Source organism: Muntiacus reevesi, chromosome 7, assembly GCF_963930625.1.
Source record: "Muntiacus reevesi chromosome 7, mMunRee1.1, whole genome shotgun sequence".
Lineage (NCBI taxonomy): Eukaryota > Metazoa > Chordata > Mammalia > Artiodactyla > Cervidae > Muntiacus > Muntiacus reevesi.
In genome coordinates this window covers 84,964,401-85,517,539 of record NC_089255.1, presented here as the reverse complement: position 1 = coordinate 85,517,539, position 553,139 = coordinate 84,964,401, and the positions used below count along the sequence as shown (strand labels likewise).

The 553,139-nt window shown below is 46.0% G+C and overlaps 15 protein-coding genes, 1 non-coding gene and 3 pseudogenes across 22 annotated transcripts; 11 read left to right on the top strand and 8 right to left on the bottom strand.

Moving 5' to 3' along the window:
- Window positions 1-26,058: 26,058 nt before the first annotated feature.
- SNW1 (SNW domain containing 1) lies at window positions 26,059-56,347 on the top strand. Its single transcript, XM_065940702.1, has 14 exons — window positions 26,059-26,123; window positions 30,149-30,302; window positions 33,763-33,924; window positions 40,891-40,986; window positions 41,079-41,185; window positions 42,104-42,208; window positions 44,148-44,217; window positions 44,876-44,941; window positions 46,549-46,665; window positions 47,575-47,716; window positions 50,482-50,578; window positions 53,747-53,864; window positions 55,418-55,581; window positions 55,662-56,347. The coding sequence occupies exons 1-14, from the start codon at window positions 26,110-26,112 to the stop codon at window positions 55,858-55,860; spliced, it is 1,611 nt and encodes a 536-aa protein (XP_065796774.1). The 5' UTR covers window positions 26,059-26,109; the 3' UTR covers window positions 55,861-56,347.
- LOC136172733 (U6 spliceosomal RNA) lies at window positions 29,649-29,769 on the top strand (annotated as a pseudogene).
- Window position 56,348: 1 nt separating the features above from the next.
- On the bottom strand, window positions 56,349-62,858 carry SLIRP (SRA stem-loop interacting RNA binding protein). Its single transcript, XM_065940704.1, has 4 exons — window positions 62,730-62,858; window positions 60,168-60,226; window positions 57,261-57,368; window positions 56,349-56,460 (listed from the first exon to the last, which is right to left on the bottom strand). Exons 1-4 carry the CDS (start codon window positions 62,824-62,826, stop codon window positions 56,389-56,391), a joined length of 336 nt encoding a protein of 111 aa, XP_065796776.1. The 5' UTR covers window positions 62,827-62,858; the 3' UTR covers window positions 56,349-56,388.
- Window positions 62,859-62,929: 71 nt separating this feature from the next.
- ALKBH1 (alkB homolog 1, histone H2A dioxygenase) lies at window positions 62,930-86,992 on the top strand. Of its 2 annotated transcripts, none has more exons than XM_065940999.1 (6): window positions 62,930-63,116; window positions 64,159-64,267; window positions 67,834-67,963; window positions 79,256-79,346; window positions 82,337-82,530; window positions 83,421-86,992. In XM_065940999.1, exons 1-6 carry the CDS (start codon window positions 62,934-62,936, stop codon window positions 83,848-83,850), a joined length of 1,137 nt encoding a protein of 378 aa, XP_065797071.1. In that variant the 5' UTR covers window positions 62,930-62,933; the 3' UTR covers window positions 83,851-86,992. The 2 variants fall into 2 exon arrangements, with proteins under 2 accessions (XP_065797071.1, XP_065797070.1); XM_065940998.1 differs by having other exon boundaries at window positions 67,801-67,963.
- A 31,327-nt stretch (window positions 86,993-118,319) lies between these two features.
- Window positions 118,320-216,780, top strand: SPTLC2 (serine palmitoyltransferase long chain base subunit 2). Its single transcript, XM_065940717.1, has 12 exons — window positions 118,320-118,568; window positions 141,924-142,118; window positions 154,473-154,627; window positions 156,385-156,533; window positions 158,233-158,357; window positions 159,389-159,482; window positions 162,645-162,750; window positions 163,456-163,675; window positions 167,308-167,434; window positions 201,830-201,965; window positions 203,945-204,074; window positions 211,678-216,780. Exons 1-12 carry the CDS (start codon window positions 118,437-118,439, stop codon window positions 211,795-211,797), a joined length of 1,689 nt encoding a protein of 562 aa, XP_065796789.1. The 5' UTR covers window positions 118,320-118,436; the 3' UTR covers window positions 211,798-216,780.
- On the bottom strand, window positions 131,504-134,869 carry LOC136172083 (protein transport protein Sec24C pseudogene; annotated as a pseudogene).
- On the bottom strand, window positions 184,911-187,196 carry LOC136172082 (small ubiquitin-related modifier 1-like; annotated as a pseudogene).
- A 13,643-nt stretch (window positions 216,781-230,423) lies between the features above and the next one.
- Window positions 230,424-236,094, top strand: ISM2 (isthmin 2). The gene is given in 10 exon segments (XM_065942050.1): window positions 230,424-230,434; window positions 230,558-230,921; window positions 232,242-232,425; window positions 232,428-232,616; window positions 233,955-234,048; window positions 234,290-234,396; window positions 235,591-235,649; window positions 235,651-235,768; window positions 235,771-235,828; window positions 235,830-236,094. Coding segments are annotated over 10 exon segments (1,449 nt in total).
- A 7,485-nt stretch (window positions 236,095-243,579) lies between these two features.
- Window positions 243,580-251,043, bottom strand: AHSA1 (activator of HSP90 ATPase activity 1). The gene is made up of 9 exons (XM_065941148.1): window positions 250,819-251,043; window positions 249,285-249,475; window positions 247,596-247,678; window positions 247,064-247,181; window positions 245,955-246,043; window positions 244,969-245,097; window positions 244,414-244,515; window positions 244,091-244,142; window positions 243,580-243,973 (listed from the first exon to the last, which is right to left on the bottom strand). The coding sequence occupies exons 1-9, from the start codon at window positions 250,896-250,898 to the stop codon at window positions 243,801-243,803; spliced, it is 1,017 nt and encodes a 338-aa protein (XP_065797220.1). The 5' UTR covers window positions 250,899-251,043; the 3' UTR covers window positions 243,580-243,800.
- Window positions 251,044-251,516: 473 nt separating this feature from the next.
- VIPAS39 (VPS33B interacting protein, apical-basolateral polarity regulator, spe-39 homolog) lies at window positions 251,517-276,110 on the top strand. Of its 2 annotated transcripts, XM_065940930.1 has the most exons (20): window positions 251,517-251,629; window positions 254,615-254,707; window positions 256,149-256,251; window positions 258,067-258,210; window positions 259,316-259,354; window positions 259,709-259,773; window positions 260,502-260,558; window positions 263,565-263,657; window positions 264,335-264,368; window positions 264,882-264,984; window positions 266,987-267,014; window positions 268,347-268,420; window positions 270,002-270,077; window positions 270,517-270,651; window positions 271,256-271,297; window positions 271,616-271,705; window positions 272,923-273,009; window positions 273,590-273,679; window positions 274,094-274,198; window positions 275,071-276,110. In XM_065940930.1, exons 2-20 carry the CDS (start codon window positions 254,615-254,617, stop codon window positions 275,089-275,091), a joined length of 1,479 nt encoding a protein of 492 aa, XP_065797002.1. In that variant the 5' UTR covers window positions 251,517-251,629; the 3' UTR covers window positions 275,092-276,110. The 2 variants fall into 2 exon arrangements, with proteins under 2 accessions (XP_065797002.1, XP_065797001.1); XM_065940929.1 differs by lacking the exons at window positions 274,094-274,198; window positions 275,071-276,110 and adding an exon at window positions 273,930-274,073.
- Window positions 276,111-280,723: 4,613 nt separating this feature from the next.
- NOXRED1 (NADP dependent oxidoreductase domain containing 1) lies at window positions 280,724-299,005 on the top strand. The gene is made up of 6 exons (XM_065940066.1): window positions 280,724-280,878; window positions 284,009-284,205; window positions 287,429-287,609; window positions 288,376-288,527; window positions 289,869-290,091; window positions 298,828-299,005. The coding sequence occupies exons 1-6, from the start codon at window positions 280,724-280,726 to the stop codon at window positions 299,003-299,005; spliced, it is 1,086 nt and encodes a 361-aa protein (XP_065796138.1).
- On the bottom strand, window positions 283,823-283,948 carry LOC136172800 (U6atac minor spliceosomal RNA). Its single transcript, XR_010664134.1, has one exon. It is a non-coding gene; the product is annotated as a U6atac minor spliceosomal RNA (small nuclear RNA).
- A 670-nt stretch (window positions 299,006-299,675) lies between the features above and the next one.
- Window positions 299,676-310,200, bottom strand: SAMD15 (sterile alpha motif domain containing 15). Of its 2 annotated transcripts, XM_065940328.1 has the most exons (3): window positions 308,441-310,200; window positions 307,278-307,376; window positions 299,676-301,395 (listed from the first exon to the last, which is right to left on the bottom strand). In XM_065940328.1, the coding sequence occupies exons 1-3, from the start codon at window positions 310,079-310,081 to the stop codon at window positions 301,159-301,161; spliced, it is 1,977 nt and encodes a 658-aa protein (XP_065796400.1). In that variant the 5' UTR covers window positions 310,082-310,200; the 3' UTR covers window positions 299,676-301,158. The 2 variants fall into 2 exon arrangements, with proteins under 2 accessions (XP_065796400.1, XP_065796401.1); XM_065940329.1 differs by lacking the exon at window positions 307,278-307,376.
- A 79-nt stretch (window positions 310,201-310,279) lies between these two features.
- Window positions 310,280-342,175, top strand: TMED8 (transmembrane p24 trafficking protein family member 8). Its single transcript, XM_065940330.1, has 6 exons — window positions 310,280-310,564; window positions 325,188-325,269; window positions 331,350-331,479; window positions 333,273-333,399; window positions 333,906-334,211; window positions 335,422-342,175. The coding sequence occupies exons 1-6, from the start codon at window positions 310,447-310,449 to the stop codon at window positions 335,637-335,639; spliced, it is 981 nt and encodes a 326-aa protein (XP_065796402.1). The 5' UTR covers window positions 310,280-310,446; the 3' UTR covers window positions 335,640-342,175.
- Window positions 342,176-348,493: 6,318 nt separating this feature from the next.
- On the bottom strand, window positions 348,494-358,992 carry GSTZ1 (glutathione S-transferase zeta 1). 3 transcript variants are annotated; one of them, XM_065940196.1, is made up of 9 exons: window positions 358,737-358,874; window positions 356,601-356,652; window positions 354,751-354,818; window positions 354,128-354,208; window positions 353,430-353,555; window positions 352,144-352,222; window positions 351,552-351,604; window positions 350,753-350,802; window positions 348,494-349,492 (listed from the first exon to the last, which is right to left on the bottom strand). In XM_065940196.1, exons 4-9 carry the CDS (start codon window positions 354,176-354,178, stop codon window positions 349,366-349,368), a joined length of 486 nt encoding a protein of 161 aa, XP_065796268.1. In that variant the 5' UTR covers window positions 354,179-354,208; window positions 354,751-354,818; window positions 356,601-356,652; window positions 358,737-358,874; the 3' UTR covers window positions 348,494-349,365. The 3 variants fall into 3 exon arrangements, with proteins under 3 accessions (XP_065796268.1, XP_065796266.1, XP_065796267.1); XM_065940194.1 differs by having other exon boundaries at window positions 348,495-349,492; window positions 358,678-358,992; XM_065940195.1 differs by lacking the exon at window positions 358,737-358,874 and adding an exon at window positions 356,925-357,022 and having other exon boundaries at window positions 348,495-349,492.
- Window positions 358,939-405,446, top strand: POMT2 (protein O-mannosyltransferase 2). 2 transcript variants are annotated; one of them, XM_065940193.1, is made up of 21 exons: window positions 358,939-359,575; window positions 367,454-367,538; window positions 372,845-372,949; window positions 375,238-375,346; window positions 377,147-377,255; window positions 379,077-379,236; window positions 383,041-383,147; window positions 384,012-384,094; window positions 386,120-386,229; window positions 390,172-390,238; window positions 392,463-392,532; window positions 394,227-394,305; window positions 395,473-395,624; window positions 396,060-396,151; window positions 397,190-397,266; window positions 400,271-400,342; window positions 400,633-400,692; window positions 400,784-400,889; window positions 401,692-401,832; window positions 401,972-402,086; window positions 402,915-405,446. In XM_065940193.1, exons 1-21 carry the CDS (start codon window positions 359,112-359,114, stop codon window positions 403,018-403,020), a joined length of 2,469 nt encoding a protein of 822 aa, XP_065796265.1. In that variant the 5' UTR covers window positions 358,939-359,111; the 3' UTR covers window positions 403,021-405,446. The 2 variants fall into 2 exon arrangements, with proteins under 2 accessions (XP_065796265.1, XP_065796264.1); XM_065940192.1 differs by having other exon boundaries at window positions 392,460-392,532.
- A 4,030-nt stretch (window positions 405,447-409,476) lies between these two features.
- On the top strand, window positions 409,477-413,303 carry NGB (neuroglobin). The gene is made up of 4 exons (XM_065941387.1): window positions 409,477-409,565; window positions 410,975-411,086; window positions 411,670-411,789; window positions 413,169-413,303. The coding sequence occupies exons 1-4, from the start codon at window positions 409,477-409,479 to the stop codon at window positions 413,301-413,303; spliced, it is 456 nt and encodes a 151-aa protein (XP_065797459.1).
- Window positions 413,304-423,008: 9,705 nt separating this feature from the next.
- On the bottom strand, window positions 423,009-456,419 carry TMEM63C (transmembrane protein 63C). The gene is made up of 23 exons (XM_065941723.1): window positions 456,412-456,419; window positions 455,820-455,982; window positions 455,344-455,423; window positions 454,897-454,978; window positions 450,465-450,502; window positions 445,333-445,475; window positions 444,197-444,245; window positions 442,309-442,417; window positions 440,836-440,909; window positions 440,366-440,446; window positions 440,129-440,252; window positions 439,242-439,375; window positions 437,797-437,919; window positions 437,200-437,353; window positions 435,471-435,577; window positions 434,413-434,499; window positions 433,793-433,858; window positions 431,123-431,285; window positions 430,792-430,897; window positions 430,231-430,398; window positions 427,754-427,863; window positions 426,125-426,190; window positions 423,009-423,209 (listed from the first exon to the last, which is right to left on the bottom strand). The coding sequence occupies exons 2-23, from the start codon at window positions 455,967-455,969 to the stop codon at window positions 423,009-423,011; spliced, it is 2,415 nt and encodes an 804-aa protein (XP_065797795.1). The 5' UTR covers window positions 455,970-455,982; window positions 456,412-456,419.
- Window positions 456,420-534,401: 77,982 nt separating this feature from the next.
- On the top strand, window positions 534,402-540,150 carry ZDHHC22 (zinc finger DHHC-type palmitoyltransferase 22). Its single transcript, XM_065940322.1, has 2 exons — window positions 534,402-534,927; window positions 539,885-540,150. The coding sequence occupies exons 1-2, from the start codon at window positions 534,402-534,404 to the stop codon at window positions 540,148-540,150; spliced, it is 792 nt and encodes a 263-aa protein (XP_065796394.1).
- Window positions 540,151-553,139: the final 12,989 nt, after the last annotated feature.

Below are 553,139 nucleotides of genomic sequence, written 5' to 3'. Positions count from 1 at the left end.
TGAGAATTCTGATGTAAATAAAATGATGCCTCTGTACTGCTGAGAAATCCATAGTTTGGTAGTAGACAGAGTTTTTTTTTTTTAATTTTACAATCAGTTTTCCAGTGGTCAAAACTTTGCCTGCCAGTGCAGAGGTTATGGATTCTATCCCTGGTCGGGAAGCCAAGATCTCACATGCCTCGTGGCCAAAAATTCAAAACATAAAGCAGAAACAATATTGTAACAAATTCAATAAAGGGTTTTTTAATAGTGCCTTATAGACAAATATGTAAAGTAATACTGGGGAAGGGGAGAGCCCCTTTGTTCCTTCTGCCCGTGGAGCACAGTGAAGTTCAGGATTCAGCAGCTGACTTCCAGAGTAGATTCTCTCACTTCGTTGCTGAGAGACCCCAGACAAGTCCCTGGTGGTGTCTACTGGCTCAAAAGAGCAATTGAAATGCCCCTTAGAAGACTGGAAGGAAATACACCAACTTCATGGAAATTGTCTCTGGATTATAGAATTGCGGGTGGGTTTTATTTTCTTCTGTTCGCTTTTCTATTTTTAAAATTTACATAGAGAATAAAATCCTTTTGAAATCAGCAAAAGAAACACTAACTTTTTAAAATGTGGTTTAATTCTCAGAAGTAAGCTCCACCATGCAATCTTTTGAGTATATACCCTCCTCCTCACACTTTCTCTATTTGCTTGTCTGTTTAGCGGTATTCCACAAAGGGTAGTTTCTGTGTCTCATTTCAGATCTGGGGATGGGAATATAGAAGATGATCCCAGAATATCTCATCGTTCCAGAAAGCCTGGATGTTATTGAAAACTATGGGTGTTGGGTCAAAAGTATTCAGAAGTCAACATTAAGAGTCTCCCATTTGCTAAAAGTGGGGCAAGTTAATCATCAATCTGCTAAAATGATTAATGGATCGACACACATCAAATATGTTTAACTCCATAAAGTTTACAATAATACTCAAAAAATAAGTCACATGTAAAGAATAGTAGGAAACCACCTAATTATTATAAATTAGATGGCCATTAAAGGAAAGAATTGAGCATTCAGTCTCTCTTTCCTTTGTGATTTGTTCCAAAGTGTAGTCAAATAACTGATGAAGGGAAGATTCTCTTACAGAAGTATTCCAGCTAATAAATGGAAAAGGAGTGATAGAACATGACTAATTCACAATAACTAATGATTTATGGGTGTAGCAATGATCATAAATGGCAGCTAACATCACAAGAAAGACCACCAGACTTTGGATCTACCTAATAGAAGTAAACACTACCAACTGTGAAATTGCTCTATTCCCTCCCCTGACCCCACCACAAAATGAAGCCAAAAAAAAAACCTCTGAATCTAATCAGTCCTTTAGACCTAATGAAGAACTTATAGGAAACAGAGGAGGAACATTACAAAGATACAAAATAGACGTTATGGGAACTTCTACAAAGCAAACAAAATATTGCATGAAAAAAATAATAATAAACGAGATGGAAGGGGAACCTACAAGTAAAAGAGATATGATGTTACTGAACTCAAGTCCAACTGCCCACCACTAGAAAATCAATATTCAAGAGGTGAGTGTTGGCCAAAATGGCAAATGTTACTTTTAATTAAAAAGCCAACATTCTGGGGAGAAGACAGGCTTGTGTCCTAAAACCAACTCTGAAGATTCTGCTTGGCCATGGAAGTTTTCAAAGGGAAGATGAGGAAGTGATTTCAGTTAATCATTAAGACAGGGAATCGGACTCATCGTTACCTCCCACTGTGTGCAGACTCGTGTGCAGGCTTGTCAGCTCCTCCTAATTTACATGCTGTCTCATTCACACAGTTTATTCATGAGAAGGGGAAGCTGGGGAAGAGATCTGTTCATCTGTTAATTACTTCTACTTCTGTTAATAATATCTGTTAATAATTTCACTCTGATGAATGGAAAGAACTAACAGTTTAGGCAAAGTAGTTTGTGATCAAAAGATCTGAATAGCAGCTTGGACTGGAGATGCCTGGTTTAAGGTTAGTTACAGTAGCTTTGCTAAAGTGACAAGACAAAAGGGGCCTCCTGCAGAGAACTCTTCTCTGCAAAAAGCTGCTTATAAAGCCCCACTTGTCAGAACATCGTTCCATCTCTATGGAATTATGGATGAAGGGGCCTTCCCAGGTGGTGCCAATGGTAAGGAATCTGCCTGCCAGGCCTTCCCTGGAGGCTTAGTGAAGCGAAATCGCTCAGTGTGTTCCACTCTTTGCAACCCCATGGACTATCGCCTACCAGTCTCCTCTGTCCATGGGATTTTCTAGGAAAGAGTACTGGAATGGGTTGCCATTTCCTTCTCTAGGGGATCTTCCTGACCCAGGGATCGAACACAGGTCTCCCACGTTGCAGGCAGATGCTTTACTGTCTGAGCCACCAGGGTGGCTTAATGGTGGTAAAGAATTCACCTGCCAGCACAGGAGACATGGGTTCGATCCCTGATGCAGGAAGATCCCACATGCCGCAGAACAGCTAAGCCCACTTGCCACAGCTATTGAACCTGTGCTCTGGAGCCCCAGAGCCACAACTACTGAGCCCATGTGCACCAACCACTGAAGCCCTTGTGCCCTAGAGACCATGCTCTGCAACAAGAGAAGCCACTACAATAAGAAGCCCCCAAGCACAGCAACTAGACAGTAGCCCCCGCTGTCTGCAACTAGAGAAAAATCCGCGAAGCCACAAAGACCCAGCACAGCCACAAAAAAAAAAAAAAAAAAAAGAATCCTCCTGCAATGCAGGAGACACAGAGACTCAAGTTCAATCCCTAGGTCAGAAAGATAACTTGGAGGAAGCAATGGCACCCCACTCCAGTTTTCTTGCCTGGAAAATTCCACGGGCAGAGGAGTCAGGTGGGGTACAGTCCATGGAGCCACAAAGGATCAGACATGATTTAGTGACTGAACGACAACTTCATGCTAGCATGCGTGCTTGCTAAATTGCTTCAGTCATGTTTGACTCTTTGCAATCCTATGGCCATATCCCGCCAGGCTCCTCTATCCATGGAATTCTCCAGGCAAGGATACTGGAGTGGGTAAGATCGGGCACCATATTCTCAGCGTGCAAGGTGTTGACATGGGTCTGTAAGCCTCTCTGTGCTGACACTTTCAGCTGCCTGCTTACATATATGGGTTGAGCAAGTTATAATTATTTTGATGTCCAAAAAGATATAGATAATTATGAGCAGTAGTGTTAATCCTGTTCTCTTAAGGTCAGTTCTTGGGATTGTGCTAGCCAGAGATTCAGTACTGCTCAAGATGGAGCAGCTTATGTCATGGCTGCTGTCTGGTCATCCTGCAGTTAACTTTTTCCCTTTGATGACAGTTACAGAATCTGTACAAACAACTCACGCTGAAGGATTCTGTGACTCTATTGTCCTAATCATTAGTTGCTTGATACTGAGCACTTTTGTGACACCGGGAAGCTGGGAGACCAGCTTTTCCACAGACAAGAGACAGGAGACATGGAGGGGCCTTTGTGCTTGGAGGGGCTCTGCAGAATTCTGCTCTGTTCCATGAGATATCTCAACCTAACACAGTGGATCTTAACTTTCAGATAAACAAATTGCATGTGAGTATGCACATGCATATAAAGTAAAACCCAAGAACATGTTTGTTTTTTTTTTAATGTGAAACATAATTTTAACAAAATCAAGGAAATTCAAGCACTGGATATTTGATGATATCAAGGATTTTTTTTTTTAATTTAGGCATGACAATGATACTGTGGTTGTGGCTTTTAAATAGGAGTCTGTGTTTTAAAGAAACATAATAAAATTTTACAAATAAAATATGATGCTTGAGATTTGCGACAAAATAATCCAAGAGAGGAAGTGGGAAAGAGGATCATAGACAAGACTGGCCTGTATTGAAAATTGTTAAAGTCACTGGTGAGTTCATCAGGTTCATTTCCCTGTTCTATTTTTTAAGACCTTTGAAAATTTCATTGATAAAATACTCTGGAAGTTCATGGCTGAAACATGAAAATTTCAGAAAAGTAAAAGAAGAAAAATTATCCATAATCCCACCCTGCAGAGATAATCACTACTATCATTTTACAGTATATCCTTCTTGACTTTTAAATAATACATGTAAAAGAAACCCTGCTGTGAATATCATTTTTGTACTGCTTCTTTCACTTAAGATAGTATATTTTTTCTTGTCCTTAAAAACTCTAAAGCATTGTTCTTAATAGCTATAATAGTGTTTTAGTTTCTAACATTTACTTAATCAAAACTCCGTTTTTACTGCTAAAAATTTTGCTGCTATGAACATCCTTGTAAATCTTTATTTGAGAGTACCACTCATTTTTAAAAAGTAGAATTAGTGTTTAAAAGACTAAACATTTTCAGGTATTTAGTACAACTACCAAATCATTCTTTAGAAAGGTCATTCACTTATGTTTCTACCTACAGTGAAGTAGAATTCCCCTTTTCCTGAAAACTTACTTTTCTGGAAGCATTTAATATTCCCTACTTAATAAAAAATTCTAAGTCAAAAGAGCAGTTGATAAGTGTGTTGGAGCCAGACAAGCCTACCTTTGAAACCTATTAGCTGTGTAACGTTGGGAGAGTTAGTTAACATCTCTGTCCTGGGAACAGACTAGCACTGGGAGGTCATAACCATTGAATAAGGTCATAAATGTAATGATATATTATCTGTCAATTTCCTAACACCGTTCTTGGCTTAGCAGATGTTAGCTATAACTATCACCATTATCATTATTATTATTTTCTATTATATATTACCTTTCTATGGAGTAAAATTCATATTTTTGTAACAGTTGTTTTTCTTTTCATGAAGAGGCCTCTTCACTCGTTCCTGCATTCAAGTCTGTATTTAAGAAGTGCTGTTGTTAGTCCCTCAGTGCTGTCCATCTCTTTTGTGACCCCATGGAACTGTAGCTCGCTAGATTCCTTTGTCCACAGAATTGCCTAGGCAAGAATACTGGTGTGGGTTGCCATTTCCTTCTCTAGGGGAACTTCCCAACCCAAGCATCGAACTTGCGTATCCTGCATTGCGGGCAAATTTTTTTACCACTGAGCCACCTGGGAAACCTCGAATTTAAGACAGCTTATGGATAAGTTAGGGTGCTTTTGGTTGCCTCCAAAAAAAAGCCCAAGTTGGACTGAGGGAGCGGTAGCATCCAGAAGGACAAAGGATTCAGGAGATGTGCTCTGACTGTCCTCAATGATTCTGTCCTCAACAGTTTGCCTATCTCTGACTGTTGCTTTCAGCCCCATAGTGATGTTCCTAGAATAAGACAGCTTGTCAAATAAAAAAGACACAACTAAATCTACAGGCTTCTTTGTTCCCCTCCATCTGGAAAAAGAAAAAGCCCCTGCCCCCTACCCTCCAGTTAGATCTTTTTTTTTTTTTTTTACTTTTTATTTTGTATTGGGGTATAGTCAATTAACAAGGTTATGATAGTTTCAGGTGAAAAAGAAAGGGGCTCAACCATACATATACATGTATCCATTCTCCCCCAAACTCTCCTCCCATCCAGGCTGCCGCATTGAACAGAGTTCCCTGTGCTATACAGTAGGTCCTTGTTGGTCATCCCTTTTAAATAGAGCAGTGCACACACGTCCATCCCAAACTCCCTTACCATCGCTTCCCCCTGGCAACCCTAAGTTTGTTTTCTAAGTCTGTGAGTCTCTTTCTGTTTGGTAATTCCTTTGTAATCATTTCTTTTTAGATTCCATACATGAGGGATGTCAGATGATATTTCTCCTTCTCTGTCTCACTCACTTCACTCAGTTTGAAACTCTCTAGGTCCATCCGTGTTGCTGCAAATGGCATTATTTCATTCTTTTTAACCCCAGTTAGATCTTGAGATGTATACTGATTAAGAAAACTGTTTTTTGTTTTACTTAGTTTTTAGCTTGTGTGTGTGTGTGACTTGATAAGCACATTCTCAACGTAAAGGGCCAAGTTGTAACACACTACTGAATCAGGAGAATAAAGTGAGAGGGCTTGCTGTAACAGGAACAGAATAAAGAGCCCCCAAGCAGACCTGCACATGAGGATACTTGCTACATGACAGAGGTGGCCTGCAGAGCAGTGAGGAAAGAACATATTTGCTAATAAATGATGCTAATAAAATTGAGTATCTGTGTAGGGAAAAAAACAACTGAAATTGCACTCATATCTCAGCTCATACACAATAGTCAATTCCAGGTGGAATTGACCTAAGTATAAAAAGGAAAACTAGAAAACTTTTACAAGATAATACAGGAAAGCACATTCAAGACCTTGAGACAGGGCAGCATTTCTTAAACAAGACATGAAAAGCACTACCATTACAGAAAAGATTCATACATTTGCTTACTTAAGAGTAAGAATTTTCTATTCATCCAAAGATACCATAGTTAGAGCCAAAGAAAAAGTAGACCAATAGAAAATACTTGCAATACTACAAAACAGAAACAGACTCACAGACATAGAGAAAAGTCTTATGGTTGCTAAGGGGACAGGAGCAGGGGGTGGGCTGGGAGTGTGGGATTAGCAGATGCAAACTATTATATATAGAATGGATAAACAACAAGGTCCGGCTGCATAGCACAGGGTACTATACTCAATATCCTGTGATAAACCATAATGGAAAAGAATATAAAAAGAATGCATGGATGTATAACTGAATCACTTTGCTGTAGAGCAGAAATAAACACGACATTGTAAATCAATTAGATTTCAATAAAATAAATTTTTTAAAAAGAACTTGCAACAGACAAGGCACTGGTTTCCAAACAGCATGACAATTTCTCACAAATCAAGAAAAAGACTTATCAACCCATAAGAAAATGGACAAGAGACTTAAACAGGATCTTAACAAAAGAGGAAATCAAAAATGCTCCCCTCATCAGTAATCATGGAAATGCAAATTAAAATCAATGCTGTCATTGCATACCAGATGTAAAATTTTACATGAGTGTATCAAGTGTTGGAGGTGGGACTATAAACTGAATCACTCGCTTTGAAAAATGGTTTGGTATTATCTGGAAATAGGAAGATCCGCATATCCTATGACTCAGTCATCTACTCCTAAATGTGTACCCTAGAGCAACTGCTGTGCAATATTCAAAGCTGCACTATTCATTAATAACACCAAATTGGAGACAGCTCAAATGTTTATCAACAGGAGAACAAAGTCTTAGACAAGTTTGCCATTGTGTGTGCTAAGTCACTTCAGTCATGTCCAACTCTTTGCCACCCTATGGGCCATAGCCCGCCAGGCTCCTCTGTCCATGGGATTCTCCAAGCAAGAATACTGGAGTGGATTGCCATTTCCTCCTTCAGGGTATCTTCCTGACCTAGGGATTGACCTGCCTCTCATGTCTCATGCGTTGTCAGGCAGGTTCTTTACCACTAGCGCCCTCTGGGAAGCTCTAAATTTGCCATTACCCTCTCTAATAAAATTTAAGTAATTAATTAACAATAGCTAATCTTTTTTTAATAGGCTTCCCTGGTGGCTCAGTGGTAAAGAATCCACCTGCCAATGTAGAAGACATGGTTTCCATCCCTGGGTCGGGAAAATCTTCTGGAGGAGGAAATGGCAACCTACTCCAGAATTCTTGCCTTGGGAAATCCCATGGACAGAGGAGCCTGGTGGGCTACAGTCCATGGTTTCCCAAAAGAGTCAGACGCAACTTAGCAACTAAACAAAAACAATAATCTTTTTTTTTTAATGAGGTATGGTTAAATTATGACTAATCTTATTGGGCACTCACCATGTGCTAAATACTGTTCTAATGTTTTAATACGGGCCTCCCTGGTGGCTTAGAAGATAAAGAATCTGCCTGCCGTGAGGGAGACCTGGGTTCGATCACTGGGTTGGGAAGATCCCCTGTAGAAGGAAATGACAACTTACTCCAGTATTCTTGCCTGGAGAATCCCATGGACCAAGGAGCCTGGTAGGTTATAGTCCACGGGGTCACAAAGAGTCGGACATGACTGACTAACACACTTTCAATCATTAGAAATACTAATGCAGAATTTACAATGTGCCAGGTACTGTTCTAAATAGGCTTCATATATTTAGTCGTTTTATCTCCATATTTAACCTATGAAGGAGACCCTGTAAGCAGCTTTTGGCAGGGAAAAGCTCTTTGCAGGAAAGAGCTCTCTGCTGGAGGCACCCTACTTGTCTTGTCACTAACCTTAAACCAGGCACCCCCATGCTCTACTCCTCTCCGGTCCTTGCATATCTTTCAAATCTTTTAACCACCCACTATCTTGTTGGTTCTTTCCATAAATAAAGGAAGTCGAAATGAAGAATAAGTTATTAACAGATGATGAGATCTCTCCCCTAGCTAACCCTTCCATAATCTCAAGAACAAACTGCGTGAACAAGATAACTTTTAGAGGAAGATCACAAGAAGTCCATTAATCTATGTGCAGGTCAGGGCGGGGGATGACAACAGCTCTGAGCCCCCATCTCAATGGTTCACTGAGATTACGTCCCTGAGCAGAATTTTCAGAGGTGGTTTGGGGGGACACTGAGTCCACCATCTCCCCAGATTGCCAGCATTCTGAGTAAAAACACCTTTCCTTTCTATCAAGATCGGCTTCTCTCTCTCTCTCTCTCTCTCTCTCTCTCTCAAGTATTGATCTTTCCAGTGGAGAGCAGCCAGACCTGATTCAATAACAGTGCAATCATTATCTTCACTTTTCAAATGAGGAACTTGAGGTCAAGAAGTTAACTAACTTGCTCACGATCACACAGCTAGTTAGTGGAAAAGTTGGGAGTCAGCCTTCAAGGAGGCTAAACTAGAAAAGGGTCTAAGGCAGAACCTAAAGAAAGACCATCAGATAAGGAGTTAATACATAAAGAGAGGCTCAGGAATCGTTTATAAAATAAAGGGAAAGAGGCAAAAGTCCCTTGTGGCTTCCATTTATGTCAGAGGGAGTCTGAGGAAAGTTGGAGCAGAGACTTTTTTTTTTTTTAGTATCAGATTTATTGAGATATAATTCCACATACCATAAAGTTCACCCTCTCAGAGTGTACAATTCAGTGATTTTTATTATATTCACAGAGTTATATAACTTTCACCCTATCTAATTTTAGGACTTTTTCTAAGACTCCAAAAAGATATGCGTACTCAGGAGCAGTCACTTCTTGGTTCCTGTCTCCCCTATTTTTGTCTTTCCCACCCTGTGCTAGCCCCCAGGCAACCGCTAATCTACATTCTGTACAGACAGGCCTATCCTAGACATCTCACATACATGGAATCACACAGTATCTAGTCTTTTGTGACTGGCTTCTTTCACTTAGCATAATGTTTTCAAGGTTCATATAAGTCATATCACGTAGGGGTACTTCATTCCTTCTTATTGCCGAAGAATATTCTATGGTATGAAGATACATACCACATTTTGTTTACTCTTTCATCAGTTGATGGACATTTAGTTTCCACATTTTGGCTATTATGAATAATGCTGCTAGGAATGTTGTGTACAGGTTTCGATATAAACATATGTTTTCATTTCTCTTAGGTCTATAGCTAGAAATGAAATTTCTGTGTCATATGGTAACTCTGTGTTTAGCATTTTGAGGAACTGCCAGACTGTATTCCAAAGCAACCATATCATTTTATTCCCATCAACAATATATCGGAGTTTCAATTTCTCTACTTCCTAATACTTCTTGTTGTCTGCCTTTTTGATTATAGTCATCCTAGTGGGTATGGAGTGGTATCTTATTGTGATCTGGAGCAAATCTCTTTTATATATATATTTGTTTTTTGGCCATGCTGCATTGCTTGCAGGATTTCAGTTCTCTGACCAGACATTGACCCACATGAAGGCCCAGAATCCTAACCATTCGGCAACCAGGGAACTCTCTGGAGCAAATTTCTTGTCTGTAGGTTGAACCTGACCTTAAAGAATCTCTTCCATCCTCAGCGTTCACTCAGCCTTAGCCAAGTCTCCCAGACCTCTGGTAAGAACGGGCTCTTGATACCCTTAAAAAGTTCTCAGAGTTCACCCACTTTGAAGAATGTTCCTTTTCCTATGTGCTGAGACTGATCCTGACCATTCAGGCAGGCTTCCATTCTCATGTTGCAAGGAGCTAGAGTCTAGCAAGGAGCTAGAATTATCTCCTAGAGTAGAGAATCTCTCTCTATTTTTCTGGATTCTTCCAGAAATACTCTCTCCTCACCTCTGGGGGTTTTTCTTTATTGCCTCTGGAGGAATTTAATTTGCTTTTGTCAGGAACAGGCATTTATGGGTGGTTATTTCGTAGGACATAAATTCTACCTCCCACACAAACTCTTATATCTATTATTTAAATACTAAAATATTCTCAGCCTCTCATCCGAAACAACAGTCCTATGTTATTGTTGGTGTACAGTTGAGTGATGGGTGTAAAGACTCCTTCTGTTAGAAGCCTGTTGATGGGATTCTGACAGGTGGTCCCCAAGGGGACATGTGTGTCTGGTTAGTCAAGGAGAATGTTGGCACTTGAATGGAGTTAGTATATGGAGCCAGGAAGTCTCAGCCATCAGCTGTGTTTAGTCATCTTTTCTCTGCCAGCGATGACAGAGCCAGAGAATCCACTTGCACCTGGGCGGGGTCTGGATGGAGCAGTTAAAGACAGGTAAATAGATCAAAGAAGAGACCGAGGCTGTTGCTGCTACCTCTTAGCCCTTTCCCAAGCTGTTCTGTCTGCTTAAACAGCTCATCCACTCCACCCAACCCCCAAACCTCTGACATTGTTCTTCAGGGTCTCACCTATTAATGCCATATATATTTTGGTCAGGTGACATTATAGGAAATTCAGTTCAGTTCAGTCGCTCAGTCGTGTCCAACTCTTTGTGACCCCATGGACAGCAGCATGCCAGGCCTCCCTGTCCATCACAAACTCCTAGAGTTTGCTCAAACTCATGTCCATCGAGTCAGTGATGCCATCCAACCATCTCATCCTCTGTCGTCCCCTTCTCCTCCTTCACTCAATCTTTCCCAGCAACAGGGTTTTTTCCAGTGAGTCACTTCTTCACATCAGATGGCCATGAGTTTCAGCTTCAGCATCAGTCCTTCCAATGAATATTCAGGGCTGATTTACTTTAGGAAGGACTGATTTGATCTCCTTGCAGTCCAAGGGACTCTCAAGAGTCTTCTCCAACACCACAGCTCAAAAGCACCAATTATTTGGTGCTCAGCTTTCTTTATGGTCCAACTCTCACACCCATACATGACTACTGGAAAAACCATAGCTTTGACTAGATGAACCTTTGTCAGCAAAGTCAAGTCTCTGCTTTTTAATATGCTTGTCTATGTTGGTCATAGCTTTTCTTCCAAGGAGCAAGATTAAAATTCTTTTAATTTCATGGCTACAGTCACCATCTGCAGTGATTTTGGAGCCCAAGAAACTAAAGTCTGTCACTGTTTCCACTGTTTCCCCATCTATTTGCAATGAAGTGATGGGACCAGATGCCATGATCTTAGTTCTCTGCATGTTGAGTTTTAAGCCAACTTTTTCATTCTCCTCTTTCACTTTCATCAAGAGGCTCTTTAGTTCTTTTTTGCTTTCTGTCATTAAGTGTGGTGACATCTGCATATCTGAAGTTATTGATATTTCTCCTGGCAATCTTGATTCCAGGATTCCAGCCTTGATTCCAATCTTGTGCTTCATCCAGTCCAGCATTTAGCATGATGTTCTCTGCATGTAAGGTAAATAAGCAGGGTGACAATATACAGCCTGACATACTCCTTTCCTGATTTGGAACCAATCTGTTTTTCCATGTCCAGTTCTAACTGTTGCTTCTTGACCTGCATACAGATTTCTTAGGAGGCAGGTCAGGTGGTCTGGTATTCCCATCTCTTTCAGAATTTTCCACAGTTTGTTATGATCCACACAGTCAAAGACTTTGGCATAGTCAATGAAGCAGATGTAGATGTTTTTCTGGAACTCTTTTGCTTTTTTGATGATCCAACGGATGTTGACAATTTGATCTCTGGTTCCTCTGCCTTTCCTAAATCCAGCTAGAAGATCTGGAAGTTCTTGGTTTACATATTGTTGAAGCTTGGCTTGGAGAATTTTGAGCATTACTTTGCCAGTATGCAAGATGAGTGCAGTTGTGTAGTAGTTTGAACATTCTTTGGCATTGCCTTTCTTTGGGATTAGAATGAAAACTGACCTTTTCCAATCCTGTGGCAACTGCTGAGTTTTCCAAATTTGCTGGCATATTGAGTGCAGCACTTTCACAGCCTCATCTTCTAGGATTTGAAATAGCTCAACTGGACATTATAGGAAGCATCTTCTGAATTCCCAGGCTTGGTTAAGTACTTGGTACTTTCAAAGCTTCTTGGGCTCACCTCCAGCACTTGGGCTTACTTTATACTGTGATAAGATTACCTCTTTACACCAGGGGCTGCAAAATTAACTGCTTACAGAGGCCAGAGAGATAACAAAAATAAGCATTCCCTGGAGGTCCAGTGGCTAGGGCTCTGCATTCCCCTTGGTTAGGGAACTAAATCCCACATGCCACAACTAAGAGCCAGTGCAGCCAAATAAATAAATAAAAGGTAACAAAAGTAAGTGGAGCAGGTCAGACATGTTAATAGTCCTGGCATTTAAAGGAAAACAAAAAATTCATCCATTTTAAATCACAGTTTCCTTCATCTACCTTTTGTTGTCTTTCAAGAGCATCATAAATACAGGAAGCATGTCACTTCCCTTATTAAGGAAAACGGTGCAGGAATGTTCCTGGCAGTCCAGTGGTTAAGGCTCTGCACTCCCACTACAGGGGCAAAGGTTTGATCCCTGGTAGGGGAACTAAGATTCTATATGCTGCATGAAAGAAGTGAAAGTCAAAGTTAGTTGCTCAGTTATGTCCAACTCTTTGCGATCCCATGAACTGTAGCCTGCCAGGCTTCTCTGTCCATGGAATTCTCCAGCCAAGAATACTGGAGTGGGTTGCCAGTTCCTTCTCCAGGGGATCTTCCAAACCCTGGGACTGAACCCGGGTATCTGCATTGCAGGTAGATTCTTTCCTGTTTGAGCCACCAGGGAAGCATATGCTGCCTGGTATGGCCAAAAAAAAGAAAGAAAAGGGTGCACAGCTGCAGCAGCGAATGGCCACTGACCCCCTCGATATAATAGGGAGTGGAGGTGACTGTGGCCCATACTGGCACACTCCCTTCTAGATGCTGCTGCTACGTGAGAATGTAGGCCCAGGATTGCCAGCTCGACGAGCTTTCAAGAGCTGGAAATCAAATTTTTATTAAAGTCTCCCAATTTTTAAATGTCTGCCACGAATTCAAAAGTGCTAAAGCATGTGTGGACAAACAGAACACTTCTGAAGGCCAGATTCAGCCCATCAGCCCCAGGTCTACCATCCCTCTGGCCTTTAGGATTTAGGCTGTATAGCATTTAACCCTTAAGTCCCTCCAGATTAGCATAGGGTCTCATACAGAGAAAGTACACGATACATTTTTGAAGAAAAACCCCTGATATTCATTTAGTATTCATCAGACCAAGCACTTACAGATTGCATTTATATTATAGAATCGTCAAAGCTTTATGAGATAGGTAGGCTTGCTAAGGGCTTCCCAGGTGGCTCAATGGTAAAAAAAAATCTGCCTGCAATGCAGGAGGCATATGTTCAGTCCCTGAGTCAGGAAGATCCCCTGGAGAAGGAAATGGCAATCCACTCCAGTAGTCTTGCCTAGGAAATTCCAAGGACAGAGGAACCTGGAAAGCTGCAGTCCATGGGGTGGCAAAAGAGTCGGACATGACTTAGTGACTAAACAACAAAGGCTTGCTAAACGTTATAGAACTAGGAAGTAAGGGAGGCAGGACTCAAACTCAGGTCGGTCTGACTCCAGATTTTTTAGAAAGGTATTCTTCCATTTGGGAGCCAGTAAGGAAGAGTGGGTAAAACCATATTTGGCAGTTTAAGTCACTTTCCAGATTTGTCACTTTCCATTTGTCATCTTGGGCAACTTGTATGACATCTCTAAGCCTTCATTTTCCAATCTGTGAAATGGGGATAATAAGTGTTAGCTACTCATAGGGTTGTTGCAAGAATTAAATGAAATAAACAGACGCGGAAGAGCTCGTCAGCACACAAGAACTATTCTTTTCTTGACTGCACTGGACTTTTGTTGCTGAACACAGGTTCTCTCTAGCTGCTGCAAGTGGGGGCTCCTTTCATTGTGGTTCAGTCTTCTCATTGCAGTGGCTCCTCTTGTTGCAGAGGGCATGTGGGCTTAGTAGCTGTGCTGCACGGGCTTCATTGCTCCTTGGCATGTGGTATTTTCCTGGACCAGGGATCGAACACATGTCCCCTGTATTGGCAGACAGATTCTTAACCACTGAACCACCAGAGAAGTCCCACAATAACTATTCTTTTGCTCCTGTATTTTCCCCTTTAGGATTACTAAATCATAGCCATCCACACCCACATCAGCTTCTTAGCACACAAACAGGCATATTTTAGTGGGATGTCTTGTGACAAGACAAGAGAAAAGACAGGAAGTAACGCAAGCAGTCACTTCAGGTATCAGATGGCTGCCTTCTGAGCTGCCCGCACACTTGATAGGAATGAAAACCATCAAAATAAATGACAGTGCTCAGGGCAAGGGGCAAACTGTTCCCCTGCCAGGCTGTTCAATAAAAAAAGGAATAGTTATCTGGGGTCTAAAGCTTCATCCCCACTGGAGCCTTGTGTTTCAAATCCCCTTAAGGTTAGAACCAACTTTCAAAAAGAATAATTAAATCTGGAAAGCAATGGGGTCAGCAGGTCTCACAGCGCTTTCAAACAGGAAGTCTCAGAGCTGGAGGGAATGGCTGGCAGCAAAGCTGCTTTCCTGCATATCCAGGAAAACTCAATACAAAAACCCAAAGAACCGCTCGGTCCTAGGAAGAAGATATAGAAGCCTATCTAATCATAAACAAGTTGACTTTAGCTTTAAGTCATCCACTATCAAAAGATTGATTCTATTCATAAACTGAGGCATTTCGGAACACTTCTGATTTCCTTAACAACAACAAAAAAATTATATTTAGTAATCACATAAACACAGGGACTGTATTCATGCTAACAAAGAAATGAAATACCTAAGAATCAATATGCTCAGAGATGTGTACAATCTACATAAAGAAAACTTCAAAATGTTATTGAAGAGATGAAAGATGATTTTAACACATCAAAACAGTGTTCCTGAGACATGAAATTGTAAAGATATCAGCTCTCAAAGTTAATCTATGGTCAACTCAATGACAATCAATATTCCTATAGACTTTTTTAAAAGAATGCAACAAAATAATTCTAAATTTCATTTGGAAAAAAATGAATGGTGGGATATCATACTTTTATTTACTTTTTTATACATTTTATTAATTGTGCATCTTGACTTTGATTTTACAAATTTATTGAGATATATTTCATATTTCATTAAATTTACCTTTTCAAAGTGTACAGATCAGTGGTTTTGAGTATATTCATAGAGTTGTGTCAACACCAGCACTCTGTAATTTTTCTTTCTTCTTTTTTTGGTCTGGTTCCTTAGCAGTGAAAACATGAAATCTTAACCATTGGACCACCAGGGAATTCTCTATAATTTTCAATACTAAAAAAAACCTGTACCCATTAGCTCTCACTCATCTTTCCTATTCCCCATTTCCACACAAGTTAGTCCCAAGTAACTATTAATCTACCTTTTGTCTGCATGCATTTGTCTGTTCTGGAAATTTTATATAAATAGAATTATACAGTATCTGGCCTTTAGTGATTGGTTTCACTTAGCATATTGTTTTCAAGGTTTCTGTAGTTAAGGATTTAACCTTGCCCAGATAGAAATCTGGCCTTTGTCCTTGGCTTTGGAGAAGCAATCTCTAAGCTCTTGAAAGGTCATGCCTAATAGGAGTGTCTCTGTTTTCCTAGTAGCTTTGAGTCGCCAGATCAATTCAGTTGGGTTCAGTCGCTCAGCCGTGTCCGACTCTTTTCGATCCCATGGACTGCAGCACGCAGGGCTTCCCTGCCTTCAGTGTCACATCTTTTTGCCTTTTCATACTGTTCAAGGGGTTCTCAAGGAAAGAATACTGAAGAGGTTTGCCATTCCCTTCTCCAGGGGACCATGTTTTGTCAGAACTCTCCACCAAGACCCATCCATCATGGGTGACCCTACATGGCATGACTCATAATTTCATTGAGTTAGACAAGGCTGTGATCCATGTGATCAGCTTTTGAGTCACCAGATGGTCTAACAATATGAGTTAGGTGGAAGTTAACCACATCAAATAGTCTTACAGTGGGGGCTGGCCAGAAAGACTAACAATGTGACTTAGAATGGGGGCTTTAGGTCACAGTATCAGTAAACATCTTAGGGGCTGGAGATTGAGATCCACCACACAAGCAGTCGCTCATGCCTATGTGATGGAGGCTCAGTAAAAACTCTGGACACCAAGGCTTGGGTGAGCTTCCCAGCCTATGGTCACAAAGTGATACCAGGAGAGAAATGCTCTTGGGCTACACATGAAGGAGACAACTGGATTCCCCATGCTTGGAATCTTCCTGAACTCTGCCCTATTCACCTTTCCTTGGCAAGTTTTTTTAAATTAATTTATTTATTTTAATTGGAGGCTGATTACTTTACAATATTGTAGTGATTTTTGCCATACATTGGCATGAATCAGCCATGGGTGTACATGTGTCCCCCCTCCCTCCCCATCCCATCCCTCAGGGTCATGCCAGTGCACTGACCCTGAGTGCCCTGTCTCATGCGTCAAACCTGGACTGGCGATCTGTTTCACATACGATAATATACGTGTTTCAGTGCTGTTCTGTCAAATCATCCCACCCTCGTCTTCTCCCACAGAGTCTAAAAGTCTGTTCTTTACATCTGTGTCTCTTTTGCTGTCTTGCGTATAGGGTCATCGTTACCATCTTTCTAAATTCCATATATCTGCATTAATATACTGTATTGGTGTTTTTCTTTCTGACTTACTTCACTCTGTATAATAGGTTCCAGTTTCATCCACCTCATTAGAACTGATTCAAATGCATCCTTTTTAATAGCTGAGTAATATTCCATTGTGTGTGTGTGTGTGTGTGTGTGTGTGTGTGTGTGTGTATGTACCACAGCTTTCTTATCCACTCATCTGCCGAGGGACATCTAGGTTGCTTCCATATCCTAGCTATTGTAAACAGTGCTCCTTGGAAAATTTTTTAAAAATTTATTTATTTTTGGCTGCACTGTGTCTTCATTGCTGCAACTAGGCCTTTGTCTAGTTGCAACAACCAGGGGCTACTCTCCAGTTGCGGCACACAGTCTTCTCATTGCAGCGTCTTCTCTTGTTGCAGAGCACAGGTCTAGAGTGCGCAGACTTCAGGAGTTGTTGCTCATGGGCCCTAGAGCTCGGGTTCCGTAGCTGTGGTGCATGGGCATGGTTGCAGAACAGCACTTGGAAGCCTCCTGGACCAGGGATAGATTGACCAGTGTCCCCTGCATTGGCAGGCAGATTCCCCACCACTAGACCACCAGGGAAGTCCCCTGTGGGTAATTTACATCTAGATCCTCTTACTATAATAAACCAGAAAGTGAGCATAACACCTCTCAGTAAGTTCTATGTTTCCTTCTAATGAAATGTCATCAGGACTTCTCTGGGTACTCAGATGGTAAAAAATCTGCCCTCAATGCAGGAGACCTGGGTTCAGTCTCTGGGAAGTCCCTTCTCCTGGGAAGATCCTCTGGAGAAGGGAATGGCACCTCACTCCAGTGTTCTTACCTAGGGGATTCCATGGACAGACCATGGGGTCACGAACAGAAGGACCCAGCTGAGTGACTAACACACACACAATGAGTTGTCAAAACTGAATGTGGCTTTGGGAACTCCCAAATTTGCTGTTGGTGTTAAGAAGTGAAGGTAACCTCTTACAAACTGCTCCTTCTAACTTTGGAAGTTGGCTAAACTCACTCAAGGTTTGTTCATATTTTAGCATATATCAATACTACAGTCCTTTTTTTTTTTGCCAAATAATATTCTATTCTATGGATATATCACATTTTGTTTATCCTTTCATCAACTGATGGACATTTGGGTTGTTTCTACTTTTTAGTTGTTATGAATAATGCTGCTATGAACACTTGTGCACAAGTTTTTATATGGACATGTGTTTTCAGTTCTTAGTTATAAACCTAGGAGTAGAATTGCTAGGTCACATGGTAACTTCAATGTTCAATATTTGAGGGACTGCCAAACTGTTTTCCAAGGTACCAACACTATTTTCTAATACTACCAGCCATGTATGAGGGTTCAAATTTCTCTATATCCTCATCAATACCTGTTACTGTCTTTCTTTTTCATTTTACTCATTCTAATGAGAATGAGTTGGTATCATTGTAGTTTTTTTTTTTTTCCTGACTTTATTATTTTTTTTTTTTTAATATTATTTTATTAGTTGGAGGCCAATCACTTCACAACATTTCAGTGGGTTTTGTCATACATTGACATGAATCAGCCATATAGTTACACGTATATCATTGTAGTTTTGATTGGCATTTCCCTGATTCCTAATGATGTTGAACAAATTTGCATGTGATTATTGGTTATTCACATATTTTCTTTGAAGAAATATCTACTCAAATGCTTTGCTCATTCTTTTAAATGGATTATGTCTTTTTGTTGTTAACTTGTAAGAGTTCTTCTGACTACAAGTTCCTTATCAGCTATATGATTTGCAAATATTTTCTCTCATTCTGTAGGTTGTTTTTCACTTTCCTGATGGTGCCCTTTGAAGCACAAAAGTTTTTAATTTTCATGAAACCCCGTTTATCTATATTTTCTCTTGTTGTTCATATCTATGGGCTGACAGCAGACTATAGTGTAAAACTTGTGCTAATTTTCTTAGAAGTATTAATGACAATGTGGTTACAAAGAAAACTCCTTATTCTTGGTTGATGCATGCTGAAGAGTTTGGAAGGAAATGTGTGCAACTTTGACACTGACGTTTTGGAGATTGTAGGTCAACTGTCCTATAAAATGTCTCCACATTCCGGATTTTTCTGCTTTCTTCCTCATGCTGTTTAACTAGTGCCTCTAGAGCCTGAATTTCTTGTGAACCGGAAGTTAGGTCTGGCTTGATCAGGTAATTTGAGAACATCCTGTCAGAAAAAAATAACATCAGATTGTCCCTCCATCCAGATTTCTAGAAAGGTACAATTTTTCTTTTGCAGTTACTAAGTAATATGTGAATCTAGTCTTTTAAACTATGAAGTGAAGTGAAGTGAAGTCGCTTAGTCGTGTTCGACTCTTTGCGACCCCGTGGACTGTAGCCCACCAGGTTCCTTCGTTCATGGGATTCTCAAGGAAAGAATACTGGAGTGGATTGCCATTTCCCTCTCCAGGGGATTTTCCCGAGCCAGGAATCGAACCCCGGTCTCCTGCATTTCAGGCAGACACTTTAACCTCTGAGCCACCAGGGAAGCCCATAGTTCAGTACAAATCAAAACTTTGATTTTAAAAACTGTTTTAAAGATTGTGAAGGCATATGAAAGGATTTTAATAAGGAAGAACAGTGAAGTAGGACACTGCTACTTTCCACCAGGAAATGAATATCAGTAAATAAAGCAGCAACATCTAACGCACAATGGCATCAGAGCATAAAATAATGGTACTGCAAAAAATAAAAACATTCATCATATAGAACAGTAGACTGTTAGTTGGATGGTACCCTAGAAATAAAATTGAGTTTAATTGCCTCACTTAACAAATGCAAAGCCTGAAGCTCAAGAAGCTTAATAAATGCTATTAAGGCCAATTAAATTAAGTCCAGAAAATAATAATTGTTTTTTGAGTGCTTACTTTATCCTGGACATTGTTCTAAGCACTTTACATGATTAAATTAACTGATGAGTTTATTTAATTATCCCAAAAGCTTTATGAAAATAGGTTTTACTTAACTTTCCTTTTTTTTTTTTTTTTCCCAGCAAGAAAATTAGAACGTAAATAAGCTGCCCTAATTTACAGGTGGTAAATTAGGATGCTAGGATGGGAACCCAGGAAAGCTGACTCAAGAATCTGTGTGTTTAGCAGCTCCATCCTACTACCTCCCAAGTTGTCACTTGTGGCTACAGGGCCACAGCTGGTTAGAAATCAAATTAGGCCCAAGGTTCTCTGAGGATGAATTCCTCCCTCCATCTGGAATACCAAGAGTGGGCTGAATTGATTGTTTCTTGTAATCTGGAGCATCACCAATTCTAGCTTGCGCTGGGCAGCCTCTTATAAGCAGCTGCTAATTACCTGTGAAAAGGAAGGAAGGATGCTACCAGGAAGATCCAGCAGAGCTGAACACAAGCCCCTACTTGGCTTTAGGATGTGTGCTTAGTTGCTCAGTAATGCCCAACTTTTTGTGACCCCATGGACTGTAGCCCACCAGGCTCCTCTGTCCATGGGATTTTGCAGGCAAGTATACTGGGGTGGGTTGTCATTTCCTTTTCCAGGGGATCGTCCTGTGGGTTGTCATTTCCTTCTCCAGGGGATCTTCCTCGCCCAGGGATCTAACCCAAGTCTCCTGCGTTGCAGGCAAATTCTTTACCGCTGAGCCACCAGGGAAGCCTGTGAAAAAAATGAGATAATTGTAAAAGGTCTTCTCCATCCTTTCCTTTCAATCCTACATCCCAGATCTTGGTCTATATCTTACTGATTTCCCATGTTAATTATTTGAACCTTTTCCTCAGGGGCCTCCTTTGTGTTTCATCGCCATAGAAACCCATTCTGCCTTAAGAATCATCTTTAGTGACAGTTTCTAAAGTCTTCCTTCTGCTCAAATTATCTACTGAGTTAAATCTAAGGTTCTTGGTCTTGTCTTCAGGACTTTGTCTAATTTGCTCCTCTTTTCTCCTCTTTTTAGAAATTCTACATTCCTGGAGCAGAGGTTAAAGCAGATCACTGTCAGTGATAATATTAACTGAAATAACTAATATATTTACATAGTACTTTAGATTTGAGTAAAATATATTCACCTACATTACCTCAATTACTCTATGATATATACATAGAGCAGGTAACATGATCAGCATTTTAAATTTGATAAAACTGGGGGCCAAAGAATTTAAGTATCTTGACCATGATAACACAGCTTACTGGTGAAGCTATAGCTTGAATTTATATTTTCAGACTCCAGGTCATGCTTGGTACATTATACAGTATGATCAAAGATCCAGCATTTACCAAAACATTTTTTTTTTTTCTTTTGGCTTTTATCCTCAGACAGAATTCTAAGATCTCTCCCATGATCCTCTCCCCAGCCCTGCTCCTTGTACACACCCTGCAATAACCCTGGAGCTGTGAATACATGAGACATCAGCCCTGTGATTGTGCTATGTAACAAGTTGATTTTAAAATAAGAAGATTATCTGGGTGGGCCTGAACTAATCTATGAGCCCTATAAAAACAGAAGAGTTGTCTCTGGCCAACAGCAGAAGAGAAAGTCAGAGAGATGTGCTGTATCTGGCCTGGAAGAAAGCAAACAGTGCTCCTGTGAACTGAGCAAGGGGTCACGTGGGAAGGCCATGAGGGTGGCATGTAGGAAGTGAGGGTGGTCCTCCTCAATGGCACACAATGAGACAGGGACCTTGGTCCGGCAACTGCAACAACTACAATGAGCTTGGAAATGGATTTTTCTTCAGAGCCTCAGCCTGATGAGTATCCAGCCCAACACTGTGATTTCAGCTTTATGATACCCTGAGCAGAGAACCCATGCGTGCTCTGCCAGCCTTCTGACCTAAGAGATGTGAGCTCAGAGTGCTGTTTCAACCTTAGTGCTGTTTCAAGCCACCAAGTCTGTGACAATGTGTTATACGGCAATAGCAAACAAATGCATCTAATATTCCCCTTGTTGTTTAGCTGCTAACTTGTGTCTGACCTTTTTGTGACCCCCATAGGCTGTAGCCTGCCAGGTTCCTCTGTCCATAGGATTTCCTAGGCAAGAATACTGGAGTAGGTTATCGTTTCCCCCCCGCCACCCCACTCAGGGGAATCTTCCCAACCCAGGGATCAAACCCTAATCTCCTGCATTGGCAGGCGGGTTCTTTACCATGGAGCCCTTACTCTTCTTAAAAAATACACATTTTATGAAACCACTTTTATGGCACCAGGAACCCAAGAGGTGCTCTGAATCTCAACAAGTATAAAGTAAATGTTGCTGATGCTGAATGAGGCTAATGAGGCCCTTCTCACAGTTCAGTGGTAAGAACTAGACCAGGCTTTTTTTTTTTTTTTAATTTTATGTTTTTAGTTGTCCTACAGTAAAACTTATTTTTTTGGGGTGGGTACAGTTCTATGAATTTTAGCACATGCATAGTTGTGTATAATCACCATCACAGTGAGGATATGGAACAATTCCATCACCCCCAATGTTGCTCTGCATTGGTCACGTGTTTCCCCTACCCCTCATCCCTGGCAACCATTGATCTGTACTCTGTCACTATTATTTTCTCTTTTCAAGAATGTCATAAATAGGGACTTCCCTGGTGGTCCACTAGTTGAGAGTCCACCTGCCAATCAAGGGACATGGGTTAGATCCCTGGACTGAAAAGATCCCACATGCAGTGGGGCAACTAAACCCAAGCGCCACAACTACTGAAGCCTGAGCACCCAGAGCCCGCACTCCGCAGCAAGGGAAGCCACCACAGTGAGCAGCCCGCACACAGCAACGGAGAGTAGGTCCTGCTTGCCTCAGCTAGAGGAAGCCTGCGTGCAGCAACAAAGACCCAGGGCAGCTAAAACTAATAAATAAATTTTTTAAAGGTTTTTTTTTTTAAAGAATGTCATAAATAAAATCACATAATAATCTTTTGAGACTGGCTTCTTTCACTCATTATGATGCTTCTGAGATTCATCTAAATTATTGTATGTACCACTAGGTCTCTGAAATGACATATTTTTAAATCTCTCTATCTAGAAGTTTAAAACCTAGAGAAAAGTACCTAGAATCAACAGATGTCAACACTAGAAGGGATATTTGATGTTACCTAGCCCTATGCTGTCCTTTTACAGGTAAATCTGAAATCCAGTGAGGGTTGAGGACTTGCCCAAAATTATTTGGACACAAGTGAATGGTGAGAGAGATTCAATCTCCCTAGAAGTCATATAACCCATTGAAATTTATGAAATGTGGTAAATGTTAAGACTAGGGGAAGAACAAGAATTATGGGAGCACAGAAAATAACCATTGCATAAATTCCTTTTTGTTGCAAATGATCATAAACTTAAACTAGTTGAAAGCAACAAAATAATTTATGGGCTCACTTGGTTAAAAAAATTTCAAGGCGGTGTGGTCTTCATGCACTGCTGTATCCAAGAACTCCCATGATGTTGTCAGAGGTCTCAACTTCATCAACCTCTCACTCTCCCTCTCTTTATCCTCTGTTCTCTTCATCTTGCATGGTGCCTTCATTCTTCCCTGCCATAGGCTCTCTCCTTATGCCAGGAAAATGCTGTGCGTGCATGCATGCTTAGTCATGTTCGACTCTTTACGACCCCATGGGCTACAGCCCTCCAGGCTCCTCTGTCCATGGGGTTTCCTAGGCAAGAATATTGGAGTGGATTGCCAGTTCCTTCTCCAGGGGATTTTCCAGACCCAGGGATGGAACCTGCATCTCCTGCATTGGCAGGTGGATTCTTTACCACTGAGCTACCTGGGAAGCCCCAAGGAAAGATAGATACTGGTAACTCAGGCCTACACCTGTATAGCATCTGATCCAAATGAAAGACAAAAGCTTTCTCTTCTAACTCCATTGATCAAACCTCTTCATCAATTCTGTTGATTGATGAAGCAATTCTGTTTCCTTTACTGATTCCTCTCATATCCCCAACTTCTAAACTCCAGACGTCTGTTCTTGGACCACTTCTCTTCTGCACCTACACTCACTCCATTAGTAGTCTCATCTGGTATCATGAATGTAAATACTATCTGTCTTCAAAGGTCTCCAGCCTTGATCACTACCCCCACACTAAAAACTTGTATATCAATTTGCTTATTTCATACTTTTACTTGGATATCTAACAAGGCATTTCAAATGTAACACATTCAAAGCCCAATTCTGATCTTCCCCCACAAACATGGCCCTCTCTCAGTTTTCCCATCTCAGTAAATGGCAACTCTGTCCTAGTTGGAGTCACCCCTGATTACTCTCTTTCATACCTCTCATCGATTCCATCATCAAAATTTGTTGTTTATACCTTCGAAATAGGTCCAGATTCCAACTTCGCCTTATCATACCCACTACTAACTCCCTGCCTAAGCCATCAGCATCTCTCCCCAAATTATCTTAAAAGTTACCCACTGGTCTCCCCATTTCCTTCCTTGCTTCTTAGAATCCATTTATAATATAGTAGCCATAATGATCTTCTTAAAACATAAGTCAGACCAAGTTTATTCTCTGCTCGGAACCTCCAATGTAATCTCTATATGCTACAAAGGAATGATTTCCTAGATATATTAACAAGTGGAAAAAGCAAAGTGAAGAAACATGTCTATGTGTTCTGATCGCTCAGTTGTGTTTGACTCTTTGCAACGCCATGGACAATAGTCCATGGAATTATCTGGACTGTATTTATCTATAAACTGTATAGACCCCATGGACTATACAGTCCATGGAATTCTCCAGGCCAGAATACTGCAGTGGGTAGCCTTTCCCTTTTCCAGGGCATCTTCCCAACTCAGGGATTGAACCTAGATCTCCTCCAGGTCTCCCTTTTATTTAACTCATCAACTCCTTTATTTAACCTGTCAATCCTTTCATTTAACGTTGTCGCCCCCTTTGGGAATGTCGCCCCCATTTTGGAATGCAAATGTCTTCTACATTTGGGACCACAACAAAGGAAATTAGATTAAATGGGGAGTAAAATAAAGTGCACAATTTAATACTATTAATATTTTTATTGCAAATAATACTGCACGATTTCACTCATTTAACTTATATGCAGAGTACATCATGCAAAATGCCGTGCTAGATGAAGCAGAAGCTGGAATCAAGATTGTTGGGAAAAATATCAACAACCTCAGATATGCAGATGACACCACCCTTAGTGCAGAAAGCGAAGAGAAACTAAAGAGCCTTTTGATGAAAGTGAAAGAGGAGAGTGAAAATGTTGGCTTAAAACTCAACATTCAGAAAACTAAGATCATGGAATCCAGTCCCATCACTTCACGGCAAATAGATAAGGAAACAATGGAAACAGTGACAGACTTTATTTTCTTGGGCTCCAAAATCACTGCAGATGGTGACTGCAGCCATGAAATTAAAAGACGCTTGCTCCTTGGAAGAAAAGCTATGACCAACCTAGACAAGCATATTAAAAAGCAGACAGACAAAAATAAAAATAAAAAATAAAAAGCAGACATTACTTTGCCGACAAACGTTCCTCTAGTCAAAGCTGTGGTTTTTCAAGTAGTCATGTATGGATGTGAGAGTTGGACTATAAAGAAAGCAGAGCGCGAAAGAATTGGTGCTTTTGAACTGTGGTGTTGAAGAAGACTCTTGAGAGTCCCTTGGACTGTAAGTAGATCCAACCAGTCCATCCTAAAGGAAATCAGTCCTGAACATTCTTTGGAAGGACTGATGCTGAAGCTGAAATACTTTGGCCACCTGATGTGAAGAACTGACTCACTGGAAAAGACCCTGATGCTGGGAAAGATTAAAGTTGGGAGGAGAAAGGGATAGGCAATGAGACGGTTGGATGGCATCACCGACTCAACGGACGTGTTTGAGTAAGCTCTGGGAGTTGGTGATGGACAGGGAAGCTTGGTGTGCTGCAGTCCATGGGGTCGCAGTCGGACACGACTAAGCAACTGAACTGAACTGAAAATAAAGCGACTTAAAAGTCATCTCAACTTCGTTAGTATCTTGCTTAGGGAATGCTCTATCATGCAAGAACGACGCATTTTGCTTTTCCTTCACTGAAGCGTGTATCCCAGAACTCTGGTTGAGAATGGAACCGAATTGTAGTCTTGTTCAAAGAACTACAAGTCCCAGAAGGCCGTTCGGCTACGGCGCCTGCGCACTGCGCGCTCCTTCCTTTCCACAGCGCTCCGCCCGGGAAAGGCCCGCCCCGTGGTGCTGTCGCTCGCGCTGGAAGAAGCGGAAGAAGATGGCGCTCACCAGGTGGGTTTGTTGATTTCGGTCCTCGATACGGAACGGTCTGGGAGTACCCACCTTTTTCATTTCTCTGCCCACACTCTCCGGGCGGTCACCCGGCCCGGGCCACAGGGTAACTGTAGGCTGAGGCCACGGCTGGGCCCTCCTGCCGGCCGCCGGGACGGCTAGGCCTCGCCGAAGCTGGGGTCTTTCCTCAGCGGCTTCCCGGGTTGACTTCGCCCCCTCACTAGGGCCGAAAGCCGCGGCGTGGCCAATAGGTCTCTGGCTTGGGAGACCGGGGAGTCGCGCGTGTTTTTCGTTTGAGCGTCTTGGGGATTGGAGGGCTCCGCCTTTGGTCCGCGGCTCGGGTGGGCGCGATGGGGGTGTGTGGAGGGCAGGGGTTTATTTGGGCGGAGTGGAGCAGGCGACTGCCTGGCTATTCGCCGAAGTCTTTTCTTCTGTTTCTGTCCGAAACCAGGACTCCTGGAAAAAAAGGGCGGGGCGGGGGGGAGCGGTACTGAAGGAGATTTAAAATCAAAAGCCACAGTAGTGGCCGCTGTCTGCTAGTTCACGCCGCTGCCCCGCACTTTTAACTTTGGGTCTTTTTAGAATTTCTTCCCGTAGTTAGAACCGCGTACGGTTCCCGGTTGCCTTGGCAACTGCATGTGATTAAAGTGGCCCCCGCCTTTAAGGATGCTTAAGGAAGAGATTCCAAGGAGTTACGTAACTCCGACCTTGCTGCCCCATCTTAGTAGAAAACTTTCCACGCAAACGAACTGCAACGGGAAAAGTTGAGTGCCCAAGAGGATAAAGAAAGGAATCGCGTTAGGACATCTGCCTCAGCTCCTCTGACACTCTTCATTCTCCTCGTTCGCGTTTGTCTTGGCTGGTGACCGTTATGAACCCTAAAGATACTTGGATGAGAGATTGCTTTTGGGTGCCTTGCTCTGTCCTAGGGTTTGTGTGTATACAGAAGGAAATCTGACAGTCTTCGGCAGCAGGGAAGATTGGGGTACAAGGCCTACAGATATGAAACAAAGAATAATACAGAATGCTTATTGTGTAGTACTAGCCTGAAGTACAAAAAGAATTAGATGGAACGGGCTGAATGAACTGGAGCGTTTTCTTTAGGAAGTGTTGCAGGCAGCAAACATTCCAATGAGTGCCCTCCAGGTGGGAGGCAGTATGACAGAGACTAGTAGTGTTATGAGGAAAGGCTTTGTGGAAAAGATGCAATTGAAAAGGACACAGAGGAAAAATGCCAGAGATCTTGTGGGTATTGGGTGCTTATTGCAGTAACAGAGTGCAGCCATTAACTAGCTTGTCTTGGGGACTTACATAGCTTTCTGATTTTGCTGAGTTTTAGCTGATTTGGTTTCTATAGAGAGTCTCAAGTTTCCAGATGAAGTGTTGTTATCTCTTAAGTTCTCCCAGAGATTCTTAACAGCAGAGATGAGTAAAAAGGAAAGGATAGACTAAGATGTCTCCACAGTGGCTCTATTGACATTTTGGGCTGGATAATTCATTCTTGTATGGGGCTGTTCTGCCCATATTAAGATGTTCATGAGTATCTTAGCTTGTACCCAGTAGCTGCCAGTGGAATCCCCACCCCTTCTCCCTCTACCTCACAAGTCATAACAAAATGTCTCCAGATGTTGTCAGATACCTGCGTTGTAGTTTTTTTGCCCCCAGTTGAGAAATACTGAGGTAGACTTAAGCAGCCCACCCCTATCTTAGGAAAGTACCTCCTGGGAATGTCATCCTTTACAGGGAACAACAATATTAAGACCCTCTGGAAGGCTAAGATGTGTTCTCATTATAATTCAGACCAGATTACTTGTTTACTAGATTGTCCAAACTCTGCCTTGGCAAGCTGCCTGCCTTTTGATCATTTTAGTGACTAGTTCTTCCAACAGAAGGTAAAAGAGAAATAAAACCTAAGTAAATATTTTGGCTTCTTTGTTTCTGACATTGTTTCTGACTTTGACACAAAGTGTATACTTATGTGTTAGTATACATGGTTTACTGAAAACAGCTATAGTATAAGCCCAGAATGTTTTGACTCCTTTCATCCATTCATTTGCTCAGTAAATTGCATGTGTTGGATCCCATGGGTTGAAAGTCTACTGTGTGTCAGCTAGTGTTGCTATTGAGTCAGTCAGGGAATCTTCTTACCCTCAGAGTTTACATTCTAGGGAAGACAGACTGTAGGAGTAAATAAATCAATAACACAATTTCAGGTAGTAAGTACTAGGAGTGAAATAAAGGTATAGAGAGTGACGCAAAGAGCAGGGTGGACTGTTTTGGTTGGGTAACAGCTGTAGGGACAGGAATACTAAGAAGTAAACACTAAAGAAATCTGATGAAGAGTTTTCTTAATAAGTAAATAGAATACCTATGGCAGTGGGAAAGCAAATGTAAAGATACAGAGATGACTTGTTTAAAGAAAGGCAGTAAGTTAGTCGTGACCGAAAAATAATGAGTGCAAAGGGTAGAGTGAATTTATTTCTCTAGTCAACATTTAAGTAGGCCCTATTGTGAGCTAGTTAGGCAATGCCTTAAGAGTTAAGGATTAAAGAAACAGAAAGTGTGATTCCTGCCCTCAAGTTGCCCATAGTCTAATGAGAGAAAGAAAGATAAATCGATAGTGATTACAGCACAGTAAGACAGATGTTGTAGTAGTGGTGCGCAGAGGGTCTTGTGAGAGCATAGGTGAAGGGCAGCTAACTTACACTGGGGGAATTGTGGCATAGCTCCAATCAAATATTTACGGAACACATACTGAATGGTAGTCAGACTCTGTGCCACGTTGTTCATGGGTAATTTCATTTAATACTTAGAACAGCTCTGAGAGGTAGATAATCATTTGGTCCATCATTACAAATGAGAAAACTGAAGTTCAGAGAGGTAAGCAGCTAATCCAAGTTGGTGTGTGGCATAGATAGCTTCTGAACTCAGAGTTCTTACCATCACATTACCTGACCCACCAGACTGGATTAGATTCTTCTGACATATGCTGTCTAAACACTCTGTACTTTTTCTGATCAGTCAGTACAATTGGTAATTACGGATTTGTGTGATTTTGATCTCTCTCTACAGCATGCATGTATCTTTCTCAGTTCATCTCCTTTCCTACCTAGCACAGTGCCAGCACCCCAGCAACCAATAAATATTTTTTTTAATAAATAAGCTCTGCTGCTTATTCAAATATTGTTACTAGCCAAGAATCACAAAGGAACCCTAACTTTTCCATCGGGTATATTATTTACATACTGGAATCCTTTTGTGGTACTTTGGTATCTCTCTGATAACTTTTATCATAGTTAAAAGTTAAGAATGGTTAAAACCTCTTAAGTTTTTAAATTACATTCAAAACTAGATACCCTTGGGAAATTGCACTTAAATATGCGTCTTGTGTTTTCTTTCTTTTTTTATCCACCTCTTTATTACTTTCAGTGCTAATACTTATTTTTTTGTATTGGTGCTAAAATAGTTGAACGTAGGAAGCATAAGGGTAAAATAGTTAAAAATAAGGAGTATAAGAATAGTAAAGTACTTGGTTCAGCAGCACATGTACTAAAATTGGAACAATACAGAGAAGATTAGCATGGCCCCTGCACAAGGATGACACGCATGAAGCGAATATGAAATTCGTGAGGCGTTCCTTTTTTTTTTTAAGAGGGGTATTAAAGACACTAAGAAAATCATATTGTAGAGAGTTGACCCCTCAGTAATTGAGAAAATTTACTTTTTACAAGAAAAGAAATGTGGAGGCATAAAAACTAGTGGTTTATTATGTGAAATATCTGTTAATTCTGGGCACTAGTTGCCCGCATCCTGGTCAGATATTTTTACTGTATGTCTCTGAGTACTTATTTCTTTTCCAGGCATAATAAAGCAACAAATATTTAACCCTGCCATAAATCATAGGATAGTTTGCTTTTTTGCTCAAAGGAAGAAATATTATAGGAAAATAGTGTTTGGTGGCCAAATTGCAATGATAAAATGTTAAGAGTTTTTAAAATTCTTACTTTTTTTGTCTTTATTTCTAGCTTTTTACCTGCACCTACTCAGCTGTCTCAGGACCAGCTTGAGGCTGAAGAAAAGGCACGATCCCAGAGATCACGACAGACCTCACTGGTCTCCTCCCGAAGAGAGCCTCCCCCGTACGGTTACCGGAAAGGCTGGATACCTCGATTATTAGAGGTAAACTGTTTTGCTGAAATTTATTATAGCACCTTTGTAAAGTAAATGTAAACCCTAGAACTGTTGCATATGAGTTCCAGTGTGATAAAGATTCCGGTTGTGAGCTCTCAAGACATGTACTTCCCTCAGAAGATTGAGCTTTTTGTTCTTGCTTATTCTCACTGCTTTGATCACTGGAGAAGTATACCAATGTATGTCTCTTATGTCTAACTGTTACTCATGTACAGAAGCAGTTTACATACCCTTTTTAAATTGGGGCTTATAGTGTATGGAAAATAATGGGGAAGTAAGAGAGAAAAATTAAAGAATGGTTTCATGTTCAGATACTTTCCCTCCCACTTCCCTATGTGCACAGTGCCACATCACCCTGAAGAAACAGCTCTTGTCCAGGGAAAACTCTGGCAGCATTTGTTTTTCTGATTTTTTTCCTGTTACGTGTAGTGGATAGAACATTGACAAGAAGATTTTTTTAATTAATTTTTTTTCCCTTATAGCTGTGTTCCTTACTATTTGTGTGACCCTGGACAGATCCTAAGCTCTCTTCCTGTTTTCTTGTCTTCATTAGGAGAATGTACAGCGTAGATCAATTTGGGGGAAGGTATAAGAGACAGAATTTGATGATTAATTCAGAGGCAGTGAGGGAGAGGGAGGAAACTGAAATGATATTTTTATGTCTCTAGCTTGATCGCAAAGAACAAACTTTGTTAGCAGCACTTATTCTCGTCATTACTCGGGATCTTGTACATCAGTTCAATGCATATTCCCTTCCCTAATTCCAGGGGCAGAATGCCCATGCTTGATCACATTTTTTACCTAGGAAGAAATGCAGAGACTTGAGGCTTGCTTCCCCAAGGCCTCTTCCTGTTTCTTCTCCATCTTCCTATTTTCATTCTGACTCCTGCAAATTTTCCTCCTCCACTTCCCAAGGGATATTCTTGTCCTGTTAAAAATCTCTGTGCCTATTTGTTTGTACTCAGTTATTATAATTTTATCACTTGGTTTTGTTCTGTCTTTACATGGTTATAATTTTGCTTCACAAGTAGGAAGGGTCAAGTCCTAAACTTTTTTTCACATGCCTCCAAGTGATGATCATGGAACTAATTATTCATTGGATTGAAATATGCTGCTCAGCACCTATAAAAAATCAACTGTATTCTCAGCCTCTCTCCTTTGTCATTATCCCTGCCTGCCATGTTCTTTGTACAGCCTAGAAGAGGAACACCCAGCTAAATCATGTCTTCTCCTAACATATTCCCTGGTGGGTTTTTTTGTTTGGTTGGTTTTTGCTCAACTATACTCTGATCTTTATTAATTCTAGTGTGTGAAGGCCAGCCTTCTGACACCTCTGAAGGTATTTTTGTTGTTGTTGCTTTTATTTTCACTGATCATGTAATTTGTGAGAAGCAGAGCAAAATAAATGATTATCAAGGAGGCTGTAATGCTATCATATCTGGAGCAAAAAGGTAGTACTTGCCATTATCTAACAGAAGACTTGAGTGTCTCTTTTAAGGGATTATAGATATTCTGCATTTGGCCTCTCAGTAGATTAGAGTGAGGATGGCAGGCATCATTTACATACAGCAGAAATCACATCTTTACTTGCATTTCAACATCAGGACATTTAGTACTATTAGTTTTTTAAAAGCTTACATGACTATCATAAGATATTGTAGGATTCCTATATCCTGGTGGAGCCAGCCAGTTTATTTGAAAATCAAACCAAAATGGCCAGCTAATGGAAATACTGTGAATGCTTCTTGAGGAGAGTGAATATTCTGTGGAAGAAAGCATTTTGTTCTAGTTTTTAAAGTAAAAGCTATGATTTTCTGGCAAGCTTAATGACCGCATAATGCCACATCTACGTCCTGAAGTGCTTGTTATAGTTGAAGAACTCTAGCAAATCTGTGCATATATCAGATTGATGGCCTGGGTAGGACCTTTCAGGGGAATGTTTTAACTGTTTTCTGCCTAATTTACAAGAAAACATCTTCAGCTCTATTATTTGTTTTAAAAGATGTCAAACCTTTCTTTAGCAAGTAAGTATGTTGTACCTAGAAAATCATATATCTAGGATCTAATGGAATATTTCTTGAAGGAGGAGGACATATAAAAGTGGCTGTTTTCATAAATTTTTTTCATCAGATCCCCTCTAAATGATTAATATTAATATATTTTTCCTCTGATTTCTTGCCCTTTCGTGAGCTAAGATACTTCAGTTTAGTAGGAAATGAAAAGACTTTTGGAGTCAAAAGATGTGGGTTCCAGTCCTCATAGCTATCCATGAGACATTGAAAAAATCACTTTTAACTTTTCTAAACTTATTTTTTCCATATGAAAAATGAGGTGTTGAAGAACTGCAAGAATATAATGAGAATATATGTGTGAATTATATTTTCTAAGTTTCAGTAAGGTACTAAGCAAATATTAATTTAATAAAACTTTAAATTTAATATTTACATGTTAACTTGAATGATAGACCTTTTTTTGTAATTTTAAACTTCATTGACAGACTTAGCTTGTTTCCTTTAGAAGTCTTAATTCTGTCTTCTAAATAATTATATATAATCATCATTAGAAATGTGGTAAGCTCATTTCTGGATGCTTCCTATTTGCTTCTCATGGAGCACTGAATAAATAGTATCATGTTCCTAAAATCTGAAGAAGAATATAGTTCTCTACTTTTTCTTTTTTTTGGCTGTGCTGTACAACTTGCAGGATCTTAGTTCCCTGACCAGGGGTTGAACCCAGGCCATGGTGGTGAAAGCCTGGAATCCTAACCACTAAGCCACCAGGGAACTCCCCAATTCTTTATATTTCTGCTCTAACTATAGCGTGACCTGTCTTTCACTAAGCAAATTATGTATGCTAAAATGAAAAATCTTTTCCTTATACTAAACATTTTGCTTAATTTCTTCCTGCCATGTACTTAAAATCCAGATCCTTGCTATGATCTAGAAGCTATTTCATGATCTGATGTTTGTTGTCTACCCATACAGACTTAATCGCTTATGTGTCTGCACCTCTGCTCTCAATAAGCTACAGCCCTACTGGACCTCTTTTCCTAGAACATGCTGAGCTCAGGGCCTTCACACTTGCTGTTTAATCTGCCTGGAAAATGCTTCCCTCAGATCTTCCCATGACTGATTTCTCATCATTCAGGCTTTACCTCATACTACCTCTTCACAAAGGTTATCCCAACCCCAATATCAAAAACAGCCTGTCTTCCCAGCCCCTTTATTGCTTTCAAGGCATTTATCACAAGCCAAAAATTAGGCCTTTTATATCTTTGCACACTGAAATGCACACTCCACAAGGTCAGAGACCCCTGCTTCGTTTACTGCCATTTCTCTAGCATCTAGCATGATAAGGGCTCTGTGTTAACTTGCCGAAAGAGTGACTGTGTCTTAAATCTCAAATTACTATTATTGAACATTCTTTTTATTTCTCTTTATTTATATAGGATTTTGGAGATGGAGGGGCTTTTCCAGAGATCCACGTGGCCCAGTATCCCCTGGATATGGGACGAAAGAAAAAAATGTCAAATGCATTGGCCATTCAGGTGGATGCTGAAGGAAAAATTAAGTATGATGCAATTGCTCGACAAGGACAGTCAAAAGACAAGGTAACCCTCTCATTGATTTTTTTCCCCCATTGATAAATATTTTGTGAGAAGTTTTTTTTTTTTTTTTTAATTGGGTGAAAATGATAAATCTTTGGCCATTTAATTTCTGTTAAAAGTAACAATAAAGTATACTTAGGCTAACTGAAGATGACTTCATAACAGTATGAACAATATAATATGGCTTCATAACAGCAATGACTTTTTCCTTAGAAATTCCTCAAATTGATGATAAGTTTATATAAATACTTAGGGATTCCATGTATTTGTTTCACATTTTAAAAACAATTCTTGCTTCCCTTCCAGTTTTACTGAGATATAATTGACATATAGCATCATATATAAAAAACAATGCATTTATAGTACTAGCTTTTTTAAGTGCTAGTAAATTTTTAAAAATCTACAATTCTGGCATCCTAAAAAAGTCAAAATTTAGTTTTGTCTATAGTATTTTCTATTTCTCTTCCAAAATACATACATACTTAATTATTTTAATGGTTCGTTTGAATAGAATAAATCACATAAACTTCTTTCTTCCTTGATTAAGTACAAAACTGGCACTTGCTAGTTTTAGGATGGCCCTGCTTACAAAGTAATCCAAAGACCAAAAATAAAATTTATTTAAAATATCTCATCGTAGAGCAGCCACACCCAGAGCCAAGGAACTGTTTTTTAAGACCTAGTTTTTTTCTTATAAATAAATACTCCAAATAGAGATAAAAGATCTCTTTAGAATTGAATGTATTGGGGACAGTACCTGAGAACCTTCAGTACCTATCCTTTGCTTCTTCTCTTTCTCCCAGACATTCTCATTTTACTAAGACAGCACTAATGATATATCATTGTTTGCTCCTCTATCATGGCTGCTAGTTTAGGGGGAGAACAATTATGCAGTCATGCAAATTTTTATCTCAGATTTCAACTGGGCTCCCTTGATGTTCCTCCAAGCTTTACTCCTACTCTTCTCCATCCTCTCTCAGTTTAACAGGTGACTCTCCATCTATTTGCAGATAAGACTGTTGGAAGAAAATTGTTGGCTTTCTTTATCTTGCACTTGCCTTTTTGTCTTGACTGTTCCTTTTGTCTCTATAACAAATCTCCTCCTATCTAAACCTAATCTTGCCAAGTGTATTCTAGTGTATCCTAGATCTCATCTCTTCCCCTTTCCTTTGTAACTTCACCTTTACATGTATTCCCACTTTATATATATATACACATACACACAAACATAACGTATCTTTTTTTTAAATAGATTTTAATTCTTATAACTCCCATAGACTTGATTTTTTTTTTTACTTTTATTTTAAAGATTTTTATTAGTACATAGAAGTCTACTTCATTAAGAAAAATCTACATAGATTTTCATGGTGGCCTTGTGCCCTAATTGTTTTTAAACATTGAAAATTTCCAGTTTTTTACTTTTGCAAGCAGTGCTTTAGTCAGGATCCATATATAACCATCTTTTTGCACATCAGTGTTTTGCATAACGGCTTCCCTGATGGCTCAGGGGTATAGAATCCACCTGTCAGTGCAGGAGATTCGGGTTCCATCTCTGTGTTGGGAAGAGCCCCTAAAGAAGGAAATGCCAACCCACTCCAGTATTCTTGCCTGGACAGAGGATCCTGTGGGCTACAACCCACAGGGTCACAAGAGAGTCAGATATGACTAAACAACAGCAAAGGATTTGTATAAAATGAATTCTTAGTAGTATATGTATTGGGTCAGAGGATATTCACATTTCACATGTGACATATAGTGCCAGTATGTTTTCTAAAAAGCCTTTGCCTAACATTCATTTTATTTTATTTTCCTCAGACTCTGAACCTGTTAGTTACCATGATTTATCTTATTTCTTTAACATTTCTCAGGTATGGTTCCTTCTCTGCTACTTAGTTCGGACCCTTTTCTTTTCTTTCTTAATTTACTGCAGCAAAATCTGAACCCCCTCTCCTTGGCATTTGTCTTACCTGCATGAAAAAACAGTAGTTCCTGTTTTTCTGTCTCTCTCTCCCCACCACAAACGCAGCATAAGCGCACACACTTAAAATCTTTCCATAATCTTTAGGATGAGAACCAGCCAAGCACCTAAGCACACCTTTGACCTCTTGCTTACCTTTCTAGCCTAGCATCAATTTTCATGACCAGGATATTGAAATCCAGAAATTAAAGGTCCAGTTTTAGCCATTCTATTTTCAGTACAAAATTATCAACATTACAGGTTGTTGTTACTGAAGAAGAAACTTTCAGGCATTTGTCGTAATATGCCTGCTATAAGGAACTTCCTGCAGTTCGCCTGTTATGACACATTTTTACCTTGGGAACTTCCCTGTGTGCCCTCTCATGCTAGGGAAAGTCCTCTCCCTGTTCTTTTTTATGACTAAATTCTCTTGCTTTCAACTCACCCTTTTCTATTCCAGCGTAATCTTTCTGATCCTCCCTGGCTGGATTGGGTGTCCTTTCTCTGTGTTTGCTATGTTTAGTAGCAGTCACCTTGTTGTAATTATCCATTCACTAATAGTGGTCTATGACATTTAATTATAAGTTCCTTGGAGTACAGAGATTATGTCTTTATTTTCCTCTTTGATGCCTAACTTAGTGCCTGACATCTTGACACACAGGCATTCCAAAGTGTTTGTTGGAAGAATTATAGCCGTATCTGTTGAAAACGGAAAACCACTTTTGCCTGGTGGCTGAGATGGTAAAGAATCTGCCTGCAATGTGGGAGACCCAGATTCAACTCCTGGGTCGGGAAGATCCCCTGAAAAAGGAAATGGCAACCCACTCTAGTATTCTTGCCTGGAGAATTCCATGGACAGAGAAGCGTGGCAGGCTACAGCCCATGGGGTCGCAAAGAGTCAGACACAACTGAGTGAAGCCACTAAGGAAGCACAGTCCATTCCTACCTACAAAAGGAAAAATAGGTCTCTATATATGCAGAGCACATCCTGGAAATTTATCCTGTGCCAAAAGGTCTTTATTGGCCTTTGTTTTGATGCATTGCTCTTTCTTTGGAATGGTGACAATTCTTGACTGATATGTGCTACCTTTCCTCTTATTTATTAGGAAAAAGCAACATTTTAGTACAATAATTTGGCATTGACAGGTTGTGTAATTTTGAATGAAATGTACTTTTAGCCCATTTAAAATGTATATTACTGATTCTTTTGTATTGAAAGGAGAGTAGAAATGTTAAAACTGAACTGTTTATTTTTAGGTTTCAGTATTCTGGCCAAATATGGTCTCCAAAGTATTTTTCCTTATACAGTTAAAGCCTTGACATGTCTGTCTATAGTGCACCCACTGGAAATGAACCCTAGACTAGTAGTTTATAGGGGTACCACTCTCAGGTTCATACTAACCCTAACTCGAATGTGTAGGAGCAGGTGGTATGTAGGAAATCTCTTTATATCCTCTTAATGTTGCTATGAACCTAAAACTGCTCTGAAAACTGCTTTTAAATAATAACAATAAATAACCACAATGAAGATTAAAAAAAAGAAGACTGGGTCACTCACTGAATTGAATAGAAAGATACTGAATGGAGTGACTACTTGGATGGGGGCTGTATGATGGATTTTTTGAGTAGATGGATTAATGTATAAAGTTTTTGAATGGATTTAATAATTCAGCATTAACTGTGCACTGGAGGGGGACACTTCTTGACTGTTGGGGTCTGTCTTGCGTGTTGAATTATGTTTAACATCACTGGCACTATCTATTAAATGGCAGTAGTGCCTCACCTGCATCCCTGCCATTTTAACCAGGAACACCTGACATGTTTTCAAAGACCCTGGGACGGGAGTTGGAGCTGTTTGCATTGCCCTGTGTGAAAACCACTGATTTTCCTGTGGTAGTAGGAGCTGGCTACTAAATGTACAAGATAAGATTTTTTAAAAATTCATTATTCAGGATGCTGGTATGCAGGGTCCTTGACCTAGGATGAAAAGGCTTACTGGATTATTGAATTTGTACTGTATTGTAGTGATTTCTGATTTGTATCAGAGGAATCTGGTATTCTTCAGAAACCAGGGACTTTTCACTGAATATTAATAGTGAAAGAGCAAGAATGGAAAATGCTTGGGACTTCCCTGGCGGTTCAGTGTTTTAAGACTCTGAAGTTCCACTGTAGGGAGTGAGGTTCCATCCCTGTTCAGGGAACTAAGATCCCATGTGCCATGTGGTGTGACCAGAAAAAAAGAATGGAAAATGCTAGCTCTAGGTATAAGAGGTGAACAAGGCAAGATTCCAAGGGATCATATTCAAGGGCAAGTCTAAGGTCATTGATCTCTCTAAATGTAAGTACTGTGTATAAGACTTAATGGTAATACAAAATTGGGTAAGAGAAAAAAATATAATGTCAATAGAACTAAATCCTTTTTTTGTCCAATGGTGACTTCAGTAGCAAATCTTTAAAAGTGTTTACATTTTTCCTTCTGAAATAGTTACATAGGAAATGTTAGATATATGATATTACCTAGAAGATTGCCTTCAACCCTCCCCACCTGAAAAAAAACCTCCAGACTTGAACCCTAAGATAAATTTTATGGTGTTACCTTGTTCATGATATATCACAAACTATAGTGTTTTGATATAACCAAAAGATAGTGTTTTCTTTCTACCTCTGAAATGGTAGATATGTTGACAGGCTTATCCTTTTAGTCAATCCAGTCCTTTGCCAGTTTTCAGTCATAAAAAAATTCTGTTTCACAGATGAGTTACTACTTTATCTTGTTCACAGAGCTCATTTGTGCTCCTGATACCTTCGAAAATATATTGTATTTTTCAGATAATCCACTCCAGTTCCTTAGTTTCTTCAGCACATTTGGTTCTCAAGCAATAAAAATTTGGGGTTTTATAGTTAATTACCTTGGAGGAATCTCACTCTTCAAATGTCCTTCACTCAGCTTTGTGAGATGCTAGAATCTTATTGATGCTCATTTAAAGGGTTATTAACTTTGGAATATCCAAATAAGAAGCAGTAAATGACTCTTGTATGCTAAATTAGTATTGAGACTTTATGTTGAGCATGTATGACTATGCGGGAGCCATTTACTTCAAATCCTTTTCTGTAATGATTGCTGTATAAAAGTAGTTAACTCTTCATAGTTTTGGTAGTATTTTCCAGAGATTATTATATAACTTTTAATTCTTAAGATACAGATTTTTTCCATCCTGAAAAGGTGTTAGATTTTGAGGTCAGTTACTTACTGTGTGATCTTAACACACTGAGCCTTGCTTTTCTCACTAGAGTGAGCTTCAGAGCACCTTCCAAAATGAACACTCTGAGAGGATGGTGACACTGCTGCTGCTAAGTTGCTTCAGCTGTGTCTGACTTTGCAACCCCGTAGACGGTAGCCCACCAGGCTCCTCTGTCCACAGGATTCTCTAGGCAAGAACACTGGAGTGGATTGCCGTTTCCTTCTCCAATGGTGACACTAGTAGCTCCCATATCAGTAAACATGTTTTGTGGTAAAGTATCTGTACTTCTTACCTGCTCCCTTTTCTCACTCCCAAGAAAAACAAGCTAGAGATTTTGGCCTATATCCATCATGCAGTTTTTCCAGGAAATCAAGCTTATATAAAACATTCTGCAATCCCAATGTGTATACATACACCTTTAACATAGAGTATCTGTAAAAGTCATAACATAGAATAGAGTATCTGTGAAAGTCATTTTTACAAAAACTATTGACTGAAAGCCTCCTGTGGCCCAGGCATTGTTATAAGCACTGGAGATACTTTAATGAATAAGAGATTCCTCATCAGTGATATAGGTATAATCATTGTGCACACCTCATAGGGTTGATACAAAAAGTTAAATTTGTTTATATATATATACACATATATATACATATTCGTTTATATATACATATAAAACAAAAGAACAGTGGCACAAAATATGTGCTTAGTAAATGTTAGCTGTTTTGTTATTACTTTAATGGTGAAGACAAGGATTTTAAATAGATGATTTCATCCTGTGAGCAGTGCTTTGAAGAGAGCAAACAGAGTTGTGACAGCAAATGATTGGATTGGGAGGAATTGCTCCTGTGGCAAGGGTAGTCGTAGGAGGCCTCACCCTTGCATGTGTGACCTTTGAATAAAGACTCAGGTTGAGAATCCAGTTGAAGAACCAGAAGCAGTATTCTATAAAGGCCCAGAATTGGGGGAAAGCAAGTTGTTAAGTTGTCCTTTGTATGTATGTTAAAGAATGCTTAACTCAAGCATCAAAATCTAGAATGCAGTTTATTTGTTAAATTTCCAGTAACTCTATTTTCTATAAAATCTGCCATGTAGGTTATTATGGAAGTATTCAAGAAGTATACATGAGCATGAAAGTCGGTAATATTCTATTTGGCAGAGTCCTACCGATCAGAAAATAGTCCTAAATAAGTGTGAAATAAGGTGCGTGTATAGATTTTTTTTTTCATGGAAGAATATGTTCTGGGTTTTTTGACCATGGCATATTTTCATTTTCTTATCTATGAATATAGATGATGCGATAAAAGACAAACATTATAAGTAGGGCCAGGTCAATGAAATTTTTTAGGCCCACTGAATTTGGAAATTATTCACTAACCTGACTTAAATTCCAATGAGCTTGTAATCCAAGATAATAGTGCTTTAGGCAATTTATATCATCATTAATTTCAAGTCCTAGCGAGCCTCAAAAATAGGGATCACTGATGCGTAAGATTTTGTTGGCACAATTTATTTGGATACTGACTTGATTAGAAGATCTCAAATAATTTAAATGCATGAGGTCAGAGGAAAATTATTAGCTTTTATAGCCAGGGCAGCAATTTGTGTATATATTTTAAGCTTCCTTGGTTTTAAAATCTAAAAGACAAAATCTGTGTCCTAAATTTATAAGTGTGCTGAGAGGACATTTTGACTTCTGAAATGACTTAATGAGGTTGCTTCTCTTCATTCTTTGCTTTTCTTAAGCCTGCTTGTGTTTGAACATTCTAGGTCATTTATAGCAAGTACACTGACCTGGTTCCCAAGGAAGTCATGAATGCAGATGACCCAGACCTGCAAAGACCTGATGAAGAAGCCATTAAAGAGGTAACTGGGAATTGATATATGTAATTATTTTAGATGAGTTTTTACATCTTCATTAGCTTTCAGAGCACTCATTGTGGCGTTTCTTATTTCAGATAACAGAAAAGACAAGGGTAGCCTTGGAAAAATCCGTATCGCAGAAGGTCGCTGCAGCCATGCCGGTCCGAGCCGCTGATAAGCTGGCCCCTGCTCAGTACATCCGGTATGACATCACGCCTGGAGGCTTTAGCTTCCTGTCGGAAGTGATTGGAGTGGGGGTCCTAGTGTTCTGTCACTATCCTTAGTCACAATGGTAAATGGAGGTTTTTGAGTAATTACTTGAAGTCTGTTGATTCTTAGTGCAAATGGTAAGCAGAGGTTTTTAAGATATTAGCTGTTATGCTATTTTAAAACATTTTTTTTTACTTATAGAAATTAACATTTACACAGAGTATATGATGTAAACCAGTGATTATAGTTTTCCATTTTAAAATTATATGTGTATAATATCTATATAATACCATTAATATATTGGAAATATTGTATAATACAACACTACTATAATTATTTGATATATGCTATAAATATTAATAATATATTAATATCATTTATATAATAATAGCCATCCTTATAATACTTCTAAATTTTCAGGAGTTTCACTCAACTAAATCTTTATGTGGAAAGATAATTCACATATAGATACTACAAAAAAATTCAGAGCTGGTAGGGCTGCTGCCATTATTCTTTCTGTTTTATAGCCTATGATTATTCAGAAGCTACTAATTTTAAGTTGCTTACTGAGGATATTATTTTTTCCTCAAATGCAGACTTACAAAAGTGCTGTTTTCTAGACCTCTTACTTAATGAAATTGAACACTGTGCTTAGCATGGTTCAAAATGGACTGTGATGGATAATTTGCAAACTAATACAACTCTAGTTTACATTCTGCTTATAATTCTGAGTTGCTGTTAGTTCTCTTACCTCTGTTACTATCTGCTCTGCCTAAATATTATTGCAGTTTTCTATTACTGCTTTGTGAGAGAAACTTATAATGTAGTCCAGCTTAGGATTGTAATAGAAATAAAATACCTGTTGAAAATTTCAGTTAGTTATACATTTAGTTTCATCTACATTCCTTAGATACACACCGTCTCAACAAGGAGTGGCTTTCAACTCTGGCGCTAAACAGAGAGTTATTCGGATGGTGGAAATGCAGAAAGATCCAATGGAGCCTCCAAGGTTCAAGTAAGTAGGTGGTTTCATGAGAAGGCACCACTGTTCCTTAAAAAGGAAAAAAAAAAAAGATATCAAAGGAGGGAAATGTCCATCAGCATATAAATGAATAAACAAAATGTGGGGCATCTATACATGGAGTGCTTCGCTGGTGGCTCAGCTGGTAAAGAATCCACCTGCAAGGCTGGAGACCTGGGTGTAATCCCTGGGTTGGGAAGATCCCCTGGAGAAGGGAAAAGTGACCCATTCCAGTGTTCTGGCCTGGAGAAGTCTGTGGACTGTATAGTCCACGGGGTCACAGAGAGTTGGACATGACTGAGCGACTTTCACTTTCACACATGGAATACTGTTGAGCCATAAAAATAACAAACTTTAATATGTACAGTGACATGGGTGGATCTCAAAATAATTATGGTGAGAAGCTAGACAAAAGCAAGTACATACTGTATGATTCCTTTTATATAAAACTAGAAAATACAGACTATCTATAATGACAGGAAGTAGATCAGTGGTTGCCTATGAGGAGGGAGGGAGTATGGATAGGAGACGAGAGGAAAAAGAGACATAGGCAAAGGGGCGTGAACTGTGATGATGATCTCACACAAGTAAATTGTGTTTACTTGTGTCAAAAGTTAATCAGATTGTACATTTTATGTATAGTTGTACATGAGTTGTGCCTCAATAAAGCTGTTTTTTTAAGAAGGGAAAATATTATTATTTGATGAAATGATGATAATACGGTGGAGGTGAAGTGGGTAGTGATGGTGATGACAGAGTTGGCTGTGTTTTAATAATTGTTGAAACTGAGTGGTTGTGATAAGAAAAACAACTTTTGAGGAAAACAGCTTTTTTCCCCCCAAGTTGCTGCCTAGGCATGTTGCAGTATGATGACACTACTCCCATAGAAAATGGACATTTAAATTAGGACTTGGATTTAGGATGCCAGTCATAAGTTCCCACCTTGCCTTTCCCAGGGAACATTTTAAAATATAGTTGGCTCTTCATGTCCACAGGTTTTGCATCTGCAGATTAAACCAACTGCACATTGAAAATAGTCAGGAGAGTTTTCCCTGGGAGTCCAGTGGTTAGAACTCTGTGCTTCTATTGCAGGGGACAAGAGTTCGATCCCTGGTTGGGAAACTAAGATCCTACATGCCACGTGGCATAGCAAAAAGGAAAAATTCCACAAAGTTCTCATAAACAAAACTTAAATGTCATGCCCACCACAACTATTTATATAACATTTACATTGTATTAGATATAATATAGAAATGATTTAAAGTGTAAGGAAGAATGTGTGTAGTTTATATGGAGATCCTACTCCATTTTGTTTAGGGGAGTTAAGCATTCATGGGTTTTGGTATCCTTGACATCCAGGAACCAATCCTTGGATATCAGGGGACGACTAGAACCACTTAGAGTTAAGTCCCAGGAAAAGTTAGACTCCTCTGTCCCAGCCACCTAGGTATTACTACCTGCTCTCTGTCTGCTGCTCACTTGTGGCCTAGGACAGAGGATTGTTCTTCCTCTAGTTCTTTGCTATCTCCTCACTCCTCACTTCTGGGGTCTTTAAGTAATAATAAATCTTGTGACTGTGCTTCATCGTGTGGATGTATTAAAAAATAAAATTGCACCTCAAATCGAAATGACCCAGCTGGGTTTCACTTCTCGAGGGTGGGAGCTCAGATGCTGAGAGGGCTATCTGAGGACCCTGTGTGGGTGGCTTGTGCCCCTTTTTCAGCAGGTCTTAGTCTGCACATTCTTGATTGAATACACCTGCTTTAGCTTCTCAACACATTACTGTATAATAGATGGACACTCATTATATACTCTTGTTTTTGTGTCTGTTTGAAGCTTTACGTAATAAAAAATGAGGCAGGAAGACCTCACTTACTGACTAAAAAGGAAATATGTATATCGTTCTGTGATTGTGCTTTGGTTTATCCTTCAGGATTAATAAGAAAATTCCTCGGGGACCACCTTCTCCTCCTGCACCTGTCATGCATTCTCCTAGCCGAAAGGTAATCTTTGCTCTAACTTAAAAATCTCTTTTTGTACTCATGATTACTAATTTATAAATAACCCCCTATAGAATAAATTCTAGATGCCTATATTATTTTCACCAAACATATTGTTTCTTTAACTTGTTTTTCAAGATCACAGATAGGGACCCACTCAAGACTGTAACATGTGGTTCCATAGTATGAGAATGTATGTAAAATGTTAGCTGTTAGCTGTTAGCTTTATGATTAATAACCTAACCCCTGCTTTTAATGAAATGAAAAAGGTCTGCTGTTTGAAAAGATGTTATCATGGTTGTAGGAAGTAGTTTCCTAGGATCATCAGGTCTGTAATTGATAGTTTAAGTGACTTTTTTTAAGGTATATTTTATTACCTCACTAAAAGAAAAAGTTTTCATCTGGAAGTATTCACATCAGTTTAAGTATGTAAAAATACTAACCAGCATTTGTAAGTGTCAAAAATAGATTATATTCCATGTTTATATTAAACTTATTACTAGAAACCATGATGTGGGAACATAGTATAAATAAATGGAATTAGAACCTTTGATTAAATCAGTGTATATTGAACCATCTTTGAAGAAAAAGGTTGCACTTAGTTTTTTGCTAGACTATAAATCTTAAAAATGTCTCTTCTCCCTCTCTTTTCTCAACACAGATGACTGTGAAGGAGCAGCAAGAGTGGAAGATTCCTCCCTGTATTTCAAACTGGAAAAATGCAAAGGTAATTAACTTGTCGTAAATTCAGTATCTTAGTGTTAGAACCTCCTGAAAAACACCCAGGAAGGACCTTCAGCCTGGGTTACTTTAAATGAAACCTCAGCATCTCATTTAGCTGAAGGTTTTCCAGAAGGAACACTCAACTTATATGACTTTTTTCTTTTTATGTTAATGTATTAGAAATGTTAGTGTTCCAGGCACATGAGTTCCATGTAGATTCTCCTGGTAAAATATAGTTATTGGAAACACATAGAGAAGGAATGAGTAGAATGAAATAACATTTCAGTGAATAACATCTTTTCTATTTTTTAGAAAACTTAAATTTGTATCTGAAATTCTTCCTGAAAGGATTTAGGTCAATTTAAATAATCATATGACAAAACAAAATAAATGTTTGGATATATTCAGTGCTTTCATTTTTTAATTATTTATTTCTGTTTATAACCATGCATAAATTATTTAAACCCTGTGCATATCTACTAATCACCAAAGGAGTCATGAATAATCTGTAAAATACTGTGAAATAAGTTTCATAACCACTGTTTCCTTTTCCTCCCAAATATTTCATGATTCTTTTTTTAATGGGTGAAAAAGACCACATCAATCCTTGATTTAAATACAAATTATTCCTTAAAGGAATTTAGAGAATTCCCTGGTAGTCTAGTGGTTAAGACTCGGTGCTTTCACTGCCAAGGAACCAGTTTGATCCCTGCTTGGGTAACTAAGATCCACCCCACAAGCCTTGCAGCACAGCCAAAAATAAGTTAGACACTCATCCTGAAACAAGAGGATTGTTGAGTAGTCTGGTTTGGTATACCATACATATATATAGACATGTATAACTGTGAGGTATCTTGAGCTGTCTGTAACACTCCTTGAATTAGGACTAAAGACCATGGGCAGGAGGTCATTATTTAGCAGTCTCATCAAAAGTCTGAAAGAAGAAAGCCAAGCATGGAAGTTACATAAACGTTCAGGCATATTCCTTGAGTTGTTGAAATAGGATGCAGAATTTCAAAACACGAATCTTAGTTGTCTAGCAGACTTTTATTTTTTTTCTGTTTACTAAAATGTGTAGAGTTCCAAGAATCTGATAAGTCGTGAAATCAGTGCAGCAGATTAAGCTACCTGTAGACATTATGATTTTAGTGCTTGCTTCTACCTTTGTATAACTGTTGTATTTATTTGTTGAGCAACTATTTAGCTATTTGGTAGTGACTTCCTTTTATTATAACCCAAAATTTAACATGAGAATCTGTTTTCCCAGAGCTTGCACTCTGAAATGCTAGTTCTTCTGCTTATTAACTGTATGACCTTGGGGACATTACCTAGGCTTTCTACCTGACTGTCTTCATCTGTGAAATGGAAATAATAATGTTACCAGCCTTATAGAATTGCTGTGAAGGACAAATGAGGACATAAATATTAAATGCTTAAACAGTCCTCCACACCAAGCCCTCAGTAGCTGCTACTACTGTGGCTTAATTATGAAAAGAGATGTAAGGAGAAAGAACTTAAAATGATTATCAAAATGGACATATATAAATCCAGTTTTAAAGACTCTGTTGTTGTTCTTTGGTGACCAGTGTTTTCTACCTGCCTTCGTGCTAGGGTTATACAATTCCATTAGATAAACGTCTGGCTGCCGATGGAAGAGGGCTGCAAACAGTTCACATCAATGAAAATTTTGCAAAACTGGCCGAAGCCCTCTACATTGCTGATCGAAAGGTTGGTCTGTTGTAATTAAGTTGTTTAATGCTCTTGATAATTCGTAAATCTGTTCAAAATTATCTGATACTGTTATTTGGGCTACATTGCTGAGTACCCAGAGAGGCTTTCGCCTGTGGTATGTGTTCCAGAGATGACATGTGCTGGTGGCAGTTCTGACCCTGTCTTGGCCTTTGTAGACTCATATACATACCCCACCAGTGGTGATTCATCTTCCCCACAACATTCTAGAATAATGGTGCTGCACTAGACTGATTCCATTTTGAGAAGGTTGGCACCTACTCTTCCTGGGTTTCATAATTTTTCCCTATTTCTCTTTGTCTTCCAAAAGATCAGTGGCATGGAATGGAAAATAAGCATACTGATGTATTGAATGCTACAGAAAATGGTGTGCATAGTATTGGCTGTCTGTTAATTTTATGGTATTAATATGTGTCTTTTAAGTTTACATGCATCAGGGTGTGGGCGTAGAATATACAAGAGTATATCTTCTGTGTCACAGTGAGCGCCCTTATGTAAATTATTTCTTGCTCATCTATACTAAGGCTATATCTTGAGTTAATCTGACTGATTTTGAAAACAGTACCAGTTCCTGTTATTGATATTGAAAATTGCTTTATTGCTTGTTTAATTTTATTTTTAAATTGTTTCTAAAATGAAACAGTGAAAAAGCATTAATGAAACACTGACTTAAAAGATTGATTGGAGTCAGAGTGAAAAAGCTGTTTGCAGTGTCACCTAGGCGAGTTATCTTTTGTAGACAAGAATCTTTGTTTTAATTAGCAGTAATTCACAAATGTGAATTCTTCTAACTATTCTTTCAAGCCAGAGTTTAGTCAGGAAATTAAATGACAGCTGTAATTCTTTATCCCTGATAGTATCTTATTTAACATCTAACTTCACTTACAGGCTCGTGAAGCGGTGGAAATGCGTGCTCAAGTAGAGAGAAAGATGGCTCAAAAAGAAAAGGAAAAACATGAAGAGAAACTTAGAGAAATGGCCCAGAAAGCCAGAGAGAGAAGAGCTGGGATCAAAACCCATGTGGAAAAAGGTATAACATACTCATTGTTGTTTAATTGCTAAGTCATGTCCATCTCTTTGTAATCCCATGTACAGTAAGTAGCCCACTGGGCTCCTCTGTCCATGATATTTCCCAGGCAAGAAAAACTGGAGTGGGTTGCTATTTCCTTCTGCAGGGGATCTTCCCACCCCAGGGATCAAACCTGAGTCTCTTGCATTCAGGCAATTCTTTACCACCTGGGAAATCCCCAGGGAAGCCCTGACATACTCGTTACTAAATTGAATTTACTTTATGAATAATATTTATCTCAATTTAGAAAATCTCAGCTGTTTTTTTAACTGCATGCAGAAGTAGTACATACATGTAAAGAAAATGTAGATACTTCAGAAATAATGTAGAAATGAAACAGTAATTTCTGCCTCATTAAGTGGAAGTAATAGAAAATAAAGAATGTGTATTTAAATGTGGGCCTTTAATATGTGAGTACACCAGAAATTTTTAAAGTTCTGAGCAGAATACTTTTAAAAATCACATATTATTCAAATGATAGGCTTAATTTTCTCTTTTCTGGAAACTTAGAGAAAAGAGATCTCAAACTGAACAATTCAGCTCACCCAATGGTAAACTTAATCCATAGTTTTTCTTTTAGGCCTTTAATCATTTTCTCTCTCACTCTGTTTAGTGATCTGCATAAATATTGTGGTATATGTGCTATATTTATTAGAGTGAGAAGACTAATTTTAATTCAAGAAAATTATGAGGGTAGTTTTCCTTTCAGTAATAATTCCTCATCTAGTATACTTACTCATTCAGTTCATGTTGAGCACCTACTAGGTGCAAGGATTTCATCTAAACACAAGAGTTTTCTGCTAGTCAGGTAGGGGATATAGCAGTGAACATTTTAGGGAATGTAGACAGACCAAAAAAATGTTAATCATATAGTGTATTAGAAGATAATAGTCACTATGAGGGAAAAAAAGAGGAGGAGTATGTAAAAGTGCCAGAAGGAGGGAGTGGTCAGAATAGACCTCACTTCCGAGATGGTAACTTTAACAAAAATCACTTGAAGAAAGGAGGAAGTGAGCCATGTGGATACCTAAGGGAAGAGCATCCCAGATAGAAGGAACAGCCAGTGCAGAGGCCCTGAGTTGGGAGTGTATCTGGTGTGTTCAAGGAAAAGCAGGAGGCCAGGATGGCTGGATTAGACCTAGAAAGCTAAGTAGAGGAGATGAGGTGTCAGAGTAGTTAGGGCAAAGTGGCCAGATCTTGTGTGCCTTTTATAGATTTTACTTCAAGTAACAAGGGAAGCAATTTGAAGAGTCTAGAGCAGGATGACATGATCTTGCATATGTTAGAAGGCAATGGAATGGTTATTTGGAGGAGCAGGAACACTGTTGGAAAGCTATTGCAATAATCCAGATAAGAGATAATAGCAGGAGGTAGGTAGTGAAACTATGTCAGGTACCAGGTGTGATTTGAAAGTAGAGCTGACAGAATTTGCTTATGGATTCGGCAGAAGAAGGAGAGAAAAGGAGTCAAAGATGACTCCAGAACTTTTGACCTAAACAATTGAGAAGGATTGAATTGCTATCTACTAATATTGGTAAGACTACACTGTGGAGAGATTTGGGAGGGAAAGATTAGGAATTTAGTTGTGGACATGTTAAGTTTAAAATGGAGGTGTCACAGATGTACAGAACAGACTCTTGGACTCTGTGGGAGAAGGCGAGGGTGGGATGTTCTGAGAGAACAGCATCGAAACATGTATATTATCAAGGGTGAAACAGATCACCAGCCCAGGTTGGATGCATGAGACAAGTGCTCAGGGCTGGTGCACTGGGAAGACCCAGAGGGATGGGGTGGGGAGGGAGGCAGGAGGGGGGATCGGGATGGGGAATACATGTAAATCCATGGCTGATTCATGTCAATGTATGGCAAAAACCACTACAATATTGTAAAGTAATTAGCCTCCAACTAATAAAAATAAATGAAAAAATAAAATAAAATGGAGGTGTCAAGCAGGCAATTGGTTATAGGAGTCTAGAGTTGAAGGGAAGTAATGAAGGTTATGGCTAGTAACCCACTTCCTTGCATATGTATATATAAATGTCTTAATGGGGCATGATATAAAAAAAACCTACCTGTTGTAACCTAGCCACTGAAGATAACTCAGAGTAAAACCTCTCTGTATCTAAGTTCTCTAAACTGATTTTTTAAAAAAGATGATTCTTGAGAAGTTAGTTAAAATTTTTAAAAATCCTCTTGCCAAATATTAATAAGAACTTACTATTAAGTGCTTATTATGGCAGGTACCTCTCTGAGTACCATATTACTTTATATAATCCCTACAGCAGCCCTATGCAGTGGTTCTGTTATTGTGACTATTTTACAGAGGAGGTGACAAAGGCTGACAGGGGTCAAGTAATGGATATAATTTCACATTGTTGATCTGTCATAGAAACAGGATTTGAACCCAGACAGTCTGACTCCAAAGCTCAAGGTCTATACTATATTCCTTCTGTATCTGCAATATATCCCTTCAGCCTGGAGACGGTAGAGAAAATGAAGATAGATATAGACACAGTAGATGAGATTAGGTGCAACAAGCCCCAATGTATCATGAGTAAAAGGTTCTTTATTTGAAGTAAGACTTTGAAAATATAAGGATGAACTTTGCAAATTCTTTTTTCTGGCATTTTATTATGAAAATTTTAAAACACATAGAAATATTCTCTTGTTCAGAATATTAATAGTGATAAATACAGTGATAAAGTCATTTTCACCTGTGTCCACAGAGGACGGGGAGGCACGTGAGAGGGATGAAATCCGGCATGACCGGAGAAAGGAGAGACAGCATGACCGGAACCTCTCCAGGGCAGCTCCAGACAAGAGGTAGGTGCTCTCTGAGGTCAGTGTGAATTGGGAAGAGTGGCCTTTGTGAGCCTTCTAGAGAGGAGTGTTAGTCCACTGAAACTAGTTTTGCTTCTCTCCTTCCTCTTCAGGTTGATAGCTTCATAAACTAGCACCTATTTTCTTGCCCTAAACTGCTTAGTCTGCTTTAGCAGAAGGACTGACTGTGCCTGAAAGCTTTTCTTCCATTACCTTGTATTGTCAGCTAGGGTTGAGACGGATGGGGATACACAAAAAGGGAATTCAGATCTTATTTATGAAGAAGAAAGTAGTGGATATGCCTGTTCTGGTCTGTTCTTTCCCTGCTTCAAACGGTGAGACAGGTTGATTTATCCTGTGTCTGCTCCTCTAGACAGGAAATAAGCTGCTGGACCTTTATTGAGGTCCTTTCACATGCAGAATACTGTACTGAGTGAGTACAGTGGGGGAGAAGAGCAGCTTTTGTAAGAAGTTAAAGTCAACCTCTTTCCATGAGCTGCTTCTGCTAAGTTGCTTCATTCGTGTCCGACTCTGTGCGACCCCATAGACGGCAGCCCAGCAGGCTCCGCTGCCTCTGGGATTCTCCAGGCAAGAACACTGGAGTGGGTGGCCATTTCCTTCTCCAATGCATGAAAGTGAAAAGTGAAAGTGAAGTCACTCAGTCGTGTCCGACTCTTCACGACCCCATGTACTGCAGCCTACCAGGCTCCTCCACTCTTGCTTTTCCAGGCAAGAGTACTGGAGTGGGTGCCATTGCCTTCTCCGCTTTCCATGAGCAGTTTCACTTAAAATTCAGAAAGATAGAGTTATCATATGAAATTACTTGGGAAAACTGACAGAACGCTCTTAATAAGTACAGACTTAACAAAGGAAATACATGTATGAACACTTGGAATAAAGTAAAGATGGATTCGTGAAGTTTGTGGTTCGCCAAAGGCCGAGAACTGAAATTGATGAGAAGTTGAAGAACTGCTGTAATACAGGAGGTGGAATTCTGAGTGAGGGTTAAATGCAAATGTAAAACATTTTCTTTCCAAATGAGCAGTTTTGCATGTTCTCATCCTCCTGTGAGCTGATACAATCTGTTTTTTTAGGTCATATCTTAAACAGATTCCTGCTGGTGGTATTCTTTGTTGTTTAATGGCATATTTCATCTCCTTGAATAAGTGAAGTCTTGGAAAAGCAGAAAATCTGAATTTAGAGTTTAAATGTACAGTACAGAACAGAAAGGAATGAAATGTGAACGTACACAGTTAATGATACACTCTCAGTGTGAAATCCCTAAGCTGTAGATATCAAAATGGCTCTGTAGATGAATAGAGCCCTTAAAACCAGTAAAGTGACTGAGAATTGATAAAATAGAAAAGCTTTAAACTTGTGCTTGGATGAAAATTAGATCGTCTATAGAAATCATTTTAAGACCTGAACCTCTAGTAAAGTAAATGATGACAGTTATCATGGTATCATTGTGATGCAGATTACATACATACCAAAACAGCAGAAGAATTAAGTTCATCTGAATGTCAAACATCATACTGAGTAATCCAGTCATTAGACATATTTGTCTCAAAATTATAATAGGGATAAAATTACTAAATGTTGTTAGGTAAAAATTGAAAGTGATTCATGTGATATACCTAATTTGCATCCAGTCCCCCTAACCCTTTATTATAATAGCAGATACAGACCATTTAGCAGTTTCATATCTCAACATGTGTTACAAGAAGATTGCTTGTATTAAGAATGATTCTTTTGAGAAAGGACATCCTCTTCTGTAGGTGGTGTTGGAAAAACTGGACAGCTACATGCAAAAGAAGGAAAACCTTATACCATGCACAAAAACTAACTCAAAATCAATTAAAGGTTTGAATGTAAGACCTTAAACCACAAAATTCCTAGAACACATAGGTAGTAAAACCCTTTGACACTGGTCTTAGCAGTGATTTTGTGACTCTGACTCCAAAGGCAAAGGAAACAAAGAAATAAACAAATGGGACTGTATCAGACTAAAGACTTCCACATGATGAAGGAAGCCATCATCAGAAAAAACAGGTAGCCTACTGAGGGGGAGAAGATACTTGCAAATCATATATTCGACAGGAGGTTAATATCCAAGCTATAGAAAGAACTCCTACAGCTCAACTAAAAACAACCCAGTTAAATGGGCAGAGGATCTGAATAGACATTTTTCCAAAGAAGACATGCAAGTGGTCAATAGGCACATGAAAAAATAATCAACATCACTATGAGGAAATGCAAATCAAAATCACACACCTGTTAGAATGCCTGTTATCAGAAAGACAAGAAATAGCAAGCATTGGAGAGGATGTAGAGAAAAGGGAACCCTCATGCACTGTTGGTGGGAGTATAAATTGGTGCAGTCAATATGGAGAACACTATGGAGATTTCTCAGTAGATTAATAAAACTGCCATATGATCCAGCTTTTCCACTTCTGGGTATTTATCCAAAGAATACGAAACACTAATTCAAAAGGTATATGCATCCCTATGATCACTGCAGCATTATTTATAGTACTCAAGATGTGGAAGGGGTGTGTGTGTGTGTGTATATGTGTGTACACACTAGAATAGAACTCAGCCATAAAAGCGAAATCTTGCTGTCTGTGATAACCTGGGTGAACCTTGAGGGTATCATGCTAAGTGAAATGAGTCAGAGAAAGAGAAACAGGGTGTGATTTCACTTATGTGAAATCTACAAAAAACAAAACAAACAAAAATTCATAGAGAGAGAGAACAGATTGGTGGTTACCAGAGAAGGGGGTTGAGGAATTTGTGAAATGGGTGAAGGAGGTCACTTATATGGTGATTGACAGTAACTAGACTTTGGTGGTAATCACTGTGTAGTGTTTACAGATGTCAAATTATAATGTTGTAGTCCTAAATTTTTCCTCAAGGGAAAAAAAAGCCCCTGAGCAGTTCTTTTCTGTATCAGGAATGCCTAATTATAAAACCCTATCTCTTCCAATAATCATGTATCTGAAATACTGTAAGAAATGCCATCCTAATTATGCCTTATCAAGGAATATATATGTTCATAAGATGTGAACTGGACATATTTGTTTCCTCTGCTTCTGATAATGGTTGTACTGAAGTTGAAATTCAGCTTGTCTGTGAAGAAGTTTCAATTTGCAGCATGGTATTTCAAAACAGGTCGAAACTGCAGAGAAATGAAAATCGAGACATCAGTGAAGTCATTGCTCTTGGTGTGCCCAACCCTCGGACTTCCAATGAAGTTCAGTATGACCAAAGGCTCTTCAACCAATCCAAGGTACACAGAGTCTAGAAATAGCATCTCTTAAGTGTTGATATAAATACAGTCTTAAGGGAAAAGAAAATTAGCTTATGAGACATTTGTATCAGCCTAAGGTATGCTGGTGTGATGGGGAAAAAAAAATTAGAAGTTGCATATTGTAACTTAAGAAACAAGTTAGAATAGCTCTTCAAGTTGGCTAGGATTTGAGACACTGTTAGAAAATGAAAGAAATTAGGTGGTAAAACTTGGTTCTGGTATGTGAGTCTTTCATTTCTAGGATAGAGCCAGTGTCCTATAAAAGTGTCTCTTGGGTTATTTTTTGTGGATATTTGCAAAAATAATTTTTTTAATGCTATAAAAACACAAATTTGGGATGTTTGAAAAATGAAGCTATAAAACCAAAGTACTCATCAGAAAGTCTGATTTCTAGTATCAGTTGTCATTAATTAGCTAGAACACCTTAGGCCTGAGGAAGTGCCTTTATGTTTTAATTCACCCAGCATTGATTATTTACAGTGCGATCAAAGGTAGACGTGTCTTAACACTCAAGGAACCTGCAAGTCTACTGGAAAAGACAGATACGTGTATATAAATAAAGACAAGGCGGACTGTGCTAAGAATACAGAAGTATAAATGTCTACTGGGACATAGAGGGGTCCCACCACCCCCTGCAAGGCTGGGAGTCACCCTGCGGATTGTTCCAGCAAACATGCTGAGAGCATGGTATCCGAGTCACAGCAGGACAGACTCACAGACCCACCAGGGGGGTGACAGGGTACACACACCCCCCAGCACGACTATAACCACATCAGGAGAACCCAGGTCCCAGCCCTGACGCTGCACCAGCTGAGGCAGGGCCTGGCTTCCTGTTTCTAGGCCATAACCATGGTCCAACAGAGACCGTGACCCCTCACACCCCAGGAGACTGTTTCGTGAATAACAAAGTCTACCTTTGAAACCAAAAAAAAAAATAAAAGTTGTGATGAAAAGTTTTATCAAAAGGCACATTCTTACATTAATGAACCATCACAAAACAAGTTTGTTGACTTGAGATTTTCATTGAGAATATTAATTGTATTATGCTTCAACAGTGTTCTCACACAGTTAAGGGGTTTAACATTATTACTGTAAATGGCGTCAGATAAAATGCTTTGCAGTTCTTTGATCTTGCCACTGTGTCTGCACAAATGGATTGTCGAGTGCCTGCTTATACTAGTATCCTCCAATTTTAAAGACCACTTTGCGAAAACAGTTGTTAATGAGTACCATATTTCATGTAAGGACCCAAAGGTGATATGAAGAAAAAAGAATGACTGTGACCGTTTTTGTTTTTTAATTGAAGGATAATTGCTTTACAGACTTTTGTTTTCTGTCAGACCTCAACATGAATCAGCCATAGGTATACATATACCCCTCCTGTGACCATTTTTTAATAACCTTTTAAATTTGTAGTTCAGATTGTTGAACATATAAGCGGTAAATGAGCAAGGGTTTACTCTTCCTAAGAATGTAATCCGATTCAACTTTTAATAAAAACATGTACACTTTTAATGTCTATTTTTCCACAGGGTATGGACAGTGGTTTTGCAGATGGAGAAGATGAAATTTACAATGTTTATGACCAAGCCTGGAGAGGTGGAAAAGATATGGTCCAGAATATTTACAGGCCCAGTAAAAATCTGGACAAGGACATGTATGGAGATGACCTAGAAGCCAGAATAAAGACTAACAGGTACCAGGGCTGACCGCTCAGTTTTAACATCTACGGCAGTGAAAATAAAGGGGTTCACAGTCATTTCTCTTTTTCCCTAGGTTTGTTCCCGATAAGGAGTTTTCAGGTTCAGACCGTAGACAAAGAGGCCGAGAAGGACCAGTTCAGTTTGAGGAGGATCCTTTCGGTTTGGACAAATTTTTGGAAGAAGCCAAGCAACACGGTGGCTCTAAAAGACCCTCAGATAGCAGCCGTCCCAAGGAACATGAGCATGAAGGCAAGAAGAGGAGGAAGGAGTAGATAATTCATTCAGAGTGAACGAACTGTTATTGATAACCCTAATGATGCAAGTCATATGGGGAACACTTTGTACATGGCCAGGATAAAAACCAAATCTGGGTGTCAGAGCCCAGCACTACTTTTTATTACAGGAGAGGGAGGGGGGTATGGAAAAGTTCTACTTTGAATTATTTAGTTTTTTTAAAAATGGGTTGTGTTTGTGCTTCTCCCACCTTTTGGCATTTATAGAAAATACTGCCCCACACATGAAATTAAGGCCACTTCCTTTCAAGTGACATTAGTACTCTGGGGTTAATATTTTGTCTAAAAATGACTGCTTATGAATAAAGTGACCCCAGTCATAGCAAGTAGAAAGAAGGATGTTCACATATTGGAACTGTCCTGCCAAATGATGTTTGCCCCTGTTGTGCTCTGTTAATTTGGAGTGGGGAAAGGAAGCTCTTGCTTGGTGCAACTATTTGTTTCAAATAAAAACATTTAGACAAAACTTCCTCTTTTATTTACTTTATTCAGTAGGCAGTGAGGGTCTCAAAAATCTTTCTCTTCATCAGATGTTTGGTCTCCTTGTAAAGCTTTGGGTTTTTGAGGTTGAACATGGAGCTGGGGGAAAACAAAAAATTTCAGCACTATAAGGAAAGTCAATGTCTGCAAAAACATTAAAACTGAAAACTGCTGTTCTGTGAGGGATCAGCACCAGTGAGCCAAAGGATGTTATTTGTTCCTTGTACTTAAGGCTCCCTGAACTCCCATTAAAAATTGTAAATCAGTCTGGCCCAAGGACACATCAGTTCAGTTCAGTTAAGCTCATTCGTGTCCGACTCTGCGACCCCATGAACTGCAGCACGCCAGGGTTCCCTGTCCATCACCAACCCCCAGAGCTTGCTCAAACTCATGTCCATCCAGTCGGTGATGCCATCCAACCGTCTCATCCTCTGTTGTCCCCTTCTCCTCCTGCCTTCAATCTTTCCCAGCATCAGGGTCTTTTCTAATGAGTCAGTTCTTCACATCAGGTGGCCAAAGTATTAGAGCTTCAGCATCAATCCTTCCAATGAATATTCAGGACTGATTTCCTTTAGGATGGACTGGTTGGATCTCCTTGCAGTCCAAGGGACTCTCAAAAGAGTCTTCTCAAGGTCACATAGTAAGTGGGAAAGTCAGTATTTCAACCAAGGTCTCCCTGCTGTTTCCACTGTTCCCTGTCCCATGTATCTTGCTAACTATTAAAGTGTCTTCTTGTATTTAAGTTTCCAGACCTTTTAGAACTGGGAACTCTCCCACCTTCGCCATTCTTTAACAAACATTAAGTTACAAATTGTCCAAAATCCCTGTCATTTCACACTTCTGACCTATTTAACTGGTACAAAGAAAACTCACATGATATGATACAGAAACATATTTACCTTTACTCCATCAATAACATGATTTTCCTGTTGTAGTGCATTGTGAAGTTCTTCTTCTGAAGAAAAGTGAATCCAACCCATACCTTTGTGAAAGCCAGTCTCTTTGTCCTTAAAAATTCAAAATTTAGGAAGAAATTAATAATCATGCATGAACTTGAGAAAGTTTCCAGGTGTTCCAAATCAAACCACCAACTTTTTCACCTGCCAAAATGGAATACAAGACATATTAATTAAAAAGTATCAAAAACCCTGCTTTAATACAAATACTCTCTTATTTGCCCAAAGCTTAATCTCTCTTAATCTTAACATATTCTCTAAAACATGAGTAAAGTGCTTTCTGTGTTGTTCGAAATAAAAACCACACTAGCGGCAATAGTCAAGGGAAATTTTGATAAAGAAGTACTCTTCCTATTTCTAACTTACTCCTAGAAACTAGGAAATTAAGCCTTCAAACCTAAGTGCATTTATGGTAATTTCTGAAACTAATCACCCTCATCATGACTATCACCATTATCACTTGCTCCTGAGGAAAAAGGAACAGTTACCTTTACTTACCTAGTTTAGACTTCTGGGTTAATTTAAGCAATCCTACTACTTACTTTTGTGCAAAAGACAGGAGTGCTTATCATCCAACCTGTACATCAGATTCTGGCTTCCCTATATTTTTACTGTAATGTACACATTAATTTTCCTACGAATCAAAGACTTCTCTTGTTTAAAATCTGTTAACTCCAGGTCCTAAGTTATTATTCTTGATACTTTTAAGAGGTAAATGGCAACCAAGAGAAATGTTACTTTTTGGAGAAACTTTTTTTAATATTCCTCAAAAAACTCAACTTCATACACTTTGTAAAACTATTTTTTCAAGCTTACCGATTTTCATGTCTGTAATACACATGCCTCATTATTTTAATCAGCTATAAAAATGCCATTGTATCAGTGAATTAATATCTATTCAACCAACCCCACTGATGAACACTTACCTTCTTTCCAATTATATTACTAAACAATGCTGTTCTGAACATCCCTCACCTCGCATTTCTGTAAAATCTATCTCTAGAAATGGAACCTCTAGATCAAAGCAAATTCTCCTCTTTTCTTTTTGCTACTTACTTTTTATTTTGGCTGCACTGGGTCTTTGTGGCAGCACACAGGCTTTCTCTAGAGTCAAAGGCAAATCTTAAAATGTTGACAGATTTTGCCAAATTACCCTTCAGAGACAGTATCAGTTACACTCAACAATTTCTGTACCAGTTTCCCTATTCCTTCACTAGGGCTGGATATGCATAACCTGTTAGATCTTTGTAAGGCAAGTAACGTTAAGCCAATAGTTACGAATTTAAGTTACTTAAAGTTGATATTTTACCACAGCCTTTTCATTGCCATGAGGAAAAAAGCAATTTTAGTGAAGCATGTGTAAACTGTAAGTCTGCTCATGTCACACACCCCAAAACACAATAATTTATGAAAGTCCACAGAAAAATACAGCTTAGGATAAAGAACAAATTTATACAGTGATTTTTTTAAGACTTTTTTCTTTTAAGTAAAGAACTCTTATTACTTTATTTACTTAATTATTTTTGCAGGATGTTAGTTCTCCAACCAGAGATTGAACCCACACCCTTGGCAGTTGAGAGAACAGAGTTCTAACCACTGGACCGCCAGGGAATTACCATAGATTGATTTTTAAACCCTCAGGAGGAAGCAAAGAAAATGTAACAAACAAACAGTAAAAGCACTCAACCTGGGCTTCCCTAGTGGCTCAATGAAGACTCCACCTGCCAATGTTGGCAGGAGACGCTGGTTTGATCCTTTGGGAAGATCCCACGTGCCCTGGGGCAACTGAGCCTGTCCACAAACACTGAGCCTGCGCTCTAGAGCCCAGGAGCCGCAACTGAGCCCATCTGCCACAACTCCTGAAGCCCGCATGCTGTGGAATGTGCTCCGAAATGAGAAGCCACTGCAATGAGAAGAGAAGCCCGTGCAGCAGCCAAAACCTAGCACATCCAAAACACTCAACTCAGTGAGGATAAAGATTAAAATTTTCTCCACCAGTTAAGTTTTATGATAAATGATCCTCTACTCTCTCAAAGTCCTTAATACTATAATAGACAAAATTCCAAAATGGCCCCAAGACCTCCATGTGTTCCACCATGTTACCCCCTGTATAATTCCCTCCCCCTGCATGTGGGCAGGACCTATGACATGCTTCTAACCAAAAGAATACAGCAAAAGTGACAGGATGTTGCTCCCTTGAACACAAAGATGGGGTGTCCCTCTGAAGACTAAATTCTAAAACTGTCTCAGCAGACTAGAGAAACGCAGTGCTGACTCTCAAGCAAGCTGCCATGTTGGGAGAGGGCCTACACGAGAGGGATCTAGCAAGGTGGCAAGCTGGGTGACAAGCAACTGCAGGTAGTTTCAAGGACCTGAGACCAGCCTCCAGCTGAAAGCCAGCAAGAATGCAGATACCCCAGCCCTACAGTCGAAAGACGAATTCTACCAAAACCTGAGGGAGCTGGGAAATCAATCTTTCCCGGCGGAGCCTCTCCAGCAGACAGACACCTGGATTGCCTCTTGTGTGAATCCCTGAACAGAGGACCTAGCAAAGCTATGCCTGGACTCCTGATCTCTATAATCTGTGAAATAATGTGCATGTGTTGTTTTGGGCCATTACGTTTGTGATAATTTTATGCAACAATAAAAAGAGCTAACACAAATGCCTCGAATACCTAGGATAAGCCTTTTTGTTTTGTTTTTTTAAATCAGTACCACCCATAATTTAATCAACAAAGACTGAACAGCTTCACTCCATTACCATTTCATGTAAACTGATATGCTTTGACAAAGAATAATCAAAAATTAGAGGAAAACATTATTGCTTTTTTTAAAAAAGGTAATACTCACAAAAGGAACAGTGCACTTTCTTACATGGCCAAATTGTGCAAAGTGTTCTCTCAGCTCACCTGTATAAGAAAAGAAAACATATTTTTTAAGTTGTTATTGTTTTATCCTCCATCCTAGATTGAGATAGAAACCAAGAGGGGTCCTAGAGCCCCCAAACTCCTTGTGAACAAGTGCTAGTTTGTATTTCCTTGCAGCTTTAAGATCCAGGAAACTATTATGGTATTGATTATAAAGCTGTAATGTACCAGATTTGGGGAGGTATTGGGGTGGGGTGACATGGACAGATAAACTGCTGAGTTGACTTAGTCTTCATCTCCAGCAAGTGCTGAGTCTTCACCATACCAGGTACTAGCTAAATGCATGGATTAAAATCCTCGTGAGATGATCACACAAGAAACAGTTAAACAATCACAATACTGTGTGTTGTTAGCTATATTAGAGACTTCCAAATAAAATCTCAATCTCAAGAATATCTGCAAAAGTGACCATGGATTTTACATTTTGGTGAGCAAATGTAAAAACCTTAACTCAAAACTACAGTTGACAAAAAGCAGTGTTGGTAACAGAAGTCAGTACTGATCACTCCCCAACTCTCTATGTCCAGCCTAAGCCTCTCTCTTGAGCTTAATTTTTGTAATCATGAAAACAATTACCATTTATTGAGTACTTATCCTGTATTGAGTACAAGTCTAAGCACTTGTGTTTACATATAAATTCATTTAATACAATCAACACCCCTAGGGAGAAACGTATTATTGACTCCATTTTATGGGTGATGAAACTGAGACACAGTGGTGAGCCCTTTTCCCCCAATTACGTTCCCTTAGGTACACACTTTAGGTTTTGAACTGTAGTGTTGGATAAGACTCTTGAGAGTGCCTTGGACTGCAAGGAGGCCCAACCAGTCCATCCTAAAGGAAATTAGTCCTGAATATTCATTGGAAGGACTGATGCTGAAGCTGTAACTTCAATACTTTGGCCACCTGATGAGAAGAACTGACTCATTAGAAAAGACCCTGATGCTAGGAAAGATTGAAGGCGGGAGGAAAAGGGAACGACAAAGGATGAAGTGGTTGGATGGCATCATTGACTCAATGGACATGAGTTTGGGTAGACTCAGTAAATGGTGATGGACAGGGAGGCCTGGCGTGCTGCAGTCCATGGGGTCACAAAGAGTCGGACACAACTGAGCGACTAAACTGAATTGAACTAGGTTACACAACTACCTAAAGACCAAGTTGGAATTCTAACCCAAGGGGAACCACTTCGGAGTGCATTTCTCAATCTATACACAACGTCCCCTGTCCAGCTAACAGAGAACTCATAGGTTTCTGAAACTAAACGCATTTAAACTTTACTCATCTTCTTTCGATCTGCTTCTCCTACATTCTAATCACCAAATTCACCAACATTAAAAACCTGAAGGTCATTCCTCCCTTTCCCCCATTCTGTACTCTTCCCCATTTAAACCGTCACAAAATCTATCGATTATTCTTTGGTTAACGTAAGTGGACCTGACCCCCTCCTTCTATAACTACCCTGAAGTCTTCACTTTTGAACTAAACTACTGAAACTACCTCTTGTCACGCTGAATCCGTCCCCACGCTGCAATCAAAACAACCGATTCTAAATCATAAACCTTAACAGTTTTGAAGTTCAGTTCAGTTTAGTCACTCAGTCATGTCCGACTCTTTGCGACCCCATGGACTGCAGCACACCAGGCCTCCCTGTCCATCACCAACTGCCAGAGTCCACCCAAACCCATGTCCATCGAGTCGATGATACCATCCAACCATCTCCTCCTCTGTCGTCCCCTTCTCCTCCTGCCCTCAATCTTTCCCAACATCAGAGTCTTTTCAAATGAGTCAGCTCTTCGCAACAGGTGGCCACAGTACTGGAGTTTCAGCTTCAACATCAGTCCTTCCAATGAACAGCCAGTACTGATTTCCCTTAGGATGGCCTGGTTGGATCTCCTTGCAGTCCAAGGGACTCTCAAGAGTCTTCTCCAACACCACAGTCCAAAAGCATCAATTCTTCGGTGCTCAGCTTTCCTCACAGTCCAACTCTCACATCCATACATGACCACTGGAAAAACCATAGCCTTGACTAGACGGACCTTTGTTGGCAAAGTAATGTCTCTGCTTTTCAATATGCTGTCTAGTTTGGTCATAACTTTTCTTCCAAGGAGCAAGCGTCTTTTAATTTCATTGCTGCAATCACCATCTGCAGTGATTCTGGAGCCCAGAGAAATAAAGTCAGCCACAGTTTCCACTGTTTGCCCATCTATCTGCCATTAAGTGAGGGAACCAGATGCCATGATCTTAATTTTCTGAAAGCTTTAAACTCCGAAAGGCTGGAGACGGTGAATGGGTGCCCCAAAAAGCATCCCTTAAACGGCTAATTGCAGACAAAATTTCTTTCTACTCACTGGCTTGCTCAGGAGCACACTCAGCCTCCTTAATCCAGCCACCACGCGGATTTAAGAGCTTCGCAGCAAGCAAGGTTTTTCAGGATTGCTCGGACCTAAAAATTCCGCCCGCCTCTACTACATTTCCAACTCACTTGAGGCCGCCGTCCAGGGAATTTTTCTGACAAACGCAACCGGCCGGCCGATATTCGTTCGCAGCGCCATAGCGCCCCTCGCTGCAGAAGCCGCCATCTTTAGGCTGAGGAGCTTCTAGTGATCTGAGGTCACGACCCCGGAAGAGCCTGCCTAATCCGGAGCACGGAAATTAACTTCCGGGTCAGGGGAGGCTGGGCAACGAGATGGGGAAGATGGCGGCGGCAGTGGGCTCCGTCGCGACGCTGGCAGCGGAGCCTGGTGAGGACGCGTTTAGGAAGCTTTTCCGCTTTTACCGGCAGAGCCGCCCCGGAACCGCAGACCTGGGAGGGGTCATCGACTTCTCGGTGTCCCACGCAGCCCGCGGCACGGGACCTGGTGCCACCAAGGTACGGAGAGAGGAGCGGAGCGCTCGGAAGCGATGGGCTGAGCAGTTGTGGCTCAGGGACTTGGTTACCTCGTGACATGTGGAATCTTTCCGGACCAGCAATTGAACCTGTGTCGTCTGCGTTGGCAGGCGGACTCTTTAACAACTGAACCACGAGGGAAGTCTCTTAAGATACTCTTAAATGCCAGGAAGCCTCCATAGGTCCCTTAAAAGTTTAATTTATAAGTAATTCACAAAGATAAAAAGTTAGGAGTTTCGGTTAGAAGTTTCATCTAAAAGAGAGCAACTATGGTGCTTTTAGTAAACAAAATTCCTAGTGTTTTATTGAAAGATTTTTTTCTGACTAGAGCACTCCAGCCTGGTGTTCCTCAAAGCCCTGTTTAAACACCGTGGTTCAATTTCCTCAGAAGCATTATTGTTAGTCCTAACCAAAGGTAGTCCATATACCAAACACCTTTGATAATTCAGAATCTTATAAAAAAAAAAATCACAAAGGTATGGTATCATAGGAGAAGATAGTGTTAAAGGCCAGAGTAAGTCAGCTCCTCATAACGACTTCAATTTTATATAGCTGTGTTGTGTTTATTAGTACATAGATGAGGAAACTGAGGATCTGAGATTTAAGGGGCTCATCTAAGTCTTACATCAAGTAAATGGTAGAACTAAGTTTGTTGTTGTTGTTGTTGTTCTGTCGCTAAGTTGTGTCCCACTTTTTGCAGCCCCATGGACAGCAGCATGCTAGGCTCCTCTGTCTTCCACCACCTCCTGGAGTTTGCTCAAATTATTATGCATTGAGTCAGTGATGCTACTAACCGTCTCATCCTCTGCTGCCCCCTTGAGTCGGCTCTTGGCATCCGGCAGCCAAAGTATTGGAGCTTCAGCTTTAGCATCATTCCTTCCAGTAAATATTCAGGGTTGATTTAGGACCCCAAACTTAAGGCTCCTAACTGCTGCACATCAGAAATGCATTTAGAGGTTTGAGATTCTCAGAATTAACCTGTGAAATAGCTTTAGCCTGCTGACTTCTGTTTCCTTCCTGTCAGGTGGTCAAATCTCAGCTAAATTTGTCCTCAGTCAGTGACCATGATGCACTCAGAGCAGGACTTCAGCCGGTCAGCAAGTGGCAAGCCTACGGACTCCAAGGCTATCCTGGTGAGTTCAGTTGAGCTTAGAAGGCAAAAATTACTCAATCATTTGTCTAATTTTGGAGAAGGAGTAAATAGACAAAGAAGAAAACTAAATGTACAAATGTTTCGCTCCCAAACCCCTCGTCTGAATTCTTCCTTGTCTAAGATGTCCATTTATTTGGCATTTTCATAGGATAGAACAGGAGTCAGTAATGCGTGCCTTATAGTGCAGGAAGTGACAAACCAAGTGCAAATCAAAGATTAGAACCCTGACTCTGGGCTCCCTGCCACAGGTCTGAACTGAAGAAGCACTTCAAATTGACAGAGTAACTCATCACATTCACTCCAGTCACAAAATCCCTACATTCACAAATGATGTAACAACTTAAAAGCTGTTGCTGTTATCAAGACTGAATTTTTGAATAGAGAACTACAGTTAATGAAATCAAAAGTCCTATAAGGTGAAATAATCTAGATTTTTGAATTTCAGTGATGTCAGATAGTTCACTTTACAGATAGAGAAATTAAGATAATAATGAAAAGTGGGTAATGTTATTAACCTTTTTTCTAGGCTCATGGGGCCATTGTCAATTAATTAATTATCATGAACCATTTAGAAAATATATAATGCCTTATTTGGCCAGACGATCTTATATCTTCCTTCTGTTCCTCAAAGACATAAAGTTAACATTTCACTTGTGATTTCAAATGGAGGTCAAAAGCAAGAGAAATTCCTTTAAAAATTTAGTTTTTTTGTTGTTCCAAGAGCCAGGTCTGTATTACAGCTATTAGTACATTATGACAACTGAAGTGTATATGTTGCTATCATGGAAAGAGGTAACAACTTTCATGCTTCTATAAAAGACCACATGCACTTTTGTGTCTGAAGTCACCAAGGAAGGGGTTGAGTGGTGGCTTTTATACATGAAAGCTCTGCTCTTCGTGCGTTTGGATAGATGAGCGTTTGTCATCCGTAGTGTTTTGTGCCCCTTTTATTCCTGAAGGCGACCCTTTACCTTTCAGGCCTTGATCCTGCCTTCATGACCTTGTTTACCAGATTGTTCAGGCTACAAAGTTTGGTTTTCTGTTGTCCGTGTTGGAATATAGGCATACCTCATTTTATTTTGCTTCACAGATAGTTTTATCTTTACAAACTGAAGTTTTGTGGCAACCCTGGATTAAGCAAGTCTTTTTTTTTTCCAACAGCATTAGCTCACTTTGTGTTTCTGTCACATTTTGGTGATTCTCATGATATTTCAACCCCTCCACCAGCAAAAAGGTTACAGCTCACTAAAGGCTCAGATGATGGTTAGCGTTTTTCAGCATTGTTTTATATAATCCAAATAAATAAAATTTTTAATTAAAGTGTGTTCATCGTTTTTTAGACACAATGTTATTGCATAAATAGAATACAGTATAGTATAAATTTTATTGCACTGGAAAACAAAAAATCTTGTGACTTGCAATACTTGCTTTATTGCAGTGGTCTAAAAGTCAAAGTATCTGTGAGGTATGCCTCTGCTTGGTATTTGAAATTTTCTGGGATTTCACACTTAAGCTACATCATTTGAGTTGGTACTTCATTATGTCCTTAAAGACTTTATTCTGTCTTTCCTACCATTATATAAGCTGTATTTGATAGAAGTACAATGTCCATAACATGGGAAATGAGTCTCACCTTACTCTGACTTGATCAGAAGGATTATGTTTACTTCAGGATCCTGCGTATTCTAAAGGGACCTGAGTAAACCACAAGCTGTCCTTACAAGAGTGAGCAGGAGGGTGATGGGTCTGAAGACCAGAGACTGAGTCTTGGGTAGGGTAGACCTGAGGGGGACCATGATAACATCAAACATTATCCTACACAGAAACAGGTGGAAAATAGTGCATACTGGTGATTAAGGTCTGACACCAGACTCTGTGGGTTCATGTCCTGGCTCTATCACTTCGTACTGTGTGATCTTGAGCAAGTTTCTTAATCTCTTGGCCTCAGTTTCTTTATATGTAAAATGTGTCGAAAGATAGTACCCACTTTATAAGGATAGGATTCAGTGTGAGTGTACATGTAAAGTACTTAGGTCAGTTTCTGGCACATAGTAAATGCTCAGTAAATGTTAGCTACATAGTTAGAGGCATTTATCAAGAAGAGTTGAAAACTGATTTGGGGTTGCTGTATGTGTCAGGACCTAAGACCAATGCATGAAAAATTAAAATTAGGCAAATTTTTACTCCACAAAAGGAAGACAGCAGTTGTCTGGAACCAACTGCCTATAAAAGTGTTCAATTTCCTGTCACTGCTCAAACCTGAATTAGATCGGAAGTATTCTTTGTTTAATGTGATATCTTTGGGAGTATTATAATATTCTTATTTTGTAAAGTAGTGGTGATAACAGTCATTTATTGGAAATTTTTCTCCTATCTTTTTTTTTCTCCAAAATATCAACAGTTCTATCATTCTTAAATTATTTGGAGAATTTGACTTATGCATGAAATACAAAAATGGCCTCCACACTTCTAAGTGAGTGTTCATTCCTGTCCTGAATTTTAGAAGAAGAGGGATCCCTTCTGTTCAGAACCAGTCTCTTCACCTTTTGATCCTGCCTTCTACCCCTTCCAGTTTTCAAGACCTCCCTGTGTTCCTTTTCCCTCTCCTATATTCAGCCAGTTCCTTTCTGCTGGCTCTTTGCTCATCATCTATAAGGATGCTTAGGTCTTTCCAAACTCTCCCCTTATTCTTCTATGGCTCCTTCTCAGCCTTTGTTTCCCTTCATAGCCAGACTTCTAAAAGGCATTATCTGTGTAACTATCTCTACTGCTCTGTCTCCAGGTGCTTCTTGGGACAGAGTTTTTCATCTGTCTTTAATTCTTAAGAAAGTCCATACAGTGTATGTTGGTTGAACATTGATGAGTGAATCGTTAACTATGCATATGATTCCAGTTAGCATTGTTAACTCCTCTTTTACAGAGGAGAGATGGCTAGGTGTTTGCATACTGGACAGATGTCCATACTGTTTTTCTTCCCTGTTACAGTAGTCAAAGTTCAAAAGAGGCAGAAATCACAATTGTTCTGAGATAATATTAAAAAAATAATAATTAGCCAGATATTAGAAAACAGAAAAGGCAAAAAGGCAACACTGAGATATCAGAGAAATAGTAACTACAGGAAGCAGCTTCCACCTCTGTAAATGATACTTGGTGAAATTTGAAGGGTGACTTGGCAGTTTTAGTTCTGAAGTTTGCTTCGGGGTAACACAATTAATAATTATAATTGCAATACTTGTTTCTCTTGAGAATAACTCAGAAAGCCAGAGATAATTACATAGTGATAGATGTCTGGTGACCATCATCAAAACAGCTTTTTATTAACTTGAAGAAACGCCTCCTCTAAAACTGGAGTGTAGGAATGAAAACTTATGTTTATGTGTGGAAGCATTAGCAAAAGGAGGTGTGGAATAAATAATAAAGTAGGGGGTGTAAAGGTGTCAACAAAAATAAATGATCTGATTAACTGATGGAGAATTTCCTCCTCTCCTTTTTCTCTTGTCCATCTCCGTATAGGATTTATTTTTATCTCAAACCCCTTCCTCCCAGGCTACCAGTGGCATTGGGTAAAGCAGTGCCTTAAGTTATATTCCCGGAAACCTAATGTATGTAACCTGGATAAGCATATGACTAAAGAAGAGACCCAGGATTTGTGGGAACAGAGCAAGGAGTTTCTAAGGTAAGTCATCCCAGTCACAATAAACCATCAGTATTCAGCTCAGTTCATCACAGGTCTTTAAAGGGACTACTCTATAATAGTTCAGTGAAAGTAACTGACCTGCTTTTTTTTCTCTGATGTCCACTCAAATACAGCACAGTTATATTCTTTCCCCCAGGAACATTTGGACAGACGCTTTGACAGTTATAGTAAATTGAGATCCATTTTTAAAGTTTAGCTTATCATAGCTTAGATAATGAGTTCATCCTCATTAATCATTAGATAATCCATTTTTATTCAGCTTCACCCTTTTTTCTGTGTGAAGAGAGTTCCTTTGAAGCTTTATAGTATCCTGAAGAGAGTAACACTAAAAGGTCTTCTGCTCTCCTAGATGAAGTCAGTATTACTATCTGTTTCATGGTGGTCAGCTGTTTCTTCATGAAAACTAGTCTTTGTACCTTAATGTTGTTTCAGCATTTCATTTATTCTACAGATATTTTTTGAGGGTCAGTTGTGTGCCAGACATGATGCTAAGCATTGGAGATACACAGTACAAAGATAAACAAGACACTGTCTCTGCACTCAGGAGTGCATAGTCTATGGCAGGAACTCAGTATCAACAGGAATAAGATAACAGAGCTCAGAAAGTGTTAGAATAGGTGTTTATGAAAATGCTATGGGGAATCAGAGGAAGTAGTAATTCTTATACGCAGGAAAGAGGTGTCAAAGAAGGAAAAATGATTTTTTAATTGGGCCCATTATCCTCTTTTTTTCCTCTATCCGTTTGAAATGAATCTTCAAAAACAATTAGGTGTTTACCCGTCAGAATAGCAAAAAGGCTGTTTGGGATAGAGAAAGCAGCCTTAGCAAAGACAGAGTAACTTGTTCTCTGATACAGGAGCACAGAAGGTATACATTCATGTGTTCATTCAGCAAATGTCTGTTGAGTTTCTGCTGTGTCAGATTCTGTGCTTAAGTGTTAGAGATTCAAGACAGAAAAGACACAGTTCCTGCCTTCAAGGAGTTGTAGGTTAGTCAAGGACAGAGACATGTGCACATAGAATTAAATACAATTTGGAAAGTACAGGGATAGAGTTTGTAAGATAATGAGTATGGTCAAGGAAGTGGCTAGACTGAAGGTGGATGATGGCGGATGCTTCCCGAAAGTCCTGAATAGGATTGACAAGAGGTGACACCAGAAAGGTTGGTCAGGGCCAGACTGTAAAGAGGGTAGTGATGTGAAGCACTGGTTCCAGAGTCCAGTTGCCTGGGTTCAAATCCTGGCTCTGCCAGTCAAGCAGAGCTTTACCGGCTTTGTTGACTTTTAGCAGTTTAACCTTTCTGTGCCTCATAGCAGTCTTTTCCTCCTGTAATAGTGTTAGGATTAAACAAGATGATACGTGAGAATTCCTTAGAACAGCCTGTTAAAATCTTTGTAACAGTTTTGTGTGTAGTGTTTGGACTTAATTTTCAGAAACTATGTCATATTGTTTAATGAAGTTTTCAGAAACTATGTTATATTAGTTCTAACAGGGAAATAGATGATTTTCTTAAGCTGAAAGGAAAATAACAGTAAAATGCATTGGTTTTCCTTTAAAAATCCTCTTGGTCTGTAGGTTACATTATAAGCGAAAGCAGTGAGAAAAATCCTGTTATTAAATATGTCTTCTGTAGAATTGAGAGCAAGTAAAGGAAGGTCCTGGCTGAGTGAAATTAGAGAGCTTAGAGTTTGTTACCTAAACCAGCCTCTGTTTTCAAAAAATTGATTTTTTTTTTTGTTTCTAACAAATGATTCTCTTGAAATGCCAGTTTTCATCTTCTAAGATAGCTCAAATGAATCTCTGTAATAAATCATCCTGTAAACAATGGTGAGATACCTTTTTTTTTGGTCTAATAAATTAGAAAAAATACAAAATGTGATGGTTATACCTTCTGTTGTCAAGGGTTGGAAGAAATTGATATACTCAGACATTGCTGCCAGCCCTGAAAATCAATTAGGGCCTACTTTTCCTTCTGCCACTATAGGATAGATGTTTCAGTTTCCTCACCTGGGATACAGGGATTGGACTGGATAGCCATTCAGCGTGGCTGAGTCATGGTCAGAGTCACCTAGACAGTACTTGCCAGGTCCCCGACTTTCCCAGGGTGTATCCGAAAGGGAAAGGGTCTGTGGTTCAAAAAGGTTTCCCTAGAGGTTTTGGTTGTCGACTGTTACATTCACAGTGAGAACCTCTGAATTACAGGACCTCTAAGAATCCTTTCAGTTTTAACTTTCTAGGTTTCTGTGGTTGGGGCAGAAGAAACTTTTAAGTAGAAAATGAAATATTTGGGACATATAAGCAAAAATAGATCTGTTCACAAAATTAGGGCACCCCAATTTTATGTTTTGTTCAGAGTTTGTCGTCAGTGAATGATGTAGCTAGAGATCCTCACACAAAGAGTACAAGAGTTGGGCGTAAGCATCTTTATTGCAGCATTGCTTGTGATGGGGGGGAGTGAGAAACAGCCTAAGTGTCTGTCAGCAGGATTTTACATCACCTAAGTGTCTCTCTGTAAGCAGCTTTATTATCGCATGGTTTATAATGGAGGGGAGAGGATGAGATACAACCTGAGTGTCAACAGGAGATCAAACGTGACAGACCCAGTAGTAGAATCAGGCACTAAACAGCCATTGAGAAATCCCACCTCCAGCCCTCCAACAAATACAGTAGCATCTACAGCCATAATGAATAAAATCATGCCTTGGTATCTCCATCACATCCACCCTAGTCTAAAGCCACCATCACTTAACTGCAGTGGCCTCCTAACCCGTCTGCTCTTGTGTCTGCTCTTGTCTCTCTCTACATAGAGTCTGTTTTCTACATAGAGTATCAAAATCATGTCACATCTTGTATAGTTCTTATCTGCAGTATCAGTATCAGTTCAGTCTCTCAGTTGTGTCCCAACTCTTTGCAACCCCATGAACTGCAGCACGCCAGGCCTCCCTGTCCATCACCAACTCCTAGAGTTTACCCAGACCCATGTCTATTCAGTCGATGATGCCGTCCAACCATCTCATCCTCTGTCGTCCCCTTCTGCCCTCAGTCTTTCCCAGCATCAGGGTCTTTTCAAATGAGTCAGCTCTTCACATCAGGTGACCAAAGGATTGGAGTTTCAGCTTCAACATCAGTCCTACCAGTGAACACCCAGGACTGATCTCCTTTAAGATGGACCGGTTGGACCTCCCTGCAGTCCAAGGGACTCTCAAAGAGCCTTCTCCAACAGTTCAAAACATTCAATTTTGATGCACACCATCCAGAGTCAACACAGACACCGCCTCCGAGTTTGGGAGACCCCCAGTCTGTGCATACTTCTGACCAGCTGGGTACAAATTCAGGGGAATTCCCATGATGTCTTAGAACCCGTGATCTCCCTTCACTCAATGGAACAATTCACAAAACTCAAGAAAGCATTATACTTATGATTAAAATTTTATTATAAAAAGTACAGATCAGGGCCATCCAGTGAAGAGGTACAGAGTGATGTCTGGAAGGATCCTGAACGTAGAGTTTCCGTGTCCTCTTCCTAGGGAATCAGGACATGTGGCTCTCACAGGAAGCTCCCCCGAGGCCTAGTGTTCGCAGTTTTAATTGGAGTTTCACCACTTGAGCATGATTGATTGAGTCATGGTTGAACTCAGTCTACCTGCCTAATACCACTCTCTAGCTTGACAGATCCACATCCTGAGTCATCTCTAAGCATAAACTCAGGCGTGGTCTTAGGGTCCAGAGTAAATAAAATAACAGATACTCCTATCCCTTCCAGAAATTCCAAGGGTTTAAAAGCTTGCTTTAAAGAACCAGGGACAAAGACCAGTCAAATTCTTTGTGTACAGTCCCATCACACTTGGAACAAAATCAAATGTCTTTATCAAGGCTGTAAGGCCTACATAATCTGACTGTCCCCCCTCAGCTCCTGTTCTTTTCATTTATTCTCCAGCAGTCCTGGCCTTCATTCTGTTCCTTATACACTTCAGACGTGCCCAGATTCTTTGTACAAGCCGTTCCTTTTACCTAGAAAGCTCTTTGCTTAGATGACCAATCAGTGGGTTGTTTCCTGTTGGTCACTGTTCTCGTATCATCTTGTGAGATGATTCCCTTATCTGGTTAAAGATAGCACACCACCCCCCACCCCCATTTCCCTTCTTCTTTATCCCTTTGCCAGTGTTTTTATTCTTGAGTGCATGGTAGTTACTAAATAAATATTTGTAGAATTCATTGGTTAATGGATACTTTTTTATACCCCTTGAATTTTTTGAGTATATTATCTATTCAAAAATAACTTCAAACAATAAGGCAAGGAAAAATGTACATTTAAATAAGAGAACTTTGCTTTATTTATTTCATAAGTTAGCTTATGCAATGCTTTGTATCCATTTTTGTATTCAATGTATGTGAAGGCTTTTTTTCATTAATATTTTCTGTATGGAAGCAGAATTAACCCCTTGCCCTTTCTTCTTCTTAAGACTGTTTATGATGCTGTCATAGCATGGATCATAGCGAATCCCGGCATCTGCCCCTTCTCCTCCCACTGTCTGCCCTGCCCCCTCCCCCAGACCTTGAAAATTTTGTAGCCTTGGTGCCAACCAGAGTTCTTTGTATGTATTGGAAGGTGCTGAGTAAATATTAATTTTAAGTAAATTGTTAACTTCTCTGCTAGCCCAGTAAAAGTATAATGCTAAACTTGAAAATGATTGATTAAAGACTGTATATAGTATCTTTATATTTTATTTTCATTCATTTATTGAATAATGTATATTTATGCTTTAGGAAATACTTGGTGCTAGCATAGATATGAAGATTAAAACTCAGCCCCTGCCTTTGAGGAAGAGACTATTTAAGGAGGAATTCAGGTACTTTGATAACATATTTACAGCACTAAAACTGTACGCTTTAATAGAGGAAGTGGCAGAGTTCTGTGTGAGCACTGTAGAGGAGTGAGAGGCTGAGTCCACTTCCTGAAGAAGTGTTTCAACTGTGTGTGAAGAAGCAAATTAGAAACATCGAGAGTCGAGTAGGAGAGGAAAGAGCATCGCAGAAAATTGCGTGGTCAGGGACGTAGCCATGAAAGATGGAAGGCAGGATACCTTGTAGGAAATGCTTGGAGACAAAACTCGAAAGGTTAGGGCCAGATTATAAGGGGTTTCCATGCCGAATAGTGATGATGAAGAATTAGCTGATCTAAGAAAGAAATGGCAATATTGTATTTGAACCAAGCTGAGGATTATTACCTGGCAATAGCATGTGAGAAAGCTCCAAGAACTTGTCAGAAGCTGTTAGAAGTCAAGGCACAGTTGCATAAGTTTTCTGAGAGAGAGCTGGGTATGAAATGATGGATTATTGACAGTTTACAGAGTCTGTTTCTAAGCATCCCCTTACAAGATCAAAAAGGAATGTTATCTTTTAAGGAATTATCTTATTGAATCTGAATATGTTACTGTTTATATGAGCAGGTATTTCTGCCAATGGGGAAGGTTTGATCAATGCATAATACAGATACACAATGCATAGTAAAGGGGAGAGAGGGAGCCTAAAGGCAGAGAATTTTTTTTTTATGTTTAAATTTTTCTTGTCTTGCCATAAAATGTGAATTTTTTTCACAATAAGAAAATGTGGACTTTGTCCTTGTGAATGGGGAATTCAAGATTAGTAATAGATTTTTCACTTTAGAGAATTTTTGTGGCAGTGCAGGAAATGGACTGCAAATTTAATCATTGCAGAAAGCACAGTTAAGAATTTAGCTTACTAACGCATGCAAAAGATAATGCGGGTCTGGTAGAGACATTTTCTATAAGACTTGGTAAGCAGAAGACTATGAAAAGTGACAAAAGTAGTTAAGGGTTAAACACAGATTTCTAAGTGGCGGGTAGATTAAGTTTGGGCAAAGTGGGGGGTGTTCCAGATTTATTGAGATATAATTGACATATAACATTGTGTTATCCAAGGTGTACAACATAATGATCTAATACATACATAATTTCAAATGATTATCACAATAAATTTCTTTAACATCAGTTACCTCACATCATTACAATTTCTTTTTCTTGTTTTAAGAACATTTCCATTCTCAACTACTTTCAAATATACAATACAATATTAACTATAGTCACTGTGCTGTCCATTGGGCTTCCCAGGTGGTGCTAATGCTAATCCTTGCCTGCCAGTGCAGGAGACATAAGAGACGTGGGTTTGATCCCTGGGTCAGGAAAATCTCCTGGAGAAAAGAATGGCTACCCACTCCAGTATTCTTGCCTGAAAAATTCCATGGGGTGGGCTGCAGTCCATGGGACCACAAAGAGTCGATAGTGACTCAGCACACATGTGGTACTTTACACCTCCAGAACCTCTCTTCCTATGACAGGTTTTTATCTTTTGACTGTCTTTACCCGTGTCATACACGCGCGCACACACACACACCCCGCCACTTCTGGCAACCACCAATCTGTTCTGTATCAGATTTTTTAGATTCCACATAGAACTGTGATCATACAGTATTTGTCTTTCCCTGATTTATTCCACTTAGCATAATGCCGTCCAGTTTTTTCCATGTTATCACAAATGACAAGATTTCCCTTTTTAGTGACTGAATATAGAACTACTGTATGATCCAACAGTTCACCTCCTAAGTTTATATCCAAAGGAAACAAAATCACTATCCCAGGAATATATCTGCACCTCCATGTTCATTGGAACATTATATACTGAGATTTTTAATGGAAAAAAGATTGGAGGAAGAGGAGAGTGAGCAAAGATAATCCTTAGTGTAGTTGGGGCTTATTTGCCTGTGGAGTATCCACATGGAGATGTCTTTGCCTTTGGAAATAGAGAGCTGAGCAAGGTTTAGGAATCAAGTGAGAGACAGAGGGATATGGGAGTTGGACGGGAAGACCGTCATCATAAAGCAGCAGTGGGAGAGATGTGGCGTTTTGTTTGTTTATGAAAAACATACAGAGAGGCAACAGCCTAGGGAAGCATCAGGTCTGGGTGAAAAAAATTACTATTGGAAGCCAAGGTAGCAAAGTGTTTCCAAAACAAGACAAGGACCAGGACTTAGGATCTGATGATTAAATGGCATCATTGAAACTAAACTAGTTTTTGTAGAGTGTAAGCAAAAGTGAGATCTCAATGAGAAGAGAGTGGGGGCAGCTGATATTGAGTCCTTTGGGATGGTTTAATCATGGAGAGGAGAGCTATGGAGCAGACAGAGGCGGGACTTAGGGTGCCTGACTAAGAGGTCAGGTGTGAAAAGTGTTTTTTGTTGTTTTTTTTCTTAAGCTTGTGAAAATGTTGAACATTTTTTACAGGATCAAGAGGAAGAAACAAATAAAAAGGAAGGTTGGAAATACGAGAAGATGATAATGGAGAAAGGCCTCAGCAGCTACATCAGGGAAATGGGAGACAGTGTAGGTGGAGAATGGGCCTTAATGGAAAGCAATAAGACCGCTGCTGAAACCAGGAAGGAAGGACAGAGCAAGGATTTCAAACAGCATGGAGGTGTAGGAGAGGGAAGTTGAAATCATTCACTGGATCTTTTGAGTGGGCCTCTGTATTCTCTTTGTCCTGGAAGGGAATAGGGGCAGGACTGAGGGCTTGAGGTAAATGGTGAAGGTTTAGAACAGAAAGTGGAAGATGAGATAAAACTAACATTTGCAAGATAGCAGAAGGGTGTTACAGTAGAATTGGATGTCCATTCGCACTGGTTACTGAGAGATTCAGGTTAAGAAGAGAAACAAAACTGGAAGCACTCAAATGCTGAAAAACTGGAGTGCTAGGGACCTGAGATGCAACGTCAGGTTTAATGAAAGTGAGAGACGAGGAAAGGAAGAAGGACCGAAGCTGTGGTTGTGGAGGGAAATACTCAGAGCAGTGAAAGACACAGTCCCTAAATCTTTTAAAATGCTTGAAGACGCAACACCTGTAATAGGATGTTGAAGGCTTTCTATCATAAAACAACTTCCAGGCTTCTGTCCTAAGTTAGAACTTGGTTCACTGGTGTCCCTGGAGGCAGGAAAGAAGAGACACCGGTGCTTACCCCTGCGTGGAGAGTGGGCAAGCAGGGCGGGGGTTCATTTCCACACAGCCTGGGTTCAGTTGGAAGCGGTGCCGTAGAACGAGACTGCTGAGAGAAGTGCTAGCACTTCGTAAAGGCTTTCCCCTGACAGAAACAGCAGAGTGCTGAGTGGGCGTTCAGCGGGGGAGAAGGCGCAGCTCTGCCCACCCGTCACCTGCTGGCTGCGCCTGGAGGGGCAGCACGTTTCTGTTTGCAGTGAGCACCAATAATTAGGGTCACACCTGGCTGAAAACCTTCTTCTGGATAATCAGTGAAGATTTAAAGTTAGGTTAGATGGCAACATTACCTGCATTCCTTCGGCCGGATAAGCAGCTCCATTACTACTAAGCCTTCTTGGCTTCTTCCTTTTGGACAAGTCAGGCTTAAAAAAAGAACAGCCCACCCTTCCCTTCATTAACCCCTTAGTATTTTCTGCCTGAAAAAGATCAAGGAGCATGTGAAACCTGGTTAGAGCCTTATGCTACTCACATTGTTCAAATGAATTTTTTGGAATCTTTATTACCCAGGAGGCCCATGGGGACCAGAAGAGTCCCTAGGTGCTACTAAAAAAAGAAATGTCTAGCACAGGCCAGTCCTGCTCTCACATCTTAAAGGCAGTTGTTACAGCAATTGTTGCTACTTTCCTTCCAGAAATCCTATACAAAAGCAAGAATAGAAGTCAGGTTTTCAAAAGAGGATATGAAATAAGGGGTAGAATTTCATACCTACATTATGTAAGCACATACACATTTTCTCCTCAAAATGGCACACTCAGAATTAATCTTTTACTAAGCAGATTTTAAGCTTTTTTTTCCCTTCTGTTATGAAAACTGGAGTTAATGCCTGTGAAAGTATGGCTGTTCTCTGGCTGCTTTTGCATCCTGGACCGGTGCCCCTCTATAATATTCATATAGGACAAAACCCAAAGCCTTTTGTATAGTGATACAGTTAAGGTAGAAAGAGATGTTCTTTTTGGTTTCCTAGAAAAACAAAAATTTTAAAGGTTCATGTTACAAGCTATATCTTCATGCTTGGTTGTTACTAGAATTTTGATTATTAAGATCATAAACTGTATGTGTTGGTTATAGTAACGTATACCCTGTTCTTGAAGAAGATTAGACCCAATCTTTTGATGAAAAGCAGTTTTTTGGTGTCACCTCAAATGTCTAAAACACCATCAGATTTTCAGAGCTGCCTTGTTACCTTTATTTGTACAGATCAGTCTGGTTTTGGGTTCTTTGTCAAGAATAAAATGATCTCTTACTGAGAGAAATAAAAGGTTGTGTGTGTGTGTGACTAGAATAGTGTTTTCTCAAAATATGGTCCCTGGATCAGCAGCATCAGCATGGCTTGAGAAGCCCATTGCCCAGATTTTTGCTGAAGGATGATACATAGGCAATCTCTGCCTGACAGGTACCAAAATTCAGACTCCCAGAAGGAAGGCACGTGTTCAGCATAAACAATATTGTTTATAGGGACACCATGGGAACCATGAGCTTGGGCCAAGGGCCAACCTGATATAGTCCTTTCAAAGGATAGGAGTGGGACCTGCTGGGCCTCTTTTTTTCACAGTTGTGCTAAATAAGTTAGTATTTGATCCATTTCTTTTATTTAGTTACTGGTCTTGGTGTTGGGGCTTCCCTGGTGGCTCAGCTGGTAAAGAATATGCCTGCAGTGCTGGAGACCTGGGTTTGATCCCTGGGAAGCTCCCCTGGAGGAGGAAATGGCAACCCACTCCAGTGTTCTTGCCTGGAGAATCCCCATGGACAGAGGAACCTGGCGGGCTGCAGTCCATGGGGTTGCAAAGAGTCAGACACGACTGAGCGACCAAGCACGCACTGCTCTTGGTGTATGTCTGTGTTGCAGTGTCCTTAGAATATAAACTCTGAGGACAGACAGCATCTACCCTGTAAGCTATCAGACATCAAGATGAGTGCCACTTAAACTGTGAGCCTGCAGCAAATCCTTCGCTTCTACTCATGCTCTCCCTACTTTGCCTACTGCATCACTTCTTGGTTAAATGCCAGCCGTTCTTCAATGCCATACTCAACCTCCCAACTTTACCATGAAGGCTTAACTGATTAGACTGTTGACTTTGAACTTGCCTTCTCCTGATTCTGATTTGTGCTATCCATTTTAGTGCTAGATTTTCTACATCCTTAAATTTTCCCCTCATTTCTTATACTTATCTGTCATCTCCTGTCAAAATATAAACTCCTTAAAGCAGTCCAATCTCTTCTGCTTTAAAGAGTAGTGGTTCTTAGATTAAAAAAAGAAGATTGATTAATGATATAAATTACATAGAAAAACTAAAATGATTAGGCCTAGCATTCTTGTATTTTTAGATATTTAGAGGTAAATCAAGCAAGCAGACTTCTTTAGAAAAAGAGTAGTTAAGAAATTCCCTGATGGTCCAGTGGTTAGGACTCCATACTCCCCCTGCTGAGGGCCCAGGTTCTGTCCCTGGTCAGGGAACTAACATGCTGCAAGCGATGCTGTGTGACTTTAAAAAAAAAAAGAGTAGTTAACCCCATAGATTTGATTAGACTAGATTATAATTACAGAAAGGACACCTCCATTTTATAGAAACCTCCTGTGGTTTAAATAAGGTAATGTTAGAAACCAGACGAATTAAAGTGGCCATTAATTGTTAGCTAAGCCTCAGGTATTTAAGTTGTTATGTGAGGTTAAAGAAGGTATGTTAAAACAGTAATTTAAAAAAAAACAACACAGTAATTTTTGATTGTATACTATATTTTGCCAAAATTTTTTCCACCCAAACTGCAATGCTAGGAAGCCACCATCATTCTAGACATAATGATAGCTGTAATTAATCATGTCCTGCTTTCAGCAAACAAAATTGTAAATGTTCTGTTAGCCAAATTTTCAGTTATCCATGGGACTCTTTGTCCCATTTTCCATGGACAGGTAAAGACATTTCTGTTGTCATTTTATCATTATTGATATTCTGGAGACTCATCCTTTAAGCTTGATCCCATTCAGCAGAGGATTTAGAGCCAAGGATTAGAAATTAGCATATTTTGTGGGCCCAAAATAGCTAGCATATTTTTGGTAGTATTACATTCTTGGTCAGCTCATTTATCTGTTTTCATTTCCCCTGAGATCTTGGCTAACTGCTTATATAGATACAAATTTAGACTCCGGGATCCATGCAACATGCTTTTGCTGCCATTTGCAATGAATAAATCGTCTCCAATTTTGCAGGTGTAAAGAAGTGAATAAACGGAGACCCCGAAGTTTGCTAGAGAAACTGCGCTGGGTGACCCTTGGCTACCATTATAACTGGGACAGTAAGGTATTCAGATTTTCTTGCTAATTTCATTGATTTTCATTTTTATGCTTCTTGGGCCCACATAGTTTGACTTCTTTCTGGCCAAGGTTAAAGTATCAGATTATTTATTTGTGGGAGGGTTTCTTTAATATATTCCCTTCTTTAAAATCCTTTTAATACAGACTCTGAAGAGGAATGAATAATTTATCAAGAGAAAAATACTTTTTCATGTGCTCTCAGATTATATTATTTCATCAGAAGTCATTGATGCTTTCTCTGGGGAGGTTTCAGGGATACAGATTTTTCTTTCCTGTATTCATGAGGAGTTGTCAATTATAATCTTTAGTTCCATTGTTATTTAGTGTTTGTTGATTGATTATTTTCTACATAATGTGTGCCTGGAGTGAAAGAAGCTCCATGTACTTACAGTGTTCTCTTCTATTAACTCACAAAAGAACTTTCAAGATCTAGATTCCTTTGACTGCTATATAAGGTCTGTGCAGGGGAGAGATGGGAAAAATGTCTACAGTTAAAGTTCCGTGTTTTCTTGAGGTACAGTTTCTTCTTTCTTGACCCTTGGGCTTCAGAAAATGCCTCCTTTAACGCTGACATCTTAATGCCACTTTTCTCAGTGAGGTGTTTGCCACCAAAAGGACTTAATTCTGAGGATAAACTGAATCAAATTGGCATGAACCATCTTCCTACTAACCAGTTACTTTTTAAAAGCTCTATAGTTTCAGTCAATCCAGCTTATTAATAAATGTATTAACTACTCAGAATAGTAATAAATGTTGCTCAGAACTATTCATGATATAAGTCTTATTTTCAGTGATACAGCTTTAATGGAAAACCAGACATCTGTATTTGGGGAAATGGCCATGTGCTTTTCTTCTGGTTAGCCAGCCTGGATTTGAATCCTGCCTTCAATATGAATAGTGTCTAACCTCACCTGATGATTGTGAGGATTAAATGATTCATGCCTTTACAGTGATTACAGTAGGGCCTGACTGTGACGAGCAGTTAATGCAATAACACGGTAAATGTGAGCTCATTGGTTTTTAAGGCACTAGTTTTATTGTAGACACTGTTCTCTTCCAAGGACCTCAAAGTTAGCCTCACTTACTAAGAAAAGCTTGGTGTGAAATTAGTCAAAAAACACTGACTGGTTAATCAGAGAAAAGTAAGAGAGAATCAAGAACAAGTGTAGTGCATAGGGAATTTGGATAGGGATAAAAGCCCGAAAAGGTAATTGTTTTGTTATAGCAGAGACAATCGAGTGCTGTAAGTCGTTGGTCTTTTAAAGGACTAAAACAAAATGGTAGAGAAAACCTTCTCTAACTACACTCATAATTTTGAGAAATTAAATAGGAGCTCTTATTTGTAGTACAGGAAGAAAGAGAATAAAAAATTAAAAGAGATTCCAACTGAAGAGGCTTGGCCATCCATCAGAGACTTTTCAGAAAACTCTGATTTTTCTAATCAGATCTGAGGTTGGTTGAATAGCAGGAGGACTGAGAGAGGAGCATCAGACCAAGGAAGGGTGTCAGATGTGGCTGGCTTACACGGCCCTCAGACCTGTCTTCTGCCTAGTTCTCAGATTGTGCGTGTTTTGTATAGAGAGTGTTCTGGCCTTAAAGAATTGTGACCCTTAGATACAGAAAATAGAGGCAGTTCAGGAAGGTAAGTGGTGAAAATTACTTGCATTTTAAGGTCCTGACTTGACCACAGCGTAAGTCAGTTTAAATGTTTTGAGCATGTCAGCCCATCAGATTGACCAATGTAATCACATGAAGCTACGTTGCAGACTAGTTTTTAATTGATAAACTTTCTGCCTTCTGTCCCAGGATCCCATCCAGGATACATTACATTTAGTTGGCATGTTTCCATAGGCACCTCTTGGCAGTGACAGAGTTCTGACTTGCCTTTTTACCCTAAGAAAACTCTCATGTTTGGAGTTAAAGTGGGCTTCCCTGGTAGCTCAGCTAATAAGGAATCCACCTGCAATGCAGGAGACTCCAGTTCGATTCCTGGGTCCGGAACATCTGCAAGAGAAGGGATAGGCTCCCCACTCCAGTGTTCTTGGGCTACCCTTGTGGCTCAGCTGGTAAAGAATCCACCTGCAATGCAGGAGACCTGGGTTTGATCCCTGGATTGGGAAGACCCCCTGGAGAAGGGAAAGGCTACGCACTCCAGTATTGTGTCCTGGAGAAGTCCATGGACTGTATAATCTATGGGGTCGCAGAGTCAGACACGACTGAGTGACTTTGAGAGAGAGGTGTGACTGCTTTGTATGTTGACTCCGTGCAGGGTGAATTTGTCGCATTTATCACCGCTTAGCACGGTGCCACCATATCATAGTGCTCAGTGTTTTGAATTGGCTCAATATTAGGTTACTGGACCCCTCAAAAATGTGTGGCTATTAAGAAGACAAACTTTTATTTTTGTATATAAAAAGCTTTATGTATAAAAGAAATAGGCTACAAGGATATATTATACAACACAGGGAATATAGCCAATACTTTATAATAACTATGAATGGAGTATAATCTGCAAAAGTTTTGAATCACTGTATTGTATATCTGAAACTAATACAAAGTTGTAAATCAGCTATACTCCAATAAAAAAATTTTTAAGGGCTGTATTAATATCGCCTGTGGTAGAGCACAGACTTGTGGTTGCCTCGAGGTGGGGTGGGCAGGAGGGGTTGGGAGCTTGGGGTTAGCGGGTGCACGCTGTTGAAACAGAACGGATGAACCAGCAGCAGGTCCTGACAGCACAGGGCACTGTACTCGGTGTCTGGCGATAAACCGTACGGAGAAGAATGTGAGAAAGAAGCATGCACGGGGTGTCTGAGTCTCTGCTCTACTGCAGAGGCTGGCAGAACGTTGTCAGTCGGTCGGTCAGCACGCTGCCTGTAAATTAGATGGTTTTAAAGTGGTGGTTACTCTTATGCCAGTCTCCTCTTTTCCTGAGATCATTGTTTATTTTTCTTATTTTCCCTGCTTTTATCAAAGAGATACTCAGCAGATCATTATACACCTTTCCCTTCTGACCTGGCTTTCCTCTCAGAGCAAGTAGCTGCTGCCTGTGGATTTCAGGGTTTCCGAGCTGAAGCAGGTATCCTGAATTACTACCGACTAGACTCCACACTGGGGATCCACGTAGACAGATCTGAACTCGATCACTCCAGACCCCTGCTGTCATTCAGGTGAGTTGGGTCTAGGGATTTTGAATTACTTTTTATCATTTCATTCCTTTTTATAAAGCATTTTTAAGCTTAAATAAATAAAAACATTAAATTTTTTAAATGGGTGAACTCAATAATCTTTCACTTCTGGGCATCTTCGCAGTGTAGTGTAAGTAAAATTAACATCACCCTTTTGGGTAATGACCAAGTTACGATTAATATTTCTGTTTAAGATGCATGGATTCTGTCTTTCATAATTAGAGGTATTGTCAGTGTCTGTGGAATAGATGAGTGGTAAAGGACATAAGACAAGGGAGTGATCTTTTTGAAATAGAGAGGAGGAAAGCACAGAAGTCCAAGTAGTTTACTCTCTTTGAATGTAAGTTTATATTTTTCCAGAGTGCTGCACCTGTATCTCCACAGGAAAGTGCCTGAACAGAATCTTATTAACTGCCCTATCTTTAAAGTGAACAGAAGTGATAAATATCTAGTAAAAAAAAAAAAAACAACAAATAAATTTTTATTTGCTTATTTAATTGCTTCAAATCTATTTTGCAGCAGTTCTGTGGGCTCTAATAAGTTTAAGTAGCAGACCATGGACTAGTCACTCACAGACACAAACCAGAAAAGGAGGATCTTAGCACAGTTTAAAAAGGAGGATTGGGACTTCCCTGGCAGTCCACTGGTTAGGGCTTGGTGCTTTCATTGCCATGGGCCTAATCTCCTTCCCTGATTGGGGAATTAAGACCCCATGAGCCACACAGCACACACACACCCCCATCCCAAAAGGAGTATTTGGAAGCAATAAGTATCAAGCCGAAATTAGAAAACTAGTGCAGTTGGCAGTTAACTATCCCAACCGTGGCTAATAACAGAAACTTACTATTGTGTGGTGTTTTTCTTTCTCGTAGCTTCGGACAGTCGGCCATCTTTCTCCTGGGTGGCCTCAAAAGAGACGAAGCCCCCACCCCCATGTTTATGCACAGTGGTGACATCATGGTGATGTCAGGTTTCAGCCGCCTGCTGAACCATGCCGTCCCGAAGGTCCTTCCCAGTGCAGAAGGGGACAGCCTGCCTGGCTGCCTCGGGACGCCTCTCCCAGCTGACCTCCCCAGAGACTCGGTGGTGGAGCCCTGTTCTCTGGAGGACTGGCAGGTGTGCGCCAGCTACCTGAAAACTGCTCGCGTTAACATGACTGTCCGGCAGGTGCTGGCCGTGGGTCAGGACTTCCCTTTGGATCCCACGGAGGAGAATAAAAGAGACATCACCGCGGAAGGTTCCTGCCATCTGGATGATGACAACAGCCAAGTCAAACGAGCGAGGTTAAGCCCTGACTGCTGAGACTGGAGAGCCCATTCTTGTACTCTGGCAGGTTCTACAGGAAATGGCTGTGCTGTTTTATATTGCCATCGACTTTAGCACCAAGACAAGCCAAAAAACAGAGACAGGGAAAAACTCATCACTGATCACACTGTTGCCTTAGAACTCATCCTGGAGACGAAACTGATTAACCACTTTGTTCAGAGAAGTGTTTGACATTGTCCAGTCCTGGTTAGGTTTTGGCGCTAAAGTACAGAGAAGTCCAAGAGGGTATGACCTTCCACAAGAGCCTTCTCAGCCTCGCCATCACCTTTGAGCGAGGTAGAAGTGAGTTTCCATGTCTCTGGCATCTTTAAATACCTCAAGTTTTGTTGATAGGAAACATTATTCTCCTTCCACCACCCTATCTAGGGATTTGTAGTAAAATGTGGTTCTGTGAACCAACCATTAGTCTTACCTTAATTGTTCCAATCGACATTGAATTCTTTGGACTTCTCTGGTCTTCACAGAAGAATCCTATACACATAACTGGAAATCACATCTCCTAGAAAAGAAATTAATCCCAGCTATCTCTCTTGCCTGAAAGGTAAACACGTATAAACCCAAGGAAAGAGGAACAGTAGTTTCTCCAGATGTCTTTTGGGTCTGTAAACAGTTCCGTTGGCTTCTAAATTCAATTTTAATTGTTGGACTAAAAAAATCCTAGGGGTATTCTGTAACTATTTTCTCCATGAATAAACTTACTCAATTTTAAATTAAAGATCTGTATCTGTGTTTGAGAGTGAATGTATCTGGGATTAGTTTTTTTCCTATTTTCACTTGCTGTATTGTTCATGCTATTGAAGCCCTCTATCTGTTTCTGCCCTAAGTATTCTTTGTAGCTGTCTCACAGGAGAGAATATTCCTTGACATTCTAGTCACTCTTTTTTTTTGGATTATAGACAGCATGGAAAATGCATGAAGCACTGAGTTTTAATCTCTGTGCCCCCACTACTCAACTCAGCATATCCCGAGCCTTTAAGTTATCTTATGTTTCTCTGGACCTCAGTTTCCTCATTCATAAAATGAAGATAATGTTTACTGCCATCTTCCTAGATGGATGTTGCTATGTCAAACAGTAATGGAAATTTAGTGCCCCTTTCTAGGAACATAATGTTGCCAATATTTTATTACTGTGTAGACTCTTAGCAACACCCCAGCTTATCTGTGTGGATGCCTGACCAGAAGCTGCTTTGTTACCTGCTGCTTGCAACATGATTTGCCAAACTTTGGTTTCTTCTCTGTCCTGCCCTTTTTTTTCCTTGAGTGTTGAATAATTGAGTTTATGTTGTAATCTTTGGTGAGTTTTTTCAGAGGAATAAAAATTAACAGATTCATCCTTTATGTGTAGCTGGGTTCTAAAATTAGTTCATAATAGGATAATTTTATATAATTAAAATTACCACTGAGGAAAAAATCCCTTAAATTTTCCATAATATACATTATAAGAACACTGTGTGCATTATATTTGACTCGTGGTTTTCAGTGCTGAAAACCAACATATCATTCAGTAAATCCAGCAGTCAACTTACCCTTCAGCATTTGAATAGATTGTTCTTTAGTTAGTTGATTGTCAGATGAAGGTGTTGGCTCGTGGCCAGGGACAGTATTTTACAAAAAATGCATGTTCAAACTGAATATGGAATGAGATACGTATGCTGTGAGGAACTGAGGCCAGCCAAGAAGACAGCAGATTCGCCTCACCCAACTAGGCTTCCTCTAAGGCTGTGCCCATGAACTCATTTGGGAGGTGGAGGGGGCTGAGCAGAACTGTTGCACAATTCAGTTCTCATTTTTGTGTATATTTCTGTGAGGCACATGTAGTTGAAGATGTATGTAATGCAACTCCACTTTGACGCAGGAAATGACACAACTCAAGAAAAAGGGAATAAACTGGTGATGACTCTCACCCAATTTTTAGTTGTCTACCAAAATTTTCTAAGTCAAGGGTCAACAAACTATAACTCACCTCCTGCTTTTTTACGACTATGAATAGTGTTTACATTTTTAAATGAGAGGGGGTGGATTAGAAGAATAATAGTAGTGATACATGAAAACTATATGAAATTCTTGTCCATAAATAAAGTTTTATTGAAACACAGCCACACTTAACTCATTTACAGGTTATCTGTGGTTGCTTTCATGCTAAAATGACAGAGTTGAATAATTGTAACACAGACCACGTAGCCTACAAAATCTAAAAGATATGATCCAGCCTCTATGGTAAAGTTTGCCAACAGCTGGAAAGGAAACCAGACCCGTCAAGACAGACCTGAAACCACGAGAAAAGACCAAGCGGAGGACTTTTCCTTTCTTTATTATTTTATATCAAAAATGTCAGGATAGATCTTCAGTGTGATCTGGGATATCTGTATCAAGAGTCATGAATGTTAGGTCTGGGGAAATTGGCGTGCCATACTCTGCAAGTGGGAATGTAACTTGCTATAACCTCTAAGGCTCACTCTGGCATCATGTAACCTGTAATGACTTCCACATCCCAGTTTGGTCAGGGCAGTCCTCAGTGATGTTTCCTTTTCCTCTCAGAAGGGTTCTGGTTTGATGATAAATTATATGGTCATCTTAATTATGTTTTAAAATCCGTACCACCTGACCCAGTGAATTTCACTTCTAGTTGAGTCTAAGGAGGTAATTAGAGCTGTCTGCAAGATTTTTGTGTAAAAACATAATGGTGAAAGTTGGAAATAAACTCCAGAGACAGGAGTTGGTTGATGAAATTCATGTATGTATTCAGTTAATGGTTTTTGTGCACTATTCTTTCCCCAAAGCACTTGGCTTTGTGAAAATGACATAACCATACAGTGGAGAACTAAAGCCGTTAAAATTCATGTCTTGGAAGAACAAGTAGAGATATGAGGAAATACTTGTATTTAATGAGAAAATTCAGTTATGAAACCATGCATAGTAATCTAATTCTGTACAAATTGTTTACATATTTTTAAAAAGTGGAAGGCTTTGTATACCAAAGTGTGGATGATGGTGGGAATATAATTGATGTTTCTTTTATTTGTGTTTTTCTGTATTTCTAATTTTTTGATTGAAAATCTTTTAAAATCATTTTTAAAATACAGCATGCTTGAATTTCTTTTAAAAAAAAAATACTGTCTTACCTAGTAGTTCTGCCTCTGCTTGAAATATATTAGAATATAAATCTTGGGACACCAACACTGTCTAACAAGAGGAGCTTGCTTGATGAAGCTGTTTTATGTAATAAGATACTATATAAATGCTGTTACGTTTTAGAGATCTATTCAGTGATCAAAAGAAATGCTTAAAATGTTAACTGAAAAACAGTATATACAAGCATTTTACCAGTGTGTTTTGTATGTGCACAAAAAAAACTAGAGGGCTATAATACATCTTAGAAATTTTCTACAGCCAGCCTAAATCGCTCTTTTGAGGGAGGCTTTGTGATGCTTTTTGCAAAGGGGCCGGTAAGGCTCACAGTGCGCCCAGCAGCAGCCGCTTTGCAGTGTCTGCTTGCTAACTGCCCCCATCAGCTCCATTCCAGTCAGGCTCAGATGGACCCATCAGGCTCAGCGGGATCTTCTCACTACTCTTGGCTTATTATTTCAGGAGAGACTCTTTGTTTCCAGCACCCTTCATCAGGTCTTTCCTGAAGGAGCTCAGGCCCACAGTGAGGCAGAGATAAGTTCAACAGACAGACTCAGCAAGACTTGGCTTGCCATGTCCTGATTTTCCCAATTTTTCACTAAAGTGAAAGTGAAAGAGTGAAAGTCGCTCAGTCATGTCCGACCTTTGTGACCCCACGAACTATACAGTCCATAGAATTCTCCAGGCCAGAATACTGGAGTGGGTAGCCTTTCTCTTCTCCAGCGGATCTTCCTGACCCAAGAATTGAACCAGCATCTACTGCATTGCAGGCGGATTCTTTACCAACTGAGTTTTCAGGGAAGCCCATTTTTCACTAAGGCAGACAGTAAAGAATCTGCCTGCAATGCAGGAGGCCTGGGTTCGCTCCCTAGGTCAGGAAGATCCCCTGGAGAAGGGAATGGTTGCCCACTCCAGTATTGCCTGGAGAATTTCATGGCCAGAGAAACCTGGCAGGCTACAGTCCCTGGGGTCGTGAAGAGCTGGACACAACTGAGCAACTAACACTTTGCTTTCAAGCTGGTCTTAAGCCCTTTTCTGTTTTCACTTAATCTAAAAGGTTGGTTTATTAGAGCAGAGGAAATAAAGAAAAACCCTAATACCCTAGGTATATTCTACTAAGGCAAATTAGACTGGTAATGAGGTGGAAAGGAGTCCGAGGAATGGTTATTGATCTCAGTGTGAGTGAAGGGTTGGCAGACATCAGTAGGAAAGACACCTCACCTGTTTCCCCTGCTTCAAAGATTACAGTGGAAAAAGCAATGCAAATCTAGTTTCTTAGCCTGGGTAGTAAATGTTTATTGACATTGCTTTTGATTAACTCTCCTATCCAAACTTGAGCCCTTGTGAAGATGAATTTGTTGGCTGTCAGTTTTATTGGTAAAACAAGTTTCTGATTCTATCAGTCAATCCTAAGGGAAATCAGTCCTGAATATTCATTGGAAGGACTGATGCTGAAGCTGAAGCTCCAATACTTTGGCCACCTGACAAGAACTGACTCATTGGAAAAGACACTGATGCTGGGAAAGATTGAGGGCAGGAGAAGGAGACGATAGAGGATGAGATGGTTAGATGGCATCACCGGCTCAATGGACATGAGTTTGAGCAATCTCCGGGAGATGGTGAAGGACAGAGGAACCTGATGTACTGCCTTCCATGAGGTCGCAAAGAGTTGGACATGACTGAGCAACTGAACAATAACAATGAAACCACCTGGGTGAGGCCTACCTTCACTACCCTATTCAAAGTCTCAGCCCCACTGGTGTTCCTCATTTTCTTTACAACACTCGATAGCATTTATGACATACAACTGTGTTATAAGAAATGAGGAAATGATAATATTGCTCCCCCCAGACTAGATTCTGAGCGCCCTGAGCAGACACGCCCTAGTTCTCTAGAAGAGTGGCTGGCACATAATAGTTTCTCACTGTGCATCAGTATCTGTTGACTGAATGGATGCCCAGTGTTGACGGGGTGTGTGAGAATGAGCTTGCATACACTGCTGTAATATAAATTGATAAACCATTATATCATCAGTGTTTCACTCAATTTTGACCCAGCCCTTCTAGGTATCTTCCCTAGAGAAATGCCAGTCCAGAACACAACATGATACATGTAAAAAGATGTTCATTCCAGTGTTCATAATAGTGGAAAACTGGAAACAACCCAAATGTTAATCAGTAGGGAAAGGGTTGTTTGGATTATGGTTCATACACACTATGGAATATTAATACTATGGAGCCTTTGCAAGAATATACTGACATGAAAGGGCTCTAAGATACATTGGATATCTTGGTTATTGCAACTTTCAATAACTTTCAATTGGTTATTGAAAAGCATGAAATGGTAGAATTCTATGTACAGTGCATGAACTAATATGTAAAAACTAAACAAGACTATTATCTGTAGATACATGTACCTGTGTGTAAAGTTGGGAAAAAAAGATACATCAAAATGTAATGGAAGGAGGAGGATGGGAAGGGACTTTTTACTCTCTAGGTTTTGTGTGTAGTCTGATTTTTTTTATATAAAAACATATTTATGCACGACTCATATAATTTTTTAAATTATATAGCATACCCTGTAAAGAATGGTATGCAGTAATTATATGAAAAATGGAGGAAATTCATCTTTTTTCCCCCAGACTCTCTGTAAGTTTCCTCTTATAAATAAGAACAGGTACTCTGTTAAGTGGGCTTCCCAGGTGGTTCTGGTGGTAAAGAACCTGCCTGCCAATGCAGAGACCCGGGTTCAATCCCTGGGTCAGGAAGATAGATCCCCTGGAGGAGGGCATAACAACTCACTCCAGTATTCTTGCCTGGATAATCTCATGAAACAAGGAGCCTTGCGGGCTACAGTCCACAGGGTTGCAAAGAGTCAGACACAAGTGAATCGACTTAGCATGCACACACTCTGTGAAGTGATGCAGAAAGCACAGAGTTTCAGCTACTCCCACAAAGGTTTCTGGGTTGGGTTCTCCAGGGGCTGACTAGGGAATGTATGATCCTATCCATACAGGCAAGAGAACCAGCCTCCACCATGTTTGGGTCTGTCCTGAGCTCGGGTGGCTCACCGCAGCTGGAGACCTTGTTCTCCATCCACCGTGGAAACACCAACGGGGACTTCGGTTGCTAGGGCGGTAAATAGTCAGCCTTAAGGTTGAACCAACTGGTGAGGGCCACAGTCATCCTCTGAAAAGGATTAATATATTCTAGGGATGTTACTGGACAGACAAAATTGAAGTCTACAGAGCCCTAAATTTATTATCTGTTAGCTGTGTGGTGAGGGAAAGCAGGAGGAGAGACAAAACCTGCTGTTTGGGGCACACTGGTGCGTCTTCATGCACGTCTACTTTTCCCGGGCATAGCACGTGTTCCCTTTTGTTAGGTGTTAACTGTCCTATCCCCAAAGTGACATCAGGCCTGAACATGTGCCCAGCCACTGCCAGGCTACTCCCACTGCTCCCATCAAAAGGAATGGGAGGCCCTACACACTTTGCTTCTTCATTTTTCAGAGGTGCTCAACACAAAGGCTCTGGTCTCAACAGCTGGAAAACAGTCAGCTAACCACCTTGCCTGGGTTCTGGCCATGGACAATTCTTCTCTTATCTCTGGAGACAACCATGCCATGTCTGTGTCGTTATTCAACTAGTCCTGCCTTTGGAGGCATCACGTGCTGGCAGAACTGCCTACAGGAGTTGAAGAAGCATCAGCGTTGCTGCTGTCAGGCAGGCAGCGGCAGCCCTTGTTATTTATTAACCTGGCATCTCTGCAGCGTGAGTCACTGTGTTTTGTGAATGTGATGGGCACTGTTTCTGCCCTCGGGTCTACAGTGAGTGGGAAAAACACCTCCATGAACAGGTAATAAAATATGCTGTGATGAGCCAAGAAAAATGTGCAGCCGGAGGGGCATCTAACAGAGAGCTAGGAGGAAAAGGCTTCCTACAGAAAGGGACATAATAGCTGGCAAAGAATGAGCTGGCCACAGCTTCACTACCCTCCCGTGTGGCTAAAGACCTTTTATTATCTCTACTGTTTCTTTGGTCTTATGGGAATAAAAGCATCTGGAAACTTTTGAGGACCTTTTCAAATCTTGATAGTTTATGATTCAGTACAATTCATTCATTCTATTCACAGCCCTTAGCAATGTCTGCTGTCATACCTTTTGTTCTATTATGTGGGTCCTCCAAAGAAAAATCTAAGAGCAGGCTTTCCTATGTGTTGTTCACTGATAATTCCCTGACATCTAGAATATTGCTTGTATGTGCATATGTGCTAAGTCACTTCAACGGTGTCTGATTCTTTGCGACCCTATGGACTGTAGCTTGCTAGGCTCCTTTGTCCATGGGATTCTCCAGGTAAGAATACTGGAGTGGGTTGCCATGCCCTCCTCCAGGGGATCTTCCCCACATAGGGATCGAACCCAAGTCTCTAAAGAGAGTCCCTTGGACTGTGAGGAGATCCAACCTGTCCATCCTAAAGGAAATCAGTCCTGAATATTCATTGGAAGGACTGATGCTGAAGCTGAAACTACAATACTTTGGCCACCTGATGTGAAGAACTGACTCATTGGAAAAGACCCTGATGCTGGGAAAGATTGAAGGCAAGAGGAGAAGGGATGACAGAGGATGAGATGGTTGGCTGGCATCACCGACTCAATGGACATGAGTTTGAGTAAACTCCAGGAGTTGGTGATGGACAGGGAGGCCCAGTGTGCTGCAGTCTATGGGGTCAAAAGAGTCGGACATTACTGAGCTACTGAACTGAACTGAACTGAACTGAACTGAACTGAACACCACCTGGGAAGCCCATTGCTTGTACATAGCTGCTCAATAAAATACTGTTGAATGATGGAAGAAAATTTTCCCAGGCAGCCTTTTGTGAGGGATTTACTGCTTATCCTGAGCAGGAATGTGGCTAGCAAAGGCACTTCCAGTGGCATCAGCCTAACCCTGTCCAAGTGCTCCTCATGCCTTAATGAGGAACCCTTCCCCTGTAAGACAGAAGCCTATAAAATTACAAAAATTACCCCCGGGCAGGAAATGCAGAGCCTCCCTGAGAACTAGAGGCCGAAATTCCCCTGGACCTCAGCAGCTCCCATACTTCCACCCTCCCCCACCCTCCCTAGTCTATGCCTCCCTGTGTCTGCTTCTGGGACTGCAGACCCTTTTCTGATTTTCCTTACACAAAGCTGCTCCTGAAGTTGCCCCTTCAGCCTTCCAGGTTGGGTGCAAATAGGTAATTAACCGAGATCCAAACCACTGGAAGAAAATCTGCTTGGTATTCTTCTGGTCCCTCATGTTCCCTGGTCTGGTCAGCAGTGGCCAGAGATACAGGGACACTTTCCTCATCAAAATCAAAGGAAGGATACAGGACTGCCCTGGTGGCCCAGTGGTTAAAGAACCTGCCTTGTAATGCAGGGGACATGGGTTTGATCCCTGGTCGGGAACTAGGATCCTGCATGCTGAGGAGCAACCAAGCCCATAGGCCACAACTACTAAGCCCGGGCGTCCTAGAGCCCTTGCTCTGCAACGAGAGAAACCGCTGCCATGGGAAGCCCGAACACTGCAACTAGAGAAAGCTTGTGCACTCCAAAGAAAAGCCAGCACGTCAGAGATTAATTAATTAATTCAATACATATATATTATATATATATATATATATATATATATTTTTTTTTTTAAGAAATCAAAGGAAGGCTAATGGGTGGAAGGAAAGGAAATGATTAGTGGAAGAAATGATTGGCATCTCTACTGACATGCATCGTATAAATTTCCTTCTAGAATGAAGTGCTGGAGAAGGTTAACCCCAGATCACTGGACCGGGAGATAATAGAAGGGGGAACCTATCCATGGCTTTGCCCAAGCCCCTTCGCCAGAGGGTATACTCCCAGGGCTCCCCCAGACAGCATTCATCAGTTGCCCCTGTGACATCCCCCAGGCTTGTCGCCTCTTGGGCTTTGTTGAAAGGTTGGAGATGGGGGTGAGTCATCTGCGTCCCCCGCAGCCCCATTGCTTGGGAGACCAGAGGCGACTGAGACTTTCAGCCAGAAAAATATAATTTAAGGGCTTGGCATCTGGCTGGGAGCAGAGAGCTGTGTTGCCATGGCAATGCCTCGCTTCATTTAACAGCAGCATATCCCTGAGTTTGGTCACATCCACACTCAGGCACATACAGCTCCCTGTCAGCGGCCCCCGCGATGCGCACACACATACCTCTGGCAGAAATCCCTCTGCAGAAGCGAAACCCATTCCGGAGCCTGCCTCCCCGTCATAGACACCCACGCCCACACCCTTTCCTGCAACACCTCGGCCAATTGCGTGGGCTGCAAAAGCACCCCCAGACAGCACGGAGCCCCCCAGGGAATTTAGATGAGTGCAGAGCCCCTGTGACAGGTCCACGCGGAAGCCTGCCGGGGTCCATATGCTTTCTGGCCTTCCTAACATACATCCGTCTTCCGTTATAAATCTCCTTTATGCATCTACAACACTTTGTAAATCTCTAACCCTTTAATGACGCCCAAGAGCACAGGAAAGAGAGGAATAGTGGCGTCTGGTGCACAAATGCTTCTTTATTTTCTAAAGAGGAAAGGGGTTAAGCCAAAACCCTGCAGGTACTTATCCAGAGACCCCTAAGCGCCTGCTAAGCTTCTGTTTCTGCCCCTCCCTTAACTCAGGCAGCAGTGGACAGGATGGATCAGGGCAGGGAGACCTGGAAGCACGAGGATGTTCATAGCAATGCTATTTGTGGCAGTGAACAACCAGAAACAGACTAAACGTCCTTTCACAAGGAATAGGTAAATAAATTTAGAGAAAGAGCAAAGAAAGAAACTATAGATATTTCACCAGATTCCCAATGATAAGAAATAAAATGCCATCAGACTTGTAAATAGCTGCAAATGTGAAATAGATGTGCATATTATTACTGAGCTATCAAAATGGATGACAGAGATTATCTGTTCTCTTCTGGATCTCTGCCATTGCTTGCTGATCATTAAGTAATTTTCAGAACCACATTTCCACCCATAAAATGTAATGATTCTCCTTGATGAGGTCTTTGTGAAAAAAAAAAAAAGTGATGATTTCACACTTACACAATATTCCTGCAAAGACGGTATGGTCCAAAGGCATTGATGATTTAATAAAACAGTGCCCACAAAGGCAAAGAAAAAAAAGGTGAACTAAAGAGAAAACAGAACACCTCCATTTTCACATGGCAAGTTTGAAGCATCACGATTCCCAACGTGTCTTGTTATGTGCAGGGCATGGTGCAAAGCGTCAAGTTCCCGGGACACAACAGGGAGAAGCAGAAAAAGAACTAAGACTGTTAGAAAGATGCCAGTGATGAGATGTCACCTGAGATACCAAACCCCCAGGGAAGAAAGGGACCCCAGGTCACATGCCTGGGACAGGACCACAGGGTGGAAGGGAAGGCTATGGGGAAAGGGCCTTCTTCCTCACTCCTGACATTTCCTTCCAGAGAAGGAAGCTTAACTAGCGGAGCTTCTGGAACTCTCTCTGCCCCACTGCTCCAGTGACTTGCTGTTAACTTTGGAAAGAGTACCTGGGCACCCTTGACTCAGCCCACATCTTGTTTCTCTTGGGTAACTGTTCTCCCCACCTTCTTGCTTTTACTCTTTTTTTTTTCTTCAAGGAGTAGGCATTTTATTTCTTTATTTCAGAACAATAAAGACCTTTATTACATGAACTGTGATAGGAGGAAAGAGGGTTTATTTTTGTGTATTTATTTATTCTGTTTTTTGGCCCCGCCGTGAGACTTGCAGGATCTCAGTTCCCCAACCAGGGATTGAACCTGTGTCCCCTGCATTGGGAGTGCTGAGTCTTAACCACTGGACCACCAGGGGAGTCCTTGCTTTTACCCTTAAAGGGCAGGGGGTCTGTCTCCAGTCAGTGTTGGGACCCAGTGGGTAGGTCTGCTTAAATTCTGGGGCTCGGCATTAGCAAACTCCATTGGCTAAAGAATGGTCTCTGACCACCAATAGGGGTACTATTTCACCTTCCGTACTTACTTTTGTTTTATTCCTTGACTTATGCAAAACTCAGGTGGAAATAAGAATGCTAACATGTGAGAGTCACTTGAAGCCTGTCGCGGTTATCCGTTGCAGCATAACTCCCCGCAGACTTTGTAACTTAAAATGACAAGTGTGTTTTATCTCACACTGTTTCCCAGGGGCGGCTTAGCGGAATGGTCACGAGGCTGCAGGTCAGGCTGCCGTGGTCTGAAGCTTGTTCAGAGCCAGAGCATCGGCTTCCAGCGTGGCTGTTGGCCGGAGGCCTCAGCTCCTCCCTCTGCGGCCTCTCCACAGGGCTCCCTGCAGGGCCCCTGACACGGGGAGGGTCCTCCAGGGCAGTGATCTAACTGACAAAGGGGCAGACGGCACCCTGCCATTATAACCTAGCTTCCAAAGTCAAACACCGTCACTTTTCTCCGTATTCTTTAGAAGGGAGTGCAGCCCAGAAGGGGAGTTCAGCTCCATCTCTCCAGAAGAGGGTCAAAGAACTCAGGGATCCTTCCTAACACCACAGAGTCCTGGACAGAGGAAAAGCGACTCTGCTCTCTAACGTAAGCCAGGCAAGAGCTGGAGGAGACACCATACATTCAAGCACCTTTTTTTTTTTTTTTTGGCTGAGCCTGCCTGGTGGCACATGGGATCGTTGTTCCCTGACCAGGGATCAAACCTGTGCCCCTGGCACTGGAAGTGCAGAGTCTTCACCACTGGACTGCCAGGGAATTCCCCATTCAAACAGCTTTTATTGCCCATTAGCTTGTGGGCTTCAAGCTGGATATCATGAGGAAAGACCCTTCGCTGAGTGTCTGGGTGAAACCGGACACTTCTTTGACTCCCTTCTTTGACCACGTCCCTCCCCGCAAGGCGACTCATTCACAGGCCCTGCGGAGGGGCCTAGCCAGAGCACTAGACCCTTTTCTAGACGGTGCTCTGAGCACCCAAGACCCCCAAATGCTCTTCCCAAATGGCCCAAGCCTCCTCCCTGCACCTTGCAGCCCTCATCCTCAGGGTCATTTTCCCATGTATGCATCCCCAGCCCACAGACTACTTGCTGGGGTGTGGATGAAGCTTGGTCCTGCAGACTGGGCTGTCCTTTACGCATGGTCTGGAGGTGAGGAAGGGACAAGAAGAGAAGGAGGATGGGCCGGAGGGTGAGGAGCGGTGGCCAGACGAGAGGTCAGTTGTTAGATGCATGCAGGTCAACGTGCCCACAGCACACCAGAGCCGTTTCTTTTCTTCCTAGTTTGCCGGTGTCCTTGTCTATCATCTAGCAAGCTTGTCTCGGCCGAGGGCCGATGTGGGTTGGAGCTTTGCTCCCTCGGAGGCACCCCTTTGAGGCCAGGGACCAGCAGAGCATCAACAGCAGCAGCGAGGTGGCACTTCTGAGCCCAGGTCTCCCTCTAGTGACCAGTCTGGGGACAACAGCGAGAGGCTCCTGCTCACTCTTCTGAGTGGATGCCCCTTCCAGAACCTGCTTTCCGAAAATGCTATCTGATCCTGTGGTGCTTGGCTTAGAAACCTCAAAAACGAAGCAGCATTTCTCAAGCTCCACGGCCCCCGCGTTGGTCTTCGAGGGAAAAGCAAAGCCCACGCCTCTGTCGGGCGGACGAGGTCCTTCCCAACAGTAAGCCGGCCTGCCTTCCCAGGGCCAGCCGCCCCCCGCCGCTGCCCCCCTTCCACGCCACCACCTCCCCAACCCCTGCGTCCCGCACGGCAGGCACTCTGCGCAGGGCAGCCCGGGGCTCGCTTCCCCCACGCACGTGCGCTTTCCAGCCTCTCTTCCTTTACTGGCAGTAAACGGCCCACCTCTGCTCGTCAAACAGACTCTTACTCCCCCCAGAAGACCCACTTTGCTTCTCTGCAGCTCCTGGGGGAGGATTCTCAACCCCTCAGAGGGTCTGTTTGAGCACTTTTCTACGGAACGACAGCTAACGCGGACTGAGCAGTGATGCCAGTCCCGCACTGGGGCCTCGAGTGACATTGTGTCACTGGATCCTCACCAGAGCCCCAAAGCCAGGAGCTGCAAGCACCCCCATTTCACAGACCAGGAAACTGACGGTAGCGGCGTTAATCAGACGCCCACAGACACACGAAGAGCACGTGAGGGTCATGTTCCCGTGGCCACACCAACAGCCACAGTGCTCTCTTGAGCTCCAAGCCGCCTCCTCTGACCGTGGCCTGTGCATGGGAGGTGAGGGCCCCTGTGACTCATGCCTGGAAAGGCCTCAACCTAGTTTCTGAACCAGTGGCAGACAGGAATGGTTGGCTTTGCCTCCCATGCTTTTTCTCAGGTCCTCTGGCTCTCTGAACCTTGATTCTGAATCTCCCATCTTGTTCCGGACTCAGAGCCCGTCACACATTGTTAATAAGGAAGGGCAGAGCCATGGGCATAGTTTGCAGTCTAAAGATTAACTAAGAATGAGAAACAGGGTGTAACTTTGAGCTGGCTGCCAGAACAACTGAGTCTTAATTCCCATCTCTAAATGAATAAACCCAGCCAGGACCGGCAGGATTTGTGCAGCCAGCTGCTCCCACGGGAGGGCTGTCCACGGTCCCCACTGTCCCCCCTCCCCTGGCAGGACCAGCCTGTGTCCTGCCCCCCCTCCTGCCCCTTCTTCCTCCCACAGCCTTCTCTGCTCTCTGTCCTCTAATTTAGGCAAAAAGCATTAAAGAAACATTTTTTTGTCCACCCGAACTACTCAAGTTACTAGGTTGTTACTATGTCTTCCTTTTGTTTCTTCAAAATGAAAACACAGGATGTTGTTTAAAAATTCTTCCTGATATGAAAGTAATACAGTCTGGTGAAATATACAAGCACACACATGTTTACAGTAGAAAGTGAAAGTTGTCAGCCATTCCACCAGAACAAGATAATCACTGTTTTCAGTTTAGTTCCTAGCATTCCAGACGTGTGTGTGTGTGATTCCGTATTAATCTGAGTTGTAGATGAAGACTTTTCTCATGGCAATTTCATTCCAGCAGTCCTGGGTTAAAGTGATGCTGCTGCTATAAGATCCAGGTCAAGAACCATCCAGATTCGCCCAAACAGAATTCTCCAGCTTCCGTCAGGGAGGGTTAAGAAGAGGGAAACTTTGGTTCCAGAAGATTCCTGAGGTCCTTATACCAACTGGTCATAAAAGGTCTGTATATAAAGTGACCTTTACTAAAGCCGTAGATAGGAAGGCTGAAGCCATAGATAGAAAGGCTTTCTTATACGATTTCCTCAGAGCCAAGCTCCTACTTACTCATACCACCAAAACTAAGGGAGCCCACTAATGCGATATTTCCCTTCACAGTAGTGAAACTCTGCTCTCCACGGTAATTTGCTCTCTTTTCTTTAGAATTCAGCCTAGGATGGCGCAGCTTTCATACATGGTTCCTGCCCAGAGGAGCTCACAGGCTGTGGGAATGGTCCTCCCCTCACCAGGGCAGGAGGCAAATTTCTCCGCAAACAGAAAAATGCCAGACTGTGTAAAGCAGGACTCATGCTCCAATGGCTGATTCACGTCACCAAACCCCAAGAGACCTAAGCCTAAAGCCAGAAAAGCAGTTTAATTATTTTCTAATAAGAAGTAGTCCCTGTAAACGGATTGATAGGCTACTTGTGTTTGCTGACCAGCAGTTTCTCTCCCTGTGAGCTTATGATTGCAAATGAAAATAAAAATAGAAAAATGGTCACGATAACAGTTCCATTTACTCTGTTGAGTGCCTACTGCATGCTAGGTACTGCGCTAAGCATTTTATCTTCATCTTCTTAAATTAGTCTCTCTACAACACTATACAGCATCACCGACTCGATGGACATGAGTTTGAGTAAGTTCTGGGAGTTGGTGATGGACAGGGAGGCCTGGCGTGCTGCAGTCCATGGGGTCACAAGAGTCGCACACGACTGGGCGACTGAACTGAACTGAACAACACTGTACAGTGGGTACTATTTTTATCCCCACTTTGCAACGGAGTTCATAAATGTTTACAGCAAATAAGTAGTGGACCCACGATTCAAACCCAGTTCTTCGTGTTCCTGAGGCCCAAGCTCTGAATTTCCCACCCACCTGGCCTCTCCTCCCCTTCTGGGAAACTGGATTGCAATCTGAACTCAGAACAGGAGGGCGTTGTGCAGAGACTAGATCACAACTTAAATGTAACGGGCCTCTTCAGAGCCGTCTCAACCCAGTGGTGTACAGGGTCTGCATCCCACATACAGAGCGTCCACTGCAGTAGCCATCGTCCATGGAGGACTTGAGCATCGTCGGACTTAGGAACCCACAGGGGTCCTGGAACCAAGGAACCACTGCACAAAGAAAGCACAGATCTGACTCCAAAATCGCCAACGCAGAAGGTCCATTTTCCTGAAAAGAAAAGAAAGTGAAGTCGCTCAGTTGTGTCCGACTCTTTGTGGCCCCATGGACTGTAGCCTACCAGGTTCCTTTGTCCATGGGATTTTCCAGGCAAGAGTACTGGAGTGGGTTGCTATGTCCTTCTCCAGGAGACCCAGGGATCGAACCAGGGTCTCCTGCATTGTAGGCAGACACTTTACCGTCTGAGCCACCAGAGGTTTTATGAAAAGAAGAGCGAAGAGTTTACATACCATGAAACTTTCTAAATATTCCATCTCAATATCTCTGTCTTTTTTCCATGTGCCTCTCCCTCTATGGCTTCCCAGGTGGCTCAGTGGTGAAGAAACTGCCTGCCAAAGCAGGAGAGGCGGGTTTGAACTCTGGGTTGGGAAGATCCCCTGGAGGAAGGCATGGCAACCCACTCCAGTATTCTTGCCTGGAGGAGCCCGTGGACAGAGGAACCTGGAGGGCTACAGCCCTCAGGGTTGCAATGAGTCGGACACAACTGAGCAACTGAGCAGGCTATCCCTCCAGGAGCGGTCCACATCCCTTCCCTCCTCCTGCTCTGCTCCATTCCTCATTCCGTCTCCTGGGACTCCTCCTTGACTTCCCTCCAGATTTCTCCTTCCTCCTCCAAATCTCTATCCTGGTTTCCTACCTCAGAGATGACAGATTGAGAGCTCCAAGCAGAGCCTCCAAAAGTGTTTCGATTGACTCACACAGTTGTTCAAAAGTTTGAATTAGTGAGAAGATTTAAAATTAGCAGGTTTCACACTTAAATTTAATTTGCAACTTTAAAAGAAAAGGTTTGCTCTTTTCTTCCCTATGGAGAAACCACTGGTTGGAGCTGAGCAGCACCTGTTTTTTCTAGAAGCTCAGATTCTTCCCTTTATCAGTCTCCTTCCTTCCCCCCAACCTGCTGACAATAAGTTTGAAGGTCAAGTGCTCTTTGTCATCATTTCCATCAACTAAGTTATTGCCTGACCTTTTCGGGTATTCGATTTTCAAATCCCATCTATTTCTTTATTTGGATACCACAGCCTGGTAACTAGCACAGCTAGACTTCACAGCAGTCCTTGGGAGGGGTTTTCCTGGCATGTCTATGAATACGCTTGAACACCTTGTAAATGGGGCACTGACTGAAGTTCTCTGTGTGTGTGTGTGTGTGTGTGTGTGTGTGTGTGTGTGCACGTGTGTGCTCAGTCGCTCAGTTGTGTCCAACTCATTGCGACCCCAGGGACTGTAGCCCACCAGGTTCCTCTGTCCATGGCATTTTCCAGGCAAGAATACTGGAGCGAATTGCCGTTTCCTACTTCTGGGGATCTTCCCAACCCAGGGATCGAACCCACGTCTCTTGTGCCTCCTGTATTGGCAGGTGGATTCTTTACCACTGGGAAGCCCCTCCAAAGACACTCTCCACAGATGAAAAGGCAACCCATAGAACGGGAGAAAGCATTTGCAAATTCCTGATAAGGGATTAACACTCAATATCCAGAGAGCTCCTGCATATTCAACAACAGTGTTCAACAACGAAGAGGCAACTAACCTGATGATAAATGGCCATGGTTGCTCATGGGAAATCATCCAGTGTGTACACCCAAGGAGAACATGCCCTCTGCACTCAATTGAATGCAGAGCAAAGGTCAGGCGTATCTCCTAGATACTTGCTCTTATCACAGGGTAAAAGTCAGTTGGGCAATAAAAACTGAATGCGTAAGGTACCAGATGGTGATAACATAATATAAGAGTTTAATATTTGTTCTAAGATGGGTGCTTCTAGTCTGACTTTTATACTGATGATAAGAATAAGCTTAGTGCCTAGTGATTCATCTTTGAAATAAACTTTCTCATTTTTACCTCAAGCTTGGGGATTCATTTAATGATAATCCTTGAAGTTGTCAGTTGAACTTTTATTGTTTCTAATGAATCCAGCTTCTATAGTGTCTTCAGGTGGTAGATTGTATTGTTGTTTCAGAGTACTCACTGTTTCTCTCTTGGATAAGATTGTATTTCCTCGCCTTGTTGACATCAGGCTTGCCCTTGTGATTTGTTTGGGGCAATAAAATGTGAGGGGAAGTGATCTGGGTCACCTCTATAGCTAGCAGTTGCTTATCATTGTTCTTTCTTCTCTGGACCACAGTGAGGAGAGCCAGGTTCTGGGGTGAAGGCAACATGGAACAGAGCCTACTCCCTGCTGGATAAAGAGCCTGCATGAGAAATAAACCTCTGTCACATGCTACTGAGATGTCAGGACTGCTTGTTACAGCAGCATAATCCAACCTATCCTGACCAAAACATGGGCAAACAAAGCAAAAATACTAACTCTGATAACACAACAGATTGCAAAGTTGTCCATTTTTCTCCTATGTATCAAAATGATTTATATTTTCTCATTCATTGAGAAGTAAATACCATAAGTTTAAACTCATAAAGTAATTACATACTCATAAAATGCTCTATATAATGATAAATAAAATTACAGCTATATATATCAGATACACACAAATCACCCTCCCAGGACAAAGCTTAGACAGGAAACTGTCAGCATTTGATTTTCTGCAATTCCCCTTTTAAGCACCCAGTGCTGAATATACCCCTTTCCAACAGACATATTCTTTCTTGAAAGAGACCAATGGCTTTAATCAGGCTATTGAGTCAGGTTCTGCTAACTTAGAAGGCATTCTGCCTCTTGAGGTGGCTGTGTATGTCTCAAGTCAAATCCGTTATGATTGAAATATTTTCAAAGTGTTGTCATAATACAGGTACCTGGAAAAAAAAATGCTAGAGTAGCAAATGATAAGTAAATTCTCCCCCGCTGCCCCAATCCCCAGTACCACTCTTCAGAAGTAATCCTATTAGGAGTGTCTTATCAGGGCCAGCTTCCAGGGTATAGTATCCCCGTAGTCACCCAGATCTCTATGCTTAGTATTCTGAACTTGGTTTAATGCTCTGCCATTACCATCCGAAATTCCTAATCAGTTTTGAGCAAGGGCCTACCATTTTCATTTTGCACTGGGCCTCCAAATTATATTGCTGGTCCTGCTTATGTATATCCTTCAGAAACATTTCCATGAAAAAAAAAAAAAAAACAGAAACATTTCCATGCAAGTACAAGCATATGTTTGCATTTTTTTTTTTTAAACCCAGTAGTTCATCAAGTCCTTTTCTTCTTCCTGGGCCTGCAGAAAGACCTCATTTCTCAGCCTCACTTGCAGTTAAGTTGGAACTCTGTCTCAGCCTCACTTGCAGTTAAGTTGGAACTCTGTGACTGAGCTCTGGCCAGTGGAAGGTAGGCAGAAGTGAGGAACACTACCTCCAGAAGGATCCCCTAAAGGGACGTACCCACTCTTCTGCACAGTCCTTCTCTCATGAGGATGGCTTTCTATGTTTGCATGGGAATGAAGGACTCTAAAAGCGTACCGTCATATGAGAGGAGGATCCCGTCATGAGTCATCCCTGAAGGGCGAGCCACTTGGAAAAACCTCTAACCCACATGAGACTGCTATTCTGTCAGGCTGTGGCCTCTTTGGGGTGGTTTATTACAGCAGTTGTAGTGGTAATTACTGTAAGACATACACAAATAACATCATACTCTCTGTGTGTATACATATTATGTGTGCACGCATGCTGAGTCACTTCAGTTGTGTGACCCTATGGACTCTTTGAGACCCTATGGACTGTAGCCCACCAGACTCACCTATCCATAGGATTCTCCAAGCAAGAACACTGGAATGGTTTCATATGCCCTCCTTCAGGAAATCTTCCTGACCCAGAAATCCACGCTGTGTCTCTTATGTCTTCTGCATTGGCAGGCGGGTTCTCTACCATTAGTGGCACCTGGAAAGCCCATATATTACACACACACACACACACACATATATATATATATATAAGATATATATATAAATGTCTTTATATATATAACTATCATATATGTGTCTTTAATATATATTTTGATATATAATTTTAATTTATAATTTAAAAATAATTTATATATATATACATATATATATATGTAAATGTCTTTGGCACCTTTGGCTTCCCTGGTAGCTCAGCTGGTAAAGAATCCACTTGCAGTGAAGGAGACCCTGGTTCAATTCCTGGGTCAGGAAGATTCCCCTGGAGAAAGGATAGGCTACCTACTCCAATATTCTTGGGCTTCCCTAGTGACTTAGATGATAAAGAATCTGTGTGAAATGCGGGAGACCTGGGTTTGATCCCTGGGTTGGGAAGACCCCTGCAGGAGGGCATGGCAACCCACTCCAGTGTTCTGGCCTGGAGAATTCCACGGACAGAGGAGCCTGGTGGGCTACAGTCCATGGGATCGCAAAGAGCTGGACATGACTGAGTGAAGTGCTTTTGTCATATTTATGTAGAATTTATACTAATTCATTGTGAGTTCTTGGTAGGCAATTCACCACAGCTCTGAGTAATGACAACCTAAGCGATGTGTGTCAAGCGCAGAGCAGGAGAATTTCCATGAAACCCTTTGGTCCAGATCTATTTACCTTTTCTCCTTGCTCTGTGTCAGAGCAGAACTGATGCCTGTAGACTGCACTTCTTGAGCCAGCTGGCTTCCTGCTGGGCCTGGCCAATGGACGACAAGAAATTAGGAGGTGGGAGAAAGGGAAAGGCCAGAGTATTTTCTACTTTTCTCATTGCCTCGATGCATCTTTAGCAGCTGCTGCATGTTTTTGGTACCTCTAGCTCTTACTGGACAGGTCCTCCAGAGTTCTGCCTAAAACTAATTGATCCTGGCCCTGGGCTCCATAACACCGTCTCCCTTCTTCTTTATCGACTGAATGGCTGTGTCCCCACACACCCACCCAAATCCATATGTTGAAGCCCTAAACCTCACTGTAGCTGTACTTGGAGATACATCCTTTATGGAGGTGATTACGGTTAAATATGGCCATCAGGGTCCTGGGCCTTATAAGGAAACACACCAGAGAGCTCTCTCTCTCCTTCCCTTCCCCCTTTCTCTGCCCCCTCACGCACAGCACAGTGAGATGGTAGCTGCCTAGAGAAGCGACCTCAGAATGAACCCTAGCTTGCTGGCACCTTGATCCTGGACTTCCGAGCCTCTCGAACTCTGAGAAATAAAGTTCTGTTGTGTGAACCACCCAGTCCACGGTATTTTCTTAAAGTGTCTCGAACAGATGAAGACACCCTTCCAGCGGAGGAGCACTGGTAGCTGCCTGGCATTGCTCATTTCTGAGCTGTCTTACTGTTCTCGTTCAGGCTTCTCAGCTTTTCTATCACTAGTTGTCTGAATTGAACTCCCTTTGTCTCAAGGACTCTCTGTGGTTTCCTTTCTCCGGGCCAGACCCTGAATGACTCACTCCCATCCTGCTCAAAGACGTTGATGGACTCAGACATATCCAACTCCCTTCATTGACAACACAGTATGCTGCTTAAGAAAGATCTTAGCGGGGCTTCCCTGGTGGCTCAGTGGTAAAGAATCTGCCTGCCAATGCAGGAGATGCGTCTGGGTGGGGAAGACCCCACTTGGCACAGAGCACCTGGCGTTGTGGCCCACAACTCTTAAACACGTGCCCTAGAGCCCAGGAGCCACAGCTACGAGGCCCACGTGCCTCGTAAAATCCTAGAAATCCTTGTGCCCTGGAGCCCGTGCTCCACAACGAGAGAGGCCCCCACAATGAGGAGCCACACACCCCAATAGAGAGTACCCCCCTGCTCACCACAGCTAGGGAAAAGCCCGCCCAAAGCAACGAAGACCCGGGACAGCCGAAAAGGAATTAAAAAAAAATTTTTTTAAAGCCAGTATCAAATCGGACTGGCCTGAGTTTGAATCCTGACCCCACCCACTTCCTGGTTTAGTCACCAGAGGGTCACCTTAGTCTCACTAAGGTTCGGTTTCCTCATCTGCAAAATGGTGATAAAAATACATAGCTAAAGTCTAGCTCATGGAGGATATAATGCTTGAAAGGGGCCCGACCAAAGTCGCTGACAAGCAGGACGTGTTCAGTAAGTGTTAGCTAATACAGCCGGAGGAGGGACAGGGCTTGGTGAGAAGCTGGCATCGCCGGGCATAATTGCCAGAATCTTCTTGTAATTTGCGATGTGTAGTCAGTCTCCTCATAGCATGGGGAGCCTCTTGTGCAGCAACCTAGGAACTTGTTTATAATCCCTTATTTATAATCAGGGTCCAGAACACATTATGGGAGAGTCTCAGAAAGTCTGGTTGGTCCTGATTTCCTAATTACCACAAAGCACCTTACATTGGTCCTGTCTTTTTTCTTGTCCTGCCTACAGCTGGCCCTGAACTTGCCCTAAGTTTCTGGGCCTTTAACCAAAGAACCCCAACATCTGCAGTCCTCTTTCCCTTCACGTCTCACTCCTTCACATACCCCAGTCAAGCCCCAGAATCTGAGGCTTCCGAAGTCATCAAAAAACTAAGGCACTGCTGAGAATTCCCAACCTGGAGACAGCAAGTTTTTTCTGTAAAGAGACAGATAGTAAATATTCCAGGGTTTGTTTGCAGACCACTTACAGTTTACGTGCTAACTACTCAGTTCCACCTTTTTAGTGTGAATGCAGCTGTAAGTGAATGGGCATGACTGTGTACCCACCAAACTATTGTTTATAGACACTGACAGTTGGATTTCATATAATTTTTATCTGTCAAAAAATATGATTTTTCTTTTGATAATTATTAAAGAAGTTATCTTTTTTTTAACTACCTAAGGTATAAAAAATATTCTCAGCTCTCAAGCTGTACAAAAAACAGAGAGCAGGCAGAATTTGGCCTGCAGACCAGAGCTTTCTGATGGCGTCTACTGAAACTCCTGTGCCTTTTTAGTCGTGGCCCTCCTTCTTTCCTTCTTTGCTGTGTGACACTGGGTAAGTCACTTAGCCTCTCTGAACCTCAGCGGTTGGTTTTTTTGCACTAAATTTATTTTTCAGTTTTATGAGATATAACTGGCCTTCAATACTGTATATGTCTAAGGTGGACAGCAGAATGATTTGACTTACATTTATCTTGAAAGGATTACCACAATAATTTTATTTCACATCCATCTGGGCTTCAGTTCTTTATTAGTAACCAGAGTAGCAGTAGATGAATGTTTATTAAAACCAGTTCCTCACTGAGGATGGGGCAGGAGAGCGGTTGTTGGCTTTGCTGTTAGTGTTTTCAACCTTTTTGTTTGTTTAGGCTTCCAGGTAAAAAATCTCATTTCAACAGAAAGTTCCCCTGGAATTAATCTGGGAAATTACTAAATGATCCAGTGGTTCCAAATCTTTTTCCTACCTCCTCATTCTTTACCCGCACAAAACAAATCCAGATTTCAAAGAGTAAAGTGGATTTGGCATAAAAGTTTACTTTCCTCCCTTGAGTACTCCCTTATTAGAGGATCGGTATGTTTGTTCATGATGGATGGAGGAGCCTGGCGGGCTGCAGACCATAGCGTTGCACAGTTGGACACGACCGAAGCGACTTAGCACGCACGCATGTTTGTTTATGACCTGTTTATATATTTGTTCTAGGCACAGAGTTCCATACACTCATTTGAAAAATACGCGTGGATCTCCCCCTATGTGCAGAGCACACACTGGATGTTCTGACTTCTCAGGGAGGAGCCCAGTGAGGAAATAGGGGTGGGGGAGCGGGGGAGCGGGGCTGAGAGCGGGGCGGAGGGACCACGCAGGAATGCGGAGGAACAGGGAGGGGCGGTTACTCACCCTGGCTTCTGGGTTTCCAGAACCGTCCCCACTCTCACTCCAAACCCCCTGCTATCTTGCCTTCCCGATTTCCTTCCGGTGCCTTTGCCAAACACAGGCTTCAGTCTCCCCGGCCAGCGCATCCCTTCCGCCGCTGGTCCTCTCCCAGAGCGCAGGGGGAGAGGGCAAAGAGCTCGGGCATCACACCCTTCTCCCCCGCGCGCCCCCTCCCTCGCCCGCCTTCTCGGAAATGCCCCCCGCCCCACTCGCAGCCGCAGCCCCCACCGCTGCCTTTATCAGTTCAGGACGCGTGGGAGCCCGGCGACCCTCGGACCTCCCCGCAGTGTTCCGATCTCCGTAGGGAAACCGAATCAAGGCAGACCCCAATCTGTTTCTGTGACCTTTTCTGCAGAGAAACGCGGCGGCCTGCGGTTGCTAGGGAACGCAGGCAAACACACGTTCCCTGTGGGCTTTCAGCCTAGAAAAACCTCCAGTCCGGGCTTTCACTTTTGTGGGGTAGGTGGGGCTGGGGGGGTTAGAACAGACGTCTAACCCCACCCTCTTAGTTTTGTCAGGGACAGCTCTGGTTTTCTCCAGGGCCAGTCCTTTCTGCCCTTCTCATTTCTTTACTCGCCTCTCTTCCCCACTCCTGACTGAAGAAAAGTCCTTACAAGATCGAATTCTGATCCTCTTCTGAGGAATTTTCAGCAACCCCCGGCGGATAGCTGTTACCTGTCTCAGCTTTTCACCTGCTCTTGGAATCTGTTCATTTCTCTCTGGCTGACTGGCCCCTTCTCACACACTCCTTGACAGACTTAGCCTGATTTTTAATCTCCCTTCTTCTCTTCCTGACCCAGTAGGGTAGACTACTTTGGGGTGGCTTTTAGCCCATGCCTGTCCCTTCTCTGAGGATTTCACACACAGAGAGAATTAGATTTCTGGGTGCACCCTCCACAGCCATGTTTGAGTTGAAGCACTTAAACGGGATCTTTACCTCCATGGTGTTAACTGGACCAGAAAGTACGGGACTAACAACTGGGCCAAGCCTGTTCTTTCGTCCAGACTTTGGAATTGAGCTGAAGATGCTAGCTGCAACCTGAGCTGATTGATCTCTTAGGTGCAGGAGATGCAGGCAGGGAGGGCTTTGCCACGTGAATGTTCAATCAGTGAAAACTGGTCTGTAAAGAAGAAAGGACACAGATTCTCAGAGAGAAGGAGAGATGAAGCTGGAAGAGTAACTCCCTAGGGATGTGACAGCTTTCTTCTTCCTGCTTCCTGACTTTGGAGAGCAGCTGCCTTTGGCTTCCTTGAGACCCACAATAAATGTGGTATGTAAGTCTGCATGAGATAGGATGTGTTGACTGCAAATGGCTTCGATGGTGAAGAATCTGCCAGTGTCTACGGTGAAGATAAGGGTGTTATTTAGTTGTGGTGCAAGGAAGCCCCCCCCAAAGTCATTTTAAAGGAAGTTATTTTGTATAAGAATATGTAGCATTGTCAAGTGTGCATAAAGAGAGTGATGGGGAAGACAGCAAAATCTTTGAAGAGTTCTATATACAAATGGAAAAGAAATGGCTGCCTCACCAAAACAAATTCTGTTTAAATATGTAAACATCATTGCCCAATAGAATAGACATGCCACATTGTCTATGGATGAATGACTCTTTTAATTTGTATCATTTTTCTTTTAGCTATTTTTTAAATTGAGGTATGATTTACATAGAGTACAATTCAATTTATGTCATTTAAAATCAACAATACGTAGCATTCAGAGCTGGTATGGTCTTCTATGAGTCCTTTGTCACAATTAATGCCCTCTTAAAGAGTAAATTCTATCTGTAGAGATGGTATTTCTATTTTTACTATACGCCTCAAACATTTATTAATTGCTTTGAGATGACAATTTGACAAATATGATATTCATTTTAATCAAACATAAATTTGGGGTAAATTTTGGAGGTTAGATTTGATGAAGAGAGAGCCTCTAGAACCCGTGTGTCTTATAACATTGTCTAAAAGTGTTGAGGGTCTCCTAAGCGTTCCTACCTTTCGCTTCTTGTCATTATATTTAACATGAGCAGTATAAGGGACATCTGTCACTTATGCAAGCCCAACACCCCTTTTTCTGCTAAGAGCACCCATCTCTTCCATTTGGAAAAGTATTGGTCTCTCATTCTTAGATTCTGTGGCTCAGAATTGGAGGAGTGGGTGGGCGCAAGATTCATGCCTGCCCAACCAACTCACCATTCACCTGAGACATGTGACCTGAGCTGGGGCAGTCGGAGCTTCGCCAGGAATCTCACTGAGACCCCGGAAAAGAGGCATTCTCTCTCAGTTGAGATTTTAAAGCTGGTGGAAGGCAAGCTTGCCAGCCAGCCATGCACCATCTTTATATCACATAGTGGCCCGCTATCCAGGAATGAAGCCAGCTCAGAGGGACACTAAACCAGAGGTGGAGACAGATTCTTGATCACAGCAGATCCAGTCGGATCTACTCTTCCTCTTGTCTTTTTGGTTATGTGAGCCAAACCTCCTCTATGCTTAATCAAACTTGAACTCAGTTTCAAAACTCGCAATGCAGAGTCTTGAGTAATACCACCAGCATCATCATCATTGCTTATATGCAGCACCACCCCTCCTTCCTGGAGCTTCTGACTCCAGGTCCTGAAGCAGAGCCTCAGATGATCATTATCATCAGCGGACCGAGTGCCCTTGGGAAGTGCGGGGGGGCAGTGCAGGTATTGTGGTTGAGAAGGACAGAGGAGATACCAGGCAGAGAATTGCTTCTAGGGCAGAGGAAACACAAGGCAGAGTTCTGCCACGGAGACAGGCTCCAGCTGCCTGCTCCCTGAAATCTCATGTCTCATTTCCGAGTGCTGACTGCAAATGCCTTGTAGCGTGGGTGTTCAGTCAGTCAGCTGTTTGACTCTTAGTGACCCCACATACGTTTTTTGGTTGGTTGTTTGCCACCACCCCCATGGACCAATGTGACCCAAACTCAGCCAGTCAAATACTCTCTCCCATGACTGACTCAGGGAAGTGACTCAAGGATGAAGAGCTCATTAGAGCTCATTTATTTCAGTGGTGGTGCGCTCACCAGCTTCTGTCACAAACCCTTGCTAAGGCCCTTGCTGCCTAGCCCTCTGGCTCTCCTCTGGCTCCTGAGTTTTTCCAAGCCTGGCCCCCCAGTCTTCAGCCAGTTCTCTAAGCTGCAGATAACCTTCCAATGAATTTTCACCTGTGCAAGTCAGTTCAGTTCCGTTCAGTTCAGTCTCTCAGTCATGTCCAACTCTTTTTGACCTCATGAACTGCAGCACGCCAGGCCTCCCTGTCCATCACCAACTCCTGGAGCTTACTCAAACTCATATCCATTGAGTCAGTGATGCCATCCAACCATCTCATTGTCTGTTGTCCCCTTCTCCTCCTGCCTTCAATCTTTCCCAGCATCAGGGTCTTTTCCAATGAGTCAGCTCTTCTCATCAGGTGGCCAAAGTATTGGAGTTTCATCTTTAGCATCAGTCCTTCCAATGAACACCCAGGACTGATCTCCTTTAGGATGGACTGGTTGGATCTCCTTGCAGTTCAAGGGACTCTCAAGAGTCTTCTCCAACCCCACAGTTCAAAAGCATCAATTCTTCTGTGCTCAGCTTTCTTTATAGTCCAACTCTCACATCCATCCATGACTACTGGAAAAATCATAGCTTTGACAAGACGGACCTTTGTTGGCAAAGTAATGTCTCTGCTTTTTAATATGCTGTCTAGGTTGGTCATAACTTTTCTTCCAAGGGGCAAGCTTCTTTTAATTGCATGGCTGCAGTCAGCATCTGCAGTGATTTTGGAGCCCAGATAAATAAAGTCAGCCACTGTTTCCACAGTGCAAGTCAGGCAGCATTAACCTGTGTTGCGTGCAAATGAGACACCTCTTTGACAGTGCAGGCCAGCTGCTCCTCCAATGATATAGCCTAGTTTCTCTGACTTTATTTCTCTTCCTAGGCTGCAGTCCTGCATGGCCCTTTTTAATGTGCTTTACTGGAAGCCTCCTCCAAACAATTATTTGTCCTTTTCATTCTTTTTCCTTGTAGTGGATAATGATAAGGTTATTCTTTCTCTGCAGTGAATCCTCCTTCTCTGTAACTGATTCCTCACCTCCAACAGCTTGAACTTGGTCTTTGGCCATCATTGATTGCTCAAGCATTAGATATCTTATGCTGGGCCAATCAGGGTTCTGTCTTCTAGGAGTTATAAACATGACCTAGGGAATGCGAAAGTTGTAGGTGACTACAGTTAAGCCTCAGAAGTGAGGTTCTAGGGGAAAGGTCTAGCTTTCTGCTGCTGAGGTTTGGGATTTTTTTCTGGGTCCCAACATTTACTATCCTGAGGAGAGATCTAATAAATATGCACTTCTTGATTTTTGTTGTTCAGTCGCTCAGTGGTGTTCGACTATTTATGATCCCATGGACTGCAGCACGCCAGGCCTCCCTGTCGTTAACCATTTCCCAGAGCTTGCTTAAACTCATGTCCATTGAGTCGGTGATGCCGTCCAACCATCTCGTCCTCTGGTGTCCCCTTATCCTCCTGCTTTCAATCTTTCCCAGCATCAGAGTCTTTTCCAATGAGTCTGCTCTTCACATCAGGTGGCCAAAGTATTGGAACTCAGCTTCAGCATCAGCTGAATTCTAATATTCTAATAAATATTCAGGATTGATTTCCTTTAGGATTGACTGGTTTGATGTCCTTGCAGTCCAGGGGACTCTCAAGAACCTTCTCCAACACCACAGTTCAAAAGCATCTGTTCTTTGGCCTTCTTTATGGTCCAACTCTCACATCCATACATGACTACTGGAAAAAACGATGCCTTTGACTATACGGCCCTTGTTGGTAATGTCTCTGCTTTTTAATATGCTGTCAATGTTTGTTATAGCGTTTTCTTCCAAGGAGTAAGTGTGTTTTAATTTCATGGCTTCAGTCACCATCTGCAGTGATTTTTAATAAACTCAGCCACTGTTTCCTTTGTTTCCCCATCTATTTGCCATGAAGTGATGGGACCAGATGCCATGATCTTAATTTTCTGAATGTTGAGTTTTGAGCCAAGTTTTTCACTCTCCTCTTTCACCTTCATTAAGAGGCTCTTTAGTTCCTCTTTGCTTTCTTCCATAAGGGTGGTGCCATCTGCATATCTGAGGTTATTGATATTTCTCCTGGCAATCTTGATTCCAGCTTGTCCTTCATCCAGCCCAGCATTTCGCATGACATACTCTGCATATAAGTTAAGTAAGCAGGATGATAATATACAGCCTTGACATACTCCTTTCCCAACTTGGAACCAGTCCATTGTTCCATGTCTGGTTCTAACTATTGCTTCTTGACCTGCATACAGATTTCTCAGGAGGCAGGTAAGGTGGTCTGGTATTCCCGTCTCTTTAAGAATTTTCCACAGTTTGTTGTGATCCACACAGTCAAAGACTTTAGTGTGGTCGATGAAGCACAAGTAGATGTTTTACTGGAATTCTCTTGCTTTTTATATGATCCAATGGATGTTGGCAATTTGGTCTCTGGTTCCTCTGCCTTTCCTAAATCCACCTTGAACATCTTGATGTTCTCAGTTCACATACTGTTGAAGTCTCGCTTGAAGAATTTTGAGCATTACTTTGCTAGTGTGTGAAATGAGTGCAATTAAGCGATAGTTTGAATATTCTTTAACATTGCCTTTCTTTGGGATTGGAATGAAAACTGACCTTTTCCAGTCCTGTGGCCACTGCTGAGTTTTCCATATTTGCTGACATATTGAGTGCAGCACTTTCACAGCATCATCTTTTAGGATTTGAAATAGCTTAGCTGGAATTCCATCACCTCCACTAGCTTTGTTTGTAGTGATGCTTCCTAAGGCCCATTTGACTTCACATTCCAGAATGTCTGACTCTAGGTGAGTGATCACACCATCGTGGTTATCTGAGTTATTAAGATCTCTTTTGTATAGTTCTTCTGTGTATTCTTAGCCACCTCTTCTTAATATCTTTTGCTTCTGTTAGGCCCGTACTTTCCTGATTAAGTTTTCTAATATTGGCTTTGTTGTTGTTGTTTAGTTGCCCAGTTGTGTCAATTCTTTTACCACCCCATGGACTGTAGCCCCACAAGGGTCCTCTGTCCCTGAGATTTCCTAGCCAAAATACTTGAGTGAGTTGCCATGTTCTCCAGGGAATCTTCCCGACTGAGATATTGGACCCAGGGATCAAACCCACATCCTGCCCATGTCTTCTGCATGGCAGGTAAATTCTTTACTGCAGAACCACTGTGGAGGGCCTCTTATCTGCAGTCAAAACAACCTTAATTCATAGTCTCCACGTGATATAAGGCTCCTTGGAGGTAGGACCAGGTTTTCATTCATTCATCCATTTATTCATTGATAAAACATTTATTGGACACTTACTGTGTTTCAGGCACTGTGGTAGGTGCTTAGCACACAAAGATAAATTAGACAAATACCTGAATTCAAGGAGCCTGCTTTCTGTCCAGTTTGGGTGTAAATGTCTTCAGTCAATCATTCATTCACTTAACAAATAGTTCATTTATTCTAATGAACTAATTGTCACCAGCACTTATTTACATGACAGGCCTGAGTAATAAATGCTTTTCTTTTTTTTCCTTTATATTATACTCCAAAATATGTTGCCAAAATCAAAATTTATAAAATATCTAAGAAATTTTGGAAGACAATTTTAATGGAAATGTATTTAAATTTTTTGAAAAATATCCTATGACCTTGAACATTCATCTACAGGGAAATGTTTTCCTAGGCTCTGGCTACATGACCACTGGTGAACTGGGTCCAAGGTGAAAAACTAATTGAACAATTCAGCCAGTCTGTTTTGCTGGGGCAGTTTAATACATCACAGTGTCAGGACTAGTACTTCTAGTTCCCCACTGCTGCATACAAGCATATAGATGAGTCATGATGCGTTGTACCAAGGCAGTTTTCAGATTTTTTTGATTCTCAGAAATATAGGCAAATACAGATTGAAAGCAAACACAGTAGCTTCAGAGTCAATGGAAGTTGATTTCCTGTTGTATTTTTCCTGTTGTATTCCTGTTAGATTTAGTAATATTTATATTCAGTAGTTTTGGGTGATCATCTTGACACCTTTAAACAAATTTATTTTTTTCTAGATAAAAAAAAAATGAAAACAAAGTCTAATGTAATGGGTTTTAGTTGAACCATAAAGCAAGAACATTGCAAAGAAGATTTAATCATCATATCCTAGTATAATATACATAAACCTTGACTGGTATGCTCATGCCTGGCAGTCAGCCTCAGGATAGTATCTTAAGACAAGGACTAAGAGTCCAATAGCAACAGATTAAGTTCAAATAAATTGCCTAGTAGTGCTAGAAACTAATAAAACTCGAACTAAATGCTGTCTTATTTAATTTTCATAACAACTCTATGAGATATGTCCCAATTTGCAGATGAAGGAACTGAGTCACAGAGAGGTTGTGCAGCTTTGCCAAAGTCACATAACTTCTAGGTGCTGGAGATGGGTCTCCAATCCTGTCTGACTACAGGGTTCTTGCTTCTAATCATTGTGTAACCTCCCTGTCAAAGAATCCCAAAGCAATGTATCATATATTTACAGAGGTGTGTATAAAGTTCACAGGGAGGAAAGTGACTAATTTTGCTAGGAGATTGGAGTTCAAGAAAGGTTTCACAGCCAAAGAGATCTGAGCAGTCTTGGAGGATAAAAGAGTTGTAAGCCTGGCTGGTAGCTTGCACAGAACTTTGCATATGAACTCAATAAAGTGATGATAAGGCAGCTTAAGCCTCTGGAAGGGGTGGTTTTGCTGTTTGCATAGAGCCTGGGGGTGTTTCCTACTACCTTCTGAGGCATGCTTTTTGTGATTTAGCAATGGTGGGCATGATCATTAGATCATTTGTCTATTATTTCATGCTTCCCTGGTGGCTCAGTGGTGAAGAAGAGGCCTGCCAATACAGGAGACTCAAGAGATACGGGGTTTGATCCCTGGGTGGGGAAGATCCCCTGGAGAAAGAAATGGCAATACATTCCAGTATTCTTGCCTGGGCGAGCCTACAGACAGAGAGGCCTGGTGGGCTCTAGTCCATGGGGTTGCAGAGTGAGACACGACTTAGTGACTAAACAACACCAATAATGACAAAACCATTTATGCTCACAAAAACTTTGTGAAGTAAGTAGTGTGGGTATTAGCTTTGGGAGATGGATGAGGAAACAAAGGCTGCTGTTGCATGTTGCGTGACTCGGTAATGATGTGGCATACACGGTAAGTAAGTGGCAGAACAAGACAAGGACCTGGTGTCTGACCCTCTGGAGGGTGGGACTGACTAGCAGGATTCCTTTATCTAGCCAGCTTCCTTAACCCTTACTCTCCTGTTCAAGGCTTTGCTGTTTCCAACCTCTATACCTGAGCTTCTGAAGGGTCCCTCTTCTAGGAACACCTGCTCCTTCCTCCTCACTTGCAGCTCTCCAAATTCTACTCATCTTTCAAGATCAAGCTCCCTTGACTTCTCTGGTGGCCCAGTGGTTAGGAGTTCACCTGCCAATGTGGGGGACAGAGCTTTGATCCCTGGTCTGGGAAGAAACTCCCATACTCTAGCCACCTGATGCAAAGAGCCCAGGCACTGGGAAAGACCCTTATTCTGGGAAAGATTGAGGGCAGGAGGAGAAGGGGGTGACAGAGGGTGAGATGGTTGGATGGCATCACCGATTCAATGGACATGAACCTGAGAAAACTTCAGGAGAGAGTGAAGGACAGGCAAGCCTATCACGCTGTAATCCCTGGAGTTGCAAAGAGCCACTGAACAAACGACAACTGGGAGGATTCCACATGCCTTGGGGCAATTGACCTCAGAGGCTACAACTAATGAGCCTGCATGCCCTAGAGCCTGTGCTCTGCAACAAGAGAAGTGCGGTGAAGTGAAGGTCGCTCTGTCGTGTCCAACTCTTTGGGACCCCATGGACTGTACAGTCCATGGAATTTTCCAGGCCAGAATACAGGAGTGGGTAGCCTTTCCCTTCTCCAGGGGATCTTCCGAACCCAGGGATCGAACCCAGGTCTCCTACATTGCAGGCGGATTCTTTACCAGTTGAGCCAAAACGGAAGCCCAAGAATACTGGAGTGGGTAGTCTATCCCTTCTCCCGCAGATATACCCAGCCCAGGAATTGAACTGGGGTCTCCTGCATTGCAGGTGGATTCTTTATCAACTGAGCTATCAGGGAAGCCAGAAGCCCAGGCATTGTAACTAGAGAGTAGCCCCCGTTCACTACAACTAGAAAAAGCCCAATGAGGTAATGATGACCCAGCACAACCAAAAATAAAAAGTAAAAATTAAAAAATAGAACTACCATGTTTTTCAGTTGCTAAGTCACATCTGCCTGCAATCCGATGGACTGTAGCACGACAGGCTTCCCTGTCCTTCGCTGTCTCCTGGAATTTGTTCAAACTCACGTCCATTGAGTTGGTGATGCCATCCAATAATCTTCTCTGTCGCCCTTTCTCTTCCTGCCCTCAATCTTTCCCAGCATCAGGGTCTTTTCCAGTGAGTCAGCTCGTTGCATCAGGAGGCCAGAGTGTTGGAGCTTTAGCTTCAGCATCAATCCTTCCAATGACTCTTCAGGGTTGATTTGCTTCAGGATTGACTGGTTTGATCTTCTTGCTGTCCAAGGGACTCTCAAGAGTCTTTCCCAGCACTACAATTTTAAAGTATCAATTCTTTGGCGCTCAGTTGTCTTTATGGTTCAACTTTGCTCACAAAAGTCTGTATAGTCAAAGGTATGGTTTTTCCAGTAGTCATGTACGGATGTGAGAGTTGGACCATAAAGAAGAACCACCATATGACCCAGCAACTCCACTCATGGTTATACATCTAAACAGACAAAGAAAAGATATATGCACCCCAATGTTCATTAAAAAAGAAGAAAAGATCAAGCTCACTCCACATCTTCCTCCCAAGCCTTCTCCAAGTTTATTCAGCCCACTGTCTAAGCCCCAATTAAATCCCTTACCCCTGCTTCCAATCAGATTCCTGCCCTGAAAACTTCCTATATAGAAAGTCCAGACTTGTCACAGCCAACCAGCCTTCCTCATCAGAACTCCTGTTACCTAATCACTCCAGCCTTTGGTCAGCCTTTCGTTTTTGTTTACTTCATGTATGTACATCTTTTCTCTTGTGGAATGTGAGAGGAAAACCATAAACTTTCTTAGCATCATACATGTATTGACCTCTCTGGTAGCTCAGTTGGTAAAGAACCTCCCTGCAGTGCAGGAGACCTGGGTTTGATCCCCAGGTCAAGAAGATCCCCTGGAGAAGGAAATGGCAAGCCACTCCAATATGCTTGCCTGGAAAATCCCATGGACAGAGGGGTCCGGTAGGCTGCAATCCATCGGGTTGCAAGAGCCCAACACAATTTAGTGACTAAACCACCATTTCCTCTCTAATAACTATGGGGATATAGATGAAAATAGGTGAAAAATAATGTATATAAATATATATAAAGTGCTTCTAGTATGAGCCGGGTATTGTGATAGGTGCAAAATGGCTCATTAATAGAATTCTTGCAATGAGTATTAAGCAGGACGTATTCACTCCATTTTAAAGAATTTGGTTCCCAAAGTGGTTAAATACTCAAGGTTTAGCTTTTGGTTACTGGCAGACCTGGAACAAGACCAAGTTTCTTGACTCTCTGTACAAAAGAAATTGTACAGAAAACCCTGAAACTGAACAGATGTGAAGGGCAAAGAGACATGTGAATTATTACTTTAAATGTGTTAATGTACGATGAGCACTGAAGAATGGTGAGGGAATGTTTAAAAAAAAGAAAGGTATCGTGTAAAAAAAGAAATAGATAATTAAATAGAAGGCTGGGGACTCAAACCGACCACTTCCCCGGAGGCAAAGGCAGAGAGGGCGCCACCGGTCCAAGAGAACTGGGAACCTGCTCTAGAGACTTGGGCTCAGTCTAGTTCCCAGGTCCAAGCTGTCCGCCTCCAGCAAACCCTCCTGACATACCCGCGGGGGTCGCGCCGTTCTAGCCCGTGATTGGCCAGGCGGAGGGAGAGTACGCCTCCTCCCCCGCTCCTGATTGGCCAGCGGCCCCCTCAGGAGCACGCCACTCCGTGCGCTCCGCTCCCCCGGCCGGGTCTCGGGCTCCCGGGGGCCCCGCCTTGGGCGCGCCGCAGGCTTCGGCGGGAGCGGGCCCCGCCCCCGAGTGACGGCCCCGCAGGGAAGCGGCGGCGGCGTGCAGCCATTTCCGGTTTCGGGGAGGCGGGAGGGGCGCGGAGCGGGACTTTGGGGCAGCCGCTTCCTCGGCCGCCGCCTACAGAGAGCGTCTGCCTGTGGCCGCCTGGGTGCCGCCGGGACGATGCGGCCGGATCCCGGAGGCTGCTTCTGCTGCCGTCGCCCGGTGCGGGCGAACAGCTGCGTGGCGAATGGGGAGGTGCGGAACGGGTACGTGAGGAGCAGCGCCGCGGTCGCCGCAGCCTCTGCCGGCCAGGTACGGAGGGACCGGGCGGCCGGGGACCTGGGGGCCCGGTGCCCGCGAGCCGGCGCCCGTCAGAAGAGGCGGCGGGGAGGTCGCGGTGACCGTCCGCGGGGCTCAGGAGTCCCGGCGGCCGCGTCCTGGCGCTGACCCGGCCTTCCCGCGGCCGGGAAGCTCAAGGGCGGCCGCTGGGGCTCCCCTATCTCTCTGCGCCTGAGGTTCCCCCCCCCCCACCTCACCTCACCACACCCCGGAGGTCTGGCTCTGCTTCTGCTACCCGATCCCGCCAGAAGTGGGTGCTGCCGCTCGGGGGTGGGGGGGGGGGGGGGGCGGGCAAGGCGTGCCCCCCCGCCCCTCGAAGCCCGGGAGGGGCCACTCGTGGGCTCTTGGTTTTTTGGTTGTTTTTTTTCCTCCCTCCTCTAGCCCCTTCAGGGGGTTTTGCTTCCTCCTAGAAGCTCTGAAACCCTCTAGGGAAAACCACACTTAGAATCCCCAGGAGGTAAAGAAAAGTTAGGAGGTGGTACCAGTTGGAAACGCACCCAGTCTCTTCCTTACCCCTTTCTGCAGAGCAAGACTTTGGGCCACAAACCTGGCAGTGAACCCAGTCCAGAGGCTTAATATTAAGCTCTATGGTCTTGGTCCTAAAAGCACGATGGTCTTGGTCCTAGGTGGGAATCCTACCCGCTCCCTCCCCCGCCCCCTACCATCCCGGGCTCCAGGTTGAGTTAGGTGGTCGTTTTGACCTCGTGCAGGAGTGCTATCACGCAAGGGAATTTTTTAGCCTGGTGATGACTTGTGATGAGGGGAGTCCAGGTGGGTCAGCAGTCGAGTATCCGCTTGCCAATGCAGGAGACACAAGAGACTCGGGCTCCATCCCTGGTTTGGGAAGATCCCCCTGGAGAAGGAAATGGCAACCAAAACCAGTATTCTTGCCAAGATAATTTCTTGGACAGAGGAGCCCAGAGGGCTTACAGTCCATGGGGTTGCAAAGAGTCAGACGACATTGAGCTCGAGCGCGCAACTTGCCATGAGTCTTGTCTAATTCACCAAGGCTGAGTCACCACCCAAGCCCTGGCAGTTCTGAAATATTTTGAAAAGTTCTGAATTCAAAGCAGTAATGACTGTCAACTTTCTAGTTCTGTGGACTGACAGGTATTCTGAAGTGTGTTTTTAAAGAGGAGCTGGTTAAAAAGATGAAAGGTCAGTGTTGGGAGAAGTGTTGTGATATTTGCGGTTGACTTTAATACTGAAAAATCTCATTAAGAAATTAAGGAAATCATTTTTTCCCCCAGAAGTAGTCTGTTCCCCTTAGCAGGAAATGTGACTGTTGTAATGTAATTTGGTTTTACCATAAATATGTGCCAGCCTTCTCCCCCATTGCTACTATCTGGCGTGAAACAAAATAGGTGTTTCTCCAGGTCTTGTTGAGATATTAAGTCTGTAAGCGTTAGAGGGAAAGTACATAAAAGAGACTTGACCTCCCCTTATGTCTTTTAAGGCATAAGACAACATGATACACAGACTCAAAAATTCTGTTTCCATTTTTGAAGAAATAATTGTGTGGGACAGGAAGTGATAAGAATCAGCTCATTATAAGCCCATTGAAAAGGTTGTTTTCCTAGCAATGGCTAGTAAGATAAAATTGTTGTGGTAGAGACTGTAACAGGGAAACCTAATGGTGGAAATCGGAAAATACATTGCAGGCCAACAAGTGCATGATGATTTTTAAGAGCGAAGGGGAAACCGAGAGAAAAGTGTTCACATGTTAGAGGTGCTTTGGTCTAAGTGATCTTTTCACTTAACACACTTGTGGTTGGAGTTACTGTTCGTAGTAAATAAGATCTCTCCCTCCCATAATCCTGAATTGTTTAGCACTAGTGGGCATGACATTTCTTCAGAGTTTACTGACTGATACACTGAAAAAATATTAAGCTGCTGAAATGAAATTTAAAAATCTGTATACCTGGAAACCTTGACTTTTTCTAATATATCTTAGTGAAAAATTTCACTCAAGACACACTGGTGGCATTTGGGAGAATGGTTTGGTGGAGTGCGCCCAAAGAATATTTAGGGCTGCACTGTCCCTTTTAGAAAACAATTTCTCATGAGTCTTTTGTTTGTTTTTTTTAAGACAAAGACTTCAGGTATTAACTTTTATACTAATAGGAGGACTTGGCTGTGGAGTGTTGTCTTTCCCCCTTTTTTCTTAAGCAAAAGAAATTTCATGAGAGCGAGAATATTTATTTATTTATTTTTTTTGGAGAATATCTTTAAAATATTTTTAAAGTTGTGTTTAACTAAAGGGATGTGCTATGCTACTCCAGAGCACTCTAGTGCTCTGTGTATTTTCCCCCAGTTTCTAGCGAAATATGGCAAATTATGCCATAAAAATACACCTAAGATGTTAAGTGCACAGGCTTGTGTCTTGCTTTTACTGAAAAGAGAATGTAATGTGGTTTTTAAATCTGAGATATAAGTTCATTTCCTCACATACTCCACTCTTGTTTTTTGGCCGTGCCCTGAGTCATGTGGAATCTTAGTTCCCTGACCAGGAATCGACCTGAGCCCCCTGCATTGGAAGCATGGAATCTTAACCACTGGGCTGTCAGGGACGTCCCCCATTTGTCTTTTAAAGAACAGAAGAGAAGTTAGAAACTTCTAAGATCCCTCTGCGCTCTCAGGAGTCTACGTTTCTGTGTTTGAAGGGATGAATGTATATGCTGGCCTCTTTGTTGGATTTGGGTTTAGCGTTTGAGTAAATATCAGTAGATGCCATGGTAGAAAGGGCATTATGAAACAATCAGATATTATTGTTTGGTTTTGTGTTCTGTTTTCCAATGTTTTTTTTTTTAACTGTGGTAAAATACACGTAACATAAAATTTACCATCTTAACCATTTATAAGTGTCTCATTCAATGGACTTAAATACATTCACAGTGTTGTGCAACCATCCACACCATCTATCTCCATAACTCTTCTCATCATGTAAATCTGAAACTCTGTACCCATTAAACAGTATCTCCACATTCTCTCCTCCTTCTAGTCCCTGGTCACCACCATTCCACGTTCCACTTTTTTGTCTTTTGGTGACTGACTTCTTTTTTTAGCATAGCATCCTCATGATTCATGTTTGTTGTAGCATGTATCAGAATTTCCTTTATTTTTAAAGGCCAAATAGTATTCCGCTGTGTGTATATACACCACATTTTGCGTAGCCATTCATCTGTCAGTGTACATTGCAGTTGCTTCCATGTTGCAGTTGTGAATAACGCCATTGTCAGCAAGTAACTCTTAAACCGTGCTTTCAGTTCTTTCAGGTGTAGACGTGAAATTGTTGGATGATATGGTGTGTTTAATTTTTTTGAGGAAACATGCTACTGTTTGACGCTGTGTCTGTACCACTTTTCCTTTCCATCAGCAGTGTGCAAGGGTTCCAGTTTGTCCACATGCTCACCAACACTTGTTATTTTTTTTTTTTAAGCATTAGCTGTGAGATTTATAGGAGAAAAATACGTATATATCTACCCCCACTCCTGTGTAATTTCCTACATGATAAAAGTCCTGGGAGCATCTTTTGTTCTAATATTTGGTCTTTGACCTCCAGTTTCTGACTCAGTTTCACATTTCCTGGATACTAGAAATATCTTTTGTTCTAATGAGCTGACTCTCATTAGGCTCCTAAGTGGGAGCCCCGGTCACCAAAAAGACCAAGTCATGATTAGAAGCTTGGGATTTGGGACTTCCCTGGTGGTCCAGTGGTTAACGTCTGCCTTGTAATGCATAGGACACGGGTTCAGTCCCTGGTCGGGGAACTAAGATGCTATATGCAACGGAGCAACTGAGTCCCAGCGCTGTGACTGGGTCCGAAGGCCCCTGCCACGACTGAGACCTGATGCAGCCAAAAATAAATAAATAAAACAAAACAAGAAGCTTGGAATGCTCAGCCCCACCCCCAGCTCTCCAGATAGGGGAGAGAGGCTGGAAATGGAGTTAATGATCAATCATGCCTGCGTGATGACCAGAGAGGACTGGGTTGCTGACCATGTGGAGGGGCTGGGACAGCGGCGCACCTGGAAGCCTTGTACCCCTCCCCACATTCCTTGCCTGCATCTCTCTTCCATCTGTATCCTTTGTTATCATCTCCTTTTATAACACACTGGTAAACAGTAAGGAACCAGTATTCCTGGGATCTGTGAGCTGCTCTGGTAAATTAACCAAGTGCAAGGAAGGGGTCCCCAGAACCTCTGATTGGTCAGAAGCACAGGTTCTTGATACTGGCATGTGAAGTTGGGGGTGGAGCAGGGCAGGCTTGTGGGACTGAACCCTTACCTGTGGGATCTGATGCTATCTCCTGGTAGTGTAGAGGTGAGTTAAATTGTGGGACCCCTACACTTGAAACTAACAACATTGTAAATTAGCTATATTCTTCGGGTTTTTTTTTTTAAAGGAAAGAAATTGCAGGACACCCAGCTGGGTCACAGTATTGCTTGGTGGTATGTAGCAGCCCCCCTCCCCACCGGTCCCCCCACCCCCGCACATACATGTGATCAGAAGTGTTAGTGGTATGGCAGTGTGAGAATTAAGGAGAGAGATCACAGAAAAGTTAGGTTTTTTCCTGTAGCCATCCTTAAAAGGTGTAGACATTACTGTTTTTTAATATCAACGATAGAGTTTTCACAAGGAAGAGAAGAGGTAATTTTTCCTCTCTGCTGTTCGGAGGGAGTGAGAGAAGTGAGTCAGGATTTTTTGAGGTAAAGGGTGGCAGTTAGTGTTAGGGAAGCTTTGAAAGAGTTAGAATTGGAAGTTTTGGCAGAATTAAGAGCTGGAAGGAACCTTAGGGGTTTATGTAATTCAGTTCCTTTATCTATTTGTAGGACTTTATGAAAACTATATCATTGAAACTAATCTTGATAGATGATTCTATCCTATTTTTAAAGACCTCTAGAGGTTTTGCAGGAAATTTTCTCAGCAGCAATTTGGAGTATTCAGTGATCTTAATTACCAAGAGTTTATTACTGTGGATTTAACATTTGGTTAAATAAATGCCATATTTTAGTTGCACCTGAAATATAGTACTGTTGGTTTCTACTTTTAAAGCCCCTTGTTAACATTACATTTTTTCTGTCTTCCACTTCTTTGAAGAACTTTTGAGATTTGTTTAAACATTTAACTTTCCTAAATTAGTTAACAATATAGAAGAAAAAAATGATCTGCCTTTGAGAGAGTTGAACCTAAGTTTTTTCCCATCCAGTATCAGTTCAGTCACTCAGTCGTGCCTGACTTTTTGCGACCCCATGAACCGCAGCACGCCAGGCCTACCTGTCCATCACCAGCCCATTAGGAGTAGTTTTATGAGATATTAGAAGAATGACAGCCTTCTAGCTGCCCCAGTAAATAAGATTTTATCTGAAGGAATTGGAGCACAAGTTATGTTCTTATTTAAGTAATAAATAAAGTAGAAAGAACGAAGTACTGGTTTTGCTACTTAGAAGAAGGCAAATGAATAACTAATGAAAGGTGGTTTACCAAGTAGCTACTAGCTTTTGTTTCCACTGAGAGGAAACAGTACCTTCTAAAAGAAGCTGGTTCTGACACAGGAACTGGAGGAGTAGCTAGAAGGTGAATATACCTGTTCAGGTTTCACAGGGCCTGGTGAGACATCAGAAGACCTCAGAGCTTTGCAGAAATAATGTTGTAACTGTTTACAACTCATGGGATTAGATGTTTGTTTCAAGTGCTTTTTGTTCCAAGCAGAAGAACATTTCAAGTCTTACTAGTTGGATCTAAAAGATTCCAGAGTCATTTGAGGAACTCAGAAATTCTCGTTAATAAAAATTCTTGGGACATGAGACCAGTATTTAACATATAAATCACTGATTCTTCTCCACCACCCTCCCCCCCACTGTATTCTTAATATAGTATCTTAGAACTTGGATATTCAGGGCAGACAGGCTTGCCCATTTTTTAAGGTTGGCCTAGGTGGCCTAGAAACTTCATAGTGTTCTGAGCAAGTAGTTAATTGGTTGAGATTCAATTAGATTCCATTTTTGAAAGAAAGAAGCAGTGTTTATTGGCAGAATAGGCAATTGAGAGGGGGATGGGTAGAGGCTGTGTTTGCATTCTGAGTGGGTGTGCCTTACTTGATTAAATACATGGTCTGTGGCCTCAAAAGCCAGTTGCCTTCTGAATAGCTTCTAAGAAGACTTCTATAATATAATTTGTAACTTGTGACTTAATGTGGATTAAGCAAATAAACCCTTTGCTCTTGCCTGATTCAAGCTCAGAAAATGTATCATAACATTTGTTGTCTTTAAGACTACCTTCAAGACCCATTATGAAGGTTAAGGTGGTGATTTTTCCTTTTGTTTTAAAATGGTTTTTCCTTCTGACTGTAGAAATAACTCCTGTGTACTGTAAGACCCTAAAGGGCAGGGATAACCCCTGTGTTGGGGGCTCATTTTTGAATGTGATCTGTTGTAAATCAGTCTGCTGTTTTCTGATATTTCTTAAGTAGAGTAAAAAATATGCAGTGTTACTGAGACTATGCATGTGATCCAGTGTTACTCTACATGTTGAGGTTGGGGAAAATATTCAATAATTTTTATGATTTGGAAAGCTTTAGAAACTGCAGATAAAGTACTGACCTGTCCAGTGTGGTGGTTTTGAATTATTCTAAATAATAAGCCTCTTTCTGCTTAATAAGTAAGCCCCTTCAGCAAACAGCTGAGCTTTTACTATTTGAATTGTGCCTGGTTTGTGATAGGAACTAAGGAGATCTTAGATGAAGGAATGAAGGGGTGGTGGTTGAGCCATGGAAGTTGGTAAAGTCGATAGAAAAGGGCATTAAGCAAGCAGAGGACACACCATGGATGTAATTTTGGGGAATCCTGGTGTTCTTGGGAGAAGATACACACACACCATTGTTGAAGAAGGTTGATTGGGAAAGAAGAGAAGTGTTGGGAAGTGGTGTGAGAAAGCCCAAGGAAATGGAGGGTGTTTCAGTAAGGAGGGGTAAGCAACAATCTTGGTGGTGAGAAGCTAAGGATAATAATAGCCATGAGGGGCTTCCCTGGTGGCTCAGCGTTGCGGAGTCCTCTGCCGATGCCGGGGCTCAGGTTTGATCCCTGGTCCAGGAAGCACATGCCGAGAAGCAACTAAGCTTCCGTGCGCCACAGCTGCTACTGAGCCTGTGCTTTAGAGGCCGGGAGCCACAGCTGCTGAAGCCTGCGGGCCCTGGAGCCTGTGCTGCGCAGTAAGAGAAGCCCACAGAGAGAAGTCCTCGCGCCACAGTGATGAGCAGCCCTGCTCGCCACACCTGGAGAAGAGCCATACAGCGGCAAAGATCCAGCACAGCCAAGAAGAAATTTTAGAAACTTTTATTCAAGTGATAGAAATAGGTACCATTTACTGTGGTCAGAACCTCTCCCCAGCTTTTCTACCTATCTAATCTTCACGAGAGCTTGGGTAGGTGAATATTACCTCCATTTTACAAGTCAGGCTGAATTCCAGACCATTTAAATATCTGGCCCAGGTAGTAAGTTAACAGAACCAGGTTGTATTCAGGTTTGTCTTAATCTGTCATGTCACTGGATTTAACAGTTCAGAAGTTACTCAAAAAAATTAATTTTTGAGGAGTTTAGGTATTAGGAATGACAATAGATTTCATCTCTTGAGAGTTGGTTATAGAGGCTGATCTTCCCTTGGATTTTTCCTGAAGTGAGCTAGCCTCTCACTACTGCCTACCACACTTAACTAGAAAAAATAGTTTGGAGCTTTACTCCCATCACACAAGCAATGCCACATTCTGAACATATATTACCAGAAGTGTCCTCTTTATTTTGTCAGGCACCTTTAGAAAAGAAGGGAATCCACATGTTTTCCTTGCCATCAGGATAAGTTCCTGATTTTTTTGTGAAGTTACCTCATATGGAATGGGCTAAGAAGTGCTTCCAAAGCCAGCCGTAAAACAGATCTGCATTTCGATGTTCCCATATTCCTACTGATAATTCAGAAGTGCGGGCTCCGAGTGTGCGCGCACCGCTTGGTTCCCTGTGCGCTCTGGGCGGTGGTGCTCTGCACGGGAGGTGTTACTGTCCCTCACCACCCACATCTCTGCAGCACTTTCCTGTCTCTTAGATAAGCCCCACGGTACGACAGACGGATGTTGCCGGAAGCCTGTGTGCCCGCGCAGGTCTGCCACAAAGTCTGCATTTTCTGATGAGCTCTCTTCCACCGCTAACGCGTTCTGGGCCTGTACCCTCCCCCCTGCCTTTGTAGTGGGCACCAACTGGAAGGGCAGCCAGGTCCGCATCAGTCTCCATAAAGCCGCTAAAGCACAGCTTTTGCACACATAGCATCAAACGGAATTAAATGTTTAGGAAAAATGCAACAGAAAAACTGCAGGACTTGGATACTGAAAACTACAAAAACATTTTGAAAGAAATTAAAGATCTAAATAAGTGCAAAGACATCCAAATGTTCAGGGATTGAAAGACTTAAGATTGGTCTACAAATTCAGTGCAACTCCTGTCAAAGTATCAGCTGGATTTTTTGGTAGTACTTAAATCTGGTCCTAAAATTCAAATGAAAACATAAAGGACCCAGAATATACAAAGCCCTGAAAAAGAAGAACAAAGTTGGAGGACTCACCCTTTCCAATTTAAAAACTAACTGTAGGGACTTTCCTGATATTCCAGTGGCTAAGACTGCACTGCAAATGCAGGGATCCCAGGTTGGGGCAGAACTAAAATGCTTACATTTGTGGTCAACTGATTTTTCTACAAGAGTAGATAATTCAAGGGGAGAGAGAATGACCTTTTTAAAAAGTGGTGTGGGGCAGCTGGCACATGGGTAAGATCAAAGATCTAAATGTAAGAGTTACAACTACAAAATTCTTAGGAAAAAACATAGGGATAAACCTTTGCAGACTTTGATCAGGCCACGGTTTTTTTTGTTCCATGACTCCAAAAGTATCAGCAACCAAAGGAAAAAAAGATAAATTGTCCTGAGTCAACATTAAGAACTGTATCTCAAAGGAGGCCATGAGGAAAGTGAAATGAGCATCCATAAAATGGGAGAAAGTATTTGAAAATCAAATCATATAGCCTGATATAGATAAGAGGCCTGCTATCTAGGATGTATAAAGCACTCTTCTAACTCAGTAATGAAAAGACAACCCAAGGAAGTTCCCTCGCGGTCCAGTGCTTAGGATTTGGTATCTTCACTGTCATGGCCTGAGTTCAATCCCACCACGCAGCAAGGCCAGAAAAAAAAGACAAATCAGTGTTAAAATGGACACATGATTGTGATAGAAGTGCCCGTTAGAGACCTCTGCTGTACGTAGTAAAGGCTGGTATCTTTATCGCCTCCTGTACAGGCGTGGTTTGTATGTAGGAAAAGGAAGCAGGGTTTTTTCAGGATAGCTAAGTTAATTAGTGTTGGTTCCGGTTTCCTAGAAACAGACATTTTCTTAGTAGGGGAAGTGAAACTCAGATAACCTCTGTCTCAATTGATGTATAGCTGATAATATGAATAGCAAAAATAGCTAATTATATGAATAGCAAAAAGTGAGCACAAAGATTGAGTTTAAAGTGAAAGTCTCATTTTAAGCCACTGATAATTTCTAATCAGATTAAGCTATATTATCTCTGAAATAATTAAAAGTAAATTTGATTCATAGAATATCTCAGGCATATAACTGAAAGTGAAAGAAGGTGTTAGTCGCTCAGTTGTGGCCAACTCTTTGGGATCCCATGAACTTTTGCTCACCAGGCTCCTCTGCCCGTGGAATTCTCCAGGCAAGAATACTGGAGTGAGTGGGTAGCCATTTCCTTCTCAAGGGATATCTTCCCAACCCAGGGTTTGAACCTGGGTCTCCTGCATTGCAGGCAGGTTCTTTACAGTCTGAACCAGGGAATAAGACTAAATGGCAGTAAGGGGAAAATGTAGAAACTTGCATTCTCATCTTGACTTTCAATCCAGCTTTCTTGTAACTGGACAGATTGCTTGAATTTTCCTTGGTTTTGTTGTTAGTCATGTGAAGAGGAAAAGTGAGACAACTTGAGAAATACTTGTGCTCAAAATGCTTCTCATTTTGTGTGCAGTTCTCATTCTGTGTATTTATAGGTAACCCCCTTTAGATAGTATCCTTTAAAAAGTCTCCCTATTCTCTTTTATCTCAAAAAAAAAAAAATTTGCAGAATTCTTGAGGACTTGAAAAAGGACTACCTTTTATTTGTATTGTCAAATACATATGAATAGGAATGAAATACTTGCTGAATGAGTGAAAAGAATGAGATAATCATGATGATTTTGAGCTCGTTGGTAGAAAGGGGGCTCTGGGTTCCTAGGAGAGTCTGATGTCCAGAAATTATTTTTTCAATTTTAGAAATGTTAAAAAAAATTAAACAGGAGGATTCTGTACTTCTGGGGACGTGAAGTTAAAGGGAGAGGTGAAGGTGTGAGAGACACCCCAAGACTTTGTTGTTGTTTAGTCCCTAAGTTGTGTCCTGCCCTTTTGCAAGCCCGTGGACTCTAGCCCTCCAGACACTTCTGTCCATGGGATTTCCCAGGCAAGAATCCTGGAGTGGGTTGCCACTTCCTTTTTCAGGAGACCTTCCCAACCCACGTCTCGCACACTAACAGGCAGAATCTTTACCAGTGGGCCACCAGGGAAACACGTAGCCCGAGACCAGCAATGCTGAAATATAAGGCTACTGTATACTGTGCCTTCTCTCTTCTAGTCATGCTCCTGTTCTCTCCCAGCCTCCTGGGAAAGCAGGGGTTTTTGATTGGTTGCTGGATGTTATGAATAAAAGACTGGCAGAGACTAAAGTCAGTTTTTTTTGGCCTTTTGCCATTTGCTCTCTCAGAGATATGGGAAGGGCCTGAGCACCTCCGTCTAACCAGGTCTTGAGTTTGGTGGGCTGGGCAGAGTTTTTAGGTAGATTCAGTTCACTCTAGTGAGTACGGTGTCTCAAGGATGGGATTTGTTGTGTGTTTGTTGCAGGTTCCTCACTCTAGTATGAACTTAACTCCTAAGCTTGGTAAGATTGTGGTTGACTTCACATCACCTTTCTAGTCTATCTCCCTAGCTTCTCCAGCACTTGATAATGTCTTATGCAGAAAACTGGTCACATATCCAGGACTCTTCACACCAACCTATATAGCTCTTATAAACTCTGTTGGTTTTTCTGTTCCTTGGTAGAGCTCTTCTGCCCATGGCAAGTCTAGTTATGATCTGTTCATGATCAGATTCTATGAATACCGTGAGGAGAGAAAATGACCAGCGATTTTAGCTCACTAAAGAATGGCTGTTCCCTCTCTGGAATCTTAATTCACCTTGTCCTCTTTGCATGGAAAACAGTTTATCATTGTCTTTAAAACTACTTCTTGTTTTGAGTAACCTATATAGTTTTATCTAGGTTTTCTGTGAAAGTGATGGCTTGGCTCTACCTATTAACTCCGACTTGGAAGCAAAAGTCTCAGTGTTGTTTTTGGTTGTTTTGTTTTTGTTGCTATAAAAGTGACATTTAAATAAATAAGGTAGAGACGATCTCTTTGTAAAATCGGGAGATAGGTGGTCCTGAGTAGGTAGGATGTGAGATCTCATCTTCTTTGTTGTCTTGCAGCCTTTGAGGATGCTGTCTTCAGTTAACATCTTCAACCACATCCACGTGCTAGGCCATAGGCAGAGAGGCGGGAAAATGGGGGAGAGCAGCACTTGCTGTTTTAAAGGATGTACTCCAGCCCTGGTACACCCGTCATTTCTGTTCACTTCCTGTTGGCCCAAATTCCTCACATGGCTGTCTTTTGCTGCAAGAGAGATTGGGGAGTGTCGTATGTAGCTGGGTAGCCTTGTACCCAGAGAAAACTGAAGAGTGTCTGTCGCTAAAGGGAATTTAAAGAGAATGTATACAGGGGGCCACTTAGCTGTTTCTTCCACAGTATGGTAGGAGGAAAAGCTCTAACTGGAGTGTCTTTTTTTTTTTGCCTCTAAACAATGTTTTCTTAAAATCTTTTTTCTTTTTTTTTTTATTTTATTTTTTTAGCTTCTCTGCAGCCCCTGAACCACCAGGGAATTCCCTACATTGTAATTTTACTTCTTTACAAATTGAGGATGCATTGAAAAATAAACTAATGAAGAGAAATGGGAGGTCCAGAGCAGGAGTATCCTAGGCTGGGAGAAGGCAAACCTGGTCACTGTCAAGCCCAGCCCTTGTCCTGCCCCAGCCAGGTCAGGTTGGAAGATAACCATCAGGCACTCTGTCAGTACCAAAGCCTGTGGAGAGACTGTGTCCTGGCAGGAAGGACTAGCCGCCTCTGCTTTTCTCCCCGTCAGCCTCCAGCTTGGAGAGCCAGGTTTCCAGCGGGAGCTCAGAGTGAGGCTCCGTGAGGTGTTGCAAGCTGATGACCAGGTTCCCTGCAGAAGCGTCCAGTGTTAGGGCCTCTGCAGCTGGAAAGGAGGCTGATACCTCCCCCAGGTCTCAATACACTTTGCAGCTCTGTTCCCAGGCCCATTCGTCTCTGATAATGTGCCTCTATCCACCAAGGGATCACCAGTCCCTGCAGGAGAGAGAACGAGCTGTGGAAGCAGAGCGAGAAAGTTAATCAACCCCTCTCAGTGACTGAGTTGGCTGTTGACTTCTAGACCCTAGAAGACTGACCACTTTTCTCTCCACTGTCTGTGGTTTATACCCTACTCTTGTGCATCTGTATGTGTTTATCTCAAGCATAGTAAGTTGTTGATGAAACACAGCTGAATTAGCAGCCCTTTTCCCTGGGATCCCCACTTCTCCTTGCCTGCTTTTCTCTTCTTGGAGGCTGGTCCAAAGGGACATGTAATGTTGCAAGGGTCTGGGTGGCTGCAAATCCCCCAACACCAAATCACATACAGTGAGCTGAGAAACTGCATTGCTCACAACAGGATTAGCAGGAAAAGGAGGGTAATGTCAGGGGATTAAGGGCCCCTTCCAACAGCAGGGCATGACAGAGTGGTTGGGTACTTGAGCCCGGAAAGTTGTCCCTTACGCTTCATTTAAGGTCAGCTTATCTGACTTGCCAGCTGTGGAGCTGTTCCAGTTTCTCTGCTGTCCTGGGGTACTTTCTGGAGGCTGGCCTGGACCCTGTGCTGTATACCCACGTGCTCTAGCCTAGTCGCTGTCTGAACCTCCTTGTGCCTGTGACAGAGAAGGTCCCCATGGGATCCTCCCCCGCTTAGGCTCGTGTCTTTCACCAGGAGGTGTTTGCACTGCATCTCCAGTTTGTCTTCTTCCTTCACCACGATAAGCTTCACGTACTGTCATCTCTGTGCCCTCGGACCATCAGTGAGGCCTCGCACCTTCTTGGACGGTAGATTATCCGAAACTGGCAGAACACCCGACCACTGGCAGTCTGACTGAAGGAGGTGATGCCGAAGAAGCTCTGGACAACACCCTGCTGGACAGTCACCCCCACCAGGGAAGAAGTTGAGCTCATTCTCCAGCAAATACATACTGCCATTGCTTAGACACTCTTTAGATGCTCCAGCTGCTGGTGGTTCAGTGGCATTCTCAACGGGAGACTTTGTCAACAGTAGGAGCTGAGGATAGGAGACGACATTGGTCTCAGCCACGTCCTTGGAGGTAACCCACTGTCGGACTTAGGCGTGGTCAGCAGTAGGACAGCTGACCTCAGCTCCAGGATATCACTCTTCAGCAGAGTTCAGCTGGGAGTAGCTTCCTGCCCTCAGGAAGGATCAGCTGTCGTACAGAGGAGGAGCTCGCACCGTTCTTTCTGTAACAGGCCAACATCTGGGCACACCGAGTGATGAGAGCGTCTCGAATAATCTTCACGGGGCTGTTCAGAATCCCCCCCCACCGCACCCCAGGCTGTGGATGCAGAGCCGTTGCTGCCCTGCACAGCCGGGGTAGAGCAGAGCACCCTGCAGGGCCCCACTCTCCTCGTGGAGCCAGACGTTCTGCTTAAACTCCCCAGTCACCGTCTTCGTCCCCATCCAGCCCCACATCTGTTGTGTCACTCATGTGAAAAGCCACAAAGAAATCTGCAGCGCGGACATGAGTGCTTGTCTGGACCCGCAGCACAGCAGCAAAGCCAATGACCTTCCGTAGATCCTGGCTGTGGTCACTAAGGAACCGTTGCTGGTCATGCTCCCCCTGAAAGCCCGCGTGTTTACAGAGAGCCACCAGTGAGCTGGGTACTGCAGAGAGCATCGCCATAGCCACACACAGGCTCCAGAAGAGGCCGCGGTCTGCACAGTAGCCGTGGGCCACACATTCTTTGGCCAGGACCTGATAGACACCTGCCTGAGGTTGAGACAGAGTCGTCTTATCTATGCTGATCAGCTTCCTGTTGCCTCTGTTCTTCAGTCTTCCTGGAGCCTCTGCAGCGGGCAGGGAGGAGTGGAACAGAAACAGCTTCCTTGGACACTCAGCAGCCTTCAGAGCCTCCATCCTGGCCTGGATAATTGGAGCAAATACTGTCTCTGTCTCCCTCATGTCTGCAGATTTTTCTGGAATCTGATCCAATAAGCTGGTGATAACTGCCCGAGACTCACTGACATTGACCAGGAAGCCATCCAGCATGTTGCCCACATCAGGTCCAACCATCACCTGTGGCTGGGCCAGTGAGCTCTCCGCATGGTACAGGTGGACCTTAGTACAGGTGACAAAGCCAGCGGGGATTGCTGACTCTTCTGCCCCACCCTCCCGAGGCAGAAAGTCTAACAGTACCTTGAGCTGCTCACACAGGAGCCTAACAAGACCACTCCCTATGCCATTATAGGAGACGTCAGTCATGAAGATGAAGGCAAGAGTCCCCGGGGAACTTGCTGCTCTTGCAGTCATCTACAGCGGCCAAGAATTCGTAAGAGCCCGGGGAGAGCTCTGGACCATCGTAAGCATCCATATAAGCCGGATGTTGAAAAAAAAAAAAAGCCGGATGTTGAAAACACTGGGGGTGGGGTGGGGAACATCATTGATAACAGCTGCAAAAGCAGCACTGGAAGCTTTTCCCTCCCTGAGGAACCGCATGAAGGCACGAACATGGTTTGCAGTGATTGCAGCGCAAAGGGCAGGTTGCCCGTGGCCAGTGATACACAGTGAAGCCTCCTCTGGGGGCAGCCTTGCCAGCAGCCTGATAACAGCTGCCGGGGCACCTGAGCCTTCCCCACATCAGATGGACTTGGGGTAGTATAGGCTGTGCATCGGATGTATCGGGGGCTTGTGTTCCCTTGGTCATTCACCAGGAGGTTGGTGGTGACCAGGGGTGGCACCTGGCCCCATGCTCCAGTAACAGATGGCTCTGAACCCCAGTTGTTCCTGTTATCCTCAGTAACCTTGGTAGGGCTTGGGATGGCATCAGGGTCCAGACACTTAGGAGATAGTGGCTAGGAAGCCCTGGCTGACTGATGCAAGTGGCTGCTCCTAGGTAGGGACTTCCATAGTTGGTCCGAGGCCCCTGGCTGGTCCACAGGGACTGTTTTGTTGCAGCTGGTAGCCTAGCTTCTGGGAGGAGTGCATGGGTGGTTGTGGTCCTGGGGGCCAGTCGTTTGGATGCTAGGGGGCAGCGCTTGAAGGGGGAGAGGACACATGACTGGGCTGGCTGTGACTCCCTGGCACCTCCCCCCAAACTCTGTCCAGCTTGGAGCGTGAAGCTGGAGGCCCTGCTGTCCCACGTGGTGGGACAGATCACTGGGAAGGCTGGGCCCCAGGGTGGCCCTGGGTCTGGCCAAGGGGAGGAGGCTAGCCCTGAGGATAGGAGCCATACAGACAAGGGTTAGGGAACCATGACCTGTTCGGGGGCCATAGCCTAGCCTCACAGTGGGAGGCACTGGAGCCACAGCCCTGCCGACCTGCATTCTAGCCAGGTGAGCAGTCACCTGTGCCTTTGTCGGGGGGGGGGGGGGGGGCAGAGGGCAGAAGCGAGGTGGCTGGCTGACCACCAGTGTCCATGGGGCTGACCTGGATGACTGAGACCCAGGGCGCCTGTGCATCTGGACAGTGGAGCTTGGCCCATTCTGTGCATCTTCTTGGCCAAACTGGCCGTAGGCTGTCTGTCCTCAAGGGCTCTGTGCTGTTGAGGCTGGAGGTGCTCCTGGGGGAGGTGGGGGGAGGAGTTGGCAGGAAGACTGGTACTGAGCCATTGTTGGCTCCATGGGGCGTAGGGGCGGCTGTGGGTCCTGGTTGCCCACCATAGCTGGGTGGTAACCCTGAGTAGTTGGGCTGCGGCTACCCAAATGACGGCCCCGGTAGAGCTGACTGGTTAACCAGTGAGCCCGACTTGAGCTCACCCAGCTCCAGATCCAGGCTTGACTTCATTGCTAACGTCAAGGCTCCCAGGCTCCACTTCCAGTTTCCTTAAAATCTTGTATTAAATAACCTATTACTTGCCCTTTGTTTTGTGATTTTTCTGCTTTGAAAAATTAGTCTTATTTAATGGTGATGAGCATGTTCTCTATAGTTAGACAAACTTCAGTTCAGTTCAGTCACTCAGTCGTGTCTGACTCTTTGTGACCCCATGGACTGCAGCATTCCAGGCCTCCCTATCCATCACCAACTCCTGGAGTATACCCAAACTCATGTCCATTGAGTCGGTGATGCCATCCAACCATCTCATCCTCTGTCATCCCCTTCTTCTCCCGACTTCAATCTTTCCCAGCATCAGGGTCTTCTCAAGTGAGTCAGCTCTTTGCATCAGATGACCAAAGTATTGGAGTTTGAGCTTCAGCATCAGTCCTTCCAATGAATACCTAGGACTGATTTTCCTTAGGATGGACTGGTTGGATCTCCTTGCAGTCCAAGGGACTCTCAAGAATCTTCTCCAACACCACAGTTCAAAAGCATCAATTCTTCAGCACTCAGCCCTCTTTCTAGCCCAACTCTCACATCCATACATGACTATTGGAAAAACCATAGCCTTGACTAGACAGACCTTTGTTGGCAAAGTAATGTCTCTGTTTTTTAATATGCTATCTAGGTCGGTCATAGCTTTTCTTCCAAGGAGCAAGCGTCTTTTAATTTCATGGCTGCAATCGCCATCTGCAGTGATTTTGGAGCCCCCAAAATAAAGTCAGCCACTGTTTTCACTGTTTCCCCATCTATTTGTCATGAAGTGATGGGACCAGATGCCATGATCTTAGTTTTCTGAATGTTGAGCTTTAAGCTAACTTTTTCACTCTCTTCTTTCATTTTCATCAAGAGGCTCTTTAGTTCTCACTTTCTGCCATAAGGGTGTGTCATCTGCATATCTGAGGTTATTGATATGTCTCCTGGCAATATTGATTCCAGCTTGTGCTTCATCCAGCCCAGCGTTTCTCATGATGTACTCTGCATAGAAGTTAAATAAACAGAGTGACAGTTACAGCCTTGATGTACTCCTTTTCCTATTTGGAACCAGTCTGTTGTTCCATGTCTAGTTCTAACTGTTGCTCCCTGACCTGTATACAGACTTCTCAAGATGCAGGTCAGGTAGTCTGGTATTCCCATCTCTTTCAGAAACTTGGCAATAAATATTACCTGAATTTTGATTTATGATCTCTTTGATTTGTTGCCCTTTAAAAAAATGCTGGTTCTGGCTTTTCCCCTTTTTTGGGGGTCTGTTGTCATGTGTATTAATGAGAATGTGGGAAGAGGTTGCTTATAGCAGGCAGTTAGAATCTATGTCCCTTAATATAGAGAAGTAAGTACTTATAATGTTGAGCAGGTATCCCTTGTCCTAGATAAGATCATAAACAATATTCCAAATGCACAAAATTGATAAAGTGGGGAGTCAGTTTTTAAAATTTACTAAAGCCCTAAAAGTTTTCAGGCTGTGCCAACATATAAAAAACTATTTTAGTAAGTGCAGAAAAATAGTTCTAAAATATTTTTAACACAGAGTCTGTGTCTGTTAAATTTCTTTCAGTTGATATCAGCTGACTCTCACTGAACAGCAAGGCGATTTATTGTAAGGATGATGGGTATACAAGCAAAAGGAGAGAGTGGGGAGGTATTGATGAACCACTCAGAAAAGGTAAAATGACAGGAAATAACAGTGCTTGGGACTTCCTGCAGCAGGTTGTGGACCTTTCCCCCAGGACATTGGTGGTCCAGTGCCCTTCAGACTCCTTCCCCACTGAAATTTTAAATCCCTGCGCGCGAGAGTTAACTGGGTTCATTTTGGCAGAGGTGCCTACCCCTGTGCCAGCCAGTTACGAGCCAGGAAACCGGGTCCTACTGCACAGGTGTGACCACCAGGCGCCCACCCCTGGTGCGGGGAATATTCCCAGAAGAGGGAGACCAACGTGAATCCGGGGGCCTTTGCAGTTTGCGCCCACTATACCACAGTGGCGAGCTCTGTGTTACAGGCCCAGAACACGTTGAGGCAGAAGAGACCTCAGAGGAAGATGTGGAATTTGTGCAGACCCGCCCTGGCACACGACCTCCTGTTACATTCATCTGTCATACCTTGATGCTTATCTGGAGACAGAGGAGTGCTACAGAGATGTGGGTGGTGGGAGACGATAGTGGCCCCCGTGGAGGGCGCCACTGCCCAGAGCGCATAGGGAGCCGCAGACTGAAATCATGCGGAGCTTACATGGAGTTCGCAAGAGGAATATGGTCATGTGAAAATACAGCTGGCTATGGAAGCATTTCTTAGTCCATTCCATCTGAGATACTAACCAACAAGAAATCAGGAATTTATCCTGATTGCAAAGGAAAAAAAAATGTGGACCCCCTGCTTTTCAAAATCAGGACACTTCTGGAAATAACACATTCAGAGTGTGGCGTAGCTTGTGTGATGGGCGTAAAGCTCCAAACTATTTTCTCTAGTATGTGTGGTAGGCAGTAGAGAGAGGCTAGTACATTGCAGGAAAATTCCAAGAAAAGACCATTTCAGCAGAACTGATTTTTAAGGAACAGCACAGCATATCGCTGGAAATGAATAGGGTTCATTTAAAAGAAAAGACATAACAGCCCTTTGATTGCTGAGGCATAATGGGTGGTTCATATTGAGCTTTAGTTTTAAAATACTCTCTGCCCTGAGCTCTCCGCCAGGTGAGCACGTTCTGTGGTGATAGGTCCTGTCATCCTGCTGTCACATTTGCTTTAAAAGAAATCGTGCCCCTGTGATTTCGTGTTTATATCAGAAATGTAAGGTTCCATTTTCCAATAATTACTTCCTCATTATTGCTTCATTGCGTAGTTACTTTGTTTCCTTTCACGGGATTCTTGAAACCTCTGCTCAGGATTATTCCTTCTATTTATTTTACTATAAAACCTTCCCCCTCGCCCTTTTTTTTTTTCCTATTCTAAAAGGAAAGAGAGAATGCAATACATTATCCAGATCTTTCTTTTGCTACAAAAGACACTTTTAGGACAATTAGCAAAATCTAATAAAGTCCATATTAGTATTCTAGCAATTTCCTGATTTTGATAATTGTCCTGTAGTTAGGTAAGATGTCTTTGTTTTTAGAAATATGCACTGAAGTACTAAAAAATAAAGGTACATTATAACTGCTGCTGACTCACAAATGGTTCATGAAGAAAATTCTCCATTATTCTCTCTCTCCACACACACACACACCCACTTCTTTTTCCCTGTACCAGTTGAGAGTAGGCTATATGCATTATGTCCCTTCACCTCTCCCTTAGCTCAAGCTTCTCTAACAAAATACCATAGATGGGGTGGCTGAAACAACAGATGTTTGTTTCTCACTCTTCTGGAGACTGGGAAGTCCAAGATCAAGGTGCTGGCAGGTTCAGTTCTTGGGGAGGACCCTCTTCCCGAGGACCCTCTCTTCCTGGCTTGTAGACAGGCACTTTCTCATAGTATGCTCACATGACCTTTCCTCAGTGGAGATCTCTGCCTGCCCTTCTTCTGAGATCAGATGGGCTTCCCTGGTGGTAAAGAATCCACCTGCCAGTGCAGGAGACACAGGAGTCTTGGGTTCGATCCCTGGTCTGGGAAGATACCCTGGAGGAGGAAATGGCAACCGGCTCCAGTACTCTTGGCTGGAAAACCCCATGGACAGAGGAGCCTGGTGGGCTACAGTCCATGGGGTCTCAAAGAGTTGGAAACAACACAGTCACATCAAGAGGGCCCCACCCTTGGGACCTAGACAGAATTAACCCCCAAAGGCCCAGCCTTCAGATACCTTCATACAGAAAGGCTTACTTAGGGCTTTAACATCTGAATGGGGGCAGAGGCACAAATGCTCAGCCCCTAACATTCTGCCCAAGGCCCTCCTGTGGTTGCTCAGTCTGTAAGTCACATCCAACTCTTTGCAATCCCACAGACTGTAGCCCACCAGGCACCTCTGTTCTAAAAGTCATGTTTTTTCAGTTCAGTAGCTCAGTCATGTCTGACTGCGACCCCATGGACACCAGGCCTCCCTGTCCATCGCCAACTCCCAGAGTTTACTCAAACTCAAGTCCATTGAGTCAGTGACGCCATCCAACCATCTCATCCTCTGTCGTCCCCTTCTCCTCCCACCTTCAGTCTTTCCAGGCATCAGGGTCTTTTCAAATGAGGCGATTCTTCACATCAGGTGGCCAAATTACTGGAGTTTCAGCTTCAGCATCAGTCTTTCCAATGAGTATTCAGGACTGATTTCCTTTAGGATGGACAAGGAACTCTCAAGAGTCTTCTCTGACACCACAGTTCAAAAACATCAATGCTTCGGCGCTCAGCTTTCTTTATAGTCCAACTCTCACATCCATACATGACTACTGGGAAAGCTTTAGCTTTGACTAGATGAACCTTTGTTGTCAAAGTAATGTTTCTGCTTTTTAGTATGCTGTCTAGATTGGTCATAACTTTTCTTCCAAGGAGCAAGTGTCTTAATTTCATGGCTGTCGTCACCATCTGCAGTGATTTTGGAGCCCCAAAAAATAAGGCCTGTCACTGTTTTCATTGTTTCCCCATCTATTTGCCATGAAGTGATGGAACCAGATGCCATGATCTTAGTTTTCTCAATGTTGTTAGCACTTAATAAATCCTATCCTGAGTGCTAGTTGTACAGTGAACAGAAATCAACCTGGTACTTTCCCTTGTGGAATATTATACACATATAGGGTGATAGCACCATTATTTTTATTTGAATCACGTCAAAGTTCAGATTTAGCATTTAGATGGTAAAGAATCTGCCTGCAGTGTGGGAGACCTGGGTTGGGAAGATCCCCTGGACAAGGAACTGGTGACCTTCTCCAGTATTCTTGCCTTAATAATCTTGCCTGAAGAATCCCATGGACAGAGGCGCCTGGCAGACTACAGTCCACGAGGTCACAGAGAGTTGGGCACATCTGAGCAACTCACACACACAGGCTTTGACTGAGGCCATGTTATAGAAGTTGCTGCACAGTTGAATCTCAGTTCATTAAAATGCATTTAATTTTATTAAATGAAGCTATGAGAGAATCACACAATATTTCAAAGCAAACTAAGGATTAAACTTCCTGCTTCCTGGTGAGTCCAGCCAACTGTGTAAATTTACATGGTCTTGCTGGTTTGGGTGTGTCTGAAAATAAAGGCAAATATCTTTTTAAAAGAGATCCACCCACAGTGTTCCCGGCATATGTATCTCTACACATTTGTTAGAGGCGTAGGAGCTCTGAAAATTGCCTTACTTTTTATTCGTATGTTCTATTGAGAAAAAACAGTTCAAACAATTTCAGAGTTAAAAGGTGAGTTAGGTACTGGTGTTCAAACACAGTGTTCTTATGGCAAAATATTTTTATAGTTCTTTTTTTTAAAGATTAGGATGTTATTTTTCTTGTATTTTAAGTGCTCTTGATTGTGCTTTGTCCAGCTTAATAGCTTGCTTACATGTTACTACTTTTAAACAATTTTTTTATCTTCAGATATTGACTTATTTTTAACTATTCTGTTCTAAACACATTACAGCTTTGCTCCTGCGTAAAAATTTACTATGCAATAAATGTTAACACAGACTTCCACTTCTGGGGAAGAGATTGATAAAGACTTAAGTTAGTTTTAGGAATAGTTTTCAGAAGTTCTTTAGGCACCAAATTGAATTAGTACCAACAGATTCCATGTATCATGCCTATGCAAATGTCTTTCCTCCATCACATACAGTAATTTCTTCCCAAACTGTTCTGACTTGTAGCATTCTAGTAGCTTTCTCAACCTAACATTCCCAGGATACAGTAATCTAAAATTTATTTAGTCCTTGGATCAGGTTGCCTGAGAGGCCAAGAAAGAGTCTTCTATTCCTTTGAAATTCTTAACTTTTGTATGGTGCTCAATTGAAAATATATGTTGCTAGTAAATTGTGATTATAAGTTGTGATGGACAGGGAAGCCTGGTGTGCTGCAGTCCATGGGGTTCCAAAGAGTCGGACACGACTGAGTGACTGAACTGAACTGAAATTGTAATTGACTATCCTCACAGTAGTTGGTTGTTTCAGAGTTAAGATTAAAAGTACGTACAAAAAAAATAAAAAATAAAAAAAAAAAAGAAAAGTACGTACAAACTACTTCAGTGGAATTTTACTCTAAAGTAACATTTCCATTAAAATTGAACAAAGAGTAAAAAGTTTTCACCTATGTGATCAAAAGTATAGTACCTTGGTGTTGATGTGTTAAAATTTGGATATCCCTTAAAAAGGAAACTAGGCATAATCTTAAAGTGTTTGGAAAGAGTCACTAGGTCAGGACGAAGGAGAGCAGAATGATTTCAGGACTGTTACTGAACACTCTTAACAGTTTTTCCCCTTGTGTGAGATTTCACTTTGTTTTTGCTTTATGCAGTGCTGGGTCACTCTTATGTAAGCTTTTTACTCCTGCACATAATTTATTTGTGTTAGCACTAACAACAAAGGCCAGTATAGACTGTGTTCTCGTAGGGCCTCATGATGATAATTATTTGAACTGCTATGTCTTGATGACTTTAAGAATATACGCTAGTAAAATATTTATGAATTGTTTATTTTATTCTAAATTTTATTCTAAAACTAAATGTACTTTTGATTGTTTGTAAGCTAGTATGCTATTTTCAGAACAAGCTTTCTCTTTGTCCATTTCTGCTTTCTTCATTAGAACAAAGAAAATTACGCATTCTCCAGCTATACCGTTTTAGGATCTCTTTCATAAAATCAAGCGATAGAAATCAGTGTTAAGCATTTTTCTTAGACAGTCCTTCTTCCCTTGTTTCTCTCTGTTCCATCTGAAGTATCTATGAGTTAAAACTTATTTCCATTGAAAAAAATTATGCCCTGCCTAGAGCTTAGTGGGTGTTTGGGTTTTGGTTTTTTTCCTTTTTTGACAATTACTTAGAGAATTCTGAAGGTTGCGCATCTATAGGCACTCAGATTTTAAGTAGTAATCTTTTTCTTCCCATGACTGAAATAAACATTGTGAACTTCCCTTTTAGATACATCATGTTACACAGAACGGAGGACTGTATAAAAGGCCCTTTAACGAAGGTTTTGAAGAAACACCAATGCTGGTTGCTGTGCTTACTTATGTGGGGTATGGTGTCCTCACTCTCTTTGGATATCTTCGAGATTTCCTGAGGCATTGGAGAATCGAAAAGTGTCACCATGCCACCGAAAGAGAGGAACAAAAGGTAATGGTCAGTCTTCGGTTCTTGCCGTTCTCACTCGTTTTTTTTCTTTAGGCATTTGGATATACTTTACGATAAAAAAGGTAATAATAATCTGGATGCAGTTAAATGAAAACACTCCACAGGGAAAGTGAGGACACAGGTAAAGTCTCAGAGAAATCAAAGCGTTCAACATGATTTCATCATCACAAGAATCTATACCTACTTAGTGGATAAGAAAGCTGCAGTTCACTGGTTAAGTGATGTTTCCCAAGATGTGTGATGTTAGAACTGGTTTGTGGAGACAGGCCTGTGAAGAGCCAGAATCCATGACCTTTCTGTTCACGATACCATATGGTGTCCCAAGTTGTGTCTGCAGTCTTCAGGAAAGATCGTGTTCTTCAGAACGCATGTTGTGTTTTGTCACAGACGTGTTGTACACGCGTGTCTTGTTCACAGATTGCCTCTACTCCCCAAAAACGCAAACCCTGAAGCAGAATGTGACTGAGCTACTCTGTTTCCGTGGAAAGCAATCTTGTTTTAGTCTTGGTAAACAGAGATGTAATGATTGTCTCTGGGGGGGAGACCCTCTTTCCCCTCACTTCACTCTTCTCTGCATACTCCTTTGTGCCTCTGTAGTTAAGTATAATATACATGTATTATCTACTCTTTAAAAAATTGTTGTAAATCAACTATACTCCCATAAAATACAAACAAAGAAGCAAAGCCTAAGTTGTCTTGTACTAAGGAACAATACCGTGTTCTTTTCCAAACCAAAATTTTTGTTATGGGCATTTTTAAAGTTTTTCAATTTTATTAGTTAAAATAATATAAGATTTTCTTTTTCCCTATAATAAAGGATTTTTCCCCCTTTTTCTATTGAAAAAATAAATAGAGTGAAATAATGCCTGATCTTGCAGAAAGCAAACTTGAGTGTTCTCGCACGTGGACTATGGAGGGGGTGGCCTGCCAGGCCAGGGCGTGTACTTATCAGAGAAGGGATTCGGAAGTTGGGCGCTTGTGGCCCAGCAAACCTCTCACTTTGATGGGGTGTAAGAGGAGAGCGGCAGACGTGGCGGCGGTGAGACCAGCACTGAGAGGGTCAGTGATGCTGGGAGTGGGTGGCGAGGCGCGGAAGGGGAATAAAGCGCCAGGAAACACGGGGAGGGAAGGGGCGTCCTCGGCTCCTAGGAGGCGGAAACCAGTCAGCATGGGGACTGAGGATCCTGAAACGGGAGAGCTGAGGAGCCAGGCCCTCTTCTCTCAGCTCAACCGTGCTGTCCCCTCCCCAGCCCCAGAGCCACAAGCGGCCCTTCCTCGTTGCCCTATCTAACGCAAGCAAAACCCTGCCTTCTGAACTCTAGAACTCATTCTGAACGCCAGACTAATTTTCATCATTAAAGCTAGAACAAATTAAATTTCTTTTATTCACTTTTTTCCTTTTTCCCTCTGTCTCTGTATATCCCTGTAAATAGGCTATCTGGCAGGATGCATCCACACGACTGATTTTTCATGCCCCCCCCCAGGTTTGGTTTACCCACTATAGGTTATTAGCTTACTATCTACTTCCTGTGTTGTTACAGTACCACTATGACTAATGTACAAACCAGTATCATCCTTATTAGACTGAGTCGGTGGTGCTGGTGGTGACTGATGGGAACTAAAGTTTTATTCACATATTCAGACTAGAAAATCTTTATCTACAAGGACCTCTCATAGTGTCTGCACACCATGGTAACCTAATGATTAACATATACAGGTCGGGGTGGGGGGAGCGCCGATTGTGGTGTAGAGAGCTTTGCTGCTGAGGGGGTAGAAGTGTAGGCAGGGGCACGGGGAATGTTTGGGAGAGCCTAGAGAGTGAGCGTGTGAGAAGTTGTGTTTGGTAGGCGGTGGGAGGCCCTAGGCAGTTCTGAGCAGGGGAGTGACGGGAGAGTGTGCACAGCTGCCGCTCTCTCTCCCAGTGTGATGGATGCACGAATGAGCCCGTGGGGGTGCGTCTGAGCTCCTCTGTGAAGGAGGACACTGTCTTCGGAACTTGTTTCTCATCTCCAGAGGCGTCTTCGAAGCGTTGGGACTGCCTGTGTGTACTTCACTTTGTGTAGAAGGGTTGGAACACGTAGATTCTCCTCTTAAATCTGATTTTGTTGAGGAAACATGAACACTTCAAAATCGTGGGCCTTTGCAAAGCACCATAGAGATAAATAGTACTTGGACTGTATGCAGATGTAGAACAAAAAAGTAACCTGAGTAGCACAGAGTGAATCAGGAAATAATTTCTTGAAGGAAGTAACAGGAGGAAGTATGTAGAACAGGGGGGACATTTACCTATAGAGTTTGTTCATGGGAGGACCTTACTCAGTCATTCAAATCCATTTCAGTAGGATTTTCATAGTAGATGGCATTAGCAGCTAACACCTGAAATCTGCCATTTTCTCGTAACAGTTCAGCTTTTAGAAGAGAAGGAAGGCTTCTTCGGCTTTATGTCAGATCGTGTGTGTTTTCTGATGCTAGATTAGATATAGTGAGAGGGATAGGCCATTTTTAAAGTGTTGCACCGGAAAGGGGGGGGAAGGTGCTTGCTTAGGATTGTAAAATGTTGTTATTTTCTCATTTCCCTGAGTGAGTGGTGCTTGTAACCACATCCTTATTTTTACCCTCATTCCGTTACAAAAGAGAGCCTGCTTAAACTATTTATGTTAGTTCTTCTTTCTGTGTTGCTTTGGGTAGAAATGAACCACACAGTCATGCTAGTAAAGGTGAGTTTTGTGTAAGTGTGTTCTGTTTTACATAACTGGCATAAAATTGTTGGAATTCTTTACTGTTTGATTCTGTTATTGGTGGTATTTTGGATGAAAATATTTTTTCCTGTGTGGTTTCTTTATTATGTGAGGTGAAGCTAGTAGTTCAGAAACATGTATGTGATAGATACAGTAAAAGCTTGAATTAATAAAAATGTTCCAACATCTAAATAGAAAATACCTAGAAGTCATGAGCAAATTATGGTGGGTAGTTACCGCACGGGCTTCCCTGGTGACTCAGCAGTAAGGAATCTTCCTGCAATGCTGGAGACACAGGTTCAGTCCCTGCATCAGGAAGATTACCTGGAGAAAGCAGTGGCAACCACTCCAGTATTGTCTGGAGAATCCCCATGGACAGAGGAGCCTGGCGGGCTGCGATCCGTGGGGTCGCAAAGAATCAGCCACAGCTGAGCGACCAAGCACAGCGCATCACCAGTTAACAGCGTCGTGAGAGTCGGAAGTGAACAGCGAAGGGACTCAGCCATACGTATCCTTTCTCCCCAAACTCCCCTCCCGTCCAGGCTGCCACATAACGCTGGGCCAGAGTTCTGTGTGCTCCGCAGTAGGTCCTTGTTGGTTAGCCAGCACTTTTTTTTTTTAATGGTTATTAATTCATCTAATTTTGTCTGTGCTGGGTCTTCGTTACCGCAGGACTGCTCTCTAGCCGCAGTGCGCGAGCCTCTCACCGCGTGGCTTTTCCTGTTGGGGAGCCCAGGCTCCAGGGCCTTAGGGCGCAGTAGCCGTGGCGCGTGGCCTCAGAGCTGCAGCTCGCGCTCCAGAGCGTGTGGGGCTCGGTTGCCCCGCAGCGTGTGGGATCTTCTCGCCTCGGGGTGGAACCTGTGTCCTGCGTTGGCAGGCGGATACTTCACCACTGACCCACCAGGCAAGTCCCCTGCCTGTGTTTTGTTTTTTTTTTTTAAGCAGCTTTATTGAGATATAATTTATATACCATGAAGGGCACCTGTTTGAAATGTACAGTTGAATGATTTTTGTTACTAGTTACAGAAAATGTACAGTCAGCACCATAAGCTAATCTTAGAGTGTTTTCTTTGTCTGAAAAAGGAACCCATATTCAGTAACAATCTCCCTTCCTCCCTCACCCCATGCTCAGTAGCCACTAATCTACTTTCCGTCTCTAGACATTTTATATAAATGGGATCATACAATGTATGATTTTTTGTGTCTGGCTTCTGTCGCTTGGAAAGTTTTTGAAATCCATCCATGTATAAAAAGTGAAAAAAAGTGAAAGTGTTAGTCGCTCCAATTGTGTCTGACTCTTTGTGACCCCATGGACTGTGCCCATCAGGCTCCTCTGTCCTTGGGGTTCTCCAGCCAAGAGTACCGGAGTGGGGTGTCATTCTCTTCTCTAGGGGATCTTCCCGACCCAGAGATCAAACCCGGGTCTCCTGCATCTCAGGTAGATTCTTTACTGTCTGAGCCACCAGGGAAGCCCTATGGTGTAGTATTTCAATTATTCATCCTTTTTATTACTAAATCATATTTCATTGTATAGAGTAGTAGTCTGTTTTCCTATTTTCTAGGAATTTCTCACTGGGAATCTAAATCCAAAATAAACCTTTTTAAAGACTTTTATTAAATGTTACCACTTTCCCCTTTTGCACTAGTGATGTTGCTTGGTTTACAAGAGTTTCCCTGTCACCTGTTAGGCTTTTTTGTTTATAGCAACAATGTAACTTTTTAAGGAAGTTTTTTTGACTTTAGGATCTTGAGGTCTCTGTTTCTTTATTTAGCTGTTCTGTGCATTCAGCAGTTTGGAACTGTTTCTTACTATTAACTCAGAATGTGGAAGTTTAAGAAACAGGTCTCCTATCCCCTATCCTAGGTCATTCCAAGTTTAAATTGAGTACTGTTGCAGTGTCAAACTGGCAAACCGATTTCAAAATGCTTATTAAGATAAAGTTTTAAAACAGTAATTCATAGGTCCCAGAGACTACCAGCAAGCGCCTCAGCAGCTCTTAGATCCCAGTTTAAGACACCGTGCTGAGGTTTCCTTAGGTTTCAAGCTGCATTTTGGTTTTGTTGCTTCTCACTAAAGCATTTGGAAAATGCCATGACATCTTTGGTAACAGCTGACTGAAAATGTAAAAAAGCGATCTTCGCTACCTGAGTGTGGCTGTCCAGTAGAGCTTGTCACGGCTAACACAGGCCGGTTCCTTGCTCCCGTTCACTACAGTTAGTGCTGGCCTCTGGGCTCCGGTGAGTCAGCTTTGCCTCAGTTTGTCCTGTATCACGTCATTGCAGGTAGTGTAGATGGTTATTCTCCCATCTCAGAAAAACCTTCCCTCCAGCCTTTCTCCTCATTTACGGCTCCTTTCTTCTTTCAAAGCAGAGTTCTTCGATGTAGCAAAGTCTTGCTTTCCACTCTCCACTGAACCCACTCCAGTCCAAATTTTGCCCCCACCACTTTCTTTTCTTTTTTTTTTTGCCCCCACCACTTCCAACTAAAACAATTTCTGTATTGCAGAATCTGATCGTCCTTTCTCAGTCTTCGTCTTGTTTGGCCTCTCAGCAGCGTTTGACCCAGTTGATCACCCCCTCCTTCTAGAAGCATTTTGCTCACTTGGTTTCCAGGACCTGATTGCCTGTTTTTTCCTCCTGTCTTTCTGGCTGTTTTTCCTCATCCTCTCCTGCTGCATCCTTGTCATTTGCCCAACTTCTCCATGTGGATGTAGGTTGTGGTGCAGGCTTCATGCTTAGTCCTCTTCTCATCTGTACTCACACCCTTGGTGATTTCATCCACTGTTCTGGTTTTCAGTGCCCCTCTGCATTGTGATAATGTCTAAGTACATGTCTCTAGCACTCTCTTCCTCACTGCGCTCTACACTGTGTAGGTAGCTGCGCACTTGGCATCTCCACATATGCCCCTCAAACTCTGCATGTCAAAACGAAGCTGACCTCCCCTTCTCCTGTCAACTAGCTGTCTTCCCCATCTCCGTGAATAACAGTTCTCTTCTTCCAGTTGCTTAGGCATAAAACTTTGGAGTTATCCTTGGTTCTTCTTTTGGGCAAATGCCATATGTGGTCCATTAGGAAATTCAGACTTCACCCCTTTTTATCAATCTTAATGATCACCTAGGCATAATGTATTGTACTTGGCCTCTCACTCCTCTGCTCCAGGCACACTGGCCTCTCTCCATTTCCTTCTTGGCTCTCAGTAAGTACAGTCTTGCCTGGATGCTGGTGCGCTTGCTCTTCACCTGCCAGGAAAGCTCTGCCCAGGCAGTCTTGTGAATGGTTCCCTTGCTTTCTCTTCCTCATTGTACCCTGGCCACCTTAGCTAAGTTTCAGCATGACACAGCATTTTACATCCTGCTTCTCTGTTTGATTTTTGTTTTCATTAGCACTTTTCATTACTGACATACTTTATATTTTATGCATGTGTCTTGTTTCGTATCTGTTTCTTCCACCAAAATATAAATTCCACAAGGGCAGAAGAGTGTCATTTTCTTTTTGATCACTGTATAATCGGTGCCTGAAAGACTGCCTGGCACATGTTAATGTATCATACTACACATTCATTTAAGTGTTTAAGATGTGAGTGGTGGTAATAATTACAGTGAAAAGTTTTGGGCTTTGAATTGATGTATTCACAGTCCTGTGTGTGTGTTTGTGTGTGAGTACATATTCAGATGCAAACACACAGATGACCCACTTTTAGATTTAGAGAAAACAAATGTCTGTATTCTTGAAATCTCATTTTATGCTTTCACTGATGTTACAGAAACAGCAAGTAAGAGACCTCCTATAACATTAAAAACATGAAAGAACACACAGCAAGTAATATGACTTACATGAATAGTCGGAAAAGCTCTTGACCACAGTTCAAAGATTTTAAAAGTCACCAGCTTAATAACTTCTCAGGTTATTTCACCTTTGATTGTCTTAACATTAAGTAGAGCTAGAGATGACATTGTTATTCTGTAATACCCCTAACCACGTAATGCTTTTTTAAATTAATTTTTATTGGGGTTTAGCTCTTTTACAATATTATGTTAGTTTCTGCTGTACAGCAAAGTGAGCCAGCTATACATGTACAATTATGCCCTCTTTTTTGGATTGCTTTTCACTTTCATTGCTTCTTCAGGTGGGAATTATAGGATTTTCAAATTCTCTTAAGTATTGAAACAATTTTGTCATGTTTCAGCTATATCTGGACATACCTTACGAGGTTATTTCCTTCTCTAAAAAAGGTATTGCCAAAATAAAAATTTAGACCATTAAAGACTTTTTTCATTAGCCTTTCTTTGATATGCAGTATCCTCTTTATCCAGGCTTCCTAGGTGTCTCAGTGGTAAAGAACCCACTTGCTAATGCAGGACCTGCAGGGATTCGATCCCTGGGCTGGTAAGGTCCCCTGGAGGAGGAAATAGCAAACTCACTCCAGTGTTCTTGTCTGGATAAATTCCGTGGACAGAGGGGCCTAGCGGGGTAGTCCATGGGGTCTCAAAGAGTCAGACACAACTGAGCACACACGCGGTCAGTCAATCAGTCATCCTGTTTATCACCATGAAATGTCTCAACAGTACCATAGTAACCTGTAAACAACGTTAGAGCGTTTGTAAAGAAAAAGTTTCAGGTGTGGAGCCTTCCGTTTCAGTGGCCGAAGGTTCGGAAGCACCCTGATGCTTCCTGAATAGATATGTGCCTTAGTGCCAGCAGACACAGTGGGTTTTCTTGTGGTCAGATGTTAAAGCAAATTGGGTAACATACTGTTGAGCCAGGCAGTTCAACAGACTGTCACGTAAAACTTTTGTTTGAGATTTATTGGAAAATGCTCTTTCCTTTACTTTTTAACCTCTTCATTGGTTATATAGCCAATATATACATATGTACAACACACATCTTGGAAGGTTAATAAAAAAAATGGATGTGGATGTAGTGAGCGCTTATATAAGTGAGCAGTGATGAAACTACCACCTTAGAGGTAGCACATTGCTGTCACCTCAGAAACCGCACCCCGACAAGTCCCGTCTCAGTCCTGCCTTTTCCCTCTCCCCCAGGCCAACACTTGTCCTGACTTTTCTTTATGGTTTTATCACCTGCACGTATGTCTGTAAGCAGCAACATTGAGTTAAGCCCAGTTTTGAGCATTGTATAAATGGATTTGCTTGTATATGTTTTTGTGCCTTAGTCTGTGTATTCAGCGTAGGAGTCAGCTTTTTATGGTGCACTTCCACCTCCTTTGTTTTCATTGCTCTGTAGAATCCCAGTGTAGGAGTGTACTACTAAAATGTATCTACTCTAGTATTAGTGGACATGGAGGCTTTTTTTTTTTTCTTCAGTTTTTGTCAGTGACTAATAAAACTGCTATAAACTTTCTGATATATGTTTCCTGAACATGTATCTATGAATTTCTCAAGTCTTGGAATACGCAAGTCTTCAACTTTACTAGATAATGACAAACTGTTTTTCAAAGTGATTGTACTATTTTTTGCACCTAACAGCTATGTTTGAGAGTTCTCATTGTTCCACATCCTAACCAACAATTACTATTGTCAGAGTTAAATTTTTTTTTGCCAGTCCTGGTGTATTTATGTCTAGTATCTCATTGTAGTTTTAATTTGCATTTCTCAGTTGCCCAATTAAGTTAAACACCTTTGCATTATGATCATTTGATGTTTCTATTTCATGAAGTGCCAATTAAACTCTTTGGCCGCTTTATCTGTTGGGTTTCTGTTCTGTTTTGTTTTTTCCTAGCAGTTTATAGGAAATTTTTATGTCTTCTAGAAGACATTTTACAACTGTCTAAGCCCATTTTGTGACTTGCCTTGCCACTCTGTGTGTATCTTTTTTAAAAATTTATTTTTGATTGAAGAATAGTATTGTGTGTGCTTCTACCAAACGTCAGCGTGAATCAGCCGTGGGCTTCCTGTGTGTGTCTAAAGGGAGCGAATTTATCAGTCTCCCTTTATAAAGAGCAGTGCCTTTGTACTTAATACATTGTGTCCTAAGTTTGGGAATTTTCCTGTTTTCATTGCATTTTAAATAATAAATAAGATAAAGAAGGAAAGACATATATCTGGACATAGTATAGTTGTATAAAGGTATATAATATGGCTGTATATAATATGGTTGGTAAGTTCAACTTAGGTTGTGATAGAAATTATTAAATCTTCTGAAAAAATTGCTTCCCTGCACTATAATTAGTACCTATTTTTACATGAGAGAAATAGATGTCAGAAAGTGGGCCCCTGGCTTTCAATCTCTGCAGTTCAAGTAAAACATTCCCTCAGGGATTCTTGTCTGTGTCACTTACCTCCTGAGGCTGAAAGACTGGTCTGAATGCAGAATAAGCACAGGCTTGTTCAGCCGTTTTTCTGTATGGATGTATGTACCCACACATGGCCCCATTATTCGGCTTTTCAGAGAAAGCTTGTTTGTCATAGGGGCCAAAATCCTTTTATACAGTAGTTGATAGAGTTTTATCTTATTTATTTATTTTTTAGCCGCATTGTGCAGCTTATGGGTCTTAGTTCCCCAACCAAGGACTGAACCCAGGCCCAACAGCAGTGAAACTCCATGTCTTAACCCCTGGACCACCAAGGAATTCCCTGGAGTTTTGTCTTTAGGCATTTGAGAAATGCTAGCTTTGCAGCCATCGCTTATTATAGCCTGTCTCTCACACTGCCGATGAACTACAAAGCTCAGCTTTTATTCCTCTGCCCCAATGCGACTCTTATTTACTGGGTTGGAGAAGATGTTTGTTTGGTTTTTCCTGGCTCTAGTGGCACTTAGTTGTCTTTAACTTCATTAAAAAATTTTGTTAGATTGTATTGTAACAGGTGTCATATCAGTGTCTATTTAAAAAAAATTATCAAAATTGTTGAATTTTTGTGTAGCTATTTAAATATTGAAAATGGAAGAGAAAAAAAAATTTTTTTTCTCCATATTGAAAAAAGAAAGTGGCAGTGTTAGTTGTTTAGTTGTGTCCAACTCTGCAACCCTTGATCTGTAGCCCACGAGGCTCCTCTGTCCATGGAATTTTCCAGGCAAGAATAGTGGAGTGGGTAGTCATTCCCTTCTTCAAGAGATCTTCCCAACCCAGGGATCAAACCTGGGTCTCTCGCATTTCGGGCAGATTCTATCCTTTATTGTTTCAAGAAATGTAAAAATGGAGCTGAACACACAAAAGAAGATTTGTATGGTGTATGGAGAAGGTACCATGACTTATCTATCAGAAGTAGTTTGTGAAGTTTCATGCTGGAGATTTTTCGCCGGATGATGCTTCACCATCAGGGAGACCAGTTGAAGTTGATGAACTAATGTGTCAAATCGAGACATTAATTGAGAATGATCAGCATTATATCACACAGGAGATAGTTAACATATTCAAAATATCCAGATAAAGTGTAGAAAATAATTTACACCTGCTTGGTTATGTTAATCACGTTGGTGTTTGGGTTCCACATAAGTGAATAAAAACCTTCTTGACCGTATTTCCACATGTGATTCTCTACTGAAATATAATGGAAAAGTTCTATTTTTAAAGCAAGCTGTGATGGGCAATGAAAAGTGGATACTGTACAATAATTTTGGAACAGAAGAGATCATGGGGCAAGCGAAATGAACCACCACCAACTGAACCAAAGGCTTCGTTGGTCTTCATCCAACGAAGGGGATGTTGTGTATGTGGTGGGATTAGAAGGGAGTCCTCTATTATGAGCTCCTTCCGGAAAACCAATTAATTCCAACAAGTACTGCTTCCGCTTAGAGCAACTGAAAGCACTTGACAAAAAGCATCTGGAATTAGTCAACAGAAAATGCATGATCTTCCATCAGGATGCTGCAAAACTGCATATTTCTTTAATGACCAGGCAAAAACTGTTACAACTTGGCTGGGAAGTTTTGACTCATCTACCGTATTCACCAGATATCGTGACTTTGGATTTCCACTTATTTTGAACTTTACAAAATTCTCTTAATGGGAAAAATTTTAATTTCCTGGAAGATTGTAAAAGGCACCTGGAACAGTTCTTTGCTCAAAAAGATATAAAGTTTAGGGAAGGTGGAATTATGAAGCTGCCTGTAAAATAGCAGAAAGTAGTGGAACAAAATGGTGAATACATTGTTCAGTAAAGTTCTTGGTGAAAATGAAAAATGCTTTTTATTTTTAAGAATCTGCCTGCAATGCAGGAGACCCCAGTTTGATTCCTGGGTCAGGAAGTTTGGTGTCTCAGATGGTAAAGAATCCGCCTGCAATGCAAGAGACCTGGGTTCGATCCCTGGGTTGGGAAGAGCCCCTGGAGAAGGGCCTGGCAACCCACTCCAGTATTCTTGCCTGGAGAATCCCCAAGGACAGAGGAGCCTGACGGGATACAGTCCGTGGGGTCGCAGAGAGTCGGACACGATTGACCAACTAAGCACACACAAAACTGAAGAAACTTTCTGGTCGACCGAATGTTTGAGGAGTAAATTTCCAGTTGTGACAGAGTATCTGTGGATATTTTCTCTTAAGGAAATGTAAATGTTAGAACCAATTGCAAGAGAGATGGTATCAGGTACCACAAATTCCTGAGAACTTTGTGACTCTGCTTTAGCTTTATTTAACAAGATTTTTATCTACTGTGAGGCTTATTTAGTAGGCACTTTAGAGTCCAGTGTCCTAGAAGGTTGTTAATTTTAAAGTTTTATGTAGAGCCTTCTTTAGCAGTGAAAATCTTTTACAGAATAAGACTTAAACTTTTAATATTTTTGGTTAGCTTATTTAAAAGGTTAACTTGGGTTGGCGCCAAGCCCAGATCTGAGGGCTGGAAGCCCAGTAGTTTACTGACTATTGTAAAACTCTGGTGCAGTTTTCTTCTGTTCTGTTTACCTTTGGGTAGACCTCGTGTGGTCTGGTCACCTGTTCTGAGCGAACATTATGCCTTAATCAAAGCTCCACTGTGACTGTATTTTTTACAGACTTAGATTTTAGCATAACTTAAAATGGAGATCTTTAAAATCTAAAGTCTTGATCATGGAAATTCATTTTGAGATTTTTTTAAAAAACTCCCATCCAAAGAAAGAAACCTAAGATAGGTGTCTTTCTATTACCTACCTTTTAGTTTTTCTTATTTATAATTCTTTGGATTAATTTCCTTTTGATCCTTGAAAATATGCAGAGAATGGAATCTTAATTTTGGAATTATTTTTCTTGGTTGAAACTGGAATTACAGGGTTTTATGGCATTTCCCCTAATACATAATGGGGGCAGAGATGGAGCAGAGAGCAGTGTTCTAAGGTGATTAGGAAGGAAAACCATTTATTGACAGAACTGTACAGCTAAGTTTTATTTTTATGAGGCCTGCTTTACGGAGTTAAATTCTTTGACCCTACTTTTGTGCAGTCAGGTAGTTACCTGCAACCGTTTTCTTAGAGCTCGCTGGTCAAAGCTAAGTGACTTTTGTCTGGTTGAGTTGTTTCAAAACAACAGAAAGAATGGATGCCTTCCCAAATGTTTTCCACATCAGTTAATTCTGAATAACTGACCTCTCCTTCTAAAGTGCTCTTGTAATATGAAAAGAGAAATTGTGCAGAGAAACTGTTAAACATATAGCATCTCACCATTCGTTGGCAGGATTTCGTGTCATTGTACCAGGATTTCGAGAACTTCTACACGAGGAATCTGTACATGAGAATCAGAGACAACTGGAACCGGCCCATCTGCAGTGTGCCTGGAGCCAGGGTGGACATTATGGAGAGACAGTCTCATGACTACAACTGGTCCTTCAAGTGAGTCTTGATTGGGAAGTTATTTCAGAGGATTTCTTCACATCAGAAGATTTTCTATTGCAGTTAGAATATTCTGTCAAAGCAGGAGTAGAAGTATTGAGAGTACAATATAACGTGATTAACTTTCTTGCATGTTGTTCATTGTTTTGGAGATTTTTTAAAATGCATCTCTCTATTACATCTCCCACTGTTGGATTATAGCTGAAAAAAAATTTTACTTCCTTAAAAAACACACACAAAGAAAAATCATCCTTTTTGTTAGGCCATTTACTAGAATCAAGTGTCTGAATTTATTTATGAATATTTTTATTTCTCAGATGATTCAAGAAGTGTTTTTACTTAAATGTTTTGAACTGTTTAGAAGACTAATTTTTTTAATTGGAGGATAATTAGTTTCTGCCACACATCAACATGAATCAGCCATAGGTATACGTATGTCCGCTCCCTCTTGAACCTCCCTCCATCTCGCACCCATGCCAGCCCTCTAGGTTGTCACAGAACACAGATTAGAAAATGTTATTTATTCATAAAATTTTGTTTGTGTTGTACAAGCACTATGTGGTTGTATGGTCATTATTATTATTTTTTTTTAAATAATACAAATAAAGTGAAGGTCCCCTATGAGAACTAACCACTGTCCTTTTGCAAATCCACTTCCCCACAAATGCTCTCTTCCTAGAGGTGACCATTATACCAGTTGATTGTATATTATTCCTCCAGATATTTTCTGTGGCGTATGTATGTAGTGTATTACTGGGGTTGCACGTAGTGTTTTGATTTACACAAATGGGATCTTACTATAGAAATTATTTTACACCTTGGTTTTTTGCTTGCTAAAATATCAATAACATCTTTCTTGTGCCTATTCACAGCAAACTCATTATTTGTAGTGGTTACTTATATTCTGCAGTATAGATACATGTAATGTAGAACACACTGGGCTGCCTCATCCTATCTTAAAAACCCCAGTCTCTGAGTTAAGACAGCAGCAGTTTATTCTTTGTCTATACTTCATGACCGTCTTAGACCAGTAAAGCCTTTGAACTGTGATATCTTTATTCTGGGGTCCAGCGCTGACTGCGCTTCCACCATGTGAAATGTCACTGGTCCACGTGCCCGAGAAAGGGACATGGTAGATGAATTGTGTAGTGACTTGAAGGATCCTTATGCATATATCCTTTTATATGTGTGTAGGAATTGCTCAGTCAAAAACATGTATTGAGTTGGCCAAAAAGCTCATTCAAAAACGAACTTTTTGGCCAACCCAATGTATCTTTTGATAGGTAAGTACTGCCAAACTGCCCTCCAAAAGGAAAAGATATTCTTATCTAGAGCTGACGAAAGTGTCCTGGCCAACACTGAATATGGTTAGTTTTTTCTTTTTTTTTTTTTTAATTAAAAATTTGGGGGGGTGGGGGTCATGCTGCGTGGCTTGTGGGATCCTTAGAGTTCCCTGGCCAGGAATTGAACCCACGCTACAACAGTGAACACGTCAAGTCCTAATCACTGGACCACCAGGGAATTCCCATGATATAGTTAGTTTTTAAACATCCCTATTGATAAGTGAAAATTGGTATTTTGTTTTAATGTCCACCTTCCTAATTGGTAGTGAGTCTGAGCTGCTTTTCATGGAGACCATATTCTCTCTTAATTCCTACAGATGGTGCTTCCTTTTGTATTATCAATAAGTTTATTATCACATGTAAGTATTTGACTTGTTACTGAGTTTCATGAACTTTTATGCTGTTGAAATACAGGTACACAGGGAATGTAATTAAAGATGTTATAAACATGGGTTCCTACAACTATCTCGGATTTGCGAGGAACACTGGACCATGTCAGGAGGCAGCTGCCAAAGTCCTAGAGGAGTATGGAGTTGGAGTGTGCAGCACTCGGCAGGAAATTGGTAAGCGTAGACTATTAGTTTGGTCAGCTAGTGTTCTTAACTTTTTGTCTCAGGAGGGGCTAATACTGATACAGAGCTAGAATGTGAATGTCCAAATACATACTTTGCAATGGAGTTTAGATCAAGTAAAGAATGCTTTATTTTTCTGAAGTGATGGATGATTTTAATGCTTCAGTGTGTTTTGAGATATTTTTATCTTTTCCATTATGTTTTACATACAGACTATCTCTAGAAAAGTTCCATTAGGTATTTGTTTCATTTATAGCTTCAATGTTGACTGTATTGCTTAAATGATAGTGGTTGAGAAACTTTTTACTGGTATACTGAGCCCATGGGCAGATGAGGGTTAATCTGCTTCCATACTGGTAAATTGAAGCTAATAATTCCTACCTTATAGGGCTGTTTCAAGAATTAAATAGGCTAATTCATGTAAAGTGCTTATACTGTGGTAAACCCATCAATAATAAATGTTAACTCTTTTATTATTATTACAAGTCTGTAAAACATAAAAGCAAACAGGTGTCTACAAAGAGATTCCGTTTATTTAAGCTCAAAGGAAGAGTCTTAATTTTTCCATCTTGTTCAAGAGAACTGATAACCAGGAAAGTTAACCCTTTCTGGATATTTATTCCTGTGAATCACCCCAAGACTTGGTAGGTTAAAGCAGTCGTTCATTATGGTTTCTCGTGGGTCTAGAGAATGGCAAGTGCCGCTGGGTCGTTCTTCCCTGGGGTCCCCAGTGATACGCTTAAAGGAGCCTTATGCGGTGATGGCACAGAGTAACCACACCTTGTGTCTTTATGGTCCTGTATAGATTGCTCGAACATCTTATCTCTTTTGATCTTTATAACAATGTCATGAGGTAGATAGAGCAGATATTATTGGTATTAAACAGATAAGAAACAGAGGCCCAGAGAGGATAAATCACTTGCTTGAGCTTTAAAGAACACACAGCATCCTAACTGAGCGTTCTTCTTTCTCAGCATCTTTTCTCTTCTGCATGTAGCCAGTATCATTGATGAACGTTGTTCAGTCCTTATGGATTTGAGCACTGATTTAAAATCATAATACAAAGTTAGGGAAGGTGTTTTTTAACTCACCTTTTGCTACATAACAAACCATTCCAAAACTTAGTGGCTCAAAACGGAAACGTGTATTTATTTGCTTGTGACTCTGTCGTTTGGAAAGGACTTGACGTTTATTGCAGCTCCATGTGGGGTCAGGTGGGGTGCTATGACGGAGGATAGCATACCCGTGACAGCGTCCCTTGCGTGCCTGGCCCCTCAGCTGACGGTGAGCCCTGCGCCTTCCTTCGTTAGCCTCTGAGAGCCCCCTCGCTGTCCACATGATCTCTCTCTACAAAGGCTTTCTAGACTGTTTCACGTGGCAGCTGACTTCAGATGTGTAAAAGCAGGTGCCGCCAGTGCTCCTAAGGCACAGACTTGGAAACAGCATGCGTGAACAGGAGTGGGAGGCATTGTTGGCAACCCTCCTTACAGGAATGCCACCACAGGTGCTGCATCCGATTTTATCCAGCTGTTGTATCTTTATGAGCCTTGACTCTTCATGACACTGACTCCTTCATTAGACTTTAGTCTGAAAAGGTTATAACATAGGCTGTGGTTTCTTTTTCTAAAGTAATGAGTAACTCTTAAATTTGAACTTTGGTGACATTGACTTCATTAACTTCTTCACACAGGAAACCTGGACAAGCATGAAGAACTGGAGAAGCTTGTGGCAAGTTTCTTGGGAGTAGAAGCTGCTATGGCATATGGCATGGGATTTGCAACAAATTCAATGAACATTCCTGCTCTTGTTAGCAAAGTAAGATTTAGTCTGTCACGTATGAAAGCTCCCTCATGTATATCTTCTTTTGTTTTGTAAAACATTGAGACAAGCCCGAAAAATTTTGTATAAGTGTATCCCGTGGAAACTTACATCAGTTGAAGCTTTTTTACTGGAACCCATGATCTTTTCTCTATTGCCTTTAGATGACTCTTTCTTTCTTCATTTCATTTTAAAGGAATTCTTGTAAATAAAATCTTATAAAAGACTAAAATTACGGAAGAAAGGATGTTTAGTTTGGAAATTATTAATCAGGTTATTTCTTCTAGTAGAAAAATATGAAAATATATAGGTCCCTAATACTTGTTACTGTAATGCACATTGTTCAGAGATACATGGGCAAGGGGTGTATGTGTGTGAATAGAGCTTCCCAGGTGCCACTAGTGGTAAAGAACCTGCCTGCCAATGCAGGATACATAAGAGACTCAGGTTTGATCCCTGGGTCAGGAAGATTCCCTGTTGGAGGGCATGGCAGCCCACTCCTGTATTCTTGCCTGGGGAATCTCCGTGGACAGAGGAGCCTGGCAGGCTATGGTCTATAGGGTCACAAAGAGTCAGACACGACTGAAGCAACTTGGCACTCACATATACTTATGTGTGTGTGTGTGTGTGTGTGTGTGTGTGTATTTGCAAGAGAGGAGTTTTAAACACAACTATATTGATATCACATTAAACATAAATGGTTTGTATTTCTAATTAGAAGACAGATTGTTAGGTTAGATTAAAAAATTTTTTAAAAATTATAGACACAGGCTAAAAGTAAAAGGATGGAAAAAGTTATAGCATATAAACAATAATATGATTTATATAATATTATAGTATATAATAAACTAATAAATATTTTATAATACCAGTATTATAAACAAAGACTTCAGAGCAAACTGATACCTTTGCCATTGTAGATGCTTTCCTTAATGAGATATAATTATTAATGGTTTTGGCGTTTTGTAGTTCATCTAACTAAACCTTTCCCCTCAGATTCTTATCTTCTTCTCCTGGTGGTTTTGCAGGGTTGCCTGATTCTGAGTGATGAACTGAACCATGCTTCACTGGTTCTGGGAGCCAGACTCTCAGGAGCAACCATTCGAGTCTTCAAACACAACAGTGAGTTTGTTGTGAAATCTACTCTGGCTTTAGGGTTTAGGATTCTTTGGATTAGTGGCAGTGGTAACAGTTAGTTACATTAACAGTAGAAACTGTAAATGAAACTGAAGTACCAATATCTAAACTGTAAGTTCTGGTCCTGTGTTTTAAAAGTTACTGTCTTTCTCATTGGAATAAAAATAAAGGCTGAAGGAAGCCTTTCGGTACAAAGTAAAACATTGTTCTTTTTCTGACTTTGAACTTTTTCATCTTCCTTGCACTTGATCAGTATGCATTTATACTAGATGCCTGTCTTGCCATAACATTGTGGGTACTGAAGCAAATAAAGCAGGCTTCCTGATCTCAAGGATCTCTGACTGGTTGCTAAAGAAACTGTAGACAAACCAGTAGTTAGAATACAACAGAGGAATACTGAAATGCAGATATGAACAAGTGCCATAAAAGCAGAGAAAAGTGACACTAAGCCAAGACTTTCTCCCTAAATGGAAATATCTTAGTGCATTATTAAAATAATTGTAATAAAAATACATAACTTTCCAGTTTAAAATGCTCTCGTGTAGCAGAGATATGACCAAACTGTTTAATATCATCTTTTACCAAAATGTGTACACAAAGATCTAAAAGACAGAAGTCTTTTACACAAACATCAGACAAAAGTCTGAAAGAAGGTACACTCAAATATTAGATGTGTGCCTCTGGATGGAAGGTTTATGGATGGTAATAACCTTCCTTTCATTTTTGTTTTGTCTGAAATGCTTTACAATGAGAATGATGTATGCAGTATTTTGTTTTATGTAAATGGGATTTATGAAGCACTGTTGTATGACTTGTTGTTTTCTTAAAACACATTGGGAACTATGGCAGTGCATGTGCCTGCCCTCCTTCTGTAAGAGCAAGGTGGCAGGCAGTGCTCCGGTTCAGTCCCGCGTTCCGTTTGAACATCCAGGTTGTTTCTGAGTTTTTCTGCTAGAAGAGGTACCACCTACATTCATATTTTCCTCACTAGGCTGATTAGTAGGAGAGGGCAATGGCACCCCACTCTTCACCTGGAAAATCCCATGGACGGAGGAGCCTGGTGGGCTGCAGTCCATGGGGTTGCAAAGAGTCGGACACAACTGAGCGACTTCACTTTCAGTTTTCACTTTCATGCATTGGAGAAGGAAATGGCAACCCACTCCATTGTTCTCTCCTAGAGAATCCCGTGAACGGGGGAGCCTGGTGGGCCGCCGTCTATGGGGTCGCACAGAGTCAGACACGACTGAAGTGACTTAGCAGCAGCAGCAGCAGTCTGATTAGTGCCTTAGGGTAAATTCCCAGCAGTCTTAGATTTGCTGTACTTTTCCAGATGCCTCCAAGCACTGTACAGATTTTTCCTCAGCAACACCTGAAATCAAAAGCAGTGACTGTTTCTGCTCACAGGCCTACATGCATCATTTGAAATCTTTCCTAATCTAATAAATCCAGCAACATTAATTTTTATTTGATTATTAGGTGCTGAGCAACTCTATACAGTTACTGTCTTTGTGTTTCTTTGTAAATTGGTGATTTTCAAACTGTTCTTCTTTTTACTGGTTATAAGAGCCCTTTGAGTTGCAGTATTTTTATTTTTTATTTATTTTATTTTATTTATTTATTTTTTAGTTGCAGTATTTTTATTTTTAAATGCTGATGTTGTCACACTCACGGTCTTACGACTTTCGTTTGGATTCTGTGTCATGGCCTTTCTCTTTCTCAGATTATTCTCTTCTGGTCATTTTGTGGTATATTTTTTGTCTAAATCTCTCATTTACATGAGATTTGGAGAGTATACCATGAGAGAAGTATTGAATTTTGTTTCCCAAATAGATAATATGGTCAAGAATTCCGTAGATATTTTCTTTCATGTAAAATTTTGAATCAGCGTTTTATTTTTCTCTTCCTTTCTCTGTATAAACAGAGGAAGCTGAAACAATGAGTCCATTTTTACTTGTCTTCTGCTAATTACCACACATTGCCCTCTGTAGCAAGACTCGCAGCTTCAGATCAGATTTTTTACTTTGTGGGAGGATCTCCTTTTTCTGGGTTAGATAGCAGATAAGATTGCTTTGTTATGAATAACTGAAGGTGTAAATAGTCAACTTTTGGCCATTTTATTTGTGTTTATTGTGTGTGTTTTTATTACCTTGCCTCTCTTTTCTACTGGTTATTTTGTAAAAAGAGCAAATTTGTGTAACTTTGTAACCGCTTCCTTCAGTGGTGAACAGTAAAGAATCAGATTTATGTTGGGGGTGTCTCCCACCCCTGATAAGTATACCCTAAACTTGATGTTGCGTACATTTTTGGGTGGAGGACTCTTAAGGGCCTATATGCTCTTTCAGGGCATATATTTTAAGTGTGAAGTCTGTAGTGGTAGTAACAGTGGTCTTCCAAGCGTTTATCTTTAACAGGAAAGTTATGCCTCTCCTTAATGGCAGTACGCCCCAAGTGTTTCCTAGGCCTGTTAATTGCCGTAACAGCAGAGCCCCAAGAACTTGGTTGTAGACAGACAGCTGGTCAAATCAAACATGGAACAGTCTCTACTGATTGCCAGGCTTGTTTAACATATAGATTCAGGCCTGTCCAGACTGGTGTTATTTTTAACCACCACCAAGATAAAACTATTTAACAAGCTTCTATTGAATATATCCTAGGTGAAAGGAAGTGGGGTATGCACTTTGAAGTTTTTCTCCCATATTTCCTATTTAGAAGGTGTATGTGTTTATAGTAGTTTATTCTCATTTTCTTACTCAGCTTTCTTTATGCATTTACTTCTGAATGGCTCACTGGGATTAAAGATACATTTGATTGTTTATATACAAAAAAAGCTAACTGAATGGCAAGTTATTTCATGAAAAAAATTGGTCATTTCATAAGCATGCTAACCAACTGAGTCAACTTTACCACACTTATAATTGAGTTTCTGGTGGTTTTGAACACTTGTTACATTTTAAATGAGATTTTAATTCAAGCTATCAGTAGCCTGCCCATTTTGCCCTGTTTTTGTTCTGTCGGATTGTAATTATGTTAATGTCCTTTGCTATCTGAGACATGCTTCCTGAGTAAGAAATATATATTTGCATTTTAGGAATAAAGTTAGACAAGAGGAAGATACTGTGTGCTGAAATTCTTTTTTGTGTGCTACAGATATGCAAAGCCTAGAGAAGCTGTTGAAAGATGCCATTGTTTATGGTCAGCCTCGGACACGAAGGCCCTGGAAGAAAATTCTAATCCTTGTGGAGGGAATATATAGGTAATCCTGCTATATTTATTCTGATGTCTGATTTGCCGCATTAAGTCATAGAAGTTTTAAGTTGAAGGGGACACTAATCTAGACCCCTCTGAAAACTAAGGAGACAGAGTTTCTGACTTGTTAAAATACCTGGGTCTTCTTTACTCTTTTCATCATGCTATATATATATCATCTCCCAAGTTTCCTTTCTATTTGGGTCCATTATTTTTCCACCGTTTGTATAGGGAGTTTACACATAAGGAAAAGAATTAGAATATGTTTTCTAATGTGTCAGAACAAATTACATGCTGTTTAATTTTAAGAAATATTTTATATTGTTTACCTATTTGCAGCCCTTGCATTTATTCTCCCACCTCCTAATGTTTTTTATTCTTTCATGTAACTTTAATTACACATGCAATATATACAAAGTCAAATGTTGCCTGTAATTGCAAACTTTAGAAGAATCTACTGTGACCTCTGTCCCTCCGTGGTGAACTAAGGTCACTTGTATTCTGGTGTTTGTTTTAAAAGATCCAATCTCCTTTCCTCTGGATATCTGCCTAGCCATGGCATTGTCTGTCATTGCCAGTTTAAAACCACAAGCAGCATTGTCAGATCATTTAAAAAAGCAGTGAACTTAAAATAATAATAATGAAGTGGCCACCTCCTGGTTTTGAGAGTTGAAAAGTCCCAGTGTGTGTGTATTTTGCCCTATTTTGCTAGCATGGAGGGGTCTATTGTTCGCCTTCCTGAAGTGATTGCCCTGAAGAAGAAATACAAGGCATACTTGTATCTAGATGAAGCTCACAGCATCGGGGCTCTGGGCCCTACAGGACGAGGTGTGGTGGACTACTTTGGCCTGGATCCTGAGGATGTGGACATCATGATGGGAACATTCACAAAAAGCTTTGGTGCTTCTGGAGGATACATCGGAGGCAAGAAGGTAAACGGGCCCTGACAGTCGAGCAGTTAAGGTGCACTAAGGCACTGGCTACTAGATTTCAGTTTTGAGGAGATAGAGTCCTGAACTTGGATGTGGAGATCCTAAATTTGTGTGCGGATCAAGCACCAGGTGCCAGCATTCTTCACACTTCAACTCCCCTCTGAGCGCCTCTGATAAACCAAAGGCGGGTTCTGTTCATTGTTTGTTGTTTTCCTATTGGAGCTTCGTTCTAAACTACATCCTGGTCTGAGGATAGAATACCCTCTTATATGAAAGAAGACAGTGGTGCTGCCCGTTCGCACAGTCTTCTGTTGGGTCTGAGTTGTGCTCACTATTTCAGACATAGCAGGGATGTCATGGGAGCCAGTGGGGACAGAAGACCAGCTTCTTCCCCTACCCTTGGTCTCAAATGCGTCTTGGGTGAGCATCGAGACAGGAGGGAAAGAATTACTTTGCTGGCTCTGGTGTACTGCAAGGCATTGTCTTTGCCAATCCAAAAACTGCATGATGAACTCTGGGGTATTTGAAAATCAGTGTAGCATGGTGGAAATGGTTGAGCCATGGAGACAGAACCCTAGGTTCGGGTTTGAGTATTTTCCTAACTTTGTGAGACCTTGGGCAAGGTACTTAATGTTTAAGTTTCCTTATCAGTAAAACAGAGATAAGTGTGCCTGGCTGGCATTTGTAGCAAGGGCTTAACAAATAATATATGTCCGTGCTATAACATGGAAATAACCTTGAAAGCGTTATGTTAAAGAAGTCAGTCAAAAAGGCTCACCAGTTACAGTATTTCTTTTAGATGATATATCCAGAATAGGCAAATCATAGAGGCAGAAATAGGTTAGTGGTTGCTGGGGCAGAGAAGATAGGGGAAGTGTAAAGTGACTACTAACGGATATGAGGTTTCTTTTTGAGGTAATGAAGATGTTCTAAAATTAGATAGTGATGAAAGTTGGAAAGCTCTGTGAATATACCGAAAGCCACTATATTATACACTGTGAAAAAGGGAGTACTATAGTATGTGAATTGTATATCAGTAAAACAGTTATTTTAAAAATCTATACACACACACACACACACACAAAGAAACTAGAAGTCCATCTGAGAGAGCTGTTAAAAATAAAGGTGATGCCTCTACTGGGTGAGAGATTTGACTAGATCGCTATAGCCATTGTAACTAGATTTAGTCAGAAAATAAAATACTTTTCTTTTTGCAAAAAAAAAAAAAAATCTATACACAATGTTAGGAAAAAAGCGATGTTTATCAAGTATTTGTACATGGTACTCGAAATGTACTTTAATTCCTCTTTAAAATTTGACCCTGAGAATCTTAAAGTAGGGACTTTCTCTTCATCATTGATTCCTTTTAGAGAAACGCCATTTTCAGTGGTTTTGGTCAGGTTCAATAGATTTTTGCCCTAAATTTTTGTTAGTAGGAAAAGGCTATCTCCAGGCTTACTTTGGAGAATTGATTGCTTTTTGGTAAGATTTGTTGCTAAACCAAAAGATAGAAAAATAATACTCTGGGAGATTATCAAGATACAATATATTTACCTTTTTATATTGGGTTTTATACAATATTTCATATTTTTGAAGTAACACACTGCACTGTTTCCTGGTTGCATCTTGTGTTTCCTGGTTCGGTTCTGAAACATAGGCTTCTTTGTGTGCACATTTTATTTAAAGACTTAGTGAAGTTAAAAGGCATCAGAGAATAGGGATATGTAATTGATTGATTGGAAATTTTTCTTACTGGCAGACAAGGTTTTTTTTTTTTTCATTCAGTGAGATAGCTTTAATGTTCTTATGAAAAACCCAGTAAATTTCTGTTTAATTTCTGCCACATTTATATCATTTTATAAATCTCTGTGTATCGGGAGGATGTTTAATGTCTTTAAAGTTGATATTAGAGAACTGTCTTTCTCTTACTCAGGAATGTAAGGATGGGCTTTGCAGGCATGGGGTAAGATGCAGATGATATTTTCTGTAATACTTAAAAGTAAGTCGTATCTAAAAGCAATCCAAACAGTTTCTTGTTTAATTTGGCATTGTAGGTCTATTTATAACATTAAATGATATGTTTTCTAAATTTGAGGTCTTTTTTTAAACTAGTTTTTCATCCTTCCATGTTGTGGCATGTTTAAAAAACAAAACAGGAAATTCCCTAGTGGTTCAGTGGTTAGGACTCCACGCTTTCACTGCTGAGGGTGTGGGTTCAGTCCCTGGTTGGGGAACTGAGGTCCTACAAGCTGTGCAGCATGGCCAAAATAACAAACCAAACAAAGCCTAAGGACGTGGCCACTTGTCGTTCAGTCGCTCGGTCATGTTCAGCTCTGCACCCCATGGTCTGCAGCACGCCAGGCTTCCCTGTCCTTCACTGTCTTCCCGAATTTATCCTCAGGCTCATGTTCATTGCGTCAGTGATGCCGTCCAACCATCTCATCCTGTGTTGCCCCCTTCTACTCCTGCCCTCAGTCTTCCCCAGCATCAGGGTCTCTTCCAGTGAGTTGGCTCTGCACATCAGGCGGCCAAAATATTGAAGCTTCAACTTCAGCATCAGTCCTTCCAATGAATATTCAGGACTTTAGGATTGACTCGTTTGATCTCCTCGGTATCCAAGGGACTCTCAAGAGTCTCCTCCAAAAAAAAAAAAAAAAAAAAAGAGTCTCCTCCAGCACTACAGTCTGAAAGCATCAATTCTTTGGCAGTCAGCCTTCTTTGTGATATAACTCTCACATCCATACATGACTATTGGAAAAACCATAGCTTTGACTATACTGACCTTTGTTGGCAAAGTGATGTCTCTGCTCTTTTATACACTATGTTTGTCATAGCTTTTCTTCCAAGGAGCAAGCAGCTGTTAATTTCATGGCTGCGGTCACTGACCACAGTGATTTTGGAGCCCAGGAAAATAAAATCTGCCACTGTTTCCATTTTTTCCCCATCTATTTGCCATTAAATGATGGGACTGGATGCCATCACCTTAATGTTTTGATGGTGAATTTTAAGCCAGCTTTTTCACTCTACTCTTCCACTTTTCATCAAGAGGCTCTTTAGTTCCTCTTTGCTTCCTGCCGTTAGGGTGGTATCATCTCCATATCTGAGTTTGTTAATATTTCTCCCAGGAATCTTGATTCCAGCTTGTGCTTCATCCAGCCCAGCGTTTCTCATGATGGACTCTGCATATAAGTTAAATAAGCAGGGTGACAACATACAGCGTACTCCTTTCCCAATTTAGAACCAGTCCATTGTTCCATGTCCAGTTCTCGCTGTGACTTCCTGACCTGCACACAGGTTTCTCAGGAGGCAGGTCAGGTGGTAGTCCCACCTCTTTAAGAATTTTCCAGATTCCAACAAATGTGGATCCTTTTGTTGTGGTCCACACAGTCAGACGCTTTCGTGCAGTCAGTGAAGCAGGCGTAGGTGTTCTCCTGGAGCGCTCTGCTTTTTCTCCTAACCCAGCTGTTGCTGACAGCGCGCTCTGCCCGTGTTGGTGGGCCTGGTGTCTCAGACCGACGTCCCCAGTCAGCGCTGTGGAAGGGAGGAGGCGTCTCTCACCCAGGCGGAAGGCAGAGAGGTTGCCAGTGCACCCACCAGCGGCCTCTAATGACTTGCCTCTGTGCCCTCCCCAGGCGCTGATCGACTACCTGCGGACGCATTCCCACAGCGCGGTGTACGCCACGTCGCTGTCCCCGCCTGTGGTGGAGCAGATCGTCACTTCTATGAAGTGCATCATGGGGCAGGATGGCACCACCCTCGGTAAGGCCTCCTTTTCCTGGAAAGCTTCCTGGACCCAGTCAGTACTCGGCGGCCAGACGTGCTCTTTTCTCTTGAGTTTTTTCCTAAAATGAGAAGTCGGGCACACTTCTGGGCGGAGCTGACGGCGTGTGAGGTCTGGGTTTCTGTGGCCGCTTTTCCGTGTGTTTGCACGTGCCGTGACAGCTAGCCTGGCTCGCGTCCTGCTGCGTCGTCTTGTCTCCAGATGGTGAGGCTTTAACCTCACTGTCTTACGTATTCTTGGTGAGTCTGAGGTGATGGGTCTTCAGGGTCTTGAATTGGATAATTTTGCGTGAAGATGTAAATTAATTCACTGGGTAGTGATGTTTCATTTCTATAGTATGTAAAAGCTGCTGTTTCTGTGAATTAATGTCCTTTATTTAATGCCTTTTAAAAGATTTTTCTTTAACATACAATAATTAATAAGGGTCATCCTGAATCTATTTGTTCTGTCTTTGGTAGGATTTGTAGTCCAAACTAGATGCCCTGACTTAAAACATCCTCAAGTGAACAATAGAGTGATGTTCACTTCTTGACACTTGACTTTTATATCACTAGAGGGCAGCGTTGACTATAGAAACATTATAATAAAAGGAGAGCTTTTGGGTTTTTTGTTTTTTCACTTTGAAAAGAATCTCCATTGTGAGTATGAGACATACATTTGCTTGTTGCTTTTTTAATGCTTCTAAAATCAGTTTTACTGATTTTAAACATTATCAGCCTTGTTAATCTCCACTCTTCAGCTATGTAATATTTTGTGGTACGATTGATCTCGCTTTCATTGAGAAACAGGAAGAAAGCAGTGCATCTCATTTTCATTGATTTGAACCTGTTTTCTTAAATCAGAATTTCACCTTAATATTTTTTCTGATCTGTGGTACATACATTGTTGTTAGCTCTTGAAAGTGTTCATCATTTTCAGCTTCATAAACCGATTCCTTGGGGAAGAAAGTAATTCAGTAATGTTGTGAACACTGCATGTAACTTTGTGAAAAGCTCCCTGTTAATAGAACTACACTGTTATCTTCTTTCTTTCTTATAAGGTATTGCTGGAAATAGTGGGCTTTGACCTGAGTATACATATATGCTTGTATATGTAACTGTATGTGTATCTATGCTAAGACGCACACATATATATACATAGCTATTGTTTATCTAGTTATTTGACATAGGTTTAGGTGACTGAAAAACAAATGTTAACAGTTATCAAAGTTACCTTGGATAATGTCTTTGCCCAGTCCTAGAGCATGGATCTGAGTGATGTGTGACCTCTGTATAAATGACTCGTCTGTGCTAAATGATGAAATCTAGGCTCTACTGGTAGAGAGAAAATGAATTGTGATAATTAGATATAGGCTTTGGGTTAGCACTTGTTTTCCGGTTTATCTGTTGCCTCTGTAACCACCCTCTAAGCTTAGTGGTGTGACACAGCAGCTGTCTTAACTATACGCACAGATTCCGCGGGTCCAGAGTTCGGTCAGGGATGGCTTGTCTTTGCTCCACAGTGTCTGGGGCTTGAGCTTGGAAGACTGATGATTGGAGGCTGGGAACACCTGGAAACTTCTTCCCTCACTCATCACCTGGGCTGGCATGACTTGAAGGTTGGACTCAGCTGAGCTGTCCTCTCCACGTGGTGTGAGTCCTTATGGCCTGGTGACCAGATAGGATGCTGCAGAGAGCATGCATTCCTAAAGGACGTGCCAAAGCCCCATGACGTTCTCTGATCTGCTGTTAAGAGCATGTCACCAAGGCCAGTCCAGATTGCAGGGCATGGGGGATCAGACTCCACCGGGTTGAAGAATTTGTGGCCATTTTTAAAACATGCCACCACCAGCTTTTAGATAGTATATTTTAAAATTAGTCCCTAAAACTTCTAATTAGTATGACAGACTTCTGTTGGCTTCATTGTTTCTCTCAAAATACAGGATAATAAAAATCTAACCAAAAGTAGTTAGATTTTTTTTTTTGGCCACTCCATGGACTATAGCTCTCCAGGTTCCTCTGTCCACAGAATTCTCCATGCAAGAATACTAATATTGAATAGCCATTCCCTTCTCCAGGGGATCTTCCCAACCCAGGGATTGAACCCAGATCTTCTGCATCATAGGCAGATTCTTAACCGTCTGGGCCACCAGGGAAGCCCCAGTAAAAAATACCATTTCTTATAAAGCCTGCTACCTCATCCTATTTAAGTTTGGCCTGATTTTTTTTTTTTTTAAGATTTGAATCGGTTAGGGAAATACTTACTTTTATGACATTATTGAACGCATCTTTTCATTGTCCTTGAAGAAGAAAAGGTGGAATCTGACAGTAGCCTTTTCACTGTGCTTTAAGGTGACCTTTAAAAAAGAGGTATCTGCAATTAATTACCTGATATGATTTTATAATAGAAGTCACCTGCCTTGAGAGAAACTTAATCTCATATGTTCAGAACATTGAATCCCATTAACTCGGCAAACATTGAGAATCTCACTACGTATTAATATTAGACTGTAAATCAGAATCCGTAGATAGTGGACATCCAAGCAGATCGCTTGAATGAGCTGTGTACTTGGGGGTCACTGGGGATGTAGAGGATAGCGGGCTGTTGTATTAATCCCAGAGATTACCATGTCATAGAAAAATGGGAGTTTTATTCATCATTCACCAAATACTTGCGTGCCCACAGTGTGTAGTAGGTGCTGTTTCTAGGCACTCCTGATTCATCAAAGAATAAAATACCCCTTGATTCCTGCCTTGTGGGGTTCTAATAAGGGAAATAAATTACACAGTTGCCAAAAAGTGGTAAGTACTCTGGAAAGAAACAGGAAAGTATGTTGGGTTCTGGAGACGCAATTTGCAGTTTTAAATAGGGTGATCATTGAGAAGGTAAGATTTTATCGAGCCCTTGCAGGAGGTGGAACTGTAGCCCTGAGAATCCAGGGCAAGAAGGTCCTGAGATACAGATGGCTGTGTTCAGCAGTAGCATGGAGGCCACTGTGGCAGAAGCATAGTAGTATAGGTGGGGTGTGTGAGGGTGGGTGAGCAAGGTGGGTCACAGGGAGAGTCTTGTCCTACAGGAGTGTTAGGTTGATATGAAAACCCAGGTAGGCTGGTCCTCTTGCCTTGTGTAGTACCAAACTCAAATTCTTGGACAGTTTCTGTGGCCTGCTTAATACGGACAGACTTGTGGCCTGTTTCCCAGAGGTTAGGAATTTTATAGTCCCTTCAGATTTCATGAAAAGTACAGAATATAATATATCCATGCTTGTCTTTTGAAGGAATTTGTCTGGAGATCAGATTTGCTTAAGAGCTATACTGATATAGCTTTCTTTGAGTGAATTTCAGTAGTGCAGTGAACTGGAAATGGGGGAAGCAAAGCGTGACCCATATATGAACAAAAGAGACTGTTACATAATATTGATGTTGCAAATAAAAGAACTCTTTCTTTACTTAATGGTAAATACCTCACATGTGAATATGAAAGTCCCTTAGTCCTGTCCCGACTCTTTGTGATCCCATGGACTGTACAGTCCATGGAATTCTCCAGGCCAAAATACTGCAGTGGGTAGCCTTTCCCTTCTCCAGGGGATCTTTCCAACCCAGGGATCGAACCTAGGTCTCCCATGTTGCAGGCGGATTCTTTACCAGCTGAGCCGCCAGGGAAGCTCAAATACTTCACATACGATTTCTGTTTCAGAATAAGAAGGGCAAAGAGAATGTAATGTCACTGCTTAGTCCTGGATTTAATGTTGGTTTAAGGGAGTATTAGGAATAAGAAACTGGCTTTCTTTTTGTGTCCTTAATATAATTTTCTGACTTTGTTATCAGACATACAGATATTAAGCATTATTTTAAATAGCTCATTTTTGACATAATATTTTCTCCATTTTGTAAGATGTAATAGTTTTATATACTTGTACACCTTTAATTTCTCTGTTGTGTAAACTTATTTCACTGTGAACAGTCCTTGTGGGGCCACTCTAGAAGTTTTTCCTCACCAAAGAGTATGCTAAACCAACAGAATTCCGTTGTAGACAGGACTGAAGACAGAAGAGTCACCAGCAACTTGATTTCCGTTTTTATTTATTTTTTCCTCCTGTTTCAGTTTCAAATAATTCAGAGAATTGTAGACCTAGAGGCTTTAAGCAAGCTGAAGTTAACACAGCATCTTTCGTTTGTTTTTACCCTGGGCCACTTGTACCACCACCTGTGTGTTCTAGTTTCTTTGCCACACCCTTACTTTGAGACCCAGATTCACTTTTTTGAAAACATTTTGTTTAAAAGATGTGTGTGTGTGTTTTAAGATCATCAATTTGTTATCTCTTCCATAAGCTACTCTCTTATTGGAATTGTTAGCATTATATATATGATCATAAATTTGTGGCAGAATTTCACTTTTGAGACTGATTTAGCAACTTAAGGGGCGCATACATTATCTCTACTAAAGTATTTATTTTCTTTCTTGGCCCAGTATGGACCCTTGTTCATTTGCAGGTCTCTTGTTTCCATACAAAGATCATCTTTGGTTATGTCTTTCATTTTTAAATGTATATATTGTTTTGATTTTTGAAACTTCCTACAACTTCTGGGAAAAAAATGGAAATTGTAGGAGAAAATAGGAGCATCTTATCTTCCTTGGTGTTCCTGCTTTTTCCAATTCTTATTAAGAAATCGGGAGCAGGGGAAGAGAACTAAAAATTATGAAAAAAAAAGTCACAATAGTTTAAAATGTTTGTCCCTAAATTTCAGGATGTAGACCTGTAGTTGTATGGCAGAGTTAATGTCTGTCATCATAATGTTTTGAAATCTTTTTTTTATCTGTAGAACAGTCACAGACTTACATAAAAGTTGGGAGTACAGCCCACAGAAATACTTTTTTCTCCTGAATCATTGCTGATCTTATGCTCCATCATCCCAAGTGCTTTAGTGTGTACTTCCTACAAAGGTGTTTTCCTCCATGACCATAATACAGCCAATCAAAGCAAGAAATTTGCACTAATAGATGAATATTATTTAATTCACTAACATGAACTTGCTGTCACTGAATGTCGGTGAGTAATAGTGGTACGCTCTTACTGTCTGTTCCTCAGGCCGGCTTCCCGAGGATGTGGGATGTGGCTCAGGGTCACCTGTTGCGCTGAGTTGTCCTGTCTCTCTAGTCTTCCTCAGCCGCAGTTGCTCAGTCTTTCTTTGACTTCCATGGTGTTGACACTTTTAACAATTACAGGCCAGTTATTACACAGAATATCCCTCAATTCAGGTTCATCTGGTGTTTCCTTGTGATTAAGATTCAGCCTGCCTGCCTTTTAACAGGGAAAAGGCAAGAAGTATGCTGCTTTTTCTCATTGTATCCCCTCTTCCTCTTCTCAACTAAATATAGTATAGAGCTGTCTTCAAGTTCTGTAGGCCTGAAATCGTAGCTGCCTTTCCCCATATCTGAGTCAGAGTCTGTTGCTTCTGTCTGTCACTTCTGCTTATTCCCTCTGCCATGTGACTGTTTTCAGGCCCTGACTCCCTGTTACCTAAGCGGTTGTGCCCCCCGTAACTGCCTTCTTCTCTCCAATCTCTCCTGTACCACCTGTTAACCTTCCTGACACACAGCTCTGTCGTCTGCCTGAAGATGCCGAAGCAGAGGATAATGGCGTTCAGTAACTCCTAGGTGCTCAGTAACTCCTAGGTGCTCATAGAGTAAAGCCAAATTCTTTGTAGGATGTTTGAGATCCTCTTTAGTTTGATTTTTAAGCTTATCTTTTCCTGTTTGTAGTCTTATTTAAACCAGTTTGGTGCCTATGACAATGCTGATCCTCCTGTCACCCAAATGCTATTCATTTTCACAACAAACTGAAATGCTGTCTTTTATGATGGCTCTGTGCTGATGCATGTTTTTCTCCCAAAAGCCGTGTTTCACAAGTTTATAGTTTCACACATTTATTGTCTCACAGAACTCATGCTTAATGTTCGAACACAGTGTTTTCTTCAAAGTTTATAAATCAATAGACTTACTTGCTAGATGTTATTATTGGTGTCCCAGTCCTAAAATACTAAACATATAGTGAAATCTCTGAGCTTTTTCATTGCAATTTTTAAAGGCAAATGTTTTTATTTAAGATTTTTTTCATTTTTTGTACAATTTTAAGTTACTTTCCATTTATGGTTATTACTAAATATTGGCTCTATTGCCCGTGTTGTGCAACACTTTCTGAGCCTACCTTACTCAACAGTTTGTGCCTCCCACTCCCTACCCCTATATTGCACCCTCTTTCATTATAATTTTGACTATATATCTCAAGTATTTTATGTTACTCAATTTTTTTCCTCTTTAACTTACAGCTAATTATGCTTGTGACAGCATAATTCCAATGAGTATATGAAGTTTATTATTGCCACATTCAGCACATCTAATAATTTTTGGTTTTGTCTTGAATGACGTTTCCGAGTCCTCTGTATCTTAATAGTATTCACACTACTTTTTCTCTTCAGCAAACATCTTTGGTACTACAAGGATGAAATTTAGTAAGGTATTAGAATAATGCTGTTGTAGAAAGATGGAGACTTTACCAAAAATGAACTTTTAGTTAACAGGCAATATTATTGGTCAGTAACTCCAAAGGCTTGTTGGTCAGTTGATGCAGATAGATTGACAGCTTAGTATTTCATAGTATAATGTGTGAAAATATGAGTCATTCCAAAGCTATAGATATGAAATTTGACTAACCCTTTACTGTAGTTTTTCTATGCATATGTCATCTTCCTCTTTAGATTATTAGTTCTTTAAGGTCAGGAACGTATGTCTTGCACCTCCTTTGCACCTTAAATACTGCCTACTTCAAGACCTTAGAGTAAATAATTGTTTGATTATTTTGATTTTTCTCAAAATTGTTGTCTATCTTCCCCAAGTAGAATATAAATTCCATGAAAATAGGGCGTTTGGGGCCATCTTGTTTGCTTTATTCCTTCTGTTTAGAACCATGTTTGGCACACAGTTGTTGTTTAGTCACTAAGTCATGTCCAACTCTTTGCAAGTCCATGGACTGCAGTGTGCCAGGGTCCCCTGTCCTTCACTGTCTCCAGGAGTTTGCTCAGATTCAGGTCCATTGAGTCAGTGATGCTATCTAACCTTCTCATCCTCTGCTGCCCCCTTCTCCTTTTGCACATAGTAGGCATGCAGTACACACTTGGCGAATGATTAAATGATTAATACTTTGGTGCCTTGAAGACAGGCAACATAAGACCTAATGACTTACGATTTCGCCCATTATTTGTATTCTCAAACTCTGAGAATTTATGAAATCTAGACACCTAAATAGAGGACAGGATAGATCATTCACTCAAACACGATTATTCTTGAAACTTCATGTATACTGACCACTGTTCTTAGAATTATAGGACTTAGGGAAATTAATATTTTAATATGAATATAATCTTTGATGCGATGCTGTCACTGCTTTTCTCTTAGTGGGATCGATTGTCATGCTTTTATGATACAGTTAGCTTGAGCAAGAAGCAGCCATTTGTAAGCTAGTTTTCAGAGCCAGAGAAGGAAACATTTGTCCTATTATAACTGACTGGTGTTGTAGCTCATTAATGATAGAGGTACGGAGACTAGTAATCATTGGAAGAACATTAAGAATCAATTAGGACAGAGAAGTATCTTATAAACAGGACTTATAGATTGGTGACTCTAAAGCAAATTAGACAAAATGTAAATACTTGCTTGCCATTAAACACTTCAGTTTTCCTTTAGCATCTATTTTATTCCAAGCGAAGATATGACCTGTGTCAGATGGTAGGATTTATGGCACCGTATGTTCACACAGTGTTTCTGTTCCTTCTTTGACTGTGTATTGGGTTAATATGATTCTTCTCTTTTTTTTCCCCTCCAAACCAGAATTAGTGGATCTGAAATTGTTGTTTCATAATGATAATACTGTGAGCTGTGAAATGTTGAACTACTCTCTCAACTTAAAATCAAAACTAAAATAAATTGTTGAGTTGTTGGGGGTCGAAAAAGAGAAAACACTTAGCCTTGACACTTGGAAAACTTTCTTTTGTTTAACCAAGTGTGGTGAAGTATTAGTGCTTTTAATTAGTGCCTCATCTCGGGGTTCAGTTATGGGTAGAGCATGGGAAGTTTAGCTATGGTTATAAATCAGAAGCACCAAGAACCTTGACAGTATGAACGTAGCTGACAGAAGGCAGGAGACACAGAAAGAGGGTAAAGGTCAGGGCATACAAGTGTATCGGTTTCTTTTTACCGTACTTAGTGAAACCAGTAGATACTGCCTTAAATTTACAAACAACGCATTTTGAAATTAAGAAATCGTCTTCAGGGCATTCCCTGGTGGCTCAGCACTTGGGACTTGGTGCTTTCACTCCTGTGACCTGGCCCCATCCCTGGGGGGGGAACGAACTCACAAGCTGTGTAGCCTGCCCTCCCCAAGAAGATAGTCTTTAAATTTATGAAGATAACTAGCCATTATGAGAATTTTTAAATTAGTAATATTATAAAAAAGTAGTGGTGATTAGTGGACAAAACATGGAAAGGAGGAGTCCAGATAGATGCCTTACCTAGATCCAAGATTGACAGAAGAAGCGGCAGCGGGGTAAGGACACGTTCGGCATTTCTGTACTGGCCACGAGGAAAGCCAGGAACAGAACCTGCAGCCTCTCGCTGGGAGTGGGAGTGAGGTGGCTGGGTGGAGGAGTGAATTTTATTTTACCAGATTGAATATGTTACTTTTATGATTAAAACTTTTTTGTTTTAGATTCCAGAGTACATTAATAACTTCCATGGAAATAAATCCTGCTTAAAGTTGAAAGTAAGGCTTAACCGTGCACACGAGTAGTCTGTGATTGATTATTGATAAATGTTTTCATCTTTGTTGTGGAACGATGTGTTATTCTTCGGTGACAGGAGTGCCGAGCCTTCAGAAAAGCTGCAGCACACAGGGCAAGTTGAGATCCTTTCCCTCCCCTACATTGGGAGCATGCCTTTCTTCTTTCTCCCAGTTTTTTCCTCATTTCCTCTCCAATCCCTGTCCTTTTCTTGAAGAGAGGGCCGTATGACCAGAATGATGAGTCAATCCTGAGAGCCGTGTTCCCTAGGAACCACAGTAAGGTAACAGTGGCTGGGAATTGTGCGTGTACTCTGAGTGGACACGTGAAGTTAGAACAGGCTGGTGAGTAGGAAAGAAATGAGAGCTAGGAAATTCTGACAACTTACACGAGACATTTGAAATTCTAGATTTTACTTCACACATCACTAATCCACATCCAGTAATGGAAATTTAGCTGTAAGATCTATTCATGAATCAAGGCAAAATGTCTGGCCGAAGCAACTAGATTTGTGCTTTTCCATTTTCCAGAGCTGTGCGTTCATGTGTTTTGATGTCCAGAGACATAGTCCATAACAAGCGTCGCACCTAGCTTAGTGTCTGAAATCTAGTAGCCTGTTGATAAACTTGCTGAACAAATGAATACACACATGATCCAGAAATATTAGAAAATGGATGGGTAGGTTCTTAAAGTACGTTGTGTGACAGTGAAGTCACTCAGTCATGTCTAACTCTTTGCTACTCCATGGACTATACAGTCCCTGGAATTCTCCAGGCCAGAATACTGCTGTGGGTAGCCTTTCCCTTCTCCAGGGGATCTTCCCAATCCAGGGATCGAACCCAGGTCTCCCGCATTGCAGGCGGATTCTTTACCAGCTGAACCACAAGGGATAGCTGAATTTTAAAGCCAGACTGGCAAAATTATGGAATAAGCTAGTTAGGTGCATCTTACTGATAGACTGTAATATGACAGAAATAACTTTCTTTGTAGAAACTGTATTTTTTGTACTTCTTAGTACAGAGGGGAACTGAGAGCCCCTTGGGCAGATTGAGGTTTAATTAAAATTTGGTTTGGCTCATTTGGATTAATTCCTATAATAGACTTGTTAATGAGGTGTTAAACGATCACCTTGAGAATCCCAGTTCAGTTCAGTTCAATCACTCAGTCGTGTCCAACTCTTTGCAACCCCATGAATCGCAGCACGTCAGGCCTCCCTGTCCATCACCAACTCTCCGGAGTCTACCGGAACCAATGTCCATCGAGTCGGTGATGCCATCCAGCCATCTCATCCTCTGTCATCCCTTTTTCCTCCTGCCTCCAATCCTTCCCAGCATCAGGGTCTTATTAACAAGTCTATTATAGGAATGAGAGTCCCAGGAACTGTCCAAAACTAATTTAGAACTGAGAAAGTTTTTTTACAAAAAGCCTTCCGGGGGCCCCCACACTGAGGGAGCAGTACTATTAAAGAAAACAGTCCTTGAGGGGGAGGGAGTGGTCATAAAGAGAACTTCCGACACCCACTGGTTATGTTTGGCAGGCAGGCTTCTCCTTTGGTTGAGCCTGGGTCCTTTCTTTCTGATTCCTATGCTTTCTGAGGCTAGGAGTGCTTGAGTTCCACTTTTTTTCTTTATTATTACATATCTGCTTTTATGTAATTTGTTTATTTTACTATTAGATTCATCTAAGTAAAAGTCAAGTTTTCTAGTGAACCCAGTTTTGTTCTTGGCCACAGTACAGTTTAGCAGTATATCTAACACTGAGAGTTAGACTAGATCCCTTTACTTGTAACTACTGCCTAGAACAATGTTAAGAAATATTTAATTCTTAATTTATCAAATGTTTCTCAGGCATTTACTTTCTACCCTGTGATGGCTGTGCTGTTGAGGGGTGCAGAGTGAACAATACATGATCCTCGCCTTTGAAAATGCTCATAGTCTAGTGGTAGGGGTAGGATTCTGAGAAGGACTGGTTTCAGAGCCACAAATAAATTCCTCTTGGTTCACCTTCCCCCTTTCTTCGTTTTCCTCCTTCCTTCTCCCCCTTCACCACCCCACCAAAGAAAATTCATAAACTTCCTTAAATCCAGCTAACTATTTAAAGCAAATTAAGATCTTACTGATTCTATATTTCTTACTAATCTATCTCTGTGGATTTTTCCTATGGAATATATTACTTTAGAAAAATAACCAGCAATCAAAGAAAAATTTTCCTTCTGTAAAGTAAGCTATTATCTTGCAAAAAGCCATTTTTAGCTCATAGCTTAAGCCTCCTGAAATTAGCAAGCAGCATAACCACTTTATAGGTGGAGAAATTTGAGCTCACACATACGACAGGTATTCTCAATATCTGAGTAGAATGTGGCTTTCCTGAACTCTATCCACTTCTACTTCTGAAGTTCCTTTAGTGATATTTAACATCTTATTAAAATAGACTACTATTTTATTTTTTTTTTTTTTTTTTTTTTTTTTTTTTTTTTTTTTTTAAATATTATTTTATTAGTTGGAGGCCAATCACTTTACAACATTTCAGTGGGTTTTGTCATACATTGACATGAATCAGCCATATAGTTACACGTATTCCCCATCCCGACCCCCCTCCCACCTCCCTCCCCACCCGACTCCTCAGGGTCCTCCCAGTGCACCAGGCCCGAGCACCTGACTCATGTATCCCACCTGGGCTGGTGGTCCGTTTCACCATAGATAGTATACATGCTGTTCTTTCAAAACATCCCACCCTCACGTTATCCCCCAGAGTTCAAAAGTCTGTTCTGTACTTCTGTGTCTCTTTTTCTGTTTTGCATATAGGGTTATCGCCACCATCTATCTAAATTCCGTATATATGTGTTAGTATACTGTAATGTTCTTTATCTTTCTGGCTTACTTCACTCTGTATAATGGGCTCCAGTTTCATCCATCTCATTAGAACTGATTCAAATGAATTCTTTTTAACGGCTGAGTAATATTCCATGGTGTATATGTACCACAGCTTCCTTATCCATTCATCTGTTGATGGGCATCTGGGTTGCTTCCATGTCCTGGCTATTATAAACAGTGCTGCGATGAACATTGGGGTGCACGTGTCTCTTTCAGATCTGGATTCCTCAGTGTGTATGCCTAGAAGTGGTATTGCTGGGTCATATGGCAGTTCTATTTCCAGTTTTTTAAGAAATCTCCACACTGTTTTCCATAGTGGCTGTACTAGTTTGCATTCCCACCAACAGTGTAAGAGGGTTCCCTTTTCTCCACACCCTCTCCAGCATTTATTGCTTGTAGACTTTTGGATAGCAGCCATCCTGACTGGCGTGTAATGGTACCTCATTGTGGTTTTGATTTGCATTTCTCTGATGATGAGTGATGTTGAGCATCTTTTCATGTGTTTGTTAGCCATCTGTATGTCTTCTTTGGAGAAATGTCTGTTTAGTTCTTTGGCCCATTTTTTGATTGGGTCGTTTATTTTTCTGGAATTGAGCTTCAGGAGTTGCTTGTATATTTTTGAGATTAATCCTTTGTCTGTTTCCTCATTTGTTATTATTTTCTCCCAATCTGAGGGCTGTCTTTTCACCTTACTTATAGTTTCCTTTGTTGTGCAAAAGCTTTTAATTTTCATTAGGTCCCATTTGTTTATTTTTGCTTTTATTTCCAATATTCTGGGAGGTGGGTCATAGAAGATCTTGCTGTGATTTATGTCGGAGAGTGTTTTGCCTATGTTCTCCTCTAGGAGTTTTATAGTTTCTGGTCTTACATTTAGATCTTTAATCCATTTTGAGTTTATTTTTGTGTATGGTGTTAGAAAGTGTTCTAGTTTCATTCTTTTACAAGTGGTTGACCAGTTTTCCCAGCACCACTTGTTAAAGAGATTGTCTTTTTTCCATTGTATATCCTTGCCTCCTTTGTCAAAGATGAGGTGTCCATAGGTTCGTGGATTTATCTCTGGGCTTTCTATTCTGTTCCATTGATCTATATTTCTGTCTTTGTGCCAGTACCATACTGTCTTGATGACTGTGGCTTTGTAGTAGAGTCTGAAGTCAGGCAGGTTGATTCCTCCAGTTCCTTTCTTCTTTCTCAAGATTACTTTGGCTATTCGAGGTTTTTTGTATTTCCATACAAATTGTGAAATTATTTGTTCTAGTTCTGTGAAAAATACCGTTGGTAGCTTGATAGGGATTGCATTGAATCTATAGATTGCTTTGGGTAGAATAGCCATTTTGACAATATTGATTCTTCCAATCCATGAACACGGTATGTTTCTCCATCTGTTTGTGTCCTCTTTGATTTCTTTCATCAGTGTTTTATAGTTTTCTATGTATAGGTCTTTTGTTTCTTTAGGTAGATATACTCCTAAGTATTTTATTCTTTTTGTTGCAATGGTGAATGGTATTGTTTCCTTAATTTCTCTTTCTGTTTTTTCATTGTTAGTGTATAGGAATGCAAGGGATTTCTGTGTGTTAATTTTATATCCTGCAACTTTACTATATTCATTGATTAGCTCTAGTAATTTTCTGGAAGAGTCTTTAGGGTTTTCTATGTAGAGGATCATGTCATCTGCAAACAGCGAGAGTTTCACTTCTTCTTTTCCTATCTGGATTCCTTTTATGTCTTTTTCTGCTCTGATTGCTGTGGCCAAAACTTCCAACACTATGTTGAATAGTAGTGGTGAGAGTGGGCATCCTTGTCTTGTTCCTGATTTCAGAGGAAATGCTTTCAATTTTTCACCATTGAGGGTGATGCTTGCTGTGGGTTTGTCATATATAGCTTTTATTATGTTGAGGTATGTTCCTTCTATTCCTGCTTTCTGGAGAGTTTTAATCATAAATGAGTGCTGAATTTTGTCAAAGGCTTTCTCTGCATCTATTGAGATAATCATATGGTTTTTATCTTTCAATTTGTTAATGTGGTGTATTACGTTGATTGATTTGCGGATATTAAAGAATCCTTGCATTCCTGGGATAAAGCCCACTTGGTCATGGTGTATGATTTTTTTAATATGTTGTTGGATTCTGTTTGCTAGAATTTTGTTAAGGATTTTTGCATCTATGTTCATCAGTGATATTGGCCTGTAGTTTTCTTTTTTTGTGGCATCTTTGTCTGGTTTTGGAATTAGGGTGATGGTGGCCTCATAGAATGAGTTTGGAAGTTTACCTTCTTCTGCAATTTTCTGGAAGAGTTTGAGTAAGATAGGTGTTAGCTCTTCTCTAAATTTTTGGTAGAATTCAGCTGTGAAGCCATCTGGTCCTGGGCTTTTGTTTGCTGGAAGATTTCTGATTACAGTTTCGATTTCCTTGCTTGTGATGACTCTGTTAAGATCTTCTATTTCTTCCTGGTTCAGTTTTGGAAAGTTATACTTTTCTAAGAATTTGTCCATTTCATCCAAGTTGTCCATAAAATAGACTACTATTTTATAACCTATTTTTGATTTTCTTTTTTCTGGTCTGCAAATTAAAAAAAAAAAAAACAAAACACTAAGTTTAGTTATAATCACCGCTACAAATGAAAGCCTACTACCTCTTTCCTCCCCCTGGATCAGTAACCCCTTTAACCTCCCTCTTTGCTTCAGAAATCTATCCTGAATACTCAGGAGCTCTGTACCATGGTTTGTCTATTTCTTCTTTCACTCCCATTTCTTTTTTCCAAATCCAAGGACTAATAAACATTTCTTGCCACACGAGTGGTCTCTCCTTGTTTCAGAGTTTGTTTGAAGCTGGCTATTAAGATGTCCACAGGCAGCAACAGGCTGGAAGCTAATCTCTGAACAAATGTAGACTTGTTCATTTAGTAGAATATTATTATTAATGCACAGCATAAATAAGGAGTTTGGAGATGTTCCCCTTGGACAGGAAAAGAGCCTTGAACTATTTTGGAGAAGATGTGGTAAGATGATATAAGGGAACTAGCATTTTTTAAAAAATAATTTTATTTATTGATTTATTTTTTCTTTTTGGCTACGCTGGATCTTCATTGCTGCATGGGCTTTATCTAGTTGCAGTGAGCAGGGGCGACTCTTCTTTGAGGTGCATGGGCTGCTGCTTGCAGAGGCTTCTCTAGTTGCGGAGCTTGGGCTCTAGGGCAAGACGGTCAGCAGTTGTGGTTCCCAGGCTCCGTTGTTGTGGCGCACGGGCAACTGCTCCTTGGCCTGTGGGATCTTCCTGGATCGGGGCTCGAACCCATGTCCTCTGTGTTGGCAGGCAGATTCTTTACCTCTGAGACACCAGGGAAGCCTGGGAATTAAACTCTTAATTAAAGTACTGTGAGTCATATCATTATTAAGATTGAAGTAGATGGACTACTTCAGTTTCATTTCATAATAAAATTGATTTAAAAGATTTTTCCTGATTTGATTTGTTCAGTTACTGTTTAGCTGAGATGAATGACCATTTCTTCTCATCACTGTCTCTGTTCTCTTTGTTGAAGAAGAATAACTTTCTCAACCTTAATACGGTTGGAATTGCTCTTCCCCCCCCTGCCCCCAGAATTGTTTTTAAGGGCTTTGTCCAGGAGACTTTATCCTAGATTTTCATCAACTTTATTATAGTTTATTGCCATGGGAATACTTACTATGTATAAATAAGTGACAAGACAGATGGACTCTTCTCATTTAAGAACCAAGATATTCTCCTTAGGGCTTTCCTTAAGATTGGAGATCTTTTTGAAGAGGAATTGATTTTTTTTTTTTAATTGTTGCCTATGGTTTAGGAAAAAATAAATGATCTAAATACTTGTAGCTGCCTACCATCTACTTTGACAGTGGAATGAGTTTCAGAAGGACCTCATTAAGGTGTATTCTTTTCAGCCCCTGTTGCAGACTGTGTCCATGGACCATGTGCATTGAAGTTTTAGTGTGGTGGTTTCTAACCTTGTTCACACACAGTAATAGTAATTAGTAACAATGCCTAATACCTAATTACCACGGCCCCTTTGCAGACCTAGTGAATATCTGGGGGTGAGGCTCTTATAAGTTGTTATTTAAAAGCATCCCAAAGGATTCTGTTGTGTGGCACCACTGCTGTAGAGTTTGTTAAAAGTGAGGATTCAAGGACATCCCTGGTGGTACAGTGGATAAAAGTCCGCCTGCTAACGTGGGGGACACCGGTCTGATCTCTGGTCTGGGAAGATACCATACGCCGCAGAGCAACTAAGCCTGTGCACCACAGCTACTGAGCCCTTGTTCTAGAGCCTGCAAGCCGCAACTGCTGAAAACCGAGTGTCTAGGGCCCTTGCTCTGCAACAAGAAAAGCCACAGCAATGAGAAGCCCTCACTCACTGCAACTAGAGAAAAGCCCATGCAGAAACGAAGACCCAACACAACCAAAAAATTAATTAATTAATTAATTAAAACAATGAGAGACCCCAGAAAAAAACGAGGATTCGAGTTCACTCCATCAGACCATGAGTCTTGATGGACAAGGCCCTAGACAATGCACTTTAAAGAAAACCTAAGTTAATGATGCACACTAACTTTTAAGAGATTTGAAAGTTGTCTTTTTCTCTCTTTTTTCTTGAGCTTGTTTACATCAGTGAGAACCAAAAGCAACTATTCTGATTGGTGGTAACTGGAGAAAGGAAAGGAAATTAGAGGACAAGGAGGATCTGTTTCTTTAAAAAGAAAAATAAGAGAAATACTGGCGTGTGGAACAGGAGTTTGGTGTTGATGCTAAATTGTCTGTCTTCACTGTGTTTGGAATTGAATGCATTGATGCATCTTTCCAAAGAGCTGATGGTCCTTGCTGAATGAATCAGCAGTAAAGGTGAAATTAGAACCAGTTAGGGGAGAGAAAAGAGACAACAAAGGGATCAGGGGCCTATGATCAGGCCTCTACAGGCTGGTTGGAATTCTTTTGTTTTAATGCTACTTATATTTTTATAGCGTATTAATTCAGAATCTCAAATTCTTTTGTACCTAACCTACAAAAGCCTTGCCCACTGTATACTCTTTTTTTTCCTAAATGTTCCATACTTGCAGATGCCTCTGACACTCTAGTTTAATTCCAGGCCTCGCTTTATTTGCTGACCCTCTTCACCTGCCCGTGAGTGCTTGACCACAGTAGTCGTGTTTCCTCGTCACTTCGTTTCTGTCTAAAAGTAGCCATGAATGATACATTCCAGTACCAAAGGGGGACAGTAGGACAGTCTGGACAGATTAAGCCTTTCTGTCCTAGTTATGGGCTGGCACCCTTTAAAACGCCTTAATTTTCCTTCATTTCTGAGGCACTTGGCCTCTTTTCCTCCTTTTGTTTAGGGCCTCCTGTCTCTGGCTTCGCGTTAGGAACCATTCTTTTAAATTCTTGATTGTAGTGAATCAACGACTTCAGGCCTTGGCCGCGCTGCCTGTCGCCCAGCAGCCCTGCGGCAGTCCTTGTTCCTGCGGCCGTCCGCAGGAAATCCTAGTTTGGGGCATTGACACTGGTTGATTAAAGGATTAAGCTGCTGCTAGGGAGAGGGTGATAAACCATGCTCGTGAAAGGAATTTACCGTCGGTGCTTGGTGTTCACAGAGCTCCTCTAGTTCCCGAGAAAAGAAATAGAAACAGTGTCATTAACACTATTCAGGTATTTAGATGCATGTGATCGCAAAGAACTGGATACGACTGAGCGCACACACACATACACATGCTCTCTTATGGGGAGGGGAAGAGCTGAAGGCCTGCTTTAGAACAGCGTCCCTAGGCGAGGGAGAGGCAGGCCGTCTGCTTTGACATTCGTTAATGTGACAGTCACCCAGGCTGAGCACTCAGATATTTGTCGACAATCTAGCAAAACAGGGGCTGCGTCTAGAGCATGGAAAACTCATTTTGCTTCAGTGTTCCAAAGTTACTGAATTCCTGAAAGTCCCTTATAAATATCCATTTTACAAGACTGTTCACTATATTTATTTTTCTATTCCCTTGGTCTCTTAACAGTCCAGTGGGAAGATTTCCTAGTGCCCTTTAACTGGGGTTTAAGTATTATTAAAATCAGTCTGTCCTGCCTTTTGGCTAATATTTCTTTTACTTTTGTTTTAGGTAACATTTTTAAATAGTATATTTCATCCTTTTTTCTCTCAGATCATGTGAAAAACATGAACAGATTAATTTAAGTTCCAGCATAGTGTGGTTTTAGAAATAGCTTCATTGATGTTTTTCTTTAGGTCCTATGCTATTCTCTCTTTCACTACTACTGCCTTCTCTATTCCCTTTTGGTATTTTAAAATATTCTTAGATATAGTGATGCTAATTTTTCACCTACATCTCTGCAGATGTTCATGTAGAAGTTAAATAACTAATGACCTTAAAAGTCAGTTGACTTGCTGTGTTTCCTGACATTCTTTTGTCCCTCTTGCTCTCTTTTCCAGGAGGACATGCGATTCCACTTTTCACAAGGCATCTTGTCTGGATCCTTGTGACAAGTGTATCATTCATTGATCTAGAAAGTGCTGTGATGAGAGCTGAAAAGTGTTGTCTGCTGCTTCCCTTCCCCCGCCCACTTTAGAGCTGATCAAAGAGAATGATCATTAGTGATTAAGAAAGTTGAGTCAAGAAGAGGCTGCTTCTTCAACAAAGAAAGCTTGTTGACTTGGTTAAAAATGAATCCCTATTCTGCCCAATTCACATACTATGGTATCATCTAAATATGAATATATATATATTATATATATATGTAATATATATATTATCATAAAATAGAAGTTCCTCCATGGTTTAACCTTGATGATTATCAATATATTTCTGTTGACATGAAAATCAACTTAAGTTTCTATGGATTTATAAGATTCATAGATTAAGCAAAAATTATCAAAACTTTAACAAGTACAAAATATTTGCTACAACTTTTAGAAAAGGTTCCTCCCCCATTTTTACCTTTACTTATTCAAGTTTTTTTTAAGCAAATATTTTGTTTATTTTAATGAAGCTGATACAGACAGTGTCCATTTAAAACCACTATCCCAGGCCAAAAAGTAGCAAAAAGAGCAGTGTTCCGTTGTAATCACATCTACATGAATAACTTTAACTGGTAATGATTATTAGAACTTTTCTGGGATCTTCTAACAAGGTTTTTCTTTCATCTTAAAACACTTTCTCTTCAGTGAAGCCATCTTTGGAATTAGTTATTGTTCTCACCATCTCTGTCACCATGACTCCAACCTGATACTTCTCTTCTTTTGGTCCTGACCCTCAGATTTTAAAATTAGCTTTAAGCTAAGGAAAGGTCATTTTTCATAGTTCAGTTCTCTGAAAAACATCCATCTCCCACTGAAAATCCTTGTCCAGGAGTGAAGTGATCATATGCCTAAGAACTAGAAAGTCATTACAAACACTCACATTAATGGATCTTATTTATCACAAGCCTGCAAATATACAGTCCTGGAAAAGGTGGCCTCTTTGTGCACCCATGTTATTTTTAAAACAGAGAGAGTGATATAACGAGGGCTGAGGTTGGGTCACCAAAATTCAGCACAATGAAAACAGACGATAGTGAATCATGGGCACAAGAATCCAAATTACAAGGTTTTCTAAAGAGATGGGGTGCCAGTTTTCAATTCTGTTTTGAACACCACATTACAAAAGAGCTTTTTTTTTTTTTAATAAGTTTTTTAAGGATTAAGGAAAAGAAAAAAAAGCAAGAGTCTAAACTGTTGACTGATCCTCTTTGTCCCTGACAAAATTTAATCACATCTTCCTCCATTCCCAGTTCTTGTGGAGTGTGATTATCAGCAATTTCCTGACCTTCAAGAGAAATCTGAATGAATTCATGGGAGCTCCCTGTTTTTGACAGTGTGATTCTTTTGAGTTTCTTGAAATATGTCGTCATTTTCACTTGGAAGTGAATCTCACTGCTCTCCTGTACAGTGACCTTGAGTTTAACATAGTCTCCTTCCTTCTTACCCATGAAATCCTCAGTTGAAGGTTTTACCTCCTGTTCAGACCTGGTGACGGTGGCTTCCCCAGGAGACTCCATACAGCAGCGGCCTTGGGTAGGCAGAACTTCACATTGGGGTTTACAGATTCATGTCTGTACCCCACAGCACAGCACCAGGACTGAAGAGACTTCACTACACCTCCTGCTTGTTCAGTTTTTAATTATTTAGCAAGCCCTTCTCTTGTAGTGATAAACAGAGAGCGTGATTACCAGATTTTTTTATTCTAAAATAATTTGCTGCTATATGTAACTTTGAGTAATGTTTACCATTCAGTTTTTGTCTGAGCCACACCTCTTCAGTGACAGGTGCTCTGTTCCCAGAGACCTAGAGAGCTGTTTGTTTTTGCAACTGATAAAGGATAAAAGTGCTAAAGAATCCTCTTGCCAATGCAGGAGACACAAGAGACTCAGGTTCAATCACTGGGTTGCAAGGATCCCATGGAGGAGGAAATGAAAACCCACTCCAGTATTCTTGCCTGGGAAATCCCATGGACAGAGGCGCCTGGCGGGCTTACAGTCCATGGGGTTGCAAAGAGTTGGACATGATTGAGCACGTGTGTATACACACACACACACACACACAAAGGGTAAAAGAAGCGCTTGGTCAGTTTAGTATTTGATATGGGACATGGTTCTTATCTCTTCTTTATAACAAAAACCTTTTAAGTGAAGTACAGTAATTATATGGGTTAGTATTCTTTCCAGTTCTATGCTTGTACTTCAAATGGTAGAACTGGGGATTGCAGCCGTAAGTGGAGCGTAGTAGAAAAGAGAATAGAAGATAGGTGGCTCTAACAGCAGTTAGAATTTATTTTTAACTTCTAAGTAAACGTATGGTCATTACTCAAGAAAATATTCTATTAAGTATCTTCTAAGTCCCACAGCACCTGGAATAACTTGGTCAGGTGAATAGATTGTTGTCTCTTGGAGAGATTCCAAGCTTTCTAAGACATCCATGCCACAGTCATCATCATAAAACATCTGCTGAACTGTTCCTGTGCAGTATTTTTATAGGGAGGGTAGAGGGAAAGAGGAACGGAGAGAGAAAGAATTGGCTCACATAGTTACAGGGACTGAAAGAGTCCATTCTACAGCAGGCAGGCTGGAGACCCAGGTGATTTAGGCCAAATGCCGTCAGTCTCAAGATCCGGCAGCACTGGTGCTTCAGTTCAAGTATGAAGACAGGAAAAATAATAACGTCCCACCTTAGCAGGCAGGCTGCCTGGCAGGTCTTGTTTTGTCCTGTTTAGGCTTTTAGCTGATTGATTGTGGCCCCCACACACAAGGTAGTCAGCCAACTTAAATGTTACTCTCATTCAAAACACGCTCACAGACACAAACAGAATGTTTGATTAAACATCTGAGGCCCATGGAGCCCAGTCAGAGTGACACATAAAATTAGCCAGCACAGTATTCTCAGTTAATTAATCCACTCTTCTGAATACTAAAAACTTTTTTCTCCCTCCCACCATTCCCCTCCCCTTTTCCTGAATACTAAAATTTGCCTTTAATGTTTCTCAGCTTCAGTAGAAGTAAATAAGTGAATAAACTCTTGTCTAAGCTTGTCAGCTTTTCCCCCCTCCATATTGGGCTTGGCAGTGAAGACCCAACTTTGGATTCTGAACTCTGATTTCCTTGGAATGTTGACAGTTTTACAACATTAAATTCAGTTACCTTTGTATTTTAGTTTCTGCTCATTAATTGATTTTTAGTTGGTCCCACGCATGATGTTTATATCCTTGTCAATTTGCTAGAAAGTAGATCATCAGTAACAGCCAAGAACAAACTGATTTGGGAACTTTGTTATATGATTCTAATTAATGAAAGTAGGAGACTAACAAGGAAAACTCTGGATGTGGAGTTTATGTTTATTTGTACAAATAAGATGTGTTTTCATGTTCTGATTTAAGTTCTGATTTTGAAATTCTTTTTTATATATTTTGTTTCAGTCCTCTTGCTGCATAAGTATATGGAATTTGGGGGTCAGTCTATTAAGGATCCCAAATGTGGAATTTTTAATACTACCTTTTTTTTTTTGGCTGCATTGCATGGTTTACAGGATCTTATTAATAGTTCCCCAACAACGGGTTGAATCCAGGCCCACAGCAGTGAAAATGCTGAGTCCTAACCACTGGACTGCCAGGGAAATCCCTTTAATACTACATTTAAATGTATACTCCTATTCATTCATTCTTATTTTGTTTATAGAAGCAATACCTGCTCATTTTCAAAAACTCAAACATATATCATAAAATAAACAGGAATAATCAGTGTCAATTATTTGGCATATAGTCTACATTCTTTTACATGGACATATATATACATATAACACTTGCATGGTGGCTCAGATGGTAAAGAGTCTGCCTACAGTATGGGAGTCCCAGGTTCTAGGTTGGGAAGATCCCCTGGAGGAGGAAATGGCAACCCAGTCCAGTATTCTTGCTGGGAAATCCCATGGACAGAGGAGCCTGGCGGGCTACAGTCCTTGAGGTCCAAAGAGTCAGACACGACTGAGCAACTTAACATCACATATGTACATATATACAAATAGTATGCACATATACCGGAGGAGGCAATGGCACCCCACTCCAGTACTCTTGCCTGGAAAATCCCATGGACAGAGGAGCCTGATAGGCTGCAGTTCACGGGGTCGCTAAGAGTCAGACACGACTGAGTGACTTCACTTTCACTTTTCACTTTCATGCTTTGGAGAAGGACATGGCAACCCACTCCAGTGTTCTAGTCTGGAGAATCCCAGGGACAGGGGAGCCTGGTGGGCTGCCATCTCTGGGGTCGCACAGAGTCGGCCGTGACTGAAGCAACTTAGCAGCAGCAGCATACACATATACAAATAATAATTTTATTAGTGCTATTTTTAGCATAGCATATACATAGCACCAAAAGATTAGAAGAGTTTGACTAGTTTGACCACCTAAAAATCAGTGAACAGAAAGAGTCATTTAAGGGAGGGAAGAAAATGAGGGTATTGATTGCCTTTTTAGCAGTTTGGGTGGACAATTTCATTCTAAGGTTATTAGAATTTGCTCCATAATTTTGACAAGAACAAGATCAGATGAGTTCTGCTAGGATGCAGATGGTGCTTATGAATAACAACACATAAGGAAGTCCATCCTCAAGGAAATCAGTCTTGAATGTTCATCAGAAGGACTGATGTTGAAGCTGAAACTCCAATACTTTGGCCACCTGATGCAAAGAACTGACTAGAAAAGACCCTGATGCTGGGAATGATTGAGGGCAAGAGGAGAAGGGGACGACAGAGGATGAAATGATTGGATGGACATGAGTTTGAGTAAATTCTGGGAGTTGGTGATGGTCAGGGCTGCCTGGCGTGCTGTAGTCCATGAGGTCACAAAGAGTCAGACACGACTGAGCAACTGAGCTGAACTGAGGGGCATTTTTGATTGTCATAGACTGGCCTATGGAGAGGTGCTATTGGCATTTATTGCCAAGAGGCCAGTGGTTCTGAATGTTCTGCAAGGCACTGGACAGCCTTAACAACCAAGAATTGTCATGCCCTAAATGCTAATAGCAGTCTTTTTTAGAAACACTGGCAATAGTTGACCAAAATTTTGCATGATACCCCCCTTTGGAAGGTGGTGGATGACAGAAATCTTACAGTGGAAATTGGAAAGAATGCAGGATGAGAGGAAGTCTCTGGGCACCATGTCTTTTCCTGGGAGCAGAGCCAGACAACCAGCGTGACATGGTGTGGGCCCCCTGGGCTGGGGTGTCGGGGGCAGTGTAATGACAGACTGCTAGGAGGCAGGTGAGTCTCCAGGGGATGGGCGGGCGGGGGCCAGCGGTAACTTGTAATTAAACATGGTTAGTCTGTTTTCCTTTTACATTCCTGTTACCTCATATATTTTTTTTTCATATTTCTTTAAAATTAAAAAAAAATTTTATCTTGGAGTATAGTTGATTTACAATATTGTGTTAGTTTCAAGTATACAGCAACATGATTTATTTAGTTGTACATAGTGTTTCAAGTAAACAAACTTTTAAGTTTAATTAGGTCTCATTTGTTTCTTTTTGTTTTTATTTTCATTTCTCTAGGAGATGGATCCAAAAAGATGCTGCTGTGATTTATGTCAGAGTGTTCTGTTTCTGTTTTTCCTCTAAGAGTTTTACAGTATCCAGGCTTACATTTAGATCTTTAACCCATTTTGAGTTTACTTTTGTGTATAGTGTTAGAAAATGTTCTTATTGCTTTTACATGTAGCTGTTCAGTTTTCCCAGCATCGCTTATTGAACAGATTGTCTTTTCTCCATTCTATAGTCTTGCCTCCTTTTTACAGATCAATTGACCATAGGTGTGTGGCTCTATTTCTGGTCTTTCCATCTTGTTCCATTGATCGATGTTTGTCTTTCTGCCAGTACCATACTGTTTTGATTACTGTAGCTTTATAGTATACTTCGAAGTCAAGGATCCTAATTCCAGGTACATTTTTCTTTTTCAAGATTGCTTTAGCTGTTCAGGGGTCTTTTATGTCTCTATACAAATTTTAAGATTTTTTGTTCTATATCTGCAAAAAATGCCCAATACCAGATTGCATCTGGTATTGGTAGTTTGATAGGTTGACTCTGTAGACTTCCTACATAGTATAGTCATTTTGACAATATTGATTTTTCCAACCCAAGAACATGGTGTATCTTTCCATCTGTCATTGATTTCTTTCATCAGCATCTTGGAGCACAGGTCTTCTGCCTCCTTTGGTAGGTTTATTCCTAGCTGTTTTGTTCCTAATATTTCCTTTCAGTCAGTCCTATTAATAGAGAAACTAGAGTAGATCAGTGAGTGGTTAAAAATATAGTCTGGAACCAGAAGAATCAGTTCAGATCCTGTTCTTCCACTTGATTTACATAACCTCTCTGGATGTTACTTTAGTTTTTTCAGCTGCAAAATAATTTTTAAAGTTGTTTCTAAAAGGAAGAGGTGAGAAAACCTTTTTTCTCTCAGAAGTTATTGGTGTGGTGTATAAAAGATGCTGTGATTTAAGTGTTGAGCATAAAAGGAATTTGAATTCATTTTCTTGGCCTGAGCTTACTTTGTTTCTTTTGAAAGTATCATTGTGATTGCACCTGAGATTTTTCTGCCAAGTCAGCTATTTACAGTTCTTGTCATTAATGTAACAGCAATAGTTACCGCACACCTAACTCCTCCTTCACATAACCCCAGAGTACTTTCAGCTGAGAGGGAGATGGAGCTGTTGTCCTAATATTGGATTTAGATATTGCACCACTAGTGAGAGAGAGTGCTAGGTTGATTTTTTTTTCATATTTTATTTATTTATGGCTGTAGGGCTTCCCTTGTGGCTCAGATGGTAAAGAATCTGCCTTAAATGTAGGAGACCTGGGTTTGCTTCCTGGGTTGGAAAGATTCCCTGGAGGAGGACATGGCAACCCACTCCAGTATTGCCTGGAGATTCCCACAGACAGAGGAGTCCATGGGGTCGCAGAGAGTCGGACATGACTGAGCGACTGAGCACACACATTTACGGCTGTGCTGGGTCTTTGTTGCTGTGTGGACTTTTCTCTAGTTGTAACAAGCAGGGGCTACTCTCTGGTTGCAGTGTGCGGGCTTCTCATTACAGTGGCTTCTCGTTGCAGAGCACAGGCTCTAGAGCATGTGGGCTTCAGTAGTTGCAATTTCCACGCTCTGGATCGTAGGTTCAGTAGTTGTGGCTCACCAGCTTGGTTGCTCCACAGCACGTGGGATCTTACTGGACCAGGGATTGAACCCATACCTCTTGGATTGACAGGCAGACTCTTTACCACTGAAGTACCAGTAAAGCCCCCAAGTTTATTTAAATCAAGACAAATCAATATGTTCATCCATTCACTTATGGAAGACTATGAAGTAGTATCTTATCAGGAAGTAAGGCTGGTTAGTAGTTGACTTTGTAATATTTAGACACAATAACTAAAGCTAAACATAATTTTTCCTTGATTAGAAATTACTCAGCTGGCAAAGGGAAAGGGAGGAAGCATTTATTCAGCCTGGCACTGTGCTTGCTCTGTTATGCAGCTTCTTTCCTTTAAAGGGAGTTAGTACTAGAAGCTTCCAAGATTTGGAAATAACCTTTGAAAACAAAGTCTGCATGTGATTTGATTTACCTGATATTGTAAAGACTTGTTTAAGAAGTCTATAAGATATAAACTCCAGTTTTAGATATCAGTGAAGACACGTGTTTAACATAGGCAGAGTAAACACTCAGGATGACTGAGTTTATCTTATTTTTTTTTATTTTAAAGAAAATGGTTTTCAAGAGAAAAACCACAGGAGTGAAACATGTTCCTTTTCACTCTGGATTACATAGTCCAACCAAAGTAAAATATTTTAAAAAGTAACCTTTCAAATAGCAAAAGTAAGACTTTGGACAGATGGTAAACTGAGAGATAGATAGTAAAGTTCAATTCTAGACAAAAAATTTTAAAGAGATATTATGTGAAATACCCATAATGTAATGTTTTGGTAGTATAGATTAGAAGGCGATAGGTAGTATTTTTTCATATTTTATTCTGACTTATGTCCAATAACTCCTAATGCTGAAAACTAACTGAAACCATTCTTGGGTCTATATGTTCTGTTTGAGGGACGCTAAACTGGGAAAACCCTCATCTGCTTTGACATTATGACCTTTAAGAAGAAGTGGGGAAGGGGGAAGAAGTTCTTCAATTTCAAATTCTTCCAGCCCATTATAATTAATTGGAAAGTATGCACCTAAGGAAGAGCAGTACTTTCATTTTTCCCAGGAAGGTAGATTATGTCAGCATAACCTGGAAATCTAAGAAGATTAGGAGCTGTGTAATGGGGTATAATGTGATTTAGGGGATCAACTCTGAACATCACTCGTTGATGTCCTTTATTTTGGAAGATTTCAGTTAATACTGAAAATGTTATTTTTGAAGTTGCAGACTCAAACTCCTTTGGTTGATTATAAGTTATATTAAAAAATTCATCAGCTAAGTTGAAAGTTGTATTGCTGTGTAAGCAGGTGTGAAGTGTTCGTCGCTCAGTTGTGTCCAACTCTTTGAGACCCCATGGACTGTATGTAGCCTGCTAGGCTCCTCTGTCCATGGGATTTCTCCAGGCAGGAATACTGGAATGGGTAGCCATTCCCTGTTCTATAGGATCTTCCAGAGATCAAACCTGGGTCTCCCGCATTGCAGGCAGGTTCTTTTCTATCTGAGCTACCAGGAAGCCTTGTAAACAGGTTTTAGATACTTGCTATATTTTTTGAAGCCTAAGTTCTGAGTAGTTAGCACTAATGGCCATTGAAGACAGAATGTCTGCTCCCTTTTGAATTCCTTACTTTGTACGTTGAGGTTATCTTTTTTTGTTTGTTTTTGTTTGCTTGCTTTTTAACCAGTCCTCAGACTTCAGAAAATTTGTAGCTGCATAGAACACTGTTCTGATTGATAAACTGTCTGGAAGGGGTGTCTGGAATGCAGTTGTACAACTGCAAAATCTGTTTAGCAATAGTTAATAATGTAACTCTAAATCTGACTCGGTTTTGTAAAAGTGACTTAAGGTTATCAATGTCCAGTGGTTGTCAATACATAGATAGTTGTGATGCTCCTTCTAGTCCATCTTCCTCCCTTTTTAGGCTTTCAGTTTCCTTTAAAGAATTAAATCTAATGATGCCGTCACAACCCACTGATCCATCATATTCATTTTACTTCGCTCCTTAGCATAAAATGTATTATAAGAAATTGAGGAGTAAAAAATGACAAATTATCTACTACATTTTCTGCAATATTAACTACACATACATATTTATTCTCTCTCTCTTTCATGCCAAGCTGTAGATGTTTACTGAAAAGATCCTAAAAATGACTTCATTCTAACAAATTGCCCAAAAGGACAGCCAACACAGTAAGGTTCATTTGTAAAGTTCAAGAGGATCAGAAGATGGGTTCTCTCTAAACTGCCTTTTTGCTTTTTGTCACCCTAAAGTAAAGATTTATGTTTGAAAAATAGAGAAGAGTGCTGATTTCTTATATTACCATCTGTGTTCTCTTTGAGGCAAAGATCAAGACCTTTTAAGAGTATTTTTTTAACAATGCTCACCTTTTTGTTTTTAAATTCACATTTGACCCTATACTTGCTATAGCTTTGCAGTGAGAAAACTCTTTAGAAGTGACCTTGGAGGTTGAACTTAAATACATGCTTCTTGTATGAATATTAACTGGTATTTTATATGATGTTTAATTCAAAATGGATAGCTGTGTTGTCTTTAAAATTCAGTATCACCTCATAAGAGATAACCACTTTCCTAATATGTATAACTGCAAAGGTTTACTGATTTGTAAGTAACTTGGCTGCTTTTCCTGTTCTTATCTTTGAAATTATTAGGTTGACTCAGAAGAAATTGCCTTTTTAAGGTCAAAACTAGTCAAATACTGGCATTTCTTGGTTCAGCCTAGTAGTTTTTGTTGGATAAACAGACCACTTAATTTCTGGGTTTCTCTGTGACTGCCATTTCTAGTTTAGTTCACTTCTTTCTCCAGCGCTGGTCTTGATTCTTCCCCTCAGTCTTTATTCTCTGCTCACCACTGATGATTGCAGTTTGCTGTTGCATGTGAGTTTATTGGAAGAACTACTCTCTGCTTGTCTCATCCTTGCCCCGTGTCTTCTTAGGCTCCCTCACCCGTTCATCCCTGTCCCATTCATTTGCTAGTAAGTGCCATTTAAAAAGTAAGATACGGATGCGCGTATACATGCGTGCTCAGTCACTTCAGTCATGTCTGACTCTTTGCAGCCCTGTGGACTGTAGCCTGCCAGCCTGCTCTGTCCTCGGGATTCTTCCGGCAAGAATACTGGAGTGGGTTGCCAAGCCTTCCTCCAGGGGATCTTCCTGACCAAGGGATCAAACCCGCAGCTCCTGCATCGCAGGGAGATTGCTTACTGCTGAGCCACCGGGGAAGCCCATAATACAGATATTGTTACCCAATAAGGGGATAAACACTTTAGAGTTTGAAACAGACATAATTTCTGACTGTGGTGTGAAAGCAGAAGCACTGAACTGGCATCAGAAAACCTTGATCTTCCTCCTACTGTATGAAAGGGCTTACAGAAAATAGTTTATCTATGGGCCTATTTTGTTGTGTATGGACTATAAATAGAGTTGACCTGTGTGCAGTGCAGATATGAACTGCCTGGATCCACTTATATGTGGATATTTTTCAATAATAAATACTACAGTACTACATGGTCCCTAGTTGGTTGAATCTGTGGATTCAGAGACACCTCCAGCTACTGAGTCTTGACTATAAATTATATGTGGATTAATCCCTGTCTTATTAACGGTCAACTATAGTATATATTTTTACCATATCCTCCTAAAGTAATTTAGAATCAAGTGAAATTGAGCTGTTAGTTGCTTACTATAGTAATTCTTTCCTTATTTGGGCATGACTAAGATGCTTAAATATATATTTAGGAAGTAATTTTTTATTGAAGTATAGTTGATTAACATTGTTTTAGTTTCAGATTATAGCATGGTGATTCATTATTTTTGCAGATTATATTCCATTATAAGTTATTACAAGATAAAGAGTATAATTCTCTGTTGTTGTTCAGTCCCTCAGTCATGTCCAACTCTTTGCAACCCCGTAGACTGCAGCACACCAGACTTCCTGTCCTTCACTGTTTCCTGAAGTTTGCTCAAACTCGTGTCCATTGAGTCGGTGATGCCATCCAACCATCTCATCCTCTGTCATCCGCTTTTCCTCCTGCCTTCAGTCTTTCCCAGCATCAGGGTCTTTTCCAATGAGTCAGCTGTTTGCATCAGGTGGCCAAAGTATTGGAACTTCAACTTCAACATCAGTCCTTTCTGATAAATATTCTGGGTTGATTTCCTTTATGGTTGACTGGTTTGATCTCCTTGCTGTCCCTGGGACTCTAAACAGTCTTCTCTAGCACCACAGTTTGAAAGCATCAGTTCTTTGGCACTCAGCCTTCTCTATGGTCTGACTCTCACATCCATACATGACTACTGGAAAAACCAGAGCTTTGACTATATGGAGCTTTGTCCACAAAGTGATGTCTGCTTTTTTATTATTTATTTATTTATTTATTTATTTGATGTCTTTTTTTTTTTTTTTTTTTGATGTCTGCTTTTTAATACACTGTCAAGATTTGTCTTAGCTTTTCTTCCCAAGAGCAAGTGTCTTTTAAAGCAGTAAATTCTCTTGCTTGTCTATTTTATATGTAGTAGTTTATATCTGTTAATCCCATAGTTTTAATTTGTTCCTCTCCCCTTTGGTAACTGTAAGTTTGTTTTCTAAGTCTGTGAGTCTGTTATCATTTTGTAAATAAGTTGATTTGTATCATTTTTTAGGTTCTACATGTAAATGATATCATATAATGTTTGTCTTTCTCTGATTTACTTCACTTAGTATGATAATCTCTAGGTCTATCCATGTTGCTGCAGATGGCATCATTTCTTTTTTTTATAGCTGAGTCATTTTCGTGTGTGTGTGTGTATGTATATGTGTGTGTGTATCATCTTCATCCATTCATTTCTCAATGGACTATTATGGTACTTCCATGTCTTAGTTATTGTAAATTAGTGCTACTGTAAATATTGGAATGCATATCTTTTCAAATTAGGCTTTTCATCTTTTCCAAATATATGCCCATGTAAGTGATATCATGTGATATTTGTGTCTCTCTGACTTGTTTCACTAAGTATAATATTCTCTAGGTCCATCCCTGTTGCCACAAATAGCATTATTTCATTCTTTTTGGGAGTGATATTCCATTGTGTGAGTACATATATATATATCCCACATCTTAATTCAGTCATCTGTGGTTGGACACTTGTGTTGCTTCCGTGTCTTGGCTGTTGTAAATAGTGCTGATACGAACATTGGGTGCATATATCGTTTCAAATTAGTCTCTCCTTTTTTTCCACATCCCTAGGAGTGGAATAGTTGGATGATATGGTAGTTGTATTTTTACTTTTTTAAGGAACCTCCATACTTTGCCTAGTGGCTGTGTCACTTTACATTCCCACCAGCAGTGTACAGGGGTTCCCTTTTATCCATATCCTCTATTTAGGAGAGACTTCTTCTAAATCTGAACTTTATAAATGCCAAAATGAAAGTTGGTAATCTCAGCTCTGATGTTCATTAACGTGTAAATAGGTAAACAAATTGTGGTGTATCTTTGGTAAGGAATACTATTCTGCAATAATAAGGATATATAAGTTGGGAATTTTAACCGCCTATTCCCAGTATCTTCCAGTTATGCATGTGAGTGTTATTTTAGATGTATTTTCTTCTGGGACTCTTCTTGTCAGGGAGCAGATGACAGTGAATGGTGAGACTGAACTGTCCACTTCCTTTCATTACAGAAAACATGCTTAGAATGACATAGTAATAAGTGGAAGTGGTGAGATCTAAATCTCTTGGCATTTCTTCTTTTCCTTGATAATTTTTCTAACAGAAGGTAATTTGTGGTAAGAAAAAGGTAGCAAGTTGTAAAATAATACAGGAAAAATCAATGTATACAGAACTTAGCAAATGTGTCAGTTTCTTTAAAAATCTTTAATAAGATATCATTTATATACAGTAAAATTCACCAACGTGTAATTCCGTGAGTTTTAACAAATGTATGCGATCATGTAACCATACCATAAAGTACAGAATATTTTCATCACCCCTGAAAAGACCCCTCATAGCCCTCTTCTGTCAATCATCTCTCCATTCCCTGGCAACCGCTAATCTATTCTGTCACTATGTCTTTTTAAGAATTTCCTATAATTGGATTCACAAGAGTGTAATCTTTTGTGTCTAGCTTATTTCATTTAACATAATACTCTGTGATTCATCATCATTTTTCTATGTGTCAGTTATTTTTATCTCTCTTGATCATGTTTCCTCTATTTTTCTGAATGGATGGAGCATTTTTGTAATAGCATTTTTCATCCTTGTCTGCTGATACTCTGTCATTTCTGGTCTGTTTCTCTTGATAGACCTTTCTCCTAGTTGGTGGGTCATATTGCCCTGTTTCTTTGAATGCCCAGATTCTTTTACTACACATCATGACATTGTGAATTTCACATTATTAGGGGCTGCATTTTGTTACATTCATTTAGGTATTAATGTTGGACTTTGTTCTTGGAATCAGTTGGATCCTCTCAGGACCTGCTTGCTGTTTAGGAGGGTTTGGGTGGGCCAGAGCAGCTTTTAGTCTAGGGCGAATTTAGCTCCTCTACCGGTGTGACTCTGAGGTCTTTCCGTTTCAGTTGGTGAAAATAGAAATTATTCCCTGTTCCGTATGAGTGCTGGGAATCGCGTAGCCTGCTGCTTTCTGATGGATCTCCCAGCCTTTCATGGTTTCTTCTCCTATGTGTGCAGGTCAGCCCTTTGCCAAAGGCTTTTCTGCAGGCCCCAAAGCTCTCTCGGTGCACTTTCCTCCTCTCCTTTTGTGCTGCCCAGTAAATTCTAGCCACCTTAGCCTCCCCAGCTTCAAAATCTGTTGTCTTCAGCGGACAAGACGAGGCCCCTGCTTCCAGAGCAGCCTGGGAGCTGTCTCTCGGTGGTATGAGGGCAACTGCAAGACCCACTGCTGGTTTCCATTCTCTCCAGCAGCGCAGTTGTGCACTGCCTGTGGCCCAGAGTCTGGAAATCATTCTTTAATACACCCTGTCAAGCTTTCTGTTGGTTATAAGCAGTTCAGTAAATCCAGTTACAAGCAGTACAGTGAATCCAGTTCCTGGCACTCTTAGCACGGCTGGAACTGGAAGTCTCTTATTCTAAATGTAGAGTAAGCGTGTGTTGGTATTTCTAGGGGGAAAATTAGAGTATGTTGCTCATCAATTATCTACATAAATGTAACATACTTTAATGTCTGTTTCAATATTTGTAAGATATATGTTGTAACTTGTGATGTTCTTCGGTGTTCACACTAATCTAATCTATGCTTGTGTTTCCTTCTCTGGTCAACTTAAAATTATTTACATAAAGAGTATTAATTTCGGGTTATTTGTAGCAAACTTATCTAGAGTAGTTTCCCATCAATGATGGATATGTTAGTGTTTTGAGTCTAAGAACATTTGTGTTTTTGTTGTTGTGGGTTATTCTCTTGCATTACTTTAAGTATATCCTGCCATTCCCTTCTGGCCTGAAGGGTTTCTATTGATAGATCAGCTGTTATCCTTATGGGACTCCCTTTGTGTGTTATTTGTTGTTTCTCCCTTGCTACTTTTAATATTTGTTCTTTGTGTTTGATCTTTGTTAATTTGATTAATATGTGTCTTGGGGTGTTTCGCCTTGGGTTTATCCTGTTTGGGACTCTGGGTTTCTTGGACCTGTGTAACTATTTCCTTCCCCATTTTAGGGAAGTTTTCAGCTATTATATCCTCAAGTATTTTCTCATGGCCTTTCTTTCTGTCTTCTTCTGGGACTCCTATGACTCAAATGTTGGGGCGTTTCACATTGTCCCAGAGGTCCCTGAGGTTGTCCTCATTTCTTTTCATTCTTTTTTCTTTTTTCCTCCCTGCTTAATTTATTTCTACCATTTTGTCTTCTACCTCACTTATCCTATCTTCTGTCTCTGTTATTCTACTGTTGGTTCCCTCCAGAGTGTTTTTTATCTCATTTATTGCATTATTCATTAGAACATTTGTTAATCATCCCTATTTCCAGTTGATTGGTTTATCTTTGAGCTGTATGATTATATTTTTTAAAATATGAATCTGCTGGATTTCTCATATATGTGAAAAAATGACCACAGCCTTCCTTAATTGTGAGTAGATTTTTAAAACTGTTGAACAGTTCTTGGCCCTTACAAGCTGATCTTTTGAGTTTGTGTCTTGCTTTCTGTAATAGAACGATTGTTTTGGGACATCTGTTTGTAGATCGACGTCCCTTAAAGTCAAAACCAGGTCAAATTATCTAGTCAGTTAGCATTTAGAAAAATCTATGCCTTAATCTATTTGTGTTTAGGAAAGATGAACAAAGTAGGGTTAAATATGATTTTTACATTACATGGATATGCTGCTGCTGTTTGGTAGGAGTTTTAGGAAAATGGTAATACAAACTCAAAACTCAAGAAGAAAATGTGGGACTCTGAATGGCTCTGTCTCTGGTCTTATGTGTAAAATCATTTGCAGCAAGGTTTTGGGAATGAATATTGAATTTGAGAGACGTTAATTCTAGTCAGCTGTGCCACTCATTATCATATGGCTGTAGGCCAGTCACAACCTCATGAGTCTCCTAATATAAATATATATATTTATATATTACATACTGTATAAATATTTATATAAATATACATGAAAATGATAGTAAGTCTCTTTTCCTACTGTAAAGGGTGGCAGGGTGTTAAATGAGATGGCATCAGTGAACATGTTTGAGGGTGCTAGTGTGCCACTAGTAGTAGTGGAAACACTACTCATTAAACTTTATTTTGTACATTACTGTGAAATCTACTCTCAGCACTTACCATGACAAAATTTACCAAAGCAAGATATATTTGTGTCTTTTTATATTCCATACAGTTTACTGTGCAAAAATATTTTATGTTGGAAAGGAAGAAACAAAATGTAGAATTTATTGATAGAATAGAGATAGGAGAACTTGCTTTTTCTGCTTCTCTTTTTTCTTAGTATTATTTTGTTTCCCTCCCCATGATTTTCCAGGCAAAGAGTGTATTCAGCAATTAGCCGAAAACGTCAGGTATTTCAGGAGACGTCTGAAAAGCATGGGCTTCATCATCTATGGAAATGAAGATTCTCCAGTGGTGCCTCTGATGCTCTACATGCCAGCCAAAATTGGGTACTTTTTTTTTGTTGTTTTGTTTTAAGTTTATTTATTTATTTTGGCTGTGAGCGTGGGCTTTCTCTAGTGGCAGCGAGCAGGAAGTGCTCTCTGCTTGTGGTCCACGGGCTTTTCACCGCAGCGGCTCTTGTCACGGAGCAAGGGCTCTAGAGTGTGCAGGCTTCAGCAGCTGTGGCACACGGGCTCCGTGGTCTCGGCTCGCAGGCTCCAGAGCCCAGGCTCTGTAGTTGGGCTGCACGGGCTTACTTGCTCCGCTGCGTGTGGGATCTACTGAACCAGGGATCGAACCCATGCCCCCTGCATTGGCAGGTGGCTTCTTAACCACTGTGTCATCAGGGAGGTCTCCAAAACTGGGTACCCTTTTGCAGATGACAGATCAGCCTCTTACTAGACTTAAGATCTCCCATGATGTGAGACCAGGGTTGTATGTTCTGTTAGGTAAAACTGTCCTGGTCACATTATGTTAACCTTCATTTGCTGGATGTGCCATAGAGTAAACAGTGGATTCCAGTTTGTAAAATGCATTAACTTGTTAGTTTTTCATTAAGCAAACATTTGAGTTAAATGCACTCTTCTAAGGGTTAAGATAGATCAGTTAACAAACCACAGAAATAAAAATCCCTGTCCTTGTGGAGTTTATGCTCTACTGAGGCACGAGTAAGACAAACAGAATAAATAAGGAAATTTGTAATATGTATGTTAGAAGGTTTTAAGTGCCATGGGAAAAAACAGAGTAAGATAGGGGGTGAGAGAGTGCCTTGTGGGTGGGCAGATTACAGAATTAAATGGGATGGTCACCCCTGGGTGAGCCTCAGTGGGAAGGGAAGATGATATAGGAGCTGGAACTCATAGCTGAGCAAGTTAGCCACTTGGAGAATGAAGCTTCTGTGCAAAGGCCACAGTGCAGGAACATAGTTATAGTTAGCCAGTGGGAGACGAGCAGGAGGTGAGTGAGGCTGAAGCGCAGTGCCCAAGGGGGAGCAGTGAGCTGTGAGGTCAGCCGTGTAATTGCACAGTTACCAGATGTGCACAGTGCACCAGCCCCTTTGGCTTGTGCAAGGCACATATAACGGATATCTTTGCCTTGAAATAGCTTTTGGTGTATTTTAGAAGCACAGATGTGTAACAAAACCAAAACATATTTGAAAAGCCGATATGGAGTGGATAAAGGAGTCATCTGTTTAGTCAGTAAAAAAGGCACATCTTTTCAGAGTTGTGAGTTTGGGTGTTAAATATAAATTTGAATAAGGATCATTTCTCAGGTTTAAGTGAACTCATCAGAGGAGCAAGTTTTTTCTTCACTTTTGAATATCCAGTGCCCACCATATCTCCTGGCACTCAGGAAATGTTTATTCAAGTGAAATTATTATAGGAGGGGAAATTAAATCAGGAAACCTGGAAGTACAGTGGTCTGGGTGGTCATCTGAAGACTAGGGATGAACTGGCCTCACACACACCTTAGGAAACCCTGAATGCCAATGGCAGCTCAACACCTAAATCCATCCAGAAAATGCATGGTCTGGAAGGGTAATGCTTGGTCTTTCTACCAGCAGGAAAACGTCCATGTTATAGCAGATCCTCCACATCCTTAATCTTAAAAAGTTTTTTTATTCTGCCAAGCCTAACATTTCAAGGACCAGGCTTAAACTCAAGTTCATTTTGAAACCTCTGAGCCACTGTTACGTGTCAGAGACACCTTACAGCTGCAACTGCAAATTACTTTAGACAAGCCTTATTAAAAATTGGTCTCTGCCAACACTTATCCTTTCACCTTTCTGAAGGAAACCGTTTGGGAGAAGACCACTTTAGGTTTGAATAGAGTCTTTGTAAACTGTCAGTTTTAACTTTCACAGAAGTTAGAAGAAATTCCTAATAGAAATCTCTAGTGCCTCTAAGAGTTTAAATCACTCAGGACAGCAAGACCTTTGTACTCTGTGCTTTATTCTTCTTCCTGGTTTCTTGTTTTCCGTTTGCAGCGCCTTTGGACGGGAGATGCTGAAGCGAAATATTGGTGTGGTTGTGGTAGGGTTTCCTGCTACCCCAATCATTGAGTCCAGAGCCAGATTTTGCCTGTCTGCAGCTCATACCAGAGAAATGCTTGATACTGTAAGTAGACACTTTCACTTTGATATAAATATACCTTATACTAAGAAGGCCTGTGTATCAGGTGGAATCAATCCCCTGTTGGTCCTCATGGTCATTGAGCACCTGAGATAGATAGTTGCTGGTAGAGGAGGGAGCACACAGTGCTGTTTCATACACGGCTGTTAGCAGAAAATTGCAGCACTGTTAGCATCACCCACCAGATCCTGTGTGATCAGGGCTCTTGGGAAATTTCTGGCTTCACCTTGCTCCACCCTCTCCCTCATTATCGTCTCTACAACTCTTTATTCTCTTTATAGTCTAGCTTTCTCTTGTAAGCTTTCCCACCTGTTTTTCTGTGTGTGGAAGTTTCTCTCTTGACCCTTCTTTCCCCTTTGTCTTGCTGACTGTTACTCATTCGTCACATGTAGACTTGCTCAAGGGTTTTCCCAAACCCTCTTGCTAGATGTTTCTGGAAATCCTAAGACTCCCGCCTAGAAAATTCTTTATACCTGTGGTTATTTAATGGCAGTCTTTTCCATTAGGTAAGTCTTAAGCAGGAACTAAGTCTATTTTTTTCATTCTGTGTGCCAAGCATATAATAGGAGCTCATAATTAATACTGACTAAAAAAATTTATGGTCTCTTAATATGGTCTCGTCTCTTGGTATTTCCTTAATATGCTGTTACCTCACATGTAAGACTTCAGACTTTTTATTTTTTTTTTTTAGACTTTTTAAAGCATTAAGGTGTTCCTATGTTGGGTGCATTCAGTTCAGTTCAGTCGCCCAGTCATGTCTGACTCTCTGCAACCCGATGGACTGCAGCATGCCTGGCCTCCCTATCCATCACCAACTCTAGGAGTCTAGTCAAACTCATGTCCATTGAGTTGGTGATGCCATCCATCCATCTCATCCTCTGTCGTCCCCTTCTCCTCCCACCTTCAATCTTTCCCAGCATTACAGTCTTTTCTAATGAGTCACTTCTTTGTATCAGGTGGCCAAAGTATTGGAGTTTCAGCTTCAACATCAGTCCTTCCAATGAATATTCAGAACTGATTTCGTTTAGAATGGATTGGTTGGATCTCCTTGCATTCCAAGGGACTCTCAAGAGTCTCCAACACCACAGTTCAAAAGCATCAATTCTTCGACGCTCAGCTTTCTTTATAGCCCAACTCTCACATCTGTATATGGCTACGGGAAAAACCATAGCCTTGACTAGACGGACCTTTGTTGACACTGTCTCTGCTTTTTAATATGCTGTCTAAGTTGGTCATAACTTTTCTTCCAAGGAGCAAGGGTCTTTTAATTTCATGGCTGCAGTCACCATCTGCAGTGATTTGGAGCCCAAAAAAATAGTCTGTCACTGTTTCCATTGTTTCCCCATCTATTTGCCATGAAGTGATGGGACCAGATGCCATGATCTTAGTTTTCTGAATGTTGAGTTTTAAGCCAACTTTTTCACTCTACTCTTTCACTTTCATCAAGAGGTTCTTTAGTTCTTCACTTTCTCCCATTAGGGTGGTATCATCTGCATATCTGAGGTTATTGATATTTCTCCTGGCAATATTGATTCCAGCTTGTGCTTCCTCCAGCCCAGCATTTCTCATGATGTACTCTGCATATAAGTTAAATAAGCAGGGTGACAATATACAGCCTTGATGTACTCCTTTCCCGACTTGGAACCAGTCTCTTGTTCTATGTCCAGTTCTAACTGTTGCTTCCTGACCTTCATACAGATTTCTCAGGAGGCAGGTCAAGTGGTCTGGTGTTCCCATCTCTTTATGAATTTTCCAGTTTATTGTGATCCACAGTCAAAGCCTTACATCTTCTTCTTTGATTGATCCCTTGATCATTATATAGTATCCTTCTTTGTCTCTTGTAACAGTCTTTATTTTAAAGTCTATTTTGTTTGATACGAGTACTGCTTCAGCTTTCTTTTGAATTCCATATACATGGATACCTTTTTCTATCCCCTCACTTTCAGTCTGTATGTATTCCTAGATCTGAAGTGTGTCTCTTACAGGCAGCATATATATGGACCTTGTTTTTGTATCCATTTAGCCAATCTGTCTTTTGGTTGAAGCATTTAATCCATTTATGTTTAAGGTAATTACCTCTATGTATGTTCTTATTGTCATTTTGTTAACTGTATGTTTGCCTTTACCAGTGAACTTTCCCACTTGTAATTTTCTTTTTTTTTCTTAATTTATTTTTATTAGTTGTAATTTTCTTGTTTCTAATTGTGGCCTTTTCTTTTCAGCATAGAGAAGTTCCTTTAGCAATTGTTGTAAAGCTGGTTTAGTGGTGCTGAATTCTCTCATTCTCTGCTTGTTTGTGAAGCTTTTGATTTCTCCATCAAATCTGAATAAGAGCCTAGCTGGGTAGAGTATTCTTGGTAGTAGGATTTTTGCTCTCATCGCTTTAAATTTATCATGTCTTTCCCTTCTGACCTGCATAGTTTCTGCTTAAACAATCAACTGAAAGCCTTATGGGAATTCCCTTGTATGTTATTTGTTGCTTTTCCCTTGCTGCTTTTAATATTTTATCTTTGTCTTTAATTTTTGTTTGGTTAATTTGTGCCTTGGTGTGTTCCTCCTTGGGTTTGTGCTGTATGGCCTCTGCACTTCCTGGACTTGGGTGGCTGTTTCTTATCCTATCTTAGGGAAGTTTTCCGCTATTATATCCCTATATTTCCTTAGGCCCTTTCTCTGTCTCTCTTCTCCTTCTGGGTCTCTTATCCTGTGAATGTTTGTGTGGTTAATGTTGTCCTAAAGGTCTCTAAAACTGTCCTCATTTCTTTTAAATCTTTTTTCCTTATTCTGTTTCACTCCAATGATTTCCGTCATTTTATCTTCAAGTCACTTATCTGTTCTTCTTATTCATTTATTTCTGTTGATTCCTTCTTGTAGAATCACTAATAATAAAAATATTCCTTCTATTTTTCATTTTAGTTATTGTGCTGTTGAACTCTGTTTATATTTTCTAGCTCTTTGTTATACATTTCTTGTACCTGCTTGGTCTGTGCCTCCATTTTTTTTTTCCCCCTGAGTTCATCTTTATTATCATTACTGTGAATACTTTTTCAGGTAGATTTTCTATCTCCACTTCGCTGATTTGTCTTCTGGGGTTTTATCTTGATCCTTTGTCTGGAACATATTCCTCTGCTGTCTCATTTTGTCTAACTTTCTGTGTTTGCAGTCTCCATTACGCAGGCTGCAGGGTTGAAGTTCCTCGTCCTTCTGGTGTCTGGCCTCTGGTGGGTGAGGCTGGTCTAGAGGCTTGCGCAGGCTTCCTGCTGGGAGGGATTGGTGCCTGCCCACTGGAGGGTGGAGCTGGGACTTGTCCCTCTAGTGGACAGGGCCATATCAGGGGGTGTATTTAGCTCAGGAAGTCTTTAGGCAGCCTGTCTGGTGATGAGTGGGCCTGTGTTCCCACCGTGTTGCTTGTTTGGGCTGCGACTTCTAAGCACTGGGTGTTGGTAGGGCTGTTAGGTGGGGCTGGGTCTTGGTGTCAGGGTAGCAGTCTCCAGAGAGCTCACTCCAATGAGTACTCCCCCATACCTACATTGCCAGTGTGAGCCACAGCCACCCCTGCCTTCCCTTGGGGACCCTTCCAAGACACACATGTAGGTCTGGCCTAGGCTTCTATGAAGTCAACGGCTTTTCCCCAGGATCCTGGTGCACACAAGACAGTGTGCATCTTCCAAAATGGAGTTTCCGTTTCCCCCAGTCCTGTGGAGGATTGTAATCAAGCCCCACTGGCCCTCAAAGCCAAATGCTGCTCCTCCCATTGCCAGACGCCCCCCAAACTGGGATGCCTGACTCGGGGCTCAGAACTCTCCTTCCTATAGGAGAAATGCTCCAGTGTTAATTATTTTCGAGTCAGTGGGTATGAGATTTGATTGTATTGCAAATGTGCCCTTCCTGCCATCTTCTTGTGACTCCTTCTTTGTCTTTGGATGTAGAACATCTTTTATGGTAGGTTCCAGTCTTTTTTGTCAGTGGTTGTTCAGCAGGTGGTTGTGATTTAGAGAGAGGGTGAACTCAAGTCCTCTTCCACTGTCTTGTCTCCAGCCTCTTTAAGATTTCAGACTTCTTAAAAAAAAAGGATTTCAGACTTTAAATAGATCCTACTTTCTGAGAGTTTATAGAGCTCTAGAACATGATATTTCCATAAAATTAGCTGATAGAAAAAAAATTAGGTGATAGAAATATCAGAATATTAATTCATTGGAGAGCTACTAATCTTTTTTTTTTTTAATTAGTTGGAGGCTAATTACTTCACAACATTTCAGTGGGTTTTGTCATACATTGACATGAATCAGCCATAGAGTTACATGTATTTCCCATCCCGATCCCCCCTCCCACCGAGAGCTACTAATCTTAAAGAATGTTATGAATGCATGTTTTTAAAAGCTTAATTTTTAAAAACAGCTTAATTGACATTTTAATTTTAACTGCTAAAAATTTTGATTTTTTGTCCCTATTTCTTCATAGCAAATCTTCTACAAATATGGTATATTCTTAATCATCTGATACTGAAATTGGATTCAATTTATTGATATTGTATCTCTGTTTTTCTTCTTTGTTTCGATTATACCTTTTGAGATTTTCCCCATAGATTTTCCCTTTACTCAAAAATCTTACTGATGAAGTTCTTCATTGATTATTTTTTAACCTAGTGATACCAGCTTCTCTTCCACCTTGTTTGGGTATTTAGGAATTTCAACACACCTTTTAAAAAATAACTGTCATTAAAAGCAATGACTAAAGTTATTCACTATGTCTTGTAAAAGCTTTTACTCCTGATAACTAAACACATTCATGAAATAACTTAGCTGTAACCAGGTATCTTGGTAGATTTCTATTGCCAGTAGCGTGTTTACCAGTTGACAGTTTTGATCTTTTTCTCATAATATCCACTTGAAGGATTATTTGACTTTGCCTTACATTTAGGTTTTTTAAGCATAAAGTATTTTTTTTTAAACTGTAGGTTTGTTAAAGTCATTTTGTCTTAATGATTTTTTTATGAAAGTAAACATGAACATTATGAGATGCAAATGAAGTTTCATTTATTAATTGGCCCTGAGACATGATTTTATATATAGGAAATGCTCTACAATTCACACTAAAAAACTAATCTACTATAGCTAATAAATATATTCAGCAAAGTTGCAGAATAAAAAGCACAAAAATTAGTGTATTTCTATACACTGGCAGTGAATACATGAAAAGGAGATTAATATTTCATTTACAATAGCATTCAAAAGACTAAGATACCTAGGAATAAATTTAACCAGGGAGGTGGAAGACTTGCATATTAAGCTGTAAAAAATTGCTGGAAGAAATGAAGGAAGACTTAAATAAATGTAAAGATACCCCATATCCATGGACTGGAAGATTTGAGTTTATTAAAATGTCAGTTCAACAAGATCTGTGGATTCACTGCCGTCCCTATCAAAATTACAATGGCCATTTTTGCAGAAATAGGAAAACTGATCCTTAAATTCATATGGAACTGTAGGAGGCCCCAGATCAGCAAAACAATATAGAAAAGGAAAATAGAAGTTGGAGAACTCAAAGTTCCTGATTTCAAAACTTACTACAATGCTACAGTAATTGGAACAGTGGAGTACTAGCATAAAGATAGATTTGTAGACCAATGGGGTAGAATCAAGAGTCAGGAAATACATCTGTGGCTAACTGATTTTCAACACGGACGCCTAAGACTGGTTAATGGAGAAGGTATCGTGTCTTCAATTAATGGTATTGAACAGCTGGATAACCGAGTGCCAAAGAAAGAAGTTATACCCTTACAACATGGATGAGCCTTGAAAACAGTATGCAAAGTGAAAGAAGACACAGTAGACCATTCATATGCAGTGTCTGAAACAGGCAGACCCACGGGGCCAGAAAGCAGACTGGTGGTTGCCAGAGCCTAGGGAAAGGAGGCGTGAGGATTTGAGTATGGGGTTTATTTTTTGAAGTGATAATGCTTTAAAATTAGATAGTGATGAAAGTTGTACAACTCTGAATATACTCAGAAGCATTGAATTGTGAACTTCTAAGAGGTGAATTTTGTGAACTGTATCTCAGTAAAGCTATTATTTTTAAAAAGGAGAAGTGCACAATTGTCAGCTCAGGGATGCACAGCTATTCTAGTATATTCTCTTATTCAAAGATCATATTCAACCCTATAATTAACATGTTTCTCCCCTAAGAACTCATCTTACCCTGTCATCCAGAAGTTCAGTGTAGACTATTTGTTAACAAACTGTGATACTTGTAATGGTTCCTTATTCTTAATCTAATCAGGTATTGTCACATCATGGCCAGCAGTTTGTAGTTACAGTTTTCTCTTTTATGTCAGTAAAACCTGTTCATCTGAGATATTTGTTATAGTATCAGTCTACATCCCTTTGGGCTGCGGTGGCTTGCTTTCTCATTTTCTTTTTTAGTTGGTGAACAATATCATGTTCTTCTGAATATCCTTTACTTTGTGATTTAGTAAGTCACGTGTTGTTTTAAATTAATAAGTCCTATATCAGAGGTTGGGAGAATAAATGGTTTAAGAGATTCTCTCAGCTAAAATTCAATCTTAAGTTGTTTCCATATGGAACTTTTAATTAAACCTCTCCTCAGAGATATCACTGTTCTGATAGCATATGGAAGTCCAGCTCTTACTTGCTTTTTATATTTTTCACATTTGGAGTGAAGAGTATTTTTTTTTAATGTTAGAATAAATATGCAATACTATTTATTAGTGTTCCTCCCCACCTCTTACATTGTGATTCTCTGTTCTGACTCTCTGTCTGCTCCTTTTTGGAAAGTTAACTGTGTGAACTATGATCTGTGTACTTTGCTGTATGTTTGTATTTATACTTCAGCCAGGAGTTGGGTTTTGTTTGTTTTTAAGTACACATAGGAAACCATACACAGATTATGAGGTAAGACTGGTGTAGCAGTCAGGAAGAGATTTTTCACTTCATCACTTGTCTTAGTGTTTTAACTTTTATAAGGAACATATTATCTTTGAAAAATAAAAGAGCAAACTTTACAGAAAAGAAAGTTATGTTGAGAGTTTTGCTGGAAAGACAAGATAATCTGTCCATGGTAGGATTTGGGGGATTTAAAATCAAACCTGAGTTTAAATGCTGACTCTGTTCTTTCCTTTTTCTTACTAAGTCTGCACAGCAGTGCATTTGGGGACTTCACCTCTCATCTAGGAAGCATCCCAATGCCAGCTTCATATCGCTTTTCTGGTAGTGTGATAACAGAAAGAACGTGTACTGGAGGATAAAAGTAGAAAGTAGAGGGGACAAGGTGTAGCCATCCTGGCCAATTCAGGGTACACACTCCTTCTTCTAGCAAGATGTCATACTTTGGTTAATTATACCCTTCATCCTGAATCCCTGCTCTTCACAGCCTGTTCTTCATGGTCAGTCTGAAGTCCTTACTCAAAAACCAGCTCTTTCCACTGCCAGACTCTAGTCTGCTCAGAGTGAATGCACGGGGTGCAGTCCCACCACGGGCTAACCGTGCCATGGTTGTTTTTAGAGAGGTAAGGCAGCAAACGTGCCTTCCTCCTCCCGGCTCTGACTGACTCCCTCTGTGTCTTGTGTACCAGGCGTTAAAGGAGATAGACGAAGTCGGGGACCTGCTGCACCTGAAGTATTCGCGCCACCGGTCAGTACCCCTCCTGGACAGGCCCTTCGATGAGACGACATACGAGGAAACAGAAGACTGAGCCTTTTTGGTGCTCCGCTGCAGGAACTCTCACTCACCCAGGAACTGCGTGTGGCCCCCCCGAGCCAGTGGCAGGAACCACACTTCCGTGGCCATCTCGCGTGCAAGACATTTCCTCAACTACTGACGGCGGCCACCTCCACTCTCAGCGGCGTTTTGTAAATAGTGAGAAACTGCTGCACATCCTTCCTTTGCTACATTTCACCTTTTAAAAAAAAAAAAAGAGGGTGACTCACTTTGCTTTTTTTTGTCTATTAAAAAAAAATTTTTATTTTATAACTATTCTACTTGTGAAATCACGCTGACCCTAGCCCGTCTCTGGCTGACCACACAGCCCGTTTCGCTCTTGCAGCCCCCTCCCACTCCTGGCCAGAGCTCCTGCTGTCCCTGGCTCTTCTTCCTGGGGAGCAGGTGCCTCCCACTCACCTCCAGTCCAGGTCTCAGAGGCTGCCAGCCTTGGAATCCCTACTGAGCCAGTCACGACACAATCCACCAGTGTTTTAAAGATGGCTGAAGTCTAGCCATGTAAGAAAGGCAGTCAAGACTGCCATTGCCGAAACTGCCCCCCTCCACTTGGAACTCTGTCTGGCCAGGAGCCTCTGAGGCTTGGTCTTTGTCCATTTTGTTCTGGTCACCAGAGGATAATCCTTCCTCACCTTCAAATGTTTCTCCGTAGTGGTCACCCTCTGAAGGTTATGTCCAGTTTCTGGGTGTTTCCCAAGCTGCGATCTGACAGTCCCGCCCCGTCTCTAAGACACGGAGATTGCGGCCACGTGCCACCCTGGTCAGACCTTGGTGCTGAAGCTGATGCCCAAGCTCTCTGCCCTCTGTGCAGAGCGGCCCCTCGGTGATCCTTCCTCCTTCCGGCACGAGAGGGCAGGGGCGGTATGGAAAGAGGTACTGGCTCCTCGTATCCACAGAACGTCTGGTTTGGTTATTACTGCTTTCTACTTTTCAAAATTATGACAGCCTCTGCCTGGGTCTGGGTCCAGATTAGGATTGAAACTGATAAAGGAAAATGTGGGTAAACCCTCTGTTCAGAAATCATTTGTCACGTAAGTAAGTAGCACTCTCCGAGTGATGTTGCTCTTTCGTCCTCACTGTCCTAGTGCAGTTCTCAGCTGGCATCTGGGCCTCAGGGGCTCCATCTCCTTCCGTTACCTCCTTGTTTCTCCCTGAGAAATTCTGAACACAGTTTTTCGCTAGCCTGAGATCCTCTTTTGACTCTGTTTTCATACCAGGCAAGGGAACGTCTTTCAGTGAGCTTTATACTGCTTGACCAAAGAACAAATCTGAAAATCACCATGTTAAAGTTCTTACTTTTTTTTTCCCATTGACCAAAGCTTAACTGAAGAGAACTTTGGACTGTTTTGTACGCAAGATCAGCTGTCTTTTAGTAGCCATCAAGTATTACAAGGGAAGGAGTGGAAACAGAATGGAAGAACTTTGTGTGAAAGCAGTTTTGTACATTTTTGAAATCACTCCTTTTATTGGAAAAAAAATTCTCAGTCCAAGTTCTTTCTAGGCATCTTGTCATCAGATGTATTTTTGTGCTGATATGTTTAGTGAAGGACATAAATGATGCTATTGCTGGTGAAGTTTTGTTCTCACGTCTTAAGTTATCATAGGTCATTCTCAGCATCTGAGAACCTTAAACCCTTGAAATAGTCTGAGGTTTTATTATACTTTTTTAAAGAATTAAAAAAAAAATTTAACCAGGTAGAGATGCAGGGACTGCATTTAGCATGTACAAGTTGGAGTAAAAAAGACTGTGGTGAACTAAGAAATTAGTCGTGTAAAATAAAATACATTACTAACATTTCCTGCACATCTAGATCCTCACCATAGAACCCCATTGGAATACCAGAGAGCTTTTGCTGGTATAGAGTTTGCAAAAGTCACAAACTTTAAACAATGAACTTAATGGCCAGTCTTTTATTTTGACTTGCATGAAGTCACTGCAACTTAAAAGTGTCAGTTATGGGCATTTAATATATATATATGTATCACTTTGCTATGCAGTTATTTCAGGATAAATGCAGTTAAGTTATAGGTTTATTTTGAAATGATAAAACTGTGATCTCACCAGGAACTCTACTTTCTAGAGGATAAAACATTATGCATAATGGTTGTCTCTTCCTGAAACTGTAATGTAAATCTAGGGTCCAGTCATATCACAAACACCATTACTTAACCACGTACTTGGGAAAATACAAGTGTATATAAATGAAGTCATTGGGAATGAGTAGAAACAAACCCGGAACAAGTAAGTGTTGTTCAGTACATGGTTTAACACAGCCTGCTTCAGGAATCTGATGGGATTCAAACAGGTATCTGCTAACCATTCCTACCAAAGCTGACCCATCAGAGTTAGTTGATAGAGGTGTGGCTAATCCTTTACTACTTTTTCTCATCCCTCTTTTCATGTAGCATTGTCTTCATCCATTTCAGGTTTATATGACCATTTTGTGCAGATTGCATCAGAAAACAGGAAGTGTATAACTAGGGGACATCAAAATCACATCCAAAGAATGGATCAAGTGGCAATGTCAGATTCTCCTCCCATCTTTAGTAAAAGCTTTGCCCTAGATATATGGTGTGTGTTTTGGAACAAGTAAATATTGAAAGGGAAGGTCCAGGGTTAAGGTCTTTGGAGCACCAAGCTTTTTGCTTTGCTTTGGAACATTTTTTGCCTTTAAAAAACATTCTGGTCTCTGGAGCCCAGAGTACTGCTCACTCATTTGAGGAACTTGACACCTTTAGTCTTTTCATCACTATGTTAAACTTTTGTGATGAGGTATTTCAGTTGGTCAAACAGGCTTCTTCCTTATGTGCTCATGGAAGGTGAACAGAAGTAAGGGACACAGCTGCTGAGGGCTGTGTGTCTGCCTGGTGCCTTTTCAGAAGCCAAGGCCGTGTTTATTCCCTCACGCCTCCCTTTCCAAATTGATGAGGATCTCTGGCAACCTGTCATACTAGGTTAGGCAGCAGCACGGAACTGCTAGTCACGTGAAGAAAGAGGATTTGGCTTCTTCTTGCTATGTATGAATTTGTGGCAAAACCACCTTCAGAAGTTTGAATAGAATTGACTGTTGCCCAGTTTTCTCTTTTTTTTTTTTTTGCCACTCCGCCTGGCATACAGAAGTCTAGTTCCCCAGTCATGGATCAAACCCGCGCCTCCTGCAGTGGAAGCGTGGAGTCTTAACCACTGGACTGCCAGGAAAGTCCCTTCTGGTTCTCTTGTAATAATACAAAGAGTTGCTGTGACCGCATTCCCAGGGTGTCTCTTGATGTTCTAGGTAAGCCAGAATAGGTTTTAATCTCTACTTGCTATAACCTATGTGGTTAGAAAAGATGAAAGAGTTCTTTTCCTCTGTCCACTGTCAGGAACGTCAAGAATTGTTGAGCACTTCACACAGGCAAAATCAGTGTGGCCCCAAGGGGTGATGAAGGGGGAATTATGAAAATCACAGGATTCGTCTTGGCTGCTGAGCAGCTGTCTGCTTCAGTGCACCCTCAGCCTATAGATTGATATGCTGCTACCTGCCTAACATGGAAGCGCAGTGCCCAGTAAGCATCTTAATCTGTGAAGCCCGTTAACCAAAATACCTTCCAGCCTCTCCTCAGTGTTACCTCCATGAAGCACAATGTTCAGACTCCTAGCCAGTTGCCATGTGCCCAGATAGCTAAGTTAGACGGCTGGCTTCCTGCCTTATCGTACGGAAGAAATGTCAGGACTCGCCAATAATCCTTTTGCTCTTAATGTGTAAAAATTTCATTGCCCCTTTAGTCATTTCCAATACTTCTAAGCACCTTTTTTTTTTTTTTTTTTTTAAGCACCTTTTCCTACAGATTGAGCCTTTTCTAGGGAGGAAACTGAAGGGGCTAGCTCGAGCCCTTGTTGGAAATGTTTTTTCTAGTCTCTGCTGAGTTTGGAGTTACCACATTCCCAGTCATTCTTGGGGAGGACTTGGGGGAGCTGTGGTCAAGGTCTCGTTTACTATGGAGTACACATGATAAATGGCCTTATAAACTGAGATTCTTTGTGGTATGATGAGTTTATTCAACTGACCGTAAAGAATTCAGTGGTTATCTTAAACTGCCGTTACTATGTTTTTAATGAAGCATACCCAAAGCTCTGTTCTTTTGGAGCAGTTGTGGGGAGGTTGAATGAAAGGTAAAGGTTATCGCAGCGCCCTGACATTGTGCCAAGTGCCCTGCCTTGTTGCCGTCTGCATGGATAGTGGATCCTCCCATAGACAAGGGGCCTGGAGCCCACCCACTCAGTGTCTGCTTTTTCCACCACGGTCCCGGAGTTCGTTGTGCACAGCTTTGTCGCTTGGCCCAGGTCTTCCTCAGAAGTGTGGGACATATCCTTGGCTAGGGTGGAATGTCTTCACCCTTAGCATTAGGTCTTGTTCCCTCAGATGTTAAGGGTTGTAACAGTAAAAAGCATCCTCAGTGGTTCTTCAGAGGAGACTAGTGAGGTCACCAAGTCAGCCAGCATGCCCACACAGTCTTAATGATCCCTCTCTGGATAAAGGCAGCTAACATTAAGAGAAGGGGGAAAGATAAATGAAGAATAGAGACGTAGCTTATGGGGAGCTGAGCTCTTTTATTTTGTTGGCCTGTATATTTTTCATTCCTGAAAAACTGGAATATGCAAGAGGTGCTGTGATAACCCTTCTCCAGCCCTGTAATGCTCATATAATCTGAGAAAGAGAAGGGAAATATATGCATTAATTTTTTTAAGATTTAGTATTGTGTTAAAATGTCACCCTGTCTTCCTTCCTTGCTGAATGATTTTTTTTGTTTGTTTGTTTTTCATTTGTTAGATGATGGTTGAGCTATAAGTAATGGCTTGGGGGAGGTATATCCATTCTGAGAGTGTATGTTAAGAGCTGAAGGGGAACTACTTGAGATGACTTAAGAATCATCCCATGCAAATACATTGTTTTGCTCCAATAAAATACTCGAAAAGCTGTATCTGCCTTTATTCATTCAACCAATAAACACTGCGTACTGTTTCCATGCCAGGCACTGTGCTTTGTGTCACTCAGTCGTGTCCGACTCTTTGCAGCTCCATAGACTGCAGCCCGCCAAGTTCCTCTGTCCATGGGACTCTCCAGGCAAGAATACTGGAGTGGGTTGCCGTTTCCTTCTCCAGGGGATCTTCCTGACCCAGGGATCGAACCTATATCTCCTCTACTGGCGGGCAGATTCTTTACCACTGAGCCGCTTGGGAAGCCTGAGAGGAATTCATACAGGGAGTCAAAAGGAAGAGGGGAGAGACTTTTGGGTTCACAGTAGCGGGAACAGTAATAGAACAAGCTAAGATTTTAACAACATAACACCCCCTCTTCCCACCTTGTACTTTGTCTGAGTCATCACAGCATTCAACCAATAAATACCGAGTGCTGCTTCCAGGCCAGGCACTGCACTGAGCATCACCAATAACCGCAACAAACAAAAAAGTTAGGGTTCCTACTTTGAAGTAAACAAATAAGCACATGAACCAAATTTACATTAGAGACTGCTAAGTGCAGTGAAGGAAAGGTAAACGACGCGAGATGATTGGAACCAGTGCCTGGTGTAGACAAAGGTGATAGAGGAAACTTTGCTAAGGAGTGGAGAATCTGGAAGAGTGTGGCCGACGGTCCCTGAGTAAAGGACCAGTGGTGAGGGGGCTCACGAGCAGGTGGTGGAGGCCTGCTGCACAGGCTGTCCTGGTGAGTTTATCTCACTGGGAAAACGAGTGAAAACCTCTAAGCATTGGAAAGAATATCCCCTAGCATGCTTTTTTGTAGACAGTGACAAGTTGAAAAAATTTGTATGGAAATGCAAAGGACCTAGAATAGCCAAAACAGTTTTGTAACGGTACTGATACTGTGTATATGTGCTCATGTCTGACTCTGTGGCCCCCATGGACTATAGCCCACCAGGTTCCTCTGCCCATAGAATTTTCCAGGCAAGAATACTGCAGTAGGGTGCCATTTCCTACTCCAGGGGATCTTCCTGACTCAGGGATTGAACCTGATTTCAAAACTTTGTGCAAAGAAAACTGCAGTAACCAAGAGTGGTATCAACCAAGAAATTGATATTAGTCATATAGAGGAATAAAACAGAATAGGGAGTCCAGAAATAGACCCACACATGTATGGTTAGTTGATTTTTGATACATGCCAAGTTAATTCAATGGGAAAAGGACCTTCAACCCTTACATAACAATTAAATCATAGATCTGAACATAAAAAATATGAAGCTTCTAAGAGAAACTATAAAAGAAAATCTGTGACTTTGGATTAGGTGGCAATGATTTCTTCAGACACAAAAAAGAAGGCTCAAAAAATGCTGATAAACTAGGAAAGCATAACAAAAATGTAGGTCACAGACTGGGTTAAAATATCCACAGAACATATATCTGACAAAGGCTGTCTAGAATGTATAAAGAATTCTTAAAGCTCAGTAAGACTGTTGAGTAAAAAATAGGCAAGAGATTTGAACAGACACTTCACAAAAGGAATACTAGTGGCCAGTAAGCACATGGGAAAATGCTCAGTATCACTGGTTATTAAGGAAATGCGAATTAAAACAGCAATAAGATGCTACCACTCATCCACCTGCTGGAATTGCTAAATTTAAAAAGAATTACAGTACCAAGTGTTGATGAAGGTGGGAATGCAAAAAGGTGCAGCCATTTGAGAAAACAATTTGGCAGTTTTTTGACAGCCGTTTCATCCAAGAGAAGTGAAAACATATCCACAGAAGAACTGGCACTTGAATATTCATAGCTGCTTTATTCATAATAGCCCCAAAATGAAAACAATCCAAATGCCATCATAATTAACAGGAAAAGAAGCAAAATGGTCATGTGATGGAATACTACTTAGCTGTGAAAAGGAATGAACTACTGACAACTAGATGGAGGAATCCCAACCATGCTCAAAGAAAGAAGCCAAGCAAAAGAATAAATAAAGATTGTATACAAAATTCTAAAAAGGCCAACTAACCTATGATGACAGAAAGTGGAGAAGTGCCTACCAGGAGCCAGGCGTGGGGAGGTCGGGATTAACTGAACAGAGGGACTGTTAAACGATAGTTTTTCAAAAAAGAAGAAAATCTTGACTCTCTTACAGATGTAAAAATGAAAGATTTTATTTCACTCATTGATGAGGAAACTGTCAAGTGTATTACAACCAATTCAAAGGAAATTAGAAAACAAACCTTGTGGGGCAGGAATATTAAATGTACAAATGACAAACGGATTTCTTTCACACTAGGGGTGGTAGGTCAGTTGAACCTCCACAGGACAGGACAGAATTTGCATTTAAATAGAATTATTTTGCTTTTCTATTAGTTACCTATAACGTATGAAGTCGTGAAAGAGCTCCAAGACAATGAAAGACTAGAATCAGATAACTCAAAGGATGTACTGTAGACAATGCATTGTTTTCCACTGAAGCATGTTTATTCTTCCTGCAGTTCACCAAAGGAAACTGGAGTCCTGAGAAGTTTCTGTACTATGATGATGGTAGTGATTACCTGGTGTGTACATTTGTCAAAATTCATTCAACTGCACAGGTAAAATGAGTGTGTTTTAGCCTTCCCTCAGCTTCTCTGACCTCCAAGTCCCAGTGGGCTGATGCAAACACTTGTTCCTTTGGGGAGGGAGAGGACGCCAGAGCAGAGAGAGACAGTCAAGAGCAGCTTTGGGGCGAGGTCCTGGTTCCCCGTCAGAGGATACACACAACAGTACCTTCGAGCTATTGTGCAGGTGTTGAAACCCCTTCCAGGCGGGAAAAGTTAGCAAATTTGGAAAACTCGGCAGTGGCCACAGGACCAGAAAAGGTCAGTTTTCATTCCAATCCCAAAGAATGCTCAAACTACCGCACAATTGCATTCATCTCACACGCTAATAAAGTGATGCTTAAAATTCTCCAAACCAGGCTTCAGCAATACGTGAACTTCCAGATGCTCAAGCTGGTTTTAGAAAAGGTAAGGGAATCAGAGATCAAATTGCCAACATCCACTGGCTCACCGAAAAAACAAAAGAGTTCCAGATAAACATCTGTTTCTCCTTTATTGACTATGCCAAAGCCTTTGACTGTGTAGATCACAATAAACTGTGGAAAATTCTGAAAGAGATGGGAATACCAGACCACCTGACCTGCCTCTTGAGAAACCTGTATGCAGGTCAGGAAGCAACAGTTAGAATTTGACATGGAACAACAGACTGGTTCCAAATAGGAAAAGGAGTACGTCAAGGCTGTATATTGTCACCCTGCTTGTTTAACTTATATGCAGAGTACGTCATGAGAAACTCTGGGCTGGAAGAAGCACAAGCTGGTATCAAGATTGCCAGGAGAAATATCAATAACCTCAGATATGCAGATGACACCACCCTCATGGCAGAAAGTGAAGAAGAACTAAAAAGCCTCTTGATGAAAGTGAAAGAGGAGAGTGAAAAACTTGGCTTAAAACTCAACATTTAGAAAACTAAGATCATGGCATCTGGTCCCATCACTTCATGGGAAATAGATGGGGAAACAGTGGAAACAGTGGCTGACTTTATTTTTCTGGGCTCCAAAATCACTGCAGATGGTGACTGCAGCCATGAAATTAAAAGATGCTTCCTCCTTGAAAGGAAAGCTATGACCCGCCTAGACAGCATATTAAAAAGCAGAGACATTGCTTTGTCAACAAGGGTCTGTCTAGTCAAGGCTATGGTTTTTCCAGTGGTCATGTATGGATGTGAGAGTTGGACTATAAAGAAAGCTGAGCACAGAAGAATTGATGCTTTTGAACTGTGGTGTTGGAAAAGACTCTTCAGAGTCCCTTGGACTGCAAGGAGATCCAACCAGTCCATCCTAAAGGAGATCAGTCCTGGGTGTTCATTGGAAGGACTGATGCTGAAGCTGAAACTCCAATACTTTGGCCACCTCATGAGAAGAGCTGACTCATTGGAAAAGACCCTAATGCTGAGAAAGATTGAGGGCAGGAGGAGAAGGGGACAACAGAGGATGAGATGGTTGGATGGCATCACCAACTCAATGGACATGGGTTTGGGTGGACTCCAGGAGTTGGTGATGGACAGGGAGGGCTGGCGGGCTGAGGTTCATGGGGTCACAAAGAGTCGGACATGCTGAGCGACTGAACTGAACTGAACTGATGGCTCCTCACTACCTGTTCCAAACCCACCCCACCTGCCCTGTATCTCGGGGCTCACAGTCCCTAACAGCCCCATCCAGGCCTCTAAAATCGTCACTGCCACTCAGTTTCTGATCGTTACCACAAGCTGACTCGGACTCTCTACACGGGAGGATCCTGCACGAGTGCCTGGCTGGAGGGCCTGGGTGGCCCCACTCTTTTACCCAGGATGACAGGGCAGGGCAGGATCTTCCGACCACTCCCTCAAACGTGGCTAGCTGCTGTCCTGGGACTTGATACTCACACCCGAGTCTCAGCTCTCTCCTGGTTCTTGAAGTTCTCAACACCAGGGGGCGGGAATTGGGTGCAGAGTAGCATGTGTTTTTCAGGTCTCCACCTCCCGCAAGGGAGCTGGGGGAGTCCTGGGGGAGTGACTTCCAGGCCTTCCTTCCCCAAGCCAACCTCCCTTGGTTTGGGGCACATTTGCCCAAAATCTGAAGGCTCCCGCGTCTTGGGCTGCGGCGCGTCCCTTGCCCGCGAGGCCCTGGCGGTCCGTGAGCCCCGGCGTGGCCCACCGAGCGCCCGGGGAGGTTGGAGGCGACCCCGGCGGGGTCGCAGGGGAGGACTGGAGAGCGCGGCCGTGAGGCCGCCACTTCCCCCGAACAGGAATTCGCTTGGGGCTGCGATGGCGACCGCGGCGGGGACCGAGGGCGGGGAGACGGGCGGATCACAGGGAGCCTCCCGCTGGCCCAAGACGCGTCCGCGAGTGCGGGCGGCCAGTCCTCCGGGGAGGGCGGGAGACACCCCAGGGCACCGGCAGGGAGAGCCGCGCGGGCGCCCCCGCCGGGCCGGGACCTGAGCGTCCTGCGAGCCGCGCGCCCCCGCGGAGCCGCCGGCCCCACACTCGGTGGAGGCGGCCGGGAGGCGCGGGGGCCCCGGGCGGAGCCTCCTCGGGAGGGAGAGGGTACGGCGCCTCCCGGCCGCGCGGGGCTCCTCCTTGACGCGGTTCTGCGGGCGGGGGCCCCGGCCGGAGCCGCGCGAAGCTGGCGGAGGTGAGCGGAGGGGCGCGCGCGGTCCCTGCTCCCCCGACCCCCGAGGGCGGGCAGCCGGGGCCCTGCACCGACGTCCCCCAGCATCCGGCGCTGGCCCGCTGCGCCCGACCTGCGGGGGCCCCCACCCCCGGGGAGAAACTTCACTTCTGGGCGGAGTGGGGCGCGGAGTTACCCCGGAGCCGTCAGGTTTCTTCTCCCGTCCGCCCGCCGCGTCCCCGCGGCTGCCTGGCCCTGAGCGAAGTTCGCCTGCAGCTGTGCCGGCCCCGGGCGCTCTCCGAGAGGAGGGTCGGCGAGGACCACCGCCCTTTGCGGGCCGGCGGGCGGCGGTTGCTGAGGTTCCGACGGTGCAGCTACCCCGCCCCGGTGCAGCCTCTTCAGCCAGATCTGCAAAGGATTTGAGTCCTTCGGGGTGTGAATTGAGAGGTGTGGTAGTATGACCCTGATGCCGGGAAAGATTGAAGGCAGGAGGAGAAGGGGACGACAGAGGATGAGATGGTTGGATGGCATCACCGACGCGATGGACATGACTTCGAGTAAACTCCGGGAGTTGGTGATGGACAGTTGGCGTGCTGCAGTCCATGGAGTCGCAAAGAGTCAGATACGACTGGGCGACTGAACAGAACTGACTGAGGTCGTAAGTGGGGGCCTCCAACTGGTGGGTGGGACCTTTGTATTACTAGGAGCTTGGACAATCAGAAGAGACCAGTAAGAGGTAGAGGAACGCTTTCTGGGAGCAAGGGGGCCTATGAGTGGACTTTTGGATAAGATCGAAGACAGAGGAGTGAGACCAAGAGTAGTTTCTGTGCTGTGCTCAGTCGTGTCTGACTCTCTGCAACCCCATGGACTGTAGCCCACCAGGCTCCTCTGTCCGTGGGGATTCTCCAGGCAAGAATACTGGAGTGGGTTGCCATGCCCTCCTCCAGGGGATCTTCCCGACCCAGGGATGGGACCCAGGTCTCCCGAATTGCAGGTGGATTCTTTACGGTCTGAGCAGCAGGGAGAGAAATCACTGTCTGTTAAAACCCTGTCCTTCCATCCCTAGGGATCTGCAACCCAGCCGTTCCCTCTGGACTGCAGTGGACACTCATCCCATGGGAACAGAACCTGCCAGACTTGTTCCGGGGTTTGCAGGAGCAGGCCTGTATGATAGGGGTCCTGCCCTTCCCCTGTGCCTGGCAATTCCAGGAGGTGGCCAGAATGGTCCTCCTTTTCCAGACTGAGGGCCCAAGGTGGGTGCTGGAGAGCGCTGTGAAGTGAGAGAGCCCCAGCTTGGGACCTTCTTGGTGCCCAAGTTGCTGAGGTGGCTCCAGAGGCAATGGGAAGAAGGAACCTCCCACCACTGTTTTGGGGCTTCCCTGGTGGCTCAGTGGTAAAGAATCCACCTGCAATTCAGGAGCCACAGGAGACACAAGTTCGATCCCTGGATCGGGAAGGTTCCCTGGAGGAGGGCATGGCAACCCACTCCAGTATTCCTGCCTGGAGAAGCCCATGGACAGAGGAGCCTGGCGGGCTACAATCCATGGAGTCCCAAAGAGTTGCACATGACTGAAGCGACTTAGCATGCACACACTGCATTTTCAGGGGGTCTCTGTGGACCACTGTTTATGCATCTGTTTTTCACAGCTGCCCTCCCTCCTAAGGAGATTTTTTTTACTCTATTTTGTTCTAAGTACCTCCCCCCATACTGTCTGTTTATGCACTATGGCCCTTTGGAGTGTTACAAACCATTGTAATACTTCGATTTTATTTATTTATTTATTTGCCTCTTCCCCGATATCTATCTTTTGCCCTTGTTGAGAGTACATCCTATAGACCAAGGGTTTTCAGCCTTCACACTGCAGTCATTTTGGGGTTGTCCAGTTCTGTGCTGTAACATTGTAGAATGTCTAGCAGTATCCCTGGCCTCTACCTACTGGGTGCCTGTAGCACCTACCCCCCCCCACCCCCCCCCAACAGAACCAGACATTTTTCCCTGAGAGATACCCGCCCTCCCACCCGCTGTTGGGAGCCACTGCTGAAGACAAATCCAGAGGAACCAAACAGCCTCTGACCAGTTCCACCTCATGGGTGGAGATGGCAGTGGAAATAAAATTAATTAATTGAATTGGCATTTTTCTAGCCATTTGGCACAAATGCTTTAGTATTGTACCTACAGCGTTATATTGCAATTGTTTTTACTATGCTTGCCAGATCTTCCCCCAGGGCCAGCCTAGAGGATGAGTTATTTCAGAGCCAAAGTCACATTCCCATCCCTAGTGTAGAGCCTGGCATGCCTGCTCAATGGTGTCCAACTCTTTGCAAGCCCAGGGACTGTAGCCCGCCAGGCTCTTCTGTCCATGGGATTTCCCAGGCCAGAATACTGGAGTGGGTTGCCATTTCCTCCTCCAAGGTGTCCTTCCAACCCAGGGATAGAACCCGGGTCTCCTGCATTGCGGACAGATTCTTGACTGTCTGAGCCACCAGGGAAGCCCATCTTCTATTCAGGTTAGGAGCAAAACGCCACCCAAACAGCCACAGGGCCTAGCATTTTGTGCTCCTAGTCTTTTTATCCTCATCTGATAGGCAAGGAAACTGACAGTGGATCCAGTAACTCATCAGTCAGGATACAAACCCAGCTTTGCTTAATTCTCCAGGCCCTGGGCACCTAACCCGGGCACCCACCACCTCCTTGGCTGGCAAGGGAAGACCTTGAGGTAGGGCAGAGGGGAGTTGGGGGCTTGCAGCTGCAAGAGGATGATGGAGGTTAGAACTGGCCAAGAGAGAAGAACCGAGAGAGGGCAGCTGTTCTGCTGCAAGGACTGTCCTGCAGGAAGGATCCCCCCCCCCTGGGGCAGAGCTGGGGATGCTCATGCTGCGGCAGCAGGGGCTCACCCATGGTGGGAGGAGGCGCTTTGTGAGAGCACAGGCTGAGATGAAGGACTGGACACAGAGGAAGGAGCTTCCCCAGGGATGCTGTCCAGGGCAGCATCATACATGTGTGTGTGTGTGTGTGTGTGTGTGTGTGTTGGGGCAGGGGCGGGGGATGCTTGGCAATTCAGTCCTTGTCCATCGTCCAGCCAGTTACCCGGCAGCAGGGCCTGGACTGCAGGAGGAGCCTGGGGGGTTGAAAGGTCTCACCTGCCAAGTCTCACCTTGCCCTCTGCCACCTCCAGCTCCTCCGCACACCTTGACTATGCCCTTCGTTCCCCCTCCAGACCATCCTTCTCACTCTGAGAGGCTGGAACCACTGGCAAGCGAGGTGACGGAGAGAGGGAGGGTCAGGAACGGGGGCCCGGAGGCATGGCTGCTTAGCCGCCCCAGGCAGGTTGCAGCCTCCTCGCTGGATCTCGGTGTCCTCACCTCTCCCCTGCCACTGTCACCTCATTCGATGGTTCCAAGGACCAAACGGAAGGATGGATGAGAAAAGCAGGGCATCCTGCTCTAGTGGTTTGATCATTTGACATTCTGCACCCATTCTGGAGCGGCAGGCAGTGAGCCAGAGGGTGCAGCCCCTGCCTGGAGCTGGCAAAGCACAAGAGTTGAGAGCACAGGTTCTCCGGCCGGATCATCTACCTCCAGACCTGATCTGCCAACCCCCTATGTCAGGCAGTCAGGCAGTTCAGTCGCTCAGTCGTGTCCGACTCTGCGACCCCATGGACTGCAGCACGCCATACCTCCCTGTCCATCACCAACTCCCGGAGTTTACTTAAACTCATGTCCATTGAGTCGGTGATGCCATCCAACCATCTCATCCTCTGTCGTCCCCTTCTCCTCCCACCTTCAATTTTTCCTAGCATCAGGGTCTGTTCAAATGAGTCAGCTCTTCACATCAGGTGGCCAAGGTATTGGAGTTTCAGCTTCAGCATCAGTCCTTCCAATGAACACCCAGGACTGATTTCCTTTAGGATGGACTGGTTGGATCTCCTTGCAGTCCAAGGAACTCTCCAACACCACAGTTCAAAAGCACCCTGTGTAACCCCGAGCAAGTTACTTCACCTCTCTGATCCTTGGCTGCCTCCTCTGGGAAGTGAGGATGATGCTAGGACCTGGAATGTGTCAGTAACTACAGGGTGCCCGGTAGCAGTGGCCCCGTGCAGAATGACAGTGTGGGTTCTCTAAGCGTTCTGAGATGGCAGCAGCAGAGCGATGAGCCTGGCGCAGGTATACAGGTCACACAGCCTGAAGTCAGCCCTGGTGTTGGAGGGTGTGCTCCGAGGTCTCCACGGTGGGCCGAGGGTGGGCTGGGTTAGAACAGCACACGCCAGCAGGAAGGGTGACGTCCAGCCCTGTCTCTCTGCCTGTGGTCCTCTGGCCATTGACTGCTGGGACCCCAGCACCTCCGGGAACCTGGGGTGACTCTGTGCAGCCTGGCTCTGGAGGGGCGCACCTGGGCCTCAGGAGCAGGGAGTCAGAGGAGGTGGGGTGCTGGGCTGCACCTGGCAACTGGGTTTCATTATCTGGAACAAGTTCCTGACCCCGGAGAGGAGAGGGGCTGGGGGGCTGTGAGGGAGGCTCAAGCAAGGCAGTAAGGTTTTGTGGAGGGGGGTGGCTCTTGTGTTTACTGGAAACACCGTCAGGGCTGCCCTGACAACCCAGGGAGTGTATGCGTGGGCCCGTGTGTGTGTGATAGAGAGAGGAGCAATGGATGGTGGGGCTATAACTTGGTATATATCTGTGTATCTCATGTTTATCAGGGTATTGGCACCATCCCCCCGAAAGAATGGAGTTGTGTATTTGTACACATGGAAAACTCCACATTTGAGCATAACAGATGTGGGAGATGGCCCCGTGGGATAGAGCAGGTGTTCTTACACAGGCTGGAGCCTCAGCATTTGCTTGAGAACATCCTGGAGGTATGTATACTGCCCAGTCATCCTGCCTCAGTGGTGGGGTGGCAGATGTGGTCTTCAGACCAAATAAGATGTTAAGAGCCAACTGTGATGGCTAGAGGGGTGCTGCCCTCTCTCTCTCTCTCTCTCTCCGATAACTATCTATCACCTCCCCTCGGTGACATTCACCGCACGCTTGCCGTGTGCCAGACGCCATTCTAGCCCTGCAATCCTACAGATAGGGACGGCCAGCCATTTCCCTAATTTACAGGGGGAGCAACTCAGGGAGATTAAGTAACCTGCCCAAGGTCACACGGTAAGTGTCCAAGTTGGGGTTTGAAGCCAGGCGATGTGGCCTCCAGCCTGCACTCGTTACCCCACGTTCAGGGACCAGACAAGAAGGTGAAAGCGGAGGTGCTCTGCATGCCGCGGTGGTTGCCCTTGAGGGGTTACTGGCCTCAGCGTCTGCACTGATGCCCCGGCGTTGAGATCCAGCAGAGCTGCACGTGAACGCGAGCTCCCTTAGTGTAACCTGCGAGATCTTATATAAATCCCTCGCCCTCTCTGAGCCTCCATAGCCCCTTCATTAACACAGAGATAGTCACTCTCACCCCTCAGTGTTGCTGGTGGTCATTCAATCACACAGCAGTGATTTACTGAGCACCTGCGGGGTGCCAGGCACCGTACTGAGCACAAGATACATGTGAGCAAAACAGAGACATTTCTTCCTGCACGGGGCTGACACTTACTAGCTGGAGGAAGTGTCGGGAGACATGTAAAGGACCCAGCCCCGGCCTGGTGTGGAAAACGTGCTCAGACGATGCTCGGGTGCTCTGCCCACCTCCCCACGGTCCTCACTTCCCGTTGTCTGAGTGCTTTCGCCAGCCCTGGGACCTGCTCTGAGCTGTTCATGGCAAGCCGGATGTGGCTGGAGTGCAGATCCTCTCCCCCACCCAGCCTCCCTCAACCAGTGACTGATGGGGTAACTGGGGGGCCCAGAGGGAGGTACCCTAGTGGTCCACTGTGGTCACTGGCTTCATGGAGCATTCTTTATTAGCCGCCTCCCTTCCCCTACTCACTCTAGGACTCCCCCTTGGTCTCCAGGGATTACCTCCCAAAGGAACCACTTCCCTTGAAGCTTTGTCTCAGGGTCGGCTTCTCAGGGAACCCAGACTAAGTCCAGATATCCCCTTCCACCCTGGGGCGTTCCCCAGGGGCTGATACAGGGCAGGAGACTCCCAGAGAGGAAGGGAAGGTGCGTGGCTGTGAAGCTGAGCCAGAGCTTCCTATGGGCTCTGCTCATCATCTGGTCTGATGGGGCACCAGGGTGGGGAGGGCTGGAAATGGACACTTTGAACGCCCACTGGACACCAGCTCTGTCCCATTGCTGTTTCCGTTTACCGATGAGGCACTCACTGAGGTTACACACCTGCCGGGGTCCCACAAGTCAGAAAGCAGGCCACCACTGGGCTTCAGACCCGGCAGCCTCCAGAGCAGGGTTTCTTAACTATAGTACTGTGGACATTCTAGGCTGGAAAAATCCTTGCTGTGAAAGTGAAAGGGCTTCTCCGGTGGCTCAGTGGTAAAGAATCCGCCTGCAATGCAGGAGACAGGAGAGGCGGCTTCGATCTCTGGGTCAGGAAAATTCCCTGGAGGAGGAAATGGCAACCCACATGCATTGTAAGATCTCTAGCTTCTACCCAGTGGATGCCAGTAGCACTCCCTCCTGTGATAACTATTAATACCAACATCACTGCCAAACGGTGAAACCCGGTGCTTATGCCCACAAGGCTGAGCCGTCTGAATCAGCTGGAAAGGCTGCAGACCCTGAACTCCTCTCCCCCAAGTCTTCCTTCTCTGTGCTCAGAGGCTGCAGACAGGAACAACTACACGCAAAGTCGCAGGGACAGGTAGGAATTATGGGTGGGAACTGCTAGGAAGCCATGATCTGGGGAAGCCCCAGGCCTCCAGGACTGGCCAGTGAAGGTGTTGGGCTGTTGCCCTACTCCTCTGTCCATCCTTTACTCATCCACCCTGGCTATCTGGACCAGAAGAACACTTTCACTCAGGGAGATTTCAAGCACCGGTTGAGACGGGCCCAGGGCCGCCCTGGGACCAGGTGTTTAGGGCAGGAGCCTTGGAGCCAGGCATCTGGGGACCACAGAGGGAGGTGGTCAAAGGGGAGAGATGCGAGAAATCAGACTGATTCAGCCCCTGATTTGTGCAGTAGACTCTCAGCGCTCTCACCTGTAGGGCTGGATGGTTAAGAGCATGGGCTCTGGGCCCAGGCTGCCTGGTTCAAATCCTGGTTCTCCCACTAAATGTCTGTGTCACCCCAGGCAAGTTACTTGCCCTTTCGGCACCTTAGTTTACATCATCAAAATGGAGATGACAGCTAGCACTGATGTCTGAGGGATGTTGGGAGGATGAAGCAAGCAGTTAAGTGTTTAGAATAGTGCTGGGCGCACATTGGATGCTGTGGAAGTGTTTGATAAATAAAATTCTGACAGTCCTTCCAGGCAGGAATTATTGTCCTCATTTTGTTGAAATCACCAGATTGAATGAGCTAGTAAGAAGGAGAACTGGGATTTGAACCCAAGCTGATCTGACTCTCCAGATCCATGTTTTCCAGTGCTACCACACTGCCCGACTAGGAGGTGGGAGGTGGGGTCAAGGCTGTGGCCTGGGTGAAGCAGGGCCCAGAGGCTCCCGGCCCCTGAGGCTCACGGGGCAGAGCTGGACAGGCTCGTTCTGCCCTGGTGTAGGGACCTGGGCAATGGGGCTGCAGTCCAGAGGTAGGTGCTAAGCTCCTGGTGTTCCAGTCTGAGCAGAGAACACCAGAGAAAGAGCCAGAGACATCCAGGATCTGCTTTCACTCACTATTTGAGCTGCAGCAAGGACAGTCCCAGTGCAGACCTCATGGCACTGGCCGGCGGAGGGAATGGGCTGGCAGACAGATGGACACACACATGACCTGGAAATCCGGGCCCCGGGTGGGCAGGCAAAGGAAGGTATAGCTGTGATCAGGGATGCCAGGGAATACAGCCCCCACATGGATGGCTTGGGAAGGCCAGGTGGCAGGGGGGCGTCGGAGGGGCAGGGTCCAGGCCCACTGCCCACACCCGCGTCAGGGCTTTCTGAGCCCCCTGCCCTGACCTGGGAGGGCCGGAGCATCTGTTCTCTGACGAGGGTCCCGGGGGGATTCTGAGGCAAGTGTCTGCGAACTGGACTTTGGAGTTGCTGCATTGAACACCTCCCTTCCCCGCCAGGCCACCATTTCTTCCATCTGTGGATGAGGGGGTTGGATCGTGTCTCTTCCATGTGTAGAAACCTGATTTGAGCCCTCCTCCTCATGCCTCACATAGGCCTTATGTCACCCGAGCGCTTTGGGGGCATCTCCCACCCTCTGAGGTGTCAAAGCAGACGTGTTTGGCTTTAATTAGTTTATTATTTGGCTGTGCTGCGTCTTGGCTGTGGTGCTCGGGCTCTTCCTAGTTGACCCACAGCATGTGGGGTCTCAGCTCCCCGACTAGGGATCAAACCCGTGTCCCCTGCGCTGGAACGCAGATTCTTTACCACTGGACCACCAGGGAAGTCCCCAAACAGACATATTTGGGTGCATGGTCACAAGGTGAGTGTGACCTGGTCTGCCCCCAGACCTCCTACTTCCCCCCTGCTCCTCACCCCCTCCCAGCCTTTTCCAGGCCCACATGGGCCTTGACCTCAGGCACCTCCCCACCCCTCTGTCCCTCAGGTCTTGGCCTCCCCAGATCCCAGCTCTCCCAGAAAAGAGGAGGAGACCCCTCTTGCTCTCCAGGGCCCACCTCCAGGCAGGGCCATGTCAACACAAACGTCGGGCGCTCCCTGAATCAGCACCCCTGGTCCTAGACAAGATGCCCTCACCCGGGACCCTGGAGGGCACTCCCTTGCTGCTGGAGCTGCAGAAATTGCCGGGATTGGCCAATACAGACTTGAGTGCCCTGAACCCCAACATCCATTTGAGGGCTACAGGGGTGGCCATGAACCTAGAGGATTTCTGGAGAGAAGTTGGGCTCAACAGCTCAGCTCTGAAGTCAGGCATCTCATCCTGTATTCCGGAGGACAGGGGTCCTGTGTGGGTCAGACAAGGTGACTCCCGTGCCCCACCTGTGGAGTAGGAGGAGTCAGGCTTCCTCACTTCTTAGCGCAGACCATCACGTGGCTCTCCCAGTCTCTATTGCCTAGACCATGTTGTCCAGTCACTCAGCTGTGTCCGACTCTTTGCAACCCCATGGACTACCATATGCCAGGCTTCCCTGTCCTCCACTATCTCCTGGAGTTTGCTCAAATTCATGTCCATTGAGTTGGTGATGCTATCTAATCATGTCTGGTTAGACCATAGCAAGGGGCAAACAGCACCAATCTGGCAGAGCTGTCATGAGGACCAAATGAGCAGAGAATGTTTCTTGAGCTGCAGGGGGTTCCTGAAATAGGGGCAGAGGCCAAGCAGAAAGCCCTGAAGGTCTGATCTTCCCTGCCCAGGCCCACTTCTTGCTGTAGGCCCCTGAAGGAGAATAGAGTAGATGGCCCACCAGAGGGGCTTTATGGGAGAGAAAACTAGAGAGGTTGGTGGAATTCCAGCCTTCTAGTTTTCACTGTCAGCCCTGAATCTCTAATAATTCCTGCATTTTGTGTATTCCTGCATCTACAGCTTACAAAACACTTTCACTGAAAGAGAAAAAAGACCACAAAAATATAAAACACATTCTAAAGTTGTTTAAAAGTGTGTGTGTATGTATCTGTATATCTAAACTTGGAGTGTTAATCACCAAAATGTTACCTGTCAAAAACGGAATATGAGTGATTTCCCTTTTCTTTATGTTTTGTTGGCCCCCCCCAGAAAAAATTTGTCCTTTGACCTCATATTACTTCATAATAGCCCCAAAGTGATGTTTTTTAAGCTCACTTTCACATAAATGATTTCATGTTACTTATTTTCTGTGCAAAAGTGGTGAACAAGAGCCCTTCCCCGGGCTGCTGTTACACTTGGTCTCATTTTCTGGCCTTACAATGAGGAAATGGAGGTTCAGGGCTGTTGGTGGCCCCAGAAGCTGGGCAGCCTGCGGGCTGCTGGAGCCAGAATTCAAACCTAGCATCTCATAAACGAGTGGATCTCCAACCTGGCACATGTTAGAACCATCACACCTGGTCCTGTCTCACACTAGTTAAATCTGTCTGTGGTGAGGTCAGGGAGTCAGGAATCTCCCGCGAATTCTGATACAAGGCCAGCGCTTAGGCTCTGACCCCACTTGCCCCAGGGAGGCCAAGAAGGTTGACCAGAACAGGCTGGTTTAGAGAAAGGGTTGGACCTCTCCCTCTGACCCTAGACTTGTCATCTCCCTTCCTGGAGTCTGACTCTGAGCCCTCCCTCCTGGCCGGGTGTGTCTGTCCCTCTGCAGGCGACCATCGAGGTGGTGGCGGAGCCCCAGGCTGACCTGGAGATGGACCGGATGGCTGAGCCCAACAATCGCTGGTCCGAGGGCGCCCCCCGCTGGCTGCCCGCTGAGGAACTCTTCCGGCCCCTATTCTGGGGCTGCTCAGAGGGCAAGGAAGGGAGGACCCGTCTCAAGGGCAGAGCCCCGGGGTGGGGGGCGAAGAGCAGGAAGAGGAAGAGGACCGCCCTCCAGAGGACAGTGAAGGTGAGGACCAGGAGGAGGACAGTGAGGAGCACGGTGGAGATGACCAGGAGCCGGGCTTCCGTGGGGCCGCAGGAGGCTGGGAGCAGGGCCCGCTGTCCCCCGGAGACTGGGCCTTCGAGGAGCCTGATCGCTGTGGTGAGCACCCCCATCTTCACCTCCCTGGCTGCTGCCCCTGGAGGTCCTGAGCGGAAATCAGGGTGACAGCTTCCTGGGCAGGGGCAGTTGTGGAGGTCTGCAGCTTAGGCCCTGTACCAACACCATCATCTGCTCAATAGTAACACCCAAGGCTTGCAAAGGCTTTTTTAAAAAAAAACATTTGACTCTCACAATAGCCCTGAGATCCCCTAAGCAAAACAGGCATTTGTTAATAATATATTTATTCACATCTATCAGTTTTCCAACAAATTAAGAAATAATTATAAATCCCACCACTCATAACTGACCTCATTTTCAGACGGTATGAGTCTAAAGCCAGGGTCTGCTGCTTACCAGTTGAGTGACCTTGGGCAAGTTACTTAACCTCCCTGGGCCTTGGTTCCTTCCTCTACAAAATGGGGATGGGCGCAACCCTTACTCCATGGAACTAAGTGTAGAGAGTGGTGAGTTAATGCTTTTAAAGTCTAAGTACATAGTAAACAAAGTATTGGCTATTGTTATTTTAGAAAACAATATAACAACACAGACTGTTCAGAAAATATCACCTGAAGCCTGCCCCCCCACCATGACAGGCATTTTTATTTTTGTATATTGCAGTTCTGTTTTTCCCTGGGTACAGACATGTTTCACACAGTGTTACAGCTCTACTTCCCAGAGCCCTAGTGTCTCATCATTGGTTCAGACTAAGTCATAGCAGGCTTTCCCTGTTTCACCAGAGTCCTGTAAATTAAGAGGCAGAATTTTCATGATTTTCAACATCTCTTCTATTGATTTTTCTTAGTCACTTGGTGCCAGCCTGTTCAGACCTGCCTGGGAGATGAGGAGAGGCCCGGGCGTGTGTGTTCAGTACTTAAGGGGTTCCACTAAGAGCCCTGGTGCATTTCAGGTCCCTCAGAGCAGGACTGGGTCACTAACGTGGGGAGCGGGGACATTCTTTAATACCCCGAGTGCTAGGGAAGTATCATCAACTATGGTTTTGATTGACATAAAACAGTAGCTTAAAGATGTCGGGGGGCTTTTCCAAGGCCCCCCAGCAGTGATCAGGCGGCCTCCAGGTAGCTTTGCTCTGTTGCTGAGTGGGCATGGAGTGGGTGGCTGGGGTTTGTGGCGCCTCCTGCATTTGCCCGGGTGTTCGCTGCTCAGGGGTGCCCAGCTGAGCAGGTGAGTGGGGCTGAAATTCAACCCCTGCTTCATCTGCTAGGGGAGTCCTGGCCCCAGGGCTGTGTTCTCCCGAGGAAGGCGGTGCCTTTTGCTAGTTCACACCAGGGCGCCTTGTGGTCTTTGCCCACTCACCCCTGGCTCCCTGCCTTGACCCAGACTATCAGCTTCGGGAGGAGTGGAGCCCCTGGTCTCCCTGCAGTGGGAGCCGTGGCGGCCACAGCCAACGGAGGACTCTGCGAGTCCCGCGCCTGTGACCTGCCCCCTGCCCTGGTGAGATGAGCCCCAGCGCCTGCAGAGGGGGTGGCTTGCCCTGGGGCTTGGTCCCGGGGGCGTGTGGGTGTCTGAGCCTTGCACAGCGTGTACCCAGGAGAGGCGAGCCAGGAAGCTCACAAACATGGTGGTCCTGCCCCGTCCCCGGTGCTGTGGGCACCGCGAGCCTGGTGACGGCTGGCGCCCACCGGGGGAACAGACATGCCCCGTGGCACCACCAGCCTGGTCTCCTCTCTTCCCCATGACACTGAGGACAAGGACCCCTTGGGCCTCCCCAGTGAGGGGCAGCAGCCCCTGGCCCACGATGCTATGGACATGCTCAGCCCAAGTCAGTGTGAGGGGCTAGCCCTGGCTGCTGGGGGTCTGGAGGAGAACCTCTCTTGGAAGGGTGGAACTTCACTGCACCGGCAGGAATAGTGCCTCCTGGATGCAGAGCACATCTTCCAGCTGGAAGGGACCATAGCACTTCTGAGCCCCACCCCTCACCAGGCCCACTGGCCTTTCCCAGCCTGATATTCCTGCCGGGAAGGTCTTGGGGGGGGGGGGGGCCACAGAGCTTGGGAGATCATCCAGTGGAACAGAACAGGACAGGGACCTTCTGGCTTGCCCGCCCTGGTCACTCTTGGATGCTCCTGGCGAGCTCTGTCTGGGGAGCAGGTGCTATCAAAACCGGCCAGGGTGCAGAGGTCCAGGACCCCTCCTTTCCAGCAGCGAGGAGCAGGCCACGCTTTCGCCAGCACACTCCCCATCTGTGTCTCTGGTGCTGACCTGCACCCCGCAAGGAGGCAGGCAGCTGCTAGCAGCCTCCCTGCAGTTGACTCCTGTTCTCCATGCTGCAGAAGCTCGCTGAGCCTGGAAGGGGAGATTCCCAGAAGACTAAGCCTGGTCCCGGCCCTCAAGGGTCTTAGAGGGAAAGACACACAGACCCAGCACTGCCAAGTGGGCCCCAACGGTCAGGAGCAAAGAGGAAGGAGCAGTTTGTTCTCTGCGGTCAGAGAGGCCACATTTCCCAACAGAGGGAGAGGGGAGGAGGGCGGCATAGACAGAGGGGCCGCTGGGGGCCCAGAAGGATAGAGTGAGCCTGAGAAGGGTGAGGTTAAGAACAAGAATGGGCCAGTGAGAGTGGTTAAAACAGGGAAACATTTTCTTACCAGGCGGCTGAGACAGCTGTCCCTGCCCCCTACCACCCCAGCTCGTTCCCCAAGATCCCAGGATCTTTCCCACCATCCAGCATCTAAAAGGACAAAGGGTAGCTCATCAGGGCTTGCCGGCCCCTTCCTCCAGCCCCTGGGCCCTTGTCCATGCGGTCATAGCCTGTTGCTTCAGCTTGCCTGGGTGGCGATGTGTGGTCTCTCCCAACTGTGTTGGCCAGGTCGTTCTGCCCTCGACTCGGGAGTGGGTCCCTCCCCGCCTACCCCTAAGGTGCCTCCCAGCCACACCTTTGTATGGTCCTTGAGCCACCTCCACCCCACCCAGGGGCTGACCGGTCCCTCCTTCCTCCCCCTTCGCCTGACTTCTGCAGATATGGGCAGTGGTGAGAAGTGGCTGAACGGCAAGAGTGACTTCCTGGCCAAGTACCTGAAGTCAGGTGCTGTGGGCCCTGCCCAGCTGCCCGTGCGCGTACCCGCCGGAGGCCGTGTCCAGCGCCGTGAGCCTGCGGGACAAGCACCAGGGCCGCAGCTTCCGCCGGAGGGACGCCAGCGGCCGCACGAGCGCCTGGACGTGGACCGGCCCACAGCCCACTTCTGCCTGCGCTCTCTGCAGCACGCCGGCCGCCCAGCACTGCTGCTACCACGCGGGCAGCCGGCTGCTGATCCGGAGCAAGGGTGCCGGCGCCCCCGACCTGGTCAGCACCGACGTCTCGCCCGAGCTGCACTTCAAGGTGAACACGCTGCTCTGGATCCCGTGTAAGGCGGACTGCAGCCGCTACCACGCGGTGTGGACCCCCAACAATGGTCGGGCCTGCGCGGACAACCCTCCCGAGGAGGAGTACCTGGCCCAGTTGCAGGAAGCCAAGCAGTACTAACGAGGGGCTGCCGCGCAGGACAACGCTTCCTCGCAGGCCCCCCACCTTCGCCCCACCTCTGCCCAGACCTGGTGAGGCAGGCCTGGAGTCTCGAACCCTCTGCCTGGGAACCTGGGGCGGGCAGGTCAGCGCGGTGTGGGGTCAGCCGAAGGGTGAGTAAGGGGCCCAGGGTGAGGCCAGAGCCCCGCCCCCCCAGGAGCCCAGGGGGAGGTCAGAGCCCCGCCCCCCTCCAGGGGCCCAGGGTGAGGCCAGAGCCGCCTCCCCCTCCAGGGGCCCAGGGTGAGGCTGGAACCCCGCCTCCAGGGGCCCAGGGGGAGTCTGGAACCCCGCCCCCAGGGGCCCAGGGGAAGTCGGAGCTCCGCCCCCAGGGGCCCAGGGGGAGGTCGGAGCTCCGCCCCCCCGGCCGCGGGGACTGCCGGGAAATGCGTTGTCTGTGGAGAAACTCCCCTCACGCCCGCTGGGAGGCGCTGTCCCTGCCTGACCACCCATTTTCTTCCCTCGGCCTGGGAGCAGGGGTGAGCCGGGCTCTCCACATGCAGCAATGATTCCGGGAGCCTGCGTTAAGTCCCCCAAAGCCCCAGCCCTGAGGGCCAGCCCTGCCACCCCTGCGGCCCCCCCGCCGCCGCCCCCGAGCCAGCTACCTTCCTCGACTCTGAGCGGTGGCACCTGGCCGTCTTGCCCACCCCTGCTGGGAGGGTGGTCATCAGCCCTCTCACGGAGCTGCTTCCCATGGAGGTTCCAGTGGAGACCACCTCAGCCTAGGGCCGAAGGTCCGCGGTGGAGACATAAGTGGATAGGCTGAAGCAGCCAAGACGAAGCATATCCCGGTGGGACAGGGATCGACTAGTTCTGGGGGCTTACTTTGTCCAGCTCACCTCTGTTCTATCCAGCTTGTAGGAATGTTGTGGGGCTGGGAGATCACACCGCCCTAAGCACAGGGTCAGGCTTGGGGAGGGCTCAACTAATGCAGGATGGGTCAGGTGCAGGGTGAGCTGGTAGATCTGTTCTCCGTGTGGGTGTGTAGGTGTGTGTTAGGGGACAGCCCTGGCGTGTGTGTGTGTGTGTGTGTGTGTTAGGGGACAGCCCTGGTTTACAGTGTTTGGGCAATTTCTGTGGTGTAAACATACCCACTGTGGCCCACTTCAAGCTCCCAAGGTGATGTCGCTGAATGCGCTGAGCTCAGAGCTGGGAAGAGACGTGTGTGATCAGCTCTGCCAGCACCTCCTGCCTCTCCCCTGCCTCCCCTCACCGTCACCTCCCTCTCCCCTCTGCGGCCACACTGCCTTGCCTTCTGTGGGGCTGAAATGCTGATGTCCCAGTTGTCTCTGTTCACAAAAGCCTCTAAAAGGCTGGTCACTTTCGTTCTAGCCCTTAGACAGCTGCCCTGAAGCTCTCTGGGAACCTCAGCAACAAAGCACTTTGTTTTCTAATTCTGTCTGATAAAGAATTTGAGTCCCCAGTGGAGCAGAGAAATGTAGGGAGCCCTTGCTGACCTATTAAGTCAAGCTTTCCTGGGCTGTGTTGGTAATTACCTAACCCAGCTGGGCTTCGCAGGTGGCGCTAGTGGTAAAGAATCTGCCTGCCAATGCAGGTAAACATAGGAGATGAGGGTTCAATCCCTGGGTCAGGAAGACCCTCTGGAGGAGGGTATGGCAACTCACTCCAGTTTTCCTGCCTGGAGAATCCCATGGACAGAGGAGCCTGGCGGGCTACAGTCCATGGGGTTGCAGAGTCGGACATGACTGACGCGACTTAACACACATAAACCCAGGTGGGCAGACAGAGATCCGGGGTGCAGAGCTTACATCGGTTAGGTTATCTTTACTCAGACTCATAAAGGGTTACCTGAGAGGCAAGGAGGAGCTAGCAGGACCTCAGTGGGGCACATCCAGAGTCCTTTGGTCAGAGAGAGAAATTATATTGACACCAGAGGAAGTGGCCCTACTTCCCCAAGGAACTTGCCACAAGGGGATCTGATGCAGAGTTGTCCCGAGGACTACACCTAAAAGATGACCGAGGTGGACCTATACCCCGCCTTAGTTGGTACCCTTACCACACACTCCACTGTTACTCCAGGCATTTGGGGAAGTCACATCAGGAAGCCGGATGAGACAAGGTGTGTTCAGAGCCACTACCTGGAGAAGCTCAGAGAGCCAGGCGTTTCCAGTTACAATCACACCTGAAGGTAAGTGTGTTAGTCTGGTCTGGGATCACAATCTAACAGCACTGGTGCAACTAGAATATTACAGGATCAAAGAGGGCAGCATCTCAGGTCCCTAGATGGGAGCCAAGTTCACTTCCCTGTCTCTTAAATGGGGAATTTAATAGGATTAGCACCAGGGAAGCCCACGATTAGCTCAGGAAAGTTTTTATTATGTTTTAGCAGAAACATAAAAAAGAAGATAGAGATACACCAGAGTCTGTTTTTACAGGAAACTAATTCTCCTCCTTTTTAATATAATTTATCTTGACACTTAAATACACTATCTAAATTTAATCTATACCTAATGCTGATCCCATACAAAAAAGATTTTCACGACCCAGATAATCAACGATGGTGTGATCACTGACCTAGAACCAGACATTCTGGAATGTGAAATCAAGTGGGCCTTAGGATGCATCACTATAAACAAAGCTAGTGGAGGTGATGGAATTCCAGTTGAGCTATTTCAAATCCTAAAAGATGATGCTGTGAAAGTGCTACACTCAATTTTCCAGCAAATTTGGGAAACTCAGCAGTGGCCACAGGACTGGAAAAGGTCAGTTTTCATTCCAATCCCAAAGAAAGGCAATGTCAAAGAATGCTCAAACTACCACACAGTTGCACTCATCTCACACACTAGTAAAGTAATACCCAAAATTCTCCAAGCCAGGCTTCAGCAATACCTGAACTTCGAACTTCCAGATGTTCAAGCTGGTTTTAGAAAAGGCAGAGGAACCAGAGATCAAGTTGCCAACATCCACTGGATCATCAAAAAAGCAAGGGAGTTCCAGAAAAACATCTATTTCTGCTTTACTGACTATGCCAAAGCCTTTGACTATGTGGATCACAATAAACTGTGGAAAATTCTGAAAGAGATGGGAATACCAGACCACCTGACCTGCCTCTTGAGAAATGTGTATGCAGGTCAAGAAGCAACAGTTAGAACTTGACATGGACCAACAGACTGGTTCCAAATAGGAAAAGGAGTACGTCAAGGCTGTATATTGTCACCCTGCTTATTTAACTTATGTGCAGAGTACATCATGCAAAATGCTGGGCTGGAAGAAGCACAAGCTGGAATTAAGGGTGTCGGGAGAAATATCAATAACCTCAGATATGCAGATGACACAACCCTTATGGCAGAAAGTTGAAGAAGAACTAAAGAGCCTCTTGATGAAAGTGAAAGAGGAGAGTGAAAAAGTTGACTTAAAGCTCAACATTCAGAAAACTAAGATCATGGCATCTGGTCCCATCACTTCATGGCAAATAGATTGAGAAACAGTGGAAACAGTGGCAGACTTTATTTTTGGGGCTACAAAATCACTGCAGATGGTGACTGCAGCCATGAAATTAAAAGATGCTTGCTCCTTGGAAGAAAACCTGTGACCAACCTAGACAGCATATTAAAAAGCAGAGACATTACTTTGACAACAAGGATCTGTCTAGTCAAGGCTATGGTTTTTCCAGTAGTCGTGTATGGATGTGATAGTTGGATTATAAAGAAAGCTGAGTGCAGAAGAATTAATGCTTTTGAACTATGGTGTTGGAGAAGACTTGAAAGTCCCTTGGACTGCAAGGAATCCAACCAGTCCATCCTAAAGGAAATCAGTCCTCAATGTTCATTGGAAGGACTGATGTTGAAGCTGAAACTCCAATACTTTGGCCACCTTATGAGAAGAGCTGACTCATTGGAAAAGACCCTAATGCTGGGAATGATTGAAGGCAGGAGGAGAAGGGGATGACAGAGGATGAGATGGTTGGATGGCATCACGGACTCAATGGACATGAGTTTGAGTAAGCTCCGGGAGTTGGTGATGGACAGGGAGGCCTGGCGTGCTGCAGTCCATGGAGTCCCAAAGAGTTGGACATGACTGAGTGACTGAACTGAACTGAATGTGAGTCCCTCTCCTGTCTAATATAATTTACCTTGACACTAAAATGCACTATCTAAATTTAATCTATACCTAAAGCTTGGCAATTACGCAGCCCCATTTTTAAATCTGTAATCTAAGTGACACTCTAAATTGCCACCATGTCAAGCCACAGATGAGAGAAATGAAAGAAACAGGGGCTGGAAAGGAGCTTTGAAGGGACTGGGGTGTTGATCAGCTGTAAAACAGTGTTTATTCAAACTGTACAAAGGAGAAAGAGACACCGCAGGTGGCTGCGGGCTTAGGGAACACCTGTGTGTGAGGAGAAACAAGTGCCGAGGGGTCACTGACCCTGCTAAAGGGAGGATTTTAGGAGTGGCTGGTGTCAAAGCCGGGAGGGGCCCAGGAAATAAAGAGAGGGCCCTCCCCAGCTCTGGTCCAGTGTAGGCCATCCTAGCTCACCTGGCTGTTATTCTTGTCCTGGACCCCGGGAGCCATCTGTGGCCACACATCCAGCAAGAACACCACCGCTGTTGCTAACTTAGCTGCCTCGGCCACCTGGATGGCTTTGCCCCATTTCCCCCACTCTGGGTTACCTCATAAAGGGTCCTAGGCTAGGCAAGACTGGTCACGTTGAATTCTAACTAGTGTTTAAAACAACCCCCAGTACAAACCTGCCAGATCCTGCTGATGGTCCTGGTCTCTTGGAAGACAGGATGTTTCAGCTCCTTTGTCTCATTATTTACAAAAGGGACCCAGATGTGTTTCCTTGTTTCCTCCATTACAATTAGATTTTCTTAATATGTTGAAGTGCTCCTCAAAATCCATTCTTGGTATCAGTGTCACCTGGGTATTAAAATGTAAGCTCACAGGCTACACCCCACACCCAGGACGAGTCACTGGGATAGAGTCCACTCTCCTGCATTTAACAGGTTCCTCTCAGATGGTACTTTAGTTGAGGTGAACCCTTAGCCTAGGATTTGCAATTTGGCCAGTTAACTGGCTTTTTAAAAGATCAATTCCTGCTTAAAGGAAAACATGTGGGCCTGGGAGCCCAGAAGTCAGCAGGTAAGGGATCTTCCCACCCTAGGGACCAAACCCAGGTCTTCCGCACTGCAGGCAGATTCTTTACCAGCTGAACTATCAGGGAATCCCCAGGTAACATGCTACCAGGTGCCAGAGCTTCTCTGTTCATCTCTAATGCTCTCGTGAGTGCTAAGTCGCTTCAGTCGTGTCTGAGTCTTTATGACCTTATAGACCAGGCTCCTCTGTCCATGGGATTCTCCAGGCAAGAATACTGGAGTGGGTTGCCATGCCCTTCTCCAGGGGATCTTCCCGACCCAGGGATCGAACCCACGTCTCTTAGGTCTCCTGCATTGGCAGGTGGGGTCTTTACCACTGTCACCACCTGGGAAGCCCCTAATGCGCTCATAGTTATCTATTATACCCATTTTACAGATGAGGAAATTTGTCCAATTTGTTAGGTGGTGACATTTACAATTCAAACCCAAGTCCAAAGTTCTGTTTTTAGCTCTGTCATTCTGCTGTTTAGGTTCTGATACCTAACCAGAATGCTGTCAGTGGGACGGAAGTTGTAACAGCATCAGTACCGGGGATGTGAATGTTGCTGAGCTCTCACATGACAGCTACTTTGCCTGGTGCTTTGATTTTTATTAAGGTATTAGTAAACTTTGCTTCAGATTTTTCCTAGGTATTATGGAATTGGTAATTTTCCAGCCAGGTGTGAAAGCGGTCCTTCTTTGTCACCGGTCTCTGTGTTAGAAGGGGGTCCTTTTGATGTTTTTTTCCACACCACATAGCATGTGGTATCTTAGTTCCCTTACTAGGGAACAAACCTGTGCCCCCTGCATTGGAAATTCTGAGTCTTAACCAATGGACCACCAGGGCAGTTCCACAGAATTCTTGATTTGATTCAAGCTCGAGTCCATGTACTTTATTTTTTATAAAAGTACTTTTTGGACCCCCAGGCAGCAGACATAATGTCCAATTAGACGAAGATTGCTTCAGTCCAGCACTTGTTGAGTAATTCAAGCCAGGGGGCGGGGGGGATCGTGGGGATCTAAATTAGCCAGACCAGTACTGACTTTCTGCTTTAATTACATTTTGACCAGCTCATATTTGTAGGATTAGCCTGCAGGCATCCATGCCGCTTAATAAAACAGGCAAAAATAGATGAAGGAAATGGCTGTAGCTGCAGGGGATGGTGTCTGGGTCAGAAGCTCTCACTGGGGTGGACCTGGGGTGGGGCTTGTCCAGGAAATGACCCTCCCTATGCAGGTAGTTGGGCTTCACAGGTGGTGCTAGTGCTAAAGAACCTGCCTGCCAACGCAGGAGACATGAGACGCAGGTCCGATCTCTGGCTCAGGAAGATACCTTGGGGGAGGGCATGGTGACCCAGTCCAGTACTCTTGCCTTGGAGAACCCCCATGGACAGAGAAGCCTGGCGGGCTATAGTCCATAAGGTCGCAGAAAGTTGGGACACAACCAAGCACGCATGCATGTAGGTAGTTCATCTCTACCTGAACACGGCAGCCTGGACCCCACTAAGGTCAGTAGCACTGACCCTACTTGGTCAGTGCTCAGTAAGCTTGTTTAACGGAACCAGGTATTTAAAAATACTCTAACAAGGATTTTCAACTTTTCTTCTTTCTGGGAGTAATAGGTCTGCAATGTCCTACTCTGGGAGGGACGCCCAACATGCTAGAAATGTAGCTGCTGCTTTGTGGGGATGAATGCAATGACAAGGCAGTAGACAAGTTTGGACTTGAGCATTGGCTCTGCAGTTTCCAGTTCTTGTTCCAAACCCCAACTCTGCTAAATTATCTGTGGTAGGATCTGGGGTATCAATTAAGAAATACAAGGACTAGGTTCTTGTAAAACAGAAATGATGGTAGTATCTATCTCACAGGGTGTTTCTGGGGGCTAATGAAGCTACTGTAAGGAAACTGCTCAGTGCAGTGTCCTGCACTAAGGTAGAAACTGCTCAATAAACAGAACCTCAGTGAATAGAAACACAAGACCTACGGGATAGGGAATCTCTGCATCTCAAACCAGCGCCTGGTGATCTTTTTGCAAGAGGGTAAGAGGCCATGGGGAGTGGGAGCCCCAGAATGCCACCTCCAGCAGCCATGGAGTTTATTGGTACTGCTTACCGCAAAGTATCACCCCCACCCCCGCCAGGCTACATTTCACTGCCCGTTTTTGCCGGTCTTCAGTATGAAAGGACATGAGCTCAGGAATGCTTGCTGGTGAGAAGCAGGCTCCCTTCATGCCTCTTGATATGTACACTTAGCTAGAAGGAAACAAAACCCTTTCTTTTTTTTAAAATTCAAAACCTTCAGGGGAACTCTTTAATACAGCCGCCCCATCAACACAGGTTCCAGACATGCATGTTTTTTAAATTATGTTTATTTAGCGTATGTACACATAAAAGAGAAATCACCCTCTGTTCCCACCCAGCAGAAAACATGCACAAACCCAAGGTATACATGAAGGGACAGGGCCCCAGCCCCAGGTTAGTGGTTGGGATGGTGCGGTCCTGTGAGTCACCAGCCCCGGTCAGGGGAGGGCTGGACTCAAGTGTTGGGCAGGCTGTACCCCCGCTGCGGGGCCTAAAACAAGCGCGCACCATAGCCAAAGGTCTGTTTGATGCCCTCAAAGTAGTACCGCTGCCAGCCCTGCCTCGTCCTCTCCTCCTCTGGGGCAGGGATGCCTCGGCCCTCCATACACAGCTCAGTCTCTCCATTCTTATCGATGAAGGTCAAGGTGATGGTGGCAAAGTGCCCTGGGGGAAGGCAGAGGGAGGGAGGTTTCAGATCCAGGGTTTCCACAGGGGCCTGAGGCGAGGGGGGAAAAGAAAGGGTTCTGGAGGCAATGGCAATGAACAAACATGCTTGCTTACCTTCTGGCCAAGATTTAAACCTCCACTTCATTGCAATGTATTTCTCAGGGACCTGAAATAATCAGAGAGGTCAGTCTCTTTTCGATGTTTGCTTTCTCTCGGAAGAACTAATTTTACCTCACGAAGGAAAAAATTATAGGAAGGTGAAGAGAGTCCAACTGTAGCATTCCTTTGAAAAACAAAATGAGCTTTAACTGACCCAAGAGATTAAAGTCTTAAATTTTATCTACAGAGCTGGAAAGAAAAAGGTGGGGAGCAGGGAGGCAGGGACACATTATTCTTCTAAGCTGATAAAAGCCGTGTCCTGGCTAGCAGGAACTCACCAGATCAGTGAATTCTCCAGAGACATTGCCGTCTACCAGGTGAAACTTGCCACCTTTGTCTGCTTCTAACATAGCAGGAGCGTGGGTGAAGGCCTGAACGAGCTGCAAAAAAAAAGGAGGTAGGAAGATGTGTGGCTCTCAGGGGGACCGTGGAGAAATGCCAGCTGACACCTGCGTGCCTCAGCTCTCAATTCCAAAGACACTACTCTGCCCAAGAACCAGCTTCAGGTTCTTTTCTGTTCCAGCAGAGACCACACTTCAACTCAAGTAATTCTTTCAGGATGCCATTACATTGGGTCCATTTACTTTTCAAACATGAATGATTCCAGTTGTTCCCACTTACAGGACCCAAAACTAGTACAAGAAGGAAAAAAAAGGCAAATCCACTTTGATGAGTGGTGGCTTGAACAAACATTCTTTCCTTTGCCTCTTCGTGAATGAGGAAAGCCTCGTGGTTCCACTCAGCACTTTTCTGCACAATGAGAGGATGTGCCCACAACTCTAGTCACCTGGAACGGCAGATGCCAGGAGCAGGAAGTACAGGACTATACTTACCTCTTGGGTGGTAAAAACTCTATAGAGCTCCTCTGGTGATGTCAGGAAGCTTTCTCTAAGGGTGATCTTACAAGTGGGGATTTTGACACCAACAGGTCTGGCCTGGGTTTTTGAAGGAGCAGACTTAGCCTGTGGAAGTGGCAGTGAAACTGTCAGTTTATAGAGCACTGGTGAGACCTCACTTCACAGGGCTGCAGGGACACACTGCCATTCATTCTTGCAAACCTTGTCACCTCCAAGGCTAAATTATTACAGGGGGTCAGAGGAAATTTATGTGCATAGGCATTTCTGTCAGGAGGGGAACTTTCTCAGCAAACTCTCAATGCCACTCTGGGTGAAAGAGAGTGATGGTTATTTAAAAGCCCACTGCCAAAGGACACACTAAATCATTAATGTACTTCTGAAGAGTCCTGTGTAATCCTCAAGCAGAAGGTCTATTAAGATAGCTGGAAGCAGCACCCCCAGAATATCCTTCAGAGTGCTGACAAAGGGGCAAGAGGGCTGAAAAAAAGTGCTGAAGCCAAACCAAACAAGCGCTAACTCCAGAAAAACAGTTTGTTCTCCCTTCCAGCGGGATTAACTCAATCAGTTTCCTGTTAGGTGAAGTCAGTGACCTAAGTAACCTCTGATACTCTGATGAGACCTTTAATATCAAAGGATGAAATGTCCATGTATTATTTTAGATGCATACAAGGGAACCTGTGTTCATAACCTCCTCACTGGTGTTAAATGCCAAGAGTTGGACTCTGAAGCCCCTGATGGCTTGATGGCTTCCATTTGCTCTAGGGGTCTGTCATAAATGAATAAAAACCAGGTTAAAGATGGGGTGACAGACAACTACATTCTGTGGACCCTGAAAAATAGCACTTCTGGCTTGGAGGTTAGGGTGGGAGAGAAAGAGCTGAGATAAAGACTTAAGGAAGAGGCAGTGTCTCAACTCCCTTTCCAGACAGCCTCCCGCCCCACCACGCAGGGATACCAGTTACCTTGCGCTCCTCAGTTTTCAGTGCTGGAGGCCCGGCTGGGTCTACTGACTCTCCATTCACTGTAGGCAAGATCATACCCTGCGTGAACTCTGAAAAGACAAAATCCGGCTCTTGGAAGTTATTTCTCAGTAGTTGAGATTAACACGGCTGCCCTAACTCAGGAGGAGGTAATGAAAACAGGAGGAGGCGTCTCTCCATTTTACGTCTTTCCCTTTGATCCACGCCAGGAGGGTACCTGAGTGCATGCTACAGAATGGAGTGTGGTCACTGGGATTACCTGAAACCCGACTCAGTTGGAAGCACAACTTGTTAAATGTGTGTGAGGCCTGCTGCAGATGGCAGCCAATGAGTGCAGTGGCACTTCCAAAGCCTTCAAAGTGGGGAAGATCCTCGCAGCTGCGTATTTAGCCCCCTTCTCCACTCTGCGGTACCTCTGTAGGACAGCCACAACTATTAGGGCCTCAGAGCACTGGTTCCCACCTCTATGCTGGCTCCCGCTGATGGAGGCCATCAGTACTCCGACCCCCAGACCATACCACATGGCCAAAGCTGGAGTTCTGGGGGACAGCTGAGAGGACTGCTACTCACCTAAGCCTAAGAATAGTCCAGGACTGTGCTCAAGTGCTCAGTCTGGAGATTCCGGGTCTTTAGATCAGTGAGTCCTACAGAAATACCACCTCAGCCTCAAATGGAACATTAAATTTTCTAGTAACCACCCCAAACCGTTAAAACGGACAGGTGAAATTAATTTTGACCACATTTAGCCTAATATATCCATTCTACCATTTGTGTATTGTCATTATCAAATAATTGAGATATTCCTCTTTTAAAAAAACACCAAGTCTTCAAAATTTATTGCATATTTTATACTCACAGCACATCTCAATTTGAACTGCCACATTTCACGTCCTTAACAGCCAATGCACTAGACAACACATCTCTAAATCTTTCCCTTATTCAAACTTTACAGACTGATTTCAAGATTAAATAAGCCTCCTCTGCCCAAATTTCTACTCATTTACTAAAGAAAGAACTGTCAAGCCCCTTAATTAGCATCTGACAGATGGAAAACTATCTTCTCAAGGCACTCATAACTACTCAAAGAATACCTGTTTTGAGGGTGCTGATGTAAATCCCCATTGCTTCTCTTAGAAGTTTCACCCCTTCTTCCTTCATTAAGGCCACGAGATTTGTGTCAGGCTCATCTTTGGCAAGGCTCACACTAATCTGAATGAAAGATCAGAAGCAGGTGGTAAATAGCTTGAGAGGCACCCACACTGGAGGATGTAGGTGCTGAGCAGTCAGATGACTGCTGACGTTTGCAAAGGAAATGCATGATGGTGAGGTATTCGCACAATCCCCACGAGCGTTTCTTCTTGAGGTCTCCCTGCCACCTACTGCCAAGACAAAAGTGGCTAATGTTACGGCTCTCACCACTCACTAGAGCAAAGTAACTGAATAAGCATAAACTGCTTGGGAAGCTCCTAATGGCACCACAGACCCAGAAAGTCGTCTGCAGACAGGAGTTCTGAATGCTTAGGCCAAGCCTGCTCTGTAATCTTGAATGACAGGTCATTTTTCTCATCTGAGAATAAGAGGGTGTGGAAGACTCAGACAGATGAGGAATTATAAAACACAAACCTCCACTTCATCCACGCTATTTTCATCAGACAAATTGGGGATCTCCACATGGCCCTTGTACTGCACTCCAGACTTGGAGGTACCTGTCAAAAGTAACACAGTATCATCAGTCTCCTCCTCTCCAGGCTGTCTCCTGCTCCGGACGCCTAACCACTATTTTGCTTATGCTTCTTGTGGACAACTGAACCCACCTTCTTTATTCTGAGAGAAGGTGGCTGCCACACCAGATGCAACCACTGGCCCCCCTCCCTGAAATGTCTTTTCTCATCAGATTTCTGGGGACTAACTGTGTTACCAGTGTGAGACTAACAGCTATGTGAATTCAGCACTAGCATGGATTCTGCTGAGGAGGACGTGGGTTAATAGCTAATACTGGCAGTTTTGCTAAAACACTTGTTTTGAAAATACAAATTTGTTCCAATGCTATAGGTATATTAAGTGACGATTTGATTGTAACACGAATCTCATATTTGGTTATATGCACTTTCATCCACAAAGAAACCTAAAGAGAACTGTATAGGAAAACACAAACACACGTCTCAGCGTTTATCTGACAGTGACCTCAGTTCACCACGTGCGTCAGGAGCCACGCCACCCACGACGGGTGTTATGACGCTCCTTCTGATTTCCCACGACTCTCCTTCCAGCACCTCACAACCCACGTGCCTCAGTGCTCCTGATGCCCACTTTCACAAGCAAACCTCGGGTTTTGGCCAAGGTAAAGCACGATATTTGTCAAATGATTTATGTATTTCTTATGATTTAATATGTGTAAACTGTGCCACCAATTTTTACATTCCTAAATTTAAAAAAATATCACTGATGAAGCGTTTGAGTATTCTGCCATGTCCCTAACCCTATCTTCCCTACAAGCCCTGTGGTTTTTGTTAGAAGATTCTGCATAGTGTGGTGAATTTTAGAAACACGTGTCACGTTATAGCAGAACTGACTGTATTTCAAAGTTAACATGTACTTATCTTTACCTCTCTAAGCCTCAGTTTCTCAATCTATAAAAAGGATGCTGGGAAAGACGACACCTATGGTTTCTTCCAGACTGCTATGTTTTAATTTAAAAAAAAAAAAAAAAAGACAAAAATACATCGTGCCTCTTTGTGACCACTCACTTGAGAAGAGTTTCCAGGTTTTGCCCCGTACATGTACTCTTTTAACTCTACCGTCTTTCCTTCCTGTCAGGACCATCCAAGGATGGCCCCAATTCTGTCCTAATATCCTCACAGAGACATTAGGCTAGAGAATAAAACTGGCCCGTTATAATCATAGGCAAGCAGCATTCCCACAGCACGCTAAACTATTAGGTTCACACTGGAATTAAAAAAACAAAAGCCAAAAACTCCCATAGCCTACTTTCAAGTCATCCAAGGGGCAGAAATAGCTAGTCTGAAAAATGTCACATTGTATGCTCCCAAACAGGACAAGGCCCAAAGATTCAGCAGCCCAGTTGCTACATCAGTAGAGACTTGTGAGACCCACAGAGTGGAAACCCATTTAGAGTCCTGCAAAAATGGACAGAAAAATTTCAACATTGGATACTGCTTCCTATAGGACTCTAAAGCAGCACACTATCTCCCTCTAAAAAAGCTCATAACCTCTCAAAAACTGTTTTCCCTGGCTCCTGAACAGGTCAATCAAAAGCCGTTAACCCGTCCTAAAAGTCGAGCACAGACTTACCTGTCCAGTTTAGTTTGATGCTCCACTCGTAAAAGAAGATAAGTTTGCCTTTGCGATTGTTAATGGATGCCTCTCCATCAAGCTTACTCACTTCTGTCACCTCACACTTGCCTTCCTCATTTTGCACACGCACAGCCAGGAACAGTGTTTTCAGCTTATCTGTGGACCAGTTCGAAGCATCCCTCTCTGTCCTGCAAAACAAACAGAGCTATGGACTAGCAGCCGAATGAAGGATACACTGCTTGCTCTATGCAAGAGCACCCAAGGCTACAGGAGGCTGTAAAAGAACCCAAAACCCTCAGCCCTTCTCCACCATGTCTACAAACGCATTTAGGAAGACCAGGAGTCCTATACTGTCAATAAGGACTACTGCTGTATGGCATGGTTTCAAACTTCATGGAAAATTCTCCTTTCCTCACTCAGCATGATGGTGCTGGGGTCAGTACTGAATACTTTAACACGGCGCCCCCGTCTGACCAAATGGAAAACTGTGCGCTTCTGAGGTCAGGACCACACAAGGGGGTTACGGAACGCAGTGAGCCAAAAGGTCCAGGTAAGAATAAACCAATCATCTTGATCTCATTAGCGCAGTGTTTTGACCTATCAAATTCACGCTGTGTTATAACTTTTTTGCCCTTCAAATGGCCCTGAAAACAATGCAAGTCCAGGGTTTCAAAACAAACAAAAATTAAAGTCAACCCATTCTATGTTAAGAGGAGAGGAAGCAGGCTGAAATACAAAGGAAAACTATCTACCTTCTAACTTTCTAACTAGTAGAGAAAACAACAGTAAGATGAGCTGCAACAAAGTAAAACTACAGTTTACGTACAAAGTTCAGTGGACTCAGAAAGAATAAAAAATATTACTTGCAGAAGATTTCATGAAAGAGTAGGCTTTTAAGAGTAGTTGGATTATAAACAATGATTGCCCGGCAACCAGCGGCAGTCCCTGGAGCGACGATACAACCAACTTAACAGTTCCGGGTGAGAGGCCACGGCGCCTTGGAGCATCACTCAGCTCTGAGCACCTGCACAACACGTTCTAAGACCTGGCTTTCTGGAGTGAGGCAGCGATCCCTTATGACTGACTTTTAATTCCACCCGAAAGCCGAAAAAATAGTAACTCCAACCCTCTCGAGCCTAACTGCAATCTCTCAACACTATACACGGCAGTTTTGGGTCTCAATGACGCCTCCGGCCACGTGTGAGAAGCATCTCTCCGCTCAGGCTGAATGCAGCAGCCGAGGGGAGGGCTAAGTCCTCCTATGTGAAACCCCCACGTCTGGAATGCAGCCTTCTACGTCGTCCCTCGACCCCAACCCCGGGCCTCCCCTCCACCCAATGAAACGGAGGTCAGAGGCTGGAGGGGCTTGCGACTTACGGACCCCTGGAGACAGGAAGGACCCACGCCCATCTCCTGGCAGGCAGGGTTGCCTCGACCCCAGCAGTGTCCCGGCTAAGGTTCCAGAGCCCACCCCCCCGGCAACCCCCGGCCCGGCCGCAGCGCTCCCGCGGCCTGGCCCGCTGGCCCTCACCAATGCCAGTTGTTGACGTTGGTGGCGTCGGCCCGCTCCTCCACGATCCAGCGTGGGTCGCCCTCACCCCACTTGGCCATCGGCTCTCCTATCGCACCGCCAACAGCTCCCGAGCAGCCACAGCCACAGCCTCAGGACAGCCCGGTCGCGGCCGCCCGGCAGCGCCTGGAAACTACTAGAAGAAGCTGCAAGATCCTCCTGGCTTGCTTTTCCCTCCACCCCCCCCGCCCCTCCCCGCCTTGACTTCCGGCTCCGCCTCCCTCCCGCCGGGTACGTCGGCTGCCCCTCGCCGGACCTTCGCTTCTGTCTATTCTAAGGAATCCTTCACACTCCTTCGAGTTATGCCCTGAAAGGCCCGAAAGGCGACAGCTCACACGACCATTCCTCACCCACAGAGACACACAGAACACGTTTCATTGTTTCCCTAAACCCTTCATCGGCCCTGCTTGGCCTCACGGGAGTTGTAGTCTTGTCGAGTGACCCACGGGATAACCTCGGAAGGTCGAGCTGAAAGGAGAGGAAACGGGCTTAGGCACGGGGCGCTGGGGATTCTGGGAGTTGTAGTCAAGAGGCAGCCGCGGCCTGTCCGTGCAGAGCCTGATTGTAGGGGCTGAAGGAACTACAACTTCCAGCATGCCCTGCGGCGCCTGTCTCGACCCTTGGTTCCTACCCCCACCCCAGCCCTCTGCCCCCCTCCTCGGGACTATCCCCTTCCGCCCCTTTTGTATGCCGAACAGCCTGTGTAGAAAGGCTGGACCCTCGGCGGCGGAGTCTGACGCTGACCTGAGAGGGAGGGCTCGGTGTCGAAGAGGTGAGGGTGTCCCAACCCCCTTGGGCTGCGTATCTGGCCGAGTCCAGCCTCTCCGCATCCGTATCCTTTCCCCTCGTTGTCTGAGGCGTCCCTCGACCTCCCTGGCCTGACTGTTAACTCCATTTCTGGCCATCCCTGGGCTTGCACTCGGGGTTAGGGCCGCGAGCGAGCCCAGACAACTGATTTTGAACAAGCACTTATTGTACCAAGGTTCTGGGCTCTGGCCTCTGCGGTGGAGCCGTGTTTCCTGGACCCTTCGCCCACAGAGTCTTCCTAGTTTAATCCGCCTTTCCTCGTCTCAGTTCGTCACCTCACTTGTGTAGGCCTGGCTTCGAAAGATGATAAATGAGTCCGAATCTAACTTCTCAGAGGCTGGTTTCTGCGGTGTCCTCAGGCGGGGAGCGTGTTGGTTGTAGATATTTTTCGGCCGAGTCGTTTTCCTTCCTTTGTCGTATTCCTGCTCTTCCCTCAGATCTACTGCCCTGTATGGTGGGATCTCAGTAAACAAGTGACAGGCACAAGCCTTTGAAGTGTTTTAAACAATTTTGAAGCACATTCTCAGCCCCTCTTAAAATTGTACCTGATTGCTTTATAAATTTTAGAACCATTAAGTCATTGTATTTTTTACTTGCTGAGGAAATAAAGGTTATGACAAGCGCTAGAAGTACAGATTAGTGTGAAGCATCCACTGCCTTTGCATGGTTAAGAAAAGACTCTAGAAATCCTCTGGTGGATTATTACAGGGTTTGTTAAGACCCATGCTATGCCTATCTGTAGATACTGTAGTAATGACCTGCCCTCAGTTTTCCCTCGAGTGATAAAAGGACGATGCAAATCAGAGTGGAAATGACCCAGTAGATAGAAAACCCGGATAGGAGCAACTAGCTTTAGCTTAAAAACTTTGGTACTTAATCCTTTTGTGCCTCATTTCCCTCATCAGTGAAATGGAATCTGCTAGGCCTACTTTGCAGTTGTTCTGAGGCTTTATAAACTGGCACCTGTACCATAGACGTTTACCTGCTCTGTGGGCACCTTCAGTGTTTGTGATGGCTACTCAGAGTTTTTGTATCAAAATTTTAAACTTTAGGAATGCTTAGAAATATTTTTCTAGCTTTTTCTAAGATATTGATTTATTAATAATAAAAATTAATGCTAAATAAATTTTTGTGTCAGCTCATGTACTTTCTGTGTGGTTCACTGGCTTCAGCCTCACAGCAGTCTTATCAGGTATGTTTCTGTTGTTAAGTCCCATATTTACAAATGGCAGAGATAGAAAGATGGCAGAAGATATCCTATACTAAAAGGAGCTAGCCTTTAGTATTTACTTTATACTGGGGACTTTTGTTTGCTCTTTCTTGACTCCTGTTTATTCTTCACTGCAACCCTGTGAGGTCGTCTGTCACTTTCTCCAAAGCTTAGAAATAAGATTATTTACCCAGGTTGTTGAGAGTTGGAGAGACTGACATTTGAATTCAAGTCTGCCTGACTACAAAGCCTATGCTTGTTGCAATATAAGGGATGATTTTTTTTTCTTCTAGCTTTTGTATATGATTTTACTCACTGCATTAAGTATACAAAAGGATTTTTAAGCCGTGTCTGGGTTCAGTAGAAATCAGTTAGTGATCTCTGCCATGGGGAAGGATCAGATGGTAAAAAATTCTCAGCCTGCTATGTTATTCCCATATCCCCTGACAACACATTGCGTGAGGGCAGAGTGTGTTAAGGCCATTGGGAGTCTCAGTGGGTCTGTCATGGTGAGTGTTTCTTAAACTTCTATTGAGAAAGGTGCTATTGAAATAGAAAAAACAAATTCATCCTTTAGAATTGCACTCTCTGTAGCCTTTGGAGTTATTTTTGGCGCTGGAAAATTTGGTACCTGGTTCTTGGCTTAAATCAGTTTTCACTCTAATCCAGTTGGCATGGATAGTTTAGTTTGTGATTCTAAGGCAAAACTTTTTTTCAGGACGAAATCTAATTTTAGAATAGTTATGAGAGGGACTTGTCGTGTTTTGACTGATTCTTTATAGACTTCCTTCTTTGGCCATGCCCTCGTTTCCCAAATTTTGGCCAGTACTTGTTATTAAATTAATCATGATTTGAAATTGAAGTTACAAGCAGGCTAATTCAGCTTCCTTTAGTGGATTACTTGCTATCAGGAATTCAAGAAGCACATGCAAAAATAAGATGTCTGTGAGTTTTTATTCTCTGCAGTATTCCCAGAGCCTGAACAGGGCCTGAGAGGTGGCAACATGTTGAGTCCGTGAATGTAGTTACTATCTGTTTTGTTCATGCTTTGATTAACCTTGTGTATTCAGCAAAGTTCATGAAGCATTCTTGTAACACATGCCTGGTTTGAACTTTTACCTTTATACATACTGAGACTGGGGCCTTCCAGGTGGTGCTAGTGGTAAAGAATCCGCCTGCCAGTGCAGGAGACCTAAGAGATACAGGTTCGATTCCTGGGTTGGGGAAATCCCCTGGAGAGTGGCATGGCAACCCACTCCAGTATTCTTGCCTGGAGAATCCTGTGGACAGAGGAACCTGGTGGGCTACCATCCATAGGGTTGCAAAGAGTTGGACACCACTGAAGTGACTTAGCACGCATGAGAGTGTACAAATTAGAAAAGGTATATGCTCAATACTCTGTTGTAGGGTCCTTCAGAGAGGGACTGTGTTTTGTTCTTCAGATATCCCTTACGTAATATAACACTTGACAGAGTTCCTGAGATAGTGTTGTGAACAAAGTAGCTCCAGGAATGAATGACTACTTGTGGGTTATCAGACAATCAAAAGTGTGATTGGATTGGTTGGAGACCCAGGGATCTGATTTTATGTGGCCTCTTCAGTATTCTGTTCGCCAGACTTTTCATGCATCGCTGACTAGAGCAGGGAGTTTGCAGTCCAGGAACCCAAAGCTTTTGGAGCTCTTTTGAGGGGAATCCAGAAAGAGACATATAGTATATATCTCTCTTCCTCTCCCTCCAGATGAATCGGATAAAGGGTGATGAGGAGGAGTATTGGAACAGCTCCAAGTTCAAGGCTTTCACCTTTGATGATGAAGATGATGAGCTCTCACAGGTAGGTTTCCGTGAATAGTTGCTGAAGTTCTCATCCCCTTCTACTGTGTATGCTTTTCCTTGCATCCTCAGTAACCTGTCTCCATTAGGCTCAGCAGTGCTTTCAATCAGATCTTTAGAAGACTCTTCATGGAGAAGAACCCTGGAAAAAGGAATTGTCAAAGCTAACTCTCTGCCCTTCTTCCTTTACGTTCTTCAGTTCAGTTGCTCAGTCGTGTCCGACTCTTTGCGACCCCATGAATCGCAGCACGCCAGGCCTCCCTGTCCATCACCAATTCCTGGAGTTTACTCAAACTCATGCCTGTTGAATCGGTGATGCCATCCAACCAACTCATCCTCTGTCGTCCCCTTCTCCTCCTGCCCCCAATCTCTCCCAGCATCAGGGTCTTTTCCAGTGAGTCAACTCTTCGCATGAGGTGGCCAAAGTACTTGAGTTTCAGCTTCAGCATCAGTCTTTCCAATGAACACCCAGGACTGATCTCCTTTAGGATGGACTGGTTGGATCCCCTGCAGTCCAAGGGACACTCAAGAGTCCTCTCCAACACCACAGTTCAAAAGCATCAATTTTTCGGCCCTCAGCTTTCTTCACAGTCCAACTCTCACATCCATACATGACCAGTGGAAAAACCATAGCCTTGACCAGACGGGCCTTTATTGGCAAAGTAATGTCTCTGCTTTTTAATATGCTATCTAGGTTGGTCATAACTTTCCTTCCAAGGCGTAAGTGTCTTTTAATTTCATGGCTGCAGTCACCATCTGCAGTGATTTTGGAGCCCCCAAAAATAAAGTCTGCCACTGTTTCCAATGTCTCCCCATCTATTTTCCATGAGGTGATGGGACCAGATGCCATGATCTTAGTTTTCTGAATGTTAAGTTTTAAGCCAACTTTTTCACTCTCCTCTTTCATTTTCTTCAAGAGGCTTTTTAGTTCCTCTTCACTCTCTGCCATAAGGGTGGTGTCATTTGCATATCTGAGGTTATTGATATTTCTCCAGGCAATCTTGATTCCAGCTTAAAATGATTCATTTCTTTCACTTTTTTTTTTTCCGAGAGCCCTAAATTTTTTATCATGTGATATAATTATTATTTTTAAAGGATGAACTGGATTGGGAATTTTTTCTTTTTCGTGTCTGTTTCACCAGTGGGGGAAACATTCATTTTTGGAGAGATGGATAAACTCCCTACAAAGCAAGTCAATACCAAGAATAGGATTAGAATTCAAAATCGGCTTTGACTCTTCCTAACCTTTTGCCACTGGACTCCAGTGTTGGTTAAATAGCGGTTTCTTTTCTTGGCAAAAGTCTAGTGGGCTAGGCTTTCAATGGCAGAAAAGTTAAAATACTGGCCATTCTCAAGTCCAAGTTCCTCAGCCTTCTTGGCTGTCAGAGGGAGAGGTGAGAAGTGGTGATGGCCTGAGAGCCCGTCCTGATGTCTGTCTGCAGCTAAAGGAATCCAAGCGGGCAGTGAATAGCCTTCGAGACTTCGTGGATGACGATGATGAAGATGACCTGGAGAGAGTCAGCTGGACCGGGGAACCTGTGGGAAGTAAGTACAAAAGGCCCTGGGAAGGGATTAATTATTCAGGGTTCTTATCACTCATAAAGTTTCCTCAATATTTGTCAGGATAGGGAACGAGGCTAAGCTATTTTCAGATGAGCATACATCTGGAAATTTAACCCAGGAGAGGGTACTTGGGGAAATATGGCAGTAGTTTCCATACAGCTCTCTAGGTCTACTGTCCTAGGGCTAATGTTTGGCTGGCTATTTCAGACTTAATTGGGCTGCTCATTAAAATTAGATTCCTGGGCTTCACTTGAGAGGCTCTGCTTCAGTAGGTCTTGATGTTGGGTGTGGGGTGGTGGGTAGGGCGGGGTCTCAAATGACAATAAGCACTGCAAATGTTCTGATACGTAGTCATATTTGAGAACTGCTGGCTTAAATGCTCACAACTGCCTGTCAGAACTGACTTCCTTAGCCACCAAGTCCCGCTGCCTAATCGTTCTGTAATACCACTTAACACTTTTGCTGGGTCCATCTGATTTTTAAGCATAGTTTTAAAGGTTTATTTTTTTTAAATGGGAAATAGTGTCACTTGATTTAAAAAGCAAAAAGTATTCGAGACGTGCTGTAGTAAAAAGTATTCAAGACGTACTGAGAAAAGTTTCCTTCACACTCACACATCTACTTAGTTCTCAGGCCCTGCCTGCCCCCCCGAAACAACTGCTGTTGTTTGCTTCCTGTGTATTCATTTAGAGATCCTTTCTGCTTGTGGAACTACATATAGGAAAATGAACCCCCTTTTTTGCACAAGCGGTGGCATACTTTATACCCCGCTCTTTTCACTGGACAGTATAGCTCAAAGATCTTTACAAGTTTTCTCATGCTGCCTCTCCCTTTTTAAAAATAGCAACATAGTATCCACTGTATGGAATTCTCACAATTTATGTAACCAATCCACTGTTGATGGGCATTAGATTGTTTCCAATCTTTTGTTGTTTATATCGCTGTCAGTGACCTTGTATTTTGCCCATGTAAGAGTATCTGAAAGTTCAGTTCCTAGAGTGGAATTGCTGGCAGAGGCTATTTGCATCTGTGTTGGTTAGATGTTGCACCAACTTGCACTCCCACCTAGCATTGTCAGAGTGTTCCTTTTTCCCCACAGCCTTGACAGCACAGGGTGTCCTCAAACTTTTGGGTCTTTGTCAATCTTATGGGGGCAAGTGGTATCTCAGTGTGCTTTTTAAAAATACTTACTTATTTTCAGCTGCTCCGGGTCTTTGTTGCTGCGTGGGCTTTTCTCTAGCTGTAGCGAGCAGGGTCTGCTCACTGATTGTGCACAGGCTTCTCATCGCGGTGGCTTCTCTTGTTGTAGAGCATGGGCTCTAGGTGCACGGTCTTCAGTAGTTGTGGCACGTGAACTTACTTTCTCCATGGCTTGTAGGATCTTTCTGTCCCTGGGATCAATCCTGTGTCCCCTTGCATTGGTAGGCAGATTCTTAATCACTGGGCCTCCAGGGAAGTCCTAAGTGTACTTTTAATGTGTGTAATTCTCTTATTAAGAGTGAGGTTGAAGGGGCTTCCCTTCCGGTTCAGCTGGTAAAGAGGGAGGTTGAACACATTTTCATGTTTAATAGCTACTTGTATTTCCTTTTCTTTGATCCATTTATTCATTTCCTTTGCCCCCTTTCTCTGTTGATTGGTCTATATGATTCTGTTCTTTCTCCCTGCCCCAATATTTTAAGTCGATGTTGACAAGGGACCAGGACTTCTGATGAAAAGCTTTTAGAGTTTATTGGAATGCTGGATGTGATGACATCAGTTTGGGTGAGAATGACTGATTTACATCCTACTGTCTCGCAGGTATCTCATGGTCCATCAAAGAGACTGCTGGTAATAGTGGGTCAAGCCATGAGCGTGAACAGCTGAAGAACCGAAACAGCTTCTCCACCTATGCACAACTACCCAAACCTGCTTCTACCTACTCTCTGAGCAGCTTTTTTAGAGGTAAGAGTGATGGTTAAAGGGGCAGGGTCCTTTTCTTTTTTCCGAAAAACCACTAAGGCTGTGATTTTCATTTACTCTGTAAGAAAAAGATACTGAAGTATAAAAATCTTTGGAGCTAGCCGTTAGGGAATAGAAAGGGGGAGAGATGAGGGAAATTCAGAGAGGTTGGACTGGGTTTCTAAAACATGGTAAACAAATTGGACATTAACCTTGTGAAGCATACTGAAGAAATTGGTCCAGGTCAGAATTCCCCCCTGCCCTTGTGCATTTCTGTTGGGAAGCCCTGTGCGCTGCCGGTGGGAATGTAAAATGGTACAGCCTGTGTGCAGAAGACACCGGAAGACTGTGGAAGACAGTTTGGCAGTTTCTCAAAAAATTAAGTGTAGAATTGCCATATGATCCAGCAGTCTATTTCTGGGTATATACCAAAAAGAATTCAAAGTAAGGGCTTAAACATGTATTTATACACTATGATTCAGAATAGCCAAAATATGGAAACAACCTAAATGTCCATTCACTGATGAATGAATGAACAAAATGTGGCATGTACATACAATGGAGTATTATTCAGACTTAAAAAGGATTAAAATTCGGATACATGCTACAACATGAATGAACCTTGAGGACACTACGCTGAGTGTATGAAGCCAGACATACAAGGATTCTGTGTGATTCCATTTCTATGAGATACTTAGAATAGTCAGATAGATAGAGCTAGAAAGTAGAACAGTGGTCACCAGGGAATGAGAGTAAGGAGGAAAGGGAGTTATTATTCAGTGGGTACAGTTTCAGTTTGGGATGATCAGAAAGTTCTGGAGATAGATAGTAGTGATGATTGTACTGTGTGGATGTATTTATATCCCTGAACTGTATCCTCCTTAAAAATGGTGACGTTTATGTTAGGTGTATTTTACCACAATTAAAAGAAAAAGTTGCTCAGTGCCTTTTATTTCCATGATACCTCAAATTTCTGAAGTTGAATAAAAGCTTTTTTAAGCCTCAAGTTCTCATATTTTCACAAAAAGGTTCTGTGTGCACTGCGTCCTATACTGAGTCTGGATGACTCTGACTTTAACTCTTGGCCTTGTGTGTTCTTTACCTTTAGGGAGAACTAGACCTGGAAGTTTCCAGTCCCTCTCTGATGGTAGGCATGGACTCTCTTTCTCTTGGTTACTGTGGGAGATGTTACTGATCTGGGGTACAGCCTGGGGAGTCATGGGGACAAGTGATAATTAGATGATGACACTTCTGAATCTGTCATCATTGTTAGAGGAATTTTCTGATGCTGAATAAGCAGGTTGAGAACATTCAGGCTGTGAGGTCAAAGGGTAGCATCTAGGGATGCTGTCTTTGAGTAGGAACTGAGATCTACTCGGGCTTCCCTACTTTGGGCCATCAAGATGCCTCGGGAGCCCGCAGGTCCCGTGGAGGAGGCAGTGGAGGAAAGGAATGGCAGGAAGATGGTGTCCTTATCAGTCCCTTGCCTGTTATTTTGCAGCTCTGTCAGACACGCCTGCCAAGAGCTATGCTCCAGAGCTGGGGAGACCCAAGGGGGAGTACAGGGTGAGTTATAGCTTACGACGGTCATGACACTTTACACAGTGTGACGTACTTGGACATTTGTTATCTTGTTTGGTTGTCCCAAATCTTTGAGCAGGTATTATTTTAAACCCCTCTTAGAAATAAGCAAATTGGATCTCTAAACATTAGAGCTTGCCAGGAGTCTCACAGCTAGTTACGTGGTAGAACTGGAACTCAAAGTTTTAGTTTCTGATTGAGCACTGGCGTACATTCCTTATCCATTATACAGCCGTTTTTTAGGTTGTGCTTTGAAACTTTTGATCATCACTGTGGTCTAGAAGCTTGGTGGAGCTCATAGTCACACGAAGCACATGAAAAAGCAAATTGAGTGAAAAGGAAAAAATGGTATCATAAGGTCCAAAAAAAGAACACGTTTCTCTCTTTCCTTCTGTCAGCAAAACCGTTAATTAGAGTCCCCAAACGGCCTCTAGGGGCTGAAATTCCGAACCACGTACATGTAGGTTGCCAGATTTGTCAGTTGATCCGTTCCCTCTTTGATCCAACTCCTCCCGCCCATAAAATCTCTGTCCTGGTTGCTTAAGAAACTCAGGACTAGACCATCCTAGTTTGTTTTTTTTATCCATCTTCTTCCGCAAAATACTTTCCCTCGAGGGACTAAGACTGTAAGCATGAGGTGAGGAGCAGACGCACTGATAATTCTGAAATCTGACCCTTTAACTCCCATAATCCGTGCGTTGCTAATATTCCAGGATTACAGCAACGACTGGGGTCCCAGTGACACAGTGCGGCGCCTCCGGAAGGGCAAGGTAAGGCCCCTGGGGAAAGAGTTCTTGTGGAATTGGGATTTTTTTTGTTTTGGAAGCTGAACAGCTTGGCCTTTATCTTCAGTTTTGTTAAATGAAATGATTTTCAGGAGGAAAATCATTCTACTAAGATGGCTATTCAGCTGCAAAATTTCTAATTCTCCAGGGTTTAGTGTTGTTTTGATGGGGAAGTGGGAAAAGAGTGATGGATGAGAGGGAAAAGTAGTGCCTTTAAGAGTGAGAGCAAATCTTTCATGTTTAGGTCTGTGATCCATTGTGAGTTAATACAAAATATATGGTGTGAGGTACAAATGGACATTCATTTTTTTCCCATACAGTTCTCTGTTCGCTCCAACACTATTTGTTGAAAAGACTATCCATTTCTGCATTGGTCACTTTGGTGCCTTTGTTGAAAATGAATTGACCATATATATGTGTAGGTCTCTTTCTGGACTGTATTCTAGTTCATTGATTTTTTTTGGGGGGGGGGGTCTATACTTATGCCATTACCGAGGCCTTGATTATTGTAGCTTTGTAGTTAATCTTGAAATCAAGTCATGTAAGTTCTTCAACCTTATTCTTCTCTTCCAAAATTACTTCAGCCATTCTAGATCCTATGTATTTCCATATTAGCTTGTCAGTGTTACAAAAGAGCTGCTGGCATTTTGACTGAGATTTCATTGAATCTGTATTTCAATTTTGGGAGAATTGATATCATAATGATTATTGGATCAAAATGGATCATAGTAGAATAAGTGCTGAAACCATAAAGCTAGAAGAAAATTTAGGTGAAAGTCTTTGTGATCTTGAGTTGGGCAAAGACTTGTTAACCAAGCATACAAAAATCATCAGACCAAAAAGGAAAATGGACTTCACCAAAATTAGGAAGTTTTTTTCTTTGAAAACACTTAAAAACACAAAAAGACCATTGCTGGGAGGAAATATTTGTAAAATACATCTTATAACATGTTTTCTCCAGAATATGTAGTTAAAAAATAATGAAGTATCTTCAGTATTAAGCCATCAGATTTAAAAATCAACTCAAGATTTCACCAGTTATATCACCAAAAGCTGTGTGAATGGCCAATAAGCACGTGAAAAGATGACCAACATTATCAGTCATCAGGAAAATGAATTAAAACTGAGATACCACTATACAGTCACTATAATGGCTAAGTTTAAAAATATAGATCATACCAAGTGTTGGGAGGATGTGAAGCAACTGGAACTCTCATATGCTGCAAACAGGAAGGTGAAGTGGTAAAACCACTTTGCAAAAGAGTCTGACAGTTTCTGACAAAATTAAACACACATTTAATTTAATCACTAATAGACATTTGCAATTCAGGAGAAATGAAAATATGTTCTTACAAAGACTTGTACACAGATGTTCATAGGAACTGTATTTATTAGAACCTTTAAAGCAGGAATAACCTAAATATCTACTAGTAAGATCCCTTGACAGATGGACAGGAGAAATTTTTGTGGTGATGGAAATGTTCTGTATCTTGATTGTGGTAGCAGTTAACATGGGATCATTTACTTGTCAAAACTCACTGAACTGTACACTTAGATAGGGTAGATTTTATATGATATAAATTGTGGCTCATTAGAAAGAGAACAAGTTGGGGCTTCCCTGGTGGTCCAGTGACTGAGAATCCACCTGCTGATGTAGGAGATACGAGTTTGATCCCTGGTCTGGGAAGATGCCCCGACTAAGCCCGTGTGCCGCAACTGCCGGGCCGGCCCTCGAGCCCTCGCTCCAGCACTGCTGCAGCCCAAGTCTAGGGCCCGTGCTCCTCAACAGGAGAAGCCACTGCGCTGAGAGGCCTGTGCACTGCCAGGAAGAGCAGCCCCTGCTCGCTGCAACTAGAGAAAGCCTGCACGCAGCAACCAAGACCCACACGGCCACAAATAAGTAAAGAAGTTAATTAAAAAGAAGTAAAACTTGGTCTCAGATAGCCAGTCCCCTGCTGTCCCCTCCAGTGGACCCCACGCACATCCTCCGTGGTGAGGCAAACGCCGCAGAGCCTCAGGAGCCCCCGTGCAGAGAGCCCTTCGTCCTGGGATACAGGGCGTGGCCGGAAAGGTGGCCGCCGCCTCACCTGTGACGCACCACGTGTTCCTGGGGAACCTCGTCCTAAGCCATTTCTGGAGGACCTGCTTCTGGGCCCAGCTTTCGTTTGTAGCTCAGCAGCTCCCTCACTGCCATCTACTGAAAGCTGGCACTCAACACAAGGATTTGAAAAAGCAACCAACCAACCGAATGAACAAATACAGATTTTTAAAAAGGCGGGGGGGGTGGGGGGAGAGGCAAAAGGGAACAAGTGATCTCCCTACCTGTTGACTTAGGCAAGCCTTCATCAGGACGCTAGCATCTTCCAGGGCATACGGCTGAACTAGGGAGGGTGTGGTGGGAACCTCCTGGCTCATAGAGTGTTGGGGGCTGTTGTGTAAAATAAAGAGGCTCTCCTTGGGGACCAGCGTATGTGCTCAGTTGTGTCTGATTCTTTGTGACCCCATGGACTATAGCCCACCAGGCTCCTCTGTCCATGGAATTTTTCAGGCAAGAATACTGGAGCAGGTTGCCATTTCCTGCTCCAGGGGATCTTCCTGACCCACAGATCAAACCCATTTCTCTTGCATCTCCTGCATTGGCAGCTGGATTCTTTACCACTAGTGCCACTCGGGAAGCCCCAGGTGGCTCAGTGGTAAAGAATCCGCCTTCAGTGCAGGAGACTTGGGTTTGATCCCTGGGTCAGGAAGATCCCTTGGAGAAGGAAATGGCAACCCACTTCAGTGTTACTGCTTGGAAAATCCAATGGACAGAGGAGCCTGGTGGTCTTCAGTCCATGGGTCGCAGAGAGTCAGGCATTACTCAGAGACTGAGCATGCATGCATGCCGTAGGGATATTTCAGGTCATTCTCACTCTTCCCCAGCATCCAGTGACAAAAGAATATAGGAACTGGTCCTCTTCCTTGCACACCAATTCTATTCTTATCTGGCAGGTCTGCTCACTGGAAAGGTTCCGCTCCTTACAGGACAAAATCCAACTCCTAGAAGAAGCAGTAAGCATGCATGATGGAAACGTCATTACTGCAGTGAGTTGTGCCTTTTGTTCTTTAATTATTGTTTTCATCAATTTCTGAAAGCCCAATCAGGATAGATTTTTTTATAATATCTTTATCTATTTGAAATACAGTTGATTCACAATGTTTTAGTTTTGGGTGTACGGCAAAGTGACTCAGTTATATGTATTAATATATATACATATTTCAGATTCTTTTCCCTTATAGGTTCTTATAAAATATTGAGTGTAGTTCTCTGTGCTGTGCAGTAGGTCCTTGTTGGTTATCCATAGGATAGACTTTAATGTCAAGTAGAGACCCTGGATTTTCTCTTGAAGTGCGTGTTCTAAAGGCTCAGTTGGTAGGACATGCATTGTGTGTGGCTCTCCTGATTATGACCCAGAAGTGGTAGGTTGGCTACTTTGTGTCCTCAAAAATAATCTGAAGGCAGAGAGATGTGAGAGCAGCCTCTCAGAGAGGGAGGGAATTGTCTCTTGCCATAAGGGGCAAGGGTATTTGGACTTCCAAGACAGAGCTCATCCCACATGTCCATCACCTGTCCTTTGATCACACAGAGAAACACCTTGTCTGGACCTGCCAAGGTTCCTGATGAGTTGCTGGCCTCGTTCCTAGTCATCAGGTGCTCAGACAGGGCCTCGTGTTTGGAAGGTTACACAGGGTGATTCGTTCTTGGTTCTCTTTTCCTCTAGGTTCTGATCTTCCTGAAGAGGACACTGAGTAAAGGTGAGTGTGGTTTGAGGGAAATCTTTAGTCAGTAAGATGTCTGCTACACTTGAAGGGAGAGTGGTCTTGTGGCTTTAATACCAGAATTCACCAGCATCAGGTCTACTTTCGGGACAGCTTGGGGGGCCTGAGCCTTCAGAGTACACATCCCACCCCTGAGGGCAGTTGTTCCTCCTTTAGAGTGATAACTACGGTAATTAAGAAGCCCCTCATTTACCGCACAGACGGATGACTGTGTTGGTTTGAGGAAGTGAAAGTCCATGCTCAGAGCCTGCTGGTTGGGTTGGTGAGAACTGAAAGCTAACACGAAGGCTCAGCCTGGCCCTGGACCTGGAGGGTATTGCTGGTGGGTTGAGCCAGGGGTGGGTACCATCATAAACCATTCCTAGCTTCTGATGGACTTTGAGGAGATCATCTTAAGAATGTGTGAGTTGGGGGGGGGGAATGCTGATTTCCCATTGAGTAATAGGCTTTAATCTTTCCCCATCTAATTCCTTTCTTCCTGCCTACCAGAGATCCTCTTCCGAGAACTGGAGGTGCGGCAGGTTGCCCTGAGACATCTCATTCACTTCCTTAAGGAGATAGGTGATCAGAAGCTGCTTTTAGACCTCTTTAGGTAAGAACTGATCATCTTGTCTGTAAAGTTTGTTAAGTACTTAGTTCAGAACACTGGGTGATACTACAAAGAAAGAGAAGACACTGCCCCTTTTTTCTCGAAACGCTTATTAGACAAGATATAGTAAGGTGATGGGGGAATTCCCTGATGGCAGTGGTTAGGACTTGGTGCTTGCATTGCCATGGACCCAGGTTCAGCCCCTGGTTGGGGAATGAGGATCCCACAAGCCATGTGGCATGACTGAAAAGAGAGAAAGAAAGAAAAAAAGAAATGTGATGGGATAACTAATATTGCACCACAACCTGTAATAAAGTGACCGTGTTAAGAAATCAGGCTCCAGAGTCAAGCGCCTGTATTGAATATTATCTCCATCATTTAGTTCATAGCATGACCTTGAACAAGTTCCTCAACCTCTCCAAGCACCAGTTTTCACATTTATAAAATGGAAGTAATGTTACCTACTCCACAGGTCATTATGAAGGTGAAAGGAGTTGATGCCTGTAAAGCACTCAGCATAATGCCTAGTCTGTGGTATTAATATTTATTAACTGTTTTCTTAGAAAAGACTGAGAGTGAAGATGCCTTTTTTACTTGGTCCCTGGTGATGCCAGTGAGAAGCACAATGAAAAATCAGAAGCAAATACAATTTTCAATCAGGATATCTGAGGAGAACATCATGGGAGTGATTAGGAATTGAGTGGGCCCTGTGGGGTTCTAGGTCGGGTTCTGATGGGTAGAGATGCAAGAAGCAGGCATGTCTGCTGGGGGCCTGGGGAAGGGGGTGCGCAGTGGGGGCAGCTGTCTTCTGCCATGTTTTTCTTCTCTATCTCATTTCAGTTGTTAGAGACTTTTTCCCACTCTTAGCTTAAAACAGGTATATTACGTCCTTTCTTCAGTATCAGGGCAGGGGGTGGAGCCTCTGTTTAGGCTGACGTGTGGCCCAAGGTAACTTTATTTACCCAGTGGCTTCCGCAGAGTGATGAGCTTTCCCGAAGACTCAGGTGGAGAGAGCAGGTCACATGGTCAGGGTCAATATTAGAGATGGTTAGCCAGGAATTTGCAGAAACCATGTTCAAGACGAGCTGTTCCCCCCAACCCTTTCTTCCCTCCCCTCCTCTTTCTTTTCTTTCTTCCTTCCTTCCCTCCGAACCAACAGGCTTTTTTTAAGCGTCACCTCTATGCCAAAGTTGTGATGTTAATTATAGTGGTCCTTGGAGAGTTAAAAAAGAATCAGATGACAAATGTCCTTGTTCTCCAAGGTCTTACCACCTTTGGGGAGAGACAAAATGCATCATATGCTGTACCTGAAAACAGTAGGGCTTCCCTGGGGGCCCAGTGGTTAAGAATCCACTTGCCAGTGCAGGGCACACAGCTTCCATCCCTGGTGTGGGAGGATCCCACGTACCCTGGAGCAGCCAAGCCCGTGTGCCACAGCTACTGAAGCCCTCACTCCCAGAGCCTGTACTCCGCACCGGGAGAAGCCTCCGCAGTGAGAGGCCCGCGCACCGCGGGGGCTAGAGAGTAGCCCCCACTCGCCAGAACTGGAGAAGGCCTACATGCAGCAGTGAAGACCTCTCAACGCTAAAAATTAAATAAATAGATCTTTAAAAAGAAGAAAACAGCAGAGGAGGATAGTATAGACAATCTGTTCCAAGACAGAGAAGAGTGTTTTCATCTTTAAAAAGAAAAAAACCCAGAAGACTACTATAGGCTAAGGTTTTGCGGAGACTCTGAGCCTTTCTCTCAGATCTGTTGACATTTCAGAGTTACTAGTACCCACGATCTCCTCCAGTCTCTGCTCTTCACTCAGCTCGGTAGATGGGGCACGTGTTCTCAAGGGGTTGCTGATGATAGAGAGTTTGAAAAGAGAAGGACTTATCTTGTGTATGGAGGCAGATGAGTTTGGGTGATGTTTCTTCTAGAACACTCATCCTGTTTTGTGAGGTTATACTGCCACACATCAATAGATAAAAACGCCCTGCTCCCTTCTGCTTCTTCCCAGGTTCCTAGATAGAACAGAAGAGCTTGCGGTAAGTGTGGCCTTTGTTTCAGTTGGGGGCCTCTTTAAGTCTAAGTCAAAACCCAGCGTACCACACTGATTGACTATTTCCTTTCCTTTGGTGTCGGTTATATCTAGGAGACAGGGGCGTCCGGGAAGCCTGGGAACAATCCAGATGATGTACTGTTTTGGGTCTTTTTATATGCTCTTTTGATTGGGCTTCTGAATAAATTTTAAAAAAAATAGCTGAAAACTGGCCTGGTCAATTTGGAATTTGTCTCTTAATTTCTAGTTGTTTTTAGTTCATGATTTGTAGGAGCTTTGGGGTGTTGGCTTCTAATACCAAGACAATTTTGAAAGCAAACAGGGATAAGAAATCAGATACAGGCCATGGAGGAAGATCCATCAAGCTGCTGGCAGGGCACCCAATACACATTTTGGCTAAGAGCTCAATGACTTAAGTGTTAAAGTTGATTTTGGACAGATTTTCACTGGTTTAGATGAAACTCTTGTAATATAAGAATGAACCTGAAATTTTACCAAAAATGTAATTTTCTTATTAAAACTTCAATAAACTATTTAAAAGATTTGACATTATCGTGTAAGGGTAAGGATTCTCATTGACATCAATGTCAGAATTGTTCTTTTAGTCACTGTACCACACATTGGTGGTGATATATTTTTAAGCTTTGCACACCAGAGTATAATTCAGGAAAATGTTTTTCAGTAGCATTTTGTAAAAGGAACTTGTACTTAATACTCAAGGTATGGGAAAATCTCAAAACCTTTTATCTTAATCTCTTCAAAATGATTAGGAATCTGTAGTACTCATTTTGAAAAGCTTTTTTGTTTATATTTTTAATTTCCATAGGTTCAAAACTATAAGGAATTTTCTTCAGATAGCATTCATATAGTTTGTTGTTTTGAAGTTTGATTAATCAGTGAAAGTAAATGTGTTTTGGGTAACTCATTTTTATTTCAAGCTTTCATGTTTTCTTCATATTCTCTGTTATGTTTGAATTGAAAGTGATTTATCATGCATGCTGTTATATATGAATTTGGAGTTTTCCAACCTTATAAACCTTGGAATTGGCAAACCTGATAGTCTGCTTTTAGTTTATCCTCATAGAATAGAACAGTCTCTTAAGAAGAACTTTTTCTTGAAACTAGTGACTACTGTATTGGATAATGCAGTTAGAGATAATAATTTTGAATCACTTTTCTCCCCGACCCCTCTGCCATCTATTCCCAGAAGAATCTCTAGTAATGAAGAGTTTAGCTTTCAAGCATGGAAAACCTACTGACAGAACTAACTCACACTTCTGAAGAAAAGAAATAGCTCAAAGTTCTCTATTTTTTGTAGCTGTCCCATTATCGAGAGCACTTGAACATTCAGGACCCCGAGAAACGAAAAGAATTTCTTAAGACATGCGTTGGGTAAGTGGGGGAGAAATGTTTTTTGCTATTGATACTGTTATACAGAACAATGAAGAGATTAAAAGAGGGTAGAATGGATAGATGGTTGCAGGGTAAGGCTAACAGTGGGTCATACAAACATGATTAAAGATCATCTCATTCAGTGGTTCCAAACACTATTCCCCCATAGTTTTCACTGATTGGTGATAAACTGAGAAAAATAAAGACAGTGTAGAGAGCTTTCTCCTAAAACTAAATTTATTTAATTTGAAAGACTGCGTTTTATTCAGAGATCCCCCCCCCAACTTCTTTTTGGTAGAAAAATGAGTTTTAAGTTTTTTGTGTGTCTGACCTAATGTATTAAAAGAAAAATATTGGCAACATCTTACTTATGTATTGTTTTCATTGTTACCAGTCCTTGAAACCCCACAGTCCAAGAACTACTGATTCAGTCCAGCTTTTATGCAGAGTATAAGTCCCTGTGAAAACCAGCCCCACGTACTGTTCTTCCAGGGGTGGGGCGCACACTGCTCTTGGAAGTGGCTTATTTTATTGTTGGACAGCCTTATGTTGAGCTGAAACTTGCTCCCCTGTTTATCTTTCAAGACAGGTGTAGAGTCCACCCAGTAGACCTTACTTGAGGTTCAGTGGTCACAGTTCTTTCAGTCATTCCTTATGTGACAGGATAGCGAGGTTTCACATTTAGAAATTTATGTCAGTACAATCCTTACTTTTAACTTTAGCAGCTACTGAGCCAATATGTCATATGGCCTTTAGTAAACAAAGAGAGAAGTTAGAATACTGAAGTAACTGGAACCTTTGCTGTTTTCTTTATCACTTCTAAAAACTGGCCATGGGCTCACACTTCCCTGGGAGAGTGTAATTGAATTTCAGAATTCTTGCTGGAGTGAGTGGAGTAGAGAAATAAGGCAGTACTTCCTGAAGGAAGGTCTGGAAACTAGGCATTTAGAATCTGGCTTCTATTCTTGGCCTTACCCATTGACTTGCCAAATGACACAGTCCGTCAACTTATTCACATGGAAGGATATAATGTAGTGTTAAAGATGGGACCCTTGACCTCATGTAGAACTCTTGAAATCTTTACCAATCTACAGACATACTGCCATGCTCTATAACTTGAGTTTTACCTATTACTTCACATTAAAAAATGGCCAACATTTAAGTGCCCCTGAAAGACAGTTCAGCATTGACATTAGGCACTGACCCGAACCACTGAGCGGCCTCAGGATGTGGATGATGGGCAGTTGACTTGGTGCGCTCATTGGCTGAGCGACGCGTTCATCAGTCATTGCACCGCCCACAATGAGGGGATTCCGCCTCACACCTGAGCAGAATCACTAGTGACTGTATGTATTTCGTGGACTTGAAGGCTCCCTGTCTAATTGGCAAAACCTTAAGTATAAAATCCCTCGCCTCTCTTTCCTGCTTTCTCTCTGCCTTTCACAGATGCTCTAAAGGGAGCAGAGATCAGAATTGTGAAGCCCTGTGAGCATCTTACACTTAGAGTGGTGACCTGGATTAGTTGGGTGTGTTTCTTGTTTGAGTAGAGAATGAGGTATTAACCTTCTTGTCCTCTCCCAGTTTGCCATTTTCAGCAGAAGATTCTGCCCACATACAAGACCATTACACACTCCTGGAACGTCAGATCATTATCGAGGTTAGAATCCTTGTCTCTGTTCTTTCTGCTTCAGTGCCAAAGCTGTGTGCCATTCAGCAGCTAGGAGACTTCCGCTCTGCCCACATATGTCATTCCCGGTTAACCTTTCTAAGAGTCTTTCATTTTCTTTCTCTGCCTGGTGGCCTTCCCTCCATTGTCTCCAGGCATCTTTTCTTTTCTCACTTGCTGTTAACCTGGAGCTATTTCCTCTTCATCCTAGAGCTCTGTTTCATCACTACTTCTCTGGTCTTCCTCCATCCAACTTAGATCATCATTTTCTGGATCTTAAGCTCCTCGAGGCTCTCCTAGGCAGTTTCTTTCTTTTTCTCCTCTTCGCCTCTTTCCTACGTAGGAAACACATCCGCTCTAGTATTACAGGCTTCTCTCCTGCCTGCACTCCACAGACACTGTTTTTTTTTCTTGGCTCACTCCACCACAGGCAAACGATCGGCATCTAGAATCAGCGGGACAGACTGAGGTCTTCCGGAAGCACCCCCGCAAAGCGTCCATCCTCAACATGCCGTTGGTGACAACGCTCTTCTACTCCTGCTTCTACCACTACACGGAGGCTGAGGTGTGGGCCACACAGGGGAGAAAGGCCCACACGTTCTTACTGCACAGGGGGCATCCTTCAGAGCCTGTTTCAGCATGTTCTGTTGACAGTGGGTGCACATAATTCTTGGCAGTCCACCTGGGAAGAGTTCCAACAGGGGAAAAGAGGTCTGGAAGGGTTCGCCTGGCTTCCAGTGAGCGGGCCTGCCCCAGAACACATCTGCCTGACCAGTGCTGGTGCTATGAGCGTCTCTGGTCAGAGGCCCAGAGTTTCAAATGGATTCCCACAGGGTAGAGAAGAGCAGCAGAGGGTAGTTACCTGTGCATACTTAAAAAGGTTGTTGTGAAGAGGTGCGAGCTTAGTGACCCCATCGGTGGACATGATCGTAACAATCATAGGGTTAGCAAAAAATTGGGAAATACTTTATATCTGTTAATCTAGTACTCTTAAGCTGGATGGTGATGTCCAGTTAGACCTGATAGAGCTTTTCTCTTAAATTAATTTCCAGGTTTAAATGGTTACAGAGTGAAATGTAGAAAATCTAGCTAGTGGATGGGAAAACAGGAGATTGATGGTATTTGAAAGAGTCAGTAATACCAAGATTCCTTCTCCACTTTGATCCTAGGGGACATTCAGCAGCCCGGTCAACCTGAAGAAGACATTTAAGGTAGATATACATTCGGCAGTGTTTAGTAAAAGTAGTATCAGAATCACTCTGTGGAGTGGATGTTGCTCTGTAACCCCGCGCAGTAAGTCCCATGACATGTAGGGGTCAGGGGAGAATGGAGTGAATCTGTGGGAAGTGAGGGAAGGCCTTAACTGAATGGCCTGCAGCAATGCTGGGGCTTGGAGACCCAAGAGGTTTGTGGATTGTAGGGGGCAGAATCAATACCAGGGAATATTTTTTCCTGTCTTTCCAGAACTCTGAAACCCCTCCCCTGATGCATTTCTGCTTCTCTTAATTTCCCCGGGCCTCTGCTTTCAGATCCCAGACAAACAGTACGTGCTGACAGCGCTGGCCGCTCGTGCTAAGCTCCGGGCCTGGCATGACGTTGATGCCCTGTTTACCACCAAGGTGGGTGCCCTGGGGCTGTCGGCGCTCCGGTGGAGATGCCGTCTTGCCATCCCACACCTCCTGGGAGTCTCAGGTTTCACGCCTCCTGGGACACTCAGGTTCCAGCTACTGGTTGACATTTTTCCTTCAACATTTTATTTTCCAAAGTTTCAGACCTAAAGAAAACCAAAAAAAAGAATAATTAACAGTTTTCACCTACTTAACAAACTTGTTCACATTTTTGCCGTGTTTACTTTCTCTTGTTCTATATGTGGTTTTTTTTTTTTTGCTGAAACATTTGAAAGTAAACTGCAGACATCACAGTACTTTAACTCCTTAAGCATTGTTCTCATTTGTAACCACAGTATCATTCTCGAGAAATTTAAACACTAACGTAAGAATATTGTCAGGGGCTTCAAGAAGCGGGGAGCACACGCATACCTGTGACCGCGTCACGCTGATGTCTGGCAGAAGCCACCGCAATGTTGTAGCTATCTTATAATTAAAGAGAACATTATAACTCACGTACATTGACTGGCTCTTCAGAGCTGTCTTGTGTTTGTTTTTGTTTGCCGTCCGCATCGTCAAGGATCGTGCATTCCATCCAGTTGTCATGTCTTCGTTGGTTTGCAGTTTAAATATCCATTTTTGCATTATGGGTTTGACAGTTTTTTGTTTTCTGCCTTTGTTATTTAATTCGAAATGTTAACTATGAAACCAGTACTTGCCTGTGTCAAAATCAACCCGCAGTGAAAGTGAGAGGGTAGAATATGAAGCTCTTCTTCCACTGTCCGCCTCCTCTCAGTCTCTTCCTCAAGGCAAGCGCTGTGAGAAGTTTGACTGGTAGCTTTCCAGACCTTTCCTTATGAATTTACAAATAAACATTTATATAAACATAAAGATGTAAAGGGTAGGATTATTCTACCCAGAGAATTTCATGCTATCAATGCAAGTATTGTTAAGGAAATTGCTTATTTCATTTAGCTGTATTTCAGACTTTTCTGCATTCATGCCTATTCGAGCTAAGAACTCATAATACCTCTGACTCTTTAACACCCTCCTGAGTTCCTTGACTTTTCTGAAACTCTCATCTCTCTTCCTTTCTCTTTCCCCTACCTCCCATTCATCCACTCTCGCCACCATGTTATGCTAGTCCTACCACAAAATGTAGAGAGACTAGCTCAGCGTGTGTTGAATTTGTCTGACCTGCCCACGGCCACCCCGTCTTCCTTTTTCAGAACTGGCTGGGCTACACCAAGAAGAGAGCACCCATTGGCTTCCATCGGGTTGTGGAAATTTTGCACAAGAACAATGCCCCTGTCCAGGTAATGGCTCCCAGAGAGAGTTGGGTACAAGGTCTTCTAGGAGACCTGACTTTCAGTCTCTTACTGCTTGGCAGTGGGAGACTTGACCTGCTCTGGTCTTATCCTAAAGGCCACATAATGGTTGTACTGCGCCTTGACCTAGAAAATAGAAAAGGCCAGGGAAGAAAGTTCTGCTCAGCCTTTAGAAGTATGACCCCAAACCACCCCCTCTGAGCATCGCCTTCTGTGTTCAGCCAGAGGAAGGCATACTACTCAAATGGTACAGGAGAACTTAATGAGAAAGGCCATCAAGGAGCAGGGGGCACAGCGTGGGGTCAGACCCAGGGCACACCTATTGCTGGCACAGGGGTCTGGCTCCAAGATGAGGAGGAGTGGGCCCTTCTCTTCCTTTTCAGGAGAACGTGGATTACTGCAGAAAGTCCACCTCACTGCCGTTGCAGACCTAGTCCTGTGGTTCGTGATGGGAATTGTAGACAGCAGGCACTGACTCTTCGCCTTCTTCAGGATTTTTTCACCACCTTTCAGAACTCTGGGTTTAATACAGCTGGGAACCACTAATCAGAAGTACTTGTTTTCACAGATACTACAGGAGTATGTCAATCTGGTGGAAGATGTGGACACAAAGTTGAACTTAGCCACCAAGTTCAAGTGTCATGATGTCGTCATCGATGTGAGTCCCTCAGAAATGAGAGCCCTGAGTGAGAGCTCAATGGGCAGTGGGAGGCCTCAGCCCCAGGGCCTACATCCTGAGGTGCTAATGTCAGTCTCCACTCCGCGCAGTGTGGTCTGGCAAGAGCTAGTTTGGAGACCAGCTCTCCTATACGATGTGCCCAGTTCTCTGACTGGGTTCTCTCTGGTTTTGTAAGTTCGTTGCACTCGGAGAGTTCATAGGACTAAATCAAGCCATGTAACCTCCGCAGACGTCTCTTCGGTGTGCAGTTCGGTGGGTGCTTAGCCCCACTGTCAGCCCAGCGCTCCCTGGCTTCTCTCGGATCGTCGGCTCAGAGTGGGAGAGGCAGAAGGAGAGAGGCCCTTCCAGAGAAGGCTGACCGGGGGTTTTTGTTGTCGTCTCTCTTGGTGACAGACCTGCCGGGACCTGAAGGATCGTCAGCAGTTGCTCGCGTACAGGAGCAAGGTGGATAAAGGCTCCGCCGAGGAGGAGAAGATCGATGCCCTTCTCAACAGCTCGGTGAGGGGCTGCGGCTGGCCCTCCAGCGGGCTCGGGAGACAGCTCCGAGAGGAGCGTCGAGCACATGCTCCCAAGGCCTGAGTGGGACTGCAGTCGGCCAGGCCTGTGTGGATCTCTTGATAAGGGTCTCCTCTGGGCCTACAGGAGAGAAGTCACTCCTGAGACGTGGGATGACTTCGGGTGCTCTGGGGGCCTTGGCTGGCACTGGTTGTAGTGCTCTGATCATTGTTAAACTTACCAGGTAGGAAGGACTAACCACTGGAAGTTAGAAACAAGCATTAAAGAATCAGAATATTCAAACTGTAGAGTTTCCTGGGGCTGGATGTGACCTCCCTATTGGAAGAAAGAAGTAGGTGAAGTGGATTTTAGCTACTTTTTTTTTTCAATTAATTAATTTATTTTAATTGGAGGATAATTACTTTACGTTGTGATGGTTTTTGCTGTGTATCAGCATGAATCGGCCACAGGTATACGTGTGTCCCCTGATTTTTAGCTACTTGGGGAACACAGCTGCCTCCTCTCTCATAGCATGAATTGCTGAGCTTATTTATAACGTGGAGCTTTGGTCCCACTTGGGTATTTTGGAATCTACCACAGGCTAAAGCTAGTGAATCTTTGAATCTTTGTCCTGAGGAGAGCAGAACCTGAATAAATGCCCTAAATCAGGCTTACAGAATAGATACAGAATAGGCGTTTAGTCCATCTCTGAATAAATGAACTCCTCTCCCCCACGTTAAATTTTCTTTTCTCAGCCTTCTGACTCCATCCTTCTTTTCCTTACATTACCTACCTGGAATCCTTGTCTTTTTGAATTCTGTCTGCCTATCTGTAGGGATCCGTGAAAACTGACCATTGTTTGTTTTTTCCCCCAGCAAATTCGATGGAAGAATTAAGTGGCATCAGCTCCCTGGCACCCAGCCTCATTTCTTCCTTTCCTGCCTGTGAAAGTCGAGAGCGCTCTTTTTGGGAGAGTTACAGCATCACATCACTGGGGCCCGTCGTCAGCAGGCAGTGCCTGCTACCCGTGGGACAGAGACCAGCCTGGACACAGACAGCCTCAGACGGGTCTTCTGTCCAGGGATTGTCACCGAAGGGCCAAGATCTAAAGCTTTGCCTCATGAGAGAGACTCTTCACCTGGTGCTCACGTGAAGGTGGGAATTAATTTCTAGGTTGGGCCCACATTGGGCAAGATGGCTCTTGGTCCGCAGAAAGTGACTGCTCCAGAAAGGAGGTCTCCTGGACCGAGAGGTGCAGGTGTCATCGGGCGGCCGCTCCACTCCCTGCCGCTAACTGTGCTCGGACTTGGTGCTGGACCCTGGCGTCTGCTCAGCAGGAGGTCAGCGCAGAACCAGAATGGCTGTCTCCCCGGGGGGCCTCGGGAAGGACCGCCCACCTGTTGGAGGCGCCTTCACCCCAGACTGTACAGAGTCTGCCACTTTACGGCAGAGCCGGCCCGCCCCCCTCTGCTGCCCTGGTCTCCCCTTTACAGACAAACTGTGGTTCCTCTCTGCCTGCACCCCGGGGAGCCTGGTGCGGGAGATGAGGGCACCCTGCTTCCCGTTCCTCCTCCTCCCACCCAGGCCCCCACCTTCCATGAGTCAGCAGGGCTGGGGCGAGCGCTCCCTTTCTGCATACACGTCCTCGTCTCTCTAGGAGCTTCCACAGGTTTCCCCAGGGCAGACCGCGGCAGCATTCCTGGTAGGCTAGCAAGAGGGCGGTTTGGTCTCGCAGTTGGTTTCCGAGAGGATATTCTGTAATGCCTGCGTCCTGTATTCCTGTGCCAATGTGAGCCTTTCTTCTCTGTGACTGACCTGGGTTTCCCATACACGCCTGGACGCCTAATAAAGCCGTTTCTTCCTTGGCACCTTCTCCTTTCCTCCCGGTTATTTTGTGCAGAGCCGTGAAATCGTTGCCCCGACTCTTGGGACCGCTGCAGCCCTGCCTGGGTGACTGCGTGTATCGGCCTGTCAGGCCTCTTGCTGTTGAAGAAAGTGAAGCAAAAGTGAAAGTCACTCAGTCGTGTCCAACTCTTTGCGACCCCATGGAATTCTCCAGGCCAGAATACTGGAGTGGGTAGCCATTCGCTTCTCCAGGGGATCTCTCCAACCCAGGGATCGAACCCAGGTCTCCCACATTGCAGGCAGATTCTTTACCAGCTGAGCCACCAGGGAAGCCCAACCTCAGGTTGTAGAGTTAACAGTGTTTATAGCAAAGGAGGGCCATGTTCTTAGCAGGGAGCGCAGCTCCCGGCTAAAGACCCGGCCTCCTGTCCCAGCTCTGCCACTGACAGCCCTTTCTTTCTGGCCTCAATGTCCTCATCTGTGAGAGGGAGGCACGAATCTCTCAGGGCTTGTGGAAGTCTGCGCTCTGTGACTGCGGGAGTGGGGGCAGTGGTGGGGCACAGAGAGAGCAGGCTTTCAGGCACCGTGGTGCTCCTCGGGGCAGTTTGGCCCCCCAGGAGACGTGCGTCCGTATCTGGAGACACTTCTCGCTGCCACAGTTGGCAGGAGCCACTGGCGCCCAGTGGATAGAGGCCAGGGATGCCACTGAGGGGCCTGCACGGCACGGGCAGCTCCACGGCACGGCATTAGCCCGCCCTCGAAGTCGTAGTGCCAGTGAGGAGGGGGCCTGCTCTCGGGATCAGGGCCCAGCTTTGGCCCCTCCGCTTTGCATCTGCTCCTTCACTTTGCATTTCCAAGTAACCTCATGTTTGGTGCCCTTCCTGATCAACCCTCTGTTAAAAAATTTTTATTTATTTCTTGTTTTTGGCTGTGCTGGGTCTTTGTTGCTGCAGGTGGGCTTTCTCTAGTAGTGGCGAGCGGCAGCTCTTCTAGTTGTGCATGAACTTCTCGTGGCGGTGGCTTCTCCTGGTTGCAGAGCACAGGCTCTAGGGCATGTAGTTGTGGTGCATCGGCTTAGTTGCCCCGTGGTCTGTGGGATCTTCCCGGGCCAGGGGATGAACCTGTGTCCCCTGCATTGGCTGGTGGATTCTTAACCACTGGACCACCAGAGAAGTCCCCCAACCCTCTTACTGTTGAAGAAAGTGAAGCAAAAGTGAAAGTCACTCAGTCGTGTCCAACTCTTTGCGACCCCATGGAATTCTCCAGGCCAGAATACTGGAGTGGGTAGCCATTCGCTTCTCCAGGGGATCTCTCCAACCCAGGGATCGAACCCAGGTCTCCCACATTGCAGGCAGATTCTTTACCAGCTGAGCCACCAGGGAAGCCCAAGAATACTGGACTGGTATTCTCCAGTGGATCTTCCAGACCCAGGAATGGAACTGGGGTCTCCTGCATTGCTGGCAGATTCTTTACCAACTGAGCTCTCAGGGGAGCCCTGCTGTTGAAGAAGTGGAAGTTTAATCTGCTAAATTGTGCTCAAAGGAATTTCCTGGCGGTCCAGCGGTTAGGAGTCCACACTTTCAGTGCCAAGATCCCAGGTTCAATACTTGGTTGGGGAACAAAGATCCCGCAGGCTGTGAGGTACAGCAAACAACACCAACAAAAATCATGCTGAAGTTACTGGCTGATCTTCAAATAGACACTGGTAACTTAACTAGCATGTGAGGATTCATTCAGAGAGGCAGAACCACTAGGAGTATATAGTCCACCGTCTGCCTGTCTAATCTCCATGTGGAATTCATTACAGGGTCTTGACCTTGCTCAAGTAATAGCAGCTGGTTAAAGAGTCTCTGAAAGGTTGTCTTTCCATCTGGAGTTCGAGCTAGACATCCGAAGGGCAGGTGGTGGGGAAGGGAACGTGGATAAAAAGTGAGGGAGGAGAAGCCAGAGCTCACGCATGGACTGGAACCCCTGCCGGTTCTCACCCCCTCCAACCTGACGAAGTGGGTGACCTGTAGGGGCAACTTGCTGGTGGCCTTTGTCATGCAGCTGAACACACGTGTGGCCCAGGAGTGTGAGACGCTGCAGGAGGATCTGGGGAAGGTGTAGCAGTCGTCAGCTCAACCACTGCCCCCAGACAGCGAAAGTGCCGCCCCCAACCTCGTCCACCTCCAGTCCTGCAGGGAAAGCTCTCTGGCGGCACACCCTAACTGGAAACAGACAGGGAGAAGGATGCCGGAAAATGTAGTTCTGCCTAGCCACCTGCATGTGCTACAAAGCCACAACCAGCGGATCCCCATTTTCAAGAACATGTAAGTAAAGGATGGATCTGGAATCCAATGCTGGTACAAGTCAACCTATGCCTCGTGCTGAGCTGGGAGGTTTTGAGCTTCTCTTTCCTTTGGGTCAGGAAACATCACTTAGGACATCCGAGTGGCTCACCCAATGTTTTGGGCTTTTCTGGTGGCTCAGCGGTAAAGAATCTGCCTGCAAGGTAGGAGCCGCAAGAGATGTGGGTTTGATCCCTGGGTCAGGGAAGATCCACTGGAGGAGGGCATGGCAACCCATTCCAGTATTCTTGCCTAGAGAATCCTATGGACAGAGGAGTTTGGTGGGCTACAGTCCATGGGGTTGCAAAGAGTCAGACACAATTGAAACGACTTAGCATGCACCACAACCCACTGTTATGGTCTAAGGAAGGGTTTCTTAGACTTGAGACCTTGTTTACTCTTCACCTCAAGTGCTGGAGACTTTGCTTTTAAAGAGATTGAGAGCAAAGTGACCCAAGAGCCCTCCTATAAAAGGGATCAGAGAAGCCAGATACTAAAGGTTGCATTTTTTATGATTCGATTCATGTGAAATCAAGCCTGAATATTCATTGGAAGGGCTGGTGCTGAAGCTGAAGCTCCAATACTTTGACCTCCTGATGTGAAGAGCTGGCTCATTGGAAAAGACCCTGATGCTGGGAAAGATTGAAGGCAAGAGGAGACGGGGGCAACAGAGGATGAGATGGTTGGGTGGCATCACCGACTCAATGGACGTGAGTTTAAACAAGCAAACTCCGGGAGATGGTGAAGGACAGGGAAACCTGGCGTGCTGCAGTCCCTGGGGTCCAAAGAGTCAGACACGACTTAGTGACTGAACAACGTCCACTGTTGATGGGAAATAGCCAGGAAAGGTAATTCCATAGAGACAAAAAACAGATGTGTTGTTGCCCAGGACTGAGGGGGTGGGTGTGGGGTGGAAATGGGGAGTGACTGCTTCACAATTCACGTTTCCTTTTGGAGGGGGATGAGAGTGTCTTGGAACTGGAGGTAGTGGGTGAGCAACACCGAATATATCTATCGAATTGTTCACTTTTTGAATGGCTCTTTTGTGAATTTCACCGCAATAAAATTTTCTCGCGGTTATCATTTGTGTGTGTGTGGTGAGAACACTTAAGATCTACTCTTGGCAAATTTAAAGTAGACAGTGCTGTGTTGTTACCTATAGTCACCATGATGTATATCAGATCCCCAGAATTTATTTTATCTATTGTTTATCATTTTATTTATTATTATTTACACATTGATTTCTTGAACACAAAAAGGAGGGGCTTGAAAAGTTAACTCCTGAGTAGTGCTAAGATTTGAATGATATTGGAGTGTGCAAAAAAAAATCTGAACGTCCAGAACCTTCTGTTGGGATAAGGAGGATCCCAGACTGCCCTGGTGTAGTACTTACTCCGAGAAGTAGTGAAGGAATTCATGTCTAGGTCTGGAAAACCTCTAGGTGGGGCTGGCCCCTTTAAGACTCCAAGACTGAAGTAACCTGGTAGCTAAGGAGTCATAATGGCAACTTTCCTGGGTAATCCTCCCTGAAAATGTAGTTCTTACCTTCCAGGACAAGACGTACTGAGGATCAGAACCATCTTTTCCTCAGTTTGGTTGGTGAGAGATACACATAGAGGGGCTGATACATCTCTGGCTTCATTTTCTAAAATCTAGATATCCCTACTGTAGACAGAGGATGATGGTATTTAGTTTGGGTTCTTTTCTACCCTGTGGAAAAAGAGAGTTTGGGGAAAGGGATGAATTTCTGTGAAATGTGGTCTCAGTGTCCAGTCCTATTTCTAAGAGAATAGAAGGGAAAAACGTCCTGGCCCAAGCGCGCCTGTGAAACCCACTGCTCATGGAAATACAGGTGCTGAAAAATGTGCCCGGAACCTACGTGGATCTTGTCCAGGTTTTTAATGAATCCAGTATTCTTGATTCATGGGTGTAGGCTCAGTAGTCACTCAGTCGTGTCCAACTCTTCATGACCCTATGGGCTGTAGCCCACCAGACTCCTCTGTTCATGAGGTTTTCCTGGCAAGAATACTGGAGTGGGTTGCCATTTCCTCCTCCAGGAGATCTTCCCAACCCAGGGATTGAACCTGCATCTCCTGGATCTCCTGCATTGCAGGCCGATTCTTTACTGCTGAGCCACCAAGAAAGCCAGATTCATGGGCAGTCAGTGCTTACGAATCAATCTTCCAGGACTCACACTCAGAGAAATGGATGGGAGCTGCCAGTTTGGAACTGGGAGGGGAGGTGCTGAAACCACCATCAGGAGAACCAGGGACTTGGGCACATGCCCCGCTCCTTGGGGGACAGGGGGTTGAAATGATTGGCATCTGTCACTGCAGTAGATGCTGGCTTGGAGATGGACCTGCTAGAGGATCTTGAGACCCTGAAGTTTGAGTCCGGGATTCACGAGGAAGACCACAACTGGCTGTATTTGCTGGGCCGTTCTCATGGCCTGATGATCACGGCCTGCGCCCACGCAACCTTCTTCTGCAAGCTACTCCGTAATTTGAGGTACGCTGGGTCCCTAGGGTCAGGTAGATAGAGAAGAATCTCACCACAGAGAATCCAGATGACTTAAGCTTTTTACATTGGAGAATAACTGGCAGGGGGAGTGTCTTCCTACCTTGTGTAACCTACACTGAAGTACTCCTGGTCTGAAGCACTGGGGAGAGGCACACCAGGGAGCCTGGGCTGTGGTTCTGTAATGTGCATGGGTTAATGGAGATCTCCTTTTGGTGAGTAGACTGATTAAGTCATCCATTCACTCTCTCATCAGGACAACCAGCTTCTCTTCCACAGCAACTAATGACTGGCCATTTCATTTCTATTGGCTGAAAATGGGGGTCATTTTTTTTTCTTTTCGGGCTTACAGTGGAATGCCTCCTCACAAGAAAGTTTCCAGGGACTTTGGGGGTCCCTGTGGCCAGATGACTTGCCTGAAAACAGGAATACTGATTTTCAAAGAAGCTCTCAGTCCAGTCCTGGCTTCTTGACTCTCAAATAAGAGGCATCACCGACTCAATGGACAAGGGTCTGGGTGAACTCCAGGAGTTGGTGATGGACAGGGAGGCCTGGCGTGCTGCAGTCCATGGGGTCGCAAAGAGTCAGACACAACGGAGCAACTAAACTGAACTGAACTGAGAGCCAAGTACTTAGGACTAAGGCTCATGTATTCTGTAACTCTAGGTCACTCTTGGAGCATTTGTTGCCCAACCCCCACCCCTCAGTCTACTTCTCAGCTTACTTTCCTGACATTAGATTAACTCCCAGATGGGGGGCCCAGATCCCAATCAAGCATATTAAAGGTACAGCACATACCTGAGGAGGCCGAGCACCCAGCAGTTTGCTGACTGGCTGAGCGATAGGGAAGCGTAAACGTGTGGGCTGCCCCCAAAAATGTGTGACGAGAAGCCAACCAGGGACACTCTCAGGAGGCACCGTCTATTTGGAAGGATCAGGCACAGTGGGAAAACGCTCTCCTCTCAGCCAAAAGAGAAGCCTCACATAGAATGTGGCTTGTTGTGCTTAGATGGAAGCTCCAGCATGAAGACTCCAGTTTCCACAGAAATACAGAACAACTGTAACTGAAGTGAAGGTGAAAGTCAGTCATGTCCGACTCTGCGACCCCACGGACTACACAGTCCATGGACTTCTCCAGGCCAGAATACTGGAGTGGGTAGCCTTTCCCTTCTCCAGGAGATCTTCCCAACCCAGGGATCGAACCCAGGTCTCCTGCAGTGCAGGCAGATTCTTTACCAGCTGAGCCACCAGAGAAGCCCAAGAATACTGGAGTGCATAGCCTGTCCCTTCTCCAGAGGATCTTCCTGACCCTGGAATCGAACCGGGGTCTCCTGCATTGCAGGTGGATTCTTTACCAACTGAGCTACCAGGAAAGCCCCACAAATATCGGATTGTCCTGTAACAACATAAAATGATGCCTTATGTATTCAGGGGTCAGACTTTGTTCATCTTGGGCCAAGGAAACACATCCAGGGTTTGAGTCTGTGAGTGAATCTTCAGAAAGAGTGGCCTCAAATCCTTGATCCTCCCTTTCTCAGGTCTGTTTCCCTTATAAACCATTTTCTTTGATAAATCATCACGTTGGAGAAAAAGCTAAGTTACGTGGTTTCCTGGATGTGTGCAGAACTGAAATAGCAAACTAGGAGAGGAGGTGTATTGCAGGAGAGGGGTGCACTTGTCCTGGTGGAGATGGAAATGGACCGCTGTCTATGCAGGAAACAGTGGACTGGCTCCCTGTGTTCCGGGATAAGGTATGATGGTGGCTGTTCACTGTGACGGTCCTGCGACAAACAGTTAAAGAGTCAGAACTTGTGTTTAAGATGTCAGGGAAATGCACAATACATGTAACCCAAAAAAAAGTTCATTTAAGAAGGTTTTAAACAAGTTCTGATTTTTTGAAAGGAGTATGCTTTACTCTTTGGAAAATTCACTCAGGAGGAACATTTCATTCCATCTAGAGAAGCTGGGTCATTGTTGTTGCTTAGTCGCTAAGTCAAGTCCGACTCTTTGTGACCCCATGGACTGTAGCCCACCAGGGTCCTCTGTCCATGGGATTTCCCAGGCAAGAACACTGGAGTGGGTTGCCATTTCCTTCCCCAGGGGATCTTCCCAACCCAGGGATCGAACCTGCATCTCCTGCATTGGCACGTGGATTCTTTACTGATTCAGCCACCAGGGAAGCCTGAAGCTGGGTCAGTGACACATAGTTGGAATGCTTCTCTCTGGAGGACTTGAGGTGGCACAGCAGGCTGCATTTGAGGAAGTTAAAGCAGAGAACGTCAGAAATTGACAGTCACAAAGGGCTTAGGAAGTGCATGTCTTTTTTTTTTAAATTAATTTATTTAAATTGGAGGATAATTATTTTACAATATTATGGTGCTTTTTGCCATACATTAACATGAATCCACCACAGGTGCACATCCTGAACCCCCCTCCCAGCTCCCTCCCCACCCCAGCCCTCTGGGTTTTCCCAGAATACTGACTTTGACTGCCCTGCTTCATGCATCGAATTTGTACTGGTCATCTATTTTACCTATGGTAATATATATGTTTCAATGCTAGTCTCTCAAGTCATCCCACCCTCACCTTCTCCCATATAGTCCAAAAGTCTGTTCTTTACATCTGTGTCTCTTTTGCTACCTTGCACATAGGGTCATCATTACCATCTTTTTAAATTCCATATATATTTATGTGTTAATATACTGTATCAGTGTTTCTCTTTCTGACTTACTCCACTCTGTATAATAGGCTCCAGTTTCACCCACCTCACTAAAACTGACTCAAATATATTCTTTCTCATAGCTGAGTAATATTCTATTGTGTATTTGTACCACAACTTTCTTATCCATTCATCTGCCGATGGGCATCTATGTTGCTTCCATGTCCTAGCTATTGTAAACAGTGCTGCAATGAATGTTGGGGTCACTTGTCTCTTTAAAAACAGTGGTTAGATGCCACGAAGTAGGTGGCAATGCTTTAACCATATGCATGTTCTCAGACCCAAGAGCCTCTTCCATCCTTGTCAAGGAGAGTGCTAACCTTCTCTCCTTTCATACAACACGTGTGCATGTCTTGATACTTGTGTGTGTCCGTGTTCATTCTCCAGAGAATCATTCTCCAGAAAATCAGTACCGGAGAAGCGAACGTCCAAATGTCACTTGACTGGGTTGTGTGAAGAAACTCAGGATGACGACGCGTTAAATGTGGGCATCATCGGAGGCGGCCACCTTGGGAAGCAACTGGCACGCACCCTGCTCCAGCTCGTCCCCATCCCTGCTGAGAATCTGCAGATCTCCACTCGGAGGCCAGAGACCCTGGGTGAGGAGCACAGGGCACACCGTTTGGAAAGGGCCCCTCGAAAGAGGAATCCTTACATACAGCCGACCGAGTTCTCAACTTGCTAGCCCTGAGAAAAGTTGGAAATTTTTTTTTTTTAATTTCAATACTTTATTTGACTGCACTGGGTCTTAGCTGTGGCACTTGAGATCTTTAACCTTCATTGTGGCATTCAGGATCTTTTTTCAGTCTCGGCATGTGGGGTCTAGTTCTCCGACCAGGGATGGAACCTGGGCCCCCTGCATTGAGAGCACAGAGTCTTAGCCTTTGGACCACCAGGCAAGTCCCAGAAATTTTTTTTTTTTTTTTGACTTGTTCCTTAAAGTGCTTTTCTTTTCCACCTAAATATTTATATCCATCTCTCCTCCCTGCACCCTGCGGCCAGATATCTTTCTGGGTCTTTGATACAGAGAAGCTTTCCAAACAGAATTCAAATCTTCTAACTGGACCAGTTAGAGTCTGAGTGGTGTTTACCACTTCCAAACATTTGGCCTTGTTTTTTAAAAAATACCATTTACTGGGGACTTCTCTGGCTTTCCAGTGGTTAGGACTCCATGCTTCCACTGCAGGGAGCACAGGTTCGTTCCCTGGTTGGGGAGCTAAGATCTTGCATGCCGTGTGGCAGAGTCAAAAAAAATAATAATACCATGTACTGAAAATAATTTTTTAATGTTTTGCAGTGATTCCATTTATTAACCTCTGGTGGGAGAAATCAGAACAGTGATTGCTTCTGGGGAGACTAAGAGGCCCCAGGGAACTTTCTGGGCAGATGTAAACATTCTGTTTCTTGAGAAAGGTGCAAATTCCATGGGTGTCTGGAGTTGTCAAAAAGAATCAAACTATTTACTTAAGATCTGTGTGATGCACTGTGTGCAAATTATATTTCAATAATTTAAAAAATGTAAAATAATACATGCATCTTATAAAAAATTTAGAAAATGACCCTATAGGGAAGTAAATAATAACTACCTATAATTTCCTTATCAGGGTTATAATTTCTTCTCCATTTTTTCTTCTGATTATATCAGATTATACCAGTAACTAATACTATGCATAGCTTTTTGTGTCCTGCTTTTTACACACAGTTAATGGATCATGTGTGTATTATTCGACATTCTTCAAAATCATGATTTTAAAGTATGACTTATGATATTTCTATAGCTGTGCCTTACTTAGTAGGACTTCCTGATTCATAATTTTTTTTAAAGAAATTACTAGGTCTAAAAACAGGTACAGCTTTATTGAGATACACTTTGTACATTACAAACTGCACATTTTGAAAGTGTACAGTTTGAGGGACTTCCCTGGTGTTTCAGGACTCCATGCTCCCAAGGCAAGGGGCCTGGGTCTATCCCTGGTCAGGGAACTAGACCCCACATGCTGCAACTAAAGATCCCACATGTTGCAACTAAGACCTGGCACAGTCAAATAAACAAATATTTTAAAAAAATTTTTTAAGTATACAGTCTGATGTTTTAACACCTGTATGCTCCTATGAAAGCATCGACACAGTCAAGTCATAAACCTCTCCACCTCCCTGCAGGTCCCACTCAGGAAACCACTGATCTAATTTCTGTCTCTGCCAATTAGTTTACATTCTGTAGAATTTTGTACAAATGGAATCGTACAGTTTGTACTTTTTCTTTGCTGCAAATTAATTTTAATCATTTTTTAATTGAAGTATAGTTGATGTATAAGGTGTTGGTTTCAGATGTACAATAAAGTGATTTGGTTAAACATACATATAAACATATGTTCTTTTTCAGATTCTTTTCCCACATAGGTGATACAAAATATTGAGTGTAATTCTCTGTGCTATACAGTAGGTTCTTTTTTTAAAAATTTAATTATTTGTTTATTTTATGGCTGCACTGGGTCTTTGCTGCTGTGAGGGTTTTTCTCTAGCTGCAGCGAATGGGGGCTACTCTCTAGTTGCAGTCTGTGGACTAGCTCATTGCAGTGGCTTCTCTTGTTGCAGAATACCAGTGTTTGGGTGAGTGGGTTTCAGTAGTTCTGGCTCCCAAGCTTGAGAGCACAGGCTCAGCAGTTTTGGCTCATAGGCTTAGCTGCTCCGTGGCATTTGGGATCCTCCCGGACAAGGGATCGAACTCGTGTCTCCCGCGCTGGCAGATGGATTCTTTACCACTGAGCCACCTGGGAAACCCTCAGGTCACATAAGTACAATCAGATGATTAACTACCAAGGAGTGGTTTTAGCAAGGATGTGAGTTATTATGTTTCTCTCTGTGTTTGTAAATATCTTGTTGACATGAAATTGTGTACACTTTGCTGAAACTAGAGCAGAATTTCCCAAATTACTCCTGGCCTCTGCCCTCTTCCACTCTCTCAGTCTTTCCCACCAATTCAAGCCAGTTAGGCTGTTTAACTGTCCCAGTCACGCAATTCTGTTTTATAAAGAGCATGTTTTATTTTGCTTTGGTTGCTTGTCTTCACCCGATCAGGGATCAAACCCATGCCCCTGCAGTGGAAGCCCAGAGTCCTAACCACTGGAAGCCAGGAAATTCCCAGTCACGTGATTCTCAAAGCTTCAGTTTTCACCTCTATAATATAGGGATATATAGTTATATAGTTTATAGGGATATATTATATCCTATAATATAGGGATAATACTGGCCTCTATCTCATAAGGTTCTTGTGAGGATTCCCCATTGGTTGTTTAGTCACTAAGTCGTGTCCGACTCTTTATGACCCCATGGACTCTACCTGTCAGGCTCCTCTGTCCATGGGATTCTCCAGGCAAGAATACTGGAGTGGGTTGCCATTCCTTCCTCCAGGGAATCTTTCCGACCCAGGGATCAAACTGGTGTCTGCATTGGCAGACAGGTTCTTTACCACTAGCGCCACCTAGGAAGCCACAGGTGGTGACAAGACTTGAGATAAAATAGTTGCCACCCTCTCCCCAAAGTTGGGGGCTTCTCTAGTGGCTCAATTGATAAAGAATCTGCCTGCAATGCAGAAGACCCAGGTTCAATCCCTGGATCGGGACGATCCCCTGGAGGAGGAAATGGCAATCCACTCCAGTACTCTGGCCTGGAGAATTCCATGGACAGAGGAGCCGGGCAGGCTACAGTCCATGAGATCGCAAAGAGTCAGACAGGACTGCAATGTTCACTTTCCACAAAGTTGATGTTGAGTCCGAAGTCTTCTGTATTGTGATCTATCTGACTTCTTTTATTCCCTCTCAGATGAATTCAAGAAACTGGGAATCCAGTGCTTTTACCAGAACACTTCTCTGGTTGGATGGGCCAATGTGGTATTCCTCTGCTGCCTGCCATCCCAGCTGCCTAATATCTGCGTAGAAATTCAAACCCGGCTTGGGAAAGACTGTATTGTGTACAGCTTTGTCTCTGCCATCCCAGTACCCAGGTATCTTGTTAGGGTGAGCGCAGGACTGGCAGGACCTCTCTGTCACCTCATGTCCACCCCCGCCCCTGCCTCTCGGAGTTGACCATTCCCAATCATAAGGTGGAAGCATATTCATCGGCAGAAGGGACCAAGCCAGCCTTTGAAATTGTGTCCTCCCCGTTTATCCGCCAACAGCACTTGTGGATGGGACATTTTCTTTGATGTGCAAATGTTTAGAGCGGAAACAGAGCATTGCTTCCACCTACTTGGGGCTTCCCTTGTGACTCTGCTGGTAAAGAATCTACTTGCAATGCCCGAGACCTGGGTTCAATCCCTGGGTTGGGAAGATCCCCTGCAGAAGGGAAAGGCTACCCACTCCAGGATTCTGGTCTGGAGAATTCCATGGACTGTATAGTCCATGAGGTCGCAAAGGGTCGGACATGACTGAGTGACTTTCAGCTGCTTGAAGTTGACTTGTGTCCCCTTGTATACGGGTCAGCAGCATGAAAGTTGATGGAGAGCATGTGTCAGATATCCTTTTGGTACGTCTAGTGCTGGGTCCAGCGCCTGGCTCGTGGTAAATTTCAATAAGTGTATCTGAGAAGGATGGGTGAACCATCCGGCTAAGAGGTTGTGCCTTAAGAGGGCTGACCCACACCTGCATTTGCCTCTGGGCTGCGCAGTGCAGCGGACTGTGTGGTTGGGGCTGGATGTGCCCTCTGTGGATCACATGCCGGTTCATTCCGTCCTGGCTCTGCACTCCCTGCCTTGATGGCTTTGCTTGCAGGTTGAAACTCCTACTGAATCACACTAACATCTTGCGGCCCCAGTATCAGTGTGCTGAAGATCTTGCCCACATCTGGGGGGCCAATAAGGAGATCACCGCTGCTCTCCAAGACCCCGTGATTCTTCAGGCCACCTGCCCCTACAGCCCTGCTGGTAAGGGCTCACCAAATTTTTGGCACTTTTGAAAATTACCTTCCTCTTGACCTGTTGCTGTCTTATTAAATCCTGGTGTGATTGTGCTCAGGGTGTGTGTGGGGGACTAGATGGCATTCTCAGCTACTTAGGCTTTATATGGGAACAACTTTGGTGGCAAAAAGCAGCCTTTTTAGGGACTTCCCTGCCAGTCCAGTGGTTAAGACTTTGCCTTCCAAAGCAGGGGGTTCGGGTTCGATCCCTGGTTGGGGAGCTAAAATCCCATATGCCTCGTGGCCAAAAAAACCAAAGCATAAAAAACAGAAGCAGGGCTTCCCTGAAGGCTCAGTGGTGGAGAATTCACCTGCCAATGCAGGAGGCGCAGGCTCAGTCCCTGATCTGGGAACATCCCACGTGCCGCAAAGCAGCTGGGCCCTGTGCCACTTGCAAGCCAGTGCTCTAGACCCCGGAGCCAAAACCACTGAAGCCCGAGTGCCCTGGAGCTGATGCTCTGCAGCCAGAGAGGCCGCTGCAATGAGAGGCCCGTACACCACAGCTAGAGAGCAGTCCCCGCCTGCAGCAACTAGAGAAAAGCCCGCATAGCAGCGAAGACCCGGCAAGGTCAAAAATAAAATAAATTACAAATACATATGAAAACTGAAAGCCGCTCAGTTGTGTCCGACTCTTTGTGACCCCGTGGACTATACAGTCCATGAAATTCTCCAGGCCAGAATCCTGGAGTGGGTAGCCATTCCCTTCTCCAGGGGTTCTTCCCAACCCAGGGATCAAACCCGGATGTCCTGCATTGCAGGCGGATTCTTTACCAGCTTAGCCACAGGTATATATATATATACAGATGCAATATTGTAACAAATTCAGTAAAGTCTTTAAAAAATGATCCACATTTTAAAAAAATCTTAAAAAAAGGAATTTTTTAAAAAAGCAGCCTTTTTAAAGGAAAAGCTGAGAAGTGTGATTAATCAGACCCTCTAAGGATGAGTTGGAAACAGCCAGAGAGGAGAGCCTGTTTAAACAAAAGGATGCAGCCTCTGGGACCAAATGGCTTTTCCTGACTGTAATCTTGCAGTGTGCCTTATTGCAAAGAACCATGCCACAGATTTTCCAAGATGCATTTGCCATTAGCAATGTCTACACTAACCTATCTGCAGGTAGGGTCCACACATGGCGGGTTACAAAGGGCACACCCAGGCTCTCCGTCTGGCAAGGAAGAGTGTTTGCTTATGTCCAAGTCCATAGAACCACACTGTCTTGGCAGCTGTCCTCTGTCTGGGGTTTGTCCGAGGTTCCCTATAGACTTTTTTTGGTGGGCTCACTGGTGTTTCCTTCCTCACTGATGTTTAGGGGGAATAAGCCTCAACATCAAATGGCTGGAGGGGATGTTCTATGCACTCTTAAACTTCTGCACAGCAAAAGACATCCCCCACTCTCAAGTGCTTCAGCATTTGAGCGAGCTGTTCTCCTCCCAGCACCTCGAGGCCTGTAAGAAGGACGAAGCAGCGCCCTTAAAATTTCAAGCCCAAGATTTTGTCAGTAAGATCTATGCCAAGAACCTGTCTCAGAAACGGTAAGGTATCAGATGGTGGCTGTTCGAACTTCTCCCACACTGTTGTCTTAGCAGACGCTTTTAATGTTTTTCCTTTAATGTTCTTTTTAAAAATTCATAAAAATAATACATTCTTTGGAAAAAAAATCCAACTAGTGGAGAAATGAGAGCCCTCTTTTGCCCCCCCAATCCCTTTTATAGACTTCACCTCTAATCTCTTTTATATTTTTGTCTTTTCACCTATGTATTTACAAACATATATGTATATTAGCATTATAGTATAATGTGTATGCATATCTTTATCTATATATACATTTTAGAAACATGGATACTATACTTACTATGTCATAGGTATCGTTCTGTGTTAGTACAATAATATGTACTTCATTTATGAGGATAGTGTAAACATCTGTTGGATACATTTCTTTTTTTTTTAATTTATTTATTTTTAATTAGAGGTTAACTGCTTTACAATATCATGTTGGTTTCTGCCACATATCAGCATGACTCAGTCCTAGGTATACATACGTCCTGGTGGATATGTTTCTTTAACTGCATTTATTTATTCTATTTCCTCTTAATGGCATTGTACCCTGGCCCCACATTTTGCATAAAGGAACTGCTTTGAACATTTTTATCCTTAAACTTTGCACACTTGTACCAGTAGAGTTTCTGGGTCAGAGGTTATATATATTTTATGTTTGATAGATATTCCTAAATTACCTATCAAAAACATGATGCTTACTTATATTTCCAGCAATAGTGTATGAGAGTGCCATTTCACTATAGTTTCATAACTATTAGATCATTCTTTTTAATCTTTAATAATCTAATGGGGACAAATGGTTGCCCTTGTTACCAGAGACTTCCATGTCACTAAATTCACTGGATACTTTTTTTTTATTTAAAAGAATAAATTTTATTTTTTTTAGAGCAAGTTGAAGTTTACAGAAAAATTGAGCAGACGGTTCAGAAAGTTCCCATAGAGCACCTGCCTCCTGACCTGCAGTTTCCCCTACAACCCCCTCGCGTTCATGTGGCGAGTTATTATTCCTAAAGTCCAGAGTTTATGGGATTCACAATTTTCTTGTTAGTTATGGTAAAATACACATAACATAGAATTTGCCATTCTTTTTTAAAAGTGTTTATTTATTTTGGCCACACCTCACTCACAGCCTTTGGGATCTTAGTTGTCCAACCAGGGACCGAACCTGAGCCACCTATAGTAGGAGCATGGTCACGGGACACTTCTAAATCCTTTTCTTCCTTGGCTATTGAACATACCATCCTTCCTGAAACAATCACATCTCTTAGTTTTCCTGATACACTCACATGCTCTTCATTTTCCTCCTGTCCCTTCATCCTGCTTTTGCTAGGTCCTCTTCTGCCCCATCCTTAAATCTGGGAGTTTCAGGGCTCTGTCAGAAGCCTTCTTTTCTCAGCCTACACTTTGTCCTTGGGTGATCTTTTCCACTGTGCGGACTTAGGTTGCCATCTTTACTCTGCCAGCACAGGACCCCTATATGCCTTGCCGAGATGTCAGTTCCAGGTCCAGGTAAGTTAACACTCGCTATCTCCACTGAAACTTAACATGTCTAAAAGCATCCCTGCTCGCATGCCTGCTCTTCGAGTGTTTCTAATTACACGTTCCTTGGAAGAGTTGTTCAGCCCGAAACCTGGAAGAAATCCTTGATCCTCCCCCTTGCCTGCTCCCCTTCTCTTTGGGCTCTGCTGGGCCTTCGCTGCGGCATGTAAGCTTCTCGAGTTGCATTGCACGGGCTCAGCTGCCCTGCAGCATAGGGATCTTAGTTCCCTGACCGGGGATCGAACCGCGTCCCCTGCATTGGAAGGTGGATTCTTACCCACTGGACCACCAGGGAAGGCTCTTGTGTTTTGGATTCTAATCAGTCACTAGTGACCTGTGACACACTTTCAGCTCGGGAATCTTCCTCCCGCCTTTTCCTAGGACTCGCTTTGCCTTTCTCTTACGTTGGAGCTCTTTTTCCTGGACCCCTCCTCCACTGGCTTCATCTACTTCTTCATTATGATGGAATATGTTCTCCTGCACTAGCTTCTTTCATAAAGGCTGTGAAGTAATTTTTAAGGACTATGTCTGACAATGTTTTTATTCTACACTAGTATTTTATTGAAAACACAGCCAAGGTGTAGAATCTAAGTTAGAAATAATTTCCCTCAGAATTTTGAAGGTGAGTGTGCTCTGTCATCTTTCAGCTTTTAGAGTTGCTGTTGAGAGGTAGAGTGCCATTCTAATTCTTCAGTTAATTTTTGGTATGAAACCTGCTTGTTTTCTCTCTGGAAGCTTATAGTATCTTTTGCTCTCAGCATCCTGAAATTTTATTATGTGTCATGATGTAGGTCTATTTTAATTCACTGGATTGGACACTTGATGGGCCTCCCCCCTTTTTTCCCTTAACTTAAAAAAAAAGAAAAAAAAAGAATTGTACATTATAACATATACACAGAAAACTGTGTATTCCATAAATTCATGCATATACAGTTTAATGAGTTATTGTAAAGCAAATATACACGCAATTGCCACGCATGAAAGAAACAGACTACTCAATGGTCATTTTCAATCTGCATGTTAAGTTCTCTGATTTTCTCCAGATATGTCTTTGATAATTTCCTCCCATTCCCTGTTTCCTCTTTTCTTCCTTCTGAATATTTTATTAGCCTAGTGTTGGATCTGCGGGGCTGATCTTTTGATTTTTTTTTTAGTTCTCCTATTTTCAGTACTTTTGTCTTTTTCCCCTGCTTTCTGAGAGATTGCCTCAACTATCTTGTTTTTGTTTTTGCTACTATATTTAGAACATATTTTCATTTTCAAATATTTCTTTAGTCTCCAAATATTCCTTTTTTTATGTAGCATCCTGTCATTTTCCTATGCAATACCATTTCTTATCCTTTGAGAATGTAAATGATAGAGTTTTTTTCTCCTCTGAGAAATCTGTTTCCTTTGGAAGTTTTCTGATCATTTGTTTTGCTCTCCATCATTCATTTTAGAGTTTTTCTTTCAAGTATATGGAAAACCTTGACTGTCTGCTCATATTTAAGATCCTGGTTACTGAAAAGTTGCTTGGATACTCTGTGTTTGCTACCATGGCCTCTACTGTAGAGTGATTTGATCAGCTTTTCCTTCAGTTCAGTTCAGTTGCTCAGTCGTGTCCGACTCTTTACGACCCCATGGACTGCAGCACGCCAGACTTCCCTGTCTATCACCAACTCCTGGAGCTTACTCAAACTCATGGCCATTGAGTTGGTGATGCCATCCAACCATCTCATCCTCTGTCGTCCCCTTCTCCTGCCTGCAATCCTTCCCAGCATCAGGGTCTTTTCAAATGAGTCAGTTCTTTGAATCAGGTGGCCAAAGTATTAGAGTTTCAGCTTCAACATCAGTCCTTCCAATGAATATTCAGGACTGATCTCCTTTAGGATGGACTGGTTGGATCTCCTTGCTGTTCAAGGGACTCTCAAGAGTCTTCTCCAACACCACAGTTCAAAAGCATCAATTCTTTGATGCTCAACTTTCTTTATAGTCCAACTCTCACATCCACACATGACTACTGGAAAAACCATAGCTTTGACTAGATGGACTTTTGTTGGCAAAGTAATGTCTCTGCTTTTTAATATGCTGTCTAGGTTAGTCATAACTTTTCTTCCAGGGAGCAAGTGTCTTTTAATTTCATGGCTGCAGTCACCATCTGCAGTGATCTTGGAGGCCCCCCCTCCCAAAAAAAAAGCCTGTCACTATTTCCATTGTTTCCCCATCTATTTTCCATGAAGTGATGGGACTGGATGCCATGATCTTAGTTTTCTGAATGTTGAGTTTTAAGCCAACTTTTTCACTCTACTCTTTCACTTTCCTCAAGAGGCTCTTTAGTTCTTCTTCACTTTCTGCCATAAGTGTGGTGTCATCTTCATATCTGAGGTTATTGATATTTCTTCTGGAAATCTTGATTCCAATTTGTGCTTCATCCAGTCCAGTGTTTCTCATGATTTACTCTGCATATAAGTTAAATAAGCAGGGTGACAATATACAGCCTTGACATAGTCCTTTCCCTATTTGGAACCGATCTGTTGTTCCATGTCCAGTTCTAACTGTTTCGTCTTGACCTGCATACAGATTTCTCAGGAGGAAGGTCAGTTGGTGTAGTATTCCCATCTCAAAGAATTTTCCACAGTTTGTTGTGATCCACACAGTCAAAGACTTTGGCATAGTCACTAAAGTAGAAGAAGATGTTTTCCTGGAACTCTCTTGCTTTTTTGATGATCCAGTGGATGTTGGCAACTTGATCTCTGGTTCCTCTGCCTGTTGCAACTTGAACATCTGGAAGTTCACAGTTCATGTACTGTTGAAGCCTGGCTTGGAGAATTTTAAGCATTACTTTGCTAGCGTGTGAGATGAGTGCAATTGTGTGGTAGTTTGAACATTCTTTGGCATTGCCTTTCTTTGGGATTGGAATGAAAACTGACCATTTCCAGTCCTGTGGCCACTGCTGAGTTTTCCAAATTTGCTTATATTGAGTATAGCACTTTCACAGCATCATGTTCGAGGATTTGAAATAACTCAACTGGAATTCCATCACCTCCACTAGTTTTGTTTGTAGTGATGCTTCCTAAGGCACACTTGACTTCACACTCCAGGATGTCTGGCTCTAGGTGAGTGATCACACCATCGTGATTATCTGGGTTGTGAAGATCTTTTTTGTATAGTTCTTCTGTGTATCCTTGCCACCTCTTCTTAATATCTTCTGCTTCTGTTAGGTCCAAACCATTTCTGTCCTTTATTGAGTCCATGTTTGCATGAAATGTTCCCTTGGTATCTCTAATTTTCTTGAAGAAATCTCTAGTCTTTCCCATTCTATTGTTTTCCTCTATTTCTTTGACTGATCACTGAGGAAGGCTTTCTTATCTCTCCTTGCTATTCTTTGGAACTCTGCATTCAAATGGGAATATCTTTCCTTTTCTCTTTTGCCTTTTGCTTCTCTTCTTTTCTCAGCTATTTGTAAGGCCTCTAGGGCTTCCCTGGTGGCTCAGAGGTTAAAGCACCTGCCTGCAATGCAGGAGACCTGGGTTTGATCCCTGGGTCGGGAAGATTCCCTGGAGAAGGAAATGGCAACCCACTTCAGTATTCTTGCGTGGAGAATCCCATGGACAGAGGAGCCTGGTGGGCTATAGTCCATGGGGTCGCAAAGAGTCGGACACGACTGAGCGACTTCACTTTCTCAGATAACCATTTTGCGTTTTTGCATTTCTTTTTCTTGGGGATGGTCTTGATCCCTGCCTCCTGTACAGTGTCATGAATCTCTGTCCATAGTTCTTCAGGCACTTTGTCTATCAGATCTAATCTCTTGAATCTATTTGTCACTTCCACTGTATAATCATAAGGGATTTGATTTAGGTCGTACCTGAATGGTCTAGTGGTTTTCCCTACTTTCTTCAATTTCAGTCTGAATTTGGCAATAAGGAGTTCATGATCTGAGCCATAGTCAGCTCCTGGTCTTGTTTTTGCTGAGTGTATAGAGCTTCTCCATCTTTGGCTGCAAAGAATATAATCAATCTGATTTTGGTATTGACCATCTGGTGATGTCCATGTGTAGAGTCTTCTCTTGTGTTGTTGGAAGAGGGTGTTTGCTGTGACCAGTGCGTTCTCTTGGCAGAACTCTGTTAGCCTTTGCCCTGCTTCATTCTGTACTCCAAGGTCAAATTTGCCTGTTACTCCAGGTATTTCTTGACTTCCTACTTTTGCATTCCAGTCCCTTATAATGAAAAGGACATCTTTTTTGGGTGGTAGTTCTAGAAGGTCTTGTAGGTCTTCATAAAACCATTCAACTTCAGCTTCTTCAGCATTACTGATCGGGGCATAAACTTGAATTACCGTGATTTTGAATGGTTTGCTTTGAAAACAGAGATCATTCTGTCATTTTTGAGATTGCATCCAAGTACTGCGTTTCGGACTCTTTTGTTGACCATGATGGCTACTCCATTTCTTCAAAGGGATTCCTGCCCACAGTAGTAGATATAATGGTCATCTGAGTTAAATTCACCCATTACAGTCCATTTTAATTCACTGATTCCTAAAATGTCAATGTTCTCTCTTGTCATCTGTTTGACCACTTGCAATCTGCCTTGATTCATGGACCTAACGTCCCAGGTTCCTGTGCAATATTGCTCTTTACAGCATCGGACTTTATTTCCACCACCACTCCCATCCACAACTGGGTGTTTTTGCTTTGGCTCCATCTCTTCATTCTTTCTGGAGTTATTTCTCCACTGATCTCCAGTAACATATTAGATACCTACCGACCTGGGGAATTCATTTTTCAGTGTCCTATCTTTTTGCCTTTTCATACTGTTCGTGGGGTTCTCAAGGCAAGAATACTGAAGTGGTTTGCCGTTCCCTTCTCCAGTGGCCCACATTTTGTCAGAACTCTCCACCGTGACCCATCCGTTGGGTGACCTTACATGGCATGCCTCATAGTTTCATTGAGTTAGACAGGGCTGAGGTCCATGTGATCAGATTGATTAGTTTTCTGTGATTGTGAGAAAGCCTGAATATTGGTATATTTAAGTCTTTGGGACCCAACTTAGGGAAAGAAAGCTGCATGTGTATAGGGGTTGTCTTATCATTCAGAATATTTTTTCACTTTATGTCTCCTCTTTCAACCTATCCTTGCTACTCAAACTGCTATATAGCCATGCCATCATCTGTGAGTTTGTTTAGAAATGTAGATTCCAGGGCCCCAGCCCAGATGTATGGAATCAGAATCTGTACTTTTACAAACTCCCAGGTGATGTGCCCATTAAAATTGGAGAAGTGCTGTTCTACAGTCTTTTTTCATCAGATGATCTGTTTGAATGGGAGGCAAGGCATATTAATATTTCCACTATGATTGTAGTTTCTCAAATTATCTTTATATTTCTAATCTTTGTTTTATAAGATTTGAAGTCATATCATCTGATACACAGAAGTTCCTATTTTTATACCTTCCTGGTGGATTAAACTTTTTACTTCTATCCCCCTCCCTTTTAAAAACTTTTTAAAAGATAATTTTGATTCACATGCAGTTATTAAGAATACAAAGAAACCCCAAGTGCCCGAACAAACCATAGTACAATATCTATATGTAGATATTTGTAAAACTATATCCAATACCACAACCAGGACATTGACACTGATACACTCAAGATGGAAAACAGTTCTGTAACTAGGGATCATTCATGTTGTTTCTTCCTAAACTGGCAACCATTGAGCTGTTTTTCATTCCTATGATTTTGTCATTTCAAGAATACTATATAAATAGGATCATGTATTATGCAACTTTGGGGACTGGCCTTCTTCATTCAGCATAATTGGTTGGAGATTCATCCAGGTTGCTGTGTGTATCAACAGTTTATTCCCTTCTATTGCTGAGTAGTTTTCATGGCATGTATGTACCACAGTTTGTTAAACCATTTACTTGTTGAAGGACATTTGGGATGTTTCCAGTTTTTGGCTATTATGCATAAAGATGCTCTGAACATTCATGTACAGGTTTTTGTATAAACATAAGTTTTCATTTCTTTGGGACAGATGCTTAGGAGTGCAGTGACTGGTTGCATGTTAGTTTAAGACACTGCAAACTGTTCTTCAAAGTTATTCTTTTTACCGTACTAGCAATGTATAATTCAGTTTCTCTACATTCTTACCAGCATTTGGCGTTGTCACTAATTTTTGTTTTACCATTACATGACAGATCAATTCATGGAGAACTGGCATCTTTATAATGCTGAGTTTTCCCATCCATGTACACAGTATATGTCTCCATTTATTTATTTCATCAGCATTTTGTAGTTTTCAGTACACAAGTCTTTTACATGTTTTGTTAGATTTACACTAAGTATTCCATTTTGTCTGTGTGAAAGGGACTACATTTTTAATTTCATTGCCCAAGTGTTCATTGCCAATATATATAAACAAAATTTATTTTTCTATGTTTATTTTACATCCTGTGACCTTGCTGAATTCATTTATTAGCTCTAGGAGATTTTTTTGTAGATTTGTTTGGATTTTTCTACATAGACAATGATGTCATCTATAAATACTGATGATTTCAGTTCTCCCTTACCTATCTGTATGCCTTTACTTCCTTTTCTTGCCTTATTGCACTGGCTATAACTTCCAGTGGTATGTTGAATAAGTGTCCTAAGAGCACATATCCTTGCCTTACTCTTGATTTTTAAATGCTATAAAACTCTACATCTCAATGCTTTTTAACTTGAATTCCACTATAGACTAATACTTAACACTGCCCCATTTTTATTTGCATGTTAACTCTTTCTTTCTCTAAACAGTTGAAGAGGTTATCTTTTTTGTTTTTTTAAAGAGGATATTGTAAAAGAAATGAGGTCTCTCCCATTTCTAATTTCTATGATCCTCTTATGTATTTTCTATCTAAATTCAAGAAAAATATACCAAAAAGGATGTTGATTTTATTATCATAATCATTCCCCAGTTATGAATTCCTCCCCAAATGTACTTAGAGAATTGTACATGTGAAAACTCATAAGTATTAATCCACATATTGAATAGATCCAGATGAAATTTTAATTAAGAATTTTAATTAGTTTGGTATAGAAAATGAAGAACCTTATTTCCAAGGGGAAGAAAACTTTCTTTAAAGGCAATGTTTAACAGATAATCAGATGTACTGAACAGACATAAAAAAGTAACAGTATTTTTTTTCCCTACCCCAGGCCTTTCCCCTTGTTTGATCTGACTACTGTGCAACTCAAGGAAACTCCCTTTAGCCAGTATCTGTCAAACAGCACTACTTTTCAGGACCGCTTTATCCATCTATATTGTGACTCATTTGGCATCTCCCTAACCAAAGAACAAGAGCCAGAGGTTTCCACGGGTTCTCCATCTCAATAAGAGAAGAGATGTCTCAGGAATCATGAATTTTTCTCCTTCTAATCAGGTAGTGCTTTGATTATTGCAACTGTCAGTGGAAGTCATGTATTTGTCTGGTGTTTCCCATATGTTAGGCAATGAGGAATTACAAAATTGTACTGATGGCTCTTTAACATCTAGAATAAAACAAGCAGTTCTTTACATCAGTATGTTTGGGTGTGTCTGGCTTTTGGAAGCAACTGAATGAAACTACATAAACTGACACATTTAAGTAAGCTGCTTCCCCAGCAGCTAAATATCAATTCAGTAAATTCAAATTATCTGTCATCTAAATGCTAAATTCAAGAAGCTATACTGTCATTATTAGATGGTTACATACTTTTTCTGTAGCATTCTTTTCCTATAGCAGTATGTAACTACATTCTATATGGCATATACATTTCTATAGCAGTATGTAACTATAATATGTAGCTACAGTACATAGTTACATTCTTTCCCTGTCGTAGTATGTAGCTAACAAATGAAACACCTTGATTTTCCTACAGTTTGAATAGAAAAAATAAGATGTGTGGTAAACGATCACAGTATTCTTGCTTGGAGAAGCCCCATGGACAGAGGAGCCTGGCAGACTACAGTCTAGGGGGTCACAAAGGGTCGGACACAAACGAGCAACTAAGCACGGCACAGTCCAGATTTATTTCACGTTTTGCAATTACTTTATGTCAATCAGAAGAGAAAACAGTGTTAGTAACAATCAAGTTGAGAAAGGATGGTGGTGCCTATGCTGTCACTAAACAGAACTACTGTTAGTCAGAATGCTAACGTGCTTTTGAACAAAGCTATTCACTGTACATGGAAACCACCATGGTCTTAGGTTAATCATTTACATTTTTTTTCTTTTGCATGCTTGTGAGCCAAGCAGACTCAATGGTACTATCTTAAATGGTCTAAGATAAAATTTTGTTACTCTGCTTAGGGAAAAGATTAGGTTCATCATCAAACATTAATATTCTTGGTATGAAAGCTAAATTGAGGCACTGTTTTTTCTCTCACTGGGAAAAACAAAAAAGGATTCTTTTAAATATTTATTCAGGTGTAAGGAACTAGATAGGGTACAGTGGTTTTTAGGATTAAGAAGTGTGCCTGGGAAGAGAAAGAGAAGTCAAAAGTCTATGAAAGTGGAGAGGAATCGGAGTCATTCAAGCAACAAAAAGTAGTTTTAATTTCTTGTGAGCAGTCCAGTCATGCATTTCATTTTGTAAAAAGTCTGGTGGTACCGCATAGAAAGCCTTGTAGACAAACCCCAGACTGTCTGTCAGTATCCATGGTCTGTGATACTTCTATAAGACACACTATTTTAACAGGTAAAAACAAATCTAAAAAGATATTTAAAAATTTTTCTTCTCTGATGCCATAAAGGAATGAGAACTGCTCCCACTTTTTCATAAAACATTTTCTTTTAAAAACTTGTAATTTAAATCCTTTTTCTCTGCTTTGGAGATGTATGCTAATATTTTTAAAATAGTGAATGACCCTTCTGCCAGTTTTCCATCCTAGGACTGTCTTCTGGGGGCAGAGCTGCTGAATCCACTTTGAGATGTGAGCATTTCAGGCGCACTTTGTCTTCCTGACGCTGGGAGTTTAGCCTAAGGACTTGGCTCCAGGTAGTGACTTTCTGTCTGTCACAAAGATATGAAAAGTTTTAATTTCTTTTGGATACAGACAGTTAACATGTCAAGAATGGATCATATCTGCCTGGCTATATAAAAGGGTGAGAGGTCCTTGTCTCAGCAGTCTCTTTAGTGACCTGCCTGTAATGTGCATCGCAGTCTGATTTAATGCTGATTCAATAATTATCTGGGATTATCTGAGTTGGCAGGTGATTTTCCTTTGTTATGTTTTCCCAACGTGTTCCAAAACCAGATGAAGTACTAGAGTTTATCAGGAAGTCTTATGGTTACCCAGAAAGAGAGCTATTGCTATCTTTGTTTTAACAAGGGGCAAAGTTGAAACATAAATAAAGGGAGGGCGCTGTGAGTCAGTGGCAGAACTAGGAATGGACCAGCAGTTCAAACTCTGATTCTGAATGAAGAGGAGAAAGAAAACACAGAAATGCCTCATTTATTCCCCCACATAATTTAGTTTGATTTTCAAGTTAAGTGAACCAGCTTGCCCTACAGGTCAATGGAATATAATGCTGCGTCATTTTCAAGGGTGGTCACCCGTGGAGCATAATCCTGTAATCCCGCTTCTCGCACAAATTCAGACAAGGTCAAGGAATCAGACTTAACTCCACTATGACCTTTTCTCTCTAAAAATAAGCCAATATTGTCTCTGTAGGGAAGGCGGATGGAGCGTGTGAATAATGGCTCTTCAATTCCCAGCAGCTTCCGGGTATGCCGAGAAATTACCTGTAATGCAAGGATAGTTTTTTAATGGGAATTTCCTGAAAACACAACTAAAAATCGAGTAAGTTTTACTTAGTTTCATAGACCTCTTGAATGCCAACCCCTCAAGCTAATTCTATGAGGAAATAAAACAGTGAATATACTGAAAGGCTTCCCACCCTGGCATTATCAAAACACATTTCTTAAGAGAAACATCACATGATTTATCTTTCTAAAAGTACCACTTAAAGATGTTTCTAGGCCCTTGGATCAAATAGGCACAGATGGGTTCATTTCTTTCTTTTTTTTTTTTTTGGCTGAGCAATCTGACCAATGATATGAGCAGATAATATGTTCAGATTAGGAGCCATGACTTTCTCTAGGAAGGTTAATAAATAACTTGTCTATAAGGGGCTCAGTTAATAATCAACTAAGAAAAAAATAATTACTCAAACAGTTATTCAATGCATTGGACTGGAAATAAATCTCAAACACTAAAAAGCAGACATTAAAATCCCAGTTAAAATTTATTAGTGCTTATACTTGTGTATTTTTTTAAAATACTTTTGCCAGAATTTTCAATGTCTCTAAAATATAATTTGTATTCACTGAGCACCATGCCACTTGATATGCTCGATTAAACTGTCATTACACTTTCAAAGTCTAGTTTTAATTGTAGATCTGCTATAACATTGCTATTTGAATTCATATTCTGCCTCTGGGTGAGAATGTAGTCCATGAGACTGCTGCTAGAACACAGTCAAAGGAGTACGTGGAATGAATTTGCATTTGTTTAAAAATACTGGCCATAGTTACAAGGCTGTAAAATTCACACCACAGATATTTCTAAGCCTGATGCAAAACTGCCTATAAAGTGCATTTTAGATAAGTAAGATAACTTTCTTCTCAAATCTTACTTAAATTGGAGTTGTTCATATTCTAGGGATGGTTGTAGGTAAAAGACAGAGTCTATATCATCGCCTTGCATTCCCAGTGGGAATACTAATTGAGGTCTGTAGTCACTGAGATTTCAAGATTCAAAAGACAAACAGAGGAATTCCTTAAGCTGAGTTCCAATTAAACATGGAAGAAATGGAGAAATAGGAAATCATCATTAGAATAACAACAATAACTGATGTAGGGAAGATATATTGATGAATGCTAAAATTATCAGGCAAAGCTTTAAGGCGAAACAGGCAATTTGCATAGCCTCAAACCACCTCGCCCGGTGTGTTTAACACTGTGGTATTTAGGTCTGTGGTGTGCTGTGGTCAGTCGCTCAGTTGTGTCCCACTCTGCGACCCCATGGACTGTAGCCCACCAGGCTCCTCTGTCCATGGGGATTCTCCAGGCAAGCATACTGGAGTGGGTTGCCATGCCCTCCTCCAGGGGATCTTCCCGACCCACGGATTGAACCCAGGTCTCCCACATTGCCTGCAGATTCTTCACTCGCTCCAGGAGGGGGAGCTTAATTCTCCTCCCTTTGATTGTGGGCTGGCCTCAGTAACTCACTTTTGATGAAGAGAATATGAAAGAGAAACACAGTAACTGTGGTGAAGAAATTTGCAGACACCACCTTAACCCAGGGATCAAAGCTAACATCTCCAATAATAGACCATGTCAATGCCATGTACTATCTGCTATGATTAAACGATATCATCATCTATGTGATGGTTTCCCCACAAAATATAGTTTCATGGGAAACGTGAGACAAACTGAGGGAAATCTACAAAACACCAGGCTACTACTCTTCAAAGTGTCAAGGTCATGAAAGACAAAGAAAGATCAAGAAATTGTCCTATACTGGAGAAGACCAAGGAAAACAGGACAGCTAAATGCAATCTCCAACTGGATCTTGGAATGAGAAAAGGACATCAGTGGGAGAACTGTAGAAGTCTGCATAAAGTCCATAGTTTGTTTGATAGTTCTGTGCTGGTGTTAATTTCTTAGTTTTGATAAAGGTATCCTGATTACATAAGATGTGAACATTAGGGGAAACAGGGTTAAGGTACATGGGAACTCTCTGTACTATCTTTGCAACTGTTCTGTAAAACTAAAATTACTTGAAAATTAAAAAATTTTTTTTTCATTTAGTGACAGTTGCTGACATGTTGTTTGTGACATGAGTTGTGCTATTTAAGCAGCTTGCAACAAGGCAGGTGTAGTAAAATTGCTGAGATATTATAAAGCTGATAAGGCTCTACTTTGAAATATACAATCAGGCATATAAAAGGAATGTGCAATTCATCTGTTCTTCTTCAAATATTTGTCACAGAGTTATCTTTTATCTTTTGTTCACTTGGAGTGAACGGTTAAAAATATTTTGAGAAATATTTTTTTAAGACAGAAAGCTAAAGTAAACACAGTGCTATCTTGTCTATTAATAGCTTGTCCCTAGAATAAGTAGGGACAAAAAAAGGATAATATAGAAATATTTTCTCCTTTTTACCAAACGAGTGCATCACTACAAATGGGAAACACAGGAGAGCAGTTTCTAGCGTGCTCTTGGCCAGGGAAGAATAATAATTAGTGCTTCTTGTCTTCTGCACTCCTCCCAGTCTAACCTATACAGTTAGCTCTTCTCTGGTCATCTTAGTGTGTCCTAGAAGGACAAAGGGAAAGGTGAGTTATTTCTGTAGAGGAAGTATGAGCAGTTGCAAAATTATGAAAGTAAAGGGAAGTTGAAGGGAACAGAAATTGGCCATGAATTAACTGCAAGGCTTATAAATGGGGCTCCCCTGGTGGCTCAGATGGTAAAGCGTCTGCCTGCAATGCGGGAGACCTGGGTTCGATCCCTGGGTCAGGAAGATCCCCTGGGGAAGGAAATGGCAACCCACTCCAGTATTCTTGTCTGGAGAATTCCATGGACAGAGGAGCCTAGCAGGCTATAATCCATGGGGTGGTAAAGAGTCGGACACGACTGAGCAACTTCACTTCACTTATAAATGGGAAGCACAGTTTCTTAGCAGCCATGTCCAAAATTCTGTACACTCAAGCAACCTGTCCTGACTCCTCCCAATCTCTAAAGCCTGTGAACAATGATAATTGAGAGTTGGCATGAAAAAGATAACTACATTGCTTAAGTGTTGTTATGAGATAAAATTGTGGATGTACTGTACTAGTGTGATAATTACAATGGTGGGATAACAAACGCTTAGTATATCAGTAAAGAAGATATCTGTGGTATGCTTAAGGTCACGTTTGATCTCTAAAAGTTACCTGTATCATAGTGTATAATTACTTTTTTTATGTGGACCTGTCAAGCAAAGCTTATCTAACATACTTGTATGAATTTCTTGATCTTTGTTACCCTAGTAATTTCAAGGAGAGGCCATATTTGTCTACTGACTTTGATAGTAAGTATTCCAAAGTTTGCTTATTCAAACTTCTTAGAATATAAGGAGAGACTACTGGGTTCATCGTTTACTCTTAAGGATTTCAGAAGATATTTAAGACCTCTTGCTTCTTGCAAGACTAGAAAAAGCATAATTAAAGTTTTTATTATTCACATGTACTTTTGGAATGAAAATGTCAAGAAAAGCAAAATGACTTGGCAGACTCAACACTTTCTCATGATGATAAGTTGAAGTTTTTGGTATTTAAATGTTTTAGGAATTTATATTACAGGTTACTGTACTAGTGCATTTTTGCAAAACTTTTGCAAAAACTTTTGCATTTCTGTTCCTTATTTTTATTTAGAAAACTGAGTACATTATATGCATAAGTAGAAATTAGAGGTCATTAGAGCTCATAAAAATGGTTGTATTATCTTTGAACATAAAAAGGATAAGATATTTACCTGGTAGTACTTGGTAGCTACATGAAAGCATGATTGTAATTAATCAATCAACTTGTTACAAAAAAAATTTGTAATAAGTTGTCCTTTTCTTTCCTTTTTTTTTTCCTTCCCTCTCCACCCCCTCTCACCAAGTTGTCCTTTTCTATATTATGTATATGTGGGTTCACAGTTACAAAATTATTCATTTAAAGAGGCAATATTAAAAAAGGAGGCAATATAGTGTAGTGGTTTAAATAGAGCATGGATTGGGATATTACACAGAATATATTTGAATCCTGGCTCTTATTATTTTAACAAGGATAATTTTCTTACTTTCTAAATCATATGACTTATGGAATTATATAGTTCTAAGGACTGATCAAGAGTTACCTATGGGGAAACTCCGTGGCAGTCCAGTGGTTAGTACTCTGTGCTACTGCTGATGAGAACTCGGGTTTAACCCTTGGCCAGGGAACTGAGATCCTGCAAGCTATGTGGTGTGGCCAAAAAATAAATAAAACTCACCAAATTCCCCTTGGGTGGGGAAAAAGAAAAGAAAAAAGGAGTCACCTAGGGAACAAATTCCAGGGCCTACCCGAGACCTGAGGAATCAAAAGCTCTGGAGCCTGAAACCCAGGAATCTTTTTTTTTTTTAAATCTCATTTGATTCCAAACCCTATCCAAGACTGAGAACCACTGAGGCAGAGCATTTATGGGCAAAAGTGTAATGAATGAAACCACTGGTATGTTGAGGTGGGAGGTATTCAAGCAAAGGTTAGAAATGAGATTATGTATGGGAAGTTTTGTACACTACAAAACACAATACATGGGGAGGGTACTGTTATGCAAAGATAATCATGGACTGTTGGTGCTGGAGAGATCTTAGGGAACTGAAGTCCAGAGAGGTTAATGTAACTTGTTTCAAAGTTAGGGAGTAGAGCGAGCAAAATGCATACTTTTTTTTTTTTTTTAAAGTGACATATGGGTGTTAGAGACATAAAATGCAGGACAACTTTGGAGGTGAAGCTACCATGGGCTGGGAAGATCGGGAAAAACTTCCTGGGGAGATGAGAATTGACTGGGGTCATGAAGGATGACTAAGATTCATAGTAGTCATGCAGGGGGAGGGGGAACTGAGCAAAGATGTATTAATAGGAGGAAGAATGCATCAGACAGGTTTGCGAGGGTGTGAGCTTGACCTGTGAGGCTGGAGCAGGAGATTCATGGTGGTGGGAGAACACTTGTGGAGGATCCTGAATCCTAAGCTAAGGAATTGTGTGTGTGCTTAGTCGCTTCAGTCTTGTCTCTTTGCGATCCATGGACTGTATCTAGCCAGGCTCCTCTGTTCATGGGCATTCTGCAGGCAAGACTACTGGAGTGGGTTGCCAAGCCCTCCTCCGGGGGAATCTTACCAACCCAGGGACTGAACCCAGGTCTCTCGCCTTGCTGGAGGATTCTTCACCGTGTGAGCCACAAGAGAAGCCCACCACTGTGAAGCTAAGGAGTTGAGACTATCTAAAGCAGGCTTCTGAAGAGAACACTGTGTAAATGGTTGGAAAGTGACAGTCTAAAATCAGGGCCCTTGAATCCAAAGGGCCTATGCTGTGCTACATTGCTTCAGTTGTGTCCAACTCTACTGTGACCCTATCTGAGCCCACCAGGCTCCTCTGTCCATGGGATTCTTCAGGCAAGATTCCTGGACTGGATTGCCATGCCCTCCTCCAGGGGATCTTCCCAACCCAGGGACTGAACCCATGTCTCTTATGTCTTGTGCATTGACAGGAGGGTTCTTTACCACTAGCACCACCTGGAAAACCCCCAAAGGGCCTATAGACAGAAGCTAAAAGCAGGCTACTGGAATGTTGTGTATATTTCCAGTAAAGGTCTGATAAACGTCTGAACAAGTGGGAATGGAGAAAACCAGATGCTATAGGAGGAGAGACAGTTCTTAGGATCTTTGTGCGGAATCAAAGGAAAGAGTGGAAGCAACCACTTTGAGCCTGGGGGACTGGGAGTATGATAACACCACTGGCAGAAATCAAAGGCTAGGTTGGAATAAAAAGAGGTTGGTTTGAGATAGATGGTAGTACTGCTGCAGTGCTCTATCAGGAAACCATACACAACTCACCTTCATGTCCTCAAAATCTGTTATCCCCATCTGAGGGAGGTTTGAGCAGTTTACATGTATGAGTTTTCGGCCACTGATGAAGTTTGCGGTAAAACACTCCTGTCAGTACAATGAGAACATCACTCAAAAGATGGATGGCAAAAAAAAAAAAATATGGATGGCAAATACAGGAAGAAAAAGCAAGAAAGAGAAAGGGAGGAGGGAAGGAAGAAAAGAGGCAAGGAGGGAGGAATAAACAAATCATGTTTGTCGCTAGTTCTATACTGAGAAGAAATAATTTTAATACTCCTAATAATCCTACATATTTTAAACTCTTGATTAAATTTCATACTGCTGCTTATTATTTTTTTTTTTTTGGTATGATACAACCAGTGCTTCTTTCTTACCTGAACTACATTTTTAAGTACAGAAGTACCAAAGATTTCAGATCTTGTGTTGTTTGTAGTAGCGTAAGAACATAGTTGGCAGTGCAATAAGAGGATTCACTCCATTTTAAAAAGAAAACTAGTCTTGGTTAATTGGCTATAAAAATTAGTACGGGTGGGTGATCACAATACCATATAATACATTTGGGGTAGACACTAAGACTAACAATACAAGTTCAAGTTAAGGGAGCTTCTAATAAAAACAAAGTACCAAAAAGTCTACCTCAGGGACTTCCCTGGTAGTCCATCCAGTGGCTGGTAGTGGGAGATGGATGCAGGTTCCATCCCTGGTCAGGGAGTTGGGATCTCACATGCCACAGAGCAGTTAACAAGCTCATGAGCTGCAATGAAGACCCAGTGCAGCAAAAAAATAATTTTTTTTAAGCTTAAAAAAAAACCCAAACCAAAAAAATCTACCACGGATGAAATCTTTTTAGAAATACAGATTTCTATGCAAAGACGCCTACATAAATTAGTCTTTATTCAAGGATTGTAGAGAAGTATAATCACCGTGATGAATAGGAAAAACAAATGTGAACTTGCCCTCATCTCCCAATATACAAATATATGTATATATCAGTGGAAAGGCCAAAATTAAAATCCAAGTTACCTCTACCATCGTCCATGCCTGTCCTACACTTCTTCCAGTGAAGATACAAAATCTCAGGTAAGGATAGAGGAATAAGAAGTAAAGGAATGAGAGTATGTAACACACACACAAATGTTATTTTTGTGTACCTTGTATTGAGGGAAGCCTAGCTGGCAAATCCACTTGGCAACTTTTTCTGGGCTCCATTGAAGATACTCAAATTGTAGATCAGAATTTTTTTCTGGCTGGGTGTCTCTATCTTTATGTACCAGTTTCATTGACTCTAGGGACAGATCTTGCTTTTCACCAGAGGACTCTTTTAAATCCCTCTGAGACTCAGAGAAAAAGGAGAAGAATTCATAATTGGTATCAGAAAGCTGGAACAGATTTTGGAGTTCTTTAGAAAACTCATAATCTATATTCACTGAGTCTACTTCACTTATTGGAAGAGGCTCTAATACATAGTCTTTTGAAACTTTAGTTTCTTTTATTAACAACTTTCCTATTGGATAGTCAGAGTACTCAGGCTCATCCCTGTCAACAGACTGTTTAAATTTGATTGCTTCTGGCCTATCTTCCTTGGCAAATTCTACAGGTGTCTCTCTTCTAAGTAGTTGTCTGGTTTTACCCAATAACTCTAAATTTATCTCCCTAGTTGGCTCTGTTTGTGTCTTCTCTTGCACCTCTGGTTTGATCTTCTGTGGTGGCACTTGACATGTTTCTTCAGTTTTCTCTGGTTCTTTCTTTGAAAACTCTGCTTTAGCTTGTTCTGGGGGCTCTGGACCTTTCTTCTCAGTTGACTTTCTTAGTGTCTCCTCTGATCTGAACTTCCGTGATGGTGTTAGATCTGTCTCCTCAGTTGACTTTTTCTGCTTATCTTTTTGATCTGCTGGTTTGGTGTCCTCTGGTGGCTCTAGAACTCTCTCTGCAGTTGACTTACTTTGTGTCTCCTCCTGAACTTCCGGTGTGGTCTTTCCTGATGGCTCTGTAACTGTTTCCTCAATTGGTTTTCTTGATTTTTCCTCAGAAAACTCTGATTCGATCACTTCTAGTGGCTCTGGAGTTTTTTCTTGTGTTTCCTCAGTAGCCATACTTGGTTTCTCTTCTGGAAACTCTGGTTTGGCCTGCTCAGGTGACTCTGTCCTTTTCTCTGTAGGTGACTTACTTTGTATTTCCTCTGGATTCTCTGATGTGGTCACCTTTGGTGGCTGTTGATCTGCCTCTTCAATTGATTTTCTTGGTTTCTTACCTGGAGGTTCTGGTTTGGTTGGCTCTGTAGGTTCTAGACCTGTCTTTTCACATTGCTCTCTGAGTGGCTCCTCTGGAACCTCTGGTTTGCTCTCTTCTATGGGTACATCCTCAGGAACATCCGGTTTGGCTTCCTCCTCTGGTTCCTCATGCTTTCTGTCCATAGGGATTTGCAATTCCTTGAAAAGCTCTCTTTCTATCTGCCCGAAAGTCTCTGATTTTACCTCTAGGGGAAACCCTAGCTCAACCTCGTTGAAAAGGTCTGTCATGAACTTGTGGGGAACCTCTTCCTCGGACGTCCAGGTTGGTTTTAGGTGCGGAGGCACATCTTTAGCACTCTCTGGTGTCTTCTCTTTGAAGGTCTCTTCTGTCTCTGGCTGTGGGTCTTGGTCAATCTCTACAGGAATCTCTGGGCCTGCCTCTGCCACGCTGCCTGGTTCGATGTCTTCGGTCACCTGAAGAAACTGAAGTTTCGGTCTCTCAGTCTTCAGGTTTTCATTTTCCTCAGAGGGGGAATCGTAATCCTCTGGGACTTCAGCCATGACGCAGATGAGCGGTCGCGCCCAGGCCGCCCTAGCAACTCCAACTTCCGATAGCGTCTCTATGGAGACCACGACTTCCGGCCAGGTCTCAAGGAATCTTTCCCTCCCCGGGTTTTGTTTGTTCTTTCAAGCACTGACTAAAAATCTGCCATGGCTGACTGAACTGAACCCCCCTCCCCACCCCGCCCCCTGAGCCCGAGTCGCCAGCCTCAGCTAACCAGAGCTCCCGCGAGCGCGCGGGGGCCGGCGCGCTGCCCCTTCCGGCCCGCGGGCTCCGCTCGGCTCTTCGCAGCGGAGCTCGGCCTTCGGCTGTTTCCGGAGCTCCCGGCGGCGGGCGGCAGAGGCGCTGCGGGCGCTGGCTGCAGATGTCGGACGCGCGGGCGGCTGAGGGGCTGGGCGTCTGGAGCCCCGCAGCCCGCCGAGGGCCGGCGCACGGCCTCGGGGACGGCCCGGGAGTGGAAGGGAGCCAGGCGGCCGCCTCAGGTACGCAAGGCCGGGCGCCGGCGGGTGCGTGCCGCCGGCCTCGGGGCCCGGCGCTTCGGCGCGAGGCTCGGGTGAGCTCCGTCCCGCGATGCCTGGAGGAGCGAACCGGCCTGGGGGGAGCCCCTTCGCGCGCGGAGCCCCTGCCTCGGCTCCTGCCCCGGCAGCGATCCTCCTGTGCCCAGCACCCCCCATCCCGGCCGCTGCCATCCTCCGGGCTTGCTCTTTGCTCGAGATTATTTTCTACTTCTGTTTTCGCAATGCCTTAGTTCCTGCCCGCTTCCTTTCTTAGATTAGCCCCGATGGTAGTGACCGAGCTGCTGTTTCCCCGGCTACCCTTCAGCCTTCAGCACACGCCCGCCCATCACTCCTTGGCTGCCGACCCCCGACCCCGTCGCCCCGGCTGCCCCCGGGTTTCTGGCTCCCCGTCCTGATCCTCACCTCTGTCTCAGGTCCCGACTTTCTTCCACGCGCCTCTCCGCCCCGCATCCGAAGAGGCAGCCTCGCCTTCATCTGTCCAGAATCCCGTTTGCTCAAGCCTCCTTCCGCCCGCCACGCCCTGCACCTAGGCCCCCCGCACCTCACCTCGCATCCTTTTCTCTCCATCAAGAGTGGGCGAGATGAAAAGCAGAGTTGGGAGTTATGTAGGCTCTGGGGTCTCTTTGAATGAACATAGCGGCCAAGGCAGGAAATAGCGGCCAAGTAGGAACATTGGCGACCTCCCTTATTCTCCGGTACCCTCTTCTTGTTGTTCAGGAGACTTATCTCGTTTCTACCCACGCTAATTTTCTCTGTGTGGATTGCTACACTGTCAGTGTTCGAAGGCGAAAGTGTCCCGCGATTGCACTTTTACCTTTCACGTTTCCTTATCTCTACACGGAATGCAACTGAAAAGATGCGCCTTTGAAATACAAAAGGGTAGGTGGGGAGAGAACTGGTCTCCCCAAGTAGCAAGTATGAATTAACTTTCCAGTTCTGAAATTAAAATCTGCCCCGTATAGTATAGGTGGTGCCATAGTGCCTGGGTTGGAGGCTGAATCTTTGATTTACTTAGGCAAGTTACCTTTCTATTTGTTTCCTCCTCTATAAACTGAGGGCTCTGTAGTACCTGCCTGAGGGACTGCTGGGAGGACTGCATAGACTAGTGTGTATGAGGCACTTGGTGCCTAGCCCAGGGTATTCACAGTTACTGGTGTTACCCATTACTGTGAGGATAAGGTCTGTTTTTGCTCACCGAAATTCCACCTGCGGTCAGAGGTGTTCTTGAATGTGTATCTTCCAGCATGGTGACTTTCCTTGTCTTTTTCTTCTTTCCTAAATAGCTCCCCTTTCCTAATGGGCCGAAGTACTTGGGACACACACACACACACACATCCACACCGCTTTGAATCACCTAGCTTTTTCCTTTTCCTGTGACTTTATGTTCTCTTACTTTAGAAAGTTTAACACTTTTTGACTTTTTCCTTCTTACGAACTCTGATGCTTTATAGTAAATCAGAAATTCTAAGCCTACTTTCTGAAAGATTGAGCAAATGAACACTCAGGATGTCTCATTAACATCTGTTCCTTGCATCTATCAACATTTATAAATTAAGGCTTTTTTTTTTTTTTTTTTTTACTTCCTCTTTAGATCTGTGTGGCAAATACACCCAAGCATTTTAAATATAAAGGCTTTAAGAACAGTCCAGAAATATGTTGGAGGATAGTGGGTTTGTCTCTGAGTGTGTCTCTCCCCAGCCCACCCCTTGTAATTGGTTCCTGCATTCACATTTTCCTCCCAGGACTTGATAGAAATACTTATGATTACTTCCTTCCTCTTGCCCTCTGAAAGCAGGGTGAGTGTTGTTTTCTTTTATGTTGTGTAGGGGTTTGTTATTGTGGTGCAGAACAACCTCTTCCCCTTGAGGTAACATTTGTTGCTAATAAAATAGCTAATAAAATAATAGTAATGAGAGCTTACACTAATTGAATGCTTACTCTCTGCCAGAATGTGGAAAAAGACTTCCTTGTATTATCTGACTTAATCCTGTCAACAGACATTTCCTCCCCATTTTACAGCGCAGGCTACAGCTGAGAGAGGTTAACTTACTTGCCCGAGTTAGGTGTGGAGTTTTCACCATCTGTATGAAATTATTACTTTGTTTTGATGAAGTTCCCAATAGTTTATTTATTTTTTGGCTATTAATCAAACATTGGTATTCTCGGGCAGGTAATGGTCCTTGCCATCAAGGGGTTTTTAGTTTGGTAAGATGAGAGTGCCCAGGAAGAAAAATCAGCAATTGAAAACTTCATATAATTGGGTGTCTTTTATTGCAGTTATTTATGTGCATACTCCCAGGAAGTCAACTGGAGGGTGGCGATAGAGTCTATCTTGTCTATTTCTCTCCTGGAGCCCTTGATGTTGTGTCCTAGGTGTTCTGGAAATGCCAGATTGTGAGATGAAGTCTCAACATACATAGAGATTTGAAGGAGCATCCAGTGCCTATCAAGAATATTCTTTAAGTTAAAGTAGTGGTTCTCAACCAGGAGAGGTTTTACCTCTCCTAGGGGACATTTTGATTGTCACTTGGGTTGGGGAGGAGAGGAAGCACCAATATTGAGATACTGAGACTCAGAAACTTCCATCCATGTAAAGGAAAGAAGTAAAATATTAGTTGCTCAGTCGTGTCCAACTCTCTGCGACCCCATGAACTGTAGCCCACGAGGCTCCTCTGTCTGTGGAATGTTCTAGCTAGAATACTGGAGTGGGTTGCCATTCCACTATCCAGGGGATCTTTCCAACTCAGGTATCGAACTGGGGCCTCCTGCTTTGCAGGCAGATTCTTTACTGGGTGAGCCACCGGGTAAACATCCTTCAATGTACAGGACTGCCCCCACCACAGAGAATTATCTGACCCCAGGTGTCAGTAGTACTGCTATCGAGAAATCTTGAATTAGAGTTAAGCTGGGTTTCCAAAGCAATGTGGACAACATGCATTTGCCTTAGCTCAGAGATGTGTAGGCTTGGGAGTAAACTCAACTCAAAAGCTGCTTCAAATTAGGAGTTTGAATCCTTGTGCCACCTTCCTCTGGAAAATGATCCAATAAATAAGCAATAGAGTAACCAATAGAGACCTAAAAATGAAATCAAGAGGTTTCTGTCATCCGTTCTTAGAGGGAAAAGTGCAGTAAGAAATGAGATTGGACATGCAGTTGTTATTGAATTAAGGGTTTAGATGTCTCCGTGTGTCTTATTCTTTCAAAGCAGGAATTTATAATTATCCAGAATAACTGTGACATGTTTTTTAAAAGTATTCTAGATAGAGACTACTTTCTCAGGGTCTTTATATTTGTCAGCTGAGGTTTTGGTTATGAAGTAAGAAAAATGTTGATGTTCTGAACTAAACTCTCCAGTGATCACAGTGTTCTTGTTGCTTTATGAACTCTAATTATTTTTAATAGTCTTTTATTTGGGGCACCTGGGTCCTTCAATTCCCAAGAGGAGAGAGTGAGCACTCTATAGAGTGAAACTCTGAGGCATACCTTAGTCACTTAAAAACAGGTCTTTTCATTCTTTCATGGTTTGTTTGTTTGTTTTTTGTAGTTTAGGGAGCTTTGGGGAAAATAAAGGGCAAAGTCTGTTATAACTTTGAACTTGGTTCAGGTAGAACTTGGTCTGGTGTATAGACCCTGAGAACTAGCAACTCATGTAGACCGTCAAAGACTGCAGACAGGTCAGGTGAACTTGAACTTGTTTGTTATTCTTATGTAGGACTTCGAGCAGTGCAATAAGTCTTTCTGCAGTTTTGGAAATGTTGCTTATCTGTGGCTATTTCAATTTCAATTAAAATGTTAAAATTGGTGGTTCTTGTGCTGGATGGAGCAAAAGAGTGGATGTCCATGCCAAAGAGTTCCTATGGTTTTGGGGTTTCTATTGTAGTTTTATATCAAAAGAGTATAAATTTCTTCTGCCTGTGGTTCTTTCTTTTTTTTTTTTTTAACAGCAGTTGTGTTTTTATGCTGCTGAGGTGGTCAATTTAGTCCCGCATTAATTCTGTTTGTAACAGTATGACCGAGGTTTGTAATCTGGATGACCGTGGAGTGTGACTCACTCCAAGGGCTGAGGAGAAACTGGATCACATGGATGTGGTCTCTGGATTTGGTTGGACTCTAAACTCAGCTGGTTTCTTTTCATTTAAGCTTCTTGAATCTATAACCACGTAACCTGCTTTTTGGTTCCTCTGGAGTTGAATCTAAGAGGCTAGGCTAATCATCTCTTTGCCGCCTGTTTAGTGAAGGGGAAGTCCTATGAGACCGATTCTGAAGAACCCTGACCTGATATTCAAATACTTTAGAAAAAGCCGGCGTTTTGGTTCTCTTTGTAGAGAGAGTACAAAGTACACACTACATTTAAACACTACGTTTAAATCTGTAGCATGACCAGAATGTCTAAAACCTTATTCTGGTAACATAGAAAGAAAACGTGTTTTTAAAATTGTCAGATATAAAATAAATTATTTTAAGAAAATTTCTTTTTTCCTTCTCACTTTTGCTTTAAAGGCCATCAATTCAAAATTGAGTTATTCTCTCTTTTTTTCTTTCTTAGTTTTTTTGGTCGCACTGTGCGGCATGCAGGATCTTAGTTCCCCAACCAGGGATTGAGCCTGTGTCCCCTGCAGTGGAAGCTTGGGGACTTAACTACTGGACTGCCAGGGGAGTCCCTGAAAATTGAGTTATTCTTTTTTAAAATTGTTTTTGGCTGAGCCACGTAGTTTGTGGGATCTTAGTTCTCTGACCAGGGATTGAACCTGGTTCTCAGGCAGTGAAAACAATGAGTCTTAACCACTGGACTGCCAGGGAATTCCCTAAAATTGAGTTATTCTTGAGTTTCCAGTTTCCTCTTTCTGTTCATTGTTTCCAAGACTTTGGCCTTTCAGGTACCACAGTCAGAATTTTTGCCACGTTAAAGAATACTTTTGAATGGTTATTGTTTTTTCTTTAAATTGATGTTTAAAATATTATTTGTTTCATTCTAAATAATACATGATATTACTAGTTTGATGCATCAGTTTTCCTAAGACATATGAAAATAAATACCATTAAAATAAAAAACATTGTCCTTAAGTGCCATCTAAGTTTGCAACACTTGTCCTGGTTTCTCTGTTCTCTTCTAGGAATACTCATAGAATCGGTCTACATTTGGCTGACATAGTAAAAGCTATACTATAGAGAAATTGGCTTTTTCTTCTTTATAGTGTTCTTAACTTTACTAACTAAATTTAGTTAGTAAAAAACTAAAAAACTGTGTTTGTAATTGTTTTCTTTCTCTTTAAAACAGGACTGCATCTTCAACACTTTAAACTTCTGAAAATAAACATATCTTTCTTTTCTTCCTTCCTGCCTCTTTAAATCCAATTACAAATTATTTTACCAATAGTTCTTATATAATTTAGTGAATACCTTTAACCTTAAAAATCAAAAGCAGTATCTCTTTTCACTCTTTTCTCCTGCATACATTAAGTTGTTCAGATGGTACGGGAAGTGGCTTTTCAAGTATGAAAGATGCTCAGCATAACTCATTGTGAGGAAAGTGGAAATCATAACTGTGTTGGGTAGTTTGATATCTCACTGGTGATAAGGGTGTGCAGAAACAAACACTTTCATGCATTGCCGAAGGGGGTGGAAATTGGTACAAATGCTATGGAGGGTAATTTGTCAATATCTTTCAGAATTACAGTATATGTTCTTATTGCCCCATTTTTTTCAGGAGTTTATCCTATAGATCACAGACCTGTTTAATTAAGACAAATACTAGTTTATTATAACATTGTTTGTAATGGTGAAAGATTGGAAAAAACATAAATGTCCATCAATAGGGAACTGGTTAAATGAATTATGGAATACACTGCCAATGAAATATTAACCAGCTGCGGAAAGGAATGAGGAAGTTTGTTATATATAGTTATGGAAAGGTCTCTGAGATATAAGTGGAGAAAACAAAGCATGTGTTAGGATGTCTAGTATGTCCATTATTTGTGTGAAAAAGTGTATATATATATATTTTTTTTCTTTTTATACACACATACTTTTTTAATGTAAAATATCTCTGAAAGACTACACACAACCTAATAACATTGGCGGTAGGGACTGAGAATGGAGGAAGTCTTCACTGTATACCTTTATGGTTTTTGAATTTTGAATAATGTACATATATTATGTATTCAGAAAAACTATACACAAGCATGTCATGAGATTCTTCACTGTGTTTATTTTGTAAGTTACAGCCATTCTACATATCTCTTTTTGCCTTTTTGCTCATCAGAAACTGACTTCTGGACTTTTTTCTCTCAGATGAAGTTTCTATGAAATACAGTTTGCGAATCTGCTTAGGGGTTATTTTCATGTAATTCTTTTTTTAATTGAAGTATAGTTGATGTATGATATACAGATTACAGGTATACAATATAATGAGTCATAATTTTTAAATGTTGTGCTCCATTTATAGGTATAAAATGTTTGCTGTGTTCCCCATGTTGCACAGTGTGTCTTTGGTAGCTCATGTTACGATGTTACTCTTTAAATCCACTTCCGTCTTCCTTTGCTGTGCTGTCCCTATTCTTGTGACCCCGTGGACTGTAGCCCGCCAGGCTCCTCTGTCCATGGGACTCTCCAGGCAAGAATACTAGAGTGGGTTGTCATGCCCTCCTCCAGGGCATCTTCCCAAACCAGGGATCAAACCCAGGTCTCCTGTGTTGCAGGCAGATTCTTTACCATCTCAACCTCCAGGGAAACCTTATTTTTGTGCTAATTTTCATTTCTGTCTTAAAATTCAATGTTATCGAAGTATTCATTATGACTCACAACTTACAGAGACTTACACTGTTTTCCAGTGACAGACAGAAGGCAGACTTTTGAAATTTCTATTTTGTTTCCATTTTATTCACTAAGGTATCTTCAAACTGAAAAGGGGCGAGGCAGTGCAGGTTTCTGTTCTGAGTAATGGCAGACTAGATAATTGGGGTTAGTTCTCCCACTGGAGACAATTAGGAAATAATTGTCGAAATATAAATATCTGCTTGAAGATCCTGGAGAGCAGTGAACTTCTCAGATAATGAATGATTATTAGACTATGATCCATGTGAGAGCAGAGAGAGGGAGGACCGCAGATGAGAGTCCAATTTGGGGTTCTCTCCTCTGAGAGGATATGCGGGACTCGTATGCAGACAGGCTGAATGGCAAGACTGTGAAAGTATGTCTCTGAATTAAAGCAACAGGGATTAATCAAGTAGGGGGAACCCTGGTGAACCCCCGTTTCTCTGGGCTAGAACCATGAAAGGCTATGTTTTAGAAGTAAGGGTAAGTTAGAAGCAGGCCATTGCAGAGACTACAGCTCAGCTTCAGAAACATCTATGTTCATGAAATTGGGTTAAGGTTACCCCAGGGTGTTAGCGCCCCCTCATTATGGAAAAAGCAAAGGCAGATCTTTTCTGAAGGGTCACTGTAGTCTTCAAATTATTTTGACAAACAGTTTTGTGAGACAGTTTCTGGCATGTATCAGACATGACTGGATGTATGGAAAGACACAGTCTGAACAAAAATCAAACAATGAGTAAAACTGGATCCATAGGAACATCAGGTTTTAGAGTTAACAGATACAGACTTTAAAATAATTATATTGTACTTCAATATAATTCAACTATACCATTATACTATAATATATAGTGAATATGCTATTCAACTATATTTCAATTAAAAATTGTATTTACTGTGTTCAAGGAGATAAAAGAGAAGCTTGAGAAATTTGGCAGAAAATTGAAATTTATAAAAATAGAACCAATTAGCAATTCTGTAACTGAAAAATACAGATGAAAACGAAGAACTCTGTTGATAGGTTTAACAATAAGTTATTATACCTGAAGAGAGAATAGTGGACTGGAAGAAAGGTCAGAAGAAAATATGTAAAATACAATAGTGGAAAATTCAGGAAAGATGTATGAGACACAAGAGGATGTGGTAAAAAGTCTAACATTTGTACAACTGGAGTCCTAAAAGGTAAGGAGGTCAAGAATGAACAGAAGAAATGTTTGATGAGATAATGGCTGTGAATTTTCCAAAACTAATGGATCTACAGATTCATAAAGCCTTGTCTACCCCAAGCGGGGTATATAAGCGACAATAGGTACATATTAAATTAAAACTGCTATAAAACCAAAGCAAAGACAAAATCTTACAAGTAGCCAGAAAAAAATTACAGTTTGCCTTCAAAAGAGTGGTAATTAGGCTGACATTTGATTCATGCACAGAGCAGTGAAAGCTAGATTATCTTTAGAATACTGAAAGAAAATAACTACCAATATAGAATTTTTCTTAGTGAAAATAGTCTTCAAGAATGAAGGTGAAATAAAGGTATTTTCAGGCAATTAAAAGCAGGATTTATTACGTACAGGTAACTATATTCTTTAGGCAAAATCAAAATGATTCCAGATGAAAAGGAAATTGCAGTTTAATGTCCCTCATTAACATAGATGGGAAAAGTCATTAGCTAAAGATTAGTGGACTGAATCCAGCGTTATGTATGACCAAGGTGGGGTTTTCCAGAAATGCAAAGTTGTTTTAACATTTTTTTAAAAAGTCAGCTGTATAGTCACCATTTTTATACAGTAGAGGATTAAAATTGCCAGTTTAATAGCAGCAGAAAAAAAAAGTGGTAAAATTCAGCCTCTACTTATGATTCAAAACTCTTAGCAAGCCTAGGATTAAAAGGAAACTTTCTTAATTGGATAACGCGTATCTACAAACCACCCCCCAAGCAGCATCAAACTTAATGGGGAAATTTGAAAGTTTTCCTTTTAAGATTAGGAATAGGACAAGGTTGTCTACTCTCACCACTTGCTTTTCATCATTTTACTGAATATTCTAGCTAGAACAGTCAGGCAAGAAAAAGAGAATATATGAGGATTTTAAAGGAATCCTATTGAACCTGTGGTTTGCAGAGGATGACTGTGTACACAGAAAGTCCAAAAGAGTCTATAGATAATTTATCAAATTAATAAGCTTGTCCAAATTGTTGAGTACAGACCAATATGCAAAATTCCATTGCATTCATGTATATACTAGCAAAGAAGTTTAAAAATACATATATATGTATATATAATTTGGCATAAAGAAAGTTCAAATACCTAGAAATAAACCTCACAAAATATATGTAAAAACTTTATGCTGAAGGTTATATTATTATTGAGAGAAATTAAAGACTATCTAAGTAAATGGAAGAATGTATCATATTCTGTTTGGAAGACTCCATATTGTGACGATGTCAATTCTCCCCAACTTGATTTATAGATAAAATGCAGTCCCGATAAAAATCCTAGCAGAGTTCCGGTAGGCTTTTAGGGTGGAATTTGACAAGCTGGTTCTAAAATATATATGTAGAAATGAAAGGCCATAAAATTGCCAAGACACTTGAGTAAGAACAACAGATGGTAAGGTTTGTTCTATCATGTATCAAGACTTTTAAAAAATTTTATTGGAACCTCCGTGGTGGTCCAGTGGTTAAGACTCCGTGCATCCACTGCAGGGGGCACAGGTTGGATTCCCGGTCAGGGAACTAAGATCCCACATGCCTCGAGGCTCGGAGCAAAGAAAACATAAATGGATTAAGGCTTTTACAGAGCAGCCCAATAGGCCCTAGGAATAGAATAGAAACCTGAAAGCAAAATCTTTGATTTGCAACAAAGATTGTACTGTGGAGTAGTGAAGAAGGAATGGTAAGTGTTGCTGGTGAAATTGAATATCCTAAGAGGAAAAAAAGGAAAAAAAAAAACCTTCATCCTGGTCTCATACACTATAAACACAAATCAACTCCAGTTGAATTGTAGATCAAAATGTGAAAAGAACCACAATGAACTCCTAGAAGATAATCTAGGAGAATATTTTCTTGATCTCAGTGTAGGGAAAGATAAATAGGACACACAAACTCTAATAAAGGAAAAGATTGCTAAATTTTGACTACATTAAAATTAAGAACTTTGATTCATCAAAGGACAGCATTAAAAGAGTAAAAAGGTAAATCATAGAGTAGAAGCAGGTGTTTATAACACATATAGTTGATAAAACTTTGTATAGAGAGCTCATAAATAATAAAAAGACAATTCGGCTCTCAGCTTTTGGCTTGGAGGAGGCCAAGGTGCGACTTTGTTCGGTTGTCCCTGGTTCAAGTTCAGCTGACACCAGCTGCCTGGACTCGACAACCCCTTGTTTCTTTTTGCTTGATGCATTGCTTGAATGCATCGTTTTCTCTCTCTGACAGTTGTCTGCTTAGCCATCTGCTTTTGTATGGCCTTGAAGGCTTCTCACAAAAGGTAGGCTCAGCCCCTGACCCAACTGAGGCTCTTCACAGAGACCTAACTGAGTCTGTTTTGGTCTCTGGTATTAACCCCAGATTTTGAGGAAGAGAACTGGACGCTTCGGGGCAAATATTCACCCAAAAACAATGGCCAGCATTATGTCCTTGGTCACAGGACTACATGGGAAGTTTTTTTTTAATAATTAAAATTTGTATATTTATTTTTGGCTGTGCTGGGTCTTTGTTGCTGTGCAGGTTTTCTCTAGTTGTGGCGCGCGGGCTTCTCATTGCAGTGGCTTTTCTTGTTGCTAAGCATGGGCTCTAGGCATGTGGGCTTCAGTACTTGTGGGCCATGGGCTCAGTAGTTGCAGCTCCCGGGCTCCGAAGCACAGGCTCAGTACTTGTGGCTCACGGGCTTAGTTGCCCCGTGGCATGTGGGATCTTCCCGGACCAGGGATAGAACCCATGTCTGGTGCATTGGCAGGTGGATTCTTTACCACTGAGCCACCAGGGAAGTCCTAGAGAAAGTTCTTAAGAGAGAGTTGTAAACATCTCTAATATAACATCATTCTCTATATAACAGTGAAAGAGCTGAAACAATCTGTAGCTCTAATAGCAGAGGCTAGGGGATTGGTTAAAGAAATTATGGTACAACATGTGGGATAATATGCAGCCGTTTAAAATTATTTTTTCAGCCCCAGGAATTCCCAGGGGGTCCAGCGATTAGGACTCCATGCTTTCACCGCCAAGGGCACAGGGTTCAATCCTTGATCAGGGAACTAAGATCCCACAATGTGACCAAAAAAAAAAAAAAAAGAAAATTTTCTTTAGTCTAATTTTATTGACACTGAAAAATTTTCATAAATCATGTTCACTAATACTATGTACATTTCAGAAATATAAGTATATAAACATAATTTGTATGTAAATGTTTATATAACATACATACATATAAATATTATATATACATTTTTATTTGTACTGAACCCTAGAATAAGAAGCTATGAAACATTAATGGAATAGTTAATGAAAAGCTATATTAATACCAGAGCTAGTAGGTACTACAGTCCAACAGATCAAAAGATCATGGTACAGAATTGTCCATTAGAACCTGTGGTCTCCATGCCCCACACAAAGTTGATGGTTGTGGATAGAGGGGGAATATATAAATATATAGATGTATACATGTATATGTTTATCTATCTATCTATATGTGCACATATGCATGTGTGTATATATATATACATGTGCACATATGTACACATATACATGTGTATATATATATGTGTGTGTGTGTATACATGTGTATATATACATGTATTTCTGAAAGGACATGCAAAAAGGTTAACAATGGTTAGTTTTGTCTAGTGGGATTGTGTTTGTTTTTTGTTTTGTTTTGTTTCCTGATTTTTCTACACTGAATTATGGACTGCTTGTATATTAAAGTCCAGAAGGGTAACTGCAAAATGTCTTCTTACCTGTATTTAACTTGTTTTACGATGAGCAAAGCGTGTGTTTGTGTCATTTCAACACCTGTGCTGTGTTTAGTCGCTCAGTCGTGTCCAACTCTTTGTGACTCCATGGAGTGTAGCCCGCCAGGCTCCTCTGTCCATGCAATTCTCCAGGCAAGACTACTGGAGTGGGTAGCCTATCCCTTCTGCTGGGGATATTCCCAACCCAGGAATCAAACTGGGGTCTTCTGCATTGCAGGCAGATTCTTTACCAGCCGAGCTACCAGGGAAACCCTTCAACAATCTAATTTAAAATAGATAATACGGATATTTAAAGTTCTGCATTGAAGTTAAAAATTTTCCAAAAATCTGTTTCAAAAATAGAGCCTAGGAGAAGCTAAGCTTGGAATAAGTTTATTTTTACAAGCCCTTGGAGATCTCGATCGATTTATTTAGGGCAACGGGGTAAGTTTGCAGTTAAAAAAAAAAATTCTAGTGCCCAGTTAATATATTACATCAAGAAATACCGTGTCCTTATTAAGAGATGATTGTGTCAGTGTACTCTGCATAGTTTAGAACACATCTGAAAAAGTTGTCCATTTTAGCTCTTTACTTGCAATGGAACAAAGAGGAACAACAAAATGAGGCTGGCGCCGTCAGAGGTTGTCTGAGGGATGATGAAGAGAAGTAGAGGTGGTTGACCTGGGAAGGAACTTGCAGGAAATGTGATAGCAGGCTGTAAATATTTGAAAGGATATTGTGGGGAGTAGCAATCAAAGAGCAGAATTTATTAGGAAGCAAATTTTACTTAGGTCAACATAGGAAAGAGCTTTCTATTCTCATTATCTCTCGGTGAAAAGGGCCTCTTCACAGACTGCTGGACCCTGGGAAACAGACTGGGGACCCTGGGGAGTTTTGCCTTAGACCCAGTTCCTTTGTGGAGAGGTGTGAGAAAACCTCAGTCCTCCTTCTGTGTTTCTCCTTTCCTCTGTTGCGCTCCCACACTCCCAACACTTCTGATTCTAGATGTATGGAGTACTTTCCCGTGCACTGAGCAATTCTGCACCACCACCTGGGTGTCCTACAGTTGAACTCAATGTTAAACACTCTCTACCTGGAGATAGTGTCAGACCCCAGTGGTTGAGGGCTCAGTCCTACGGGACTGCTCCCACCCCGCTTCAAATGCCAAACAGCAGTAGTAGGTCCCCAGGTTACCCACAACTTCCATCAGATGTGATTACAAACTAGAGGTTCCAACAACCTCCTCCCCCTTGGATTTGCTTATTTGCTAGAACAAGTCAGAGAACTCAAAGAAACACTTAGGTTTGCCAGTTTATTAAAAGATATGGTAAAGGTTACAGATGAACAGTCAGATACAGAGGGCGAGGTCTGGGAGGGTCCCAAACAGAGGAGCTTCTCTCCCCATGAAGCTGGGGTGGGTCATCCTTCTGGTATGGAGACATGTTCACTGAACTGGCAGCTCTCCAAAGCCAGTACTTTTGGGATTTTAATGGGGGCTTCATAATATAAGTGGGATCCATCACTGACTCCATCTTCGGTCCCTCTCCTCTTTCAGGAGAGTGGATGGCAGGGGCTGAAAATCCCAAGCTTCTAACCATAGCTTGGTCTTTCTGGCCACCAACCCCCATCCAGGAGCCCAAGAGTCACCTCATTAGAACAGGAGACACTTATCACCCTGGAAACTCCACAAGATTAAGGAACTCTGTGTCAGGAACCAAAGTCAAAGACCAAATATTAGAACAAAAGGTAACTCCTAGTGGTCTGATCACTTAGGGAATTGAAAGGTTTTGGTTCTGTGCCAGGAACTAGGGGCATAAACTAATATATGTATGTATTTTCTATTATCTCACAGGAAGTTTGGTTGCAAAAGCTCTAAGGTCTTTCCACTTACGAGTTGACCAAAAAAAACAAAAAACAAAAAAACAAAAAACTGATCCTATTTACATACCAAAAAAAAAAAGAGACAAAAGTTGAATCACAAATATTTGCTTGTCATTTATACTTTTATACTGCTACCAAACTCTGAAATTTTCAGTGTTTGAGGTTTGCATCAACGAGTTGTATTTTATATTGAGAAGTGAACTTTGGGCTTCAGTTTCTCACTGTCTTTACTAGAGGAGGTTCACCAGGGGTTATCTAAACACACCGAACCAAATGCTTTTCTGAGTGCTCACAGAAAGGCTAAATGAACACGTTGTAAAACTTGGTAGCACCTACTGGTTAGGTTAATTGCCTGGGCTTGCATCCTCTCTCTGCTTTCCTTTGCTTGCTTGCGAAGTGGCAATGATAGTATCCGCCTTAGGCTTGTTGTGAACCTCGTCTTCATGGCACATTTCACCTATGTTTTCCTTGAGGATGCCCAGCAGTTACTCAGTAAGTCATTGGTGAGTGAGTAAATAATGAAATGACAAAAGTCCTTTACCTTATCCTGAATACAGTGATGTGAGCTGGTCAAATGTAGAGGTGGCACTCTCTGCTTTGGCACTGAATTCCAGTTCATTTCATTCTACATTCCATTCTGTCCTTTATGTTCTACCTAATTCAACCATTTGTGTCTGTGAAATGTGATCCTTGAATTAGAATTAATTTTGTGGGTACTTGTTTTGGGAAATGACTTTTTTATGAGTGGGTTGTAACGGTCTTGAGAATTCTTAGATATGAAGACATGAGTAATATATGTACTGGGCCTTCCAGAGTATAAAGTTTGTGCCTAGAATATTTTTAGAAAGAGGAAGTTAGTTGAAACTGCCAGGTTTTTTTTTAAAGATACAAGATAATTTTGATTGTGTTCCCTCTCAGATACTGAATTTTTCTTCCCATGATTTTCCAGAGAATGAAGATCTAGAAAACACCAAGGTCACCTCTCTGGCAGCTTCTGCTTCTGACCCAGAGCTCCATTCCTCACCCTACAGGTAGGGACCGCAACTACTTTGGATATTATGCTTCTCGGGGTTTTATCTTCTGAGGTCGTAATTGATGAAAGAAGTAAATGGAGACTTCAAGGGGGAAGATAAGTTGAAGTGAAGAGTTTGGAGTGTTTTGTCATTAATTATTCAATCCTTAAGCGTATTAGGGCTTCCTCAGTGGCTCAGTGGTAAAGAATCTGCCTGCAGTGCAGGAGACTTGCAGGAGATACTGTTTTAATCCCTGGCTCAGGAAGATCCCCTGGAGGAGGAACTGGCAACCCAATCCAGTATTCTTGCCAGAAGAATCCCATGGACAGAGGAGCCTGGTGGGCTACGGTCCATAGGATTGCAAAGAGTTGGACACAACTGAGCGACTGAACAACAGCAAAGTGTGTTTAGGGGCAGTGTCGGGTCTGTCTCATTTTATAAAGTTTTCTTTTACTCTCAGAGAATAAAACCATAACAAATAGTGTAGTATCTTCATTTATCTCCTCTTGAAGACCAGGTTCAAACATTAAAACATTAGAAGTTGATGTAGACTTTCAAGAGAATGTGTGTTTGGTTTTTACCCATAAAATTCACATACACGCAGAAGTACAGCATTGGAGGCAGGTTTCCATTGTGTAATTTTTGGTTTAAATCATGGTGATGATCTTCAGGTTGTCATTCTTAATTTCCCACTCCACCGATCTCATTCGCTTGCCATTAATGGTATCAGAGTATATAGCAGAAAGGGAATAGTAATGGTGAGTCCTAAAATAAGTGGAAGCCACGCAACATTATTGGAATGATTAATGAAAAACTGTACTGCGCTAGTGGGTGTTATAGTCCAGCTGATCAGTTATAGTACTGGCCAATAGAACCTGTGGTCTCCATGCCCCACCCAGAGTTGACAGCTGGGGTGGGGGAATGTCAAGGTTTTTGTTTCTTTGGCCACACCACATGGCATGCAGGATCTTATTTCCTTGACCAGTGATTGAACCTTAGTCCCCTGTAGTAGACGTGCAGAATCTTCACCACTGGACCACCAGGGAAGCCCCCCATGACATTTTAAAAATATTATTTCTTAAGTAGAAATTCTTTCTTCCTACCTTTGTATATGAAATAAAACTTTTTCCTCCAAAATTCAGACAATGGAAGATAATAATGATTACTGTAATTATAATAGAGTTGGTAATAATAATATAATAGCCACTTTTTTTAAATGTCTCTGTAATAATGATGATAAAATCTTGTATGTTAGTCGCTCAGTTGTATCCAACTCTTTGCGATCCCATGGACTGTAGCTCTCTAGGCAAGAATACTGGAGTGGGTTGCCATTTCCTTCTCCAGGGGATCTTCCTGACCCAGGGATTGAACTCAGGGCTCCTGCATTGCAGGTGGATTCTTTACCATCTGAGCCACCAGGGAAGCCCTGAATAAAATCTTACTTTTTATCAAATATTTGTTGCTCAGTACTGAACTAGGTGTTTAAATGTGTTATTTAGTTTAATCCTTGTAAGAAACCTAATGAAATAAGTATATTTTTTTAAGATGAGGAAAATGAAACAGTGAATGTAGTAATTTGCCCAAGTTCACACAGCTTTAGTTTTGCTTGCTCTAAAGCTTATCTCATAAGTAGCAATAGAAGGGTTCTGAGTTCTTTGCTTAGAGCAACTAGGTTATTACATATAAGGATCCTTTTGGAAGACATAGTCTCCTCAAGGCTTGATTGAAAAAAAGTGGAAAAAGTGTTCATCGCTCAGTTGTGTCCAACTGTTTGTGACCCCATAGACTGTAGCCTTCTAGGCTCCTGTGTCCATGGACTTCTCCAGGCAAGAATACTGGAGTGGGTTGCTATGATCTCCAGGGGATCATCCCGACTCAGGGATCGAACCCAGGTCTCCAACACGGCAGGCAGATTCTTTACCACTGAGCCACCAGAGAAAGAGATAGTTCGTGTTCTCAGCAGATACCCTGAGGAGGATGTCCTCTCTCCTTCCTTTTTCCTGCTACCAACTCTGACTGCGCATGGTGATTTGTAGGGTCCTTGGGGAAAGGCTTTGGGTACAGAACTGATTTCTTTTTCCTCTTAAGAGTAAATGAATATTTTGACTGAAGAATATAGAATATTCTTGGAAAACGGGAGATAAATTGTTCAAGTTTTTTTTCCTAAAATCTAGTGTGTGAAGAAAACAAATCCAGCGAGTATGATGCCTGAAGCCTGGGGTTTGTGTTTTGTATATTTTAGCAATGGAAATGGCATGGCTCTATCTTTTCTAGTGAGGCTGGCTGGCTGACCTGGCTCTCCCTCCCTTTGGGGTGGCCTCCCTGCTCTGGGTTAGCATAAACCAGAAGGCTTACAGTGGGTGTTTTTCCCTTACATGGTTTAGCATCAGCATCAAGTGATTTGCAATTTCTTTTTCCCTAAATACCCTTCACTAATTCTTTAGAGCATAAAATGCTAATGTGAATATTAAATTTATGTAGCTGTTGCGTGTCCTGTTTAAAATATTTTTCTAAATAAGCAGAACCATATTTGTGCAAAGTAGCATGCAAAAAGGCAAAGGAGAGACTACATTTCAGAGGCCATGCACAGTAAGCTCAGGCCAGTGGTCAGATTAACCGCTGTGTTCTCACATTCGGAATAGTCCTCTTGTTCCCAAACGAAAGTTAACTTATTCATTTACTCATTCAACAGATTATTTGTTGAGAGCCTGCTGTTACCTGGCAGTATTCTAGGCACTGAAGATACTATAAATGAACCAACAATCCAAGTCCCTGGTCTCACGCAGCTTATATTCTAGTGGGGGAGGCAGATGGAAATAAAGTAAACATCGTATTCATAGAATCTAAATTGTCATCAACTATAAGATGTACTGTTATTTTATATACCACCAAGAAAGGAAAGAATACCCAAGAGAGGCTAATAAAGAGACCCCCCCACACACACACAAATGAAACTGGGACCCCAAAAACCTGCACCTTCAGTGAGAAGAGAAACAAGGAAAGAGATCGTTCCACAGAGAAAAGGACCTGAGGGCAGCTTGAATGTCTCAGCCTTGGCGCTGAGCAAGGGGGGGAAAGAACACCTCCCCTGAGAATGTGAGCCAGAAGTCTGTCGTCTGAACTCACTCTGCCAGTGTGACCTAAATAAAACTCTTAGACACAACTCAGTTCAAGTCGCCTCAGTTGGTGGCATTCCCAGGCCCTGGCAGAATCAAATGCAAATTCCCTGAGGAGGGATTCCGTGTCATTCCAGGCCCCAGACAGTTTTAAGACAGCAGCAGTTTTTAGGACATCCTGTATATCAGCTGTATTAAAGTCAGAAAACAAAAATATGTCTTGCAATCAACAAAAATATGGTACATAACATGTCAAACAGTCATAAGTGCAGTGCAGAAAAATGAAGCAGCGTAAGGGTGTAAAGGTTGATGGGCCAGGGAGAGGAAGCATCCCCAGAAGTGATGGATGAGCAGAAGGGCGGAAGGGAGGAAGCAGGCCCTGAGGGACTGGGGGAGGAGCATTCCAGCCTAAGGCCCTGTTGTTGTTTTTGTTTAGTCGCTAAGTCATCTGACCCTTCATGACCCCATGGACTGTGGCTGGCCAGGGTCCTCTGTCCATGGGGTTCTCCAGGCAAGAATACTGGAGCGGTTAGCCATTTCCTTCTCCAGGGGATCTTCCCGACCCAGGGATCGAACCCACATCTCCCGCATTGGCAGGTGGAGGCCATAGCACACCCCAATCCCTTAGGTGAGGGAGAGTTGAGGTGTTTGAGGACTCAAGAGAGTGAAGCGGCCATTGTGACTGGAGTGGACTAGGGAAAGCAAGAGATCATTCTAGGAGATAAAGTCAGAGTGCAGAGGGCCTTAGGGTTCCACAGGACAGGCTTGGCTGTAGAGGCTGTGCGTGCAGAGAGAGAAAGACCCAGTCCCTGCCATCAAGCTCACCTCCTAATAGAGGAGACAGTTAACAAGTAGTGTTAAGGAACCAAAATGGACTCTGATTTCTGGGTTTAAGAGAATAGACTAGACTCACAGCCTAGAACAATTTATACTTTACACAGGATAATCAGCAGCTCTGATCTTCATAGTAACTGCCTCTTGTTTGTTCTGGGGTAAATTGGAGTGACTTAGATATTCTAAACAATGGCTGCTTTAAAGAAGAACTGATTTATAAACTAGGAGTGATTTTTCTTGTTTATGTTCAGAAAGAAAGAAGAAAAACTAATGAACTCCAAAGTAAACCCTCTGTTTCCCCACACAGTTTATAGTGTTGGTTCCTAGTCATTCTCTCAGCCTTTCTGAGGACATGGGAATACCCTAAAGCAACAGCTCTCAAAGCTTTACACTCTTAGAAGTTACTGAGGACCTTAAAGAGTTTTTATTTATGTGACTTTTATCTATCAATGTTCACCATACTAGAAATTAAAACTGCAAAATATAAAAAAAATAGTTTATTCATTCATTTAAAATAACAATAAGAAACTCATTACATGTTAATATAAATAACTTGTCTTTAATGAAAAACAACTTGTTTCCGAAGAAAAATAGTTTAGTGAGAAGACAGACGCTGTAAATCTCTTTAATGTCCGCGTTAACAAAAGACAGTTGGATTCTCAGATCTGCTTCTGCGTTCATTCTGTTGTGATATCATATGTCAGGTAGTGTCTGGAAAATGCTTAACAAGATGAAAAAAGGCAAACAATATTTTAGAATTTTTATGAAAAGAGTTTGACTTCACAGACTGCCCTGAAAGAGGAGTCTTAAGGATGCCACCAGTCCCCAGACCGCACTTTGATAACTGCTTCTCTAAAGACTCCACCCCACAATTTGATGGCAACAGATTTTCAAGAGGCCTGGGATATTGCACTACAGCCCTGGCATTTAACTCCACTTTCTAGTCTCTCCGAAGCCAGAAGAAATGGAGGAGAGAATACGTTATTATTCCCTTGCTTCTTTAAAATTAGCTATTGTAATAGTTGTATTTGAAGTCATGGGGAGAGTAGATTAATACGCTTTTTTAAAAAGTGGGCTTCCCTGGTGGCTCGGTGGTAAAGAATCTAAGTGCCTGTGCAGGAGACACAGGCTCGATTCCTGATCTGGGAAAACCCCACGTGCCTTGGGCAGCTAAGCCCCTGTGTCACAGCTATTGAGCTTGCGCTCGAGAGCCCAGGAGCCCCAGCTGCTGAGCCTGTGAGCAGCAACCACTGAAGGCCTTGCGCCCCTGGAGCCCGTGCTCCACAAGAGAAGCCACCTTAATGAGAAGCCTACACGCCACAACTAGAGAAGAGCTCCTGCTCTCCGCAGCTAGAGAAAAGCCCGCGCAGCAACGAAGACCCAGCACAACCAAAATAAATTTTAAAAAGAAGTATAAAAGATCATACTTTTTAGAAAAAAAAGAAAAAAGTGGTTGCATCCTTTATATCACCCAGTGCACTGGGCGGGCGCTGGATATCGGTGAGAGGATGTGAATGGAAACACTGAACTGCTCCCGGGATGGCGGGGGTGGGGGGAGCGTTGCCTTGCTAATCAGCCTGCACTTCCTTTCTGTTGTGATCAGTTTCGGGCTTAGGCGGGACCTCCTCCATTTACTTCTAAGGGCAGCTTTCTGTGTAGAACAGGACTGGGATTCCAGCCCCTCTTTTGTTGAAATTCTGCTTGGAGCAAATGGCATGGGTCCCAGAGTGGGGAATAAAAACCAGACCTGCAGTCCATCTCAGACAACTGAGCCGTGTATTTTACTATGGTTCTCGGGTCCTGGGACCTGGCGTTGTCATTGCTGGGTCCTCACATGATACATTTCAGCCCAGGGCATTGGTCAGCTGAAATGACAGTGGACCTAACTGCCAGAGGAAAGCAGGGGTTGGGGGTGCCCTTTGAAGACTTTTCTTTCTTTCTGAGTTTCTCCAGGACTACTGTACCTTTTAGAAGAGTCCTTGAGGGGGATTCTTTGGCAGTCCAGTGGTTAGGTCTCCATTCATGTTGTTACTGCCAAGGACCTGGGCTCAGTCTCTGGTCGGAGAACTAAGATTCCAGAAGCCACATAGCATGGCCCCAAAAAAAAAAAAAGAGTCCATGAATTGACATGCTGTCTTCTTCTGGGAGGTCACAGATGGTGTCTCCAGTGACAGAGGATGCCACAGAAGATAAGCGGAAGGCAGCTGGTGCCGGGGAGGCTCAGGCCTCGGTGGAACAGGAATTGCTGTCTGCAGACCAGACCCAGATCCTCAGCAAGGTCAGGAGCACATTCTTTCTCTCTCTCTGAAAAGCACACGTTTGGACGCATTTGGGTAGATTGGAATTAGAAAGCACTGTCATCTCACGTTTAGTTATGTGGGGAACAATCATGTGTATCATTCCCAGGCCCGTCACTGAACTAGCACCCAGTAAGCATCTGTTAAAAAAATGAAGGGTTATAATGAATGCTCACATGCTCTCTAAAATCCTCTCCATCTGAGGAGCCCTTAACCATTGGACTATGTATTAGTCTCAGTTTTCTTGTGGTAGATCTACTTGGGATTTATGGTCAAGACTCCATAGAAGTGGTACTGATAGCAGTGGTCTCCCTGCCTTGGAGGGAAGGGTTGTTTGTATCATTATTAACATATACATTATATATAATGTATACATGTATACAGAATACATTATGTATAATATATACATATTAACACATACAGAATAACAAGTGGTGTTGGTGTCAGTGAAGACAATGCCAGGCATTATAATCACATTTGTATAATGCTTTACGGTTTACAAAGCGTTTTTATCCAACATTTCACTTACCCCTGAGAACAACCCAGTGAGATAGGTGCTATTATGTCGCCATTTTACAGATGGGGAAACTGTGGTTAAGAGCTGTTACTGACTTTACTAAGTCCATGCAGCTAATAAGTTGCAAGCTAAATCTTTGTTTAACCTTCTGGAAAAGGAAGGACTCATTTAAGAAAGTTAGTCAAAGTCTGGTTTAACTCATTTAATAGTGGTGATAAGAGCTGAAGGATTCTCTAGAAACAGATATTACAAGAATATAATCTGGGAGGATTACAGCATTCATGTATTCATTGATTCATTTATTTCTTGCAAATATCATTTTGACTCCTTGACTGGAGTCACTGATGTGAGCTGTCTTACTGTTGGGCGCTCTGTGTTGGCAGTCGGTGTGCACTTCTCCTTGAGTTGCCTGCCAGCTGCTTGGAGAAGGAGCAGGAGATTAAGGCACGATGGTGTGAAATAGGGGAATGCTAATCTGAGTGATGTGAAGTGAAACCCACTAGGGAGAGGCCGCCGGCTCCTGCTCTGGGTCACTGAGGGCTGGGAGTATCGATTGACATTTGCACTCTTCTATGCAAGTCAGATGTCTGGCAATGGGTATGCTTAAATGCAAATCCTGGGGCTGGTCTAAGGTGAGCTTGTGATTATTTATAGAACATTGTTGGTGGATGAGACAGCCTATGTCGGGTGAGACATCCAAGGTGTGCCACGGGTAAGAGACAGGGGGACAAAGGGAGCCAGAGAGTAGGAGCCAGGTTCTCTCTCTGCAGTACTTTGGTGGACTGATTGACAGTGATCTGGAAATAACCTCTGGATGGAAATTGTAGCAGGAGGACGTGCGGCTGAGTGAAGGCCCAGACGCACAAGCTGTCCCGAGAGGAGCTGTGGGGAGGGTCTGTGCAGGTGTGGCCAAGAAACACCGTGGATGGGAAAGTCAGTAGCAAACCTTGAGGATGTTTGTGCGCCAGGTTTTTATGAAGAGTCTGAAGTGGGAAAGTAGCAAAAAGCTGGAGAGAACATTTCATGTTCTCTAAATTAGGGAACATGTTGGTGGCATGAAAATAAAAGTGGGTAGAGTTTATTACAACCTGTGGCTGGAGGAGAGAAAAGGAACGTCGACCAACGGGAGTCAGGAGACCTGTGAATCGGGAGAGTGGAGGTAATAATAATAAGGCAGGGCCGGCAGGCTTCAGTTGGAAAGAGGCTAATAGAAACCTGCCTTTGAATATGTCCTGTGACCAGAACTCTCTTGTGCAGATGGCCAAGTACCACGGCCCACAAAGGTCTGGGGACATCGTGATGATCCAGTCTGAGCACACGGGAGCTGTTGATATTCTGTCAGCTGACTTGGAATCTGCAGACCTGCTGGGGGACCATAGAAGAGGTGAGACTTTTGGGGGCATGGAATGTGTTTTTGTTTTGTTCCTATAGGTGCTTAAAGGGCAGGCAGATAGATGGAAGGGAGGAGGAAGCATAAGATTCCATATGGCAAAAAGGAAAAACAACCAGTGTCTGAATACTGCATTCTGAGCAGAGTAGGCTCTATCCAGTTTATATGTGTGTGTATATATATATATAGTACTCTATTCAGTGTATATATATATATAAATATATATAGATATGTCTGGTACTCCATCCTGGTGTGTGTGTGTGTGTATAGATAAATATATATATATATTTATTTATAATAAAGTTTAAAAGAGACCTGTTTCTTGAACTGAGCAGCTGACCCACCTCAGGGCAATGCTCCCTCCTTCCTTGTGAACAGAAGTCAAGGAAGCCAGTAGGAAGAGCGTCTTTGACTGTGACCACCTCCCCTAAGCAAAAGGCCAGGTGTGGCAGTGTTTCCTCAGGGTTTCTTTCTCAGTAGTAAGCGGCCTGTCCTTTCAGTCTCCCCGCCTCTGATGGCCCCTCCGTGCATCTGGACCTTTGCCAAGATGAAGGAATTCAAGAGCAAGCTGGGCAAGGAGAAGAACAGCCGTCTGGTGGTGAAGCGGGGGGAGGTGGTGACCATCCGGGTGCCGACCCACCCAGAGGGGAAGCGTGTCTGCTGGGAGTTTGCGACCGACGACTATGACATTGGCTTTGGAGTTTACTTTGACTGGACACCGGTAACCAGCACCGACATAACGGTGCAAGTCAGTGATTCCAGTGAGGACGAGGACGAAGACGAGGAAGAAGACGAGGAGCTCGAAGGTACATTGAACTTGAACATAATTTGCAGTCTCCTTTCCAGGTTCAACCTAATTTCTAGCGCCCACCAGGTGATCACTTCCTGCCTTGTACCGGTCCTCCTGTTTCTGAGAATGCAGGCAGAGAATCCCTTTCAGCTTTGCAAGCCAAGTTGAGTGATGCAGGCTGAAGTCAGACCCTCAGAGAACGTTCTGGTGGTGTAGCAGTGGTGGATGCCTTAGAGAAAGGCTTCTGTTCTTTTTAATCGGTACCTGGCTGTGTTGCCCCCCCGAGGATCTCCTGGGGACAGGGGTGGGTTGGGGGCAGGGAAAGGGGTGTTGTAGAGGCATTGTTTTTCAGATCACATATGTAAACCTGAGATTATTTTATACTTCTCTCTTAGGGATATTTATATATCTCTCTGTGGGATATTTACATTTTTTCTTGGTCTGGAACCAAGCTGAGTGATTGCAGCTTGCCAAACATACCCATTCTCTCCTCCTTCCAGACCGTCACAGCTGGCTGACTACCGTTTACTTCTTCCTTTGTGCCCAGGGCAGTTTTAAAAATAGTCTCTGTGCTATGTTCCAGTCCTTACTCGCGATGGCCGTAAGGCTGCCCTTTTTTTGTTTTTAAATAAGCATTAGCCTTATTCCTTGATTTTCCCATATCATCTTACAGTCAACCCCTTAACTTGCTTCTTCAAGTCTATAGGGAAGTCTGCACGTATTCAAGGAGGAGGAGAACCTAGGATTTTATTTGTCTCCTCAGGGGACCAATAGGGGTTTGGGGGTCACTTGCTATAGCACCTTTACCTGCATTTCCTACTTCCTTTAGCTAGTTTTTTCACTTGTTGAATCTGCCCTTCTAAATATATTGCTCTCCCCCTTGGAAATTTCCAGGTACTCCTTGGAAATTTTCAGATACTCCTGGAGCTAGGAAGGCTCTGTAAGGCTAAATCATTGTTTCTCAGTGCAAATACTGTTGGCATTTGGAAGGAGACACTTTGCTGAGAAGGTACTATCCTGACATTTAGCGCTCCTGAGCCCTTGAGCACTAAATGCCGTATCACCCACTGGTCACTCTGATGGCCTAATTGGAGGCCACCAGACATTTCTAAATGCCCCGTGGGGAGAAAGCCACCAGGTTGTTACCTGGTTCATCTTCTTGCCTTCAGGCAGGCCTCTTTGGTCTCCGAATTCATAGCCGAACACTCTGCCCTTTGCTCACACAGACCCCGTCCCAGCTGGAGACGTGGAGCGAGGCTCCAGGAGCTCCCTGCGGGGCCGCTACGGGGAGGTCATGCCCGTGTACCGCCGGGACAGCCACCGAGACGTGCAGGCCGGCAGCCACGACTACCCCGGCGAGGGCATCTACCTGCTGAAGTTCGACAACTCCTACTCCCTGCTGCGCAACAAGACTCTCTACTTCCACGTCTACTACACGAGCTGAAGGCCCGCCGGGACAGAACGCGGGTGGTGTGTGCCGGCTGGAGCAGGCTGCCAGCTGGGGCCTCTTGTCCTGGATAGGCAAGGGCTCCAAGCTGAGCGTGGGGCACCCGACCCTCACGTCCTGCCTGGCGGGCCTGACTGTTGACCCCATCCATGTAGCTTTGCCCCGTCCTTGGCTTCTGCAGATGGTGGCGTGGTACCCCTGCTCTGTGGTCCCTGACTCACGCTCTTGTTGCTTCCGACTCCAGCAAAATCTCTCTGCGGAGGACACCCATTAGGCCAAAAGCCTAAGAGGAAGTTGGGTGTTGTCTTTTCAGAATAGGTTTGTTTTGGTTCCAGGTGTATGCTTTCAACTGCTGCGCTCTCCTCTTCCAGAGCCTTCACGCAGGCGAGTTTAGTGGCCACCCACTCTCTTCACTTTTCGGAAGGACTGAAAGAGGGAACAGCACACTGTCCGTGAAGGAGCCCAGTCTTGGGGACGTGGAAAGCTCTGGCCAGCCTCTCACCATTGCCGTGTTCCCGCCTGCTGGTTCTTCCCATTCTCTAGCACGGGCTGGGAGCCCTCACTGCCTCTGGAGGCATGGTGATTTCACCCTGCCTCTCTCCTCCTCTCGTCTTTTCCCTTATCTGTGTCCCTGCCATCACAGCAAGAACTTCCATGCAGTCCAAAGTGATGATTCCTGTGGTCTTAAGCTCTTCTGGGAAGCAAAACTGCCTCCATCACTTCCTATTTCAAGAGGCGGTGTCCCTTTCCAAGGGTCCTGGGGGTGGAAAGGGGAAAGGGTGGAAATTAGGTACTGTATTGATCTCAGATGCCACATCTCCGGAAGTCAAGTGTTACTAAATCATTTTTATGTATAATCAAAGGAGGGGGAGATGATCTGAGAAAAGAGGTTAAAAAACAAAACAACACTCTAGATTCCCTACCACTTTTTTTTTTCTTTTCAGTCTTTAAAAAAGGGGTGATATTTAGAAATTTTGCTTTGGGACCAGTCAGTTTTCCTAAGTTTCTAGATGTCTAGGTTGCTTGCATTCAGGGCTGCAGGCTTTTGGTGCTCAAAGTCTCGAAGAGGAGGTGGTCATGAAGCTTCACCGCTGCTGCTGGTCGGCTTTGTTCTTTTACCAGGCTGAAGCCTGTACGTTCCCTGGGGACAGCCTTTTCCACGCCATGAAGCTGGCATGCTGTGGGGAGCTGCCTCCAGTGTCCCCAAAGGCACGTGGTAGCCCAGCCCCCTCCCCATGTCCTAGGAGGAGGCAGAGAAGGGACCACTGCGACTGTCTGTACCTCCTCCTCTCTTATTCTTTGCTTCAAGCCTGTTACTACCGCCTTAGAATTCCGAGGAAGAATTAGATTTATTTATTACTTTTATTTATTGTTAAAGCCACATTTCATTTCACCTTTGAAACAGTTCCTGTTTCTCAGAAGGCTTTCACCTGCTCTGAGCCACCGAGGCCCCCTCTCCTGTGGAGTCTAAGATGCAGATTTCGGGTGAAGTTGGGGAGGGCTGACGTTCTACTCCCGTGGGATCAGTCCCTATGAGGCTCTGGGAGGGGTCTGCCCCTCCTGAGACGGATGGATGACGCCCCCCGCCCCCCGCCCACCCAGCCTGCTGCCCCCAGCACTCACTGCGAGGAGCTCTAGGTTGTGAGGGAATCTGCCCGTTTGCCCAGGATTGAGTGAGTGTAGAGGACTTGACCAGCCAACCAGAGGCATCCCGTGATGCCAGGACTGCCAAGTCCTCCACCTGCTCCTCCACTCTGAGGAGTCAGCTGTGTCACGATGCTTCCTTTGGCTCCTTCCTTCCCTGTGTGGGAGCCTCACACCACGCCTCCCCTCTGCACAGAAGCAGAAACTCAGCGACCAGGGCTCCTCACGACAGGTCTGTGGCGGCACCTGTGTCACGAACAAAGGGCGCTGGAGCCACACCTTCTGCTTCTCTGGGAGCACAGCCCCAGGTGGGAGAGGATGCCGGAGACTGCTGTAGCATCCCTCCTCCTCCAAGCGGCCTCATACCTCCATTACTTTACGTCTGAGTGCATTCTGTAGGGGGTTATACACTGGCCCACATTTCCATGCCCTGTAAGAAGTTAGGAACTATTCTAGCGACTGCCTGTTGGGGCACTGAAAGCAAACTCGCTGTGCGGTCATCCCATCAGGTAGCTGTGTGATCATCACTGAAATTGAATCATGCCTTAGCTAAGTGAGTAGAATATTTATAAAATAATTTTCTACCGAGCTCTTCTCCAGTCAGCTAAAGCCTGGCTTATTTTTCCTGTTTATTGTTAACTTCTGATTTTCTCTTAAGATGGAGCTGTCGGGTCATAAGAGGCTCCCTGGGATGACACTTCCTGTTGTTGATTTTTGCCACGAGAGTCTCTGTATCCTTCTTTTCTTTAGAATCCTAGTTCTGTTGCATCAGGGAAGCCTGAGGGACTTGTTCCCATCGCCTCAGTGTGCCTCTTACTGTCTGGTCACTTTTGAAGTCCTGGACATTGTTATATTTCATTCTGTACTGGTGTTTTGTTAACAGTCAGTGCTTCTTTGATCCATTCACACACAGACACAAAAATACCTAAAAAAAAGATATTTTCACCATCTAATGAATTTACTATCCCATATTAAGTCATCTGAAATTATTGAACTTTAGGGACACAGTATTACTTGTAAAACGCATGTAATTACTGAGAATTTCAAGGTCTGGCAAATCCTAAAAGGTAGTCACTTCCTGAGTCTCTCTCTGTCTCAGTTTACAGAACCAAACAATGAAGTGAAAATTACTTGCTTTCACCTTCACCCTGTTCTTTAGAGCATAAATATTAAGGTAGAATGGAAAGAAAGTACTTCACAGTAGGAGAGACTGGAATTCTCTCCACAAGGTGGCCAAGTTCTTAAGTTTCTTTGGTTTATTTAGTTTTGCTACTTTGTTGAGAGATGGGGCTTTTAGAAAGTTTGGGTATTAATTTTTCTCAACATTTTATTTTGAAAAATTCTCAGCAAACAACATTTAAAAGAAGTATAGTGTAAGCACCCTTATGTATATCCATCACATAGATTTTAAAATTATAAAGTGCTAACTTTTAAACAAAGATGATTCTGCCATTCTGTTCCTTTTGACAGGTGTCCAGTAGAGTATTCCCTTCACAGACATCAGCTCTCTAGCGTCAGAGAGCTCCTGGTTTTTAGCAGACTCACCTCATTCAGTGCCAGTTAACCGGGAGGTGATCCTCATAAAAATGTTTCCTGTCTCCATCTTTCAGAACTCATGCTGTATTTCCCCTTTACCTTAGGCTCTAAAAGCTAATGTTTTCTTCTCTTTCTGGCATGTCAGAGTGAAGGTAATTGTGAAACTGCTTTCCTTGGAAGGACTTTTTTCTGATCTCTGTTGCTTTCCAACATATCCTCAGGACTGAAATTACACTTGGATCCTCAGACATAATGTAGCTTTAAAATGGAAGTAGGCAGTAACTTGAAATTAGGCCATTCTTAGTTTTTTTTTTTTTCTTAATTCATTCATGCACTTTAAAAATATTTTTTATCTGTTACTTAGGAAAGAAAATCTTATACTTTTAAAAAGTATATATTGTCCCTTATAATATATATATGGAAGAGTTTTAACTGAAAGCTTCCTGAAAGCTCACTATCTTAATCAGTGGGTTTAGATATTATTGTAAAACATCATTTATAGAAAGTACCTGTATGTTTTTGATGAGCCCTATCCAATCCCTCTTTGAAAGAAATTAGGTGAAACCCAAACCCAAAGTATTTTTATGTTTAAGACCACTTTTCTGCAGAAGGTTGCCTTTTAACCCCAAAGTGTAAGGTTCTAAGGTACAGAGCTGAGTGACCCCTAACATTTGCACAAAAGGCTATTGTTTTAGACGAAGGGATAGGAGTGAAAAGGTTTGTGCAGCTTGAGAAGTGTGTTTTTTTTTTAAAACATTGATAGTAAGGATTGAAAACGAGAGAAAGAGAGAAAAGCTATCAAATGTATCCCAGAATCTTGCTCATAATTCTGATTCTGTGTAGTTCTTTAGTTTGCATTTCATCCATTGGAATTTGTCTTTCAGCCAGAAACCTCACTGGTTCTCACTGTGCTTGTTGGAGACATCCCAAACTCACTTTGCTTTCTTTTCCAACAAGATCAGCTTTAGAAATATTTTTGAGTAGGTCTCCTCTGCTAAGGGTAACCCTGACCTGAGGATTGATTTCACCTCTGTACCCTGTGGGACTTGTGGGTCCAGCGCCATGGAAAAAGATGGTGACTTCAGAAAGGCTAGGAGGAGTTCCTGCTATGTCCCCGTAGCCTCAATTGGTTTTGACTATGGCCGAAAAGGGATGAAACAGATTCATTTTGACCCACATCCCGGAATAGCCTCAAGCCACAAAACTTTTTGTGAACAAGCTGTGTCCTCTGTAGGCTGACCTCCCTCTGAGGGATAGGAATCTCATTCCATCTGTGTGGGCCAGTCATACACACAGTCAGTGGGACCAACAGACAGACACACTTTGGTCTTCCTTTTAGAGCCTCTATTTAGAATCTCTCCTGGGTCGAAAAAGTTCACACCAAACTCTTTAGTCTCCTTCCACCTAGCCAAAAGAGTAGACCTTTTGGAAGCCTGAATTTGCTAGAAGCGGAAAAGGCACCGACCCTATAGACTCTCTGGTCGAAAAGAGTTGGAAAGTGAGTTTCTGTATGAAGGAAGGTGGTCTCATTTTTTGTGGTGAGGGGTAGCTTGTTAAGGGATTCATGCTCTTTAGAGAGCAGATCCTTGTATTCATTGTATCTGATTGTGCTCAAGGAGCCATGATGCATGATTCTTTGGGGAGTAAGTAGGGGATGGGTGTTTAAAATTAATCACAAGTTGGGTACTTCCCAGCAACCCAATATATGGTGAGTGTCCCTATGACCAAAGCCCCAGTTTTCATGCACATGGGATCTTGTCCCTAGGCCCTCATTTCCAGACAACTGAGAGACACAGAGAGGGGCTAGACCCTCTCCACTTATTTATGGTAGTGTTTTGCAATTGGCAGCATGATATCCAAGTTTATATAATTAACCAGAATTAGATACTAGTGTGAGCTGAGTAGATAAGCTGATCAACCTCGGTTGGAAGTAGGGCTGGGGAGGGCGTATGACTTGGAGCCCCACATTGCGGTAGCTGGGCGGGTGACTCCTGTGTGACTGTGCAGCTGGAACTCTCGTTAACCTCGCCACGTGAGGGAAGAGGATGTGACGATGCTATGCTGATGAGGACGACACACTAATTGAGTTGGCTGGGAAACAGAGCAAGGCCTCCATCTACGGGCACTAGACCCTGTCACCAGCTGTGCGTGCGATCTCAGTGTGAGGTGGCAGCTCTGCAGGTTCTGAGTCTGGCTTCAGGGCCCACTAAGGGCCAGTCTAATGTGGGCATGACTCGGGCCTTCCTCGAAGGAGAACCTCCTGAGAGTCGGTTCCCAGCGGCCTCTTTTCTGGGAATGGGCAGTGGCACCCCGGCAAGAGCTGCTTTGGTTCTTTTGGTACCTGGTTACCCGTTACCTGGTTATGGTCAGTGTCACCCACTTGCTCTGTCCAGCCAGTCCAGCGCCTGTGGGCACACCTTTGATATCTACCCAGTTATTTAGGTAATGAGGTTAGGGCAGGATCTGGGACCCAAAGGGAGAGAGAAGCTTTGCTAAGTATTGCCAGATTTCAGAAGTCACCACTCCCTCTGGGGAGCTGCACTGTCCCTCCTGAACCAAGAAGGCCAGACAGAGCCCATCCTATCTTAAGTCTCCTCACCAATCTAAGAAAACGCAATTAATTGCCTAAAGCTTGGTTAGTGGGGGTTCATTTACAAGCAGCAGTGTCCTCAGAAACTAAGTCCAAAGGCACAAGACTCCGGCTTTGAAATGACTGTAGTCCGGGTCACTGGTTTGAACTCACCATCAAATCTAGAGATACAAGCTTTTGAAAAATTAAATTCCATAGTTCTCTGTCATTTTAAGCTGATAGCTTTGACTCATCTAGGGATAAAACATGTGAAATGGTTTCCAGGGGATCAAGTACATATATTTTCTGAATGTTCTGATAGAGGGTCATGAAAAACTATAAAGTTTTCGTTTGAAATATGATAGTATATGGGATAACAGAAGAGCCTTTAACTCACCTTCAGGTAAAGGAGCTCTCTTCCTGAACCCTTTTCCTCACTCAGGTTTGAAATGCCTCATCTGTAATACTACCTGTAATTGATTATTACCGTTGGTTTTCAGGTTCAGTCAAGAATCATGTGGAAAACATTACCCTAATTCCTTCTCTCCTAAGCAGCATATTTTACTGAGAAATTTCATATTAAAAACTCCACTAACATCCTTTACTGAAATGATTGTCCCATAAATGAATTTTTTTTTAAATTTAGTCAAGCTGGATGATTTCCATTTAGCTATGTTCAAGAGTTATGTTCAAGAGCAAGTAAAGTCTGGAGAATGCAACTCAGTCACCCATGGCTCTGGTGTACCCTTTTCCCTTAATAATGGGAAGTGCCCTGAAATCCCCTGAAGAAAGCTGCTTTGTAATCAAAGTGATGGATTATAAGAAAGCCAGACTTTGGATAAGGATAATTGGAATAGAGGAGGTGTTTGAAGTTCTCCTAAACTACTTTATGCCATTTAGCTTGTATTTCTGAAAGGCCTGCTTTGGTGCCTTGCACTGAGATCTATCAGTTGACTGAAAGATGATCATGCTTTCTTGGTAAATATTTTTAAGCAACTGGCAACCACAAAGGCATTCTTTCCTTATCATTCTAGATCATGCACTGATGCTGACATTACAAAAAGGGGTCTCAAAGGGAAACAGTCACAGCCTTCTCTTTAAAATACACGGTATCCCAAGCAATCATTTGTCGCAATCAACTAGTTTTATGTGTTCCCTGTCATGACAAATGCTGTCAGCATCGCCTATGATTTCTGAGAACTCTGAACCAAATTGTTATTTGTTATGTCCTGCTGAGTGGTTTTCCCTTTAAAATAACCATATTTCCACCACCCCGTGGCACTGAGTGTGTTGCCTGATACACAGAGGATCCTGAGCTATTGTTCCTGACATAGCTCAGTTCTTGTGTTTTTATATTATGTAACGTTTTGTGATGCTTTTGTGCATTCTTTGTCTTCTCTTCCGAATTTTGAAGTCTGTCATAAATAAACTTTTTCACTATGCACCTGAAACATGAGTTATACTTTAATATTTTTTCTTCATCTCTCCTCTGCATCTTAAGAGGATAAGTATTCTTTAAATCTGTATGAATTATTTTATAATCTATTACTATAAAAATTTAAGAAAAATTAACGAGAAAAAGTTACGAATGAGATTAATGATAGAGCCTTCACCTGCATTTAAATTTTAAAATATGTATGTATTTGGCTGTGCTGGGTCTTAGGTGCTGAACGTGGACTTTCTCTAGTTGTGGCGAACGGGCTTTGCATCGCCATGGCTTCTCTTGTTGCAGAGCACGGGCTCTAGGCCCGCGGGCTCAGTGGTTGTGGCACACAGGCTTAGCTGCTTCATGGCATGTGGGATCTTCCCAGACCAGGGGTAGAACCCATGTCCCCTGCATTGGCAGGCGGATTCTTTAACTACTGGACTATCAGGGAAGTCTGCATTTAAATTTATAGCCAAGCATGAACTGGGATCTGGGCTTGGCCCAAGGGAAGAAAAGTTAAGAGTTGTCGTTTAGTCGCTAAGTCATTTCCAACTCTTTTTGCAACCCTGTGGACTGTAACCTGCCAGGGTCCTATGTCTGTGGAATTTCCCAGGCAAGAATACTGGAGTGGGTTGCCACTTCCTTCAACAGGAATCTTCCTGACCCAGGGATTGAACCTGTGTCTCCTGCATTGGGAGGCAGATTCTTTACCACTCAGCCACCAAGGAAGCCCCTAAGTTTAGAGTGATGATTACAAAATAGAACATCATTTGTTTTGTTAGTGTTTGATCCCCAGGGATGTCCATTTTCCAGTGGGCTGACTTTATTTAAACTTGGAATCAGTACTTTGGACACCACAGTAATCATTTAACATAGTCTGGTTAATACTCAGCCTACTTTGATTTATGGAAATGATACTGTAAGATATCTTCGACATGCCTTATAATGCTGCCTCTGCACATCCTTGGTGTGTATTCCAGAACAGGAAGGACTCACATGTGACCAGAGGGGCACCATTAAATATTTTCTTAAGTGATACCTGTGGTCCTAAAATGAGCCTGTTGATTTTTCCCTGCTTTCTTTTGCCACATATATAACTTAATTAAAAAAAAAAAAAAACTGGTATTTTTATTTCTTTTTGACTGTGTTGGGTCTTCATTATGGCAGATTGTTGTGGTATGTGGGATCTTTCCTTGCAGTGGGAGGGCTTCCTCTAGTTATGGCACACGGGCTCAGTAGTTGTGACGTGTGGGCTTGCCCCACAGTATGTGGAATCTTGGCTTCCTTGACCAGCATTAGAAGCTGGGCCCCCTACATTGGGAGCTTGGAGTCTTAGCCACTAAACCATCAGGGAAGTCCCTGGGGATCTTGAATGCGTTGTGTTTGGGTATGTCGAATATACTATGTCACTGATGACACAGAACGTATTGGAGATTATTTTCTAACTTTTATTTTTTGTAAATGGTTGTTTTTCATAGTTAAACCACTATAACTTGGCTTTTGCTGCATGAAATCTCATCATCTCCACTGAAATCAGGAAGCATATGAACAGGCATCTCTTTTTTAAATTATTATTATTTTCTACTGTGCTGGGTCTTCATTGCTGCTCACGGACTGTCTCTAGTTGTGGCGAGCAGGAGTTACTCTAGTTGTGGTGCTTGGGTTTCTCACTGCAGCGGCTTCTCTTGTTTTGGAGCACAGGCTCTAGGCAGGCAGCCTTTCGTAGTTGTGAAGCGTGGGCTCAGTAGTTGCGGCTCCCAGGCCCTAGAGCACAGGCTTAATAGCTGTGGCTCACTGGCTTAGTTGCCCGGCGGCATGTGGAATCTTCCCGAACCAGGGATCAAACCTCTGTCTCCTGCACTGGCGGGGAGATTCTTATCCACTGGACCACCGAGGGAGTCCCATTTTCCAACTTTTAAGGGCACTCTTTATATGATCTGTCATATCATTGACCCTGACATCGCTCAGGATCATATACCTGTGTGCAGCCACACACTGCAGCCCCTGACATCCAGTCTGATGTTCTTTAGCCCGTGAAGTTCTTGCTACACTCAGCAGACATCTTAGTTCAGGTATTTGCCCTAAGTGGGCTAATGCCTGCTTTTGACCTTGGAATCGAGAGCTAAATAAGCTGTGTTCAAAGGTTAGGTGGAGCCAATAGAATGAGATTTATCTTATAAACATGTACATCTACCTGCTTATCCAGTAGTTAAGTTTGCTACTGTCCTTAATGATTATGTAAAATTGCTTTGGAACAAAATGGTTTATATTTTGCTATGTTCTTAAAGATTTCCTGGCAGCACCCCCATTCTGTTTTCATCCTTGTAAAGTATTTACCAGGACTTACTACTTCCATAGAGCTAGAAGATTCTCCGTATATAATTACCAGCATTAAGCCATTCCAACATCTGTTCTTCATCCACTGTGGCCACGCCCACTGCAGAAGTTGGGCAGATCAGACCTCCCTGCGGTCCTCGGCATCCTGGGTTCAGGTGTCTATGGATTGGTCTTCACAGATCTAACAACTGATGTGGAAATGAAGAAGGACCTGCCTTTTACTACTTGGTCAGCCATGAGGGAGAAACCCCTCCTGGAAAATATCCTCTCAATAGGAGATGGCTTTTGGATTGAGAGATATATCTGAACTCAGCCCCTGCCCAGTCAAATAAGTATTTACTTGCAAACTTGAGAGAGTTGCAGAGGAGGTAGTTTTAAAAACCCTTTATAGCAGCTTAATCATTGCTAAACATTGGAGCCACTGTCTGACCTCGAGAGAAAAGTCTACGCACCTGGGGAAATATTTGCTCTTCATGGTCTGCCAGGGCCCTAAAAGAGGAAGAGACATTCAGGGAGGGAGGAGGTAACCAGCCATGATTGAATAAGAAGGGCATCTCTCAATTTCACCTGCATTTATGCAGTGGGGCTAGTCGCTGTGCTTGGAACTGGGGTCAAGAGAGATTGGTCAGTGGTGCAGCCCTAGAGGAGCTTTGAGGGAGCTCTGCCCTCACACAGGGGAGAAGGTATAGGGATGCTGCTTTCTCCCTACGGCACAGCTAAGTTCCTCTGGAATGAGAGTCTTCTCTTCGCCCATGTGTCCAGTCCCAGGTTCTGGGAGGATGGTTTCCCAGGGGGAGGGGCTGAAACTGGTCCCATCGCAGGTCTCCACATTTCTGAGCAGCAGGGCAGCTACCCATGTTGATGCCTTGGACACCGTGGAGGTCCCAGGGCTGGAACACAGATAGCCTCGCTAGCATTAAAACCGCGGGCCCGGAAACCCACAGATGCTCTCTTTTCTCAGGAGTTGCGTCGTCCAGTGAGGCCACATCGCTATACATCCCACTGCCCCCACCCCATTCCTTTTCCATCGCTCAGTTGGTCCTGAGCTGGTGGCTTCCCTGGGCCTGCCTGCTCTCTGTTCCTCTCAATTCCATCCTCCCAGGTCCCTCACCTCCACCGTCCCAGCCTCCAAAGCTCACAGAAAACTCCAGAAAAGCTGCAGCAGCCTCTTGGGAGCTGAGTTGGTTCTGGGTTAGTCTCCTTGGTTCCAGGTGAAGGCGGCCCTGACCTGGAGACCGTTTTGCTACAGGCTGTGTGAAGAGCTCCATGGCTCAGGTTCTTGGAAACACAAAGTCTCCCCTTCATAAAAGCATCATGAAACAAGGAGACGGACTGTGGTTCCTCTACAGCTGAGAACCACAAAGGTTCGTCAGTCACATCTCTGGGTGGCTCGGGTCGTGGATGTGGGGACGCCTCAAGAACCCAACCCAGGGTTTCTCAGCAGCTCAGAGGAGCCTGGGGTGAGTTTCTTTGGCTTAGACACATCTGTTTTTGTGGGGAAGAACAGGTTTGTCTGGGCTCGGGGAAAACCAGGAGACAAAAGGAGGGCCTCAGAAATGTCACGACTCCACGGATCTCGCTGAGCCCAGAGGAAAAGTCACAGTGTTTGATCTCTACCCTCCCCCACCCACTGCTGGTGTTCACCTCACAACACGTGTCAGAAAATTCGTGTTGAAGTAGAGGAGACCAGAACTATGAGAAAAATATCAAAGTGAGTTTTGTGCATGAGGATGGTTTCTACAAATGTTTGATAACGGAGGCAGTATTGCCTCTTTACCTCATTTAGATTTCCTTAAAATCCATTTGGCTTTGGTCACCAGTTTTAGGGTGGCTGATGGAGGCCCTAGGTTGAACAGGTTAATTTTTTTTTTTTACTGCACTGCAGCATGTGGGACCTTAGTTTCCTGACCAGGGACCGAACTCTTTCCCCCGCTGGATCGGCAGCACAGAGTCCTAACCTCCTGACCTCCAGGGAAGTCCCAGACAGGTTAATATTGTGCTGCCTGCCCAGGAGGACACATGAGTTGAAATACATCAGCTCTCGGACATTATCCCAGATCAGACATGCAAGCAGACAGGTATGATGCCCGGGCGGCGGAGTGAGAGCTGGACAGGTGAATGTCCAGAAGTCAGTGGGCAGGCATAAGCTCAGCAAGAGCGGGGGCTGCAGCTGCCTTATCCAGTCACACAGCCACAGCCCCTGGCCCCCGGCCCCCAGCCCCCAGCCCGTGGCGGTGGGAAGGCTCACCGCATGCTTGTGGACTCAGTGGAAGGAGGGGGAAGTCCATTAGCAGCTGGAGCAGGACAGCCACCAGCTAGTTTCTTTCTAGGAGGAAGCCCAGCCCACCCGGCTCGTTATACCAAGTTCCCTGTGGTATCGTTCAGATCAGGGGAGTGGTCTCAGCTTGTCTCTGCGTCTGGAGCCTTGTCCTAGACGTGGGTTCTGTCTGGTGCCCGCACTTCCCAGAAGTCTCTTGGGCTTCTCTGGTGCCTGCAAACAGGCTGGGAGGAGGGAGGGGTGGAAGGACCTGGTAACCTCAGCAGTGCTGGCAATCACTTTGGATTATTTGGGCTCCCGAAGGCACCTGTGAGTGAGAGGCAGAGCATGCTGTTGCCTTGATCTGGGGAGGTGGCGGCAGCACCCTATCTGGCCAAGCCTCGCCCCTGCCACTCGCCCGCTGCTCCTTGCAGACCCCTCTCTCTGCACGGCCGGGGAGCGCAGCCTGAAGTGCGGGGCCCCCACTCTCCCCTGAGCTCAGGCCCTCTAAAATCCACCGGAGCTTGAATCACCTTCAAAGTCCAAGTCAGGTGACTGTTACAGATCCACAAGTTGAGATTAGTCTCTGATCTCAAGGTTTCTTGGAGAGAGCCCAGGGGAGCCTGATGCAGCCAGGCGAGTCTGGAGCAGTCTGGGGAAAAGGGCCCAGACGGCAGCAGAGCAGGACACGCACAGCCTCCCTCTCCACTGCTGCGTCTCATCTCCCTTTCTCCGCCAGCACAAACTCGCTTTGGGGCCAGAGTGGCCCACCTTGGTCACTGGAGAGCCTGGAACCCCAGTCATCTAAGAGATGAGATGCCGCCAAGGAGCCCAGGGCGAGAGGGAAGAGCTAGGTGCCCTGCGATTGGAGCTCAAGAAAAGGGGACTTCTCTGGTGGCCCAGGGGCTAAGACTCCGAGCTCCCAATGCAGGGGCCCAGGTTTGATCCTGGGTCAGGGAACTAGATCTCACATGACTGCAACTAAGAGTTAACAGGCCGCAACTAAAGATCCCACATGCTGCGAGCAAGACCTGGCACAGCCAAATAAATAAATAACTAAAAGTAAATATTTAAAAAGAAAAGAGACTCATGGCTGAGAGAGGTGACTTCCATTTGGACCGGACACATATATCTTAATTCCCCGTTTAAACCTCATTTACATAGGGGAAGTGAAATCTCAGGTATGGGGTATACAAGTCATCTTGTTTCTCTCCCAGAAGTGACCTCAATCTCCCCACAGTACCTCTGTCTAGAGGTGATCCTGGCTCTGGCGGCTCACTGCCAGGCTTGGGGGCCTGCTCCAGGGCAGCCCACGGTAAGCTGTTAACAGGGTGGTCTCCTGAGCTCGCCTGTTGGAGGCTGTTTATGCTGCCCATGGAGCTCCCAGGACCATTCACAATGGGATGTATCCTAAGTACCTAACCCTGGGGCTGGTCCAGAGAACGCCGCCCCTGAAGGTGAGGGACTTGGCTGAGAGAGCCTTAGAGCTAAGTGGTACCACTCTCAGCCCTGGGCGCTCAGCTGGTCACAGGATGCTTTCTCTCCTGCTTCTCATACCTGTTCTCTCCTGGGTCTTGTCTGACTCTCTCAGGAAGGCTTTGGGGCTTGTTTCTCTTCCTGGCCCTTAGGTCCCGAGGGCCAGCCAACCACAGGGGCGGGCAAGTGGCTGGCTGACTCTCTCTCCTGGTCCAGACGCAGGGGGTTTCCCGCCAGGAAGAGGGTTCACCCTCTGAAACCCAGCTCAGCTTTAAGTGATGCAACGCGGAGGCCTGAGCTTTGGTTTAATGATCAGATTCCAGGGTGGGCCGTCTCGGAAGCCAGTGTGAGGGTTCAGGTCTTCCGCTTCGCTGCAGTCGGGGCTTGCTCATTTCCAGGCCAGTTCAGCCCAGGCCCTGTCTCCCCCTGCACCCCTCCCCGCCCCCCGCCCCCGCACCAGTGGGGTGCAGTTTGAGAGCTAGGCCCTCAGCTCGGGGGGTGTATCCGGCTGCCGACAGGGGTGAGACACGTGGAAGGCCTCCAAGGCCAGCAGTGACTTGTTGATGCGGCTGATGGTGGGGTAGGGAGTGAGGTCCACCTTGAACCTGTGGCAGAGAAACATCCATCTAAGCCGAGGTCTGCAGGGGCACAGCCTGTGGGTGGCGGGCGGGGGAGTAAGCACAGAGGCAGGGCTGGATGAAGCCCCTGGGGCTGGCCGGCGTGGGCCTAGGAAGGTGGCCCTGCTGGGTGGGGTCTCTGCTCACAGGGAGCTCTCTGCGGAGGGGCAGGTCTCCTGCGGTACCATCCACTGTTCCTACTCCAGGCCGTGGCAGTCTACACGACTTGTATGTGTAAGGCTGGTGCTGGGCATTCATATACAGATTATCTCCCGATCATTTCATGAGCTTCTGGAGGGGAGGGTGGAGAAGGCAATGGCACCCCACTCCAGTACTCTTGCCTGGAAAATCCCATGGACAGAGGAGCCTGGCAGGCTGCAGTCCATGGGGTCACTAGGAGTCGGACACGACTGAGCGACTTCCCTTTTACTTTTCACTCTCATGCATGGGAGAAGGAAATGGCAACCCACTCCAGTTCTTGCCTGGAGAATCCCAGGGACAGGGGAGCCTGGTGGGCTGCCGTCTATGGGGTCACACAGAGTCGGACACGACTGAAGTGACTTTGCAGCAGCAGCAGCTTAAGGGGAAGGAATGTGTCTACAACATTCTCATTAAGTGTTTCCATACCCATAGCAGTCCCTGGCGTAGGAAATGGCAACCTGCTCCAGTATTTCTGCCGGGAGAATCCCACGGACAGAGGAGCCTGATGGGCTACAGTCCATGGGGTCTCAAAGAGTCAGGCATGGCTGAGCAACTGAGCACACGTGTGTGCATGTGCACGCTCACACACACACACACACACACACAGAGAGCAGTGTTCAGCACGATGCCTTCCACAGACAGGTTCTGTCTGCGCCTTCCTGAAGGGCCGATGGGAGGAAAGCAGAGCTCACCGCTGGGCACAGACACACCACAGGGGGGAGAGCAGGCTCTCAGAGGGTCTCCTTCAGGGGTGTCCACGGGGTGAGGCACCCCCTCTTGGGGGCAGGGACTACGAGGTATCCCCCGGGCTGCGGTGGGCATGGCAGCGGTGTTACACCGGCTTCTTCTGGCCCTCTCCTACGGGCCAGAGTGGCTCCTGTGGCCCAGCACGGGGCAGGGGGCGGGCGGGCACCCTGGCCAGTTGGGGAGAGTCTGCATGAGATGTTGCCTCAGTAGATGAAGTCAGGGCCTGACGGTAGGAGGAAGCTTGGTGTTCTGAGGGGAGCAGCCAGGAGGAGGAGAAAGGGTGCTGCGGTGCGCTCTTACCTGTCAGCATTCGCCACCTGGGGCGCTAAGCAGAGGTCAGCCATGGACACCTGCAAAGAGGGTCGGGGGGCTTGCAGCAGGGGGCGCACCCCAGACTCACGCCGGTGCCAGTACCGGGTGCGGGGCCCTGACGCGGCCATCTGCCTCTGGCTCTTCTCCCCACCCCAGGCCGCCCTCCCCTGCCTGTCTCCTGTGGGCTGGACGGGGTCTGTCCCTTGGGCAGAAGCGCTTCTCCCGGCTACGCTCCAGCTGCCCTGACAACCAGCTCTGTGGGTAGCCAGAGAAGGCCTGCCTGCCTCAGTGGACGGTCCTGTCCTCGTTAAAAACCACCGCCTCCACCAGCATGTAGGGAGGGCTCCCAGCAGGGACGGGAGCCTCTGGGTACGGGTGGGGGGCGCTCGGGAACCAGAATTACCACAGGGCCAGGGCCTCAGCCTGTACCAGCCGAGGGCACCTGAACCCTAGAATCCTGTCACGGGAAGGGAATGGAGACGCTGTCTAGTCTACTCCCTCATGAAACGCAGGACCACCTCTGCATTTCGGAGACAAGGTCTTCGACTTGAATACCTTGAAGAACGAGAAACTCACCTCCTCTTGAGGCAGCCAACCAAGGGGATCTGAGGAGTGCCCCGTGAGCCAACTTCTGCTTAGCACAGAGGGCGCCCTCCCCACGCCCACCGCAGCTGCCTCCTCGGGCAGCTCTGGAGGCCGAGCCTGCCCCGGGCTGGAGGGAGGCGGCTGAGTCTCAGGGGAGACGGTGGCAGCCTGAGCCGGCCTGAGGGCCCGGGGAGGGGCTTACCTCGTCCCCCACACAGTACCTCCCGGCCGAGCTCTGCAGGATCTGCTCCAGAGCTGTGGGGAGGCAACAGGGAGACTCTCACTCTGGGCACAGAAAGGGGAGCTCTGCCTTTCTGGGCTTTGGCATCCATAGCTATGACACGGGCAGCTGTCTTGAGTGGCAAGGCTGGAGTGTGCGGGAGGGAACGTGGCCATCGGGCCTGGAGATGGGTGACAGGGTGTGGGGGTGCCTGCCCTTGGCAAGTGCAGCTACCGCTCCCTCCCATGAGAGGACAAGACCGGCCAAGGCAGCAATTCTCACGCTGAGGGGCAGGCACTTTGCGGGCCTTGGCTTCCTGCCCGCAGTGGACAGTGGGGCAGAAGCTGGGCCACCCACCTTCCAAAGGCCTCGGGCGTGAGGCTCCCAGAAGTACCAGGGGTTTGGGTCAGGTTTGGTTGCTGCTCAACCCGCTGCCCCCTCGGCCCTGCCCATCCATGCCACCACGGTCAAGGCCAAAGGGCCTGGGAGGTTGCTGCAGATGCCCGGGGCTCCAGGTGTGAGGGCCGTTTCTCCGAGAGGTCACTGGGGGCAGCTCACAGGAGCAGGGACTCACCGTTAAAGCCAGAAGTGATGGCCTGTTGGGCCCAGGTCAGCTGGTTCTCCTGTCCCACCTGCTTCAGGACAGACAGGTTCTGTGTGGCCCAAGGAAAATCAGGGGTAAGCTCTGGGAGCCAGGTTGAGCCCACCCACTCCGCCAAGGCCCCTCAGGCAAGCCCAGTTCCCATGAGGCCTTTGACTGTACACCTGTCCTACCCTGGACCCCGCGAGCTCCTTCCCTCCATCTGGCCCTGGGGGTGGAAGGGAGGTGACGATCCTGGAGGCCACCTTCTCAGGCTGCCCTAAAAGCCCCTGCAGTCTGGAAGCCTGTGATTCCGGCAGAGACGTGGAAGGTGGGGGGGTGCAACCCAAGGCCTCTCTCCCTTGCATCCAGTGCCTCTCCGTGACATGGTCCCTTGTGAGGAGAGGGGTTGATACAGGGTGGGGGGCAGGACGGGGGAGGCACACAGAACTAGCTTTCAGGAGATCTGTATGTCTGTCTGTTCCAACCTCCTTTCTTAAAAAAAAGACAAAAAAAAAAAAAGCAACAAGGGGGCACAGGTGCACAGTCAGGGGTCTGTTGCACAGTGACTCTGCAAAGTCACTCCCTCTTTCTGGGCTATTTTCTGATTTTTGATCTTTGAGACTATACAGTCCATGGAATTCTCTAGGCCAGAATACTGGAGTGGGTAACCTTTTCCTTCTCCAGGGAATCTTCCCAACCTAGGGAATCGAACCCAGGTCTCCCACATTGCAGGCAGATTCTTTACCAGCTGAGCCACAAGGGAAGCCCTGGGCTATTTTCTTATTTGCAAAGTCACTCCACCTTTCTGGGCTATTTTCTTTTTTGCAAAGTCAGGGGTTAACACAGATGAATTTTTTTTTAAATAGATGAACTCTTTTAGCACTTTTCTGTTCTACCAGTGAAAAATTAAAAAAAAAAATCTAAGGCGAATCCCAGTCTATTGACACAGAACAGGTGAAAGGGAGGCTGCTCTGGGTGGAGGCAGGGCCTGGGTGGCTCACCTCTCCCTGCCTCCTGGCCCTTTCCCACCTCGGAGGGAGGCGGTGCCTCTGGAGGTGTCCTTGGAAACCTGGGGCGTCTTGGAATACGGCTGGGTCCCTGGGGGATGGGTGTTTTCTGACTCCCCTCCTCCCTCTGCCCCACAGTCTGGAGCCAAGTCCCTGAGGGTCCCCTCTGTCCTCCTGCCCCTGGCCCCTGCCCACTGACGAGCTGGGTGCTGCAGGGTGGGCTCGCAGGTGCAAGGGAAGGGAGGGAGCCCACACACACAGGGGCCGCACCTGCAGGGGCTGGATGCCGCTGGCGATGAGGTCAGACACCATGCGCACCTGGGCCCTCTTCTTCGGGTCCCGAGGCAGGAGTCGCGGCGTGGGCCGGGTCTCCTCCAGATACTCGATGATGGCCAGCTGTCCAGAGGGGAGCAGTGAGACAGAGACCAGAGGGGGCGGCCGATTCCTCCTCCTCCACTCCCAACACTGCACCACATCGCTCAGTCATGTCCGACTCTTCGTGACCCCACGGACTGCAGCCTGCCAGGCTCCTCTGTCTGTGGGATTCTCCAGGCAGGAATACTGGAGTGGGTTGCCATGCCCTTCTCCAGAGGAAGGATCTTCCCGACCCAGGAATTGAACCCAGGTTTCTTGCGTCTCCTGTGTTGGCAGACAGGTTACCACTAGTGCCACCCGGGGAAGCCCAAATCACCACCCCACCTTTTTTACCCTTCTTACCATCCTCCCCTCGAGCCCCATTAAGCCAAGAGGCTCCCCAGGAGGACGGGCTCATTTTCAACCCTTGTCCTACAGAGCGTGGGCTTCCCCCTGTGTTTAAGTCTCTCCTCACTTCCCAAAGCAAGCGGGCAACCTCCCTCCCGCATCCCTCCTAAGAGTTGGGCGTCTTGGATAGACACAGGCAAGGAAGGGCTCAGGTCTTCTTGTCCAGGCCCCATACTCATGCGGGGTCTCCCAAAGCTTCCACTCACGGACTGGCCAATGGTGATTCCATCAATCTTCAGGGCTGGCACCTGCTTCATGGGATTCAGGGACTGGAATTCTTCAGAGAACTGTGGAGACGAGGCTCTGGTGGACTGGGTGGCCTGGCCTGAGTCAGTTAAAGCAGAGCGGAGCAAGCAGGAAGCCCCCAGCCTACCGCCCACCTGCACCCCCCTCCCCTGGGGAAGGCCCTGGCTCCGAGCCCCAGGGTGACACCTGGGGGACTCCGTGCAGAATCCCGAAGCCCAGTGGCCGCTGAGACACAGGCTTTGTCCTGATGGCCTGGCTGTGTGCTTGTCCCTGCATCTCGTATGTGGCCACCAAGGCACATCGCAGGGTTCACCATGGGGCAAGGACCGGCTCAGCACCCGGCCTCCTGGAGCCGTGCTGTGGTATGGCATCTGGAACCTGGGCCTCCTCATGGCCCAGGCAGCCGCTGCACAGCCTGCCACCCTGTCCCACGAGGGAGAGCCAGCAGCCTCCTCCGGCCGTGGGGACTACAGGGCGCAGGGCTACGGGGTTCATCTCTCACGGGAAGAAGGCTGCATCCCCTGCTGGGCCCCTCTCCGAGGCCTCTGCCTCCTACATCGTGGCCGGGGGGCGGCCTCCTTACCTGCTGGCCCCCATCCTTTGTGAGGTTGACGGCTATTGTCTCATAGTCGATGTTTTTCAAGGCCAGAGCTATGAGAGATGGCAGACAGCGGTCAGGTGACCACCTCCGGCCACATTCCCCAGGGCGACCAGAGAGATGGAATCTTCTTTCTTTGCACCACTCGGGGAAGTCCTGGACCCTGCTTCCCATCTCCCTTGACCAGCACCTGCTCTCCTACCCCAGGGCCCTGACACTCTGCCTCTCTTCCTCCTGGGCTCACTGTGCCCCTGGGGAGCACTTGTGCCCCCATGCCGTGGACCCCTGGAGGACAGCAGGGAAGTGTCCCTGTCATCTCTGCCCCCTGCAGGGCCTCACCCAGCGGCAAGCGGGGCTGATGTGCTGGAGACACGCACGATTTCCCCCGACCAAGGCCATCTGAGTGAGGGCCGAGGGAAGCCGTTCAGTGACCAGCCAGGGCCCAAGTGGACCAATGACACTCTGGTTCTGTTTAGAGAGGAAGCCCTTTCTAATCCATTCTCTCCGTTCTCCAGGCTGTTGACTGCAGATTCCAAGCAGGGTGCCAGGACTCTCTCGTGGTCTCAGTGCAGCATAGCTGGGACTCCCAGTGGCTGAATTTCCTCTCCTCCTCTGATGTTTTCCCACTCCCCACCACCCCTTCCAGCAAAGTGAGGGTAAAGCACTCAACTGCGGTGGAGGAGGGTGTGTAAGTATGCACACTTGTGCATTAAAATACGGCGATGGCCGGCATCAGGCGAAGGAATGAGGGGAGGAGGGTGAGGTATGTCAGTCGGCAGAGAGCCTGGAAGACACTGGGCTCCGTCAGCCGTGGTCAGCTGAAGGGTGAGCGTGGTCGGGGCTGGGCCGGAGGCCAAGGCACACCGGACCCACAGAGACAGCGCCCACGCTGCCAGTCTGGCCCAGCCAGGGCAGAAGCTCTGGGCCGGGGGAGGGCGTCTTCGTCAAGGAACATGTCCTTGGGCAGTCCAGTGCTCTTGCCCACCGAATCTAGCAAATACCAGGGGCCCGTGGGAAGAGGAGGTCATGGAGGATGGCTTCGCAGTCAGGACCGGGCTCCTGGCAGCAGGCTGCCAGGATTCAAATGTCATCACGTTCGCCTGCTAGCTGCGTGGCCTTGGGCAGATAACTTCATGAGCCTCTGTGTCCGTTTGCCCAGCTGATGGGCAGCCCAGGGTAGGAAAGAACATGGACTCTGGAGCCAGACTAGCTGGGTCAAATTCCAGCTCCGCCCCTTAGTAGCTACATGACCTTGGGCAAATCCCCTTGGGCAACCTCCCTGTGCCCATTTTCCCACCAGTACAATGGTGACACCAACAATACCTCCCTCCTAGGGTTGTTCACGTTTAAATGGAGTCATGGGCACAAAAGCCCTCAGCACCATTCTCTCTCGGCAAGAGCCTGTGACTCTCAGCTTGGCCAAGGGCTGAGTGAAGCTGAGGGAGAGAAGGGTCAGATGAGGGCTGAACTAGAGGGGCCCTGGTTTCTCCTTCCCTAAGGCCTCTGGAGTTGACACTGGCCAGTTCTGTTTAATTTGCCAGATCAAATAAGATAAGAAGTGAGGAATGCCAGCTGTTCCCTGCCAGTTGCCAAGGACCTCTGAGTTCTCTGAGGTTGCCTGAAGCATGGTTGCTATGGGGCTTTGGAGAGCAGTATGGGAGAGGTAGTGGGTCCAAGAGGAAAAACAGCCCCTTCCTTCCTCTTGTTGGCTTTCCAAGGTAGACATGCCTTCAAGGCTGAGGGCTCCAGGAGATCTGCTGGGGGTGGTACCCCCAGCTCTTCACCCAGGATTCCCTCCACCCCACCCCAGCTCTCAGTGGAGGCACAGCTCTTACCGATTCGAACTCTCCATGAGCAGGAGCTTCGGAAATAGGAATACAGGATGGGCTGAAGAGAGAGGACGAGGAGGCACGTTAACCCATGCTTGCTGGGTTCTCAGCCCCAGAAGTCCACTGGAGGGGAGGTAACTCCCAGCCAGGAGGCTCCGAGCAAGCCAGGCCTCCTTCATTAGCCCTGCATCGGCAAAATTCAGGTCAGACTCAGAGCTATCTGGGCTAGAGGCCTTGGGGGTCATGTGGTGACTCCAACTGTGCTGCATGCGTCCCTGAGGTCCTGGAGACTCCCCACAGGGGAAGCCAGTCTGCAAATGCTTTCCTTACCTTGCTTGACTCAGCCATGCTGCTGTGGTGACCCCTGGCCTCTCAGGGAACGTCCACTCTCACAGAGCTGCAGGGCAGGGGGAGGAACCCTAAAGGGGTGGATCCTACTACCAGCCAATGGGATGCTGGGCTAAACAGGCATCAGGGGAACTTTGAATCTGGTCAGAAAGGGCCTCTTGAACTTGTGGGAAGCTTATGCTTCTAGTGGAGCCAGGTCTGGTGTCCTGGGCAGACAGGGAGGCTTAGTTTTGAAGCAGTAGTTAATGTGCTGCAGTGGGCTGGGAGCTGGCATACTTGGGGTCTGGTCCCAGTGCAGGAACTAGCTCTGCATGACTGGGTACAGAGCCTCGCCTTCTCTAGTCTTCAGCTCCCTTGTCTGTAAAACGAAGGGTTGCCCTAAAATGATAGTTTAATACCTTCTGACAGTGGCAGAGAGATCAGGAAATCTAATTTTCTGAGCTTTGGAGCCCATCTCTTTCAACATTCCACCTACCAGTCGTGTCCAATTCTGTGCGACCCCATAGACGGCAGCCCACTAGGCTCCCACCATCCCTGGGATTCTCCAGGAGAAGAACACTGGAGTGGGTTGCCATTTCCTTCTCCAATGCATTAAAGTGACAAGTGAAAGTGAAGCCGCTCAGTTGTGTCCAACTCTTAGCGACCCCATGGACTGCAGCCTACCAGGCTCCTCTGTCCATGGGATTTTCCAGGCAAGAGTACTGGAGCGTGGTGCCATTGCCTGCTCCGAAAGAATCCCTAGAGAGCCTCAATCATTAGCTTAGAACCTCTGAAGAAACACCTTACCTAGTTACAGTTATACCTTTGACCTGTGCTAAGAGTGACCACAGAACCACTGTAAATGCCATTAAGCCCTCACGTTTCCTACTTAGGGCCATCGGCAGATAAAACGAAGGGTGGTTTCTGATCTCTTATGATACCTGAATAAACCATCCCGTGTTCCTTTTTGCATTTGTTCCTTTTTGCATTTGCAGAGCTAAATTTTAAGTGCAAGTAAAATATCCATTTCATCACCACTCCTGGAGGAATTGCTTCCAATTCAAACATGAATTCTTTCCATTCCAGCAGATTTTATTTTTAAACCATCTCTTACATACGATTTTCGAGAAAGGGTCTTAAACTCCCATTTGGGTGTGCGAGGTCTATTACCAAAGCGATGTTCTATTCCACCTAATGTTCCTGCCACCTTCCTTTGAGCTACAATCGCTGTTCTCAATCTTTAATAAAGAGATTGATACAGTGGTTTGGGGACAGGCCTGGGAGATGCAAATTAGAAGTGGTAAGGTCCCCAAGTGATTGTTATGACCACAAGTGCCACCGCCTCCCCTTTGCACGCTCTCAAAATGCAAACCCCGGAAGGCCGTTTGCTGTTAGACCCGTCAGGCTGACCGCCGGGAAAATATACGCAGGACCGAGCGCGGAACAGGGAAGACGGAGAGACGACACTTAGGAAGCCCCAGCGGGTCGAGCTAGGGGATGGCGAGACTAGTGCAAAGCGAGGGGACGACTAAAATAGCCAGCGACATCTCGGGCCCAATCCCCCCTCCCACCCCCTACCACAGGTCAACGCGCAGGCGCAGAGCCGAGTCCGAGCGGCGCACGGCCTGCTGGGAGTCTTTGTGGGAGCCTTTGTGGGAGCTGTGGGCGGAGCCAGGCGGTCACCTTTGACCCCGGCCCCAGGGTCGCCTCAGTGTTTCTAAGCAGCGGCCCCTTGCCCCGGATACGCGGAACAGACCTTCCCCACTTGCATCTCGCGCTGCGGGCGGCCCCTCTCCGGATCAGGAAGCTTCGTGCCTGCGACTCTCCGACTCGGCGACGATTTGGGCCCAGTGGGACCCCAAAACGTCAGAACTTCGGTTTGAGTCTGGGTAAAAAGTGAGGGGCCGGCCCCCAACACGTCAGAACTTCGATTTGGGTCTTGGTAAAAGCGAGGGGCCGGACCCAATACGTCAGGACTTCGGTTTTGAGCTGGGTAGAAGCGAGGGGCCGGCCCCCAACACGTCAGGATTTGGGTTTCGGTCCCGGTAAAAGCGAGGGGCCGGCCGAGCATGAGCCCCAAGGTCTCCGGTAGCTCGGCCCGCCCAGCCACCACGCCCCCAGCCCCGGCGCCGCTGGGAGCCGTAGCTCCCTGAGCCCGCCTTCTCCCAGGGCCGGCGCAGCTCGCGCGTCATGCTCTGCGCCACTAGCCGCCTCCTAGCGGCCCGGGCGGCGAGCGCCCTCCCCGCCCACCCCAGAGGCCGGGGCCCGGCCCCGCGCAGCCGGCGCAGGGAACTACATTTCCCAGGGCACCCCGAGCTGCCTCCTGGTGACTTCTTGGCGGGGCGCTTCGCGAGACCCAGCGTGCCTGCGGGCCGGAGGGCCATCCTGAGGAGGGGGAGGATGCCGCCGGCCGCGGGCGGAGGCTTGGCGGGATCTGAACTGCGCCCCCGGAAGGGCCGATGCGGATCCCAGGCGGCTCGGGCCGCAGGCCGGGACGTGACCACGGCGGCGGCTACAGCGCGGAGCCCCAAACGGCCTGCTCCTCCGAGCTCGCGGCGCTTCGAGGCGGCCGGTCGGTGGGCCCTGCTGGCCCTGGTGACGCTGACGTCCTTCGCCACCCGGTTCCACCGTCTGGACCAGCCGCCACACATCTGGTGAGTGCTGGTAGGGCCTGGGCGGGCACCGTGGCCACGCGGAAGGAGGGGCGCGCCTTCTCATTGGCCCGGGGTCGCGGAGGGGCGGGATTCACAGTGGGATGGGCGGGGCCCGCTGGAGGTGGGGGATACAGGTTGCTGGTGGTGGCCTCTGGCCAGGTGCATCCCTCGGGAGAAGGAGTAGATTTTAGCTCTGGTGGGTGGCAGTGGGATTCCTCAGTATGTGAGGAAGCAGCCTTCCCGTCTTGCAGACTATTCTGCAGTGCCTCATGTGACTTTTAAAGATGCTCTGAACTTTTCCAGGAGAATTGGAAATCCTTAGTATAGAATTTCCTAAGCCCGAGTTTCTAATTTGCAGGGTGTCCTCGCCTCAGAGGGTGGGGGGAACGTTCCTAACAGGGTGTCTCATTATCAGGAGCCTGAACAAGTTGTGTGTCCATGGTGATAACAAGGGTCCCACCTGGCAGGTCTGGGATCATCCTGTGAGGAGAGACATATTTTCTTAAAGATTTTGTTGGACTGAGTTGCAGCAGTCAAATTCATTTAAAAAGCTTCAAGAATCTCCCGCTGGAAGGAGAAAGAGCTTTATAGGATCTGAAAATGGTAAATTTGTTTGGCCAAGAAGTGATACTATGTTTTCTCTGCATCACTGAGGAGAAAGTTAGTGTAGAGGTTGGTAGAAATGGAACTCCTTGACTAAAAACCAAGATAACAGATGGGGTTTTACCCCACCTGGAAGCTAAGGAATTAGCTTGTTATTATTTCATGAGTGCTGACTGAATATATGAGACTCCTGGGTCAGAGTCAAAAGATTTACTACTCATGGCAGAGGAAGCAGGATGAATATGGGCAAGTTGGATTCAATTTCTCATGGCCAGGAAGCCCCACGTGGTGACGCTATGGGCTCAGATGGTTGACTGTGCACACAGTGGGTTGCCTTGCAGCTAAGGAACAAGCCTGAGGGATTTACTGTTTTACAGCAAGCAATAAGCAAGCATACTTTTTGTCCTAGAGAGAGACGTTATCTCATCTCCTAAGGCTGCTGGATGCAAACAGACTTTGGGAAATGGTTCAGGTAAAGTGCAGTGAAGGCCCTGCATTCTGAGCATACCCAGCGAGATGTGTGGAAGTACAAGAGAGCCATGGAGGACTGTCTTTCCCAACAGGCTCGTCGCTTGATTTTAAGCTGTCGTGGCTTTAGCAAATCTTCATAAGCACGTGCAGCTCCATTGGCTACTCTGTGTAACCTGACTCACAGAGGCAGGGACCAAGTCTGTTTAATTTGTCTCATACAAGACTTGATTAAGGCTGCTCTCACCAGGACTCAAAGCAGCAGGGTGAGGCCAACCTGTGATATTAACCTTTGCCCTCCAGGGTCCTGGATTCAGCCACCTAGGAAGAATTGCATGTGTGGAGGTGTGTGGGGAGGAAGGATCAGTAAGTCTTATTTCAGATAGCTGGGATGTAATCTAAGGCCAGTCTATTTCCCATTATGGTCTGTACACAGATGTTTAGGCTGAGCTCTGATTTTTGGTGTCGTTGCCAATAATTATGAGTTCCCTCATTCAAAAAACAATTCTCATGCCTGATGGAAAGACATTCCATGGCCCAGTTCTTCCGTACATTATAACATATTACCTGAAGGGGTGCATGCACTCCAGTTCAGGATTTTCTGTTAAATTTTATTGGGATCGCCATCAGATTTGGTTTAGACCACCATTCAGTGATTTGGTTAAACCACATGGGCAGTGAGTGTCACTGAGTAGTTGCAGCCTCAGTCACTATAGAAGGCGTAACCTAAGGGATCCCCTGGTAGCTCGGACGGTAAAGCGTCTGCCTACAATGCAGGAGACCCGGGTTCTATCCCTGGGTTGGGAAGATCCTCTGGAGAAGGAAATGGCAACGCACTCCAGTACTCTTGCCTGGAAAATCCCATGGACTGAGGATCCTGGTAGGCTACAGTCCATGGGGTCGCAAAGAGTTGGACACGACTGAGTGACTTCACTTCACTTCACTTCACTAAGGTCCCTAGGGTGTAGGAGAAGCATATGAATTTGTATCAGTCATACTTCCCAGGTGGCTCAGTGGTAAAGAATCTGCCTACCAATGCAGGAGACATAGGAGACTTGGGTTCAATCCCTGGGTTGGGAAGATCCCCTGGAGGAGGAAATTGCAACCCATTACAGTATTCTTGCCTGGGAAATCCCTTGGACAGGGGAGCCTGATGGGCCACTGTCCATGGAGTGGCAAAGAGTCAGACGTGACTGAGTGAGTGAGCATGCACACATACTGATAGAAGGCAGTGTCAGTCTGTGTTTTGGCACACGTGTGAAGGGAGGTCCATGCTTGGGGCTTAATGTTGATATCATCAGGTACGAGAGGATAGTTCAAGACTGGCCATGTCCACATGAGTTTTTCTGATTTTGTAGCAGAATGACAGATTCAGCAACAGGTCAGATTGCTATCTGCAGCCGCCACTTGCCTTAGTTGTACCATAGTGTTTTGGCAGTCTAGACTCTGGGCCTAGGAGGCAAAGAGCATTAATTATTTCCCTTCTCTTTACATTTCCAGGAGCCTAAGACATTCCTTCCCTAGGTGGCAAGGTTATATCTTTCCCGTCACTGCCATATAATCCCTGCGTCCCACTTAGTACCTGTAGTTTCACCTTTACTCCAATTATTGTGTACTACTAATATCCAGACCTTTTTGCCATGGGCGCTGTCAGAAAATTGACAGAGACTTATTATGCCTCCCACCTTGGCCCACATGAGCTACTATAGAGGGACTTCACAAGCAGTATACTCAACCAAGTGATCTTTATTTTTACCTCACTCCAACGAGAAAATCCAAGTAACTGAACTAGAATTAAATTTGAATCCCATAAATCCTCCACCCTCCCCCACCCCTAGGCTGATCTGGACTTGCTGTTAAGGGAGACAAACCAAGCCCAGGAATAGTCAAGGAAGAATCTCAAATTTTCCAATAGATTTTTATAATACACCTCTTTTATCCTAATCATTACCCAGTTGGTGGCCAAGAGGAGATAAACACCTAGTTAGATGGCCAAACTACGTGACTAAGATGTATGAACCAGGTGGAGGTGAGGGAAGTAGAATCAGAAATCTTTTTGAGAAGAGTGTTCAGTGCTTGATAATATCAGATACCTGTGGATGGTCTGGAGTGTGGAATGTCATTGGATAATTTGACTACTAGGCCATTGCAAAAAAGAAAGGTGCACCATTGTCAGACTGTAAATGGTTTGAAACGCTGAAAACATGACGCAGTTTAGTTTCAAGGGCCACAGGGGTATATCTAGAGTGAGATGATTGGACTGTAATAGCAGTATCACACTGTAGCCTGAGAAGTGGCAGCAGGTGCAGGGCAGCTGATAGCCTGGAGAGGGGAGCAGGCCTCATACGGCTGGTTTCCTTGGGGTGGGCAGGTCAGTGCCCCGAGCAGTGTGGCTTCCTTTATGACAGGACCGACAGGCCAGCTTTTGGAAGGCAGCACAAGTTTCCACAGTGTAGCAATGGCCTCTGCTTTGGGAATAAACAGTCCTTGATTTTGTGCCTCCATGGTGGTGGATGTATTTCCACGCCTGGTGTGTTGATGGCAGCAGGTGGTATCCTGGCAGCGATGGCAGTGGTCAGGGTGGTGCAGGTTTGATCAGCAGCTTGATTCTAATCAATCTTATCAAAATATTGGCCCTTGTTGGGGCTATCTTCATGAGAGATCCAGATTGTCCCCTTGACATGCAACAATGATTTTTTTTCTACGATTGGCTCCAAGGAGGGGATCTTTAAATTTCTTAATATATATAGCCTTCCAAGTGACCCACCAGATGGTTAGGCCAATGGCAAAAGCCTAAGTGTAAGTAAAAATATAACTTGTCTGTTTCTTAAGAGTATCATCTAAGGCACAGGCATTGACTTTTGATTCAGTGCATTGTGCCAGTCAACCCTTTCTGCAGTCGTCTTTCCAGAGTTGTCAGTGGGGCTGGATGATAGCTACTGCCCTGTGGCTACTGTCTGCTTTTAGTTTAGCTAAAACATCAGTAAACCAGACACAAACATTAAGAGGAAACTCTGGGAATCAAGACCTCACTGAGTCAGGGGCTTTGCTACAGGTAGTGGAGTGGAAGATAGTTTCTTCCAAAAGGACAGCTAACACCTGTTTTTGAAATATCAAGATGCTTCTCGGACCAGGCCAGCTATGCTCTTGAATATACCATTTCCATTTCACCAGTGAGGCTTCCTGAGCCGTTTTCTTGCTAGCCACAGTTTCAAAGCAGCACAATCAGGCCAAAGACCATGGTTCAGGCTCTTAATTTCAACAAGAGCTTAGGAGTAGGTTGGTAGTTGCTTCTTTAAAAAGGTATGTACTTGAAGCCTATGTCCAGCAGATGGCATTGCTTTCATAGAGAACCCACGCCCCCCCCCCCAACCCCATTCCATCTTTAAAACTGTAATGTCCCTTTTTTTATGATTATCTTGTTTCTCTAGGACCCCTTGGGAGGGGACAGGATCACCTCTCACTATGCAGCAGTCCCTGAATGGGATAATCTTTGACATGTGTAGGATAAAGACAACTATGCATTCAGCAGAGGAAGCCTCAACAGTAGTTTCAAGGGCCCCACCCACAAGGGCACTTTACCTTCCCTTCCCGTATGGGAACTTGGCTCAGACCCTGTCAGTTGAATTTGGGTGCTTTCCCCGCTCTTTGAACTAACAAGTCTAATCTGCCTGCTTCAGGAGCTTCAGTGACAGCCATCTGGAGATCACGCCGCTCCCAGGTGGGGAGTCTGGGCCGTGCTAGATGCAGGGGCAGGAGGAAGCCTTTCTTCCCTGTAGCGCCTGGATAGGTTTGCCCCACTTCTTCCCAGTGTACTTTCCTGTGTCTGGTGAGCCCCTGGGCTTAGGGACCGTCTTCTTTCAGTCCCTGTGCTCACTGCTCTGGTCCTCCCTGCAGTCCTTGACACCTTTGGTAACTCCTGCACCTGGCAAGTTGTCTCCTCAACGCTAAGGGATTGAGTAGGGTGCTCCTGTATCCAACAGGACGTGAGCTTGTGTCCCCTCTCCTCACCGTGCTAAGAAGGGCGTGTATGGCCTTTATAGTCCCCTTTAGGGACGTGGAGACCTTAACCTCACCTTTCGTCATTTTTCTCTTTGAAGCAGCTCAGATTGTGGCAGAGGGGCGGGATCATGAGACCCAGAGGGACAGAGTGGCTCCGAGTCTCTGAGCAAGGCACCCTTTGAGCTTGGGCGCACAGTTCACCCAAGGACCTTCCCATATTTTTACTCTTTGCAGAGTTCTGTATGGAATAGCAAGGTCCTTACTGCGGGCACTGTTCAAGTAAGCTTTGGGGGCTCCGTGATTCATCAGCTGCATCCATGTTGCCTTTTGACTGGGGGTCCTCAGTTAATTGCCCCATACTGGTGATTACATCTTTTCCTGCTTTTACCCAGAAAAATGTGAGCAGTAACCAAGGCAGCATTCAGACAGTTTGTTTCAAATCTGCCTCTCTCCACTCTGCCTCAATAATAGGTAGGCCAGTGGAAGTGGAAGATTCTTACTACTTCCCTTCCCCACCTCTTAGGCAAGAGCATTTACCACCAGATCCAGGGAGTCTTCTGCCATCCCCTACCCCTGTCCCTGAGGGGTCTTGTCCTTTCTCTTAAGGAAAGCTATAACTCAGCATCCTATGCTTATCAGGGTTTAGGGTTTTATTTTTACCCTGTGTGCATGCGTGTGTGCTTAGTCACTTGTCATGTCCAACTATTTGCAACCCCAGGGACTGTACCCCACCAGCCTCCTCTATCCATGGGATTCTCCAGTCAAGAATACTGGAGTGAGTTGCCATTCCCTTCTCCAGGGGATCTTCTGGACCCAGGGATCAAACCGACATCTTCTGCATTAGCAGGCAGGTTCTTTAGCACCAGTGCCACGTGGGAAGCCCTTATTTTTACCCTACTTACCAACTAATCAGTTAGCCTGTCACTGTTTTATGGATGCTGCCAGGAGACAAAGTCCTGGGTCAGAGATAGCCGACTTCATTTCTCACAGTACAGCAAGCAGGATGGGCATCAGTATGTTGGCATCAGCTCTGCTTGCCCCCATTGTTCCATGCCCTGGACCTGGATGAATGCCTGCACATGCAGTGGGTTGCATCACAGCCGAGGTGTATGGAGCTTGGGGAATCCGCTGTTTTATAATAAGCAGTAAGCCAGTCTGCTTTCTGTCCTGGAGGGAGATTCTGTGTCTTCCTTTAGGTTGCAGGAAGCATAACTCAGAGAAATGGCCTGAGTAAAGAGTTATCAGGACCTTGCGTTCTTGGCATATCCTGCAAGGTCTGTAGGAACAAGAGAGAGCCTGGGAGGACTATCTCCCACCGCAAACACGCAGTGGAAGCCAAGAGGAAGTGTGAATATTACCACTAGTTTTACTTGAAAGTAAAAATCTTACACTCCTCTATCAGTATGTTTCCAAAGAGACTTTGAAACTAACCACATATGTAGGAACAGTTTAAATACTGCCCTGCATGTGTGGGACTGTAGTCTGCAGAGTTCTCTCACGTGTGTTACTTGATAGCTCTCTGGGAGATGGACTGGCAGATACTATTATTACCTTCTTCATGTAGATGAGAAAAGAGATCCAGAGAGGGTGAGTGACTTTTCAGGGTCATGCTCACCCAGTGGGTGGTGGTGCTGTGACCGGATCTCTTTTTTTTCTCTGCAAATCTGTTTTGTCACACTGCTTGGAAGTTATTTTCTCTGTTTGACATCATCAGGCCACCGTCCTCATTTCATGTCAAGCCAGGTGCTCAGCAGATGCAGAAGTGGATTTACCCTTCTGCCTAGCTATTAGACCCAGTGAGTAAAACAAACAAAAGAACCCTGTATTTTTGCTAAGAGCGTGTTTTGCCCCTCATGTTGTAGGTCAGCGATAAGTGTTTATAGAAGCTGACGTGGGGATGGATAGTCACTGGAAAGCAATTGCCCCTCTGAGCTGCAGGGAGAGACTGACACACACAAATGGCCAGGTTCTGCTGGATAACTGGCCTGCCTCTGTAAAGCCCCCGTGTAGGATGTGAAAGGTTTACTGTGGTTTTGTAAGAAAAACAGGATTTTTGCATTGTGTTTAAAAGCTAATGTGTTAGAATCACTTCTTTCCTTGCATGGTAATTTTCAAGTAAATAATGAGGATGGGTTTTAGAATGATTGTTAACTTAGTGAGAAAGCTCTCACTTTTCAGTTCAGTTTAGTGGCTCAGTCATGTCCGACTCTTTGTGACCCCATAGACTAGAGCACGCCAGGCTTCCTCTTCTATCACCAACTCCCAGAGCTTGCTCAAACGCATGTCCATCATTATAGTAAGATCAGAGTTCACAGTCAGAGGTTAATTATCACAAGGTTGGGAGCAAAATCAGACTCCAGCCCACAGTGTAGTTTGTAACAACGAGAATAACATAGTTTTTAGTAGTCTTGGGGTTAGAAGTTAGCAGACTTGGAAGAAAACTTATTGTAAAACTTTTTATAATATAGGAAACTCTTTGCCTTTTTAAAATAAATAGAAACTCAAGACACAGAATAAGTATAGATTTAACTTAAATTTATGATGGCAGGTTGGTATTTGCTAGCTTTTTTCTTCTGTCTAAATGCAGATTAAGGACCAGCTTGATGTCTTGTTTCCTCAAACCACTTGCATTAAAAGCACTTTTTTAAAATTCATATTTTCTCATTAATTGCTTGAAACTTGTAGTCTTTGTTTTTTTTTTTTCAGTCTTTGATTTTAACTGTAAATTTAACCATGCTGTATTAAGGCTATTTGGGTTCTATGATGATTTTAAGAATTTTATTTCTCTTTTTGTTTTCTTTTTAGTTGGGATGAGACTCACTTTGGAAAAATGGGAAGTTACTATATCAACCGCACCTTCTTCTTTGATGTGCACCCACCTCTGGGAAAGGTGAGCAGTGTGGTGAACTGCACTCTGCTAAGGGTTGGAGCCGAGTCTTAGGTTGGGGTCTAATTCTTAGTCTTGTAGAAAGAACCCTCTGACATCCCAGAACAGCTGCTTTCATGGGAAACCTTTGGTATTTTTAGGAGTTCTCTGGGCTCAGAAATGGAGTTAGAATCCATCAACTGAAGGATGGATACAGAATGTGGTATTATATATAAGATGGAATATTATGGAGCCATAAAAAGAAAGAAGTATTGACACGTGTTGCAACGTGGATTAATCTTGTAAACATTATGTTAAATGGAAGAAGTCAGACATAAAAGACCGCATATTATATGATTCCATTTATATGAAATATACAGAATTGGCACATCCGTAGAGAAATTTAGATTAGTAGTTGTCAGGGCTTCCCTGGTGGCTCAGTGGTAAAGAATCTGCCTGTAATGCAGGAGACTTTGGTTTGATCTCTGAGTGGGGAAGATCCCCTGGAGAAGGAAATGGCAACCCACTCCAGTATTCTTGCCTGGAAAGTCCCATGCACAGAGGATCCTTGTGGGCTACAGTCCATGGGGTGGAAAAAGAGTCAGACATGACTTAGCGACTAAACAACAGCAGCAAGGGGGAAGAAAGATTGGGCAGTGACTGCAAATGAGTGTGGAGTTTCTTTTTGGGGTGATGAAATAGTCTGGAGCTAGGTAGTGGTGATGGTCACGGAACCTTGTGAATAAACTAAAAGCCACTGAACTGCACACTTTAAAACGGTGAATTTCATGGTACGTGCTGCTGCTGCTGAGTCGCTCAGGTGTGTCTGTCTCTTTTCGACCCCCACAGAGCCCGCCACAAATCCCTGTCCATGGGATTTCCCCGACAATACTGGAGTGGGTTGCCATTTCCTTCTTCAGGGGATCTTCCCCACCCAGGGATTGAACACATGCCTCCCACTTGTCAGGCGAATTCTTTACCACTGAGCTACCTGGGAAGCCTGGTTTATGTTACGTGAATTTTATCTTATTTGAAAAAAAAAGAAGAAAAAGGAAATGGAGGGAAGGAATCTGTTGCAGAAAGCTAGGGAGCTGATTGTCTACAAGAGCAGGGAACTCTCTTCCCCTCCCCACTTGCACCATGTTGCTTGGCCTCTTCCTTTCACATGGTTTCCAATTAGAAATAGAATGCATGTTACTCTTTGAGAAGCAAACACTCCTGAGGAGACTAATGGATTAGCTCAGGTGTTCACTCAGTCCTTTTTTCCTAACTGGTGGCTGATATCTTTGGTACCAAGGGGATGGGAATTGGCCTGGTATGAAGTGTTCTTGGAGTGTGGAGTACCTGGGGCTGAAGGCAGTGGGTGAGAGGTAGCAGGGGTCGTGATTTGTGACAGGTGGGCTTAGGGGGTGGGCGCCAGAGCATGGGGTGGGGACCAGGGAGAAGGCCCTGGTGGTTTCAGGGGAGGAGAGGAAGATGAGGTAGGTGACCTATTTCAAAATTAGCTCCAAACCCAGAGAAGAAGCAAAAAATGTTACGCTTCTTTTTGTCTCCTTTATAACAATAAGAGAGCAGCAATTGAACAGTCTCTTTTAGTCACTGTAGATGCATTAACTTGCTTAATGCTCAGAACAACCTTATGCAGTAGGTACTGTTCTGTCCTCATTTTACAGAAGGGGAAAGTGGGACTCAGAGCCATGAGTGGTTTGCCATGGGGAGTATAGCCAGTAAGTGGCAGAGTCCAGGTTCAGACTGGCTTACAGTCTGCTGTCTTAACTATCATACAACTGCCTCCGTAACTTGCCTCGCCCTAGTACTGGGGCAAGTACTTCCGTTACCACTGTAGACTTAAGCCACAGAACCTGCTGAATATTTGCGTTGGTCCAGCCTGGGAACCGGCTCCACAGAGATTTTTCATAGGAAACCCAGCCCTATCTCGCAGCTGGAGATTGCCTGTCTGTTTTTGGAGTCCGCTAGTGCTCAGCGCAATGAAGACGTGATAACGCTGGCGGCGTTGTTTTTGCGGAAGCCTTCCCTTCCTCCCATCTGGCTCCTGTGTGAAGGCAGAAATGGGAGGCTTCTTTGTAAGGCTGCCACCAGGGAGTGCAGTCTGTCTGCTTGTGCTCTGCCTGCTTGAAAGAGACTGATGAGCAAAGCAGCTTCCATAGGTTCTGAAGCCAAGCTAGGCAAAGACTCAGAAAGCCCCGCGGGAGCTGGTGGTCCAGTGGTTGACTTCACCTTCCAATGCAGAGGGTGCAGGTTCAGCCCCTGGTCAGGGAGCTAAGATCCACATGCCCTCAAGGCCAAAAAGCCAAACCATAAAACAGAAACAATATTGCAAAAAATTCAATAAAGACTTTTTTAAAAATGGTTCACATAAAAAAAAAAAAAAACCTGAAAAAAAAACAAAAACCCCTTGAAGTGATGACTAGGAAGTTTTCTCCTATAGTACTGAGGCCAATGCCTGCTGCTTCACACTGGCCCCAGCCCTGAGTGCCGGGGCTCCAGGGAAATAGGTGCTTTAAAAGAAATAAAAATGCCTGCACATAGCAAGAAATTTGATTCTAATAGAAGGAAATAAAAGGTCAAAAGCTACCTTCTCTCACATTTCTATTCCTCAGAGGCCACCAGAGCCACCTTTATTAACATTTTCTTATATCCTCTCAGAAACTTTATACAAATACAACTGTGTATACATTTATTCACATGTATATATTAGTACACATGAATAGCACGTTATATATGCAAATAGAAACAGACTAAAATTGAGCAACTTGTATTTTAAATATATCTTACTTTTTATCCACATCAGCATATAAAATGTGCCCCATTCTTTTTAGTGGCTATATAGTATTCCATTATACACTTAAGTCATAAATTATTTTGCCTCTCTTCTGGTGGGCATTTATGTTACTTCCAGTTTTGAGTCATTACAAAAGATAATGCAATGAACTTCCTTGTACATTTGTCTTTTCAAAGTTGTGCAGGTGTGGCTAATAGAGCCTCAGCACCTGAGCTGAAGAGGCAAAGGATGCACACATTTAGATTTGAGTTAGACGTTGTTAAGTTATCCTGCAAAATGTGCTAATATATGTACTCCCACCAACAGTGTATGAGGGCGCTTGCTTCCCTCACCTCATTGCTAGTACTGGTGTGATCACACTGCCAAAACTTTGCCAGTTTAAAAGTAAAAAATGGTATATAAGAGTTTCCATTTTTGCATGTCTTCCTAAATTAGACTGAAATTTTTTTTGTATGTTTGTTAGCCATTAGTGTTTTGTTTTTTTAAGATAGCATTTTTTTTTTCTAGTAAATTCCTCTTATTTATACTGATTTGAATGAGTTTTTGAGTTAGACAATTAGCAGAGTGGGCTTCCCTGATGGCTCAGATGATAAAGAATCTGCCTGCAGTTCAGGAGACCCAGGTTCGATCCCTGGGTTGGGAAGATCCCCTGGAGGAGGGCATGGCAACCCACTCCAGCATTCTTGCCTGGAGAATCCCATGGACGGAGAATCTTGGCGGGCTACAGTCCATGGGGTTGCAAAGAGTCAGACATGACTGAGCGACTAACAAACGCTTTTTTTAAAGTTTTATTTCACTTTTTAAGTTTCGAATTTTTTATTTTTGGGTGCTAGATCTTTGTTGCTGCTCAGGCTTTTCCCTAGTTGCAGCAAGCGGGGGCTACTCTTCGTTACAGTGTGCAGGCTTCTCATTGCGGCGGCTTCTCTTGTGGCGTGCTGGCCCTAGGGCTTGTGGATGTTAGTGGTTGTGGTTCCTGGGCCTAGCTGCTCCATGGCATGTGGGATCTTCCCGGACCAGGGATCGAACCTGTGTCTCCTGCATTGACAGGTGGATTCTTTACCACTGGGCCACCTAGGAATCCCATCAGGACTACTTTTAACCTTATGGGAACTAAGAGGGAACTGAATTTTGAGTGCTTGTTAAATGCTTGGCAGGGTACCAGGTGTTTTACCTTTGGCATCTCTAAGCCCTACAGTCATCTGTGAGGAAGGTTTTATTACTTGTAGTTCAGAGAGTACCGAGTATTGTCCCCAGTTAGAGACCTCACACGGGAGGCACTGAGAGCCAAGTCACCGCGCGTCCCGCGTGCTCTGCCACCAGACCAGCGGTCTGGGAGTTTCTGCACCAGGGGGGCTTGTCCTCTGAGGCCCCAGGTGGGAAGGGACAGGCATTTGATGGTCACTTCTCAGTTTAAGTTCATCTGGGTATTCGGATGGCTGTCTTCTCAATACCTTATATTACTTTATAGTAAATTAATTGACATTAAATATAACTTCTGGACTCTGGGATTCCTCTTTTTTTAATAAAGATTTATATTAATATACTGCTGAGTTTTGGTTCCTGTGTCTTGACATGGAACTGTGGAGAGTGACCTGTTTAGAACTACTTAGAGAAAAAGTGAGTCAGTGGTCCACGTCCGAGCCCCCAGAAGCAGCGTTGCAGGGCAAGGCTTTCTCTCCACACAGCCCAGCTCTAGTGCAGGGGTCGGGCCCAGGCAGCCTAGGGCTGTTACCGATGCTTGCTATTTGCTGACAGTTCTTATGTTTTAGCTGCTTCTGATTATATGTGTGAAAAAGCAAGTTTTACACTACTGATGGTCAAGAAAAGAGAAATGAAGAGGCCGATCCTCTTGAGCGTTTTGAAGGATTCACGACTCACAGGCTTAGTTTGCAGTAGATGTGTTCAGTTTGGGGATGTGCCAAGGTGGCCTCTCTTTGGAAGACTGGCAGTAGGAGGAACCAGTCCCTGGCCTTCTGACTTTGTTTCCACCGAGACTTTTCCCTTCCCCTCCGGGGAAGTGCATCCATCTGTGTTCTGCTCCCCGTTTTCTCCCCTTCTCTCGATGCCTAGTGTGTAGCCCCTTGGCCTCTTTCCTCGCTCCTCATCCTGACTTGGAGCCTCGTTTTCCTTTCAGTGGTGTGGTCTCCCAGGAATCAGCCCCTGCCCACAGCCCCTCTCCATGAGCTGTCGTGTTTTACTTCCCAGCAAGTGAAAGAAGGCTGAATGAGGAAGCCCCTCACTGGCTCTGCCCTTCACACTGGGGTTATTTTCTTCTTCAGTACTCAGTCTTCACTGTTCCCAAGGACTTGGCCTTAACACAGGAGAGGATTTGTTTCAAGCCGTGAGCTCGGTGAACAAAAGAGTCTTTGCTCTGCAGCAGCTGCCGGAGAGAGTGTCATGTTGGGGGCTCCTCCTGTGGACGGTTGTCAGGGAAGCCGAGGTCTGGGTGCAGCTGGGAGGGGAGTGTGGAGGTGATGGAGACTTCTCTCCGAGGCCTCTCATCTTTATGTTCCGCCTCTCTCCTCAGATGCTGATTGGTCTGGCTGGCTACCTGAGCGGGTACGATGGCACCTTTTTGTTCCAGAAGCCTGGGGACAACTATGAGCATCACAGCTACATGGGAATGAGAGGAGTAAGGCTTCCTGACTTGCGATTGGCTGCCTGAACCCTGGGGCCACACTCAGTCAGAAATGTTAACAGTCAGAAGCCCTCAGTGGTGGCAGGTCTAGGAAAAGGGACTTTGGGGAGGAGGGGGTGATTGGACCCATGCCCTATAGTCAAGATTCAGAGCTGGGGTGAGTAAGAAGGGTGAGAGAGGACACAGGCAATACGGGGATGACACAGGTGGGAGCAGGCCCAGCCTGTCACCTGTTCCCCTGCCCACGAGCGGCACCAGGTTTCAGATTGGATGGCAGCCCAGGACTCAGGCGGCCAGGAGGCTGCTTCGGCCCTAACGTGGGCTCAGCACATTGGCAGGCTACGTGTCCTTCCTCTGTGGCCGCCACTGCTGCACCACTGCCTCCCTCTGGGGCCTTTACTGACATCAGCACGCCCGCCCCCCCGTGACCAGGTTCTTCATTTCCCCATGAAGATTTCAGGCACACGCGGGTTTTCTAGTCTTTTAAGGGAAGTGTATGTTTGCCCAGTCCCACTGTGCTCTGAGTCCCAGCACCAGCCCTGACAGAACATGGCAGGGCCTAAAGACCCAAGTGTCTGGGCACCCCATCCTGCTGCTAAGTTGCTTCAGTTGCGTCCAACTCTGTACAACCTCACAGACGGCAGCCCACAGGCTCCTCCATCCCTGGGATTCTCCAGGCAAGAATACTGGAGTGGGCTGCCATTTCCTTCTCCAATGCATGCATGCATGCTAAGTCGCTTCAGTTGTGTCCGGCTCTGTGCGATCCTATGGATAGCAGCCCACCAGGCTCCTCCTTCCACAGGATTCTCTAGGCAAGAGTACTGGAGTGGGCTGCCATTGCCTTCTCCGAGCTAAACTGGACCTACAGGAACCATCCAGTGTGGAACTCTCAGAGTGGGTTGCATTTGCAAGTCCCTTCCCTCAGGGAGTTCAAAGCAGTTTAGGTAAAGGTCACTTGGGCTGTAGTCATTGGCTTGCTTATGCAGTCATATCATACTGTTTTAAATAAGGAGTGTCTACTACCCTCAAGTTCATATTCTTGAGTGATTCTGTGTCTTCCTAATGATGTTTGATCACCAGCGAGCATACAGAATTGAATATCGGTCTGACTATAAACTTGCTATGGAAGTGAGAAGGCCAAATATAACAGCCTATTGCCTTTCACACCAGGGCACATTGCTGTCTGCTAACAAAAAGTGACAACCCAAATGTGAGAATTTCCATTCCTTTGGTTTGTCTGATTACTTTTTTTTTAGTATATGTGCTGCCGAAGCGAGCACTGTCTGATTACATTTGATGGATAGGGTAGGGGAATAGAGAGAACACTGCTGGTTAAAAGCAAAACCAAAAAACAACTGTCCAAATGCTAAAGTGTCAAGCTGTCTTTTTTGTAAAATCAAGATACAACCTATAGATTAAAGAGTGGTTCCTGGTGTGATTGGATAAAAGGACCAAGGGAGAAAGAGCAGAAATAGCATTAGAATTCTCTAAAATATTAAAATACCTTCAGAGAGCTATTTCTCTCCTTGCACCCAGTTTTGTAACAGAAGCTAGTGTTTATCAAGAACTTTCTGTGTGGTAATAAACTTTAGCTTATTTAATCTAAAAACTAAGCCCTGGGGCTTCCTGGTGGTCCAGTGGTTAAGAATCCGCCTGCCAATGCAGGAGACATGGGTTCAGTCCCTGCTTCAGGAAGATTCCACACACCATGGGGCAGCCAAGCCCGTGAACCACAACTACTGAAGCCCTTGCGCCGAGAGCCCGTGCTCCGCAATGAGAGAAGCCACTGCAATGAGAAGCCTGCACACCACAACCAGAGAAAGCCCACACACAGAAACGCAGACCCAGTGCAGCCAAAACTAAACAAATAAATAAAAATTTTAAAGTACGCCCTCTGAGGTGGGAATGCTTATTTTTCACAGATTGGGAGGCTGAGCTACAGAGATATGACTTTGTCAAGGTCACAACTAGCAGTGATGGGTTGGTCCAACCCCAGAGTCTCACACTTAAAACCAGTGTGCCCTCCTGCCCACACCTCCCTGGCTGAACTTCGCTGGTTTCATGTCAGTGCACAAGTTGGTGCTCAATGGAAACGTAAATGTTGCTTGATTTGATGCTTCACTATTACACTGCCCCTTTCACATTTAAATATATCCAAAGTCATCAAGTCATGCCACCCATCATCGGGGCCCTCCATCTCAAAAGATGAGTTTGTAGCAGGTCAGGAGATCCCCGATACTTTGCTTGGCTGGCCCCTTGACCGCTTTCCTGTCCTCCCCTAGTTCTGTGCCTTCCTTGGCGCCATGCTCGTCCCTTTCGCCTACCTCACTGTGCTGGAGCTGTCCCGGTCTCTCCCAGCAGCGCTGCTCACGGCCGCCTTCCTCACCTTTGGTAAGTTGTCCTAGGCCACGTCTCTTGGGAAATTGACTGCCACTCTATGAATGTAGCTAGAAAGCAATGCACTTGAAGATCCTTGTCTGTGGGCCCAGTTCTGAAGTAACCTTAGGATTGGGTAAATGTGTTCCAGATCTCCTTTTACTCACTAGTGGTACTCACATATATGAGTACTTGTATGTAGCAAGCCTTAATAGTATTGGAGGTGTGAGAGGGTATGTGCAACCCCAAGGAATAGATTATCTCTAAGTTATCCGTATTTGAGTTTGGAATGGATAATATGTGTATGTGTGCTTGTGTGTATGTGTGTGTTTGAAGGAGGCTTACAGTTCTAATTCAGCTATTCTTAGTTACTCTCAAGATTAGTTTGCATTCCTTAAACTAATTTCACCTGAATGCAAGGGCATATGCCTCCGAAGCAGCTGGGTGACAGAGGAAAACAAAATGGAAATTTAAATTATTTCTGTGGATGATCCTCATATGGATAATTGAGAGTTGATTTGTAGAAACTGATTCTGTTGCTAGCCTGGCTCATATGAGAGTGAATTCATGACCTCGTTGAGCTTAACATTTAAAGAAGTCCAAGCCAGTTTAGATGGTTACTTTAGGGATGATTCTGACTTTGCTCTGACAGATAAGGTTGCAAGATTATAGAATCTCCCTCTAGAGGACTGGTGGCTTTTTCCTTGGGTCTTTAATTTCCCTACTCAGTAGTTCATTCATTTTTCATTCAACAACTACTTTGAAGCATGTACTCTGTGCTAAGCCACTTTCTTGGCCTCAGAGGTTATGCTGATGAGACAGGACTGTCATGGAGCTTGCTTACTAATGGGGCAGATGACAAATAAGCAAGTAAATTAGTAAGTCTATAGTGTAACATTTTAAACAGTAAGTACAACATAGAAAAGAGGATAGGGTAAAGAATAGAGTAATATGGGGTGATTCTGTTTTAGGTAGGGTGGTCAGTGAAGAGCCCCCTGAGGATGTGGCCTTGAGCAGATATCTGAGGGGACAGCATGTACTGTGGTTCTGGTGCGAGGCAGCCCTTGGTGGATTCAGAGAACAGTAAGAAGATGAGGCCAGAGCAGAGTGCAAGAGCAGAGGAGGCTGGATGGGTAGGGAGACCATGGCCATCTTGAGGAGTTTTTAGTCTGAGTGAGATGGGAAGACATTGAAAGACTTAAACCAGGCCATGATGTAATGAAATTTTGTTTAAAAAAAGAAAATCACTTCAGCACCTGCATGGAGAGTCAACTCCCAACAGAGACCTCATGTGAAATGGTTAAGATTCTATCCTGGGTATATGTAGTTTATGGCTGTGTAAGCATGATGACTGGAGAAGGCAATGGCAACCCACTCCAGTACTCTTGCCTGGAGAATCTCAGGGACGGTGGAGCCTGATGGGCTGCCATCTATGGGGTCGCACAGAGTTGGACACGACTGAAGCTACTTAGCAGCAGCAGCAGCAGCAGCAAGCATGATGGCAGAACTTTGGATGGTGGCAGTTAGCAAGAGCCCTTATCTCAGGATCACTCTGTCTGAATGAATGACATGATCCCTTCTGGGGTCAACGGGCTGAAAGTATGAGATGCTCTTTCATATCATTGCTCTTTGGTGTATCCCAAAGCTGTGTCCTTCCGCTTTCCATTTGACTCACTTGCCCATCTAATCCTGACTGCACAAACGCTTACGTGCGGTTAAGCCCAATGGGGACTGTTTCTTAATGCTGGGGTGTTTTGTTCTCGGGGTGGCCCATCTCTGATTCCACTTTTTGACCACTGAGCTCATGTTTTTCAGACACAGGATGCCTCACTCTGTCCCAGTACATCCTCCTTGACCCCATCTTGATGTTCTTCATCATGGCTGCCATGCTGAGCATGGTCAAGTACAACTCCTGTGCCAACAGGTCAGCAACACCATCTCTGGGAGGGGATGTCAGAAGCTGTGGCAGCTCTAGAGTTTCTATAACGTTCAGGGGCGGGATGGGTACAGTGCCTAGAGGACTTGTCTTGAAGCTGAATTTCAGGCAAGTATACTTTAAAAAAATATTTTAGATTGCCCATTTTAGATCATAAAAATAGATTTATAGAAGTTTTCTGTAGATACTTTTATTTTTGCTTTCCTAAGACTAAGAAAATATCAGTTGTCTTTTTCAAGAGCCTTGTTATTTTTACAATGGGGGTAGATTTGGGTAGGGGTTTATGTTACTTTATGAAGGGGTCCTAATACCTTCCCCCACCCCACCAGCTAGCCACTCCTCAGCACCAGTGCTGGTTAGGAGATCCCAGGACAACTTCATTCTTCACGTGCTCTGTCCTAGAGGGGAGGGCACCAGAGTAGGTATTGCCTGGGAACTGTTTGTCTCCCTGCCCTCAGTCCTGATCCAAGGATGAGAATGATATACACAGAGGTTGGCTCGAAGGGTCCACATGGACCAAGAGGATCCCTGCAGGCCCTGGTCAGCTCTAAAGCTGCTCTGGAGGGCCTGGTCTTCTTCCAGAAGAGTCCTTTCCAGATCACCCTTCACCTCTAAGAGAGTAGAATAGGTCATTGCATCCAAACCAGAAGAGCTGGCTCTGCCAAGGCTTTTCCAGAAGCAACCTGATTTCACTGCAGCCAGGCTGTGACCTCCAGCTCTCTCTGAGTTTGGCTTATCTTCCGCCTGCACCGTATCTCCTCCCACCTGCCATTTATTAAATACAGACTGTGCCAGGTACTGTGCCCAGAGCTGAGGGTTCAGGAACACATAGGTCTTGACTGTTAGGGAGCATTTGCCCTGGTGGGGGTGAGGGTGGGGAACGGGGGGGTCTGCAGCTCTGAGCCCTAAGTGCTCTAGTACAGCAGACCTTGGAACCGACTGCTTGGCTTAGCACTGTGCTCCACCGCAGGTGGCTGTGTTACATGACCTCTCTGTGCCTCGAGTCCTCGTCTGGAAGAAGAGGCTGATGACAGGCTCTGCCTCCATGGGGTTGTAGTGAAAGTTAATGGGATAATACGGGGTGCGGTAATGGGGCTTCTCTGGTGGCTCAGCGGTAAAGAATCCACCTGTCAATGCAGGAGACGCGGGCTCCATCCCTGGGTCGGGAAGATCCCCGGGAGGAGGAAATGGCAACCCACTCCAGTATGCTTGCTGGAAAAATCCCATGGACAGAGGAGCCTAGCAGGGTACAGCCTGTTGGGGTTGCAAAGAGTCGGACATGACTGAGTGACTGACCACACACACACACACACACACACACACACACACTAGTAAAATGCTCAGAACAACACACACACACACACACACACACACTAGTAAAATGCTCAGAACAATGCCTAACACATAGTAACACTCAATAATTGCTGGCTTTTACAGGGGACGGTCTGCCTGAATCCAGTGGGCTTCTCTGGATTTTCCTTTTCCTTCCACTTGATTGGTCACCACTGAAGAATAAGCTCTTGCTTACTTGACACCCCTTACTTACTTTGCCAGGGCTGCCATGACCCTCCTCCCCAGAAGAATCATGCTCTTACACGGTGTTCCCACATGGTGCTCCCGCAGTCTCGGGTTTCACAGACCACATCTGCCTCGGCGCCATGTGTGGGCCCTGAGGTTGCGAGCCCTCGTGAAAAAGGCCACAGGGCAGCCTCTGAGAGTCGGGGGACCTCTGCCTCTCCCCGCTGCTGCGCTTGCTGTTGAGTTTGGTTCCAGCCACCAAGCTGAACTCTGCGTCTTGTTGGTTTTCAGGCCCTTCTCTGCCCCCTGGTGGTTCTGGCTCAGCCTGACTGGCATTAATCTGGCAGGCGCTCTGGGGGTCAAGTTTGTTGGCCTCTTCATCATCCTGCAAGTGGGTTGGAACACCCTTTCAGACCTTTGGCACCTGTTTGGAGACCTCAGTCTTTCAATGGTGAGAACCCAAGTGCTTGTAGAAATGTCTTTGCTCCCTAGAACCAGCGACCTTTCTCCACTTCTGCTGCAGGGGGCAGAATGGCTGTGCTCTGGGCCCCAGGCAGGCTGGATCCATTTGCCCTCTGGAAGGCGCAGAGCAGCAGGGGCTGGGCCATGACCCATGGGCTGGAGAGGGAGAAATGGAGAGGATGGACTGACATCCTTGGGGTTCTCTTTTGGCTTCCATTCCTGCATTGGTTTTTAAATGCTCTACAAATGACTCATTGGAAGAAACCCTGATGCTGGGAAAGACTGAGGGCAAGAGGAGAAGGGGGGCGATAGAGAGTGAGGTGGTTGAATGGCATCACCAACTCAATGGACATGGGTTTGAGCAAGCTTCGGGAGATAGTAAAGGACAGGGAAGCCTGGTGTGCTGCAGTCCATGGGGTTGCAGAGTCGGACATGACTTAGCAACTGAACAACAACAAATGACCCAAGGGGATCCTGTTCCGCTGGGCTCAGCCACGTGCATGGCAGGCACTGACTGCAGGGGCCTTATGTAAACTCGGTGGGCTGACTTTCTGAACTTAGTTTTCTCTTCCCAGAGTCTCTGGACTTGGAGGCCAGTAAGAGCCTTACAGTTTATTACAGTATTATTTATTAAGAGCTGACTCTGTGTCTTGCACTATGGAAAATGCTTTACCTTTATCATGTCATTTCCTCCTCATAACAGTCCCGTGAGGAAGGTAGTTATTACCCCCTTGACAAATGAGGGAAACTGAGACCTAGAAAGGTGATATTGTTCCCAAGGTCATACAAGTAGTGAAAGGGAGGTCTAGGATTCAGAAAGGAGAGGCTGACTCTATATCTACTGCTTTGCTGTAACACCTCTCCATCACTTCTGGCCCCAAGTTCCAACAAGTTCATTTAGAAAATATAGACAGACCATCCACTGAGTGTGAGACCCAGAATATGCAGATGAAATTCTGACTTAAACTGAAGAAAGTGGAGAAAACCACTAGACCATTCAGGTATGACTTAAATCAAATCCCTTATGCCTATACAGTGGAAGTGAGAAATAGATTTAAGGGAGTAGACCTGACAGACAGAGTGCCTGGTGAACTATGCATGGAGGTTCATGACATTGTACAGGAGACAGGAATCAAAACCATCCCCAAGAATAAGAAATGCAAAAAAGCAAAATGGCTGTCTGAGCAGGCCTTACAAATAGCTGTGAAAAGAAGGGAAGCGAAAAGCAAAGGAGAAAAAGAAAGATATACCCATTTGAATGCAGAGTTCCAAAGAATAGCAAGGAGAGATAAGAAAGGCTTCCTCATGATCAGTGCAAAGAAATAGAGGAAAACAACAGAATGGGAAAGACTAGAGATCTCTTCAAGATAATTCAAGATACCAAGGGAACATTTCATGCAAAGATGGGCTCAATAAAGGACAGAAATGGTATGGACCTAACATAAGCAAAAGATATTAAAAAGAGGTGGCAAGAATACACAGAAGAACTGTACAAAAAAGATCTTCATGACCCAGATAATCACAATGGTGTGATCCCTCACCTAGAGCCAGATATCCTGGAATGTGACAGCAAGTGGGCCTTAGGAAGCATCACTACGAATAAAGCTAGTGGAGGTGATGGAATTCCAGTTGAGCTGTTTCAAATCCTGGAAGATGATGCTGTGAAAGTGTTTCTCTCAATATGCCAGCAAATTTGGAAAACTCAGCAGTGGCCACAGGACTGGAAAAGGTCAGTTTTCATTCCAATCCCAAAGAAAGGCAATCCCAAAGAATGCTCAAACTACTGCACAGTTGCACTCATCTCACACACTAGTAAAGTAATGCTCAAAATTCTCCAAACTAGGCTTCAGCAATACATGAACTGTGAACTTCCAGATGTTCAAGCTGGTTTTAGAAAAGGCAGAGAAACAAGAGGTCAAATTGCCAACATCAGTTGGATCATTGAAGAAGCAAGAGAATTCCAGAATAACATCTATTTCTGCTTTATTGACTATGCCAAAGCCTTTGACTGTGTGGATCACAATAAACTGTGGAAAATTCTGAAAGAGATGGGAATACCAGACCACCTGACCTGCCTCTTGAGAAACCTGTATGCAGGTCAGTAAGCAACAGTTAGAACTGGACATGGAAAAACAGACTGGTTCCAAATAGGTAAAGGAGTACATTAAGGCTGTATATTGTCACCCTGATTATTTAGCTTATATGCAGAGTACATCATGAGAAATGCTGGGCTGCAGGAAGCACAAGCTGGAATCAAGATTGCTGAGAGAAATGTCAATAACCTCAGATATGCAGATGACACCACCCTTATGGCAGAAAGTGAAGAAGACCTAAAGAGTCTCTTGAGGAAAGTGAAAGAGGAGAGTGAAAAAGTTGGCTTAAAACTCAACATTCAGAAACTAAGATCATGGCATCCAGTCCCATCACTTCATGGCAAATAGATGGGGAAACAATGGAAACAGTGGCTGACTTCATTTTTCCTGGCTCCAAAATCACTGCAGATGGTGATTGCAGCCATGAAATTAAAAGACGCTTACTCCTTGGAAGGAAAGTTATGACCAACCTAGACAGTATATTAAAAAGCAGAGACATTACTTTGCCAGCAAAGGTCCATCTAGTCAAGGCTATGGTTTTTCCAGTAGTCATGTATGGATGTGAGAGTTGGGCTATAAAGAAACCTGAGTGCCAAAGAATTGATGCTTTTGAACTGTGGTGTTGGAGAAGACTCTTGAGAGTCCCTTGGACTATAAGGAGATCCAATGAGTCCATCCTAAAAGAGCTTAGTCCTGGGTGTTCATTGGAAGGACTGATGCTAAAACTGAAACTCCAATACTTTGGCCACCTGATGCGAAGAGCTGACTCATTGGAAAAGACCCTGATGCTGGGAAAGATTGAGGGCAGGAGGAGAAGGGGACGACAGAGGATGAGATGGTTGGATGGCATCGTCAACTCGATGGCCATGAGTTTGAGTAAACTCCGGGAGTTGGTGATGGACAGGGAGACCTGGCGTGCTGCGATTCATGGGGTCTCAAAGAGTCGGACATGTCTGAGCAACTGAACTGACTGAACTGAACTGAAAACAAGATTCCTGCCCTCTAGAGACAATGGAGAGAGAGAGAAATAAGAATGAAAAGAAAAATATAAGTCACATTCCAGCCAACAAGTGCTGTGAGAGCACAGAGAAGGACGCGAGCCCAGGCTGAGGCACTCTAGGAAGGCTTCTGGGGGAAAGCTGAGGCCCAAAGTTAAGATCAGGAGCATTTATTCGTGTTCACGTGTTGGGTGGGGCCGGTGCAGTGCAAGAAGTGTAGGGAAAGCGCAGGGTGTCAGTGGTACTGGGAGGGAGAGGGAGTGCGGAGTGATGATGCTGAAGATGCAGGTCACGCCTTGTCAGCAGTCTGGGGATAGCCCAGAGCCCTGGGTGAGCGTGTGGCCAGGGCGTGGAGGGCTGGCCAGTGTCCGCCCCGGCAGTGCTTGGTTGGTTGGGTGTTATAAGAAGGCTTAGGGTTTCCACATACCTTTTTCTCCTGATGGCTATTAGTTTTTCAGTTGTTTCTGATTATGACTTACATATGTGCTGATGAGCTCAGTCGTGGCCAATTCTTTGTGACCCTGTGGACTGTAACCCACCACGTTCCTCTCTCCATGGAATTTTCCAGGCGAGAATACTGGAGCGGGTTGCCTTTTCCTTCTCCAGTGACTTACATGTAAATACTTAGAAATAACGCAGACGTCAAGCGTAAGGCATAGTGAAGCCTCCTATGCCCAGCACCGGCCCTGGCTCTGTTCACAGGCGACCTTGGGAAAACATCTGAGCGCTCGCATCCTGTGCCTCATACTGCTGCCTCTGGCTCTCTACACCGCCACCTACGCCGTCCACTTCATGGTGCTGAATAGAAGGTACCACCAGAGCCTGGCCAGGTCTCGCTTCTGTCCTTCTCTTGTCTCTAAGCCCACGGAGGAGCTGCGTGATTTCCTAGGTCTGTGGTTGGGATGACCCGAAGGGGACCCAGGGTTGGTTTCCTCCTGGGTTCTGTCTTCTGGGTATCCTGCCCTGAAGGAAGAAGAGAAGGCCTTTGTAGCCAAACTGCCTCTTATCCCTAAAAACAGTCGCCTTGTGCCAACAGGGATGGGGGACCATGAGCACGTACAGTTGGAGTGAGGGTAATAATAACAAGGACACCAGCAGCTCCCATTTAGCAGGTAGCAACTGTGTCAGAACTGTGCTCAGCATTTTGTGTACTTTTATCTTACTTAGTCATAACAATTCTTTTAATTTTTTAAAATCCCTGATTTATAAATGAGATGTTGAGACTAAATGAGGCCAGGTGTCTTACAAAATTCACCTAACTAGTAGGGGAGCTGTTATGTGGACCCCAGTTTCCCTGACTCCATCCCCCGTGTCGGTCCATGACACCGGACCGCCACTCCCTGGTGCATATGTGCTCAGTTGCTCAGTCGTGTCTGGCTCTTTTGTGGCCCCATGGGCAGTAACCCGCTAGGCTCCTCAGTCCGTGGGATTCCCCAGACAAGAATACTGGAGTGGTATGCCATTTCCTCCTTCAGCGAATCTTCCCAACCCAGGGATTGAATCCCCATCTCCTGCACTGGTAGGCAGATTCTTTACCTCTGCACCACCTGGGAAGCCCACCACTCCCTTGTACATCTTTTAAACCAACCACGCAGAACTTTTCCCAGGGCTCCTGGGAAGTCGTAATTTCACTCTTTTAACTCTGCTCCCTTCTGCTCTGCCCTTCCCCACAGTGGTCCCGGTGATGGCTTTTTCAGTTCTGCCTTCCAGGCCCGGCTTTCAGGAAACAATCTTCACAACGCATCCATTCCGGAACGTGAGTGTCTCTTGGCCTTTATGAAGAGAAAAGTGCAGGAGAGGTTCCTGGGAGTTGGATTGGAAAAGACAATATGATAGCCTGAGTTATTTTAGATGACAGTGTGGGAGAAAGAACCAGTGAAATCTGGTCTGAGCACTCATGACAGTGAACAGGGACTCAGAAAGTGCAGAGGAGGGCGTCCTGAGCAGTGAGCTCTTTGATTAGAAGATGACTTTTCCGATGTGGCTATGGGAAGACAACACTGAGAACCTGGGGGCAGGGGGAATGAACCCCTTTGGGGCTAATTTGCTTAGCCTTTGCCATTATAAACTCTGGTTCCTACCAGAGTGTCCTGCAGTTCACATCCATTCACTGTTGACAGAGAGTAGTTGAGCGTGTGTTAGCCATGTTGGAGGCTGTAGGGCCTGGAGTAGGATCTCTACATGATGTGGCCGTGTGTGCTAAGTACATAAAGAGGGAGCGCAGAGCTGTGGGGATCGAAGGTGCAAGAGATCACGTCTGTAGGAGTCAGGGGACAGGGATTAGAGGCACACGGTGAGATAGGCTGGGCCCAGGAGATTGCTTCCTGGAGTCATGGACAATGTCCTGTGGTCTCTCTAGGGCCTGGAACACAGGGGGCTTGCCCAGACTATGGAAGGAATGAGAAATAGGAAAGCAGGTAAAAATTGGCTTGGAAAGATAGACATTGGGTTCCACGTTAGAGAGGTTGGCTTTGAGAAACTTAAGGAAATTCATGCCACGGGGCCTGTGGGCTTGGAGCTGAGGTTTTCAAAGGAGTCCTTTGGAAAGGGACAGTTGATGCTGGGCATTGGCAGTGGTCTGAGAGGAAGTTGTAGAAAGAGGAGAGGACAGGAAGAGGTCAGGTCACTGGGGAGCACGGGTGAAGGGCTTTGCAGGAGCAGTCCAGGAGGGAGCGTGGGGCTGAGGAGGGAGACAGCCTAATCAAGACGCAGCCGTGGCCAGCAGCGTGCGGGGCTGTGTGTGTTGAGCAGCATGTGGGGCTGTGTGTGTTGGCCAGCATGAGGCCTTGGAAGGATGGTTCTGTGGGGTTAGCTACTTGCCATTTAAAAGGCCCAGTTCAGTTACACTCTCTTCATTAAGCCATCCTCTACTCACCCTTTGGGCAAGAATTTATTCCTCCCTTTGCTGGGCTCCCACCATGTCACACATTGTCACACCTTTGCTGGAACATGGGCACTTTGTCCTGTGCTGGTCAATGTGTGAGGTCATTGTCCCCAAGACTGGACTCTGCCAGGCCTCCTCCGCCTTTGCATCCACTGTGTAATTGATTCTTTTGACCCAAATGAAAGAACAAAGGAGGACAGGAGTGGTCAGCACTGGTGCAGTGAGACCTGTTTCCCTGGAGTGGGGAAGGGCGGGCAGCCATATTGCAGAGCATGCAGAGGAGGGGCAGTTCTAAGCAAAGAGGCTTCTTTCCCGTAACCCAGGGCCTGTGTGGGACGGATGGAGGCTCTTGGGTAAGCTGTTTACTCTTTTTTTTTTCCCTTAAATTCAGATTTAAAACCCAAAATATCACTGAGCAACTACTGCATGTGGTAGATTCAAAAGGCACAAAATGATATACAGTGAAAAGTCTATCTTAACAGCCTCTATCTCATAACGTTATATCTTGGAGAACATTCAAGACGAAGACATAGATAGTTTTTCCTTCTTCATTCCATGGAATGTACATAGTGGACCTTGACTAAGGGACAAGTTGTTTCTAGCCTTTGCTATTATAAACAGTGCTTTGATAACAGCGTTGTGAATACCCAGCCTCTTCTGAAGTGCTTCGGGGTGGGGAGGGGCGGGGAGGGCTCAGGTGAGACTGTGGTCACCTCCCTCTTGAGGTGACTCCCTTGGGGTGAGGAGGCAGCTGCGTGTCCTGCTTTCTGCAGTCCTGGGCCCAGTGGAGTCTGTTAGAGGGCTGGGGGCTCCTGTGGCTTCAGCGCCGCCCCCCGCCCAGTCAGGGGCCGCATCCACCCGGGCCAGCTCATGCCGTCTGCTGCCCTCCCCTCGCAGACCTGGCCTACGGCTCCGTGATCACCGTGAAGAACCTGCGGATGGCCGTCGGCTACCTCCACTCACACAGGCACTTCTACCCCGAGGGCGTCGGCGCCCGCCAGCAGCAGGTCAGTGGCCCTCCATGCGCTCGTGCCGCGGCCGCACCGCGCTGATCGCCATGCCCAAACCCGCCCCTCCCTTTTTGCCTTCCCGTCCTGTCCCACACTGTTTCCCCTGCTTGGAACATCCTGCCCCCTCCTGCACCCTTTCCTCTTTCCCCTGGCTAACTCCAGCTTCCCAGGCTTCCATGGGGGACCTCCCCTCCGACCACCACGTCCCTCCTCTTCCTGGTCCTGGGTCAGGTGTGTCTGGTGTGGGCGGCTCTCTCGGCACCCTTGACGAGCCTGTGCGGTAACCCTCTTCCCATTGAACTGGGAGCGCGTCCTTCCTCCTCTCTCTTGCTGTCCGACTGCTGGCTTCTGGGAGGCTGAGGTGCCTAGCTCGGTGGCCAGCACAGAGTGGATGATGAGTTTATAACCTTTATGGGTTATAAACACAGGCCTGCGAACCAGACTTGTGTATCTGAGTTTGAATCCTGGTTCCACAAGAGTGTGACTTTGAACAAATTCCTTAACCTTTCTGTGCTTCCGTGGGCTCATCTTTAAATTAGGGAAAATAAAATGGTACTGCTCTCTGTCATAAGTTTGCTGTGAGGGTTGAGGGAGATAATCCATGTGAAGTGCTCGTGAAGGGTTAGCCGTGAGTATCATCTGAACGAGTGAGGGACCCTGTCCGTGTCCACGTGACGGGGTGGTTGGTGTGGCTGTGGGGACAGTGCCTGAGAGGGAGAGGGTGTTGGAGAGGTTGGTGGGGCCGGCTCGTGAAGGTGCCTCCAGTAGATTTAATTTTGCTCTGCAAACACTGGGGAGGCATTGAAACTTATTAAGAGATAAGATGTGGTTTGGTTGCTAGTTTAGAAAGACAGCTCTAGCAGGAGTGTGATGGATTGGAAGGAGGAGCAGACCAGAGGCAATAATCACAACAAAGGACAGTGAACAGACCTCAGGGAGAGGAGGGGAGCGATTCAGGACCCAGAGACTGACAGATGTCAGGGGTGAGCTGTATCAGGTATCTGGAGGCCAGGAGGTCAAGGTGTATGTGTGATGATGCTGGTTCACCGTAATCAGAAATGCAGGAGGAAGCATGGCTTTGGAGATGAGTTTTTGGTGTGTGTTCCAGGCCTGGGGCTTGTCTCAGGAAGGAGATGTGAGTGTGTAGCATACAGGTGTTAGCGACACAATGACATTGCCCTGAAGGGGTGTGCGGAGGGGAGGGCAGTGTGTAAAGCAGTGTTAAAGGCGCTCAGCGTGGCACTGGGGAAGCAGCTGAGGAGGAGGGAGTGGACGGGGAGGGTGGAGGAGAGGAGGAGGGGAGGGCCCGGCAGTCTCCCGGGGCAGGAGACGCCGGCAGTTCAGGTGCTGCAGAGACCGTGGAGAAGGAGGCCTGGCAGCTCTGACCAGGAGGCTTCTGTGGCGTGGTCAGGGCCAAGCTCGCAGATCCGGTGACCTGAGGAGAGAGGGAGGAGGGGGTTGCAGGGCTGGCTGCTGTCTGAGAAGCTTAAAGTGTGATTTCTCTTCCTGCAAAGTGGGCGAAATCTTTACTCTGTGAGAAACTGTTGCATCTCAAAGTGTTTTATTATTATTTCCTTATTTACTAGAAACTTGACCCAGAGTATTGGGTTTTTGTATCAGTTTCCCATTCTGGGCTCTTTGCTTCTCTCTAGTGCAGTGGTTCTCAGCCCTGACTGCACTTTTTTCATAGAATCCGCTGGAGAGCTTTTAAAAAATTCTGAGATTCTTATGTAATCAGTCTGGGATGGGGCCCATGCCTTGTGTATTTTTGTTTCAGTTTTAAGCTTTCCGGAGAAGTCTAACATACAATTTGCCCTTCCGTGGTGTTACCTTGCTACTGATGTCATGTAGTAACAGATGTGGCGAAAGGGACCCTCTATGCTGTGACTTCCCTGGTGGCTCGGGTAGTAAAGAATCTGCCTGCAATGCAGGAGACCCGAGTTCACCCGCTGGGTCAGGAACGTCCCCTGGAGAAGGGAATGGCAATCCATTCCAGTATTCTGGCCTGGAGAATCCCATGGACAGGGGAGCCTTGGCAGGCTGCAGTCCATGGGGTCGCCAAAGAGTCAGATATGACTGAGCAATTAACACTCACTCACTCATACTGTGCAAAGAGCCGTGTTTTGAGAGGCCCTATGAAGCTGGTCTTAGTGTTACCCCCTTGAAGCCCATGGTAGAGACATGAGTTTGTGAGAACCGTCTAGAGCGAGGCCAAGGGACAGAGGGTCTGCCTTTGCCGCTGACTGAGTCTCCGAGCCTTCCTCCCCTGTCCCCATCAGTAAACGGGGTTTGGACTTTAACAGCCTCTAGTAGCCCTCCCTGCCCTCTAGGTCAGTGTCTTGTCAGCAACTCTAGGTCTTGATTTTTAAATATTTTTAAAGCATAGTGTTTATAAAGTAAAACTGGAAAATGTAGAAAAGTATTAAAAAAAAAAGTTAGACATAATCTGAGGACCAGTGTTTATCCATGTAGATTGCTGTACAACATTCTATTGTAATAGGATACCTATGTTCCTAGGAGACCTCATATTATAAAAAAACTTCATTGTAAAAATAAATGTTTCAGTGGGAAAAAGAGGTCGTGGACTATATTCATAATAAATAAATGACTTTTCTAATAGGAATTTTAATGATAAGGATTTTTGTAAACAAACAGCACAAAGTGCACCTGTGAGCACCGCAGAACCTTAGCATCCTTGAGTAAATTTAGGCTGGGTGAAGCAACTGTATGGGCTTTCGTTCCAGAGTTTGGACTTAATTTCTCTATGGCTGCCAAATTTTAACTTCCTGTATGTTCTTAATATTATTGTCCCTAATTTTTTCTGAGAAACCAAGAGCCACTGAAACAAAGCAGCCATAATAGATGCATAATTTTTTTCCTGTATGCTAATTCCAAATCACTTTGGAAGTAAATGTCATGTTTTATCCAACTGGAATTATTAAAACTCACATTGTAAGAGAGGCGTTTATTTCTGTTCTTCTGGGTATTTATGTGCTTGTTTACATGCTTGACATGATAGTATGCATGTAGTCTATCCTGGGAGCTTGGGATTAGCTGGCTGGGTTTGAATCCTGTCTCTCGAGCTGACAGGCTATGTGACCTTGAGTGGAATTGCTCAGCCTCAGTTTCTTTGTAAGGTGAGGGTAAGCATCGTACCCACAGCCTAGAGATGAGATGTCCCCAGTGCTTAGCACAGGGCCTGGCAATAGATGGTAGATGTTTCCAACAGCAGCATTTTATAAGCCTTTTCCTGTGCTGGTAAAAAAAAAAAACAAGCCCTGAAATGTTTTCTGTGTAATGTTCTTTCCTGTGGACATTCCATCATGTTAACTATTCCTTTGTTATTGAGGTTCCCAAGATTTTTGCTGGTAGATTAATTGCAGCATTACATACGTGTGCACAGGCATACACACACACACACACCATTTTTAAAAATTAGCATATACAAAATGGCTATGGCTAAAATTATAGGCTTCTAGGACAAGATATTAATAGAACTTTTTCCATTTCATTTGGCCACATTTTCGAAAAAATAACAGCCTGAATTTTTCATTTAGAGAGTTTGAGGCATGGTCTTGATGACTTTTTAAAATGCACTAAATCCTCTTTGGGTGCTGTAGACTGCGTTACACTGTGTTGTCATGATTCCTGCCTCTAGGAGGCTGGAACTTGAAAGACAGGATGCAGGGAGGCACAAAGAGACCAATCAAAAGGGCTTTTGTGGGAAGATGCCTCTAAGTGCCGAAGCAAGGAGAGAACCGCACTTACCAATCGCTGTTTCTGGCCCCATTGGGAAACATGGCCCCTCGGGGGGGTGGCTGGGGCTTCTGAGAGAGCCCGGAGCAGTCCTGGCTCGCTGCTGACTGTCCTGTGGCTGACTTCGCTGATGGTGACGCTCTCCTCCCTCCCACCTCCTCCTCCTTCCCCCACCCCACCCAGGTCACCACCTATTTGCACAAGGACTACAACAACCTATGGATTATCAAGAAGCATAATTCAAACTCAGGTAATGCAGCAGAGAACTGATGCTTCTTCTATTGTTACTTACTCTGAGCCCTCCTTAACATTTCTTGTGCTTCCAAAAGAATGGTTCTAGGATGGGCTTTCCTGAGCATTCTTTGCCATCTTCACTGATCTCAGTTATCCTTTCAACAGTGATTTATTGAGCCTCTGCTATGTCCCAAGGACTGTGGTTGGTCTAGGGATAAGCAATGAGCAAGAGTGATATGATTGGGCCCTGAGAGCTGTCATTTTGAAGCCGGAGAGCAGGCCGAGGCTCAGACGTGGTCTGGTTGAGGTTCCCTGGGCACGTATTGGGGACACACAGTCACTGCTCTCGTGTCTGATTCGGAGCACAGCAAGCCTTGCAGACCCCAGCGTGTGGTGCGGCTTGGCTTTCTGGATGTGATAGAGGGCTGCTGCCCACTGCTCGTCCCAGGCTTGGGCCAATCAGTGGGAGACCCGTGGGCCTGCCAGCCCTGTGGCTGGGCTTGTCTAGGCCTGCACAGCTGCCTCTGTCTGGCCTGGGTGAAGCAGCTCTGAAGCACACCTGTTGGGCTCCTGGGGCTTGGTGACAAGGGCTGTGTCTGTATCTTCTGTTTTTTGGACAGACAGCTGGCTACCTGCAGACTGTGCCTTCTGCTGCAGTTGAGAAGAGAACAAAACATCTCCCGCTCACCTTCCAATTGTCTTATGCCGCAGGTGTTCACTGTGACTCCTCGGTAAACACCACCTGGCTCAGCCTGTCTCGAGTCAGCTGCTCCTGGTCTTCGTGGGAAGTGGCAACTTCTCATCTAAATTCATCTTCTCTGTTCCTTTCCCCAGCTCCTCCTATTGCCATGGTTTTCTGGCTAGAAACGTGACCAATGTGACCAGTGTCTTTGTACCTACTCCTCAGTAATACAAACTCTGACACCATTGTGTGCCTGTGTGCTGAGTCGTTTCAGTCATGTCCAACTCTTTGCGACCCTGTGGACCGTAGCCTGCCAGGTTTCTCTGCCGGGTCTGTTCTGTACCCTTATAAGACTGGTACTTAACAGGTCAAATATAAATGGTCTGTTGCAATGAGGATTTATGAGGGAAGACCAGCTTTCTTTCTAAAGTCACGTGGACGGGCACAGACCAAATCTTTAAACATCCCTGTTCTGTTACCCTGTTGTAGCTTCCAGATTAAGGTGGCTGCATTTCACCCAGTGACGAAGGAGTCATGTGAAGGCAGGTTGCCTCAAGCACTTGGGAAGTGGGAACTGTCTAGATGAAGGTCTCTGTGTTCTTTATGGCCATAAGTGCCCCTCCCCCACAGGCCCATGTGAAGTAAAACTTCCCTCCCCGTTAACGTATCTGATCTGTCATCTTGCTGATTATTCTTTTTAAGAGACCTTAGAAGGCAGCGTAGGAATGAGCATCTCTCCAGTTGAGTTCTCGAATTCTCTTGTGAGCCGGTGATTTGTCCTGGCAGATCTGTCTTTCCTGACCTTGAGTGTTGGTGTCCACTCCTGGGACAGAAATTTGCAAGGATCCTTCTCTGTTGCTGAGATTACTGCCACTTTTCTTTTCCACTGTCATCACTTCGTTACATCCTCATTGGTCTTGACATCTTGATGATATAGAAGTAGTCCTTTTCTTTCATCATTTTCTTTGGCTCACATTGACCAAGTCTATTGCCAGAGACTAAATAATCACTGGCAAAATATGCAGGGTTTAACGTTTGATTTTGAAGAGAGCTGTGCAAATGGTCATTTGCATGGAATTAATATTTGGAAGACTTTATTTTTACTACCCAAAGGACAATCTTATTATTTATCTTCCCAGCTTACAAATCCTCTAGTCTTCAGTGCTTGGCCGATAAAGGCCACGTTTCCCAGCCTGGTATACACAATTTGCCCCACTTGTCCACCCCCTGGCCGATTCCCACCCTCCTTTCTGCCCTCCCACCCTAACCATGTGAAGTCATTTGCCACTGATCAAATGAGTTTTGCTCTTTCATACCTCTGTGCCTTTTCCCCACTTGTTCACCTGACAAAATTTTCCCTCTCTTCTGAGAGTCTTTTCAAGCCTTATCTCTGGGACATTCCCTTCTCCTTTCAGACAGTTGGCTTTGGTCCCACAGCTTTCTGTCAGCACCTCAAACATGTACCACGTTATAAATCCTATAACTCTTTACTGGTAGGCCCTCGGTTAATACTATGAGTGAACGATTTCGAACATCAGCGCTTGTTTCTTCTTAGCAGATCCCCTAGACCCTTCACTCCCAGTGGAGTTTGTGAGACATGGAGACATCATTCGACTAGAACACAAAGAGTAAGTAAATTTGCTGCTGAGCATAAATGAGTGGTTTGAGCGCCAAAGGTAGGGACCTCTTTTAAGCTGGAAATAAACAGAATCAGATGTGGACTGAGGCCCCAGTAAACGGAGCAAGGCTGCTATGCTAAAATGGGAGAAAGATTACTTTGCCTATTTTGGCTTTGGGAAGCTTTGGACTTTGAGTTGGACTTTGAGGGCACCTTTCAGTTTCCCTTTACCCAAAGTGGAGGGAGCAGTATTTGAATGGCCCAAAATTTCTTCTTAAGGGGTTGCCTTTAAAAAAATATAGGAGTCTGTTTCTGAATATGGCAAATTAGTTCATTTCTCCAGTGTTCTCCCTGAAAATAACTAAAAATGCCAGAACAATGTAAAAATATCTTCTGAAAAGCATAAAGAACCAACAAGATAGTAAGGAGTTACTACGTCAAAATCTCAGTGAAAGGGGAAATACAGAGAAAAAGTGGGATGCTGTGGCCCCTTCTGCCTTGAACCTACAATCTTGAGTTTTGAGCTTTGGTTTTTGACTGTCTCTTGAGAGAAGAAGTTTTAAAGACCAAGCTCTAGGCTCACCCAAAGTGGTGAGTTATTGTGATCTTCACTCCAGATTTGTAACCCCCAAAGTCTTGGTGTTAGGGTAAATCTGCCCTATCTACCTATATTCAGAGTTTGCTTGGGAGGTCAAGGTGCCCTGGGGGTTAAGGTTTGTCGGGGGGACAAAATCTGGTTCCTGAGAAGTAATGATTACCAACTGATCTTCACATGGATTTGCAATCCAAATTCATTTCACCTGGATTGTCTCAAAATCGTCAAGGCATGAATTTAAATGAACATAATCCTAGATGTGATGTCTCCTAGGTGCCTGGCCAAAAGCAAATGTGAACCCTCTTTTGGGAAAGAAATGTTGTTATCCATTCCTATAAACAGTTTTTCAGTAACAGTGCACCCAAAAGGTAAGGAAATAGGGCACTATGTGCAGAATGAATGGGAACAGTAGATGCCAGAAGCAGCCCTGCAGAAGTTTCATATGCATTATCACATACAGATTTTTAAAATGAAATCAGTGGTTATTGTATATATCTATATCTATCTATATATAAGCAGTGTTTTTTCCCTAGTCAGGTTTATGGATACTTAAATTTTAATTTTATAATGAACATTGACTACTTGTTATGGCCAAAAGTAAGGATTATTACAAAAAACACAAAGTAAATAAAATCTCAGTTAAACCGTCCACTTCCTGCACAGATCCCCACTTTGTAAAACTGACAGGAGCAGAAACAGTAGATGGGAGGGAGGAGGTTTACCTGTCTCTGGCATATGTGGATTACAAATTTTAATTTTCTTCCGCCTAAAGCTGCCTCATAAGTCAGACTAGCTTGCCTCAAACCACCGACATGTTCAGTCATCCCCTCTCCCCCCAGCTCAAGTTACGGGTGAACAAAAAGTGAAACCTTTTCTTGGCATGTGGTCCAGTACTCCTGCTGGTCTTACTGTCCTGGCTTGGGCAGCTCTCCAGCTCTCTGGGTATTTCTTGTGAGTGAATGGGCAAGAAGGTCCTGGTATGTTGAATTTAGTAGTTTGGATTCTAATTTTTCTGGCCTGAACAGATGACTGAGTATCCTGGGTAAAAGAAGAAGCATCACACATCTCTTTTCTTCAAGGTAATGGCACTTCTCTCTCTTCATTTCCAGGACTTCTCGGAACTTGCATAGTCACTATCACGAGGCCCCCCTGACCCGGAAGCACTATCAGGTCACTGGCTATGGCATAGTAAGTGAGCCACGCGAGTGTGAGCAGGACGGCAAACATTGTGGGGCCTGGCTTAGGGCCGTGAGGCGGAGCATGGCCTTCCCAGCATTCCGAAACGTTCCTAGTGATTGACTGCGCAGGGACTCTTAGCATGCAGGAGCTTTTTGGCTAGGCTTGCTGTGGGAAAGGCCGCCTGTGAAGTCTATTTTTTTCCATCTCTTGCTGCCTATAATAACCATGCCATTTTTGTGTTCTGACACATAATAAATGTCAAATATGAATACTATTTGAGTCTCTTTTAAAATCATATTGTACTCAGAAGCCACAGGGCCACAATATGAACCCAGAGGAATATATAGGTCTATCCTTTGCCAGATCCCAAATTCTCATTGGCTTTATTTTTACAGATTAGCTCTCTGTTCTGCAGAGGGATATTGTCCACCTTGCTTTTGGATTTTTACTCCTTGGGATCATACAACTTATCGAGGAAGCTCTATGAGTACTTACGACTTGGGGAGGAGTTTGAAAGCAAAAACACCTAGTGGGAAGGTAGATATATGACTGTCTGTCTAAGTTCCCTTCCAAGGGCTTTGATGCCTCAGTACAGACTCTGGATTCCTTAAGGTAGAGCTCCCAATCCTCCTTCCATTTGCTCATCCCATGTTATACTAGAGCCACGACTCTGACCTTCATCTGTGTCCGGTGGGCATCTCCTGATGTGAATTAGACACAACTGTCTTAATTTCCACAGTCTGATATCTAGGCTAGACATTCCTTAGGTGGATGAGTGTCCATATGGCCATGGTGACGGATGCAAATGACCCAAATTTACTTCTCTTGGCTCATGGTGATGTCTTGAGTTTAACTTAAGGGCAGAGGCATCTATTTAGAACTTACACTGTAGTTCTGTGGAGTGAAGAATTGGACTTCAGGTTCCAGGTTTCATACTACTTTTCTTGGTTGTAATAGTGAGGCATGGGGCAATGGCAGTCACGTGGGATGTCTCTTGGGATGTTTCTTTGGCCCTCTTTTTCTCCTTCCCACCTCAGTCACTTAGGCCAGTTTGACCTTTGACCTCTGTAACATGATGGCATCTGAAAGGCTGACCATCTCCCTTTTTTGATGTGCCTTCTCTAAAGTCATCTTATTAATATTTTCTTTGTATTTTTTTCTTGATTTATGTGGCAGAATGGGTCAGGGGACTCGAATGACTTCTGGCGGATTGAGGTTATAAACAGAAAATTTGGAAACCGAGTCAAAGTGCTGAGAAGTCGAATTCGCCTCGTCCACCTGGTCACAGGTTGCGTCCTGGGCTCTTCGGGAAAGGTCCTGCCCAAGTGGTAAGTTTCTGGGGTTTCGGCGTCCCAGCAGTGGCTCACGCTTTTCCTTTCACACTTGCGAGGAGAATGCCCCAGACTCCCATTCCTGAATGATCAGTGTTCACCTCTTGTTTGCTTTCTCTTTGTGGTGGATGGAGAGAGAAAAGGCATCAAGAACTTTATGGAGCCCAGCACTCCAGAGTTTCTGTGGTGGTTTACGTGTTGTAATAGTTGAGCAGTTATGTCTCTGGCCTGTGATAACTCTCTGGTTCTGTGTCTCTAACCTGGGCATGATGTAGGCTAGACTACTTCTGGGATAGTCATGGAACAGAAAAGTGAGAGGCCGGAAAGAACATGGCCGCTAGGTTGGAAAGAGAAGAGTTCCATGCAGCTGACAGTACTGCTGTCTGGTGAGTTTCAGGTCTTCTGAGAGACATTTGTGACTCCTTTTCATAGGGGCTGGGAGCAGTTGGAAGTCACATGCACACCATACCTAAAGGAAACCCTCAGCTCCATCTGGAATGTGGAGGACCATATCAATCCCAAATGTGAGTGAGGTCATGTCCTGGGCTGGCTCTGAAGGGAACATCTCTAAGTCACACTCATCTGAGGAAAATAAACCTTTACAGACTCTGCTGCCATGGTATCTTATTGTTGCCATGTTCTTCCTTTTTTAAACCTAGTCTCTTCATATGAATTGTCTGCATGGGTAGCTCCTTTTTCTGTCCACTTAGACTTCCTATCCTCCTTAAACTCTTCTCCCACAAGTGACCGGTGGCCTCGCTCGGGGCCAGAGCTGGTTGCCTCTCACTGGATTTAACTCTTCCTGCCGCCTGCAGTGCAGGTCCATCTGCTTACCTCCTTCTGGGCTCTCTGTCCCCTCTGTGGTTACCTCCCTACCCTCAAGGCTCAGAGCAAGCTGGTGCTTTCCCCTTCTCCCCTCTTCACATCCAGCCAAGGCTATTACAGAAAGTGATGGCCATGGCCCTTGATGGATCCTGTATTTATACTCCCAGGCTCCAATTTGACATTTCCGTTCCACTGTCATCTTCAACTCAACGAGTCTCTGAGCTCATCATCTGCCTCCTAAACTACCCCCTTTCGGCTTGATTTTTCTTCTTTATGCTTCCCATTTCATTCTTACCACCTAATTTAACCAACCAGCTAATTATCTAGCTAATTAAACAATTCACTGACGAGTATGCTGGGAGCCGTGTGGGGCCCTGGGGATGCCTTGGTGAATGAGATAGGCTGGGTCTCAGTCTTCACGTGTGAAGACTGCTTCAGATGTGGGAGCCTTTGGGGCAGCCCCGTCATGAAGGGTGACGGCCCGAGGGCTGTGGGCGCCTCCGGTGGGTGGTGGGGTGGGACGGGGCTTTTCGTCTGTTGCCATTGCCTCCCTCAGAATGCCTGCTGAGTGCTACAGGCTGAGGGGATGATGGAGAACTCCTCAACACTGTCACAGGCTTGTTAACTTGGCAGGAAGGTTACACTCAGACCCTGGCCGCAGAGTGGACACCATGGACAGAGAGCTGTGAGGAGAGGCTGTGTGAATAAGGCTCACGCCTGTGTCTTTCTTTTTCCAGTGCCAAACATCAGCCTGGACGTGCTGCGGCCCAGTTTCCCTGAGATAATGCTGGAGTCCCACATGGTGATGATCCGGGTACTGCGACCCCTTCCCGCGGGGCGGCTTCTCTAAGAACCCTCAGGCACCCGCAGATTGGGTCACAGATCAGTAACCATCTATAGGCCCGGCGCCCCCTTGTGGAGGACTCTGAAAGTGTCTTCACATGCTGAGAAACTTGGTCTTCAAAGGCACTAAATGGTGGTGATGCTGTGGTGGTAACTGTGTGAACACTTATGTAGCTCTTGTGTGCCGGGCCCTACTGTAAGCACTGCGCGTGCATTAACTCACTCACTACTCATTACAGTTCTCCAGAGGTTACTGTCTCCGTTTACAGAAGAGAGAATTGAGCACAGAGGTCACAGCTAAATGGAAGCGGGGTATCTAGGCCTTCAGAGTCAGTGCTGGTGACCACTGCAGTCCTCTGCCTCGAAGTGTCTCAGATCTGTTCAGGTGGTAGAGCCCCCGAACATCACAGTGCTTGTGGTTGAAAATCATGAAACCCTGATAGTTGATTCCATCTTGAAATTAGAATCAGCTAGGATGAAAGGCCAATTTGAGTGTGTTGTTTATATGCAGCATAAAATCCCAACCAGGACCCCACTCATGTTCCCAGAGAGAAACAAACTGCACAGGGGGGCATGGTTGATGCTTTTTAAGGTTTTAAAGACTCACTGTTTGTACTCTATCGTTAGTAGCTTATAGCTGACATAGGTTTAAAAACAATTGAGAGACAAAATCTTTGAAGTGAGAAAATTCTACCCACTAGCTTAAACTTTCCCCTTTGAATTAGAAAATCCCTGCTGTGGTTTTGATGTTGAGGGAACCTCTTTACTGTAACTTACGGAAAACGGGTGCTCTGCAGGAACAGCGCCTCGATGCAGAGAGCGGTAGCACTTGGTATTTCTCTCCTGGTGAGCCATTGTCAACTGGTCTCTACTGCAAGTGATTATGTAAGCAGTACTTGGTCAGTACAGTTGGCTTATTTCAGTAGATTAAATTTAAAAATTCAAATTTTGTCATTTTTGCACATTGGGAGGTGATGAGTTGACAGTAACCAATCTCTGGGTCACTACTTTCCTGACTCTGTGCTTGTAGCTGTCACTGTGGCCTGATGACAGAGCTCTTTTGAATATGTGCCTGTCAGTCAAAATATCATTTTAGATCTGGATAGAATTTTAAGACTAAATCTAAATAGTCTCATTTCTTCTTTCATTATCTAAGAGGTGGAATCAAAGAAGAAAAGGGACATAAGGAAACTTAATAGGAAGAGAGATCAAAATTGTCTGGGCTATAGAAACTGCAGGGCATCTGATAGCTGAGCAGGGGTCTCAGGCGTGGGCAGAGAAGGCACCTTGCCTGCTGAGGTTAGCTGGAACAAGCCTCCTGGGTGCTAAGCATAGACAACAAGGCACAGATATGCATGCTTGTCGTGGTTACAGATTTTCTTTGCTTCCATTTCTTGGTTTACTAAAGGAGCTTGGTTTCTGAAGAGTTTAATGTGTAGGATGCGCTTGGCTTGTTCTAACTCTGGCTGGAGTCCCTGGGTTTAGGGCTGAACCATACTGGCTGGAAGGAATGGATTTCCCTCAGCAGCTGCTCTGAGGTCCAGAAGGATTCATTCTTCATTGTGAGGTTCTTAAGATGGCCATAGTGATTGAGGGGCTGTGCAGCTGGCCCCTTTGGGTCTGACACCCCCCTGCACTTTCTACCCTGAAGGGGCGACCCAGTCACCCTAGGGAGGCCTGCAGACAACTCCTAAGCCCTTGAGTTGTTGGGTTAATAAGGCTCTAGCTGGTGGTTCAACAAACCAGGCCTGGATCTTTCTTGGGCTAGACCCGTGGTCCTTAGTAGAGCACGGTTTGTGCCTCCGAGGGGGTATTTAACGATGTCCACGAGGTGTGTTTGGCTGGCATAGTGGATAGGGGTGCTGCTGGCATCCAGTGAGTAGAAGCCAGGGATGCTCACCACTACACTGCACAGGTCAGCCCACACCAGAGACGTCTGCAGCCCAAAGTGTCATAGTGTCGAGGTGGAGAAACTCTGACCTGACTCCTCCTTGGGAAATGCCTTCTCAGTCTGTTCTAACAAGGCTGACACCATCTTGCTGGTTAGCATCCGGGATCCTGATCCTTTTCCTTCTAGTTTTAGCAAAGGTCTGATTTTGCCATGTGAAGACAGGTTGTTAGATATTCTTGGCTGGTGGACTGAAGGGCCTGAGACTGAGTCCTTCAGACTAAAGTGTGCATTCTCAGCCAGGGGGTAATGTGTTCTTAGAGGGCAGAAAAAAGGAAACAGTGTTTTAATGTCTAAAGCACAGGTATTCATTCATTATATGAACAGATATACGGAATACCTATAGTATTAAAATGTCTTGAGGGGACTTATTGTGCTGGTTGTTTTGCAGTATATGCCAATGTTAAGTCATTATGTTGTATACTTGCGACTCATATAATGTTATATATAAATTATACCACAATAAAAAAAAATACTTTAAATGTCACAGTGAGGGAGTGTTTAAGGAAAATGTATCTTAAAAAGGTTGACTGGGGACAGGTAATAATGAAAAAAAAGTACAGAGAACCACTAGGCTAAAGTAACTTTTTCAGAGTCCAGGAACTTAAGAATTCTGGGTTTGGGTTTGAAATTGGCCTTTCAAGGAAACAAATAAGTGACCCCGATTTTACATGTCCCTCTCCTCATCCTCTTGACACCTTATCCTTGGCTAGGAAGATGGATATATATTTTGTGCCAAGGGGAACAAGTCTGTCATGCCTCTTTCTCGTGAGCAGAGAGAGTCTGAACAACTGTCTCTGCCGGGAGATGGAGGCCTGCTCGTTGAGCAAAGTGGGGCAGCTGTGGTCAGCAGGTGTGTGGTGACTGAGAGTGACCCCTGACTCTCCCCTGCCAGTGAGGGAGAGGGCAGAGGAGAGAGGGCTTGTCTTGACACGTGGCCACACGTCAGAGATGCCTGTCCCTCACGTTCCTGTCAGCCTTCTAGAGCTCTGTCTGGACCAGCCTTTTCTTTACCACTTTCCTACAGGGGAACAATGGCCTCAAGCCCAAGGACAATGAGTTCACTTCCAAACCCTGGCACTGGCCTATCAACTTTCAGGTAGGACCCAAAGCAAGAGCTCCTCCCTGGGAACGGAGCTGAGGAGGAGGCCGTGGAGCCTTGCTGGCGGTGGGGGTCGCCGGGATTGGGGGGGCAGGCCTGACTGGGTGGAGGGTGGCTGGAGACGGGCTCTGCTTGTGCTCGGCTGGACCCAGCCTCCCCAGGGAGCTCACGGAGAAGGTGGCCGATCCGAGCCTCCTGCCCAGGCTCCCTGTCTGTGAAAGGTGGCCCGTCTTCCTCCCCTGGGAGGGGCTGAGCCCTGCGCCCACTCTGTGTCCTCTGCTCCACAGGGCCTGCGCTTCTCAGGGGTCAATGACACCGACTTCCGAGTGTATCTGCTGGGCAACCCGGTGAGTGCCCCGCATGCCGTGGTGGGGGCCCTGAGCGTGCCCGCGGGGCGCTGCTGCCTCCTCTCACCCGCCCGGGCCCGTCTCCCTGCAGGTGGTCTGGTGGCTGAACCTGCTGAGCCTCGCCCTCTACATCCTCTCAGCGAGCATCTTTGCTGTGGCTGTGCAGAGGGGCGTGCGTCTGCCTGCTGAGGTCAAAGGTCGGGCCCCTGGGCTCCCCCACCCCCCACCTAGCAGCCCGCAGGGTGCCCACACTTGGGGAGTGCCCACCTGCTGAGGGGCCATCCTCTGCCTTTCCCTCCCTTCTTCCCTCCCCTGTGACTTTTTAGAGCTCCAGGCACCAGATACCCAGTGCTGTGTTAAACCCTGTATCCTCCCCGCAGAGTTCATTACCTCTGTTTATGGATTGGGAAACCAAGGCACAGAGAGGTTAAGAACCTTTTCCCAGTAGGTGAGAGAACTGCGGTCAACACCCAGGTGGTCTGTGTTCAGAGCCTTCACTGTTGACTTCTACACTCCATGCACGACTGCCCATCTTTTCTCTTCTGCTCTCCTGTCCTCTAGTTAGGAGGAGAGCAGCCCCCACGCCATGGGTCACAGCATCTGAGACGTTGACACAGGTTCTCTGCTGCCTCTGCAGCTCCGTGTCTGCAGATGTGGTCCCAGGCCGCCCCTCCCTCACCCCCGTCCTCGCCTGTGCCCGCACCCCCGCCCCGTCTGGCTGCACAGACCCGTGTGGCAGCAGAGATGTGGGGGCTGGGGCCGGAGGCCGGGCGGCCTGCTGCTGGGGGTTGGTGCCCAGGCCTCCCGGGGCCAGGGAGTGAGCAGTTCCTTCTCCTGCCAGCCGCCGTAGGGTTGTTCACCGTGGGCGGGTGAGGGACAGAAGGCCCACTCAGGTGACACGGCTTCTGTGAGTCACACAGCAAGGAAGGGGCAGAGCCCACAGCGCAGGCTGCGTGCCTGGCGCTGTTGGCTGACCAGGCTGTGCTGCTTGGGGCCCAGGTCTGTCCCAGGTCCTGCTGCGAGGCGGCGGGCAGCTCCTACTCGGCTGGATGATGCATTACTTCCCCTTCTTCCTGATGGGCCGGGTTCTCTACTTCCACCACTACTTCCCTGCCATGCTCTTCTCCAGCATGCTGACAGGTCAGCGCGGCCCTCTGGGCCCTGGGTGATGAGGGTGGGCGGGGCGGGACCACCATGGAGCGGCGCTGCTGGGGGAGCCCGTCTGTCCCCCTGGGAGACGTCCTCTGACGGAGTGGTGCGGGGTCCCCTTCCTCCCCAGGCCTCCTATGGGACACCCTCCTGCGGCTCAGTGCCTGGAGCCTGGCCTCCTACCCGCTGGCCAGGTGCGTGCACACGCTGGGCATCCTGAGCCTGCTCCTGGGAACTGCCTACAGGTGAGCGCCCCCTGCATCTGCATGGGTGACCCCCAACCCCAAGGCCTCAGCCCCGGGTGCGTTTTGGAACCTCTGTGGAAGCACACTGGTGCCTGACTCTGTCTCCAGAGGTTGGTTCTGGTTCTGTTGAGCCCAGTTTGGGCCCTGTCAGCCACAGTTTCCAAAGCCCTCCACATAACCCGAAGGTGTGGCAAGTGGAGAAACATGGACTAACGTCCTGCATTCTCACCTCTGACCAGCGGCTCCCAGCTCTGCACCTCTCTGGCCCACATGGGAGGGCACCCCTCTGCAGTCACCGGGCTCCCAGCTGGCGCAGCTCTTGGGGTGGGGGCGGGTGGTAGAGGGTCACCAGGTGGTGCAGTGTGGCTCAGAGTAACTGCAGGGAGGATGCTGTTTGGCAGGCCGCCCCCTCCCCGACCTCACAGTCTCACAGATCTGCGGGTAAGCATCACTGGCCTTGAGGGGCTGGGGGTGGGCAACATAAAGTCCTGAGCTGGCAATAGGGGACCTGTGACCTGAGAGCACGTCCACATTTTAACAGAGAGTCTGGGCCACACAGCCCATGACCAGACCCTGGCCTGCTCTGTCTTCTGGGCCTCTGGAGAAGAGCCCTTCTCCCTTACTGTCGTTAAGTCAGCCTTTCTCAAGGTCCCAGAGTATGGTGTCCCCATGTGGCAAAGTCACACAGGCCTGCTGACATGTCGGGGTGGGTCCCGTAGGTAGAGATGGTCTGAGGAGCTGAGTGTCAGGGGTCTCAGGGCTCCCCGCCTCCACTGAGGCCCTAGGGTGCTAACCACCATCCCCCCTGCCCCGGGTTCTCCCCTGCAGCTTCTACCTCTTCCACCCTCTGGCCTACGGGATGGTAGGTCCCCTGGCCCAGGACCCCCGAAGTCCGATGGCCGGGCTCAGGTGGCTGGAATCGTGGGACTTTTGAGGCCACTGCGAGGACTCCAGCCTGAGACCAGGACCTTCGTGGGGACGGCCAGCTGTGAAGCCAGTCCCCGGACCCTCCCAGCCGTGGAGGAAGCGGCCCGAGGAGCCTGTGGACCTCCACTGCCTGTGGGCGCCCCACCCTGGGAGCGCAAATCGCTGGGGAGCACCGCGGCCCTGCTCCTCCGCAGAGGCTCCTCCACTGGGTCTGCTCAGCCAAGGACGACTTCCCTCTCAGGCCCGTCCCCCGTGAGTGGTGTGAGGAAGGATGAGTGTGGGAGATGTGGGGGTGAGTGTGAGCGTGCGTGTGTCCGTGTGCCTGTGCAATGTAGACCGTGACTATGGACAGCGGAGCGTCATAAACTCTAAGAAATCGTCCAGGGCTACCGTAGTATTTTCTGGTGTTTTTTTCTCACTGAATTGGGTTGTAAGATTCATCAGAAATCAGCCCTCCAGGAAGGCTGACTGCACCAACACCGCCTTGGGGTATCACCTCGGGTGGAGCCGGCAGGATTATCAAGGCTGTGCTGCCCTCCTTCCCACCAACAAGCAGGTCCTTAAGCTGAACACCCCAGGCTGCAGGGTTCGCCTCCCTGCACGCCCCTGCGTGGTTGCTGCTGGGAGTCTCCCCTTTGGCCACAGGCGGCTAGACCCCTCCCGCAGTGTGTGCTCAGGGGCCCGGGCCCCAGCGCGAGGCAGCCCTGCTGGCCCTCCTCAGCCCTCAGCTCCTCGCCATCTGGGAACGCTGGACGTGTGGTTGGTGGGCACACGTGGTGGTGGTGTGTCCTCAGGGCTGGGAGCCAGGGGTGACTAGTGGCTGCCGCTCCCCTTCCTTCCGCATCCAGGCTGGCTGTGAGGTTGGGACCCATGCTCTCCTGGGGGCAGGGAGAGCCCGCCAGCCCCTTTCCTAGCACCCAGGGCAATTGTGCAGCAGACCAGGGCCCTGTGTGGGGTTGGGCTGGGCTCCCGGTGGGGTCTGGGGCTGGTTGCCCTGGCCTTTCTGGACTAGCGTTCCTGTCACTCACCAAGCTCTCCCCATGCTTCCTTCTCTGGTCCCCAGTGCTGACGCCCTCCTTTCACTGTGTTTCACTCCCCTTCCTCTGGGTCACTGTTTCACCAGTCTCCATTTTCCCAAGGCCCCAGAGCACCCAGGCATGCATCAGAACTTCTCTTTACCACCTCTAAGCCCAAGCAAGCAGCTCAGAGCTGTTCCTTTTACTGCCTCCCCAGATGAAAGAGAGAAAGAAAACCCTTGGGCCAGAACTGAACTAACCCAAGGCCAATCTGTAAGCCCGCCTCCGTCCTCCTGGTGCATGACAAAATATTTATTTTGTCTCAGAGGACTGTAACGCTTCAAGGTTTAATGATGAGCCTCTGCCACTCTCCATCTTCCCTCCTCTATAGCCCCCACCAGCTCTGCCAAGGTCAGAGCTCTTTCAAGCATCTCTGCTCAGTGGTTGCCACGGAGACTGGAAATTGGTCCCAAGGACAGGCTGTGTTACCCACTGGGTGGTGGGGAGGGAAGCTTCTGGCCATGCTCGGACTTCCAGACCGACCATCATTAATGTTAATAGAGGAAATGCAGTCACATCGAGAGCAAGGCAGGTTTGTTAATTAGATCTGGGGCCCCATGACCTCCCTTCCCCAGGGTTGCAGCCCTTTTGACTTCCCCCAGCAGGAAGCGCTGCTGCCGGGTGCTGAGTCTGGGCTGCTTGCTTAATTGCGTTTCTGGAAGGGAGGGAGAGCAGGGATGGGGAACCTCTGCTTTCCGATGCCTGCCAACCCCCTTCTTCTCTCCCCCAGGCCAGGTTGCTTTCTCCTGAGCTGGCGTGGTGGGGGTGGGGGGCAGCCCTCTGGGTGGGCTCTCCTGGAGGTGGAATGCGGGAGACCCTGGGCTTGACTGTTTCAAAAAGCAGTGGCCCCAGGCTGACAACCGGGAGGTGGTGGCTATTTCTCCCGGTGCCTTCTTCCTAATAGGAGCTCATTGGAAGAGAGGTGCCCTGAAGGAGTCAGGGGCAGCCACTCTGGTGAGGGCGAGGAGGGCGAGCGCTCAGGCGGCCTCCTGCCTGGCCGCCCTCCTAATCTGGCCACCCCGGGGACAAGAGCTTCCTTGGTCTCTTCCACTGCTCTCCAGAGATGGGAGAAGAGCTGTCTGCCCACCTCACCCCCTCCTTTGCCCAGGCTGGCGCACGCTTGTGTGGCTGCATGGGCCGACACAGCTCTAAGGACTCAAGTTGTGTTGTTGGAAGATGCTGGGGAGAGGGGCTGTCAGAGCCATGCTCTGCACACGGGCTCCAGCCCCCGGGAGAATGTGACACGTCCTGCAGACGTGCTGGCGGAGGAAGGAGATATTTGCCAGCTCAACCTCCAGCCAACTTCTTAAACCACATTTTATATTTAAAACAATTTTTTTTTCCACAGATAATCAGAGGCCATTTACTTTTGTAATAAATAGCTCTTATTTTGAATGCCATGTTGTTCTTGTTGTACTTAATTGAATCTGACTTGCCCTCTGGCTCCCAGAATGAAAAGAATGTTTGGAGTGCAAGAACCGTTCCATTGTGTCTGGAGTCTGAGCCATTCTGACTCCGGCAGAGGCCCTGGGCTGCAGGTGGACCCGGCTGTAGCAGGAGACACAGGCCCTCTCACAGATAAGGTTACTTGAGTAATGTTGGTCGTTACTTGTATTTATTTAAACTTATTCCCAAATAAGCAGGAAGCTGGACCTTATTTTTCCCTCTTGTAACCTCGTCACACAAGCATAAGGAGGAATGAGAGCGCGCGTCCACTTTGAGACAGCTGAGTGGCCCAGCACTGCAGCACCAGTGTCCATTCTGCTCCCCAGAGGCCCCTGTCTTGGCAGGCATCTCCTGATCAAGGGTCACGTTAAGGTCCGAAGGAGCTGACGTGGTTTGGACCGTAGTTGAGGGAGGAGAGGAGTCCAGTGCACTGTGAAACCGGGGGTCTTCGGGGCTCGCTGATCCCCCTGTTCCTGCTTAGGACCAAGAGGAGCTGGAGGCAAGAGAGGGGGGAGTCCTGCGGCCCCCTGGGGGATGGAAGGGTTAGGAGGGGACCTTCTTCCTGGCACAGCTTGGCTTACCATCTCCCGACATGTCTGTGAGACCGAGTCCTCATAAAGGTCCCGTGAAGTCACTGCTCTTTTTGTCCCCATTCCACCCAGGAGAGATTCGATTCCTTACCCGAGGTGCCACGATCAGTCAGTAGAGCCGGGGCTGGGTTTCCCAGGTGGCACTAGTGGTAAAGAGTCCTTCCGCCAGTGCAGCAGATGTGAGAGACCCTGGTTCGATCCCTGGGTGGGGGAGATATCCCCTGGAGAAGGGAATGGCAAACCCACTCCAGTATCCTTGCCTGGAAAAGTCCCAGGCAGAGGAGCCTGGAGGGCTGCAGTCCATGGGGTTGAAAAGAGGCGGACACGACTGAGCACTCGTCAGCAGCAGGGCCGGCCTCGGCACTGAGTTGGGCTTTTTCTGCTTCTCCAGCCTGGTGCTGGGACTAGAAGCACGTGCTCAGGACAGCCTGGGTCCCCTGGGGAGAAGGCATAGCCTTAGATCAGCACATTCCTTTGCACCTGCTGCCTAAAGCATCGACAGCTCCTCCAGGGCCCAGTGTTCGCTGGTGCAGCCAGACCAGTGGTCTTCTGGGAGGAAAAAAGCCCTGATTTGTAGCGCCCGTCTGGGTTCATGCAAATGCTCCACCATGGCCTCTTTCAGGCCAGCAACCTGATTGATGTTGCTGAGAAACTGGGAAGATGAAGCCAATTTGCTCTCCCCAGCCGTCTAAGAGCCAGCTCCAACACCCTTTTGACCCAGACCTGGTGGCCTTGCCGTGGTCGGAACTATGGATGCAGCTCTTGGTCACAGCGCATTAAAGTGAGGGAGGCAGAGGAGCGCAGAGGTCTGCAGGGGGGCCAGGGTCAGCCTTGAGGCCAAATACTGGCCCCACCACTTACGAGCCACTTACTTAACCTTGTGCTTCCATTTCCTCAGCAGTTAGACAAGGGCAAAATAAACAGGATCTACTTGACAGAGTTACTGTGAGAATGAAGAAAGGTAATGATGTAAAGTCCCTTGCACAGTATCTGGACACGGATGCTCAGGACATGCAAGCTCTTTATCATTGGTGATAAAGCAACCTCCGTGACAACACTGGCCTCTCCTCGATTAGAACCTCCTGCCCAAGTCTGTGGGCAAATGCTGGGAGCAGGGCTTCTGTGACTTTCCCCCAGCCCCTCAAATGTGGAGTCTACCCCTCTGTCTCCTGGTTGGAATACACCACCCAGACAGCAAGGCTCAGCCAGGTTCCTGGGCCTTTTCGCTGAGAGGAGCAGAGATTAGAGAGCCTTCAGCTCTCTCTTCCTGCCTCCTTCTGGCTCTAAAAAGGCAGAGTGAGTGCTGACTCCACCACTTACTAGCTAAGGCCATCAACTCGCTAACCCGTCAGACTCCAGACCCTGCCCAAAGGAGAGAAGAAGCAAGCAGCGTACAGAGTGTAGACTGCTGCCAGGAAGTGCAAACTGGGTGGAGTGGGAAGCCTTAGATGAGCCAGCAGGCCTGCACAGAGCCCTGGGCATGTGCGCATTGAAAGATAAACGTCACCAGAGACATACGTGGCCCTCCCCACGACCTGCCGAGTTGGCTGCAGGGCTACGGGACGCCGGCCTGGGAGTCTAATCCCCGAGCACCCCGGCGTTCTCCCGTCAGCCCCTAGCCTCTCTGTGTTCTCCCTCGGGGATCTCCTGAATGCCTTAGGACACATGCCAGCGGCCTTGCAGCTTTGCTCCCCTGCTCCAGCCCAAAGACCCCCAAGATGTGGGGAGGGATGGGGAAGAGAGAAATAAGGTGTGCTCCAAAGTCCTGCGTCCCTGGAAGAGGGAGAGAAGCGAGATGGTTTTGCCAAGCTTGCCTGGGACCAAGAAGAGTATCACTGAAGCCCTCAGGCCTGATTCAGGGTCAGCAGAAGTTCTAGAAGGACAGGATTCCATACTTCATGCCTAGCACAGGGTTGGCCAGCAGACGTTCTAGAGGGCAAGGATTCTGTACTTCATGCCTAGCACAGGGTTGGGCATGGAGCCTCAGCCAGTTCATGACTGAAGTGTACACCCACCTTGTACCCACGGACCAAAGGAGATGGCCTGAGAAGTTCCTGGAGACCCTACTCCACCCCCTTTACCACACCGCTGGGGAAACTGGAAAAGAGAGGTGGGCCGACTGACAGGAGATGGGCTTGGAGACGACATAATGAAAGTGAGGATCTTGTTCTTTAAAACACAGACCACTAGGACTGGACTGGGGCCCAAGGCACTTTCAGGCTTGAGAGAGAAAGGTTCAGGTCTAATTGACAGGTGATCAACCTCACACCTTGAAAGGCAAATTCAGGCGATTCTGCCTCCTGAACTTCAAATTAAAGAAAGTGTTTAAAAACAGTGCTTCTATTTAAACGTGTACGAAAGTCTATTAAAAAATCACTTAATAGTAGAAGGTTCTCGCTGAACACCCTCAATTGTCCAAGCAGTAGAGTGCGCACCATTGCTGCACCTGAGACCCCAACCCCTGGCCAAGCAGAGCTGGGGATAGATCCGGAGGTGACAGATGTCTAAGGATGGAGCCTCAAGAAAACGCAGGCCCGGCTGGACACGGCGGTGGGCTTGGCCCTGTCCCTAAAGCTGAGAGCCCTGGTGGCCCCCGAGTGTCCCGGGTACTTCAGTCAGTAACCAGAGCTAGGGTAGACCCTGCCCTACCCTTGGCGGCCCTCCCCCGGCTCCGCCTGGTCACAGGTAGGCGCCCTGGCCTTCTCCGACCCCCACCTCGGGGCAGCAGGAAGGAGACCTGGGGCCAGGGGTCGGATGCCTCCAGGCAGCATCTCCGCGCCCCAACTGCTGCTTCTGCTGCTAAGCCACTTCAGTCGTGTCCGACTCTGTGCGACCCCATAGACGGCAGCCCACCAGGCTCCTCTGTCCCTGGGATTCTCTAGGCAAGAACACTGGGGTGGGCTGCCATTTCCTTCTCCTGTGCCCTAACTAGTAAGTGGTGAAATTGTCACCGGAGGAGAAACCGAGGTCCCCAGAGGCTCGGCGATTTCCGTGAAGCTCTGAAGCCCTGTCCTTTCCCAAGCCGCCAAGTCCGCGGCCAGAGTCGGTCGCCCGGAGATGCACGTCTATCCGGACGGAGAGGGGCGGGGGCCGCGGGGGCTTTAAAGAGCCCCAGGCGGGCGGCGCGGGGCGGGGCGCAAGGTACAGCGGCTGGGAGCCGGGGTCCCTGGAAGCGCCGGGCCGGCGGGGGCGCCTCCACCTGGGCGGGGAAGCAGCGGTGGCTGGGCCGAGGCGCGGGGGCCGCAGGAGGCGCCGAGTGGCCGCGTCGCCGCCGAGATGGCGCGACACGTGCGGTGACGGTGCCCGCGCTCCGAGGGTCCCAGCCCTGCGCCCCGCGTCCCCGGGGCGAGCATGGAGCGCCCGGAGCCCGAGCTGATCCGGCAGAGCTGGCGGGAGGTGAGCCGCAGCCCGCTGGAGCATGGCACCGTCCTGTTCGCCAGGTGAGGGCGGCCCGAGCGCCCCCGGGGGTGCGGGGAGCGGGGTGCCTCTCCAGGAATGGGTCGGAGGCGACCGAGCCGGCGCCGGAGGCGCGGGGCGCGGTGACGGGTGGCGCAGCCCCCTGCGGCTTTTCCCGGCGGCCGCGGCGCGTCTTGGCGAGCGCGCACAGTCTGCTCCCAGCGGGACTCTCTGGGCGCCGGCCAGGGTCCGCTCCCGCCGCCCATCTCCCTACACTCGGGCCCCGCGCTACGCCCCCTCCCCGACTGTGTGCCTCCTGAGTGTTCTTTCCTTGGGCGCTGACTGCAGGGATGCCCACCACTGCCCTTATGGAGAGATACCGGGTGTCCCAAGGGCCTGCGTGGGAAGGCTGTACTGGGTGCCTGGCCCGCAGGGCACGGGGGTCTGGGCCCCGAAACTGTTCGCTTCCAGTAATCAACTTCAGGATAAAGCTTTCGGAGGAAATGACAGGCTAGGGCCTGAGACCCTCCAGGGAAGGGAGGACAGATGCCCAATTCTCACCACCCGAGAGAGAGGGGTGAGGGAGTGAGCAGACCCCAGAGGGGAGGGGAGGCTGCCTTCAACATCAGCTTGAGGGTGTCTAGGTAGCCCCCTGCCCTCACCAAGGAGACCTGCCCCCTCACCATGGTTTTTCAGGAGCCTTGGCTGCTTTAAGCCAGCCCAGAACTTCTGAAGAGGTTTTTGTAAAGCCTCCCCCTCGCAAACAAAAAGGGACTACATTTACAGTCTCGGCCCTCCCAGATACGGATGAAAGTTTATACTTGGGCCTCTCAGCTTTCCCCAAACCCACTCTTTTCTCAGGCGCCCTCTGGCCATGCTGCTCCCAAGCTGTGTGACCTGAGACAAATGACTCAACCTCTCTGGGCTTCTTTTTCCTCCTCTATAAAATTGGGTAGCAGTTACACCCACTGTTTAGGATTGTGAGGGGATACCTGAGTAAACCACCTGCAAAGTACTCAATGCTCAGAAAGTGTTAGGGCTTCTGAATACTAATTATTATCATTGCTGGGCCAAGAGCCGTTGGACAGGATGGGACTGGGGGGTTTCTGATCCAAGAATGGGAGGGAGGGAAGGAGGAGACAGATGGTGGGAGGGGGAGTCCCCACCACGTTCTCCGGGCTTCCTGTTTGAGGACCCCTGCCTGTCCCAGCCTACACCCCTCCACGGTTTATGGAGGGGCTTCCCTATGAGGTCTGGGGAACACGTGTTTTCCACGATGCGGAAGAGGTAAGAGGGGCCAGCAGCAAAGCTGGCCAAGCGGTGCGTGCCAGGCTGAGGGTGAGCTGGAGTTTATAGCCCAGGCTCTGCACGCCTTCCCCTGCGGCAGGGCAGCCCGGGCCCAGGGGGCCTGGAGGGCGACCCCCCAGGGCTGACACCGGGCCTCCCCCCGCAGGCTGTTTGACCTGGAGCCAGGCCTGCTGCCCCTCTTCCAGTATAACTGCCGCCGGTTCTCCAGCCCAGAGGACTGCCTGTCCTCTCCCGAGTTCCTGGACCACATCCGGAAGGTGAGGGGAGGTGGAGCGCCTTCCTGGGGGAGAACAGGAGAGGGAGAACCCGGGGTGGGAGAATTCCTTCCGCGTCCTGCCCCAGCCCCGGACTGTGCCCCTTCTCCTGCTCCCTCCTGTCAGAGGCATCTGTCGCTTTCCCTCTGCGCTGAACTGGGCAGAGTTGTGGCACCTGGTCGGCCAGCTGCTCCCAGCTCTGCCCGTTGCCCTTGTCCTCGCCCCTTGGCTCCATCAGGGACCATCCCCCTGTGAAAACCAAGCTGGGGTTTCCTTAGAGGCTGGTGGCTCTTACAGGGCCTCAGCGTTCCCCCCGACCCCAGAGGATAACACTGTCCAGCAGATGTGTCTAGGGCTTTGAGCCCCTCAGCAGAAGGCAGCTTCCTTCATGGCCTAACATTAGTAGTCTGGCCACCACATGCTGAGCGCCTGCTGTAGGCAGACACAGGCTGTCTTTTGTCTCTGATCCTGGATAAATGAGGGTCCTCTCTTCCTTCTGGTTGGGACCCCCAGCTTCTGGACTGGTTGTGAGTGGGGGCGGGGAGTTGCTCTGAGCTCTGTTTCACTGCGACCTTGACCTTGGCAGGTGATGCTGGTGATCGATGCTGCGGTGACCAACGTGGAGGACCTGTCCTCCCTGGAGGAGTACTTGGCCAGCCTGGGCCGGAAGCACCGGGCAGTGGGCGTGAAGCTCAGCTCCTTCTCGGTGGGTAAAGGGGCCCTTTCTCTCTACAAAGCTCCTGGCCTGAGGCCACCACTCTCTCCCAGGCCCTCCTTCCCACCTGTTCATCGCTCCTCTCCTAAACCTTCAGGTGACTGCCTTGTTAGGTACTTGCTGTGTCACCCTGACATTGCCTTGACCTCTCTGAGCCTCCAATTTTTCTTCTCTGGTGTGGTTTCTCTTAGAACCCAGAGATAGTGAAGGAGCCTTTGGGATTGCTGCTCAGTTTTATATTGGCATGCATAAAACCATCCCAGAACCAAACTGGCTTAAAACAATGACTTCTGATTTCCCTGGGCTCAGCTGAGCGGTTCTTCCGTCCCACATGCTGTGGCTGGAGTCACGCGTGCGCTGCGTCCAGTTGGGAGCTCAGCTGGGGCTGGAATGTCCAAGATGGCCTGTCATCCTTTGGGATCCCTCTCCCTGTGGCCCCTAGTCATTCGATAGTGGAGCTGAGCTTCATTCCAGAGTAGCTGCTGAGCTCCAGGAGGGAGTATTCTAGGAGGACAAGCCAGCCTCTGCTTGTATCACTCTCGTTAATGCCCCACCGGCCAAAGCCAGCCACATGGATGAGCCCCGTGTCAAGGGCGTGAATCCTTGAGGTGTGGCTCACAGGGGACCACTCACCTGACGGCCCACTGCACGGTCCAATCACCTTGTCAGATGTGAGCGCCTTGAGGAAGGGACTGAGTTTGTCTTGTCTTTCTCTCCATCCCCAGCACTAGTACAACATCTGGTCTTTAGTGTGTATTCAGGAAATATTTGTGGACTAAATACACTGTATTTTATAATTAATAATTAAAAAATGAGAGCCATTATTATTGCTGAAGACTTACTGGGTATAGATGCTGTGCCAAGAGCTTTTAGTAGATGATCTCTTAATCATTCCAACAATCGGATGAGTTGAAAGTTTCGCTGATGAAGCAACTGAGGCTCAGAGAGGTTACCTAACTTGCTCAAGGCCACACAGCTCACAAGCACTAGAGTCAGAAAGTGAACTCAGGATGGCAGAGCCTGTGGTCTTAACCTCATGACTGCTGTCTTGCAGAGGAGGAAACAGGAGGAGGGACAGTAACTTTGCTTGGTGTCAGCTGGAGGTCCCAGGCAATGCCTCACCCCCCACTCATGGGGTGATCGTGAGGCTGGGAGTGGAGTGAAATGCTTCGTTCACTTTAAAGCCTCACCTTTAAGTGGCATCCAAGGATTGGGGGGTCTGAATCCTGCTCAGGAAGCGTGGCCCCCAGGCAGGAGAGCCAGAAAGCCCAGGAGTCCTTACCAGCCCCCAGCCTCAGTTTTCTCACCTGTGGAATGGGGGCATGCCTTCCTGCACCTGGGAATGACAGGTGGCCCCCTTGCTTCTGCAGACGGTGGGTGAATCCCTGCTCTACATGCTGGAGAAGTGCCTGGGCCCTGCCTTCACACCCGCCACGCGGGCTGCCTGGAGCCAGCTCTACGGGGCAGTGGTGCAGGCCATGAGTCGGGGCTGGGATGGCGAGTAAGAGGCGGCGCTGCCCAGCGGTTTCTACCTGGTGGCCCCCCGCCTGTCTGTGTCTGTCTGTTGGTCTGTGTCCATCGTAGCCCAGGCTCCCCTAGGCCTGCCTCGTGGTCCTTGTCCCCTTGGCCATGCCAGGGAGGTGATGGAGCAGGGCTGGGCCTCAGTCCAGCTCACCGCCAACCGCAGGTGGGTGGCTTTTCCTTTCCCATTTCCTCGAGTTTCCCCTAGCTTCTTCTCTGCTGGCCCAGCCTTCTCCTCTGGCCTCCCCAACCCCTCCTCCAGGAGGAGAGGTGGCATGGGGCCCGGTGTGGGGGGAAACACGGGGCTTTGCGGGGTGGGCGCTCCCATCCTCCTCATGCCCGAGTGAGCCTGGGCTGAGGGGGGCAGTGGGCTGGCTGAGCTCCGAGCACCTTCCCAGCTCGTCTGCCTTCCGCGCGTTTCTCTCCCAGCCGTGTGTTCGCTTTGCACAAGGAGAGGTGTGGGACAGCTCCGGCCTTCGTGGCGGCATCCCAGGCAGCTGGAGCAGGTGGTTCGGAGACTGGCTGGCTCTGTGATGGGGCCCCTCTGGGTCTCGGAGGGGGGCAACCTCTCAGATGCCCCCAGACAAAGTAATTTTTCTTTTCCCGTGTCAGGTGGGAACTCCCCTGTATCTCTGTAGGAAGCAGCTATCCAGTCAGGGTGGGCGGGCTGGGGAAGGGCCAGGAAGCTGGGGGCTTCCTTCCCGAGAGACCCAAGCCTCTTCTGCAGCCCTGACTTCTGCAGAGCCTGAGGCTTATCCCCCGTCCCCCGATCCTTTCTGCCTCTGCCCACACCGACGGAGGGTCCAGAGCGCCCATATTTAATACCTGCTGTGTGCCTGTACCTGGGCTTCCCAGGCGGCGCTAGTGGTAAAGAGCCTGCCTGCCAATGCAGGAGACGTAAGAGATGCGGGCTCGATCCCTGGGTCAGGAAGATCCACTGGAGGAGGGCGTGGCAGCCCACTGTAGTATTCTTGCCTGGAGAATCCCATGGACAGAGGAGCCTGGCGGGTTAGAGTCCAGAGGATCTCGAAGAGTCAAACACGACTGAAGCGACAGCATGCACACACGTGTGCCTGTACTTAGCAAGGTTGATAGAAAACAGCAGAAACCCTTCCCACGCTCTGAGCTATCTCCACTTTTATCTTTTGCTGCGTACCGTGGTTGTATAAACTCACGAGAAATAAACCTGTTCTGTGTGCCTCTCTGACCGTCTGGGACTGGTCTTTTCTTTGGCGTTGGCTTGTGTCCAGATGAAGCTGCAGGGTGGTGGATGGAAGGTAGCGTGGGAGGTTGGGGGTCAGGAGGATCAAGGCCGGAGCGGGTGGAAAAGAAGGGAGGGGTGTGGGGAAGCCGGTGGCTGAGATGGAGTGAGGGGTCTGTGGTGGAAACTGGCCGGCAGGGCACACAGCCAGACTACATTTCCCAGTGTCCCTTGCATTAGGTGAGACATGCGACTGAGTTCTGGCCAATGGAATGTGTGGACATGTGGTCCCCCCAAACTCCTGCCTGCTCCTCTGTGCTCTGTCGTCTTGATGCAGACCTCACAGTGACCTTGAGGGCCATTCCTTGAACGTGGCAGGCTCACAAGGTGGAAGGAGCCTGGGTCCCGGATCACTGCTTGGAGGAGAGCACCCGCTAGGTAGAAGTGCCTTGCGGCGTCCAAGCGCTTCTCCTGCATGTAGACCAGGGGCTCATTCATTATAATTTTACAGAAAAGAGACAAACTTGTGCTTGTGCCATTATACGTTTGGGGGTTGGTTTATTTCAACTCATACCTACACTAGTCTGGAGTCTGAAGCAGTTCACTGGCCGGGGGTCTGGGAGCCCACCTGCTGGTGGACAAGGCGAGGCCATGAATTGAGTGGGCTAGCTGTCAGCACACAGCAAGACATCTTGCAGGGTTTCCGAGGAAAGCTTCTAGAACCTCTTTGGAGGGGTAGGTGCCAATCCCAGAGGGGACGTTTTAGGGAGACTAAATGTGTTAAGCTGGGGTGTACATATTGGAGTTGAAGACCAGCTGTGAGTGTTAAGTGTGTGTGTGTACGTGTGTGTGTCAGGAGGAGCAAGGAGGCAACCGTAGAGAGACAGCCAGGTGAATGGGGAGTGAGTGACTTTAAGAGTGGCCTTCATCCAAACAGGCTTGGGGTTAGCCCTCCCTGCGCCCCCTTACTCTTGGGCTCCAATGTGTGGGGCCCTGGAGCTGGGCTGTGAATGGCTGGAGGGGCTGCACTCGGGCCAGCTGTCCTCACCCCAAGGTCTGATTTTCTCAGCCCAGACCAATGAATGCCACCAGTGCCAGCAGGGCCTCCCTAGCTGCAGCCAGGGCCTCGCTTTTGTTAAGCTCTGGGGGCCAGGCATGCCTGACAATGTGACTGCAGACCTTGGATCTGGAGCAGGTTAGGAATGCTTTTCCCCACTGGAGCATCAAAGGGATTTTTCTCTTGAGCCCCACAGGCTCCCATGCGGGGGGCCCCCTCTGCTGTGTGACCGAAGGGTGGCTCAGAGTCAGGTGGCCACACCTAACCTCAGGCTCCTGAAGGCTTGACACCCACACCAGAGACGGGGTGACCTGGATCTGGATGGGCCGCACCCCTTCCTCCGATGTGTCTGGAGCCATCCTAAGCATGGGTGCCTTCGCCTCTCTTGAAGGTCTTTCTTGCACTTCTGCATGTCTCCAAAAGAGTTGTCCTTCCTTGTCCTTCTCATGTCCTCACTCCCGCGAGAGGATGGGAACCCATTTCAGCCAGGCTTTCGTTCCCCCACCCCAGCTCCCCATCAAGGTCACCAGTAGCCTCCATCCTGCCCAACTCAGGGGTCGCATCCCAGGCTTCATTTTGCTCTTCTGCTCAGCAGCACTTGGATGAGTTGAGCACTTTGCTGAACACTTTTTTCTTTATTTTTAAACTTTTTATAGTGGAGACATGTTAACATACACGAAAATCAGAACCTGACGGATCTCCAGGTACCCTTTACCCCTGCATCAGCATTGAGCAACTCAAGACCTCTTCCTGACTTCTAATTTTGCTGAACAGTATCAAAGCTAATCCCAGATTTCATGTTCTTCCACCCATAAGGTCTTCAATATGATTTTCTAGTCAATTTTTTTTTAACCTCTTAACCCATGCTATCAACGTACCTACCAGGATGAACAGTTATTCCTCAACATTGCCAAATGCACAGTCCATATTTGAATTTCCCTGGTATCTCAACGATGTCTTTCTGCAGCTGGTTTGTTCAATTCAAGATGCAGTCAAGGGCCACACACCATATCTGGTTGTGCCTCTTAAACATCTCATTTTCTTCCAGCCTCTTGCTCTCTGCCCCATGCCATTGATCTGTGGGCAAAACCTGGTCATTTGTTTCACGGCATGTCTGGCATTTGACCTGGCTGGGGCCTCTTGGTGGTGTCTTTGAGCTCACCCCCTCTCTGCCCTGTATTTACTGTCAAGTGTGGTTACAGCTGGACCCCACGCCCTCCCCTTTGAGTCCCTTGCTTCCCTGACTTCCGGGACGCCAGGCTCTCCTGGTTTCCCCCCTTCCTCTCTGCAGCTCCTCCTCAGTCTTCCTTGCAGACTCTCCTCCCCTCTCCCTCCGACCCCCTCCTCACCTCCGCCTGCACCCCTGGAGGTCACGGGCAGTCCCACGTTTTCCACACCATACGGATGCTGAGGGCTCCAGAGTTCACCCCTCTGGCCTAACTCGCCTCTACTCCAGATTGTCTCCAGCCAGCCGCCCAACATTCACATCGGGCACCATCTCAAAAGGAGGATAGCCCAGTTGGAGCTCTGGGTCTTCTTCCCAGACGTGCTCCTTCCCAGCTTTCTCCGTCGTGGTGAACCAGTTTACCTAGTTGTTTGGGCTGAAGAACTGGGAGTCATCCTCACCTCCTTGCTCAGACCTCACGCCGAATCTATCCAGGAATCCGCAAGCCCTGTACCAAATCTCACTTCCTCTCTCCTCTTTCACTTGCCCTCTCCTTCTCTGAGTGACCGTGTGGTTGCTCCAGGCTGCCCTCATCAGAGCCCCCCAGGGGGGCTTTCTGCTTCCGTCTTGTCCCCTCCCCGTGGCTTGTAAGGGGGTGCTGCCTCTTCCCTGCTATGACTCCTCCAGCGGCTTGGCCCATGGAGCCCCGTTGCCCCCTCAGACCCACCGCCATCCCCTCTGCCCCTCGCTCATTCTGCTCCGGCCACTGTGGCCTCCTCGCTGGTCCTCGGCCCCTTCGTGCATTTGTTTCCCTGCACGCTTCACGCCACCTCCACTGGCTCACGTGTCTGCTTTCCCCGGAGCTTGTCCCGAGTCCTCCCCATCTCCAGACACTCCCCCATCCTACTTTCTTTTTTCTTCAAAGTGCTTGTTCTGACATCCTGCTAAGTAAATTTGTTAATTGCACTTACATTCTATTTCAATCGACTTGGGAAGGCTGTCAGGAAAGGCACTTTGGGCTCTGTGTTTGGAGGGGAGGGGAGACGGGGGTTCAAACCATGGCTGAAGGTGCCGAGCTAGTCGGAAGTGACCCCCAAGGCTGCTCTGTGTCTCTCCGACCCAACGGTAGTATTTATTGCCAAGGAAGGTGATTACAACAGAAGTCATGCCCGCGCTAGGCATTAACCACTGTAAGCCCAACAGCAAATGCTTTTTTGGGCCTAATCTTTGGTTTCCTGCCAGGCACCTATTTCAGCTCTTTGGAGGCAGAGTGAAGGGACGAGAGGTTATCCAGCCTGTGTGTTTGTAACTAGGTACAGACCACCAGGGGCTTTGCTGGTGGCTCAGCGTCAAGAATCTGCCTGCTGATGCAGGAGGCGCGGGTTCCATCCCTGGGTCAGCAAGATCCCTTGGAAAAGGAAATGGCAACCCGCTCCAGTATTCTTGCCTGGAGAATCCCATGGACAGAGGAGCCTACAGTCCATGGGGTCGCAAAAGAATTCGGACACGACAGTGACTAAATGACAACCGGCTGCGGGGCTACCCCTTCCCTGAGGTGAAGGTGCTGTGAAGTGCTGGGACCAGCTGCCCTGGTTCCGTGACGCTGGGATGGTTTCCTGACGGCTTCAGGAGAGCCTCGCCCACTCAACCCTCCTGCACCCCAGAGTCACTGGGGGGGTTGTGTGAAACAGAGGTGATTGGGCCCCACCTCATAAATTCTGGCTTGTTCAGGGAGGCGGCCTGGACATTGGGATTGTTTACAGTCTCCAAGGAGACTTCCATCGGCAGCCGGAAGAGAGACCCAGTACTTGAAGCTTGAGAGAGGCTAGGCTGCTGGTTGTCAAGGCCACAGTATCTCAGATGTTCAAAAAACAGCCTCTGTTGAAAAAAACCTGCGAGCTGTCTTCCCAGAAGTCAGACTCTGCCACGCGTCCCCGGGGCCTTTACAGAGCGAGCTTCGCTGGCAGAGTCGGCCAGCATGGAGTTCCCTGATGGCTTTGGGAGGGCGGCAGGGAGCTGCCGCAAGCTTGGCCTCTACAGGCAGAGCCTCCGGGAGCCCAGGGCCCTTCTGCTTCCTCCCCAGCCCTGCAGACCCCAGCCCGACACTCAGGGTGGTGCTCCAACACCCTCTTGGGCAGAGACACATCAAGCTGGCATCCTGGACCACCCTGGCACCAGGCCTCCCTCCTGGCCATCTGCCCAGTTCCCCCTCCCCAACACCCCGACCCCCTGTTTCCAGGCCGTGGAACCCAGCCCCTCTCGTCCGGCCAACGTGGTCTTCCTGCTCCCCTCTCCACTGAAGCATCTCTTGTGGATTTCATCTGACTCTACTCAGAAAATAGTGTTTAGGGGAGAGGGGTCAAGGGGGTGTGCCCTGGGCCCCTGGCCAGGCTCACACCATGGGGAGCGTTGAGCCCACGCCTGTGAGTGGACCATGAAAGCTTGGGGAGAAGGTCCAGCTCCCGAGCACCCCTTGGGAATCGAGCCCTCAGAGTGTTCACAGCCCTCACGGGGGCAGTGACAGAGGAAGCCCCGCTCCACGCCCTGTTCGCTCTATCCCTGCAGCTGAATCTGCTCCATTCAGTAATGGACCAAGTGACTGACTTCCCATCCTCCTGCTTTCAGGGTGAGGTGACAAGTGCAGGGACATCGCGCTGCTTAGAGGAAGGCCCAGAATCCTGGTCTCCTGCCCCCCAGCGTAGGGAAGTTTTCCTCCTTGTCAGGGGTATGATAGCTGACATAACTACCCTTTGCTAGAGGGTTTTCTTGTTCCGTTCAGGCCCGATGCAGCAGCCCAAGTGCCCAACCTCTCCCCGCCCCGTGTCGCTGGCCGAGGCTGGTGCAGACCAGAGCTCCGCCTGCTGCCTCTGCTGGGGGCCTCCATGGGTCAAGTCCAGCTGCTCATCAGGCCAAGAGCCAGCTCTCAGGGCCCAGCACTCAGCCTGGGGCTTCTGCTGCCCAGGGGAGGCTGCCTGATGGCTTCTTGGGTAGCTCAGGGACCAGAAAGTTCTCATCTACTTCCCAGGAGGTACAGTGGTGAAGAATCTGCCTGCTAATGCAGGAAACACAAGAGACACGGGTTCGACCCCTGGGTTGGGAAGACCCCCTGGAGTAGGAAATGACAACACACTCCAGTATTCTTGCCTGGAAAATTCTACGGACAGAGGAGCCCGGAGGTTTACCGTCCATGGGGTCGCAGAGAGTCAGACCCAACTGAGCACACACCTTTAGCAGGCCGGTCAGGGGGCTCTCAGAGCACCCGCAGTGCAAGGAAAGAGGCAGGTTCACTTCTGGCCTCTCCAGGAGCCCAGGCAGCGCTTGGCAGGCCTTCTTCCCCTGTGAGGCCAGCGGCCAGGGAAGGCCTCAGGGCTCAAGGGATTCCCAGGGGGACAGCTTCTGGCCCCAGGCGCCAAAGCCACAGCACAAGACGTGTGCTCCAGCCTGGCCACCTCCGGGAGCTCTGGCTCCTTCCAGATGGATGGAAGGCCCTGCTGGGCAGGTTCAGACGCAGAGGCATAGGCCAGCTGAGGTTGGGAGGACTTGTTTATTCAAGGCACGGTCATAGCGTTAATAACAAGAAGGTTCGGCGTTCTGGCACATTCCTTAAGTGGTGGTGGCCAAGGGAAGTCCACTCGCCCCACTGGGGTCCCCAGAGGGTGCAATGCTGCTAATAGGCACTTCGCTTCCAGAAGCGTCTGAAGAGGCAGGCAGGTGTGGAGCTGCCCTAGGCCCAGGGAGGGGCGCTTCTCGAAGACTCTAGGCGATCCCCCGTCCGGGAGGCAGCTCCCTCCAGAGAGGAGCAGGTCTGAGGCTCTGGGGGTCGGGGGAGGCCGTGGGGGACAGATGGGGCAGGGGGCGGCTGGGGACGGGGGCCGTGGATGGTGTGGATGGTGGTAGGCGGAGGCCAGCGGGTGAGACCCCTGTAGGCCAAGGGCGCAGGTTGGAAGGGAAATGCCCGAGGAGGGCCTGGCTGTGCCGAGACGGGCCCCAGGCTCACCCACGCCCCCAGCAGCGGCCGCGCGAGATGGAACGACTGTGGCCGGGGCTCCGGCTGGTTGCCCTGGGTCTCCAGGAAGAGTAGAGATGCCAGGAGACTCGAACGCTCCCAACACCCTCCCCATCTTCTCTCAGAACCAGGCCGCGTTTGACCCAGGGTCAGAGCGGGCAGCCCCAGCCCTGCTGGCGTGTCGTCTGCTGGGACCCTTGCCATACGCAGCTTCCCCTGACTGCGCGGACGAGGGGAGGGCAGCCGCCGCAGGAACGGTCCAGCAGGGACCGCGAGACGGGGGCCAGATGCCAGCAAGTGGTGCCAAGAGAAGGGGAGTCCTCGGGCCACCTTCCGGCAGGACGTGCCCGCCAGACACCTGGGGGCTGGCGGGGTGGGGGGCCTGGAGTCACCACCTCCCCGTGGCGGACAGGGCCCCAGGCCGGGGGTCCTGACCGCTCTGCTCTGGAGGGGACCCTCCCCCTTGACGGCTGGTGAAATGTTTGGGGAGGAGGGCTGTGGGGCCTGGGATTATGGGGATAATTTCCTCCTTATTCCGACCTTGACGGGGTAAGACTGCCTCCTCCCCAGCTGACTCAGGTTCTCTCTGGAAATTAGCCCTCGGGCCGAAGTCCGGGCTGAGGTCTTGGTGGGGCTGGGCGGAGGGGGGGTTGGCCAGGGGCTGCAGAGAGCAGGGCTTCTTCCCCCTCAAGTGCTATTTCTCCTCTGGGGTCAAGCTTGGAGCTTCTGGAGCCAGGGTGTGGGCAGAAGTGAGGCTCAAGTGATCTGGGCTCAGGAGCACCCATGTGCCTGGGAGCCGGTGGCCAACACCCAGGTGAGGGGGACCCGAGCGCCCACCTTCAGAAGGTTGGCCGCAGGGACCCAGGCCTTTGGAGGACGGAGCTGAGGAGGGCTCTAGGGCACACAGACCCTGCCTGAGGCGGCTCGTCCCGGTCCACCGAGGCCCCTGCAGCCCATCTCTGTGTCTCCCTCGGCCTGGCCGCCTGGTGGGCCACCTGTCCCCGGAGGCCGAGGCCTGCAACTCCCTGCCTGGGGCGAGGGTGCCACCAGAGTCCTTCCTACTCAGGATTCAGCTCTTCCGGGCCCTGGGTGGTGGCCGCCTTGGGAGGGCAGCCTGAATCTGCCTGTCCATGGGGGGACACCGCCCACAGGGAATCCGCAGTGTCTGAGCCAGGACCACGCCGGCGGCCACTGGACCGCTCTTCAGTCCAGAGGGCAGGGAGGCCCGGAGAGGAGACACGGGTCCTGCCTGGACCCCTGGGAAAGGCCAGTCAGTGCCTGCTCTGCAGCATGGGCTTCTCCTCCTAAGCTATGCCCCCCACCTTGGCTGGGGGCTTAGGCACTCCGATGGGCATGAGGCAGGGGCAGCTCTCAGCGGCCACATCCTTGACCTTGGGGGTCCTCTCATTAGGCCCTGGGCCTTGGGGGAGGCATATCTGTTCTCATCACTTGGCATTTTGGGAGAAGACACCCCCACGCCCCTGCCCCCGCCAACTCCATGAATTCTGCCTCTGGCCCTCCCCGCCTGACAGTAACCAGCCCAGGTTGCTTTCATCAGAATGCACACAGGTCCCATTTAATGAGCCCCGCTACCCTTGCAGGGACAGACAAGAGAACAAGTCTCTACCCTGGGCTCCTGGGGACACCTGATGAGGAGAGGGGGACAGAAAGGGGCTCAGTCGCCTCCTTCCCGTCTACGGTCTCAGCCATCCCTTCCTGCCGGTGGGGTGCAGGACTTTCTCCTTGCGGCTCTCCGTGCAGGGAAGCTGGGAGGAGGTGGTCCTCCGTGTCTCTCTGGTCCTCCGCAGATCGAAGGGGAGGGATGGGGCTGGGGGCGGGTGGGGCAGCCGCAGAAGCTCCTCGGGCAGGGCAGCTGGTGGAAGGGTGGGGAAGACCCCAGAGTCTCCTTCCTGCCTCCTCCCTTAGGCACACCTTCTCCCTCGTGACCCCAGGAAAGCCCTCCTTCAGTCTGTGCTCAGGGCTCCAGCCACTGTTGCCAAGAGGTGGGGCTTGCCTGCATCCTCCGTCCCATCCTGGGGGGCCCCTCTATAGACTGCCCAGCATCTCCCGTTCCGGCTGGTCAGCAAGCGGGGCCTCCATGTGGCTGAGACATACAGCCGGGGCTCCGCTGGAGCCTTCCCAAAGTCTGCAGGATGTGTTGGGGGAGGCGGGCCAGGGCGCCCTGCTGCCTCTCTCTGCCAGGCCCTTTCCCTGGCAGCCACTCCCGGCTGGAGTCGCCAGGTGGAGGCCTGGGTCCCAGTCAGTGATACTGGCTCTGGTCCCCCAGTTCCAGCCCTTCCTGGAACCGGGCCGAGTCCAGCTCCCTCGAAAAGGCCCTCACACCGCTCTCCTCTTCTCCCTCTTCCGGCTGTCTGCTCATGGTGCCGTAGGTGGGCCGGGCTGGGGAGGAGGCGGGGGTCAGGTTCATCTCCGGCTCTTGCAGCACGGTGGCCACATACAGCTGCTCAGGACAAAGAAGGGAGACGGGATGAGGTCACACCCGGGGCGAGGCGAGGTCACGTCTGGCACACCCTCCCCCTCCCCGTGCCGCCCCATGCTCGACCTTTAGCAGGGCCCGCACCGCCTAAGCTGTGGCTCCTTCCTCCTCCCCCCGCAGCCCGCGTCCTGGCCAGCCCGCCCAGCCCCCTTCCCGGTTGCTCTCAGGCACGTCGCGGGCATCTACGCGCTCCCTGGACCAGTCAGCCGCCTCCTAACTCCCAGTCCACTGCGCCTCCAGCACGCGTGCCATTCAGTTTTGGTTCCAGGTCCGGCTGAACCCAGGGGGGAGACGACAGGCTCCCTGACACTGGGGTCTGGGCGGGGACCCCCACTCCTGAGCTAGTGCGCTTTCTACCGCGGCTTCAGAGCCGCATCCAGCACCTTTGGGGTGCGTCACTGGCTGGCCCGAGAATTAGGATTTGAAACGGAGGCTGCCCTCTGGCTTGCTCACGAGCCCCGTGAAGTCCGGGCCTGCGCTCAGGAATGCCTGGGACAACAGCCGAGTAGAAAAGCAAGAAGCAACAGGGGTGGAGCTGTCTGTCGTCCTTTGCAGGGACTTTGAAACCAACTCCTTACTCTGAAAACCGGTAATTATTGGATAGAATGAAACCTTTTCTGTAGGAGTTTATTAGAGTGAGCGACTTCACTCACTCACTCAAACAGCCCTAGATAATGAGGGAACATTCTTTTCTGCAGTAGAATTTAGATATTTTCATAGGGCCAAAGTCAACCCCACAGATGACTTTTGGGTCCTACGGGAAAAATGGTAACTGAAAAATGGAAAAAGCCAGCAGTCATCCCTGAACCCGGGAGTCACTTTAGCATCATTTTTGGCAATAAATGGGATATTATGTATCTCCTAGTGTGACGCATAGCACTGCCTGTAATGTTCTAGGCCCTAGTGTTGAACTTGAATCTTCAATTCCAGCCTTTGAATCTAACTTCTCGTTTTCAGGAAACACAGGAGATACTGTAACCTCCTGTAAGATACCATGAACAAACAGCCAGAAAAAGCCAGATGGGGCCTTCTGCAAGACTACAGGGTGGGTCTCTCCAACAAGTCACAAAATAGAGATGGTGCTGAAATAAAAGGGACATGGGCGGGGCCAGATTAATCCAGCACAGACCCTGGGTTGGATCTTGGTTTGGACAAGCTGTAAAATATATTTCTGGACCTGTAGGGCCAGTCAAATATGGACTAGGTATTTGAAGAGGTAAAAACGTATCTATGTAGGGAGACGGAGATTGTTAACTAAAAACGCAGGTTATGAAACAGTGTGCAGTATTACGACATTTTAGAGGAAATAGATATCTGAAAGAACATACATTGAGGTGTCAGTGGTCATTGTAGGTGGTAGAAATATGGACTTTTATTTTCTTATTTTGGCTTCTTTGTTCTTTCTCCCCATAGTTACCTACAACGCTCAGACACCTCTGTTACAATAATGAAAGATTTAAAAAATCAATTTCGATAATTTCTTTAAAACAAAAAAAAATGCTCAAACTCTGGAATCTAGCAGACCTGGTTCAAACTTCGTCCTGCCGTTTCCTTGCACAGCAGTTAGTACCCTGGGGTCTAAATTAAGTCAGGTCTTTCAGCCTGTTTCCTCATCTGTAAAATGAGGATAAAACCCCCCACTGTGTGGGTTAAGCGTAAAGATCAAGAGTAAGAATGGTGAAGCATCTAGTTTGCAAGGGTTCAATAACCAATTGCTGACAATATTCTGGAAGGGTCATCTTAGAAGGGCCCCAGGAGAAATGCTACGTGGAGAGAGACTGCTGCTTCGAAACCTTTGTCATCTCCTGGTACTGAAGCTCCGTCTCCCCTGCCACCTCCCAGAGCTCACTGGGCCCTGTCTGTGGGGCTCGGTTCAGAGCGAGGCCTGTGGTTCCGTGCATCCGGCGTGGGCACGTCCTCCCACTGTTGGTCTGCCCCTTCCGCCCAGCTCTGCCACGACTAAGGGGCCCCTCTCCCACCCACTCTGCGAGTGCTGCCCGCTCTGCAGTTGCAACCGGCCCGAAACTGTCTGTGGTCCCCCAATGCCCTGGATTCTCGCTTCTGGGCCTTTGCACAGGCTGGCCCTGTTCCTCAAGTGCTCTCCCTGACAGCCTCTTCCACCCGGCAACCCCTAGCTCTCCCGTGCCTGGAGTCTGGTTAGACGTCCCCTCCTCCAGCAAGCCTTCCCTGAGTGCTCAGGGCTGGCTGGTGCCCTTCTTCAGTGCTCCTCCAAGGCACCCTGGCATCGGGGCACGGGCCGACCCGGTACCCAGCTCAGTGCATGCCTCGGCGGCCCGGCATCCACCCTCGTGGCTGGTTTCGGGCGTGCGCTCATGCCCGTCTCCAGGCTGAGCCACAGGGGCGGGAGCCAGCGCCCAGCCTGCTGGACCCCTGCACTTGGAGTCCAGCCTCGTCTCCTCTCAAGCTGACGGGCTCACTCGTCTTACCATTCCGTGCAGACCTCCAATAGCTCGCGGCAGCTCTGTCCGCGCCACGCTGCCTGGGACCCGCGCCCTTGGCGGCAGCCTTCGGTCCTGAGGCCGAAGGACCCCAGCAGGCCCCTGCGTCTACACGACTGAGCTCGCTGAGGCTGAGTCCGCCCTGCCCTTTCTCTTCCTCTCTGAGCTCCTTCTATAGAATGTCCTGGAGAAAGTCCTGGATCTTCTATCTTTCTGAAGGCTCTTCAGCCAGGGCCACGGCAGCAATCTGACCTGGGCCAAGTCCTGCTGCGTCAGACGGGGGGAGTCCCGGGCACCCCGTCTCCTCCCCGAGACCCAGGGTGGGCTCTAACCACTGGAGCCCCCACGAGGCCGCTGGAGAAGCCCATCCCTGTAAGCACCCCGCCCCCCACCCCGACCCGGCCCAGGCCACTGACTCACGAGCGAGGTTGGCGTGGAGGAGGTGCTGCTGGGCTCCAGGTCGAACACCGTCTCCGTCTCCTCAGGCTGCGGCGGTGGGAGAGGCGGGGAGGGTCAGTGAATGCCGCCCCCGCCGCCCTCCCCGTATCCAGAGAAACCCGGACCCTAACCTCAGGCTTAAGGGGCCCCTCGCTCCCCTTCAACTCAACTCATCTGTTTTTCCAGACCTGCAGCCCAGCAGGCCGGGCTGAACCCTCAGGGGACAGAGTGAGGACCACGATACTGGGGAGACCCTTCTGGAAGGTTCCATCCCCGAGGACCACAATGAGAGCTGTGGGAAGCTGTGGTGCAAAGATAAGCCTGCTGCTTTGACTCCAGGAGAAGCCCTGACTTCAACAATACCCTCTTCCCTGCCAGAATTTCCCTTTTATCTGAGATGAAGGTCTAAGTCCTCTGTCACCTTCTGTCTCTAGAGTGGACACTTGAGCAACCAGATCCTACAACACTGTTGTATTGGGAAGAGCCAGAGATGATGTCAGCCCAGGTGCTTCGCTAGCATGGACTCAGGCCAGGGGATGGAGGAGGGTCTGGGGAAAAAGGAGAGTAAATGCCTATGCCGGGGCCCCAGAGATGGGACCACCGGAAGCAAGAAGATCCTCTTCTCAGAGGCTCCCTTCTCTGGCTCAGTAGGACGCTAGTACTTGAAATCAACTTTATTTCTTATTTAAATTCATTTGAAAAGGAAATAATTCACTATTATAAACAGAAATCCTGTGTCAGATTCCATAAACAAGGTCAACCAGAAAAATACAGGTGTAACCGTGAAAAACAGGACATGTTTCAGTCCACTGGAAATCATTCCAGTACGCTTCTAAAGTCACCCCACTTTAGGAAGTGCTGAGCACATAGTTCTGTTGGCATGGGTGGGTTCCCTTCTCTAATAACTGGCTGGGCCCCAAGACCCTAATGCTGGGAAAGATTGAGGGCAGGGGGAGAAGGGGGCAACAGAGGATGAGACAGTTGGATGGCATCACTGAGTCAATGAACAGGAGTTTCAGCGAACTCCAGGAGATATGAAGGACAAAAGGCCTGGTGTATTGCAGTCCACGGGGTTGCAAAGAGTTGGACATGACTTAGCGACTAAACAACAATGCTGGCAAAGACTCAAAGGAGTCATGGGGCCTAGAGAACCAGGCCTCCCCTCCAGGCAAGATCAGAGTATCCTGAGATTCTTCAAAGGGAGATGTTCCCCGTCCCCAGGGCATCATCCTTACCACCCCCTCTTTCACTCCTTCACTCCATCCTTTCTCTCAACCCTCCATCCCTTGGAATGGCCCCAGCAGCTCTGTGGCTGGACAGGCTCACATCGTAGGAAGGATGGGTCAGCAGCCTGTGGTTTGGAGGAGATGTCAGTCGGGGGAAGAGGAGAGGACAACTGTCTTCCGCCCTGGGAGGCGTGATGATCCGGGGGCCAGTCCAAGGACACACACAATATGCATACCCAGGACTGCCTGCCCATCCCACCGTCAGAGAGAAAGGCAAGGGCCCCTCGCTGCTCTGATGCTGTGGGTGCCCCAGGCAGGAGGGGGTCCTCGAGCTGTGTGCACCCTGGGGAGAACTTGCGGGAGGAAAGGCAGGCTGGCAACTCACCTCATAGTTACTCATTTTTGACATCCTCCCCATGAAGGTGGCAACGCAGGCCATTATTATGGAAGCAATAAGGGTGGTAAGGCAGAAGATGGTGATGGCATGCCGGGACCCTGCAAGGAGAAGGAGCGGCATGGGCTTGGCGCCCGAGGACCAGAGCTGTGTGCAGGGCGCTGGCAGAGATGCTGGCCCAGCTGACATAAGCCTGGGGCCCCAGCTTGGCACCTATGGAGGAGTTTGGAGCCCGGGGCGGAGACGTCTCTGCCCAGCTCTCCCCTTAACCACAATCAATGAGCCCCACCCAGGGACATCATCCCTCTGTGCTACCTGACCAGTTTAGAATTCAACATCTGGCAGATTCCACGAAAAAAAATTCATTGACTCCTTAAACAGCCACTAAGTGCCCATAAACGTCCCCCTAGAGGCCAGCTACCTTCCATATCATGGTCCCTGGGAAGTATTTGAGTCATTTATGTCACTCCCTCAGGTCACTCATTTATATCCCTGTCCCCAAATGCAGTGACTGACCCACACCTTTCCTTGTAAGCCCTGCCCCCCCCCTTTTTTTAATTCTTTTAAATTTTATATTGAAGTAAACTTCCCTGTAGCTCAAACGGTGAAGAGTCTGCCTGCAATGCAGGAGACCCAGGTTCGATCCCTGGGTCAGGAAGATCCTCTGGAGAAGGACATGACAACCCACTCCAGTAATCTTGCCTGAAGAGTCCCACGGACCTGGGAGCCTGGCAAGCTACAGTCTGTGGGGTCACAATCAGTCGGACATGACTGAGTGACTAACGTGACTGCTACAGTTGATTAACAATGTGGTGTTAGTTTCAGGGGTACAGCAAAGGGATTCAGTTATTCATATACAGGTATCTATTCTTTTTCAAATACTTTCCCCCATAGACGTTATTACAGAATATTCAGCAGGGTTCCTGTGCTATCCAGGAGGTCGAGGTTGGTTATCTGTTTTAAAAATAGCAGTGTGTACATATCCCTTCTGAACTCCCACTATGTCCCTCCCTGCTCTTCCCCCCTGGTAAACATGAATTCAACCTCTAAACCTGTGAATCTAATTCTGTTTTGCAGATAAGTTTTTTTGTATCATTTTCCGCATATAAGCAATATCATATGAAGTTTGTCTTTGTCTAACTCTCATAAGCCCTTTTGAAGTAACTCTATTACATGTGCTAATAGCATGGAAAAGCAATTCAGAATTTAAGAGTCACTTATGTTTTGTTTGGGGATGTTGGGTAACTTTTTCATAGCAGGAGTTTTCTAACGACAGGAATATTTAAAAATCAGTCTTTACAGTGGGAGTTATTGCAAAATGATTTTTATCGTTGTGTTTTTATAAAAGCAAAAAATGGTAAACAACTTCAATATCCCAACAATGGTGACCTGACTAAAACTGGCAGAAATTAATGCAGCCATTAAAAGACACGTGCTCAAACAGTATTTTAATAATGCAAGAAACTGCTTGGAGCATAATGTTCAGTGAAGAAACTCAGGATATAAGTCTGACTAGAATAAAATGGACCCATAGTTTTGTAAAGTCAATCAGTAAACCCCCTCCTACTTTTTCCTGTCCTCTAAAACACATGCACAGAGTGAGCTCTGGGAGCAGCAGACAGGAGGCTGTAGGTGAGATAATAGTCATTCAAACTCTAATCTTTCCATTTTTTTTTCCTATTTTTGATAATAAATCTGTAGTCTTTTATACCTAGAAGAAAAGTCTTATTAAAAAATGAAGTCTGCCAGGGGCTTCCCAGATGGCTCGGGGTAAAGAATCTGCCTGCCAATGTAGGAGATACAGAAGATACCCTGGAGCAAAAAATGGTAACCCACTGTCAATACTAAAGGAAATCAACCCTGAATATTCATTGGAAGGACTGATGCTAAAGCTCCAATACTTTGGCCACCTGATTCGAAGAACTGACTCATTGGAAAAGACCCTGATGCTGGGAAAGATTGAAGGCGGGAGAAGAAGGGGATGACAGAGGATGAGGTGGTTGGATGGCATCACCGACTCAATGGACATAAGTTTGAGTAAACTCCAGGGAGTTGGTGATGGACAGGGAGGCCTGGCATGCTGCAATCCATGGGGTCGCAAAGAGTCAGACACAACTGAGCGACTAAACTGAACTGACTGATGACAGATACTATAATATTTTATTTCCTGCCAGCCTTGAGTTAGAACGAAGGAGTAGGATGTTTTTGTTGTTTTTTTCCCTGAAAATTGTAAACCGAAATGTATATGGTTTGGACCACACTGGTGTTACCCTTAACTTCCAAGGTCAGCCAGGACTCTTAACAGGAGCTGGGCCTACAGAAGGCGCTGAGTGTGGCCGTGCTCCACAAGGGACACCTCACTTCTCCCTGGGCTTGGTCTGCTTTGACAAGAGTCGTCGGTGAGGGGCGATGGAGCGGTGGGGGAACAGACGGGGGGGGGGGGCCTGGGTGGGGTGCTCTGCACGTACCTAAGCGTAGGACGGAAAAGAAGAGCATCCAAACCAGCCCCAGGAGCGGTGCGAAGATGGCCTGGTGGATGGCGGCCATGTGGATCTGCTCGTTGAGTTTGGTGGGCGCGTACGAGTAGTACATGTTATAGCGGTCCGTGATGTGCTTCATGCACAGGTAGAGCAGCCCTGGGGGCCGGCAGATGGAGGCAGGCTCAGAGGCCATCCCAAGACCCTCCCCTCCCCCCCGGGCCCGAGATGCCAGACGCGGGTCATCCAGAGCAGCAAGGGGGCCAAGGACAGGCTGTGGGAGCCCCGTGGGGCCGATCTCGCATGCCCGGCTGCTTCCCTTGAATCCTAGAACCTATTCTGTCCTTTTGGTAAGTGGTCATTCCCTAACAAGCATCTTCTGTAAATAGCCATCCAACTCCGGCCCCCCTGACCGACCTGGCCCCCTCCCCTGCCCTTCTGATTGGCTGGCCCGGGGTCTCCTCCAGAGCCAGCAGGGAGCCGGATGCTCTGGGGCTCCCAGTTGCAACGGAGGGGTGTAGCTCCCCCCGGGGGGCCTCAGGGACGACTCACCGAAAGGAGCAATGATGGGGCAGGTGATGCTGTAGGCCATCACCACACTGAAGACATTCATCATCCACGCGTACTCGCGCCCGAACTGGAAGTCCATGGCCTGGTTCTGGGGCAGAAGGCAGGGTCTGCTTGGCTTGGCTGCTTCTGCAGCTCCTCATCCGGCAAGGCAGCCTCCCCTCCGAGCCTGGTGTTGGAGGAGCACCTCACCCCTTCCGCCCACCAGGCCTCCCAACCTCAGGTCGCTCCACACTTTCTAACAGGCACCCCCTGACTCCAACACCCGCCCAAGAGAAGCTCCAAGGGCTGTGTCGGGGAAGGGCCTGGCCCTCACCATTCGGATGTGCACTCTCTCTGGCTCCGACCTGGAGAAGACGAGGCGGATGGTGTACAAAAAGAGTGACCCCAGGCGCATCAGCTCCATGCCTGTGCCAATAAAGGCTGCCGTGATGACGTAGTTGACAAAGAAGGCGCCATTGTCTGGCAGGAACACACACCTGGGTGTGGAGGAGGGCGGGAGATGGCCACAGAAGCCGGAGAAGAGGGGAGGGCAGAGATGTTGGGAGCAAAGAGGAGAGAGAGGAAGAGAATTGAAAGGATGGGCAGGGGGTGGAGGTAGAGACGGGGAGAAGAGCTTTCAAATACAGTCAGCCCTTGGTATCCGCGGGTGGTTGGTTCCAGGAGCCCCTGCGGATATCAAAATCCAGGGATGCTCAAGTCCCTCATATGAAAATGTCAGTAATATTTGCAGATAACCTATGCCCATCCTCCTGTGTACTCTGTCTCTAGAGTGTCTGTAATACCTAACACAATGTAATCAACTGTAAATACAACTAGATGCTGTGCAAATGGTTGCCTGCACACGGCACATTCAAGTTTTGCTTTTGGAAACGTCCTAGAATTTTTTTCCCTGAATATTTTGATCAAATCTGAAGACGTGGAATCCGTGGATAAGGAAGGCTGACTGTATACATGCGTTTCCAGCCCAATGTAACTTAAACAAGGGCCCTTTGGAGCAAGGAGAGGGGTGGTGTACAGCAAGTGTGGATGGTTTAGGACATGCATGTACTGGCTTGATCTACAGAAGGGCTGTTAAAGAGAACAAAAATAAAGAAGGGCTGTTTGACTAGATCCACAGACCCTGGAGAGTTCATAGGTAGACTTTTGGGGGTCTGTGACCTTGAATAGGGAAAAGATTGCATCTTCACTTTCTGCAGTTTAGCACTTCCTTCCACTAAAAGCATGGGCAACAAGTCACAGGCATGTTAGCCACGGCTGTGAGTCTGTCACCAGCTGAAGTGAGGTATTTTCATATCATGTTGTATTTATTGCTGAGTTCTCATAATATCATTTGCTCTCATCTCTTCAAAATGATGCTAGTTATTAGGCCACTAAATTAGACACGTTAAATTCACATGCTGAGATTTTCCTGTCTGTACATGTGTAGCTAGCTGGCCAACTTCAACTAAGAGCCATCCAGCCACCTGAATGGATCTGTCACACTGCCTGTTCTCACACTGGGGACCCGAGCATCTCTGTCGTCTATACCATTCTGACAGCTCCCTCAAGAAGAAAAATCTGTGAGCCCCTGCATATATTTCAGAACTCCTTCAAAAGCTAATCTTGAGGGCATCAAAGTTGAGTCAGGAACTCACAATTCTTTTCTTTCTCATATATTTACAAACTGTATTAAAAATAATGACCTAGCCAAAGATGAACTCACTCATCTTGGGATAAACTAAGTTTATTACCATTACAGTTTAATTGTAGAAAGCTTGGAGAATTCTGGTTCTTGCCCTATTAAGCGAGCTATGAAAGCTTGCATGGCATTGGCAACAGTACATCTTTGAAAAATTGGGACTTTCAACATTTGTAACCCTAAAAACAAAACAAAGCCAAACAAAAAGAGAAACTGGCTGGATGTCCAACAAGACCTGCATGTTGCCTTGTCAAAAATCCACTCCCTTGTTCCAGTTGAATATTCTTCTTTTAGCTAAGTAACATCAGCTTTCACATGGATGCCTTTAAAACAATAAAATGTAACTTTTGCTTGCTTCCATTTAGAATACATTGGCCTGTTATTAAATGTGTCAACAGAGATTGTATCATACATTTGAATTCTAAAATATTTTCGGTAACTATATTTTGACACAATCGGTTTTCGTTATAGCCCAGCTATTTTGTACATTAAAAGAACCCTGGGCTTCCTGGGTGGCTCAGTGGTAAAGAATCTGCCTGCCAATTCAAGAGACATGGGTTCAGTCCCTGGTCCAGGAAGATCCCACACGGCCTGGAGCGACTAAGCCGTGCATCTTAACTATTGAGCCTGTACTCTAGAGCCGGGGAACCACAACTTCTGAGCCCACTTGCCACAACTACTGACACCCGAGTCCTACAGCCCGTGCTCCTCAACAAGAGAAACCACAGCAATGAGAAGCCCGTACTGCAACAAAGAGCAGCCCCCACTCTCAGACCAGAGATAAGCCCCTGCAGCAGTGAGGACCCAGCACAGCCAAAAATAAATAATTTTTTTAAAAGAAATCTAATCAGAATCAACCCAACATTGTACAGCAATTATCTTCCAATTAAAAATATATATATAAGAAATCTACTCAGAGTATATATAAACCTGGCAAAATCTGAATACGCTCTGTGGATTGTATCAATATCACTTCCCTGGTTTTGATACTGTACCTGAGTCATGCAAGATGTGACCACTGGGGGAAACTGGGTGAAGGGTATATAGGACTTTTTTTTTTTCTGGCAATTTCCTTTGAATCTACAATTATTTTAAAAATTTTATTCAGAGGAGGAGTCCCCGGGCTTTACCCACAAAGGGGTTCATGGCACGGGAAATGTTAAGAGGCTGCCTAATGAGAGTGTGGGCACGCATTCATCTCTACCTACATGAGCAGATAAAGGATACGCATATCCAGCTGGTATGAGCCCACAAAAGCCGCGTGAACGCTGGGAGTACACCTGAAACATGCTTGCTAGTACTCACTGGAACCTGACGGAGGCCTGCTCCAGATAGTAGATGTCAAAGAGCCAGCGGAAAAAGACATCCAAACTAGAAGCAAGAATAAAGCAGACCCTGCAGTCAGTGAATCATGAACTAAGGCCTGGGGTTCGGTTTCTCTTGGGCTGGCTCCCCTCCTTCCAACCTCCCTTGCCTACTCCCTGCAGACACTCACACCTCAATACTCCAGCCGGCCAGCCCACACTGCCTCTCTTCCTAATCCTGGGCCACCCTGCCCCTAAATCTTTGACCTTTCCACTCAGGGCCTGCCCTCTAGCAAACCTTGGCCAGCCATTTCTCCCACGGCGCTCTCCCCCTCTTCTGAATTTCTACTGCACATTGTCCCCACCTCGGGCTGGCAGGCAGCTGGTAGGTATGGCTTGTCTCCCCAGCTGGATGAAAAGCACTTTGAGGGCAGAGTTCATGGCTGACAGCTTAGAGTTCACATGATACCTGGCTCATGCTAGGCTCACGACAGGCACTGGACTGTCATTTGAGGAATGGATTTGCAGCAACCACAGGTGGGCCTACAGTATCTGAAGGAGGAGGTTCCAACTCTAGGGTGAGCCTGGCTGAGAGAGGAGAGAGATTTGGAGGTGAGGTACCTGGTCAGTCCCATAGAGGGCAGAATGACCACCATGAACACCAGAAAGATATAGCACTTGTGCACCATGATCAGATTCTGACTTGATCTAGAAGGAAGCAAAGAGACACATGATAAGAACCAAATGGTGGACTGCAGAATGGAGAGAGATGGCTACCTGGGCTAGAAAACAGTTTCACAGCGCGTACCAATGCCATCTCCACGGAGCACTGAGGGCCGTGCTGAGTCTGGGAGCAGCAGGAAAAGAACGGCATGTGATGTCTGCCTCGGGCAGAGGAATGGGAAGGGAAGGCTCACACATACCATACACTTGACACCCCTGTTGCAGGGACATTACTAACAATACTCAGAATCCTTGCAGTGGTTCAATAAGCAACATGAGCCTTGGCCGTAGGAAAGCCCAGGAAGGATTTCTGTTATGAGAAACATCCTGGCTTACTGCCTGATAGGATGATAGAAACTTTGGGGGCAGGAAATAACTTTTGAGACCCATGCAGCCTTCAGTCCAGAGCAGGTCCATTTTCCCCCAAGATATAGTAAATACTTCCTAACTAATTAGCTCCCACTACATAACTGTTAGGGCTAATAAACAGGGAGGGGCTCTTTGAGTGTTTAAAATATGGCACCGTATGGGCTACACGGGTCTTCAGTCAGATCGAGGGCATGGGCTGCTCTGTGATGACCGGAGCAGCCCTTCTGACATTTTTCAGACGAGTCCTGCTCTCTCGCTCCCATCCCCCGCCCTCTCCCTGGCATTCTTGGCACTGGCTGTTTCTGCCCGCGGCTCCAGACCCTCAGCGCGTGGCTGGAAGACGAGGGAGCAGCCTGAGGAGGGCTTGGTTTCAGGCATCTCAGCATCCCTGACACAAACCAATCCCTGCTTTCCAAAGGCAAAAGTATCTGTTACTTTTTTGGGTTGGTTTTGGGCATAAAGCCATCCCGCATCAATTCCATTCCGCAGGTGAGATGGGAAGCTGGAGCACCGGGCTGGTGGGGAGGGGGGAGCAGGGGAAGAAGCTGGTGCCAAGGGCAGGATAAGAGGGGAGGCCCCCAGCTCACCTGGTCCAGTGGGCTTCAAGGAAGGCGGAGAGATAGACGATCAGAGGCAGCGTCACCGTAAAGGCCCAGAGCAACACAGAGGGGAAGAACTGGGTCACGATGGGGCTCTGTACAGGTGGACGGAGGGGGGCCAGAGAGACATCAATGCAAGAAGCCTCCTCCCCCTCACAGGCCTCCCGTGCCTTCTCCCATGCCTCTGGCCACTTCTCCAGCTCAGTCCCAGAGCAGGCCTCATGTCCCTGAGGCTGCACAGTGGGCTGGGGCCTTTCTCACTCAGAATCTGCCTGGCTGGGTCAGCCAGAGGCTGACACCTCAAGGTCAAGGGGCATCCCCAAGGGGTGCAGGCCTCCTATGCTGAGGTCACTGGAGGGACAGCCTAGGCTGACCCCACCGACTTGGCCCCAAGGCCACAGCCACCTGCTGTCACTCAGGGAGGAGACACTCAGACTTTAGGGAGGAGACACTGCTTTTACCGCGATGTTGTGTGAGACATGCTGGAGAAGGGGAGGGTATGGTGTGAGAATCCCCGGGGCAGAGCTGTGGTGCCCCGGCCTGGGGCCTGTTGTGAGGCTGACAGAGGAGGGGGCAATGGGAAGCAGCAGTACAAAGGCTTGGCTTGACTGTGTGCATGTGTGTGCACGTGTGTGCATGCATATGTATGCTGAGTGTGCACGTGTGTGTGTGTGCCTGTGTGTGTTTTGCTGGAACAGGCACGGAGATAACATGAAAGAAGGGGCCTTCTAGGGTCACTGCAAGTGTGCATATGTGTGTGCATGCATGTGTGCTGTGTGTGTGTGTGTGCATGCCTGCATGTGTTTTGCTGGAACAGGCATGGGGATAACATGAAAGAAGAGGCCTTCTAGGATCACTGCAAGTGTGCATGTGTGTGTGCGTGCATATGTGTGCATGTGCTGCATGTATACACGTGTGTGTGTGCCTGCGTGTGTTTTGCTGGAACAGGCATGGGGATAACATGAAAGAAGGGGCTTTCTAGGATCATTGCAAGTGTGTGTGTGTGTGTGTGTGTGTGCACGCATGCGCATGCATGTGTGCACATGTGTGCTGCGTGTGCACGTGTGTGTGTGTGCCTGCATGTGTTTTGCTGGAATAGGCATGAGGATAACATGAAAGAAGGGACCTTCTAGGATCATTGCAAGAGCCTTGAGGCTACAGAACTTGGATACGGGCCCATCCAGTTCCTCGGAACTGCTCTATGCATATGGCAGGGACTGCTCTTGTGGACCAACCTGGGGTCTGTGTGTCCAGAAGTGAGGCAGTGGAACCAGAGCCAGAGGGCCTGCTCCTCTTGAAGGGCTGCCCCAGAACTAACCTCCATCTTCCCCACCCTGGCCTTATCTTCACACTAAGGACCTCAGCTCAGAGAATACGGGGTGAATGGAGCTGTCATGTGCACCCCACCCTCTGCGGCTCTTTTGTACCTCTAGCTTGACCCAGTCTAAAGAAGCCCTCCAAGCCCATCCCTCCAAATTCCCCCCAGAACTTGCCTAAGGCTCCCATACCCTTTAACCCTAGTCCCTAAGAAGGGCAGTGGTCCACACGCATCCTCTTTAGGGCAAAGGAAATCCTGGGCCCCCAACGTACGCCACTGCCAGGGCCACAACTGCGTGCGCTCTGGAGTCACGTCTCAGGGGGCCCCCCCATCCCATCCTCGCCGGAACTCTTCCTTTGTCTCCCGGGGGGCCCCCATGCCTGGCCTGAGTGGAGGCACCTGCAAATTCTCGATGGGGCGGGTGACGTTGTACAAGTCGATGGTGTTGATGATGATGGCAGGCGTGGTGAGGAAGAAGAAGAGGAAGAAGAGGAAGGTGTTGATTGCGATAAAGCGGGCCCACCAATGGAAGCGGCGGACGGACAGGTGTTTCCTGGGTGGGATGGAGGAGGGAGACGCACTTAGGACCTTGGGTCTCAGCCCACAGACACAGCCACGCTGCCTTCTGCGTGCCAGCTGTGGACCAGGCTGCCCTGGTCTAATTCAACCCTGCGGGCCCATGCCTGCATGCGACAGCCCTAAGCCTTCTCCTATCACACCACTGGTAAGGCCCTGAATACATCCCACAGGTGAGCCAAAAGAATTATCTGGATTCTTTCCACAGGAAAAACCTTTTCCCCCAAAGGCTGGGTGCCTTCTGTGCTTGTGGTGGGGTGGGCTTGGGGGCGGGCAGAGGCTGTGATGCCCAGGAGAGACACGGCCCAGCAGGGGCCGCATGTGAAAGAGGAGGACAGGCCCTGATTCTTTTCCTCATCCTACAGCCTTCTTCCATCCCAAAGGAGCTCAAGGGAGAGCAGACAGACAGAGGGGGCTTACCAAATAATTTCTTTGGGGTGTGGGGCACGGACTACCCTCCACTGGTAGGATTTGACGATGGCGGTCACTGAGGACTCTTTGGGGGACATCCCGCAGTGAACGAACTTGAAATCCTGCACAATGCTGCGGAGACGGGGGAGGAGACAGAAGTCTGGGGGTGAGGAACTCTTGGAGACTTGGATGTGTCCCTCCTGGCCTTCTAGGTGGGCAGTTCCTCAGGCCTGGTCACTGGAGGAAAGGGCGTTAGAGGGATGGACTGCCCAGGCAAAGAGGGGACCACGTCGTTCTCAGTTCACGTTTTGTCCCCCTAATGGTAGTGACGGCACAAAGACATGCTCTTTCCGTGAGGCTGACAGGGGAGGTACTCATTTAGCTTCCATCAATAGCTACCGACTGTTGAGTTCCACCCAGCGCCTGACGTGGAGCTAACTGGTGAGTCCCATCATCTTAACTGCATAGGTTACTGAAGACACAGCCAAAGAGGGGCAGGTGCTGGCACTGCAGCCCCATCGTGGGTTCGTAACTCACACCTGCTGAAATTAAACCTTAGATCCCTCTCTACCGAGTGATGGTTCTCAGAAAGATATGTAGATGTCTCACACACACTAACAGAACACATATTCCTTCTTACCCTTCCAGGAGGTGGACAAGGAAGATATAAGTAACCAAATTTGATGAATAAGAAACTTGAGGGTGCAACTAACTTGCAAAATTGCACTTGATCTGTTTGCCCTGAATTCTAGCCTGTGCCACTGTTCCTCTGCAGGGTCAGGGAGGGCGAGAACAAAGCCTTGTGAATGATCAGGCTCCCTGGGGGAGAGGATGGCTCCATCGTCCTCAAAAGACTGATTTTTGAGGCTCCTATGTATTTGACCCAGGCCTAAGATTCTTTCCGGAACATTCCAGAGCGGACCTCATCCATTCCTTATCAAGATGGGGCTGCCAGTGGCTGGGGCAGAGGAGGGAGGAGCCTGCGAAGCTATGAAACAGAGAAGGCTTGCAGGAGAGGAGAGCAGGAATGGCAACTGGGTCTTCTGACTGTCACTCGCGGGGAGGGGAAGGGTGACGAGGGGCGATGGGAAATGAGGGGCGGGAAATGGGCATCATTCGTGCCAAGGCCTGGAGGTGGAACCAAGAGGTCTTCTGGGCTGAAGCCAGGACGTACGGGGGTGGGCAGCCCCGTGTCTGCAGGCAAGCCGAGCCGGCAGCTGGGGGAAGACGCCCGCCGCCATGCTCTGGAAAGCAGGATGGCGGCTGCGGTGCCCACGGCGGGGCCGGGGAGCGGGGCGGAGCGCGGCTCGCCGGAGGGAGGCGCTCTCCCTTCCTCCCCTCGGCTGGAATGCGGGTGGGGAAGGATGGGTTCGGAGAAGCAGAGGCCCGCTCCCGGGCCGGGCTGGGCGCAGCAAGCAGCTGCCCCCCACCCCCCACCCCAGCCCGGGACTCACTGCTTCGTCATCCTGGAGTCCTGGAAGGTGACGAAGATCAGGTCCAGACGGTTCAGCCGCGCGCGGTTGAGCTCAGCGTTGAATTCATCAGTCAGCTGCTCCTCCAGCTCGCTGTAGTACTGTTCTGCGTCCACCTAGGGGGGGCGAGACGCGGCCGTCAGAGCTGGAGCCGGCAGGGCTCCAGGAAGGCCGCCTCTCTCCCCGCGGGGCGCAGGCCGGTGTGTGTGGGGGGGTGGGTCTTGGTTCCATCCCCAGCTCCCTAGGAAGCCTGGCAAAAAAGCTCAGGCCTCCAGGTGGGCTCCAGGTCTCAGCTCTCCAGGAGGAAGAGACAGTGACTCTGAAACAAGCTCCCTGCTCTTAGATCTGGGGAAAGGGAGGCATCCCCAGGGGCAAGGGGGTGCCTTTGGCCTCTGGGTGGACATTGGAGGAGCGACTGAATGTGCCTGCAGCCTTTTCAGGCGAGGGAATCATGCTTTTTTTCTGAACTGGCTAGATGAGTTCAGTCCTGCCAAGGCCTCCTAGCCACATGGGCGGGGTGATAAGATGGAGACCACGGCTTTCAAATGTTCCTGCCCCAGCTCTGTGAACCCCGGAGGCTTGGCAGCCTGCTGTGTCCTTGCTGGTCCTCCCCACCAAGCCCCGAAGGGAGCAAGAACCAGCCCTGGCCTGGATTACTCTGGGAGGGGGAGGCCCAGAGAAAGGCTCCTCTGCCTTCTCAACAGGGAGACAGGACATGCCGGAAAGGAGAACGCGAGCCAGGGGCCGCTCTGAGTGGAGACTGCGGCCCAAGGATGCAGGCCTGGAGTACCGCTAGGGGCTGGCAACGGAGCCTGGAGGCCCGGTGCCCCAGCCCCTGTGCCGCGTCCCCTGATGCCTGCGCCAGTTACCTCTTTGAAGCAAGCCCAGCACCTGCAGAAGCAGAGTCGGGAGCAGGGGTGGACCTTGATCATCACCTTCCCCTTCTTCTTGGCCTTGGCAGTGTAGTAGAGCCGGCCCCGCATCGCGTGGCGCCTGCCAGCCAACAGGTGACACAGTAAAGAGTCTCGCGGTCGGAGGCCAGCAGAGCCACAGCCTCCCCTTCCCTCCCCTGCCCCAAATCCAGACAGGTCCTGCCACAGGCTCACCTCTGATCGTCCAAGTCAATCAGGTTCCTGACGTCATAGCAGAAGTGGACTCTGGTCACTACGCACCCTGGGTAGGCCTCGCTGAAGCCAGGAACAAAGATGATGAGCCAGCCTGCCGGGCTGGGGGCTCCCCCTTCCCCTAGAGCTATAGCCCACAGGGCTGAAGGGCACAGCTGCCAGGGTTTCCCGGTGCTTGGGTGGTAGAATCCACCCCCTGGCTCCTAAGCCTGGACATCAGGGTTGGTCCCTGTTAATGAGAGAGTTGCCACATCCTTCCCAGATGACACAGAATAGGGCCAGGGAGCAGAGCTGGACATCGCTGCTCACGGACAGATAATTAGCTTCTAGTGTTTGGCCCTCAGGTCACAGAAGGGGCACAAGATAAGATGACCTGCTCTAGACTGGGCACCATGGCTGGAGGGTGACCAGGAGGAGGCAACCCATGCCTCAGCCCACCCTGCCCCACTTACTGAAAATGCTTAATGATGATCTCTGGGTCTTGGATGTCCGTGGGGACATAGGTGATCATTAGTGTCCTGGTGACCTAAGTGGGGAAGGTCAGTGGAGAAAGAAGACTGCTCACGCAGGAATCCTGGGTCTTCCGGTGGCACTCAACCACCTGGGGCAGGTCGTCTATTCACATCAGGCCTCCTCCTTGCTGGGTAAGCCAGGTGCCAGCTTCCCCACCCAGCCCACGTCCCTGAGGTCAGCAGGCAGGCAAGCTATAGGTCTGTGAACCCCGGTGCCACCCGCCACCACCACCCCCGCCCCTGCCGGGAGACCCCTCGCCACGGATGGCTGTGGTCAGGGGAGGAAGAGTCAGAGGCTGCAGGGAGAGGTGGAGGGCTGGGGGAGGACCAGAGCTCCATGGTCTGCAGGGGAAGCTCATGCTGTCTTGCTGGCCTCTGGTCTCCATGTTCCACGTGACGCCCACCTCAAGGGGACATCCCTATCATCAGACTGGGGATGGGGAGTTGGAAGATGAGCGGGACTGTGGGGAGGGAGTGGGGAAGCTCTTCAAAGTTCACATGTTACTCTGTGTGAGTGGGACATGTCTTCCTGAGCCATCGCTTTGAGGCAACCATTTGTAAACTGTGCTGCTAGAGAGGGGAGTCTGGGAGTCTGGAAGCTTCTGGTGACAAGACAGAAAGCTGATGTGGCCGAGTCCAGATGGGCCAGGAGTGCCCAAGCCTCCTGGCAGGCTGAGACACTCAGGGTTACCTTTCAGAGGTGTGTGCAGTTGTGTTCTGGGGTGTGGTAAAGGGAATCTGTCCTTTAGGATGGATGGCTTGAGGGAGCCCATCTCTCTTTTATCTGCCATCTTCCCTCCCGCTAGGAGACCCTACCTTCCTAGTGGTCCTTCCTGGGATCACCTCCCAAATAAGTGAACGCTACTCAAATCCTTGTCTCAGGGTCTGCTTGGGAGGTGGGATGGGAGAAAGACAAACCAAGACAGTGAGGACACAAAGAGGCAGCCCATGCATTTCTGACCTCAGGGAGATGGTGGAAGGGCCAGGAGTTGGACGCAAGAGTGGCAAAGTATTCAGAGTATCTATCCTCTGGGGGCACTGGCCGCTGAGGGTGGAGGTCCCCCTACTAGAGTTAAGCCTTCAGTTTTCCAGTGGTGGGGAGGTCCAGGGGTCCCTGGAGAGGGTCCCAGGCAGCAGGGGTATAGCGGGAGGACGTACTTGGGGGCAGCTATTCACCAGCTGGTTTGGAAGGGTCTCAGTGATTTCATAGCCCAGACGGATGTGCCAGGTGACAATTCCCAGGGATAAGCAGAAGAGGCCTCCCTGCTCGGGCGGACTGCCCCCCAGAGGTGTGCAGACCACGACAAGCTGGGATGCTTCTGAAGGCCGGGAGTGGGATGGTCCGGCTGGTGGGGGGCGAGAGGGGCTCTAGGCGAGAGGGCGTGGTCCTGGTAGTTCTTTTCACTTACTCACCGCGTAGCTTTTCCTGGGCACAAATCCTAAGCAGTGGTGCATCATGAAGAGGAGGTTGGTGATGAAGTATAAGAAAACAAAGAAGCTGTGTAGCCACAGGAACTTACTCCTGCCAAGAATGAGACACGGGAGGCGTGAGACCCCCACCCCCAACCCCTCCCACCTCCCCAGGGCCACCCTCCAGTGCCTCCAGACACGCAGGCACCTTGGAAGGGGATGGAGAAGGGGCTGTCCGCTCCAACGAATGAAGGCTAGCGTTGATCAAGTGTTCACTACATGCCAGACCCAGGGTGGGAGCAGATGCTCTGTGTACATTTTCTCGCTAGACTCTTGGACCATGTGAGCGTGGTGCTGTGAATGTCTTCATTTTACTCGTAGGGAAACAAGAGCCAGAGTGCCTGCCCAAGGCCACTCTTGGCTGTGGCGGTCCCAGGAGGGGAGCCCAGAACTGCAGAAGCACTTACACTCTGCATACTGTGTCGTGTTGCCCCCTGCCCAACCCCGACACCCCCACACACACACCCCACCCCCGCCACTGCACAGTCTACCACGAGGCCAAGCAGAGCAGGCCTGGAGGAAGGAGGGCCTGCAGATTCGGCTCACCTCCCTGGGGCAGGAAGGGTTTGGGTCCCAGGGCTCCGCACTTACATGAAGCTGTCCCAAGGCACCAGGCTAGGAAGGCTGCTCAGAAACAGGGCCCGCCTTATTTGGTGCAGTTTGAGGACAGAGAGGCTGCCTGGCTTCAAAATATCTCCTCATCACTGTCCCCCCCACCTCCTCTGCCTGGCATTTCACTTAACTTTCCCCATCTGGCTAAACGCCTCTCTCTGTTTTCTCAGCGAGGGCAAGGTGATATGGTCCCTGAAGGACACTCCAACTCTCTGGATTGAGGAAGGTTGAAGGGGCTCTTGGCCGCCCTATCAGACTTCACTTCTTGTTGGAAGTTGTGGGTGCCACACTTACACCAGCGATTGGCCGGGGAGAAGCTGGTTAAGCTCTGCTCTGGCACCGCCAGAGTTGGGAGTGGAGTTGGCGAGAGGGTGCCCGGCCTTTCTGCTGCTTTTGGAGTTTGGTGGGGTTTGCAGGGGTGCGGGGTCAGAAGATGGGGTGGGGTAAAGGGAGGAGGGGTTAGGAGCGGGCACGCCCACTCCCACCTGCCGGAAAGGCTGCTTCCGCTCTGTCGGGAAGCCGGCCGCGAGCCCTGGGGGGCCTGTTGTCTGGGCTGGACCAGCAGGGCCGCGTCTGGCTCCTGCAGATTGCTCTGGCCACCAGAGGACTTGGCTGACATTAACGCCCACCAGCTCCTGAACCACGAGGGCTGGATGGGCCTTAGAGCTCGTGTCCAACAGCCTTTCTCCCACAACGGACGAGGGATGAAGCTCACAGGAGGAGGGAGCCCTGCCCCAGGCCCAGGGCCGGCTAACCGCAGAGCCGGGGCAGGAACCCAGCTCCTCTGGCTCCTCAGTCTCACGGCCCCGGGCATCAGGTCTGTCCTTCACTCGGTTCCCTGAGGCCTGACCTGAACTCTTTTGTGGTCAGAGGAAGCAGTACCTTAAACCTCCATTTACTACAGTGTTTCTGCCTCTCGGGAGCTAGACATACCAAGCAAAGAGGACCACCTTGCTGAGACTTCAGGAGTGACTGGTTTAGCTAGTTCCATCCATGACAGAGATGGGGACGTGGAGGCAGCGAGAACACTTCCTCACGAAGAGAAGGCAGTGTCTGGCGTCCCACTTGGGACCTGGGTTCCCAAAGAAACCAGGCCTTTCTCGTCAGCAAAGAGGAGCCCATGTTTTGGACTCACTGTCGGACCACCTCTCCCCACCAACATCCACCCCCTCCCCTGACCCAGCCAGTAGAACGGGAGGTAAGAGGATCAGGTACCTACTCTGTGGAGACATTGACAATGGTGGTCCGGCCAAAGTGACTATCCCGGTCTGAAAGAGAAGAAAGTTGCCAACCTCAAGCCTGGCTCCTTGACTGGTTGGGCACCAGACCTTAGGGTTCCCGAGTGAATGCCTGGGGCCTAGAAATGCTTGCCTGCATCCTGCGCTTCCTTTTAGCTCCCCAGAGCTTGTAGCAGGAGATGCAAGGGGCAAGAGTTCCATCCCTGGGTCGGGAAGATCCCCTGGAGTAAGAAATGGCAACCCGCTCTAATATTCTTGCCTGGAGAATCCCCATGGATAGAGGAGCCTGGCGGGCTACAGTCCATGGGAATGCAAAGAGTCAGACAAGATGAAGTGAGTGAGCGCGAGCAAGAGTGGCCGAGGAGAAACAGCTAGAAACCTGAGCGATCAGGGTGCACCTGGCTGCCGTCTGGACATTTACATACCACCTAGCTGTACGGCCCTCATTCAGCTCTGTCTCTGCGCTCACTAGTGAAATACTGGCTGCTCTTCACCGAGCACCCACTACAGGCCGCGTGCGAAGCACGTAACATGCACTGTCTCTCGATCCCTATGACTGTTGAGGAAGCCGAGGCCTGGGGACACTGTGTGAGATGAAATAATCTGGGAAGCAGACGTGGGTAAACGGTGGGGAACCGTTTTCAGCCTCTGAAGGCCAAGCCCTCACCCACCACACTACTGTGTCAAAATCTACCCTGTTAGGAGAAATGTTGATGCACTCCAGATGAGAAATTCTGCCCCTATGACACTGCGTCCACCAGAGTAGGTACAGTGAGAGATCTGGTCCAGGGATCTTGGCAGTGGGTCACACGCCATAACAAGGCCTCCACGAACACCTGGCCAGGTACAGTGTGGGCCATGCATCATGGATAAACATTCGGTTTTAGACTGAATTACTACTATCTGCCTTCTCTGCACCAGGCCCTGGGCCAAACTGGTACCCAGAGAGGTATCATCTCTGGTTTCCACTTGAGGGAACCGGAGGCCCGGCTTGCCTAAGGTCCCATAACTAATCCTGAGAAGTGCAATTAGAAGTTAGGGCTCGAGATGCCCAAGCCAGCCGGGCTGCCTCTTAGGCCTAGCGGACCGGGCCTAGGGTCCACAGAGCTCTGCCTACCCAGAACATCTCCACTGTAGTTGATGGGCAAGATGATGCCCAAGGAGGGGATGCAGAGGATGAGCAGAAAAACGATGAGGTGGTACTGGAACATGATGTAGATCCGGGCGTCGTCTCCACACCTGCTAATCAGGTCTTCGTTCCTAGAGGAGACACAGAGATGGGGACACTGCTCAGGAGCCAGTGTGGCCACAACTCAGGTCAGGGGTGGAGGGAGCAGAGGGAGAGGAGGTGACCGCCCCACACCCGCATCTTCATCTTCAGAAACATCCCTCTTCTCAAAACTTGTTAGGCCCGAAATGGGTTTCACTGAATTTCACAGGCGTATCAAAGAAAGAGGCTGCAGATAACGCACTTGGGAATCCAGAAGCACTCTTAAATCAGGCATTGATTTCCTCTTTTATTGCTTCTTCAAACATTCCTAGTGCCTGCCATGGTACAGGCATTGAACAAACCGTTAGTGATACCAAGATTCATCCTGTTTTTCAAAAAGCTGCTCCTTAAATTAAAAAGGGATACTTAAAACCACAGTGAGCTATCACTCCGTACTGCCGGACTGGTCAGCGTTGGAAAGTTGGTGAGGAAAGTGCTGGGAGGAGGTGCTGGTGAGGGTGTCGGTGCTGGGAGCTCTCTCACACTCATGGGTACTGACCCTAGCATGGCCACTTTGGATAAGAGTTGACATTATCTATAGAAACTGACTATATGTACACCCTATGGCCTAACAATTCCACTCCTAGGTTTATAACCAACAGAAATACATGCACCTGGGCATTAGAAGACAAGGATGAGAATCTCAGAGAAGCATTATTTGTAACGGCCCCAAACTGGAAACCACCTAAGTGTCTGTCAAAGGTGGAATGGACACAAGAATTGAAATATACGTGCAGTGAGCTATATACATCATATTATACATATATGTAATGAAATACTATACAGAGATAAAAATGAATGACCACAGCTGAACTCCACAAATGTAATGCTGAGTGAAAGAGGACAGACACAAACAATACATGCCATATCATTTTACATACAAAGTTCAAAAATATGCAATACTGAACTGAAGAGTTAGAAGTCAGGATGCTGATTCCCTCTGAAGAGCAGGGAGGTGCTAGGAGATTGGGAGGGAACAGGAGGAGAGCCTCTGGGGTCTTGGCAAGGCTCTAATCTTTATCAGGAGGGTGGCTGTGATAATTGAGCAGGACATTTATTTTTTGGGCATGTCTCTGCATGTGTGTTAACTCCAATTAAAAATTTTAAAAGCAACACATGATTATAATAGAAACTTTGGAAAATACAAAAGAATAAAATCATTCACCTACAATCTCATCAAACCTAAGACAATGGGTATTAATCATTTTGGTCAATTTCCTTTAGTTTCTTATTATATTACTGGATTAACTTAGTGACTGTAGTATAAACAGCATTTGGTGGCTCAGACGATAAAGAATCTGCCTGCAATGTGGGAGACCCGGGTTCGATCCCCAGGTCAGGAAGATACTCTGGAGAAGGGAATGGCTACCCACTCCAGTATTCTCATGTGGAGAATTTCACGGACAGAGGAGCCTGGTAGGCTACAGTCCATGGGGTCACAAAGAATCAGACACAACTGAGCGACTAACTTTCACTTTTTCCCCACTTTCTTTCATTTAGCATTTAATCTTAAGTGTTTTCTGACAGTTTAATATTTTGTCTAAGTATTTTTATGACTGCACAGTAATAATGGTGACAATGGCTTGTTTGTGGATAATTAGTTCACACTTAGCCCCAAGGTGCACACCTGCCCCACCCCCATTGTTAGACATACCATGGTTTACTCACCCTTGCCCTCTGATCAGACTTGAAGGTGGTATGCAACTTATAGCATTCAGTCCAATATTCAGAATTTGTTTTTCAACAATACTACAATGTACAGCATATCTTCAAGGTTTTCAATATCACCATTTCAGTAATTATTTAAAGCTCTCAACCTTTTTTTTAAACTTCAAGCTGTTAAAACACTTCCTGCCCTACATTTGAGAATTAAATCCCAAGAATGGGGTGGATAAGGAGTGATGAGAAGGGAGAATGGGGGGAGTGTCCCCCTGCAGGCCTGGGGTGCCCAGATCTGCTCACATGATATAAATAGTGTACCTAAGGCAGGGTGAGAGCCTCCAATCAGATGGTGAGAGCCTCCAATCAGATAGCGAGAGCAGAGGGCTGGACGGGACCGAGAACTCAAGAATTTCGTTTCTGGGCTGGCAATTCCCTCTGCCCCTACTGGGCTCATTGCTCCATCTGCACTGGAAGTGCCAGGTTATACTTAGCAGCCTACGTTACAGTTCCAAGGGAAGCCTGAATTTTTGAGCCTATCTATATTCCTCTATTCAATTCTGTCCTCTTCCCACCGCTCTTTAAAGTGCGGCCCCCACGACGTTTCAGGCGCCACCCTCTCTCCTACTCATGATTAATTCTTGTCTCTGCTCGAATCGCTTCCTCTCTTCTACCTCTTACTGGAGACTCGCTGCACCTGGTGTCCTTCTCTTTCACCTTTAACACCTCCTCTCTCTACAGCCACCCCGACTTCTTCCTTTTCAACGACAGCCAGGTTCAAATGCCCATTTTTCAGTCTTAGAAAAACCCTAGAAGCTCCTCAAGCATCTACTCCTTCACCAGCTTCCCTTCGAGTTCCATCCAATATCCTTACGTCTCTGTCCTACCCACTTCTTGAAAAAAGGTGACTTCCTTTCTCAGCCCCTACTCTTCGGACGTCTCCTTATCCCAGACCTGCCCTCCCAGGGGAGACCCGTCTTCAAAGCCGACGTCCTTTCCTGAACACTCATTCTAGCCCAGCTCGCAGGGTTGGAGGCTGCACCCTGTCTGGGGCCTCACGCCTCTCTGGTTACAGAGAGCTGCTGCCCTAAAGGATGTTGCCTTTTCCCTCTGCCCCGGCCACTCTCTCCCTTGGGCCCTTTCTGATTTTGCACCCTTGGGTGAACCATTTGCTCCCATGACTTCAACCATGACCTCTGCACTTCCATATCCCAAGTCTAAATTTCTAGCTCCAACCCTTCTCCTAAGCTTTATTTCTGTTTTTCAATAGCTTGACCATCAATTCCCATGCTCACCCTGGTTCTGTGTTATCCATTTCTCAGCTCATTATATCTCCTCACCTTCCACCTAATGGTATCACCGTCCTCCCCAGAAACAAGACCTCAACTTCTCCCTCTTTCCTAACCAGGTGGAAGCCAGGTGGAAACCATGACCCATTGACGGTCGCACAGAGCCTCCCTCCCCCTGTCTCCTCCACGTCAACGCCCTGGTCATCACCACCTCTCACCTGGACACTGGGAAAGCCTTCTTAGCTGCTTGCATTGCCTTTGGACTCTTCCAACTGCCATTCACCCCTCATACTCCTGCCTACAAACAGACATCATCCTGAGTTTCCTGCTCAAAAACAGGCACGGTCTTTCTGCTGCCTCTAAATCAAAAGCCAGGATTCTCGGGATGGCAGTCAAGATTCCCACTGATCCTTCCGGCCCAATCTTTTATCTCGTCTCTTTCTATGTACTCCTGCTTCTGGCTCACCACAAGATTTACCATCTCTGGACACTCTCTGCCATCTTCGCCCCAAATCTTTGCCCCCACAGTCCTTAATTTCTGATTGGGCCCTCCATACCACAACGACCAAAATTCTTCCCATTCTTCCAGGCCTCGCTCAAAACCATGCTTCTTCTGAACCCCCACATTGGAATTAAGTTCTCGCTCTCCCAAATGCCTTTTGCACAGCAGTTATGCTCTTCCCGTGAGAAGTTCCGTGTCGTGGGTCTCTGGTTAACCTTTGTTTTTTTTTAGTAGGCTGCTTTCTGCCCTGGGACTTTGGCTTCTGCGGGAAGGGAGGGTCAAGAAATGGATGAGAGACTGCAGGTGAACTTTTATGTTTCTCTTAGTGAAACTGTATTTATGCAAGCTTGTGAATGCTTTTCAAAATAAAGCAAAACTAGAGAAGGTGCCAAGAAATAAAAGTCTTCTCTCCACTCCCCCAACATGGGGCTAAGAGTCCCAACCCCCACACAAACTAGTTGTATCACTTCCTGGGGACTCTGGTGAAAGATGAAGGAAGACAAAAGGCCAAGGCCACGGGGAGTCCTCCGTCAGGGCTGGGGCTCAAACACCAGAGACTGCCAGTCCCAAGGCCAGCTCTGGATTCCCAAGGGCCAGTCAGGATGCCCTGCACCCCCGTGGGGGTCCCAGGTCTGGGGAAAGAGGTGCGCCCCAGCAAGGCTCTTGAATGGTGGACGTGGAGGCACACGATGGAAGAAGCTCTAAGAGCCTTGGCAAAGAACCACATGAGCAGGGCCAGGTGGGCCCCTATGCAGTGGCCTCTGAGGAGCAGTTAGGCAGCCCCTACGGCAGGCATCCCAGGCAAGGCTGGACCCTGGAGGAGGGTGTCAAAGGACGAGAAGGGCAGGCTGGATGGGAGCTGTTTAGGGAGCACCCAGGAACATACAGGGCTCTGAGATGGAGACAGCTGTGTGCACACGAGTAAGTGTGTACGCACATATGTGTTCATGCAGTAGAAACAGAGAGCTCTGATAAGAGTCTGCTCTGCTCCGCTGAGGCGTCTGGTTGGGATGAGGCAATCAGGAGATGACAGGTGCCTGGGGGTCTCTCTCCTTGCCAAGGGAGTCTGACACTAAGGAGGTCCGGAAGATGCGGTGGGCCAGGGGTCATCCCTCCAGAGTGGGCACAGAGGCTGGGAGGCAAAGCCTGCCCTTCTCTCCGGTGCCTTTTGTTTTTTCCATCTTGGCAAACATGAGCAATGACGTTCACAGGAGAAAAGCAAACGACACGTGGGAAGGACTTCTCTTTCCTCATGTGGCCTTCATAAAAGCATTTTTACAAGCCTGTGAAAGGGGTCCGTTCCTGAGAACTGTGGCAGAGGGAAAAAGGGCCGCGGGCACCCTCCAGTTCCCATTTCACCAACTGGAAAGCATCCTCTTCCCCGGGCCAGGCTGCAGTGGGCAGCTGGGAGTGGGGAGTGGAGGCTGGGGCAAAGAGTTCGGGCCCCAGGTCCGGTCCTGTGCGGGAGACCCGCCCCCCCACCCTCCCGCAGATGAGACCCCCACGGCTCAGAAAATTCAGGCACTTACTTCATGGTGATGGTGTTGAAAAACCAGGAATAGAAGCCCTGGGGGAAAAGGAGAGAAAGTGTGAGAAAGCCAGCAGTGGGACGTCCAAGGCAGCAAGGCCGTGTCCAGGGCTTCTTCCCCAGGCAAGGCTGGGATGGGAATCAGAGCTGAGGGGGATGTCTTTTTGGAAGTCGGGCATCCTGTTACTGGAAGTGGGGGCCTAGAGGGGGGGCCTTGGACTGGAGGGAGAGAAGGTACTTGGGGTGGACATCACTTGCTTTCTGTCTGTCCCTCATTGCTTCCTTCTGGGAAATGCCCCTCCCTCAGGCATGTGGCCCAGTGGGCTGTCCCTCAAGAAGGCTTCTGCCAGTTGACTAACAGGGGCATGACCCAAGTGGGGCCAAACAGAATGCTCTTAAGGGGACTGATATGGCATGGCTTCCTCTGGGTTCTTGCATCCAGTCAACACCAGGCAGCCTGGAGGGGCTTGGCGAGTCTCTGATGCCACACGCAGCAGTCTGCCTGAGAAAAAAGCCCAGTCAGACAAGGGAGGACCAGAGAGGGATCCTGGCGGCAATGCTGGACTTCCTGGATCCAGCTGGACCTGAAACAGACACTTCTCCTAATTTCTCCACACTCAAGCCACACATCACCCTTTGGTTATAACTGTAAGCTTGTGCTGGGTTTCTTCTGCACCTGAGTCCTGTCAGTTATGCCTTTCTCTCAGGGTCTTGCTGTCTGGAGTTCCTGGGTGAAGGGAAAAGGTGGCCTTGGCCAGAGACTCGGAGGGAGGGGAAGCCTGGAGACGGAGTCAGCTTGGGAACTGTGTGCATAAGATGGGTAGAGAGCCGTGGCTCTAAAAGCCACCAGATGTGGTAGCTGGTTAAGTCGCTCTGATGCACGCTTGCTCCTGGGATTCCAGAGGGTTTGCCAAAACCTTAGAAAAGATTGCAGTTCCTGACTGACCCCATTTGAGTCACGAGCACATCAGTGAACTGGGCAGCCCCCTTCTCAGTTGAACCACGTGGATTAGGGAATAGGTATTCAAAATGAGGTGATGGAGGAAACTCTTGAGAGTTCCTTGGACTGCAAGGAGATCAAACCAGTCAATTTGAAAGCAAATTCACTGGAATATTCACTGGAAGGACTGATGCTGAAACTGAAGCTCCAATACTTTGGCCACCTGATGTGAAAAGCCGACTCTTTGGAAAGGTCCCTGATGCTGGGAAAGATTGAAGGCAGGAGGAGAAGGGGACGACAGAGGATTAGATGGTTGGATGGAATCACCGACTTGATGGACATAAGTTTGAGTAAGCTCTGGGAGTTGGTGATGGGCAGGGAAGCCTGGCATGCTGCAATCCATGGGGTCACAAAGAGTCGGACACGCCTGAGCAACTGAACATTTCCCCAAAGGAAGCAACGAGAGGCTGGTGAACGTGAAACAAAAGGAAGTGCCTTGCTACCTCTGGTGTAAAGGCCCATCTTCCAGGCCTCCTCGCTGTGTTGGGTGGGTTGACAGTGGGAATGCCTATCCGGGGAATCATTCCCCTAGCTATGACCTAGGGAACTAAAACAGGGATAAAAGCCTGGGTGTGAGGCAGAGCAAGGGGGACAGGGTATGATGGTGGCAGCGGCGACTGGGAAAGTCCCAGGCAGGGGGTGCATTGCTAGACAAGACTGGGCTTGACTCTCAAGACTGGCCACCCCTCCCCACACAGAGGGGCTTTTCTCCATTACCACATTTTTCCCCACCACCCACCGCTGGGCCAACTCGTAGTTCATTAAGACAGCAAGCACATTTGCTGACCGACCCTAGTGGTGATGTGGAGCGGAGGACCACCAGTGAAAGGGCAGAGGTCATGAGTAGAAGTGTAGTCTCTACACTCGTGAAGAGATGTGTGAGTGACCATGTGTGGATCCGTTCTCTCTTTCTCTGTCTCTCTCATACACACACACACACACACACACCACAGCTCTGAAAGGCATAAACCATTCTGAAAACTTAGCAGCTGAACAGCGGGCCTGAGAAGCAGACGTATCTTCTCTCTTCTCCCCGCCCTGAGGAAATGGTCACAGGCTCCCAGGAGCCAGCTCAGCTGACAAGATTGAGTCTCGGTGGTCAGTCCTGACCCACCTTGGTGGCCCCATCCTCCCTGATCCTGCCACGCCTGTCCCGACTTGCTCGCGGCGCTACGGGGAGACTGGCTGGCTTCACTCATGCCGCTCAGCCAGGCTAGAGGCTCACCACCTGTCTGGGACCCCTCACCACACTCCCCCCTGTGTGCAATTTCCACCCTCATCTGTTTGACTGCCTCACTGCTGCCATAGTGATTTACCTTCTAGATATTTTTAAAATAAAATCTCATTGTGCAGAAAAAAGCCACTACAAAGCCAAAGCGATGTTTCCAAAGGTAAATCTGAGAATCACCTTGCAAGGTGGGCGAGACTGTCCTCATTCGAGAGAGGAAACCTCCAACACATGAACTGTCTGAGGCTCCTGGCCTGGCCGGGGCAGGTCTTGGCAAGGAAAGGGACCGGTCTCTCGGAGGGATGAAAATGGAAGGAATAGGGTTGTACCTACTCACTGCCTCCAGCAAATATGTATCAGATACTAATGACACGACAGGGTGGACCGGGTACGTGAGACCACTACAACACTGGTCTCAAGGGGGAAAGTGGGCACACTTGACTGACTAGAATGGGGAATTGTCACAGTCTGGGCTAAGAGCGCTGAAGAAAAGGAGTGCGTTTTCTACGAGGCTATCACAAGAGATCGGGATCCAGATGGAGCGGACAAGGATCCCGGGAAAGTGGTGCTTGAGCTGAAACCTGAACAAAGCGTGGGTGTGTTAGCCAGAGATGGGCCAGTGGGGAGTGGGCAGTGGGGAGGGGGAGAGCAGGTGAAGGGCGTGAGGCGAGAAGGAGGGTCGGAAAGATGGCCAGTGTGGTGGAGGGCAGGGCAGTTGGGAGGGAAAACAGAGACCGGACGGGTGCGCAGGAGGCCCAACCACGAGCCCATGGCAGTTGATTCCAAGAGCATTAGGAAGCCCCTGAACGCTTACACAGGGGGCCCCGTGTCCCTGTTCATGGAGTTCACTCTGGATGGAGTAGGTGGCATGTGGGGACCGAAAGAGATTGATTGGAGGCTACCATGCTCATCCAAGCCAAAGACTGATGGAGGCTGGACTGCGGGATGGTGGGAGAGGTGTTGAGAAACCTCACACACCTTGCACACACCTTGTGTGCAAGCAACACAATTTGGTGACAAGCCGGCCATGCCCAGGGGCCTGGACGAGAGCAATGACACGTACCTGAGTGGGTGATGGGAAGAGTATGAGACCAGGGGTCCAGGGATGGGTGGTGGTGGGGGAGGAAATCACAGCATATTGAATTCGAAACACCCTTACAATATTTTGAAGGCCACTGGATAAATGGAGCCAGAGCTCAGAGGAAGGTTTAGCTGGAGATATGAATTTAGGAGGGATCCATGTAGAACTGGGGGCTTCCCTGATAGCTCAGTTAGTAAAGAATCCGCCTAAATGCAGGAGACACCAGTTCGATTCCTAGATCGGGAAGATCCGCTGGAGAAGGGAAAGGTTACCCACTCCAGTACTCTGGCCTGGAGAATTCCATGGACTGTATAGTCCGTGGGGTCGCAAAGAGTCGAACCCGATTGAGTGACTTTCACTTTCACTTTCGTGTAGAACTGAAGTCGTGAGTGAGTGTGGATGACATGGCCTGGGGCTGGGGGGTCTCCGGGCGCGGAGGAGGCACCAACAGAGGGAAACCCCAGCCAGCAGGATGGCACGGAAGCAGCCGGAAGTGCTTTCCTCTGTCCAAGAAGGGGAGGTGGCCCACAGGCTCAGGCGGCTCTGAGAGATGAGATGAGGACGGAGGGGTCCATTGGACTTTGTGATGTGGGGCTGTGGGTGACCCCGGGCTGTCTGGGTGGGAGCCACGGGTGAGAGGGAGGTGAGCAGGTGGAGACGGCAAGCCGGACCTCTCGTCTGAGTTCCGCTCAAGACCACCCACCCCTGAGCGCCACCCAGAGCACGTTAGCTCCGCCCCGTCGTGTGGCGGGCCCTCTTGCTTCCTTTGTCCTCTGTGCCCTAACCACCGCCATTCTCTTGGCGCCCTAAGAGGCAGCTGGGGTCAGTATCTCTGTATTTCCACTGGGGAAACAGGCTTGGCAAGGTTGAGGCATTTGTCCAAGGTCACGCTGCCGGGAGCGCTTGGTGTGGCCCCTGCTCACGAGCCCGATGCCTCCTGCGCATGCCAGGGCCGCCTGTCCAGAGCCAGCATGTCAGGCCCCGCCCTCCCTGACCCAGGCCCCGCCCTCCCGGCCCCAGGCCCCGCCCTCCCCGGCCCCAGGCCCCGCCCTCCCTGACCCAGGCCCCGCCCTCCCAGCCACAGGCCCCGCCCTCCCCGACCCAGGCCCCGCCCCAGCACCCACCTTGTCCCTGTGCTCCAACTCCAGGGAGATGTCCGAGGGGGATGTCTTCTCGCTCTGCTCCCCATAGATCAGTGAGGTCAGGCTGCCGGCCAGGAAAGGGGAGGTGGACAAGGAGAGGAGGGTCTTAGGCGCCTGCCTCGCTGTCTTGCCCACTCCCGGGGTGGAGGACCAGGGTCCCCTCCCACCCAGGAGCAGACACACCAGCTCTGGGCCTCTTGGGGAGTCGTGATCCAGAATGTCTGAGACCTGAGAGAAGAGTGGCCTTGGGTCCAGAGGGGGCTGCCCTCCGGAAGTCACCTCTGTGCTGGGAGGGATGAGCGGGGCGGGGGTGGTAATGAGATGCCACCTGCTGACACCTGTGCAGCTTGGGCGCGGGTCCGAGCCGCACCCTGATCACAGCAGCACACGACCCGAGGAAGCTCGACCCCCACCCCGGCCCCTCCTCACCTGTCGTTGTGTATAAGCAGAGCCAGGCGCCCGTAGTCCCACGCGGCTTTCCGGAGGAAGGAGTAAACCAAGACGATGACCTGCGGGCCAGGAAAGGGGCAAGAGGGTTCACAGACGCCTTCCCCTGGACTCACCCCTGCATCCCCAAGGGGAAGACTGTCCCTGAGGACCTCAGGGGCTCCCCTCTAAGTGGCCAGCTCTGTCAGGGTAGGGGTCGTGCCTTTTTCAAGGCCCAGCGCCCAGCAGTATCCTGGCACAGAGTGGTTGCTCAGAGTTGGTTGAATGGGATCTGGCTGTACCCGAAGTCCCCTCGTCGCCAAGGTGCGCCCGCCCCGGGCAGGCTGACATTCAGCTGCTTCCCGCCGCTGTGGCTGGTGTCCACAGACAGCTGGGGCCCCGTGTACCCCTTGGGAAAGCTGGACCACGTGCCCCGGCTGAGACCCCTCTGTTTGCCCCCCGCAGTGCCCAGCACTCACCACCCACACGGTGATGTTGAGGAACAGTACAGTGGGGACACCCCCAAAGGGCTGCCCCTTCAGGACGGTGTTCCGAGAGCTGAAGCAGTCATCCACGGTGAAGTTCCGGGACTTCCCCACCATGTTCACGTTGCTCGGCAAGGCAGCCATTCTGGGAGGCTCCCTGCCGAAGAGGGGCCCCGGGTCAGGCACGGGCCTCTCCCCCACACCGTGCAAGACACAGAAGCCGGTCAGGGAGCTGGGGGGGTGCGCTGAGCTTATAACTGGTCAAGGCAAGCCCCTCAGACGGCACGCAGGCCTGTCCTGCAAGAGACCAACTTCCTCAGACCCAGGGCCGAGATGGCAGAATAGCCCAGATACATTGGTAAACGCACATCTTTCTACTTCTACCTCTGTGATGTTTTTCTTGAACAAACCTCACAAAGGTCTCAGGGAGAAAATATTCAGTTTGGAGGAGAGAACCATCACATCACTGGACACCCGTGCAGACACGGCCATTAACAATTGTCTTTATCATCTTACGACTCTCTGGTCCAGTTTCCAGGAAAGGCAAATCACTTATAAGATTAAGTAATGTAAGAATGTAGAGTACCTGGCACACCACAGGGACTTGCTATTTCACCTCAAACTTGACCAGAGAGATCAACACCCTTTCAGGGTTGTGAGCCAATGCAGTGATCCTGAGACTCAGATGCAGAGTTCACTGTCAGGGGCATCCGCATTCTTCAGGCCTAGGTAAGAGCAGAAAGTGTGAGTGAAAACTGGAGGTGACCAGCAGCTGCTTGGACTTATCTGCACAGTGGCTCCGATTTGAAATGATCACTTGTTTTGGCTCCAGACTACTACATCACACCCTAGAGATTCTTCACTCCCATTCAAGAAAAGCAGGCTTGTTTATTCAACAGATATTTGGTGAACAACTGCTTTGTGATAGACTAATAGTGAGCAAGACCAAAAAAAAAACCCCTCCCTTAAGGAATTCTAGTGGGGAGTGACAGTTCAGGGGTGGGAGTGAGGTTAGGATTGTAAAGAGGGTGGTTAGGGAAGGCCTCACAAAGAGGATGCCATCTGAACAAAGACTCGAAGAGGAAGCAAACCATCCGGCTGTGCGGGAAGGGCGCTGCAGGCAGAGCAAAAGCCTGGGGTTGGTGGATGGAGTGGCGGGGGGGTGTTGTGTGGTGGTGGAAGCTTGCCTGAAGCAAAGAAGAGTTAAGGGGCCAGTATGGCTGGATAGGGGGGTGTGAAGGGCGTGAGGGTGCCTGAGCAAAGGAGTGACATGAGGTGACTCATAGTTTAAAGGGGTCACTTGTACGAAGACTGAGTGGGGGTGAGGGCAAGTGGGGGGTCAGTTGGGAGGAATTTGTGGCAAGTCAGGCAAGAGATCTTACTGGGGAAGACTGAAGGCGGGAGGAGAAGGGGACGACAGAGGACGAGATGGCTGGATGGCATCACCGATTCAGTGGACGTGAACTTGGGTAAACTCCGGGAGTTGGTGATGGACAGGGAGGCCTGGCATGCTGCAGTCCAGGGGGTCGCAAAGAGTCGGACACGACTGAGCGACTGAACTGAACTGAACTGAGGCAAGAGATAAGTGGAAGCCTGGACTGGGATGGGAGCCGTGAATCGATGAGAAGGGGGTCAGACTTTGGAAATATTTTGAAGGTGGAGCCAACCAGATTTGCTGATAGACTGAATAAGGAGCATGAAACAGAGGCGTCCAGGATGACGAAGCCTTGTGGACTAAGCAACTGGAAAACTGGAGGTGCTGCTATTGGGTGGGAAAGACAGGACATGCTGGGTGGGAGGTGCAGGGTGGGGGGCTGGGCGCTGGGTCGTGGGCACGCTGGGCAGGCGGCGGGCTGCGTGTCTGCAGTGCAGAGCAGAGATTGGAGACACGAAATGGGAGTGGCCAGTATGGAGACAGATCTCGGGTTTTCCTACTTTCTGCTCCCCTCTCTTTCTGCCTAGGTTGCCCACCATTTTATTACCCCAGGTCACTGGTTAACACATTCACACTAACATGTTTAGCCAAATGCACAATTATTCATAGTTTATATTGAGCACAATATATTTTAAACAGTAAGCCATCTGCTGGAGAGTCAGAATAGAAGCTACGGCATTCCTGGGGTCTCTTGGCCAATGGGGCGGGCATCTCAGCCTTCGTGGGCTCTGGGTCAGCTGCGGCATGAAATGACAGTTCTGCCGGTGGCCACTAGAGGGAGCCCTTGTTGAGGAAGCAGGTGGAAAAAGGAGGCAGGCACGTCTATGAAGTCTGAAGGCCTAGGGGAGAGATTTTGCCTACTTGAATCAGTTCTCCAGGGAGCCTCCCAATCAGGCCTGGTGGCCCAACTCAGCTGCGGGAGTGCTGCAAAGAACAGACGCAGTGTCGAGTCCCCCAGACTTAGGAACCCAAGCTGTCTTTGCTGGTGGCACCCTCCCCCAGACCCCTTCTCCTCCTCTTTAAGCTCCAGATGCTCTTTCTTTATCATGTGTGTTTCGAAAATAGTTTTTCGCCATCTTGCTTGTTTTTTTTTTTTTTTTTTTTCATTTTTGTCATGGTATCTTTTGAAGCGCCAAAGTCACAAATTTTGACAGTCCAATGTGTCAAATTTTCTTTTATGGGTCATGCTTTTGGTACTGTGTCTAAGAAATCTTGGCCTAATCCAAGATTTTAAAGATTTTCCTTGATGCTTCTCTGTCTTAGAGTTTTTGCTCTTACATCAAAGTCTGTGATCCGTTTTTGCGTTAATTTTTGCATATGGCATGAAGTAAGGGTCTAAGCTCATTTAGTGCAGTATGTGGCTGTCCAGTTGCCCAGTGCCTTTTAAAGGAGGGGAACAATTTATAAGCCGTTCTCTGGGCTTTCTGGGGACTGGAATCAGGCCAAGGATGTGAAAGAGCTTGGTGAGCTGCTGTCCAACCACAAGGACTCGAGACTGTTATTATTTGGTTGATGCTGTGTGTGATGAGCCTGGGAAGGGATTCCTGGGCTGTGAAGAGCCCTGGTTCCCATCTGGATCTAAGAAGGTTTTGAGTTCTGGATGCTGTTCTTTTTACTCATCAACTTCCACTACGTTAGTCTCTCTTATTCCGAAAGAACCGCCCCCTCTCTCCCTCTGTTTCAACCTTCCAGAAAGAAGGACTGCATACTTACTATAAGCCAGGCATCCTGCCAGGCTCTAGGGACCTGGCAGACATGGCTCCCACCTGCATGAGGCTCCCAGACTCACCGGGGAGACACACAAGCACACGAGGCACATGCCTCTGCCCCCCTGCACTCCCATGGCCCGGGGCCGTGGGGAGGACTCGCCAGCAGATAGTCTACACAACCTTCTGTGGGAAAGCGACCTCTGTGCCGGGACAGCGCAGTGTGGTGGGGAAGCAGGGGCAGAGGAAACCGAGCTGGCAAAGACGCGGAGAGGAGACAGTACAGAGGTTTGGGAAACTGAAAATGAATACTCGCACCTCCCGTGTCAGACGGGTCGCTGGTCTGTTCTTTCATTTGTTCATTCATTCATTCAACAAGAATTCATTGAGCATCTACTCTCACCAGGCCCTGTGCAGACTCTGGAGCTACAAACATGCGTTCCTCCTCTTTAGGGAGTTCACAGCCTTTGGGATCCGGGGAGAGGAATGCTGTTGAGAAGCCTGGCCCAGGCTGTTATTCCGCCTGGGAGGACCCAGCTACAAGGTTCCAGCTTCTAAATTTAGAGTGGGGTGGAATCTAGCCAGCAAGATTGGGTCAGGTGTGGGCTTTCAGCTTATCTGCAGCCCAGCCTGAAGGGGAGGTGAGGAAGGAAAAGAGAGAAGACAGTCTCACCCCCACCTCACTACCATCCTCAGCTTTCTCAGCAGCAAGCAGAGGCAGTAAAGAGGGAGGCTCTTGCGTTGCCATGGAAACACGGAGTGGCACCCAACCTTTTCTCCTCATACCTACACCATGCCCGGACCTTCGTCCTCCCTTCTTTCCAGAAGGCAACCATTCTGGAGGTAGAGCTAGCTCTTGAATGTGAAAAAGAGGACAGAAAGTTTTCTGGCGACCAGAGCATCAGCCCCTGAAATAATAAAACTCCAAATCCGAGGCTGTTAAAGGAGCACAGAACAGGGGCAGCAATCTGCCTGGTGCAGCAGGCATCAGGGAACTCTTCTCTTTGAGCATGAATTTCACAGCAGAGCACAGGGACGCTAGCTATTCAGGGCATCTCTCTGAAGCCAGAAGGCTCAAGTCCCAGAACCACCCTTGTTAGCTGTGTGACCATGGATGGTGACCTCACCACTCTGAGCCTCAGTTTCCAAATCTGGAAAGTGGGGATAATAACAGAACCGCCTCTCAGGGTTACTGTGAGGATGAAACAAGATAATTTACACAAAGCCCTTCACGTGGTGCTTGGGAATCTATGTGCTCAAAATAAGCCAGCACCGAGATCACTGTCATTAGCTTATTTGTGAGATGAGCAGCCCAGATTGGACCATTCCTAGACTCCTTCCCCCTACTCTGCTCTGCAACAGGCAAAAGGAGAGATGGAGAGTGAGAGAAGGACTTTACCGGATCCTCAAACTGCAGCCTGTGGGTGGTGCTGGTTCTGCTCTTCCTGGACATGAAAAGTAAATGTCAGCCTTGCTTTTTGGACCAAGCAGGGGCAGCGAGAGAGGATGCTGAGGCTGGCTGGTGAGTCGGGAGTCTCAGGTCCGGTCAGCTGCACATCTTACCTGATAGGAAAGTGTGAGGCCTTCCTCACCTCCCATTTCCGCCCCACCCTAAAACATCTACTTCTAGTTTTATTGATTACACCAAAGCCTTTGACTGTGTAGATCACAACAAAATTGTGGAAAATTCTGAAAGAGATAGGAATACCAGACCACCTGACCTGCGTCCTGAAAAATATGTATGCAGGTCAAGAAGCAACAGTTAGAACCAGACATGGAACAACAGACTGGTTCCAAATTGGGAAAGGAGTACGTCAAGGCTGTATGTTGTCACCCTGTTTATTTAACTTATATGCAGAGTACATCATGAGAAACGCTGGGCTGGATGAAGCACAAGCTGGGATTAAGACTGCTGGGAGAACTATCAATAACCTCAGATATGCAGATGACACCACCCTTATGGCAGAAAGTGAAGAGGAACTAAAAAGCCTCTTGATGAAAGTGAAAGAGGAGAGTGAAAAGGCTGGCTTAAAGCTCAACATCCAGAAGACTAAGATCATGGCATCCAGTCTCATCTCTTCATGGCAAATAGATGGGGAAACAATGGAAACAGTGATACACTTTATTTTCTTGGGCTCCAAAATCACTGCAGATGGTGACTGCAGCCATGAAATTAAGAGATGCTTGCTCCTTGGAAGAAAAGCTATGACCAACCTAGACAGCATATTAAAAAGCAGAGACATTACTTTGCCTGCAAAGGCCTGTCTAGTCAAAGCCATGGTTTTTCCATAGTCATGTATGGATGTGAGAGTTGGACTATAAAGAAAGCTGAGCGCTGAAGAATTGATGCTTTTGAACTGTGGTGTTGGAGAAGACTCTTGAGAGTCCCTTGGACTACAAGGAGATCCAACCAGTCCATCCTAAAGGAGATTAGCCCTGGGTGTTCATTGGAAGGACTGATGCTGAAGCTGAAACTGCAATTCTTTGGCCACCTGATGCGAAGAACTGACTCACTGGAAAAGACTCTGATGCTGGGAAAGATTGAAGGTTGGAGGAGAAGGGGAGGACAGAGGATGAGATGGTTGGATGGCATTACTGACTCAGTGGACGTGAGTTTGAGTAAGCTCCAGGAGTCGGTGACGGACAGGGAAGCCTGGCGTGCTGCATTCCATGGGGTCGCAGAGTCAGACACGACTCAATGACTGAACTGAACTGAGTCTCCAGTAGCACCAGCTGGAGGCTCAGCAGTCCCAGGCCTCGGCAGAGTTGAACTGGCTTTGCCTTTATTACTCCTCTTGCCCATCATCACTTCTAGGCTTCCAGCCATGGCCTGCTTTCAGCTCCTGCTGTCCCAACTAGCCAGGCCAACACCTTCTGCCATGGTTCCTTCCAGGAGAGCTGGCCATCTCAAGGCCAAGTCTTCTCTGCATGCTCAGTCGCTCAGTCGTGTCCAGCTCTTTGTGACCCCATGGACTGTAGCCCGCCAGGGTCCTCTGTTTATGGGATTTCCCAGGTAAGAAAACTGGAGTGGATTCCCATTCCCTTCTCCAGGGAATCTTCCTGACCCAGGGATTGAAGTCATGTCTCTTATGTCTCCTGTATTGGCAGACGGGTCCTTTACCACTAGTGCTACCTGGGAAGCCCCAAGTCCTCTGTCGTGGAGCCTAAATCCCAGAGTTAAGCTGGTTCAGAAAGCCCTAGAAGGGGCCAGTCTTATTAACAGCTAACATTTATTGAGCACTTATTATAGGGAAATAAAATCAGCTCATGTAATCCTCAGAAGTACCCAAGGGTACTAGAATCACCCCCAGATGAAAGAGAAAAGTTAAGACTCAGAGAGGTTAAATAACTCACCCAAGGTCATGATGCTGGTAAGTGGCAGACCTTGCCCTTGAACCCAGGCAGTTCATAACCCTCTGCTCTGATACCCCCAGACCCTCGGGGCCTCTACTGGGCTGGCAGACCTGGGCAGGAGTCGGGGGGAGGAAATGAGCTTGCTTAAGCCCTCGTCCAGAGATAGAGGTTTCCCCAGTCCAGTCTCTCTGGGTGGGGCAGAGGAAGGTACTGTGGGCTGAGGGATCCCAGGAGAGCTGGGCTCTGGGCCACCTACAGGCAGGTGTCTTCCCCGTTCTGGCCTCGTGTCTCTAAGATGAGGGGTTTGGTTGGGAGGTATCTGAGGACCAGGCTGGAGCCTGGATTCCAGGTGTCCCAGAGGTGCAACCTACACCCACACAGCCTGCAGCCTGAGCTGACTCTGCTTCGTGATCCCCTTGAATTCTCAGGAACTGGTCCGCAGGGCTTGGCCATTGATTGGTAGATGAAAATCACTGCAGCCACTCACGTGTCCCAGGGGAAGGAGCTGTGGGTAGGGAGCCACCCCGATCCTCTCCAAGCCTTTCCCCACCAGGGCACACGAAGCCATAACACTCTCCTGCCATCTGGCCTTCTCAGCCTCTTCAATAATTCAACAGCTTTTGTTCACAACAAGAAGGATTATTTTCCATGGTTCTGGACTTCAAAAAAAGAAAAAAAACCCAAAAAAATAGCATTCCTGGCCTTGGGCTCCCATCCTATTTCCCCTTCTCCTCTGGGTCTTTCCTTATATCCCATCCCTGCCCTCTGCCCTCAGATTCTGCCCCCACCCCCACCCTTCCAGGACAGAAGCTCAGGATCACTCTCACCGCTGGGGGGTTACTCCGGGGGACAGGGAGGAGGGGAGTGGCTGTTACAGTGAGGTTCTGGTTCCTGTGTCTCCCTCCCCACCATGGCAGCTGGCTACGAATCTTCCCCTAAGTGTCAGTAAGTCCTTCCTTGTTCTGAACTGCCCTTGAGTCTCTTCATATCTTCATAGCTAAGGATGGGCTTCCCTGGTGGCTCAGATGGTAAAAGCATCTGCCTGCAATGGGGGAGACCTGGGTTCGATCCCTGGGTCAGGAAGATTCCCCTGGAGAAGGAAGTGGCAACGCACTCCAGTACTCTTGCCTGGAAAATTCCATGGATGGAGGAGCCTGGTGGACTATAGTCCCTGGGGTTGCAAAGAGTCAGACACAACTGAGCGAGTTCACTAAGGATGGTCTGCCCAACATTACAAATGGGTCAGCAGCAGGGTATGAGATTTGCCTAAGTGTAGGGAAGTTGGGCCTCCCAGGCGACGCTAGTGGTATTGAACCCACCTGCCAATGCAGGAAGAGATGCAGGTTCGATCCCTGCGTCAGCAAGATCCCCTGGAGAAGGGAATAGCAACCCACTCCAGTATTCTTGCCTGGAGAATCCCACGGACAGAGGAGCCTAGTGGGCGACGGTCCACAAAGTCAGACACGACTGAAGCCACTTAGCACGCACGCACGGGGAAGTTGGTAGATTTGGGATCAGAACTTGAGTTTTCTGGCTCCCCATCCAGCACTCTTGGGCATGGACCAGCGATGCTCAGCCTGGGGGGTGGGGGACACCAGAATTACCCGGAAGGTGTTAAGTAGATCCAGAGACTCACGCCCCACTCCAGACTTCAGGTATGAGACTCTCCAGTCAATTTTTATGTGCAGCCAAGAAAGAGAATTAGCAGCTTAAGATTTCTAGGGTTATCTGATCTAGATAAGGGGTTCTTGAAGATCTAAAAGGTTTTCTGACTCCCCCTAAATAAGGAGTGAGGATGAGGAGGTTTGGGGATAAAGGACTGCAGTTAATGTCCCTAAAGTCGTGTCACTATGGGGCAGCTTAAGAGATTGGTCCTTATATTCATCTCTCAGGAGAGCTCCCTTCCCCTGCTCCCAGCTTATTCTGAGTCAGTGGCAAATTCGCTGGAAATCTAAAGAGACCCACACCACCTCCTCCTTTGAATCCCCAAACTCTTGAGTTTCTCCCTGGGTCAGAAGTCAATGGCCTGACCACTTCTTCCTGGGCCACCATGCCTGCCTGCTGTCCTGTCCCCATGAGTCTCAGGCCTGCTCCCCCTGCCCTGATCGAGCTTGAGCCACTTCTTCCTGGCCTTGGCTGGGGCCTTGGTCTCATCTGCAGTACAGCCCCTCGATCCAGCTCGAGGCCTTCCTCCAGTGAGCAGCCTGGGCTGGACCCTGTCCCTAGTCTTTACACAGCCGGCCTTTGCCAGCACTGCCTGGCATGCTTCTTCTGGTTTTCCTTGCACAAGAGGTGCCGATTCCCCTGACGAATCTGTGGGCTCCTTGATGGCAACGCCTACATCATTGTGGTTCCCCCACAACGACCAGCATGTACAGGCCTCGGTGAAAGATACATGGGCCTTTACCCAGGGCCACGTTTGGGGTGAGAAATAAAATGTAGGTGATTTGCACACGTTTTGCATAGTGTGCAGAGGGTACCCGAGTCATTCGTTTTTGCCTCCCCATGGCACATTGTTGGTTACTGAGTCTTGCTCCCCATGTCACAGCAGAGAGTAGAGAGAGCATGCGATTTGGGGTCAGGAGGTCTGGCGTAGACCTGGCTCTATTATTTGTTAACTGTTACTTAGCTTCTTGCTGTTCAGTTCTCCCTTTTATCAAGGGAAAGGGAAAGGGAAGTGGCTCAGTCATGTCCTACTCTCTGTGACCCCATGAACTGTAGCCCACCAGGCTCCTCTGTCCATGGGATTCTCCAGGCGAGAGTAGTGGAGTAGGTTGCCATTTCCTTCTCCAGGGGATCTTCCCGACCCAGGGATCGAGCGCGGGTCTCCTACATTGCAGGCAGATGCTTTACCATCCAAGCCACCAGGGAAGCCCTTTTATAAACACCCTAAATGTGGGTTGCCTCCTTTGCTATCCTCTCTCTAGGATTAAGGTCAGCCTTCATTCAGAAGCCCCTATATGTTCCCTCCAGCACCCCTGTAGCCAGCAGCCCCAGCGTGGGGTGAGTGGCTTGGGGGTTCCATTTTGCCGTCTCGCCTGCTAAGATCAGCAGAGCATTCAGCACCACGGACAGCGCCACACCACAGCTCCTTTCTTGGGCTGCGTTTCTCTGCCAGGGCCCTGTGAGCGGTGCTCGACGATACCCCTGGCCCAATAATAATGTCAGATAACAGCTACTGAGTGAGTTCTGTGTGCCAGGCACTGTGCCAACTCTCTTAATGCATCAAGCGGGTTAACAACAAACCTATCAGATTGTCTGTTGGGTACGGTCGATGGCCTTCGGCACCCATTCCCTCCTCTTTCTAGTATACCTTCCTGAATCGCAGAAGCTAGAAAGCTGAAAACTACATTTACAACACTCCCTTGCAGCTGGGGTTTTAAATAGAGATCGAGTTCCATCGATTTAGATGCACTGGAGATAGATTTATAAGGCGGAAGGTATCTTCCCGCTGCCCTCGCTGCATTCCGCTGACAGTGTTGAGGAGGAGAAGGTCTCTGCAGCAGATCAATGCCCAGTCTTTGCTCCCGGGGAGGAGGGGCAAGAGGACACTGTGGGGTAGGCTGCAGAGGCTCCTAGGTCCTGGCTTGCAAGAAAGAGAACACAGAATTCATGGCTCCAGTAGTCCCACCTTGGCTGTGGCTCAGAAGCAGTTAAATCAGCTCTGCTCTGGTTTGAAGACCCAGGTTCTAACCCTCCTGGTGATTTTATGATATTAATTCTCTGGTTTAAATTCTGTTTGGTTAAGGTTCTTAAGGTTTTTGCTTTCTGTACTAACAATGGGGAGGTACTATTACTATCCCATCTTGGGCACAGAGAAGTTAAGTGATGGCCTAGTTCAGACAGCCAGCGAGCAGTGGGACCTGAGCCCAGGACAGCCGACTCCCCGGCCCCCTTCCCAACCATTTTGCCATGTGCCACCCCCAAGGCAGAAAACACAGCCAACATCCCAGGAGACAGGAACAAAGCACCCAGGAGGCTAAAGACAGAAGCTAAATGGAGAGGAGAAAAAGCTGACAGAGAATCCCAGGGATGAACTCCAGGCCCAAGCGGACACAGCCCGTGACAAATCCTCAGAAGAAGGAGGGGGAGGAGAGGACACGGATGTTTGTGGAGGGCCAGACTGGGCCCTGGTGTCTTCACATGCCTGTCCCCCCGATCACCACGCACACCTCACAAGCCAGGTCAGAGGCGGCAGCCTAAAAGGTGGGTATCAGTATCCCCATTTTCCAGGAAGAGAAACTGAGGCTCACAGAGGTCAAGCAATGGGCCTAGAGCTACACAGCTGGGGAGAGACAGAGGCAGAATTGAAGTCTGAGGGTCTGGTTCCACCGCATCACATGACCCCTGAAGGTACCATGCAGGCAGAGCTGCCTTGCCCATTTGCGGAAGGCTGTATTTCTGGGCTTCAGGAAGACAGCACCGCCCTCCCCCAAGGATCTCTACTACATCCCAGGGGCTCTCCTCTAGCCGAGGAGAGGCTTCGGGGGCAGAGGGGGCTGGAGCACATCCGGGAAGGCTGCAGCCACTAGGAGCCGGGCTGCAGCCGAGAGTGCCGGCTCCCCCTTCACCCGCCTTCCCTCTGGGTGCCCCTCCCACCCTGCAGGAGTCCCTCTGCTTGCTGGGAAGGCTCCTTCCCTCGCCCTCCAGACTCTGCACCCCCACCCAGAGCCCAGGCCTTTTTGCCTACGGCCCAGAAGTCAGTGAACCACCATAACTGTGTCCAAATGGGGCTGGAGGTAGGGGAGAGACAGCGGTGGGAACGTCATCAAGACCCCGCCCCTGGGAGCCAGGCAGCGGCAGCAACACACGGGGAGAAGGAGGGACAAGGCCCTACTTGTGCTGAAAACACAAAGCAGGGAGTGAGAACAGCAGGCTGTGACGATGGCGGACTAGAGAATTTCAGTTCAGAAAGAAAGGCAGGGGCGGGGGTATAAAAAACCAAAATTATATTTGTAGAGAAAAAGACCAGCTATCACTGGGTGGTGGGACTATTTTCTTTCACTAGCATTTGAAAAGTATTTTCTGAACTTGAAAAACCATTAAACATAAGCATATATTATTATTTATAATTAGAAAAAAATCCTATTCAAAAAGGCAGGCTTGCTATTTCTAGTAGTCGTGTATGGATGTAAGAGTTGGACTATAAAGAAAGCTGAGAGTCGAAGAATTGATGCTTTTGAACTGTGGTGTTGGAGAAGACTCTTGAGAGTCCCCTGGATTTTTTTTTTTTTTTTTTTTTTTTTAGAAATAAGATTTTTTTTTCTTCTTTTTTGTTATTTTTTTTTTTAAAAGAAAAGAAAATTAAAAAAAAAAAAAAAAATAGAAAAAAAAAAAAGAGAGTCCCCTGGACTGCAAGGAGATCCAACCAGTCCATCCTAAAGGAAATCAGTCCTGAGAGTTCATTGGAAGGACTGATGCTGAAGCTGAAACTGCAATTCTTTGGCCACCTGACGCGAAGAGCTGACTCTTGAAAAGACCCTTATGCTGGGAAAGATTGAGGGCAGGAGGAGAAGGCGACAACAGAGGAGGAGATGGTTGAATGGCATCACCGACTCAATGGACACAGGTTTGGGTGGACTCCAGGAGTTGGTGATGGACAGGGAGGCCTGGCGTGCTGCGGTCCATGGGGCCACAAAGAGCGACACGACTGACCAACTGAACTGAACTGAACTGAACATACAATCAGCTTCTCCTCATCCTTTGGCATCAAATCCTTTTCCTTCCACCCCTTGAGTGGCCTCATTGTGACCAGCTCCCACTCAAGCTTGTCAGTGGGGCAGAGAGGGTGGAGAGGGTGCAAGGGCCAGGCCCTTGGAGTGGCCCAGAGGTTCCTGTGCTGGCTGCCTGCTCAGAAAGAAGAGTGGAGGCTTGAATCTGAGCCCACTTCCTCCCTGCTCCATCCACAGGGCCTGGCTGGGCCAGGTGCACCTCGTGGGCCAAGGTGGCCATTAGCTCTCCCTCCCTCCCCAGGTCAAGAGCTCCTCCGGCAGCTGCGGTGCTGGCTGCATGGTGAAGACCCAGGCGCAGCAACCAGGGAGGGGGGCTCCGTGGCTCCCCAGGGCAGCTCTCACCTGGGCAAGTGGGCGCCAGCCTCCCTTCCCAAAGACCCCACATCAGTCAATCAGTGGAAGATCAGGACCACTAAGACTCCAGCAACACAGTTGGGGCAGTCTAAACCTAGATCCCCATGGGGAAGGGAATAAAGGAGAGACAGGAGCCTCCTGGGCTGGGTCTGGCCTCTGGACTGTCTCCGCGGAAACTGATCAGGGCATACGTTCTTCCAGGTGACGAAGTGTGTTTACAGTCATCATCCCACCTGACCCCCAACAGCCCGGTGGCAGCAGGGGTAATGACTGTCCCCATCTGACCCAAGAGGATGCGGAGGCCCAGAGAGGGTGAGGAGCCTACCCAGGGTCACACAGCCCACAGCGGTAAGGCAGATGGAGGCAGGGGTCTGAAGCCAAGGCCTGAGATTTTCCATAGCTCCTTCTGACATCTGAGCTCTTGGCTCCTGGCCTGCTCCAGGTGGAGGTCCCCTTGGCCCTGGGACTCCTCCAGTCTCGTCTCCCCCATCTAGGGAGCCTCAGCTCCAGTGGAGGGTGGCCCCTGTCCCTCAAAGGCCTCAGCTTTCTCTGCTCCCTCCACCCCTCTCCTTTGCGAAAAGACCTTGTGAACCTCCCCACAGGATGGTCCACTGTCCGTCCAGCTCAGCTTGGCTTCCTCCAGGCTCCCTGGGTCTCAGCAAGCTCATCCTCCCCTCATTTACCCTCTCCTCGTTCTCTAAGGCTGGTGGCGCTAAGGAGGATGAGACGTACCTCTCCTTTCACCAGCCACATTCTAGAAGGGATGTGTCAAAGGCCTTGGCTAAGAGGCAGTTATAACATACGGTCTGCAAGAAGGGCTGCCCCGGGGACAGGACTCACTGGGAGGGGCGTGGAGCCCAACTGGTGGTGTCCAGGGACCCTTCCAGGACCGGGTGAGCCTCAGTGGTCTTGCAGGTCATGATGGAATCTTCTGGAAGGGCTCTCTGTAGCTCTTCTGGACTTAGCCAACAAGGCCTCCCCATGGCTCCAGCTTCGTCTCACCCACCTCTCCCCTCATTTCCATCCCCTGGCCCCTCTGTCTGTCCCTCAGTGCCTGAAGCTTGCCACTTTCCCTCCTGCCTTTGCATGTGCTAGCCCTCCTATCTGGAATGTTCCCCCCGCCCCTGAGTTAACTCATTCCTCCACTAGTTAATCTCAGCTCTATTTTTGCCTCCTTAGGGAACAGCTCCAGTCCAGGTCAAGCCCCCACATCTCATGCTTTGGGGCATCCTGGGAGACACAGAGCGTGGCACCTAGGTGTGGGTTCCTAGTGAGACTAGGCTCCTGGGATCCAGACCCTACCTCTGCCATTTACTAGCTCCATGTCTTTAGGCAAATGTCTTAACCTCCCTGGGCCTCAGTTTCCTTATCTGCAAAGTAAGGATATTAATAGCATCTACCTGACCGGGTGAATGTGAGGATTACATGATCCAATCTACACGAAACACTCAGAACAGTGCCTAGCACATACCCATGGCTCAGTACAGTGACATATTATTTCCTTGGGAGTAACTGGTGCATGCATGCATGCTCAGTTGCTCAGTCAGGTCCAACTCTTTGGGACTCCATGGACTACAACCTGCCAGGCTCCTCTGTCCATGGAATTCTCCAGGCAAGAATACGGGAGTGGGTTGCCATTTATTCCTCCAGGGGGTCTTCCCAACCCAGGGATGGAACGCACATCTCCTGAGTCTCCTGCATTGCAGGCGGATTCTTTACCGCTGTGCCGCCTGGGAAGCCCCCGGGTACCTAGTCCCTCTGATGTTTATTCATGGAATGACACAGCAAATGGCTGCCTCCCTTGGTGGATGGAAAGCTCCTTGATGACAGAGCCCAGGGGCTGTATTTGCTCATTATTTTCTCTGCTCTGCTGGGTAGAGCACAGTGCTTTACAAATATTTGTTGAAGAAAAGGATGATAGGCAGCGGGACTAGGGCGGGTCTCATCTGGCCCTGTGATCTCAGACTCAGCATCTTGGCTGGAAAGGCTCTTTCAGACCCTCTAACCCAAGCCCCTCCTTCCTCAGATGCGCGAGGGCTGCCGCTGGCTAGCATTTCCGCAGCTTGCAGTCTCCCGGGAAGGCCTACGGCTCCACTCTGTCCACCCCTCCCCCACCCCCCACCAGGCTCCCCTCATTCAGAGGATTGGGGGCACGACGGAATCTTGGACCGAGGTATCCATTTATGTCAGAAAAAGAAAGTGAAGTCAGTCGTGTCCGACTCTTTGCGACCCCATGAACGGTAGCCTGCCAGGTTCCTCCGTTTATGAGATTTTCCAGGCAAGAGTACTGGAGTGGGTTGCCATTTCCTTCTCCAGGGGATCTTCCCAACCCAGGGGTTGAACCCGGGTCTCCCACATTGTAAGCAGATGCTTTACTGTCTGAGCCACCAGGATTTGGGGGGGGGGGGGGCGGTGGTGTCACGTCATCTCGTGTCTGAGTGTTAGGGGAAACATCCACGCCCTCCGCAACCCGGTGAAGCTGCAGGCTTCGATTCAACCTGAGTTATTGCCGTAGTTTCCGTCTCCGTGGTAACAAGTCCGGACTGCGCTCAGCCGCGGCAGGACCCCGGTCCCCCAGGCTAAGAGGCCAGCAGTGCGGCTCCCTCCTCAGCCTCTTGCCTGATGGACTCCTCTGCAGGGCACTGAGGGGGGGGGCAGCTGGGACGGAGCCACGGCGGAGGGAGGCCCCAGCCCATCTGCGTCTGCCCGGGGAGGAAGGCGCCCGACAGCAGGAGCGAATAGGCGGGATGCTACCGGGCGCCGTCCCAGCCCAGCTCCGCCTGCCGTCAGACGGGCTCCGGTGGTGGACGGTGCCGCAGGCTGGCGGGAGGCGGAGAGACCCAAGAATCTTGCAGCCAGGAGGCTGAGCCCTAGCCCACGCAGGCCAGCCAGCTGTTGGCGATTCGCGACTGTGCAGACAGAGCCAGCCTTCACTGAACGCCTTGCTCTGTGCCCTGCACTGAGCTAGGATTTGGGGAGGACAGCAGAGGTCCCTGCCCTCGGTGGGCACCCGGTCAGGCGAGAGCAATCAGAGCAAAGAGGAACCGGTGCCCTGTGAAGAGAGATGCCCCCGCCACTGCCGGCGCCCCTGCTCGCGTCTGGACTTTTCTCGGAAAGGAAACTCAAGAAACGACCCGGCTGCCTCCTGGGAAGGGAATGATGAGATGGAGGTTGAGGCAGAGAGAGGAAAGATGACTTTCCATGATATCCTCCTTTCTACTTTTTGGATTTTGTATTAAGTTCATAACTAACCAAAGCAACCCCCCCCCCAAAAAAAAAAGTCAAACAAAGATGACAAGCGCCACGTGACAGGTACTACGTTAGGGGCAACAGCTCCATGCTGGGCCGGGGGAGGGGGAACGGGCAGCCCTGACGTCAAGGGACTCAGAGCTCTCATCTGCAAGGGGTGTGTGTGGGGTGGGGGTCAGTGCTGTACCTTGGGATGTGTGGACCTACTGGGTTGAAGGTTATCTCTCCAAAGTGCGTGGCTACCTCCCAAAGCATATAGCCTTTATTTGTATAATGTGTATGGGTGATGGCAGGTAACTGGACTTATTGTGGTGGTCATTTTGCAATATATACAAATATCAGATCATGTTGTATAACTGAAACTAATATAATGTTATCAATTATTCTTCAAGTAAAAAAATATAACCTAAAAAAATTACAATGTTATTTAAAAATAGGAAATCTGCAGACATACTGGGGCTTCCCAGGTGGCGCTAGTGGTAAAGAACTTGCCTGCCAATGCAGGAGACGTGAGAGGTGTGGGTCTCTGAGTCAGGATGATCCCTTGGAGGAGGGCGTGGCAGCCCACTCCAGTATTCTTGCCTGGAGAATCCCAAGGACAGAGGAGCCTGGTAGGCTACAGTCCATAGTGTTGCAAAGAGTCAGACACGACTGAAGCGACTTATCACCAAGCAGAGATGTTAGTTAAAATGAAGCCATACTGCATCAGAGTGGGCCCGGAATTCAGTGACTGTGTTCTTACAATAAGGCCACATGGAGAGACACACAGAGACGAAAACCACATGAAGACAGAGCAGAGATCAGCAAAGGAGCACCCAGGGTCATCACAACCACCGGAAGCTGGAAGAAGCAAAGAAGATTCTTCCCAGAGCTGCAGAGGGAGCACGGCCCTGCCAACAGCTTGATTTTGGATTTACAGCCTCCAGAGCTGTGAGAGAGTCAATGTCTGTCACCCGGTTCATGCTGACTTGTTACAGCTGCCCCAGGGAACAAGACAATGGGCCCATGCATCTGTGTATGCTGAGGTTTGCGTGTCAATCGGCTTGGAGTCTGTGTGTGTCTGTGTGTGTTTGGCGGGTTATTTGGGTGTACTTGGGAAAATACTTATGACTGTAATTTGAATTTTAGGTGTTATGTGAGTTTGGGGGTACATGCATGTCTGTGTGTTCATTCATCATGCAGTTTTGTGTGTACATTTCTGTGTGCGTGTATGCGTGTGCTTTGGTGTGTTTGAGAGTCAATGATCTCTAAAGTCTCTCTTGGCCCTAACCTTCCAGAAGCCTGCCCTGGGGCTCCTGCAGCTGCAGAGGTTGGCCTTGAGAGAAATGTGGGCCAGGGGTGGAGAAGAGGGACCAGCATCAAGGCTGTGTTGGCACAGCCCCTCCTCTGGTCTAGGGCCGCGTGGGAAAGGGGGTGGTCTGCTGGTAGAGTGCCCTTCATTGCACCCATTCTGTTGGTAAAAGGGTCTCGAGGTTAGGAGTGTGGGTCTTGCAGGAGCCGTATCCTGGGGGCCCAGCCTGACAGCCTTCTTGAAAGTGAAAGTCGCTCAGTCATGTCTGACTCTTCATGACCCCATGGACTTTACATTCCAAGGAGTTCTCCAGGCCACAGTACTGGAGAGGGTAGCCTTTTCTTTCTCCAGGAGATTTTCCTAACCCAGAGATCGAACCCAGGTCTCCTGAATCGCAGGCAGATTCTTTACCAGTTGAGCCACAAGGGAAGCCCAAGAATATTGGAGTGGGTAGCCTATCCCTTCTCCAGGGGATCTTCCTGACCCAGGAATCAAACTGGGGTCTCCTGCATTGCAGGTGGATTCTTTACCAACTGAACTATTAGGGAATCCTGACAGCCTTCTTGGAATCCTTCAAAAGAGCAGAGATTGCATTGTTGGTTCAGTGGTAGAAAAGAGCAGAGACCCCTGAGAGAGAGAGAAACCCCTCCCAAGAATCTAAGTTACTCTGAAACATGAGGGCAGCAGTTCTCAAACTTTGGCAAACCAGTGTCACCGGAGGGCTTTTTACATGGCAGATGGCTGAGCCCCACGGCAGAGGGTCTGATCCGGCAGGTGTGGGGTGGAGCCTGAGGGCCTGCATCTCGAATACGATCTTGGGTGAAGCCAACACTGCTGAACTGGGATCTTGCTTTGAGAATCACTGCATTAGCCCATACAATAGGAGATGGGTTTCCTCCTCCATCTCCCCCAGGCCTTGCAGCAAGCATCCACATCCTTTAGGACAGGCCCCGGATAAGTCAGGGCTGGCAGGCTCAATTCTCTTCTCACGGTCTGTCTTTCACAATCACCCACCTGTCACTCGCAAAATCATTTATTCAGTAGAATAATGGGCCCTGTTCCCTGCACTCAAGACACTGACAGTCTAGGCACAAGATTCCTGTGGATACTAGGACAGCTCTGCCTGAGTCAACTCCAGAGGCCCGCTGAAGGGATGCTGGGAGCACTGAGGAGGAGCCTTGGCTGGACCTGCAGCAACCCAGGAAGGCTGCCTGGGGGAGGTGTCAGCCAAAGTTAGCTTTTAAGGGAGGAACGACCATAGTCACATTAATTGAAGGCTCACTGCCTGGCGCTGTGCTGAGACTTTGCAAACACGCACTCTTTCAAGACTCACAACAGGAGGGAACTATTGTTGCTGAAGGGAGATTTGAGCCCAGTCCGCTTCCGGTAGCCGTTTTCCCAGCCTTGAGCCTATGTGGGGATGGATCCTGACCTGAAGACGAGTTGTGGTGTGGAGGCCAGAGCGGGGCATTCCAGGAGGGGACTGCGTGTGCACCCACGCGGAGAGGGAGGCGGGCGCAGAGGCTTCCCCCCAGCTGGAAACCACTCCCTCGGGCAGCATCGGGGGAGGGACAGCGGGGGTCTGGAGAGAGGCAGAGGGAAGGTGCTCTGTGAGCACGGTGGCTCCAGCGAAGCTGGGAGCCAGATGGCAGAGGCTGTGGGTCTGGCTCCCATGGTTTCCCGGGGCCTGGGGCCAGAGCGGGGACACAGGGGCCCAAGAACCACAGGGCGACAGGACTGGGGTGTTCTGTTGACAGATCTGCTTGTGATGAAGCTTAGCCCCAAAGAGAGGCTGAGGGGTGACTGGCCAGCACAACCTCCATAACTCAGGGTGGCCCTCAGTCCTTGGCCTCCAGGCAGCCTCTGTGTGACTATAGGGGTCCTGACCAGCCTCGTTACAACCTTGCTCTTACCTCTTGGCGGGGAGGCTAAGGAAAGCCACTCTGAGCCAGGCTGAATGAGTACTGAATTAGTGACCTGAATGCACAGGATGGAACCAGAGGATATAAGGTTCAGCTGCAGCAAGAGGTGTTCTAATCAGACACAAAGAAGAGCACTGGCCTGGGATGCTCAAGGGACAAGAGAGATTTTCTTCTGGGGAAGAGACCCAACCTCGTGTCTTTGTGACAGTCTGTCTGTCTGGAAAACATACGGTGGGGATTTCTCTCTCTCCTCTTTCACTACTTCTCCAGTAAATCTCACCCACGCTTTTAGTTCCTTTTCTCCTTTCCTGCTGGCCTCCCATTTCCGCCTTCTTTCTCTGAGCTGGCAAAGGCTCCCCTGGGCTTGTCTCAGTGTTGCTGGGGGCCTTTGAGTTTGGGCACACTCCACCCAGCCAGTGTTCACGGAGCCCTCCGCCTGCTGGAGGTGAAAGAACCACAGACTGCCTGGCAGGGGAGATATCAGACAGTTCAACCAAGGCCCATATTCGAGGCAGAGTAAGGGCCATGCAATGAGAAAGATACAAGCCAAAGTGATAGGACTGAGAGAGACCAGGGCCTCAGGGGGTTAGGGAAGGCTTCAAACAGGGACAGGTGGGATTTCTCAGCTGGCAGAAGACAGTGGGGGAAGTCTTCTGTTTGGGCCAAGGGGGCAAATGAGTAGAGAAGGGAAGCATAGAGTGGAATATTCCAGAAATGGCAGGTTAGATTGGCTTGACTGCAGAGACGGGGTGAGAAGAATCTGGTATGATAACAGGCAGGTGGGGGACCATGAGGTCCTGAATATTAGGCTGAATGATTTGCACGTAATACTGTAGGCAGCAGGGAGCTATTGAAGGTTCCAGAGGAAGAGCATGGCATTATCTGGGCTGAGACTGGAAGGGAGTCTAGATTGTGCTCCAATGCTAGTAGCTCCTGAAAGGCACCTGGCCCTGATTCTGAGTCCACTGACTTCTCAGGGGGTTCCCCAGGGGAGCAGACAACTGGTGTCTCAAATGTCACTGTTTTGGTGAGGTCTGTCCTGATGATCCAACTAGTTCATCCTAAAGGAAATCAGTCCTGAATAGTCATTGGAAGGACTGATGCTGAAGCTGAAACTCCAATACTCTGGCCATCTGATGCGAAGAACCGACTCATTGGAAAAGACCCTGATGCTGGGAAAGATTGAAGGCAGGAGGAGAAGGGGATAACAGAGGAGGAGATGGTTGGATGGCATCACTGACTCAATGGACTTGAGTTTGAATAAACTCCAGGAGTTGGTGATGGACAGGGAGGCCTGGCAAGCTGCAGTCCATGGGGTTGCAAAGAGTTGGACACGACTGAGCAACTGAATTGAACTCAACTGTCCTGATGATCTTATTTATCAACTCAGCATCTCTGGCACTTCCCCTTTTCCTTCTCTGTTTCCATCACATTCATTGCCTTCTAACATCCTTCATCTGTGGTTTATGCCATTTATCGTCTACTCCACCCTCATTGGAATGAAGGCCCCATGAGGAAAAGGTCTATGTTTTACTTGCTGCTCAATATTCCAGTGCCTAGCATAGTGCCTGGAATCCCAACAAATTCGTGTGTGGACTAAATCAAGAGAAAAATTCCACCCTGCATGAACCATCGTGGTCTTCGTCGTCTCCTCCCTGTTACTTTGCTCCTGGCTTCCTGAGCTTGGCAGCGCTTGAGTGGAAAAATCTCTGAGAAAATCAGACAGAATTTTGCTTCTTCCCTGCTGTGCCTCTCACCCTTGCCAGGAGTCTGGGAAGATTTGGACTGTTCCTTCTCCCTTCCTCTGCCAAAAACACTTCCCTTCGTCTTGGAGTAGGGGCCAGGCAAGGAAAATTTCAGTCGAGGGAAGGAAGAGGCTCGTAGGCCTGAGGCAGCCCCACCCGGCAGCCTGGAACAACTCTGATGGGCTCATCGGAATAGCTGCAAATTATTTGCAGTTACTAATGAGCGCCCAACCCAGCATGCACTGTAGAGGAGCTATGTGCATTTTGTTCCATTTGGGCCTCTCATTAACCCTATGGAATGGGTACTATCTTCCCATTCTACAGATGGGAATATAGAGGCTCAGAGAGGCTAACTGATAAGACCGAGTTCTTCCCACCAGCTGAGGGAGCCCCAGCTTGAACACAGGTCTGTCCTCCTCCAAGCCAGTGCTTGCTCCTTTATGGCACACAGGCTCTCTTCTGCGACAGAAGCAGCTGAGATGCAGCAAGGGGGGCTTGCTGAATTCTCTGTCCAAAGAGTCATCAGATCACAGAGGTCTCTGCTGGCCTCGGGCTTCCCACCTGAGCTATCGGGAGCTGAGGTTTTGGCCACTTCCCAATGATGAAGGAGGACAATGGTGTCACATCTGCCACCCGACCTTAGCTCATCACAGAGTGAGAATTATAACTGCGGGCGCTGCCTGCTCTGGCCTGTGGCCAGACGTCCTCACCTCGCTTCTGTGTGCACCGCAAGAGCTGGAGTCGAGGACAGGGCTCCCTGCCTTGGCGGCCCAGCAGACACCAGGGACGCCAAACCTACCCCTGTGTGCAGATCCAACGCCCAACAGCCAGGGCTGCTCACTGTTGGGCCATCACTGGGGAGGTGGAAAAGCTTGGCTCAAGCCCCCAGTTGTGGATTCCGAGCCTAGGAACACAGTTAACCCACCTTGAGGGGAGAAACCCGCCCTCTCAGTAAACATCACTGAGTCCCTGTGTGCAAGAAAAAGAGACAGCTTCTGCCTTTGAGGCTCTAAAGAGCAGAGCATAGTCACTAAATAGACCATGGGGAACCATGGATGATTCTAGAGCAGGTGAGTGAGACGCCTACACGGTGGATTAGGAGGTGGGTCAGGCAGCAGCAAAGTATGGCTGGGGGAGAACCGGCCTTTGTGATGATTCCAGCTAACGTGTTATGCACTTACTGAGAACTTGAGGTCGTTTCAAGCTTTACAAATACTAACTTTAATCTTCTTAGTAACCCTAGGGTACATTGTTATTCCCATTTTACAGATGAGAAGACTGATGTATAGTGATCCTATAAGCCCTGTAGGTGGTGGAGTTGGGCACTGAACCCACCTAGCTCCCAAGCCTGCCTTCCTTACTAGGATTCTTGCTGCCTCTTGCAGTGATCTGGGCTGGGCAGTGGGCAGGGCCGGAGGGAGGGAAGTGAAACACTGCCTGCAGTTAAGACTCCTTGCCTTGGAGAGCTCTCACATGGCCAGACCAGGAAATCATAAGGGAGATGTGAACATCAAGCACTTTGATCTGCATGGAAAAGAACTGTAGCGAAGATCACTGTTATTGATAACACCAACAATCACAATGTTCTTGGACAACAGCCCAGCCAGGATAACTTCTTTCATGGAAAAGAGATTTTAGAGACTCTCCCACAGAGAAATAATATCACAGTTATAACCTCGCTTGTCTATTCAATCCTTTCCTGGTTTTATTCATTACCTTATTTACTTAAATGGTGGCGCAGACAGTGAAGAATCTGCCTGCCATGCAGGCAAGCTGGATTTGATCCCTGGGTCGGGAAGACCCTCTGGGGAAGGAAATGGCAACCTGTTCCAGTATTCTTGCCTGGAGAATTCCAAGGACAGAGGAGCCTGGTGGGCCACAGTCCATGAGGTTGCAAACAGTTGGACATGACTCAGGGACTAACACTTTTATTTACTTAAGTGGAGGAGAAAGCCTCACTTTGATGGTGACCTGGCCTTCTAGCTTTGGATGTGTGATCACCACCAGTGCCCCTTTCACAAAAGAGGATGAGTTTCTGGGAGTCGCCAGGTAGATGGAAGGAGAGGGAAGGATGTGGGGCACGGGGTGACTCCAGCCAGACAGGGGGAAGGCAGCTGCACCCAGGAAGGGCTGCCCGAGACCCAGGGCTTCCTGTGCTGTTTTGATGTGATTACACTTGATGCCTCTGAGATGATCGGCTACATTTTAAATGACACTATTGATATAAGCAAGGCTTGAGAAGTTAAAAGAAATTGAGGTTGGAGTATATCAAGAGTCCTTACAGCTCCAACAGTCTGTGAAGATACCATCTGTCTTAATCTTCTCCCAAGGAAAAATTATCAAGAGGCAGTGAGCGCTCAGAAGAGCTGTGTCTGGCTGGGTCTAGCCTGTCCCCACACTGGGGTGAGCTGGGCAAGAGCCACTTGGGACCCAGCTGGCAGCTCAACCTGGGGACATCCTAGCCAGAGTCACACAGCCTCTGGCCCCCTTCCCGGGTCTCAGGAGCTGGGGTCACCTGGGACACTGTCCTCCTGGCCTCTCCTGTTAGGTTGTGGGTATAGGAGGGCTGGAGAGGGCCTTCTCTCAAGCGATGAGCAGAGAGCCACGGGCCACAAGCTTGAGGAGGGAGCTGGCAGTAGGGACTGAGCCCTGCTGGGTGGGATGAGAGCAAAAGCGCTTACCTGCAGCAGCAGGTGAGGTCGGGGGCTCCCGAGATGAGCTGTCACCGGCTCACCTTCCTCTTAATCGGTCCCCAGTTGCTTCCAAGCGTCCCGACTGCGTCTCTGCTTAACTCCCGACCACAAAGGGGGCTCCTCCAAGGCTCTGTGGCACCGGGACAAAGAAGTGCTCTCAGTGCACGTGGGCATGGATCCCCGTCCTCCCCGAGCCTCCCCGAGGCTCCTCCCCCAGCCCAAGCAGGCCAGGCCCTCCCAGGTCCACCACGCTGGTCAGCGCCCCACCAGGTCTGCCTCATGGGAACTCTGACGGGGTGAGGGGCACCCCATGTATGCAGCCATAAGCCCCGATCTGCCCTCTACTCCACATCCAGATGCCCAGCCCTGGGGTAGGTAAGCCAGGGAGCCATCCTTCATCCAAGGTCAACAGAAGCCGGGGGGAAGCTGGGGGGACCGTGAATGACATGATACTGGGAGTCCTGGCATCTGTGGCTGCTACTTCCTCCTGGTGAGGCGCAGCACCACACTTTCCCTCAGTGGGGTGTGCGCTTCAGTGTGGGCACAGCCACACTGCCTGCAGGCCTGAGCTGGGGAGACCAGAGGGGCCCACAACTGCCAGGTGACTCTGAGTAAGATCAGAAGCATCTGGGGCGGGGGCCTGCTAAACTGCAGGCTTAAGGGCCCTATCCTAGCCTGTTGAATCAGAATCTCCAGGAAGGGGCCTGGAAATGTGCATTTTAGCAGGTTCCCCACATGGATGCCAAAGAACTAGGATTTACTGGGCTATGTATGCTGGGAAAGGGTTGACAAGTCCAAGGATGAAGCTTTGATCATATGCGTGAGGGGGTCGTTGGTCTCTTTCCTAAAAGCAGCATAATAGGAACCCAGTCTCTGCAGCCAACCAGCCAGGGGCCCTGGGCAACTTGCTGAAACCTCTCTGGGTCTCTTTTCCTTGTGGGCAAAATGCAGGTTAGAGATGATCTCTTGGGCCCTTCTGGGTGTAAAAAAAAAAAAAAAGGTGAACCCACTGAGAAATGAATTTTAAAAGGAAGTTCAGGGAAGCATTTTAAATAGTATTCTTCTTGAATCATTGGTTTTTTCCTTAAATTCACTTTTTAAATTCTGAAAATAACATACTTATGTAAGGGGAAAGAAATCAAAGCATTCAAAGTAATACAGAATGAAAAGTCTCCCTGCTATCCCAGACCTCTGTTCCACTCCCCCAAATAAACATTGTCAAGTTTCCTATTTTTCTTCAAGAATTTTCCCATAAATACTGACAAATATGTATCTATGCCTACATCTTTATTTTAAACCCAACTGGGACCACATTCCCAGTACTTTCTTTGTTTCTTAGTTATTACACATCGCACATCTCTGCATACCAAGAGACAGATCTTTCATGCCTGCAGCTGCTCGTAACATCCCACTGAAGGATGCACTATGCTTTTCATGCATCTATCCTTTTTGGCAGATGTTTAGGTTGTTTTTATGTTTTTTGCTGCACAGACAAAGCTTCAGTGAACATCTTTGACGATACATGTTTGTGCGTACATGTGAGGTTAGCTGTAGGATAAATCCCTAGCAGTAAGGAGTTGAAGGTTAGGTGGATCTAAAATTCTGACATTGCCAGATTGTCCTCCAAAGAAGATGAACCAGTCTGCACTGCCCAGCCATCAAATTTTTAAACTTTGCAAATATGTGAGTTGAAAATGACATCTTGTTTCAATGTGTAATTCTTTAAATATCAGAAAAGGCAGGCATTGCTTTCAGGTTGATTGGTGGCCTTTGCATTTATTTTTCTGTGAACTATGTTCTTTCTAATTTAGCTCACTGATTTTTAAGAGATTTTTCTAAATTAAGACAATTAACTTTTTGTTATGTGCATTACAAATTGTCATTTGTCTTTTTTTTTTTTTTACTCTATTTATGGCATCGCTGCTTACAGAAATTTCAGATATTTCTGTAGCCCAAAATATTTTCTATTAGAGGATCCTAAAAATATATGCTCATGTTTTCCACTGGTATTGTTAGGGTTTTTTTTTCTTTTTAGTCATTCTTTTACTCTTTCCTTCTTTTAAATTTTCTTTCCAGATATTATTTTGGTGTTAAGAGTGTGGTAGGCCCAGCTTTCTTTCTTTCCCCAAGGGGCTGGTTATCTCAAAGTCATGTTTGAATAATTCATTTTCTCCCCCCACCCACCCTCCCTCTTCTAGATTCAAAATATCAATTTAACTATATTAGGATGGATAACAAAGAGTCAAATGTTGATTCAAATTCCACCTTTACTGGATCTAGGAGAAGTTACCTAAAACTCCACGCGCCTCAGTTTCCTCATCTAAAAGTGAGGTTAACTGAATTATGTAGGGAAAATATAGGGAAATGTGGAGTTTTTCAGGCAGTTCACTAAGAAAAATGTCATATTATTTCTATGGATTTTTGGATATGTGTGATACTTGTCAGCTTTCTGACACATTATCTGATATGATTTCATTGTAATTCTAAATAAATAAATGTTTCTACCTTTGGGAAAAATTAGGCACAACAATAGCAACATCTGCATAGGGTTACTGTGAGAATTCAACGAATTATTTGAGCAAAAGGATGTAGAAAGATGAAACTATATGCTCTCTATAGGAAACTAACCTTTGCTGTAAAGATACATGGCTGCAAGGGAAAGGAGAGAAAAGATACTTCATGGAAATGGTAAACAAAAGAGACCAGGGTGGCCACACTCACATCAGATATAATAGGCTTTAGGTAAAAATCTGTCACAAGAGACAAAGAAGGATATTATACAATGATAAAAGTCAATTCCCCAGGAAGAAATAACAATTATAAATAGGTATGCACTTAACAGCAGAGCACCCAAATATATGAAGCTAACATGAAGGAATGAAAAAAGAAACAGTAACACAATAAGAGGAGATGTCAATAAACCTCTTTCGGTAGTGGGTAGAACAATCAGACAGATCAATAAGGAAACAGAGGACTTGGATGTATTCAACACTATAGACCAACTAAACCCAGTGGACACATACAGAACACTCCACCTAAGAGAAGCAGAATACATGTTCTTCTCAAGTGCAGACGGAATATTCTCCATGATAGCCTATGTTTTAGGCTTCAGCGAGGGCCACAGAACAGTGCCTGGCACATGGGAATTACTATATGTTGGTGATTACTATTATCATCACCACACAGTAAATGTCTTAACAGATATTTTCTGTTTCATTGATCTATAAGCCAGTTCCATCACTCAACAAGTATCTATCATTACATGTGAGGCCCTGTTCTATGTGTTGAGAACCAAGCGTGAGCAGCAGTAATAAGCGCTATTCTTCTCCCCTCCAGTTAGGCTCACTTCACTTCTAGCAATTTTTAGAATGTTTATTGGTATTATATTTTCTTTCACTATATTGCAAAACAGGCTAAGGTTATATACAGGAAAGCTACACGTCTTTGTTCTAACTACTGATTAGCAGTCTTAGTATGCGTGTGTGAGCATGTGCACTCAGGCGCTCACTCATGTCCGACTTTGCTCAGTCATGTCCGGCTCCCCACGGACTGTAGCCCACCAGGCTTCTCTGTCCATGGAATTTTCCAGGCAGGAATACTGGAGCAGGTTGCCCTTTCCTACGATAGGGGATCGTCCTGACCCAGGGACTGAACCCTCATCTCTTGCGTCTCCTGCATGGTCAGTCGGATTCTTCACCACTGTGCCACCTGTGAAGTCCCATCTTAGTATACTCCTTTATTATTCTATTAGTTTTTCAGTGGACTGTCTTGTTCTTTTTTCCTCCGGATGGCCGATCTTATCACCTACAGTTTAAACTGATAAATTTGTCTCCTTTCATAACCTATATTTTCAAATTTTGTATTGGCTTGTACTTCTAGAGACGTGTTAAAGAATGAAGGTAATGGTGGTCCCTTTTTCCTTGTATGTATGTCTCTGTACACACATATACACATACATACACAAACACATAAAATGTTAAGCAATATCCATCTATGCCTATTAAATATGAGTTAAAATCAGGGACATATGTTGAATTTTATCAAATGCCTTTTAGGCATTTTAGCATTTATGGAGCTGTTTACATTATTTTTTCATCTCTTTTGAACTATTATTTTGTTCAATTATGTTAATAGTTTTTCTAATATTGAATCTATATCTCTGGAAGACAGCCCCACTTGCTCATGGTATATTCATTTTTCAAACGTAATGCTGTGTGATTCTATTTGTTTCTATTAATATATGAATTTTGCACCAATATTCATAAATGAGATATTTTTGTAGTATTTTTTTTCTTTTCCTGTGTGGGCTATTTCTGTCGCTGTTGTGCTGGCTTCATGGACTACTATGGAGTGTTTCCTTCTCTATGATCTGGCACAGTTGATGCAGTTTAAATAACATTGGAATTCTCTCTTCCCTGAAGGTTTGATAGAAATTAAGAGCTGTCTAAACCTGGGTTTTTTGGAGTGGAGTTTATGAAAATTCAGTTTCTTTCATGGATTATTGGCCTGTTGAGGTTTTTCTAGTTCTTCTGGGGTCAAACCGATGATCTGCATTTTCTCAGAAAACTATCTGGGCTTCCCTGGTGGCTTAGATGGTGTAGAATCCACCTGCAGTGTGGCAAACCTGGGTTCATTCCCTGGGTTGGGAAGATCTCCCGGAGGAGGGCATGGCAATCCATTCCAGTACTCTTGCCTGGAGAATCCCCATGGACAGAGGAGCCTGGTGGGCTACAGTCCATGGGGTCACAAACAGTCAGACACGACTGAGCACAGCACACAGAAAACCATCAGTTCTAGGGACTTCCCTGGCGGTCCAGTGGTTAAGATTCCATGGTCCCCATGCAGGGAGCATGGGTTCGATCGCTTGTCAGGGAACTAAGATCCCACATGCCACGTGGTACTGCCAAAAAAAAAAAAAAAAAGAACAAGGTAAAAATAAATTACAATTTCAAAAAAAAGAAAACTATTAGTTTTAGCTGGTTTTCAACTAAATTTGCATGTGGTTGGGCACAGTATCCTTACAGAATTCTATTTTCTCTGTATCACTGGCTACTTCTCCAATTTTACATATTTGGCTCATTCTTCCCCCTGCTCACATTAGATTATCTATGCTTAAAAAATCATAAAATGACACGTGATTTTTTTTTTCAGGACCCTATTACTATGTGCATAGTCCAGAAACAGAGGAGCTAGAATGAGCTCAGGATGAGAATGAGGAAGGTAGCAGGGGAGGGGCAGCTCGACAAACATTTTAAATGTACAGAGAGGGACTTCCCTGGTGGTCCAGTGGCTAAGACTCTATGTTGTCAATGCTGGGGGCCTGGGTTCCTATGTTGTCAATGTCAAGGGGCCTGGGTTCCAACCCTGGTCAGAGAACTAGATCCCACAAGCCACAACCAAGAGTTGACATGCTGCAATACAGATCCCAAGTACTGCAATGAAGAGCTGGCAAAGCCAAATAAATAAATATTCAAATATTTTTAAAAAGTACAAAGAGCCTTGTACTTTCACATACTCCCTGGCCTTGAACACCCTAAATCTCCTTTCCCCAACTCCCCCACCCAGTTAAGCCCACCAACTTCCATTCTTCAATACCCAGCTGTCACGTCCTTTTGCAACCTTTCCTGATTTCCCTGCGAAAAGCCAGTGCCTTTCCTCTGATGTCTTAGATTACCTAATTTATTTTAATTTTGAAAAATTTCAGGCCCCAAAAGGTTAAAAGTATAAAACCAATGAAATTAACAAATGTTCATATTATGTGGGTCCAAATCAACTTACAAGCTTTCACACAGCAAGGGAAATCATAAAAAAATGAAAAGACAACCTACAGATTGGGAGAAAATCTTTGCAAATGATATGACAGACAAGGGTTTAATCTCCAAAATACACAAACAGCTCTTACAACTCAACAACAACAAAAACCAACTCAATCAAAAAAATGGGCAGAAGACTTTAATATACATTTCTCCAAAGAAGACATACAGATGGCCAGTAGACATAGGAAAAGATGATCAACATCACTATTAGAGAAATGCAAATCAAAACTATGACGAGGTACCACTTCATACCAGTCAGAATAGCCATCATTACAGACTCTACAAAGAACCTGGAGAGGGTGGATACTGTTAGTGTGAACGTTAAGTTGGTGTAGCCACTATGCAAAACAGTGTGGAGGCTTCTCAGAAAACTAAAAATAGAATTACCATATGATCCAACAATTCCACTTAGGCATATACCCAGATAAAACCATAATTCAAAAAGATACATGCACCCTTATGTTCATAAGAGCACTGTTCGCAATAGCCAAGACATGGAAACAGCCTAAATGTCCGTTGACAGGTGAATGGATAAAGAAGATGTGCTACAAGGGAATACTACTCAGCCATAAGAAAGAATGAAATAATGCCATTTGTGCTGGTCTTTGGAAAGGAAGAAAGAAAACAAATACTGTACCATTTGATATCACCCCACTCCAGTACTCTTGCCTGGAAAATCCCATGGATGGAGGAGCCTGGTAGGCTGCAGTCCATGGGGTCGATAAGAATTGGACACGACTGAGCGACCTCACTTTCACTTTCCACTCTCATGCATTGGAGAAGGAAATGGCAACCCACTCCAGTGTTCTTGCCTAGAGAATCCCAGGGACGGGAAGCCTGGTGGGCTGCCGTCTATGGGGTCGCACAGAGTCGGACACGACTGAAGCGACTTAGCAGCAGCAGCAGCATATGTGGAATCTAAGTGAAAGTCGCTCAGTCGTGTCCGACGCTTTGCGACCCCATGGACTTATACAGTCCATGGAATTCTCCAGGCCAGAACACTGGAATGGGTAGCCATTCCCTTCTCCAGGGGATCTTCCCAACCCATGCATTAAACTCTGGGTTCCATCCCACATTGCAGGTGGATCCTTGACCAACTGAACAATCAGAGAAGCCTGTGAAATCTAACATATGGCACAGATGAACCTATGACAAAACAGAAGCAGACTCAGACACAGAGAACAGGCTTGTGGTTGCCAAGGCAGGGGGAGGGCGAGAGGAGGCCTGGGAGTGTGGGATGAGCAGACACAAACTATTATATATAGAATGGATAAACAACAAGGTCCTACCGTAAAGCACAGGGACCTATATTCAATACCCCGTGATAAACCATAGTGGAAAAGAATATAAAAATATAACGTCTATATGCGTATAACTGAGTCATTTTGCTGTACAGCAGATATTGGTACAACACTGTAAATCAACGACACTTCAATACAAAGAAGTTTTAAAAATACAAACGCTAACATTCTGTTATTTTTGCTTCCAACCTCTCTTCTTAAAAGGAGTGTTACTGACTAATTAGAAGTCGTTTCTTTCCCCGTCAGTCTCAGCGCCTTCCCTCCACCCCTCCAAAGACCAGCACAAGCACGAACCTAGTAGGTATTACAGCATTGCAACCTGTCTGTGCCCACGAAACATAGATGTTGTTTTGTGATTTTTATTAAAATTAAATTTTCACTAACGGCACTAATCTGCAATTTCCTTTTTTTCAACCATAATGTTTCTGAGACTGATTCATGATAATACTATGAATACAAGTGTGTATATACATCAGCTTTTTTGAGGCATAACTTACAAAACATAAAATTCCCCAGTTATTTATATTGTAACTGCTGCACAATATCACATCTTTGTCTACTCCATCACTGTGAGTTGAGACCTCTTTTTTGTCTTTCGAACACTGCTGCCCTAGATATCCTTGGAACCGTCTCCTTATGCACATGCGTGAGTTTCTCTGGGTAATTAATCAACCAGATGTGAAACCGTTGGTCATAAAGTATGTACATTGTCACCTTTAACTGCCTTTGCCCCAGCGTCCCCTGGTGTTTGCACTGCCATTATTGTAGCATTTCTGAAGCTGTCATCACCACCCAGTGACTTGCCTACCCACCCCTTCCCCATGAATTACTGGAGGGCATGTCTGTGACTGGCACTCAATGAACACTTGATAAATGAAAGGATGAGCTCACCGTCTAGCAGAAGAGACAGACTCAAATGAGACAAGTGCATTAAGGGCTGTGAGACCTCCTGGCTGGGATCCAGGGAAGGCTTCAAGGAGGAGGTGGCATTCAAGTTGGGGTTTGAAGAACAGAGAGACTCTGAACAGGTGAGGATGGGGATGAGGACAAGGACTGGGCTGGGAGGAGGACGTGGGTCAGATAATCCAGGGTACACTCTATTTGCAGGTTCCTAGCTGACCTGCAGGTGAGGGAGTGTACATTTTGTAAAAACTTCAAAGTGGTTTGATTCCTCCCCAATCCCCATGCAAGTAGAGCCTCTGAGCTGGAACAGGATGAACGAAGCAGGCGGGCAAACTGGAAGAGGTATCTGGGGCTTACTCCAAGGTGAGTCTTCAGTGGCAGGCTCTGGGGAGCCTGTGAGAAGGAACCAGGTCACAGCCGGGCTCAAAGATGATTCATTCGATGAGCAGGCAGGTAGCTGTTCAGCCTCTGGAATGAGGCCTCAGTCAGAGAGAGAGACTGCTCCTCCCAACCTCTTCCCCTCCGCTGTCTCCAGGAAAAGATCAGGGCAGCGGGCCCCAGGCCCACGTGCTACTTCACTTTGCAGCTCTGGGGGCCCAGGTCAGGGGCTTGCACATTGCTTACCCACCCCCGCCACCCCACCAGCTGGCCCCTCCAACCCCGCTGCTCTGGTGCCAGGGCCAGGCCTCCAGGGAGCCCCTCCGTGAAGTGTGGAGCCAGGACCTGGCATCCTGAACACGCCTCCAGCGTGTCCCAGTGGGGCAGGGGTGGGATGGGAATCTTAGCCTTCCATTTTCTCTGCTGTCCTTCAGCAGAACCCAGCTCTGGGCACCCTGCCCAGAGTGGAGGGGAAGGGGAAGACGCACGACCTTCAAGTCCTTCTGTCTTCAGCAGCTTCAGCAAAACCACCAGCAGCGACAGCAGCAGGAGACCTGAGGGTGTGTCAGCCGTGCTCCAGGGAGGAGGAGCCCTCCGCTGCAGACAGATCAGCCCTGGGCCACAGACCATCCAGGTCTGTGCATGGGTGTGGTTGTGGCTATCACCGCCTCTCTGAGCCTCAACGTTCTCATCTACCACCTGGGCTACTCACGCCGACTCACAGAGGATTAAAAGGTAATGACAAGGGGACTTCCCTGGTGGTCCAGTGGTTAAGAAGCCACCTGCCAACGCAGGAGACACGGGTTCGATCCCCAGGCCAGGAAGATTCCACATGCTGTGGAGCGACGAAGCCCGTGTGTCACAGCGACTGAGCCCGTGCTCTGGGGCCTGCGAGCTGTGACTACCAAGCCCACGTACCACAAGTACTGAAGCCGGAGCACCTAGAGCCCATGCTCTGCAAGAAAAGAAGCCACTGAAGTGAGAAGCCCATGCACCACAACTAGAGACTGGTCCCTGCTCGCTGCAACAAAGGCTGAGTGCAGTGGCTGCTGTTCATCGTTCAGTCGTGTCTGACTCTTTGCGACCACATGGACCGCAGCACGCCAGGCTTCCCTGTCCTTCACTATCTCCCGGCGTTTGCTCAAGCTCATGTCCACTGAGTCAGTGATGCCATCCGACCATCTCACCCTCTGCTGACCTCTGCAACAAAGCGCAGCCCCTCTACTAAAAAAAAAAAGTAATGACAGGGAACGTGAGGTCACTGAATGGGACCAGGATCTCAGGCCAAGGACACAGTTCAGGGCCTGAGAAGGCCTCCCCAAAGCCTGGCCTAGCTCGCAGGCCAGGGCACAGTAGGTCCCTGCCCAGGATGGGTCCCTGACCCAGTACCAGCCTATTTGTGGTACTGAAGGACACCTCCACCGCCCCAACGCACACACGCTGGCTCTGAGATGTTCCCCTCTGAAGCTCTTTTTAAGGGAACAGCTCAGCTCCAACAGTGCCCAGAGCCACCAACACTGTCGGCTAGCCACTGCCACCAAAGTCTGACCAACCGGCCCAGAGACCCCAGGACCACTGGCCACTCAGCAGGTAAAAGGGTGAGCAAAGGGAAAGAGGGGGCTCCCCATCACCAATCTCATACCAGACACCTTTCCGCTCCCCGCCACTGAATGGTCCAATGCATTGGGGGCTATTCTGAAAGTGAAAGTCACTCAGTTGTGTCCAGGTCTTTGCAACCCCATGGACTACACAGTCCATGGAATTCTCCAGGCCAGAATACTGGAGTGGGTAGCCTATCCCTTCTCCAGGAGATCTTCCCAACCCAGGGATCAAACTCAGGTCTCCTGCATTGCAGGTGGATTCTTTACCAGCTGAACCACAAGGGAAGCCCAAGAATACTGGAGTGGGCAGCCGTTCCCTTCTCCAGGGGATCTTCCTGACCCAGGATTCAAACCAGGGTCTCCTGCATTGCAGGTGGATTCTTTACCAGCTGAGCTACCAGGGAAGCTCCAGGGTTTATTCTACCATGTTGTGAAGGGAAGACTCACAGAGGTGAAGCGAACAGGCAGTGAAGCAGGCGGAAGCCAGCTTCCAAGTGCCCTCAGGTGATGCATCTGGTGTGCTGGCCTCCACCCTCCCAAGCCCTCCAGCAAGCACAGCTGACAGCCACACGAACAACTCAGCAAACAGCCATCTGTCTCCCTGGCCAAGTGGCCAGAGGTGTGTCTTGTTCATTGGTATCTCCACAGACCTCAGCATGCCTTGCTCTTTTGCCAGGACCCAGTGGCCTGAGGCCAGTGTCCCTCTGGCTGGACATGATTCTGAGAAGGTCCAGTCAGGGGGAGAAGGCTCCTATCTCTGGGGCCGTCTTCTTTGGCAAGGCCACTCAGTCATGAGTGGGGCAGGCTTGGCTTCTGGCCGGAAGCTGGCCTGACCTCTCTACCTCTGATGCTCTGAGGCTGCCAGAGGCCGCAGCTCAGCCTGAACAAGGGTCTGCAGGCACAGGGCAGGGCCGGACTTCAGTTACCCCAGCCCAGCTCTTCAGAGCCTGACTTCAGGGTGCTTGCCTGAAACAGCAGAACAGAAGGTGAAAAAAGCAGAAGGCAGGAGCCCAGAACACTTGGATCCTGGTTTTCTAAGCAGGGGTCCAGGCTTCAGTTCCCTTTGGGAACATTACTGATCACCAGGAGGCAGGAGGCACCCTTTCCCCCACCCCCGCTTCTGCAGGTTCCAGGACCAACCCCAGGCACGCTGGGAAGGACCATGGCAGCATGGGTGCAAGCCCTGCCCTAGAGGTACAGCACACAGAATTCTGGTCACTGATGTTCTTCTGAGAGCCCCCTCGGTTGGCCCCAAGCAATCCAGAAACGCTGTAACGAGGACACAGCATGCCTCGTGAGCTTCCCACATTCTCATCTCAGCTTCCCCATCACCGTTTTGCATGAGTTGCACCAGCCACCTCCTAGGCAAGAACAAGGGGCCCAGGAACACCACCCCTGCTGACGTGGGAGTGGCCTGCAAAAACCACTGCTCTCCCGGAGAGGGAAGAGGAGCAAGCGCCAGGCCCCAGCTCAGGCAAAACAGTGCACCAAGAGCTGCCAGTCTCACTCATAGCTGAATGCTCCCCCTATGCACTTACAGTCCAGCCTTCCCAGAGCGAGCCTGCCCATGGCCCCGAACGCCCTGCGGCCTTCCCACACCCTGGACACTCTGTGCAAAGAGCTCCCAGCACTTGATACCCATGATCTCTGTGGTTCTTCCACCAGTTGCTTCTGAGGAAGAGGCCAGATTAGAGAGTCCATGCGATTCAAGAAGCAGGGGGGAGGATCCAGGTGTGTGAGCAGGTCCACTGTGCCACCAGTCACCTGCATTTTACGGTGTGGAAATTCTGTGAAATGTCACAACGGTGGAGGAGGGGGAAAGGAAGTCCTCAGGGGCCCAAAGTACAACCTAATCTGGGCTGGGGAAAGATGGTCTGCCTTCCAAGCCTAGAAGGGTGCCCTAGACTGGCCACGGGGCGGGGGTGGGGGGAGGGCATCCTTCATAGAGGGAATGGCCACCTTTCCCCCATTGAGGCAGGAAATAGATGGCTTCAATTCCAGAGTCTCCAGGAATAATTCCCCACCTGCAATAAGCACTTGACATTTTTCCCAAGTCCTCCCACCCATCTGGGGAAGGTGTTTTCATGCCCAGCTGTCAGGCAGGGAAACCTGGAGGACAGAGTGCCAGGTAACAGGGGCTCGGTCCAGAACCAGGTACTGTGTCCTGTAAGTGGTTCTTCTCCCGCAGTCTCAGAACCTGCCTCTGCCTCTGCCAGCCCGGAGGGGTCCCCACCAGTCCCCTGGATCATGGGGCTGGGGCCTTTCTCCTGGAGAAAGGTTAGAAGGAACCCTGAGGGGGGATGCAGTGGAACCAGACCCACGGTGAGTACTCTCTCTGGCATTGTACTGTCACTCCATGGGCAGCTAGCTGTCATCCGGTTTACTGGGAATCCCACCCCCTCCACAGGGTCACCCCAGTGGTTACTGGTGGTCATCATGTAGCCCAAGGCATGCTGTGCAATCACCAGGGGCCAGCTTTCAGCTCAGAAGGTGAGTCTGAAAAGCATCAACTCAAGCACCAGGCACGAGGTAACTGCTGTGCTCATGGGCTGGGCAGGACCTCCCATCCTGAGATGCTGGCAGAGAGATAGCTGAAGTCCCCCCTGCCCCGGGCCCCCTCCATGACTGTGACCACAGCTGCTAGCACCAAGACCTTCGGGGCTCGGAGGTTTAGTTACTAAGTCGTGTCCAACTCTTGCGAACCCATGGACTGTAGCCCGCCAGGCTCCTCTGTCCATGGGATTTTCCAGACAAGAATACTGGACTGGCTTGCCATTTCCTTCTCCAGGGCTGAGAGACGCCCACAGAAATTGTGTGTCCACTGTGGGTGCAAGACAGGAAGGTAGCCAGGTGCCTTTAGCTTCCCTCTTCAAGTTGCTTCTTTACTAAGAAACTTGAAAACACATCTTAATGGAGAAGATGCTGGAGCTGTCCCCTCCCACTGACAAAAGCCCTCCCATCAGGAGGCCCTCACAGCCTCACCTCACCAGGGCGCTGGGGGTGTGGAGAGGGGGAGGATCAGAGAGGAAGGGGCCTCACCCCACCTGCCTGGAGGTAGGCCAGGCAGTCAGGAGACCTGGGTGCTGGTGAGAGCCCTGGAACACCCTCTGAGACTCAGCTCCCTGGCCTGCCCAGTGATGCTGCCTGGCTCCAGCTCTAAAACAAAAGACGGTTCTCCGCCTGCCTCAGTTTCCCTCCAGAGAAAGTCAGCCACACCAGGGAGAAGGAAGGCAAGGTAAATTCAGGAAAAGTTCGCCTCCAGGAGCAAGAGTCCATTCCTCCCGGGAACAGCAGTTGGGGAGAGAGCCAGGCTGGACCACAGCGGGTGATGCTCAGAGAAAGCGGACTTGGTTCTCCATTCTCCCACCTCTTCTCCTGAAAGACGAGGCTGTGAAAGGAGAAAAGTCCATCTCCCTATTCCCCGTCCTTCCCACAGCTGCCTGGAACTTCCACTCGGCTCTCATCAGGGCTGGTACGCGAGATTGAGGCCTGGAAGGGCCTTCCTCTCCCAGAAGACAATGCTGACTCTCCACCCTGAGCCCTCAAGGAGAGCAGGGGCCCTGGTGCTCCTCTGCTCAGATGAACGTTTTTTTTTTCCCTGTCCTCAGACAATTCCGACTCATGCAATGTTCACACCAAGACACTCCAGAGCCTCTCACAGAAGTCCTACGTCCCCCCATTCTCAGGAATGGGGGAAGGGGGGCCTTGGGGGGAGGGGATGGGAGGGAGTCACCCCACCGTGGACCAGAGGTCTAGAGAGCAAGCTTGACCCCTTCACCTCCAGAGAGCATCAGGACAAGGCAGTGCCTGGGAGGCCAGCTCTGCAGGACCCTGCTAAGTGACTCTGGGGCGAAGCCACCGGCAGCCCCCTGGGCCTCGGTGTCCCCAGGTCCATCATCCAAATCCAAAGTTTCTCTCTCAAGGCCAAGGTGCGGATGGAGGCAAGAGCCTTTCTTTGAAAGCATAGGAGAAAAGGTGGCGGTATTGTGCCCCTGGGGGCCCAGAAGTCCAGCCCACTCGGCACGGAATGAGGACCACCCCCCCCACCCCCCGCACCCGCTGCAGCGCAGCGCTGACGCTGCCTTCACTCAGAGCCGCGGGGAGACTGCGGGGGAGAGCGCACCCTCCCAGGCCGGCCCCGCGAGCCGGGGGCATAGCCCGGGGGAATCCCGGCGTGGGGGTGGTCCGGAGAGACAACCAAGGCAGGCGACGGGGGACCCCCAGGCAGGCCTCCTGTCCACCCTCTACCGACCCAGCGAAGACGGTCGACCGAGCCACGGCCCCTCCTGGTGGGCGGCTCCTTCCACCCTTCCCCCGGGTCCAGGCTGCGGGAGAGCCCGAGCCACCGGGAAGTATGGCGCAGTCTCCCCCGCCCCCACCCCTCCGGGTCCGAGGTCCCGGATAGCGTAGAGCCAGCAGGCCTGCCCTCCCTCCCCACCCCCTCCCACCCCTGTCCAGGACCTGGATTCCGCGCCCCTTCTTCCAGCCGGATCGCTTCTGGAGCATCCCACCCGCGTGCTCACCACGTCTGCGCCCTCGGCGCCGCGGCCCCAGCTCCAGACAAGGTAGGCAGGCGGCCGGGATGCGAGGCCAGGCGACACGCTCCCTACCTGGGAGGAGACTGCTCGCCGGTCCTCCTCCGCGCTGGCCTGCTGGAAGCCAGCCCCACCTGGCAAGGGACGGTCAGCAAATTCCCCGCAGCATCACCGTGGGAGCGGCGTCGCGGCTCCTCCCCGGCCGCCGCCAACCTCGGCCCCGCCCCAGTGCTGCTGGACGGCCGGGGAACCCAGGCTGGATTTTTTTCCTGTGCAAAGACCCAGGCTCCGCCTCAGAGACCTTGTAGCTACCAGGGACCGTCTGCAAATTACCACAGCAAATCTACAAGGCTGATGATCCCTTGCGGGAGGCACTCCGAAGATCTGGGTCCTCAATACCAGAAGCTCTGGTCTTGCTGCTCTCTGGTCATCCCTCACTTCAAGCTCTCCTCCCAGGCACGTCGGCCCAGAAGCCCACCCAGCCCCGCCAGAGAAAAGGCCAAAGCTAGGACAGACCCCCAGCCCCGCACAAAGGTAGCAGCGCTCAGCCGCGCCCAGGGGCCCGCCCAGCTGCGGGCACCCTCCCAGTGGCTGGTACCCAGTTTCTTCTTCCCCAGCAAAGGGAAGAGCTACAGGTTGACCACAGCCCTGCCCAAGAGTCCCGAGAGAGTGGCCTTTGTCTTTTCCAGTTTGCCATGGACCGCAGTTCCTGTAGGTCTCCAGTTTTTTTCAAAGTCCTGGCTACTCTGCTAGAGACACTTGTTTTGATCCAGAGGTCAGGTGCCAGTGTTTGAACCCCCAAAGATCAGTATAACAAAGTGAACGTGAAGTCGCTAGTCGTGTCCGACTCTGCGACCCCATGGACTGTATGTAGCCCACCACGCTCCTCCATCCTTGGGATTTTCCAGGCAAGAGTACTGGAGTGGGTTGCCATTTCCTTCTCCAGAGGATCTTCCCAACCCAGGGATTGAATCCGGGTCTCTCACATTGTAGGCAGATGCTTTACTGTCTGAGCCAACAAACCAAGTCAACAAACTGCGGGTCCAGGGGTAGCTAGGCTTCCATGGGTTGACTCCCCACAAGCAGCGGCGCTGTGCTCCCCGCCAGACTGGCACTCCCTGCTCATGTCTCTCCCTGCCCTGCACCTGCCCCCATCCCCTCCTCCACCCCCTGTTCTTAGACCCAGTAGTGACAGAGGATGAGATGGTTGGATGGCATCCCTGACTGAATGGACATGAGTCTGAGCAAACTCCAGGAGATAGTGGGCAGGGAAGCCTGGCGTGCTGCAGTCCATGGGGTCACAAAGAGTTGGACACAACTGAGCAACTGAACAACAGCAGAGTGCCGTCAAAACTGCAAGTGATCTCACACTATACATTCTGCTGAAATCTGTCCATGTCTTCACTCACCACCCATTCATTTATTCATTCATTCCAGGGATAGGAAGTCTTTGGGATTACCTATCATGCAATAGCAACAGTGTATCAAGGGCCAGGCTCTGGTCCTGGCTCAGCTGTTGGTGTGCTGTGCAATCTTGGGTAACTTGCTTGATGTCTCTGTCTTTGTTTTTCCTTCTCATCTGTAATCCTGAGAGGGGAGGGCTAGTTGGGGTGTAACGCCCATCAGGCCCTAACATCTCTAGTCCTCTCTTTTAGGATAAAGGCTGGTGGGAACAAAGATAAACCAGGTAAGGACAAAAGTAGTGTTTAAGACCTCTAGCTGCCTGGATTCGCATCCCAGTTGGGCCATCTAAATATGGGACTTAAACTCTCTGAACTTCTTTCTTTGCGTATGCAAAATGGGGGGAATGATAATAACAACCTTAAGAGGCAGTTGTGAGGATTAAGTGAGCTATTGTACACAGAGTAAATGTTTAGTGAATATTAGTTGTTGTTTTTGCTGCTGTTGTTCCGATCCTGGTGGGAGAGAGTAAAACCTGGACACTGCAGCATGTTCTCTGTCTGTACTTCCTCCTTACAGAACTGGTGTCTGACCCCAGGGTGAAAGGAGTAAGCCTCTTAAGCATGCCGGTAATAGATGCTCCTTTAGAAAGACCCCATGTCAAGGGGAAAGAGCAAGGTTTTTGGATCTAGTTGAACCTTGGTTCAAAACTGGGCTCTGCGGTCTCCCCCGGTGGTCCAGTGGCTAAGACTTTGATCTCTCAATGCTGGGGCCCTGGGTTTGATCCCTAGTTGGGGAACTAGATCCCATATGTCACAACTAAGACCCTATGCAGCCAAATAAGTAAATAAAAATAAATACTTAAAACAAAACAAAACTGGCCTCTGTGTTCCCCTGGTGGCTCAGTGATAAAGAATTGCCAGTGCATGAGTCTCCGGTTCCACCCTGATCCAGGAGGATCCCACATGCCTCAGAGCAACGAAGCCGTGTGCTGCGACTATTGAGCCTGTGGTCTAGAGCCCGGGAGCTGACCTCCTGAAGACCGAACGCCCTAGAGCCTGCGCTCTGCAGCAAGAGAAGCCACCACGACGAGAAGCCCACGCATCTAGAGAGTAGCACTAACTAGAGAGTAGCCTCTGCTCACTACAACTAGAAAAAACCCATACCGCAATGATGACCCAGCACAGCCAAAAATAAAAATAAATAAAACTTTTTAAAAAACTGGACTCTGCTTGTTACTAGCTGTGTGACTTTGTACTAGTTATTTAACCACTCCAAGGTTAATTTTCACATCTGTAAAATGAGTATCATAATGCAAATAAAAGGAGTCCAATAATTGAATCTACCACATAGAGTCCACATGGAATTCCAACTGAGCTATTTCAAATCTTCAAAGATGATGCTGTGAAAGTGCTGCACTTGATATGCCAGCAAATATGGAAAACTCAGCAGTGGCCACAGGACTGGAAAAGGTCAGTTTTCACATTTCAATCCCAAAGAAAGGCAGTGCCAAAGAATGTTCAAACTACTGTACAATTGCACTCACTTCACACCCTAGCAAAGTAATGCTCAAAATTCTCCAAGCCAGGCTTCCAACAGTACATGAACCGAGAACTTACAGATGCTCAAGCTGGATTTAGAAAAGGCAGAGGAACCAGAGATCAAATTGCCAACATCCATTGAATCATAGAAAAAAAAAAAAAAAGAGAATTCCAGATTAACATCTGTTGTTTCATTGACAACGCTAAAGCCTTTGGCTGTGTGGATCACAACAAGCTGTGGAAAATTCTTAAAGAGATGGGAATACCATACCACTTTACCTGCCTCCTGCAAAACCTGTATGCAGATCAAGAAACAACAGTTAGAACCAGACATGGAACAATGGACTGGTTCCGAATTGGGAAAGGAGTACGTAAAGGCTGTATATTGTCGCCCTGCTTATTTAACTTATATGCAGAGTATGTCATGTGAAAAGCCAGAATCAAGACTGCCAGGAGAAATATCAATAACTTCAGATATGCAGATGACACCACCCTTACAGCAGAAAGCGAAGAGGAACTAAAGAGCCTCTTGATGAAGGTGAAAGAGGAACGTAAAAAAGCTGGCTTAAAACTCAATGTTCCAAAAACTAAAATCATGGCATCTGGTCCCATCCTTTCATAGCAAATAGATGGGGAAACAATGGAAACAGTGACACACTTTATTTCTTGGGCTCCAAAATCACTGCAGATGGTGACTGTAGCCATGAAATTAAAAGATGCTTGCTCCTAGGAAGAAAATCTGTACTAAAAAGCAGAGACATTACTTTGCCAACAAAGGTCCATTTAGTTAGAGCTATGGTTTTTCCAGTAGTCATGTATGGATGTGAGAGTTGGACCATAAAGAAAGCTGAGCACTGAAGAATTGATGCTTTTGAACTATAGTGTTGGCGATGACTCTTGAGAGTCCCTTGGACTGCAAGGAGATCAAGCCAGTCAATCCTGAAAGAAGTCAATCCTGAATATTCATTAGAAGGACTGACAGTGAAGCTTAAATACTTTGGCCACCTGATGTAAAGAGCTGACTTTTTGAAAAGACCCTGATGCTGGGAAAGACTGAAGGCAGGAGGAGAAGGGGGCAATGAGGATGAGATGGTTGGATGGCATCACTGGCTGAATGGACATAAGTTTGAGCAAGTTCCAGGAGGTGGTGAAGGACAGGGAAGCCTGGTGCGCTGCAGCCCATGGGGTCGAAGAGCTGGACGCATCTGAGGGCCTGAACAATAACGTAGAGTCACTATGACTATAAAATGCATGTAAAGTATTTAACTTAGTTTTTCATAAACAGAAGGTTCCCAGTCAATGTTAATCTCTGCCTTCCAGGAAGGACCTAGATAGAATGGAGGGGAGACCCTAGGACTGAAATTTCTAGGTGTCCTTGACTGAGTGTCCTGTGAGGACTCTGAGTAGTGGGTGTTCTAGTCCAGACCCAGAGCAGCAGCATCAGCAGCTCTCCAACCCCCTATGCCAGGATGCCATCCATACAGACCCTGGGAACCAGCCTCCCTGGATGAGCCATATCCCTGAACATGCCCTCTACTGGGAACTGAGGCCAGAACCGGAGACCAGAAGCAGGTCTTAAACATGGGGCTCAGGAGTTTAGGCTTTACTTAGTAGGCAAAGGGAGCCATGGAAAGTTTTTGAACAGCAGCTACGGGATAAAATTGTTGAGTCAATACCAACCCTCTCCAGTTCCTGGGGGCAAGGCCTGATAAGCGTCAAGTGTGTATAATACAGGGAGATACAGAAGAGGAGGGAGAATCTATGGGAGTACCAGGTGGGCTATATGGTGGGACAACCAAAGAGATGACCCCATGTCCCAAACAACTGAACGCCAATGACCTAGATGAGTGTCAGGCTGGTAGAAGGTGCTTTGTAAAGGTGTGAAGGTGTGTGGGAATGAATAGCTGAGGCTTTCGTGAATAGCTATGGCCTTGAGAATCTTCCAAAGGAAAGGTGCCTTTGGGTGCTGGCCTGTGGGCGCTGAGAACATTTTCATGTTCTCACTCATGTGGACTGAGGTGGGAGATCTCTGAAAGATGATGAGAGTTGTCTTTGAGACTGCTTTCTTAACCTCCAATGTCTTGTCTGAGAATGTAATCCAGGATAAAAACAAAGACCCAAAATGCATCTGAGCAACCCAAACAGATAGAACTGTCAGCTGTCCAAATCAGATGGCTTTATCTATAGGAGAGTACCTCATGTCTTCAGTGACAGCCCACCTACATTTACTCTACACAGTTTCACAGATGCGTGGTGGCAGAAACTACTAAGTGTCCACTTATGTCCTTTCTTTCCCTCTTTCTTTTAGCAGTAGAGCTTCCAAGGTTAAAACCTGGATACATGGCTACCCTGTTAGAGACTATATATCCCAGCCTCCCTTGCAGCCAGCTGCAGCAATGGGACTAAGTTATAGCCAATGGAATGTGAGTGGAAGTGATCTGTTTCATTTCTGGGCCACATTCTTAAAAGGAAGTTGCCTGCTCTTCACTCCTCTTTCCCCTTGTGCAGACTGGACCATGGACATGGGAATGGAAATGGGGGCATCTCTGATGATGCTGGCAAGGACAGCACCCTAAGGTTGGCCAATCAAGAAGACCTTAAGAACCTGAGTTTCATGATGACCTGGAGGAGAAGAGCCCTGGACCATTGACACCTTGGTCTCTGTGACAATAGCTAGACCAAGAGCCTTGCTGATAAATCTGATCTGTTTCCCGGTTTTCAAGCCCACAGTAGATAGGGAACAGAATAATGGAAAGAGAAAGATTTCATGAAACTGAAAGCACAGTGAAATTAGCAAAAGCCTAGAGTGAGAGGAGACAGAATAGCTGTAAAACAAACTCAGAGTTTGGGGTCATTTAGTTCAGGATCATACCCAGAAGCCTTGGGGGCCCCATTCTATTACAGGATAATGTTGGAAATGCTCACAATAACAATCTTGAATCATTAAGAGAAAGTTAATTGTGACAGAATATTTTATATTGAAAGGAAAGCAATTATGTGATGTGTTTTAAAAGTATATATGATTGAAAATAGTTAACATAAAGCTTGCATGCTTAAGGATAGAAACCTTCAGCATCCATTCAACATAATACCTTTCCTGATGTGCCAGAAAGTAGAGGTTTTGGTTCACTGATATTTACCTTCTTCCTTCTTAAAAGGATCTTAAATCCTTTTAATATCAGCTTGTAGGGACTAGCCTGGTGGTCCAGTGGCTAAGACTCCCAAGGCAAGGGGGCCAGGGTTCCATCCCTGGTCAGGGAACTCAATCCCACATGCCACAATTAAGGGTTTGCATCCCTCCAATAAAGCCCCTGTGTGCTACAATTAAGATCCAGTACAGCCAAATAAATAAATATTTTTCCTTTTCCTTTTCTGTTCTTTTCCTTTCTATTCCTAGTATCTGGCACAATGCTGACTCAAATAAATATTCCTTAATTGCTAAGGGGGTGAAATCTGTGCTACCTTAGACTCCAGAGCTTAGGGTTTCCACGAGCTGATGTGGACTATTGAGCAGTGAAGTTGCCTGAGGTCCCCAAATACCCTGGTGGAGAGCTGCAGGGGCATAGTCCTCTTAGCCAAGAGAGTTATGAGCCCATGTTGACCCTACTCCTGTTGTCTAGAAATCATTTCCTCAGAAACACTCTCTTGAACTCACAAGGCCAACATGCTCAGGATTTTCATTGCAGAACTGGTTGTAATTCCAAAACCAAATACAACTGAACACAGTCGACACAACAGGGCATGGCCTTTCTGCACTGCCCAGATGAGATGTTCAGGAAAACTCAAAATGAGAGGGGAAAGTGGGAGGCCCTGGAAAGTTAGCTCGGTGTGCTCACTATTTCACATCATTTCGACTCCTAGGATTTTAGGTTTCAAGACAGCAGAGCTACACTATTGTCCCCATCACCCCAAGGCTGGCGCTGGGTAAGATTGCTAAGCAGCCTGTAAGAAGGTGGGTGATGGGTCTGAAAGTAATGATCTTGAAAGTCTGCAGATTTTGCTATACGATCCAGAAGTAAACATAGCCACTGATCGGGACAGTGCTTTCAAGGCAGAACTACATCACTATTAACACCTTAAGTGATAACGCAGATACTGTAGGGTATCCCCTGCCCCCAAGAGTCCAATCAAGACTCTGCAAGAAAGTGGGTCTATTTTGGGAGCTCAGACTTCTGTCACAACACCTTCTTATCTGTCTTTCTAGCCAACTCATTTGAAAAGACCCTGATGCTAGGAAAGATTGAGGGCAGAAGTAGAAGGTGGCAGCAGAAGATGAGATGGTTGGATGGCATCATCAACTCAATGGACATGAGTCTGGGCAAACTCTGGGAGATAGTGAAGGACAAGGAAGCCTGGCGTTCTGCAGTCCATGGGGTTGCAAAGAGTCGAACACGGTCGAGTGACTGAACACCAACAATAACAATAGGAATTTGATTTCCTGTTCAGAAGGTAGGGGAGCAACGTATTGGGATGGAAAACTATTTTCCTGTCCTCTGTCTAGTCAGACATGGGGCTGTGGATTTCAAGAGACACACGGCACAGATCCCTCACTGGAAGCAGCACTTCCCAGGATGGTGGGGCCAGAGTGGAGAAGTCAGAGCCCTCTAACCACGTGGTCCTCAGGGCAGAGAATCCAGGCCTCCCCTCTGCTGGGACAGCCCTGGCCTCCCTGGCCTCCCTGCCCTCCCTTACCCTGGCCTCAGGCTGGGTCCCCACTCACCAAGGCCCCACCAGGTAGAAGCTCAGCTCGCAGCAGCCTCTTTGACTGGCACTTCTGTCCTGGGAGAGGGGAAAGTCAGGACTAGTTGGGGGAGGGGGGTGTGGAGGTCTCTGTCATTCAGCACACACAGCCACTACCAGTGATCAATATTGGAAACTGCCGGTGGGTGAGCTCAGAGGCGGATGCTGGTGACGTCACAAAGGAAACACCCCTGTCATGACGGAACTCTGGACACATGTCGGAGAGGGAGCACTTCTCTAACTAGAAAGGAGCTAAACTGAACATTTCCAGGGCAGATCTGGAGGTCTGAAGCCTGCACAACCTCGCCTCCATCCTATCTTAAGCCTAGCTGATGCCCTGTATGATCAAGTCCTGAAAGAATACTTGGAAACTATATTATCAGTGGTAAGCATGCTGTAATATCTACTGAAGTAGAAATATAATGTGTACTTGAAACATATAGTATTATAAACTAATGTTACCTCAATAAGAAATTAATTAAATACTTGGGTCCTCATGTTGATATTTATTGAGGTTAGAGACCATCCCCTACTCCCACCCCGAGTGGATCCTCAAGGGGCAGAAATATGGGTTTCTTATGGGATTTCTTCTGGGCTACAAAGTGAGGGTCCCATCGCCATGCCCAGGCTCGTGAAAGCAGCTCTGTTGGCCTCTGGGGGTTGGCATCAGTTTCTGGTAATGAACATGTTCTTTGTTTTATAACCTGCATTAACTTTGTGAAATACAGTACATAATTAGAGAAGTACATATAAAATAGAAATGAGCACTGTAATGAATAATCATAAAGCAAACACTTATGTAACCACTACCCAAGTCAAGAAATAGAACATTATACCAGACATTTCTCTGCATTGCCACCCAATCACACCCCTTTCTCCTCTATCTGCCCTCCACCCAGAGATAGGCCCCTCTTGACCTTAATAGCAACCTTCACTTCCTTTTCTTTATACTTTTGCCACCTGATTATTCATCCCTAATCAATAGAGTTTGGTTGGGTCTCTTTTTTTAAGTGGATATTAATGAAATTTATTGTATATACACTTAGAATCTGTTATGTATATACTTATATTTGTTGGGCTTTTATGCAACATTGTATTTTTTAAAATTTATTCATGGGATCCCTCAGAAATGGTGCCATGTGAAGACATTTTAAAAATGGTTTTATTTATGCATTTATTTTATTTTTGGCTGCGCAGGATCTTCATTGCTGTGCACAGGCTTTTCCTGGCTGCAGAGAGCAAGGGCCACTCTCCAGTTGCCGTGTGGGGGTTTCTCTCTGCAGCGGCTTCTCTCGTGGCAGAGCGCAGGCTCTAGAGTGCATGCTCGATAGCTGCGGCTCACTGGTTTAGCTGTCCCGTGGCATCTTCCCAGTTCAGGGATCAAAACTGTGTCACCTACCTTGGCAGGCACATTCTTAGCCACTGGACCACCAGGGAAGTCTAACATTGCATTTTAAACGTTCATTCAAGTTGTGGCGTGCAGTTGCTTATTCATTGTTATTGCTGCATGGTACTCTTTAGTTTGACTCTGCCATCATTAATTTATCCCGTTTGGTGGAAATTTCTGATTGTCAGCTTGTTTTCCAAAACAATGCCACCATGCCTGGGACACATGTCCTGGAGTTTCTGCAGACCAAAAGTAAAGTTGAGGGAATGATCATCCACTTTGGGGGTGCATGTCTTCAGCTGTACTAACTAATGCTGTTTCCAAAGTAGGGTTGTATCAATGTGTGCCTCTGCCAGCAGTGGGCGAAGAGTATCTGATGGTCTACATCCTTTCTGATATTTGGCACTGATGGTCTTTGTTACTATCCTGGTAGGAGTTTTAGTAGTGTCTCATGTGGTTTCAGTATGCATTTCATGAATTGTTGAGATGACGTATATGATCAAAAATGTATTGACCATTTGGAGTTCCTTTTCTGGAGATATTTGTTCAAATCTTTCACCCATTTTTTTTTAAATTGAGCTGCCTTTCTAACTGATTTGAAAGATGTTATAAATAGCCTTGTGATTATCTGCTCCTGTTTTGGGTCTTGCCTTTTCAGTCTATGGTGTTCTCAAGCTAATCAGAGTTTTAAATGTTAATTTAGCAAGATTTATCTATCTCTTTGTATCATATTTAAGAAATGTTTCCTGATTCTGAGGACATAAAGACATTTTTCTGTATTGTCTTGTAAAAATTTGAAGGTTCTTTTGCATCTTGCATTTAAGTCTATACCAACATTCATCAGTGACAGTGGCTGAGGAGGTAACTCCAGAAGTCTGTCCCTCCCCAAAGGCAGTAAACAAACTTGCAAATAACTAATAGAGTCAACTTTTTTGGAACTCTGGAAACTACCTGAAGGCTTGCAGCATCCAGGAAATGCTTAATCGAGGAAAAAACAGCTGAATCTCAGTAAGAAAGCTTTATGGTATTTTAAAAATACACAGTTTTTTAAGTAGTTTTCAGTTCACAGCAAAATTGGGCAGAGATTTTATTTCCCCATGATTCCACATATGCTCAGCCTCTCTACTATCAAAATGAACTTCCATTGACGTGTCAGAGTCACAAAAAATCCATAGTTTATTTTAGGGTTCACTTTTGGTGTGTACAGCCCAAGGGTTTTGACAAATGCGTGCTGACATGTATCCACCATTATAATAACCTCAGAGTAGTTCTACTGCCTTAAAAATCCTCTCTGCTCTGCCTATTCATCTTTCTCTCTTTCACCACTGATTCTTTTACTGTGTCCATAATTTTGCCCTTTCAAGAATGTCATGTAGTTGGAATAATACAGTAGATAGCCTTTTCAGATTCTTCTTTCAATTTCTTATTGTTGTTCAGTTGCTATGTCGCGTTGGCTTGTTTGCGACCCCATGGACTGCAGCATGCCAGGCTTCCCTGTCCTTCACTAACTCTGGGAATTTGCTCAGACTCATGTCCGTTGAGTTGGTGATGCCATCCACACTCTTCTTTCACTTAGTAATATGCATTTAAGTTTCCCACATGTCTTTTCATGGCCTGATAGCTCATTTCGAATATTTCATTGTTTGAATGTACCTTAGCTCATTTATTCATTCACCTACTGAAGGACATCTTGGCTATTTATGAAGGACATTTTTGGCAGTTATGAATAACTGACAAATATGACCATCCCTGTGCAAGTTTTTGTGTGGACATAGGTTTTCAGTTCATTTGGGTAAACATTAAGGGGTCCAATTGCTGGATCATTTGGTAATGATATGTTTAGTTTGGTAGTGAGTAAGTGAAGTAGCTCAGTCGTGTCTGACTCTTTGCAACCAGGTTCCTCCATCCATGGGATTTTCCAGGCAAGAATACTGGAGTGGGTTACCATTTCCTTCTCCAGGAGATCTTCCCAACCCAGGGATTGAACCTGGGTCTCCCGTATTATAGGCAGACCCTTTACCATCTGAGCCACCAGGGAAGTGGTGGTAAGTTCTTAGTTTGGTAAGAAACTCCCAAATTAACTTCTAAAATGGCTATACCATTCTTCATTCCCACCTCAGTCAATAAGCGTTCCTGTTGCTCCACACCCTTGCCAGCATTTGATTTTGTCAGTGTTCTGGATTTCAGCCATTCCAGAAGGTGTTTTGTGCTACCCCATTGCTGTCACAATTGGCAATTCTCTAGTGATGTACACTATCGAACATCTTTTCATGAGCTTGTCACACACTGTATATCTTTGCTAGTGAGCTGTCTGTTCGGGCCTTTTGCCCATTTTTAAATCAGGCTACTAATTTTCTTCTTTTTGAGTTTTGAAAATTCTTTACATATTTTGGATAACAGTCCTTTATCAGATATGTCTTTTGCAAATATTTTTCCCCATCTGTGGCTCATCTTCTTGTTATCTTGACAGTGCCTTTCTCAGAGCACACGTTTTTAATTTAATAAGTCTAGTCTAACAATTCTGTCTTCTATGAATCCCAGTTTTTGGTGTTGCATCCAAAAATCATCATGTCAAAGATCATCTAGCTTCGCTCCTGTGCTATCTTCTAGGAGTTTTACAGTTTTGAATTTTACATTTAGCTCTATGATGCTTTTTGAGTTCATTTTTTGTGAAGGGTATAAACAAATTCTGATATAGTTCACCACTAGTAGATCTTTCCTATGACAAATGCTAAAGGGAGTCCTTCAGGCTGCAATGAAAAGATAATAGGCAGTAATATGGTGCTGCATGAAGAAATAAAGACCACAGGAGTTAACTGCACACATCAATATATAAGCCAGTATTAATATATTTTTGGTTTGTAGTTCCTGTTTTTCCTATATGATTTAAAAGATAACCACATAAAGCCAAAATTATAAATCTCAGCACATAATGTATGAAGATGTAATTTGTGACAATACAGCATAAAGGTGGGTGTAGAGCTACGTAGGAACAAAGTTTTTGCATGCTACTGAAGCTAAATTGATATTAATCTGCACTGTGCATGGTGTGCTAAGCCCCTTCAGTCCTGTCCAACTCTTTGTGACCCTGTGGACTGTAGCCTGCCATGCTCCTCTAGCCATGGGATTCTCCAAGAGAGAATACTGGTGTGGGTTGCTGTAGCAGGAATTTCTAATAATGTAGTTTCACAGCCTTGAGAAATTTCATAGAAATAGTACAGCATATATCAAGAAACTGTGTTGATGATTATTTTTCAGGTTTTTCTTAGAATAATAGCCTTGTTACAGACCCCAAGGCCAGATCCAGAAGAGAGTATGACTGGAATCATTAAAGCATGGACCTTGGAACACCGGGTCGGCGTTAGGGATGAACACTGCCTACGCACTTGGTGGCTGTTCCCGAGACTATCCCAGAAGGGATTAGTCTGGGGTGAAAACAAGGAGATCTGGACTATATCAATGTAGTGTCTTAGGAAAGACAGATCAAAGAAGGTTTTGTAGTCTGCAATTAGGAATAAAAGCTGGACTCAGAGTAGACAATGCACCTCAGTCCAATAGAGGCTGTAGGTCCCCTGACCCATTGCACCAGTTTTTGTGTTGTTTTAATTCTCGTAGCTCGCTCCTGGACCTTTAAGACAGCAGGTTGCCATGCCCTCTTCCAGGGGATCTTCCTGACCCAGGGATCCAACCGAAGTCTCTTAAGTTTCCTGCGTTGGCAGGGGGGTTCTTTACCTCTAGTGCCACCTGGGAAGCCCTTAATCTGCACTGCTGCGGCGGCTGCTGCACTAGATTATTACAAATTAAGATGCTTCAAATTGAGATGTTAGTTGTAATCTTCAGGGCAATAATTAAGAAAATAACTCAAAAATAGACAACAACAAAAAAAAACCCAAGGAAATTAAAAACTGAAATTGTGAAAGTGAAAGTCGCTCAGTCAAGTCCGACTCTTTGCGACCCCATGGACTATACAGTCCATGAAATTCTCCAGACCAGGATACTAGAGTTGGGTAGCCGTTCCCTTCTCCAGGGGATCTTCCCAACTCAGGGATCGAACCCAGGTCTCCCACATTGCAGGTGGATTCTTTACTGTCTGAGCCACCAGGTGGCTCCCAAATGGCAACCCAAGTATATTAGCAAATAAACAAAATAAATATATATTTAACAGAAAAGAACAGTGCTGGATAAAATAAAGAACAAAAATAATGTAAGACATAAGAAAATAGCAAAATGGCAGAAATCCTTCCGTTTCAATAATTACTTTAAATGTAAATGGATTAAACTCTCCTATTAAAAGGCAGAAACTAGCAGAATAAATATCGTTAAAGACGTGATCCAAGTATAAACTGTCTATGAGAGACTCACTTTATTTTTTTTTATATTTTATTTTATTTTATTTATTTTTTTTTAATTTTATTTTATTAGTTGGAGGCCAATTACTTCACAACATTTCAGTGGGTTTTGACGTAGATTGACACAAATCAGCCATAGAGAGACTCACTTTAGATCCAAAGACACAAATAGGCTCAAAGTGGAAGATGGAAATAGACAGTCTATGCAAACAATAATCAAAGGGAGCTAGAGTGGCTATATTATGTCAGAAAAAGTAAATTGTCAGAAAAAATAAACTTTAAGACCAAATTGTTACAAGAGACAAAAAATGATATCATATAATGATAAAAGGGCCATTTCATCAAAAAAAAAAATATAGCAATTACAAGAGCTTCCCTGTGGCCTAGCTGGTGAAGAATCTGCCTGCCAATGCAGGAGATGTGGGTTTGATCCCTAAGTCAGGAAGACCCCCGGAGAAGGAAATGGCAACCCACTCCAGTATTCTTACCTGGGAAATCCCATGGATAGAGGGACCCAGCAGGCTACCGTCCATGGGGTTGTAAGAGAGTCAGACATGATTTAGGGCCTAAACAACAACAACATAACAATTATAAACATAATGCTAGTAACAGAGGCATCAAAACATATGAAGAAAAAACTGACAAGATTAAAGGAGGGAAACTGACAGTTTGACAATAACAGTTGAATATTTCAATACTCTATTTTTAATAATAGAGCAAAGATATAAAAGACTTGCATAACATTATAAAACAACTGGCCCTAGCAGACATCTGTAGGACACTCCACATAACAATAGCCGTATACACTTTCTTCTCAATGTGTATTGAGAACACAATGTGTATTGAACATTCTCCAGTATAGAACACAAGTTAAGCTGTGGAAGAAATTGCAGTACATTTAAGTATATAAAATATCTTCTCTGACCACAAATATACAAAATATCTTGTCTTATGGTCTCTGACCATAATATACAAAATGTCTTCCCTGACCACAGTGGAATAAAATTAGAAACCAATAATAGAAAGAAATTTAGGAAACTCACAAAAATATGCAAAAACTAGCACATGTTTAAATAAACTTAAAAAATATTTGGTTCTTTGCGTTTAGGTTCAGTTTCTCAAGTTCCAAAACAAACCCGGTGATACCTTGACTCAGGTTGAATCAAACCTATAGATAAGTTGTGTGGATTGACATTTTTAAACTATTGAAACTCCCAATCCAAGAATATGGTATATCACATCAAGAGTATGATAAGGTTTTATCATTTTTCCTATAGAGGTCTTTAAAAAATTATTTCCAAATTCTGGCATTTTTGTATTTAAATAATACATTAAAATGTTCTCATTTTCAAAATACTTGTTTTGCTATATAGGAATATAATTGATTTTTATATACTGACTTTTGTATTCATCACCTTTGTTAAACTCTATTGATTTTGATAATTCCTAGATTATTTTAGATTTTCTATATACGTAAGTGTATCATCTGTACAATTTTGTTTCTTCCTTTCCTATCTGTAATGAACTGAATTGTGCCCCCCTCCCAATTCATCTGTTGAAGCCCCAAAGTGTGACTGTAGTTGAAGAAAGGGCCTTTAAGGAGGAGATCAAGGTTAACTGAGGTCATGAGGATGCAACCTTAATCCAGTAGGACTGATGGTCTTGCAAGAAGAGGAAGAGGGACTTCCCTCGTGGTCCAGTGGCTAAGACTCTGGGTTCCCAATGCAGGGGGCCCAGGTTCAGTCCCTGGCCAGGCAACTAGATCCCTCATGCTGAAGCTTAGCGTTCGCTTGCTGCAACTGAAGATCCCGGTGCAGCCAAATAATTAAATAAATATTTCTTTTAAAGAAAGAAGAAGAGGAAGAGAACAGGAGCCCCTTCTCTCTATGCCCAGAGGAGAGCCTGGATGAGGACCCAGGAAGAAGGTGAACATCTGCAAGGAAGGAGAGACTCTTCACCAGAAAGCAGCTCTGCTGGCACCTTAATCATGAACATCCAGCCTCCAAAACTGTAAAACATAAATTTCTGTTGTTTAATCCACCCAGTCTGTGGTATTCTGCTATGGCAACCCTAGCAGACTAATATAACGCCTTATACCTTTTTCTTTCTTTCTTTCTTCTTTTTTCTTCCTTCCTCCCTCCCTCCTCCTCTCTCTCTCTCTCTCCTTTCTGAGCTAAGATATAAATATAAAATGTAATAGTATGTTTGTCTGTTTCCAACCATAAGGGAAAACTTTTATTGCTTCACCACTAAGCATGATGTTGACTCTAATTTTAATAGATATCCTTTACCAGATTCAAGAAGTATCCCTCTATTCCTAGTTTATATCATGAATAGATGTTAAATGTTATCAGTCACTTCATGGTAACTTTTTTTCTCTTTGAAATGTTAGCTTGGCAACTTACAGTGACTGCTGTGACTTCTTATCGATTTTGTTTTAATTCTTTTTTCCCATGCAGATATCTTAAGCATTTATTTCTTTTAAAATAGTAAGCATATGTTTCACATCCTGTGATCAAGAATTCCATCGCTTCAAGTCTTTGTTTCTGTTGGTTGTTGTTTCTGCTGCTTCTTGCTCATACTGTCTTTTTTCCTTATGTGCTTGGCTACCTTTTCTTAATTGTCTGCCATACAAATGGACATTGCATTTGAAAAGTATTTGCTGAAATACTTAGAGGCCTAGGGTCATAGTACTTTCCCCAGAGAGGATATTTGCTTTTGCTGATTACTGAGGGCTGCCATACTGGAAATATCGTAAGTCTTGGTAAAATACAGAGGTTTTCTTGATCACAGGTGTGACAAGAACCCTGGCTAAAAGCTTACACAAAGCTTTATTTCTAACTCGCTGTTACACCAGAGGACTTGTCCCTTTGGGTGCTAGCTTAAAGTTGTTGTTGTTCATTCGCTCAGTCATATCCAACTCTTTGCGACCCCATGGACTGCAGCATTCAAGGATTCCTTATCCTTCACTGTCTCCCAGAGTTTGCTCAAATTCATGTCCATTGGGTCAGTGATACTATCTAACCATCTCATCCTCTGCCACCTCCTCCTTTTGCCTCCAGTCTTTCCTAGCATCAGGGTCTTTCTAATGAGTCAGATGGCCAAAGTATTGGAGCTTTAGCTTCAGCCCTTCCAATGAACACTCAGTGCTGATTTCCTTTTGGACTGACTTGTTTGATCTTCTTGCTGTCCAAGGGACTCTCAAGAGTCTCCTCTAGGATGACAATTTGAAAGCATCAATTTTTTGACGTTCAGCCTTTTTTATGGTCCAGCTCTCACATCCATACATGACTACTGGTAAAACCATGGCTTTGACTAGAGGGACCTTTGTTGGCAAAATAGTATCTCTGCTTTTTATTATGCTGTCTAGGTTCATCATAGCTTTTCTTCCAAGGAGCAAGCATTTTTTAATTTCATGGCTATAGTCACCATCTGCAGTGATTTTGGAGCCCAAGAAAATAAAGTCTATCACTGTTTCCATTTTATCCCCATCTATTTGCCATGAAGTGATAGGACTGGATCATGATCTTAGTTTTTAGAATGTTGAGTTTTATGCCAGCTTTTTCACTCTCCTCTTTCACCTTCATTAAGAAGTTCTTTAGTTCCTTTTTGCTTTCTGCCATTAGGGTGGTGTCATCTGCCTAACTGAGGTTATCAGATAACTATTGATATTTCTCCTGGCAATCTTGATTCCAGCTTGTGCTTCATCCAGCCCAGCGTTTCACATTTCACATGATGTACTCTGCATAAAAGTTAAATAGGCAAGGTGACAATATACAACCTTGTCGTACTCCTTTCCCAATTTGGAACCAGAGTAAATGTTTTTCTGGAACTCCCTTGTTTTCTCCATGATCCAACAAATGTTGGCGATTTGATCTCTGGTGTCCGTGTCTCTTTGAAACCCAGCTTGTACATCTGTAAGTTCTTGGTTCATGTACTGCTAAAGCCTAGCTAGAAGGATTTTGAACATAACCTTGCTAGCATGTGAAATGAGTGCAATTGTATGGGAGTTTGAACACACTTTGCTTCAAGTATGGGAGTTTCAACTCACCATTTTGGGTGGCCTAGCAGCCAAAGCCACAGCCCAAGTTTGCATCTTTCCCTTCTGGTTTGCAGTGTCTATAGAGCTAAAGCATCTTCCTCACCTTCTTATCAGCTGTTCGATGTCTTTAATTTAGAATATGTAATTCATGTACTTTTAAGGAAACTCTTTAATTGAGACATAACTCATATGCCATATAAATCACTCATTTAAATGTGCAATTCAATGGTTTTTAGTATATTCACAGATTTGTGCAGTCATCACCACAGTCTAAATTTAGAATGCTTTGTCACCTCCAAAAGATACCTCGTACCAATTAACTGTCACTTCTGTTTCCCTCCACCTTCTTCCCTCAGCCCTAGGAAAACACTCATCCACTTTCTGTTTTCATAGATGTGCCTATTCTGGACATTTCATACAAACGGAGTCGTCCAATATGTGGTCTTTTAAGACTGGCTTTTTTCACTTGATGTAATATTTTCATGGTTCATCCATGTAGTCCATTTACTTTTAATGTAATTATTTCTATTCTTGTGTTTAAATCTACCATCTTGCTATTTTTTTTCCCATTTGTCCCATATGTTCTTTGTTCTGTTTTTTGCCTTTTTTCTTGCCTTCTTTGAGATTGAGTATTTTTTAGGAGTTCATGTCATCTGTTGGCTTATTAGTTATTCCTTTCTCTTTTTTAGTGTTTGTTCTAAAGTTTACAATGTGCATCTTTAATTTCTACCTTTAAATAATATTATTCTGCATCACATAGTACACAAGAAACTTCCAACATTGTGTTCCTTTTCTTCCTCTCTTGTCCTTAGGGCTTTTTTGGTCATACATTCTACTTCTGTCCTTATTATAAGCTCCACAGCACATTGTTATTATTTTTGCTTAAGCTTTTCATCTTTAACATAAATTTTTGAATGAGGAGAAAACATATTTTACTTTTACCATTTTCCATATTTATTTATTTGTAGAGATTTGAGTTTCTACTTTTACCATTTTTCGTATTTATTTATTTCTACTTATTTTTTTTAGAGATTTGAGTTTCTACCTGATATCATTTCCCTCAAGCCTTCAATAGGTCTGCAGATGATGAGTTCCCTCAGCTTTATCCCTGGAAACAAATCTAGGTTGACAATTCTTTCTTTTTTCTGGTAAGATGTTAAAAATTTAGTTCCACAGTCTCCTGACTTGTATTATTTCTACTAAGAAATCAGAGATTGTTCATATATTTTCCTTCCTGCATAAATATCTCTTTTTACCTTTGGCTCCTTGAAAAGAAATTTTTTATCATTCATCTCATTGATAATGATACATCATTGATAATGATGTATCATTATCATATCATTGCTCTTCAGCAGTTTGAATATGATGTACCTTGGTGTCATGTTCTGTGCTTGGCAATGGTTCAGCTTCTTGGACATGCGCATTTATATTATTCAAAAAATTTGAAAAATTTTCAGCCTTTATTTTTCAAATATGCACCCCCTCAATGATATGGAATAATTATATATATTATTCCCTTTGATATTGTCACAGGCTACTGAGACTCTATTCCTCTTTATGGTCTTTTTTCCTCTCTGGTTCTCCTGTAGCCCCTTTAGAATTCATCCAGATCCTAATGGAGAACCTAAAAGTCCTTCACTGGAACTCAAATGTCTAAACACAACCTCTCCTTTCTATCAGATTTATCCATGTATTAGAAAAACGGGAATGAGTACAAGGACATAATCAACCTCAGGGTTCCGCACAGTGGTTACCTATTACAAAAAGAAGGTCCATCAGAGAAAAGTTAGCTTTATTGGCAACGTTTTGTTTCTTAAACTGATGGCAAGAACATGGGTTTTGTTGGGTTATTGTTTATACTGAGTTTTAAATATTACATAAGTTTTAAAGAGACCCAAGGACATGAATCTGAACATGTTAGAATCTCTGAAAATTTAATGAAAGGATTGAAATGAGACATTTGGGGCACAGAAAGCCACAGGGGCCTGGATTTTGGCTCCCTGATACTATTCTTCTCTTCCTTAAAAGATGCTTCATTGGTTCTGTCCTCTTCTCTCTGTTCCTTACAGAAGGGGTCCCCATGATAGAGCAGGGATAGAGGCAGCGGATACCCACGGGTCATTCATTGAGTCAGGTGCCTCTAAGCTGGCACTACTTGCTTTCCAGCACATTTTGATCCTGACGTTATTACCAGCATGTTATCAGTATGCAAGGAAATAAGGCAAACAAGTACATATCTTCTTACTGCAGCAAGATGACTCTTCCCCCAGCCCTCCTCTCCCCTGTGGCTGAGCAATGCTTACTACTTTCAGCCGTTATCACTGCATCCTTTCTCATCCTTCTATGTATTCCCAGCAGAAACCCTCCCTCCGTCCTGTCTCTGAGTCTGATGAGCTGGAGAGCCAGCTACTTCCTTGCCCACCAATCCCCTCACTAGCCTAGCCCCTCACCAAGACAACATAATAGTTAAGAGCTAACATTTGTTATACTTCTGCCATATTAACTCATATAATCCTCAAGACATCCCTACATGGTAGACATGACTATTATAGTTCTCATTTGATCTTCAGAATATCTCAGGTGAAGGAAACACCACTGCTACCATCTGTAACAATTTAAAGATGAGGCATCAAAAGTTCAGTTACTTGACCACAGTCACACAAACAGGAAATGGCTCAGTTTTTCTCTCTCTAGTTTTTGTGTGTCTCGTGAATGATCAGGACTGTCTGGTTAACCCATAGAAGAATGAAAAACAATGAGTCACTGTTGATTCAAGCCCTGGGTTTGGGGTGACTTGTAGCCCACCAATATGGAATTGAAACCGATGTCGAAAATTAGATGGTAGATGAGTATTTTCTCTGTGAAAATATATTTTCAGTGTGTTGTTAAGTAAAAAAAAAGCAGCCTATTAAGCAACATATGCAACATCATTTAATTGCTGTAAAAAAAACAGCAACAAAAAGCACATACTCTGGACCTATTCAATTTCCAACTTGGATAGTGTGTTTGATGTTGAAGGGTGCTCATATTCCAAACAGGATGCTGGTTAGTTCAGATTCTCTTGCCTGGAAGCTGATGACTGGAACTCAAAGGGAGGATCATAGGGTGCGGAGTAACCCTCAGTCTAAGGAGAGGTGGACGTCGCTGTAGGGTGGTACTTCCCGGGGCACCTACAGCCTCCAGAACCAGCCTTGCTCCTCTAACCAGCACGACCACTCCCCCCCTCCTTTCAAAAAGCAGATGAAGATGGTCAGAGAGCAGTCAGTCCCAGGGGTGATCCGGCTAAATAATTTTCCAGGGTTTGTGACAAGTAGCTCCTTGTTCAAACATAACAAAGAATTTCAAGACAACAGGCATTTGACCAAGTGTGGGGCCCTCCCAGGCACAGCAAATGTCCCCAGGCTAGAGCAGGAATGCTCTGATTTTCCTTCCACTTTCTGGATGTGGAAGGAGGGTTGCTAGCTAGAGCTTATCCCCAGAGAGGGGGTGCCCATGAGAGAGGTGGACACCCCATTTCTTAGTTGAGTGCCAGCTAACTGGTCAACCTATCCCGCCTTGGGGTGAGGGACAGTGAAAAGGAGAGTGGACAGAGGCAGAGCCAGGCAGTGAAGGTGGCCTGCACGCCCCCATTTGGCCAGACAAGGACGCAGGGATTCCTGTGGGTCAGTCCCTCCTAAGGAGGAAGAATTCCAAAGGGGGGCATTCAGGGGCAAGAACGGACAGGATATGTTCAAAACAGTCTAGCCAGATGACCCTTCTCTCCAGAGAACCCACTTGCTCACCCCACTTGGAAGACTTCACCCCCGAGAGACACTCGTCATCAGGCAGTGTTGGCCCAGAGAACGAAACCTGTGGCACGAAGAGCAGACTCATTAGAAAAACCCCTGATGCTGGGAAAGATTGAAGGCGGGAGGAGGGGACGACAGAGGATGAGATGGTTGGATGGCATCACCGACTCAATGGACATGACTTTGGGTAAACTCCGGGAGTTGGTGATGGACAGGGAGGCCTGGCGTGCTGCGGTCCATGGGGTCGCAGAGTTGGACACGACTGAACGACTGAACTGAACTGAACTGAACTGAACCCCCTTCCAGCTCTTCCACCCTCCATTTATACCCCAACCTCAAACTCAGGGGAGGTCAAAGCTTTCTGATGGGAGAGGGAAGGAGGAGAACGCCCCTCCCCACTCCTAGCCTTGCTTGGCACTAGGGGAGGATCACCCTATATTTGCATTTGATGCTTAACTTTTAAATTGAATTAAACTAAACTGGATTTTTAATCATTTAAAAACACTAGGGAATTTGACCAGAAAACTTGGAATCTGCCAGGCATATTGTTCGAGAGAAGACCTTTGACAAAGCGTGGGTGAAGGCGGTGATGAGAAAGCTACAACGTGTTGCGTTTGGCCCTGTCACATTCAGACTGCCCCATAAACCTGGTCCATGTGAATAGGAATAGGTCTGAAGGGTGTACAGCTGGGCATCAGAGAACAGCTGGGCTTGGGGATTGTGTACAAAGACAAGCAGTGATCTTTAACAAGGGAGGCATTCTGTCCTCCACCCAGGCTGCCTTCCGAGTCTCCAGCCCATCCGCCCATCCAGTCCCCGTATATAAGCATCCCTGCCCCACGGCGGGGGGAAGAGGTGGGATGTTGGGGGCAGCCCTCAGCCAGCTCTGGGGGAGGGGAGATGAACTCCATCCTCAGCCTCTCCGCCCCGCAGCGTATAAGCCCCTCGGGACACAGAGACCCAGCCTCATTCGTCTCTGTCTCCCGCAGCACCGGGACAAACCTCAGAAAAGTCTGGAACATCGGAACACCCCCTCAGAGCCAGGAAAGCGCCCGTCACTGGGGTGGGGCCAGGTGGGCACGATTCACAGGGGGCTGGGCTGGGGGACAGGCAGATGGACATGGGCACACAGGGTGAGCAGCCTGGCCCCGGAACGGTCCATCACCCTGGGCCGTCCAGGATGACTGGTCACCCTAGGGCAGGGTCGGGCTGGATGGAGCAGGGAGGGCGGCTTGGTGGAAATGGGGTGAGGACACAGAGCAGGGGCAGAAATGGCAGCAGAGGGCAGGGCCGGTGCGAGCTGCCTTTCCTTTGTTTCTGGGGCTTTTCCATCTTGTGGGGAACAAAGCCTCTCTCTGCTGGGAGGGGTGTGTGTGTGTGTGTGTGTGTGTGTGATGTGGGAGAGCTTTCTCTCTCTCTCTCTCTCTCTCTCTCTCTCTCTCTCTCCCTCCAGAAGGCCTGCCCCCCTCCTTCAAAGCTCCAGTGGCCATGACTCAGCAGGAAAGCCAGACCTGCTCCAGCGCGGCTGCTGAGCCCCCCATCACCACCCCCCCCAACCCCTGGATCCCTGCCAGGCTTCCCTTCCCTCAGGCACCCACACGGAGGACCAGAGGCAAGGATATCTCTGACCCCATCACAAAGACGGGGGCAAGAACCCAGAGCGGGCAGCGGGATGGACTGAAGGCACAGCCTCCCATGCTGAGAGGAGGGATGACGTTCCCGGGCTCGGAGATCCTGCAGACAGGGCAGAGCCAGGGTCCCTGGCGATCAGGGACCAGGGGCTGGGGAGGCTGGGGGAGGTGGAAGCAGCCAGCGCCGCCCGCAGCTCTCCGGCTCAAAGTGACTCCCAGACCGCAGATCAGGCATCTGGCTTCCTGCCACGTTACCAGCGAGGTCCTGGTTTCTCTCCCCGCTCTTGTCCCTGAAAAGTCGGTGAGAACGGTCGGTCGGCGCTGTGAACATTCTCTTGCCCCCCAAAGTCGCCTCCACGATCAGGCAGCTGCTGAAAGTTCTGCCATCAGACCCCTACCTAGCATGGGTAGCTCGTGAAGGTGTCACAGGCTTTAGAGAGCTGGTTCCCTTTGCAGGGCTGCCACCTACCAGCTGGGTGATTGGGACCAACTCCCTGGCAGCCCTCGGGCCCTGCGCCTTGATCTGGCAAGTGGGAATGAGGAGCCTACCGGCAGGGCTGGCGTGAGGGTGCAGGAGAGACGATGTTAACATCCGAGCCCTCATACACAGCCTAGGATGCCTGAAGCTCCTTCCCGCAGGAACCGGGAATAAGCAGGCAAAGGGGCTATTTTAAAAGGAGGCGGAGGGGCTTCCCTGGCGGCTCCGTGGTAAAGAATCCGCCTACCAGTGCCAGAGACACGGGTTCGATCCCTGGTCAAGGAGGATCCCACGTGGCTCAGAGCAACGAAACCCGTGCACCAGAACGATTGAGCCTGTGCGCTAGAGCCTGGAAACCACAGCTGTGGGGTTCACACGCAGCAGCTACCGAAACCCTCCTGCCCGCGAGCCCGTGCTCTGCATCGAGAAACTGCCACAATGAGAAGCCCACACAGCAATGAAGACCCAGAACAGCTCAAAATAAAAATTAAAATTATTAAAACAAAACAAGGCAAAGGAGAGAAAAAGATGAGACTGAGTGGTCCTGGCCACAAGAAGTGTCTCCTAGGCAGGAAAGAGAAGGCGGTGGTGGGTCAGGAAGAAACACGTGGCAGAATCCTAGGAGCCTCTTTGCCCAGCTTACCAGGGCCACCACCATCGCTCCTGCCGTGTAGCAGTTGATGTCACTGAGCCTCCCCGCTCATTGCGGCCCTCACTGTCGCTTCAGCCAGACTCCATTCTAGAAACGGAGGGGAGGGTAGTGTTGGGTGCATTGTGGGTGGGAGAGGAGATGCCGTAGCTGGACCAGCTGGACAGGATGGTGGGCAGCTAAGAGCATGCGGGAAGCGGGTGCACCGTACTGACTGTTGGCAATGGTGATAATTTCAACAGAACACAAGTGTCATTTACATGTAGGGAGGAAAGAACAGGAAGTTCAGGGCTGGCAAAGCCCTTCATGACATCAGGACTCAGGTTCCTTGTATATCATCTCAACATTCTCAGTATACATCTAAATGCTTTTTTGGGGTAATTCTTGTTCTGTGATCTTATGGTTATTTGTTATTTCCCTGGTTAATTTATACTGAGAAGCTTTCTAGGTAGAGATGCCCACCCTGTAGGCAGGGGATGGTACCTCACAGGCAAAATATGGTAGAGAATTCTCATGGCTCCTCAATAAACGTTCTCCTTTTCTTCCCCAGGAATTGGATGCCCCTACAATAAAGACTAATTTCTTTGCACCTACACATGGTCATGTGTTTGGAGAGGGAAATGGCAACTCACTCCAGTATTCTTGGCCTGGAGAATCCCAGGGACAGGGAGCCTGATGGGCTGCCGTCTACGGGGTCGCACAGAGTCGGACACAACTGAAGTGACTTAGCAGCAGCATGGTCATGTGACTAAGTTCTAACTGATGGGAGATAAATGGAATAATCATGAATAACTTCCAAGGAGTGTCCTTAGATAGACAGGATATGTCCTTGCTCAGCCTTCTTTCATACTTCCTACTGGTGGGATGTTGGCTTGATGGCTGGAACTTGAACAACCATTTTGGACCATGAGATGCATACCGAGAATGGCGAAGAAATGATATACAAGGAGCCTGGGTCACATACAAGGAGCCTGGGTCCTGATGTCATGAAGGGCTTTTCCAGCCCTGAACTTCCACCTCTGTCATGAGGGTGACAACTACACCTGAGGGATGACAGAACAAGGTACTGGAAAGGGCTTGCTCTTTCCTGACACTGTAGAGTGACTATATTAGCCGTGGAAGACCTGCCTCTAGGCTTGTTATACCCGAGCAGGCAATACACGTCCATCTCAGTTAAGCCAATTCTACTTCGAGTTTCTTGTCCCTTCGCAGCCAAATTCTAAAGGAAACCCACAGTGAATTTGTTCTCTGTTTTTCGCTACTATGGGATGGGCAGGGAAGACCAGCTAAGCCTCTCTTGGTCTGGACCTTGGAGGAATATTTAGTGACATGGGCCGAAGATACTGTCTAGTCAATAAGTGGCCTAGGAGTCACAAAGGGAAGGACTGGGCAAGGCCCTTTTCTCCTCAGAGTCCCGGCAGACAGGCACCTTGATTTTAGCCCAGTGAGACGCAAAACAGACTTCTGACCTCCAGAACTGGACAGTGAGTGGACACTTACACACATCACAGCAGAAAATGATCCCTTCAGGGAATCACCCGGCTGTTGTAGAAAGAGAATGTGGAGGGAGATACAGTTCTAAAATCCTCCTGACAGCCAGCAGAAGAGAGAGAGAGCCACAGCTTCCAGAAAGATTAATTTCCATTCCCGATATTAGCAGTTTTTGAGTTGAATTCGCCTCTGTCACATTTAAACTAGACTGTTCTTCATTTAATGAATTTCAGTAGAGGAACAATAGTAAACCTAGAAGAAAGTGTATAATTGGAAAATATTCTGGCTTTCATTATTTCCTATTAAAAGATAATCCCTTCTCTTTCAAACACCTTGATGGGGAGGGAGGTGGGAGGGAGGGTCAGGATGGAGAACACATGTACACCCATGGCTGATTCATGTGAAGGTATGACAAAAACCACCCCGATATTGTAAAGTAATTAGCCTCCAATTAAAATAAAAAAACAAAACAAAACAAATTTTAAAAAAGGAAAAAGAAACAAAGAAGGATTCTCCCTTAGAGATTTGGGAGGGAGCATGGCCAGGCAGACACCTTGATTCTGAACTTCTGGCACCCAAAACTGAAGAGCACAAATTTCTGGTGTTTTAAGATACCAGATTTGTGCAGCATCCACAGAAAAATAAAACAGTGATGTTCTGGAAAAAAAAAAAAAGAACATCTTATATAACAACACCCAGAAGTGTTTTAAAAAATGGGATGAGATCTCAAGACTCAGAAACAAGATGGTGACTATGCTAACTTTATTGCCCCCTTGGGACTGTGGGAAGCTGAGAGGCAAAGATCACCGCAGCACCTGGCATATAGAAGATGCTCAGTGAGTGTTTGTTTACTGGCAGACTGACTTCTGTTTGGAGCAGAGACTGAAGCACCCATGGAGGTGGAACAGTGGTGAAGACCAGCAGAGAAATGTGTTGGGGGAAGATGACTCTGCGGGCCGGGGCAATGGTAAAATAGGAGTCATCATGGTCTGCGGCACACCCCTGCCCAAATAGTGCAGTCCTCCCGGGGTCAACTGGGAAAATCCTGTATGTTACTAAGACAGGATATTCCTAGGAAGGGTGCCTTACAGCTAGCAATGGAGCAGTCATGTTCAGGGTAGCATCTGTTCCTCACAGTCTCAAGGGCATGGATGATGACTGCGCTCTTTCCAGAAGAGAAAGGTAGGCCCCAGGACTGCAGAGTCACTTGCCCAAGACCACTCACTAGGAAATGCAGCAGCTGGAACTTGAACCCAGGGGGCTTCTGATCACACACACCCCCTTCTTTGGAACAGAAGATGCAACTGGGGATTTCTGGCTCTAAGTAGCTGTCTCCCCTGAAATCCCCAGTCTGACACTAAGGCCCTGAAGTAAAGAGGAGGTGTGAGAAGGCAGGGGATCTCAGACAACCTCTCAGCAGACTGAAGGGCTGGTAGACAGATGCACCCAACAGTGAAGAACCCAAACACTGCATTTGCACAAACACACACACACACACACACACACACACACACATGCCCCAAACTCAAATGTTTTACTGCCATCTACTGGAAATTGTCATAATGATCATGTAAATCCATGATGACAAGTGTGAAAATGATGCCCCCTGGAATTGTAAAGTGCAGAGCCTGAACAACCGTACTGGGCAGCCCTAGATATATCTTCTCCTGCCTGGCAGAATGAAAAAAGACAGGGCCCTGGAAATCATGGTAACTGAAGTCCTGCCCTCATCTTTTAGTCCCTGGCCCAAACAGAGGTTCTGTTGTAGTCTGTCTCCCATAGTTTTGCTACTCAGTCTCGTTTACTCTTTTCATCCTTCCTTCTGCTTTGTGCACACATCCTTAGCATCTGCTCAGGGCCAATTCCCATGTTAGGCTTTGTGGGAACAACATGGGCAGAACCTAGTCCCTGCCTTTCATGAGGTTGCAATCCAGTGGAGAACAGGGCATGAAAACTTTACATGATATAATGCAGAGGGACACATGTCAGCTGGATCTGGGGGGCCCAGGGGAGGTTTTCTGGAGAGAGGGACAGCTATGTCAAGCGTGAACTAATTTAATAAAGCAGGCAGACAGCCAGGCAGGGTTCCAGGTGGGGGCCACAATACATGCAAAGGCCTGAAGGCTAAAACAAGCTTGCAGCCTACAAGGCTTTCAAGCCAGACCCCGGAGGGCCCCAGGTGGGTCTCTGGAGCTCCCGGGGTCCCAGGCCATGCCCAAGGTGGCTCCCTGCACAGGTGGGCCCTGGAGAGAGTGAGTCGGGGGGCAGCTTCTGGAGAAGGCAACAATGGGGCGGGGCGTCAGATCACTCAGTCCTTACAACCACTGGTGAAGGAATACTACCACGGCCACATTCTATGACTTAAGCAACTCAGAGAGGTTAAGTAACTTGCTCAACCTCACAAAGCTGGAGCGTGACAGGCAGATCAGATTCAAGTCTGTGACTCCAAGTTCTGGCCACGGCACCCATGGGTCTTGTATGCGTCTCTGCTGAAGGATGCCAGGGAGGAGAGGAGACTGACTTCCATCCTCATCTCCTTTAGGCTTTGAGATGTCACTTCCCGAGGCCCAGACTTAGAAAATGAAAAGAAGGGGGTAGGTCTTCACAGGGGAAGACAGCGCCCCCCCACTCCCACGCGCTCAGCCCAGACAGTTGAAAGGTCGGGGCTCAGCAGCGCCCCCGTAAGGCGGTCGGTCCACTCTCATGTGTTTCCCTCAGCTCTCAGGTACAATGCGTGCTTCCTCTGCGAGGGCCTCAGAGCAAGAGCCTTCCCGCTTCTGTGGGGCTTCAGAAGACTCTTTTTGTTTCTCTCTCAAGGCTTCAGGCTCTTGCAAGAGTAATAGAAAACGTAGTAGGGTGTATTTTCCCATCTGGATCAGAGACAGTGTGAGCATCTATCCTGTACTATTTGGGTCCCTTCACCACGTACTAGCTGTGAGTCCTTGAACATTTTCCCAAGCCTCTGGCTCCTCTCCAGTAAGATGTGGATAGTAGCTCTCAAACCTGGCAGTCTAAGACCTGCATGACATGGTGCATAAGTCCCAGACGTGTGGTCACCATTTACCCTTCTCCCCAAGTAGTCACCTGTCAACTTGCTATGTAGGGGATCCCGTGGCCAACAGTCTTGACCTTCTCCTGGCACCGTGAGTTACCACACGTGTGCACACACACACACAACCCCCAGAAGGGTGACAGAGGCTGTGGCACAGTTTCCTTTAGAAACAACCGAGAGGCATGCAAGCTCACAGGTGCCCGTCAGGGAGCCCAGCCCAGAGCAGAGCTGGGTTCGGTCAGCACTGCCTTTCACCTTTATTCCACCTTCAAGCCCTGGCTGGAAATGCATGCAGGCAGGAGGGCTCAGGGAGCCCGTTAGCCTCCAGGGGCTGAACAGCTGGCATAATGGGGTTTGAAGTTTACAGTTTCATTTACTTGCAAGAAAAGGCTTTCAGTCTGCTACTTGGCCAGCTTCTGGAGGCTTCCATTAGGGCTGGGAGCAGGGCCACCCAACCCTTGAGCTTCAGTTTCCTCATATATAAAATGAGGCCAGTAATATTTATTAAGACCATCATCGTGAGGATTAAAATGCAAGAAGTACCTAAAAGGGCTAACATAATACCAGAAACAAGATAAACCCAGAAGAAGGTTAACTATGATGGCCATGGTGGAATCCAGGAGGGTTTGGAGGTATCCGAAGGATTCTACTCTCAACCATCCAACTGCCAACTACTGTAGCAGGTTGAGGAGGCAAATGCCATAGCTGTTTTGGAGCCAGGAGCCAATCTCTCCTTGCTCCACTCCTGTGATGGGAGGAAAATGGGTACAAACCTTCTGGGGGGGGATAGTTTGGCAATAGGGGTCCTTTAGACCCAGCCACTCCACTTCTTAGAATTCAGCCAAGGGAATAATTATAGAGCCCCATAGAGTTGTTTGTGCCAGGACATTAATCGCAATGTTACTAACAATAGTGAGAAATTGGAATTAATATAAAGTTAGAGATGCACTCAACACACACTTCGGCTGAATGCCAAATGGCCGAGATCAGTTCTGTTCATTCAGCTGAAGTCCAGGCCAATGTCTAACATGACCTTCACGAAACGAGCGTCTTTGTTAGAGGAGTACATCTAAAATGTTATCAGAGATTATGTGTGATGATAATTTCATTAGTGAATGTCATTGTCAATGCTTAACTGTTTAACATTTTAACGCAAGAACATTCTTCTCCAGTGCTGGCAGTTAACAAGCTCACTCCTGTATTGTATATTATGCACATTTGTGTTAATAAATTGATGCTTCTTTCAGTTGAGGATGGTGGAGGAGTGGGATCCTCACTTTTTATAGTAATTTCTTCTTTTCTTCATATTCTTTATATTTCTTCCCACGTTGGGTCAAATATGATTTGCCATGGATAGTGTTACACATCACTTTAGAGGTTTGCCTCCTTGTGAAATTGGGAAATTGGTTGACATTCTGTTTTTAGTTTATCTTTACAAGGTGTAAATAATTACAAATGAGGTTTTTTATTAAAGTTTCATGCCCTAGACAGAATAAAGTTACTAAAAGTTGACTACATTTTGAAAGATTATTTTGTTTAGTGTTACAAATGTTAGTATCTCAATTCTACAAAAATTAAAATTAAATATAATCTAATATCTATTATTCTGCTTCATACTATTATTTTAATGTTTTATTATTGTTGCCTCAAAAAGTATCTTCTAAAGGAATTTGGCTGACATGCTTTCTCAATATTTTTATTAGCTTTCAATGTTTCCTTCTATATTTAAACACTCAAAATGCTTAATAATGATTTCTGTATCAAAAAAGGGACAGTGTTTATAATTATCATGTTGTTGTTCAGTAGCTCAGTCATGTCCAACTCTGCAACCCCATGGACTGCAGCACACCAGGCTTCCCTCTCCTCACCATCTCCCAGAACTTGCTCATGATAATCATCATGAGTGATACACATTTTACTTTTGCAATAATATATATATATATTTATTCTCTAACTGGCTGATAGAATTTCAACAAATAGAGCACAAGAGAAGAACTCACTACAAGTTACATCTAGAAGGTTATCCACACTTGAAGGTGATTATTAGCAGTAAAGCCAAATGACATGCCATGTGTGTATGATGGAGATTATTTTGCTTCGTGGATGCGAAGGTTATGTAACATGGTCACAGCTGGTGGGTCATGTGCAAGTCCAGGGAACCCAGAAATGATGCTAATGTCTGAACCGAGCTTTTCAGCCTTTCAATGACCAAGGCTGAAGATGAAGCTGAAGAGTATATTTTGTCTAGAAATCAAGGTCAAAGCCAAATTGTGGGGCATCTCTACAAACCCATGTCCCTTCTGTAAGCTGTCCATTGAAAATGATGTGGGAAACGTATGTATCAGCATGGAAGAAATGTATTGTTATTGCTGAATTTTAAAGACTGGTTATAAAAGAGGATGAAGTTGTGGGCCCAAATTTGTAATTAAGGGGACAAATTTCAAATAAATAAAAGATTGAAAGATACATACAAAATATTAATGACGATTATCTCTGGGTTTAGGATGAGGGGATTTCTGGTTTGTTTTTAATACATTATTTGTATTTTCTTGTAAAACATGCCACTCATATGATTTTTAAAAATTAAAAATATTTGAAATGTATCTCTTCTGTCTCCCCTTTCTGTTTCACCGGCCAGATTTCAAGCTTGCTGAGTTGGCCAGATGGCCTGAGATACTGACCACAGCTGCCTGTAGTGGTCACTGTCCGTGTTCATTTGAGGGCAAGGCTTTGGCAGGCTGGAGCTGCCTTTCTTGGACCTGTTTCTGGGAGGAGAAATGCCAAGAGGAAGTCAAGGGTCGGTGAGGGAATAGGGAAGGGCATGGGTAGTAGCTCCATCTGCCCAGTGAGGAGCTGGAATCTCAGAGAGGCTAGGAGTGCCAGGAAAATCTTGCATCTGTCCTGAGACCTGGGGGATAAATAGCTTGAATATGTCTAAATGCTTCTAGTAGAAAAAAAAGCTCCAAAGTTGTCCCCAAATTAATTTTCCTTTTCTTTATTATGGGGCTTCCCTGTTGGCTCAGGCGTATCAATATAATTCACAAATTTTAGCTCATTATCTAGCTACTTGCAGCTATGTGCAGCCAAGTGAGGCTGCCCGAGTGGTGCAGGTGGTAAAGAACATGCCTGACTATAAGAGATGCAGGTTTGATCCCTGGGTCAGGAAGATCCCCTGAAGGTGGGTGTGACACCACCTCAATATTCTTTCCTGGAGAATCACATGGACAGATGAGCTTGGTAAGCTACAGTCCATAGGGTCACAAAGAGTCAGACATGACTGAAGTGACTTAGCAAGTACTCATGCGTGCACGCATGTGGCCATGTGACTAAGTTCTGGGTGGTAAGAGGTAGTAAATGGATGTGTTGCATGCAATTTCCAGGAAACACCCTTAAAGAGAAGTGTATATCCTTCCTCCTTTTCTCCTTCTTGCTGGTTGGAATATGAATATGATGGCTGGGGCAGGAGCAACCATTCTGGACCATGAGGCAACATACTTGGGATGATGGAACAAGGTAGAAAGAGCCTGAGCAGATATCACAGAGCCTCCACAGCAGCCCTGGATTGTCTCCTTTAAACTCCACTAGAGTGAGAATAAATTTCCATCTTAGTTTAAACCAGCATTTTCTCGGGGTTTCTGTCACATGTCAGAGAAACTACTCTTTTTTTTTTTTTAAAGATATTTAATGCATACATAACTTGATGTTACTTTTTTTAAATTTTATTGATTTTTGGCTGCACTGGGTCTTTGTTGCTGTGCCCAGGCTTTCTCTAGTTGTGGTGAGTGGTGGCTACTCTTCATTGCGATGCTTGGGCTTCTCACTGTCGTGGCTTCTCTTGTTGCAGAGCGCAGGCTCTAGGCACACAGGCTCCAGTATCTGTGGCGCATGGGTTAAGTTGCCCTTCCACATATGGGATCTTCCTGGACCAGGGATCAAACCCATGGCCCCTGCATTGGCAGGCAGATTCTTAACCACTGGACCAACAGGGAAGTCCAGAAACTAACCTTAATTAATTACAATAGTGTGTGTGCGCGCTTAGTTGCTCAGTCATGTCTGAATCTTTGTGACCCAATGAACAGTAGCCAGCCAGACTCCTCTGTCCATGGGGATTCTATCTCTTATTTAGTATTTCTATGCCAGCCACTATTCGAAGTGTTTATAGATGTTATCTTTTTTAATCTATGTAACAATCCTATGTGTGTGTGCATGTTCAGCCGTTTCAGTCATGTCTGGCTCTTTTTGACCCTATGGACTGTAGCCCGTTGGGCTCCTTGTTGCCATTTCCTTCTCCAGGGGATCTTCCTGAGCCAGGGATCGAACCCATGTCTCCTGCACTGGCAGCCGGATTCTAGCGCCACTAGCGCCACCTGGGAAGCCCAAGTCTCTTTGTATTAATTCTAATCCCCACCCTACCCCATGCCCTGTCTCCAGCAAAAAACCCGTTCTCTCTACATCCTGTTTGACGGAGAAAAGATTCTGGCCAGCTAATTCACGCTAGGAGGTAAGAGATCGACATCAACATGGTAAGTTCCCTTTCCGTAAGAAAAGCTGGCTCTTTAATCTTATGTCAGTGTGAGGGTTTAGGTGTAAGAGACACAGAAGAAACCACGCTGGGTGAGTCCTGGCCACTGGAATCAAGTAGCCTGAATTTTATCTCTGCAGCCAGTAAGCTTTGCAATCCTGGCAAATCTCATAACCACTCTGAGCCTCCACTTCCCTCTCTACAAAATTAAGTAGAATCAGACTTTCACTGGCCACCGGTTCTGTAAGCATTAAATGAAATAACCCAATGTGAAGGCTCTGGCCCCTTATCAGCTGGGTACTCAATAAGTGTCAGTAAATATAAATCTTTAGTTAGTGGGATTCTGTTTATCTGTTGTTCCCTCTAGCCTATTTTTAAAGGTCAGATTTTGAGATATAATTTACATACAGTAATGTCTACCCTCTTAAAGGGTACATTTCTACAGTTTTGACAAACATACAGTTATGTAACTACCACCACAATCGAGGTATAGATTTTCACACTTGAATTGTTCCCTCAGGCACCTTTGCCCCTAAGACTGTTTCTTATTCATTCTAATATTTACCGAGTACCCACTGTGTGCCAGGCTCCATGCTAGGTCTAAGCTACAGAAACAAAACTGACGGTTAAGTCCCTGCCCTTGGAAGTTTAGAGTTTATCAGAAGGAAGGAGACAATAAACAAGCAAATAAACATACACACAAATAGGATCATCATCGAAGCGACAAGTGCTATGCAACAAGCAGGAGTTTTTTGTTGTTAGTTAGTAGCCAGGGGGACTATTTCAGTCGAAAGGGCAGGTGCTATCTTTGTCATTTAAAATTCACAACAAACGCTGCAGGTTAGTTAAAAATCCCCATTTAATCTGCAAGGTATCTGAGGCTCAAAGAGGCTAAGTTCTGTGTGACCCGAACGTCCTTGAGGTCACACAGCACGTAAATGGGAAAACAGGGCTTCGAGTCCAAGTCAGCAGACACCAAAATCTCACACCCAAACTCGTGGTTTTTTTTCATCACATCACACTGGGCCCTGGGCCATCACTGCTAGAGCAGAGGAGAGATGGAGGCAGGGGGTTCAGGGTGTGAGATCTGGGCTGCTTGCTGCTCTGCACCCGTAACCACACGTCCAAGAGTCCTGCAAACAGCAGGGACCTCAGCCTCCTTGTCTGCCCTCCTCCTCCTCTAATTGAGATGTCAACCTTCTGCCTCATTCCCTCCCTTCTTTGGACACCTGGCATTGCAGGGCTCTCCATAGAGACAGCTGATCTCACCCTGCAACTCCATCATGAAGACATAAACTGAGGTTGCATCAAGCAGGTGAGGGTCCACCCTCTCCGCCCTCCCTTCCTCTTCCTTCCCCGCTCGTCTTCCTTCTCCTTCCCTCTACTTCCTTCCTCCTTTTTCTTTTCCCTCCCTGCACCTCCTGCTTTCTCTCTCCCTCTGCCTTCTTCAGGCTTTGAGATGAAAGGGCCAATTAATCTTGCTGCCACCACCCCTGTCTGCTAAGCTGTGTACTGGTCCACAGGCTTAGGCGCTCCTACCAGGACTGCCTGTGTGGTCCCTGGAAACCACAGCTAATTGGTAAAAGATCACATTTGTTTTCCCGCAGCCTGAACATTTCAAAGGAGACTCTGCCAAGTCCAGTGAATGTCTCCACTCTGATGCATCCATCAGCCAGGAGAACACTGAGGTTACCTGTCACCCAGAGGGTGACCATGTTCAGACCTGCTGCTCCTATCTTGACATGTGGCCTTGGGTGATTGAGCCTCACTGGCTTAACCACATTCACACTCTCTAGCAGCACAAATGGCAGAGCATCTGATTAACCTGCTGCAGCCTTTATTTATGTAATTTTACACAAATATTTTACTTAAAGAGAGACGATGCAGGTCTTTTACTCTGGGGAAGTATGCCATGTACTTTCATCCTTTCTGTATGTTCTAGAAAAGGTAACCATCAATGAGATGTTTACATGTTAAGTCACATTTTAAATTGAACACAGGCCAGGCTTACAAATCAACAGGCCGCAAATCTCTGAACCTCAGTTTCCTCGTAAGAAAAATGGGCTTAATAATGTTTCCCCAGCTACCTTACAGGGCTATTGAGAGACTTGCGGAATGAAATTTTAATTTTGTGGATGCACTTCGTAACCTGCAAAGTGCTTGATTGCATTAAAGTAATATCATTAAAATGAAGATGTAGTTGGCCAACCAAATTACTACTTCCAAATAGAAATTCTGTGATAACCCAATTTTCATGTGTTTGGCTGGCTAAGACAAAGATTGCACTTGCATCTTTTTGGAATCCAGGCAGGCAGGGATGCCATCTCGCTAAACCTTCTGAGACTTGGGAGCACTTTGTGGTTGCCTCTGGCTACGACTTGCTCTTGGCAGTAAAGAGCTTCCAGTCTGAGGAGGTCTATTAAGATCTTAATTTCCGGGCACCAGTTAGCCTTGAGACCCCAGCCTGTCTTCACCATGATCAATCTGAAATAAGAGCACAAGAATGAATGAAGTCCACTCCCCACAGCCTCCTGAGGTATGGCCCTTGCTTCTTGGAATATTCTCTGTCCCAACACTTGAGTTGTAGGGCCAGACAGACATTTGTATGGTTCCTCATCCAAGGGAGAAGCCGCTTACTGTGCAGTTTTTCTCTTTGTACACAACATTTTGAGGCAAATGGAATAATTGCCCCTGGGGAGGGAGTTCATTTTATTCAGATAACATCACCAAATAGCAAGATTTGTGGCACATATTTCTGAGAAAACACTCAGCAGCACTCAGATGCCTGTCTGTGTTCCTGCTCCCTTGGGATCGCCTGCAGGTAGAGTCATAGCTTAACTATGAGAATATATGATAAGGGAGATGCAGAGTGTGGTTTATAAACTATTTTCCGATGCTGTTTATGGAGGATGAGACTATAGTTGGGGTGGGTGGTGGCGGGATGCAAGATCAATAGGAAATGTGTCCTCATCAGACACTCCAAAGACCTTGGAACATAGCTTCTTCTCTCAAAGACCAGAATCAATTCATCATTGATACACTTGTACTCAGCATCCCTTCTGGACAAACCATCATGTTAGGAGATATGGAGGAGACCCCCAAATACTTCCCACATAGACCAGGAGCTCTCACTTTAGTTGGAAAGATAAGATGTTCTTGTGAATAAAGATAAGAGCCCAGGAGACAGGCAGGAGGAGAAAAAAAGCTAATACTGTCCAATCTCCTGCCAGGATGAGTCACTTATTTTATCCCATTCGACCATCACCATCGCAAGGTAACATCTTCATCTCATTTTAGGGATGAGAATACCAAGAGCAGAGAGGTTAGATGACTTTGCTCCAGGTGCCACAGCCGCGGTCAGGGGCAATAAAGTGTCCATTCTTGGTCTGCTTAATTTTGATGGGGCCAGAGCTGAAGTTTTCAAATTGCCTTCCCTATTGATTTTGTCAGAGATAGTCACCAATTTTAGAAAAACAAAATAACACTTGGCTGTCCTTCCTCGTCCTCAGTTCACTGAGTGGGGGAGGGGAGTGCTGAGGAGCTACTAGCTCTAGGTTGGAAGCTCTAATGTTCTTTTCAGTTGATAAACCACATTTCTAAACAAGTAACTGTTCTTGTCCCTTTGTGTTTCCAAGGCCAGATCGCCATCTCCTTCCTGGCTGAATGCTCCCTTCCCCCACCAACATCTTCCCACGTTCCTTAGCTTCTCCTTTCTCTCTCTCCTTCCCTCCCCTTACACACACACACACACAATCAGACACACACCTTCCCACCACACACCCATATGCAAAATAAAATTAGAAATACCGCCTGACTCTCAAGGTATTTAGGGAATGGAGATCTTCAATCAATACAGCCAAGTCCTCCATTCTCTCCCTCCCAAGCCAGGTTGAGAGGCAGGCAGAGCTTCTGAAACAGGTCCAGACAGCCGTGATCTTGACACAAAGAGGCTCGAAAGGAAAAAAAAAACCCGACCATTTGTGTTTTCCTGTGCCTGCCCTCTGGCCATCAGTTCTCACAGGGCTACCAGATTCTCAGAGACCAACACCTAGCAAGCTGTTCTTTTGCTTATACGTAAGACCCTCGCAGAACACGAAAGGGTTTCCTGGTTCTCTTTTTCATTTTGATGCCTACCATTAAAATACAGAGAAAACAGTATGTGATGCTTCGAAAATATAGGCTGAGCTGATAAGCATATTGTCCTCATTTTAAGGGCTCATTCTTGTTTTAATCAACCAGTTGAGGAAGCAATAAATAATTACTCGTTTATGATGTTTGCCTTCACCCAGAGGAGTGTAACAGGGCAGTTAGGTGAGCTCTGACAGTTCAAGAGGCCGAGGTAGGATGGTGCCCATATTACTGCAGTGGTTCTAAAGCCCTCTCTGCTTCCTCCAGCCTCCATCTGACACACACTGGCCAACTGTCCCCACCCTCTTGGTGCCTCTCGGTACCTACCTCAGACTAGTGGGGTCAGATAAAAGAAAGGACATAGGAAGAGCGAGATGGGGCCAAGACTCCAGGCAGAAGCTCCTGGTTCAAGCTGTTCAAGCTCTGTATCTGGATAAATGGCTCAGTTATACTCCTTCCTCCCAAGTCAGAGCTCCCCCTGGGTCTCAGGGTGATGCTGGGCTGTGTGGAGGCTGAGAGCAGCTGCATTAGTTCAAATCCAGGCTCTGCCACTTACCCGCCATATGTCCTTGGACATATGAACTTAGCTCCTCCGTGCCTCAGTCTCCTCATCCATACAATGGACATCACGGAGCTTCTGCTGAGGATGAACAGAGCTGCCTCATGCTAAAGGCTTAGCACAGTGCCTGGTTCCCAGTAAGGGCCCAACAAACAGAGTCCATAATTACAAACTAACATTCAAATAGCACTCACCCTGGGCAGGCACTGTTTAAGCGCTTTACATAGATTATTGACATATAAGCTCACTTCTCTCTTTTACAGATGGGGAAACTGGAATCTGAAGATCACCCAGCTGTGAATGATGGACATTCAGACCCCGGGCAGGCAGGCTCCAGGGTCGGGACTCTCAAGCCATCAGCACAAGGACGCTGATCTTCAAAGGTGGTCGCCCCTGGGGAAAAGCTGAACTCCTAATACTCCCCTATTTCCTCAGTCTGAGAACGACCTGGAAAGGATGGAAGGGTCTCAGCCACAGTGGGGAGGGAAGGAGCAGATGACGGTGAGAGCGTCTACATCAGGGCTGAATCCAGAGCTCACAGCTGGACTGGTGGCTGAAGTCAGGCGGGGAGCCCCAGCCCGCTCCAGAGGAACGAGGTGGGGGAAGGTTGGAGGGGGGCGGGTGGCAAGTCCACGAAGCTGAGCGGGGTGGCCAGAGCGCCGCCCCCAGGAGGGAAAGGAGGGGTGGCGGGGCTCTGGGAAGGGCGGGGGGTGGGTGCCCAGCTGCCGTACCCGCCGCCTCCCGGCCCCCACTCGCCGGCGCCCAAGTGGGAGGGCGACAGCTGCCCGCTCCCTCCTCCCGACACCCCCGCTACCTGCCCGGTCCCCCAACGAAGCGTGAGGAGGCTGAGAGCCCGTGGGGCCGAGCCCGCAACTTTGCAGCCTCGAGGAGGGCGAGAGCCGGCGTCCGAGGCTCCTCTTGTCGGCGACCAGAGCTCGGTGAGTTCCTCTCCCCACCCGCTCTGCGGCGGCGCGGGGGGCGGCTTCCCGGGCGCGCGGGAGGCGGTGGCTGCCCAGCCCGCGGCCGCCCGCGCTGTCTGTCTCGCCGGGGCTCCGGCTGTGCAGCCCTTCTCGGCGGGCGAGGCCGGCGCCAGTGCTGAACGGACAGCTCCCCGCGCGCCGGGGCCGCACGCGCGGTCCCCGCGGTCCCTTCTCCCGCTCGTGGCTGGAGCTGGGGCTGCGGCCGCCGGCCGTGCGCCCCTCGCTGCCCCCAGCCCGTCCTTCTTCCCGGCGCCGCGGCGCATCTGGAAGCTGCTCCCGCGGCCCCCCTGGCGACCGGCGTGGGGAAGACACTTGCTTCTCGCCGGAGCCTGGGTTGCAGGCTCTCTGGGGGTGGGCAGCGCCGCCGCCGCCGCCGCCGCAGCCCCCCCTGAGCGTCTGGCGGAGGGGCGGTGAGGGGTCCCCAGCGACCATCCCCAGAGGTCTCAGCCCTGAGCCGAGACCCCCGCCTCTGACAGAGGCCCGCGGTCCCTACGGCGGCCGCCAGTCTCCTGGGGGCTCCGGCACCTGCAAAGGGGACTCCAAGGTGATCATCACCCGATTGGCACGGGACAGCCTGGATCGAGGCCTCGTGGCATTCACCCATCCCGGGTGCAACAGCCCTTCCCAGAACTTTTCTCGAGTCAGGCTCGCCTACTCCTGAGCCCCTGGAAAAGTTCTCGCGGGCACACAGAATCCTATTTTTCAGTGGCTTCCGAAGCTGGGCAGGAACCAGGACTGTGAGGGGTGAGGGAGAATAAATGTGTTGGTGTGGGGCTGCAATCCGCGGCGGGGGTCAGTCCGCTGAAAGGCTGGCCAAGCAGCCACTCCTGTGCCCGGGGAGAGCTTGTTGGCATCGAAAGGGTTTCGGCGGCGCCATCGGGGTTGTTTGGGTTTCTCGCGCCAGGAGGGCGGCGGGGTGGGGGGTCGGTGCGCGGCGGGCAGGCGCAAAGTGGGCGGCGGTGGGAGGGGGCCAGGGAGGGTGCGCAGGGGGATTTTAATTTCATTGCCTCTTTGCCAAGAAATAGCTAGGGCAGTCAGCGGTCGGAGAGATGAGCTGAGCAAAACCAGCTGATTCTGGTATTCCGATGTGCCCCCCCATCCTAAATGTGTGTGTGAACGTATTGATTGTTGTCATTGATTTTTCTAAGAAGCCAGATGGCAGCGACTGCTATGTGTATACTCAGACACACAGATACACAAGCGCACACACAGATTACACACAGAATCATACACAAGGGACACCCCACCCCCCATCCCATGCAAACATCAGGGGACCCACGCACACATACCCCCAAACCTCTTTAGGTTGTGGGTAAGGTTGCAGAGGACTGCCCAAGATGGGGGGTGGGGCAGAGAAAGGGGAGGTGAAACAAGGCCGCCAGTAGGTCATATCCATCTGCCCCCACCCCAGATCTTCTGCTTTGTCTTCCTAGGGTTTGGAGGGAGAGATCCCAAACCCGGCACGTTTCCACTGCTGTGGAGGAACAGAGTCCTAGCTCCCCTCCCGGCCCCACCTCCTACAGACTGAGAACAAGCCCTTAACCTAACCTTCCTTGTGCCGACCCCCCGGGGGACTCCAGGGTGCTGAGGTTGCTCAAAAACAGAGGAGGCAGACACCAGGAGGGAGGGCTTGGCCCCCAGAGGCCATGGTGATCTCAGGGTGTCATGCTGCTTGGTCACGGTTAGGGAGAAGAGGAGGGGTGATCTGAGGGACGTGGATTTTCCTGGAGCAGAACAGACAGAACTGGGGAGCACCCTAGGGCGCCCTCGGGACCCCGCGGTAAGTCTCCTCTCACCCTGGACCCTTAGGAATGTGACCGAGGATGCTGGCCCTGAGGCTGCTCAACGTGGTGGCCCCCGCCTACTTCCTGTGCATCGCCCTGGTGACCCTGGGGCTGCAGTTCTTCCTCTTTCTGCCCCGCATGCGTGAGGACCCCACGGCCGCCCGCCTCTTCTCGCCCGCCCTGCTCCACGGGGCGCTCTTCCTGTTCCTCTCCGCCAACGCCCTGGGCAACTACGTCCTGGTCATCCAGAACTCCCCGGACGGCCTGGACGCCTGCCAGGGGGCCGAGGAGAGGAGGGCCCTGTGCCCCCCGCCCAGCACCCACTTCTGCCGCGTGTGCGCCAGAGTCACCCTGAGGCACGACCACCACTGTTTCTTCACCGGCAACTGCATCGGGAGCAGGAACATGCGAAACTTCGTCCTGTTCTGCCTCTACACCTCGCTGGCCTGCCTCTACTCCATGGTGGCTGGCGTGGCCTACATCTCCGCGGTCCTTTCCATCTCCTTCGCCCACCCCCTGGCCTTCCTCACACTCCTTCCCACCTCCATCAGCCAGTTCTTCTCTGGTGAGTGGGCCTTGGCAGGCAGGTTGCGCCCTACACGGAGACCTTCCACCTCAACCCTACGTTTGCCAGGTTTAGCAAATAATTTACAGGATGCCCAGTTACGCTGTAATTTCAGATAAAACAGTGCTTAACTTTTCAGTACAAGTATTTCCTGAATACTGCAGGGGACATATTCATACTAGGTTTTTTTTGTTTGTTTGTTTTGCTTTGTTTTGTTTTGTTATCTATTTGAAATTCAAACTCACTGGGCATGTATGTTACCTGGCAACCTCCCTCTCCACTCTCATCCTCATTCATTCTCTCCTCATTGGGTGCCACTATTCATGTGCTCATAGAATTGTGGCCAGCCAGGCAATATACCTGCTCTGTAGCAGGCGGAGCTGAGTGCCAGCTGCCCCTCCTTGCAGCCTGTGAGGAAGCCCCATGCTATGACCTTCCTCTGCCTGGACCCCAGTCTGGCTCACACATTCCTCCAAGGACTTTGCCCTCTGAGGATCTTGCCAGCTCACCACAGGACGATTGAGCAGGGTGCTGGGCCAGTCCTGCCCTTCTACACATTATATTTGACCCCACCAGTTTGTTCTCTGGTCTACAGATGGCCCAGAGCAAAGAGCACCCTGGTTGGAGATGTAGCCATATTTAATGACTCCATCTTCACACCAGCATCATGGGGCTGGTGGGGGATCTGACCCTTCAGGAGGCTCTTACACCAGCAGGAGCCAGGGGTGCGTGGACCCTCACACTGGGGTCAGCGAGGCACCCTGGTGAGGGCGGTACTTTGTAAAGTGCACCCCAAGGAGACCGGGGTATCAGGGCCTGAGGGGACTGGTCCCTGGTGGCTGTTCTTGCCACCTTACCTGGCCTTGAACTCTGCCCTGACATCATTTCCTTCCCTTCACCCACCTTGGCCCTGACAGTCTTGGTTCTTGCAACCAGCAGCATACATATATGGACAGGTAGCCATGTGTGTATGACGTTGTTATTTCCATTTCTCATGAAGAAACAGGCTCGGATGGGATTAAACGGCTGCCCGGTATCTTTTTATTTCTGAACGACAGCCTCTGGCCTGCCTCCCAGGTCTTCATAGACAACACACAACAACTCAGGACAAATAGCTTGTGTCTCCCCCACTGACCTTTCAGGGACAAAGAGAGACAGAACACAGCCACTTCCACTGGGAACCCCAAAGTGCTGTGGTATGTCTGGGCTGGATGCTCATATGCAATTCTGTTCTCTACTCTGGGGAAGTGTCATTTTGGTCTTTCACGGGGGCTGTGGCCCAGTCCTTTGGAGACAGAGAACTCGGGGCCGTTTGGCAGTGGGAACACGGAGGCCCAGGAAGAACCCAGCAATGAGGGCTGTCTTGAGGGCTGGTGGTTGAGCTGGGCCCAGAACTCAGAGCTCTCGGGGCCTTCTGGACCCGGGCGGGCGCCAGCATGGGAGGCTGCCAGGGACTGAAATAACCAGACTGGGGGAGGGCAGGTGGGCGGGTTAGGGGGTGGAGTGTGAGCACCGGCAGGTGGAGGAAGGAGGAGAGCCAGAGAGCCTGATAACACTTCCTTTTCCAAGTAGTTTTATTCACATAAAAATGGATGCTTCCTAAGGGAGGATCTTGAAATGGTTTGAGATAAGCCTGGGCTTGAGGCCTGTCCATATGTGCTCGGTTCGGAAGACAGGAAAGTAAGGAAGAGGGACCTCTTGCTTTAATCTGATGGGGGAAACAGAGCCAATCAGTCCCTTTCTTGGGGCCCAGATCCTGGTTCCGGCAGAAGAAGAAGCCCCACTATCATTTACCTCCTCGCCAGACCCCCTAGTAACGGAGGCCTCGATTTCTAATCTCCAACTGTCTCATCTCACCTTCCTCCTTTGCCAGGCTTTTATCTTTCCCCTTGGAGAAGGGAATGGCAACCCACTCCAATACTCTTGCCTGGAGAAATCTCATGGACAGAGGAGCCTGGCAGGCTACAGTCCATGGGGTCGCAAAGAAATCAGACACAACTGAGCGTCTAACACACACACACACACACATCTTTCCCCTTGCCAGCCTTTCTCTCCCTTGCCCTGACACACACCTCCCCTCTTCAGCTTCTCCCTTCCTGTCCCCTCTCTCTCTTCTTAACCCAAATTATTGAGGCTTCCTCACCCCACCTCTCATCTGCTCAGGAGGCCAGGTGGACAGGAGGATGTAAAAAGGAACAAATTGACCAGGCTGAACAGTCCTCAACTGCGGGGCTACCCCTAAAGCGGATCTGTCACCAGAGCATGGGATGGCTGCGAATGCGGACCCTGGGGGCCAAAAGTGGGGCAGGTCTTCAGATGGCTACTGCCCACACGCCCTCAGCTGATGCCAGAGAAGGACTGGCTGGTGAGATTTTTAGAACTTGTTTCTTTTGGCTTTATGGGACCATTTCAGGTTTTGTCACCTCTCTGAGCCTCATTCTTCTCATCTGAGACATGGAGGTGATGCCATCTGACCTGTGTTCATGGCATTTGGAAAACTATGCCAGTGTGGTAGGTGCCAAAAAAATCCAGTGGACAAGTGAAAAGTTTAATGTTTGTTGGGCAAACTGTATGTGCTACTCACCATGCAGATCTCATTTCAGCTAATCCTCAGGAAAAATCCATGAGATAAGTATTATTATATAATTTTTAAAGACTCAGCTACCAAAGGCTTAACAAGGATAAGTTGCTTTGAAACACACAGCTAGTACCAAACCCCAAATTTGGACTCAGGGCTGCTAGCATCCAGAGCCCATATTCTTCCCACCATACTGCTTTCCTGGGGCTGCCCCTCTGAAGTTGCTTCTTGATGATTGAGCCACTTTGGGAGGGAGGGAGCTTCTTATCCCTGGATGGATGTTAAAGATCTGGGTGATGATCTGTCAAAGGCGCTTGGTGGGAAACTGGACTGGAAAGACTGGATGGTGTGACTGTTTCAACCCATTAGGAAAATTCTGTGATTTTCTGAAAGAAGCATAACTATTATTAAATAGTTCAGAGGAGCTGAGGCAGCCAGGCTAGGCATCTTCAAACACTTTGAGAGAAAACAGTTCCCCAGAATAGCTTTTTATAGCTGCTGCAAGGGGCCAGGGAAAGGCCACAAGGTCTTTTCTGTATGCCTTGATTTTGTGCCAGAAAAAAGGCCTGTGGAAAACAGCTTCCGTCAGCCCAGGCTTGTCCCTGAGGCTGAGTTGCAAGGCAGACTTGGGCTTGACAGCTCTGATGTTCGCACATCCCAGCTTGTGGGCCCTCTTTGCCTGTCAGCATTCCTGCACCCCAGAGAGCACCATGGTCCAGGGTCCTTCATCCTACACGTGGCTGCCTGAGCTAACCTTACAAGGAAGAAGTGGGTCAGAGGCATGATACAGCCCAAGGTGATCCCTGTCCCACTGCTGCCCCTGCCCCCAGGACAAGCCAGCTGGACTGAGCTTTCCATCCCTCGGGCAGCAGGACTTATCTGTCCCCAAGTTTGCCAAGAGGAACTTGCTATCAAAGCTTCTAGGGCAGAGGGGAAGACAGGGATGCTAATGAGCAAACCTGAGTCATATCCACGTCCTCCTGGTTGCTGAATCCAGCATTGCTCAGATTGGAAAAGTTTTAAAAGCCTAACCTTCAGGAGTCTGGAAATGGAAGCTTGGGGAGATGAAAAGAGGTCCTTGGGGGCCAGGGGAAGCTGGAGAAGGCAGGTGCATGGTTGAGATTTGCAGAGGATGAATAGGTTGTAAGGTGGGGTCTCTGGCAGGTACTTGCACCTCATTGGAGGGAGTGGTGGTGAGCTTGCCCTGCAGGAGAGAGGGGCTGAGGAGGGCTTTTGAGTTCTCTGCTAGGCCCACTGCCCTGGCAGCTGGGCAGGTCGAGGCTGCCGAAGTTGTAGATCAGCCAGATCTCCAAGCCCTGGAAAGGAGAAGGAGAAAGCTTGATGGTCTTAGGAGTTAAACTTGAGCCTCTTTTGGAGATAGTCTTATCTGTGAAGGATGCTCAGCAGGGAGGGCTGGGCTGAGTGTGAACCAGAATGCTGGCCACTGGGCACACAGTGTCCCTGAATGATGCAACCCTCTGGAATTATTGCTGTTCCACCCATTTTACATTATGAGCAAACTGTAACTCAGAGAGGTTAAGAAACTTGTGCAAGACCACAGAGCTGGGAGATTCAAACTTAGCAAGGACCGACCACTCCAGCTCGGAAGGAGAGTGGATGTTTAAGTCATTCAAGGTGAGTGATGATTTAGAGGGGTCTCGGGGAAGTGCAGCTCAAGGCAGGAGGCTAGACTGATGACCTTGGGGGCCTCTTCCAGCCTTTGCAAGCTCTGACAGGACAGCTCTGGCTGAAAGTTCCAGTGGCCATACTGTCCTCTTTTTAACATTGATGATTGAATTATCCTCTCCACTGTCCTGAAGCTCGTGACTTCTTCTTGATGACGAGGCCCTGTTCTCCATCATGCTGTCACTTTTCTGAGTCCTCCCAGCCAGTGCTCACAGCTCAGCTCCGAAGGCAGCAGACTCTGCAGTCCAGACAGTTGCCCAGGCACCATCTCCCTCTCCAGGGTCCTCAGCTCACCCCTCTCTCCTCCTGAGAAAACCCCCTTCTCCCTGTTTCTAGCCCCCAACGAGAAGGCAGAAAGAGATGGGCAGCACTTACCCTGAGCAAAGGTTAGCATCTAGGCACTGCCCATAGGAGTTTCCCTTCCTTCTCCCCCACGTCCCCAGCGTTCCTCTCTGGCTTCAGAAGCCATCAGCACTAAGAAAAAGTTAGGACGACTAGTCCTCTCCCTCGCCGCAGCGCTGAGATTGCTACAAAATGTAGTTTCAGTCTCATTCATCTCCCTCTCCGGAGCTGAAAGCGCCTGGCTGGATCGCAGTCTCGTACGTGGCCTGAGTGTAAAGTGAGTCTGGTGTTTCCCCGCCCCCTGCAGGAGCTGTCCTCGGTTCTGAAATGTGTTTCCCCCGCCTCCTGCAGGAGCTGTCCTCGGTTCTGAAATGTTCGTCATCCTCATGCTTTACCTCTGGTTTGCCATCGGCCTGGCCTGCGCTGGCTTCTGCTGCCATCAGCTGCTGTTGATTCTCCGGGGGCAGACTCGCCACCAGGTGCGGAAGGGGGTGGCGGTGAGAGCCCGGCCTTGGCGCAAGAACTTACAGGAAGTCTTCGGGAAGAGGTGGCTGTTGGGTCTTCTGGTCCCCATGTTCAATGTTGGAAGCGAGAGCTGCAAGCAGCGGGACAAGTAGCGGGCGCTCCCTTCCTTCCTCTGTCTGTGTGTGTCTGTCTTGACTCCTCGTGAACATGAGACCACAGCACCCTGTCTCCACCCATGACCCACTACAGCGTTGGACTGGTAAGGTCCTAGCATCCACCCCGGGTCTGTGACACCAAAGAACTGTGTTGGTTGGTGGATCATGACAAGGAGGAAAGATGGCCACCTAGGCATTGCTAGGCTCCCCCATGAGCCAGCCTGGTGGCTGGTAATTGCTCAGAGGCCTCTGCTTTTGTTTCCTTCTCTTGGGTGCCTGTTTTCCCTCTCTGCCTGGTTTACACACTCTCTACTGAGTCTCCTATCTTCACTGCTATCTGCTAGAGCTTTTCCTCTCAACCCTAGATTAGGAGTGGGGAGTGGATTCTTACTGCTGGTATGATGCTCCCTAAGGGCCTGAAATCTGGCAAAAATGTTTAAGATGACCATGGGTGAGAGGCAGCCAAGTCAGCTCTGCCAACTGCTAGTGAGGTTGGGAATAGAGGGTCATGTGTCCTCATCTCCTCTGTGGAACTGTGGACAGTGGAAGGGGAAAAGAACTCCATAGCTTGCTTCCCAGCCCCCAAGTTGCAAGGCTTTTTCTCTGGGAGACAGAAGCCAATGGCCTGGGATTTTCCAGCTGCTGTCCCCTGTCTGCTGCTCCCCAGCTGGCCCCTCAGCCCAGTCCAGGACCTGGCTGGATGCTTCTTTTCCCTGGCTCTCTTCCAACCTTTGCCATTGGTCTCCAACCTCCAGATCTTCCATAGATGATGGGAAGACAAGGAGGAAGGGAGAAGGGAAAGGAGATACTGATAAATGAGAGAGAGGCGTGTGACTGTACAACCACATAGAAGAGGGCACGTGTGCGTGTCTCTGTGTGTGTGTGGGGGGGGGGGGAGGTGAGGAATGTTGTTATGAAAATAGGGACAAAATAGGAGGAGGGAGGGTCACACAGAGGTTGGGCACTGGAATATTTTAGGACTGAGAATGAGGGGGCAAATGGGCTTATTTCTGAAGGACATTCTAGCAGCTAAAGCTGCTCAATGTTTGAATGGTTGCCTGGAGAGATAGTGAGTGCCCCACAACTGGAGGTATTCCAGAAGGGACTGGGCAGTCATCTGATAGGTGTGCGGTGGAAGGAATTTCTGCACAGGGTCAGGGAAAGGAAGCTCCTCTCCACCCTATGACTCCAGTGTACTCTTCCTGAGCACAAAAGGACCCCTTGCCAGGTCCAGAGGCAAGACCTGCTGCAGACATGCCTGGGAGTTATTTGCTTTCACAGAGGATGGGGTGGGTAGGGAGGGGTCTGAAAATCATGATGCAAACTTTCAGGACCCTACCCAACCACCAGGGAGACAGTCTCTCAAGAGACAGGACTACTAGGTTTTAATGCTACTTGAAGGTGTCGGCATTTGAGAACAGGGAAATGGATCCGTTTCAGGAGCAGATTGGAGCAGTGGCGGGGAAAGCAAAGCTGGAAGGTGATGCTTGACTCTGAGGAGGGATATAGGGAGAGTGCAGGCTCAAGAACTGGGGGAGCAGAATATAAGGTTGCAAATAGGAGACCAACCTTGACTGACTCTGGATGAAGGCGCTGCTGTGTGTTCTGGGACCCAGATGACCAGACCCCTGGGTTATATGAGGGAGCGGAGACAACACAAATGACCCCTCCTGACTGGGTCCCAAGGCCATTCTGCCATCCAGCCTGCTGAAGCCCACACTCCACAGTGTCCAGCTGGTAGTCACAGAGACCTTAACCATGGCTGCACAACACCTCACAACACCTTGAGTTCTTGAGCAGAGCCTGGGAAGTTTCTGCCTTCACGCCTCTGAGAGAATTGATGTAATAATAGTGCCACCTGCTCATACTTCTCCCTCTTATATTCACGCATTCATTCATGCCTCCTACTGTATTTATTGAGCACCAACTATGTGCCAAGTCTCTACCAGGCACTGGTATACAACACTGAACAAGATGGTGAGATCCCTGCCCCCGGGAGCATCCAGTGCATCCCCATGCACTGACTCCCACCCCCTGAAAAATGGTTACTCTGCCGTCTTGCTGGACAGCAGGACAGGTCATTTGGAATGGAAGGATGTAGCAGAGAGGGTGAAAGGGGAGCCCAGGCTTCCAGGATGGAGGGGTTATTGAGGGGGGGAGCATGCTCACCCTCAGTTCTGACCACACTGAAGCAGTGGGAGTGAAAGAGGCGCAGGGAGACCCCAAAGTCCAGGCTTGGAAGCCGGTCCTGACATGCTCCAACTCCTAGAGGCTCAGCCCTTGTGAAGGAGCAAAAGACAGGTGATGCAGGGAATCATATCCTGGCTGACTGGCCACAGGGAGGGGCGGTATGGAGGTTGCCAGGTGTGGGGTTTGAGTAATATTTGTATACATGGCTAAGTATTGTCAGTGAAGAACATCAATAAAATATGTGGTTTTAAATTGGATTTAACATGGTTGCTTTGGCACTGTCATTGGTAGCAGGGCTGGCCAGGCTGGAATGCACAGACACAGTCATACTAACTGCTAAAATGCTGAAGGTAAGAATTAAAAATGCTTCTGTCCCAGCAGGTAAATAACCATTGTCCATAATTCACCCCTGCTGTCCCAGCTGCTCCTGCTCTTCCCCTGGGATCCCAGGCTCCCCTCGCAAGTCAGCAATGAAAAGGGCAATGCCTGGCAGCTGCGTGGGGCCCCCAGGACCCTGCTCCCACTCTTCAGCCAGTGTCCACTGTGAGGGGTCAAGGTTGTGCTGTGTGGTTGCTAAAAGCATGGGCATCACCCCTGGTTGGAGAAAGGTCTGCATACTAGGATCTGCAGACCCACAGGCACCAGGGATGGAATGGCTAACCCTGCCTCCTCCTCCCTCTCCGAGTCCCCCTCTCTCCCTCCTTCCCGTGTCAGAGGACAGCTGGGGAGCCCTGCCTCTCGGCTGCTACAGTGTCAGAACACCTTGAGCTGCCCAGCCCTGGGAGCAGCTGGAAGGACACTGAGGTCTGGGGGAGGGTCTGGTCCCTGAGCAGGTGAGTGGACAGATGGTATCCTCACCATACCTCTCCATCCTCTGATGGTATCCAAAGACATGCAGGCCTGGACTGATGGGGGACACAACTGAAAAGTGCTTGCTACTTGGGATGTTGAAGAACCTTCAGCCTAGGTCAGTGTTGTATGCGGTCTGCATTCCCTGAACACTCACCACCAGGCAACCAGCAAGACAGCCCCTAGATATGCTGGGGCAGGTGGGGAGGGAGTGCATGGAGCTGTTGTTAATCCTCGGCACATTCTAGAGCAGGAGCCATCCATACTCCACCGGGCAGACATCTGCCTTGTTCACCATCTTACTCTGGATGCTAGCGGCAGCTAAGCACATAGTAGATGATCAATAAACACTGACTGAATATTTGCACCAGTCAGTGCTTATTCACTCATTCCATACATCATCTTCCCCTGATATGCCCAGCACTGGATTCTGCACACAGTGGGACTGGAAGACAGATGAGACAGCTGTTCTCCATGGGTTCACATCCTGGGAGAGGTTCCCAGGAGTGCTCGGAGGAAAAAGAGAGAACACCCAGATGTAGGGGGCTTCCATGTGGACAAAGCCGGGGAGGGTAGATGAGGTCTCAGCAGGTGGAGGGACCCGGGGAGGACTGCCCGGGTGGAGGGAACAGGCCTGGAGCCTTGTAGTGATCATGGAACGGTAAGCACAGGGGACATCACAGAGGGAGTTAATGCTGAGATGGGACCTGAGCAGAGGGGCCTTGAATGCCAAACTAAGAAATCTAGAATGAATTTGACAAGTCATAGGGAATACTTTGGCCACCTGATGAAAAGAACTGAGTCCTTGGAAAAGACCCTGATGCTGGGAAAGATTGAAGGTGGGAGGAGAAGGGGATGACAGAGGATGAGATGGTTGGACGGTATCACCAACTCGATGGACATGAGTTTGAGTAAGCCCGGGAGCTGGTGATGGACAAGGAGGCCTGGAGTGCTGCAGTCCATGGGGTCACAGAGTCAGACATAACTGGGTGACTGAACTGAACTGACTGGCGGAACCATTGAAGGTTTGAGCAAGGGGATTACCTGATCAGATCTAGAATTCAGAAATGGAGGCTTGGTAGGTAGACTGGAAGTGGGAGGGACCCAATAGGAGGCAATTTCTATGGTCTGAGTGTGATGTAACCAGGGTCTGGGTGGTTAGTGGCTGTGGGCTGGTAAGGAGGGGTGATGCCAAAGCCACTTCACAGACAGAGGGCATGACCAGAGAGCTACTGGGGAAAGATCTGAAGTGATCCTGAAGGTAGAAGTGGGGTGATCAGGGTGACATCAAAGGGCAGGCCAGCAGGAGAACTGGAGTTGAGAGAACATGACCCTAGGTGGGGTCCTGGGTGGGGTTCAGGACCCCCTGAAGCACTTTGCTGATGTCACTGGCCCATCATTGGCTGGCAATTGATGGTGTCACTAATAACCACCCTGAAACCCTGAGTGAGGGAAGAGGTTCAGAGTTTACTTTAATGCACAACTCTCTGACTCCCAAAACTGGGGGTCAGGAACCATCTGCCCGTGGCAATAGAAATCACAGGTCCTCTGGCCTCCACATCCAGTGTCGGATGGAGTGATATACTGGGCTCCTCAGAGTTCAATAACCAAAGGAGCTTTGGGAAAATGATGTACTTGAGGAGACCTAAACCAAATTAACCACTGTAATGAGGAGCCAGTCCTAGGTCCTGGAAGGCATCTTTCAGCCAGTCTCCTCCCCTAAGAACACAGCTGTCCCCGTCATTCCCTGCAGTTGGTCCCCCAAGTTTCCTGGCTCCTCTCTGTACCCTGAGTCCACTGACTGGCCTCACTGCTCCCCCTGCTTCTGGGCATGCTCTCAGGGATACTTGAGAGGCAGCCTCTTCTGCTGGGGAGAAACGGGGACTGGGCAGGGAGCAAGGATGCCTGGCTCCCATCTTATCCCAGGTGCTTTAGAGGTGAGGCAGAACCCTTGTCCTGCTCACCAGCCAAGATGAGCCTGTTGGTATGGTGGGGTTGGGAGGGGAAGCTCAGTTGTTCTTGGTGTTGGTCTCTGCCTCTGTCCTCTTCCTCTCTCTCTGGGTGGTGCAGGCCCAGCTCCTCCACTCATTCCTTAAACTTTCATTGATGCCAACTCGATGCCAGGCAGGCGAAGATGACTGAGACCCATTGTTTAATCTAGGGGAGTTCACGGGCAAGACGACCAGTCACAGATGGTTGTGGTTCTGAGGTATGAGAGCGTAGACCGGAGGGAGAGGGACAAGGTGCTAGGGAAGCCCGGAGGAGAGCACTCACTGGGCCATGGGTAAGCTGGAAGACTCCCCAGAGGAGGTGACACCTGGGTCACACAGGATGAATAAGAGTTGGTTGGGCAGAAAAGCAAGGCTGTGGGTGGAAGTGCGGATGGGTAGGACTATCCAGAAGGAGGGATGCCAGATGATTTCTGGGAATTTCAAGTCTCCAAGTACGAGGGATGGGATCATGAGTAGGCAACGTGAGGCCACAGCTGAAGAAGACTTTTAGTCTTGAGGGCATGTGCTCCGTGCCTCCTCCGTCTGACCACTTCTTACAAAACTTTGACTCAGTCTAAACCTTGGCTCCTCCTGGGTCCAGACTGTCCCACTTGGGTGCATCAGGCACAAACTGATGTCTAGATCAGCAGGGTCCTCCAGGTTGGAGTCGAAAGGCAGGGAGTCATGGTCATTGCTGAGAGTTTCAGCCTGAAGCCACTGGAGAGCTCAATTGGGACCTCTTTCTGGGCCCAAAGGGGGGCCCCTGGGAGCTCCCCCATCCCTCTTTCCTTCCCAGTCAGACTCAGCAAGTGGGGTTGGAGGGAAACTGTTTCTGCCAAGGTGGCCTCTGGGAGTAGAGGAGAATTGGAAAGCTGAAAACTCTGAAACGCAGGGCAGACTGCGTGATGCAGTCTCCCGTCTTGACTGGCCAGGCCCGCATGCCGTGTGGCGCGCTGCCCCCTGGCGGACAGCCCCAGAAGCACATGCCTCTTGCATCCGCCTAGGCCTCTCCCAGCCCCACCACGGGCCCCGGGGTATGAAGTCCAGCACTGGGGGATCGTCCCCGCCACTTGGCAGCTCTGCCTGCCTGCCTGCCTGCTGCGTGGGTTTGTCTCCCAACTCCACTGTAAGCTGGAAGGTGGGAGTGGAGACGATGGGCTGCCCTGCATTCCCCCACACCTAGTGCAGACGCAGCTCCTGCAGTAACTCTACTGTGAGCGATGATGACCAACACTTCCGGAGCACTCTGTACCTGGCAGGTCCTCATCATATACACACTCTACCCGCACTGTTTATTCCTCACGGTAACCCCGAGGTGCGCTTTACTATTACCTCTGTTTTCCAGATAAAGAAACAGAGGCACAGAGAGGTTATATAATTTGCCCAAAGTCTTGTGGCAGAGCTGGGATTTGAACCCAGGCTGCCTGCTCCTGAGTTTATCCTTCTAACTCAGACGCTAGGTGGTCTTTCTACATGGACTGTTGTAGATATCCAATAAATTCCCTGCTGAAAAGTAACCATGAGTCAAGTTTTTGCTCATTAATTCATTGACTGATTGAGGCATCCAACACATTTATTCAGCACTAGGAGGCATTTCCTGGTGGCTGGGACGGTAAAGTATCTGCCTTTCATTCAGGAGACCCAGGTTCGATTCCTGGGTTGGGAAGATCCCCTGGAGAAGGGAATGGCAACCCACTCCAGTATTCTTGCCTGGAGAATCCCCGGATGGAGGAGCCTGGCGGGCCACAGTGCACGCGTCCACCACAGTCGCACACAACCTAAGCAGCTGAGCACGCACTATGCGATAGGCCCTGGTGGGGACAGAAAGAGGCCCGAGGCTCAGCCTCTGTCTGCACAAGAGCAGACAGCCAGCTGCCTAAGGTGACTGTGCTGATGGAAACAGGCTGACTTCAGAGCCAGTGGGGTGAATCTGGTTCCTCCCAGACCGATGATGATGGCACGGTGCCCTGGATGAAGCAGCTTCTTCCGGAGGCTGATTGTGGAGGCCTGAGGACAGTGCAGGCTGGGGACCCTCCTCCAGGGCTCAGGGACGATGCCCAGCCAGCCGGAAAGGCCTGAGCTGTCTCTGGGCTGCTGCTCTCCGAGGCAGTGTTGTGGCACCTGCAGGAGGGGACCAGACGCTGCCAGGAGGCTGAACCCAGCATCTCTCACACCCACCCCCCGGAGACCAGAGCAGGGGAGGCCTGGGCTCCAAGGAGAAAGCAGCACATGTGTCAAAGCTCACCTACAACATATGGGAAGAAAGAAGCCTCCAGAGGGCCCAGAGGACAGCCAGCGAAGCGAGATCACATGTTAACGTCCTCCCCGCGGAAGGCAGGGTTAGCCTGAAGCTCAGCAGACGGGAAGCCAGGCACTGACCTGGAACCCTGAGCCGAGACAGCTGTGAGCCGGGGCTGGAGGCTTCCAGAAGGGATGCAGTCCTGTGTGCGGGCTCCTTCCGAGAGTCCACATCCCCAAATCCCCCTTTCTGGCCCGCTCATGATGCCTGAAATCCCCACCACCAATATCCCCTTAAAAAAAAAATAGCACTCCCCCCACCACTGCCAAACTCCTCCTTTCAAATTTTGGGATTGGCTTGAGCTGCTTTCTTTTCTTCCTTGATAGTTGGGCCAGACATGGCCTGAATGGGGGATTTTATCTTTTTTTTTTTTTTCCGGCTGTAGTGTATCTTAGTTGCAGCACACAGGATCTTTAGTTGCAGCATTTGGGATCCAATTCCCCAACCAGGGATTGAACCTGGGCTCCCTGCATTGAGAGCAGAGTCTTAGCTGCTGGACCACCAGGGAAATCCCTGAATGGGGGATTTTAGATAGAGGAAGGGTGAGTGGCGTCCAAGACATGTGCTGCTCTGAGGGGAAGGGGGACCCTGCATAAGCAGAAGTAGGCCTTGGATGAGCAGAAGTCAGGGTGGGGGCCTCACATATCCCCCCTATCCAGTAAGTGGAATCTTGGAAAGATCACCACACTGAGTCCAGAGTACCCAGGAGTTCTGATGCTGAGTCCCTATGTGACCCCGGGCAAGTCACTGTCATGATTGGACATTGGACTGTTTTTTTTTTTAACAGTTAAATATGCAATGCTTAAAAATGCAAACTAGACAGCATATTAAAAAGCAGAGACATTACTTTGCCAACAAAGGTCTGTCTAGTCAAAGCTATGGTTTTTCCAGTAGTCATGTATGGATGTGAGAGCTGGACTATAAAGAAAGCTAAGCACTGAAGAATTGATGCTTTTGAACTGTGGTGTTGGAGGACTCTTGAGAGTCCCTTGGACTGCAAGAAGATCCAACCAGTCCATACTAAAGGAAATCAGTCCTGAATATTCATTGGAAGGACTGATGCTGAAGCTGAAACTCCAATACTTCGGCCACCTGATGCGAAGAACTGACTCATTCGAAAAGACCCTGATGCTGCGAATGATTGAAGGCGGGAGGAGAAGGGGACGACAGAGGAGGAGATGGTTGGATGGCATCACCGACTCGATCGACATGAGTTTGCGTAAACTCCAGGAGTTGGTGATGGACAGGGAGGCCTGGCGTGCAGTAGTTCATGGGGTCGCAAAAGGTCAGACACGACTGAGCGACTGAACTGAAGGCAGTGTTTATTTTATTGCTGTAATTCACAGTGTTTCAGGTATACAGCAAAGCGAATCAGCTGTATGTATATTTATTTACATGATTCAGTTGCGTGCATCCAGTTCAGTTCAGTTCAGTTGCTCAGTGCATATATATATATATTCTTTTTCAGATTCTTTCCCATGATAGGTTTTTACAAGATATTGGTCCCTGTGCTAAATAAACAGGAGGTCGTTATTTTACATATGGCAGTGCATATCTGTTCATCCCAGATTCCTCATTTATCCCTCTCTCTTCCTGTCCACTTCAGTAATGATTAGTTTGTTTTCTATATCTGTGAGTCTATTTGTTTTATAAATAAGTTGATTTGTACCATTTTTTTTATTCCACGTATAAGGGATATCATATGACATCTCTTTCTCTTTGACCTATTTCACTTAGTATGATAATCTCTGATGTATCCATGTTGCTATAAATGGCACCATTTCATTCTTTTCAATGGTTGAGCACTACTCCAGGTACATAATGTATCACATCTTCTTTATTCATTCATCTGTCAATGTACATTTAGATTGTTTCCACATCTTGGCTATTGTAAAACAGTGCTGTTATGAACACTGCGGTACATGTATGTTTTTTAATTAGAGTTTTTGCCTTTCCCAGGTATGTGCTTAGAAGTGGAATTACTGGATTGTGGGGTAACTCTATAGTTTTTAAAGGGACTTCCCTCCCATTTTCCATAGCTGCTGCACCAATTTACATTCCCACCATCAGGGTGGGAGGGCTCCCCTTTCTCCACACCCTCTTTGGACTTAGACTTATCAAGAACTGGATATTCTCAGCCCTCAATGGGACACTTGGTCTGAATGACCTCCCCAAAGGGGCAACACAGAGGGCTGTGGGAGGCTTCTGAATTGTGACCCTGAGAGGCTAAGCCTCAGGAGAGCTGATTTCTAGTCCGGATTATGTCCTAGATTCACTGAGTGCCCTTCCACCAGACACTGGGCTGTCTGGCAAACTTCTGCCTAGCGTTTTGTGCAGTGGTCAGTGGGGGAGAAGGCAGGAAGAGTGCTTAGGCGAAAAAACCACTGAAGACGAAGTATGACTTCAGAGCTGGAAAGACGGGAGGTGAAACGACATACGAATTAGATTTGATAGATTCCAAGCCAGCAGCGGCAGGAGAAGGGCTGTTCCTGCCTTTAATCAGACTGGTAAGGGCTGCTCCCCAGGTCCAGGTGGAAAGGGCCCTGGGAGACCCGGGGAGGGAGCCGAGCAGGCGGCCAGTAGAGCCAGCAGCGAGGTCCATCCGCCTGGGCGCGCCTGGCAGCGGGGGCCAGGACTCCCTGGCAACTTGCTGGGTGATTGACAGAGAGAGGGGCAGGGGAGGGGGACAATTGCTAGCTGGAGAAAGGATTTAATTAGCAACGCTTTCAGGAAAGAAAATTAAATTACAGGAAACGGTGGTGTACTCCAAGGCAATATGAAACCCCTAAACCGATTCCTCAGACCCTGCGCGGGCCCGGGCCGCAGTTCCACAGCCCGGGCCCACCCCGTGGGTGCAGGACCGCGCGGGGCTGGGTGTTCCCCGGGCAGGGCTGCGCTTCCGCATCGCGCTAGGGCACCCCTGGGGCACGCCGGGGCTCGCTGCTCTGCTCGTGGCTCGGCTCCGCGGGAAGGGGGCGCCCGCGCTCCGCAGGCCAAGGTGGCGCGCGGGAGAGGACCTGGGGGGGCGATCCAAGCCTGGAGGGGCCGCCTGGGGTGTCTTCTCCTCCCCGGAGCCGCAAAGACCTTCCAGGGGCAAAGGGGCGGGATCGAGGCCCAGACTCGCGCTGCCAATAGTGGTCTGACTCATCCACTAGTCTGAAAAGTGGGGAGAACCAGCCTGATTTGGAGAAATCGGGCCAGAGAGTGCGAGGACAGGGCGGCCTCGTCCACACCCCGGCCCTTCCCCTCGCGCATCACCTCCTGGGAGGTTCTTGGCTCCAAGACCTCTCGACCTCTGTCTCCTCCCTGCCGCCTCTGCAACCACCGGGGCCTGGTGTCCCTCTACCCTGCCCCACTGCACCTCCCCCCACAACCTTGCTGTATTTTTTTTTTTTTTTTTTTCTTGTAACAATAGCAACCTTCCTTGAGCTCAGGCTAGATCCGGGTCTTCTGGTGAGCACTCCGCCTAGGGGAAAAACATCACTGAATCATGACCACAGCCCAGATCAGCAGAAGAGGAAACTGGAATTCAGAGAGGCCAAGGGTGTCGCGGAGGAACACACAGCTGTCAAGCGATGATGTTGACGTCATACCCCATTGGCCTCTGAGCACTTGATCTGCAGGGGAGCTTGGTTTTTGATCCCCAGTCCCTGATAACAGAGCTTCTCTCCTACTGGGCGCTCAATAAGGATTTGTTGAACAAATGGTGGGTGTTTTCTTGCTTGTCGGAGGGGTAACAGCAGAGAGGCTGTGAGGCTGACCTGAGACGGCGTGTGTAAACACCTGGCCGGTACATCCGTACATGGGCCCCTGGGAGCGTCTCGTGGAAGCTGCTGGCAGTGCTTCTCCAACTTGACAGTCTGCAGGAATCACCTGGGAACCTGGTGAAAATGCAGATTTGCAAGCAGCTGGGCCTACGATCCTCCTGTACTTCTAACAAGCTCCTGGAGATGGCCACGCTACCGATCACTCAGGGCTAGTTCCTCTCCTTGGCCCCAAGCCCACAAGGGGGAGCCACTGCAGTAGTTCCCAGGTTAGTCTGCACGTCCGCTGAGGAGCCTTTATTACTGGCAGGGTGGGGACGGGAGGTCCTACCTCCCAGAGAATCTGACAGAATTGGTCTGGGGTGTGGCCTGGCCATTGGGATTTTAAGGCCTTCCTCTATGGCTCAGACTGTAAAGAATCTGCCTGCAGTGCAGGAGACCCAGGTTCCATCTGAGTCAGGAAGATCCCGGAGCAGGGAATGGCTACTCACTCCAGTATTCTTGCCTGGAGAATTTCATGGACAGAGGAGTCCAGTGGGCTACAACCCAAGGGGTCACAAAGAGTCAGACATGACTGAGCGACTAACACTTTCACTACGCAGCCCAGGCTAGACCCGCTGCCCTGGAGGGGGTCAGTAATGTGAGCAAGGGGGTCTGAAGTTCGCCCAGTACAGGTGTGGAGGACCAAATGTGCGGAGGCTGCAGGCTGAGTCACCAGCCAGGAGGCTGGGCCGGGTGTGAGATTAAAACGATCCTGGCTAGGGTGGGGCCTGCAATCAATACGGATTCCTCAATAGCTCCCCACCCCTTGGCGTACCACCCTAAAGAGGGGTGAGGCTGAGGACTGGCTGGTGGAGCCTGCTTGCCAAGTACTCTGCGAGGTGTGTGCTAAGGAGGAGAATCTGTTTTCAGGGCAGCAGAGTGTGGGAGGCCGGCAGGGAGCTGGGCTGATCGCTGCTCACTGCCTCTTTAGTTCTTTGTGACAGGCTGTGACCCTGGACATGCTGGCCCCATCAAACTGCCTGCTTCACTTGTAGTAACGACTGTAGGATTTGTTTCTTGAGCCCCCTTCCCCCACCCCCAACTCCACACCTTACGGCACAGTAGCCTTTTGTTATGGGGCAGTCATCTAACAAACTTGGACGTGAGGCCCAGGGAGGTTATGTAGCTCGCCAGGATCACGCGGAAACCAGATCCAGGCCAAAGGCATGTTTCCCTCTCACCACGATGCTTCCACCCAGGCTCTGAGCACGCGTGCAGCTTCTCAGTCGTGTCCGACTCTTTGTAACCCCGTGAACTGCAGCACACCAGGCTCCTCTGTCCATGGGATTATCCCACCTGGAATACTGGGGTGGCGTGCCATTTCCTCTTACAGGGGACCTTCCCGATCCAGGGATCGAACCCTCATCTCCTGCATCTCCAGCACCACTAAGCTCCCTGGGAAGCCCCTCTCTTTCCTTTGGCTAAAATGCTGTTCCCCTTCTTGCAGCTGGTGCTGGGAAAGACTGAAGGCGGGAGGAGAAGGGGACGACAGAGGATGGGATGGTTGGATGGCATCACCAACTCGATGGATCTGAGTTTGAGCAAGCTCCGGGAGTTGGTGATGGACAGGGAGGCCTGGCGTGCCGCAGACCATGGGTTTGCAAAGAGTCAGACGAGACCAAGCGACTGAACTGAACTTCCTTGCAGCTTATCCAAACTCCACCCGATGCCAAGCCTGGGCTCAAATCTCAGCTCGCCTTGCGTTCCTTTTGAGACCTTGGAGAGCTCCTGCAACTCTGGTCTGTAGCTGACCTGGCAGCAGCCACACCACCTTGCCCTGCTGCTCTCTCCTGGCTCAGCTGTGAGGGCTCCAAGGTCAGGGACCACGTGTGTCTTTCTGTGGGCCCTGGG

Coding starts and splice junctions, on each gene's coding strand:
- SNW1 (XM_065940702.1), top strand. Junction 44,218..44,875: donor TGCATTCTCCTAGCCGAAAG/GTAATCTTTGCT, acceptor TTCTCAACACAG/ATGACTGTGAAGGAGCAGCA. Junction 55,582..55,661: donor GCCAGAATAAAGACTAACAG/GTACCAGGGCTG, acceptor CTTTTTCCCTAG/GTTTGTTCCCGATAAGGAGT.
- SLIRP (XM_065940704.1), bottom strand. CDS start 62,826: ATGGCGGCTTCTGCAGCGAGGGGCGCTATGGCGCTGCGAACGAATATC. Junction 60,227..62,729: donor TCCCTGGACGGCGGCCTCAA/GTGAGTTGGAAA, acceptor TTTCTTATACAG/GTGAGCTGAGAGAACACTTT. Junction 56,461..57,260: donor ATGTTATTGATGGAGTAAAG/GTAAATATGTTT, acceptor GTTTTCCCCCAG/CTCCATGTTCAACCTCAAAA.
- ALKBH1 (XM_065940998.1), top strand. CDS start 62,934: ATGGGGAAGATGGCGGCGGCAGTGGGCTCCGTCGCGACGCTGGCAGCG. Junction 64,268..67,800: donor CGGACTCCAAGGCTATCCTG/GTGAGTTCAGTT, acceptor ATCTCCGTATAG/GATTTATTTTTATCTCAAAC. Junction 79,347..82,336: donor ATTATAACTGGGACAGTAAG/GTATTCAGATTT, acceptor CTTTTATCAAAG/AGATACTCAGCAGATCATTA.
- SPTLC2 (XM_065940717.1), top strand. CDS start 118,437: ATGCGGCCGGATCCCGGAGGCTGCTTCTGCTGCCGTCGCCCGGTGCGG. Junction 159,483..162,644: donor TCGAGTCTTCAAACACAACA/GTGAGTTTGTTG, acceptor TGTGTGCTACAG/ATATGCAAAGCCTAGAGAAG. Junction 201,966..203,944: donor TACATGCCAGCCAAAATTGG/GTACTTTTTTTT, acceptor TTCCGTTTGCAG/CGCCTTTGGACGGGAGATGC.
- AHSA1 (XM_065941148.1), bottom strand. CDS start 250,898: ATGGCCAAGTGGGGTGAGGGCGACCCACGCTGGATCGTGGAGGAGCGG. Junction 247,182..247,595: donor ATAGCGTGGATGAAGTGGAG/GTTTGTGTTTTA, acceptor TCTTTCATTCAG/ATTAGTGTGAGCCTTGCCAA. Junction 245,098..245,954: donor TGAAAACTGAGGAGCGCAAG/GTAACTGGTATC, acceptor CCACTTCCACAG/GCTAAGTCTGCTCCTTCAAA.
- VIPAS39 (XM_065940929.1), top strand. CDS start 254,615: ATGAATCGGATAAAGGGTGATGAGGAGGAGTATTGGAACAGCTCCAAG. Junction 258,211..259,315: donor TCTGAGCAGCTTTTTTAGAG/GTAAGAGTGATG, acceptor CTTTACCTTTAG/GGAGAACTAGACCTGGAAGT. Junction 259,774..260,501: donor GACCCAAGGGGGAGTACAGG/GTGAGTTATAGC, acceptor CTAATATTCCAG/GATTACAGCAACGACTGGGG.
- NOXRED1 (XM_065940066.1), top strand. CDS start 280,724: ATGGACCTGCTAGAGGATCTTGAGACCCTGAAGTTTGAGTCCGGGATT. Junction 288,528..289,868: donor CTGCCCCTACAGCCCTGCTG/GTAAGGGCTCAC, acceptor ACTGATGTTTAG/GGGGAATAAGCCTCAACATC. Junction 290,092..298,827: donor AAGAACCTGTCTCAGAAACG/GTAAGGTATCAG, acceptor TCCCTACCCCAG/GCCTTTCCCCTTGTTTGATC.
- SAMD15 (XM_065940328.1), bottom strand. CDS start 310,081: ATGGCTGAAGTCCCAGAGGATTACGATTCCCCCTCTGAGGAAAATGAA. Junction 307,377..308,440: donor TAGGCTTCCCTCAATACAAG/GTACACAAAAAT, acceptor TTGTACTGACAG/GAGTGTTTTACCGCAAACTT. Junction 301,396..307,277: donor CAGATTTTGAGGACATGAAG/GTGAGTTGTGTA, acceptor CTTGCATTACAG/GTAATTTCTCGGCATACCCG.
- TMED8 (XM_065940330.1), top strand. CDS start 310,447: ATGTCGGACGCGCGGGCGGCTGAGGGGCTGGGCGTCTGGAGCCCCGCA. Junction 310,565..325,187: donor GAGCCAGGCGGCCGCCTCAG/GTACGCAAGGCC, acceptor ATGATTTTCCAG/AGAATGAAGATCTAGAAAAC. Junction 333,400..333,905: donor GCTGGGGGACCATAGAAGAG/GTGAGACTTTTG, acceptor CTGTCCTTTCAG/TCTCCCCGCCTCTGATGGCC.
- GSTZ1 (XM_065940194.1), bottom strand. CDS start 358,992: ATGCTCGGCCGGCCCCTCGCTTTTACCGGGACCGAAACCCAAATCCTG. Junction 351,605..352,143: donor CATCACTTCTGGCTTTAACG/GTGAGTCCCTGC, acceptor GCCTCCCCACAG/CTCTGGAGCAGATCCTGCAG. Junction 350,803..351,551: donor GGTACTGTGTGGGGGACGAG/GTAAGCCCCTCC, acceptor CCCTCTTTGCAG/GTGTCCATGGCTGACCTCTG.
- POMT2 (XM_065940192.1), top strand. CDS start 359,112: ATGCTCTGCGCCACTAGCCGCCTCCTAGCGGCCCGGGCGGCGAGCGCC. Junction 384,095..386,119: donor CAACGCATCCATTCCGGAAC/GTGAGTGTCTCT, acceptor CTCCCCTCGCAG/ACCTGGCCTACGGCTCCGTG. Junction 401,833..401,971: donor CTTCTCCAGCATGCTGACAG/GTCAGCGCGGCC, acceptor CTTCCTCCCCAG/GCCTCCTATGGGACACCCTC.
- NGB (XM_065941387.1), top strand. CDS start 409,477: ATGGAGCGCCCGGAGCCCGAGCTGATCCGGCAGAGCTGGCGGGAGGTG. Junction 409,566..410,974: donor GGCACCGTCCTGTTCGCCAG/GTGAGGGCGGCC, acceptor CTCCCCCCGCAG/GCTGTTTGACCTGGAGCCAG. Junction 411,087..411,669: donor TCCTGGACCACATCCGGAAG/GTGAGGGGAGGT, acceptor TGACCTTGGCAG/GTGATGCTGGTGATCGATGC.
- TMEM63C (XM_065941723.1), bottom strand. CDS start 455,969: ATGGCTGCCTTGCCGAGCAACGTGAACATGGTGGGGAAGTCCCGGAAC. Junction 434,500..435,470: donor CTTGAAGCCCACTGGACCAG/GTGAGCTGGGGG, acceptor GCTTCCTTCTAG/ATCAAGTCAGAATCTGATCA. Junction 426,191..427,753: donor CAAAAATGAGTAACTATGAG/GTGAGTTGCCAG, acceptor CCACCGCCGCAG/CCTGAGGAGACGGAGACGGT.
- ZDHHC22 (XM_065940322.1), top strand. CDS start 534,402: ATGCTGGCCCTGAGGCTGCTCAACGTGGTGGCCCCCGCCTACTTCCTG. Junction 534,928..539,884: donor CATCAGCCAGTTCTTCTCTG/GTGAGTGGGCCT, acceptor CGCCTCCTGCAG/GAGCTGTCCTCGGTTCTGAA.